This window comes from Eleginops maclovinus, chromosome 20 (genome assembly GCF_036324505.1).
Source record: "Eleginops maclovinus isolate JMC-PN-2008 ecotype Puerto Natales chromosome 20, JC_Emac_rtc_rv5, whole genome shotgun sequence".
Classification (NCBI taxonomy): domain Eukaryota; kingdom Metazoa; phylum Chordata; class Actinopteri; order Perciformes; family Eleginopidae; genus Eleginops; species Eleginops maclovinus.
In genome coordinates, this window is record NC_086368.1 from 12,677,851 (window position 1) to 13,199,734 (window position 521,884).

Consider the following 521,884-nt stretch of genomic DNA (forward strand, 5'->3'; position numbering starts at 1 on the left):
TAACCAGAAGTGAAAAGATACAGCGAATCCCATTCTAACATAAATTCACAATACATATACATAGTAATGCGTAGAAAGTAGAAATGCATTGATGTGTGTGACAATAGTAACTGTCCAAAAAAAATGCTTGCAACTTCTCTGAGAATACAACCCAAACTTGTATCTTACAACACAATACCCCATACATACTGTATATTCCTGGAGATTTGCCTAAATGTGTTCATGTACCAAAATAAATACATTTATATATGGGTTTTTTCCAACCTGTCCACATGGCTTGAATCCAATGCACCACAACGTAAGCTGCATAGAGTGGATCAGGGAAATGATTATCATTATGAAGTTATAACAACAAACATTATTACCTGCACATAAGACTTCAAGATTTGATATGGAGATGAGGTCCATTAGTGAATATATTAGTGTAATACATATTGCTACTATAATTATTGTTAGCCCTCCTGGCCCCAAAAATAAAAAAAGGGACATCAACTTGGTTTGTCAATGTAAATTGTATCATGAAAACTAGAGAGAGCAATGCTATTGCTTGGTTTGCACATCAATGTGTAAACATAAAAACCCAACACATGTATAATAGCCATAGTTTTTGTGAACATGCTTGATGATGGACTCAAAGGCTGCATAAGATGAATAGGTTGTAGTGCAAAAATATAAACAACAACAACAAAGAAGTTCCACAATCAAGAGTTCCAGAAAAAAAAGTAGTTCCAGAAGACAAGGGTTATTTTCACATTTATGAGTCGGTGATATGATCCAATTATATAATATTAATTATTCTGAGTACTTTTACTTTTAATATTTGAAGTACATTTCAACTCCACTTGTGTACCTTAATGTACATTCTGGATCCATGACTGCTCCTTGTAACTGAGCATGGTATCTCTACTTTCACTAGAGAAGAATGTTTCTCTAACTTCTGCCTGTGGTCCTGAGCTGCAGACTGAACTCCAGTCCTGGTTTTGTGTTGGATTTTACTGGCAAGGCGCAGCAATCTGCAGCATCCCCACACGTAGCCAGCCACACACACTGTCGGAGAAGCTGCTATGAAGTTACCATTAAAGTAAACAAAAACAATTATAGATAGATTATCCCAATTATTAGATAAGAACGCACTATATATAGACACAGCCATGTCCATACAAGTATTTTATAAACATATGCATGCAGTAATGACTTTATATAACTTAAACATGTCGCAGTAAATGCATTACTCACACAGAAAAAAGGCGAGGAATTTAAAATGTATCTTGCTAAGCTGTAGTGCATGTTAACTTTGAGGGGAAAACTGAGCAGCATGGTTCTTTTTTAAGAAAAACAAAAAGTGAACTTCCTGTTTCGGGGTGGTCCACAGACTGTGGAGAAAGGGAGGGAGGAGGAGAAGGGGGTGCGCATTCCCGCATTGGCTGTGCAACCAACTCCAGGGAGCTTTGAGGAACTCCATAGCCCGAACATGGGGTTCAATTCTGTCACTGTTCGCGTAAAGTGACTCTGAAGTAACAAATTATGGGAAAGCACTTCTGAGACAGGATAAAGTGTCGGTTTCTGTGAAGAATTCAGTCATCTCCATCCGAGCGCGTCTTGCCAAAAAGTCGAGAGAAAGTCGAGAAGGGAGGTTTTACTGGAAACTCAGACTCTCGCAGTCCTTGGACTCTCTGAGCCCCTCCAAGGACTCTGGGAATCAAGTCAAAAAGTTGCATGCTGAATGTCCCTGCATTGACCTGAGGTAAGCAACTGCTGATGATTCATTTTCTCTCTTGAAATCACAGGCAATCAGGATCTAATTTCGAGTGTATTCGTGGGTGGAAAGTTGTATTTCAATCATTCGGCACTGCTATATTCTTTGCGTACTTTCTGTAGTAAGAAAAAAACGTCTTATTAGTAAAGTCCTCTTTTGGCTTTATCTCTTCAGGGGATTGTGGGTGTTTTTTACGCATTGGAAGCGTTTTTCTAATTAATTAGGCTGTTTTACACTTCCTGTACACTGAAATTTGCAGTAATTGAGTTGCATACTTTTTTACTATCCGACCTAAATGTATTATACGCCAGTCTTTGTGGATTTCTTTCTCCTCATCCCAAAGTAGCGTTTGTACTGTGTTTTATATCCTATTGTGGAGCTGTGAAACATACGCCTGCAGAAACAGGTTTAGACATAAAAGAATGTACGCTTTCCTGTCTTTATACGTTTATCTCCCGGGGAAGTGTCTCTTTTAGGACTACAAGTATACGGTTTTAAAATCACACTGCATAGCCGAGGGTCTCGGGGCCACCCGAGAACAGCTGTTTCTTGTAACCTGAAATACTTGCCAATATCTTTTCCAAATGTGGGTTTCTGTCAGGGCACCCACACAACAACATCCTCACTGAGCACTGTGTGAGGTTCCAGGGGGGAGAAATCTCTCTGCAAAAGCCCTATCGATACATCTAAAAATGATGCACTGGATGAATATTTTGCTGCATTATGTGCTCACTTTTATGTAAATAAAACATGCATTGTGAAGCCTCGCTAATCCATCTCTTATCTGAGATATATTATTGAATCTAATCTAATTATCTCGCTAAGAGGTGACTGTAGCTAGTGTGGGTAGATTAGGGTGCTGGTCTTCATGCAGTGGCCCTGGACTGAAGAGCGTCAACACTGGACTCAATAGAAGAGCCAAACACTTATTTATTCCGAAGTGACAGTGAGAAGTGCTCAGCACACAAACTCACAACCTCACTAAACAGTATTTGCACAGACACACTCCTGGAGAGTGTATTTGTAAGCCACAAAAGGTTTTTAGTAGATCTAAAAATCCATGTTGGAAAGACAATGATTTATCTGGAATGTTTTTTTTTTTACTGAAATGGTGTCATATTAACCAAATGATCGTATTCTTTATTGTTTAAATAAATGACCACAAGGGTCAAAAAAGTATGGTCAGAGGTTGACAAATTGTGAAACTTAAGTTTCTGTGTTGAACACTGCCTTTTGTGAGTAGGAAATATATTATAATATACAATATTAATATGGATATTAACTTTGATTGCAGGCAATCAGAAAATAGTATAAAGTAAACAAGCACAAATTCAGCTTTTTACAGAGAAGCACCCAGGCCCCCCTCAAGGTTGAGAAGGGGGAGAGTTTTCGAGGTAGGAAAGTGCACTTGTCCTTTGGCCATGTGTGAAAAGCTCTGCAGGGGAGCTTCCTCACCCTCCCTGGTCTTTATCAAGTGTGTTAAGGCCAAAAGGCTCCTTAATGGGAATGCTCTTAAACAAATACACCATACAGGAAGCAACTGTCCCCCTATACAGTCACAGGAGAGGACTGATGGGCTTTATCACAACCATATCAGAGCCCTGATAAGTGAGTATCAGTCTGAATACAATTGAATTTAGTGGGCTAAATCCCTTTTTCTATTAGGTTAGTATGAACAAAAGTAGGTGGAGGATTGTAAGTTTAATCTGTAAGCTAAAGCAACATTTAAGATAGAGGCGATTTGAGGGATGACAGTTGTTCCTTAACAGACAAGCAAGTCCAAAATCTGGAAAATAAAATAGCTTAAACCGTAGCATTTTTTATAGCCCTATCTTGCGTTAACAATGTTACTTAATTTGAGTCCATTGTCCGTTTGTTGTGTGACACACTGGTACCCAAAGGCAGGCAACAAGTGGTGTGTTTTTGTCCAGATTCCATTTTGGTCCGCTCAGCAAGAAACATGCGTCACGTGATCCCTGCAATCCCCCCCTCACCAATCTTCCTCCTCCCCAACACCCTCCCACCTTCCAATGAGAGGGAGGTGAGGGGGGAGGGAGAGAGGGGGAGAAAGACCACCCTCACTGGGATCACAGCCCCTCAATCAGACCCTTTCACACCCTGTGAACCTGAAACAATCAGGGTTTAATAGCAGCTGTCTGTCTGTGCCGGCCCTGGCTAAAACCATGTAGGCTCACAGTGCGAAGCTGATCGGCTTCAGCCACGGAGAGAACAGAGCAGACAGGCCTGGGGATGCTCCAAAGGACACAGAAGACAGAGACACACAATCAAACACTTTTTCTCCGCCTTTATCCCCTGCTCCTCTTTTCTCTCCACATATTCTAGTTTTCCTCCCCATGTTTCAAGGCTCATAAAGAGATGCTCCACTCCCTCAGGTTGCCGGTGTCAGGGTCTGGTATTTGAAGGTTATTTGGGTTCAGTGGATTGAGTTTGTGTTGTTTTCACACTGCTGCAAGGCTTTATTCATGTTGTGTTTTGTCATTCATGGGCATTGAGAGCAGAGTAATCAATTTTTAAAGGTAGATGGTTGTGTTTACATTATTGCGCCAAACTTTATCCCATGGTGCAATTTGTACATCACAATTAATTAAGTTACACATTATGTACGCTGAAGATCATCTATTGGCATTTGTCTCATTAGGTAAGATTACACTACTGGTTTGAGAATCTCTATTCCTAGTCATATAACACATCTAATGATGCTTACATGAGAATGAATGACACCAGAGGCCAACGACATTAAACACTTTAGAAAGTTTGACTAGCATCAGCCAAAGGGCACACATAATAGAAGGGGGAAATGTTGCAGTCATGGGAAATATTCCAAAAAACATTGTTCACTGTCACTTAGAGCTTTCCCACCCATTAGAAAGGGTATTAGACAAATTGATCTGCAGGGGCCATCAGTTCAAAGCAATAGAAAAATGAGAGGTCAGCTGTAGGTGTAATTATTTTTAATGATAGGAAGTTAAGAGCTACAGTGGTGACTGGACATGCAGGAAATAAGAATCCCATACATTTCCACTAGTTTCCTGTCTTAAATAGACAAAATAAATGAGGGGAATAATTGCTGATTTCTTAAAATTAGGGGTTAGATTTGTTCATTGGCTAAGTCTATGTTGGAAGAATAATGCAGAATTTTCTGATGCTGGATAACGCTCAATGACAACTTTGAAAGTGTAAGGGTTATCAGAAAATTGTTGTTATGGTAAATAAAGGACAAGCAACCCAAACACTTGGTTACAAGAGATGGTGCTCCAAGAAATCTCTGATACAGCCGTTGTCTGTGGAATGACACGGAGAGCCCACTGGTTCCTGTATTTTTTGGGGAAAACAAAAAGCATACCGTAATGTACTGTAACAGGTTTATATGTAACATAAACTATTTTCTTCTATATCAAGATTAGATGCTATATATCCACTACCTCAACATAAACACTGTCTCCCAAAATACAATTTTCATATACTACTTATTTGCAAAAGAGAAAGCCTTTTTGTAGTAACATAATGCCAACTACATTACTTTTTATACTTTGTGAAGGGATTCAACGATTGAATGGTTTTCTATTAACAAAATATACTGTCAATTTTTGCAGCACAATATCCACATTTCAATACAGAGACATGAATAGGAATACAAGACACTTCTTTTGTCGTTTAATAATATTTGATAAAAAAAACACAATCAAACCCTTATCTTGATCAACAAGAATTAATGCTTGAATTAAATTTAGGATTTGATCTGGTCTCCAAAGCTGACTCACGTAGCACTTCCCTTTAAACCAAACACTGCAGAACAAAATTCAAGCAGCAAATACGTTTTCTCTAAAAAAAATGTTTGTGGCAATTTAGCATTGTACAAAGGTATTTTGAAGTAGAAATTATTTTGTTACTTTCATCCTTGTTACACTTTAGGCTCACTTCCTCCTGCACTGGCTCCTTACGTTGCCATGTAAATCATGAGATCAGCAGAATCAAACGTGAACATAATTCCTGAAGGATGCCAGATAGCAATTGATGGAAGGGAGCATCACAGGCAATGAAAGAATAGAGTACCAACTCAACAAGTCCTGATTCCCAGAAAAAAGTAATCTTGGGCTGATTAACCAGTCTTCCTGGTCCCTAATGTGGGAACACTTTGGTTTAACTCACTGCTCTAATGCCTTAATACTAGAGATGAAAGGTCAAGTCACATGTGGCGCAGCAGGCAGCAATAAGCATTCTGTTGGTGGAATCTAACAGAAAATGCAGTGTGTTTGCGTCTGCCTCAGGGAACATGTGTGTGCGTTTTATATAGATTTAAGGTTGCTGCTGACAGTAAAAGGCGGAGTCATTCCCGTCCCCGTCGTCCTGCCTCCTTCTTTGAATGAGGGTGGCGGTTTTTCATACATTTGTGTGTGTGCATGTGTGTTCAAACCGTTAGGCATGCTGACTGTTAACTATCATCTCATGTGGTTGATATTAGAAAATCAAACTAGTGCTAATAGGATCCAGGTGAGATTGTGAATTGCTCTCACATGCACCACCAACAACCCACACAGATACTTACTCATTCCTCACTGTTACTTTAGCTGCGTTAATAACAATGGGCCTGCGGTCGGGTTTTTCTTTGAGGAATGGTGGTCTGCTGTGGATGACAAAGGCGAAACATTAACAGCATGTGGAGTAGGCAGAGTAAAAAAAATGCTGTGATTTTGTTTGATAAAAGTAAACCAAACAGCTGCAGATCTAAACTGTGAGTGAATTTGTTGTGTGTTCATGCATCCGTATTATTTATATACTGTCAACATTTGGTACCTGAATGTGTGAGTGACTTTGGCCGCGTTTGTGTTTCAATGTGTGTGTTCTCTGCTGCTGATGACTCACGACGCACTGTCCTGTCGGCAGGCAGAAAGTTAAGAGGGGGCGGTGTTTGTTATTTCAGCAGGTTGCCATAGCCACGGTGCATTCGGGTGCTGCCATCATCGGTGTAATTACAACGCAAGTGTCTGACATTAGCTCTCCTCGCTGCCTGCGTCTCTCTGACGTCCACCAATGAACCAGTGTTTCCCTCATGCTGCCAGGGAGGGTCATCCTGAGAGTTGTGTCAGTTTTGAAGTCATTTCAGTTCAACATAAAAGAACAAGAAACATCTGGGTAAAATACTGCTCCTACTTTCTTCTCCCAAAAAATGCAATCACTCATTTTCCCATTAAGTGGAGGGGTAGATTACTTCTCTTGAACAGTTAGTATGTAAGTCACTAAACTTTCCAGCGCTGTTTGATGTGATAAGGTATTACATTTTACTGGTGAAATAGTTATGCCCAACTTCCAGAAAGTGAGAGACAGACAGCCAGAGGAAGGGAGATATTAATTTAGGAAAAGAGTGCAGAGGTGTATCCATGTTGCGTGTGTATGTGATGAGCCTCCAGGACAACAACTCTGTATGAAATGAGATAACATCAGTAGATCTTTGCTTGATACATGTTCTTGGGGAACACACAATTCCACACACTCGCCTGACAAACGCGCAGCAAGTATCTAAACATGAAGCAATGTAGATATTTGTAATTACTCATGTACTGGTATGCAGCGTATTTTAAGTGTAGATGTTAGATAGATGCAGCTGCACATGAGGGCATCTTTATGTTTGAAGTATTTATTATTATCTGCAACAGCACCAGTGTGAACCAGTAAGTGGGCTGATTATCATTACATCATTTTAGATAACAGGGCCAATTCAATACCTGAGTTTGAGTACTGATAGCAAAGCAATACTTTTTTAATGAAATTAAATTTGGAGACAAACATGAAGATGTTTTAACCTTTTGATTCATGTTATAAAATAGTACTCAATTCATCATTGTTAAAAATAGAGAAATTCCTATGAACTAACTAAATATAGTTTGATTTAGTTATTTTTACATGAGGAATATCTGGTCAAAGAAAAGGTCAACGAACAGACATTTCAGTCGAGTCACAGTATTAGAGGAGACTGGGCAGTGATACTGTGCAGATACCTATAAAATGTTGATTCAGGCAATCCCAAATAAAAAGGTGTGAGGAGGATTTTTTGTTTCAGCTATCTAAACATTACGTACATTTTTTGCAAATAGCTATTTTGGGTCTTTAAAAAATTGTAAAAGAAGTTCATGTACTTTTAGCCTAAATGTGACATACTTGTATCTATTCTAAATTAAAAAAAACAACATCTCTATTGTATTCCAGGATTATACAGTTAAAAAACAACAACTTAAACAATGGATGAGCTAAACCACATTGCTTCATACTGGATAATTATGAGGAAGGAATAGTTTGGTCAGCCTTCTAAAACCACCAAAAAAGATGAAGCTTTCTTTTTGTGTTTTCTTCTGCTCTTTTTGTTGCTTCTCGTCCAAATGTTTCCCGTACTGTATAAATCTCATACTTCCCATTCTGTCTCCTCCTCCTCCTCCGCAGCGTGGCCTCTTGCGTATTTCTCTATTCTTGTTTCCCTGCTCTGTAAGTAGGTAACAGTTGTGAGAATCTGCAGTGGCTGGCTGATGCCACGTTAACCAGATCAGATGCCATAACAGGAAGTCCTTCCACATGCATGGACGTAACACAGTGACACGCACAAGACTTACTAACAGTGCAAGCCAAATGCAGGCCCGTCTGTCACTGATACTCTGACATGAATCTGCTGTAGGTCAAAGGTAACTACACCCTCAGTCAAACAGTCTCATATTTACTACCTGACATGACAGTGCTCTCATCCGACTTTGTGTGGAAAGTGGCAAACTCTCACTGGTGACACAAACCTCGGCACCTTCATTTTGATTCACAAGGAACATCTGTTGATTGTTTTGCTAGCATAAACAATGCTAAATCTGAAACCAAGCTAAACTCATTGAGGTTTCAACTCAACTTGTTTTGTTGGTTTCCTGATAGTCTAAAGTAAAGTGATCTGACTGATTTCTCTTGTAGCATCTAATGTTGTTTACAGATATGTTCTCTGTGTTGTGGTGCCATAAAACGTAAATGGAAACTAGCAGTATAACTGTGTCTTGAAGCTGTGATTGAGAAATTAATTCCCTTCAGGAAACAATAAACAAGGAAGGTTGTAAGAGGTAATTAACTTAGTTTCAACAAAGCTTTGCTGACGTATCCTTTACAGTGGAGAGAAACTCATCATGGAGATTGTACAGTGACATGGGAAAAACACAGTTCCAGTGCATTTGACACATATTTGCAAACTCAATTAAGACTTAAGAAAATAATATTATTGGCACAAGTTGAGAAAGAGCTTTCCATTTTCATTAACAGTGGAATTTGTTGGAAAGGAAAGAAGGGCAAAAGAGAGTAAAGGGCGGACGAGAGAAACATTTCATAGTGAGTGTGGAGGAGGGAGAGAGAGAGAGATGCAGATTGTTTTAAATCCTCAGCGAGTCAGGCTCTCAAATTTATGCCCATGGGCTGCTTCTTGGGTGGGCTGCAGGGAGGGCGGTGCGCTAGCTGGAGCAGGGGAAAGTTGCCGACTCCAGACTGCTTGCCTTGCTCTGAAGCTTGGCTTTTCCTGCTGGAACACATTTACAACTCAACCATCCTGACTGGCTGACTGACTGCCTGGCCCTGCCCTGCTCGACTGACTCTGTCGCTTATTGAGCAACCACCATTTTCAATATTTTAGAGGTTTTATCTCTTTAATAGCGCCTTTCTCGTACAACAAAACTGTTCTTTTTCTGAAGTGACACTTCCCAGATTCCAAGCGTTAACTGATTTCCTCATACAAGTAGTTTGTCTTCCTGAAATAATTTTCGTCTCTACCCAAGAACTTAGATCAGATAAGGCATAATTCCATCTCCTCTGTATTTCATACCAGCAATAACTATTTGTTTTTTCTCAACTTCCAGCCATAAGGCCCTTTGTTATCATAGTGTAGATTCGGGCCTGATATACGTCATCGTCGTGGTGTCGGCTTAACATAAAGTGTTAGAAAAAGTCAATTGTAGAAAAAATCCTGTTGCAAAAATGTTTTCTAAATGAAAGATTAACAGCTTTTACATTTTTTAATTTAAGAAGTGATTACCTTGTTGCCTTAAACAATACAAACCAGATGAGTTCTTGTACTCAAACACTGAAAGCCTGTTCAGTGCTGAACTTCTTTAACTTCTTTAAAAGAACAGAGAGGTTTTCTCCGCCTCTCTGAATACACAGCGAGGGGATCACATCGACAGCATGTAAATCAGCCTCGCAGCCGTGCAATAATCTAAACTTCAAATTTAGTGGCTGGTGTGTCGGTTCACCAAGATAATGTGCTGACACACAAACAGACACAAATATTCCTGCATGCATGTACACAACAATAAGAGACCAGAAGGAAGTAAACAAGTTGCTTTAGGAAGAGCGGGGATCATTTATCTAATCATTTTAGTCAAGGCTTTCATCACAAAATTGTCTTTCATTGTTAAAAACACATTTTCCTTCAGGTTAAAACACAGCTTTGGAAAAGAAAAAAGAAAACTATGTGGGTGGACTTCTTCCTCCCAGCAGTCTCGGTTCATTCCAGCCTGTGTGTCTGGCTGCTTTGTGAGCTAATTCGCTCTGAAGGTATTACGGTTATTGGAAGGCTTGTAAACCATTAAGTCTTTATTTACAAGAGAAAGAAAAGAGGGTCTGGGTAAATGCGTGGGGGCGAGCTAGGTCTTGGTATGGGCGCTGACCCCACTGTAAGTGATCAGAACAACTGAATTTCTCTGCGCGAAGGACATCTGGTCCTATTTGCAGCTGGCTGCAGACCACTCCTCAATTACATAATTGTGCCCATTAATTACAAGGGGAGGGCCTTCATTTCCTGGTAGCCAATAACTAACAAACAGAGATCCAGTAAAGGAGGACTCTAACACACACATGATTATAGCATGTGTGGTGAAACATGAAACATGGCCTCCCATGTATTGAGCAGCCCAAGGTTAAAAAAGTCACACAGTGTATGCAGCAACATGCTGAGAAGAGCATGTGAACATCCATGGAAAACTTTATCTTTTATGTTAAAAGTTGATTTCAGCATAAAGCAGGAGGGAGGTGACACAGTGGTAACACAGCTGTTGGTTCAACACTTGTTCTTGATGTTAAAACTGCTTTTTGTTACGTCAGCATCATTAGACAGTGTTGTTGGCCACACACAAAGCTCCCTGCAGGTCATTTTTCTTGGAGAAGATGTGGAGAAACGGCTCACCTACGGGTTGTGTTTGGATGCAGGTGTGATGGCTGTGGTGGGTTTCACACCGATACTGTGCCACTGAGCAGAGCTGCTGTTTGAGCCGAAGGAGGATCTTTGGAGAAAATGGAAAAACTGATAAAAAATAATAATATAGGTCAAATTTTGTATCCTAATTTTAGTTTTGCGCTTGGCACAATGAAGCTCACTTAAAAGGACAGTTCTACAATCTTTTAGTTTCTTTATCTAATTATTCCTTGTGTCCCAACTGTGTACTAAACAAAATTTTCCAGCTGCAGTTCACAATTATATTCATTATTGATTAATCATTTTGTCTATAAAAAGTCAAAAAAAAGTTTCCACAGCCCAAGAAGAAATCTTCAAATATCCTGTTTTGTGTTAACAATACTCCCAAACTAAATACTATTAAAGGATGACAAAGAAAAATCAGAATGCATGCACCTTTGCATTAACAACGACTAAAGTGAATATTTGATTATACAAAATATTACTGGTTCCTTTTCTGTCAATCAGCTTATCAAATATTTGATTAATTGTTGCAGCTTCAAGCAATATTTAACCGGCCCTTTGGTCTGAAGGTGCAAAACGCTGTGAGTTGTGTGGTTCTCATGCCGGGAACTGACCTGCTGCTGCACTCAGCATGAAACAAATGTTGGAATGACAATGCGGCTGTCGCAGCTGTTGTTTTCTCAGGTCCAAAGCTGTTGTCCTCTCCTCCTCCTCCTGTACTCCCTTTTTTCTGATGCTCCTCCTGTCGTCATCCCTGTCCTCATGCCAGGGGGTGCAGAGTGTGATCGGCCTGTAGGACAGGAGCTCACACCTGCTAGCAGAAGTTTAAGGAGGGCGTGGGATAACGGAAGAGTAACTGGGGGGGAAAAGATACTGTCTTTCTGTGCATGTCTGAGGGAGACAGAGAGAGGGCAGCATGCAGTGAAAGGAAGAGGCTGTGAGAGAGAGTCTCTTGGTCTTTGGACTGCAGGAGGATCAAGGTACCATGCTGGGCATTTATGCCGGGGCTTATGGGACCCGACTCGGCTGAATACACAGAGGGTCAACAGGGATCCACGCTCACTTTTCTTTTCACACAGAGTACAGCGCTGTGTGTTCGCACTGTGATAGACCAGCGACCTGTGCAAACTGGTTCTCTGCCTTTTGCCCATTGCATGCTGGGAAATGCTCAACAGGATGAATGGATGAGAGATGCTGCCAGACAGAGTAGTGCATTTTCTTTGTAAATTATATAAGATCCTTACACAAACTAGGACCAACACATATTTTTTATAATTGACTAATTGTTTAAATTCATACATATTTCTTTAAATCTTTTCTTTATTGCTTTCTAAGGTGATAAATAACAACCCCCATATATAGTGGTAGTGGTAGTAGATCAATAGAACAAAAAACCCCAATTAGGATAAGTTTACATACTCAATTTTCCTGCACTGATGACAACTTTGATATGATCAATAACACTGGAAAAATAGAGAGGCAAGATAAGTGATAATATTCAGGGAAATAAATAGTGTGTTGTTTAACTGAAACCGTTATCCTCTAAGAACATTTGCAGAAGAATACACATGCAACTCTTGCTCTTCAATCTATCTCAGAAAGGGTGTGTATATATGGCGGGGTAGCACTAAATTCACATTCTCCTAAATGTGATGAGTCCGCAGCAGGTTGTGACTTTCTTGGACTTTCCCGGGCACTGATTGTTCCACCAGCAGTTAAACCACCTTTGTCCATCACTATGTTCCTGTTAGTTCTTTTCAGGACGAGAGAGGCAGTTGTTCTGCTGTGGCACATTTATTGGCCCTTATTAGCTAGCACCTGTAGTCCATTAAAAGCCCCGCTTTGCTTACTGCTGACGGACTGACAGATACATACTGTCTTTTGAGTTCTGTATTTTGGGATATGAGCGGAAATTTGTTTTGCGGTAGGGAACAATGGCTGGATGTTCAAAGTTTCAAACACTGAAACCCACAGGATCTTATTCAAAGGGTTATTTATCGACTCTTGTCTTCTACTGCAGCTGTGGAGCAGAAATGTGGTGAGCACTTGTGCGTGTCAATGTGTCTGTGTGAATGTTAAGTGCTGTGTGCGTGTGCTCGGGCATACAGTGGGAGAAGGGTCCCAGATGTTCATGTTGTGCAAGGCGGGAAGTTGTTGGTGATTTATCTGAAGCTATGGGTATTCGGGTCAATTAAGGACCATGTCAAATTCCCATTGACATCTGATATTGGTCATATTTTGATAACTAATGTGAACGGTCAAACAAAGTTAATAAAATATAAACAGTAAATCAGAATTGATCCAAAGGCTTGCCGTGTGCACTTATCTTAATCTAAGCAAGAAAGAGAATATGTGTATTTTTAGACAGCAAGACTCACAATAATAGCAAATCAGTCTTTAAGTCCAAAATTGAGTTTGTACTTAAAAACGTCATCGTATTGCATTATCTTTGAGTTATCTAATGGCTTGACTATGCAAATTGTTGATGAGACATACTCAAATGATTCACATAATTCTTCAAGTTCCTCCAAGTGTACATCCTCAACAGGTCACCTACAACAAATGCTCTTTGAATGCATATAATAATCACAAGTAACTTCAGTAGTACTAACACATGAATATATATATATATATATATATATATATATATTTATTATGTGTAATTGATCAGCCAGTGATTAGATCCCTTTGTATGTAGTTCCAGTTGGTGGGGAGTTGAGTCCTTGTGCCCCCCCCCCCTTCCTCCCTCGTCTTGTGTGTCCCAGCTCACACTCCAGCTTCCTGTGGGATAGAGCCAAGCCTGGGGGCAGAGAGATGTCTGTTTCCAACCAACGAGCTCTGTCACACATGCTCCAGCTTGTCAGGCTGAGTTTGTGTGAGCATGATTGGGTGTCACAGAGAGTGTGTGTGTGTATCTGTGTGTCTCTGGCTGTCTTCTTGTGCAAGTTTGTGTGTTTAGATGGTCAGAGATATGGGTATTTTCTCTCTGTGGGTGGAGCAGGCTGTCGAGGACATGATGAGAAGCTCACATTAGTTCTCTGAGGTCCAGGTTCATCCCAGGTTGCCTAAACACAACTTTATATTTGTGAGTTTTATCTCAGGGACAAGACACTGTGGAACATGTACTGTCTCTTGTTGAATTGGAAGATAAATAGTAGGTATGTGGTATATGATACTTGCAAGCAAACAATTACTAGCGCTGTTTATTAGTGTATGCATTTTAATTCACCTAACTGAGATAAACACAGGAAAGGCTTGCGTGGACTTTATTTGGCAATAGCTCATAGATAAGTTGCCAACTAGCCAAATTAAATATTAGGCAACTTGAGATTTAGTCTGTAGAAAAGTTACTTACGTTAATCTGAATTTAAATATTTTTAATTACAAGGCGGTATTTAGAAGGCGGTCTAATCAAAACAATGGTCAAATTATCTAAAGTCCTCTGTAAATTAATTCAGCATTTTTTTCTTGGGGGGAATCTGTTCAGTACTGTCATTTCACAGTCAGGGCTCTGGCATGTTTATGTGGTTCCACATCATGCCTGATCAGTGACAGGCAGCATGTAAGGAGACAGTCTGCGGTGCACAAACATCATTTCTGTGTAAGTAGAGCTACGTGTCTTAAAGTTAAACCTTTTAGACACACACACACACACACACACACACACACACACACACACACACACACACACACACACACACACACACACACACACACACACACACACACACACACACAAAAACACACACACACACCTACTTTACCTCAGTGCGTTTTCCCCCGCTTGTCGGTCATCAGGGCAGACTGGTGGCATGCCTGAGGCGTGTGGCTTACCACCATGTCATTGCCTGGAGGGCTCTCACTTTCTGTTGTCACCTATGCACACAGACACACATAAACATGACATTAGAAGAACACATTTAATACAGTATGCTATGAGGCAAACATTTATGTGAATATCCTTTCTCTGACTGTTTTAAATTTGCAATATTAAACCTAGTAAATTCAGATTCGAGCTGTGATTGTTTTGCCATTGGACTTTTACAGTACTCTGGATGCTTATTCAGTTATCAGACAGGCATGTTAAATTAGCATCACATTTACATAAAGAAAAGCATGTGTAAATGGAGCTTAGCTAATTATTTTGCATATACATTTGTTATAATGCTTCAAAAATCAAGGTTGTAACTGTAAGGGATTTATATTTAATGTGAAACTGTGATATGTGTAAGAACCAGGGTTACTGGCAGTTAGACTATGCAGAATGTGTACGTACACATGTACACGCATAAATTCACACACTCATCTTTCCAAATACAACCCTCTCATGCACCCATAGGTCAACAAGGGAGTTGTTTAACCTCAGCCAAGTGGGGTTTGGGAGTTGAGGGGAAGTGAAATTAGCCAGTAGAAGATAATTCACTGATCCATCCTCTCCTCTCCGTAAACACATTGAAGAGCAAACGTTTTTAACTTGGAGTGTTAGCGCCAGAGCTCTTCTGCTAACTGACCCGGGGCTCTGAAGAGCTGCACATAACAGGCGCCCACATTGGCTTTTGTGTGCAGGAGGGTCTTTACATAACCAAGCACATTGTCTAGCAACCAGCCCGCTACTGAAGGGCCTTGTAAATGGAGGAGGGGGTCTGCTTGAGTGGAGGCCAGTAGCCGGGTTGAGAGGCTAGTGGAGCTAAGCTAGATCATGACTGAAGGCCAGTTTGTTAGGGTTATGGTTATGCCCCTAAAGCACTGATGCAATAAGCTCCCTCAGAAGCATAGCATAAGTTGGTTTTAATATAAATTAGAAACAAAAATCTAAAAAAGTAAGCCTGCTTGGTGTCTGAAAGGGTTTCTGAAAAGGTGTCGAAAGGTGTCTGAAAGCCTCATGTCATACTTTTCATGAAAAATTCCCATTTTTGCCAAACTAAATGAATTCTTAGTTACCTAACACCCCTCACTATGCTCCTAACCCTATACCTCCACAAAGCCCGGCCTTCTTCACCCTGTTTCCAGAGTTTGGGTCTGAGCCAGAATTCCCTTGGACCTGCCCAGGATGTTGAGGTATATTTTTCCTCCCCGCTCACGGCGATTCATTTTTTCAAGATGTTTTCTTTTGGCAGAAATGAAATGTTTGCATGTCTCTCTCATTGCACCGGAACACACCCTTAAGAATACATTAAATAAATACGTTCTGCTGTTGTTTAAAACTTTTTTAGTGGGGGATCTTGCTACAGGAAGGAAAATAACTAAATTCTGATGATTATTATACATATAAAATTATTATATCATAATTAATTATTACAAGTTTTTACATCTTGCTACATTCTACATGAATATCAGTGTTTACTAAATTAAACTGCAGTTACTTTGCTACCATTCTGCTGGATTCTTTTCCATCATCCAGGTATCACTGTATGAAAAAAGTATTTATGTCTTAAAAAAAACATCCGTTTGACTAACACCAATTGTGCTCACATGGTTGCGTCAGTCATTTGTGGCAACACAACAGGTTCCCAATTGTAACTGTGATTTTGACGCAGCGACTCATTATCAGCTCCACACTTCGGCTTAGATCAGATGATGATGACCCATTTATCACCGACACTTGATGCCCCTGTCATTCTTAACAGCTCCCTGCCAGGACAGAGGAAGCTTTTACTGCTGGTCCCGAGATGTTACTATTGTCTCCCAATACACAAAGACAAGGTGTCCTGATGGCCCCTGATGGCCCCTGCGTGAGTCTCTGGACGGCCCCTAGTCGCACCATTGAGGGTTTTCTCGCTATTGTCACCCCGGCTGCAATCACGGGGCATGTCCAGAGTAAGGAGATGGAGGGAGGAGGGGTGGATGTGGCTTGTATGGGTGCTTTGAAAAGATGTGTGAAATAGGAGTATAGGTATTAAGGGTCTTGGCTCAGTCGGGGGTCTATTGTGCTGAAGGCTGAGCCCCCTACTGGCATCCATGATCTCTTTCCATTGACACAGAAGCTCTGCTCAGCTCCCTGTGTGTTTTTTGTTAACCTCTTTCTCACTACTTCATCGCCCTCCCTCGCTTTCTCTCACTCCCTTGTTTCTTTACCTGCCTTCTTCAACTTTCTTTTTGCTCTGCAGTCACAGCAAGAGAGTCTGGAGAGTCCTTTCCTCTCCAGATTGGGTTAACTGGATTCACACTGATGCGTTTTATGGCTGTGAATGGCAACCATGACAGGTGAACTGCTACTGTATTTATGTATTTTAGGGAGGATGTAAGACACACACTCTGGCTTTATATTTTGGAAACCCTAAATATTAACTCAAATCTACTCAGCAGAATCCAATCAGTCACCAACAAAACTCAAAACTACAAATAGTAGTTCTGAGGAAAACTGTTCTTGTTTCAACATGAATTCCATTAAGCTAAGCAAATACAGTTTTGTTTTTTTAGGTATAGAAACAACATAAAAGTGCTGAGCTAAAGAATCCGGCCGACAGACAAACATGTGTACACAATAATTTTTGCATTGATTTAAAGGATCCTCTTCTCTTTCTAATCTATCCTTTCTTCCCGTTACCCACACAATGTGCTGGGGATGATTCAGACGCAGGTTGTGAGCGTGTTTCGGACAGATTGTGAATGTGTGTACATACACCTATTTGCACAGCGTTAACCAGCTTGTGTGAGGCCAACAGGAGTCGTGCGATTGTCAATAGTAGAAGTCAATAAAAACCCGTCATTGACAAAGAGAGAACAAACAGTCATGATTTGTTCAGGATTTCCTAACAAACATGCCATAAGGAGGGCTATGGAAACTGCAGAGAGACAGAAAGGGAGGCAGAGAAGACTATCTAACACCAGATCAAACAGGGTTTTGTCCTTATGAATACAGTCTATGGCATTGTCTTACTCATCACGCATTCTTCAAAGAGCAATTATTAAAAGGGATGGGATCCATGTCTAACCTGACACCAGAGGGGGACGAAGTACTCCGATTCTTTACTTAAGTAAAAGTAGGAATACCCAAAATGAAAAATACTCTGTTTAAGGAAAAGTCATGCATTGCACATTTCACATTAAATAACAAAAGCATAAGCATGAAAATGTACTTAAGGTTCCAAAAAGTACTCATTATCAACGCTGACAAGTTAACACTAGTGAAGTTTTTCAAAATTATAAATCTATCTACTTCTGCAAACATACTGTACATGCCTCAAGGTTCAATAGATCTGTGTCTTTTGTTTAATGAACCTGCTCTAAAGGTTAATGCACTTGTCCTGACATCACCATAAGGAGAAAATCAAGAAGTCTGACCCCCTCATGGTTCTTCTAAATGTCTTCAGCTGATGCAGACCAGTCAGACAGGGACAAATGTGCAGGCTGACCGCTTGCGGCCTGTGGAAAGAAAAAAAAGGAAGGACTCTGGGACCTTGTAAAAAAAAAACTGTCGTTAGTGTCACCGTTTGGCTTGTAAGGAAGTAATGTGTTTGCTGGTGTTCTTAAGCTTTTACTCTTGGCACTTCTGTGATCACTCTATGCAATGCACTCTACTTATTCCTGTGGATAACAATATGCTTTCACTCTCACTCTTTTTCTAATGCACTGAGTCAAATTATTCTAGTAAAAGGCATTGCTAATAAGTAAATGTGTGAAATGTGAATGACAACAGTGTCCCCGGCTTCCACTGTCCCTCGGGATAAGCCGTCACAATAGGAGCACAACACTAGAGCCCTTATGCAAACAAAGTGTTCTTGAATGAAGGAGGCATTTAAAAATGATCGCTCTCCGCAAACAGAATGCGACCCTCCTCTCTCTGTCCTGCTATCCCCCGCCTCCCACCACCCTCCTAAACTCCCTCATATTGTCATTCTCACCTTCTTTCTCTCCCAATTCTCTCAATGTGTCCCCGTGCCTGTTAAACACATTTGGCCCATGCTAAACCTGGAGTGACAAATACTCCCTTCCTCTCGTCATCAAAGGGCTATATCTGTGTCCTTGTTTTCTCAGAGCTTCTGAGGTGCTGATCAATGGAGGATTGGTAAGGGGAGAAGGTGCTGCGGTGCTAGATATAAGTTGGGAACAGGAATGAGACTGGGGAAAGAGGGGAAGAAAATAAGGGGGGACCAAGATCGGAGGTGGAGAGTGTAGTGATTAAAATTCATCCCACGGTGCAAACAAAAGGAGGAATGAAAAAGCAGGAGAATGCAGCAGAGAAGAGAGAGAGAGTGAGTGTTGGGGGGGTAAGAAAGATTTGGGTGAAAAGAAGATTGTAAGCCTCAGCAGATCCCTGAGCAGCCCCCCTCCTCTAAATGACTGCCTTTGAGTCACAGCACAATTATCCTCTGAGACAACGGAAAACAAGGGGAAAAGAGTGGGGGAGTAAAGAGGAGAAGGAGATAAACAGATGAAGAGCAAGAGGGAGAGAAGGAGAGACACCATTAATTATTCGGCAGGCTTTTCCTCCCAAGATTTGCTGAGGCAGGCTGAACAAGGGGTCAACAATTGACTCAATTACAAGACAAACTGTGGAAGGGCCCTCACCGGCACTCACTGCGGACCCTGCAGCTCTCGGGCAGCCTGTTGATTTTTTTTCTCCCCCTCTTTTCTTTGCTGGTAAATGTTTGCCCCTCTTCAGGTGCCCCTGGCAGACGCAGGAACCCCAGCGCTCGGCTAGACTTTAACCTTTTCAGCCGCTGAATGATTCCCCTCTCCAAAAGAGAGAGGGAGTGAAGAGGCAGAAGAAGGACTAGAAGCTTTCTCTTTGTCAGGCTTTATAGCTGGTAATGAATAAGACACGTCTGATGACCCAAGAGGACAGGTTCTTTTTTTAATGGCACAGGTGGATTTTTCGCTTTTTATTCTCTAGCAACATGAAAAAACTTTTAGAGACACTAAAGAATTAAACTAAAGGCAAGTTATTTCATGCTCGATATTATTACAGCAGCCGCTTAGCATTGGATCTGAGGTATCATGTCATTCAGTAAGTTTATATCATTTTTACACAGAGAGAATAATTTGTTGTGTTCATGCAGCTGCAGTCAAACCCTGGCTGTAGTTGTCATTAAAAGGATAAAAGTTAGAAGCATAAATAATTCTATAATTCTAATAAACTATGGGTAATATAGGTTTTTTGGTGTTGAATTATGTAATACTCGACACAAAATGAGTCATTCTGCCATTGTTTTAAGTTGTCATGATATCACTGAAGATAAATTGATTGGAGTTGTTATTGTCATGAATAAAATAATCATCAAATTAATATTGTAAAATCAGGAAGAGAGACATTTGAGGAACAATTTGAAGCAGCAGAAGTTGAGATTTCATTGAGTTTAATTGTAGCTCTAAAAGCAAACGATCCTACATTTCCCATAATGCAACTCAAATGCCTCTTTCATTTGAACCAGCCTTGTAAATTTCCACTTATTTCAAACTCCACACTTGCAGTTTGTAACTCAGGGTTGCAGAAATAAATAATCCATGATAACCCTTGCGTTTTAATCTACATTATAACATTATCAATAATACTTAAGGGCCTGATGACATCACATACTTTTGCTTGCCTCCTTAAAGGTTTAACAGATACAACACCTGCGTTTTCAGTTTTCAGAGACACTGTGAACAAATTCAAACTTATGGGAGCATTCGCCATTGTTCCTTGTGACCCTGGGTTGATAAGGTCGGACAATACAGTGAGGAATGGGATTTCAACAATAGGTCTCCAGTCCCTCTCTTCTCAGTCAAAAGGACTGCTGAAGCATAGTGCCGCTCAACACAGCTCGCTCTCTTTCTCTCCCTCTTTTTTCCTGTTTCTCTTTGTCACTGTCATTTTCTCTACCTCTCTGTCTTTCTCCCTCTTTCCATCCCTTCTGATTCACCCCATCCCTGCTTTGTAGCACAGAAAGGCAAGCATGAATACCACACACAGACTGCGAGTCGCCCGCTGCACAGAAACATTACTGCCGCCAGATTTTTTTCCATCTCAAGTGAATCACTCTACCTCCTTTTTTTCTCTCTACAGGAAACAATGGTCAAACTATACTCTCCTCGCAATCCTTTTATCTTTAATTTCCCATACGTCGAGTCCCAAAGACATGATTTTATTTAGTTAATGAATTTTTGTTTATTGCAAATTATGCATCCATGTGTGTATATAAACACATCTCCAAAGATAATATATTGTGTGTTTTGTTATTGTTGTATTTGGTTTGAAACTTGAAGGTCAAGATATATTTAATATTTGACTCAAGATTATGAAAAAGCTAATTTAAGTTGAAGAAAACATTTAACAGGAATTACCAAACAACTTAAAGTTTGTCATACAGTCTAAAATAAAGAAAGTTTTGTCTGGAAAAATATGAGCTGGAGAATATTGACACTGAATATCACTGGCTTGTTGATAATGGAGTAGACTCTAAGAGAGGAACTCATATTGACATGCTGCACATTCTTTGTACTTTTTTTTTTGGGGGGGGGGTTTAATATCTTTCTTATAATTTTTCTTTTTTTGAGGGTTTAAACTGAATGATTTTGTAGGAAGAGGCCGTTGTTCAGGACACATAACTTAGACTCTCGGTTTAGATTGTACTGCTTTTTTTCATTTTACTAAATGTGATAGTCCACTCCAGAACAAGTACAATAAAATTGCCTTGCTTAGCAGGACTGTTTGAAAATCCTTCAGTAATAGAGCTGGACATAGACAATGTGTGTTTGTGTGTGCATTTGAAGGTCTTTAGTGAACCATTCAAGAGCCGCTGACGTAAATCGTGCCCTTCTTATTGTTTTTGTCACATCAGGTCTTCAGGTCATCGAGGCCATCAGTCTGTCTTCTCAAATCCCTGTATGTGTGTGTCTCTGTTGTTTTACATATATCTGTTTGCACGTACATCTCTTTCAGTATTTGTGAGTTAGTTTACGTCTAATCAAGTGAGCGTTGTGTCCAGTATGCATTTATACACTTGAGTCTGTGCACAAAGATAGTGAGCTCTCATGTGTGTGTCTGTGTTTGTGTGCTCCCTGCGCATCACTGAGCACTGCTCGGAGATACAGACTGGAATTTAGGGCTGAGACTCGGTGAAAGGGAGCCCCTTCCTCATGCATAAGATAGGATCAGTGTTTACATGCACAAGTAGCAGAAAGCTTGTGTGGTTGCTAAACATCTTCCACACTCTTCTGATTTAAATGGCAGCATCTGACAGACATTTAAACATCTTTAGGGTCATTCTTTGACCAAATGTTAATGGAAACCAGTTACACTGATTGTGTGTGGACTGATGCCTTGACAACTGGCTAGACTTTGTGAAATTGACCAACCATTAAGCCTTTTAAAATGTGTTGTGTATGTGCTCTGATCTGTTCCTTCTCCTGCGTCCGACATCACTGGCTTCATGGCTGACACATGCACGCTGACAGCATCCTGCAAAAAAAGAGGAAATACTGGTGTGGTTGCTCTTATTCTTAAACTTCACTTGCAATATGTGAAATGTACCCTTTTGCATTCTCACTGTAAACAAACCGTTTTGTTTACATTCAACATTTATCACTAGAAAACGTTGGACATATCATTTAGGCACTAGAAAACATTATAAAATACTTTTACTTTCCTAGTTAAAGTGGGGTCTGATTCTTCTATTTCTTCTCTATTATTGGTTCATTGCTACATTAAACATACCACATCACATGTGTGCACATGCTAGTAGTGTGTGAGTCTCAATCCTAAACCTTCCTAAGCCAATCAGATCCTGATTAAAATTATTCAATATTTTTACTGATGATATTTGCATGCTAAGACTAGCAAATTGCACAAACGCTCTAGTTCCCTCATTCAGCCCCTCACACAGTCAGATCATGTTCTACACCCTTTTTCATTTTCGTGAATGTCTGATGATACACAAACATGTGGCGGAAGACTTCTGCAACAAGTGGCCGCTCAAAAGAATACAAAGAAAAGTTGGAGTGACAGCTCTGAGGCCTGTCTAAAATCTTGTTGTGTAACGTGTGGTGCCACCACTTGAACAAGATACAGTGTTGACCAAACTGATGAGGCATTCTTCATGTGTGGGGTCTCCCACAGCTACATATTTTAAAAACTTGCCAAAATGTGTTCCCAACTTAAGGAATTATTACATCATCAATTCCAATGAGATGCAGTTCAGATAGTTAAACATGTTCTTATGTGGTTTTCATTTGAAGTCTGTGCAACTGTTTAAATCACTTTGTGTTTTTTGTGGTGTGCGTGTGTTTGTGTGTGTGTAAACTCCTCTCCCCCAACCAACTTACAGCCAGCCGATTAGCTGATTTGTTGCCTTTTAGTTATGTTAATGCTACTTAATTACAGCCCTGGTGGGAACTCAAGACGCTCACACTAGCTCTCACGCACACACACTCACAATCACCTTGCTTATGAGCATTTGCAATTTGACCAAAAGAGATCTACAGTTGTAGGATCTTCTTTCTATAGTATGCATCTTTTTTTTTCTCACTTTTATAATCAGCCCTGCAGATAACATGGCTGCTGCTCGGTGCAACCTTCAGTAGCTTGGCGTCAGTGTGTCCTGGGATCTCAAAGATGTAACTCCCTATGTGTATGTGCATGGGTGTGTGTATATGTGTGTGTGTGTGTGTGTGTGTGTGTAGTCCGTGTTTGTTTAGTTTGTAGACTGGACAGCCATGACTATTTCTTCCTGACAGCATATGATCCTGAACCCGGCCAAGCTTTCATTCGTCCAGGGAATGTGTGTGTGCATTTGTCTTTGTGTGGGGGTGCTTTTGGCTGCGTGTGACTCCCTGAGTCACATGCTAAGCCCTAAACACCAGCTCAGGGATCCCAGCCAATTAAAAGCTAACACGGGCCCGGATGCCTTGCCCCTACCAACATCTGGGTATTAAACTAAACGCCTGCGATATATTAGTTATGAAGTCAGCAGCTCTGAGGAGGACCACACAGGAGAAGTGCACATTTTGCTGTATGTCTCTGTGTATGTGATCCAAATAGCTGCTCTCTAATTTGTTCAGTGAAAATTGATGAGGTTTGTTTAGGTGAATGGCAAGCAGAATGAAAAAGAAGATTTTTTTTCCATCCCTACTGTTTTTCATCAACAGATCGCAGCAGTCATCAGTTTCCAGATGATTTATGGTTTACTGCAGATTCCCAGTGGGCATACAAGGCAGATGAGTTGTGGACTGAGACAAATTTGAGCACAGGAGGAAAGCATGTGTTGTTTTGCAAATGTTTTTTTCAAAATTCTTGCAAAAACACAGAAAGGCAGGCAACGAAAAGAGCCAATAATGTAAAACTGTAGAAAGGTTTCTTCCTTTCTTTCTTTCTTTTAAAAAGGTACAAAGAGTTAGAGGAAGAGACAATTGGGGGCAAATAGTTTGAAGAAGGAGGGGGTAAAAAGGAGAAGAGGCAGGTTGTGGGAAAGCATGAAAGTGATGATATAACACGGTGTAATACAGTGACCCTTATGAAGGGTGCACACACAAACACACAGATGTGCATGTTTAGTTATACAACTGAGACCTGATGAAGACATGTCTCTACATGTTCTCAGCTGCTGGGACTCATTTAAATACAGTTTATATTCTGAGGGGGGAGATACTGGTGAATTGTTTATGATGTTTATAATGAGCAGTTTAAGAGACATACCAGGGTCTCTAAAAGACTTTCAGCTCAAATTTCCACCACGGCCTATGGTGTCCACACATATTTTCTTTATAGCATACATCTGCTCTTACAGTACGGTGACAGGTCAGGCTTCGGTTTGTGACGACTCAATGTTTGCATGCTGTCCCAAATGTCAGCGAGGGGCCACTTCTGAAACATGATGTCGGCATACAGACGGGCTTATGAGAGGTCAAAGTTGCCAACATTGTCTTGTGTATTTAGTCCTTAGATAAATACATTTCTCCTGGATAATTAGGAAACTCTCAGAATTGTCAGCTTGTGTCACTAGTTTGACATCATTTTTTAATATTCTAAAATAATTGGGGAAGTTGAAATGTTACACTCGTGTAATAAAAATTGTGACACATCTCAAATTAATTTTTTTATAATGTAATTAATATATTTAACCCAGGTACTGAAGCCTAATTTTTGTATAAACACATACAGAAGGAAATGCTCATATAACGCAATCATTGATACTGTGAGGATGAGCAATAGGAAGAGCAGGTTTTTATCTCTCATTCTGTAGAAGTGTGTTCTCCTGTGTAGTCTCAACTTCGGCCTCTCTTGAAGCCACCTGCACAAACATTTTTTTTCCGGTATTGAACCTGCCTTCAAGTCTACTCATGACACAGCTTTGCCACTATCTAAAAAAAAACCATTCAAGTAATTCCACATGTCCTTTTCTTGATGAATCCTGTCCAGAGGATGTTTCCTGTTGTGTTGTCTGTGTCTTGCTTCCCTCCTGTGAGAGGCTCTCAGAGCTGTGGTCACTGTGTGAGTCTGGTGGCCCGCAGGCCTCGTCTGTCGCTGTTCGGAGGGTCTTCGCAGCGGTTTCTCCCACACACCGAATGCAAACACACACATAAACACAGCCTCACGTAGTGCACTCCCTGTCTATGTTTCTCGCTCTGCCTTCCTTTGTCCGTCTTGCTCTGAGCCACACACATGCGTTTGGGTATCCGCCCCCACACACTCTCCCACCGCCATGCCCTGGAGCCCCCTCTGTCTCCCTTTCCTCTGTCTCCTTTTCCTCACAAGTTTTCCACCTCTTCGCTCTCCTCCCTCACTTCCAGCTGTGCTATACAGCAAACGAATATAAGTAGCAGCAGGCCGGCTATAAATATCGCCTGCCCACCCAGGACTGTTAGGATTATTATTTTTCTTATAATCACTGCGGTCTTTCTATAAACCGAACAGATTATTATCTGATGTTTGTCTGTTTCAATGTGTTACAGCCCACTCCACTGATATTTAGCAGAGGACGTTTTCCTTCTGCTGGTGTCAGGGAGATTATTGGCAGTTTAAGTACAAATCAAGGGCTTGTAAATCTTCTCCAGTCACAGCAACAGTAAAGCCTCAGCATGGATAAGTGGACAAAAACCAGGAGGAAATATGACGTAGAGATACAGAAAGGATGGGAAGAAAAGAGCAGTCGGGTGACGGTCTTGAGTGCTGGTGAAGGTGAAGATGAGTGCTTAGCAGGATTTACAATGACAAAGTTCTGCTCTTTTTTTCTTGAAAATGGGGGCTGGGCTTGTAGTTGTTTATAGATGGAGCATTTTTTACGCGCTGCCTCGGTCTACAGCTGGGAGCCAGCTGTGTGAATCAACCTCTTCTCATCTGCTTTATCCATCCATCCATTCTCTCCTTTTTTCATCCCCCTCTTCCCTCCGCTTCTCCTCCATAAAAGGAGTTCAAAGAAATAGTTGTGGTTGGAGTAAAACCTACCTGATACACAGCCATGCAGAAGTAGTACGAGCAGAGAAATAAAAGGGGTAAGACAAGACAATAGTTCGATGTTACTTTGTAGACTGAAAGGGGAGGAAGGTGAGTGGGGGGAGGAAAGAAGCTGGAGGTAAAGAGAGGAGGGAGGAGAGAAGGGGAGCAGGGTACAGGAAACCACAGGTATGTGCAGGATAGCGGGTGGGTGGCCTGGACAGAGAAAAAGTAGGATTGTGGAGGAGTGAAGGAACAGCGAGTTATGGGGGAGACTAAAGAGGAAGGAAACACTCACACATGTGTTGGTAGCCAGTCTGTCCTCTTGATAGTGTTGTTAGTCGAAATCCCTGAACTGACAAATGTTAAACATCTAACTCATCTGAGAAAGCAAAGCTGCTCAGCAGCCAGTACAAAACGCTGCTTGTGCAGGCAAATGAAAACAAGGAGAGGTGAACCGCTCATAATCTTAAAACAAACACTATCGAGTCACAGACTGATCAGGCCGACAGTTACTGGTAAAACAGTAATCATGACTCTGCAGCAAAGGCAGTGTGTTGCTCTACAAGGCAGCTTGAGTAAATGACGGTACTTTCTGCACTAAAATGTATTCTGTCGGTGTATTTAGCAAACACTTCACCCTCTTTGCTCTTCTCTACGCCCTTAACCGTTCCACAGTTTGACAAAAAACGTCTTTTTCTTCTGATACTGCTGCTCCTGGCCTAACTTTTTATCGTTTTTAAATCAGAACATGCCGCTCAGTTTGCAAAGAAGTTCACCAAATAGTAATCAGATGGAGTTTTCCACTCTGTCTGCTCTCCTCTTTTCTGCTATCCTCAGTTTGTAGTTATGCAGATCTGCGGCTCTGAATCCCTTTAGTGGCCCGCTGTCTGTCATCAGTCACTCCGGCTGTGTAGCAACAAGGGATCAACGTTTCATTCTGACATTTCGACAAGGTGAGAACCCCAGCAGTGAGACATCAGCACCGCAGCTTCCTCAGCCAGCAGTTTACAGTACAGGAATAGGCGAAGTGCGAATCAGGAGGCTTGAAACCTGGGTTATGGTGTTGACTGTATTAAAACACAGTGTGAGTGTAGTAAACATTAGTTTAGGGCTTCAGGGATTCTTCCTTCTAAAAGAGAATCAACTAGCAAATTATCAAAACATATCCTATTATAAGTATGTATACAGATTTTAATTTAATTTTGCTTAAAAAACATTCAATTCAATTCAATTAAGAAATTCTATAAACGTAGTGCTACAGCTGTTCAATACTTGCTTGCTTTTCTACACAGCTTCCTGTAACAGACCACACTTAATTAGAGTTTATATTGAAAAAAAGACTTTTGATCTAATTTATTGAGATGCAGAAACACAGACTACGACTCATTTCCAATCTACTCCTTGGTGTTTCCTATAGAGACAAGTAGTTAAGGTCTGACATCAAGATTTATTTATCTTAAGTCAAATTGCTGTGCAGTTGCAAAAGAAAGTGGCCAGAGTGAACATATGAAAAGTCAGAGATAAATATAGATATTACAATCAAAACATTATCATCATAGCACTGATCATGAAAATGATGATGAATTATTGCCAGGCCCAGCCAATACCTGCTCTACTACTACTTCTTAACCTGCTCACATGAGGATAATGCCTCGGTCCGGTGTCTTTTGAAGTGTTCTGGTTAGAGAGTAATTAAAGCTGTTAAAGGAAACTCATAGTGGCTGTTTAAGCAGATATGACATTAATCTTCCCTGCAGCAGGTCAGTGAATGGGGCTTATTGTACATTACAGTGATGTCTCCGGCCCTGTGGCCTTTTGCTGGTCACACCATTAGCCCCCATCACATTATAGCAGCTGTGAGGAATTTACAGAGTCTGGGTAAAAGGGGTTAAAACACAAGGGAGGGAGGGTGGGTGGGGGAGAAAAGCAGTGAAGGAGGAGAGTCTGTGTTGGGTGGGGTGGTGGGGGTTACAAAAACAAAGCCAGAATTTAAAAACAAAGTTTACCAGCAAAGGAAAACAACAGGGCCCGAAAAAGTTGGTGGGTGAGGAAAGAGAGAAAAAAATGAAAAAGAAAATGAGTTAGAATCTGGACTGTGGTTGGCTGAGGTCCCAAGCCCCACCTTCATCTCCCCCCTCCCTCCCCTCGCTCAGTCTCCAGCCCTAACACAACAGAATCCCCCACAAGCCCAGCCACATCAGGAACGGCTGGCTACATTATAGCTGCCATTATCGTCTCTCAAGTCATAACAGCCAGAGAACACCCACCTCGACTGCTGCTTCACCAGGAGGGGGAGGGGCAAGGGAGAGGTCGCAAGAGCAGGAATGAGCTGGGAGAGAGGGAATGAGGGAGAGGGTGGAGGCAGTGGGGGAGAAGAAGGAGAGCGAGAGCAGGAGATAGCCAGAGATAGAGATACAGAGCAATGGAAAAGGCAAAATGAGAGGAGGGAATGAGGGAGAGGGTGGGGGACAAAATAGTTTCAGACGGGTGTTTACACTGCAGGACATGCTCCAAAGATGTGTGCCGGTTTGATTTAGGCTGTTTTGTGTTGTCTAAGTAAGAGATTATCCAGCAAACACACGCCGTATACTCACATTCCATCTGAGTGTGGAAGAGAAATGAGGTTAAGAGGAGAGGGGCTGTCATTAAATGCCTCTTTCTACATTGGCTGGGGAGGGAGCGGGGGGCATGTGTGAGCCCCAGTTTAGTGTTACACTCAGGAGAAAAGAAGTGCAGAAGCAGAGTTGGATCAGTCCTTTTGTCTGACACAACCAGTGACCTGTGGAAATATCTGTCCTCCCTAGAGACTTACTCAGAGGAAGGAGGAATGATGCTTAATGAGAATGTCACAAATGGCCAAACCGTGGAGGACTAAACAATGTGTGTCATTGTTTACCACACATACAAACTCACCTGAGAGCTGAGGTTGGTGGGACAGATGCGTACCATTAAGAAAAAAGTCACCTATGTACTCCAAGCCCTGCCATCTACTATACTTATACAGATTACGATGGTGTTTTACTAAGTTATTGTTTGGATAAAATTACACTCTACACGTCATCAGAAGGAAAAGTAAATAAACGCACTCCCCAGGCCATGTGTCTGCCCATTTTGAAAAATGATATGTAACCTTGTTTGGTTTTCTTAGGCAAGACTTAACTTTTAAATCCTTAAATAACAGATTCTTGGTTTTAATGTTGAAAAAGCAATACACACATCTTCATTAAATCAACACAATCAGATGTTTTGCTGCAACAGCTTTAATTTTTTCTGGAATGACCATTGGATTTTTGTGGGCTATGTTAACTTTTATTTATTAATAATAACTTAAACTTATATAGCGCCTTTCATGATACCCAAGGTCGCTTTACAAATAGGGAGGGGAAAAGGGGAGACGGGGTTAGGGATCAAAGGACTTAGTGCAGAGAAATGTTTTGAGGTGCTTTTTGGGCCACAGGGACAGGGATTGGGCAGAGCGGACGTGGAGTGGTAGACTGTTCCAGAGTGTGGGAGCATTGGCAGAGAAGGCCTTGTCCCCAAAAGTTCGCAATCTGGTGCGGGGAGTGGCCAGCAGGTCCTTGTCAGAGGACCGCAGGGAACGTGACTGAATGTAAGGGTGGAGGAGATCTGTGAGGTGTTGTGGTGAGAGTCCATAGAGAGATTTGTAGGTGAGCAGGAGGATCTTGTAGGTGATGCGTGACTTGACTGGCAACCAGTGGAGCTGTTGGAGGATGGGAGTGATATGCTGCCAGGGCTTTGTGTGGGTTAGAACCCTGGCAGCTGAGTTTTGGACGTACTGGAGTCTGCTAAGGGCCTTGGTGGGCAGTCCAGACAGGACACCATTGCAGTGGTCCAGACGGGAGGTGATGAAGGCATAGATGAGTGTCTCTGTGACTGAATGCGTGAGTGAAGGCCGGAGTCGTGAGATGTTTCTGAGGTGGTAGAAGGCAGACTTGGTGATATTGTTGATGTGGGACTGGAAGGAGAGAGTGGAGTCCAGGATGACGCCCAGGTTGCGCACCTCAGGAGATGGGGAAATGGAGCAGCCATCCACAACCAGGGCCAGGTCACCAACTTTCCTGAGCATTGGTGCAGGGGCCACCACCATGAACTCTGTCTTATTGCTGTTTAGTTTGAGTAGGTTTGTGGTTATCCATGATTTGAGTTCCTGCGGGCAGTTGACAAGTTGTGAGGGTGGGAGCTGGGAGGAGGGGTTTGTGCTGATATAGAGTTGGGTATCATCGGCGTAGCAGTGGAAGTTGAGTCCATGTTTACGCATGTAAATAGTGAAAAGCAGAGGACCTAGCACAGAGCCCTGGGGCACGCCATGGTTGACGGGTGCTGTATGAGAGTTGGAGCCATTTAGGGTGATGAATTGTTTCCGGTCTGTGAGGTAGGACCGGAACCAGGACAGTGCTGAACCACTGAGCCCGATGAGCTCAGAGAGGCAGTGGAGAAGGATGGTATGGGAGAGAGTATCAAAAGCTGCAGAAAGGTCAAGGAGGATGAGGATGGAGATGAGGCCATTGTCGGCAACAAGCAGAATGTCATTAGTGATTTTGATGAGGGCGGTCTCAGTGCTATGGTGGGTTCTAAAACCAGATTGGAGGGGTTCGAAGAGTTCATGGTGGGACAGGTGATGTTGAAGCTGTGCAGCCACTGCTCTTTCCAAGATTTTGCTGAGGAAAGGGAGGTTGGAGATTGGACGGTAGTTGTTGGGGTCGTCTGGATCAGAGCCTGGCTTTTTGTAAATGGGGATGACTGCTGCCATTTTAAAGCTTGATGGTACCACACCAGAGGCAAGAGAAGCATTTATGATGTTTTCCACTGGATGGCAGAGGATGGGAAGACAGGCCTTTACCAGGGTGGTGGGCATTGGGTCAAAACTGCTGGTTGAAGACTTGGCTGAGGTGACCAGTATTAGTTTTACTCAAAGCATCTTTTCTACTTGCACTGTTCCAATGTCTTAGCATTATATTGTCATCCAACAGTAATGCAAATACTAATAGTATACATCTACCTCAAGTTTGCTGACATAATCTAACATTAGCCACTGTAAGCTACAGTTCATACCACACCAAGTAAGGCTGAAAAAACAAAACAGCCCGGTGTGTTGAAGCAAGCGAGGGTTTATTATTTGAATCCAACCTTTGATTCAAAAGAGGAATAATGTGTTAGATCTGAAGTAGTAGTTAGTATCGGGATTTGCTGAGTGGAGTATTTACAGTGCTGCGGTTGGGTTTCTGACAGTGAATGAGTAATAGACCAGTAGGGATACAAAACCATATTTTATTTATTGGTGTTAAGCTGTGCTGGTAGGGTGAGTAAGAACGTGAGATTAATGGAAATATATTAGACCACAAGTCAGTTCTTTTTGGGGCTTGTTTAAAAATATTCAGTAATTGGAGGTAAACTTTGATTATGTCATCCATAAAGTCAGCCATGCTACTTCAGGATTCAGAGCCTGCTTTAAAATGTTTCTCGATGGGTGATATTGTGGAAGTCACTTTGGGGTCTCCAAACACCAAATGTGTGATATATCAGGCCATTCTTCCTTTTTTAACAACAGGAAGATTTAAAATATACAATACACCTCACACATTAGTTGATTAATAAATTGCTCAATTAATTAAATGTGTGTATTACATATTGCTGTTTATAATAACAACAGCTTTTGTCAGAATTGTTTTAAGAGTAACTGATAAATCTCTTTATGCAAAAGATTTTTCACAAACATTTGTGTACTGCTGCTATATTCATACCCTGTTTTCTCACACTGGTTTCATCATTTTCCCATGTATAGTGAATAATGTTGAGGAAGTGTTTGTGTGAGGTTTGAGGTGTCTGGCTTTTAGGTGTGGCTAACTTCTAGGGGATGAAGCTGAAGCTGGAGTGTTTGAACGGAGAGGTTTTGGGTGTATAAAGTGGCTGGACTTCCTGTCCTCATCTTCAGCACCCTGGTTCCTGCCCAGCTCGCTGTGCCACAGACTTGTTTAGTTAGCCGTTGATTTATAGGTTTGGTGTTTTTAATATGCCTTAGCCCCATCCCTCTAAAACCCAACACCGCGAAATTACACGAGGAGCAACCTCCAGGAGAGTTTCTCACAAGATTTTGACCTAAAATAGCGTAATGCCACGACACCTGTGTCAGCACCCTGCATTTATGAAATCATATGTACTTACATGCATACATAAATGAACACATAGGAAGATACATCAGAAACAATTCCACATTATATTGATCAAATATGAAATCTTGATGCATTCCCTGCCGAAATGTAGAACGCAGTGTAATTTTCTAGAAGATGGGGATGCTTTGCAATCATGAAATCTGTTGAATAACTCTATATTTGCACTTTCTTTAAAGCAATGAACTAAATAAGAGCATACTCTATGTAACATGCAAATGAATTACACAACACAAAGTTGGGTGTGTGCACCCTGAACAGTAATTTGCTGCCTTGCTCCCTAGAGAAACACTCGGAATCATGTTTTTCAAAAGTTTTCCAGCTTGCTTTTGCACAGGTGGTCTCATGCATTATTCACTCGTATTCTAGATCCACCACCATTTCTCATGTCAAACACACTCTCTCTTACACACACACACACACACACACACACACACACACACACACACACACACACACACACACACACACACACACACACACACACACACACACACACACACACACACACACACACACACACACACACCACAGCAAATACACTTGTTTCCCAAACTCCCTGTTCTTACACACCAGCCACTGTGCTTAGTACAGTATAAACTGCTCCGGTATATTCAGTCACACTCACTCTTTCACACACACATTCTCTGCAGACTTGGTGGCCACTGGATTATTATGCTACCCCCTGGCGAGACTGACAGGTGTGTCAGAGTGTGTGTGTGTGTGTGTGTGTGTGTGTGTGTGTGTGTGTGTGTGTGTGTGTGTGTGTGTGTGTGTGTGTGTGTGTGTGTGTGTGTGTGTGTGTGTGTGTGTGTGTGTGTGTGACTGGCAGTCTGGCGACCCCCTTCTTGGTATTTATGAGTTCTGGACAGCTGAGGTGCTGGGCAAGATCTCTATTTAGCGCTTCCGGCTAATTATCATACACCCATCCGAAGCAGGCGCTGAATATATGCAATTAGCCCCGGACCACCCCCATCATTTAACCAGTCGCTAACTTTGCGTATCAAATCCCCCTGGTGGCTTGTGGGCTTAAATAGGTCCCTACTGCCCTTTTAACACTTGTGCTACTACATAACAGGCCTGGCAACCTGTCACACTCAAACCACAGAGCTTTCATCTGCAGGGAACAGAAGCTTTCTCAGTTTAGGTTTGAACACTTGTCACATGAACAGCAGCAATGGGATATTTTGGTGCTACATACATGGCAACGACTAAAATACAAAGTAAAAGAGCATTGTGTCAGATTATGATTTCTTTTTTAATTTAAAACGTTAATGGATCATGGAAATAAATGATAAATTAAAGATAAAAAGGTACACAACACAACACAAACATGTTAAGAATTGGGAAAAAGATGGCTGCCATTCATGCATAAATTGATCATTGATTCATCTGCAAATATATTTTCTAGATTTTTTTTGTTGGTCTAATCAATGTCTGAACATTTGCAAAAATGACAAGCTAAAATTGCATTTCCTGCCACTTTTTGGGATTCAAAAGTTTATGAATTATATTTCAATACGCGATTTGTCAACTAATTGTTGCAGCTCTTGTCTTTATTTATCTCCTTTCTCAATTGTAAAGTTCAAACTCAATATGCATTGTATATACAGCCCCGGAAAAAATTAAGAGAGTCTTTCATTAAATATTAAGTATGTCTTTGAGTTCAATTTATTATATATATTTTTAATGTATTCTCTAAACTACTGACAATTTTTCTCTGTGTTGAAATTCAACGGACACTGGAATGGCTGTCATACATGTAGAGATAAAGATTTAAGAAACATTTGGAGTGCTCTCTTAAGTTTTCCTTAACTGTATGTAATTAAGTTGATTTGACAAATGACCAAGACTTGTATTAACACATTTGGCCTTTCCCAATGTGTGGTAGCTACAACATCAGAGAACGTGTACAGTAATTTTCGGTCCTAATTACCTGTGTAACCATGTTAGAGCCCACAGTCCCGATTATTAGCACCTGCAATGATGTGGTTGGATGTAATGAGCAGGTGCATGTTCCCCAAGATCTAGAATTACCCTGCACTTGCACTCTTGCTGAAAGATACCATCTCAATATGAGTTTCATACAAAAGACTGCTTTGTTGTACTTTTACTTTTTTCTCTGTTTGTTTTGCTAATGTCCTGTAAGTATTTGTTTTTAAACCTTTGAGGTAAAACCCACATTTTCTTCTTCTGCATGCTCTTTCCGTGGTGATTGCTGCTTTACAGGAAGGGAAGGTGCGGCAGGTTTTTAGTGTCTGTCAGCAGTGTTGAGGTGCGCGACTTTGTTTACAGAAGAAAGATTACAGCCAAACCTGCTGTTTGTGTCACAGGGTTTTGTCTGATCTGTAGGAGCCTGTCAGGGCACATCAGGACAGAAGTTGTCTGTTCCTTAGATCAATTCCAATTATTTTTAGGGCATATTCATTTACATGTTGTCTTATTGTAAATATTTATTGATGACATGTTTTAAGTTTTCCGAATAGAGCTTTAGATGCTTATATTGCTATGAATATGCGGAATTAAATCAAGCATTTTTGTCATTCAAAGTTAAAAAGAGTAACCCCTCGATTCTGACACATAAAGTACCACACAACTGACCTTTAATTTACATTTACTGCCAACATACCTGTAATGAAGTTAGCCTCCTGTTCACCAAAATGACTCTGATTATGATACTGTGGAGTTGAATTTTTTTTCAAGTTGTTTTGTTTAAACCCTTATCAGGTCAATTGTATCATTTTGTATTTGCATTTATTCATTCAAAGACTGACTACAGTTAGGAACATTTCTGCAATTAAGAGATTACATTCCACACATACAACTAATCCAATAAACTATGACGGATGCAGCAGGGAGAGCAGCACGTTTAACACCGTCCACTATGAGTGCTTCTAGCTTTCATTCTTGACAAAATAAGACTCCTCACCTTCTGTGTTTTACTGACTGTCAGTAATATAATAATGCATGATCGCAGGACATATCTGAACTATTTGTGTAAATGTATTTCTTCTGTGGTTTCAGCATCTTTACTTGGTACTTTTACGCCATGCATTTAGTCAATTGTACTAGCGTTGTTTTAAATAAGTATGACTCAAGCTTTCAGAGGGAGTTTTTCTTGCCCTTCAACTGTGTAGCTTGGTTTGGTCTGTTATTAACATCCTACATGTTCTTTTTTTCTCCAACCACAATTGTCTACTTGGCTTTTCATTCTTGTGTAGTTTAGTTTAGTTTGGTGGGGTTTGTTTTAGTTTCCTTGCTTCGTCATAACCATGTCCTTTTTTTCTTTGTGTCAGGTCCAGGGTGTTTGGGGAGCAGTAGGTCTCGGAGCTCCAATGCCAGTGGACATGCAGCCACATCAGGGGCTGTATCACTACGAGACCTCACCCAGCCAACCCTCCAGAGGGTAAGATAGATCTGAACATGTGCTACGTCCTCAATCATTAGTCTGTGGCTGCATTTTAATGTGTATTTGCCACAGAAAACCCCATAACTGTTATAAAAGAAGTAGAAAGCAATATCTGAACATTTTGGTAAATACATGCAACGCAACACTGCACTGTCCACAATACTTCCAGCAATGATTAATTTTATATTTGTTATTTTATATGTTTTTTCAAGTCAAGAAACCAAAAACGTCATGATAAAGGGGTTGGAGCCAAAACAATAATGTTCTGAGGTAGATACAGCGATTGATATTTGAGCTAAAATGATCCATCCATCCATCCATCTTCTTCCGCTTATCCGTCAGGGTCGCAGAGGTTAAAGCTCCAGCAGAAAATATATAGAAAACATTATTTTTTTCCATTTCTTACATAATCTGCAAACTTCAGAGTTCCACTTACATTTATGATCAAGAAATGTGACAAATATACAAATTAACTAGTGTACCACTTTCAAGACCTTTATAGAAAACAAACTCTGTCATTATTGTAAAAAAGTTGCAGCGTTTTTGTATCAAAATTACCAACATATATTGACTGACATAAAACAGCAGATTAATACAAGCTCACATGTTGTAGATATTTCTTGGCAAACAACAGCTCATCTTTCCGCCCATCATTTCTATTGCTTGAATCGGTATAACACCTGGCAAATCAACCTGTTATTGCAGGACTTCAAAAAAGTTTTGCAGTCGCTGCGCCGGCCCAAAATAAAGTATTAGTGCACCATTTATAAATCTCAAATTGTTCTCTTCTGTTTCTGTAGAGGTTTGACAATGTGTCAATACGTTAAAAGGTTATAGTTGCCACCTTTTCTGATGTTGGACAGAGCCAGCCTAGCTATTTCCTCCTGCTCCCAGGTTTTATGCTAAGATGAACTATGTGTTTTATTCCTTCTCTAGAAAGCAGTCTCATATTCATCTTAGAGGCTTAGAAATGTCCCTTCTTTAAATCACACGGATATTCTGAGGGTGCAGAAGCCCAGGTCTAGCTGCAATTGTTGTGGACGCAGTGCTAGTCCAGCCCCTCACTCCTCCCCCTCTACTCCCGCCCTCCCTCATGCCACCCAGGTTGCGGGTGGACTCGGCCTCTCTCTGACAGCTGCTAATTACAGGCTGACCAGGCCCCGCTGCGCTCTGCATGACTGCCTCGCGCCCCGCTCAGGTTACCTAGAGTGAGGGAGAAACAGAGAGAGATGGAGAGAAAGGTGGCTAGTACGGACAGAGAAAGAAAGAGGGGCAGGAGGTGGAGGGAGGGAGGAAGAGAAGATAGAAAGTGACAGAGAGAGAGAGAGAGAGAGGAAGAGAGGGGGAGAAACAGAGAAGTAGAACAGAAGGGATGAATGAAAGGGAGAAAGGAGGGAGAGGTAGAGTCGGGGGGAACCAGCACAGTGGATTAGAGAGGACAGATTAAGCTCCTGTGTGGAATACACGTTGTGGTGAAATAATTAAAGAACTGAAAGGACGATTTAGGAGAATGTGGATAGATGAAGTCTGCCCATCAGGAGAGGAGCGAGAGGGACAGCGAGAGGGAGGGAAAGAAGAGAGACAGATTTTAAACTAACCAGTGAGACTGAAGAAAGGTCAGAGAAAACATTCAAATGAATGAGAAGATTGGAAAGTTCCAATGAAGCTTTCCTAGGGGAAAACCCAGTAGAGTACATTTCCAGTGAAGACCAACATAAGGCCTATGCCCCATCTAGTGGCGGGAACCAGACATCACAAGAGAGCCAGGCTGTGAACGAGCTCTGGAAAGTTACTAAGCTTAATATGATCACATAGTATTCATAGAAGATGTCCAATTGGTTGCTCTTGCTTACTTTGACCCAAACGACCGATTAGGGAACACAAATCAACTAAATCTTTTAAATATGCAAATCTAATTTATATATATATATATTTTTCGTAAATAATTATGTCCTGCGTGTCTTTAAAGAACTTAATATAACAATAAATGTGTTCCTCTATGCCTTCTGCGTCTCAATATTTGTGTTTCTGTCCATGTCTTATAAGTTATTACTTTTAGTTTATTAAAAAGCTTGAGTGTAAACGATTAAAAATGTCCAAAGTATTGAATAGATATTTGGGTGGAAACCTGGCTAGTGACTTTCAACACTGTTGAATGCGCTGCTTAAAATGTTGAAATGTTGAGCTTGCTCTTCATCTCATATAGTAGAATATAAAAAATCTTCTGTCACACTTTTTGCAGTTGACATTATTCACATTTATGTTGGATTCCTCACGATTGATAATATTGTTTTTTTTATATCTGCAGCATAGTCCCATCAGACCAGTCTCCATACAGTGATGTGTCCTCGCTGCGTGGCCCGCTCCTCAACGGCCCTCCCCAGGACTGCCGCGCTATGTATAATCCCATGACTCCCACTATGACTCATGGATCAGGCCCAGGACAGGGGATTGGCAACTGCATGGATCAATATATGAGGCCCCCTCAGGCCCCTCCGCCACACAGTATGATGGGCCATAGGGGCATGCCGCACACAGAGGGTGAGTCAGAGTATCTTTTACATCTCCTAAATCTCACAGCTGCTACTGATTTCAACGTGAAGACACCTGAGAGGCGAAGTAAGAACAGAGACTACCCAGATATCTACAGCAGGAAAGATCTGCAGTCAATAGAAGGCTTATGTTAAGATATATACGCCACGTCTGTTAAGCAGTCAAACACCAGCTTGGACTGATCTAAATTACCCAGGTAACTTAAGGTTCACCTAGGGATACAAAAAATAACCTATAAACATAACAAATATATTAAAAAAACACTATAAAACCTGCCAGGACAGTTAATTGTCTCTCTGCTTCCCTTCATTATAGAAAAGCTAAGTCTTACAAGTGATCCTTGCAGCTGTACCTATAGTGAAACTTCAAATGACTGAACCAAAATGGAAGTGGATGTCCTTACTAGCTCATGCAGCTCTTAGAAGAAACAACTGCTTGTTAACATGATATGCAGTGGAGAATGTAAACATACAAACTTGCTAAACTATGAGTAAGAGGAACCCCAGAACCGTTTGTCTACCTCCATAACACAGTGAGAGATGTTGATGTAAAGCTTAGCAGTAGTATGTTTAAGGATTTCAGTCTGTCTTTAATGTCCAACAGGTGGCAACAGCACCCCCTACTGTAACCAGAACATGATGTCCTCTCATCACAACTTCTGCCAGATTCAGCCTGGCTCAGATCAGATGGGCTCAGTTGATGGTAAGTAAACACTGCTCACGGTTTCCTATAAAATTAATTGTGTCTCAAAAAGACGTTTTCATCATAAGAACTAACCCCCCTGCGGTTCCTGTTCTGTGTTCCCCTTCAGGCTCAAGGTTCTCCACACCTCGATCCATACTGAAGCTGAGTAAAAAGAGAGCTTTGTCCATCTCTCCTCTGTCTGATGCCAGTGTCGACCTGCAGACAGTGATCCGCACATCACCCAACTCTCTGGTGGCCTTTGTCAACTCTCGCTGCAACCCTAACGGGGCCAGCTCTTATGGGCATCTCTCTGTGAGCGCCATGAGGTCAGACATTTCACTTTCAGATATTTAAGCACAAACAGAAATTAAATGTAAAAGTCAGCAATAACTTTGACCTCAGACTAGTATGCTCTAATATTCAAAAAACTATCAAAGCATCATAAACATGTTTTACTTTGAGGAGTGAAGTTTGTGTTGTCTCCCTTCATTTGGCCAGATTAGTGCAACTATAATTAACACAACATATAAATATGAAGTCTGAATGATCAAACCAGCACCGTTGGTTACCAAAAAAAAGACATCAAATGCAGGTGCACTGTAATAAAGTCAATTAAAGAATAAATCTGAACTTTGTTGAAATGTACCTGTTGGTGTGATTCATAGCTTCCTTTCAGCTGGCCAGTTGCTCAGCAAATAAGGGGATTTAGTTATTAACAAAAAGGTAGATATATATAAAGAAAAATGAGGAAAATAAGATAAACAAAGAGTGGGAGAAAAATAAGTGACATTTTCAAGTATTAAAAGAAAAATAAGGAGTAGCCAATGTTTATTTGCCCATGATAAATGTCCCAGTCCATGTACATTTCAGCAAATTGGCCACCAGTTGTATTCCATTTTAAGTGATATTGACTATCTCAGAAGTTTCATCAGATTTATTTTTCAACGTTGTCCTATTGTTACCTTACAGCCCGTCCCTTGGCTATTCCAGCAACATAAACTGCCAATCCAGGCAACATGTTTCAATGTATGGAGGAGGCGGGGGGACGCCTCTGGGTGGACACATACCAGGTCCCTGCCAAGCTTCCCGATTACCTCCCCACAATCCTCGGCTCCACGTTCCACCCAAGCATGGACACGTAAGACAGTCTTCTCACTTACTATACAAACATCTCACAACGATTCAGTAGCAGAACACACTTTGCTTGATATTTCTTTGAAGTGAATGGATGGGAGGTGGGAATAGGAAGCAAAGGGAGGTCTTCAGTAGGGAGAATTTACATCTGTGCTAATTGCATGTTATTGACTTTCATAGAGACAAACAAAGGTAACATGATGTGTGTTTTGTTTTGTAGCTGAAGACAGAGCCAGGGCTGGGACTTGGGATGGATGGCATGAATTTGAAGAGCCTGGAGGAGAGGTCAGAGGGAGATGTGGCCAGTCCTTCTTCCACTGGCACTCAGGTACAGAACCATTATGTAACCCACATGAGTATGAAACCCATTTACGTAATATAAGAGTTACTATGCCCCACCACAAGGGGCGCACCAGCCCTGTATTCATGGTCACGAGCACGCGCCTGAGACTCAACCGAGACGTTGACTGTGAGTGCCGTTCGTTGAGTGAGCTGACGAATTTGGGAGAGAGCCTCGTGAGTTGTTGAGAGAGAGAGAGAGAGAGAGAGAGAGAGAGAGAGGAGCTGCTTCAACCGTGTAAGCCCTCTGTTAGACTCCGACTGTTTTTTTTTGGACTTCAGATTAGGAACAGATTCAGATTTCCGAACCTTTAGTTCGGTGGCGAGCCAGGACCCTGATTAAGAGGAGCGGAGCGCGGTGTGGCCAGCCGCGGATCCACTCAGAGGACCTCAAACCATCATCTCGTTCACTCACTGGCACAGATAAAATATACAAAAACCTACCCGGGTAGTACATTGACAGAATATTGCATACACCCTGAGGGACTTGAACTCTGACTTCTAGTGAAGAAGAAGGGACACTTTAATTTTGTTTTTTTTATAAGAGAGCTCTATGTTTTTGTATCATTTATTTTCCATACACTGTCAAGAAAATTGCGTGTTGCAATAAATTGTTATACTCTAACCTCATGTTCTCGCATTTGACTAACTAGGCCTACTCCCAACTATCCGAACCTAGCAAGAGTGTAAGTGTCATAAGGTTGTTGCTGATCAGACTACGGGCGCTACAATTAGTTTTCATTATCACTACATTAGTTTTGGCATTCAGATGTGTCATATATGCAGGAATATAAACACATCTATCTGTGGCACATGTCATAGAAATTAAGGTAAATAGAGGTGGATGACAAACAAATTGCTGTTGGTAAATGTGTTTGACTGATGAGCCATTACAAAGCATGCAAAGAAAGTAGCATATTTTTCGCTGCATTTATGACTAGTTTTATGTAGTTTGCAAAGGACCTCCATCATCATGTCAGCAGAACATGACTGATCTCATATGTTCCCATTCAGGGGCTTTTCTCAGAGGGGTAAAAAAAGTAAATGCTTTGCATAAATGCAGAAGCAGAAAAATACACACTTTATAACAGTGGTGTGAAGTAAGTAAGTTGTACTGTATTTTTACTTTGCTTGGTTATTTAAATTTGTTGCTACTGTTCTTTCACCCCACTAAAATTCAGAGGTTAATCATGTTTTTTTTACTCCACTTTTCAAGGTTTCAAGGTTTCAAGGTTTTATTTGTCATATGCACAGCAGATACAGCGTATATGTTGGCAATGAAAATCTTATGTCGCGTGCTCCTCCAACAACTCAACATACATGGTGCAAAAGATAAATAAAATAGTGAAAAAGAGAGAAGAATATTTACAATATAGAGAAGAATATTTACAATATTTACTTCATTTATTGAGTACCTTTAGTTACTTTGCAGCTTTTGTTTAATGGTGTGAAATATAACCAGCACTTATATACGATTTTAGTTACACCTGGACTAAATTCACAAGCTACCCTGCCACATAATGAAAAATATATGCACCTTAACTGGCTTTGATAACACTCTAACGCATCAAAAATATTAACCAAAACATATCATTTATATTATTCTGAAATGGGCCAATCTGCATAATTAGTATTTTTACTTTTGGTACTTTTAAGTGTATTTTGATGCTAATACCTTTGTACTTTACTTGAGTAACATTATGATTGCAGCACTTTTGCTTGTAAGGGTATTTCTACACTCTGGTACATCTACTTTTACTTAAGGACAAGATATAATACTTTTTACACCTCTGCTTTTTCATAATGAGCTATATCACGTTTTCTATACTGTTGAAAACAGGCAATAATCCGACAGAGTACAAACCTTTTCCTCTTCAATTTGTTTTTATCCTGCAGCTCAATCCCCCGTTTACCGTGTTGTCCTGCTGCTCCCATATTGACAATCCTCTCAGAAAGATGCTAGAGATGAGTGAAATGACGACAAATGACGACAACAGTAAATAGCCAATCAGATTGCAGTGTAGCAACAGCTAATCAGCCGCACCTGGCAATACATTTGTGGCAATACATCCGTTTTCATTGAACTTCGGGCATGCGCATTGTTTTATTCTCGAGCCAAGCGCAATTAAACACCATTTCAAAACTATTACATCCAACGACTTAAATAATGTAGAAAAACGATAAATGACAGCGGCCACGAATGTTTTATTTAATATTGAATAGCTTTGCTTTGCCAGTTACAGTACCATAGAACTAAACACACATACAGTATATTTTCAATGCAATGTTTTTTACAGTTCAAAGCTCATACATTTACCAAAAATATAGAAAATGCAATCTCTAGAGGAGGAATCCCACAATTTTTATTTTTTACAAGTGCATTATTTAAGGATTACATTTATTTCCAAATTACTCAGTACCACTTAAATACTTTTCTTTGTTGCCAGCAGGTGGGGTTATACCCCAATTGCCCAAATAACCCATCTCTTTTTAAAACACTATTACCTTCAATTTGATTCATGAACTTCTTGTTTCTTTTGATATGTTTCATCAGGACCCCCTCATGGGCCTACTGGATGGCAGAGATGACATGGACAAGGAGGACGGGAAGCCTGAACCAGAGGCCATCTACGAAACCAACTGTCACTGGGAGAACTGCAGCAAGGAGTTTGACACACAAGACCAGCTAGTTCATGTAAGAGATAGATCAGTCAAAAGACATTGTACAAAAATCTGGAAATCAGCTTTTAAGCAAAAAGGGATCTACAGTATACCACATAGATTTTTAATGGATCCCTCTATATATCTGTTTACTTTACAGCACATCAACAATGAGCACATCCATGGGGAAAAGAAGGAATTTGTGTGTCACTGGCAGGAGTGCTCTCGAGAACAGAGGCCGTTCAAAGCCCAGTACATGCTGGTGGTTCATATGCGCAGACACACAGGAGAGAAGCCACATAAGTGCACTGTGAGTGTATCCAAATCACTCTCCATGTACTTGTTTTTCTTTGTTTTAAATCAGTGTTTTTCTTTGCAATTTTAATCGCATATTGGTTGTTGTGATAAGAACTGTTTGGTTTTGTCTAGTTTGAAGGCTGTAATAAGGCCTACTCTCGCCTGGAGAATTTGAAGACCCATCTGCGCTCTCACACTGGAGAGAAACCATACGTGTGTGAACATGAAGGCTGTAACAAAGCCTTCTCCAACGCTTCAGATCGGGCCAAGCACCAGAACCGAACTCACTCCAATGAGGTACTGTAGTGTGCACCACTGAAAAGTAACCAAATACATTTGAATATGATTGTATACATTATTGAAATTGTTTTTATATTAGAGACAGAATCATTATCAGAAATGCTTTATTTGTCGCACAGCAGGGACATTTTTAATGTAACAGCAAAGGGAGAGTGCAGATACAAAGGCAAAAATGAAGCGAGTGGACTCAAATGTTTAATAGGCCATATTTTATATGTCCACATTTAACAAGGGATTTATTTTTGATTGATAATATCACATAAGAGTCTTGCAGGGATTCAAACTTCTGAAAATAGTTTGGGATGTTTATAATGCTAGCTATAGCAAATCAGGTTTGTAATTAGCACAAAATAATAAACTGGTAATTGTGAAAAACATTTTCATTTGAAATCAAATTGTAATAAAGTATGTTTTGGTATGCAAGACTGTGTATGGACAAAGTAGGTTTTATGTATTGACAGTCTCTTTGCTCTTTTACAGAAACCTTATGTTTGTAAGATCCCCGGCTGCACTAAGCGGTACACAGATCCAAGCTCTTTGCGTAAACATGTGAAGACGGTGCATGGTCCTGAAGCCCACATCACCAAGAAGCATCGTGGAGACACAGGACCTCGACCCCCGGGTTCAGCTATGAACCCTGGAGGCCCGAGCTCTGAACTGCTGCTGGAGAAAGAGGAGACACGCAGGGAGGACTGTAAACTGCTTATTCCTGAGACGACTCTGGTAAGTAATAACGTTTGCCTGTGGTCTGCAGGATCCTTTAAATACAAGAAACTTAACAGCTGATAGAATCAACACATCCATCTTTTTTCCCCATTGTGTACAAATCACATTATAAGCATTCTTGCAAAAGCGTTGACATTTGAGCACATCATATATCTTGTTTCAGAAATCCCAGCCCAGCCCCGGTGGTCAATCATCCTGCAGTAGCGAACGTTCTCCACTGGGAAGCGCCAACAACAATGACAGTGGGGTCGAGATGAACCTAAATGCAGCTGGCAGTCTGGAGGATCTCACAGCACTGGAGGATGGAGTTGCCGGTGGAGGAGGGGAGCCAGGAAGTGTTGCAACAATGGGAATGTCAACCCAGGCTTTGAAGAGACTGGAGAACCTGAAGATTGACAAGCTGAAGCAAATCCGCAGGCCGCCCCCTCCTGGCCGCTGTGCGAGTAACAAACTACCTGCACTTCCAGGTATGTGATGATATAACAAATTAATCCAAAACTCTGGTATGTGCCTATCCTTTGGTTTGTATTGGGAAAGCATGAGTTGTTGCATAAAAAACAATATTTAAACTGGGCTGAAATATAAATTGTTACAACATTGTTTTATCTAAATTGACATTCATAGTTTTTATTTAAATGTTTCTAAGCTTTCTCCTTCTGGATATTTATTTTCAGGTCCAGGGGAGAATATGGGAATGTGTGCACCTTCTCCACTCCTCTCAAATCGACGAGTTATGGAACTGTCCAATCACGATTTAGGAGGTGGGACATCCATTGGCTGCTCTTCTAATGACAGAAGAGGAAGCGGCACCAGCAGCTTAAGCTCTGCATATACTGTTAGCCGTCGGTCCTCCATGGTCTCTCCTTACCTCTCCAGCCGGCGCTCCAGTGACGTCTCACAAATGGGAGGAACTGTAGGCGGAGGATGTCACCTCCTTGGCCCAGAGCAGAGTGTGGGAGACCCCCTCTCACCTGAGACAAATCGCAGAGGAGCTCCATGTCCTGGAGGAGGATTGCCAGGTCTTCCTAATTTAACACCTGCCCAGCAATACAGCCTAAAGGCCAAATATGCTGCAGCAACTGGTGGACCACCACCTACTCCTTTACCCAATATGGAGCAGCCAGTTACTCCAGGCAGAAGAGGAGGTGTTTTGAGTGAGTACCACGGTCAGCCTCTGCCTCCATTCCTCCAACATGGTGGTCCACGTAGGCACAGTGCCAACACAGAATATGGCACTGGTGTCATCTACCCACACCAGGCTCCAGGCAACCATAGCAGGCGAGCCAGTGACCCTGTCCGATCAGTAGCAGATCCTCAAGCTCTCCCCAAGCGCTTCAATAGCCTTAATAATGTAGCCATGATGGGCCGAAGGAATGCACTTCAACATCGTGGCTCCGACACCAGTCTTTCCCGCCATCTTTACTCCCCTCGGCCACCTAGCATCACAGAGAATGTAATGATGGAGGCTATGGGTATGGAGCCCCAGATTGGCTCTGTTGAAGCCAGGGATCGTTCCATGATGATGCCCCCTGGAGAGAGAAGCTTCATGGGATATCAGCAACAGCATCAAACTATGGGAGGAGCTGGGGGTTCCCTTGGAAATCAACTGTCTCCAAGACATGACTCTCTGAGCTGCCCAGACCAGGGTTACATGCAGGGCCACTACCAGAACCAGGGGGGGGAAGTCCCTTCCAGAGCTGGTGGAAATTCAATAGGCCAAGCAAGGCCTGTTCACACAGAGGGAATGTCCAATTCCCTTCTCCAACAGGCCGAGTACAGCATGAGCACATGCCAGCTTAGTCCCTCAGGCCCCCATTACCCAGGCATTGGCCAGGGTGGTGATGCTGGAGGCCCTTGGAGTGATTCCCACAGCCAAATTCAAACTCCCAACCATGCTCTCCAGAACCAGCGAGGAATGCAGTTTGCAGATCCTAGCCTGCAGCCTCAACACACACAGGCCCACTTCAACAATCAGACAGGCCTCTACAACAGTCCAGATGGAACCCACAAGCTTACCATCAAGCCAGAGCAGCAGTTCCACCCTGGGATGGGAGGTGGAAATGCCTGTCAAAGTGCTAAGCTCCAACAGCAGCGGATGCTCCTCCAGCAGCCTCAAGGTTACCCACAACCGACTGGCCAGGTCCTGCTGAGGAACTCCAACAATCCCAGCTGTGACTTTCAAGGGCAGAACCAGAACTCCTACCCCAGTGCAGGGGGCTTGAGCTTAGGCTGTGCTGGCACTGCGCTGACAGATGGGCAGAGGTCAGAAACCCCCATGATGCAGGTAAAGGAGATGATGGTGAGAAACTATGTACAGTCCCAGCAAGCACTCATGTGGGAGCAGCAACAAGAACAGCAACAACAGCAGCAGCAGCAGCAGCAGCAGAGTGGAATAAAACCCCCTCCTCTATCTGATAATATGGATATGAGTGGCCAGACAGCAATGATGCAGCGAAGTCCACAGCATCAAAATCAGAATCTTTACTCCAACCAGCCTTACCCGTCCTACCCCAACCAGAACCTGGTCATGAGCCCTCCGGCCCACAGCCGAGGGACCAGCTCTGTGACACCTAAAGAACAGCAGCTGACAGGTGTCCAAGGCTCATGTTATGGCCAGGAGATAGTGGTTCCCAGGCCTCCTCAGGGACGGAAACCTGTCAGCCGCCAGAACAGCCTTTCACAGGTAGCAGGGAGCTACCTTGGAAGCCCCCCCCACCTCAGCCCTGTCCACTCAAATTCCAGCCCCAGGCGAGCAGTCCGACTTCTTCCAGTCCAGCATCCACAGCACCCGCAAAATGAAATGTTCTCTCCTTCCAATAACAACAACAACATGTACTATTCAGATCAGATAAACATGGACAAACACATGGACCCCCAGAATGGACCTTGTGTCAACCAGCAGCACAGTATGGGTTCCAACCTTGACCCTTCAGGGGGGACAAAACCTGTCCCTATGACTCCCTATCCTGAATCTGGCCCCATCTCCAATGCATTAGAAAACTTGGACCTGGATAACGCTCGCATAGACTTCACCTCCATCATTGATGATGCTGATTCTTCCTCGTTCAGCCCAATCAACCCTCCCCTTCTGGGTCAGCCAGGGTCTTCCACCCAGGCCTCATCCCGTCTCAACACCCCCCAGACTTCTGTCACCTTAGCTGCAGGCTCAGGTCTGTCCAACATGGCTGTAGGTGACATGACGTCAATGCTCACCTCGCTGGCTGGGGAGAACAAATACCTGAACACACTGTCTTAGGAGAAACGTTTAGGGCATCTCTGTCAAGATTAACAATCAGGTAGAGGCCTTGACCAGTTCTTAATGTTTTAATTGAGATCCCACATGAAAATCCAGTATTCAGGAGTAACCAGCAGGGGGTTACTTTGCAAGAACTTTCAGTTAGGGAATAGAATAAGTGGGCCCCTTTTTAAATGGATCATTTGATGTGATGGATCATATGTCTGGGCTTTTTTAAACATTCACATACGTCTTTATAAATAAACCCAACATATAAACTTGTATTCAATCCAGGATCCTGAAATTGAGAGGGGTCTTTAGCTAATGGAATCTCCATGTAATGCATTTTGTTCACAAGTTGAGACAAAGCTACGAATGTGATCCTATCACAGGTTTCAAAATTGTAAAAATCCTCACTTACAGCCTTAAAACCAAAGGTGCCTGATCAACCTCCCTCACTGTATTGTTCCTTCGCTGCCTTGGTACTTGGTATTTTTCTGTGCCTTACTGTAAGACACAGAGCCTTATGCCTGAAATGAAACTGATACTGAACATTTTCCAAACAGGCATTTCAGTCACATGGGGCTGTGGCAACAGTGGAGCAGAGAAGGATGCATGTAAATAAGTTTTATATACATATATTATAATGTTGTGTACATGACAATGAGACAATGGATTAATCATCCTCTGTCTTGTGAGAGACTGCTTGAATTCTGATGGCCAATGTTCAGACAGGAGTTTATAAGACGGGTGTTTCCAAAAGCTAAGTGAAGACTAAAATTGTGCTTTTAGTGGTTGAGAAATTGTTTCTCTGTGCTACTAAATAATAATCTGTATTAATAGGGATTTCTTCCTTATCATTAACAACACACTCCATAGTGGCCTATCAGTATTCCAACACATACACAGATGCAATCAGAGGCAGACACTCAGGACTTGTTGGTGTTTGAATCTTTAGTTTTCAGATGACATGTATGTTGTAATTGCCTTTCCAGACAGAGAGTTTGCACTCCACATGTTTACTGTAAGTGTTTGTAAAGCAGCTGTGCACTTGTTTTCTTTCAAGTGGTGTTTATAACTGCAAAACAGAAAGGTCCCTGGTTCTTTATGAGGTACATACATAGTGGTTGATACGTTCCTATATGTTGTGTGTGCCCAGAAACTCTCTAAGTTACAGTATGTCTGATTAAACAATAACCCAATCTACTACTGGTGCATGACTCAGCTGAGGATTACGGCTAATTTGAATAACACCTGAATCAGCTGATTTCTAATAGTTGCCCATGTTTCAGCAACTGAGGTACACCAATAGTACAGTGCTGCTGCACTCTGGCTCTGATCCCAAAGAGGAGTTATTTGGAAAATTCCTCATACTAATTCAGAATAAAGGATCAAGAAGCGGGAACTTTATCAATTGCTACCACTGTAGTAAAATACATATTTTCACGGGTACAGTGAGGTACTTTTTGCAACTATTGAGCTGATTCAGACGGAAGAAGGCTGCAGCTTTTGGTAGGAGGACTATTTTAACACTGTGGCTTTGCACTGACTACAGCACTGCATGGAAAGGTTTCTGTCTCTTATGACTATTCACATGAACCTCATTTTGATAGCGATAAAGAATTATTACAGTATTTTTGATAGTGAATTAAGAACATATCTGAGCAAAGCTAGACCCAATTAGTCCACAATTAAGTATTGCTGGAGCATTTTATGGGACTTTCCAGAATAACACTTCAAAGTCTACCAAGCATTAGCATGAAAGTACATTTCTTCATTTTGGAAAAAGTTAAAAAACTACCAAAGACACCTTAAAATGACTGATAAAAAGATGCACAAATACTCTATTTTAACACAACACTAACACTAGCAATAAGGGCATGAACATTGACTGATAGTGCTGTTCTTTAGAATGTATGAGATGTTTTGTATAAAATTATCTTTTTATGTTAATGAACTTTATTGATGTTGCCTTCTTTGTGTGTGTATTTTTTTTATATCTGTCATCCTTCATTCTTACTTTTTTGCTGGCAAAAGAATATCACCTTTAGCAACTGAAAGCTAAAATAGTAGCATTAACTTCAATAGACAAAAAGCCAAGTGTTATATTTTGTGTACAATTTTCTACATTTTTATACAAATGTGTTATATTTTACCAGTTTATGAATAAAGATGTTCAGTGGGATGGATGCAGAAGGTTTGTCAAACGTTTCTTTTCATGTCGTTTGTTGTAATGTCAAATTGTGGGTTTTTTTAAAAACGCACACTGATGCTACTCAAATGCTGTTTTGAGCCATATGTGCTCATTCTATAGAGGTTTTAAAGTTAAAGTAGGTAGCCTATGGGTGCTCTGCTGTCTGACATTTGTTGTTGTTCCTGATGGATAAATGCAATGACTTCTTCAGGCCAATAGAGTGCAGTACAGCCTGAGAACAAAAATAATAGCCAACCATGTTTCTTTAATTCACTCTGACTGAAGCCCCCTGAATTTTGCTTACTCTACATAGTCCATAGCCATTTTAGGCAGTTAAACTATAGTTGGTGTAATTGTGATGCATGTGATTCAACAACATTTACTCAAAAATGATTGCAAATCTAATTAACTGACCAAGCAGAAGCCATTTATCCCAAAATATCCAACCTTTTCTCCTCATATTAGTTGGAAAATCCCCTTGTCATAGATACAATTAAGACGTAGCTGTCAAGTCAGCCTATTATGAGCTATGGCGATCTGCTTGTCTGCTACAGTCTGTAAGTATGAGTATTAAAAATGGCTGCTGTTAGTGACATCAGTGCCTGGACCGGCTCCCTGTGGTCAGTGGGGATTGGCACTCTGGGCCTTCTATTCGTTAAGATAGAAAAATTACAACAAATCTTGCTTGTAAAATATTATCAACATGACATATCTGCTTTTAAAGACATCAAATAAGAGATTTTAGAGATGATATGGGAGTAAATAAGCTCATACCCGTCACACTGTTTTATATGATACTTTTCACCAGGGGTTTCCCACTCTATTTGGCTTGTCACTCCTTAAAATGAAGTCATGTCTATTTGTGACCTCACATTACAGGATATGGTTGTGGAAGTGAATTTTGAGCATTGCAACCAATGAGTGATTTTCCAATCAGATTGAAGCATGATTATATAAAAAGAAGTATACATCCTTTTTTCTTTCATACCTTGAATCTGTGACCACAATGAAGTATCCCTCCGCAGGCAGAGGACTACTCCTGTACACATAGACTACTTAAACTATACGACAGCAAAGTCTAATGTATTTTTATTCATAAATCATTATGATTTAAATCGGGAAAATAAAGTAAGTCTACTGAAAATATTAATTGTAAATGTCTTGTCGAGTAGTTGTTGGTTTAAAAACCATTGTGTAAAAATGTTACCCCTGAAAAATAAAAAAGTTTTAAGCTGTATTAATCGTTGGTAACCATATAAACAGTAGCTACCTAGACAAACTAACTCAGTTTTAACAAAAGAAGCTATGGATTAAACCGCCTAAAAAACTATTGCGAATTGAAAAAGCTTATTGAAGATTTTTATATAAAACATGCATTAGAATGTCCTAATTTCCTTTAGAAACGGGCTCCTTCATCTTGCCGTTATTTTTATTACACCTCTTTGTGAGCTTATTCTGTCATTTAATCTGCTGTCTGCTGAGCTTTTACATTAAGTTTTTAATGTGATATTTTTAAAAATGCTATCACCGCCATTACTTTTTACAGCACTGGCTCCTTTTTGGTTCTGGGGCCCCAGTGTGCTGGGACTATATTGGCATTGTGGTGTTGTGGCATGGCACAGTAGACTCACGGCAGCCACTTACAGCCTGGCACTGATGCCAAAGTTGACTCATTCGCTCCAAGGCAAGGGGGACTTCTCCTGACGGACTACTGATCTGAAATCTGGCATATCCATATGGTTATTTGAACAAAAACAATAGTTAAATCTCCACAAAGTGGTCAAATACTGCATGTGTTCACAGAAAGGGCTGATGAAAGGAGATTAAATGGAGAATAATATTTTTTTATGACTTAAATCAGGCTTTGTATTTCTAGATGAGTTGCTACATCATACAAATGTACTACATGTCAAAAGTGTGTTCACTCATTTGAAACTTCAGTAAAACTGTCACCGTTGCAAAGAGGTGCACAAACTGAATTAAATCCAACTAAAGGCAGAGAAGAAACGATTTAAGAAATATAATTGAATGGGCTTACTGTAAGTGTTTAATGTTTAACTTAACTCACTGTTTGACATAATTACATACATTTTAGTTGTAAAGCAAACTGACCTTCAGATTCTTTTCCTAAAACATGGTCTTGTCTCTTGCCTCAGGCCAACGTTTTTGTTATGCAAACTGACCATAGCTTCCTTTCACAAATTAGAGAGAGAGTGAGTCGGTGGGCCTGAGGGGATGTTTTTAACTATATTCCTGAACACGTTTGAGGTAGATAGCGTAAAAAGTCAGCACTGATGCTAAGACAGTGTTTTCGACACTCTACAATGTGATTTCTTTTCTGCAGAGGTACAAATGGAAATGCCAAAATAAGAGTTTTTCAAATGCAAAGAAGTGGGCAGCATAATGACTTTTCTCTTTTCTTGTCTTGCCATTCAGAGGGAGGCTTTTCTTTCCCTTTGTCACTTCGGTTGGCATATAATTAACTCCTGCTTAATATGCTGTTTAAGGGCTCTCCTCCCCATGCAAAAAGCTTTGAACCCATAGACCACAGTCAGGGACAAAACCCCAGTGGGACTGCTTCCTCCATGCTCCTCCTTGTGTGTGTGTGTGTGTGTGTGTGTGTGTGTGTGTGTGTGTGTGTGTGTGTGTGTGTGTGTGTGTGTGTGTGTGTGTGTGTGTGTATTAACAAGACAGTAGCTTAAATTACCACCAAGGCATTGATGTGTGCTTATTTTACACTGTACAACTATTAAACCAAAATTAGACTGTGCACTACTTTCACTATAGCCCAAATCAAATTAATAACCCTCTTAAAACGCTGCTTGATTAAATGCCTCTTAAAGAAGTTCATTCAAGGACAGTAGGTCAGTGTTTTAAATTAAACCTATTTTATCTTTCCCATTAATAAAAGTGCAATATGCTGATTTTTAAGTAAAAAAAAACAAAACTGTTCCTTACAAAACCCACAGTTCCAAATTTCAGGCAAAAGTAACAGACTAAAAGACATTTAAACAAAACAGGTCTTAGTAAGAAATGTACAATGTGTTTAAAGTCAATATGTTGAATGAAAGCAATTAACCTGAAGCACTGACTGACAACTGTGTGGACGAATGACCATAACATATGACCAAAAAAATCAGCTCCCAGGACCTCTGAAGCACCTCTGCACCGTTGTGACCCTCATCTGTGGCAGAGTTTATTGCCCCCTCCTCATACAGCTCCTCTTCTCCCTCTCCTCTATCCATCCCACCACAAAGAGCCGTGATGACCCTTCTGTCCCTCTCTTTCTTCGGCCCTTTGCTCCCTCCCCTCCGTCAGGATGCTTTCTCTTCCAGAATCCATTAAGAGACAAACCCCCAGCAGCCATGATGGGTAAGGGAATGAAAGGGGTTGCATTTAGGTTTTTTATCTATTCTGAAAATATAAGGAAAAAGGTCTTACTTAAAATGTAACCTTGAGTTTATGCAGTTTGAAAACAGTAACAAGGTTAATGCAGTTTCAGATTAGTGAGCTTCACAGGGAGAGATCTGAAGCATGTTATCTTCTAAATTGGTTAATTATATGCGAGAATAAAAAAGAACATGGCATATGTTTATGTTACATTTTAGGAAGTTATCAAAAGGCCTTCCATAGTTTGTGATGGCCTAATTGTGCACGAATTAAACTCATGTTTTATGATATTTCTAATGACATTTTTATATAATCACCTAAGATCCTTGCTTGGTAAAAATATCGCCTATGTTTCGTGGGGGATCTAGGTTTTTAATTGAATTGTCAAGTCCCTTAATACATTCGTGCAGGTAATCTGTTTTTTACTTCTCTAATCTGCGTCACAGTGTCAGATCGCAGTTTGTTTACTCCGCTCAAACTCTCTCATTATGCGCGGTGAAAAGCTACCCGGCTCGCTTGTATTATCTCGCGGAGTTATTAAGATGTGGGGGACACTACAAAGCCAAGGTGGGGGTCCTGAACGCTGCGTTAGAGTTTTATTTCGGATGTTTTTTCAGTTGCAAAACAGATTACGGTCCAGGTTGCGACACAAAGGACGGTCAATGCACCACTTCCTACAGCCATCCAGGGGTGAATGGGGCGCAGGACGGGGTCCTCTCCAGGGTACTCGATCGCAGGTGCGACGTGCATAACAAGTCAAGCCATAAAACAAGAAGCAGGGGGGGTGGAGGGGGATGCGCACATAGCCTACCTGTTGTCATTAACCTGTAGTTAGTATAATCTCTCCGTGGGGAAAATGTAGCAAAAAGGGGTTAACAGGCTCATTTGCACCTCACTGAACAGCCTAACGATTTAAGGTAAGACGCTGTGCTCACTACAAGACTACGTGTGAGGAGTTTCGAGAAGATTCCAAATTGCAGAAGTAATGAAAAAAGTCGAACGTGGTGGAAAAAGTGAACTCGAGCAAAAAGTAAATGACAGGCTACTGATCGATTAAGTAATCTGATCGTTCCTATGTATTTGTTATCAAAGTAACGTATAACGTGTTATTTAGGTGATGCATGAATGAAAAGTTAAAGTATGAGTTGTGTATTCCCCCATTTAGAAAACCACAACATGCGGATACATCAACGCTCCTGGGATTCCCTCTCCTAAAGACATGGTACGAGATCGGGATAATGTTTTGTCAAAGTGCGACGACATTTATAACCAATGGCCTCTATGAGGAGGTCTTAACATTATATTGTCTCTTTTGTAAATGAGGAAGGTGCACGTTTACGATGTCAAGGCTGACCTCAGGGCCAACCTCTGCTGCTGACATCACGCTTCCTCGCGGCTCGTCGCCTTGCTTGGGTCCCATCAAGGTCTGAGTCTCCCGCTGTGACCGAAGGCGATGCCTCATCACCATTCATTCTCAGGCAGGCTCTCAGGACAAACACACACTCGCACCGCTCCTTGGACAACTTTTTTCTGAAACAACATAAAGCGTGATGATGGCAGAAGAAAGCAGGGGCAAGCGAAGGAAACAAGCCAACCCCAGGAGGAATCGAGGTAAGAAACGTGCAGCGCTGGAAAGTTTCTAATAAGTTGGTAAATGATACAGACAGATGTTGCTGTAGCGGACAGAAGCCGAATTCGTCCGAGCCGCGTTGTTTTTTTCTAGAGTTTGTAGTAAAATGTTTTTTAAAATATTGTATTATCGCTGTGTAGTTTGCTGCACAGTAGTTTGACAACATTCATTCACATTCAGACTCAAGTTTTTGCAATCATAGTTTATGATTACCTTGCAGCGTAAATTGCAGGGATGAGCAGTCAACTTTTGTCAGGCTGGCAGTCACTGGGATTATTTTACCTACACATATCCGGGCAAAAACCCTAAAATAAAAGCTCACTATGGTTGCTCGCTTTTTGTAAAATCTCAAGACCCTTGTATATTTTATACACCTGGAATTGTTTACAAGTGGTAAATCATGAATTATTTAAAAGAATCACCACTGTTTTAAACCTCATAGGAAAGTCAGACTCAGACTTTGGTTTTGTTACTTTAACTAAGAACATTTGTTCTATCTTCTTGTAATCTACTCATACTTTAGTGTGACTTTCTCTCCCATGTAGACTTGATCATTGTTGCTTTACATGCTATAAAACAGAAACTTCCTAGGATGCTGTTTCCTAATTATCAATATTCTAAGTTCTGTTTTGCAATATTTTTTAACAGTAGTTAGATGTTGTTCTTAGGGTGAGTTAAAAGAACAGAAAGTAAAAAATAGTTTAGGTGTGATTTCAACTGATCGAAAACCCATGATTTTTCTTAAATTAAAATGTTGAACATTTCATTACTTATTGTCAAATCTTGACAGGTAGACAAATATATTTATTTAAAAATAATCTATTTTTTCTATTTTTTGTTGTGTTTTTCTATATAAAATAGAGGATTTAAAATGTGATGCATGGATTTAAAGCAGCCTCCTATGTGCATGTGAAATACAATTTGTATTCTCACATACTGTTAATCACCTGGTCAAGAATTAGTGGAGATCTTTAGATGTCAGTTGTTTTATTTGTGAATGCATTTTTCTTACAACCATGCTGACTGTCTGCTCAGTTAAAAGACTTTGTTGAGACTTTGTACATTGTGCATCAGGTAGTGCACACTATGGAACTGACATTTTTGTTGTAATGCAGTTCTGATTAAGAAGATGTATGAGTCTTATTGCATTTTAATTTACACACATCCATATGTTTGTTAGTTACAGCTTGGGGTACTTGTGAGTTTGTGTGTGTGTGTGTGTGTGTGTGTGTGTGTGTGTGTGTGTGTGTGTGTGTGTGTGTGTGTGTGTGTGTGTGTGTGTGTGTGTGTGTGTTTGTGCTTGTTTGTTTACAGCTTTGAACTCTCAAACAGTAGTAAGGATACACACATGTGCAGGAATAAACATATAAACATTTTTCTTTCTATCCTGCTGATGGGGACAGATCATTTATGTTAGTCAACCCCTACTTCTCTCAACCATAAACACATAGAAATGATTCACTGACATGCACTCACTCATTTTAACTTGCCATGACCCAATTGAAATCTAAACTTGATTACTAAAACATTATTAAACCTTGATTATTCTTATACTAAATTATTCTTATACTAATGGGGTATTGCGTGCATGCTAGTGTCTTGCTGCTGGCTCTGCTTTTAATGGTAAGTTGTTTGGTGCTGCAGGGAAAGCCATCCCAAACCAACCTAACCATTACCCCCAAATGCAAACCTAGCAGTGAGCCTATTAAAAAACACGTAATGAAGTTAATCTCTAATGATTTTTGTCATTTTGCTATTGCTGAAAGGATATTGTTGCCAAACATCAAAAAGCCCACTCACACACAAAACATTGCTGGCTTTATTTTACATTTCTTGAGGCTAATGAAAGACATTGCAAAACCCGCAGGGTCCTTGTTTGTCTCTGATCTGACACACAACCGCCTTAAACCTATTTGCTGTAAGGAGTCTGTTTACTTATATAGTTTATTAGTTTGCTGTAAGTGTTTCCTCATTTTATTCAGAGAGGTGTGAAGCTCGGCAGAGTGTCACCATGGTGAGATCCTCCCTGGCTGCCGAGCGATAACGGGTACTTGTGTGTGCACGCACACACACACACACACACACACACACACACACACACACACACACACACACACACACACACACACACACACACACACACACTCTCTCTCTCACCTTTGACTGTCACGTAGCAGTTTGTCGACCGACTGCACTCTTTTCACAAATAATCACCATCACACTGCCGTAAAAGCTATCAGCAAAAAGGCACACTTACTGACAAGGACCTGTTAATATCAGACCACCAGGAAAAACAGTCCTTTTACTCTAATTTACTGCAGGGACCTCAGAGGAGAGATAAGCATCACCTCTGGTCAATTTCCAATACGTTTTACCAAGGCAATTCAAATGTGATAGAAAAAACAAAGAGTATACAGTGATATTTATCTGAGAATCTAAAAACTGTAAATGCCATGTTAAGGTATATTATCTTTAATTTGTTATATCAGTTAAAGCATAAGTTCAAGCAGCTTTCCCCCCAATTTTTTTGTGAATTTGCATGCATGCCTGCGCTGATGGCATGCTTATACATGGCATATGTGTATGTCACACATGCATCAGTGTATGTGAAAAGTCTGTGAGCGAGTGCTTGTACATCTTCTCGCGTAGAGCGTGTGTATTGAAGCCCTGTGTTGGATTTGGAATGTGCCGGGCTGCGAGCTGGGAGTTAAAGGTCCTTGATAAAACCAAATGAATTTGGCAGGCCCGACTCATAAGACAGCGATTCAGGGATCTTTTCCAAACCAGAAGAAAGAGGAAAAAACATAGGCGGACTTTTCTTCTCTCTCCAAGGCGCCTATTGATTATGTCTCTGTCTCCCCCAATAAAACTGTCAATGTTCACCAATCTTGGGCAACGTGAGGAAATTACTGGCAGATTGAAAACAGTCCTAAGACAAAGCATAAGCATTTGAAATGATGACCCATATTTACTGGCTGTGAGTTTTTCTGTGAGAAAAGAGTTTCAAAGAGTGTGAATGAATTAGCTGGGCACTGATAGCCAACAGTTCAATATCCCCCTTCAGGCCTGTATACACAATCAGTTAAACCAATGATTTCTGACACCATGGGGACATTTGCCTTACATCCTTGGTAAGCCACATAATGGTCCAATTCATTCCATATTTTCTCATCATTAAAAGGGTTTTTTCCTCTAATGTAGTGCACTTTTTTGTGTGCGAGGCAAACATCTTTATAATGATTGGATGAGGACTCAAGATGATATGTATTTTCTCTCGACAAAGATATGCCATGATTATTTTGTTTACACTGAAATGTGTTAAACATGCATTGAAGAAAATGTAAAGAAGCAACCTTTAAATCCATTTCTGCAGTACTCATTTTACTTATTTTCACTTATTTAAAGTGTCCTGGCTGTGTAATGTCCGGGCTTTCCCCTTCCCTCAAGCTAAGCAGGCTTCTTTGCCAGAATGACACACACAACTGATCAGACTCATTCAAACATTCACTGTTGAATCAGATGTACGATTGTGTTTCATGAACACGCTCACAAACATATTGAGTCCTGTTGCCTTGCGCTTTTTGCTTTGTTTAGTCCATGAAAAAACTCCCTCTGTTGTTGAGTTGATGTGCCTTTTTAAGAGACCTTTCTCTCTCCCTGTTTCCCTCACTCCCTCTTTCTCATTTTTCTTCTTTTTTCAAGTGCCAATTTATTTAAACTCCTTTCCCCTTTTCTTCTTTCTCCTTCATTGATTTCCAAACCCCAGTCTTTGTATGCAGCTGGGGCCCAGCTGTGTGTCTGTGACTGTGTATGTGTGTGCATACATGTGTGTGTGTGTGTGTTTGTGTGGGTTTTTTTCTGGCACAGTGCTGCCATAGTGAGCATAGCACACTGTACACAAAGGACTTGGGCAGCAAAAAAGAGAGAGAAAAGGAGAAAGAGAGAGAATAGGGGGGAAACATTTGAGCATTAAAGACCAACGTGCTTGTACAGTACAGAGTGGAGGGGCCGGGCCTTTTGGACTGGGCCTGCTTTAACGGCAGATGTATCGGCGCTCTGGGATGAGGGGTGGGGAGAGCGAGACAGCAATGAAGAGCGCAGGCACCACAGTTTATTACCAGGACTCTTCAAGGGGATCAGCCCAGGCGTCAGAACCAGCGGGTGGGAGGGACAGAGGAGGAAGAAAGGAGAGGAGGATGACAGAGGTGGGGAACTGATGGGGTTGACAGGGCTGGAGACAGCAAAAACAGCTCCTCGGCGTGAGAAGACAGGAGATGGAGGGGCTGAGGGGTAAAGACAGAAGAGATGGGACGGGCGACAGAGTGTGGGATAATAAGTGTTTCCTCATTTGTTCCTCAACGTTCCCAGAGCTCAAAGTGCCACAGACTTCTCCCATCCAAGCTCCATGTGTGTGATGCCAGATCTGCACAGCAGTAATGGGGAATCCCTTGATTTTAGTCCCTCTGGTATTTTTTTCAAATGTTTATTCGATTATTGCACTTTCTGATGTTTCAGGCCGAGCAGAACCATGTCTTACTGTACATTCCTGCTGCGTGGCTGCCACACTGTCAATCAAGGAGGAAATATTTGGAACGTTTTTCTGTGCCATTGCATTATTAATACACAGCGAGGGGGTTTCCGCCATATTAGCTCCTGAGCATGACTGTTTGGAGCTGTAGGATCTCCTTTTTTTCAGATGTCACAGATACATTCTTGCTTCAGACAATTACAATCTGACCCGCAGATGAAAGCAAAATCCAAGGCGATCATCAGGGGAAATTTAAAAAATGCAAATAGAATAGAATCTTTAGAGATGAGTGAATAAAATCACCTTTCTTCAAACTGTAACACTACTGTCATAGCCTCAGAAGTCTTGAGGTGTGTGTGTGTGTGTGTGTGTGTGTGTGTGTGTGTGTGTGTGTGTGTGTGTGTGTGTGTGTGTGTGTGTGTGTGTGTGTGTGTATGTGTGTGTGTGTGTGTGTGTGTGTGTGTGTGTGTTTGTATAGGTGCCTGGGTACACACTTTTCACACGTTTAACAGAAACTGTACTTCTTGTGGCTTTACACTCATAGACATTTCTATTTTCACATTAAAGGTGTTTTATCTGATAAGGCTTACATACTGTATTTGATGTTTCTAATTGATCCCTTCTCATTCTTGACAGATGCCATTTGCAGCACTATATACATTCTTTGTCGTTGCTTTGGCAAGACTCCTCGTCATTAAGTCTATTTGTGGATCTTCCTTTGGTGCTGCATGGGTATTGTGTGTTTGATATGCTGCACATGTTCAACAAAAGAAAGAGGTTAAAACTATCCAGATAGGCAGGCTCTCTGCACACAATTTATAGATATATGCCGTTTTATCACACCTCAAATTAAATTTGGAAACCCTGCTTCAGCTGTCATGTATTACAAGGCCCAGATGGGTGGCAGAGATTGAGAAAGAAGAGAAAGACAAGAAGACAGGGAGAGACAGGAGAGCTTCTCAGAGTGTGCCAGAATATGCCTGCAAAGGATCTAGTATTATGAACAGCAGGTTGAAAGAGGAACTGCTTGATATGTGGTGTGTGGAGACAAGAGTGGAGGGGCCTTTGTTTAGTATCTGTGTTGATCACCTATGGGGCCAGAAAACCTTGCGCGTTCTCATGTATTTGGTTTCATCAGTTCAACATGTGCATGTTTCTTTCTTCTCTTCCCCTTTTGTGCCCGTCTCTCATTCTTTGAAGCATTAACTGAGTCCATTTTCTAATTGTTTTAATGTTTTAGAGACCAAATAGTAGCCTCACTTTTTCTCATGTGCATCTGTCTTTCCACTTTCTGTTCACACTACATACACAAACTAATGCAGAATGCAGATACAGTATGAAAGACGTGATTTATATGGATTAACAGAGGGGAGTTTACGATAGATATGTGTGATATGGATACATTGTATTTTACGGTTTAGAGTTTTACGATACCATATACGCCAAAATGTAGTGCATCCTTTGGGAAACAGTTAAATCAAATAATCAGCCTAGGAGTTCAACTAAGGATTAAGAATATTATTGATTAATCTATCAATCTTTTTTTCACACAATTATACATTGTTAAGTCAGTAAATAGTGAAATCAAAAGTAGCACTCTTGGCCCCGGCCGTGGCGCCGGCAACCCGGGTTCGATTTCCGACCCGTGGTCCTTTCCGGATCCCACCCCGACTCTCTCTCCCACTTTCCTGTCACTCTCCACTGTCCTATCCGATTAAAGGCAAAAAGCCCCCAAAAAATAACTTAAAAAAAAAAGTAGCACTCTTTCTTTGAAAAGCTGCTTAGTCCACATTATCTATTCAAACTGTAAACAACGGTTGGTACATGTATCAGCCAAGGTGTGGGAATAAAATGAAAATTGGACTGACAACAAGAAGAGGTCAGCCAACGTAATCCTCCACTGTCTCCCTGTACCTGTGATCACCTGGCACCACCTTCATTTGACCTGCACATCCCACACAAACACGCACGCACACACGCACTCACTCACGCACTCACACACACACGCACGCACGCACGCACGCACGCACGCACGCACGCACGCACGCACACACACACACACACACACACACACTCACACAATATACTTCACTGATCTTTGGCCCCACCTGTAACATTCAAGGCTTTAGATTTTATGTTTTGTACACAGCTCCATCTATCTGTCTCCCTTTCTCTCACTCCTATATTTTTAGTTTCTTTGGCCAGCAACATCTAATTTTTACACATTTCGACTTTGTACAAGACACTTTTAGAGGCTTTTACGGTCAGTCATTCAATCACGTTATTACTGTTGTAGCGTTAAAGTATTTGCAAAGAAATGTGCTCACACTCATCACGTGTTATCATCAAAATGTGTCATAAGAATGCTCTTCTTTTAAGCCTTAACACAAACTCTGAAAGATGTTAATGTAAGTTACGTGCAATATGACATCTGCAAATACCAAAATCTTTGATAGCTCAGGTATGATAAAGAACAATATCCGTAAACCGGAAGTATTTTCTGCAAGAAAGGAAGCAAGCAAATAATATCTGGTCCTCTATTTCATTTATCTCGGAGTGACAATCTTGAAAAAAGTCTTATCTTATCTTTTAAAATAATTTCTTATGGTTTTAGCTTGACAGGTTGTCGTGTTTCTGTTGATAGTTCAAAACAGGGGAAGGTTTTTATTCAAGGAAGTTGGTTGCTAATACAAGTACAAGTAAATAAAAACGCAAGGACAACAAAAAACTTTCTGAAGTTATACAAAATCAATTTTGTTCTCAGCTGTGTGGGAAGACCTAGTACCTCAGGGACACAGTGTAGTTATGATATACAGTGCATGTGTGCAGCATGCAGGAGGGATGGAAGAGGAAGTAAGTCATAAGGCCACCTGGCAGCATATCAGAGAGAAGTAACATCATCTAAATGATACAAGTAATAGGTAGGTGTGAATGTGTCCAGGCCTGATATTGGGACAAGGGGTCTGCATTTCAGACACAAATCTGGGAGGTTGACTTCATTGTCACCTCTTTTTTTTCCTCCCTTTCTCACATTTGCAGCTTTTCATCTTCAGCCTTTCTTCTTCTCTCTTCTTTGTGTGAGTCTCTCGTTTTTCTGTTTCAGTGTTCTGTCATCTTCTCTTTCTCCTTGTCTTGATCATCCCCTTGTTTCTTCTTTATCTCCTCCTTGTTATCTCTCTGTATCTCAACTCTTTCACCTCCCATCCCCTCCACTGTTTTTTTTACATGTTGTCCTGCTTTCTTCTCCTCTCCTTCCTTCCAAATATCAATCCTTTGCTCCTCCCAGCCCATGCTGTGCAAGTCCTGTACGGTCGCCATCATGCCCCCCACCCCCTCTCCCTGAGCGCCTCCCCTGTCCCACTGACACCACACGCTGCTCCCATCCCCCGAAAACCACTTCAAACAGGCAGCGCCATCAAAGCCCACAGTCAGCCAGTCGGCCAGGCAGCCAGTCAGCCAGCCAGCCTTCTGCTTCGACTTAAAATTACTGTCGTCCCAGTCGCAGGGCTGCTTTCCTCCTCTGATACACATCAAAGATCCTCTTAAACTCCTAAAGTTTGCTTTATAAACCTTTCTTCTTGTTGAGTCTTTTTTATATACATTATTTCGCCGGTTTGAGGTTTCTCCCTCTCTCTCGCTCTCTCTCTCTCTCTCTCTCTCTCTCTCTCTCTCTCTCTCTCTCTCTCTCTCTCTCTCTCTCTCTCTCTCTCTCTCTCTCTCTCTCTCTCTCTCTCTCTCTCTCTCTCTCTCTCTCTCTCTCTCTCTCTCTCTCTCTCTCTCTCTCTCTCTCTCTCTCTCTTCTTGCCATCATTTTTTTTTTCTGCAACTGGGCCAGGTCAGTAATGACATGCACACACTCTCTCGTGCGGTTCTGCTGTCTTTGCATTTTTCTCCATGACTTTAATTAGTTTTCTTTTTCAAGGCGTCGGTTTGGGCCTCACACACACACACACACACACACACACACACACACACACACACACACACACACACACACACACACACACACACACACACACACACACACACACACACACACACACACACACACACACAGCTGTAACTAACAACCATATGGATGTGTGTAAATTAATATGCAATGTGACTCATACCTCTTCTTAATCAGAACTGCATAACCACAAAGACAGCAGTTTAATGGTGGTGTGCGTGTTCCTCTATTTGCTGCCTGTGTTTCTTTATGTGTGCGTGCTGAGAAAGGGATAAAAAAATAAAAGGCAGGGACTGACAGAAAGAAAGTTGTGTGTGTAGATATGGGAGTAACAATTCAGAGAAAGACAAAGAAAATGGAAGCAGAGGGACACATTATAGAGGCATCTTTTCTATGTTTCAAAGCCCTGGAGGTCACATGTGGTCACTTGAAATGTTTCCATGTATCATTATCTTTCCAGTGGAGGATGTAATGTCGACATACGCCAGAGGATGGCGCCCCGTGTGTATATCAACCATACAGGAACTGGCTGCCAGTCCTCATCTACAGCCTGTGTCTATTAAAAAAACGTTTATCATTATAAAGCAACTTAAATTTAGATATGGTTACATCCTGTTCTTTCTAATTTTACTGATTGACAGGTCGAGCAGGGATGGAAAATAGTGGCTGTCGTTTTTGCTGTCTAGGATGTTCTTGTCACTCTTTATTTTTGTACTCTTAGTGAAAGACCTCAATGATAGTTCATGTGAGTGTATGTATAGTGAATATCTTCACATGTCCTGCTCTGATCTTTTATTATCTTAATGTGGGTTTCTCAGGAATCTTGTATCTTGCGTTTTAAATCTGATTTGAGTGGTTAGATTAAGACACTCTGGTCTTTAATGCAGCAAATTGTCATGTTTCAAGAACACCACATCATGCAAAAGACCTCTAACAGATTGTATTTAATTGAAGCAGACCAAGTCAGTGGGATACCAGGCATATTTGTTTTACCCTAACAACAATCTCCCGTAGTGAGTAACTGAAAGTTGCAGCTCGAGCTGAACTACAGTAACCAAATCCCACATTGTATAGCTGTTAAGCTCAAAGAGAAGTTTTATTTAGCATGCAGCCCTATTAAAAAACTTCAGACCCTTTGTGCTCCGTCAGAGAATGTTTTAATATTCAAAAGGAGCCACTATTGTGTGGTTTCTTGCGCCAACGTACAAAATAAAGAGCCACATCAGAAAGCTGGAACGGTCCCTGAGCATTTTCATGTGTGAAGAAAAAAGAGGGAAAACAAATTTGGAGGGGGGAGACAGGGGTATTTATAGAGTGGTGTGAGAGTCTTTGCAATGACAGGAGCCTAATGAAGTGGAGTTTGGGTTTTGATTCACAGTGTGGTGAGTGCGTGGGTCCCTCTGTGACCGTTACTGCATTCCAGCACTGATCCCTCGCTACACGGAAACCAGTGAGGGCCACAGGAGGAGGCGAAGGGCCAACTCGGAATAACGTGTTCCTCTAACCAAGCTAACCTTTCTCACCAACATCAGTCCTGCCTGTAGAGCAGATGCACACAGGGCACAACAGCACTGAGCTTAAACACGGTGAAAAGTCTTTGTTTATACAACTCACAGCACAGTACACATGCAACAGGCCATATATCCCTGCTGATGAGTCATTGATAAGGTATATGAGTCAAATAACATGATTCAGTGACAATGACATAGAAGGGAAGTCCAGAGTGATATCAATCATATTTGTTTTTTTTAACCTTTATAGTCCAGTGGAAACTGTGTGTGAGTTTATACAGATGGGTAATGAGGAAGCGAGAAAGAGACAAGAATGAGATCAGAACATATAAGTCATCATTATTGTTGTGACTGGTGTGAATTTTTAAACGATGTCAGCACAGCTCTGGTGTATTCATAAATGGTAAAAAAACATGAAAACGGTCAATAAAAAAAAAAAATTACTTTTAAAGCAATATTTTCCCGTCTTTACTTTGTAACTGTAGAGGAGACTGGGTTGCCTTTTGCAAGCTGCCCACAGAAGTTGCACTCAAGCAGAAAGTAACACATATCAGCTCTGAAGGTAAATCCCGGTGTCAAACAAGGTAATATGTTTTTGACAAATGTCACTGCGGTGGTCGAAAGGACAGGTAAATATGGCGGCAAACGTGTAGGCAGCAGCTCACAGGAAACCTCCAAAGGAAGACGACACTCAACCACAAAGGCTTTATGTACACCTCTTCTTTCACACCTTGCCTCATTTTTGCAAAGAAAAAAACTGATTGCTGCATTTTTATGCATTCAACAAACAAAGAGTATTGGATGTAATTGTGTTTTATAGTTCATATAAATAGTTTTGGATCTGTTAATGGGAAAATTACAGGATACCACACAGCAGGCAAGAAAAGGAGAAACTCAAGGCAGAGTTTGAATGCGTTCAAAATGTAACTATGAAAATTTGATCCCCATTTTTAAATTTCATCCTCCTCTTTTCTATGTGTTCTGATCTTATCAAACTGGGGAAAAACTCACATATTTAGAGAAGACCTCACATTGCCTGTAGAAGACAATCGTTACGTTAATGACACATTAAACAAACTGATTATCCAGCCACAGTATCCTTGCCTCTTTATGCTCTACCTGAGAGAAATCTTAACCTATTAATTTTAAAGTTCCTGTGGATTCACTTGTCTACTCTGTAAAAAGTTAAAATCATTATAGGCTCCAGAAATATATCATGGATGTCTACAGTTGACTCACCACAATCTAAGAATACATAGCTCGGTGGGAATCTACATGAGAGGATGAAAGCACACGCTGTGAGTGTGTTTCTCTGTCTTTTGCTTTTCCTCATGCAGTTCACCTTTAAGTGAGTCACAGCTGGTTCACTGTTCCATGATCACGTATTCTCACTTTTATGGAGTAATTATTGATCTCGACCACAAGTTATTTGGGAAATATTTTCTGTTCATGTTCCCTCTAACAGTTCCTATTTCTCTCTTTCTGTCAAGACATTGTAGCACAGGCGTTCTGTTTGAAATAATCTTGTGCTTTATGTTTACAATAACAAAGAAATACACTTGGTAAAAAATAAACATCAACATATGTTTGGCATTTAAAACCTTAAAAAAGAAGTGAATTCACACACACTCAGAGTAATGATGTGCAGTATGCATTGGTACAAAGTTGCAAATATGAGTAGGAGGAGACTTAGACCTATCAGATGTAAAAACAGAAACTTTGATTGAAGGTTAAAGATAAAACCTTATTACAGAAGAGTGAATGCCCACTCAGTTTCATCACAAGGTAGATAAGCTTGCCCTGCAGAAAAAGGACCGACAGTAAGTCACTACTTTGGTTGGTTTTGCTGTATATTATTTCATATTTCTTATTTGCTGTTAGTATAATCTGCTGGTGTTTTGAAGTCACATGAGAGCAGGTTTCCCCTAATCACATGTGGTTCTCTGTGTTGTGCCGTGATGAGACATGCAGATAGAGAATAGCAGATCAGTGATACTGATCTCATTCGATTTTCAGATGTCTGGGCACTTTCACAGCGGCCATGGCATCTGAACACAACACCATAGCATTTTATAGCTGGTGTCTTGGGGCCGTGCTTTGATTCGCCAAGGCTCCTCTGAAATCGTACTGAGAAGGAGTTCATATGTTAATAATGAAACTAACACCAGCACACAGTCACACTAAAAGCACAACTGGTTGACAAATCAACTTTGTGAGTGTGGTATCAGTGAATAGCTCGGTGGCTTTGAAGCTAATAAAATGCCAAAAGGGATTCTGTTTTTGTGTCACAAGGGCCCTAATTGAACAGTATCATTAAAAGCCACAGAGAACAAAGGCAATATAGTTTCAATTACAGTGTTTGTTGTCAATTTAAAGGTCACTGCTTCGAGTGCAGGATTGCGCTGAAGTTGTGCTTGCTGATGTCTTTGAAGGGCCTTAATCAATATGAAGAAATAAACTTGTTGTTTATTTCTTTATTGTTCTGCGCGCCTCTGAGTGTTTCAAAGAGCAGATTTTGCCACTCGGCTGCACATTCTGTGGTGGTGGTCTAAATGCTCTGACAGGGTGGTGTCTCCTAATGAGCAGGACATCTAAAGGCAGAGAGCCGTGACTTTGCTGCTGTGGCACTGCATGAGCTTTAACTCTGCCTCTGACTGCGTTTAGGATGTTCATGCTGTCACGTGTACACATGTACACACACACACACACACACACACACACACACACACATACACACACACACACACACACACACACACACACACACACACACACACACACACACACACACACACACACACACACACACACACACACACACACACACACACACACACACACACTCACAGTTATTTTCATGTATTTCTATGCTGTTTTTGATCATGCTCTAGTCCTCTGCAGCAGCAGGCCGGTCTTGCTTCCAATATGTGCCTACAATTCTTGTTGTTCTCTTGTTTTTTTTCTCTGTGTTTCTCTGTACCCTAGTTTGTAGTTTGTGTGAGTGTGTCTGTTGAGGGAATTTCCCTCTGTAGCATGTTTTTCACAGTTAGAGGATTTGTGTCAGGGACAGTTTAACGCTGTTGCTTTCTGTATCATCCCTTCTCCCTTTCTTCTCTCATTCCTCACTCCTGTATTTCTTTTATCTCGCTCTTCCTTTACCACCTTTTCTTTCTGTTTGCTTTAGTTTATGCAATGTGCAGTATCCTTCATGCACTGGTGTTTCTGAAACTCAGTGTCACTCTTGTCAGCCCCTTTCTCTAACATACATTACCCACCACAGCACTGTGTACCAAACACACTGCAAGAATGCAAATCACAAAGTGCACCACACATTGAAGCATCTCCTCCTCCACACTAATATGACCTTTAAAATTCCTATCACAGTGTCACAGTTTCAGTCTCATTTATACTCGCCGGCAGCCATTTGCAGACTTTTTTGTTTAGTTGTGGCTCACTGCCAACCGGCTGAGAAACCACCGTAATCAATGGAAGTAGAACTTAACCCTGCATCTTAGACTTTCATATCAATGTGTTTGTGGTCAATTTCACCATCATTAGACAAGAATGTCTGCACTTCCTCCTCTCTGGCCACAGAAACGCAATAAAGTGCAGCACAACATCACATTACCACCATTCCTATTGGTTAACATGTAATTTAGAGCATTTAATCTTCAATTTGCTGTCAGCTTAATGATATAATCTGTGAAACATTTGGATAAATTAAAATATAGAGTCCCATTCAAAATTGAGAAAACCACAAAAAAGAAGTTTACTGTAAAGTAAATTACAGTAAATTCACATTGCAATATTATTGGAATCATACACTCGACTATGATGTAAAAAAGAGACCATTTTTCAATAACATCTTCTTGTATTAAAATATTTTGTTGTTGTTGTTGCAGATCAAGTCCGTGGAATGACAATGTGTTTATTATGTATTTGGTGCATTTGGTAAAATGCATTCAGACAAAAACCTAATTTGCAAGTAGCCTTTTTTACCCTCTCAGTGTTGTTAGGGCAGGGTAAACGAAACCAGAGTAGGTGCCCGAGTCAGAGGGAGCCATCTCCCTGAGTGACATAGAGACTGTGAGTTGCTGCTACGATTGAGGAGATGAGGTGGGAGGTGTTTGTTTTTGGTTGTGGTCCTCCCCTGACTCATTGCACAAATGTCAGAGAGCAGGTATGAATACAATAGCTGCCACAGTGAGATTTTTTAAATAACGTGGTTGATTTCTGCAATATTTTTGAAGATGGGTCATCGGAAACATGAACACGCTCTACAGATGAGTTTGGATACACCTCGTCTTTAAACAGCTCAAATAGGTACTGTAAAATGACAATGTGCACATCTTCCTGAGCTTGCGTTTTGTTTAGCGGGTGTGTAGGTGTTCGTGACCCTCGTGGTAACTTATTCAGTTCAAAATAGCAACTGTTGAGTTTCTTTAGACACCCTTGAAACCATGACAGTTTAAACAGTATGGAAGTAGCTTTATAATATGCATTAACTACAACTAAATCATTTAGAATTAACATTTGAGAAATATTTTGACGGCAAAACATAGTTTTGATACAAAAGTATGTTGCTTCACTATGTGTTTAACTATGCTGTTTATTTTCAGCCGTTTCGCCAACTACATTGTTGCTGTGTGAAATGTGTCAGTTGTTACTTTAATGTGGCATGGTGATCATTATTTCTGATGAAGAGCTACATTGATTTTAATCATTTGTGTAGCAGGATAACTTTTGGATTAGGATAAAAGTATGAAATGTGATTTTATGTTAAAGGTTTGAAAAAAATTAAAACCATATTTAAATTCTAAAAACTAAAGGATTTTATTCCCTGGGTTGATTTAAAGGTTATTTTTAACTATTGCATATTGTGTGAAGCTTATATTGTATGTAACAAGAAAATTACTTTACACACATTAAATTCAGACAAAGTATTTCTAAAACAGTTAAAATCAGTATCTGTTCTCCAAAAAATCTTAAACTGATATTTACATAAATAAATACATTATTTATAAGGTTGTTTTTATCTTGTGTAAGACAGGGAAGTCCAATAAATTGCTTAATAACATTACATTACAGTTATTCTGGCTGTGTTTATATGGATCTTCAACAGAACGGTAACAATTTCATTGCATGGTAAATTGGGCCTGGCCTTGTTTGTTGCCTTTAAAACCAGAAGAAACAAACAAGGTAATTTCTAGGTAATTATTCCGTGCTTACCATTTACCCACATAATTACTAAGTCAATACAAGATCACATATGTGCGTCGTAAAATAAACTGCAGCTTAGCGTGTTGCTGTACAGTAGATGCCTCCTGGGATATAATAATAGAATTAGACCGGCTCTGAAGCTTCTCTGTGCTGTTGAGAGTCAGTGCGATAGAAATGTGTATGTTCCTACATGACATTTTTTAAGTAATGGTTTGTATTTTAATGTGGTTGTTTAAAGATTCTTTCTTTGTGTGTCATGGACATATGTTCCTATGAATCTATCAGGCGTTATCTGTCTCTCGCTTTGGAAAACCAACATAACCATGCAAACAATAAAAGCAGTGCTGCAGGTCATCTTTTTTTGGCTTTAGATACGTTTTTAAATAGAGTACAAGCGGACAGAACAGTGATGTTTTCTCTCACAATAAAACTCTGGTGTCCCAAGAAGACTTCTTTCTGGCAGGCACACCATCAATCTTTCAGACATTCGGTCCTGTCATGCAGTGAAAGCGACAGACAGATTAAAATAGTTGTGCAGTGTTTGATCAGAACACAATGTTGTTGTCAAACATCAGATACAGTCCCCAGCAGACCAAGTGATCGACATTGTCAAGCATGATGCAGCACAGTTCGGTTAGCACGCTCTGGATATGAGTCACATTCTTCCCACACACACTACAGTGCATGCACAAAAAGAGTGAACTGTTTTATACTGTTCCGCAGTATGTGTTATTTTCTGTTCAACATCTTCCAACAAATTACACATTCGGAAAACTATTGCACATTGTATGAATTCATGAGTCCTTTGTACCTTGAAACACAATCCCGAACCTCCTGTGGTGTTCAAAGGTTTGGCTGCTCCAAAATAAAAAATAAAACAATTTGAAGGATGCGATCGCTATCCAAATAAATAAATCAACGGGCCGATAATGAATGCCATCCCAGGGCGTTACGGCTTTAATGACAGCATATATAGGCTTAGTGTCACTCACTGTCATTGCAGAGAAAATGAGAGCCAATTTTATGCTAATCCGGACCAGATTTTCTCTTTTAGGGCCCAGCAGTATGTCCTATTATCCAAGGAAACTCCTGCAGGTCAAACCTCAACTACATCATATAATTTCATAGCTTTCTGCTGTAGGGAAGCACATTTAATTACCAATTTCACCCCCCATAAGAGCAAGTCATTCCTCCCCATGTTGGGCTTGGATGACTAGCCCCTAGTGTTTTGCATGAGCTCATTTCTTGGGAGGTGTAATGAAGCTGGGGAAGGTTTTGCAACTAGATGACACAAACAGATACACATGTGGGTGTTGCATTCGGAGATTAGCTAATATACTCATCAAACTAGTGTGTACATTGAGTGTTTTAGGTGTTTGTTTGCCGGGCCGCCCCCTCCTCAGCACTGGGCCCCGTTTGCTCTTTCAGTAACAGAGTGAGTGTACAATCTGTGTGTGTGTGTTCTGGATGTAAAGTTGACGACATTTGCTGAAATGTGTAGACGGTCTCTGGCATTTGTCACTGTGAGTTTTAGGCCTTAACTGAATGTGTTAAAAGGAAAATTCTCATCAATTCTCCACCAGCCAATGAGGGCGATTTTAAAACAGCTCGATGTGAAATTAACATTTTTTAGTAGTGACTGACTGTTGTTTTGTCAGTTTAATCAAAAATGTTTTTTGAGTTTTGTGAAATGTAGTGAACTATGAAACAATTTTTCCATTTTGATCTAAACAAAAGAAGTCAAAGAGCAACATTTATTTAAAACTAGTAAGAAGCGTGACGATATTGTAGAAACATTTTTTTTACAACAAAAACAGAAGATTTGGCCCTCTCTGCTTTGGCACACCCTTTGACAATGGTTCGTCTTTCTTCCATTATATATATTTTTTAAATCACTGGAAAAGAGTGGGTGTGCCTTCTTTAATGGTCATTACTTGGTTGTGATTAGATTTTGCCAATCAGTGAGAGGGAAACAGAGAGTCCTCAAAAATATCCTTGGAAATAAGAGCCTACAGCTGAAATCCCAGGCATGTGTTTGTGATTGTCATTTATTGTCTTTGCCATGGGAAAAAGTAATGCAGTCTGGGCACCGAGGGAACACTTTTAAATTACAATATGTTATTTATCTTTTCTTATTTCTGATTCACTATAACCCTGCTGCATCACAAGTCACATACCACACATGTGCGATACATTAAGGCAAACATTTTTTTTTCTAAATTGTGTTCTTTGAGAGCAATAACAAATACAAACAATTTTAGTTCAAAATACACTTTTCCATTGCATACTGATGAAATTTAAATATTAATTCAGAAAATGACGTATTTTCTATTTAAATAAACATTGTAATGACAATGACTAATAGTTTCCCTAAAATGTTTGTTTTACTACAAAGTTGGATTTTACATATATATATATATATATATATATATATATATAATGCTGCCATTATCATAAACTATTTTAACATTTTATATAGTGTCAGAAGTTTCATGTTAAGTTCAAAGCTGAGTAACGTTTTTGACATGCCTTAATTGCTAGTTAAGAACAACCTAAATAAAGTTGTGCATTTATTTTGAAGAAGGTATGTATATGTTGCACGCTAAGCGTGTCTGCTTGTGGCGATCTTAATCTGCACATACTACATAAAGCCATATACATTTCCCCTGATAAGACACATTGAATTTCTTGAGACGGGATTTTGTTTCACTTGCTTAAAGATGAACAACACTAAGATGAACTAAAATAAATAATAATTATACTGTTGTTCGTCTTTTACCACAGTTAAGATGTGGTTTGGAATTTATTGAACATTTATCAGAATTTGTAGTTTTTTTCCCCCTGTTTGTTTTCAGTTCCTGACATTTAAAAGAAAAAAAAACAAGGAAGCATTTGATAATTTTGAATGTAATCTCAAACTGAAATTACAATAAACTCATGTATTTCTTATGTACATTGTTCATGTACGTTACCTTTTGAACTATGTTTTAAAAAGCATGGAAACCACAAAATAATACATTTATTATCTCTCATACAATATTGTTTTCCCTAATGAGCAAAGGACCTACTGCAAATCTGAGTGTATTTTGTTATGCCTCTAAATGTTTTCTCCTTCCCTCCTTCTCACAGTGGATGCTGAGCAAGTGAGTTCACTGGGGTCCGAGGGGGAGGATGAGGTGGGTCTGTGGAGCCTGGAACCCCAGGACTGCCAGGAGAGTTTGGACAAGACAAGCCTGACGCCCAGCGAGGGGACGGAGGAGCCCGGCAGCCCGGCTCGCTCCACGCGTCCGCACAGCCTTAGCCCCGGCAGCAGGAACTACTGGCCGCAGGTAGAGCAGGAGGCCGAGGCAGCAGAAGACGCCAATAAAGCATCTGCCACCGACAGGGAGGGAGACCAGGATCTGCTGAGGATGTACTGTAAGTTATGAACTAAAATAAACCTGTAAAACTTTTATATTTTAAGTTTCTGCGAAGCCTCTGTAGAATAAAGGCATGACCGAGAAAGTGTAAAATGTGATACGTGTACTGTATGAGAGTGTTGTGTAGGACACCACTGTATGTGTAAACAGCTTTACAGTGTTTTTCTGATGCAAGACAGCGCCAGTCTCATGATGCCTCTAGATACACCTTCATATCAGCTCCTTGTGAAACCATGCCTTCCCTACAAGCTGTTCCTTTCTTTCACTCTTCTCTTTGAAAAGGCAGCCTTGTGAAAGCATGACAAAAGAAGTCATCCCACACAATGTCACAATATTTCCATGCATCAAAGAGGTGACGTTACGGTACTGAAATCAGCACTGCGCAACGCGAGGCTTTCCCTTTTATTTAGGAGAGATCAAAGGCTCACTCGGCTTGCCTACTAACAATCACTTAGCTCCCTCGCCTCGTGTGATTTGGCCTTGCCTGATGAAGGCAAAGCTGAGTTTTTACAACACTCAACCACACAAGCTCTTCCCTTCACCACATAAAAAAACAGCTCAAAATATGCCAACATCTGCAAACATTTGAAAAATCTTCCTCAAAGTCGCTGTAAGCCGACTGGCTTGATTCATGATAGGAAGCGCCCTCTCTTTTTCACGTGGTTTTCTTTCTCTCTGTCTGACTGTCACTGCGCTCAAGGACCCAAATGACAAAGAATTCTTCAAATCCAGTTTCATATCTGGCAAAGAAGTTCCCTGAATGTATTGTTCTATCTATCGGTCTTAAGAAGGCAATTAGTTCCATTAGATTCAGTCGCACAACGGCTCTTTACAAGTTATTCCTTTTCTCCTAGCATTTAGATATACCGTGTGAACACAGAGAATTTTCTTTCTCCAAAATGTAATTTAACAAAGGTTCAATCGCACTGATGCAATCTCGGACAATGGTAAAAATGAAAAATGAAAAACCCAAAAGGAGAGATCCTGTACAAATGCACCGTATCAATATGCAAAAAACTGGATATTGTTTATGATCTTTGGTGAAGTTTGTGTGACACTTTTATTTTCCTGTTTTTATTCTCTGTTTGGCTTTAATACTGCCTTCCCAGCAACAATTAGTTTTTATTTCTGTGAGACTTTTACCACAATAATAAAAATAAAAATAGGACCTTATTCTAATATTTTCCTGCAAAATGTCACTTGTGATCGCTGATATGGTATAAGATTTTTTTATAACATTTTACAAAATCACACAGTTCGACAGTTTATGTAATTAACCTCAGGTCAAACAAAGCATGCTTTAGTTGTTCACCATTTTTAAAATAAAATGTATTGTTGTTTATTGGATTTGTTTGAGTGAATACGAATGTATCAGTTGGAAATAAGCTAAACTAAACTAAAAAACATTTAAAAAAAAGCTAGAGATACATTTGACTGACAGCACTATTATGATTATCATGATGATTATTACTATTATTATAATTACTGTACCTCTGTTACGTTCTTCTCTGTTCCTAGGTAAGAACTCAGACTCCCAGAATTCCTTAGAGGACCTGGCCCACTATGAGTTTCTGGCCCAGTTGAAGAAGGTCTCTACCTCAGCCAGTCTGTTGGAGCGCCTGAACCACAACGGCTCTGCAGCAGTGTATCACGCAGGCAGCCGGCTGGATGAGCTGCCACCAGCCATCTGGTCTCCTGGAGCTCAGCACAGCTCACCTGAGGGAGCAGGTGCGTGCAGACAGAACAGCTGCAAGGACACTCAATATAAATGCAACAAATCTTACGGACTGGTTTTAAGCTAGTCAGTACGTTTTAGAATGACAAACCCTTAAGATGCAGGCCGACATTTATTTAAAAGTGAAGATCATAGTTTAAAAACTTTAAATTGTTTATGCTAATGTTATTCTGAAAACACACATCAACCAGTCTTACACTATTCATAAATGATTGAGTAAAAATATCATAATACAAGCATCAAAAATAACTTATTGAATAAAAAGGTTCAAACTGAAAACTATAGAATATCATTTTGCTGTCCATTTAAAATATCACCTCTTTCTCTGGACTTCAGATGCAGGGAGAACCGAGCAGGCCTGTCCATTCTGCCACAGGCTGTTTCAGCGAGGAGCTTCTTTGAGGGACCACATCAAGTACTGTCAGGAGAGGGAGGGGGGCCACATGGTCTGTCCGCTCTGTGGATACACTGCCACCCTAAGGGCACAGATGGAGCGGCACCTGGCACTTCATAACCAAATGCAGGAGAAGGTGAAATACACAAATACAGCAGGAGCAACTTCTATATCTGCAAAGAGACAAATTGTCATAACTATATTCTATGATTAGAAGTTGTTGAATTAAAGTCATTTATTTGTAACTTTCCTAGAGTGTCCTCGCAATGGATCAAGGCATTGAGACCAGGAAGTTCAAATGTCTGCAGTGTGGGAAAGCTTTCAAGTACAAACACCACCTCAAAGAGCATCTCCGCATCCACAGTGGTGAGAATTAAACCCATCAACACAGTTGTGCCAACTATCAATTTGCCATTGTTTCCAATGTATTACCAACCTTTGTTTATCATGCCAACTATATGATGTTAAAGAAAACGTAACTTGAAGTGGTGAAAGGAAACAAGTTCAAATGATCCATGAAAACATGTTGAATGTATTTTCAATCTATTTAAACATTTGTTGATTAATATACCCTGCCTGTGTGTCATCCTCTAGGTGAGAAACCTTACGAGTGCTCCAACTGCAAGAAACGTTTCTCTCACTCCGGCTCCTACAGCTCCCACTTAAGCAGCAAAAAGTGCCTGAATGGAGGAGTAACCACAGGAGGAGCCAGCAGTGCATTTAATGGACATAGCCAAAGCTCCTTCCACCACTCATTTCCAACATCTCCCTCTTCAGGTGGGGGCAGAAACAGTTCTGAGAAGGGCTCTCCGCTTGCATTACAGACCAAAGGTCATGCCGGGCCTCTGGGTCGAGTACCAGAGGATCCTAACCAGCTTTCACTGCAGGACCCCAACACCATGGGTTTCCCCAGAGCATCAGACCTGGCACAGCTTTGGGACCCCTCAGCAGAGCTCTCTGTGAGGACCAGTATACTGAAAGGGACCACCCTGCTTCCTTATCTGCACTCTGGGACCAAGTTTGAACAGATGCTGCAGGAAATGCTTCACAGGGAGGTGAAGAAAGATGAGGACATGGACAGAGGAGAAGCTGCGATGGAGGACAGGAAGGGGATTTTCAACGGAGGAGGGCTTGACATGAAGGTTTCCCCTGACAGTAGGAGAGAGGCAATGAGGTCAGGTGAAGGAGAGAGAGGTGTTCTTGGGGTGACATGTCGCTGGTGCTCCCAACTCTTCCCCAACGTAGCAGTGCTCCTGCAACACGAGCGCTACCTCTGTAAGTTGAACCGAGAGGGAGTGGAGGTGCCCGAGGGTCTACGCAGCAAATACCACTCCTCATCACCTTTATTCTTCCCCAGATCTGCTCTCAAAGTGGAGAACAGCAGACCAAATGAAGCAACCAACAGCCTATCCGAAAACAAATCACCACTACAGAAGCCCAGCTGGCACTCTATACCGCAGCAGCTTTTGATCGCAATGCACTCTCCCCCACACGATAATGCGCTGTCCTCGCGAGCCTTCTGGTCAAACCAGGAAAAGGTAAGCCCAACCCAGCTAATCAACCACTCCCCAGAGCTGACATCACCTCGTGTCAGAAGAAGGTTTCCTTCAGGATTTGGTTCTCCGGTGTGCCTCGACCTCACCAGCTGTCCTCCTGAACTGACCTCCCCGCAAAACAGCCCCTGGTCCGGACAGAACGAGCCTCTTGACCTCTCCCTGCCCAAGCAGCTCTCAGATCATGAGGGGAGACACAAAACTGTAAACGGTAATGCAGCCCGAGGAGAGAGGAGAGAGCGCGTGACTCAGCAGCTTAAGAGACCGAGTCCAACTTCCCATCTCCCCCTTCACCACCACCCAGTCTTCAGTGGGGCAGGAGCTCCTATTTTTCCAGGTTCCTTATATAATGGATTTCCTATCTTCAACCAGGCTGGTTTAGGGCTTTCAGGACATGACGGCATTACAGCGATTCCATTCAGCCAGCCGGCTAACAGCCCTGGGTTTCTCTCTCCCATGGCCTTCATGATGGAGGCAGATGCAGAGGCGACCCTGAAGAAGATCCATCGGGAGAGACAAGCTCTTATGGTGAGTTAGGCTTCTCTTGCAGGTCTGTTCTAAAGAATTGTGTTGTTGCTTAAGAAAAACAGAAAAATTTATATTGTAAAGCATTGCTGTACAAATGCGTAGAACTAGAATAGTATAAATGTAAATGAGCCGTGATTAATATTTTTATTTTTCCTGCTTAGGGTGAGGTGTTAAGCCGTGGAGCTCTGGACTACCTCTCTCTCATGGATGACGGACTGGATGGAGAAGGAGGATCAGGGAGGAAGAGACTGAAAAAGACCGACGAGGGGCTTTACGCTTGTGACATTTGTGAAAAAACCTTTCAGAAGAGCAGCTCCCTGCTTCGACACAAATACGAGCACACAGGTCTGTAACATATGCATAAACACCTACAATATGTGCCATTTCCTATAGTTAATAGATTACTACAATATTTATGATTGATAGATGTTGGCAGAAGGATTTTATCACCTTTGAATAGAACCAGGCTGGTTTCTCCCCCTTTATTTTAGTTTCTTTGTACTAAGCTACCTGTCTGACAGACAGATTATAATTACTCTTTTCGATACAAATTAAGCTGGTAAAACATTTGATTTTTTTATGTCTGAAACAATTTGATCTGATTAATTACAGGGAAGCGTCCCCACGAGTGCAAAATCTGCAACAAGGCCTTCAAGCATAAACACCATCTGATTGAGCACAGCCGGCTGCACTCTGGGGAGAAACCCTACCAATGTGACAAGTGTGGCAAACGCTTCTCTCACTCTGGCTCGTACTCCCAGCACATGAACCACCGCTATGCCTACTGCAGCAAGGACCAGGATCAGGACCAAGACCACGAGGAGATGCCTCTCCCCCTGGGGCCAGGAAGCAGCCTCGGGGGCCGCCTCAGCGACGAGACAGGCCTGTCCATAGAGTATACCCAAAGTGCACACTCCTTCCTCAGCGATTCCAGTCTGGATGGAGCTGCTGAGGTCTTTAAGGAAGAGGATGAGGAAGAGGAGGAGGATAAAGAGGCAGGAGTTGGTGATAGTCAAGCGGCACATGTAGGTCTGTCAGAGGCAGCCAAGGAGCTGGAGAGTAGCCCCATTCAAGGATCACCTATAAAGGAGAATGGAGTGCAAAATGAGAGAAATGGTTATGATGTGGAAAATCATATTGACAATGCGGAGAGAGAATTCTGGGGGCAAAAAATCGAGAAGCAGAATGGAGACTTGGACAGATGTGAACTGAGCCATGATATAACAGATTTACCCAGAATAAAAACTTAAGGGTAACTCTAAAAAGCTAAAACAATGCATATACTTATATTAAGACTTTTGATACAGTTTTCTGCAATATATATATATACAAGTATGTAACAGCTCCACTGATATTTTCTAACTTTTACAAAGGGAGAAAATTCACAGAACTGCCAAAACGTTGCCTTTTAGTGGATGAAGCCATACAAAAGTATTATGTGGGACAATACCAGTTATAGCATTTTATCATGCAAAAATAGACTTGATGTACCTACATTGCTCTTTGTTTGTTTTTGTTTTTTAATCTTTGCCATGACAGCTAAAAAACATATGGGTTGACTCATCCGGGGTCATGTCACTGCTCCAGATGTGACATCGCAGGAATCTCACTTTTTATACGCTTGCTGCTGCCGAATATTGCACAACCAACAAAGAAGAGGCCTTCGTATTTGAACATCCAGGATCCAGCTGACCTTTTTTTAGTTTTAAACGTTTCGCCGCCGTTTTGCAAGGAGATGCAGTGAGCAGGTAAAGACACAACACCTGAAGGAAAGCTTTGATTGCAGGACAGAGAGTCTGACTGTCACTTTAAGATCAAAGCTTAAATGTGCAAGACACATTCAATATTCTGTGGTATCATTTCACACAAATCCATACCTCTAGTTAAAGAGCAATAACTTGTAAAATGTTTTACATGGAAATACACATATGTACTATTACTTTGTCCACCAAGCCAGTGAGCCTTCTTCATCATTCATGCTGTGAAATCACAAGGTATAGCCACCTCAACTCTTCTGGTTTTGGCTCAGCGGCTCTGACTTATCAGCAGTTTATTTAGTATTTTAGAGAACAAGCAGTGAAAAGAGGAAGGTGTTTTTTGTATTTATTTTTTTTAACAAAGAGCATTGGACTGCACATTTTTTTACATGTCACCCTGACATCTCTCTATGTTTAAGGGGATAAAAGAAACTTCATTTTATGCTTAAATATATCCTCTTTCTGTTAATAATTTACATGGGCTACAGCTAATCTTTCTCACCCCCTGAAGAATAATGTGTCATACATTTGGGCTGCGTGTTGAGGTGTGGTGAGATGGTCAAGACTCAGGTCACACACATCAGCTCTGAACTTCCTCTTTCCGACTGCAGTGTAGTCAACGTGAAAAGTACCTCAGATGTATTGAGACACTGTGAGTAATCCGACAAAGCCATGGTACGAAGAGATAAGAAGGTGGTACATGAGGTGTGACTAAGCCTATATGCACTCATGCACACGTGTACCAAAGACACTTCTTGGTCATAATGTGTGTGTGTGTGTTTATCACCAAAAATGCATTTGTGGCACTTCAACTGCCATTGAGTCTTTCTTAGTTCCTTACCTGTTATTTCTGGGTTAAAAAATAATCTTTTTTATCAAGCAGTGTTTTTCTTATCATTTACTGGAACTTGTGCAACTTTTGTATTTACTTTTATATATGTTTTTTGCATGTTTGTGGATATGTGTAATAAAATTGTACATATGTTGTCACCAAAATACCATATTTCATGATTTTTTATTTGAAAATGATTTTTCATGTGCTTTAGTTTAAAAACGTTTACAGAAAGTATGTAAATATAAGATTTAAGTGCTATCAGTTAAACCAGTTTTCTTACTGAGGTTATGAAATAGGTTTATATTTTTCAAAAGAGTCACTTAAATGCAATTAAACAAACTATCAAAAGCTATTTTTAGAGGTCAGTGTAAGAACAGAAACATGTTCAAACATAAGACAGATTTGAGGCTCCACTGTTAACCTTGCGACTCAGTTTCCCATCACCGCTCATGTTTTGTGGCTTATTGTGTCTGTTTGTGCAATGATTCATCGGAGGGGGCTGCTTGGTGCCTGTGAACCTGTGGATGTGGCTGCTGGGCTTGAGCAGCTCTGCCCGTAGTTGATGTACAAAGCTTTAGGTTAACGGTTGGTTGAGTAAACAATCAGCTAACCGTAACATTAACAAACCAAAATGGGTGACGTAGGTCAGATACTTTTGAGTGCCATGCATCAGCAGCATTGAATAAACTGTAGCACTAACAATTGTGGTGTAAGGATGTTTTTGTCATTGCTCTGCTGGTTTAAGCCTTAAGTGAGTAAGATGACATTTAATTGACAACTGCCTTGACTTTTACTTGTGGTGTGCAAAAACCCGACAGTCAGGGACCAGCTTCACTTGCAGCATCGCATCAAGTCCCATCGATGAGCTGCAGTTTGTCAGCTTCGGTGCTCAGCTTTTTAAAGTTTCAATTCCCCTTACAAACAATGCAACAGAGCAAGCAGGCCTGACTGTATATAATGAGGACAGCTACATATAAATGTACTGGTGGGCAGAAAAGCTGTTCTTTAGCCAGAGCAACTGGATCAAAACATTTTGTTAGCCTTTATGCTATATAAATGTCTCTTCTTTTTTCACATAATTAAAAACAGGAACAAAAGCCGTGATGTACAGTAACAAAAAATGGCTGTTTGCCATGTGCCGTCACGGTCGTATCTCTTCCTGCAAGAATAAACCATACAGTTGTATTAACATAGAGCTGCTCAAGCAAATTACTATTAAGTACACTGTCTTAAGTGGATTGGATTATGAAATTAGAGTCATGATACTTGGATGAAAAACATGTACCGATGAAACATTCCCCAACCTTCTCATTCTCTTTCTTCCACACTTCTTTAATTAATACTCAGAAATGTTTTGTTTTAGTGTTGAAGCAAACAAAATAACTACCTACAGATGTGAAATGGTCAGGCGGTTACATTTCATCAATGCATGCTTAAAAAAATCTTTGGTTAAAAGCTACATTTTGTTGCGCTTGTGCTCTTCAGACTACTTACAAAATGCCTGTTCGTTCTAATGCACTGTTCATATATAATTGGTGTTTTTGCATTGTTTTTAAATGTACTTAATATTCATATTCAGCCTGCTGTTTTAAATTACATGTGATTAATTAAAGTCAAAGAAGAAAGACAGAAAGAAACTGAGGAAAGAAAAAAGGCAAGGAATAAAGACAAAGTAATAGAGTTGACTTTGCTGCCAACACACTGCTGATTAGAAGGGAGGGGTGTTTGATTTTGTCTGATTCTATTTTAAGGAGCAATTAGCACCATCACACCATGTGAAATAAAACACATCACAGAGCTACAGACCGCATCAGTTAAACCCAACTAGAGTTTTATTGAAGAAAAATCCCTTCAATGTACAAATTTAGAAGGAGAGGACGGAAGATATTGTAAAAAGTACCTAATGCAGTCATTTTTGAGGGCGCTGTATTTTCTTTGAATAATGGTGGGGGGCTCTGCAACCAGCGCTGTCAGAAGACATGAAAAAAAAAAAGTGCAGTACAGACTGAGAGATAAATGTATAAACTGTGGTGACTATGCACACATGCATTTGGATCATATAAACAAATGTGGCTATCTATTTAGGTTAAAAAATATTTTTGTCAATCAAATATAAGGACGACCTTGGACGTCCAGATGACTCCCCATCAATCAGCTACACATAATGTAGCCCCTCCTAAAACACTCACATGATTGGAAATAATAAGAACATAAATATGAATAAATATGTCTAATAAAACTTTGCAAAATCTGTGCCCCCCCCCCCCCTTGTCCTGTCCATATTTTCTGCTCTTTTTTTGTCTCTTGCCAAACCCACAGTCAATATAAAATTACCAAAGCCACAGAGTGAGAGAGGGAGAGGGTTTTGGGGAGAATCCACATTTTTTAAACATATGCATTTCCAGTTCCTCTTTTGTTCTGTTATTAAAAGCAGCATTGGCACCAATCACAGGGGATGCCTCCGCCCGCTGCACCCACATACCTCCACACACACTTCCACTATCTCTCACGCAAGCTCGCTACAAACAACCTGACAGACACGTCCTAAACAATATCACAGAACACATCAGATCAGCTTGTTCAACTTTTTTTTTTTATTGCAGGAGAGTTAACAATCAGGTCCAAGCAATATTTTAACAACACACTGGTCATTTAAAAGCAAATGTATCAGTTTGAATTTGGCTAATATATAATGTTAAGATCACACACTGTATCCAAAGTGCTACTAGTTGACAAAGACAGTAGTTTACATATTTACAATTTCATACTTTTTAACCTAATCTGAGAAGTTTGAACTAATAAAAATAAATGACGTATTTGTACAAGAAGGGAAGCTTTGAAGGTCCACACTCATGACAATGTACTATTTGGTTCTATTTGATCCCATCACTGAAACCATGCTTTTTGACTTTGAAGAGTTGAACTTCACCTCTGAAGTCTGAAATAAACATAAAACTCTTTATTTAAAACACTGTATGGCTTCAGTGAAGATGCGGCCACATTCACACGCCCAGCTTGCTTCCTGTTGTTTGCATATTTTACAGTATAAATCTTCTGCTTTCCACTGCAGGTGGGATCCGTCCATCCTGGCTACATGAGGTGCTGGTCCATGTGTTTTCACAGTGAGATGGTTCTGCTAAGTTTATTTCAGTGCTACGTTAAGACATATCCTTCGTCACAATCCTTGATAAATACCTGATTAATACTCAGCTAGCTGCTGGAGATGTATCTATTTTATGGCTTTTAAAAAAAAATCTAGTTTGAGTGAAAAGTGACGAGGAGGCGTCGGCTCCCCATCTGCATTCAAAGACACAAGTATTGCAGCTAAATTTGGTTGTTTTACTATTATTGTTTTAACATGTCTTTATATGGAGGCCAGATGTCATGATTAGCAGCTTTCTTTCCTGGTTCTTTTTACCCCGTAATTACGTTTTTGATGTGAAACCCATTTTACACCACATGAGTCAACAGACAAAGAGGACAAATGCTGCACTACTTGTGCTTTCGTCTGATCTGGAGGAGCTTTCTCAATCCCACTCCCCGCCTCAGTCCGAAAAGATCAAGAGGGGCCTCTTGTTCCAAAGATGTGGTCAAATTCGCTGAGGATGAGCTCCACCGCTTGATTCTGGTAAACCATATTCACCGCCATGTTGCCGTTGTCCCGCTCTGGACGCATGAGGGTCGGACCGAACACGATGCCGATGTTCTGGGTGGTCATACGATTGTTGCATGTCCTCTCCAAAACTCTGTAGATAGATTAAATACAGAAAAAACAGCTTTAACATTTAAATATCAGCAATAAATGTCTCTAGATAACACATTTAGAATTGTTCAAGTGTGCAGATTTTAATTTCCAGTCAAGTTTGTAAAATGGTTCCATTTTAGACCTAAATGGAAATACCTCAACTGTTGGATGGCTTTGATACCTTTTAGATGATTTACCTTGATCCTTTCCTAAGGCATCACTATGGTGTTGACATTTGTGACTTAAATGTCTAAACAACTTGGATTGCCAAACTAAGTGTATTTATATAGCCCAATATCACACATTTACATTTGTCTCAGGGGACTTTACAGTTTGTACAGAATATGAATATGTCTACAACACCATCTGTCCTTCGACCCTCACATCGGACAAAGAAACCCCACAGTTAACGGGGGGAAAATGGAAGATACATCTGGGAGAGCAACAGAGGAGTGATCCCTCTCCCTGGACGCATGCAATAGATGTCATGAGTAAATTAAAAGATAATACATTTAAAAGACAGGTGGTACATTTTGGTTGAAATTAAGTGATATTCAGCCATTATGAAGTCACAATTATTAATCTGGCAAATTTTTAATTTAGTGTTTGTATATAATGTATATTATACATCCTGCAAAACTGATGCCATTACCATCAGTCGCAGCTGTACCTGGTATTAGGCGCTCAAATGTCTAAAACCCTGCTAAACATCAACATGTTAAACCTAGTCATTGGGGCAATATCAGCCTGTTAGTGTTCAGCTTAAGGCCTTGCTGTGCCCGAGTACATCCTCACACAGAGGCCGACATGTTTGTACAAGTTATTCTTGTTTAAATTCATCTTTGAGACTGCAGACAAACAGATGACTGCTAGCTGCCCACACAGCTTCATTCTTGTGGTCAGCATGTGACATCTTTAACCTTCCTAAAATCATGAAAGCAACTAAAAGAATCAAAGTCCACTAGTGACATCTTGTTTTTTGCATGAATGTTCATGTATCTGCAATGTGTCTAAATCCAGGATCCACCTAGGTTAAGTGTGTTTGAGTGTGTGTGTCTGTGTGTGTGTGTGTGTGTGTGTGTGTGTGTGTGTGTGTGTGTGTGTGTGTGTGTGTGTGATCGGAGGGGACGCAGGAATGGGTTGAAGCCGCAGCATGAGGCATTCTTCTAAAAATGCCATTCCCACCAAGCCACAGAAGCAGCCAGCAATTGCTCAAAACTTCCACATTAAAAAGAGTGGAGGAAAAAAGAGAGAGGGGGGGAAGAGAGAGAAAAAAGAGCAAGCAAGGAGGGGGAAGAGAGAGAAAGAGAGAGAGGTTCCAGTGGTGGCGGCGGTGGTGTTGGTATGCCTTCCAGCAGACGAACCACAAGGCTCCCATGGGACCTTCGAGGCAAGGAGGAGAACGTGGGGAGAAGGCGGGGGGGAGGAAGGAGAAAAAGGAGGAAGGGATGGAAAGACGAGGATGAGAGGAAGAGGAGGAAAGGGAAGAAGCAAAGAAAAGGAAGAGAATAAAGAGTAAGGAAAGGAAAGGAAGGTAGCAGGAGATAAGGCGATAGGGGTGAGTGAGCAGGGAGATAATAAATGAGAAACAGAGCCAGGGGGGAAAGGAATGACAGTGGGGAGAAAATGAGAGAAAGACACAGAGTTGACAAATTCATGGGGCCCACCACACCCTGGCACAAACATCGGCCTCTGAACACGAACGCTCACCCCTGGAGTGGAAGGAAAAACCATAGGCGGTAAAAAACACACATTTTATGTACTGTAAAAGGAACTGGCTCGCAGAACATCGTACACCATTCATCTTCCTCCAGCCTTTTCATCTTCACAGGGACCCAAACTTAACAACAGTGAAATCCTGGTACAGCACTGGCATACTTTGAGAACTGCGGCCAAAGAGTCCCCGACAGAAAATGACTGAGAACGACAAGGAAACTACCCCCTCTTGTGGTCACATTTCAAAAGGAAATTTATGAGGAGAAGGGTTTTTTTTTTACTTCAAGGGCACAAGGTTCATTCCTTCATGCCGTTAAATCCCAACGGGAATATTCTGCATTGTGAAATGTGCCATTTTAGGGAAGACAAATGAGAGACAGCAGAGACAAAGAAAAACACTTCAGCACAGATGTAACATATGCGTTTTTTGTTCCCGGCCTCTCACCGTTTGAGATGGCGACACATGAACTGCAGCGTGTCATGGTTTGGAGGAGGCATGTTGAGCACCAGACACTTCAAACGATCCACTTTGTCCATGTAGTCCGACATCTCTGCAACACAGAGCAAGATCACAGTAAATGTCATCATTTGCATTCCACTTCATGAACTTCATGAGCCGCGGGAGCCAAATTTACATTCGCTTACTGATATCACATGAACTTTATCAGCATCCATGATCTAATCTGATAAAACAGCATGTAGTTATCGTCCGTCAACACTGAACAGAGAATTGATACAAATAATTTACATTGGTTATCATTCTCATTAATATGCAAGTTAATCACTGAAATTAATTAATTTGGAAATGCAAGAACATCTACTGTTTTATGATAACTAAAATATATTCTGATACGTTTCTGTGTCACATATGTTTTCCAAAAACGTCAAACAATTGTTTTAATGCCATAAAAAGATTAAAATGTTAATGAGTAAAATGATTCTACTAACAAGGCTTATTTGCCTCATTTGGTTTATTCTTGAATGTAATAGACCTACATTGTTGTTTAAACTATTACAAACATTAGTTAGTTGCACTGAATTACATTTTACTTTAACATGATGCTATAGGTACTCTTCTTTCTGTGTCTCTGCATGCTCCATATACACCAAAGCAAATTCCTCGTATGTGTAAACCTACTTGGTAATAAAACTGATTCTGATTCTGATTCTGGAGCATCAACTGTGTTTTAATCTGCAGCTGAAATAGTCCCCAAAAATGCACTACACTTTCTTTTCGAGTAACATTTGCTTAAACCTAATGTGCTGTTTAAAGAATTTATGTGGCCTTTTCAAAAATGTAACTATATATTTATGGACTGTTTGGGAGGTTTACATCCAAATGGACGGCCACAAACAAAAAAGGAAGTTGTAAAGTAAATAAAGATGAAAAAACACAACGTTGGTTTATGTGTGTTCAGGACATTGGTTAACAAGAAGAAATATATAATAAAGTATACGAGTTGAGGATAATTGGAGTTAGAAAAAACGCGTCTAACGTGAGGATTTATACCATGAGGATTTCATTACTGTAGTACAACCATCACTTCATTTAGGTTAAATACTGATCAATAAATTTCTCTTTTGTCAGTATGTAATTATTCTTCTCTCGCCTTGGAACTCATGCAATTTTCTTTTTTGGAAAAAACATTTGATTTAACGGTGTCCATTTATCTTGCATGATATATGTGGCGTTGCAATGTTTCCTAGATGTGGACAAAAGTGCTGTAAATTCTGAGTATTCTATAATGGTGAAAATTACTTTCACCACAGCTTGAGAGAGTGTGAAAGCACCCAAGAAAAGAGGGGGTGAACTCTCTCACACAGACAGTCCTGGTTTTGACTCATTAAAACCACGCTATTGTTGCGAGTATTCAGAATAAAAGGACAGCAAAGGAAAAATAACAAAGTGAGATAATAAAGTATCCAATATGAGATTTATAGTGGCCAAGAGGTAGATCATTTAATTTGAACAAACTCACTTTAAATATGACCAGGGACTTATGATGGACTCAAGGACTCATGTTGATTAATGTGCATTGTCCTTTCTTAAATAAATACATGCAAAAAAAGAAATACAAATAATTTCACAAATTATAATTATCTCTCTGCTTTCTACAACAGATGATAAAAAAATGTCCTAAACATCCCAAAAAACGGTAGATTGATCAAAGATGAGTGCCATGCTTTCTGAAGTTACACACAACATTAATGGGGGATGTGTACAGCAGTAATAACATGGACTGGGGCTGAAGCGGGTCACTCACTGACTGTCTCCACGATGTCGGTGAAGAAGCCGAAGGGCACGAGGGGCTCGGGAAGCTCACGAAAGAAAAGTTTCAAAGCTCCCGTGATGACATGAATGTCCTCCCAGTCACTCTGGTCCAAATTCAGCTTCTCTTCTGAGAGACAGGGAGGGAGGAGGGGGAGAAATTAAGACAGACTTTGTCAGAGAAGTGCATGAAAGGCAAGGCAATGTGAAAAAGAGAGACAAAGAGTTAGAGAGTGAGTTAATGAGAAAAAGAAGTGGAGTTACAGTGACATTATTGTTAAGCTAACAACATCAACAGAATTAAAGTGTGAATTCATGTCGGAATGAGGCGTAACACGAAGGCTTGTAGCTGCAGGAGGGAGATAGAGAAGCTCTTTGAAAGTTCAGAGAAGCATAAACACATGTAAAGCAAAAATGTTCTTAAAATCCAGGCCTGACCAATGCTTCTCAAATTGGACTCAAGGACTCACATACAACTCAAGGGAGGAAAATAAAAGGCTTTAATTGAAGGTCTTATTGACACAAATAATTATCTTATGATGTGAAGCATTGGTCAGTGAGATACTGCTGTGGGATTGTAGAGCACTTCAGACTGTATGAGCTGCAGGTCATTCTCGGTTTCCTCCACTTGGTGGCAGCCATGCACCATGCGAGACGTCGCTGTACAACCTGCCGCCTGTTATTACATCAGAAAACTTAAAGCAAAAAAGCCCAAGGGACACACATACATTAAGCAAATGGTAGCACAAGCAGCCAACTGTACGGAGCACGTCTGTGCCGCAGCTCAGCTTTGCGTGTGAGGACATTATGCAACAAATGATGCACAAATATAAGCAGGCTGAGTGACACGTTTAAGCGGTCGTTTTCCCTCGTAAATCTGAATCTACCTTGTACAAACTCCGCCGGGAACATGTAACGGCCGTCTGTAGTCACCGCTCGCTCTGCAAAAACCAACAGTTACTCAATGGGCTTTCCTCAGCGACCACTTTATAAAAATGTAGAGGGAGTGAGACAATCAGGATTCAAGCAGGTGTGTGAATGTGGAATAAACAAAACAGCATTCTGTGTTTGAAAAAAAGGGAGCGTTAATTTTGAATCCTTTCTGATGTCCAACATCCATCACTTCTCTCTTTCCCCAGCATTTTCTTTACAGGATTCATTCATGGTCGAGGAGGAAATTAATCACAATAACTTTGAGAATTATCAGAATAATTTCTATTTCTCTCTCTCTTTCTCTCTCTCTTTCTCTCTCTCTCTTTCTCTCTCTCTCATTGCTCAGTCCGTCTTGTAAATGTCTTTTCAGAACTGCTCCTCGGTATTCACTTCATCAAAACTCGTTTTTTTTTCAAACCTTGTGTTCAAAAGAAAGATTGTATTTGTGTGTATGAAATATTTGAAGCATTGCTCCAGACAGTTTCCAAACTACTTGATTTCCTTAAATGTTTTATCTTTTCTCTCTTTCGGACATCTACCTGGCAACACTTCTGTTCTCCCCCATCATTTCCAGAGCAGGTTTCATTCATGGTCAGTGATAAATGAATCAGCATTAATTATAGATATAGTTCAGGTTCTCTCCTCCTCCCCTTCATCCTCACCGTGGTCCACCAGGAAACGTAGTTTCTGAATCACTGCCAGGTTCCCTGAGACTCTGTAGAGGCCATCAGTATCCAGTCCTGTAAAATAGCGCAAATAGTGAAGGTTTGTATTGAAAACCAAGTGACACATTTTTCAAAGCAGTCAGAGATGATATAATTGTTTTTACTCCTGTAAAACAATACTTTAGCGAGCCTGGGAATTTTGTTTTGTTGCCTAAGTTCCCACAAGCGTGTGACTAAAGTCAAGCAAAAGCACATTTCGACACATTTAAATATATTTTCTAAGTTATATGATGACGTGATCATTTTTCCACAGTGGTTTCAGTGTGCGATGTGGTAGATCAGGTTATGCCTTGTAAAACATTAATTATTAACTTCTTCAAGTGATATTTTCTATTCTTTCTTTCTGTCAAAGTGGTAAAAAAACCTTGTAGTACTCATTGATTGGTCTTTCATTGGTCACATTAACGTGTGTCTGCCAGGGTTTTATAATCACTATAGGAGCTAAAGTGACTCACATAGTCGATTGACAAAAACAATAATCCTCATCAGTTTTTATCATAGGAAAAATGACAAGTTGCAACTTTCTTAATATGTCTATATTTTCATATTTTCTTTGTATTCAGTTAAGGCTAATGTAAAATGCTGTAAAAATAGACATTTTACTGCAACTATGAGAATTATCAATGTAAATGTCTTAATCCAAAAGTGATCCATAGAGATATTCAATTCATTATAACCAAGTTTTAAAACATTATGGTAAAAATAAAGTTGTTTTGGTGTGTATGAAATATTAATTTAAAAGTATTGTTTCAACACGGTTCCCAAACAACTCCATTGTCTCTAATTACTGTATATCCCTCTCTCCAGCTGGCAGCTGTCAGAACTTTGTTTCTGTGCGTCTTTAATCTCCCAGTCTGGCAATCTCAAACATTTTTCAGTAAATGTTTGCTAAGTGATTTATGTCAAGGAGCTGAACAATAAGGTGAACAAATGCTTTTATGTGACTAGTGCTCAAAACAGAGTAAAGGAGTGTTTCCTCTTGTGTCCCCCTCTAACTTGAGCATTACATTAGCAGGAGCTGGCTGTGTGTTTGCAGTGTTTGTACCTCTCTTCTCCACAGCTTCAGTACAAAGTCTGACGAAGCGAGGGACGGGGCTCTTCTCTCTCTCACAGAGCATCTCCAGACGACATCCAAACACCTGATCTGAAGGGTGATGACAGATGGACACAAACACACTTCTTATGTCTTTTCAAAAGTTACTTTTCTTCTTAAAAAACTGTGACGAGACATGATGTAAGAGCTAAAGTCTGAATTTAATCTAAGGATAAATTCACTATTCACTATGGAATAAAACCCCCATGTTCCCAGCAGCGATAAAAGCTCACCTTTGATGATGCAATGCAGCTCACTTACTGTAGGCCTACTATATATACACAGTATACAGTAGGGTGAAAATACCCAGCATATGCAACACTTTATTCCAGAGTTTGGTACCATTAGACATGTGATAAGAGTATCTAAGGAACCTGGTCATGAGTATCTGATTTATCATTTAGTTTAACCATATTTAACCACGTTTTTTTGGCAAAGACAGGAAAGTATTTGTGGAGTCTTGGGATCACTGGCTATGAAACATCTCTGGAGACAGTTTGGTTTGGTACCTTTGCTGCATGAGTTTCCTCCTCTCTTTTTTGTCCCCTTGCTACTACTCCCTGTCACATAAACTCAAAAATAAAATGCCAGAAAAATACTTCACCTCACTTCAAAAAAGGATTGAGAATATTGGGCAGGAAACCCCCAAAAACTTAAAATATGGAGCAAAAAAACCCAAATGATCGCCTCAGCTTTTGAGAAAGAATAGTTTGGTTTCCCTTATGGTTGAATACACTTAGGATAAACGCCTCAGCTGAATAAATGTAATGTTGTCATTTTCATTTTGGAGAAACTAATCAGACGAGGATTGCGATGCGTATTCACTCTGGGACACGGCATCACCGCAGAATGAGATATCTAGCCAGCCAAATTGAATGCAGCTCAGTTAAACAGCAAAACATATTCAACTTCATAACAAAAGACCAGTGGACAATTTAGTTTTAAAAGCGCAATCTTGGTTTATTAAACGCTGTATACTAAGGAGTAAAGAATACTTGCATTAAATAAAACAACCTATGAAATTGTACCTTTAATGAGGCCTTTCTCCTGCAGCGCCTGCAGAGGGGGTCTCTTTAGGATCAGCTTCTTCAGCCGGGTCTTCACTCTCTTCCTCTCCGTGTTCTCCAGGTTGGACGACGAGCGAGGGACTGCAGAGGTGGGAAAGGTGGAAGAGGAGGAGGTGGAAGAGCAGGAAGAGAAGGAGGAAGAGGAGGTCAGTGTGGGTCGATGAGCAGGGCAGGAGAGGAGATGAGAGGGGATGGTGGTGAGGATGAAAAGAGGGAGGGCCTGGGTGGCGGCGAAGGTGAGACAGGACTGACGGGGGGATTATTTGCCATGGAGGCTGTGTGAAGATATAAGTGGGCTGGATGGAGGAAAGGATGGAGGAGAGGATGGAAGGATGTAAGAAGCCTGTGTGGAAGTTTAGAGAAAATAATGTGATGATGATGGAATGAGAATAAACTGAGGTGGAGGGCATGGACGATGTTATGTGAAGAAGGAAGTCAGAGTGGAGCAATGAGAGGCATCGGGGTGGGACGACTTACGCGTCGTCCTCCTGTCGTCCTCATCTCCGCTCTGTTCCAGCATCTCCATGCTGCCCGCTCGCCTCAGGGAGTACAGCAGGACGTTGTCTAATGGGTTTTCACGGTCCTGGAAGGCAGGTAAAGTGAAATAGTGCTTGTTGGGTTAAATGACTCCAGGTACACCACCTACTGTTTAATCATATTTTTAAACTGGCTTCTCAGAAGTCCATTAAGCCATTAAAAATATATTAGTGCTTAAAATACATTGCCTTTTTTTTTGTTAATATACTTGCTGGATTCTAGCTGTTGAGAATTTGTTACCTCATGGTTGATTGCACTTATTGTAAGTTGCTTTGGACACACTTACATAGTATAATAATAACATTTACACACAGACCTTAAAACCCATTAAACAGAAAGATAGCTGTCATCTGTCAAAAGGAAAACTAAATGGTGCATTTGTTGATAGATGGAGGCTGATATTCTTAAGTTTTATATCTGATCTTAAAGAGAAATAGAGAAAAGAGAAAGGAAAGAAGACAAAGAATATTGCAGGAAGTTGTTAAAGGATATGTCCGCAGTCCTAACATTTATATACTGAGGGTATGACACTATTCATTCAAAGGAAAACCATATGACCACTAATAGAGAAGTGGCACAATAAAAAGTAAATGTGTCGGTGCCGTGTGCCGTGTGTCTCACCAGCCTGTCGATGACGCTCTGGATGGTCTTGTACCACTCTATGATCAGCGAGTCTGTCTCTGACTGCAGTAGGAACTCATTGCCTGTAACTGTCCTCAGCTACAACACACATACACACACATTTACAATGCATTAATGTCTGACAAAATGTCCATAAAGCTCCCCAAGGATGATTTAAAAATGTATATACTGTATATATTTCTTTTTTCTCACTTTTTATTCAACCAGGTAGTCAGCTGTCATGTGTCAATCTCTATTGTCTTGATTTCTTGGTTTTAAAGATAGTTCAAAACGTACACATAATTGGAAAATGTAGTATAACAGCTTCCTCTTTTTACTGAAGCTAAATTCAAAGAAAAAAAGTCCCACTTTCACTTCCCCTACTGATAAGGACCCCCTTGACAGACGTGACTTTATGTTTTACTAACTGCACGCAATCACACTGTCCTCTTTTGCATCAGGCCACAGCATCATTTATGTTTATAGTTATTTTATAAAACAGTTTAATTACACATGAGAGTTTCTACAGAAAGTTTTGAGTATGATCAAATGATATCTTGAGATCTTTTCACTGCATTTCCTGAAAGTTATTCCACGTCCTTCTTACCTTGAACACATTTTTCTTGCTAGACAGGTCGTTGGCCCAGTGCAGCTGTGCTCCTCTTAAATCCACACTGCTTTCAGGGCGACTGTTTCCTGGTTTCTGTTTGTCAATTTACAGGAACACACAAACACAAAAGATGTTTTCTTATATTAATTGGTAAAAATTGATTTTGGGGGTTTTCTTTTCCTGTCCAGAACTTTTACATTACGAGCAACTTTCACACACAACACCTGCAACTGATACTTTGACCTGTTTTATGAACACATGACTCAAGTATGTCATTTCACAGGAAGGAGCCATGAGTGAAAACAGCTTTATAGAACACAAGCAACATAGAGCTCTTTTTGGGGTTTTGTCAAAAGCTACTGACTTCAAAAGTTGAAATCTAAAATGACATGCAATAAGTAACAAGACTTTGCTAAGGATTATGAAATTAAGAAATTAGCCTAATGGAGGGATTATTCACCCACGTTACTTTAAATAAACCAGGAAATAATTGTTTTTTAGAAAGACATTTGTAAAAAAAATTACCTTAAGCCTAGCATGAAAGCTTGAAACACAAAGTTTATCTGCGCTCTTACCCAGCTGGAAGGTGTCTGTGATTTAGGATCTTTGAAGAAAACCAAGCTGTTCCCGACCAACACAACCCAGGAGGGGCTCCAATTTTTCCTGTAACACAAATATACCCCAATCATACTCATCTGACGGGAATCAGCGTAACAACTTATACTTGCTTTCATTTATTAAAACAAAATATGTATACAAATAGATGTAATTACATTTGTTTTGTCTTTAATTGGAGCATGCTCACCTTAGTTTCCGGCCTCCTTCTGCAATCTTTGTCTTGTTGAGGAGGCCAGCTTTCTCCAACTCCTGATAAGATAGATAAGATAAAATAAGATGTACTTTATTGATCCCAAACTTGGATTTTTTGCAGCAGCAGCAGCAGCAGCAGCAGCAGCATAAAAAAGAGTAGAAATAAACAATTCGAAAATAGAAACATCTCAAAATAGCAAATATAAAGATGACCATGTAGATAAAAAATCTATAAACTATCGGCCAAATAAAACTCTATTGAAGGGCCAATTTTCAGTTAACACAATATAAAGTGGGATATTATTTACATTAAGTGTTTAAGGAATGGAATATTACATTAATCCATAAATGTACAGTGTGAAGTCCAGTCAACTTAAGAGGAGCTATGGAGCAGAGAGTTCTCTGCCAGCCAGAGGTGATTTGTTGTACAGGGTTTTGGCAGTAGGCAGGAATGTTTTCCTGTATCTGTCCTTGTGACAGCGGAGGAAAGCAATGACACATTAAAAGAGCTTAAAGCACAATAGCCCTCTCAAGCATTGTTATTCATAACGTCACACTAATGTCATCACTCATGGTGGGCTTTAAAAAAATGGCTTGATTAATGAAAGGTAACTGTGAAGTACAGCAGAGGGCTTTTCCTCTGTGTGATACACTGCATCCTGAGAAAAACCATTTAACTTGGATGTTGCATCATTCAAAAAAAATAGCAGGAGGAGAACGGCTGAATCTCCCACTGCGCTATGGCCCCGTTTAAGTTGCAAGAGAAACGTATTTATACCAACTACCAATTCATGCATATGGACTACAGAATATGGAGCCATTTTAAAGAGAAAACAAAAGAAGAGGAAAGATAGAGAGAATTTAACTATTTTAATTTGGGAAACTAAATTGCAACTTGTTTTGCCAGATACAATTCAGGTTAAACCATAGACTTGTTTTTTTGTATTTATATAAACTCATTTGACTGTTGGGATAAGTGTTTGTTATAATAGTGAGTTGTCCCTTTAATCACTGACGCTTTTGTAATTTTTCATACATATGTTTGGTATTTTCATTCCAAAAGCTAAAAGCAGTGTTTTCTGACCGGTGTGCAGCCATCGCTGTCTGGAGAGCTCTCAGGAGACGGAGGCTCCACGATGATGTTGGTCACATTACACGAGTAATCTTTGCACTGATGAATAAGCTGAAAAACAGGAAGTAGGCATCATCAGCTGCGTCAATCATCTGCATGTCTTTATGTCCAGTGTTGTGTGTGAAAACTGACAAACATACATCTGCATTTCCCTCTTCATGTCTGTGAATACTGAACACCAAGTTCATGACCTTGTTTGTATGTTCTCTAAAGGTGAGTACCTTGCCGTTCTCAGGCAGGATCATAGATTGGGAGTGGCTGAGCTGCGGCTTGGCATCATGCGGGGCGGCAGAGTTATGGCACTGGGCATCAGCATTGCTGAACGACATGGTGCTCAGGGTGTCAGAGGAGACGGCCCGCTGCATGCTCTTCACAGGGGTTAAAGGAGGGGGGCACATTTTTGGATCAGGGGTGAACAAGGGAAAGGGCAATCACTTATTTAGTTTGCATGAATGGAACATTAAATACAATATGCTCCTATTAATGAATGTGGATCTTGTGAAAGTGTTTGCTTTTTTTGGAATAACTTCATTGAGACTACGGAATAACCTTGTTTGATATTATATTTGTTGCATATTTAAGTATTTAGATTATGTTTGGCCTAAAGCAACCAATTAAAATCACAAACAAGCAAGAGTAAGGAGCAACAAAAAGGTTGGGGCTTTTTCCAAAATTAAGCATGCAATTCATGCAAACGTAATCATATCTGCAATGAAGAAGCACCAGCATACTTTGTTTTCCCCTAGTGTAGCAATATAGAGTAAATAGTATTAAAACCACAAAGAGCAATTTGTCTAACTGCTGTTATTTATTCCCATCTGCTGTTACAACTTTCCAGGTCATGTTTTACATACAGTAAACCGAGGACCTTTTCCCACTGGCTGGACCTTTTTCTCATTAATACTTTTTGCTTCAGTGGATGTACAGTATGTGTCCATTCAGCTTTGTTTTTCTGACTAATGGACAGGAAAGTTCTGAACAAGATTACAAAGTACCACAGTCTGGCTTACAAATCATTCTTGCGTGGGCTTAAATGTCACCTCACCTCAAACTGCCTCCACATTAGTACTTAAACAGGTTTACTTATCTTGCTCTGCACTCTCTCAGGAAGTATCATACATTGGCAATCATTATGAAACCTTATGCCATGTCGGATCAATTCTGAATAAATCTGCAAGTATTAAAACAATCCTCTTTGGGGAATGAAAACAATGCATAAACTTTACTTCATTCAAGTATGACCTGAAGCATTCCTGCCCTCTGAGACTGATGAGAGAATTTCCTGAGCACTTTACAAACTGGCAAATGAGGACAAACTGCAGCTTCCTTGAGAACTTGAAATAAGTTTCTTCACTTAACCAAAGGAGCAGTGAGGCAGGCGCATGTACAGTATGTGCATCTTTACTTTACACATTTATTCCACCAATTCTACACATGTACAGATACAGGTGTGCATGATTGCAGACATGCAAACATTCCCACAACTTCAACTTTTCATTCAGCAGCCAAATGTAAGTACCTTTCCCAATCCCTATAACCTAGTTTCAACAATCAGACTTAATATCCCTACTAATGTTTGCCATCTTTTCATGCAAGGAGGATTAGCACTAAGAGCCAAATCTGCTCCTTTGCTAAGAAGAGGCAGTTAAAACGGCTTTATAACCAAGCGCACCCACACCCCTCTGTGATGCAACATGTTGCAGTAAGAACTGCTTAGGTAACAGCCTTTCTTTTCCCACCATGAGTTGCTATTTCCCCACCTTAATATGCATAAATGCTGAACTGTGAGAATGTAAAAAGCATAGCTGGCATTACTTTAATGTATTCTACAGCGATACAGTGGAGATGCAGTTTTTGCAAATCTAACAACTCAACAACTTCATTGATTTTCATGAGGAGAATACCCTCCACCATCAAAGCCCTTTAAGCACTTTTAAAACACTTAGGATTACCCTCCCAGTCAGGCATGCAACACAAGTAACAAGGAAATAGTTTTCAGATTTCAAAATAAGAATAGGAAGTTTTAGTAAGCTTTAGACACTTATGTACAGACATACAGCCGCGGAAAAAATAAAGAGACCACTTCAGCATTATAATTTTCTTTTGTTTTATTATTTATAGTATTCTTTGACTTAAATTCATTTTTATTTTATTTTATGTTATTCTCTAAACTAATGACAATTTTTCTCCATGTTGGAATTGAACAGACACTGGAATGGCTGCCATACATGTAGAGATAAAGATTTAAGAACAATTTGGAGTGGTCTTTAATTTTTTCCGGAGCTGTATATTAAATGGTTCTGGTGGTGCTGTGCAAACATGTACAGTAGTAGGATTCTGTCTTGACATACTTTAAGGCGGTAGACTACGCCACCAGAGCTGTACGGGTTCTCGTTTTGTTAAGCAAATGCATCCTGTACTGTAAAAAGAATAATTATGCAAAACTAATAAAAAGGTTTATCTTTTACTTTACTCTTTGATGGGTGATTTTTACAAGATGAAACCCAAGGTGAAATGCATTAGCCCTGTGGCATTAAAAGAGTGCGGCAGGTAGAATAGTGTTTTACCTGTTTCATCTTCCAGCCACCATCAGTATTCCTCTGGTGGCTCCCATAGAGGAAATCAGGTGACAGCTAGAGGGGATGAGAAAACAAAGAGACAGGAAGACAAAGACTTGAATTATGTATATTTCATTTAATTTGAAACACAACTCTGTTTTCTGTATATTTTACTGGCACAAAGAATGCATTTCAGGCTTTTGTGTGTCTACATTTTTCACTATTAGTGCAACAAAGATTTGATCAAAAATGGCACTATTTTAATATTTATTAATAATAATTAGAACAATTCAATTACATAAAAAAAGAACACATATATACATATACATATATATATATATAAAATAAAGATAAATAAGAACACTACATTTTATATATTTTGCACCTCTTTTTAAAACAGGATGTTGACACATTTTTTCAGTTAAGATAAGTCATGAAGCCCAGGCTAACGCTCAACACTGAAACTACACCTCAGCACCCCTGACATCCTGCCAGCTAAAAAAGCTACTTAACACACCACCACCCCACATAGGTACACACACAAAGTCACGCACACACTCGGGCGAGAATACAACTGAAGTTGAGAAACCTTGCTCAGCGTGACTGAAACACAGACACTACGTTTTACTTGATTGACTAAGGCATGCTGGTTTTTCGCTATTGAACTGGATCCACACGTCCACATAAATAGCTTATTGTGAGAAAAGTCAAAATCAGAAGCAACATCTCTATTAGGGAACAAACTATTAGCTTAAACACCACATGAAACATATTCAGCTCAATTGAACAAGCAGGATTTGTAACATGTGATGCAATAAACTAATCACTAATAGTGACTTGTGATGAAAACAACAGCACAATGTAAAACATTTTGTTTAAGAAATGAATACAAACTTACAGCATATGCACTCATTATGACAGAGCAACAGTTTTACAATCCAGGCCAATTCGTGTTTCTGAGAGCTGTTTTTCTTTCGAGTTTGAGTCCTCAGCCACAGTTGTTAAATGTCATGACACTTTTTCGTCAGAGTGTCAAAGTGTCAAAAACATTCATCTGTCCCTCCTGTCTCAGCCTGTTTCTACTTCCCCATTCTAGAGGGAAGCTTGCTTTATCAGCGGGTACAATCTCTCTCATGCAGAACAGCTCAGAATAAACTCACCAGGGCATTGCAAATCTAACCACTGTCCAACTGTTTTTGTTTGTGAGTCCATTAACCCAATGGGAATGGTTTAATTCATAACTTTGGTATTGTACAAAAAATGTACCAAACATAAAAGTATTCACATTAAATAATAGCACTTTCTATGCGTTTTGATTGTAATGACTGGAATGAAAGATTAAAGAATACTATGATCATTAAAGAAAAAGAAAAGTTCTGATTTGGTGGTCACATGTTTGTGTTTATGAGGACATTGAAATCCATACAAATTGATGTGAGGATCATCTTGCCTCCCACCAACATGACAATGCGTTAACACCTTAATCACGCTTGCTGAGAGTGTTAACACTTTGAGCAGGAAAGTTAAAATACACCACTAAAATAAGAATACAATGTTAGAAACCTCCAGCTTCTGCAACTCCAGATAGCAGAAGTGCAAATGCAAACTCAACTAACCTTACTAAAATGAAGCATCAACTAATCCAGAACTATTATGCATTGTATGAAAAAACCTGCAACCCTATTAGCTGAGTCGATAAGGCGATATTTGAACTTTTCTTAGATACAGACAAGGAACAGAAAAACAGTAAGTAAGAAAATCCTTACTTTTGAGGAGCTGCAACCTGAGAATTTAAGCTCTATGTTTAAAGGGTGCCTGTTTTCACGCTCCTGGGGATGCACATCATTGAAGAGGTCTCCTGGACTACGAACACCACCGCAGTAGTCAAGAAGGCACAACAGCGACTCTACTTCCTGCGGATACTCAGGAAAAACAACCTGAAGGAGAAGCTGCTGGTGTCCTTCTACCGCTGCTCCATCGAGAGTGTGCTAACATACTGTGTCTCTGCCTGGTATGCCAGCTGCTCAGCAGCGGACAGGAGAGCCCTTCAGAGGGTCATTAATACTGCACAGAAGATCAACTCAACTTTGGAGGATTTATTCAGCTCTCGCTGCCTCAGTAGAGCAGCCAACATACTGAAAGACCCATCGCACCCTGGACATCATTTGTTCGACTGCTGCCCTCTGGCAGACGCTTCAGGTCCATCAAATCACGAACAAACAGACTTAAGAACAACTTCTACCCAAGAGCCATACGAGAACTGAATACTGCCAAACACTGACACTAACAACACTGATGATGGAATTCTACTCTTAATTTCATCTGCACCTTATGTATATATTCCAACTGAACTATTGTACATAGGGCTACGGCAAGTCGGAATGTGCAATATCCTGAAGCGCAATATCTCGCTGCCAATGATAGAAGTTATTGTGCCGTATCGTTAGTGTGTCCATTTGTTTTGTATATTTTGTTTTGTTTTCTTATATATATATATTTTGCACGATTGCTGTTTGTTGTGTGTGAGTGCACCGTCAGGATTGCTACTCAATTTCGTTGTACTTGTGTGCAACGACAATAAAGGAATCTAATCTAATCTAAACAAAATACAGATACAAAATATGTTGAGTTGTATAAAAGGTAAACACTTCACTAAAAAGTAAAATAATGTACAAAAAAAAAATCTATTGAAGCACGCTAGTTGAGCTTTAAAAGAACAGTAAGGAGTAAACATGGAAAGGGTTAAAAAAACATGTTTTAAATCAAATCCCGACTAGAAAACAGTGTTTGCTAACAAGTACTATGCGTCACTCACCTTGCGATTGAACACCTTTGTGTGCCATGCAGTATGTATTATATATCATCGGTGGAGTTCCTGTTTAATACATGTACCACAGAATAAAAAGTGACACATATAGGTCAACAGAAAGCATCTCAAATGGACTTGATAGGGGAATCTCTGCTTTGATCATGTGAGTATTTTTTTTGATGAGCAACATTAAATTTGAAACACTGACGCAACGTTGAGGCAACGCAACCTTGAGATGCAAAATGCTTATCTCTGACAATCTGGATCATGCAGCTTGCGTCGCCTTACTATGAAGATGTCGTCATTGATCCAGGTTAATTAAAGTCACCCATGGCTGTTGTATTATTTCCCAAAACACTTAGGCCCGAAACAACAGATGTACTTCCTCCTTGGAGATTAGAAACACTCTTGCAAAACCAAGTTCGCAAAAAAGAAGGGTGAAACAAATGAAACAGTGGGAATCTGACTGTGACCGCATTGCAGGGTCAGGGAGGGGTTTAAAACTGATGAAGAGTTTCATTGAGTGGTTTAAATTTAGAAATGTTTGCAACGTTTCGGATTTAAATAAAAATCCTCTGTTTCCTCTGTGTAGCCTAATGGCTTCTGAATCAGATCAAAGGGCAATACTTTGTGGTTCCCATCAGGGATTAGTCCAACAAAAACACTATTTCAGAGGAAGTATGTGCGTCAGAGGGCAGCTAATAAATAGAAAAATAAAGAAGGCATGGAGAGGGTCATACATCGATAGAGCGACAAGAAAGATGTCATTCTTTTCTTAATTTGTCCTCTTTCTGTATTTCTCCCTGCTTTAATCTCAAACACAAATCAGGTCAGGGCGACATGTGCAATATGGGTACATAAATTCAAATGTATAAAAATGTCCTGGTACTGTGTTTTTGTCTCACTGTGGTTTGTTTTGTCTGTTATATTTAACAGTGGCCACAGCTATATAGAAATTGTTATATAAAACTGAGCTATAAATCAAGATTATAAAGTCTCTTCACACTTCTGAAGAACCAAACAAAGTGGATAAAAAAACTATAAAAACAAATCAACTTGGACTAATCCCTGACTGGCACAAAGTCTCATAAACACATTTCTCACCAACTCACAGTACAGACTACTTTGTGACGAGGATCATTTAGTAAAAGATGAAATACAATCCTAAATGTGTGAGCAGATTTGCAAAAACTTGAACACTTGAATCAGCTATTTATATTATTAATTAATTAAGGAATAAATTATCTGGCCTTTTCAAAACAACACAGTTTGATGCAGAGACAGAACAAGGAAACCAGAATACATTCCAAAATAAAGAAAATACTCAGGTTGGATGTGCACTTGTGGCTTCCTGTGTTCAGTTACAGGTGAGGGTTCAGATATCAACCAGAGTAACAGAGCAAGGTTTTTCCCCTTTAAGTCATGTGTTGTCATTATTCAAGTTTAACTGCTCCTCTCATTTTGTCACCACACACACAGCAAACTTTATCCTTATCTCATCATCCAGAAAAATAAACAACTAATTTAACAGCTTAAGAAATGTTCCATACAGATGTAATTCACCATCTTTATTGTCCATCATACAAATTGTTCATTAGGGAGGCTGAATTTGATCACATGTAAGGAATTAGCAGTCTTACCCTGTGCTTTGTTCCATTACCAGCTCCAGAAAGTGGAAGGGACATATGGCTGGTTTCTCTGGGTAACGTCTGAGGTTGTTCTGAACAGGCCTGCGACAGGAGGAAATAAAAAACACAAATTGTAAAAAAATGAAAACGTCTAATTACACCATATTTCTGAACACTAATGCGCATTCTGCACAATAAATTCTGCGGAAAGTAAGAAAGAACAATCACAATAACTTTCAGATTTGTCTGTTAAATGTACAGCCAGCAGCCAGAGAGCTAAGCTTAGAACAAAGACTAAAAAACAAAAGAGGAAACAACTAGCCTAGCTCTGCTAACAAAACCGAGGTCCCTGTTGGTTGTCTATCAACTGCTCTGAAAAAAACTGTGAATTGTAATTTTTACACTTTGTTTTTTTTAGGATTTAAACAAATAAGATGTAATTTCGCTCATTTTTAGCTTTAAGCAGAGCCAGTTTTGCTAAGCCAATCTCCTGACTGAAATGGTTAAAAGTAGCGCTATGAAAGTGGCATCAATCTTTCTTTTTAAGTCAAAGCGAAACTCCAAATAAGCATATCTCCAAATAATTTACTGAGTTCAATGTGACTCATCTCAAAGAGACAATATATAAAGTGGCTGCCTCTCAAACTCATGTACGAGTCTCCCCAGTGTGCTTCAGACTTCCAGCTGCGGAAAATACTCCTGTGATCACTGTGTGTGTGTAACCCTATATGCTAGCCAGTGTACTTTCCTTTAGGTTGTCAGAAGTTCTTTGGCTGAAAAGGTGTCTTTTAGTGCTAAACTATGTGAGCATACCAATGAGCAGACCCTTTTATTCTAAAGCCTGACCTTTTTCTATCCTCTCCTTTGAGTAAAGAAGCTTTCATGAAGCTCTAAAAATGCAGACCTTTTCAAATTTAAAGTGATACAAACAAAAGACAAAAAACACATGGATTAAGGATGAGCAATAAACTGTGAATGAACACCTGCCGAGTTGGCCACTTTACCTTGCTGGTGTGTCCACGGGCCCTGCGTGGGGGTTTCCAAGACCTTTCCTTGGTGATGGTGTTGATGTAGTAGTATCTCCCTGTTGGCGGGTCAGAGTACTGCTCCCACAGGTCCATGATCTGAAGGGGCTGCTCATCTGGGGTAGGGGTAGGGGGCTCCGATAACGACAGACGTTTCTCTGTTTGATTGTCAGTGTAAAGAGGGGAGTCCTGCCAGGACTGCTGGGAGATGTAGGACTCTGTTGGGACCTTGTGGGCAGAAAGGGTAAAGAGGGAAAGGAGGAATAAAGAAAGAGAGGAGTGGATAGGGAGGAAAAAGAAAGGAACGCTTGTTGTATGATATCTTGTTGTATAAAAACAGGACACAAACAAAAGCTTCATTTTGTTTAAATGAATTAATAATTTTGTAAAACAGCCAGGCTCAGTTAATTTTGAATTTGTTGGTTCCCAAAATAAGCTTCATTGCCACGTGTTGATTGTAATAAGGGACCTTTTTTCCTAGTGAAATCTGTTTTTTGATAGTCTCTCAAAATAAGCTTTAAGGGACAATATGCCATATGATGATCCAACTACGCAATTCCAAGTCCTAGAGATAGCACAGTCCGTGTTGTTTGCTACAGATAATATACATACACACAGTAAAATAAATGTGACTTGATTTCATTCTTTGAATGTGTGTTCAGAACAGGTGCACATTAAGTATGACATCTAGCAGACAGTAGTGCAGGACGTTAAAATCACCTCAGTGATGAGATAGAATAAACAAGAGGAACAAATAAATCCCATCGCCTCTTACTATGGAATAACCCGTCAGACTTTGGATTAAGCCAGAGCTTATAGAAACGCATGTGCTCAACCAGATCCAGAGTACTAACGCAACAGCAACAGAATTAATTTAAAAGATATGCATGGAAGAGCATCTTTCCAGGAAAAAATTGCTGAGACATAATTCGCTAACTGATTGACTGGCTGGCTGGTTGATAGCTGTTACATAACACATGGATGTTTCAGATAAAGACTGAGGGAACATGGTGTGTGTTGATGCGTGTGTGTATAGTAGTTTACTCCAGGGGGCAGCACTGGGTCTTAAGCTCACCTGAAGCTTCCTGTCCAAAGGTTACTGATACTGTTCACACCCAAAACAAGTGTTTCTCAACAAACTCAAGTGGGTCCATGGCTGATTAAAAAAATATGAAATACAAGGCACTTAAAAAAGTATAACTTAAGAACGTTCGTTTTCCAGAGTAAAACCTGATCATCTATCACTTGAAAATGTCAGACCTGCATAATACTAGCCATAACATCATCACTGTTCAGTAGAGCATATGGATCTCTTTCTGTGTGTGTGTGTGTGTGTGTGTGTGTGTGTGTGTGTGTGTGTGTGTGTGTGTGTGTGTGTGTGTGTGTGTGTGTGTGTGTGTGTGTGTGTGTTCGTGTGTGTGTGATTTCCCATCTTGTCAAAACTGACATATTCAGACACTTCCTCTTAATCCTCTTGTTCTTCAGTTCTGGTATTCACACCCTCATTAGAGCTATGATCAAGCACTTATTCACAGTTGGTAGCAAACTCATCATGAGTGTGCTGTGTAAGACGCCGTCTTACTCAGCAGGTGGTGCTGTTGCTTTTTGTTTTATTTCTTCTGTGTTTGGTAGCAGCCAATGGGGAGGCCTCACAGTGTAAATATAGGAAGTGTTACCACATGTTAGTAGTGGTCGACAAGGACAGAGATAATTATCATGAAGTTTGAATCTGCATCCATCCTTCTTCGCTATGTTGTGGATAGCATTGTAGTGGATATCTATGTTTATTTAGATGTTTCTATGTTAAGTGGATCGTTATTCATGTGGATATTTTGTGGTTTTTGTGACGTAATGAACCTTGGTATGTATATTTTTGTATCACAGCTAAGGGTCTAATTACTATGTATATTGTGTTTTCTTTCAGTTTTACTCTGTTGACTTGTGGAGGTAAAACATCTTATTAAAGAGGATAAACGCTTGCCACTTGACGAGGAGTTATCTGTCTGCATACAACAGTGAGGGCAGAACAGTAAAAAGACACATTTGTCTACATCATCAAAATATCAGGAGGATACACACGTCAGTCTTCCATAAGAAACTAAACATGTCTCAGCCACGAGATGATGAATCCACGTCAGTCCACACTCATGCATCAAAATTATCAAAGCATATTAACCACCCTTCTTTCGGTCTGAACAAAGTGTGGGAGAGACTTCAAGAGTGTTATGGATCCCCTGAGGCCTTAGAAAAGGCTTTGTTTGATAAGATAGAGCAGTTCCCCAGAATTACCAACAAGGAGCCTCATCTGCTACGTGACCTTGGTGACCTTCTGTTAGAGATTGACTCTGCTAAGAGCGAAGGCCATATACCAGGATTGCTGTACCTCGACACGGCACGAGGAATTCTTCCCATAGTGGATAAACTTCCATTCGGCCTACAAGAGAAATGGATGACGAACGGAACCAGATACAAACATGAACATTCTGTGTCATTCCCTCCTTTCTCGGTCTTCGCCACCTTCATTAAAGATGAAGCCAAAATGAGAAATGACCCCAGTTTTATGTCTTTGGTTCCACCCACCTGCCTTCAAAGCAGACAAGCATCTGGGAAAACACGACAAATCAAAAATGCCTATCACAGTCCACAGAACAGAAGTGGTTAGCTCCGAACACAAGCCAATTGCTGAAAAAGCAGCTACAGACCCCAGCAAAGAGTGTCCCATCCACAAAAAACCTCATCCACTCAAAAAATGCAGGTATTCCGGGAGAAGTCTCTGGAAGAACGTACGGCTTATTTGAGACAAAATCAGACATGTTTCCGATGTTGTGCTTCTTCCAGCCATCAAGCAAAGAACTGTAAGGTGGAAATCCACTGTTCAGAGTGTGAAAGTAACTCACACATCAGTGCTCTCCACGCTGGTCCTGCACCATGGGCAACACACAGGTTTGCAGGACCTGTCTTTGACCACGGCGGGGAGCAAGGCTCAGCTTCACCCATTGCTACGTCTACATGCACACAGGTGTGTGGAAATAGGGTCAGTGGACACTCATGTGCCAAGATTTGCCTCGTCGATGTCTACCCAAAAGATCGCCATGACCAGCGACTCAGAGCTTATGCTATCTTGGATGATCAGAGCAACAAGTCTCTGGCTAGATCTTCCTTTTTCGACATCTTTGGGATTGACAAAAACTCTTCTCCTTACACTCTCAAGACGTGTGCAGGTGTTTCAAAAGTGACTGGGAGAAGAGCAAGTAATTTCATAGTGGAATCAGCTGATGGCCAATCCAGTCTGGCTTTACCCACGCTTATTGAATGTGACATGCTCCCTGACAATCGAAATGAAATACCAACTCCTGAAGCCGCTCACTATCATCCACATCTCAAGGACGTCGCTCCAGAGATTCCAGCACTCGATCCCAAGGCTGATATTCTGTTGCTACTTGGAAGAGATGTTATTCAGACTCACAAGGTGCTCGAACAGTGCAATGGACCCCCAAATGCTCCGTTCGCACAGAAGTTAGCGCTGGGGTGGGTTATTGTTGGTGACGTTTGTCTTGGCGGAGCTCACACTCCTGGGCATGTGAACGTTCTAAAGACAAACATCTTGGACAATGGAAGACCAAGCTACTTCCTTCCATGTCAAAACAACATGCTGGTGAAGGAAAGTTTTGATTGCCAAGATGCCATGGGAGATACAGTCTTTCAATCCACTAGCGCAGACGAGAAACATGCCTTCTCCATAGAAGAAAGAACCTTCCTGCAGATAATGGAGAAGGAAGTCTATCAAGATGACTCAAACACCTGGGTGGCCCCGTTGCCCTTCCGCTCTCCAAGACCACGTCTCCCCAACAACAAACAGCTAGCAAGTCAACGTCTCTCCTCAGTACGTCGCACGCTGAAGAAGCGACCTGAAACAAGACAACACTTTGTGGACTTTATGCAAAATATATTTGACAATGGACATGCAGAACCAGCACCCCCACTAAAAGAGCATGAGGAACATTGGTATCTTCCCTTCTTTGGGGTGTATCACCCTCATAAGCCAGAACAAATCAGGGTGGTCTTCGACTCGAGTGCTCAACACTACTGAGTGTCTTTAAATGATGTCCTTCTTACAGGCCCCGATCTCAACAACAGCCTGCTGGGTGTCCTTATGCGGTTCCGCGAAGAGCGAGTGGCAGTAACTACTGACATCAAGCAGATGTTCCATTGCTTCTTGGTGCGAAAAGATCACAGGAACTTCTTACGTTTCCTTTGGCACAAGAACAACGACTTGGAGCAACCGATAGCGGAGTACCGCATGAGGGTGCATGTCTTCGGGAACAGTCCATCACCTGCCGTGGCGATCTACGCGCTCAGAAGAGCATCCGAAGACCAAGAAAGAATCGACTTTCAATCAAAACACCTAGTTGAGCGCCATTTCTATGTTGATGATGGTCTCATTTCATTTCCATCAGAAGACGAGGCTGTTGTGGCTCTCAAGGCGGCCCAAGATACGCTAGCTGCATCCAACTTAAAGCTGCACAAGATAGCTTCTAACAGCATCGACGTGATGAAAGCATTTCCAAAAGAGGATCTTGCAAAAGGCTTAAAGGACCTTGATCTTGCAGCAGACTTCCCACCCATGTTACGAAGTCTAGGAATAAGCTGGGATGTTACCACTGACGAGTTTACCTTCCAGGTTTCCAGGACAGAGAAACCTTACACTCGCAGAGGGGTGTTATCAACCATAAACAGACTTTATGACCCGCTTGGTTTTGCAGCTCCAGTCAGCATTAAAGGTAGAGCCCTACTAAGAGTGCTTACAACGGAGGCCTGCCAGTGGGACGAACCCCTTCCTGAAAAGAAGCTTAAAGACTGGTGTGAGTGGAAAGACTCAATCAAAGATCTGGAACACGTCCGCATTCCAAGGACATACACTACCATTCCACTGAGCAGTTCAACAGACAGGGAGCTTTGTATTTTCTGCGACGCCTCTACACAAGCCATAGCAGCTGTAGCCTACATTAAAGTTACGGATGCAGAAGGCAAAAGTGAACTTGGATTTCTGTTCGGCAAGGCTAAACTTGCGCCGCAACCAGAGGTGACTATCCCCAGACTAGAACTTTGCAGAGCTGTTTTGGCAGTGGAAATTGCAGACATGCTTTCAGAGGAGATGGATATCCAGTTTCATTCTCTGCGGTTCTTCACCAATAGTAAAGTTGTCCTCGGTTACATTCGCAATGAATCCAGAAGGTTTTATGTCTATGTAAGCAACCGTGTGCAGAGAATCAGAAAATCATCCCTACCAGAACAATGAAGCTATGTTCCCACAGACGCAAACCCGGCTGACATTGGTTCAAGGTCAATACCTGCTAACGCCTTGATGTCCAGCATGTGGCTAAAGGGTCCAGACTTCCTGTTGAAGCCAAAACAGAACGATGACGATACCGAACCCTCCTTCGACCTGGTGAACCCAGAGTTTGATCCTGACATCCGTCCTCCTGTGACCTCCTGTGCCACTCAGATTGTGAGGTCTCCCTTGGATCTGAGATGTTTCGAATCATTCTCTACCTGGAGATCGCTTGTGAAAACCATAGCAAGGCTGATCCACATAGCCAGGTCCTTCAAGCGAGAAAGCAGTAAGACCAAATGTCAAGGCTGGCACATATACAAAGGTCTCTGCCCAGAAGACCTCGCCAGGGCCTAGGAAGTCATCATACGCAGTCTTCAACGCAAGGCCTTCCCCGAAGTGTTTGCATGCATAGAAGCAGGAAAAGAAATTCCCAAACAGAGTCAGCTCACAAGGTTGTCTTCTTACCTGGACAACGCAGGTTGCCTCAGAGTTGGCGGTCGTTTGTCTAAAGCTGATATTGGAAGCGACGAGAGAAACCCACTCATCATTCCTCACAGTCACAATCTGACTACCCTACTTATCAGACACTATCACCAACAAGTCCAGCATCAAGGGCGCCATTTCACAGAGGGTGCAGTGAGGTCAGCTGGCCTATGGGTTATTGGTGGAAAGCGGAGTATCAGCTCCATAATTCACAGCTGTGTGACCTGTCGCAAGCTTCGATGGAAAACCGAAACACAGAAGATGGCTGACCTCCCCACAGACCGCGTAAGCCCCAGTCCACCATTCTCCTATGTTGGAGTGGATGTTTTCGGGCCTTGGACAGTAACTGCTCGTCGAACTCGTGGAGGCTGTGCCAACAGTAAACGGTGGGCAGTCATTTTTAGCTGTATGAGTGTCAGAGCCATACACATTGAAGTGATCGAGTCAATGGAGTCATCCAGTTTCATAAATGCATTGCGGCGATTCATCTCTGTCCGCGGCCCAGTAAAACAGTTGAGGTCTGACTGTGGGACCAACTTTCTAGGCGCATGTAAAGAGCTTGGCATCAACTCAAGACACTGCAACAACCAGGTGGTACAGGACTTCTTGAGCGACAACGGATGCACATGGGTGTTTAACCCACCTCACGCTTCACACATGGGAGGTAGCTGGGAGCGCATGATTGGGGTGACAAGACGTATACTCGACTCAATGCTTTTGGGCATTTCATCCCGGCAACTGACCCATGAAGTGTTATCCACTTTCTTGGCAGAGGTGACAGCTATCGTGAACACAAGACCTCTCATCCCAGTGTCCACCGACCCAAGCTTCCCTGTCATCTTAACACCAGCTACCCTCCTAACCCAGAAGGTCTGCGTTTCATCAATACCTTTTGGTAACTTCAATTGACGGTGACCTCTACAAACGCCAGTGGAAGCAGGTACAACATCTCGCAAACTCCTTTTGGCATCGTTGGAAGAACCAATACCTCTCTACCCTACAAGGCCGCAGGAAATGGCAATCAGAGAGGCCTAATCTGCAAGAAGGGGACCTTGTGTTGCTGAAGGACAGTCAAGCCCATCGGAATCAATGGCCAATGGGCATGGTGGTCAAAACCTTCCCCAGCTACGACGGGAAGGTCAGGAAAGTATAAGTCAAGGTTTCATCTGGAGGAAAATGCAAGGTTTTCTTGAGGCCCGTAACTGACACTGTCCTCCTCCTTCCTAACACTCATGATGGGGACAATCAAAATAAAATGTCATTGTGACATCTCATAGATGTCAAGCGGGGAGTGTGCTGTGTAAGACGCCCTCTTACTCCAGCCAGCAGGTGGTGCTGTTGCTTTTTGTTTTATTTCTTCTGTGTTTGGTAGCAGCCAATGGGGAGGCCTCACAGTGTAAATATAGGAAGTGTTACCACATGTTAGTAGTGGTCGACAAGGACAGAGATAATTATCATGAAGTTTGAATCTGCATCCATCCTTCTTTGCTATGTTGTGCATAGCATTGTCTGTGAGTATTGTGGTTCCTTACATATTCACAAGTGGATATCTATGTTTATTTAGATGTTTCTATGTTAAGTGGATCGTTATTCATGTGGATATTTTGTGGTTTTTGTGACGTAATGAACCATGGTATGTATATTTTTGTATCACAGCTAAGGGTCTAATTTCTATGTATATTGTGTTTTCTTTCAGTTTTACTCTGTTGACTTGTGGAGGTAAAACATCTTATTAAAGAGGATAAACGCTTGCCACTTGTCGAGGAGTTATCTGTCTGCATACAACAGTGAGGGCAGAACAATGATTCTACCATAAAATGGCATGAGCGAGACGGATAAGCTTTATTTATAGAAAAGCCAACTGAGAACTGGTCAGTGCTGTATCATGTCTAGTGACCCCCAAAAAGTTGTATCTCCTTAAATACAAATGGGAGTATCAAGAGAGCTCAAAAAAATGAAAATGAATGATGAGAGAGTTTTGTGAATGTAAACAGGGAGCTATGGCTGCAATTATCGTTCTTACTGGTATTGAAGGATTGAAGAGGGTCTTCAGAGGAGAGAGATCGAAAGGGGGGAGGGAGAGAGAGAGAGAGATACAGAAACATACAGCGAGAATGAGAAAGATTAAAAAAGAGCACTGTCATCTCCACTGAGATCACGGCTATCCAAACTGGAAAGCCACCAGTGCATGTATGGTTCAGTGGATGCTAAACTTGGCTGAGGGAGCTTTCCTCTTCTGAGAGAGACAGATAACCTTCAGTATTTCTATCAACAACCACGCCCGCCTTGTGTAATCCTCTCTGATGTAATACAGGGAAGCTCTGACGTCACCACAATGCTAACTTGATTGCTGCTCTAGGAGGATTATTGAGGTCAAGAACAGATGTAAATGAAATACAACTTCAGCTGCCACAGTCGTCTGGGGGGAAAACACACAATCTCTTTATTTCATTGGATTTGCTATATACTTAATTGTTGCGACCTGAACAAGCTTCTTCCATGAAATGAAGTTTGAAAAAGATCTCAATAACTATGATAAGATCTTAAGGCATCACAAATCCTTTTTACCATTCACTTTCTTAAATTAAACTCTGCATAGTCACACGGCTTCAAACTACCAGCTAGTTTACTAGTTTGTGTGTTATGAACAATACATTAGATTTTTTGAATGAGAGGAAGTAAAAATCAATGTTATCCCACACTTCCTTAAACACTATCTACATGTGAAGGATTTGTTTGACCTATTTTACAAAATGTACTTCACTCTTCTTCATAGTAAATAGGATCATAGAAAGCAATATGTTTGGTTTGGACTTCTTAAACTGTCGAATGAATAACTGCTGGCTGTCAGATGAAAATATCAACTGCCTTAAATCTACGATATCTTGAACAGTAGTGGGAACTAGGATTGACCTAGGTTGTCTGGCAGACTGACTGAATATAAGAATAACACCCAGATTTACAAGTGTGGCTCTGCTGTGTAAACCAGATGTTGGGGTAACATCTGTTGCAGGTTTGCTTCTTCCTACCTGCAAATGGTTCTTCTTGCCAGAGGCTCCCACCATGTCCCACTGGCTACAAGACTTCTTGGGCATCGTGTGGTTTACACGACTGCTGAAGCCACCGCCCACCTCATCGTACGGGTTCTCCATCACATTTTCAGGCAGGTTGCTGGAGCTCTGGCTCCGAGTGATCATAGGGACAACCCGGGGTTTTGGCGGCGCTGTCTGTTGTGTGTTGGAAACTGCAGGGGACACAGGGACCATGAGGTGGCCTGACGGGGAGGTGGGAGAGTTGGATGTAAAGGTGAAACCAGACCAAAGGGGCAGCGTGGGGAAGCGGGCTCCAACTGTGCTGGAGTTCTTGACCTGACCCTGGAAGGACCTTAGGTTTTCCATGGAGCGGAAAATGGGTTTGTTTGCTGAAGAAGGAAGGTAAAATAAATTCTTATTTTACACATATTGTCTTCCTTTACTCAATAGAAACATCATTACACACATTCAAAATATTTTCTTCCTCTTGTCAAAACAGAATTAGGCTTAAAAAGACACATTAGATGATTTCTCAGACCCTTTCGTTTCCTCTCACACTTTACCTTGTCGCTGTTCATTATAGGTTGTCTCTTTTGGGCTAGGAGAGAGTGACACCCGTGGCAGTATCCTGAGGTTGGAGTGTTGCGAGTCAGAGTCAACCCAGCGCCGTGGCGAGGGCAGTGGTGCAATAGGCACCTCTGTTACATAAGTGGCGGGAACATAGAGAGGCTTTGTTTTACTCGCCGCTCCAATCCTCCGCACCTGTCAAAGAAAAACACTGAATTCAAATTGCTCTTCTTATTTTCTCAGAACATAGCTGATGCATGAAAGATGTGTGGAAATATGTGATGCTGCAGCTTCTGTGACGTCTAACTGCTGCATCAGAAAACCCACAACTTCTCTTTTGAAATAAAAATATTTTCTCAAACAAGACTTCATGGTTTTTCATGTGTGTTTTGACATGACATGATGCACATAACATGTTATGTATGCAATTGAGGTTTAAAATAATGAAATTATTTCTCAATTTCAATATTTGATCAAATAATGTATATATATTGTCCACCTCTATTTAAGAGTTTGTGTACCTGAGATTTTTCAGATTGTTACCCAAAAAAAACGTGGTGCAAATGCATTGCATTTCCTGACTCTTTTAAAAAAAAGATTAAGGTATTTGAATATTTTTCCTTTTACCAACCAATCTGCTAAAAAGGGTTGAAATCAACAACTAACTAATCCTACAAACTAGTATTTTGTTTGTATGTATAGCTAATTATAGTTTATCCCCTTCAAAAGCTGAAAAAAAATCTGTGATCATGTTTATTCATTACAATATTTCTCTTTTTGTTAAAATTATACTATATGTTTGTGACTATACTATTTATTAAGGACTAGTTTTGTCAGTAAGAACAAATGGGCTTGGGGCTGAGAGCTACAATGAAGTTTGGGATGTATTGCGTTGCTGGTCTTGGCCTTCCAATGTTATTTAAAAAAAATACATACATACATATATATATATATATTGTAGTATCGTTCTTTATCAAAACTCAAACACTAGAACCTCTTTTGAAAACCTTTAAAACGCTTTAAATGTCGACTAAGAAAAGACAAAATAACGCATAAGCAGTTTTTTCACCTGCCACCAGTCACTGTTGGTCTTTTTCAGGAGAACGAAACCGTTCCCCCTCCCTGATGCAGACCTGCCGTCCATCACCTGCTCGGTAGTTGTAGTCATACTGAGCCTCGAGGACCACCGTGCCGCTGGTGACCCCACACACTGACATGTTCCTGGGGGTCACCACAGGCGCTGTAGCGGGTTGCTGGTGCCCCATAGAACGTCGCCAAGTCCCCGACAGCATGGCTGCAGAGTCCTGTTCAGCAAGCTTTTCTGGAAGCGTGCCGATGCTTGATACTGGCAATACTGGCGATACTGGTCTTCTTAGCACAGTGCAGGTTAGACTGGAGCCAGGCCAGTGCCATGCTCTGAAATATAGAGAAAATGGAAGGAGAGGTACAGAGAGAGAGAGTGAGAGAGATTAGAGAGACAATGACAACATGTCACCAAACTGTGTGGAGGTTAATTAAGAGGACATTGTTTTAGTGCTAAAAATGGAAGTCTGGCTTAATCTGGGTAAAAGCAACAACATGTATGACAACATAATAGACTATTCTTTATTTTTTCTGCATCCAAAAACAAACAGTCACTGGCTACTGCTCTTCAAAACAATTGTTTATGTTTTATTACATTGTAAACTTGATCTTTGAATGACCATTGGTCAGACAAAACAACATTTGAAGACATCACCTTGGGCTTCTGGAAAATATAAAGGGTATATGTCACTATGTTCTTGCATTAGCAACGATTAAGAGCATATTCACTTTATGCTAACGTTCTTAATAATTAACGCATTTTTTAAAATAATCTTTAATTAGATGCAAAAATGTAAAACCTGCCAGTCGCATGTTAGCTAAGCTAACTGGCAATTGGGTTTCGCTTCATATTGAACAGATTGATATGAGCGCCATGAATCGTTCCATCCAGCGTGAATCATTTTTTTCCAAAAAGTGTTTATACTTTTGCTTTAAATAAATAATTTGAGAACACAATTTCAGATCAATCTAGGATGAAAACAATCTTTGTTTGCAGCTTATTTGCAAATAACAAACAACAACTCAACCGCATTTGTGAAAACATGTAAAGCTCTACTGTATCGTTAAAGAAAATGACTTAACATATTTCTACCAGGTATTAATTGAGTTTTTTCCAGCCAGGTTCTAAATAAAGCACACAAGAATCCTTTCAGAATATACATTTCTTCGGAAATGGAATACTTTTCTAATGGGGTGGAGTGAGGGCTGCAAGAATTATTCGCATTATAGATTAACCATTTAATATTTTTTTCATCAGTTGATTCATTATTTAGCCTATAACCAAAAGAGCTGTTAAATGTACAATAATATTAAATTACTAATAATCTTTTTGCAGATCTATTAATCTATAGAGGTAGAAGACTGCTAATGATACTATTTGTAAATAATATGTTCTTTTTTTCTTCTTTCAATTTTAATGTACTGTATTTGACAGACAAGGGGATGCAATGTCACTGCAGATATGTGCACAGTGCCACTTTTCCATTGTCCTTTATTCCTGGTAGAGCTAGGAGTCACGTGTGAGTGAATAACTCATGCGTTCGGAGGATCTAAGGAGCGCAGTATACCCAAAATAGCATCGGTCTCCGTCTCTCCACCTGAGCCAGCATCCCCGAGCTAAAATGCTCTAGCAAGCCAAGACCCGCTTACATAAGAGAACAGCTAACTTTCTGCCAGACACCGCCGCACATAGTGCATGCATCCACCCACCCGCACACGCATGCAAAATGCATAGAAAAACGTGCACATCCCTAGGCCTCTAGCAACAGTGCTTTAGTCACAGTCGGGCCAACCCATTACAGACTCGATGAGGAGAGAAGAGGCAGCTAACAAAATAGATCCCAAAAAATTAGACAGGGGAGGCAGAGAGGTATTAGAAACTGGACATTGACAAGACAAAGAAGATGCAAAGTACAAGATATTCAGGACTACTTAATAAAATAAAGAGACATAGAGGTATGGATGGAGCTGGATGGGTCTGTGAGCCATGTGAGCTAAGAGGGAGAGCAGGGTTAGCTGGTTGAACCTTGATAATCCCACTGTTGCTATTAAAGCACAGGAATGAATCTGTGACCCCCACAGCTACAGAGAATTAGAGCGAAATCCCTGAGTAACAGCATATAGGCTGGAGCACTGCTGGCCTGGCAGCCTGGCGGGAGCAACACAAGGGGAACATTTTCCAAGGCACTTTATGAAAGTGTCATGAATCACAATGAATATCCTACCACATTAGGAACACATAAATATGGTATACTACCTAGACTGACATATGCTGAGGTCACTCGACTCACATGAAACCAAACTGGCTTAGGTTGTGACATAAAAAAGTGTGAACATAAAAAATGTGACACATTTAAAAAGATAGAGCTGCTTATGCCCTTAACAAAAAATCATTACAAATATGCAAGATAAATATCCAATAAAGTAAAAAACACGGGAATGATGCCATATTATACATTTAAAAAGACGGTATGTTGAATGCACCATTGTATTGGAACAACTTCTCTGTTGTGATTGACTGATTATATCTTTGTTTATTTATGACAAGCTGGCTGGTCCCTATGAGGTGTATATCTGTGTCTGTCAGACCTTAAATGTTAATAAATGCATCTTAAAACATTTCAGCTGTGTATATTGTACTGTGCTATTTTTCATTTATGTATGAGGGTTTTATTATGTTCATATGAAATGGAGAATGCTTATTATGCAAGACAAAGTTCAGAGTGTAGAGAAGTGTACAAGTGAGTCCTTGTCCTAGGAAAAAAAAAAATGCTAAAACATTTGTTTATTGATGAGCTGAAAATGATTGTTGTGTTGGTGCTTCAGATGCTTGAGAACACGCCTCTTAGAATTGCAGCTGAATTCAGAAAGGACAGAGGAAAAAGTCAGAGGTATAAGGCGAGCAAGCAAACAGGAAATGACAAAGGCGCATCAAAGTGCAACCACAGTTTGGGTCATATCCTCTCCATCTTGCCAATGTTATTTCTGATGTGCTACATCTCAGGCATTTTAGTCACAGCTTGTTAATGTTGACAGCCAATAGAACCTGATTTGCGTAAATACAGTAAGTGCACTGAGTTGCCACATATGACTTTCTGTGTAGCTCTGTGAGTAGCAGTAATTACTACCAAGCTGAGCCTTGAAGCAGAGAGAAGTGGTTGTTTTTGGCTTAACAATTCTCAACAGGGAAGAATTACATCAGACCCTGGGTTTGAAGAAAGGCCAAAACAGCACAAAGCAGTGTTGATTCACACAACCTGTCGATGATGTTTATCATGAATTCTCTCCCCCCACAGACAGGAAGAGCTCTGAAATTGCTACACACCTGTTTTTCTTTTCCTGTCTCTTTACACTGCTCTGAACACAGAATCAATTAATGATACCCTACTACCGTGGGGCTTTAACCAACTTTATTTTCCCTAATATTTGTTGAGTTAGGGCTTAAGTTAGACAGAGTTGCTGGATATCCCTCAATTCACTCTAGCACACATTCAAATGTCCTACACAGGCACAGAAGGTTTTATCTTGTCATGTGCAAATAAGGCTTTTACAGCAGGGTTAAAGTTCCTGATTGTATTGTTCAGAGTTTCGATAATGCAAACAAAGGAAAACAGCTCAGATGGCTTGCTAAAGGGAGATAGTAAAAGTCAGAAATGATGTAGTCCTTCCTCAATCCATCTCTAAAGGTTTTCATTTGAGTTCTTTTGTCTGATTCAAAAGCTGAATGACAAAAGACAATGCTGGCGTTATTTTAAACAAAAAGCAAAACCAGAGTTCAAAATCATTGAAGATGGGATGAAAATGAAAGATCAAAATGTGGGAATAACAAATAATGATCTGCAAGGGAAAATGAGGCCAGCCTGTGTTTTCATTTTGCATGTCGGATGGCAGTGGAGCGGGCACTGGCGTCATACACCCAAACATAGAGAGAGGCCCATATGGTGTTAGAGACAGACACAGGCACCCCGTCATGGCTGATGAGAGGCAGCAGTCGTTTGTGCCATGGGCTGAGGGCACAGGGCTTATGTTGCGTGTTGATAACACAAATGGACAGAGATGAAAGTAAAACAGTAGGAAGGAGTAATGAGGAACAGAAATGGAAAGAAATTAAAGAGGTGAAAAAACGTTGAAAGTGCTTCATGTAATTGTCTTGCTGCCTTTGCTTGAACTCCAACTCAGGCTCTGTCAGCATGCAAGTAAGACTGAGCTGAAGAAATTGAGAAATTGTGTGCATGCATGCGAGAGAGACAGAGAGAGTGAGTAAGGCAGCAAGACAGACTCACCATGGTCCTGAAGTGAGTTTCTAGTCAACAAGGAGCAGCCAAATCCATTCATGCAACCCCATCACTAAACCTTAAAAAAAAAAGACCATTATAAAAAATGTATTTAATCAACCGCCCTCCAACATTATATGGAGAACACCTTTGCTGCCTGGCCTGAAGATTAGAGAACAAACACAGGGGGATGTGAAAAAGGTGTGGCAGAAAAACCCTAAAATGGACACAGCTCCCTCCTGCAGGAAATCACACAATCTCTCTCTCTGATGCACGCACACACACAGTTAATCCAATGCAGCGAACAGATCCTGCCTCCACTCACTGAACCCCGGCTAACCCTACCTTCCCCCATTTAGCCAGCATTTTGCCTGAGAGATAAAAACAGAGGAAGTGACAGAAAGAGTGTCAGCTGGCCACTACCCATTCATGCAAATAAACTATATTTGAACTTGAGAAAGAAGAACATAGCAAGAGGGAGGAACAGAGCATGAGGTTTTGTGTGCTGACCAAACAGAAACAAACCAGCAGCCCAGTTTATTGATTGAGCTATTGATTGTACACAGAGCTGGCTGATCAACAGTGCCACTGGACAGCAGAGAGCCACCACACAGTTAGTTCACTAAATGGATGAATGCAGTTGAGTAAGGAACATTATATTCATTAAGTATTTCAGGATTTCTTTTCTGCTTTCAAGGGTTAGTTGACTTAAATGTAATTCAAAATGATTTACATGCAAGACAGAAATACCAGTACAAAGGATGTGATGCTTTACCACCAGCATTGTATATCTGCAATCAAATCAACAACCCTGAAAGGCCACTAGATTAAATACTTTAGGAATTAAAGGCCCTCCTGCTGGTTTTGAATGTTATGGACAAACATTTTCCAAAGCATACATCATATTTTTCATTCACTTCCCAACTACCCGGCAGACATGGCTTTCAGCTCGTCCCACAATGGTTTTTAAAAAAACTTTTTAGAAGCTTGTTAAAAAATTGATAACCCATCAACATTGCTTCGAAGTATAAAGCTATCCTCCAGACATGTTTTATGTATAGGAAAATACTCTGCTTTTAAGAAAAATATTTTGTTCTGATAACCTGGAACGTTTCCCTTTTCTTTTTATTACAGGTCATTCAAATTTCAGAATTGATTAATTGAAGTGTTGTTGATTTCAAATGTTTTAACAAAAAAAATAATTCATACTATTTTTTTTTGTGATGAAGGCTTTTAGTTTCCACTTTAAATAATATATATAAATATAATAGCATTATTCATCGCATTAAGCAATTCGTCAGGCAACTTTGATTGATGGTATGTTCGAGGGCACACTGAGGGGAGGTATCACATATGGTCTTCTTCGGAAATAGCATTAGTGTTATCCATATGTAGTTTATGGGCTAAGGCATGCATGCAAAACCCCATAATGATAATGTAATCATGACACAAATAAAAACAAACCAGAGCCTGGAGGCCAGTTTGAGATAATATATGGATGGTCGATGAGGCGAGAAGAAAATAGCTGGCTTAGGTCACAGAGAGCCTGAGATTATAATACAAAAAGGCATAACCACAAGCTTTATTCTTAAAACGAGAAAGAAGTTGTGATTTCCCCCTGCAGCTCCATATCATCATTCTTGAACAGCAGTGTCATAACTTTTCCAAATAGCTAATGCCTCAACTCAAGACAATTCACTGAATCACAATTTTAGCTCCCAGGGAGATTCTTTGAGATGGCAGAGCCGATCAAACTTTCCTAAACAAGCAGGGCAGGAGGGGAGTGAAGGGTGTCGGTGGAAAGTTTGGTGTCATATCATATCCATATTCATTCCATATGTTTGAAGTGGAAAGAGGGCAGCTTTAATAATCATGGCTACATGGTCTTTAAAGAGAGATTAGACATGAGGAAAAGGAGAAGAGTGAATGAGGAACTTCAAAAGGCCAATGCGTGCTATCCCACATCCGTATACACGTAGCAAACACACCACACGCACGCGCGCACGTAGCAACACACACACACACACACACACACACACACACACACACACACACACACACACACACACACACACACACACACACACACACACACACACACACACACACACACACACACACACACACACACACACACACACACACACACACACACACACACACACACACACACACACACACACACACACAAAACTGTACTGTATTTACATATGAATGTCTATAACCAAAGGGTTGACAGAATAAAGGGAGAGAATAAAGAAGTTGCACCACATGATACCCTAACATTTATAAGATACACCACAAAAATAAGTATGATATGATTGCTGATTTAATATCTGTGCCAAACAGAAGCTGGTCATTTACAGTGATGTGGGCCATGTTGCCTGTGCATGATCTTTATTGTTTCTCATGCAAACAGGCATCCAAATGTTTTTGCTGCTCAACTGGCTTATATGAGCACCAGCATGAAGTCGGGTAAAGCTGTGTGAGGTGAAGTATTGCATAATTTATCCAAATCATTATGGGTAAAAAGGAGTTGTAACACAGTGGTAGATCCTGAAATAGGTGCCTTGATATGTTCCTAAAATCAATGCTTGACTACACCAAACTTTTAAGAATAAACTCTACCTTAACAGATTTAATGATCACAAAACGAAATCCTTACACTTTGAGGACTTTAAATATGTTATACCTAGAAACAATCAACAACTTTAATGTACACATGGCTGCATCAAAAGTCAAGTCAAAATGTTCCGTATAACCGTAAATATCGTCCGTCTCGGGAGACTTTACAATATGTGAAACGAAAAAACATATTCTATCCTTAGCTCCTCAATCAAAACAAACTATAATAAAGAGATAAAAATCTCCCTTTCCTGATATTTATTAATGAACTCATTTGAATATTTAGCCTAACATCAGTTCACTCCCAGCTTGATATGCAGTTCTACTGAGGACGGCCATGTAAAGGAGCGCTCACGGTTTCTATGGATGTACAGTTATAACTACTAGTGCTGATGTCTCTCTCTCTATATGAGACATATGCCTCAAGCCAAAACAGCCTTTCATCCTTCCAAAGCCATGCATTATTGATGATCAGACCAGAGAGAGACACACTGCTTTTCCCAGTGTGACAGCTAGCTGCCTGCCTGAACGTGTGTATCAATGCATTTCTGTATGAGTGTGTGTATAAGGTTGTGGGTGTGTGTGTGTGACTGAACAGGTGGGCTGGATTCCTTCAGTGATTAGCTTGTGTAAATTTTCAGAGAGCCAATCAAAAAGCAGATGATGACATTAGCACAGCCATTGGCTCATGCGCTCTACTATCATCATGACAACAACCTCTGTGACCAACTAGCATCTCCACTGTCTCCACTATGTGTGTTACTCCTTTCTTGTTGCACATAACAACATGTGTGTGATGCCATCATTTCAAACGTTTGCTGACGCAACACTTGTGTTTACAATGAACCCTGCAGCCTGCATAGACACACAGCAAACTTCTTCAGAGAGCTCACTTGAATAATATTCAAAATTTTATTTCCCCATTTCAATATAAACAACCACCAGACAGACCAGCGTTTACCACTTAGGCAAAGTAGTGCAGGATTGCTAAAGGGGAAATTTAAACTCTTTAATTCCAGCATCACATTTTTAATAAGCCCATGCATTTTAAACAAAAACAATTGAAGGTGAAGTTAATGCTGCAAGCATACTTCAGTTGAATAAAGTACAATAATGGTAAGCTTATTTTGTTTCTGAAATAAGCTTGTGAAAAAATGCTTCCAATTCTAATAAGTAGCTTTCACATTGGTATGAAGAAATACAGCAAAGATATGTAACCTAATATTTATTATGAAATGTTTTCCAAGAGGAATGAAGGGCAGCATTTTTTGTTGTTGTTTAATCCATTCACCTGTCACAGGCTTTGCAAAGGATACAAATATGTTTGTCCCAAAACCCAGAGATATTCCATTTACAATCCTATAAAAAAAAACAGAAAAGCTTTGCTCATTTAAGAAGTTGGAATCAGTGAATCTTTGCCATCTACTTGAAAAATAACTAAAGATTAAGATATAGTGATTATCAACCTCTCTTATTGTTATTATCCAAAATAAACATAATCATGTTGTATATACATTCAAGGTGATGTTTGACCAACATGAGGATGTTAAAAATAATCAAGTGTCGAGGTATTCCTGCTTCACCATTTTTCCCACAATACTCTTCAATTGAAGAAAATAAAATGTCACACAGAAGTCAAGTAGGTTCTTGTGGGGAATAACAAAATAAAGCTTCTCTCTCCGACTGGCCTGAAGGGTTGAAGCTGAGCCTGTGGGAATGTGCGGTACATTGATGTTTCTAATGAAGAGCGCTGAGCTCCATTGATCCACCGGGGATGAGAGTGAGCTGTCAAAAGCTATCAGGCGAGTCAAAGACCCACTTTCAGCACTGTGCAGCCGAAGTGAGCACGATACTGTTGGGGCACAAGGAAGAGAGGCTAAACCTCCTAAGGCAAATACTGTAGAGAAGAAACACACACGCAGACACTGCTTTAATCACTTCATAGCGTTTGGGGGTAATTTGTTCTGTAAAGGAACGTTACAGAAATAAGAATAAGGGACAACTTTGTGTGAAGTTATTGTTCTAAGAACAACTTACTTTCCTTTTTTTTTTTTTATACACTGGATATGTGTTCATGGTTTCATTTTGTTTTCTTGATTAATTACAAAGTTACGTATTTAGAGGAGCCAAGAGTATTTGAAAAAAAAGGCCCTAACCCAAAGATTTCCAAAATTTTTTTTTTACAAACAAATGATTACAAATTAATTAATTATCAAAATATTTTCCATCTATTTTTCTATTGACAAACGTATCATAAATCCAAGTTATCATTTCAGCTTAGCTGCAAACATTGTTTTATTTCAATTGATCTGAAAGAGTGGTGTTTCAGCTCTGTATGACGATAGGCTAATATTTATCGTCTTCTCAATGTCTGTGGTCCTTTGCATAGTACAAGCTGATGAACACACTAATCATTGCACATATACTAAAGTAAATGCAGGATTAAAATGGATTAAAACAGAGCACAGATGCGGTCGTAGGTGGAGCTACCATACTGTACAGCAGTTGTGACATGGTAAGCTGCTTTCATAAAGACAATACAGTATGGTGAGTAAAGAGAAGGCCAGGTTAAAGCACTAAAAACTCGAGAATGGCCAATGGTACTTTGTGAGTTATCACAACCAAATCACCAACCCCACAAAAAAAACCATTTTATTACAGAGATGTTGTGTATTGTAAATATATCTTAAAGCGTATAAAATCACTATATAATCTGTGACTCCCCTTAGTACTTCAAACTTGCCACATGACAACTTTGGGTCATGAGAACTCTTTTGTGACAAAGAAATTAGGCCAGGGGGTAGAAACTTGAAAAACTCTAGTAAGACCGGATTGCATCGACAGAAATTGAAAATGACAGCAAGTCTATCTGAAATACAGATCCATCAACAGACGACTGGATCTGACAAAACGACATCTGCCAGAGACACACGTTTGTTGTAGCTGTCACTGTCAACACACAAGTCTCACACCAGATACATCAGACTTGCACAAATACCCCAAAGCAGCAGAATAATCTGACTAACTTCAGTCTCCAAATCTGTCTTTGACACTGCATCCACAACACTAGTTGGTGAAGCACACTAGCAATTACAGCAGACTTGTAACCCTCCTGCTAATACTGCACATAGGACAGGGCACTTTTAATCAGTAAAAGTTGAGACTGAAGAATAATTTTCCAAGCGTGTGTTGTCACAGGCTGGCGAAAAGGGGAGCAAATCTCCTGCTTTGCATGGACTTAAGAAAGATTATAAAACAGCAAAAATGCAATGCGTCAAACTGTTTCCATCACACCCTGTGGTTAACCCGTCCATGCACTGAGAAGGATGTAAGGGCTGAAACTTGCTCGCAATAGCATGCAAATATGTTTACACGACTAGAGGACGGTCATATGTAAAGTGTTGAGATCATTGTGAAATTTAATGACATGGGATATGGAGATGAACAAAATGAGGTCATGGAGTCAGTTCCATTTTTGTAATGAAATATGTGAGAATTAATAATCCTCTAAACAACTAGAGCATACATACATACATACATAAATACATACATACATACATACATACTGTACATACATACATACTGTACATACATACATACATACATACATACATACATACATACATACATACATACATACATACATACATACATACAAACATACATACATACATACATACATACATACATACATACATACATACATACTGTACATACATCACAGCAAAACTCTAAAAAGACATACAAAAGTTACAGTGAAAGTTGAAGTGTTTTGTTGGGTCTGGTTAGGTTTGTGGCCCATTGTGGCTCTCTAGTGCAGTGCACCAGCTTAGCTTGAGCGCTTGTGACAGTGCAGGGCTGCATGTGGTTTGAAACCACGGTCTGGAAATGTAATAATGTTGTTTTGAAAAAAGTATCAGAATCAGAATCAGTAATTAAGTATTTCTGATTCTGATATAGCTATATTGCTTGCTATTTTAGTAATTCCTAAGTATATATTTAGAAAATAAAGCCAACCACTTCCATATATGTACAGAATTATAAGAGTTCATTAAAAAGATAATTAAAGCTATGAAATGAGTTGTGACACTTGTATTCATTGTGAATGAGTGATTAGTTTGAGTGAAGACCAGGGATTTTTTTAACCTGTATTCAGGAGTGGCAAATGATAAAAATAAAAAAACAAAACTTGAAAGTATTAGTTAAATAAATCTCAACGGTAGTTTAATGATGTAATGTAATTATACTCAAAAACTCCTCACTATATAGTTGCACAAATACAACAGTAAAAAAATACGGATGTTGAGCGAACAACCGAAGCGCTACATCTTGAAGTAAACATTTCGTACAGTAAATGTGATGTGATATTTCACAACAGAAAACAACTTGTCTGACCAGACAACTCAGGATAAAATCTCGTTTTTGCATCTGAGGAAAACATCACTCACCTTGCAGCGACGTGATGACAGCTCAATTGAGTTGTTGGAGTGAACTGCTGAGACAGGAGTTGCGCGTTTCTCGTGGGATGAATACAAATGATTAACTTCACATTATTTAGCTTAACGGGAGCACCGAGAAGAACTTCACAATGCACTTTTACAAATTAACACTCATGGATGAGATTGGCACTAATTTGCCCGCTGCAGCCCATTATGATACATCCTCCTGGCGCTTTAAGCGGATAAAAAATAGCTTTTGCTTTTTGGACTTAGTGGTATATGATTGGCGCAATATGATTTTACAAAGAACCAATAAGATTACAGGTGGCTCTGGGGTGCGCACGTTTTACTACAGAGCGTCGCCCGGTGTATAATGAAGATCGTAATGGTCGAATACCGCCCGGCGGTGCTAGAGTGGATTGAAAACAAGCAAACTTCATTCATGTATAAATGACGCTTTTGGAAATGGTTTGTGGGAGGTGTAGTTTATATGAAAGACCATTGTCTTTCCCGTGAACGATACAGACACCACTCAAAACTACATCTCTGCCATTTGCAAGAGGGCCAACACTTGCATCAGCGTGTGTGGACAACGCTTACCGGCAAAGTTACTACCAGCTGCTGCTTGTGTTGTTTTAAATCAAAAATATATTGTTACCACTTAGGCCAAGTCAGTCCCGATATAACATTGTAGCTACAAACATCCAGATGAAGCTTTTCGTCAGTGAAGGCAACCCGCACTGCCTGAAAGTGTTAGCAGCTGTAGAAGTGAGTGGAGTTCAGTGTGACGTCCAGTATGTCAACCACGAAGGTAAGGAAGCATGTTTAGCTGAACACCAGACTGTATATCTACTTGTGATGGTGACTTATAACTGATAACTAATCATAATGGGTGGTTTAATCACGTTTGAAACGAGTGTGTGCGGTAACTGATGTTTACTGTTGAATTGCAAGAGCATGCCCTAGTCCTGATCAAATGCTAACTCTCAATCACTGTTGACCGACAGCGTGAAGCATTTGAGAAGCTGCTAGAAATCTAATTTACTGCACATCACTGCTTTGTTCGTCTTGTTTTAGTACCGTTTGTAAGTGCAGCCCCATGTAGCCTTTGTTTAGCAGTGCATAGAGGTGTAGAGCTTACCTGTACAGTATACAGCATACACAACAGTAGCTAGGCTAAACTCCTCAAGCCTGGAACAGTCCTGGTTTACCTGGATAGGGTAAATGTTACATTGTGTAAGTAGTAATAAGTGTAGAAAAAAAAACCTTGTTACAAGTAAAAGTCCTGCATTCAAATATTAATAGAAAATACAATAGTATAAGGATTAAAATATATTTTATTATAACAAATCTGAATCAGGTTTATTACTAAGAAGGTTTACACATACAAAGGATTTGCGTTTGTCTCTTTTGTATACAAACATCGTAATTAAACAAGAGCAAATACAGAACTATTACAATAAAAACTATTTTGAAATGAAGAGTAAAAACATGTCTCTGTAATTTTCATGGGATAGTATTGTGCAGAAATGTTCAAAATAGTCAGAAGAAGGTCATATGGAGTATAAGGACTGACTCACAAGATGTCACAAAATGTACCTTAATGTGATGCAAATAAAAGTACTAATGGTGGAGAGTGGTTTCAGAATAACTTGCATTATGTCACTTTATTCTTTATTGCTTCCTTAATGTGTTTATAAACTAGTAAAGGTGATACTATTATTATTATTATTATTATTATTATTAATAATAATAATAATAATAATAAGGCAAGGTAAGTTTATGTATATAGCACCTTTCAGTATGGCAATTCAAAGTGTGTTACAAAAAATAAAAGAAAACTAATACAGCAGAAACACATTATAAAATGGCATTTAAAAACAGTCATTAAAAAGCAAAGATAATAAAATAAACAGGTATAAAATACATCAGTAAAAGCCACACTGCAGTGTGACATATGAACAGCTCAATCAAAAGCAGCAGCAAAAAGATACGTTTTCAGACTGGATTTAAGAGTTGCGTCGGACCTGCAGGATTCTGGGAGTTTGTTCCAGATAGGCATAATAGCTAAACGCTGCTTCTCCATGTTTAGTTCTGACTCTGGGGACAGAGAGCAGACCCGTCCCAGAAGACCTTATACTCCTGGATGGTTCATCATTTAGGAGGAGATCGTAAATATTTTTTTAAAAATTAAAAACCAGCAGCAGTATTTTAAAATCAATCATTTGACAGACAGGAAGCCAGTGTAAAGACTTCAGGACTGGAGTGATGTGATCCACTCTCTTAGTGTTAGTGAGGACTCGAGCAGCAGCATTCTGAATCAGCTGCAGCTTTCTAATGGATTTCTTAGTGAGACCTGTGAAGACACCATTACAGTCTACTGAAGATAAACGCATGGCCAGGTCTTTACAAATCCTGCTTTGACATAACATTTTTTATTCCTAGATCTATTCTTAAGGTGATAGTAGGCTGGCTTAATACTTGTTTTAATGTTAAGGTCAGAGTCCATCACTACACCTAGCTTTCTTGTTTATTTGTTGTATTGAGCATTGCCGACTGAAGCTCTGCGCTGACTTTTATTTGTTCCTGCCAGTAGTAGTAGTAGTAGTAGTAGTAGTAGTAGTAGTAGTAGTAGTAGTAGTAGTAGTAGTAACATAATTAGGAGTCTTATTTTGCAATATGTATGCTGTTCTTGCTATTACATTTCACAATGGGATCAATTTAGTCTTGTCTCTACACAGAGAGACAAGCTGAGGCCATCTTGGCAAAAAAACAGTGTTGCCTACAAATTGGGCCAACATACTGACTTTGACAAAAGTAAACACGTTGCACTAATCAAAATATTGATTTTAACCGTTAATGGCTTTCGAACGTTTCTATTACTCACAGTTGAAAATGTTCCTGAAAGAGTGGTATCTTAATACCAGTAATTTTCCCTAGGCTGAGCTTGATAATAATAATAATCATTAGGTTGTGATTTTATTTTTGCATTGAGCCCTTTAACTACTGCTACAACTCAGAGTACTACTGCGACTGAAGCTATTTCTTATGTCTTTTGCAACTTCATCTTGGTGCTGCTGTGGAAAGGAATTAGATTCTAATTAAATGGTAATACATTCCAGCTTTGGGCTTATGTTGTGATTGTCTAGGATAAGTGGGAGAGGCTTCACTCTCTCCAGTCCCAGATGTGTGCTAGCCCTCTGTGGGAGCTGATCACAGAGATGAAAAACCAGTACCATCTGGCCAGCAGCCTCAGTGTGTGAATGGAATGGACTGTACTCAGAGATATGTTTTATATACAAACAGTATTAGGTGTCTGGAAATACATTGTATAATACAGTGTTGAAATATACAGTACTGTTTTTCTGAGCGTAGAGCCAATACAACATTATTTAACAGTATTTAAAAATAAAATATATCGGAATCCCTCATGTAGTGATTCATTTCAGAAAAAGAAGCTCAAATCCGTGACCCTTTAAGTGACCTTTGTGCTCTCGTCTGGTTATTCTAGTGAGAATTGAGGCTAAGAATTTGATCACAGGATTATCATTGACGCATATGAGGAGTCTTGTGTTATTACTTCTCGTGCAGCTTTGGATTCAAATATAATCTCTGCCTAGGAAAAACAAGCTCATCTGACAGGCAATTTTATTTCTTGTTGTGTGTTTTGTGTTTGGTGATTTGTATCTAAACAAACATTTTTATCTGTTTTTTTAAAAATTAGAGAGAGTGGTGCCCTTCCTTAGCCGTCCAGCCCTGCCTGCCCTTCTCCTGCCTAGTGGACTGCACCTTTTCAGCTCCAATGCCATCTGCCGGTCAGTATACTGTAGACCCTCCTGCTTGAATCCCCATGCCAATTGGCATGAATATGAAGGCTGTTAACCAAGCCTCTCAATATCGTTTCAGTTATCTAAAACCCTTAAGGATCAGATCAAAAACAAATGACCATTTTATCTCAATTGGTATTTAGTGATCATATTTCAGCTAATAGTATTATGCTGTGAGCCTTGCTATTGAAATTTGACATGGATATCTCAAAATATGGGCAATCCAAAGAAGGGATGAAAATTGTAAAATGTACACTTGTATAAACATTTCCATGTCATTAATGATAAATTGGATAGTTACACTATAAAAGGAAGCAGGCTATAATAGCAGGGACATTTTTGTACTTTCTATTCATAATGTCTGGACTGCAATTACATTTTGAGGCACACTGTAACTAACTCATGTGGGTGAAGATGTTAAATATAGTTGGATCTATATAATTAGTGTTTGTTTTTTCAGCCAGTAGAGACTCTCTTTAAAGCAAAGTAAAAGGCAACTGTTTTGACACACTTTACCCTAATCCCTTAGATACCTGTTTGAAGTAAGTGGAAAAGACTCTAGTGAACTTTGCAATCAGTGGCTTGAATGGGAGGCCACAGATCTTCAGGTAAGCTCTACATAAAAATGTTCAGTTTGCTGGTCATCTGTTGTATAAAACACTAAACCTCTTTGAGATGCAAACTATTTTTTGTTCCTGCCTTTGAACGTTTACGTATACAGAATCCTCTTACTGTCCCTCAATTTGTTGCCAACGGGGACATACGTCCATGCAGCTGTATGAATAAAGCCATGCTCTCAAAAGAACAATGTATTGGACAAATCTGTTTTTGCGCTCTGTAGGGCTTAAGAAAATGAATTGTTTAACCTCAGTCATACTTCTGTGGTGAAATTTTTGATCTGGTATCATTCAATCAATTCTAATTATCTCTGTTTTTGTTTTTTTGTGCAGCCTGCTCTGCTACAGGCCCTTCACTTGGCAGTGCTGCAGGGAAAAGGTTCAGAGGTGTCCAAGGTCCTCCAGGGGCCACTAAACTACATGGAACAAAGCCTGAGCAAGGGGAACACGCCATATTTAACCGGGGTACAGCATCAACATCTCCTGTCTCCTGCAGTCATTTTTTTAATCAACACTTACTTGCTATAGCGTGAGCACAATATAAGATATGGACAAACATACTCACTCAAACAATGCTTTGTATGCCTAGTATAACATATGATCAAGTCAAAAGGTCATGATGCCTCTATGGAAGCTCAGCTGAGTCTCCAGTGCCATATCAGGCTCCTCCGGCATCACTTTTTTTTTCAGCTGCTGATGTTGAGCTAGTGAAGCATTTTTAAGTTAAAAGGATTTTCTTAGGAAGGGCTCCCTTATGTTGCAGAACTGCCTGAGTGTGGGTGTTGGTGTGGGATCAGTTCCCTGTGGTATTTGCTGCCCCTGAGGCAACAAGTCATCTGCGTCTGTCAGATATTTAATGTGTACAGAAATGTGTTTTGGGAAGTCTCTTGGCAATTGGCATGGCTTGGAGGAGCCCTGTGTAAAGCTAAAGGAAACTGTGGTAAGCACACAGTGAGGCAGTCACAGCATTACATGGAGTCCATATTTAGTGAGTTGCAGGTGCAAAAAAACATTCATGCTGAAAATTCTCTTTTTCTTGGTTGGCTTGTATGTAGAAAGTCCCATGGAGTTGGATAGGTCCCTTTTCTGTACTGTTAAGGGCTTTCAAGTCAAACATTTTGGTTTCTGATGGAATAACAAGTAAAGGACAAATGGAAATGTCAGTTATAGAAAAAAAGGTGTTCATTCAGCTCTGTTGTGTTTCAGGAAGCTGTTTCAGTTGCTGATGTTGTTTTGTGGGCTGCGCTGTACCCTGTTTTATCTGACGCTTCACTAGCATTGGGTAAGTAGTAATGACGTTTTTTTGTTTGGCTTTTGGACATACCTAAGTTACCCAAATGTCATATCTTGTTTCATATGTTGTAACGATCCCTTATGCAACCCTTTGCGTTTTCTTCTTGTCTTTTTATCTTCCTTTTATCTACCTTACTATTTTCCGGCTTCTTTTTTCCTTTTAACAGGCGAACGTGCGTCTGTTAACGCCTGGTTTGACCGTGGGGCTGTTATGCACAGTTGCCAGTCTGCCGCTCAGAAAGTGCTGCAGGGAAAAGGCCTGCCGGGCATGAAGAGCTACATGCAGAGGCAGCCTGCCCCCCAGAGCAGCCAGTGCAGAGACACACAACCATGCAATGGAAACCCAGCTGAGGTATCAGCCAGATCACCAAGATCACGATTAGACTTAAAGCATTCTTATTGATCAAAAACGTTTCAGGGGTGCTTCAGTACCTGACTACACTCTTGCTTTTGCCTCAGGAACCATGTACACTGTGAGGTTTCCAAGAAAACATCTTGTATTTGTTATCTTTGAGTAACAAATGCAACGCATATAAAACCTTGCAAGACACATGTACTTATGCCTCAATTTGAGTGTTAACCTGGCTCTAAGAAAGCTAAATTAACACCCGCGTTAGGATTTAGACATGCAGAATGTAGAAGTTGCGCCTCGTTTATTTTTGTCCTCTGTTATCTTGTTTAAGCATGGAAAGATTTGAATGTGTTTCAATCATATTTAACATCAGCAGTTATGGCTCCCTACCTTAGGTTAAGGCTTTGGGTTGGATGTCAAAAGATCAGTGGGTTGAGTGTACTTTTTGTTGTTTTTGTATGGTGGTTTAGTAAGAGGGCAGTAACTACGACTGCACATTTTAGAAAGGGGAATCACCTACTCGATACTGTAATAGCCATATGATAGTTATCATAGCTTTTGAACTTGTGGAGGTTGTTTCAGATCCTTACTAGATATTGAAAAAATCTTATAACCCTATACTGAACCCAAAACTAAATGTGTACATATACTACAAGTGTCTTTTTGCTTGTCAGCATTTTGTTAAAACTGAGCCAATTTTGATTTTATTCCATCTTGTGTAAGTCCCCAAAGCCAGTTCCTTATGAATAGTTAATTGAACAGCTAGTTTTATAATTTCATGCTTTTAGTGGCAATTAACCTTTGGTTGTGTTGCTCAACAATTCTCATAATAGAAATGATTTATAGGTGATGGAAATACTTAAAATGAAAAAAATGATCAATTATTGGCCACAGTGGTAAAAGTTCAAACATTACAGTAATTAAAAGAGCGGAATTATTAAACGGATATGTACTTGTGGCAATTAAAACATGATAAGTCTGTGAAGGAGTTACTCCCAATCTTTCTGTCTGTTTAGAGTGAGGAAGGTGAGCGTGCGGTCTCAGCAGAAGAGATGGAGGCAGCTGCTCTTACCTGGAGTAAAGGTTTGAACACCTGCCCAGTGGCTACAGACAGACAGCATCCCATGTAAGTAATAAAAGCTGCTGCTCCCTATTTTAAGTAGATAATCTTAGTCAGAGTTAGGTGCAGTGAGTGTGTATATGTTGTGGTATAGGATGTTATATGATGTTGTTTATTACAACACCTCAGATCATCTTCCTATGGGACTGTTCCATTGATGAATATGTTACTTAGCATCATCGATATATCAACCCTGTTTTCGAAACTCCTCAAAAGTGCATATGTAAGAGTAAGATACATGAGTTACAAAACAGGAAGATTAAACCCTGGATCGGTTTGTTTCCTATTAGTTTACCACAGGAAGGCAAGCGAAACATCATGGTCACCAGTGCCTTGCCTTACGTCAACAACGTCCCCCACCTGGGCAACATCATCGGCTGCGTCCTCAGCGCAGACGTCTTCAGCAGGTAGAAATGTTATCTTGTAATTCCTTTTCTTTCTGTAAACATGGGTGCGAAAAAAAATATGGATAACCATAACATAGAAATCATTAATAATAATATTAGAAAGAAAATATTGACCTCTGTATCTAAACATGTTTGCATTGATCTTGCTGGAATTGTATTGGAAATATTGCAAACCTGTAATGCTTTTAAAAGCGTTCTGAACATTACAATGAAAACTGACTATCATCAACATCTTTTGTCTTACCTAACTGACTCCATCCTCTCCTCTAAGATATGGCCGCCTGCGAGGCTGGAACATGCTGTTTATCTGTGGCACAGATGAGTATGGCACAGCTACAGAGAACAAGGCCAGAGAGGAGGGTCTGACACCGCAGCAGATCTGCGACAAGTACCATGCCATTCACTCAGACATCTACAAGTGGTTCCAGATTGACTTCAACTTTTTTGGCAGAACCACCACCGAAAAGCAGACGGAGTAAGTGAATGCAGGGTCCATATTGTAAAATGTTATCTATGGTTTTGTGGGAAATTAAAGACAGGGTTTTCTTTTAGTCATAATCAAAGTTAAACAACAAAGCTAACGATAAACAGAGAAGGGTCTCCAAAAAGAATCCAGAGCTCATTTTATGACCCTGGTCCTCTCCTTGGGCTGCTTGTAGTTTAATGTTAGAGGGTAAACACGTTTCCATATGATTACTACACAATTATGTAACATAAGATTACTCTAATCTTGCAGTAAATAATGGTGTGGATATAAATGGATGGATGTCTAGTCCTGTCAAGCATAAATTCTACTCTATCTAATCTCAGAGATTATTGAGCATGGTAGTAGAATGTAGGTCATTACGCACATTTCTGACATTAACCAAACACAAAAAGTAAAAGAATATAAATCCTATAAAAAGGTTGTTTAGATTCTTTAGTCAAGCAGCAAACGGTCTGAAAGTATTGTTCTCATTCCTTTGAATAGTGCCCAAAATATAAATATACTGTTACAACAAACATCTGCCAAGCCCAGGGTTGCATGTAAATGTGAATACAGGCAGTCAGGTGAAGAAATTCTTTATAGTAATGTTTTAGTAATGTATTTATTCCAGAAATAGCATCTTTTCTTGTTAGTTCAAAGAAAGGAAAGGCATTGGCAGAGTCCATCTAGGAATAATACGTTTGACATTTTGTCGTAAAATGATCTATTTCATCATAAATGAAGTCTGGAGGTAATATGAATTGCATACAAAGTATAGATTGTTGCCTGATAGAAATTATTGGAACAGTGAAAGCAATAGACTGGTTGTGGATGGATAAAGTGTCAGATCCTTTTTGTTTGCATAGGTGTTTCAATAGATTTTGAAAGATGGGCTTTTGGTACACACTTGTGAAAAAGGGAAACAAAAGAGAGTCAATTTTCTTCTGCAAAGATGAGACTTTAATCTTTGAGCTCGTACATGAAACTCTGTTTTGTGGCCTTTGCTTTGATGAGTAAAACATTAAAGGCATCAAACACTGTGCACTAGAGCCATGTTCTTTGAAAACTGAAACAGCCCATAGGTTCAACCTTTTTCATGACATGGGCTTTGGGTGTTAACATTTTTAGATTTACAAATCCAACACCAAAGATAACAAAAAGCTTTGTTTTTGTCCAAATGTAATACACTGTTCTTGTTTTACATTGCAGTATTGATAGATAAAGTTTACTGTTTTTCTAACCAACAGGTAAGAGCATTATCAGTCTTAGGTTGAAAAAAAAAAATGGTGCCAGGGTTTAATGACTCATTTGTCAGTGTGTTCATACAAAAGACTTTAATGTTGTCTTTAATCCCGGCACAATCCCCTGTGAATTAGTTTTCAACTATCTTTGTTATATTTCAGAATCGCCCAGGATATCTTTTGGAGAATCCACAAGCATGGTTTTCTAGTGGAAGACATAGTGGAGCAACTACGGTGTGAAAAGTGCCAGCGCTTCCTCGCTGACCGCTTCGTAGAGGGCGTCTGTCCCCACTGCAGCTACCCAGAAGCTCGTGGTGACCAGTGTGACAAGTGTGGGCGGCTGATCAATGCTGTGGAGCTCAGGGTGAGTAAAAGGAGCTTGTTTATGATAACAGACAAGACGAGGAGGATCCTGATGAATATATACTCATTATTGAATATTAGAAAATGAATGATGGCAGTAGCAGCTGCTATAATAGTTCTATTCCATCATTGTTTGCTGGTGTCCCATTCAGGAACCCCAGTGTAAGGTCTGCAAACAGACTCCAGTCATCCGCACCTCCAAACATCTTTTCCTGGACCTGCCAAAGGTATGCTTTTTAAATTGAATTGAAATGGCCTTGGTTGTCCATCCTGCGGTGGAGATACAGAATTGTCAGAGACAGACTTTGCCTATTTAGAAAGTGCAAAAAGCAAGTGAAAAGTTTAATTCAACGTCAGAAAAAGCTTGTGTAATGCAGCTATCCCTGTGGTCGTTGTATCATTTAAACGGCTTTACTCTTCCTAGAGCTGTGGTTTGGAGTTAAGACATTTGATGTTTTGATAATCATTTTCCTTCTTCCTGTGTCTCTCATGCAGCTAGAGGCTCAGTTGGAGCAGTGGCTGGATAAGTCAACTAGCACCGGTGACTGGACGGCAAATGCCAAACAGATCACTCGCTCCTGGATGAGAGATGGACTCAAACCTCGCTGCATCACTAGGGACCTGCGGTGGGGAACGCCAGTACCTCATCCTGACTTCAAAGAGAAGGTCTGCTATTGTTGCATGAAAAGATTTTTTTTTTTGCATAACTAATCTTGCTATTCCCTTGTTAATAGTCTATTATATATTATAAAAAAGCATGTGCACACACCACCCTGTATGTTTTCTTGTTTTGTTTGCATAAAAAAGCCTTTTTGCCCTGCTGAATTACCGGCTTATAGATCCTTAAAGCTAGCAATTAATATCTAGGTTCAGAGTCCTAATTAAACATTTAGAATGACTTCATTAGCTGTTTACATATGATGCAGTAACTGATGATACTGCAGTGCTCACTGTAAGACTCTTCAGGTCAAAACATAAACACCAAAGAGAATTTTAATTCACATTAGCATCTTAAGGACTTTTCCATTCCTCCTAAGCTTTGTGTCCTTTTTGCTATGATTCATTTGTTTGAGAATCATGTTCTGACACAATGTCCCTCTCTTTCTCTTGTGGCCTCTGCAGGTGTTCTACGTGTGGTTTGACGCCCCCATTGGTTATCTGTCTATTACTGCTAACTACACCGACCAATGGGAGAAGTGGTGGAAGAATCCTCATCAGGTAACTCAACCCACCCTCGCTCCTCCCTCCAACATATGTCAGACGTTATGAGCCGAGCAGAGTACTGATGCACACACTTACAGATTCTACCCACTGCACAGCACAGAATGGGATTGCTTTTTTCATTGCCCCATCTGGTCTTTTGCAATCTCATTTAAAACACCATTTAATTCGTAGCCCCATATAACCCTAACAGGATTGAGAGCAAGGCATAACCTCTTCAATAATGAATGAAATGCACAATCAGTTTTGCACACACAATATAATGAGTAGGAGACAATACAGCTATTTGTACTTCCTCTTCAAGATCCCTCCCTCTGAGATAAAGACTCATCATCTGTCTTTGTCAGACTTTCCTGATTATTTTGTTGTTCATGATGCTGTTTTTAGCTATACTTGGAATATGGAATCTAGTAGTCATTTGTGTGTGTGCGTACATTTGTGAAGACTTTTAAAGCTAGTAACACATGCAGTGACATCACTGGGGTTTTATTGGGTTGCTCAGTCCATATGTTTCAGATGAAGAGAGATGAGTGAATAAGGATGAGGAAGATATGTTGGAATTTTGTATACCGTACTTGTATTAAAATGGAATGTTTGAAATGTTTCAAGTGGGGTTGTGTGAAGTTCTTATGGATAGTTTCTACAGTAAACAATGTGGGAACACCCCCAACCTATTTTACTTTTCCTTGCAGCACACAGCAGTTACTGGTTTACGGTCTGAGGCCATGAACGATCACTTAGTTTTGGTTATTGTGCGACATTGATGTTTTAAAGGGTTAGTATGAATGCGCCTCTTCTGCGAGATAAAATTACTGAAGTATTTATAAGTACGTATAACTACTTCACTGGCCTTCAGAAAGGGCTGTCTGATGGCAAGGTAAAGTGATGAAAATATTCTAGATATAGTGTACACTTTAACAGATATTGATTATTTTCGGTGGGTTAAGTACATTTAGAACCATCCCTTTTAAATGCAAGTTCTTTTTAAACCCTATAGATATATGAAAAAAAAATCCAACATGTCTTCCCAACTCTCTCTGACTCATCTCTCTCCATCTGAAACCCCAGGATTGAGCTTCTGTAATGTGTGTGTGTGATGGCCTGTGTTTGCAGCGAGGGAGAGAGATGGGGGTTGGGGAGAGCTGATAAGTCTTCTTTGAACTGGATGATCTCATGATGATCTAATATGATGTCATCTCACAGTGCAGTGTTGTGTCTCTGCCACTAGGTAGAGCTGTACAACTTCATGGCCAAAGACAATGTGCCATTCCACAGTGTGGTGTTTCCCTGCTCCCTACTGGGAGCTCAGGACAACTACACTCTGGTCAACCACCTCATTGCCACTGGTGAGCAGCGATTCTGATTGCCTGATTTTACCAGTTGATTCAATATTACTACTATATATAATTAAAGTTCAGCACTGACTTGAACTTATTTTGTGAATTCCCCCACAGAGTATCTGAATTACGAGGACACTAAGTTTTCCAAGAGCCGTGGTGTGGGTGTGTTTGGAGACATGGCCAAGGACACAGGCATCCCGTCTGATGTGTGGCGGTTCTACCTCCTCTATGTGCGTCCAGAGGGACAGGACTCTGCCTTCTCCTGGGCGGACATGGCTCTGAAGAACAACTCTGAGCTGCTCAACAACTTGGGCAACTTCATTAACAGGTAAGTAAATTAAAATGTTTAAAAGATATCCTTTGCTTGTGTTTGAGCAGATAGTATGATTTAGTCTGTCAGTTAGAAAAATGACAAAATAAAGTAACTCATGCTACTTGTTCTTCTTTGTGTGTCATAGAAATGAGGCAATCGACGTCAAGTTGCCGACATTTTGTACACAATAAGTTTCACTCTAAAAGTAAATATGCAGCACATAACTGTCATGCAGTCCAATTAACAACTAAGTTTTCAGATTGTTGTCTGTTAGAGCAGTAACTTAAAAGAGGCTCACCCTAGTTTTCTAAATTTGTTTGGGATGGCGTAATTTAGCCCCAATTACATTGCCTCAAATGAATTTTAAAAGATCAGGGTTTAATCCCACATCAAAGATTTTTCTCAGCAGCGTTTTCTCAAAGTACCTTGATCTTCAAAATTGGTCTGGGGCAGCAGCGTTGATGCCTAATTGGTTTGAAAATATCTTGTAGATTGCATCCAGCCTTAGGTGTTGGAGGTAAAAAGTATTCTGCTTCAAAAAAGAAATTCTGTCCCTGCCTGGATTCAGGTGACTAAAAAAGTAGACAGTGTGTCCATCTTGGACGCGTTTTCATATCCATCAACATTTCAAAGGTTCAGTTGAAACAGTTTTTGACTATTTCACAAACAATCAGCTTCAACAACCAAAATTGGTAGTTTCTGAATGAATACATACAAGCAGCAAAAAGGACTTAGACTATGAGGATTCGGGTATTGTAACGGAATACTTTCTATTAGTTCCACAAATTAAAAGGCTCATTAAAACAAATTAAGAATACAGGTCACTCAAAGGTTAGTCGCACACATCAAAATAACAGCTCAGTGTAAATGCGTAGATGGTATTGGAGACCTTCCTTTTGATGCTGAGTGTTTTTAGAATATAGAACAGTCTGTTGCATCAGACATGACAAAACCGACTACAACCATCTTCCTGATGGCTGGCTATACAACTACTATGTACAGGAGTTGTGAATAGGCTCAGTATTTTACACTTTCAGAGCACTATATTACATCCGGCAACAAAATCTATAATATATAGCCAGTTGAGTAAAATTCCCTTGTCCCGCTTTTTCGATATTTCTCTTCCCTTTTTCTCTTGATGCCTCTCTTGCTCCGTTCCCACATTTTCCCCTGACCTCTATTTCTTCTTTCTCTTTTCACATCTTGTGAACCCCCCTCTTCCTCTCTTCTCCAGAGCTGGCATGTTTGTTACCAAGTTCTTTGAGAGCTGTGTGCCTGCGATGGAGCTACAGCAGGAAGATAAGAAGCTCCTGGCTCTGGTGGGCTGGGAGCTGCAGCAGTACATCCAGCTCCTGGACAAAGTCAAGTAAGACTAAACCAAAACAGTCAAACAGTTGATGTGTTGATATTCACTGATTTTGAATTATCCAAATTAAAAGAGTATATTTCAGTAAGAGAAAAAAAAATTCTACAAGATAAACCCATGTTTGGACCTCTACTGAAGTCCATTTTCATCAATGGGTCTGCTGTCAGTTTTCATCAAGTTTTCTCTGAAATTTTCCCCTAGAATCCGTGATGCTCTGAGACACATCCTGAACATCTCTCGCCATGGCAACCAGTACATTCAGCTCAATGAACCCTGGAAGAAGATCAAGGGAGGAGACACAGAAAGGTGAGATGCCCTTGACTCAAGACAGTATGTCCCTCCTGTAGATTTATACAAGGTAGATAGACTTGAATTCTCATTTAGTGAAGTCTCACCAAAAAAATCTGAAAAACAATTCTCATATAAAGAAGTCTTTGTATGAACAGCCAACTAAAAGAGCAGTGTTTATTTCGGTCAATCGTGAAATATAACAAAACATGAACTGTTCTCCATCCCTCCTCTGCAGGCAGCGTGCGGGAACAGTCACCGGTGTGTCTGTGAATATCGCCTGCTTGCTGTCAGTGATGATGCTGCCATACATGCCGACAGTCAGCCAGACCATCAGGGATCAACTCAATGCCCCTCAGTCTTGTGTCAACACCATGTTGCAAGGCACCGGCACCTTTGTATGTTCCCTGAGTGCCGGCCACCGCATTGGCACTGTGAGTAGAACCCAAGAACACACAGACGGTCCATACACACAAACCTGTGGAGCCTCCGGTATGTTGATGCTGGCTGATACAATGAGTATGCAACAGTATGTCAATATTTCAAGACTCTGGAGGACATTACAGTCGTGTGAACACACACATACATACACTTGAGAATGATAGCCTGGACAGTGTTTGGAGGCCTCAGGTTGCTCTCAGGCCACTTGTCCCTTCAGGCCTTATTGTGGTGACCTGTGTCTGCGGCTTCCAACACTGCATTCGATTCTCCAAGGCTACTGTGATTCGTGACTAAGGTCTGCAGACAAGGAATAGCACACCACACTGTTCTAATGTTACAGGAATCATAAAGAATTCCAGCGGGCACACAACAAATCTGATGAATCACACAGTGCTGCATTTAGAAAGTGGTGATCATGATCCAAACTCTACATTTCTCATACATAGTTATTTACTTTACTTACTTGCATAATCTTCTTTGTTCAAAGGCGAGAACAGAGCCTCCGGGTTAATTTTCCAGCTACACTGGCCCTGGGCTGAATCCACGATCACAACTTTTTAAATTCATACTTAAATTCCTTTGAATTTCTACCTTTTTGTTCCCCCTTTAATTCCTAGGTCAGTCCGTTGTTCCAGAAACTGGAGGTGGACCAGATTGAGGCTTTGAAGAAGAAATTTGGCGGACAGCAGGTATTTGATGTTTATGATGCCTAATGGTCTGTGTATGAGTTCAGTCGGATCTTATAGTAATAAAAGTTGACTATTTATGAATAATGAAATAAGAAAGAATTTGATAATGCATAGTTGTTAACGGGTTTCTGTCAAACTATCATCACAAATAAGAATGTGTCCGTACTCGTAGCATCTATCTTGTGAAGCATGTTACAGAGCAAACACACTATTTTGAATGATGTATTAAGCATCCATCCTTTAGATTAAAATTAATTTATCTCCTAACCTTCTGCTCAATCGCCTGCCTCTAGCCTGAAGATGAACCACCTAAAAAAAAGGTATTGAGCGACATGTGTTTGCGTTGAGTCAGTCCACGCTGGTTATGCTGTGTCAATATTGATTACTGCATGCTTCACTAACACTAGCGGCTCATCTAACATCCTCAGATTTGTTTATTTTATACTAATCCCTTTATATCCTGTGTGTTTTAATGTCCATATACACTTCATGACTCATAAACTCCCGTTGACATTTTGAGTGATGAGTCTTATTGTCTGAAATAAAGTAAGTAATCTCTAGAAATGATAACCATAAACGCCTCAAATTCATACATCTTCATCTGTCTGTTTCCACACTCAGACAGCAACTCAGAGCGCTGGCAGCACCCCGCCTGCCACTGTGCCAGCTCCTGCTGCTCCTGCTGTTGAGGTGGCGGCAGTGATCGGAGCGGACCCAGAAAAAGCCAAGCAGCTCACTCTGGCTGTGGCTGAGCAGGTGAGAATGCTGGATAGTGGCGACACACAGGCTATAGACTGCAAACCCAATTCTTACTTTTTTTCATTCAATTTAAAAATATTCTTTTACTTGAACACGATTTTTCTTCATTTTATGGTTTCGTATTTACTATAATCATTGTGTAAAAGGAATCTAAAAAAATGTACGTCTTCCTACGGGGACGAACGCGATGTTCGGAAAAATCCAATCACGGCCGCAACAAACTACTGCCGCTGAACTAAATTACTACTCATTTTAAAAGCTAGTTTTTATCAGTAAATCTATTTCAAAAATGATCTGGTCATGCTTAAGCTTGTAATTAATTGATCATTATCAAATTTGATTTTAACGTTAATCTTTAACGCAGATGCGGCGGTTAGATTTTTGGGAATCAAACAATTAATATATCACTATTTCTGAACCCAAACAAATACGGAAAATTACAAACTCACAAATTGCCGCCTTGGTTGATTACTTGCTATTTGAAAATAAAGATTTCAACCTCTATCTGTACCAAGAATCTCAAATGTTTAATCAAAGACACATTTGGGTGTCAAAATTCAATTTATCATTTTTTCGCTGTTATAGGGGGAGAAGGTGCGAGAGCTCAAAGCCCAGAAAGCGGAGAAGGCCGCGATCACAGCAGAGGTGGCCAAACTGTTGGACCTTAAGAAACAGCTGGCTCTGGCTGAGGGGAAGAGCCCTGCACCTGCACCTCAGAAGGGCAAGAAGAAGTGAGACATGGAAAGACAAAGGGAAAGCTAAATGATGGAGGCTAGTGTCAGGAAGGGAAGAGTAGAATGGTTTGAGGTATGATTGCAGGGAAACAGGAACAAGATGTACACCAAGAGAGATGTGAGGGTATTAGCTTAAGGCAAAGCCGTGACAGGATCTAAGACAATGTGGTATTGGCACTGAGGACTAATGAAATTCTGGATAGGCCGACGGGGAAATGAAAACACACAAAGAGAGAGTCAAATGAATACAGCTACAGAATGGAGGGATTTTTCCAAATCCCCACACAAAAGAAACTGATTTTATACTCTGCCTGTGATAGTCAGCATACCATATTAGCGTTGGAAGGTGTGTTGCGCATTTAAAGATTTTTTTTATATCCTCTTGAAAATGTTGTTTTTCCTTTTGCTACAAATACCCTTTTTGGATTCAGAAAATAAATTGATTTAATTTCATCTGAAAATTACTCCCTAAAACCTTTTCTCAATTACCACTATTTTTCTAATAAACGGAAATAAAAAACGGAAACAAATAAACAATTCATGACACAAAATATTGCACATTTGTTTCTTTTATTATTGCAAATTTGGGATTACAATGATGGATAAAATAAATGGTATGGTAAAATACATATTTGATGCTTTTAATGATAAACAACATGCATATTATTCTACGGTTAACAGATTATGTTAATGCTAAGGGAAAATAACAGATGCTTTGTTGGCTTTATACAGTACAAGCCATTACAGTACAATTGTGTGTACATTACAGCGTTATATAAAAATAGTAAATCCGGGTAAAACATTTTGTGGTTATTATTCTACAAATCCCCATATTGATAGAAAAGGTCAGCTGAGAAAGTATATCCGGGTCCTACTAACTTTATCTAAATACACGTACACACAAAGCCATGGGTTATAAAAAAGTAAGAAAGATTATGAATTCTCCAAAAACAAAAATCATTCTCTCATACTCACACTGCACGGGGCACTTTCAGACTTTTCCTGAGCTCCTATACACTCCACAAATTGGGGCAACTAATCTCTGCTAGCCAAATTGCAGCCCTTAACGTAGGAGTTACAATTATTGCAAAATGGTGGGAATGGATGACAATGAAATGCACTCTCTCAATTCAGTTCCTTTTTATCCAACGTACAAACAAATCAAATGCTCATAACAATTTTATGCCATCTTACTTTATGGAACTTAATAAAAAACACATTCTTCAAAACCACAGTTTAATTTGCACTTAGAGCGGTCTGTTCTTCCTTTCCTTTATACATGCTGTGTCTTTTATTTTGCCGCATTGCTGTTGCAGCCCCTTCTCATCTTGACTTTCATCACTTTCACGACTACTTTCCATTTTAAGCTCTGTGTTTTCCCAAAAATCCTCTTGCTTATGAAAAATATCTTTGGTTTCCATCCTTTCCTTTCTAAGAAGCATTTCATGATGACCTGTTTTACACCTTACCCCACCACTGCTTAATCCAATTCTGGAGGACCTGTCATCTTTTATTTCTATCTTCCATAATGTGCTTCATTCTTTTCTCATTTCCTGGTGTTGACTAGTCTCTCTATCAGGGCTCTACGTGTCCTCTGTACCTCTTCTCCCAGCCTTTCAATTTCAGATTTCAAGCGCTCGTTGTGCTCAGTCAGCTCCTGTACCTTCCTCTCGTTCTCCTGCTCTCTTTCTTTGCGACTCTTTTTGGCAGCTGAGAAGGATGAGGATGTGAGCTGCGTGGAGGAGCCAAAAGAGGACAAGGCACTGTTGGCCCTCTCGCTGTTTGTCCTTTTGCGTTTTCCCACGTGGGAGGACTGGTAGTCTGAGGGAGAAGATACGGGTGAGGAGGGAGAAGAACAATTTCGAGATGGGGACTGGGATGCTGAGGAAGAGCTGGATGGAGAATCGGGGACAAAGGGCAGTTCTTCCTCGCTGGCTGAGGGAGACTCAGGGCGGACATTATTAGCTTGGTGATGTTGATGGTGGTGGTAGTAATAGCTGCCGCTGATCACCGCTCCGCTCGGATCCACCATTCCCACTCCTCCTTCACTCAGCAACTCGAAAAACTCTGGAGGCAGCAGATCACTGCCGCCTCCTGTGGAACTATCGCCCCTTCTCCCACTCTCAGCCTCCGGCCGCTGCTCCTCTGCAACCGCTGGACTCATGCAGGAAGAGGAGGAAGATGATGATGAGGAGGTGGTGTGGTGCAGAGGCTGGGGGTTGTGGATCTCCTCTTTTGTCCTCTGGACCCCTTCGCCCCACGACTGGCCTCCGTCCGTTAGCCACGTCAGGGAACAACTCTCCAGAACATCCAGAAACTCCGGCTCTTTCTACAAACACAAAACGCAAAGGTCAACACGCCAAAACACGTCAAACATCACAGTCTAAGGGGAATAACCAACACTCAGTATGTGAATACAACTTTTTTAAAGAATGGTTAAAAAAGCTAAAATGTATAATTAAACAAAGTACGATGGACAACAAACACTCACACTCATCATGGGTGTGAAAGACATTTCACTCTTCAAGCTACTGACCTCGGTGCATGCGGGGGCACGTGCCAGTTTTGCCCCTCCCGTGTCGGAGCCCAGAATATCCTGCAGGTCCTCATACCACGCCTCCAACTCTGCACCACACAACGGCCCCACGCCAGGGGGGTACGGCGGGGGCAGGTGTAGCCACTCGGCAGTCATCTCGCCAGTCAGTCGCAACACACAGGTACTCGGCCACACGGTTCACACTGGACCTGGTGGGGGGGGGGGGGAAATGCAGAACGTTAGACAGGTCACATCTTTCACTGCTCTGCAACCGGTTGAGTTATAGTTTGCATTGAGTAAGTATGCATCCAAAAAGGGTGGGACTGAGTTATCACTGAGACTACTACAAGAAAACATTATATATATATATATTATAATTATTATTTACACCATAATTAATAAAAACTAGACCACAGTACAATAAATAACAGTGAGACTAGGTGAGGTAATGACTGTACAGCCATGAAATTGCTAATAACTCGACATTTTAAGACGAAAACTATGTGTACTGAAAATGTAGATAACTGACACAAGGTTAATGTTAAAACAAAAAAGTGTTTAATCAAAATATTGATTCCAGAAACATGCAGCATTAATAATGTAATATGAGAATTTACCTTAGAAAGTCTCTGTTAATCAAGTCTGCCAATTTGTTGGAGATAGCTTGTCCCAACAATCCTGAAAGAGAAAAAGAATATTCCAAAAGTAAGTCTTTGAAAATATGAGGCCTGAAATTTGCTGAGATTTCAGAAATTAAAGTGATGATTTGCACAAATACAGATACAACATCTTGTGAATGTGCCTTTAAAATAATGAATGGCTTCTTTGGAAAATAACGAAAAATTACATATTTTTTATACATTTACAAAATGTCAAAATGTTATGAGTTGATTAACATGGACGGAGAATAGAAAGATCCTGTCACGTAATTCTTGTAAACAAAGACCATAATGTTCCTATTGCGCCCCCTGCTTTCTACGGTACTCCAAACACGCTGGGATCGATAAATGACAGGTTAAGACGATAAATAGATATTGATCTCTCCAGGTCTGACAGTCAGCTCACCTGCTTTTATTAATTACTTGAAGCTGTATGTACCTAAATGTTTTAAACAAAAGAAAATTATTTCTTCAATTATTGTAGACAAAGCTGGTAAAATGAAACATTTCATTTTAATAGGTATGCTAGTTCCTCCTCCTTTTACTGTGCAAATAGAATTAAGAAATGTTTTTCAACATTGTCAGTGAATTGATAAATTACAAAACTGATTAAAAAAATAAGAAGTCCTCCACACCTGATAACACATTTTAAACTTCAGGTGTGAGCAAAGCGATTCACAATTTGGTTTGACAAAATAAACTTAGCAATTATTTTCCTATAAAATAATTATATAATCATTTATTTTTAAATGTTAATATTTACTTTTTTAGTTGGGCTACATGTCCACTGTAAGCCAAGACAGTTACGTCATGGAAATGAAAGTCCAGCAGGAGGAATGGGCGAAACAAAAGGAAACATAAAGAGAGGACAGGAGTGGGTTGGGGGGAAAGACAAAGCAATATCAATATGTTTTCTTTAATTGGTCAACATTTGCCATTATCGTGTTGGTTAAATGTGGTAAAAAAATCGAGCTGCCAAAAATAAAAAGCCGTTCGGTCTCGAGTCAACAGCCCCACAGGCTCCTGTCAGACGCTACAGTAGTGCGCTGATATGTTATGATGTTCAAATTAAATTACCCTTAATACAATCGAGGGATACAATGTTGTCAAAAATCACAGTATTATTTTTAAACGGTTGTTACGCTCAATAGAACAAAAAAAACATAAAAACAACTTTAAGTCCGTACAAGGTTTGACAACTTGTCAACCAGAAGCGGACAGCACAGAAAAATCACTCCGTGTAAATTGTGATGGATTAAGGCAACTGTTTTTCTAAAATTGGCACTGGGAAATCTGCCAAATTCTTGCTTTTTTCTCTCCAACAGCCAACTTCAAGTTTAGTCTCCGTTACTCCCCGAAATACTTAAAAACAGACTTCCTCTTCGCCGAAAACTATATATAAAAAGAATGCCCACTTACCCTTTTTCTTTTATTCGTTCGCCTTCTCGACTGTCTTGAGCTCGAATGTGGATATTTTAGTAGAAATTGGTGATAGCTCATGTTAACCATTGTTCAGTCTTGAACGGCTGAATGTGTTTCTTCGGAAACTCCCGGCGGTGTTTATATTGAGAGAGAGGCCAACCGAACTATGCATGAGAAGTTAGATCACAACCTATCCCCGTAGTAGAGTAACAGGCGTTGAAATGGTCCAATCAGGAGAGCGGAGTTGAGCACTTTCCCTTAACGACATCGAATAGGGTGACCCAAAATCAGAACATAGGCGGGGTCCAACGGCTGGTTTTCGCTCTAGCCTGTATAGTTTGTGTGAGCAGCAATTGTGATGCAGTCATAAGACGGCCAGGACGAATTTGGGGCGTATGGGAGTCACATGAAAGGAATGATGCAATGCTTGGCAACCAATTTCTAGCTGGGGATAACACCAGCAGAATCAGAACATGTTTTATTAAACAGTGTTGGCTCTAACTAAAATCTAAAAATATACATATATGCATGGATATCTAATGTCGAAGAATTGTTTGTTTCCGTCACACAAAAGCTGAATCGATTTTCTCATGGATTTAAAAAAAAATCATATTAAAAGAGTATCTATTTAATGTTTTTTTCTTATTAATTACATTTTCATCTGATTGTTTTCACCTGGTTTGTTAATTCAGGTGATATTCCTGATATTGTCAGTGACTGACATTGCACACACCCCTTTTACACCATCATCCACGAGGGGAAACATAATAACTGGTCAACCCCTTTAAATCAAAGTATTCTTCTTTACCAAGTGTGATTCTGGAAGACACATGTCTTTTATTCGTCCGGTATTTGTAAAATGCCACAGACCGGACTTTGAGCACACATGTGGTGTCGTATTCTCATTCATTTCATACCGCGCGCTCTGTGGCAGCTCCGCGAGATATCAAAACACGCCCGGTCGATGTAGCGTGTGGCGCGAGCTGAGCGATGCTGGGTGTGATCTAAAAGCAGACTGAGCTCCTTTTGGTGTGTCCGGTTATTTATTCAACTGATAGTTATGAAATTCAGAAACATGTCTTTCAGTTCATTACACAAACTTTTAATACGTATTTTTTGTCAGTGTGCTATCATTTGTATTTGATGCATTTGTGCTGGTTATTATTATTTTTTTTTTTCTCCTATAAATTACTCTAATACAAGGTTGGATACAACAAGAATAACACATGCTGACCCATACCACCAAAATAATAATTGTATAGCCATAGTTTAATTAAAACGCTTAAAAAACACATCTAAGCAACACAGAAATGCCACTTATATCAATCGTAGGCTACTCATTTTACCAAAATAACCTGTCTATGATAAAGAACATTGTCAGAAAGATTTCCCTACATAAAAGCTGCATATCATATCAATATCATTACACATTTGGGTGACTATAGCTGTATAGATGTACTGAAGGGCACCGTGGTGTTTATAGAAATATAGATATTTAAAAGAATGATCAATAGGTCCCTAATCAATCAATGTTGTTATACCACTGAAGATGTCGCATACCCTTTATGTGGTCCTTTAATGTCACATTTACAGAATGAGAGGTTTTATTGTCAACATAAACACACTACTGGCGAACAACCTTTGTCACACCCCGTCATTTGTAAAATCGAAATAAATGTCACTCAGCTAGCTTTCTTTTCTTACAGTAAAACGTATACATAATAATTATTATTATTAAAATATGTAAAGTGATAACATATTTGCCATCAAAACCAACAACAAGTTCAACAAGGTCACCAGCCCAGACACACCACATGCCAGACAGTAAACGTTTTATTTACAGTGTTGGATGGTGAACAGTAATAAGGTAAACAACAGCAACAAAAGTGACACCAAAATAAAAGCACGTTTCATCATGTTGCATCCTTGATGCGGGCTCGTCGCCCCGCTCCTGACACTTTCTGCCCTTAATCCAAACTCAGCACACACAAACTGTTTTTCATGCACTGCGCAACGTGCACGGCTCAACATGCACAGCCCCATAGCAACAGCGCCAAGTAGCGAATAGAAAGCTCAAATACTGTCTCTAGGACCCGGGTTAAAGCGCTGCAGGAAGCACCGTGAACACGTCACGACTTGAGTGGCTGTTGCTGAGTAGTTCAGCATACTTTCTCTACACCCCTCCCTCTCCACCCCTGCCGTCTGTTTGTTTTGTCAGTCCCATCGTCTGTGTTGTATTCTTTAAAAAACATTGTTTACAACCCCACATCTAGGTTGCACTTTTTCTGCTTTGTTTATTAGTCTGACGATGACAATTCATTCTCAATTCATACCCTCATATAATAAAAACAACAAAAACTAAAATAAATAAACAATATGTTATAAATGTATAATAGATTGTGTGATCTCTTTATATTATCCTTTAATGACACTGAGTGTACATAAGCGCTAAACTGTCTGGTCCTGTGGATCAGCTTTTAGATGAGACTTAGACATTACTGATGGTTATATTTAGAAATGTCAGTTGCTATGCTGTTTCTATAATGTTTGACTTTCTGTACCCCTTTCCAAATTCCATCAGCCCAATCAAAAATAAGCTAGTAGTATTATTTTAATTGATATTTCTGTGAGCCTACACAATACACACCTGTCATAAATGTAATCATACATTTGTAAACAAGCAAGAAAACAAGACAGTATACAGTCCATATAACTTTATCATACTATAACTTATGATTTCCATGTACATGTATTGTCAACACAAGTGAAACAACCAAAATTCACGATGATAATTAGAAATAAAGTCTGAAAATGGTGTTGTGTAGATTTAGGGTTTTTTCTTTTCTGCTCGCTCTTTGTCCTGCTGCCACATTTTTTCCTGACAAATGGTGGTGTTTGAAATTTGAACAACAATCGATGAGAATAAAACACTGAGACAGTGGTGGTTGTTGATATTTTCCTACAATTACATTTTGGATATTGTTTCTTTTGTTTTAAAGACAGAAAGAGTTTGGGGAATTTTCCGGCCACCACACTCCCTGCTTTCTGTCCACTACCCTTGGTCAAGGCTCCACACCCAGTTCCCCTTCACACACACACACACACACACACACACACACACACACACACACACACACACACACACACACACACACACACACACACACACACACACACACACACACACACACACACACACACACCAGCTGTCGGAATCCTTCCCCTCTCTGAACTGAGACCAACTGATACAGCTGTTAACAAGTAGTGGTGATACAGTAAATCCTTCTTCTCCCTCTCTGTTGGCTCGCCCTTTTGTTTGTTTTAACTCTTTTTCCCTGACCCTCTCTATTAGTGAAAACAGGGAGAGTGTAAGTTGGAATGACATGTCATTTGAAGTGATAAATTGGGGAGATTCTCAGACAACATACATTATTTGCCAAAAGTTATTACTTACAGTGCTTTTCTTTAATGTTTACGTTCACATGTTTAATAAATTCATCTCCTCTGCCAAATCCCATCTCAGATGAAGCCAATATTACACTTCCCTATTGTCTTGATGATGCCCATTAATCAACTGATTTGCATTTTATTTCCTCTGGAGACCATCCAATTATCATCTTCCTACAAGTGAGATGTCCAGCACACAAGTAAAGCAAAAAATACTATTTCAGTTTTTTTTTCTCATAGGTTTCAAGATATCCACTCAATCCCATATTGGCTCGTCTAAAATTAACAGCTAAATGTCACATCCACTTGTTGAGATTTCGGTGTTTGGAGCTTAAGAGCGACTTTGCAGTAAATCTTGTTAGTCCTTTCAAACCCTGTTTATGTCTGCACCTCACTCTTTTACATGTCTTCTCTTTTTCTCATTCGCTACACGCCTCCCAATCTGCCCCACAACTGTATCCATCCTTTTACTCTACTTACCTCCGCCCACTTCTTCTGTCCTCCTCTTCTCTTCGACACAGACGCTCACCTGTCTGGACCCATTCAGGAAAATGTGACAAATGTCCAGCAGCCCTTGTGTGATTTCCTTTCTCTTGTCCGTAGCTTATTATCTGATTCTCTTGATTTCAAGTTTTTTTTTTCTGCTTCTCTTTCCCTGCCATTTTAATTTTAGAATTGTTATTATAAGTGTGTGTGAAATTTAAAGAGGAAATATTAGCTATACAGTAAAAGTAATACAATAATGTTGTTAAATACTTGACTTTAGGACATTGTAATCAATTCAGAACAGTACAGACATGAATAAAAATGTGCTATTATCAATATCTAAACCATTAACAGTTCTTTGTTTTGTGTAAAAAACAAGACATAAGAAAAAGGGATATGGCAAAAATCACAAGCCCAAGCATAAAACAAGGGCGATTAAACTTTAAAGCCTGTTTGAACAGGTGGGTATTCTGGCAACGAGGCACACATTCCGGGCTGTTGCTCCATCCTTTTCTTCCTCTCCTCTTGGTTTTACCGATGTGAGCACCAGAAACAGATTTTTGAGCAAGATTGTGGCTCCCTACACCCTCCCCTGTGTTCAGCTGCTTTCTGCTGCCTCAGGACTTAAATATTAACAGTGTCCATTGGAGTAGAGGGTGGTGTGAGCTTTGAGAAGGTGCGATTGACTGTATAGTCAAGGATGGCTGGAGCTTAAATGTTACGAAAAGCTCTCAGAATTTAGTTTGGATTAATACCCCACTGATAAAACCAGATGTTTCTGTTAATATAAGTTATTATTTAATTCATTGCATTCCTTCCTTTAGCCTGTGTTTTGGACCACACAGAGAGCTAATGGTCTAAATTATAATTGTAATACAGTAATGGCATTTTGGGCTGACCTTGATAGTCTTCGGTTTGTAATAGTTTCTTAACAGATGGGGCTGACCCGATCTAGCGTACCCAAAATAGAAGGACAAATGCAGTATAACATGATATACAGTTCATGGTATGTCTCTGTGCTCATCTGGGGCATTCCCTTCTAAGTTGGAGCTCTGGATCTGGTTCCCTGCAAGTCACACTTGATATGTCCTGTTCATGCAGCACTGTATTAAACTCCTTCTCCATTAGGGGAAGCTACTCAGCACTTAATCGTCCTCTCATATGAAATTAAAAGTGATACAAGCAGCTAGAACACTCATCTAGATTAAAGAAGAAATACACAGGGTAAGTAACACATGTCTGTCATATATTGTGTATGATTTAGATCCACATTCACCCGGACCACGCATGTTAAAAGGCTTATCAAGCAGAGGAGGATTTTATTGGAGGATGTTTTAGTTATAATAAAGCTAACCTCTTAAGAAATGTGTCTTTTGGCCGATCTGTGACGTTTCCTCCACGTGTAGTGGCTTGTAGCAGCAGTTACTTAACTCACATGAGCTGCTGCGTATTGATGACTCACCACCTGATCCTTGCCCTACTGTACAGCACCTGTCTATGCCTTTGTCTCAAATACCGTCACCAGACATCAAGCATGAGAAAGCTTTATGTGTAAATGTGTTTTGTAAAGCTTATAATGCCAGACGGTCTTGAGGTTTACCTAAGAGACATTCACTGATTGCCTCCTGGTAGTTTACCCTGTGAATGCGAAGTATCGCACTGTTTCTTGAAAATGTGTGGTTGGGACATTTTGAAATGCATTTATTAGATATTTGTAATAGTCTGATGACAGGAACTGTGGAGAGAGCGATCGATATAGACATGCAATAAATAAAGGACCATGTCTGGACATGATCCGGGGACGTTGCCTTACATGGTCGGCCCCTTAAAGCTCCTGGCCACCTTACATTTTCAGATAATTGTAAGATAAATGAGGGTTTCCATTATTGGGAGTTTCATTTAAACAAAAATGAGTTTTTTCTATCAACTTCAAATCCAGGTGGTCAAGAATTGTCATTTAGCAATTACCAATGTGAAAACAAATAGCATTGATTTAACAGAATAGTTTAGGTGTTTATTTCGAAGAGGAAGTTTCGTGGCACAGAAATACAGTAGTTTAAAGTATAGCAGAATATTTCCTCTTTCATGAGTCCATTTGGTATTATGATATAAGGCTGAACAACAGTGTACAGCATTAGAAATTGACCTTTTTAAATTAGATACTATGCTGCCACCCGGTGGTCATAAATTAACACAAGTCCTTGTAAATGAGAAATAAACAAAAGGGGGTTGTTTTTCTGAAATATTTTTAATACAACCAGATTGAAATTAAGTTAAAATGGGTATTTTAAATGTGAAACTCTTTATAAAGTGAGGCTAACATGATTAAGTATCATGGCTTTGCTGTACCAACAGCTGATGAATCATTGCTAGCAGAACAGGTTTTCATACATCAGTACTGTAACGTTGCATCAGCCTATGAGTTCATCTGACATGTTTATGTTCAGGCTTTGGACAAGACAAGTCGACAAGCTCTTGAAAAGAAACGTAATAGAGTATGTTAATAAAAGGTACCATCTAACCAAAACAGGTATGAAGCAGGCAGCTGTTAAAGATACATCACTGAAGTGTTCTCCTCATATCATAAAAAGGAGTCGAGGTTATCGCACTGTTTTATTTATTGATCCGTTTCCATGACCACAGATGAACAATACAGTTGACTTGTAGGCAATGACAAAGCAGATTAAAAGTTTGTCTGTGGTGTCTGGTCTCAGTCATAATAATATAGTTACAAGCGACTGAGTGTGAAGAAACAATAAAGGTACACAGGCATATTTACAAGCTTTCCTTCCCTGACCTTGCCCGGACCCTCGAACAGACGCGCTCCAGTTACAACACTTTTTATACAGTTCACAACACCTTAATGTGTCATCCATCAACCCACCAAAACTGTGATTTATTTAATTTGAGCAAAGTATAAAGTACAATTCGGCAATAGGGTGAGAAGTTTTGAAAGGAATGGAGGAATTTCCTAAGCTTAACACTAATAATTATAAAAACAATCCTAAAACTCAATAAGCTAAACTGGGGACTGCAATCAGTGGCATGTATAGAGTGGACAAATGTGTTTTCATTTTATATCAATTTGATGCAAGAGAAAGGAAGAGGGAAAGGAGGGTGGACACGAACATTTGGTCTCCTTTTTTTTTGTTATTCCATCTTTTCCAACATTCCGCTCAGTGAAAAAAAGGCAAAGTAGAGAGCATAAGAGGGATGGTCAGAGTTACCCCCTCGGTGCTCTTCAGCCAGCTCATATTTGTCCATGTTCTACACTCTTCTCCTGGACTGGTCTGAAGCATGCCGCCATTTATTTGGAGAGCTTCTTCATCCTCTCATCTAGTGCAGAAAAGTTCTCTTCTACAGCCCCCAGATTCTCCTTCATTGTCTGTTGAACCTAGGGGGGAGAGGGAGAAGAGAGCGGAGTTTAAGTTCATCATAGAGCCATGTTGTTCCAGGAGGCTACAAAAAAAACTACTGCTTCCTACAAAAGAATTTATGTTTTCTGTGAAACAATTTCAACGATGGATTAAAAGACCTTCAAAAAGCCAAAGGATGTTTCCCATCATACAAAGCAGGGAAAAGTAAGACCATAACTCTTTTGACTACACAAGGTTGTAAGTTTCAGCAAAAATATTTTTAAAAAAGGAAGGCTTTACTTGACAAGGCACTGCTCTGTCCATCTAACCACAAACCTTGAACTGTTAGGGCACAGGTTCACTATAGTGACTGAGGCTGTAGAGAGCTCCCCTTGTTAGTTACTCTTGGCTGTGAAAAACACCGTACGTTTCACAAGAGGGCACTTTTTAAAGAAATGATTCCAGAGATTATTAATCCAAACTTTTCTATTGTGAAAAGGCTTCAGTAGATTAGCTACTAATGTTTCTACCTCTGAAGATCCTGGTTATTTGTTTGGTTCCTTTAATAATTGAATACAAAGAGATTGTTTGAAATCTATGTGTGGGCCACCAGTGAGACAAGCATGGATTTCTACTGGCCTTGTTCATTTCAATCGTCCTTTTGATGGAGCACGACATCGACATTTAACACTGCTAAAGTAAAGAACCGCACTCCAGCTGTGCTTGAATTGATTCATGTTTTCCCACATGTTTAAAGGGATCCTGAACTTGTTACCTGTGTGAGCAGAGTGTTATTGTCCTTCAGAGAGTTGTTGATCATCTGCTGAGTGGTGTCCAGGTGGGTCAGCAGATGGCCAAACTGCATCGCTACGAGACGGTGGGGGAGGATGAAGTGATATCATGAGGCAAGATTTACAAATGTGTGGTTAAAAAACTTGCAATGCAATGTTGCCTTTGCTTTCAGCAACACAAAGGGGAGTCAGGAGAAATGTATATGAAGCTGATGACTGACTGCTTAAAATATTATTTGAGTTTTCCCCCTTCCTCTGTAAAGGGGCACCAGAAAGAGGAGGAGAATTAAAATCAGTGCTGCTCGAGTTAAAAAACATTTTGCTGCAGACTGTGACAGATTGGTGCGAAGAGAGTGGGAATGATAAATGACCTCTTTCAGCTCTCAGAAATGAATTATCAATATCATCTATTAATGCCAAGGTTCTGCTTTCATGTGCTAAATAATAAAAAGATGATAATGTGATATATAATATCATGCATCTCTTTCTCCCTGAGGGGGTGTTTAACAGTATTACTAGATTTAGTCTAATTCTATTACCATTTTTGAGGTTCCCTTTGAGTGATTTTTTTGCCCTTTGTTATAATAGAATGCCATGGTTTAGGCTAATTCCATTATCCGTTTGAAACCCAATTTCCGCTTAGTTTTCATCTTTTGTCTCGCACTCAGACGTTCACCATTGCAAATGCAAATCTTTCCGGCTGAGTATTACTTCCCAGCACAGATGCTGCCTGAAATGTGATCGGGGTTCACAGCCTGTTATGTTCTGTAGCTACATCCTACATATTTTGAATCTTTAATGCCATTCCCCACCCCCCACTAACCTACATACATCCTCTCCTTGAACTCTCATGGGTGTCATTTCAAGGTTCTTCTACCCTCACATAGAAGAGTAGAACATAAATGATGAAAGTTTCCATTGTTATGATCCTTACTGGGGTGAAGTCTGCCCCGAGAGCAGCATTGTTACAATATTTGCAGTATGATCCAATTTCTCAAAACCAGTACATTCATATAATACTATGGGATAAACTTCAACTTTAGTAATATCTTGGGTTTTTTAACACCAGAACACACAACAAGTCTTAGGGTTAGCACCTTGTAAATCAGTTTCTGTGTGTTACCTTGCTCATGCAGCTCCTTGACAGCGACAAGCCTATGCACCAACTGGGGAACAGAGGTGGACATAGCATCCCACTTCTGCACCACGTCGTAAAGCTGCGACACCTGGCAAACAAACACATACAGACACATTTCATATAAAGACGAAAACCACTAGCCACAATAACATGCTTATCTCACCCACGGTCACAGGTTAAACCTCGGTGTCCTGATAAAACTATTCTACTACAAGTGATACCTTATTTATTATTATAATAAAAATGAGCAGATATAACTCAAACTTGACTTTGGAATGCTGTGCTAGTAAATAATAGGAATAGCGTTGTTCCTCACACTAATTGAAAATGTCACTTTTCCAGCTGTTGTACGGGCTAGTAATTGTGGGTCTGATGACTTTAAATACATTATCTCAAATCAAAGCCCGCTTTTGTACTGTTTAATATATTCACTCTACAAGTAATTAACTCGCACACCGTGTTTACAAAATCACATTAACTGTAGATCATAGCAATGTGAAATAAAACCACTGGGAATGATTTTGTTATTCACAGAGATGCTATAACTAACGTGCCCTGCCCTCTACTGGCCTTTTAAGGGTACATCACCCGAGAAAATTCATTTCCAAGATGCACATGTTGCCTGGAAATCATGCTGATCTCCCAGCAGATTCTAACGTGAAAACCTGGAAAAATAGTATTTTATTACCGACTGAAAATGAACAAACTATCGAAAGGACTGTCTGGTGATACGACGTTGGTTTTGCTGCTTACGGCTGCCAGGCTCTGACCACTCCTACTAAAAGTCTTGTATCTAAGGTGGAGCTGGCTGGATTATTATTATATTATACATTTCCTGTCAAGTGAAAAGTGCTTTGTAAGTTTGTGTGAAAGCATCCGAGATAATTACTGCCCTTAGTTTGCAGTGATGGATGTGCAGGGATTACAAACCTTGTTTTGTGTCTCAGCGTCTTCAATCGCAGCCTTGTGTTTAGCGATCTCATTCATCTTCCCGAGGACACTCTAAATGGGAGAGAGACAAAAATTCATTCATTCGTTTTGATCGAGAGGTATTGTTTTAGAGTTGCTGGTACATTACAGAAAAAAAGACATGTATATGATGAATGCAAATACTGTGGAAAATTGAGTTTCTCCAGGAGGAGTTGCCACAGGTAACCCAACCTTATAGAAATATGGCATAATTTAAAAGTTCAGAAAGTAATGCAAATGCACAGCTCACTCTCCCATCGAGTTTCAATAATTCTCCGGGGCGTGGGTGTGATTGAAAAATAACTACAGCACCTTCATAGATGAAGTCTAAATATTAATAAAATACTTTCTTATCTATCGCTCGATTCTTTTTAGCTGGCAGGCTGCAGCAGCTAGCAAAAGTCAGAGAAAGGCTGCTATCTGTCTTTAGATTTGAAAAATTCGTTGACAAAATGCAATCCCATATAAGTTTTCAATAAGCCTCGGAATTGCAGGGCCAGCTCTTGCACCTGGTTGGCTCATCTTGACTGTACTGAACGCAAATAAATGACACCTCAAGTTCATACTTTTACTTCTCCGTAAGAAAGCAAAAAACTGTTATTTTGGTTTGGTAGGAAATACAATGCCACTGACGTGACAATGTAAATCAAATCCATTGTACTCCAACTCCGTGCGGTGTGTTGATAAGTTACCTGCAGTCTGGCCTCCACTTGATCCAGAGTAGCAGAGTCCAGTGCGCTGACCCTGGCCTGCAGCAGCTCTATGGTGTCCTGATCAAAACGAGCACACACACATGCACAGGTTATTTAGACGCTTAGAAACAAAACTTTGTGTTCTCACTGCTGGCACAGAAACATAAACAAATTCTCAGGAACTGATGTCATTCATCTTTGAAGTATGACCCAGTTCTCTGGCTACACATCAGATGCACAGAGTTATGATTAGAGCCACAAAGTGCATTCAAAAAGAAAGGAGCTCAAGTCTTACCATCAAACTGCCTCCTTGTACGCCAGCACTCAGAGGTCCCTGCAACATAAACACAAAGAGGGAATATAAAGGAGAACAGGAATGAATTAAACCATCCCCATCATTTACATAAATCAAGTGAAAGATTGTATTTCAGTGACATTAAGTGGATCTTTACACAGCCACAGGTGCATGAAAATTCTACTGGTGTGAGACTGAAAGAGAGGAGGAGATTAACAGAATCAGTGTGAATGAAAGTGAGGTGTGTGCAAAGACTGTGTGTACCTGCTTGTCTGAACCTGAGCCAACAGCCATTTCCAGCTCAGCTAGACGCTTCTCCAGTTCCGCCATCTACAGGGACACAACAAGGCAACACATGGTGAAAACAGATCCCACAAGACACACAAACAAACATCCACACACACACACGTCTGTCTTTATTCTCGTTTATTTGCCATCCAATATTCTGACATTCCTCTCATGAGAACAGAAACAATAAACATGTCAGGCTCATTTGCTCATTTCTCGAGTGCACTCATCCCAGACACTCGACTCTGCCTCCCTTTCCACTTTACCTTGGCAGAATCATTGAATTTTTCCTGCTCTGGTCTGCTGTGCAGCTCATAGAGAACCACTCCATCTGGGCCCTTAGCCGATGCCGTCGGCTTGCTGTCTCCTGTAGCGCTGCCACGGCTGCCCTTGGCCACCTCCAGCTGGGTGAGCAGACGCCTGGGGGAAGGGAGGAAAAGGAGACACAAAAGAATTAGGTGTTGAATATTGTTATCAGCCTCCAAGTGCTGCTGTGTCCACCGCCTCTCTTTTGTTACAACTCTTTTCAAGCTCTGTTAGAAAAGGGCATGGGCAAGGTGAGCTTGGCGAATCCTTTTCATCACTTTTATTTCCCCTTTTCTCTCCGTCTCTACCTTCAGTTGTGGTCCGACATGTCGCAACAGTATCTTTTAAATCTCTCTATGGCCTCTCTCTGCTAATCTCTTACCTGTTCAAGTTTTTATTTCCCTTCCTCCATCATCTGTGATTGGTTCTTGTGTTCCCCAGGTAGTGCTACACCAAGATAAGGGGATTTATGAGCGAAATTGATACCAGCTGTACTGCCTTGCCCTACTTCCTCTATCATTCCCTTTAATCTGTGTTACACGTGGCTCATTAAAATCAATTCCCCTGCTCTTCCCTCCAACCATCTTTTGTTGACTCTCAGGCTACCCTTTTCCCTCTCACCTCGTTACATCCATTCCCTTATCCCTCTTTCAGCGTCTCATAGTTTGTAGACTCAGGTTTCTGATTCCAGATGCTTGTGCCTCAGCTTTATTGTCTTCTCTCGCCTCTCAGCTCACCTGGCCAGCGCTCCATCTGGGTCAGCCAGGTTGATGTGTGCCTGTGGTCCCAGCAGTGAGTCAAGGTGGGAAGAAACCAGATGCTGTTTGAGCTGTGCTGCCTGCTGGGCGAGTACCACCGGGGTCAGGCGCTCCTCTGCATTGCTATCCTTTGTGACAGCCTTGAAACAGACACACACAACAGACATTGAGTCAATTAGTTTTACAGTTGCTTTTTTAAAACAAAGCAGAGGGTGATGAAATCCATGTCTGGAAGTCTGTCTGGACAAACCAGGTGTGTTAATTTAAAAAAAAAATGTATTGTGTATGTAAACATGCACTTTTACATTAGGCATATGAATTGGTTTTATTCTGCTATTCTATTTTAGACAGACAATTCAATACAAAAAGATCTTCCATGTTCCGATATGGTTAAATCTGGGTTAGAATGAGCTACTCTAGGCAACTACAATGGGATCTAGTTAAGGTTAACCAAATTAAATAACAAATACAGAGAATTACTTTCTCAGTTTTCTACCTTTTTTTACCCTTCAGATGATGGTGTGTCCTGCATGATAGCACCACACAATATCATCAACAAAATATCATTAATTCTAAATTAATCTGGCCTATCTTAGTAAGTACCAGTGCTCAACCATGCATGCACCATTCCACTTTTTCTATTCAATACAGTTAACCTGACGAAAGGCAACACAATATTTGGAGCAAGTCATTTAATTCAATTAATCCAATGTGAACCAATGAAAACTCTTAGAGATACTGTCCTTATTCAAGTCCATGACACCCAAGTTTGATAAGTTACTGCATTAAGGAGTGAAAAAAGTCTGAAAAGCATTTGCACTAGCAATTTAAAAAACTAATTTTCAGGGCAAATTTAAGGCTTCAGTGCACACATGATATAACGCTAACGTCTCAGTAAGAACCGGGGTATAAATATTCCACCTTGGAAATTAGACTGAAAGGTTGCACTCCCCTGAATGAATACATATTGACATGGTCAAGGAGCAGAATGGATGTGATTAAATGTGTGTGCACACAGCAGGATTAAGGTAGGATAATCAGAGAGAACCTTCTCCTGCCAAGCCCTTTAGGCAAGGGGTGTGTGTGTGTGTGTGTGTGTGTGTGTGTGTGTGTGTGTGTGTGTGTGTGTGTGTGTGTGTGTGTGTGTGTGTGTGTCGCTGTCGGTTCACCTGAATGGTGTCCACCTCCTGGGTGAGCTCCTGGATCTCGTTTACCAGACGCTGGTACTTCTGCTGAGGTGTCTCCTTCACTCCACAGCCCTCTCCAAGCTATCAAAGTTGAGTGAGCAGAGAGATTGTATGAATATAACACAACGTCAGAAAACACCTTCTAAAAGATTAAAAAGCTGAGTAATGAGTTTGTGCTGAACTGAGTGTACTCACAATTTCAAATTCTCCTGACTCATAGCCCACTCTTCTGCTTCTACTGATTCGGTCTGAGAAGTCTGTGAACAGGAGGCAAAGAAAAAAATGAAGAAGCAAACTGGTTGATGGTATCAAGCCCTGAACCAGAAAAAAAACTCCAACAGAACATCCTGAAATACTTCTGAAACAACCTGCCAACTTTGTCTGAACGTCTTGTATTTTGCAGGTTGTATCTCTTGTACTTGGATATTTATAATTATTTTTTACATTTCTTTATCCACTAAGAGTATTTAAACGTTTTCGAGAAAGCTGGCAGGAAGTTAATGTTAACCTAGAATTTATGACGACAACTGTTCACAAATTGGGATCAATAAAGTACTTATCTTAACTTATTAGAAAACATAACAAATACGTATTTTTGAAATTGCTTTAAAGAGGTGTTGATTCAATTCTAGGATGTGTTTGGTGATTGCCATTTGTGGTGCTGTTGAACTGCAATGCATTCTACACACTGGTGTTTCTATTATTTTGTCCACCACATGTATATTAAAAAAGGCAGGATAGTTACAGAAAAACCTGTGTAAAAAACAATAGTTTCAGAATATCATTTGATTTGTTGAGCCATATGCTTAGTAAGGATGATGGTACCCTTCTGTGTTACTCTAAAAAGCTTCTGACAACAGTCATTTAATATCCACTATGAACTGACCGAGCCCCTTGGCATTGACATGCTTGTCTTTGAACTTGTCATAGGCTGCGTTGGGGTTGACCACAATCCTCTCCACGCTATCACTGCAGAGCTCCTCCTGTAATTGAGATACCAGGAACAAAATCAGATCAATATAATGAACATCCTAAAACAGATTGTTATTCTTTACAGACAGAAAAGATTTAAAAAATAGCCTTGGCTTACTGAGGCAAAAGTCTCAAAGCCCCAGGTAGACTTGAAATATGTTGACAGGTTTGTAAGATCTGAGAGGAAATTCAATACTTGATCATTGCCCCAAAGTAGGATTAAAAAGATGATGAATTATTTGGTTAAGACACTTGTATAATTGCTTACAAAAGTTTGCAAAATCTGTAAGAGCTTCACAGACAAAATGTGTGGTTGTCCGGAACCAGATTATTTCAACATAATTTGAAGTACCAGCAGGCAAGAGACAAAGGAGAAAAATGATAACAGCTATAGTTTTAAGTAGGACTGATTGAAGACAATTAAGTCAATGTTTGGAAAGATTGAACTTTTATAAGTCAGCCATATGGTATACTATGTACTATTAAATCAATGTTATGTGAAAGAAAAGCAGGAAGCCACTAACACTTCCTTTTCTAAAATGACGGCATTTGGATTAGTGATTCTGGGGAAGAAAAAATAAAAACATGCATAATTTGATCAAAACTTCCTATTGATCAATTATGATGAACTACAGGCTACGGGCAAGATTAAAACACCGCTGACACATACAGGTAGATGACATGAGTCTGGGCTCACACACAGACTTGGATCTATACAGTGGGGCAAAAAAGTATTTAGTCAGCCACCAATTGTGCAAGTTCTCCCATTTAAAAAGATGAGAGAGGCCTGTAATTTGTATCATAGGTATACCTCAACTATGAGAGACAAAATGAGAAAAGAAATCCAGAAATCACATTGTAGGATTTTTAAAGAATTAATTTTCAAATTATTGTGGAAAATAAGTATTTGGTCAATAACAAAAGTTCATCTCAATACTTTGTTATATACCCTTTGTTGGCAATGACAGAGGTCAAACGTTTTCTGTAAGTCTTCACAAGGTTTTCACACACTGTTGCTGGTATTTTGGCCCATTCCTCCATGCAGATCTCCTCTAAAGCAGTGATGTTTTGGGGCTGTCGCTGGGCAACACGGACTTTCAACTCCCTCCAAAGATTTTCTCTGGGGTTGAGATCTGGAGACTGGCTAGGCCACTCCAGGACCTTGAAATGCTTCTTACGAAGCCACTCCTTCGTTGCCCTGGCGGTGTGTTTGGGATCATTGTCATGCTGAAAGACCCAGCCACGCTTCATCTTCAGTGCCCTTGCTGATGGAAGGAGGTTTTCACTCAAAATCTCACGATACATGGCCCCATTCATTCTTTCTTTACACGGATCAGTCGTCCTGGTCCCTTTGCAGAAAAACAGCCCCAAAGCCTGATGTTTCCACCCCCATGCTTCACAGTAGGTATGGTGTTCTTTGGATGCAACTATGCATTCTTTCTCCTCCAAACACGACAACTTGAGTTTTTACCAAAAAGTTCTATTTTGGTTTCATCTGACCATATGACATTCTCCAAATCCTCTTCTGGATCATCCAAATGCCCTCTAGCAAACTTCAGACGGGCCTGGACATGTACTGGCTTAAGCAGGGGGACACGTCTGGAACTGCAGGATTTAAGTCCCTGGCGGCGTAGTGTGTTACTGATGGTAGCCTCTGTTACTTTGGTCCCAGCTATCTGCAGGTCATTCACTAGGTCCCCCCGTGTGGTTCTGGGATTTTTGCTCACCGTTCTTGTGATCATTTTGACCCCACGGGGTGAGATCTTGCGTGGAGCCCAAGATCGAGGGAGATTAGCAGTGGTCTTGTATGTCTTCCATTTTCTAATAATTGCTCCCACAGTTGATTTCTTCACACCAAGCTGCTTACCTATTGCAGATTCAGTTTTCCCAGCCTGGTGCAGGTCTACAATTTGGTCTCTGGTCTCCTTTGACAGCTCTTTGGTCTTGGCCATAGTGGAGTTTGGAGTATGACTGTTTGAGGTTGTGGACAGGTGTCTTTTATACTGCTAACGAGTTCAAAAAGGTGCCATTAATACAGGTAACGAGTGGAGGACAGAGGAGCCTCTTAAAGAAGAAGTTACAGGTCTGTGAGAGCCAGAAATCTTGCTCGTTTGTAGGTGACCAAATACTTATTTTACCGAGGAATTTACCAATTAATTCATTACAAATCCTACAATGTGATTTCCTGGATTGTTTCCCCCATTTTGTCTCTCATAGTTGAAGTGTACCTATGATAAAAATGACAGGCCTCTCTCATCTTTTTAAATGGGAGAACTTGCACAATTGGTGGCTGACTAAATACTTTTTTGCCCCACTGTAGATATAATTTTTTAGAGGCAGACAAACAAAACACAAACACACACACAACACAAGATGTTTCACAGATGTTAGGAAGAGGAGGAAGAGTGAGGAGGGGGGTTAGTCAGGCTCTTACCAGCTCCTTGGGTTTCCAAAGAGAGTTAGAAAAAGTAACGGAAGAGCAGAGGGAGAGAAAAAAGTAGGGGGGAGAGAGAGAGAGACAACACAGATTAATGTGGTTATCACATGCCATGCACACAGGAACAGTTGGCCAGGGTTCAGGGAAAGATAAGAAAGAAAGCAGTGTTCTGAGAGTTGCTGTTAAAAACCTCAGAGACACACTGCTCAGACTGCACTCTCAAGTTCTTTCTCTCTTTCCCGAGTAAGGGAGGTAAGATGGTCCATTAACATAAACAAGTCACTGTCTCCTTTGATGCACTTTGTTAATGCAGTGGGATCATACAGTATGCTCTCGTGGAGGGCATTGTAGGTCTCACGACATTAAGCTATAGATGCAGGGGGGTTGGCAGTTTAAAAACAATCCATGATTCAGACTGAAGGGTAACCGGAGGTTGTGGGGTGATTAAAAGAAGTCACAAAACTTAAAAGTCCTACAAACCCCATAATGAATTATGTTACAGAAATTGTAATCAAACAACATCATTTATCACCAGGGAGTCATTTCTAAAAAATAAACATGCTAAAGGAATTTGCTAGACTAAGCCAAAGCTGTTAATGAAGTATATCCAAGGAGAAGTCACAATTACACAGTGTGATTTTAGGAGTGTCCGAGATAAATTGCAATTACATCTTTGGTCGCTCATTAAAGAGGGAGGTCAATGCCTGAGGTGAGACATGTCTTATGAGCTGATGGCAGACGGAGCATTGATTTACAAGGAAAGTCTGTGTCAAAGGTCTGAAAGTGTCAAATATTTGGGAATCAATTCTCTATATGGTTTTTTTAAGACGATGCAAGTAAAGTAATTGGCATGATCCAAATAGTCTTGAATTTGATAATGTCCAGCACAAATACTTAATTATTAACATTATAACATTAAACCCCAATATTTCCAAACGTGACATGCAAAGAACCTTCAAGATGCTATCACACAGTGTGTAAGGATCTTTAAAATATCCAGTTAGTCCAAATAATGTGGTTAGGCAGGAAGCAACTGTTAAACATGAAGACAGGTTAAAAAAAGGAAAATATCCAAAACAAAATAGAGAAACACTTGTCTTATTATAGGGCTGCTGAGGACCCATCAACATAATTATCCACTTTAAATTGTTAAATTGAACAAAACAAATAAGAATCAATTGCTGGCACTTCAAAACAATCAAGAAGTGATGAATTACAAAACAAAAAAGGGCCACTCCATCAACCCATTTCTCATTTTCATCCTTATCATTTGAGGGAGGAACAATGGATGAGATAACATGCATGAAAAGCCTGGCATTTAGCTCCCTGAGAGTAAAATTGAGCCAGTCTTACTTGTACAAGCTAGGCTCCGAGGAGGGGTAGGGAAGAGTCAAAACAAGGGCAAGGGTAAGGGAAGAACCAATGTGGAAACATGGAAGGGAAAATGCCAATTAGGATTCACTCAGCTGGACAGTAAACCGTCCAGATATTTAAAAACAATGTCAGACCAGCAACCCTTAACTGCTAATAAAGAGTTTACTCTAGCAACGCCTCCCTAACTCTGCTGAATGTTACAGTTAATGGCAGTGAGAATAGACTTTTCATTGAGTCACAAGACTATCATGATGACATAGTTATAAATGTCAACAGTAGGCCCATGGACGGTATTTCTTTTTAGATTAGGCTTTTCATATATATTACTTGTCTTCCCTTTGTTAGTTGCTTATGTTGATGTATAAAAGAACAGATGTGTTTAATATATGGAAGATAAGTAAACTGGGTACATTTTTTAATTAAATATTAGCATAATAAACATACTTCTCTAGAACCTAGGCTTTTAATATATATTAAAACACTTTAATTAAACATAAATAAAACCAAGAGCTGATTAAACATGTGATCTTAAAATGTTTAGGATCATGGCTTTATTTTAAATATTTCCAAAACATTAGGAGATAGTTTAATTAGAATTTCACAATTAGTATAGTACTGTTAAACTGCAATCAGCGCCTTTTCATGTGTTTAGTAATTGTAAGCCAGGAAATGTAGTGTTTAGATATTAAATCACAGCAGGGATATTGCATATGTATCGCAGTGAAGAGGACAGTATTTTGCGATATAAAGTGTCAACACTTGTTAGCTAGTAAGGTTAGCAACGGAACGTCCACTTACCGACTCAAACTGAGCCTGGTCATCTTCTGGTAGGTCACCGGTCTCGTACACGTCCGGCTCATTAAAGGCCTGATAAAACAAGTAAACAATATCAGATAAACAATATCAAACGTTCAGATAGTACGTTTATTGTCATTAGCCTGGCCAACGCCCCGGCCCATTCAAAAGCACGTATATGCTAGCCCTTGATAGGTGGCTTGTATCATTAGACAAAACATTAACTACAATTGTAACAACTAAAAATCTATACTATTTAACGCTAGTTGCATGTAAGCAACAAATGACACGCAGATAAAAGAGTAAACAGCACGGATGTTCGCTAACTCCTTCACAGCTCAGAGCTAGCATTCCCAACTAGCAATTCAGCTAACCTGTCTGCTAGCTTTAGCCACTTACAATTCCTGGCAAGTTTGCGTATTTAGGATCAGCCATTGTAATGGGATGCAAAGACGAGGTCAACAAACAACGATAGAATATAATAACTCTACTTAATAGGTTGTCAGTTATAGATTAAACTAATCTAATTGTAACAACAGCTAACGATAGATGAGCCAGCAGTCTTTCAGCCGGTGGAGGTTTCCAGGCTGATGTGGTCACTAGTTTGAGATGACAGGGTGTGCGTTTGTTTTCCTGCAAGCGGAGGCGGACGGGCGGGGATGTAATAGCTATGCCGTTAGGAAAGAGTTCACCGGCGTGCAGGAAAACACAAAACAAACACTACTGATACAGTTGAGCATTTGTACGCATGTGCTCAGTTTGTGCTATTGTACGTTCTATTACTGTTGTATAACATCGTTTTATTTTGTTTTATTATCAAACGCAGTATTTTTTTGGCACACTCATTTAGCAAAAATGCACTGCCTTCAACAGCTCTATTATTTTTTCCAAAAATATTCGTCTGAAATGTGCAGTGTCGTCACATGAGGGCGCTAAAAGCACAGCCAACCATTCAGTCAATGGGCCAAAGACGGTCGATGGTGAAGATGATCACTCTGTCGGACAAAAAGATCTACGTTTTCTAAAAGGAGTGATATAAAGTATGAATGGGTAATGTAGTATGTTCCATTCTTATGTTTAAAATAATAATAATTAAAACACATTAAATTAGCTTTTTAAAAAAACGATATTGAAAATGTTATCTTTCCAAATCAGAAAAAAACTAAATAATAAGCACTCATAGTCTGCTGTTTCCTGCGACAAATGTATACTTTAAAGTTGTTTAAAAGTATTTGTCGGATTTCGTTTCGTAATGTATAGCCCTTATTTTAACTCCTATTTAAGTGTTGTTGTTGAATATTTACACAAGTCAATGTTAAGCTCTCTTCTCAGTTCTGATGACAATGCAGTACAGCAATGGAGTACCATATTCTCTTGACAAAAACGATGGAGCCTTTGTTTGGTTCCCACATGACTGCCCATGCAAAAACAGCATTGCCATGGTGACCAATCTGATGAAGACGTGAAACAAATAGTTAAATGCCTTAAAAGTACTGGCCACAAAATTCAAAGATGCAATAAGGAACACCTTCAGCTTTTGTGCTCAGTGTTTAATGGAAAAAAGTTCACTTTTATGTCAATCTCAGTTTTAAAAAAAACTGGCTGAGGAAATAAGTATCAGAGTTGGAGCTCTCCTCCCTGCTCCTCAGTGGTGCTGATGAAGGAGGATTTGAGTCGCTACTTTACAAACCCCGCCCCTAGTGAGAGAGCAGTGACAGAGAGGCAAGGCATGCTCCTGAGCAGCCTGCAGCCTATCCAGACACTGCCGCCCGGACCGCGTTGGAATATACTCACATTTACAACTCTCCATCTGTTCTCCACTGCGAGTTTGCTTTGAGGGCTTTTGAGACTAGAATCACTCTGAACGGGTTGTTTTCGATTTTTTATGTGATTTCTACAATGGATTTGTCTTTAGTATCTATCTCCAAAAACTAGTGGTGGTCCATTCATCCAAATGTTTCGCCTGCCATTCTCGCTTTGCATGTAGCCGGTGGTTTCAGCCTGCGCCCAGGTGGTTCACGCGAAATTGCACAGGGATTTACATTTTTGTATTTTGGTTGGATGCAGATATCCCTTTTTATTTATTGAAAAGCGCGTACACTATTACCCCCCCAACAATGGCTGATGCTAATGCAGAATGCAATATCAAGGTGTTGTGTCGATTTCGTCCTCTGAACAAGTCCGAAATTCTCCGCGGAGATAAGTTCATCCCAATATTTCAGGGAGAAGACACTGTCATCCTCGGGGTAAGTTATTTCTAACCATCTCCTTCCTTTTTGCCTCCTTTCCATGCAGTCGGTGTACGCTAACGCTAGGGGTTACACTTTTCATCTCATGCACTCATCAAATACTGGCCAGACAAGACTAGAGGCTTTAACGGCTCCTGCCCGAGATCAAACTAAGATAGCCCCTATCAATATTCTGATCAGCATGTTGCATCGGTCAGGTGTGTTGCTGCCATTAATGAGAAACAAAGTAGGCTTAGCCCGGCAGAAAAAAAAGGCTGGATTAGATTGATGAATAGTCATTTCATACCTTCAGATACATTGCCTTAATCATACTGTTCTTGTTCAAATAAAGTCTAAAATCAGTACACTCCACAAATCTAAGATCAGCATTGTGACGAAAGCCAAAACATTTTGGGGGGAAAATGCATCTGGACCCCACCTTTGGGATCCTACTTGTTTATTATCTGCTTCTTCTGTGGTATTGATCTGCTGGATTTTTGGCATTTTAACTGTCTCAGGAGATCATGCATGATTGATTGATTGATTGACTGCTTGTTGTTGTTGGTGTTTCTTTACAATCAGCCAGTTATTCACGGTGGAAGTATAAGGTGCAATACATTTAATCAGAGTCATAATTAGGCTCTGAGGGCTGTTTCTGTCCAGTGAATGGATTTCTATAGCAGCTGCTGTCTCTGCTTTGGAGCAGCAAATGAAAATGAACCAAGCTTTAACACATTTGTCAATCTGATGGATAGTATGAGGCTGAGGTTAACAGTTGGGGATTAAGAGTGCTCTAAATGCAAATGTTCTTGTTGATTAAATGTAAAGAACATTTGTGTTGAGCGTAACACACACACACACACACACGCACGCACGCGCACACACACACACACACACACACACACACACACACACACACACACACACACACACACACACACACACACACACACACACAGAGATCCATATGCATCTGGCCTGTGGGTTGACTTCAAGTGATGATGAAGACAGCAGAATATCCCTATGGGCTTACTCTGTAGTCACACACACACACACACACACACACACACACACACACACACACACACACACACACACACACACACACACACACACACACACACATTGAAATGCAAGACAGCATTGTACAGGTGTCTCCCTTGTATATCCTGGTTCTAGCAGCTGGATGTCGAACTCAAGACGATTCAGTGCTTATTATCCCATTATTGCTATCGGAGAATAGCAGGCCACCATTACACCAGCTTCAAATCATCCATTCATGCATTAATCTTGGTAACTGTATTTAAATGTATTCAGGATTTGTTAGAGTGCAGCAGAAGAATAAAAAATTCCTTACCATGTTCTTTCTTGTAGATTATGAGGCTATTGTCAGGTTCAAATTCTAAAGAATCACTGTCAATACATATACATTATTTATTTGATGCTGGTGCTTCTGTTTCTTTCAGGCTGCAGTGTGTTAGTCAGATGAAATCCCTTCTTCATTTTACTCTGCATATGATGACAGTCTGGAACATTGTGCAGAAATTGAAATCATGTTACCCAATTAAGGGGAACTGTGATCCATCATTATGTGAAGAAAACCTACCCACTGCACTGCTGTAGTTTCCTCTAAGCACTTGCATGGCAGCAGGAGCCTTCAAAACTGATAATGTCTTAAAACAGATGTGTGCACTACTTATATTTCCAGTTACTTCATGTATCAACCAAGAAAAGTATAACCACAAAAGCATGAACACAGTTTTATATCTTTCTTAATGAGAATTTAGCTTGGAGGCGTGCAGAATGCAAATGTTTTTGAAGGTGTGTAAACGTATTCAGAGTGTGTATTTTCCCTGTGTAGCTTCCTTCCCCTAGTTTTGGAATACTCTTAGAGGAAGTTGTAAAAAGAAAACAACTCTTCTGAGACTTTAAATGTTGCAGCTGTCTGATTGGATCTGGATGTCAGATATTGGGCCGGCAGGTAAGCAGGCTTGCTGCGGGACTCTGCAGTGACAACTGCGCTCGTTTTGTAAATGTTGATAAAAAACAATTTACATCCGGGCTATGCTGATTGCCCCACATTTGTTTGCTCGAGGAAGACTTTTTCTGGAACCTGGTACCTGACAAGGCAAATGATTTGAGCTGCTGAGTGATGGTTTGGCAGCACCTGGGTGGCAGGAAGGAGGAGACTGGGAGAGATTAAAGATCGGGAGATATGGCATGTTGGTGTGTTTGGAATTGATGCAGGCATATCTCCTGAGCTTTAAGACATTTTGGGGCAGGTGACGCCTGATTGATAAGATGTACAGCTTGTACTTTAATATCACAGTCAAAAAGCAATGACTCCTGAAACATCTTGGGTGTGAATTTTGACAACTTTAACTTATACTTGCTTTCAAACGTGAAACATTAACATAGCTATGCATCCTTTAAGCATCACTCTACATTTTGATTAAAGCATCTGTCAAACATCTGTTTACAAAGACATTAGTTTATATGTGAAAAGCTAACATGCAGTGTAACACGAGCACAGTTAGAGAAGAGTCTTTAAGATTGCAAACTGTCTCATGAGTATTATTTGTGAATACAAAAGTATATTTGTTAAAGTAAGATTGTGTTGTGTATCCTTTCAAAAATATAACCTTAAACAATATTTGATTTCTGCTGTCCATGTCCATATGTTTTGGTCTCTGCTAAGTTCCAGGGGAAATATCTGGCTCTTTAGCTGCTAAATGCTCCACTATGTTCACCAACGACTCGCTAACTGTGTCCTTCTGCTGTTTTCTGCTGAGCAGTCTGCTTGGCACTGGAAAAATCTCTTATTGAAGTTATAATCAAGGTTGATGAAAGGAGTGAGATTTAAACTGAATTAAAACATTTAAGAGGTAGAATGTGAAAACTAAAATGCTGTGCTGCATGATTCTTAAACGGTCCAAGAACTGAGAGGAACCGGAGAGTGTGGTGATAGTTGTCTGCAGGCACACACCTGAGTACTTGGAATTTAACTCATTTTGACCAAGATGTTACCACCGTGACTTGCATTTCAATCTTAAACCCGACTTGACATGAGGGTTTTGTGACTTCACTGCCATAATACAAGATGTACTCTTCTGCAGTCACTTTGCATCCTACTATGGAGGTATAATTGCTTTTTCTCTGTGTTGATTAACAGTGCACAAATAAACTTAAGAGTAGGCTACGGAGAGGGTCTGAAACCATTAATGCAGTAAGTGTTGGATCACGAGTTAATATAGAACAGGTTAACCTTCACATCCTGAAGTAAGACAGTCATGTTTCATTGTAGTTCCACGAAGCAATGACAATAGCAATATGTCACATTCCCTACTTGTTTGTTTCTTTTGTTTTATTTTCTGAGATGCCACCTGTGGAGCCCTTCGGCTCTCAATGGATGTGTGACAGTAATAACCATACTCAGCCTGCACGGTCCCACGACTCAGCCTTAGTGTTTGCTTCACAATGGAGTGACACAGCTGTCTCTAGTATTTCACTGTCGGGAATAATGCCGCGTCACAGGGGCCAGATTGTCCCTCCTAATCTTCTGGCAGGCGAAAAAAGACAGCCCCAATGAATCACGCTTTGGATTCAGTTCTATGAATAAATAAATAAATAACCATGGCCGCCTCCAATGCAGCAAGATATGGAATTTCATATGGAGGCAGTAACATTTGGTTATCACATGCTAGTGCCATATGAGCTTCACACTGGCTTATTAAAAATGCATAACATGCATATATACATCATACCAGTGGCAATATGATGATACAGTAAGACATGATTTAGGAGTCTCGATGAAATAATGGCTATTTAAGTTCTGTGCTATATTCACTCCATGATTGTTTGTTTTGATATGTCTTTATTTTTCGAGAGCTTTAAGGGCCTCATAGTAATGACATTGTTTTGCATCTTCAGCCTAGTGCTGAAGATGCAAAACAATGTCATTACTATTCCCTTTGTCCAAAATACAATTATTTTATGATTCATTTGACTGCTGTTATGAATATTTGTAGCTGCATGCTTGGGCTGAGTTTAACTTAAGAGGATGATATATAACTTGTACAGATTATAATCCTAAATACCTTTCCAACTATTTTAAACGGGCAAGAAGAATTGCTTAACAGGGAATTTTACTCTGCAGTACCTCAACCTTAGGTAATATAGTTGGTTCGTCAAGTTCCTTTCATCACGGGGCATTACTTTCAAGGCCAGACTGTTTTAATTGTAGATCAAAATGCAAAAAACAACAGGAAAGTCAGTTTGTTCCCAAAACTCAGCCATCCTCCTGTCAAACTCAACCTCGGATCATTCGTAGCTGTGCATTAGTGGATATGCTGCTTTATAGTTTAAAACACTCATAACCTTTACACCGACCCCATATATGTTTTTATATTGAGCTTTTTTGATTTCTGCCTTTGTTGCCCATGATAGATAAGTAGGAGGGTGAACTTTGCAGTCAAAAGTGTCCCTTGGCACGTGTAAGCGAGTGCAGGTGGAATGTGCACATTAAATAGCTATTGATTCTCTATTTTCTCCACACGATTTATAATTCTATAGATTACCTCTCTGTGGCTGATGTTCCCGTGTGTGCTTACAAGCCTACTATAGAAACTCAAAAGAGTTAAAGGCTGTTTAATAACAACTGAGAAATAAATCTTTTTACATTTTTAGGAAGAATAGAGGATTAGAACCGTCACTAGAAGGTTTAAAGAGATGTAGTGTTTTATCTACCAAGGCTCGCCTTTTATATTTTGGGCTTAGCTTCTTTTGACAAGAAGGTGCTTATTTTCTCCTGAAAGATTTTTCTGATGTTGATTACCGTAAAATGAACTTGGATCATATGATGTTCTGATGCAAAGAAAGTAACCGATTATTTATGCGCAGAAATTCTAAGATGTCCGTCTCATTTCTGAAGGAGCTGCAGCTCTTTTCCCGTCGAGCTCGGCTGAGTGCTGGTTCTTTTTTCTTCTCCTCTTTCTTTTCATTAGACACTAAGAAGGAAAAGCAGCTGCTCTTGGAACAAACTGTTGACAGCGCATGTTGGTTGCAGAGTAAAGTCACTTGTCTCGTACATTTTGTTATCAAAGTGGCATTGCAGCGGTTTTTCTCCTTAAGGATATTTCTTTTTGCATTGTCTTTCACCGTCTCCAAACCAAACATGGAGGTCCAAAGGGCTCCCTCATCCCCACCATGCACGCTTTAGTGCTGTAATTCTATCACTGTAGTGCACATAACCCATCCAATTAGGCAGTGTAATAGGATTGCTGTGTAGGGTCAAGATCAGTGCATATTTCTCCCTTAAGTTGCCTCCTCCGGAGCATCTACCACTTGGGATCAGACCTCATCTTCTCCCCCCTCCTCCCCTCTTTCTCTCTTCCCAAATTCACGCTTCAGTGTATTTTTCTCTGTCTAGCTGTGTTTCATGGTGTGATGATTCTGCTGCTTATTTCCTCACGACTCAGCAGCAGTTTTGGAAGATGTGAAGAAAAAGCTCAGCCTCATCTGTCATCTCATTAAGTCAGGAGGAGGTTTCAAGTGTCAAGAGGGAAGCTCCTGTCAGTCAGGAGTCTGTTAAAGGAGACTTCCGACTTTGGTGAGTTTATTTCGGCAGTCAGCCGAGAGATGTGAAAACCCACTCACTGAAAGTCATTTTGCTGTTTTTCAAGAGTAAAATCAATATTCTAATCTCCACAACTTTATGGCTAGCTTTTGCTTTTAAACTTCAGAGTGTCTTCTCTATCTACCCATAGCCCATACCAACAAGGGCTGAAAGCTCCCTCTCATCTTTTCCCTTATATTAACAACATCAATTTAGACAGCAGCCACACTCAGCAACAACATATTATAGCTGCCAGTTTCTACAGCTCCTCTTTATTTTTATTTAGCCTGCACACATGCCAGGGTTAGATAAGCTTGTGCCAGATCGTCAATATTTCCCCAGCCCATTTCTCTCCCTTGATGACAGAAGTGGGCTGTGACCACCAGGCTTTTAGCTCCGGGGAACATTAATGGAGCATCCTTACCTCATTAGCCATGGCCCTGCCCAGGATGCAGCTTGGTCTCCAATTCTGCCCTTGGTGTCTGTTGGCAGTACATTGTAAACCAGCTGCACATGCTTGCACACGTGTGTGCACATGCCAAGACCCCTAAGCAGTTTGAGCTATATTTGCCTGGACGTGGGACAGAAAGGAAATCCCAGAGATACGAGAACAGAATCCCTGTCTTCTGCAAGCCCAGGACTTCTGTTTCCTTATATTGATCACAGTTCAGCTTATTGATCTGACACTGGAGGACAGTGACATCCACCCTGGGTCTCTAAAATCTTAACAATCTCACAAAGACTCATTTTAGTCTCGGCTTTGCTCTGATTTGGTCCTAACCCAGACTTTTATGCATTTCTTCAAGCTACAATACCAGGTGTTCCTTAGTTTCAGTAGGTGTAATCAAATCACAGTGATTTTTTTGCTCTTTTGCTCGACCTGTTCTATATCTTGCCAAGTGTCTAATCAATTCAGTTTTATGCAAACTTTACTTCTTTTTTTGTGGAGGCTTTTTATTATACAAATTACCTTGCTGCACTGTTCTCTCATTAGTTGCTGCTGAATAACTAAGAGAATCCCCCCAACCGTGTTGATTGTTCAAGCAAATTAAAGTCATTGCTCACTACTGCTCCTTGAATTGTTTAATTTCTACTTAGCTATTCCTCTAACTTCACTTTCACTACGAGCGTCTGAGGTTGATAGAAATATCTGTCAATGTTTCCACACATCCACAAGTTTTTCCCTCCTACCCTAATTTATAATTCATTCGCCGCTACATGTGATCATTAGCAGCGCTCATACTAATGGTGCGACGTGGCTCGATTTGGTTGATGACTGCATGTGTCTTCCTTTGGAACTATAGGTGGAGGCACTAGATGTAATTAGAACTGTGGACCACAACCAAAAAAAATTCAATTTCAATTTGGAGCAGAGCTAGAGATGACAGCATTATAAGTTGCCTGCATTATCATTTCTTTCAGGCATCACTCAAAGCCTAAATTCAGTCGATACAGTTGGCTCACGGGTTTGTGTACTAATTGAATAACTGATTTGGAGGAATCGACGGCACCTTTTTAAGAGCCTTCTTTATTACCATGCTTTACTTTTAAGAAGAAATGGGCACAAGGGCAGGTGTTTGTTGAATAACATTACTCCCTCTCACAAATGGGCACAAGATGTTTTGTAAAAAGGTACACTGATGCACTATTCTTGCAGGGTTTGTAAGTTTTGATTTGATTATCTTAGCACCCAAACACGGTGCTTTTATAAGGTTAGCTTGCCGTCTGAATACAAGATTTTATGTGAGTATTAAATGCTAAATGTTTTTGGCTTTTTTCCTTGTTGTTCCGAAGCAGCGCTGACAGAGACAAAGCTGCTGTCTGGAGTAATCCTGTACGTTGTTTGAATTAATTCTGACTAGATTAGTTTATATGCAGTTTGAGCTGAAAGCAAATGGCTGTTGGCTGAAATACAGAGGTAATGACTTACAAGACCTCAGATATTTCCTTTAACATCAATTGTTCCCGTTGAGAGCAGCTAATACTGTCTCAGGTTGTGATTAAAGCTCTGTGCTCGAAGCTGAGTTCGTTGGTCCCTTTTCATCTTAAACAACTGTCTTTGTCAAGGACCATTTCTATTTTCTGTTACATTTCTATAAATCCACGACGTAAATAACTGGAAGGATGTGAAGGGTGGAGGCCCAATCAATTGTGACGCTGTGGACGAGGACAGGACAGTAAAAGTGTCACTTAAATAATGGGCCGTCTTCGTCATCTCTGACATGTGTTTTCCTTTTCTTCGCTCTTTCCTTCACTCTTTCTCTCTTTTTCAATCTATTTTCCCAGCCTCTGTATAATCTGCAATGCTAGCCCATTCCACTGGATTTTCAGTGTGCCTTTGTGATAGAGGTTGTCTCTGGCTCTCCAATGTGTGCTTTAGCTTTTTTTCAAGAAATAAAGACAGTAGGGCTGTACTATTTAAAATATTGGTATTGTAACGGGACAAAACACCAATGTAATGGGCCCTTTCTAAAGCTTATACACAAAAATATATTTATTAGATATATTTCACAGGAAAAAAAATACTTCTTTCTAATTCAAGAATATTTTAGTTTTAAATTGTTCCTGTTTTTTGAAACACAACTGTGTTTGCACAATAACTTTTTTTGAGATTTGTCAAAGTTTAGTTGACAAAATAATCTTATTGTCCATTTAATTATCTAATCACATGATCTTCACCAATACAAAGAATTTGCTCAGTTATCATAGAGTTCTTAATGTTCAAATTACCATTTTTTCTTTGCACTTTAAAGGAATACTTTGTAACACTTTCTGTTTTTTTTTGCCATTCCTTCACATCACATTCCACCTTCCTCAAACACAATCATTGCCTTTCTCTATCCGTCCTCCAGGGAGACTTTTTCTCCTGTCCCAGCCATCTAACTCCCCCATACAGCCACTCCCTCTTGCCCTGCAGTAACCCCTTTCCCTAAGGTCCCAGTCACCACCTGACCTTCCCCGCCCACCCTGTTCCCTCTTTGTTCTTCAGCCCGGCAGATATTTAACCACTCTCTTTTTCTACCACATTTGGATTTCCTGCATTCACCTTTGGATTTGTCTGCCTGTTTAGACTGCCTTCCCAGTTCTTGCACTTGCCCGCCTACTGATTCTGTAAGCTTTTTTAGGTAATTTGGTAAACTATTTCCTGAACTGTATCCGTCTGTAGAGCTGTCTGCATTTGGGTCCTGTCCCCTTTGTCCCACTTGCCCTACTAGACATTTAGGAAGCTCCTTACAAAGAGTTAAATGAATAAGAAGATTGATAGCACGTATATGTCTATATGATAAATATGCATCTCATAGCTCAGTGTAGAGGTAACAACATTTATTTACCAGCCTCACTTTTGCTCTAATTGGCACATTATATCTTGTATAGCAACCTTACAGTGATGACAAGAGCACTCAAGGAAGTCACAGCTTTCAACCAGCTATATCTGGTATGATAAGATATCAAATGACAACATTAAAACAGTGTGAAAATATGTGGTTGCTCATAGTGATGAACCTGTTAATTATCACCTAAATCTGCATGATATTCCCCTTGGTTTCACTGCAACTTTGGGTTCCTTCAAAGACTTCATAGTGTTGTTACAGATGTAGCAGGCCCTTGTTTTCAGCTAAACGCTCTAGCTTCTATATACCATGACCTTGATTAACTTTGGAAGTCATATGTCAGTCAAAATAAATCAGTTATTGCAGTTTGTAGGACCTAAAGGTTCAGTTTGTTTAAGGTTTTGCAGAAATTAAATTTAACGTCTTTTTGTCTTTAGTGTACTTTAATCTGCAATTGGTTGTGTTTTTGTCAGTCTAGATGAAGCCTTCATATCTGGAGTGGAACCATTTTTACCATAGTCCACTTTGTTGAAGTATAATTTTACAGTATAGTATAATAATACAAACTAAACACCAGCTCTAGAAAGGGCTTCTCATTTGTAGGTATTTAGCTAGTTCACAATCTGCAGCCTCATTGCTAGATGACACTAAATCCTACCCACTGGACCTTTTAATGCCAGAATAGCCCCTGAGGTGAGATTTTAATGTCAACTGCTGCCTCAAAGGTCAAGAATATACTTTGAAATTCATCTCTGTCAGAATTTAAATCAGGAACTATTTAAATCCATAATAACTAAACAAGATTATGACCATGCCAGATTTCAGGACTCAACATTTTCTGTGTGTGTTCTTTGGTGTCTACCAAAGAACACACACGTTGAGTTCCATATGCTTTTTTGGAGTGGATGTGTCATTTTCCAAACACACTCAAAATGAATGAAGTCAATTTAATTCATAAGCTTATTACTGTAATTTCTGTTATTCTCTGTCAGTCGTCGCCTGCTCATCAGTCGTGGTTTGAATTCTTTCTTTCTTTCACTCTCCTCAACTGGATGCTGATGTGGCTCCAGATCTCTTTTTTCTCACTCCACTAGTGTCCACAGGGAGGTCGATGTTGCTCCGGTTTTCTGGAACTTGGTGAACAAAGCCCAATCATCCCTTCCCTCTGTTCTCCACTCCTCTGACTCCTGCTTCTCTCACTCATGATAAATTATGCAGTATGCAGTATTTCACTTTGATGGAGGACTAATTGCTCCACTTCAATGTGTGGATTTTCATAAAAAAATGTGACGAAGGAAACTAAATGAAATTATAAGAATAGTTTTAACAACATAATGTTGGGTGGTTAACTTTGTTACCATTTTGCTTTTGATTAAGTGAAACACTTACCCAAATTGCTCACTACAAGATATCTGTAAAAACCTTTAAAAATACTACCACGATGTGTCTCTGCATTCAGTAAACACTGAGAGTCGCTTTGTGCTTAAGGCAGTGAGCCTGTCGAGTCTGATTAGACTTGTCAGCACATTGAATTTGGAAATACAGTCAGGTTTGGTAATATTGTGTGAATGGAGCTTTTGCCGTTGTAAGGGTTTTTTCTGTTGTCGAGAGAATTGCTAATGATGCTGTTATCTGAGGCTCAAAGCCTGATTAGCTTGACGGATTGAGCAGACAGTGGCAGCATGAAATCTTCTCTTCTCTCAGTCTCACTGTGTTTCTATGTGCATGTGTGTGAGGAGAAAGACGGGCAGTGAATGAGGTTGTCGGGAGAGGCAAGAGTGATAGAGACACACACACACACATAGAGTCTGATAAGGGAAATGGGTCCCCCTCCTTTTCCTCATCTGCCCTCAGTCATGCTCATACGCCAATACTAAACCCCTGCAAAAGGAGCCATGGAGCGAAAAGTGAGCAGTTGCCTGCTTGCCTGACTGACAGCCCACTGGTCGATGTGTAGGAGGAGGAACACATGTCTAATCCGCTTATCATCTCATCCAGCTCTGTATTTAGATATTGAGCCGTTTGTCTCCTGGTTAATGGGAGGGAGAGTGAAACTAGATGCAGATGAAGAATGTAACAAAAATTAAAACTCTCTGAAAGGGTTCAACATGTGTGTGTATTGTAAAGTATTGTTACTTTGGCAGTTAACAAAAAATCATCATATTCAGGTGCAGTTTTGTGTGTGTGTGTGTGTGTGTGTGTGTTGGCCTTCTTTTGTGAATATTTTCAGTTCACTTTCAAGACTGTCCACACCACAGTAATGGAGGCATTGGTCCATTTGGCAAACACTTAAAATGAGCTACATTTTCCTGACAAGTGACCTTTTGTGGCTGTGTGTGTTACACCTGTTGTCTGTCATAAGCCAAGGTGGATGTAGCATGTGGTAATTGAGCCTATAGTGAAGCCAAGCCTCTCAGGGAGAATGTGGTGGTGCATGGTGAGATTAACCCAGTGTGCGACTTGACATCAGAGAGTGCTTGTCTGCAACCAGTCTCATACCAAATGTCAATGTGGATCTCATAAAAACCACTGTTTAGTTTAAACCGTCTCAATTGTCTCTCCTTTGGCTAGAAAATGCCCTGTGCAGTTTTGTGTAATCTTAATGCCTTACCTGTTTAAATCCATGTTTGCAAGCTATGGAAGCTATCTTAGTCTTTTGTCATTAATCATTAGGGTTTTTCTAACTGCACCGAGACACCTTGCCGTTTAGGTTGTAATACTTGTTAGTGTTAGTACCTTCATCGCAAGGTATTGTTTGTATACAGATATATGTGCCTTATCTAAATGTGTATGTACAGCATGTATTTGTTTAACAGACCCAAGCACTCAACTTAGATCTGTAGTTGACACTCACAGGGGGTGCCAAGTGGTCTGGTTAGAGAGGAGCATCTTTGGTCCCAAAGGTTTTAAACCCTGTGTACCAGAAGAGTTGCATTTAAATTCAACAGCTGCTGCTGGACCACTTCACCCTCTCGTTTCTCTTTTTTCTTTCACTGCCTCTTGTTAACTCATTTTCTTCTCTTCAGTTGATTGCCTCTCTTATTCATGTATGTTCTCCATCTCCCACCTCAGTTGTTTTTGATCGTGATTGTATTTCACACTCTTTGTCTCTCATTTAGTTGCTGTTTATAAGTATTATTTTCCCTACTTATTATTCCTTCTCACTGATTATTTTCCCTGTTGTATTTGTTTTGTTCAGTGAAGTATTGTTTTTAGGCTTTTCTTTGCCGATGGCCATTGATTCCCACAGATTCTGGTGATTTATTGCAGTTTTTAATTCTCTCTCTCTCTCTCTCTCTCTCTCTCTCTCTCTCTCTCTTGATCTTCCTCTTCCTGCAAACCACCGCCTCTTTGTCTTCTGGCAGACAGCAGCAGATTGCAAGCTGGACAGGGCATGTGGGTGTTTGACATCACACACAAAGCTGTGGGCCATGTACAATGTCTGCATGTACGAACATAATTTGATATATCGTTTGTACACACACACACTCGCACCTTGCCGCTTCCCATCCCATTATCAGCGTGCATTCTCAAAATTGAAAAGACATCTTTTAAATTACACACTCTGGTTTCTATACCTGTCCCATATATAGACGCAGATAGAGCCCACACAACGTCTAGTACATTCATGGTATCATATGTGTGCAGCACATAAGCAGATTAGTGATTTAACAGAGGAGTCAGCAAAACAAATGATTGGCAAGGTTTTTTTTTTTTATCCAGCTTATAACCAACTCATTTTATTCACCCCAATGAAGACCACATCATGATTTCTCCCTCACTACCACCTTTCTCTCTCTGTTATATGGTGTGGTTTGCATGTGCGTACTGTGTTAGATTACACATGGCTCAGTGGATACATATTCAGCGCTAATCAGCTCTGATGGGGAGCTTGTTTGTACCTGCAGCTGTAAATACAGCACTTGAAAATAATAGCTAAGCAGTTCAGCTTATTAGGGAATGGAGGAGAATAATAGCTCAAATTGAAGCTTGGATTCTGCCACAACCCTCTTTCACAAACTACCTTTTTTAAGCAAAGCTAGCTATATAAAGTCAGAGGTCATTGTGTAAAAGTTCTCAGTCGTTTCTTACAATGCATTAATGCACCTCATATTCGACTACAGCTCTTGGGAGTGGCACAAATTGCATTTAAATAGGTTGAGCAGAAGCACTGCGTGGCATGAAAAAAGCATAAATTATCTTGGCAGACCAAAATAACCGAGCTTAACTCAATATATCATCTCAATGTAACGGTATCAATATATTCTACTCAAATACTTACTTAAGCCTGGAAAGTGATCACAAGGTTGTGTTATTTAAATGCTACTCATTCACTTTTTCAGTGTATGAACTGATGGAGCAGTAGGCTACCAGGCTGCATGTTAAATCATGGCAAAACATAAAGGGATTGTGACTTTCTGTCTGCAACAGTAGCCTGCCTCTATCCAATTCTCATATATTTAAACAGATGAAATATATGTACCATGACTTCATTTACATGCATACTAATATTCAACTAAACTCTCAGATTGTATATGTCATATGCCATTTGCATACTCGTAAATAGGCCCTATTCCGAATGTAGCATTTTCCAATCAAGACATGTGATAAGCCAATGTTGTCCTTGTTGTAGGAGCATTATTTGGAAACTGTGCATCCTGAATATTGTACTTAAATTGGGTTTTTACTCCAGTTGATGACTTACAGCCGTTAGTCTGATTACGGCCAGCCCTTTGCAATGCCTGGTTGGAGCGCATGCCCAAAAGAAAACATTTTGATTGTAAAAAAAATTCAAATGTATAGTTTGCAAGTTATTCTTCTGTCCAGAGCCTGACTTATTAGTCAACAAATCACTGTTACTCCCTTGGTTGTGTTGTTGCTGATGTGAAATATTGACTTTACTAATAACCTCCCATTATTGATTTGAGATCATATACTGTAAACAATAAACACTTTACTGCCACATATTAGTCGCTAGTGCAAAGCCTTGTACGGATATCTACAGAGACATGCATAATGTTAAAATGGAATGTAGAAAACCAACATAATATCTTTGTGCTTGTGAAATGAGAAAGCACACATTAAATTGTGAGTAACAACACAAAAAAGCCAATTCTTAAAAGCCAACAGAATGTATTATTTAAGCCACTTAGATTTGTGTGCACTGGGATTTTGTGTCAAGCTTGTTGTTGAATGTGTCATTTAAAAGGCTCAGAAGCAGCGGGGCCAATAGCCTATGTAATACTTTGAGGTGCAGGGGATTATTGATGTATTTTATCCCAGACTGCTGGTGCAGACATAATCACAGTTTTTAGAGCACCCTCCCGAGTTGTATGGCTTTTTATGCAAAGGGAAGAACAACTTCCTTTTTGTCATAGTACATTAAGAAAGCGTAAATTGCATTTGCTTGGCAGTTGGTAAGTGTATTATAACCAGTCAAAAAATGCTTATTTTGACTGATTATGTAACGTGTGGCATGTTGAAACAGGTCTCAATTTGTTATTTTTTTTCAAAACAGTTTTAATGCCTCAGTTTCTCCCTGTGATATCAATACATTTCATATTTAAACAATAGACACAATAACAATAGGACTATTATCCCCTCTTGCCTTGAACAGGAACATGAATAGACCAAGACTCATGGAGCTTATATGGATTTAATTACAAGCTTATGTAGCATGGCGCTCCCATTTCCTACTCCCTATACAACCCTCTCGACAATAAGGAAAGAACAGCCTATTCTAGGCATGGTTTGCGGCCAAAGTAAATCCTGGCCATTAAACAGTACATCCACATTACATAAGAGACCTTTGCAGATCTCTCAAAGGGTACTTCATCTTCTGGCTCACACAGCCTTTCTGCAGGCTTGAAAAATGCTTAGCCACCTTACTATAGTGTACATACTGTATGTTCAAGACCAAAGATGAGTTCCATGTCCGGTTGCATTAGATTGCCTACGCATAACCTTTTTATTTCATCTACTTCTATGGTGATTTTGACCCATAATGCCACAGTTGTACACGTTAGATCCTCAAATAAAACCTTGCATAACAAAGCTCTTAATTTTAAACCAAACATTGATTTAAGGTGGTATACAAGTATCAGATTAAAAGTATTTGTGTTGGTCATGTAAAAAAACAGTATAACATAAACATCTACATTTAACATTTCCATGAACTGTTTCATAAATAAGAAAAAGAAAAGACCCAATACAAATATATTTACCTCATCAAAGTCAGCATACCACACATACAGTAAGTATAGTTTGTTCGTCACGCAACCAATGCATCACAAAGAGCATACTAAAATAAAACCAGAGTAAAAAACAGCTGTGAAGGTAAGATAGCCTCCTACTGTGTTTCTTCTTCTCTCAGTGGATGTCTGCAGGTTTTGTGGGTGGTCCAGGCTGTCTTGTACCATTGCACACTGCTACAGTGAATGTAATACTCTATATGCATCCCTATACCTACCACACACACACACACACATACACACACACACACACACACACACACACACACACACACACACACACACACACACACACACACACACACACACACACACACACACACACACACACACACACACCGAAACTGCTATCAGGCATGTCTTAGTAATAAGACTAGACTGCCCTCAGTTTCTATCTTTATCACATACTGTGTTACATTATATATGTTGTCTCTAGAATATGGAAAGTGTCTTTTCAGTGGAATAGTGCTAGCTGGTTTATTAACTCGCTGAATGGCGAACCATGTCTGTGTCTGTCGGAAATTAGCAGTTTGACTTGTGTTATAGCACATGGACGGCTGATTGGCTGACTTGCTATTCACTAACAGGCTGCTTCTCTGTCTGGTTAACTGACCCAGTGATTCAGTATAAAAAACCTTACAGTTTTAAGTTCAGTCTTTCTTACATGCCATTACTGCTTTCAGGTCATCTACTTTCTTCTGCCCCCTCTGCATTTGCACTCCCCTGCTCTACTCCTCCACTACATTCCTCCTCTCCACTCCATCACTTTACTCTCTAAGTCCTTGAACGCTGCCTCTAATGGCTTCACCTCACATGTGATCTCTTTCTCTGTCTCTCTTGGGGTTGCACAGCCTTTTGCCTAAGGCTTCACAGTGCACTCATGCAAAACACCCACTGCAGTAGCACAGAATGTACACAAATAAAACCAGAGACAAACACAGGATGCGTACCATTCAAAGGAGACATACGGGCCTCATACTGTGATATATGCACTGCTATTCGGGACACACAGATGGAAACACCGTCCATAAAGCATGTTTATGCATTAATTATTGATGTAGCACTTTTACAGTGGCAATATGGCTTTTCATAATGTTTTATTGCGAAACATTATGTGTGAAGTCTCTCTCTCACACTCCCTGCTCTGCCTCACAAACTTCTAAGGAAAGGAGTCACAGGGGTAGATGAAGTGTTGACAAAAATCTGAATTACTGTCCAATCTGTCTGTGTTGTGGTGTGGCTGACTGTGTTTGTTTGTACTTCACAGGGGAAGTCGTACGTGTTTGACCAGGTGTTTCCTACGAACACCACCCAGATACAGGTCTACAATACCTGCGCCAAGCAGATTGTCAAAGGTGAGTCACATAAACTGTTTGCCTTTTCTTTTCTTCCGAGATGTGTGAGTGACATACAAGCTGAGTGAGAGAGTCAATACTCTTTGAATCTCCATATCCTTGGGTTCCCCTTTACCGCTTTGTCAGTTTTCTATACACAGACTGAATGCATTAGAAGCTACTTAGAAGCGGAGAGAAAACAGATTTCCATAAAATGTTGCAGCCCCACGACTTTCAGGTATGAGCATCAACATGCGCACATTAACAAGATGCATAGTAATCAAAGCAAAGCGGGACTGGTTTATCCGAAGGCCCCTAGATCAAATGAATCCAGAGGAGAATCGAATCTTCTTTCCTTCGCCCCTCCCTCTGTCTGCTGCTTCCCCCCCTGTTAAGGTCTCATTTTTGTGCCAACATCAAAGTGAGTGTGAAACTTCACTAGCCCTTCTGTAGATGGAGCAAAGAGATTGATTTGCTGGGAAAGATTACTTAGACCGAGGAAGGACGGTATAACACTGTGGGATGAATCGCAGGGCAGGGTTGAAAAATCCAAGGTTACGGATTTGGCAAAAAAAAAGGAATGAGATCTCAAGTGAGATTTGAATTGTGTCGGGGGATAAGGGTTAAACAGCAAGGCCAGAGATAGCTGGTTTTGGAGACATTTTTATATTTACTCTTTCTTTCCTTTTCAGCCTTTCTAGTTCTAGTTCTTTCAGTTTCTCTACATGTTGCTGCATCTTTTTTAATGCCTTTTCATCTTTCTCTTTACATTTACTTTCATCTTGCTCTTTTTTTTCTGTGTTTCCCTTTGTGGTGGTCTCCACTGTTAAGCGATCTCATCTCTGTCTGTTTTTATTTCCAGACAGATTCTTCATTCTATCTTTCTACCTTTTATGTGTCATGCTGTGCTTCGTTCTCACCATGACCAGCACGTAGGAAGACACGTTGCTGAGCTGCGAGCTGCAACAGTCAAGGAATCACAGCAGAGGAGGAGAAAGAGAGGGCAGCCTTATTGTTTCAGCTCAGAGCCTTAGAGATTTGTGGTCAGCTTACCTGAGGCACCTGGCCTTTCGGGTGACATTTTTTTCTTTAACCATGTTTGACTTTAACCGCAAGGTTTTATTAGACTGTCAGCAATATGACATACAGCAGTGTGCTGCTTTAAAAGCTCAAATGTTGAGGTGTTGTTTCACTTTGGCTTTCATCAGCTGAATGGAGGGAGAATAACATCTTGGTTGATACTTTACTGGGTGCTTCCTGGAGAATTAAACGCTGCAGGTATGACGTTGTTTATTGTGTGCAGCCACAGAGGTCGTTCGGCAACAAACCAAACCTAAACGCTGTGTGCACCTCTCAGTGCACGCAGTCTTTATGTTGCACAGTCTGACCTGTCTTTGGAGGCCAAAGGCATTTGTGTTTGTCAAGGTGCTTGCCTGTGTTATGCTTTATGTACCTGGCTGTCTAAAAGATATAATGTTGTTAGATTTCCTTTTTGTTTCGCATTCATATTTTCCACTATAGGCATGGTATGATGTGAAAATGTTATGTCACGATGGTCCTTGGAAAAAAAACTTTGACTTGCATGAAATTATCCTGATAATCAGAAGTTTAAAACTCTTAAAATGGCACTGAAATACATGTATACTGCAATTGCTTTATCTTACATTTTGTTGGTTCATTTGTATTTATCTGTATGGCAACAATAAACAGTCACTAAACAGGGAAAACACCTTCCTGTAGTCCACAATCAGCTCCTTGGTTTTGCTGACGTTGGGATGGAGGTTGTTATCCTGACAAGATATCAGGGTTCTGACCTATTAAACACACGTTAAACAGAGAAAACAGCGGGCAAGAGCACAGAAAAAGGAAATGAAATTATGGCAGCAGATAGCCGACGTGACTACACTGTAGTTGTGTGTATAATATGACTTTAAACCTTTTGAATCTTGAATCTTGAACATACACACATCATTAAATGTATTTGTATATTTTTTTAGAGCAGTCTTTAATAAGGTTATCGTGCATAAGGAGGTCTCTGCATTCACAAAGGATACAAAAATTCATAAAAAACTATAGCAACATTGTGTGAGTTTCTTAATTAGGCTCTATTTTTCACTTCCTAATCATAATATGAATAAAATACAGCTTTTTTAAAGTGACTCGTGAGAATGTTCAAGATTATCCCGATAATTAAATTCACCACATTACCTTGCGCTATCCATAATTTCTACCATTTGTTCTTTTTTTAAACATGTTTTTTGTGTTTTCTTTTCTCATTGTAGATGTTTTGGATGGATACAATGGGACTATATTTGCCTATGGGCAGACGTCCTCTGGAAAAACACACACCATGGAGGTACAGTATCACTAAATTATTCAAAAGGCACACACACATTTTTATTTTATATTCTCCCATGCTCTCCTCTGACAGTACATCTCCCTCCATAACTGTCATTGCTCACTATCTCTCTTTCCCAGCCTTCGGTGGGAACTAACCTCCTTTGGGGCAATAACCCTGTTCGTTTTAAAATCAAAGCTTCTCTGCTCTGCTTTATTTTACTTTCTCTTCACTGTATTCAGCCCTGTGTCTGCATTTACCCTACTTTTTAGTCGCACTATTATCATCTCATTCTTCTTGTAGGGGAGCCTTCATGATCCCCAGGGAATGGGAATCATCCCCCGGATCGCAGACGACATTTTTGAACATATATTTGCAATGGATGAAAACCTAGAATTTCACATAAAGGTTGGTGGGAATTTTCATGTGTGTGCGCGTGTGTTCATGAGTACATTTGCTCATTTATCTCACAGGGATGAATGTGCTGTATGTTACTCTGTGATACCTTCCTAGGGAATTCAGCCTGTGCCTCTGAGGTAATCCTCACATGGATTGGCTGAGTGGAAACAGCCACGCATCAATAAATCATGATTTATAAACCTTGAAAATGCTTCTACATTTGTTGTGCTGTTTCTCCTTTATGCAACAGTCTTAGAGGATAATACAGCTGAACCCACATGAATACAGATTACTGCAAAACCATTTAGCATATTTTCACAATGATCCTCCCTCACTTAATTTCTCGGAGTATCACTTTTTTCTGTTCCTCCTCTTTATTCCAAAGATAATCTGCTTAGTGTTTTTTTCTTTGTTTTAGGTCTCCTACTTCGAGATCTATATGGATAAAATACGAGACCTGCTGGATGGTGAGTTAATGCATCAAACATGTCTAAGTGAAAACACATTGCACATTTGTTAACACTGTGCAGTAAGAATAACATTTTCATTGAGAGAGTAATGTCTTTGGGGGATAGGGGGACATTTCACTTTTAAATTAATGTTTTTCCACTTACTATCTTGCTGCCAAAATCCTAATGCGAGAGAAGAGGAGAGGAGAGGAGAGGAGAGGAAAGGAAAGGAAAGGAAAGGAGAGGAGAGAAACAGCCATGCTGTAGCCAGTGGGTGACTGTAGAGGTTACATCCTGTCTGACCTGCCTTATCTGCAAGTTTGTTTGGGTATAAACAAAGTCATTTTATTTACAGCTACTGCAATACTGTTAATTGTTAAAAAATAAGCTATCATTGACCATTGATCGGAACAAAGGGAGCTAAGCTTTGAGCGTTCGACTCATAAAAACGAATAGGTTAAATGCAGTAACACTTTACATACTGAGTTTATATCTTCATGAATTTATTCCTTCTTTTTCTTCAACTTTTTTGGCTTCCAAAAATAGAAAAAAGGTTGGGAGTCCAGTGAGTTATAAACACAAAAGCACCACAGTATTGAAGTTCATAGTCTTATCACAAGGTGTAACCGTTGTGAAATGATGGAGAGGCCTGGATAGGGAGCTGTAGGCAGCATCCTTGTGATTACATCTTTAATCCAGCCGGAGACAGTGGTGAAAGCCCGCCATTTGTATGCGGGGAAGCTCACAGTAGCTGAGGAACATGTACAGCTATGGACATAAAAACTGAAGAAAACAAGCGAGATGAAGCGAGGCAGCACGGAGAACAACACCCTGTGGAGGTATTTAAGAGGAGGAGAAAGTGGCTGCAGGGCAATAAAACACAAAGACACGGACACTCGCAAGCACACAGTCTCCAGGTTATAAACGGTCTCCAAAATCCGGGGAAAGTTAGAAAATCAACTACATTTAGTGACTTTTAAATGTGAGATGATTCATGCAGACACTTGGGCAATAAATAGCTCTGCATCTTTTTTTTCATTTTGTTCGCTGACATTAGCGGAGCCGTCTTCTTAACCTCTCAGCGACTTTGGCAAAAAAGTTCATTTCCATAAATATCGGTCATAGATGGAGTGAAATGTTTTTTCCCGCAGCATTTGCGCAGTCTGACTGACTCACTAAGGGAACATAGTCAGGTCGAATTAAACACATTCACATGCAGTTGCTCATTTGCTCATACACGTATACACACAGTCACTGCTTTGGGTAAAACATTGACCTCTTTTTCTCAAATCCTAGTGACAAAAACCAACTTGTCAGTGCATGAAGACAAACACAGAGTTCCTTATGTGAAGGTGAGTCACAAGCACCTTGAAATGATTCAGTTTGAGTGTTCTCTTTTGACTGTGTATTTATAGTTTGTATTATGTGTGTATGTTAAAAGAAAACAGTAGTTTGACATTTTCAAAATATAGTTATTTACTTTCTGTTGGAAAGTAAAATGATTATTGACACCGCTCTCATATATTCTTTTCAATACAACCAAGCAGGGAGCAGGTGATTAGTTTGCTTCAGCCAATACCAAAAGGGAGGGATTTGTCAAGATTAGCCAACCAGCACATTTAAAGATATTTTAACAAATGTCTTGGATTTGTTTAATCTATGCAAAAAACACCGTTAGAAAATAACAATTCATGTTGAACTGAGGTAACGACTTAAGACAATTCTTGGACTGCCTTTCACTAGTTTCCATGGTTGCAACTGTTTGAATTCCTAAAAATAGATTTAGTTTTCTCACATTTTTGAATTTGTGTATAAAATAAACAAATATGCTATGCTGGTAGGTTGGTTCTGTTAATGTGACTTTGAAAGTCTCCAAAAAGCAAATGTCCCAAAATGTCAACAAATAACTATACATTTCATGGTTACTGATTTGAAGTAAAGCAAAATGTCAAACCTTTTCATTTTTGTGTGTCTGTATATTGTGCAAATCAAAATGATTTCATCAGCAGATACAGTATTTCCGTTGGTGCGTGTGCTATATGAGTGGATGGTTATTTTTCTTCTTCACAGCACATATGAATGTTTGTACATCTTCTTTTCACTAAGGGCTGCACGGAGCGCTTTGTGACGAGTCCCGAGGAAGTGATGGATGTGATAGATGAAGGGAAGGCCAGCCGTCACGTTGCTGTCACCAGTGAGTCATGCTGTTGATCTTCTTTATGTCCTGACACTCACTCTGTCAGACGTTTTGTGTGAGATTTATTTTTCACAGTGAAAGTATGAAAACTTCTAGGTGCAAAGGTGAGAAAAGCATGATGAGGTGCAAAGGGAACATCTCGTTTAACAACCCTGTCGATGGGAAATGATGAAGCGAAAGACGTTTAGTATAAAAAGTCTGATTTAAAGTCTGTCTTTCCTTTTTACTCTTTAGACATGAATGAGCACAGTTCACGGAGTCACAGCATCTTCCTGATAAACATCAAACAAGAGAACGTGGAGACAGAGCAGAAGCTGTGTGGGAAGCTGTACCTGGTCGACCTCGCTGGGAGTGAGAAGGTAGGACAAATGGGGATTTTTTTTCCGAAACATTAAAAGTAGGGCTTAGCACTGCAATAAATTCTCAACATTCACCGTCAGCAGGATTTTTGCAACACTGGGACCAGGTGCTTTTTCTCGCAAAAAGCGTCTTCAGACATCAAAGAGTCAGATAAACAATGCAATAAAACTCTGAACTTTAAAGCATTTTAAAGCACTCACTTTATAGCACTGTACTGTGTTTTTATTGAAGTCTACATTATAAAGAATTTTGCCTGAGAGGGTTTAGTCTGTCGTTGATGCAATATCAGGGTTAGTGTTTGTTCATTTAAGCAATGCAATCAGTTTCGCTGATGGAGACGAAAACCTTTTTCCTTGAAATTGTAAATTCTGCTTTTATGGTTCAGAAATGTTTTAAAGGAGGTTTTTTTCGGCCGAGACAGAAGTCCGATTGTGAGGAGCCACTAACAACTAATTGCCTGCTTGTTCCAAGGCCTGTCAGATGAAATCACTGCACCATCCATAAATCCATTTATTTCCAGGACATACTCTTAAAAACGGACAAAAACATTTAGAGACAGGGCTGAACATGACCCTTGACACCTAGCTGTACCCCACATTTGATAGTATTGATTGATGCAAGTTATAGAAATGGGTGCACTTAGAGGAGAAGATGTGGATAAATGCTGACGGCAGCGGTTTGTAGTTAATAAGTGCTGATGCTGCATCTGTAAGTTGTTTTGGTCGTCCCTGGAGGTGAAGAAGGAAACGGTTGTGCTCCAACAACTTCTAGCACTCAGACTAAATATTATTCACTGAACAGGAAGTTGGTGCATGCTCTACAGAAGGCTTACATTGGATAGAATTGGCTCTCCTCTATAATTAAGCTCCTCATTATCTCGCCATAAATAATTGTATCCCATGACGATGATAACGTGGTGTGACTTTCCTATTTCAGTATGTTTGGCATAAACCTTCTAAAAGCTTCTCATGCTATTTTAACTATTTACAATACAAGGGGTATATGCTTCCTTTTCACAGGTCTTTAAAGTCCATCATCATTCTGTTTTCCCAAAGATGTTTTTTTTATTTGAAAGACTTAATATCGGGAAAATGGAGAAACGTTTTGAGACAGTTGTTTAAGTTTACTTGGGTGTGTATGTTAGTTTAACATTTCAAATTTGTGCATGCTCAGCTGACCTGCTGTGCATTGATTAAGGTATCTCTTGGTTCAGCCGGAAATTAATTACAATTGATTAACTGGTAGTGTACCAGCTGATCACTGTGCGTTTCCCTATAATTAGTGCTTAATTATATTTCCCCTTAAATGTACCAGATTTTCCCTGCAATAACAGCTAATGACAGTTATTTCCTGGAAACTTACAGATTCCATTTTTTTAATTCCAGGAAATTCAAAGCAACTGCACAACCTCGGAAATAAACATTGCATAAAAATAAACATGGTTTTCCCATTGACATTTTTATGTTGATTATGTACTTACCTAGCTAACTCGTTCTATGTGTGTATCTGTGTCAGGTCAGTAAGACGGGTGCAGAGGGAGCAGTGCTGGATGAGGCCAAGAACATCAACAGGTCTCTGTCGGCCCTGGGAAACGTCATCTCAGCCCTGGCCGAGGGAACGGTACGGTGACATTTTTTAAATTAATATCTTTTGTATTTGGCTGCTAAAGTAGTGTAGGGTTAGGTATTATAGTTACCATAACAACTATGTTTTTTTATAATGTTAACACTACCATATTTTTCATGTGCAGATGTTGTAGAAAACAAGAATTAAAACAATAGAGGTAAAAATAAATGTCACTGAATGTAAAAGGGATTCTGCAGAATCTTATAGTAATAACACTCTTGTCTTTCAATTGGATTGAATGAATGCTGCTGTTAGCTAGGGTTACATCCTCCATTATCACTAACGCTGCTACTGCTTGTAACTTATTTCCACATTTCACCTAACTCAACCAGAAAATTCATAACCTCTTCCCTGCCCACTCTACAGTCCAATCATAGTAATCAAACATATTCACCGGCTCTTATTATATAACTCAGGAGGCTCAGGTATCCCTATAATCCTAATGGATTGGTTTAAACACCTCAAAAACTCTTCATAAATCTACTGGTATTGATTCTTTATTCATGGACAAGGACACAAATGTATTTTTGAATGCAATCTAAAGTAAGGGAACACTATGAACGAATCAGGGAAAAAAAAGAGAAATCTCTTATTTCGTTGCTCTCCGTTGAGGCTCACCAACACTATTTTTAGTTTTTAAGAAGAAAACACCTAAATGATGTAACAGCATTTCAGGATGTCCTCCAGAGTCTTTTAATCCTCTTCTACCTGTTTGTTCTTTCTTCTTCTGGTTGTGTCTTTGTAGAAATCTCACGTGCCCTACCGTGACAGCAAGATGACTCGCATCTTACAGGACTCACTGGGTGGGAACTGTCGCACCACCATGTTCATCTGTTGCTCTCCCTCCAGCTACAATGATGTGGAGACCAAATCCACCCTGATGTTTGGCCAACGGTAACAAGCTTTCTTGTTATGTTGCCCTGTGCTGCTGCACTTGTGCATCTCTGTCTCGCTCAGCTGCAGCAGTTGGAATGTTTTTCAGCTGAAATGTGTTCAACTCCGATATGCTGTTCACATACTACTGCCTCCAACTTTGTTTTTGATGAACTGCGCCCTGTTTTGGAGACATTTATGTCTAGTTACTGATCGTGCTGGGAATGCTTAAAGATATTTGTTTTGTAACTTAAGGGCAAGATGCTTTCACAGAAGCAGAGATTTGTTTTGCTTATCGTCGCTCCGCTCCTATTGCTCTCAATCATCAAAAAAAAATCTGATGGAGAGTTTATGAAAAAGCCTCCTTATGCATCTCCATTCTCCACAAGAGTGTTGGTTGAAATAAATAATGTTTGACTGAGCCGAGGGAGTGACAGATATTAGAATTTTACTGAACAGAAGAGTTGGTCTCCTATTTCCCTCTGCCAGCCACAGTAGCTGTTAAACACCACGATTAATCTCTTCTTCAGAATCAATATGACACCAAAAATATGATGACATGGTATTAAATATATTGAATGTCATAACATATGACAAATATGTGTCACACTTTCTCATTATCGACGTGGCGAGTGGCTGTATTATTAGAGATAAATGTCCACAGATAAACAGGTATGTGTAACCATTACCACTTGGTTGAACATTAACTTTATGATCACCTGATGATTGATTATCAGCATTGCACTACCCAAATAATAAGTCAATTCTGATACAATGAGACAACTTGAGATAAGTCTGTTTGTTGTGCTAATGGCAGTGAATAAATGAAGGAAGGACCACAGTGTTTTCTCACTGAAGTGTGAAATGAAGTGATTGATGTGACTTTCAGAGCCTGGCTGAGTGCTGTGGCTGTACAGTAGCATCATTAATGTTTTAACTCTGTGATGTCACCTTTATGCGTCATGATTGAGAAATAATTTATGGTCACATACAGTACTCTATCCTCTTGTGAAATGTATGTTGTTATATTTAGATTTGTTTTAAGAGGTCTGAAGGTCTTTTACAGTTTGGATTCCTGCCTCCCTCTCCTTACATGCACCATCAAACACAGTTGGCTGAAACCCAATTTGCATACCAATTAATGAGATGCGAGCCCTTTTCCATTGAGCAGCCAGGGCTGAAATTCACTTGTTGACAGTTTCTCTCACACTTTCCTTTCTCCCTTTTTTCTATATGTTGTCCTCTCACCCTGCTCCACTCATGCTGTTACCTTCTTTTCCTTTCCGCTTCTGTGTCTCCCTGCATCGCTCCAATTAGAGCCAAGACCATCAGAAATACTGTGTCCGTGAATCTTGAGCTCACTGCAGAGCAGTGGAAGAAGAAGTACGAAAAGGAAAAGGAGAAGAACAGGTCATTGAAGGAGACTGTTCAGAGACTGGAGACTGAGCTGAACTGCTGGAGGAACGGTAATACTGGCACTAATATCACGCTTGCAGCTCATAAACAAATGAAATATCCGAGTCTTCTGCCACAAAAGTGAAATTTGTTGCCCAGACTTTTGGCCATTATCAGCACATTTGTTTCTTACTGTCATTATAATAACAAGTTTATATTTTTAGACACAAAAGCATAGTGGTGGTTGGTCAGCCAATCAGGGTTGAAATAACACAACCACTATTTGATGGATTCCCTTCAAAGTTGTTACACATACTGTAGGATGTTTGGAGTAACTTATCCCACTCAGGATAGGTAACGGTTAAGAGCTTTCTCATAACAAATTCAATGTGATAAAAAAGTGTTATCAGAAAGGCTTTGGTTTACTCTACGGGTAGATTTGTAATCTAGGGGTGTCTAGCTATAGTGGTGGCAAGATAAATCCACCCCAAGGAGTCTGATCCCTGGGGAGGTGGTTGCTGATCATTCTGCTGAGAGTGGTAGGCCGATAACATGATAAAACTGATTACTGTGGGGATGGTGAGGTGGAGGGGCTCTGGTAACAGCAGCATGAACATACCAAAGGTGCCTCAGAATCTTAATCCAAAAATAGACAGCAGCAAATGGAGAGCCAGACGGCTGATATCCGGTTTGGAGAACCAAACATTGACAGCAGGGACTTATGAGTTAGCATGTGTGAGAGGAATGAATGACTAGGTATTGGTGAAATAAAATACCCTTACTGAATTGAGACTGGGGCCTTCCTTTAACAAACACCATCTACAGATTTTTTCATTTAGTAAAAATTAGATTATAGGACATTGGATTCAACTTTATTGTCATTACGCATACAGTAGGACAATGAAATCAAGTTTGCATCCAACCAAAAAGAGCACATAGAATATAAGGTGCAGATGAGGTTACAGTCTATACATACATATGAGTTAAAGTATATGCAGGTTGTGGCATACTGTATGTAAGACATGTTTTTTTAATACTTACATAAAATATAGAAAAAATGACAACCTGGTGCAGTTAGCGTCACAAAGTCTTGTTATATTGCTTGTATGAATGTCATAAAATTAAGGAAATAAGGTACTAGATTTGAAAAATTATACTAAACCAGCACCCTAAACTTTAAATCACTTTTTAACAAAGATTCTCCTTTAAAAAAAAGGCCCTATATCAGATGCAGTTCCCTTTTCACAAGGGTAAAGGCACTTACTAAAAGGCATGAAAATGTGACCAGCCTGCAGACATTTTTTTTCAGACAACGTAAGTGCAAATTTAAGACGCCAGTCTTGGTACTGGAGGAGAGCAGCCAAAAACTCTTGCTGGGCTTTTGCCCAAAACACCTAAAAATCCCTTTCTGGCTTTTATTTTTAGAATTTTACACTTTGTATAATTCAATCCCTCTGTCGTTGTGCTGGAGGCATGGAATTCTAGAGGCTTAATGTTTTATGAATCCTCATCTATTAGTCATCCACGAGGTGACAAAGGTTAATCACATTACAGAAAAGTGGCAACTTGCGCTTCTTTTCTGTGTCGGCACACACACAACTGTGTCAGGACACAGTCTGATGAAGCACTGATCCATCTACACACACACTCCTAGGCCTCCCCTTCTGGGCTGTAGGTCAATTCAAATGTCACTGCACTGAATGGTAGTGATCGGTTGACATTCTACTCTGTAATGACTACTGTCCGACGTAGATCATCCTCTCCGTGCTTGACCTGAATTTAAAAAATGCTGTACCACATCTTTATTGAACAGCTATCATTGAAAATTGAAAAATCCTTTTATAGCTACATCTACATCAGTTACTCTCCCCCACACATCCTCTCCCTCTCCCTGTGTCCCTCTCTCACAATGTATTACCTAATGGATCATTTTGGCATCATGTTACCCCCAAAACTGCTCCCTATAACATTGCCCACCTCAGGCCAGAACCTCCCTTTGTAAAACACTTTTGACTTCCATCATGTCCAATATTAGCTGGCTCTTTAGTCAAGGATGGCCAAAAGGCAGAAACAAGTGTCTCATACATTAAAGTCTCCTCGATCTTCTCCCTCTACAGAGGTGATCTAGTGTGCAATCATATCAGGGTTGTGTTGCATTGAACCAGGCTGATACACATTCAACTAGACAAGAGGAGATAATGCTATGGATTAATTTGACCTAACCACTCAATTTCCCAATTTTCTTAATTCCAGCTACAGTGTATCTCAGTGTAAATACTGGAGGCACAGAGGAATGGTGGAAGAAATCTTCTGAAATAGTTAAGCATAAACCTCCTGATGCTGCCTGAGGAGGAGCATTACGATCACAACACATTACAGTCCAGAGTATCTGTCAGTCCTATTACTCAACGCATTAAGGGCTTGTGCACAATTGAAATACAGATTTGTTTCACCTTTCTGCATTCAATTGTTTCCCCTCAGTTTCTTCATAGGCTACTGTCATTGTCTTAACCAAAGCTTAAGACAACTAGCATTTAACTGTTAAAAAGGTCTGGTGTTTTTGACTGCACGTTGAGCCTGTAGAAAAGAACAGCTACATTATGAGACAGCAATATAAATAACCTGAGCTTAAAATGTATTCAGGACTAAGGAAAGAACATGCTAAAGATATGCCTTCTAATCCTTTTCATGCATTTAAAACATGGTCGTGCCAGAGATTATCAACAAAAAATCCAACATTTTGACTCTCGTCTAGGTGAGGCTGTTGAGTTAGAACAACCGAGCCCTGAAGACATCCCCTTGGTTCCTCATGAATCTGAGGAGCCCATTCTCGACATATGCAGCCCCTGCAGCCCTTGCTCGGTTGCCTCTTCCATTGTGATTCACATCTCTGAGGAGGAGCGGCAGAAATATGAGGAGGAGATCCGCAAGCTTTACAAACAGATGGATGATAAGGTGATAAATGAATGTAACATCGGGAGCATTTTTTGTGCATGATTCATAGACTGTGTACATAGGCATGAATGCAGAGCTGTTTAAACACGATGGATGAGATATTTGTAATGGTATGCACACAAAGAGCATATCATACATGTATTATTCATTTTAATGAATTCAGGATCAGATGCATAGTAGAGACTAATGTAGCAAAGCATAGGAATATGTCATTGGGGAAAAAGCAATGTTCTACATTGAATGGCATTAAAGCTTTTATTTATTTTACAATGCTCACAAGAAGAAAAAAAAATCCATTGGGGTGCATCATTTTTCATACATCAACTGTATAGCTGAGGTGTCATATTGTGTACTTTTTGGTTCATAACAATAAGTACCATAGTGGGAAAACAATGCATGTAATACGTTTTCATATTACATGCATTGTTTCTGGTTGAAGGTAGTTAAGTTAACATTGAGAGAGCATTCTTTTCCCACTAAAGCTTCTTGATCATATCCTTATTAATGTACAGTTATTCTGTTAACGGTTTACTGTATTAATGAGATGGGTTCCTTACATTTATGGAGTTAAATACAAGCTCAAAACTTATAGTTATGATTGAACATGAAACCCCTAAAGTACACAATATGGTAGAATCAGGAGAATTTCTACTGTGTGTGTGTGTGTGTGTGTGTGTGTGTGTGTGTGTGTGTGTGTGTGTGTGTGTGTGTGTGTGTGTGTGTGTGTGTGTGTGTGTGTGTGTGTGTGTGTGTGTGTGTGTGTGTGTGTGTGATACATACATACATACATACATACATACATACATACATACATACATACATAACTCTCTAAATCAACTTTTATACTTCCCCCTATACGTGTTTTTGCCTCTCAAGGATGACGAGATCAATCACCAGAGCCAGATGGTGGAGAAACTGAAGGAGCAGATGCTCGACCAGGAGGAGGTAAAAGTCTTTATATCTACAGTAAATCTATTCATTAGTTTGGTTAAACATATCAAGGTAGGCTGCATGTGGCAATCAATAGCACACTTTGTTTAGAACTCAGCCCTGAGAGCTTTATTACATTGCCCTTGAAATGAATTGAGAAAATGGAAAAAAAAGCTACTTGAAGAACATAAAACATTATTGTTTAATCGTAAGTGTATTTGCGTGTTCACAGCCATTGAGAAATAGAACAGGTCTAGTGGCTGCACAGACGGAAATGCGTGTAGTAAAGGATCAATACAAAGATTGAGTAGGCGTGCAGCTTGATGTGCGAGAAGGGAAGACCACTGTTGCCCATTTTAGTCTGCATGGCTCACATTGTAGCTAACAAGCAGAAACCAAAGCTCTCTAATTATCTCATATGTGTTTAACAAACTATGCATTAGTATGTCTCATTGACATTACATTTAGAGACCGTTAGCAGAACATAGTTTCGATCCTTCTTCATTCAAGCTACAGTAAACAGGTTTATCTGCCTGTAGGCTGTATGCTTGTTGTTGGAAGAATGGCGATTAGGAGACTATTAAAATGTCATTTCAAACAGTATTTACAGCATGTATTAACAACGCTGGCTACGCAGTGGGCTAAACAGCACAAAGTATGCATAGGCATGTACTGTAGTACACTGCCAAGTAAAGTACTCCACATTTTCAAAATCATCATTTATATCCTAAAATTGGCCCTTCTGTGGTTTGAGCTGACTTGATGGTAACTACCTTAGCCTTGTGTACAGTAACATCATTTCACATTAATTTAGCAAAACAAAAGCTGTATGCTGCAGTGTGATTATTTAGGCACCCTGGGAAAAGAGACATCTACATTTAATGATATCAGTTCAGTAAAATAGCCCACAATGGGCTGCAGCAGTGCACATAGACAGAAACACCAAGGTGGGCAAATAATGTCCTTTCTTACAGCCTCATGTGAATGTTTAAGATTACAAAACGTGTTTACATTTTTAAATCACACCTATGCAAGCTTTGTTGTCAGGCTTGTTGGTTATCAACAAGATATACTTTTTTAATTAAAACCCAGCAGCTCTGCCATGTGACTTAAGAAGATGCTGTACCCAAGGCTCCTATACAATTTAATTTATCCGTCACTTTTTAAAATCAGTTATTAAGTTATTGTATCTCTGTGTTGCACAGCTTCTGGCATCCTCCAGGGGTGACAGCGAGAAGGTGCAGTCAGAGCTCGGCAGGCTGCAGACAGAGAACAAATCCGCTAAAGCCGAGGTGAAAGAAGTCCTCCAGGCTCTGGAGGAGCTGGCAGTCAACTATGACCAGAGGAGCTTGGAGGTTGAGGAGAGGAGTGTGCAGAAGAAGCTGCTGGCTGAAGAGCTGGCAAAGAAAGTGGTGGGTGTTTTCTTCTTGTAGGCTCCATTTTATGCTATATAGGAGAAGGAACATTAGAGCCAAAAATAGTCGTACAGGGAAAAAGAGAGGGAATGATGTAGAGAAAAACAAAAACAAAGAGGCAGCGACAAAGAAGGATTAGCTTATAAAGGCAGGAACAAATGGCACACTGTTATAATGTATTTATAGTTGGAGGAAATCACATTAGAAAGAAGAAGGTAGAAAATAATCTATCCATTTATCAATTCTAATCACTGTCTTTCAATAATATGAAGAATTACTGGTGCAAAATGCAATTAAAGAGATACTGAATTAAATGTGTTGTGTAAAAGGAAAGATAAGAGAGGAGATTGTTATAAACTCAGCAGCCAGTGGTCATGAACAGATAAATGTATGAAAAACTAATAATCAACAACTTGAAGGAAAGCCTCAAGCATTGTTCAAATAACAGCAGTGGTGTTTCTTAAGCTGCAACCTGAATTCACCCTCACGCTCACTCGCAGCTACAGCATAAGCTATGAACTAATTCATTCTTGAAAATGTGGCTGGTTGTTGATGTGATCACATACAAACTATTAACAACCAGGAGCGAAAGTCTGACTTTTTCTTAATTAAGGTCAAAGTGATGTCATAAGCTCTCTTCAGAAGCCTTTTGATTTTTACTGAATAGCTGTTCACATGAGGACAGCATTCAGTGTCGAGAGAGATATACTGTGGTTACGGTTAATTCAATCTGGCATAGTTTATCTTCAAAAGTCTGTGACATTTAGTTATCAATGACATTATGCTTTTATTAAAACAATTATTTGAGGAACTGTGTGTTGTGCCCGACAAACAGTATTTATGTCAGTCTTTAAGAATAAGCAACATTTGTGTGTGACTGGGTCTCTGTGCACTGGAATTTACTTAAGAGATAAATGTAATAGAAAGGCCATTGGCAAAGCTGCTCAGTCCTAAATGAAGTTATTATGACTGGCTGAGTGGACCATCATTCAAGTTCTTAAAACCTCTTCAATATTTCATGCACCGTTTTACAATCTGCTAGGGTGTCCGCTCCTTCCTCTCCGTCTCTCTTAGAAGGTGATCCAGCAACCGATGAAAGGAGGTGACAATGTAACGACCCAATGCACAGTTTATTCTGCTAAAGCCAGCTGAAACCTCTTTTCTTTCCTCAATCATCTCACTTAGAAACGCCTCCTCTGTGGACATTTCTTCCTGTTCTGACCCCGCCTAGCAGGCTGAAGAGATGTGAAACTGAATACAAGAAATCACAAGTGATTTGAAAAAAATCCCATTATGCCAGTCTCTCAGGGCCTTTTCCGGCTCCATCCCCCATGATTCTTTATTACAAATTCTCCACTTTCTGCATCCCAGCTGTTATGCTAATGTGCAGTGTTGCGGCTTCATACATTTTTTGGCGTTGACCTAGAAAAATGGCGCAATGGATTACATTCATCACTGTCTTTAATCCACCATCTCTTTAGCTATCTTCAATTTCGATTCCAGTGAAGGTTCCTCTCTTGTTCCGCAAAAGATCATCACTCACTGTCTTTCCATTCATCCGCTCCTTTAACCACCTTACCCATCCATCCGTCCACATAAGCATTTTCTATCATTACCCTTAAGTCCATTCATCATTTACAAAAAACATCTCATCTCTTCCATGTTTCTTCATAAATCTTTCTTAAACTACTCTGAGCATTTTTATTTAACCCCCCTCCTCTCTAAGTTATTTACAACCATCGATGCGTAGTCAATGTTTTTACATGGGAAATGACCTGGAAAATGATCACAGGGCTTAAAGTTAATGAACGGGGTGAAGATGAAGAGGTTGATAAAGGAGTAAATGTTACTCTATTTCGGAATGTGGTTAGTTGTGCTTTAAAGTGAAAAAAGCCGTCTGTGAGAATAGTTGATCCACTTTGTATAGAAGAAACACCTTCAATGAATTTTACACCACCTCTATGAAAACAGACTCGTGCCAGAAAACATGACATGGTTTTTGGAAAATTGGTTTAGACACCTTTGACGAGTTTTATATTATTTAATGACACTCTTATTATGTATGGTGAGTGCTGTAAATGGATTTTGGTCTGGATTTTTGGCTATTTCTAAGCACAACCCCCCTGATTATATTAAAAATTAAAAATATTGTGTGTGAGGGGGTCACTATGGTTAAGCCATCTATATTAATTAGTCTTATGCAAACAATAAAAAAGACAAATGTGGCCGTAGAGCGTTAAAACAGTCAGATGAATTGATAAAATGAGTATAAGAAAATTCAGTAGATTTGCAAGATCAAGTACTGAGAGTCTATGGTAGAGAAACTGCAACTCCCTCCTTCTGTTTTACTTGGATTGAGCCTCTGATCTCCTGCTACATTATGATCCATCCAGAGCTCTCAGGTCTTCTGGGACGGGTCAGCTTTCTGTCCCGAGATTTAGAACTAAACAAGGAGAAGCAGCGTTCAGTTATTATGCTCCAAATTTCTGGAACAAACTCCCAGAACCCTGCAGGTCCGCTGCAACTCTTACTACTTTTAAATCCAGGCTGAAAACATTTCTTTTTGCCGCTGCTTTTAATTGAACTGTTCTGATCTAACATTGCACTGTGACTTTTATTCTGCATTATAACTTTTAACTTAACTTTGTATTTTATACCTGTTGTGTTTATTTTATTATCTTTGCTCTTAAATGTCTGTTTTTAAATGCCATTTTATGATGTGTTTCTGCTGCACTATTTTCTAAATGCTCTTAATGTCTTTCATTTTTGTAAAGTACTTTGAATTGCCTTGTGTTGAAAGGTGCTATATGAATAAACTTGCCTTGCCTTGCATCGTTTCATTGTGTTCAAGCTGAGGCTACAGTATTGTTTAGAAGCTGCCTGCTGTACAAAATGGAGAAGCAATAAGAAAGCGCCATCATTCACTCTGATCGGATCCTTTCATCCAGTGCCGATGCCATCAGTCCCTTCTCAGTAGTTCATTGATTTGTAATTTGCCGGCCATTAAGTTTTTGAGACTTGGATTTCTTGGATGAGAATGAGGTCAGGGGTTAAAGCGAGTCTCACAGCTGTGTGTGTTCGCGGATTAAAGGACTCTCAGTCCTACCGTATTTCAATCTTCTCCTACACAATTTAATCCCGTTATTCCCATCTCTCCTTTTGTCACTGTCGTAATTTTTTTTCACTCTCTCTACCGAACTCCTGCCCTCTCTCATCTTCCTCTGCGTTTAATCCGTCATTTCGCTCCTCTCCTCCCACAGGCTCAACTCAAGGCTGTCGAAGCAGAGCTGTGTCGCATCCAGGAAGTGAGCAGCCATCAAAGGAAACGCATCACTGAGATTCTCAACAGCCTGATGAGGGACTTGAGTGAGTTCAGCACCATCGTTGGGAAAAGGGACATGAAGCTGGTGAGTGGGATGCACAATGCAATCCTGGAGTAATATACCAGATCAAAGGAACAGATAGTGTTTGAAACTTTGAATAATAAGCACAAGTTTTCCCCCAAGTCATAAGAAACATTTAACATTTGGCAACAATCAATGCAATTGGCTTAAAAAGACACTCACTACTTGAGTATACTGTTCTTAAACCAATACATGAAATCAGCATCTCTTACTCTTTCTTGTGAACTACCCGCCTTCGAATGAATTCCCATACATACGTTTAAAATCATATTAAACTGGCTGTTCTGAATAGTTCAGATCCTATAAAATGTAGGTACATTTATATTTTTTTCATGGTGCATATGATGATTTAACCACCTAAACACTTCTATCACACTTCCTATTTACATCAAAATCAATTAAGAGTATTTTTTTAATATAAAAATGTTGACTTTGTGAGCAGAAGCGTCCTTTTGGTTGAACCAAAAGGTTGCCCCCTTAAACTTCTCTGCTTCCTCCAATCCTTCCAACCCGACATCTGACACCATCAAAATAAAACTGGTGAAATACAGGGATGTGTGTTGGCACCCTGTCAGATATTATTTACTTGCCTCAAGCGGCAAGCCTTTGGAACATTAACTTAAGGAGACTAGCTACCTTCAAGGACAGAAGGTTATCTATTCAATCTTGCTCAAGTGCAAGATAAAACAAATGACAGAGAACATCGGCTTGAACAAAACCAGCATGATGGAACAGTGTACTGAAACCTCCTCTATCTTCATCACCATCAACACATACATATTGGGAGCTGTGGCTGGTGATGGATGGTCACTCGTCACCATCACCAATAACATGTCACTCAACACTGAACTCAGCCGCTGTATCGGGAAATCGGCCTCCTCATAGCGAGACTGAGGTACATCTGTACAGATGCTGTGTCATCAGCTCATTCCTGTATGGTCGTTAAGCTTAGACCCCATCCTCACATCAAGAGCCGAGGATAAACAGCTCCCAGCTCCTGTGTTGCTTGTGGTGCGTACTGGGCATCACCTGTATTTCATACACAGCAGTCCTGGAGAGAGCACAGCTTTCCAGTGTGGATTCCCTCCAGAGACAGCAACGTCTCTGCTGTCTTGGCCCTGTCCAAAGGATGGACAACAGACGAATCCCGAGAGACATTCTGTACACACAGCTGTCATCTGGCAAGAGGTGCACTGGCTGCCCACAGTTACATTATGAAGATGTCTGCAAGCAAGTCTTCAAGTCCTTCAACATCAACCCGGTCACATGGGAAGATGCCACCCTTAACTGTTTTTAAACGACAATAAACTCTCCACACTGGAAAGCTGACTTAAAATACCATCTTGACTCAACACCGAGAAGCAAAGGAAAGAAAAAGACAAAAAACAGCACAATGTAAATGTATGTCAGGCTTCTTGTGCAACGTATGCTGGTCATCCTAGCCTGCCATGTCGCTGATGTGTTTTTCCTTTCCTCTCCTTTTATTTTCTCTGCGTTAAAAACCTGCTGACATAAAAGGCAGGAACTCAATTGGTTTCAAATTGAGAGAAGTCCTGACTAATTGTTCACATTGTGAGTGAAATATTAAAACTACAGACAAAATGGAAAATCAAATGCAATGCAAAATCTGTGGTATTTTAGGAATCATATCTATGTTTCTTGCTGTGTGAAACCCAGCTGAAAGCAATGCATTATACATTTTAGTCATTTTTTGTATATCTTTTAATGTACATTTTTCAGTACAACACCAGGGGTATGTGATAGGCGTAGCCACTGATGTATCTTAGCTGTAATATTTACATTGGTTTTGATTTGTGGGTGTATAATCTTTCCTCCAAAGTTTATTTCAGAGCATCTGAGTCACAGCATCTGCTAAATGATGCTTTTAACATAACGGATGTGCCAACAAAATGTGAGAAAGGGTCCCTAAGGTGCCTCTCTCTCTCTTTAACTTCCCAGCTGTCTTTAAACCGTCCTCTCTAAATCTTAACCTAACATCTTCACTGCTCTTTTAACGGTCTCTCCTCCTCTCTACCTCACTTTTCTCCAGCCCATGGAGATCACCGGTTCAATCGAGGAGGAGTTCACAGTGGCCCGCCTCTACATCAGTAAGATAAAGTCGGAGGTGAAGTCCATGGTGAAGCGCTGCCGTCATCTTGAGAGCCTCCAGATGGAGTGTCACCGCAAGATGGAGGAGACGGGCAGAGAGCTGTCCTCATGTCAGCTCCTCATTTCTCAGGTGACTGACTGACTGAGAATCTAGCTTTAAACATCCAGTGTAGGCAAAACATTTGTAAATCCAGCAGGAAATGTTGGTGTTGATGTGGGGCAATGAGGACAATCTGGAATGAAATCCAGAGTGCACAATATTATTTATAGTCATAAATGAGTTTGACATTTTCAATCACAAATACATTGGCCTTTTTTTATACTAATAGTTTTTGATTAAGAGCAAACTTCTCTCATCTGTTTGTGGCAATGACACATCAGCAGCTTTTATTGTCTAAACGTTCCTGATGTTGTGTATACTTTGTTGATTGCTTGAAAACTTTTATGTTGTGAGTCCCACTGTTTTTGGTATTTTAATTTAATTCCCCAAAGACTCGGTTCATAAATATTCAATGTAAATCATATCCATGTCACAGCGGGCAGAACGTTTTTTCTTATCCTTGGAGTACAGTCTGGTTTCCACGTCCTTTGCTCATCAGTATACTTCCTGCATCTGAGACCCTGTGTTCTGGTTTTCAGCACGAGGCAAAGATCCGCTCTCTGACGGACTACATGCAGAATGTGGAGCTGAAGAAGAGGAAGTTGGAGGACAGTTATGACTCTCTGAGTGAAGAGCTGGCCAAACTCCAAGCTCAAGGTAGACTGCTGTAATCATTATAGTAAAAAAAAATCCATGGTAATTGAAGTACCGTAGTAGCGTCATTAATGAATTCATCCAGTCAACAAACAAGCAGAATGCAATGACAACATGCTGAAGTTAAGAGGGTATTCTATGTAATGTCAGGGAATCATCGTCATTACAGTAAGACAAGCAGGTCATTGAGTTTCATGCTCTGCGCACCATGAATGTCTTTACACATTTTCATGGCAATCCGTCCTATATTGTTGCAGACAAACGACCACAGTGTAATTCATGTCTAATCTCAATGACCTCTCTCAAAAGTATTTAGAAATGTTAAAATACACAGTCATGTTAGATGTTTGTAACAGTAGGTGAATCTCTTCTTTTTAGGTGAAATCTAACAATCTAGCCAAACCCCAAGGATCAATATTGAAAAAACAGAGTCAGTGCAGAACATATAAAGGTATTGCACCTGTATGTGTGATACAAATCTCTTTGCCCCAGGCTCAGTTTGAGATATTTTACCTACGTGATCAAAATAACAAACCAGGAACAAAGTGACTCCCTTTTATTCCAACTCAAAGGTGAAGCTGGAAACAACAATACAGTCAGAAAAGCTATGCATCTGATTTATGGCTGATAAGTTATACAATTGCTCCAGGAGCAAAACTAATCGACAGTCATCAAAACAGATCTTTGTTCAATAAATCAAAAAATACTGCAGGTTTCAAGTATTTTTATCCTTCCAAAGCATACAACATTTCTACAGAGACATTGTGCCAAAGCGATTAAAGTGATAGATAGTAATCTTCTGTGTGTCATTCTTGCTCACTGCAGAGTGAAGGACAGCATGCAGGTTTATCCACTCTGTAAATCTTGACTTTGGCCAAAGCCAAATATTAAATATCAGTTTAATATTCTGACAGCAAAACAAAATAATTTCTAGAGGAAGTAAAAAAAAGTCAACAAATGTGTCGCTGTGATTCCGCTCCATCAGACTGGAACTGGGAGAAGATGCAGCCTTCATTATTTTATTTAATACAAATTGAAGGAATCCCTGTCTATATGTATGTCTGTCATCCAATGGACTTCACTCTTGGTAGGTAAAGTGCTCAGGACCCAAAGAACTGGAGTGTAGGATCTGAAGATGTTAGGATCACTGACTCTTAAGAGCGGGAACTGCACTGTGTGGCTTCAATGAGAGTGTCAGTCGCTGCCAAAGGCCTTTCTGTCCTGTCTAGAAAAATTGGGTAAACACTGACAGCTTAGGCATCCAAACATTTCAAAGCACCAGCAGGAACAGATTATTGGTACATTTGACGTTTGAGCGTCGGTCCTCTAACTGCAGATGTACTCTCGGTACACTGACACAGTTTACAAATCAGGCCAAAGGCAATGTAAGTCTTCCTAAATTACCTGTGGATTAAGTCCAGATAAATCCATTTTGTCCATACTTCACACTAAAGCCAGGCACTCCTTGAGTCATTACAGGAGTAAATAAATACTAAGTGCTGCACGTTGTGATGAAAACACTGTGAAGAAGAGAGCTCAGTAATTTTAGGAAGAGCAATGAGTTGTCAACAGATTAGATCAGCATGATACAGTAGCTGTCATTTTCAAGAACAGATATTACTACACCCGAGGCACGAGTAGGGTCACGCTGACCTCTATGTCAAATGAAGCGGTGGTGCTGCTGTGCTGTCAAAGTCATGTCACTGTCACCTCTTCCATCCAAATCAATGTGTTGTATCTCTCTGCTTTTCTCTTGTTCTTCTCGTCCTCCCCCCTGTCTTGTTTTATCTCACTGTCGTGTGTGCATGTTTGTTTTTAGAGAGCATGGCACTGGTCACCAGCGGCGAGAATCACTCTTCTGTCCTGGATTCCTGTGATATAAAGGTAACCATGACTACAGTGAGAGCAATTTAGTGTAATGACCTTTTTCTCACACCGCCTTAGCACTTTGCTGCCTGCAGGTGTGTGTGTGTGTGTGTGTGTGTGTGTGTGTGTGTGTGTGTGTGTGTGTGTGTGTGTGTGTGTGTGTGTGTGTGTGTGTGTGTGTGTGTGTGTGTGTGTGTGTGTGTGTGTGTGTGCTTCCTTGAGTGTACATTCATGTTTCAGAACACGTGCGAGTACATTAAGTGTTTCTGCATGTAAAGCAGGGCTGCAATAGTTATTTGCATTATAGATGGATTCATTAAAGTTCTTTTTAAAGTAAAATGTTTGACCTGTAAAACTGGAAATCTGTCATTTGTGTGAAACACAAGTCTTTAAGTAAACTTTATGTTTTTAGGAATTCTTGTTTTTTTGTTTTTGGACAAAGCCATGATAACACGTTCCCCTTGTGTCGAGTCTTTATGCCTGGGTAAACAAACTGGATGCTACATATTAATATCGTACAGAGTGGTATCAATAGGGCTATATAACACTTACAGGAAAGCATATTTGTATGATAAAAACTTAGATATGTCAATTAGTAATCAATTATTCGACGAACCTTTTTAGCACTAGCACTCCTTGGTTTGGGGACCCGGGTCAAACATTTGCTCTTGGGCCTTTGTTACCTGCAACCTGCAAACAGCTCACTAAAGCCAGCAGCGTCTTTGTAATTTGCACGTAAGACACATCAGTATACTACAATACTACCAGGCCTTTGGGTTTGTGTCTGTCCGTTTATAGGGTTAGGGTTAAGTTGGGTTTTTTCAAACACCAACACTTATTAAGGAAACTGCTCCATATCATCACTATTTAATATGAAGTAAGGTGTTAGTAGCATAATTTAGTCAGAGCCCTTTTACAGGAAAAGTTCTGCAGGTCCCAGTTTATTATACTCAGAATGCCCATGTGACTCTCTATGTCCACTGGAGGGTTAATTGCTATTCTCTCTTGTTATTTTGTGATTAAGTTTTGTTCCCACCTTTGGGTACACTCTCTCTCGCTCGCTCTCATTATGTATGCATGTCTCCTCTTCTTGTTGCCCATACCTCAGAGGGCTCTGGAGCAGCAGATGGAGTCACATCGTGAATCGCACAGCAAACAGCTTGGACGCCTGCGTGATGAGATCAATGACAAACAGAAGATCATCGATGACTTAACTGAGTCAGTGCTTCATTACTATTATTCACCTTCTCTGAGAAACTTAATAAGGCCACAGATACTTAACTTGTACAGGAGTAAGACAATACAAGTTCAGGATTTTAAAGCAGGGGCCAGTCGCATGAAAGTGAACACATTATTTTATCCTAAATGTCACTTTTAGTCAGCATTGCTTTCAGTAGACATCTGTATTAAGCTTCCTTATGATTGACTAATGTGGGAATGACTTAGGCAGCCTGTTGGGCAATGCACTGGGGAAAAAAGACACTTGGTAGAAAACGAAAAAATTGTGATCAAATTATAGGTTATCAAGGAAATGGCATAATTACTACTTTCTCTGACACTGGACTGTTGCATTATAAAGCAGGTTGTGCATGGCTCCAGAAGCTGACAGCTTATCCACACAGCTGTCAGTGGGCTTAAATCTTTATTTCTATTCTACCCTCATATGCAGCGTGAAAATTCTAAAATTGGGGATACAAGGTCTCTGTTGATGAATTCTCAAAAAGTCTTGCGGTAGCTGTAAGAGGATCAGAAATCAATATGTGTGGGGGTTGACATGCTGAGGAAACTGCAGTGTGGGAGTGAAGATGCTGCTAATGACCACAGATCACTGAAAAGCCCCAGGCCTTGTTTGGGCTACTTGAAAACATGCCCCTTCGGGTGCCTCGTTTTGAAGATTTCTGTGCCAAGCATGTACTTCTGGGAGTCGACTTTAAGGACAGAACCTCTTGAGGAACTAAAGTACACTTCCTGGTTGAGGATTGCTGACCCAAGGAGCAGCCACAGAGAATTTCTGAATGAAAATACATGTAGGGGGGTTGCTCTGCTTGTCCTGCTGGCAAGGCCTAAATTGGATAAGTGGATAAAATGGATGTATGAAGGGATGTAAGAAGAACAGAAATTACCTGTAAGGAGTACTGTGGTCATTCTGATCCTTGCAGCAGAGCAGAACCGTACAATAAATGTTTTTTACAAGATTTAAGGGTCAAACAAGTGAAAAAAAACTGTTAAAATGAATGGGGAAACACAGTGCCCTATTTTAAAACAGGATGTATCTCTACTCTAATGTGACACTAACAGCTTGGATGTGAGTCTGAGGACAAAAATCCTTACACTGCAAAGAAAAATTGAGCCTTCTCATCATTTTTGGTCATGTCGCTTTGAAAGTCTGTGCATGCCACTGAGCTGAAGCGTAACTCCCCAGACACAGGGAAGACAATTTATTTTTGCATTTGTCACTGTCAAGTCAAGACAACACTCATCACAGTACAAGCAGTTGTGACAATATTTCTATTCAAAAGCATTTAATACCAGTCAACAAACCTCTGATAATCCTCGCTGGTGTCCAGTTACTATTATTGTAAAATTGCTGAAGGCATGGTGGTTAAATCCTGAGAAGGAAGATAAATTGGCATGAGGGTTCACGAAAGTTCAACACATTTTTTTTTTGTTGGGTGCACTGACCTCCATTTCCAGACTGAACTGATTGTATTCCATATTTTATTTTACATTATGGTATTTCACCAATCTTGGATTACCTTTAGGAGAAAGAAATTATGTATTTGTCTTTTTTTATTGAAATATTTATACATTTTTTACTTCTTTAGTTGTAACCAGGAGCAGCAGCTGGAGTTGGAGCAATTGCACTGTGACTTTGAACATCTCAGGATTCAAGAGCATCACAAGAGCCGGCAGCTGGAGGAACTGACGTGAGTCTTTTCTTTTTTGTCCTGGCCAGCATTCAAACACTTCACCATATGGAGGCACAACGGCGAGCTGCCTCGTTTGATTCACATCTTCCTTTCCTCTCTGTCATCTGACTTCCCTTTGTGGTATTTATTTTACCCCTCTCTCTACAGCTCTGTCATACTATTTACAGTATACATTTATCTCCCTTGTAACTAAAATGAACCCTTTTGACCCTTTTAAGTTTTTGGAAAGGTAACAGCTGGCCGCTAATAAGTCTGTTTCTGGCTGCACTGCCCTTTGCAGCGTATTGCATCAGATGGCAGATTGGAGCCAGAATTAGATTGTCTATGTTGCATTTATTCTTAATTCATTAATTATTCTGGCAAAAATGTGGTGTAGGGAGAGGTTTTTTTAATTATTTATCTTTCTGTTTATGTATAGATTTCTCCATGAGCGACATGAGCAGTCGAAGCGGGATCTCAAAGGGCTGGAGGACACTGTTGTAAGTCATTATTGGCTGTCACGATTCGCTTGACTCCCTCACGGGCCAATGATCCACTAAATACTCCCTAACTGCTTTAACTGCACTATTTCCTCTCTCACTTTATTCTGAAGGCTCGTGAGCTCTACACCCTGCACAACCTCCGCAAGCTTTTCGTTCAAGACCTCACAACTCGTGTTAGAAAAGTAAGACAGAAACAACAGACTCAAAATCTTTAATTCTCCACGTCTAACCATTGTAGCTAGAATACATGTTACTTAACCTGGACTGTATGCATTTTACTTTTTGGAACTGCTGTATTTGAGAGGTTGAAAGTTCTCTATTGTTTGTGTCCACAGAGTGCACAGCTCGAGCTTGATGAGAGAGGGGGATATATCACTCAGAAACAGAAGATTTCCTTTCTTGAAAACAACCTCGACCAGCTTACAAAAGTTCACAAACAGGTAACAATGAGCAGCCAACATTAAAATATAAATCATAGTAAAAGACAGACATTTTTTTATCCATCAAACATTTCTTTTAAAACTAGGAAAAATAATAGGATTTCCCTCAGCCTGGAAATGTGATTATCACCGTGCCATGGCACAGCAGAGTTGGGCTGAAACCTCTTGACAGGATAGAATAAATATGAGCAGAGCCAAATTAAAATACAGAACAGTGTGCACTGTTTGTCATTGTGTTCCTATTTTCAAGTGTATAGCAGGCACCATCAATCATTTTGCTACTGCAACTTAAAATATAAGTCTCCTTGAGAACAGAGCAGCAGGAGGTGTTAAACTACGCTGCTTCTAGGAGAGGAAGCCCAGTACTCAGTCGCTTAGATTTGATAGATCCAAAATAATTCATCATGCAGGTGCACATAAAACACGCCTTTTATCCTCTCTGAATCTGAAGCACACCATCTCTCAAAGTCAACCTTGTGCTCAAAAAGACGAGACACAAACACTCACATACACACATACACATCTAACTTTAATATTCCTAAATGGACTACAGCAGTGGAGCGAGTCTTGATGTGCTAAACGCTCTGCAGACCGGCACATAAACTCGTGCTGGCAGATTGGTGAGAGCTGCACTGCAGCAGTGTCAGAAAACCAATCCTAAAGTGGCTGCTGGGAGACTCCATCCCATCTACCCCCTGCTGATACTGTAGGAAAGGAGATGAAAGTCATGGTCATAAATCAACGAACTCCCAGTGGAGAGTGATAAGACTACCTAAGACAGGCAGTGGACAGCGGCTGGGGCTGTGTTCTGAATGATTTTTCTTGCCTTTGTACAGAAACAGTACTGACCAACAGTATTTCCATCTGCAAACACTCTCAACTGTCATGATTTCTCTTATTACATCAATTGGAAAATAGGAGTCCTGCCTCTATTTCCCATTTCTCTTCAAAATGACTCACCACCAAACAATAATATAGAACTGCCAAACCTGAATCTAGGATCCTGGCCTGTTAGATTACTTGGACACAAAGAGTATTATTCTTTCCAAAGTGCACCACAGGATTGTGTCTCTCAACTCTTGTAAAAAACGTGTAAAAAGATATTGGTGGGGATGAAAAATTCCATCAGTTTAATGCTTTACTTCCACAGACTCTTTTTTGGACAACCTTTACAACACAACATTTCAGTAATACAGATTTAACAGTTGATGCTTGGTTCTGGGTTCTTCGCTTATTACAATACCAACTTCAAGACCATAAGAAAATGATCCAGTCATTTTTCTTCTTTAAATCCCCACAAAATGAAATGTTATTGTTGTTTTTGGTTTGCCAGATTCAACAGAATAATTGGATGACTGGATGAGAAATGGAGTTGTATTTTCTTGGACAATTTTTTCTTAAGGCACTTTTATTCCGCTGAATTTATTTGGGTCCATCTAATATAAATGTTTCAGGTAAAGACAGTTGTGAGGTCACTTTGCTACATCTGTTGTTGTATGCTTAACCTTCCCTTTCTCTTCTTGGGGACAAAAGGTTGGGTCTCTAACAGTGAAAATCTGGAGGGTAATTTTCCTATGGAAGTGAAAGAAAATGTAGAAAAAAATAGAAAGCAAGTTAATCCCCGGGTTTATGTCTTTTTCTGTGTGACAGCTGGTGCGTGACAATGCAGATCTTCGCTGTGAGCTTCCAAAACTGGAGAAACGTCTTCGGTCTACAGCTGAGCGAGTTAAGGCGCTGGAGGGTGCACTGAAGGAGGCAAAGGAAGGAGCCATGAAGGACCGCCACCGCTACCAGCAGGAGGTGGAGCGCATCAAAGATGTGATGAGGGTTCGCAATCCCTTCCGCCGGCCCCATGCTGCACAAATAGGTAATACATCATCCTGCTCACAGACTCAGAAAATAGTTCAGAATAATTGACCAGCAATCAGCAGTGATCTACACGCTATATTACATTTCAGTAAAAGCTATGTTATTTAATAAAATGATCTTCCACTGTGTGGGTAGTCAGTGATCCTTTGAATCTTTCTATTAAAATCTGATCTGTAGGTATTAATATGCACTATGCACAATTACATTCCTGTTTAGGACATGAATTGCTTTCCATTGTCTCAGTACTTGTTCTATAAGCAATTATAATACAGTATATTTGCATCTTAGGTAATTCAGTCCACCATCAAATCACACACACTGAACTGTTTTCATGTCTACGAGCCCTCCCATTAAGGTCATGTAGAGGCATGTTACAGTCTTTCTCAATCGCTTAAGTATGGCTTTTATTACTTCTCCAAAAAATCACAGTCATTTATACTGTGCAGCACCACTTCAAATGACTCCATCTTGTATGTTATAATTTGGTGAATTATTCTGCCAGTGCATGTCAATGCTTTCAAAAGGATGTGTATGTCTGAAGATATTCTAATTAAAGAAAAATACATCATTTTATATTATGGAAAATGCGATGGATAATTTTCCCTTCAGCCAATTGAACAATATCCATTAAAACTCATGTGGTATCCCTAACTTTAAAAAAGTATGTTTTATTACAGTATGCATCTTATTACAACAGTAATGTCAAATGACATAAAGAGACATGTCTCAATGTTCTGTTTAGATTTATGCAAATCAACAATATGTAAAATACAAGTTCTCTCCACAGCTATCTGTCCCCACCATTTCATCTTTTCTGATGTGAAATTTGCACTTGCAATGCACTGTGACTAAAATCTTTGAGCATGGTGCAAGCATCCTTTTCATGACAGGCAACATCCATTATTTGATTTTCCAATACCTACTGTATATTCTTCCTCTATACTCATACTCCACCCAATCATGCCTGAGCAAGGTCCTCAGGTGCATGACTACATAATATATAATAACAAACAGATGGTTGTGGGCAGAATTATTTGCCAAAGGATTTACACAATGAGCTCTTTCGAGGGAAATGCAATGCATTAGAAAGCATTGTAATCCATTTTAATCACTAAGACTTGCTTCATCACTGTGTCTATTGAAGGTAATTGGACTCATGCGTTGGAATTCTGTGTGAAAGAAATGAGATGCCTATGCTGCTGTGAGAAAAAATAGCTATTGATTTGAGAGTCTTATGAATAATGATTTTCCATGGGGATTATACTAAAGCACCTCAGAGTAACTGTGATATGTTGGTGTATATTAAAGTTGCTGTATTCAAAGTTAGAAAGAAAAAAAAGATCTTGCAAGATGTGTGTTCATGTTTGTGATTTGGATCAACTTATTTCTGCCTATCTGCAGGGCACCTTTGTGAAGGAGAGCATGGCAGTCATTTGGTTTCCAATGATTAAATAAAGGTTATCTATATTAGGTGGCAGCCAATTTCACTTGGACTTTAACATACTCTCAGTATTCAAGTCACATTAAACACATTACTTCGTGCTAGAGACGACAGGTTAGCTTCAGGGCAGCATAACTATGATGTGTTCTGTCTTTTAAGGTTGGATGGATAAATCAATAAATCATTCTGTTTTATCTCCAACAGCAAAGCCTGTGCGTGCCGGTCACTCATGCTCTCCCACCAACCCCTTCTACATCCGAGGCTACAGCGATCACCCCGTTGCCTTTCGCAAAGCTGATTTCCACAACAGCAACATGAAACAAGAAGCTGACCCTGCTGCTCCTGCTATACCAGAGAGTGAACCAAGGTTAACTGAGGCCAACTCCAACCAGAACAGCCCCACCAAGCACCCCCACCCACACGTCGACAACTCACACGACAGCGACTCTCACGACAACGATGCTCAGGACAGCGACTCACACGGCAACGAAGCTCAGGACAGCGATGCCCACGACAACGAAGCTCAGGACAGCGACGCCCACGACAACGAAGCTCAGGACAGCGACTCCCACAACAACGATGCTCAGAACAGCGACGCTCAGGACAACATGTGAGCAAATCCAGCTGCATGTGTAGAATTTATCATTTAACAACATGGAGTAATATACTACAGGTGATTATACACATCCTTGTACATAAGGGTTTGGACTTCTACATTTTTTACAACTTCATAGTTATTTACAGAGATTCTTTGTATTGGCAGGGCAGTTATCATGACATCCGCTGATAGTGGAGACAATGCAGTTTATTGCTTGAGAAAAAGCTCTGGAAACTGCTAGGAAGGTGATCTTAAGTTAAGACTATTTTGCCAACCTTTTAAAAGTAAGAAAAATATAAAAAGATCATGCTCAGAGCAAATCATTAGTTTTCTCCTACAACGATACTGTATCTGTAACTACCTGTGTTCTGAGTACTAGTACACTGCTTACAAAGTGTAATACTTTAGTGTGTTAATAGATGTATGCATACAACCAAAGCATTGTGTTTTATCTGTTTTATGAAAAGGCATCTAAATGGGTTGAGATGCAGACCAGTATTACTTCACTCTTGAGGAATAAGAACCAATATAAAAAGCATTTCTTTACTCTAACCTTTCAGCCACTCTCAACCTTCGTCCAGAGTATTTAACACATTTCTCACACCGCGGTTTTGAAATAGATCAGGCTCTACCCACTCTGTGCACAGGAGTGGGATAATTGTTCTCCTGTGGGAGTGTGTCATGTGACAGTCTGCCACATAATGTTTTTTACAGGATAAATAAAACACATAATTAAATCTGTTTACAAGAATAAATACAGAGCTTGCATCTCTGATTAAAGAAAACGTCGGCTTTGCAGCTTGCATAAGTCATTTAAAGTTTTGTAATCATATGCACTACTTCTATATTGAGTTTACCATGCAGCAAGTAGGTCACCTTCTCGTTTTACAGTCCTCTGGGGACAAAGTTTGCACATTAAATAACCAGTATACTTGTGTTCTATTGAGTCTTGCATCAATGTTGCCATTTCTTTCGTGCAGTCAGTGAATCTGATTTAACATTGATTTATTATTTAGTGGCAGAGTGAGCACTTGGGTACACTTTTCTTTTTCAAGTTCCCAATGATTTTGAAACTCAAATCCCAGAGGCTACATTTACATAAACATCTTTCTTGTTTGAAGGCTTCGTGTTGAACCACAGAGTCGGGCAGACAAGAACACGGCAGAGATGCTCGATTCAGAAAACGGTGAGCCCTGGTCATATGTACCTTTTTATTATAATGTGAAATATTATGATCAAGATCACAAAGGTTACATTCCCTTTTTATTAGGACCTCTTTATTTTTAGTGGTTGCTATAATGGCTGGTATGTTTTCATACCAGCCATTATGTTTGAATGATGATTTATATACCCTTACAGAGTGGTGGTTGTTAAAGCAGTTTACAATGATTGCCTGCTGCCATCAATCCAGCCTGCTGTGTTTTTGTTGTCGTTTTGCTTTCATCTTCTTGTAATAGGCTCAGTATAGGTCAACGACCTCAGGATAAACTTTCCATTTGTTTATGGAATACAGACTTCGTTTTTTTGAGGACATTGCTGCTGCTAGTTGAGGCTTTTCTGCACCCTCATGTTTGTGTCTGCTCTCATCAGCAGGCGACTCTGGAGGAGATAGATTAGCCTCACAGAGTCATTACTCAGCCGACAGATAGGCGTCCAGACAGGCTGAGTGCCCACCTCAGCCCCTGACCCAGTGATGACAGTTGTAGAGTTGTGTAACAACACCCCGCCTCCTCAATTCCCCAGGAGTGTCAATAAAAGTCACAAACTGGGGCACAGCCAACATTTCACTTTGCTGCGACATGCACCTTTCTTTTATTAAATAACAAATATCAGTGAGACTGTACTATCCAGTGAACACTTAAATAATTTCATCAGGCTGGTCTTACTTTGTTGCTTCCCCAGATGGTTTTCACCACTGCCAACAAAAACAACATACTGAGAAAAACACTCATTTGTCTCTTTTTGGCATAAGAATACTCTTTTTAATACCAACAGCTGCCTAGATGCTATGATTCATCTCAAGAGATCTGGAATATTTGTTATATTAAAGGATACAATATCAGTTTTTATATATTTAATTGTTATCATTTTATCCAGTATTCTTTCAGAAAATGGTCATATGGCATTGTTTAATCAAAGTGCTCTTTCTCTGTAATGCAATTCAAATTCAGAGGTACATTTCTTTCTGGTCCCTCTCAAGTCATTTTTGCTCTGGGATATAATTCCACTGAGTGTCATGCATTTCAAAAAGTGCTTATGGAAAGGTGTATGACTCTAGGCCAAATAGCTTTGCAGGCCTGTACCTCATATGACTTACTCTTTCAGTATTGAGTCTGTTGAGGTCTAGCCCTGACAGTTCCTGTAAGGATAAGACTTTTATTAACTGCAAATTTTATTTTTTTATAAATAGATTAATCCAGTCAGGCGCGAGGCTCCCTGATACCAGCCAACTCATCAAGTTAAAGCACACACATTAAGTAAACGTTCTGCCATAAATTACAGTGAATAAGTGCACGTAGACTCCTTAATGTGTGACGATTGAAAAACAGCTGAAACATCTTGATATGTCTGGATGGCAATATGTTGTTTGACACATTAAAAGTAAATATTTTGTGAGATGAATCAGGGTAGCTGAGGGAAAACAAAGAACTTTTATAGATTGTTTTTCTCCAGTACCTGAAGGAAAATTGGCATAGCAGTGGCCATTAAACCACCTAGAAAATGAATGCAAGTAATAAAAAGAATATAACTGATCCAGGAATTACAAAATAAGCCATAATGCTGCGCTTTTATTAATGTAAGTGCTAATCTGTGCCACTGTTGGTCTACCTGTATGACATTTGTTATAGGGCATTCGTTTTATGCAACAAAGCTCTGAGTGGAAGGAATATACAGTATGAATATTTCAATAGTTTCAATTTGTAGCACTTTGTTATTGTTAGTAGTATTACTATTAGCTGTATCGTAATAGATTTTCTATTGGCTGTTTATTTACTCAAAATTGTAAAATGACTCATGTTTATACATTCCTCACAAGCAATCTCTGGCAATGATGCAAATAATAAACCTCTTCAGGATAATAAAAACATTGGTTATTTATAGAAACAGCATGAAATGACACTGTTTTTATTTAGTAGCAGATGTTTTTATACCACTGAGAAAACTGTTCAGGTGGAGGGGATACTGGATAGTTGCAAACGGTCCAAAGACGTTAACAATAGTTTGCTGAGCATGACCAAAAACTTTCCCTTACTTTAATAGTTTCTGCAGCCTGTATTTGCAAAATGTGCTGCTGTTATGTTTTCTCCTAGCTTATTTGGTTGAAATATCAGGGGAATACACATATGGGTTGTTGGAAAATGACGCAAATACTAATTTGTGCATGAAGACTTTATTGTTTGAGAACCAACACATTATGCAGCTGCTTTTTCAAAGCCTTATATCTCCAAAGGCGTTTGGCTGTTTCAATAAAACTTGCTCGCTTTTGTCAATGCCACTTCTTCACTAATTTGCACACCACTAACCCTCTCACTGTGCACCTGCCTGCCTCCTTATGCACCTCTTTCTGTCCACAGGAAACACCACAGATATAAATGACAACAGGTAAGACTGCTGCACCCTCTTTGATTACACACATTGCTATTTGTTGTCGTCTTACTGCAAGCTTCCATGTTGTCGACAGAAACCTCTGAAATGTAACTTTTGTAGGATTTTCTGGAAACTGATTTATTTTACACCTCATCACACACCTTCTGATGGCCTTACTGCAACATTAAATAAATGTCATGCAATATTTACTTCAAATGAGTGCTGCCAAGATGGTAACAGTCATTGATAAGCATACATCATTATAAAGCATGGCACTGACACACTCCTGAAGGCACTGATCCCCTTTGTGTTTTAAGACTAATGACTATAACATCACTGATTTGCTTCGCTCACGTTGTGTCTCTGCTTCATTGCTTCCCCCTGGGTGCCGTCACCGCTTGCTGCCACTCATGAATCTGGTGCTGGTGCCGGGGCCGTCTGTGATTCTGATGTGTTGGAAAGCATGTGTCTGAATGTGAATTCTGTGCCCAGAATGGACGTCTGTGACAATCAGGATCCAACCAAACTCTTCGGCCTGCATCCCGAGGCCACAGCCAGCTAATAGTCCTGAGCAGGTAAGAGAACTGAAAGAACAGCAACTCTTTCATTTATCATGAATCATGGTTCAGAGAAGTGCCATTAAACTCACAAATCTCAAATTACTGAATCTAAAAAAGGTTTTCCGTACACAGCTCTTGAATGCTAATGCATGGGCTGTACGTATTTGCTATGATACATTTAATGTTGCATGTTAAAATGGACCCCCTGGACTTCTACATTTAACTGCCCTGCTCATCAGTTATTACTTGGAAAAATGCAGATTGATTCATACTTTGAGTTCCACAAGGTCTTTATTTAGCTTTCGTGTTCATTTATTCATCAAATATTAAAGCAGTATTAGTAGGAATCTATTGGGTTGGGAGCAGAACCTGTGTTAGAGAATAAAAACATCATTCGTTATTGGGTCTGGGCCCTCAGGTGGTTTGCAGAGTTTACAACAGAAAACCTGCCATCTGCCAGTGTGAAAGGACGGGTGTTGGTGAGGTTTCCCATGCTAAAAATAACAACTCTGGCCCTGACTGCACTGTGAGGCACTTAAGGCACAAACATACCAAACAATAGAGTCTGTCTTAGATCAACACTCTTTTTTGTTTTTTGCTATTGCTTCTTAAATCCCAGCTGAGGTGTAAAGACGATTACAAAAAAATATCTTGGTAAGACTTACAGTATATGACAATGGAGAATAAAATGAATATCGCTTTGGGGTTTTTACATCCTACTACTTTTCCTGTCACAGGCTTTATTCAGTAGTTCAAGTTAATAATATTAAACATCACCTGTCTCAAGGACAACATTTATTTGGAAACTTCAGACTCAATTTTCAGAAATAAGGCTTTACTTAAATCAATCCTTAATCATATTCTACTTTAGGTAGAACTTGTAATGTTGCTGACACCTTATATAACACTCCACCTGCAGACTGCTTTCTAAGCGCTTTCTGGCGAAATGTCAGGGCAAGTGTTTCACAGTGTCTGTTTTACGTCCTAAGAAGTCTAAGTTTGGACCCAGAGTGTTCCATGCAGTTTCCAAACACAACAAGCTCTCAGTGAAGACACCGAAAATAAGATGATTTGAGACATGTTCCTTATGGCTATTCTTGCATGACTCACCGGCTGCTGTCTCTCGCTCCCTGTTTCTCTCAAACTTATCTGACAGCTGCTCTTACTTTTGTTTCTCTGTTTGTCTTTCTCTCTCCAGGCAGACGTTTCTTCTGAGGCCTCCTCTGTAAATCTGCATGCAGCTGATCACTGTCCTCCGCTCCTCTCCTTCCCCTCTTATCCTCACCTGCTGTAAACAGACCTTTATCTCTCCTGTGTCCCCTTTCCTTCCCCTGCTTGCTCCTCCTTTTTCTTCTTGTAAAATGATGTGGGTTGTATGTGGGTATCAATAAGATCCATGGCAAGCACTGCATATCTAATGCACAACCTGGCAGCTTAAAATAATAGATATTGCTGCACACGATCCCCCATGAAAAGGGACCACAAAGAAAGTGCAGAGCTGTAAGTAACCACTAGTGTGTGCTGTTTGTCTCAGTGATGGTATCACACTGGACATAAAACCAGGACAACTGTAAGCTAATGTTTGACTTTATCATTAATAGCATTGTAAAACATGCAAATGGATCTGAAAACTCCAAGATGTACAACATGAAAACAGTGAACCTCAAGCTCACGTTACTAATATCTACACTTTTGACTGCATGTTGTTTTTTGATGTTGGTCTTCAGCTTTTCTTGGGAATAACATGCAATAGGAAGAGAGCAAGTGAGGGTACATATTAACATGACATTTTTCAGTCTAAAATGTCCTCTAAGTCAATGTAAGGGGCTTTCTTAAATGAATTTAGTTTAATATATAAGGGCGGTATAATTAAATATTTGCTAATTGTCAACAAACCTCCAAAAACCAACAGTTGGTACTCTGCCTGAGTATTGTGTTACCTGCCGAGCCTGCCTGTGGCTTTCAGTCTCAAGCTTATTCTGAAAAATACGTTAATCCTTTAAAAACATACCTTGAATAGATTGTTTCATTCGTACTAAAAGGCTTAATTTTCCTTGGAACAACTAGCCACTGTATTATTTAGGAAGCACTTCTAAACTATAAATAAATAGCGCATTTGTAAGGGACTATTTTCAGCCGTAGAATAATGTGAGTGTTGTAGAGTTTTGACAGCAGCAGGATGGTGTATGTGGGATTGATTCAAAGTAAGTGGCCGTGCCCTTTACAGTGTAATGAGTAAATATGTTATTCAATGCAGCAGTGTTTCTCATCGGCGTGCTTTTGTAACAACGGAAGTCATTTGCACAGAGGAAGCAGCTACTATATGTCAGGCTTTAGATTCCTGTTTCTACTAATCACTCACTTCTATACTTATCGTTGTTTTTTGTCTTTGGTGGCATTTGTTGACAATAAGAAAATATGGAATATCACTGCACTATATAAATATTGCTCATTTGTGTCTCTCTCCCATTAACAAAACACCTGGCTTGTTATTATACTCTACTTGGAAAACTGTCAGTAGTCATAGTAACAATGACATGTAACGTGACATGTAGGTAGAGCAACACTAAACTAAACATATGAACACCTGCCACAGTTAAAACTTGGCCAAGCCTTAATTTAGACAATAGACAATTTACCACATTTGTCCTTTTGTACTCAAATAAACAAAGGACAATTAAGTTTATGCTGCATATACAGTCTGTATCTCCTCAAGACTCTTCAAGACACTACAGTTTTGTATTTTGCTACCCTTTGAGGATATATTTCAGATACTTACATTCCATATTACACAGTTTTTTCCTCTAGTTCAATAAAGAAAACAACTGTCAGCCAAAAAAGTGTGTATCTCTATAGAATAACAAATAAGTCACACTTTTTGTAAAGAACTTATAAGGTTTGATGGTTCTGGTAGTAGTGCTATCTCACCAAGCAGAGAAAGTATGGTCAATAAGGTACTAAGTTAAGATTGTTTAAAATAGAAACGCTCACATTTTCAGTGGTTAACGTCGTCACCGCATGTTGGACCTTGGTACACCGCACTGGTTTATCTGAAAAGCAACTTAAATAAAAAAGTTAATTATACAACATATTTTTCCTGTTTTTAGAAAACTGACTCCTAGTAGAGAGACTTTTAAACTGTAAATCATACAAAACCTGCCTGTCAGGGATTGTCTGTGAGATATTCAGTCATTATCGTGTCAATCGAAAGCATGGCAGAGTGGGAAAAAAGGAATGGTGTAGCAAATATTTTTATACTGCTAATTCTAGTTTAAAAGAAATATATATATTATTTATCATTTGTCCTATTTTAAATGTGAATTATATGCTATATATTCTTGATTTATAGCAGTTGTTGAATGTGAAACGTTTGCATATGCTTTGATGTGTGCTTGAAATGTTTTGGAATTTCAGATTTCCAATGTGTTATCATTGAATGAAAATGTCATCCAATATGAATTTGTTGAGCAGGGGATTATCGTTCTCCTCAGATTGAAACCAAAGCGCTGATTGAAGTGAGTCAGTTAAAGAGGCGGTCTGTGAAACATAAAGTAAGGGTTACTCTAGGTTATCTTCTGTTACAGCCCTGTCTTATCCCTCTCTCTCACACACACACACACACACACACACACACACACACACACACACACACACACACACACACACACACACACACACACTCACAGCTAGTGCCTCATCAGGCAATAATTTGACTTTTGACCCCAAAATATAGATGTATTGCATATCCTGTTCTATTGGGTGCAGTCTGAGTTATCTGAGCAGATAAGTTGATTGACAGTTTACACACTACGGTTAAAATGCCCTTCAAACTCTCTCATGAAATTCCTGATCAACCAGTCAGGATGACGGTGTGTGTGCGTGTGTGTGTGTGTGTGTGTGCGTGCTATATGTGTTGGGAGAGAAAAAGGAGCTGTATCTTCTTAGCAGACTCTCTCACTCTTTGACTTTCGGCACTACTTTTTAACAAAACAGACCCGTAAAGCTTTCTATTACAGCCTGCAGATATAGTGCAAATCATTCAGAATACTTATAGTGTGCTTACTGGGTATAGGCACAGGGGACGAAGTCAGAGGGTTTGTGTTTAGAGGGGATCTAGAAATAAATTACACCTAAAGTATGTTTTTAATGAATTGTTACAGACAGGGGACCAGCAGGCTTGGTGTATTTGTTGCCATGTCATGAAAAAGAGCCAAGGTTTGTCTGGCACTTCATCATAGTAAACTATAATACTTTTATTGCAAGGGAAAAATGTAAGCATTTAGCTCCACTGCTGTTTCAAGTGTCTTCTCCAACACAATTTTAAATTGTCTGATGGATTCCATAGTTTGTTACCATTATTTTCCAAAATATAATGTATACATTAATATATTTTATAGCTATGACTGCAGAAGCTGTAAAGCCTTAGTTTATGTTTCCCAGCGACATATTTGTCCCCCATCTGAATAAATGCTCTGTATTTGAACTATTCCATGTATTAACCTTGTTTTCTCTTATGTTCATAAACGCTCTTCAACATAAAGTTGCTATACTCCTATACATCTTGTCTCTGTTCTTCCCCCGATTTGTTGTGTGTAGTTACCCGGTGAACATTTTACAATGCCTTGTACAAACTAAATTATTGCATTTAATAAATTGTGGGCTGTAATCTGAAGCGTTACCAGAATATTTTCATTATATTGAGACTTAGAAATGCATGAAGCACTTTATCACAGTATTTTGTTTATGCTTTTTCTCTTTGTACCTCTTCACAAGGGGTAAAAAAGGACGTTGAACTTGAGAAGTGTCATGCTCTGTCTGAAGTAGACTGTGTTTGCATAACCTATAGAAACCATGCGTTGAATGTGAATGACCTTTTCTGTCAATTTTCTGTTAATCAATGAAAACCACAACGAAAACAGCTGCTCCTGACATGCCCTATGGTTGTATACTGTTCTGTAAATGTTTGGATGATTGTAGAATTGATTTGCAGTGTTATTGTTATGTTTGTCTGACAGTAATTGTACACAAACAGAAAAAAAAATCTGGCAAGGTAAAACATATGTGATACTGTAGCCTAAATATGCAGAAATATAACTCTGACAAAGATGGTGAGGTGGAGTGGTTAAAAAAAGAAAACAGATGCAAAATGTGTTTGTTTGTACATGTGTGCGTTGGTGAGTTTGTTAAAGGCGTGTGATTTAGTGCATGCAGTATTCTTTTCTGTAGCTGCTGAGAAACAGTACTGTTATCTCATGAAACTCCTTTCAATAAAGAAGATCCTGTGTACATATCATTATTTCACTGTCTTTTTTTCACTCCACTTGAAATGTGTTGGATTTTTCACTGCTATTACTAATTCTGTTGCAAAAAATATACTGAAATTACAGTGGAGACAAAAAAGAGTGTGTACCCCTATTTTATATATACTTGCATGTTGATGGAGAACCAAGAGAGGTAGCGTGTAAGCACTGACTTTAAGCTGATCATTTTAAAGAAACAAGATTTTTACGTGATGGATCTGTTTTATTCTGTTTGTTTTTCAATTCAACTAAATTGTAGGCATTGATTTACTGTTAAGGAGTAACAACACGAGGCACCAGTGAGACGGTGACGCCAACCATGAACAATTCCAAGTCGAGCACACAGGACCCGGTTTGTTTTAATTACTGTCCAAGGTAAACTCTTTGTAAACTAGGACACACAACACACTGATTGTACAACCAGTTTGTTTGGGCGAATGTCCTAAAACAAACACGTTTTTTTCACATCTCAAAGTCTCGCAGAATCCAGTGTCCAAAAACAATGTGTCTGGCATGTCTGGTGTCAATGAACCATGTATGACGGGTCTTTCTGTGTTTGAATTTAATATACTTTACAGCTACATTCTTTAAACATGTTTCCACAGTGAGGGGGGTTTACGAACATGTATATTTTTCACTGAAAGTTCATCTTCATGCATCCCCTTTGCACCTTTGAGACATAAAAGTGTAGAAATACTCTGCTTTTAATAAAAGGTTGAGTTTATCATCCCCTCCCTCATAAAAAAGAATAATATGTATTTGTAAATAACACAATGATGTTTCAACACCGTCCTCTTGTCCTCGTATTAAAATGAGATTGAGATGAGCACAGACACACATATCTTTCTGCAGAAGTCCTGCAGTGTCAAACTCTGCATAAGATTTAGCTCCATAGTGAAGGAAGGTCAAACCACGGAAGTGACATACATTTTGAAATTTGAAATCAAAGCAGCCAGAATCGATGTTTGTGCCTTTCACTCGGTATAGTAGAAAACCTTTGACCTGGATATCTGGGTTTCTTTCCACACACAAGCTCTGCTAAGTGGAAAGAGCAAAAAAATCAATAATAAAATTCATGCTATGAATAAGTATTGCGATAACAGTTATTTGCTGGGAATAAATGAGACAATAGGACAAACTCCACTTTTGCTGCATGACCTCATACATCCAGAGGAGGAGGAGAAAGGGGAACCTGTCCTGCCAAGGGCCAGGAGCCAAAAGGGCAAAGTGCAATATTCATTTGAGGAAAGGAGAGGACAGAGATCACAAGAACAGTGACACAGACCTCCTTAAAAACACTCCGGCAACTCCCTCCAGCAGGTAACATCGATTCAAACACTACATGAGCCAGAGGCAGGAAGACTGTGAGTATAAACCTGAGACAATAGCACATGTTTATCGTGGAAGTATCAGGCATCTGACACTTATAAGATTATCTTAGAATTCATAGTTTCTGCTGTACAAATTTAAGTTTGAAAAATGATCAAATAGGGAACAGATTGAAATCTAAATGTAGACACTGCAAACAGAAAGGTATTACATCAAAGTTGCATATTTGGTTTTTTGTTTTCCGATTTTTTAAACACTTTAAAAGTTCTTTCAATTGATGTGACTAAAAAATATTGTCTTTAAAGGAGTTCCTCTGATCGATCATGAACCACCAAACTGTAAATATAACACAAGGGATCAATTTGAAAAGTTTGTTTTTGAAATTTGACTTCAGACAGTGGTTGTATACCTCCACACATCAATCCTTGAGTGTTTCTCAGTCTAGCTTAAGATAAAGCTCATTGTCACTATTAATTGTAACTATTCAATCAATACATCAATGCAGCTGTGACCTCTGATATCATGATGTGATTAAATGGTCCTTTCTTTGATCATTTTAGAGTCTTAATTTGTCTCATGGTAGCTTTCATTTCTCCGGCTATCCACCTGAGACTGTAATATTAATCCTCATCAACATTATATTGAGTTTAAGAAGCTGTGGTAATGGAGACACCAATTAAAGAACATGTATTATGATTACATGTATTATGAGGTTGTACTAATCCAAGCTCAATGTTCATATTTCAAACCTGTTAAATGTACACGAATATCTAAAAAAAAAACTCACTGCTGTGTAGTGTGTCGCAGTTTGCTATTTCATCATAAAAGAAAATAACAACTCTACATGTTTTGAAACTCCCCGAAGTCTTTGGATTTTTAACCTCCAAAGGATATGGAGATGAGCCATAAACCCAAATCCAATTTCCTGATGGTGATGAAATGACACTTGCATTATGTTTTTCATATGAGATGATTCATTTATATTAAGGGGATTGACAATAGCATTTGAGTTATGGAATATGGAATTATGACTTGGCATTCTTAAAATCAGTAAGACGGGCTGCAAGTGGGCAAGAGGAAAAAGAGTCTGACTGATTCCTAAATTTGATTCTTCACCCTCTAGGGTTGAACTGCTTAAAAACATATTTGTGTTCATCTCTGACTCTGCAGCCTCGTCATCTGAGGGCACATAATGTTTAATCTGTGCAAAACTTATCTGCTGTGTTGACATTTCTTGTGAGAGATGATCAAACAGCAAGGATTAGAAAATGAGGTCACTGTGTCTTTCACCTCTTTGTCTGTTTTCTGTGCATCTTATCTATAGAGTGTGAATTTACTCTGGGAACTGGTACACCGCTTTATCAAGTGTTTACATTGTTAAGGTTAGTCTATGGTGATAACACTCTTGGTAGGGAAAAACACTTCAGGTAACTACCGTACAAAACCCCTGACCCCATGTATGTTCTTGCATGCATAAAAGCAGTTAATGCACTTTTCAAGTTTGAGAATACATAAAAAAGTTCCTCCAGACTGAGGCTCGTCCAGAATATTAATCTTATCGGACATGAGGCAACCTGCCAGCAATGGGCCTGTGACCTAATTTAATCTATTAATTTATAGCTTGAGATTCTAAACTCGGCAAGCTTTACTGTACTGTATACCTCCTCATGGGTAAATTCACAATAAATCACATACGGTAGGGTGGAAAACTTTTGCTGCACTGCCCTCCATTGTAGGTGTTGAACATGTTGTACCTCTGTCCTGTTGTGTCATAGCTATTCAAGCAGAGGAAACATCTTTTATTGGGGTGAGTCAGTCCGTGGAGGGCACTGTTCCTGTACAGATTTATCAGAGATATTAACTATGTTTGTATCTAAATTGTAGTTAGTAAGGTTGACACAGGGTCCGTTATGGCTGTAATGTTCTCCCCTCCTGACTGGACCAACAAGAAAAAAAGGCTAGATTTGGCAAACGTGCGCCTGGCAGTATTAATCAATCTCATTGCACAATGTGTTACCCAATGAACTGCTATTATCATTTATTTTGCTATTGAGATGCACCTCTTACTGTGTATCTACAGGTTGTCCTCTTAAGATACAGAAGATAGTCCTTGGTGTTGTGGCTTCATTCAGTGTTAACCATGACAACTCCAGAGACACCTAACCGAGTGGTGCATCGAAACATAAAGACCCATCAGTCAGAGGAGCTCTCCGGTCCTGGTATGGTCAAATATATATTCTACAGTTTTATTTTCCTTCTATGTTTCTCTCTGAATATTAATCCATGTGTAATATGTACAGAATATTTGACTGATTCAACTTTTCATTTCTCTCAGCAGCTGGAAACCGTAATAATGTGCTAGAAGAAGATCTAAAACAGTGGCAGAAACATGCACAGGTAAATACTTTCATAATGGTGTTGGTAATGTAACTACATTATTGCTTCTTTAAAGTAATGTTACCTATTACATTTGATTATAATTACTTTCTAACAGTGGCGGGCCGTGCATTTCACACCTAGGCCTTCAGTGATGTCCTACACAGTCCTACCTGAATTATTCCACCTCTTAATACCATCATTATGACGCCATGGCTCTACAAACTATACATTTAGACAGAAACGCAGTATAACCGGGCGTTGCATCACCTTAACATAGTCAAGTACAACAGAGTTATATTAATATTTCTGAAGCATTTATAATGAATACATCAGCATATTTACAGTTAACTTAATTAATCAGATTATCTGACAAACCGCTCCTTGACACCTGTGTCCGTCACATAACGCAGGACAAGTGCCAGCTGTGCTACATTACCCACATCTGACGTCTCGTCCACCATAACAGCGACAAAGGGTGCTTTTTTAATCTTCATTTTGATCTCTTCTCCCATCACTTCAGCAATAGCATAAATCAGGTCGTTTTGTATTTTGCCTGAAGTCCCAGTAAACATGTTGTTTGTGTACAGGTGGTAATGCAAATCTGTGTTGTTCTCAGCACGAAAAGAAAGAAGCTCCACGTAGTTTCCTCTGTTTCTGGACTCGGCGCTTTCATCGTGTCCCCTAAATGAAAGTTCCTGTTTACCCAAAAACAGGACACAATCAATCAGTCTTTCAATATTTCCCTATTTTTGTTCACCCTTTCGTTGTGGAGCTCCGTTTCCCTGGGCACTTGTTCGTTGAGCTGTAGATCCACTCGGGTGTCCCCAAAGCTTTACAAAAGCACCAGTGCTTCCAAGTGCCCAGCTGTGCTTTGGTGTCTCGCTGCTGCCTTGGTTAGACAACTCAAGTTTGCAAATTTAGTGTGGCTCCAAACACCAAATCGATCAGTTGCAAATACCAGGCATTCCCGGCAGTACAATTTGCAGTGCCTCTCGGAGGCTGTGAGCCAGGGGTACCGCTCGTAGTTTCCCTGCTGTGCTAGGCTCGCTAGCGTTGGAGTTGGTCGTTCCCTTTTCAAGATGTGTAGCTTTACTTGAAAAGTTCGTTTTGAAAATGGCGTTGTAATTATATCTTCTACCAAATTGATCTCTTGTCCTCCTTCAGCCATTGTGGGTTGAAAAAAATAGCTTGTAGAAATCTACACAAATTAGCTCGCTCAAGTTCTAATTCTGTTTGCTAGCTTTGCCCATATAGTCTAGACCAGGGGTTTTCAACTGGTTTTGTCCCAGGGACCACCATTCGGACTAGAAAGCAATCCGCGGCCCACTGATGTGCCTGCGCGTGCGCGTGTGTATTTGGTGTTACATGCATAGCTCAATGCATGAAACATGAAAGAGAGGCCACGCAGATTTTATAATAATAAAAGTAGATTTATTAAATTAAATTAAATTAAAGATTATTTTAAAGAAAGAACAAAGAATAATAAAGTGTTGTGCAATTCAGTATTGGGAAAAGTAACTAAAAATGTCATGCAAAGTCAGTCTAGGTGTGTGACAAAACAACAACGGAGAACAAAAATCCAACAACACCGGAGAACCAAAATCCAACAAATGAAGACCAAGGCAGCCTCAACTGCTGGCTGGTCAGGGCTTTTATAACCCAGCCAGGACAGACCTGTCACCAATCACCTGCTGTAGAGACAGAGAGATTGAGAAAAGCAGAGAGAGATTGAGAAAAGCAGGGAGAGAGAACATGCTTACCATTAACACAGGGCGGGGCCTAAACCCGCCAGGGTCGTAACAGTGAAAACATGGGAGAATTAGGCCTACCTGTCAGTGTGATATCTGGGCGTGGTGAAGTCCACACAGCCTGTCTATTCGTGGCGAAATGGTAGACAGAGACAGTCTCATGTCATTCTCTGGATCAAGCCTAGCCCTGTACTTATTCTTTAAGTACGCCAGTGTAGAAAAACCACTCTCACACAGGTATGTGGTTGGAAAGGGCAAAAGACACCTCATTGCTTTTGCAGCAAGCTGTGGAAATTCTGTCTGGCAACTTATCCAGAATTTAACAAGGGGCTGTGTGTCGTACATATGCCTCCTGACAGAGTCTGTGGACATCTCAATCAGCTTATCCTCTTCCACAGCCGTCAGACTTGACCCTACTGATGCATCGTCACTGAATGGGAGCAGGATCCACTTGCTGTCACGGCGCCACTCTTCCGAATCAGTGAAGTACTTTGCGAATTGACGCATAAGCTTCCTCAAATGCTCACATATAGTGTCGTTGATGTCAGTGCTGTCAGGGTATTCCTCAACTGAAGGAAACATCGCCAAGTTATTGCTCTCCACTCGTTCGATCCACTTTGACATTTTTTTCACAAATGCGTCGAGCTTCTCGTAGAGCTGCATGACGTTTGCATCTCTCCCTTGCATGGAGCTGTTCAACTTGTTCAGCTCTGCAAAAACATCTGTGAGGTACGCCAGCTTAGTTAACCAGTAACTATCGTTGAAATTGGAAGCCAGATCAGAATGCTTCTCGCACAAGAACTCGTAGATAGCTCCGCGTAGTTCAAACACACGGGCGAGCACAGCGCCGCGAGACAGCCAACGCACCTCTGAATGATAAAGGAGAGAGCTGTGTTCACTTCCCAAGTCATGGCATAGGGATGAAAACAGGCGTGTATTCAATGCGTTTCGTTTTATGAAGTTGACCGTCTTGACAACGACATCAAACACACCACTGAGCTCAACACTGAGATCTTTGGAGGCGAGAGCCTCTCTATGAATCAGGCAGTGTGTCCAAATTACCCCCGGAGCCACCCTCCTTACATGCGCAAACAGTCCAGTCTTGCTGCCACTCATGGCTCGGGCCCCATCGCTGCATAATGCAACGCACCTCTGCCACGAGATATTGTGCTCCGTGAAAAAATCGTCCAGTGCTTTAAATATTTCTACACCGGTAGTTCGCCCGGGCAGTGGTTTGCAAAAAAGAAATTCCTCGCACATAGTGCCACTGTCCTCGTATCGCACAAATGTTAACAGTTGCGCATCATTAGTAACATCTGTCGTCTCGTCGATTTGAAGGGAAAACAGAACTGTCTGAAGTTTTGCCATCAGCTGGTCTTTGACATCATTTGCCATTTCCCCAATTCGTCTTCCGATTGTGTTGTCTGACAACGGAATAGTTTTTAATTTGTTGGCACATTCTTCGCTTACCATAGCTCTGCACATATCTATGGCTGCTGGCAATATAAGCTGCTCTGCAATGGTATGGGGCTTCTTACTTTTTGCAACCCTGAGAGCGACCAGATACGATGCTTTCAGTGCGTTTTCATTTATTTTTGCACTCTTCCTCATGGTAGCCTGCTGTCCTTTGAAATCACGCAACATCTGTTGCATGTACTCAACGGGTTTGGCCTTCAAGTGGACGTGATGCGTCTCCATATGCCGCGTAAGTTTCGACGGCTTCATAGCTTCATTACAGAGAATTGTTGAACATACGAAACACAGTGGTACCTCCTCTCCTGCTCTGTCTGTCGTCACTGTGAATCCATATTTAACATATTCCTCATTGTATTTTCTTTTTCGTCTTTTTTGCGAAGTTGACGCTTCGGAAGCCTGTCCTTGCCCTATCGTGGCGGCCTGTCCCTCTGTCGTGGCAGCCTGACCCTCTGTCATGGCAGCCTGTCCCTCTGGCACTTTCCTCACTACAAAACGATCCATTGGTGCTAGATATATAGCTAGACTAGTACATATGTAACAAATGTTTGCTGTACTACAACCTATCTTAAAATACTCTCGTCGGCTATGCTTATAAATGTGTGTCAACTTTGCTCGCAAGACTGTACGTAATGAATAATAAGTGAGGTTAGCGACGCAACTCATTACCATTAGCGAATCACAGGCTACCATAGACTGGATAGGCGCAAGGCTACATTCTGTCAGCTTGAATTTCCTTTATATTATTTTAAACATATTTTTCACGATATGTAACGGTATTCTGGAAATGTGTTGAAATATCAAAGCGAATTTATATTAAAAAAAAACAATGGTGAACTGATCAACATAGGCTCTTGTCACGGACCACATGCAATGCCGCCGCGGACCACCAGGGGTCCGCGGACCACCGGTTGAAAACCCCTGGTCTAGACGGATTTCAGAAAAAAGGCCTTTTATAAGAAGTAAGGAGCATTTATGGGTACAAGTCGGGAACCGGCCTACCTTACATATTTCAAGGGTGCTGAGTCCAAAAAAACCGGTACCCGGGTGAAATTTTGAGGTTTTGACCTTCTAATTTGCATATTAAAATGGCCGCCAAATTGCCCATCTTGCACAGTTATTGGACCATTTCCTCCTAGTTTTTTTTGTAAGTAGGCAATCAAGATGAGGAAATTAAGTTTCTAGATCGATAGTCAAGGGTCAAACAAGGATATAGTGGAGGCTCAGTGCCTTTTTTATGTATATATATATGCAAAATACCAACTTTTAAGGTGAAATTAAGCATTATTTGTGTCATTTTTTAAGGCCGACATAAATATTAAATAAAAGTTACTCTGAAATTTTCCCTGTTGATATGACATATGATGTACACCATATTATATGATAACAAAGAAAAAAATCCATTGCAAGTTGTCTGAGATTTCATGTTTTTTTTTGTTTTTTTTTTGCAAACTAAGCATTTGTTCTCTAAATTCTAAGACGGGAAAAACCCAGGTGAATAGGGAAAAATATTCAAAAAGAGACCACCATGAAACGTACCAAGTTGAATATTTAGATCAGTACATAGCATGGTCAGTCCCATCGCTGAGGACCCTTTGAGGACCCAAGCCAGTATTCACATCACATGTTAACAAGACCTGGTTTACCAGACCTAAAGGAGACAGTGAGTGTGTGAAACAAGCACAAGCAACAGACATGGCTTTCTTCCTGCGACGTCAGGATTCTGAACCCAAACCTTCTTGGACCGTTTTCAATCAGTCAGTCTCGTCAAAGGAACCAGAGCAGACAGCAGTAGGATATTTGCCAATAGTCCTTGCTCCAGCTCATGAGTATGATACGCTCAATACAGTTGTGAAGAGGTGCATGGCAATATCATCACATTTTGGCCAGGAGCATACAGTCATAACAGTGGACCAAGCTCTTTACTGCAAGCTCATGGAACTGAAGTGGTGTGTTGAGGAATATCAGGGCAAGTTAATCCCTCGGCTTGGTGGACTTCATATTGCAATGAACTTCCTAAAGACTATCGGAGATCACATGGCTGGGTCTGGTCTAGCTGAAGTGTGGCTGGAGAGTGGATTGCTGGGGGAGGGTGCTGTCATGCTTGTCATGTCAGGGAAAGCATACAACAAGGGTATGAGAGCTCACAAACTGACCTTGCAGGCCCTATGGCAGCTTTTGTTGCCAACATTCCTCGCGTTTGCTGCAGAATCAAACAAGGAATGCCATGATGAGATCTCTGCTATGGCTGCTGATGAAAATCCTGAAATGATTCCTCAGTTGATAACATATCTGAAGCAGGAACAGTTTGACAGTCTCCTCAAAGATTTCATCGCAAGTAAATCTGAAGATGTCAACTTTGTCTTCTGGTGGAACTACATGGATATGGTCTCAACACTGTTGCAGTTTACACGAGCTCAGCGTGATGGACTCTGGGAGCTTCATCTTCACTCCTTCAGCTGGATGTTGCCGTACTTCATGCGATATGACCACCTGAACTATGCAAGATGGGGGCCAGTGTATATTGCTGAGATGCACCAACTCCCAGAACCTGTACTATCTGAGTTCCAAAGAGGCAACTTTGTTGTGAAGCGGTCCGATCAACGATTCAACCAGGTCGATCCAGACCAAGCAATGGAGTGGATCAACGGAACAGGGAAAAAAGGAGGGGGGATCATTGGCATTACTAAGACACCTTCAGCCCTTTCCAGATGGACACTCTCCTACAACATGAGGTCCCATGTAGCAGAAGAGACACATTTGATGTTCAGCAACACACCTGAGAAAACCTACGTCCACAATGAAGCTACCAAATCCCGTGAAAAGAGAGACAACAGAGACGAAATGGCATTGGTTTTAGTCTTCAAAGGGTTCAAGGTGTTTGATTCAGTCTCCTCAGGCTCATTGCAAAATCTCGCCACGAAAGACGTTGCCACAGAGGCTATCCAAAGCTCATTACTTTCTGCCAAAGACCTAGGACAAGAAAAAGTGAATTCATTCATTGAGAAAAGGATGATTGTTCCTGAGGACAAAGATAAACCAGAGGTCCCAATCCATGCAACCCTACATAAGAGCAAAGCTAAAACATTTGCATCTCTGTATGAAGTGGCCAAAAATCCTAAAATCAAAGACAACAGAACTGTCATAAAGGCTGACCGAAACATTCTCAAACGCCTTGTTACGGCCTATGAGGCAGGTCGTCCAGTTGACTTACCAGCTGTCCTAAAACACGAGCTTCTGCCAATTCCCATATCCCTTGCTGAAATGAATGGGACACTTCGCACTGGAAACAAGTCTGTATTAGTAAATAAGTTAACTGAAGACATAGTCTGTCCTGAGGCTATTGAACTTCCCGACATGTCATCTTGTCTCATCATAGATGGACAGGCACTTGTGGTTGCCCTTGGAAAGCCAGACAAAGCAGTAACATTTGGGGATCTGGCCGACACATTTGTCAGAGCAGTGTTGAAAGCAGGATGTTACTATAAAAGGATAGACGTTGTGTTTGACAGATACAGAGAAGAGACCATCAAGGGTGCTACCAGGACACGACGCACAAAAGCAGCTCAACCAATCAGACGACTTGTTGAGGGTCGTGATGTGCCTCTTCCAAAAAACTGGACCAATTTCCTGTCCCTCCCTGACAACAAAGCTGATCTTGCCAATCTACTCTCTGAAGAACTATGTGCTCAGGCACCGGATGATAAAGAGATAGTAGTTGCTGGTGGGTTCAGAGACGAAGAGACGGAGGTTAGGTCATCAAAAGCAACAACCAACCTGACTCATCTGAGAGCCACACACGAAGAGGCAGATACCCGATTGGTATTACATGCAGTGCACTGCCAGTCAGACACAGTAGTCGTGTCATCTAGAGACACTGATGTACTTGTGATTCTCGTTTCCCATTTCCCACACGTAGCATGTAAAAAACTCTGGCTGTTGTCTGGTACCACAAGGAAGCCACAATATATACCAATTGATGCTGTTTTTAACAAACTGCCAAAGGATTCAGCACCAAGCCTTGTAGCATTTCATGCACTAACTGGTTGTGATACCACATCATACATTGCAAGTCACACCAAAAGTACATCATGGAAAGTCTGGAAAATGCACCATCAATTGCTCAGCAACCTCGGAATTGGTGATCTCACGGAGGAGACTCAAAGATCTTCAGAGGCTTTTGTCTGCAGAATATATGATGTGCATAAAACAGACTCTGTTGATGCAGCAAGGCATATACTTTTCTCCAGGACAGGTAAACCAGAAGCAATGCCGCCTACAAGCGATGCGCTCCACTTCCATCTGCTGAGAGTACACTACCAGGCAATGGTTTGGAGAAATGCTCACTATGCCACACCTGAGCTTCCTTCACCCTTGGACATGGGATGGAAAGATGGTGATTCAGGACTACAGCCCATTCTTATGTCACAGAACCCAATACCTGAAAGTTGCCTGGAAATGATCAGGTGTGCCTGTAAAAAACAATGCACAACACGCCAGTGCAAATGCCGAAAATCGGGGCTGTTATGCACTGCAATGTGTACATGTCAGAGTGATGACCAATGTCCTTGTTTAAATGTGGAGTTGTAGTCCTCAAGCATACCAAGGCAATGGGTAACCAAAGAACTTGGAAAAGGACTGCAGAAAGAAATACTAATCAAAATGAAATTCCAAAGACAAATGGCACACAAGCAAACTAGAAAGGTATAAAAACAATTTACCAAAACAAGTGACCTATGGAACTTACAGAAGACAGATGAAAGCAAAGCAATTCAGCTAGAAACATGAAAGAAAATATACAGAAACAAGATGTGATCTGTAGAACTGTTCAAGGGAAGTTTCATGTTTTTTTTTTCCCTATTCACTTGGGTTTTTCGATGTTTGAATTAAGAGCATTATGCTTTGTTTGCATAAAAAAATGAATTCTCAGACAACTTGCAATGGTGTTTTTCTTAGTTATTATGTAATATGGAATACATCACATATCATATATACACTGGGAACATTTAAGAGTGATATTGACTGAATATTTATGTCGGCCTTAAAAAATGACACAAATAATGCTTAATTTCACCTTAAAAGTTGGTATTTTGCATATATATATACATAAAAAAGGCACTGAGCCTCCACTATATCCTTGCTCTGACCCCAGACTATAGATCTAGACACTTAATTCATCATCTTTGATTGCCTACTTACAAAAAAACTTGGGGAAAATGGTCCAACGACTGAGCAAGATAGGGAGTTTGGCGGCCATTTTGATATGCAAATTAGAAGGTCAAAAACTCAAAATTTCGCTCGGGTACCGTTTTTTTTGGATTCAGCACCCTTGAAATATGTAAAGTAGGCCGGTTCCCAACTTGTACCCATAAATGCTCCTTACATTCACTTTTTGGGTACATCCCGTCTAGTCTAATAGACTGTATGGCTCTGCCTACTGCCTAGCTCTGCCTCTCAATAGTGCGTATCCAATCAGAAGATGTGCACGTGCTAACGTTAGCATACGCCTGCTAGCTGGCCCGTTGTCGCCACCTCGAAATCTGATTGGTTAACGCCACAGTTTTGTTTGCGTTCACTTTAAGCTTACAGCCGCCCGCACTGTTGATTCTGAAGGCCTAAGGGCAGATTTCTTTGACCCTAGCAACACATTATGGCTGAAATATGATTGGATAAAAGCTCTAACATAAAGGCCAGCCCTCCAAATCTCGTTCTGAGGCTGGAAGCAGCGCAGCCAAGACGAACGCTATAAAATGAAGAGAATAGACTATGGGGAATAATTTAATACGTATTTGTGGAAAAAATATATCAAAATTTAATTTATATTCTGATGATGTTTAGGCCAGCAGAGAAGGCCTTGCTGGCCCTGACGGCCCACCACTGCTGCTTTCTAACAAATGTTAAACAGGGTAAACTTATAGCAGTACTCAAGTGATTTATGTCAAACTCTGTCAAAAGGTATTAAACATTCTTCCATATTACTTCATTTTTAATGAGTAACTTTTAGTTAATTGCAAAGTTTTCGTACGTACTTGTAACTGATTACAATTAAATGTATTAAGTAGTTAAATTATGTAACAACATTATCTGTTATTACTCACTTCCCATCACTGCAGGTAACACATCATTTAAATTCCAGCCAGTATATTAAATTGGGGTATCTTGATCATGCTCTCACTTCTCTTGTCTTAAACATCTGGGGTAATCAAATATAGAAGTTAACACTGTTGGGATACAGCTTAACATAACATTTGTAAGTGTACAAAATGTGGGATGCAACTTACTTATGTGTTTCAAAAGAGTTGGCTTGCAGTCAAAATATGTATTCCTTCCTGTGTGTCGTCCTGCAGAGTGTGAAGGAGAAAGTCCTGGAGCAGGTCCAGGGTCAGCTCAGTGATTTACTGGACAAAGCTCTGACTGAATCCGTCCAGTCTTTCAACCAAATACAGCCAACAGTCAATGGAAAGACAACAAACAAATCTGCACCCAGGTGAGGAACAGGGGGCAACTTTTACACACATTATTCGCTATTGATTTTGGAGATATGTATTTATCCTCTGACAAACTCTAGTAAAATGTGTGTCTCTGAATTTTTCTGTGTCGTTCGTTTTAGATCTCAGAGAACGGATGACGGCAAAGTGTTTGTGGCCAGGCCTTCACTGTTGGAGTAAGTCTGAAATTCTATGCTAAAACTCATGCAAATTAAGAAACATCTTCACCAACTTGACAATACATGCAAATGGTTTACTAACAGCGCTGCATAAACAAAACGCTGCAACGAAAAAAGTTGGCATATTTGTGTTTTTATATTTGCATCGTTTCTGACGTTGCAGTGGTTTCTCCTAATGGAAGTGTATTGGGCCTTTGTAGCGTGTTTGCACCCGTCGGCCACCCTACAAAACCCAAAGATTTTAAATTAATGATCATATAGGACAAGGAAAAGCAGCAAACGTTTTGTGTCATGCTTTGAAATTAAAATTGATTGTCAAAGTAGTTGCTGAATCATTTTCCGTTGGATAAAAGTCTCTCTCTAATATACCATACCCACAGATGTTCGGTATATATGCATGTTGTGTGGGCGAGGAGTTATGCAACTTGTTATGACAGACAATTTGAGTCTACAGAGATATGAGTTCTGCATGTAGATTGTGTACAAAGTTATGTTAAAAATAATCCTCAAACATGTACTGTATAGCAGATATTAACATTCATCCTCCTCTTCATCAGTGAACTCTTTGAGATCAACCACATCAGGACCATCTACCACATGTTCATTGCCGTACTCCTCATCTTCTGCCTGAGCACACTGGCTGTGGACTTCATCGACCAGGGCAGGTGTGTGTGCATGTGTCTGTGTGTGTGTCTGTTTGTGCATGTGTGTGTGCATGAGTTTTCTCAAACTCCATGACCCTGAACTCAATCTAATAGAAGCTCAATAAACCCCAAAGCATTTAAAACTTCTTATGTTCTTTTTTATTTTTACTGTGTCCCTTCCTCCTACTCTCTCTGCCCGTTTGGCAGCAGTAAGATAGAGCAATCAATCCCTCTGAGTATCTCTGCTGCTGCTCTGGGCAGCTCAGTAATGATTCGCTTGCAGACGCGAGAATGTGAGTCTAATTCTTGCTCTCCTCCAATGGGAAACTCATCTGCGTGCAAACAATTACACTTCGACCCACATTTAACATTGATGTTAATATCGGGAGAAATGAATGAAAAGTTGAATGTAATAATATTCAACTTGACCTGTTGAATGGCACCATCCCTTTGACATGCTGCACAGAGACAATGGTTATTTTAAATCTATTTTTGCCATCACCAGACGGGTCGCTTCAGAGAAAATAATTCAAAAGCATTTAACTGTGCGCCACATTTATTAAAACCAGTCAAGCTTTGATATAATTAAAATGGTTAACGCTAAAACAAGAGCGCACCACTTCTAATCTTCAACTTATTTTCTTCTTTATAATAACTTTGTCACACCTTTAACTTGATGATTGTTTTGTTTTTTTTATGCTATCCCAGGATTGTTTTGGAGTTCGACCTGCTGTTTTTCGCCTTTGGGAAGCTGGGCACGGTCGTCTGGGCCTGGGCTGTGATGTTTTTCTACACCCTGCTCGTCCCCTACCTCACGCTGATGTGTTGGGGATCTTTGTATCACAGCTTCCCCTCTAAGCTGGGGCTGTCTCTCGGCACTGGCCTGATCCTGTCTGTAGCGCAGACCTACGTTCTGGGACTCTTCCCCATCTTTGTGGTTGTACAGTACCAGCTGCCACCAGCCTCGCGGTTTATTGTGATACTGGAGCAGGTGAGTGTCTGTTTGAGGAATATCAGCCTTTTCTTTTATTGAGAGTGTACAACACTTTTGGACTAAAGCCTTCATGATACATGTGCATATAGCAGAGATATGATGTATTGGGATTGTTTTATTCGTAAAAAAAAATACAGTACAGAAATGATAAAAATTAGTAATTATAAACCATGATCAAATGTGTCCATCAGAGTGCACTGAAGGGGTTATATGATATTAACAGCAAACGTCTATAGACATATCTTCATTCTTCATTACTAAATTCAAAGGGGTTCTAAAACTTTATATACCGGGTGAGTTTTGGCTGATTCATGTATATTGTTTGGTCAAATGTTGATATATTAGCATAGCCCTCAAAAATCTTGCATTAGTTTACATATAATCTGCTCTAAACACATAAACTAAAGTATGTTTAGCTAAAAATGCTTTTGGAGGAAAAGACGCTTGAAGAAATTCTCAAAGTATCGAAGCAGCATCGAGGAATTAATCTCCCTTTGACACATGCAGGAATATTACTGAATCAGAGATAACACACGATGAATAGAGGTTAGCAAGGTAGCAAATGTTATTCACACAAGGTGGAGGGATGGGTGTGGGAGGGAGCCGTGGCTGCATCCACAGTTAACAGAGAACAAGTGAGAACTCACAGATTGTAGCGGCTAATTAGCACACATTTATTAACATGATTGGATGTTGCTAGATGACTTGTAGCTAAACAATAATACATTAACAAGTCAGTTATTGTGAGTATGAATTAAACAGCTGACAACAAACAGCTAACAAGAGCATTTCATTTGTGATTTCCCACCAGCAGCAGGTCAGTGTTTACAGTTGTAGGTGCTTACTCTGAGAAAATACAGGTAAACAACCAAAGGTTCAATCCTTTTCATAACTCCTGCAGTATGATCAGAGGATCAGAGGGTTTTTTATTGCAGCATGAACTGCCGCTCAGCATAACATTTTTTATTAGGAACATGTGCTCGAAACACACTGCACTGTAGATAAAATGATCCTCATTGGTAATCAATATTATAAATGCAGCCATCAGCGGGAACATTGTTAGAAGAAAAGCTTGCTGGCCAGAGATGGAGAGGTGGGAGTGTTCCAGCTGGAAAATCACCAAAACAGAAAGTCGATCTCAATGCAGCCAACGTTCGATGATCACAGGTGTACACTGTAATACCTTTTCATCCTTATCACACTGGCCCTGGGATCCCAAAACCGTCTTAGTCCTGCGATCATTTTAGCTTCATTGGATGGAGAAAGATAATCTCAGTGCTTATGTGGTTTTGGGAAACCCGGTCCTTATCCTCATCTGACCTGGAACCATTAAATCTATTTGTAATTCTGGTACTGTCCATACCACATATCAACAGTTTGATATTGATTTTTGATGCATAATTCAATGTGTTTACTTAACGTAATTGTGCATAAAGTAACTGGTTCCCTGTTGTATGCAGATTAATGACCCATCATGTCAGAAACGCAGTTGGGTGTCTGAAATGATAAACCATTTTATTTAAATGGCACCTGTTGTGCTATAGTTCTCTTTTTGGTCTATGATCTCACAATTAATTACAGAAGTGAGCTATATAATGAATCATCGGGTCGATACGTTCAAATGCAGTACATGACATTTAGGCCCCAAAGATGAGGTCATTCCCTGCACACACCTTGTCAATTAATGCGATAAAGACGGACAGTGAAGCTATTAGTATTGATGCATTGTGTTTCACTTCACGTAATACCTATCAATTTTTCGCAGATTCGATTCCTGATGAAGAGCTACTCTTTCGTAAGAGAAACCGGTCCTGTTATCATGAGGAACATACCAAAGGAAGGTACTGTATTGATGTCCGGTGTATATACTCCTCAGCCTGAATCATTACTCACGATGACACTCTCAGACATGGGAGAGAAATGACTCCCACAGACCTCGGCAGGCTACCACCCAATGATTCATGCTGAATTTAAAACTAACAATGAATACACAACACAGGCTGAAACACACATGCAATAAATAACATTGAATATGTGCAATCCTATGAGACCCTGTCATAAAAGTGTGTTAGTGGTGAAGCATGTGTCTCTCTCTGACTGCATAGCAGAAGACATGAGTAGTTATTACAGTAAATGGCCTCCAGTTTAAAACTGCATACTCCTGAATAAAAAAGTAAAAACTGGCAGAAAACAACTTAATAAACGTTTCTGTAAAATACATTTGTTTTGGAATGAGTTGATAATATGTTTTTTTTAACACATATTTTGAACAGTTATGTTAAATTAAAGAACTGCAGGTTTGGAGCCCGACTGAACTACATCTGATGTTCAGCAAAATACATTAGAGGTTTTTTATGCAGATCATTTTGTTTAATGTCCTAATGATTGTGTGATAAACTCACTGTAGCTTCAATTTATAGGCACTCGTTTCTTAGCAGGTCCTGGTATTCAAGTGCCGTTAAGCTAAAGCGTTCACAAATGGGAGCTGTTAATGGTTGGTACTGTGCCACATAATGAAACAAGGCAAATTAAATGACCTTAAATATGCTATTTCAAACCAAACCCATTTTTTCAAAAATCATTCTGGATCAACTGCTATAAGATATTTTACTTTAGGTCTCAAAACTGGACCCCTGACTTTAATGGTCATACTCACTAAAATGTCTTTGTTTCTCAGGAGAAAGCCCCAGATTCCCAACACTTTCCAGCTATCTGTACTTCCTCTTCTGTCCGACTCTCATCTACAGGGAATCATATCCTCGGTAAGACATATTGTCCTTTTGAACCTTTTGCTGATCCCTCATTATTTACTTTTAATATTAGAAATGGCACCTGTACTGTACATCATTCACAGTTTACTTTTGTAAGAACATCTTGTCTTTTCTTTGCAGGAATACCCACATAAGATGGAAGTATGTTGGCACCACAACTGGAATGGTAAGTTCAACTTGATTGTCTAGATTGTGAAAGAAAATGAAGTATAGTGAGGTTAATGACCTATAGGTTGCTCGTAGCACTCGTGTAGTGTGGGATAACGTAAAGCAATCATAAACTACAGCTTTAATCTCCGATGTCTGAGGTCACATCACTATCTGTTGTGCTTCATATTGGAATTTCTTTTAATTTATAATGCTTGATTTGCAGATTTTAGGATGCCTCTTCTATGCCTACTTCATCCTGGTCCGCCTTTGTGTGCCTGTCTTCAGACCTGAGACCAAACAGCCTTTCAGTAAACGAACAATGGTCCTGGCTGTGTTCAACTCAATATTACCAGGTACTTCCTACTTTATACTTTAAAGTCCATCCTCATTTTTAACAACACTTAAAAACACTAACACTAAAATCTCTAACATCTCTTATCTGCATGAGTCAACGCTGGTTAATGTTTCACTTATGGGAATAGAGGAAACAAGTCTCTAGTGTTTTGAAGTCAGTGATAAGAATATATGCTGTTATGCAATCAAATACAGGTATTAAAGCCTGGCATATCTACGATTCTCTTTTAGAGAATGGCTTTTTGAGTATAGGCTGATTTAAGAGCAGTGTAAAGTAACTGTTCTTCTGAGAAAGCTGGGAGCAATGCCCAGAATAAAAGCGTCCGTCAAAAACTCCCTCTCTCTGTCTGTCCCTGTCTCAGGTATAATGCTCCTCCTGTTGTGTTTCTTCGCCTTCCTGCACTGCTGGCTCAACCTCTTCGGGGAGCTCCTTGGTTTCGCTGACAGAATGTTTTACAAGGTGTGTGTCTTGGCTGATTTTGGTTGGCATCATCCCTCCTATAAGCACCTTATTTTAGGATGTGCTTGTGTTTTTCATGTGGGGATATTGTGATTAATGACAAGTAAAATTACAGGCCTGATGGTCCCTAAAACTTCTCCATCCTCATAATCTAGGCTAGAGTTTGCTCTTGGACAAGCTGTGACATAGTTTTTATACTCAGGTGCTTTGACTGATGTGTTCCTGCATGTCCAATGTTATGATTAAGAATGATTTATCTACCATAACAGTGAGGCTAGGTCAGAAGGATTTGTGTGGTGCCTAGAAACCTGAAATGAAGATGCAACACCTTGTTATTAATTATATTAAACCTTTTGCAATGCACATATATCAACATCACTGTAATTGTTCCAGTGTTAGTCCTACATTTAAGCGCAAACCTCAACAGCAGCTGGAAGCATTGTCTGTCTTCAGTGCTACAAACTAATGCTTTAGTTAAGTTTTAAAGCCATACTGTATTTCATTTAAGAAGATCATACAGGTTTGGCTCTCACCAGTTTAACTTCATAACAATCAGTATGTGATTTCAGTTGACTAGATGCTAGAAGTGAAGGAAGCCTTCTCTAATCTGTTTTTATGTTCACACACACACACTCATTTTACTACTCTGCATTGATATCCTAGGACTGGTGGAACTCGACGTCCTTCGCCAACTATTACCGTACCTGGAATGTGGTCGTTCATGACTGGCTCTACCAATACGGATACAGAGACTTCCTCTTGGTGAGTCAATACAGCAATCTACCATGAAATACAATGGATAAAACTACAAAACTATGTACAATTGGTGTTGTCTTTATTCCCAAAACAAGCAATATCACATGGTTAAGTCCTTATAGTAGTTTAACACTCCTCCTGTAATTTAGAGACAAATTCCCCCGCTGAGCCCGCCTGACCTCTAACCCAGACCCTTCCTTTCTCTGATCCCCGCAGCTGTCGAAGAGGAAATTCCGAACAGCTGCTATGCTCTCCGTCTTCATCGTCTCTGCTGTCGTCCATGAGTACGCCTTGGCCATAGGCTTTGGATTCTTCTATCCCGTCATGTTCTTTCTCTTCGCCGTCTTTGGAGGTGATGGTTATACTAAGTATTTGAGGAACAATCTTTATCTCTTTTATCTCTTTATATTTATCTCTATCACATTGATAATAACTTGACATTATTGGTGTGCTGACCAGGCTGCTTGACGAAAGCATCCGATAAAAAACATGCCTTTCCAAATAAGGAAGAAAATAAGATGGAAAAAGCAAAGAATGACAAATATGATTATGTCTAACTCATTACTAAGTCACAATAGCAAATCCTTTAAAACACTCTCTGAATACGACAGCTTGTTGAAAATATGTAAATGTCCCCATCTACATTCTGGACTGTGCCTTCAGAGTTGAAATCAGTAATTATTCACAATACACACATTTAAAAGCTATTTGCAGCAGACAACTCATATTGTGCATTGTGTCCTTTTCCTCTGAGCTCAGAAGTCATTTCACAAAATGTTTTATTTGTTCTCATGCTATTACTGTTTGCCCTTGTTCTTACTAGCACACACCTCAGCCACAACACAAATAAACTGTTAGTTTAACTCCAGATAACCTTGACACAAAATCAATAAAAACATCTACTTATTTTGTTCTCTCTTAGTGGTGTTCAACTTTGCCATGAACGACAAGCGACAGAGCCCTGTGTTCAACGTCATCATGTGGACGTCTCTCTTCCTCGGACAGGGCGTCCAGGTGTGTTTGTACTGCCAGGAGTGGTACGCTCAGATACACTGCCCTCGGACAGAGGTATGTGCTCCACATACAGTACATGTGAATATTGTTCTAGAAAATTGATTCTACTTTTTAAGGGTAGCTTTACTTTTTATGAAATTTGACAGGAGCAAGGATCTCTCAAAATATGTTCACAGAGACACAGACTTCTAAAGACGTTACGTCATGATGACACAGACTGACAAAGTAAAAACATTACCAGCCAACACTTGTCCTACACTATACTGAAATTATTTTAGGTTTTTTACTATGGTATTTGAAGGTTTAAACAACCATCCTAGTGGACTGTGATTAAGCTCAGTGAGCATGATTGAACAACATCTAAATCCTTTAAATAAAAAAAGCTAAAAATACATAAACAGCTCAAATGTAAGTTGTTGTAATACAATGAAGTCTCTACACTTTGACCCCAATGTGTGCAATACTTTAAAAGAAAAATAGGTCAGAAGGTGAACAAACTGAAAACCTAATAAATAAACTAAAACATCACATGGTACTTTGCGTGTCAGACGCCAGAAACCACATGAATCAAACTAACTGCTTTCACTGTTTTATAATCCTGGCTTTGTAGTCTGTTGTTATCTCTAGTCATTCCTGAGCGTCTGTTACCACACAGACTACGTGCATAGTGTGGGCATGTGAATAGCAGAAATGTGTTCTCAAAGAGAGGGCCTACCCAATTTACAAACATAAGCCCATGGAGGATAGCCACATGTGTTAAGAAAAGGTATGTTTGTAAAAATCTGACAAGTAATTCATCCTTTAAAAACCCCCCTTCCAACCCCAAGCATTTGATGAAGTCACAGATGTAAGGGATTTGCCTGACAGATGGGCACAGATGTACTTAACATACTTATTCTACTATGACAACCAGCTTAAGCATTCAAACACGCGTCATTCACTCACACAATGACTTAACACAGTTAACAGCTGTCTAAAAATAGACCTGACATCCTTTGAATTAGATTATTAAGTGATGATGTATGGATGTTAAATCATACAGATGAAATGTATGAAAGGATTTCAGATAATGTTAAAATATTTAGAACGATATTTCTGCTTTGTCTCAACAGAACAGCTTCTGGGAGATGGTGACGCCTCGATCGTGGACGTGCAGCTACCAGAGATGATGCTGCCTTTCTGCGTGAATGGAGGGATGAATGATGAAAGGGTAGAGGTCTGAACAATGTAAGACTAGCAATAGCAAGGAACTTGAAAGATATGTTAATATGTATGTTTTTTTTAGTGTAATAAGATTTATCTGGGTCAAGATGTGACTGTCACTGTTATCTTGTTAAGTTGTTATTCAGATGTGATGCTTTTCACAAGTCTCACTTCTGAATGATTCCTATTTTTATACAGAAAGTATTAAATACTGTAAAACTTTCTTTAGAAATGATTGCAATGAGCTGATATTTATCGTTTTCCTGTTGATTGTTGTACTGTGCGCAAAATGTTGCATATTAATAAAAGGTATTGACAAAGTCCTCGTGTGCAAAGTTTAAAACACTTTTGTCATGTTGTAAAACGTTTTTGTTTATGGATTAAACAAACAAAAATGGATGAGCTTTGGAGATGCTGGCACATTCTTGACCTCTGCCAGGCTAGCTGTTCCCCTGTTACCAGTACTTATCCTAAGCTAAGCTAATCACCTCCTCAGCTAAAACACAGTCAACAGGGAAAATATGTAATGTATATTCATAAGCTATTTAAGTATCATAAGATCCCTGAAAGTAGATTTATGAATTATATAATGTTTGTTTTTTTAAAGTCCACAGGGCATCTGGCCACAGTGTGTGTTACGTGTCTGATCCGGCCTGGGTTGACATTCAGCTGGCAGGGATTGGCTGGGAGAGCATGTACCTTAAACAACCAACCACAGGCAGAGTCTTATCAGTGTGCCACAAAGCCTCTGTTTGTCTGCCTGCCACCTTCCTCTGAATTCATACAGGAAGAAGAGATTACCATGGGTAGTGTTTGCATTTGTGATGTAATGCTCTGTAAACTGATACACTAAAAAACCATGTAAGGTCAGAGAGGCAGAGCAGGACGGCTAGTTTTAGAGGCAGCATCCATATTAGAATGTATTATATTTATGTCTACGTTTGACATATTTCATCAAATGTTATGCTTGAAAATGAAATCATCCGTTTCTTGCATTTTCTCTTTTGACATACTTTTATTCCCCATCTTTCTTATGACTAATGAAAGGGAGCTGTCATGTATTATTTATGGGATATTTTGGCTAGATGAATACAACGAAAAATAAATTCTAAGTAACACATGCCGAGTAAGCAGCGACATAAATCTCCATAAAAAGTTGCTTTTGAAAACTGTCCAGCAGAAATTGAACATTGTAATTAGCTTGGAGTCGTGTTTCTGGCCTTCTGACTAATATAAATAAAATGTTCACTTTCATTTAAGCTTTGGTCTGTTCTTCACCAACTTCTGAATAAATTATCCATCTTTAAAGCTGACGACTGCTTCATTTTGGATAACTTTGTCGGGTAGCAGAATTGGCATTTTTCAAAAGCCAAAAAATGTCTGTCTACTGCGGTTAAAGACAGAGTAAAGTTGCGGACCAAAAGTAAAAATAAAAAACAATGAGCTGAAAGAGGCTAAAAGGCTTTATAGGACTGAGAGAAATTGCAGTCTGGTCAAATCCTTTGATCCGTTCCTGATGTGAAAACATTTATAATACAGCTTTGATTTATCTTTGCCAATGGAAGGAAATCACCTGGCAAAAAATGTTTGATCGTTCAGTTTACTGATGGAAGGAAGAGAGATATTATTATTTGAGTCTGCAGCTGTAATGCACTGTACATTACATTGTAGATGGATCACTTACACAGTAAACACTTTGAATGAAAGCTGGCATTTTGATATTGAGCATGTAATGCGGACACTATAACGCATCAACATCAATGTATGTTCAACCATCAGGCTTTCTCACTGTACAAGGCCCATCTCTTTGTCTCTTTCTGGGTCAAAGTGAAGTTTAAACCAGTTTTCTTGTCATGGTTGAGATGAATGCATCCCAAAGGGTTAACTTCTAAAGCTGTAATACAAACCTTGGCCGGTCCTAATGTGGAAACTGCAGACACCACAAGCAATGTTATGTTTGCTTCACACTGTATTAATGGAAAATATGCTTAACTTGCACATTGAAAGATTTGATTATATGCCTCCACACATAATGCCCTGCAACAATACCTCAGCTGCAGCCCTCTGGTATGAACATTTTCAGGTTACCTGCTTAAAACACACCATTGTTATGGCAGTATAAAATAAAGGAATAAATGAAATCAAAGTGACACTTTAATTCCAGAGTGGTTTATTGGTTTGACAACTGGCAGGTTCGCCAAAGCACCATAAGAAACAAACTGAGTTATAACCCGCCATTTTTGTATTTCAATGGTAGCAAGATGCATTCAGGAACAGTGGTATTAAAGCATAGAGTAAACAGTCCAAACAAAACATAACACCTTCACAAAAGGGTTAAACACAGCCTTAAAGAATAGTACAACTTAGACAGCAGCTTTCACACTTTGCACGCTGTGAGCTACACTTTTAACAGCTGGCTGTATTTCTCAGGGAAGAGAAAGAAATGAATTGATTGCGAGCCACACTGCCTGTAAGAGATATAGTGGGAGATAAAGGGGGAAGGGCAGCAGGATACAAACTGCAGTCATAACCAGGGATTAGAGATGAGCACGCAGATACTCACCTACTTTCATCTGAAACACCAGCCACCACTGTGCTGCTGCTTCTGGGCTGTGTATGCCTGGGAATCATTTAGTGCATGTGTGTGCAAAAGTGTGTTATTATGTGGCGGTTGGGTATGTGGGGGAACAAATCAGCTCTGAATAGTTGATCTGGAACAAAGTGGCTCAGGAAGCAAGCAGAGCCGTGATTTTTATTCCCTAATATCCGTGAAAAACATCTATAATCGGGGGTTTAGAGCACACAGGTTGGGCAGGAGAGGCAGATTCAGATGGACTCTCATATTGAAACCAGGAGACAGACACAGACAGTAAGACAAACTGCGACCATAAAGTATAGCTCAGTGCAAACAAACTTAGCAAAGCAGAAAAATGACCTGGAATAATTTCAAGAGGGAACCACAAGCTGGATAACAACATATTTGACTTTCTTCCTCCTTTCCACAAACATGTATCTTGCTTTAAGTGGGCACACAATGTGGGCAAGCTCAAACTTTTCTTAAGTGTTACTCCGGACAGGAGGTGGAGGATGGATTTCACTAATCATGAGTGTGCAAAGAATAAATCTGTCCTACAGATTTCTGGTGGCTAGCAGCAGGGCTATAGTCATAATAGGTCTTGGCTGCAGCAATGTGTGGCCTGAACCACATGATGACTGCAATGCCAACGATAGTGAGACTTCACTCAACTATTAGGTCATATGACTGTGCTGCTTAGGAGGTTTTAAACTCGGGACAAGAAATCCAAACCGTGTTAAACAACACAAACGTTTTTCTGTTAGTGTAACAAACAGAGGATTCTTTTACACAGTACTGTTTTTCTGTCTCAGACACAAAGGGCAATAGGAAAAAAAACACTATTATAAGTATTTGCTCAAGTACAGCAAAGGAGTGACTTTTCAGCCTGAAGGATATCAAGTAAGAGAAGGATACCGAGGAGCTTTGGTCGCAGTCCCATTTGTGTCTAAGTGCTTCAAAAGAGCAGAACAGACTGCTGCAGAATATTAAACACAAGAGCTTTGCCAAAGAAAGCAGTCTTTCTCGCATCAAGAAAAATAAAAACTGCTAAACTCCATACAATATTTACATATTGGCTCAGTGCATAATGGATATATTGTCCATTTATCTTAGTCGAATCTATACAAGTCCATATAGAAAACTCACTTCAGTGTGAAGCGTCACAGGCGAGGAATGCTTGTGTTTAGAATTGATTCTCAATTGGTCTTGGCATTAGAAAGCCTCCAGCCAGCGCCTGCCTTATTAAGTAACAGACAGAGACTGTGTTTACATGCAGAGTGGTTTTGGGCTGCAAGCAGTGGAAGGTCCCTGCTTATATTAAGTTTTGGAGGCTGAACTGCTCCCATCAGCATTCATGTGACTGTCAGTGGCAGTGCTAGAGGCTTTATCATGCAGACGGACATAGACATTAAAAGAAAAACACGCAGTGTGAGGAAAACAACTGGAACAGTATAAACAATTTGTGAAAACACAGAATATCCTTTGTGTGAAAATAGAACTGTTACGAAATGTGTTGATCTAAAAATGAAACAATCAAACAATGACTTTTAAGAGGGTAGTTTGTTTGAATTTTCCTTGAGAATGTTTACTGCAACTAAAAGATTTCTCTCATGTGAAACAAAAGAAACCTGCAGTACCTTCTTTACTTTTGACCATGTCACAAAAATCTTGCCAATTTTTACCATTTTCCATTCTGGACCGAAAGTTAATCTGCAACAAAGGGATCATTAATAATCTAGGTTAACTAACATCAAAATGGTCTAAAAAAATGTAGGGCTTGGCCCAGTAAGGGTCATTGTATGGTGACTAAAATATGTCTAGAGGAGTTTTGGATATAAAAATACAAGATAATTTAAAACAGAATCTTTTGGCATTGGTTGTTAAACAGAAAGGTCTAAACACAGAAAACCAGCAGGGTCATTTTTCACTTCATTCTTGTCTTTAAGTTATTTCTCAACCATTTTTAGCCCATTATGTTCTGGGCATCACGTCTTTGTGCCTCTTCGCAAACATTCAGACTTCAGATCGGCAGCAACAGCGGGTCAACTTATTTTGGAGTGCGCTGCTTTGCCAGTCGCTTCATGAAGCAACAGGTCACTGTTGAGATGATGAGGATGCCCACAAACAAGGCCGAAGAGACGCCGACAACCAGAGGGATGAGGAGGAGGTCTTCAGCTGGGGGAGGGTAATAGAAAATACAAGGATGATGTCATTTAAAGTGACATTTGTCAAAAGAAATGCAATGTTTTTCCAGTGTTAAAAAAGGAGAAAAGCACTACTGTATTATGTACAATCACTTAGAGTCAAAAGAAGTGTCTTTTTTTTATATAAAAAGCTAGTGAATGGACTGTCCAGTTGGAAAAACCAAAAGCACAGTTTCAGCTGGAGATTCAGTAATGTGGTGTCTGTAACAAAATGTAGGATCCATGCCCAGAACAGAGAGAAAGTAAACAACTAACGCTACAACGGCCAACACATGGTCAATGTAAAGAGGATCACTGTGCTCAACATATCTGTTCTGCTTCTGTAAATATTTAGTACATACGAGTACAAATACACTATGGATATTTTGACTGTAAGTCTTTGGACTCAAGTCCACTCCTTTCAAGATATGTTTCAGACACACTTGTTCAAATACATTAATAATTAAAAGGTGAAATATGAAATAGGTCTTAAAGAATCTGAAGCAGAACTGAGCAACATAATATTATTCTGCAACGTGTTTGTCAATAGATTCAATGTTTCAAGTTAAAATGCAAAACATGTGTGGGTTTCAGCTTTTCAAGGTTAATGATCTGATGCTTTAGCTTCATTTTAATATCTTGGGTTGTTAGTTTGACAATAAAATGTAAACGTCCCCTCGTGCTCTGTGAAATCATAACATGTACTTTTTACAGTTTTTTGTTTTTTTTAAGAAACAGCCATCAAGAAAATACTGATTTTGAAAAACAAGCCAGTTAATTGCAGCCCTAGGTCCTCTTGGTCCACGAGGTCAGAATCCCACGGAATGACATTACTGCTAGATGGGACAGGAACAAGTGACATAAAGTGCATATATAAATATTGAATATGCAAGTACAGGGGAACTCTGCCCTGCTATTGATAGAAAATTATAGAGAAGAATAAATCTCACTTAAAATGTGCAGACATTTCTCAAGGTTGAGAGTAAATCTTTGAAATTTACTCTCAACGTTTACACAGGCCACCCTCCAGCTTGTGATGTAAAGTCAATGGTGCTGAAAGTTTAAGTAGTAACACCACAGTATAAAAATCCTCCATTTAAAGTAAAACTCATGCTCCTAAATGTTCAATATAAGCAAATGTACATAAAGTATTATAAATGAAAGTTGTAATTATGTCTTTTGGTACAGTCAGAGTTACAGTAACACCAGATTGGATCAAGTGTTTCCTGGTTTTAAAGGCTGCCTTACAGTAGAGTGATTTCATTCATTCATCATCAGTCATTATATCAAGATTACTGATGACTATTATGAGTTTCATTAACACTAAAATAAAGGATAAACTGGATCTGTTTGTAATCCTTAAAATGCATCCACAATCACTAGGATTATTAAAAACCCAACCCTAGGAGACTCTTACCTCTGGAATACAGGTAGACGGTCACTGCATTGGACTCTGCTCTGGCCCCTGTGTTGTACCAGCCTCCATGAGGGTCCTGACCCCACGCCTGGGCATGACACGCATACATGCCCTGATCATCCATTGTAGCCGAGTGGACCCTGAGTCTGTAGCTGATACCCGACAGGCGGTCGATGCTAACTTCGCTAGTGTTAGCGTAGATCTCGGCAACACCGTCGTACATGAGGGCGGCTATCACGCTCGGTCCATCCTGCACAGGGGGATTCGGTACAGTAACAGCAGATGCCGGGCTCTCCACCTTCTTGATAACTCGAGCAGGGATTGGCCACCGCAGCCACTGCACCTGTGCCTGGGCGGGACCTGTGGTCGTCACGGTGGCGTTGCAGATCAAGGTGATGGTGCTGCCTCTTTTTAGCAGTGGGCCTCGAGGGAGCTGAGCCACAGCTGCAACCAGCACATCTGAGGAGGAAAATGGTACATTCAAAGAATAAATATAGAGGGTATACTTAATAAATGTGACTGTCAGAATGAAACTGAATGAATATTGTGTGTTCAATCAAATGTTAAAATGCAATTATTTACTTAACAATGTGATCTTAGTTAACCCAAGTTTAAGCAGCATTTTAGCACTTAGTGAAAATTTGAAAGGACGCAAGTTCAGATACAAAAATGCTGTCTATATTTGAGCACAGCATTCTATACTAAGTTATTATACAACTTTTCAGTAAAACCACTTCTCAGTAAATACAAAGTTGTATGATTTTCAGAGATATTTGTAAATCTGGAGGTGAGATTAGTGCAACATGTATCAGAGGTTTTGTTGCAGATTAAAATCAGCCCATCAAAGCCAAATGTCAAACAAACCAGGCCCCATGAATTTAAACTCTTATATAATGTCATTAAAAAATCCAATACAGAAGTCCCTAAACTGAAAATGTATTCAAACGGAGAAAAATGAAGTCATTGTGTCACTGAAGATGCATGTAGCGCCTCCTTACCTTTGCTTTTGAGGTTGACGGTGACTCCCTCAGACCTCTGGGTGAGTGTAACAGGAGTGGACGGGTCAGGGTTTGCTCTTCCAGCATACACACTCACCACACACCGGTACACCCCAGAGTCTAAAGGCTGGCCTGAGAACAGCTTCAGAGTATATCTCCCCTCCCCCACTTTCTCCATGGAGCCCCCACTAGCTCGGCTGAGGTCGTCTCCCCAACTCACAACACCGTCCGGGCTTAACCGGGCCACTTCCACCTTAAAGTTCAATACAATGTGTTAGTATGTGTCAGATTCAAAATTTAATTACATTTTGGGCAATTGACCAAAAAATATATAAATATATATAAAAGACAAACGTCTTTAAAATCATAATGTCCCTTTTGGACTGCTGTTGCTGTTTCAAAGCCAACTCTAAAGTGTAATTGATCAGAACTTTGCAGTACTTGAATGCACCCCACCGGAAAACCTTTCAAATCTGTAATGTGAGGTGAATAACCATGGAGTAGTAATTTTGGATGAAAATAAATTAGACTTTATGATTGTGATGGATAGCCCATCCACACCGGTAATAATTTAATTGACAATAATGTAGTCTGTTTAAGCAGCAACGTTACAATTCTCTTCAAACTGATTCTCAACCAAGAAATAACAAAAAACAAGATACAATTATTCAAACATACGCAAATAAAAGTATATACTTTTCTTATTGTTTTAAATGGACTAATGCAAATGCTAGTGTAAAATGTTATTACAATTTTAACGTCAAATATTTCATAATTTCCCTCTTGATGACCTGTTTGTTCAATAACTCATGCATTTACTTACATACTTGAAAGAATGAGGTATACTCCAAGGAGCAAAACAACAAAACAAGTGAGCAGAATGAGAGTCTTTACCTCGACCCCCCCACTCCCAGCTCCATCGCTGCTCGCTGATCCCCTCTTCATCCACTGAACCAGCAGCCCTGAGTTTACCTCAGACGGCAGCCCTAACACCTCACAGGTCAGGATGAGAGGAGCCCCCACCTGCAGGGTCACCTCGCCTCTGGGAGAGGACGTTATACTCAGAGACTCCGCTGGTGAAAAGAAGAGGCAGACAGCTTATTAAAAGTGAAAGCACAGGAAATCCTCTGGAGGGGTCTCAAACAGGCAATTAGACTGTGACAGTAAACATATTTACAGGAAGTGGAATACAGTCTCATTTCTGTGGGAAAGCTAAAGTGGCCTCTCTGGTACATTACATATTTAATGTTTAAGATCAAATGGATAACCACATTAACCAGAAAGCAAACATTAGAAAGTAATTATTACAGCATAAAACAAAATGGAACACAAAAGAAAAATAACTATGAAAATTATAGATTCTGTTTATACTAAATCTGATCATTGAACCTCCCAACAAGTCTTGGGGCTATTTTCTTTTATTAACTAAAAGGATCAAACAGCAGGTAACTAATTTCTGCTTTAAATAATAACAGCATTCCTGAACTTGTAGTTTTTCTTATACATGCATGTTTATAAAATAACAGTGTTGTACTCTGACACACTGAGTATATGGGCATTTCTTTGTTTTAGTTTTCATTTAATCAGTAAACACTGGTCCATTATGGGAGGGAAGCACACAATACTTCCCCTAACAAAGACCTACTCAAAATATAACAGACACATTATTTATCTAAACAAAGGGGAGACTGGGTCAGACTGCAGGGGCCAGATGAATACAAATCGTAATAGTGCTTGTCAGAAAAACAATGCATGCATTAAAGCGATTCAATGCTTCAACTTCAATTTTGAAGAGAAAACATTTGACCTAAATACAAGTCAGCTTCTATCCCTAGTTCCGCATTATAAAGAAGTTGTTGTGAATCTCAACAGCAAGAAACGTTATTAAAAAGAGAAAAACTCAATATTAAACTTGAATAATTGTTCCAGTATAAATACATTTATTCTATGTTTATATCGAGTTAACTTTCATATCCAACATGGCAAAATATGGACAGCAGCTCTGACGGTAATGGACACATCAGTCGGCCAGAGAGATAGTCATCCTCTTTGTGGGCTACAAGGGGCCAAGGTGGGAGGAAAGATTACTTAATCCTTCAGATCTACACAAGCTCTTTAGAATTTAAATTGAGCCGAGCGGCAAGGCAGCAGGAAGTTATTCTGCTGCCTGCCAGCCAGCTATCGACCTCTAAAATCCAGCTGGATAATCAGCAAAGAACTGAGCGTCAGTCAGGCGCTCTGACAGCCCACATCACATAGTCAATACACATTTGATAGTTTCTGGTTCTCTCAAGGGAGCACTTGCTGCTTGTTGTCTCACATAACAGTAAGCGCTGCATTGACGAGGATTTAAATATGAATTAAATGATCAACAATCCAATATCATCAATGCAAAGTAAACCGCCCAATGTTTAGAGCCCAGTAATACAATTGTCAAATCACATTTAATTGGCTTTTTTAGTAGACATTTATTTAACCGATTGTGTAAAATGGGAGGATTATATGGTCTCATATTGATCGCAGGCCCATGAAAAGAATGAAGGAGAAATGGTCTAGTGGCAGTCTTTATAATATCACCCAATATATATTATTGTTTTCCAGAGAATTGGTATAATATCATATAGGTATTAAACTTTTGATGTACACCCTGAGCAAATATTTTAGGACAGTTAAACAAGACATTTGATAAAGTCACCTCTGGAACTAAGATATTGTGATGGGCATTTTTCATGGTTTCATAGACCAAAAGAATAACTGATTAATGAAGAAAATAATCTGTAGATACATCGATAAATCAATAGTAGCTCTGAGATGTCCATCCATCCACCAAACGGGAGGAAAGATCCAGTGATCCATGCATCTAATCAGATGGATTTTTTGGACAGCCCAAAACTTCACACAAACAACAACAAGCAGAGTAACTGTATCCAGTTAGGTATTTAATTAGCCCAGCACAAGTAGACTGCTCAGCCAGCACACTAGCCATTCAGATAAATTGTAAGTAACACAAACATTCAGGGCTTTACACTGCAAGTCCATCCGACTGACGTCACTGACAGGAAAAATAGTTTTATACTGAAGTAGAAACCAAACTCGTTTTGCTGATATTATCTCGGGTTTATCCTGTAACCAGAGCGGCCAACTTTAATTCAAAACATCTCCTTTCCTTTGACGAGGTTTTTGTTAACCTCATCATTCAAATGTAAGTTGTTAAACAATGGTTAGTGAACAAAGATAATTGTGCAACATGCACGTTGTAGTGTAACCATGGGACTTGCAACACTCTGTACTAACTTAAGCAAATGTCAGCACAAACACTGGCACAGTTTCACACTGACCTAGTTGCTGAACGGTCAAGTTGCCAATATCCAGCGTCCTCTGGGCGATCTTCTGCCAGGATCGATCGGGGTCGCGAATCCACTGCGTGGACTCACAGAAATATGAGCCGCTGTCGTCTGGCTGCACTGCCCTCATCTTCATCACGTACTCGCCCAGACCCCCTTCCTTGTTCCTCTTCTCAAGCGTGATCTCTCCATCATCGTACCGCTTCTTGTACATACGTCCAGGGACAACCCCCAGCAGCTTGTCGATGGAGATAATCTCCCTTATGTTGCTGAACTCCCCTCCACCTTCAGCCCCCAAGCCCTCTCCATTATTACGCTTTCCAAACGTGACAGACAGATGGGTGAGCTGCTCTGATTGTATGCCTCCTGAGCATGTCAGAGTTAACTCGGCCCCCTCTGGCACAGGTTGGCTGGTGAGGGAGCGGGTATAGCTGACCTGGAGTGTGTCAGGGATCACTGCAGGTGTATAAAGAGACAAAGACAGACAATTACATTATATCGAGAGGCTACAGGAGGCAGGCAGGAGAAAAACAAGATGCCAAATTGAATTTATATTGCCTGTATGCTGTTTAGACATGTCTATGTTTAGAACACAAAAAGCATATAATGAAATGAGGTAGCTGAGAGTTACTGCAAGATGTTTACCACACTCAGAGGTTGGCTCCAACTTTGCCAAACAAAGGGTAATAACCCAACTATTATGAAGATAACACAATAAGGCTGCACAAACATAAACTTAGTGGTTCACAGAGAAGACAATTATAAGGAACAGTATTGGTAACTATGTGGATGGGTTAGGGAAAGGGCAAAATGTTGTGGATAGCTTGAGCAGACAGATCTTTGTAAATAGAAAGAAAAACTCCAGATGCCAAGTGTAAATAACAGCTTTGACATGAGGAATGTTGTCATGTACCAAGTAAACACATAGTATGATTAATAAATGTCATCCATCTGGCTAGTACAGCGTTGCTGATGTTTTTTCCCAAATAGAGAACTGGTATACACAATTCTAGTTGAAACTATGTCCCAACTAAATATTTTATTTTCCATTTCCAAAGGTTTGGCCTGTTCTTAGACATTAAAGAACACGACTGGAACATGAGTTCTACATTTTCGCAGAATTGGAATCGATTGATTCAACTTGAAAACCCTCAGATATCGGGATGCCCAAAAAACTATTCATAATACATTACAAACATATCACTGACCTTTGACAGGCACTGAGGCGCTGTAGTTCCCCTGGTATGTCATGTCCGTGCTGGGTGTGTAGCACTCATACTTCCCCTGGTCTTCAGCTCGAAGTCTCTGGATCACCAGTCGGACTTTGTCCCCAGAGTCCCTCTCCACCCTCACCTCCCCATTCTTCACCCGAGTCTGAAATGGGTTGTAAGGGAAGCCCTTGTCCCTGGTAGACACCACACCTATCTGATGTCCACCAGAATCATCCCTGTACAGGTACCACTCAAAGTCCTGCGTACGTGGTCCTTCGAACCCCGATACAGCACAGGGCAGGGAGAGGGGGAACCCTGCGACACGGTAAAGGATCCCAGGAGGAACAGATACGTCGCGACTCACAGCGTAGTGGAGCCCTGTGAAAGACAAATGGAGAGACAGCTAGAGAGTAAAACACTGTGATGAATGGGGAGTAAAGATTGCAATAATGTCATTTCCTGTGGGCCGCATTCTGGCCTCGCAGCATGGTTGGTACTGATCAATATCCTGAGCTGATGACTGACTAACAGGGAATCAATACAAATAGCTTAGGAGAAAAAAACCCAGAGCTGGCTGTATCTCATTCCAAAACAGTGGCATTTACAATTCTGTAAACAGTTATTTTCGATCAATTACAAAGTCTACTACATCCTCAAATAACCCATTGATCTGTTTATAAAACAAATGAAAAAATACACCTTAGTAACACAAATGTAATTTTTCAGTGCTCAAAACAGCAATAACTGAAAGTCGTTGAGTGCAGTACTTTGGAAAGAGTTAACCCTGACATTTCCAGACTTTAATTCACACTGAAACTGTCAAAAGACGTCACTCAGGCCAAGAGGAAAAAATAAAACCATCTCTGTCACCTTACTGTTTAAGAGAGACTTGGTAACATGGGCGTTTCATGGTTCTGGTTAAGAGGAGAAATATTCAGTGCGAGTGCCTCAGGGGTTTCATGCTTCCAGGTTGAAGAATGATTGTATTTCACAGAGTCTCATTGTCTGGCCACATACCCAACTTCCCCTGGAACCCCGCTGAAATAGTTATAGGCTCAGACCAAGCTGCTATTTAAATACAGAAACTGTCTTTAAGCCACAGGCACTGAAACGTCTCTTTGCATTGCTATTCTCTCATGATAGGGGCACTGACGTATAGTAATTCCTCTTTTGGGAGAAGGAAGCTCAGTCGAATAATCAAATGGTTATACAGACTTGATTTCTAATGATTTTATCACTATTTAAATGTGAATGTAATAAATGAAATAATTTAAATAGAAAAGTTAAGCTTATGAGTTATTAAAGTGGATAGCCAGTCAAATGTCAGATAGCTCATCTTCAGAATAAGTTGATTGGAAAGGGGGAAAAAATTACTTTTTTAATGATTTCCAAACGATTTAAATGAACACGCAGGGGCAAAAGCTGAGAAAAACTCATCATTTCCAAATGCAAATAAGATGTGATCATCCCGGGAAAAACTGTCAACAAACATACACCCACAAACTGACTATGAACAAAGGATCAGCAGTAAAACTAACACACCTTAAACCCCCATCTAGAGCTGATTGAACTACCTGAACAACCAGAAATACTAGATGGGTGCATTTTGGCACCCCTAGCCTCTCTGCGTGTGTCACACCTAAAAACAACTGGAGCTTTCTCACAGGCTGAGCCACGGCCTGATAACAACACGCCCATAGATAATGACATGGGAGACGAGAGGGAGGCTTAAGCGGATCAAGTCCTAATTAACATTGGGTTCGGACTGATAGGCCTGGGGGACACCACGGCTCATGACAAAGCTCAATACAGTCTGGAGCAGACACTGTGCAACATAAGGGAGCCCCAATTTCCTGATCAAGACCCCACAAAGAGATGCATGTTGTACCACAGGACTGACACATGAACCTTTTCTATTTGGTTATTAAATTGGCTTCATATACTTATTTATACTTTCGAGTTCAATCTGATATTTTACCATATGTCTAACGTGTAGGATCAAGCAATACTAAATACATAAAATGTAAAGTACAAAGTTCAAAACTGAAGTAGTCCGGTTTGCCAGATATATTAATATAGTTCAGATTTATCTTTTACTGCCTGGGTGGGTGGTGTGTTCTATTTACAGCTTAAAATAAAGTAGTGTATAAACTCTGAAGCACTTTGGGTTTATTTGATTATGTGGCAGTATTTTCTCTTGGCAAAGAATATCCTTAAGTCAGATATCTTCTTCATGTTTACAGAGTGTAGTGTAGCTGAACTGTTCAGCATATTCTGACAATCAACATTGCCAAATAAACCTGGTGAAAACATAAGAAACACACTGATGAGATAAAATAAACAACAAAAGCATGACATTACTGAAGTCAAAGAATCAAACCTGAGCCATAAAAATGGGTAAAATAAAACTAGTATATTTGTAACTATAAAGTAGGTATACTGAATACTTTTACTCTGAACTTCCAGCATTTCAACAGAAACAAATGTTATTGTTAAAAAAAATCAGTACAACATACATCAAATAGACTGTAAGTGATTTTTGCTTGATACTAGTTTGTCCTATCTGTCACTTGTGCATTTGGATTGTAGGTAATAGACGTGCAGACCACAAAAATGTGCCCCACATTAGGGCTATATCATATGAATAAAGCTACGTGCCGCAAATGATAACTAAATGAATATTCTGATTGGTCTGCTTAAAGAAACAATCATGCAAATGCATCTATATGTGACAGATGGAGAGGCGGCTTTAGTCATTGTGTTCAGAGAGAAATCAGATGCCACCCAGACTGCACTCACCCCAGTGTAGAAACACGAATAACGTTGTTTTCATCGAAGCCATCGCGGTCCTTATCTTCCCCCCCGACGTCCAGACTGATTATGTTGACTTAGATTTCTATCTCGGTGTTCCTCTGCGTGTTTATCGCCGATCATACTTCATCCCACCGCAGAGGCCAACTGTCTTCAATAAAACGAAACGACAGGCACGATCGGATTTTTTTAGGAAGGAGAATGAATGATAACGTGCAACAATATACCAATAGACCGCCCACACAGAGAAGTGAGTTAGCAACATCAGCTAAACGCAAGACACATGCATTTTATCAGATGTGAAAACGTGCAATGCTGCAAATGTAATCACCTCTTTCATGCACCGTCGCATCTCCATCAACACACCGTCTGCCCCATAATGTCCCGGTTTGCTTTCAGATTATACCGCATCGACAGACATGCTGTTCAGACCAGCCACGGAGCGGTTGGCATCACAGGGGGGTGTGTGTGTGTGTGTGTGTGTGTGTGTGTGTGTGTGTGTGTGTGTGTGTGTGTGTGTGTGTGTGTGTGTGTGTGTGTGTGTGTGTGTGTGTGTGCGCGCGCGCGTGTGTGTGTGTGTGTGAAGGAGGGGTTGGGACAAAAAAGGGGAGGAGCCTGCATGCAAAAAAGGGCCTCTAGACAAAAAGTCAAACTGGGGCATTGGTCAGGAAAACGACGGCGACATTTTGAACCAATGATAATGCGGTATAGTAAACTAGATAGGTTGAACCAGCAACGTCGAACTGGAAGGGGGCGCCACAGCTGAACACAGTAAAATTAAGTAGGTTAAAGTCGTTTTATTGTCCTACATCTCATTACAATGTATACATAATTGTGGTGCTTTAGACTTACATGTTAAAATAAATAAAAATAACAATTCATAACATACATTACAGGTAAAAGTCTAGCATTCAAAATCCTACTTAGGTCAAAGTTCAGCAAGTAAGTATTAGCAAATGTACTTTTAGTAAAGGGTTACCAATAAAAGTCCCCTCTTGGCAGAAAGAGGCTGGAGAATTGGCTGGCAAATATGTTATTATTTAATCTGTATTCTGCACTTGTAAAAGTGTTTAATTTTCATGTTTGTAAATGAATCATTGCTGCCAAATATTACATTAAAGTTGATGCTGTAGACAATATAGTTTTCTCCCAGCTGCTTTATTTCAGAATTTTAAAACAGTTCAATAGAATATGTAATAAGCCTGATCATTTTCAAACTGGCTTATAACTTACAGATTGTTACATGATTTTATACAAAGGGCATTATTTGACTGTTCGTTTGGGGATTCAGGGGATAGAGAAATGTTTGATAATAATTGAAGAGTATTATTCAGTGTATTTTTTTTCTTTCTTGTGTGTCTTGTTGCATTTAAACATTTGTTTGCAGAGTTGGAAAAAGTACTCAGATACCAGAGTTAAGGAATACTCGGTTGCAAGTTAAAGTCCTGCAAATAAAATGTTACAAATGTAAAAGTTGAAAATTATAAGTACCAAAACATACTTAAAGTACCAAAAGTAAAACTACTCATTATGCAGATTGGTCCATTTCAGAATAATATATTATATTGTATATATTATATATTTTGATTATAATTATTGATTCAAAATGATTAGAGCGTTATCAAAGCTGGTAAAGATGCAGCTAGTTTATAATGACTTTGTATACTGCAGGGTTCCTTGTGAATGTTACTCCAGGTGTAACTAAAGTCTGATTTAGGTTTTGCATATATTTCACATTATAAATCCAAATTTGCAAAGTAACTAAAGCTATTAAATAAAGGTAGAGGCGTAAAAGTGCATGATTTACTTCTGAATTGCAGTGGGGTAAAAATACAAAGTAGCAAATAATTTATTTTATTTAATTATATTACTTGAGTAAATCTTCTTAGTTACTTTACACCACTGTGTTTGTAAGCCTGCTCACACTTCTGTCATTCATAAATCATATACATAAAACATTGAGTTAGTGACTGTTTTATTAAACCACAAGATGGCGACAACCAATCGCTTTAAAGTTCCAGCCATCTCAAGAACAGACTGTATAATATTTCTTTGCATTTGTAACTCTAAAAAAACAAAGATATGTATACAAAAAAGATGAACAAATTGGTTGTCTGACCATAACATTAGAATGATAACACATAAAGAAAACAATAGATAATATATACAATCTTTTTTGAGAGTACACAACCACTATAAATTGATATCCAACTTTAAAAATATGTATTGCCCTGCTCCTAAACCCTGAATCATCCAAACAATATGCGAGGTTACTTCAACATCAATCTCCAAAAGCTGACATTGATGTAAAACAGCGATAAAACCCAACTAACATTTCGGTGGCCTGCTGAGGGGGCTTTGGTATATTCCCCCTTTCAATTTCTCTTTTTTTGTATTACCCTCAATGTAAAGGCAATAAAAAAGTCTAATCAGTTATTAACTGTTTTTCCACATATGAAGCGGAGTCAGGAGAAATATTAAAGCCTTGGGCAGAAAATTGGGAAACATTAAAGCTGAGTGGAGCAGGATGTAAAAGTTGTTATGAGTTTTATGTTCATTGGTGACAGAGTCACTCAGATGCTGCTTATTCTAAAGAGGATTTATGCCATCGGAGCACACCTCATTACCGCTACTAGTTGTCCTATATCCTGTCTAGTTTCCTTTCCTCTCCTCTCTTCTCCTCACTTAAGGCTACATGGAAACATGGATGACTTCACAGTGCGGTTCGGCAGCGAGAGGAAGTCATTAGGATATTCTGGGTTAACTAGGCGGCGAGCGAGATCTGCAGACTTCAGCAGGAGCCTATAGCAGCACTGAGGGATGGCACTCATGCAGAGTAAACTTCCTCAGTCTCATGGCTTCCAATGTGTCGCAATTCTTTAACCAAGTTGGACGGTTAGAGCATGATGTGGTCTGATCCACTTCCAGGGAAATAAAACTACTATTTGCTATTCAGTTTTGTAGGGACTAGAAGTTTAATTCCAACATTTACTTCTTCAAATGCTTATCAAATATCACTATTATATTTCCAGTTGGTGATGATCTAATTACCTTACAGTTAGTGATTATGTTTATTTTACTACTTCTACTCCAAAACATTTCAGAGTATTCTATGGTAATACAGTAATTTGTACTCAACTACATTTTATTGACAGTTAAACTTCTATAAAGTTCTTCAATATTATGCATTGTTTTACAGTACATTGAACTAGTCCATAAATTAGTTAAAATGAACTCAACTTAAAAAGCTGCTTAAAAATGTATAATAATGAAAAAGCTAAATAATAAGGAGAGAAGGAAGAAAAGTCAAATAACACATAGTTCTCATTATTCCCATTATTCATAGTTGATTCTGTTATTGTTAATACACTTTAAATAAAAACATGTACAACTTTATCTGATGGAAGTTGTTTTTGAGTCGTCAAAGTGCATTATTTGTTTGTTCAGCCACATGGGGGCAGAAACAACAGCTAAAACTCTTAAATGTGTCATTTTAGCAAATAATTGTCTATTTACACATTCAGCAAATATATTTGGATATCAGTTCTGGTCATACAAAAATAAAAGTTATAATTCCCACCAAATACTGAGGGAAATATACCTGTCTTTAGCTTGCTAGTTGTTTTACCTTCTTTATCAACTTGTTGCAAACTTTGTCTCTGCTAAGCAGAATGTTTTTTTCTAAAAAAACTACTGCTGGAAATTCAGCTGATGACAGAAGAGCCGAGGAAATGTAGTCGGGTGGCAATTCTCTTTTGTCACTAAAAGGACACCTAAAGGGTGGCTTTAAGTAAAGGATCTAAATACCTTATCCACCATTGCATCAAGAAGAAAATTATGCATCATGATGAGTTACATTTATTGCAACTTCCTTCCAGTTTTAGTTGTTCTTCTTCTTTGTGCACTCACTCCCACTCTGTCTCTTTTAAGGCCACTACAGACTAAACTGTGACCTACTGGAGACTGTCTCTAATTACTTTGTACTATAGTCACTAGAGTCAGAAAAACACCCCTGTCATCGGAGGGACCGCACCATGACTGTCAAGAGGATCCTTTCACTGTGTGTGGCACCGGTTCACACTGTAGGCACAGACATAGATTGGCACCGTGTTCATTCATCTTGCTCTGAAATTATTTTCATTGGCACCAGCCGACACAGCTTCTGTCTCTTGGTGTGTCATGCCAGCCATGGGTTTTGAGTATGGTCTATTTGTTTCCTTGGCACATTTCCCTAACATATAGATACAGTACATACAAACACATCCTGGATACGCCTATAGCTCATGCTTCCCCAAGTCAAACACACTGTATACTCAACCGTACACACGTTCTATAAATGTGCTCCATTCGTTCTCCAGTTCTGTCTGCAGTTTTATTACCATGATGTCGGTGATGTGGTGACAGAAGAACGACTGCAAGACAAAACAAAGAAAAGGAGTAAGGACATGTAAACGTACAGCAAATTTTCTGCTGACAGGATATTAATAATTCCTCTCAGAGGGCCTTTGGTTTTGTAGGTTTCCTTTCTTTATTACAGAATGCAACAACGATGTTAAGCTCAGCGCTTGACCGCATCATTCGACTTCTTTTGGTCACTGTCTGCGACTGGAAATGTGTGAGGTTGATCACTCAGTTTTTCTTGGAACAGAAGATTTTTTGCTTTTTCAAACATCTCATAAAAACAGAAAAGCAGTGAGAACATATTTAGAACATATATGTTAGACTCCATAATGATAAAACCAGATGTAATGTCCTACTCTAATAAACTATGTTTTTACAGTTTATTCAGCCAAATGATGGACATATAAAACCAAAACAGGACAGAGGAGGAGCTTTATTGCCCACAAAAATAAAACTGCTTTGTTCCAATCATCTAAATCCATTAACATGTTTTCACCAAACATAAACATGAGTAGTATGTCTCTAACAGCCAGGGAGTTTTTCTTTCATTGAGATGCAATCTGCTGCTACTAAAATGCAATGGCGCATATGTTTGTTTCATGATCACAATAAATAGTTTCTTAAGAACGCATTTCTGTGTGTGTGTGTGTGTGTGTGTGTGTGTGTGTGTGTGTGTGTGTGTGTGTGTGTGTGTGTGTGTGTGTGTGTGTGTGTGTGTGTGTGTGTGTGTGTGTGTGTGTGTGTGTGTTAGAAGTTGGCTTTTAGCAGCTATGTGGAATAAAATGTTAGAAGTGGTCTCCCATGGTGTAATTGGCAAAGATTGGAGGATTGTTTTAGCTGGCTGCCACGCCACAGATAGTCAGGCCAGCAGATAGTCAGGCCAGCAGATAGACAAATAGAAAGTCTAATGGGCAATTTGGTGGACATGGGGAGCAAAAGACACACACAGAGGAGAGGAAAGGAGCGATGGGAGGGCACGCGGAGGCCAAGAGAGGAGAGGGAAGGTCTGCTAAGGGGGGAATTGGAAACACATGCAGTGGTCTGACTGCTGGTCTTCCCCTCTCTGCCTCATCCAGACAACCACACACAACAAAGACGGGAGACGGGCCAGAAAGGGTGTGAGGCTGAGTGCTAAGGTGATGATACATGGGCCGTGTTTTGAAGCGGACTGGCAGTTTTTTATGAAAGAAAGATGGCAAACACTAAACAAATGCAGATGACACAATGGACCAAAGTATTGCTTGAAAATAATAACTGTGGTTTTGCATTGTGTATACTTCTGCCAAGTGTGGTATAATGTTTAATGAGAATAAAACCATACAAAACCAAATAATTATTGTATGGAGGAAAATAATGATTGTTGGCATTTGTATGTTGCTAAATAACAAGAATCTGAGGTTGCTAATGTATCAACTGTACTGTAGTTACTACACCTCTATTGGATGTTGTGCATTTCCACTATAAAAAAATATTTTAGATATCAGTCACATGTTTGTAGCCTTTGGACTCATCAGCTATTACTAATTAATTTGATGAGGCAGCGACATTACAAAATGAAGCTCTTGGCTGTTGTTTGCCAAATGTGCTCTGCATGCTGATGTCGGTACCAAGTCTGTGTCTTCTGCCAAAGATGGTTTATTAAAGAAAGATGCAGCAGACTGTTCTGTGATTCTCTGTTGAGCGGTGAGTCTGAAATAATTTCTCTAGAACAACAGTCTAACCGCATCTCAGCGTGAAAATTACACATCACATTTTGATTAATTTAGATCGCGACTCATCACTTTAGGCACACAGTGGTAAACATGCCAATCACAGATGAGGCAGTAGCTAGTTATCAGATGGTCAAATTTTACTGATAGTGATTTAAGTCCCTCAGTTAAACTTTTAAAGTCAATAATGTTCATCTCATCATAGTTTTAGCGTTGCCATTTTAATATCTGAGACATTTCTACCTCTTTCAGATTTCATGATTATTTTTAAATTTCATGTTCAGGTTTGAGTCACACAACTTGACACATGTCTTTATAATTTAAGTTGCAGCTTCATCATAGAAATGGTAACATTACAATATTTTAAACACTTGCTAAGCCTCAGCTACATTTGTGTACTGAAATATTATATTTGTAACCCAAAATACTTTCTCTAGAATATATGGATGGTTCATCCCTTCTCCAGATGCAAGAACATATATAATATAAATCCACATAATATTTAATTATTACATTCTTTTCACTGGTTCCTGTAAATGTGGATAAAGTCATTATTTTATTTAATGACCACAACCCTGTAAACATCTGGAATAAAATCAGAAGTGGTTCTTTTGTACGTTTGACTGCAGTCATGTAAATTATTGTGTTTTTTTTCTTGCTTCTCTACAGTAAAGGAGAACTGAAGACGGAAATAATAAATTATTCATGTATGCTATAGCAAAATTATTCCAAAATGTGTTTACAAGCACGTGTGCATACATGTAGCAGCTTGATAGTTTCCCACCTGTGAACAGCGTTGCTCACGCTTGTGCAAGATGTGCACTTGCACAAGTGTGCGGCTGGAGTGCGTGCAGTGATTAAAGTCAGGGTCTGCAGCAAAGAGTGAGAGAGTGTATGTATCATCAGTGCGGTGGTGGTGGTGGTGGTTAGAGGGGGAGGAGGAGGAGGAGGGGGTCGGACACAGAGAGACAGACGCCAGCCTTGGTTTGGAACTGAGCCTGAAGAGCGACTGTGGCTGATGGAGAGGGGAGGGACTGGGGAACGAGGGAGAGGGAGAGGGAGAGGGAGAGGGAGAGGGAGAAAAGGAAAATAGGAAAACATTTGGGGATTTAAATGCTGGAATATAGATGAATGATAGAGGAAGCTGCATTAGCAAGAGGAGCTGAAAGAGCAGAGAGGGGCCGCATAAAAGAAGAGAGACATTAGAAGTGTGGAGAGGCTGGGGGAAGGAGGAAGGAAGGAGGAGAAAAAGGAAAAAGGGAAGGAAAGGGGGAGGTTGTGTCGTATGACTTTGCCGCTGGAGGGATGCAGGGGCTGGGGGGGATGAGGAAGAAGAGGAGGACGAGGAAGGGGGGAGAGGGGGCTCATTAACCAGTGCGAGATTGGAGCCTCAGTGGCTTGCTCGCATTCAACCACACTCAGCCTTTGATGAGGGCTGGATCCTCAAGCTCAATCAGTCCCACATGAGTCCAACTGAGTGAGAGAGGGAGACAGAGAGGCCAGAGAGAGACAGAGGAGGTGGTAGGGATGGAGAGACTCAAGGAGAGATGGAAGACAGGAAAGGAGTAGAGAGACAGGAAACGGTAGATGGTATAGAACAGGAGATGAGGGGGAGTGATAGCCCAGGGGGAAGAAAAGAGCAATAAATGAAGCAAACATCAGGATATGGCTAAACGGGTGTTCACTAAGAGCCACAGAGGGAATTTTCATTTTTAAAAACAAACTACTGTCCAGAATAAAATTGTTTTCATTATACAAAACATATTGGAGGGGAGACATGAGTTATTGTGAAGGAGAATTTAAGAAGTTTCTGACATATATATATATTTCTGTGCATATATTTGTTTCACCCAGTGGACTGGAGATTTCCACATCTGAGTTTGATACTTGATTCTGGTCACTGCATGTGTGTTCTTGCTTAATTGTGTGTATGTATACAAAGAACAAGAACATTATAAATATATTTCACAATAAATAAATACTGCAAATAATTATAATACTACCAACTTGAGATACATATTCACAAATTTGACAACACATAAAGTAAATGCCTTATAGATAGAAATGCTGCAGTGGTGCACAAAAATAAGAATAGGGAACCAGGAAAAAAACTTACAAAATACAAACAACACATGTGTTTTGTAATGTGACACCCCTATAAGCAGGGCAACATCATTTGTTTGCGCCTCATTGTAAAATCAGATCTGTTTTATGATTTGAGAATACAATTGTTAGGATTAAGTTCAGAACAAAAATCACTGGACTAAATATAGGGAAAGGTCTTTTTCTTTTTTTTTTGGTTATTAAGTGTAATTAAGTGGATCAATATCTATCTGAATTTGCTAACATTTATGGTGTTTTCTGAGTGATGTAAAAACTGTTTCTTGATGTCCTGATGTGTGTGCTAGCCTTTAAATCAGACAGAGAAAGATATCTGAAATGCAAGAGTGTAAGCGCGTGGCTGATCACGTGATTGTCGTATGGCATAGCGTCACTGCCATTGATGAATGTGGCAGCATTTAGTGGTTCTCCTGAAGCTCAGGTCTCTCTCGCTCCTTTCTCCGTTGCTCTCAACACCACATCAGCACCAGAGGGCCACAGGATCATTACTCAATTACTGTGTCTCTACCAGAGTCTAAGATAAACTTACTGCCCCATCTGCCTCCTTCCTTTTCTCCTCATAGATCCAGTGCTCTGCAGGAACCAATTAATCGCAGCAGCCATGAGGGTCTCAATTAGAAAGTGTTTAACTAAATCAAAACATGTCCCTCTTACTGATCTGCTGGTAGTTATCTGTGCTGACTGTGCATGTAAACATTGACTAACCTAATGAAAGGCTATTAGACGGGCTGAATTCGTCCTGTTAATAAAAACCTACAAGGAACAGACTCATCCCAGGTGATACAAAATCGGTTTTAAGTGATGTTCTGCTCCTTTAAAGGCAGAGAAGAGGGATGTCATCGCATCCATTGTCATAACTGGGTGATGTTATCTGGATGATAACCTTAAGGCTCGATGTAACTCTATACCCTCCGGTTGAATCCCATCTAGCACTTGGCAGATGTATAGAACTGAGGTTACTTTATTGGTTTCCCTAATTGGTGCCAGTTTCCATTTTCATTTCCAAAAAATACAGTGGCGTAGCATTCTGTTCATACTGTGTGCATCCATGCTGAGTTTATGTGTGTGTTAAAGAGAGACAGTATAGGGGGAGGGTAAAAAAGAAAAAGGAAGAGATAGAGGGATGTGAAAGACACTCTGCTGTGCTGCAACGTATGCAGTAACTCTGAGATGACTGTTTGTGCTTTGTTCTGTTTGTGTGTGTATAATGAGTCATCAGTGATTGGCAAAGTTGATGTGGTCAGCAATGGAGGCAGAGGGAACACTTTACAGTAAGTGCATCAATGGAAAAAGAACCTCTCGGAGAGGGGGAGAGGAGGGAGGAGGGCGGCCAGGCAGAGCACATCATTCGTCCAATTGTAGGAGTAAATTACACCAAAATACACAAAACTCACCACAGTTGAGCACAAAAAGCCACCGTGACGGAGAGGTAGAAAAAAAAGAATACTTGAGATTTGAATAAACACACGTGCAGGGGATGCAGGAAAAGTAAACAAGTCTAAGACATTCTTGGTTAGGAGAAATGCATCAGTGAAGGTGAAGTTGAGAAAGATGTAAAACTCTATTAACTGTAGTGTGAGATCCACAAGGTCACAGAATGAGAACGTGAGCTGGTTAACAGCAACCTTTAAATGCTGCTCGCTATTCAAACATTAGCTTATCATGTGATATAATATCCAAGGCCTGACAGTTAATCAAATCAAATGTGTACACACACACACACACACACACACACACACACACACACACACACACACACACACACACACACACACACACACACACACACACACACACACACACACACACACACACACACACACACACACACACACACACACACACACACACATGCAGGGCTGATCTGGGAGGATACACTGCCCTACTGAACTACACCCACTGTGACCCATTATTCAGCAGCTCTTCCCCGTAAATGTGATAATTATATGCTTGCCCATTCACAGTGCAGCACAAATATACAAACCATGCTGCTTCTGTTTATTCTCCCCGTAATTCCTCTTTTATTTCCTAACACACTTAGTTAATCTGTTATAAACCAACATTGTTACAACATTAAGCTGTTTCCTATGCAAACTATTATATGGTGGCTTGTGAGTGGTAACATAATTATTTTTTCAGAAAAGCAAAAAACAGCAAAATAAAGATCAGAAAATGATTGTAAACTATAACAAAGACATTCTTAGTTTGGGTACAGGTATGTCCATCTGGTCTTCAATCAATGTGTGTATGGAGGTATGAGTAGCATGCTTGTGTGAGTGTGTAGGTGCATCCGTGTGTCTCGATGTGCATGTGTTTGTGCATGTGTGCTGGCAGGCCAACGCGCCATTGTGCAGCGGCGACCACAGGGCCTCCTTCTCCCCCAACCCGCCACAACAAAGAGCAATTAAACGCCGCTGCCTTGCCAGCTGAGGAGCCAACCGCCAGCCACACTTCCACAAACAGGCAGATCTGTTTAAAAGGGGAGAAGCAATAAAAGCCAACCTACCGAGAGCAACCCCCTCCAATCCCTTTCCGATGATTCAAACCAGAAGGTGACTGGCTGGCTTCACCCTATCACTCACTATCACCGTTCAGGCGGCATTACCATCACATGTGCAGTTTTACATGCAAAACTCAACCCGTACAATGATGTATTGCACATGGTGGATGAATATTGACTGTAAAGGCCGTGGCGTTAAAAACATGACAAGATAAGATTTGTAAAAACACAATAAGAAATGCCAAAGCTATTTAGAACAGGATTTTTTTACGTAAAAAAATATCTCAAAAGGCCTGTGTTCTTCGGGGGTTTGTTGCTGTATGTTTCTTTCAATGACAGGCTACAGGATGTGTACATGGAATTTCACTGTGTTTGTTTGACCTGCCAAAGTTCCCTTTGAGGATTAAAGCCTTTTCTTTACCACATTAAAACAGTGGAAATGGTAGCACATAGTGAATCAGCTTATTTCATTCCCTTATTTTTTGGCGTCAGTCTTTGCCTTGCACCTACTGCCGACTACACATACTGTCTGAGTTTGATTTTACTTGAATTGTTGCATTGGTGGAAGAAGTATTACAATTTAGGTTGCTAAAAGTATAGCGATACCACAGTGCAAAAATACTTAATTATTTCTCATGTAAAAGTAGGTTACAGTATATCACCAAAATGTAAATAATAAAGTGTTATATAATTGTATATGGGATCATTTTTACTGACACACTTGTATATTTAATGTTGGTTGTATTTGGGCAAATATGTTTGTTGATTGAAGGTTTTGTATGTTATTTTGTGGTCTGTTGTAGTGTAAACTGTAAATATGCTGTTCAACAAATGTAAAAAGCATTATGTTTCCTTCTAAACTATAAGTGAAATTGAAATTGAAAAATTCAAGTAAGTCAAAGTACCTTAAAAGTAATGCATGTACATGAGTAAATGTATTTAGTTATATTCAACCACTGCTTTGTCCCTATTGCGCAAACAAATGGTTTCAATAAGGCTTCACAACACTAAGTCGAACCTTGTTTTACTATGAAGTACTATAATGCTTTTTATTTTTGATCTTAATTATTTTCATTTCTGAAACTGTTTCATAAAGTGCAAGTTATACACAGGAATTCTTAAATAAGAAATTGATAAATAGTTAAAAGGCCTTGCCGTGTTTATCAAGTTTTCATAAAGCTTCAGGCATTCAGACATACACGTCTTGATGGACATTTGTGTTGTTGTCTTATTTCTCTGTGACCCCAGCAGAGGGCAGGACAGGAACCTGCCGTGAAGTAGCTGTGGGGCCCGTCCTGGCCCTGGCCTAGCCCAGCCCACCCTAGCCCGGCTCGGCCTGGGTTCAGCGTGGGCCGCATCGCGGTGTCTCTGGTCAGGCAGCCTGGAGCCCTTGGGCGCTGGCAAGGGGTGCGGGCGTCCGGGAGGGGCCCCCTCAAAAGCCATCTACGAGGGGCCACACCCACACGGCCATTACGGTGGAGGCTGTTCTGGGCTTCTCCCGAGGCCGCCCGATTGCCATTTTTAGAGCAGCAACAGAGTAGACCACATGCTGTGGCTTTAGGCAAGTGGGGGGAAGGAAGGTTTCTTCTTTATTTTCAGTCAAAGCGCCATGCTCTTTGGGAGAATTTCTACATTTGCTCTCCAGTAGACTCAGTCAGGGAGGAGAAATTGTTCATCTCTTGGATTGAATTTCCTGTCTTGCTTCCTGTCCCAACTTTTGTTAAGCAACATGGTGCTTCTTATCCAAGCGAATAAACTTTGTAACCCAGTACGTGTAATCTGTCTGTTTTCAGTCCAGTGGTTTGGTCTCCCAATAATGAAAGAATAGATGATCTGCAAGTATTAAACTTAGTTCCAAGATCTTGTGAAATATGTGAAGTTTGGTATACTCAGTCCTGCACAGTCTCAGTGTTTTTCAGAAGAGTGTGTGGGTGAAGCGTTGGGTGGTCTAAGGCAGAGAAGACTTGAGCTTCCTCTTGCACACATATGGTGCGGCTTGGCCTTTTTGTTTTGATTTCAGGGGTTTTAGGTTATAAGTAATAAAGTCCCCTTTAGGTACGGCCTGCTTATTTTACCTACCTATAATGTCATTCTATTTCTGTATTGGACACCCTGCCCGCTCCTCTCACGGTTTCTATGAGTTCTTACAGCCTTTTTCCAGCTCCAGCCTGCTACACATTTAACTCCGGACCTATTGCATCTATCAAGCACCAGTTTTTGCCCTGCTTTAATCCACAACCCCTCTATTTCTAACCCTGTTTTGATCCCCCTCTCTCTTCTTGATCAGTATCACCAGGAAGCCCCCACATCAGTCTCCTCTCGAGAAGAGGAAACTCAAGTCACTTCTACTCCACACAATCACTCAATAGTCAGGGACACATGATACTCTTGGTCACCCGTCTCAAACATAAAGGCGAACGCACTCTTTTGACCCACTTGAAGATATTATCCCTCTCCTGCAGCGCAATGTGTCTTTCATAAATAAACAGTCCTCCAGACCACATCGTTATGGCACTAAGACACCAAAAGTTGAGCTTTCAACGATCCTCTGTTAGAAATAAAGGAGACTGAAAGATGGAGGTATTGTCTTGTGAGTGGCGGACCACAAAGCTGAAGTGAATCTCAAGAGAAAAAACAGAAGATACGACAGAAACATCAGTTATCACAGTTATCATCAGTTTCATCATGCTACGGGCCCTCACAGTGTTTGGTATTGTTTTAAGATTCCTAAAATAAAGCCTGTAAGAGTAAAAACAGCGTTGGAAGAATTGATCAGATTTGGTACTTAAACTAAGTAACAAATGAACAATCTAAAAAAATACTCCATCTCAAATAAAAGTCCTGCATTTGAAATCCTACAGAAGTATTGTTAGAAGACATCTCTTTAGTTGAATTGCTTACAACTCGTAGACGACTGAAACACAAACCAACTGAACCAAACACTTTTGAAAGGTCACAAGCCACACATTTTCACACATTTCAGCCTATATTTTTTGTAAATGTAAAATGTTTATCTAAAAAGCAAAACCAGCTTTCAGATAAATGTTTGTAGAGTAGAAAGTACAATATTCTCTGAAATGTATTTGAGTGAAGGTAGAGAATAGCATAAAAGTAAGTTAAAATACCTATAAAATTGTGTTTAAGTACACTGTGTTAGCAAATGAGTTTATATTATGATATATTATATAAGTATTTAACTCATATTTAAGGTAGTAGTCTGACATTATATCGAAGGTTTTGTACGTTAGTCTTTTGCTTGACATTATTACAGTAAAGAATATGTGTTTCAGGACATTTTCATATCAGAGCACTTTTAAGGTAATTTTTATTTATTAATCAATAGAAGAGAAACTATCCAAACGTGTGTGTGTGGGTGTTGTGGGGGGCTTAACCAAATACAGAGTAAAATTCTGGTTATTTCAGTGAAATAAGCACATCCAAGAGAAGAGTTCATTAAATCAAGGAAGTCCGACGGAAGTTATTTGCAGGGCGAGGAGACCAGAGATGACTGCTGGTGGCAAACACACGACACATGGAACAGATCACACAAAGCTTGGAGTTGGAATACCCGTACGAAATAAAGTCACCCAAAAAAGAAACCTCTATTTACTCCCTTTAAAAAAACCCTTCCCCTCCTTTTGGTAGGACTCCACCAAGGAGTAATGAGCTCCCAACCAAACCTCAGCAGCAGCTGCTGTCAGGGTCTGGGGGCACTGACTAAATATGTTTAAACCAGTGGGGGGAGATGGGAAGGTGGTGGGCTGCCCTGTGGGGAGCAGCTCTGTACCTCCTGACATGACAGTGTTCAAAGAAATCAATAAGAGCTACCATGTGAAGAAGAATCAGCTAATTGATCAAAAAGATCACAGCAAGGAAACATGTGCAATCACACATACTCTATATAACATGGGCTTTGACTCTAATGTAAAAGTTATTTCAGGCTCCCGTGATTCAACCACGTACTGCCTTATCTACACGGGGGGCTTGTGCTGATTTTACAATCTTAATAATTCAACAGCAATTACACATTTGTTAAAAGAATTCTGAAAGTTGTGAGAGGAGGGGGATATAGATATATGTTAAATAAACCTGACAAGCACTTTGTTTGAAGCATACTGCAACTATGGGAGGTTCTGAGGCACCAATTAGGCTTATTAAGTATTTTAAGTAGATAGTTACACTATTAAGTTCACTTGGTCTTAGTTGTTATTAGGTTGTATTGCGTTGTGATGTTGTGATGCGAAAAGGCGAGACCACTTTTAAGTGACTTTACAGAGGGAGCATATGGATATTTCCTTCAGGCATTACCTACTAGTGCTGAACCGTTACGAATCAAACTCTCAAAAGCAGCAGTAGAAAACTTTTTTTTGTCTTTTGGCCAGCACTAACTGAAACATTCAAGTCTTTTAAGGGTCAAGCCATAAGTCTTCAGAGGCAAATTGCAAGTCTTTCAGATCTGAATGCTTACCACAAAAACAGTCCTGTGAAATCTGTTAGCTTTTTTGAAGTAACTTCATTTAAACTGAGACCCACGCACAGGTCCAATAAAAAAATACTTTGACCTTAACGTTTTTAGAGTCTCAGATCAAATAAAATCTTTGGGGAGACCCGTCTCATAAGAGTCAAGTGTTTAGTCTTCATGTAAGGGACTTACTGTAAGTTTGCGCTTCAGTTTCGTGTATTCTCTAACTCTGATATTTACAACTATTTTTTGCCGTCGAAGAAAAAAAACACACATTAACGATAACTTTAAATGAAATCCTAGTGAGGATTGTCCCTTACATATAACAATGTTATATTTCTAATGTTCAGTATATATATGATGACACATGTACTGTATGTTGCTGCCTACTCAACCTACAGTGTCCAGTAAAAAGTGTAGTATATCCTAAAAGTCCCTCTCATTTTACAAAGTATGTATAAAGAGATATTGAAAGAGACTGTCATTGCGCCATCCTGAGCAATTGCATGCATGACGCCTGTCGGGGTCATTAGGTGGCCGCAGGTCTCCCCAACAGACGGGGAGATTACAGGCCAGATGTCGGCTTGTATATAGCAAGAAGGCGGTGGACTGGGATATGTTTGGGAGTAGATGGACTTCTGTGTTTTCAGAGCTGATACGCGCATGTAATACCAAGTACAGCAACATTTTTGATCCAAAGCGGGATAATAACTATGGCATTCTGCAGTCAAACAATCTTTATAGAGAAAACCATTAATGTTCTTTCAGTGCCTTTTGGGATTATTTCTGACATGTGGTCACTGAGACATCAGAGAGACGGGAATGAACTATGCTGGGTGTTGGGATGTCTGACTAGAATCATGCTGCTATTTAAAAACAATATTCAAAGTTATGAGCAGCAGGAGACATTTAGCTTCTTTCATTTGCATTTATAAAGGGCAATGATTACTTTCTCCTCATCGCTACATGTGATTACCAGCATGTCTGCTGACTGAATAACTTCTGTCCACTGGTTGAAATTCAGCCTGTTGGTGGTTCAATCACTCGAAACCACCGACATGCCCCTAAGTACAGACAGACCATTTGAGCCGGGCAGGTCATTTTATTAAAAGCATGTTGTCGCTTTTCATGTTTGACTCAAAAACACATAAGTGACTAACATGTGATGCTGCAATTAGCAGCACCATCAGTGGAAATGAACATGATATTCACTGGTGCGTTGTATAAGCCATCACCCTTTCTCTTTCTCTCAAAGTCTTTCTGTCTATACGTTTCGGTCTTTCTCTCTTCTCCCGCACTTCTCTCGCTCTCTCATTTTCCGTTGACAAGCTCACTGAATCTTTGACCACACAGCCTGGAAAAATAGCACGGAGTCATGCTGCAAGGCAAGTCTATCCCTGACCCTGATTCCCTCTCACCACATTTCCATCAGCAGCGAAGTAAAACACATCTAATCATTTCAATTTTCCCCCTCCGTCGCAGTATTATTAACATTGTTAATTTTCTGAGGGTTGCAGCCCAGAGGGGAATGTCAAGGGAAATGCATTATGGCGAGATATTCCATTGATCCACCATTACACACACTTACTTGGTTGCCTAATGATACCAAGGGACCAATTTAATACCAATGTAAAAAACAGAAGGCCATTCACCCCCAAAAGAAGGATGAATTAAAAACCAATGTATAGACAAGGCCTAACATCCTAGCAGTCACACTGCTTTGTTTCATTCTTCTTTGAACTGCTGCTGTGCTTTCGTGTTACCACCAAGACGAATCTGGCAATCCTTTCAATACTATTTCAAAAAAGATGCCTGCTGGATGAACTTGCTTGTACTAAAGTGTACCACACAAAGCCAATGGGAGTACTTCATGCCTACAGGGCTTGAAATACTTCTGTTATTTCCTACTCAGGTTAGTACTCTGATGTTTAACTTACATTATACGTAAACAAATAATAGAAGCTAGTCAGTGTTATCTGTTATATGTAAGTATATCTCCAAAATCTCTCTCTACTTACATTTTGTGAAAACCTTTACTGAGATACTTAATAGAAATGAAGACAAAACAACAGGCGCAAAGTTAAGTGAAATACATTTTCTCTTGTTTTGTTTACCAGGCTTATAGTCTTAAGCATTATAGGCCATGGTTTAAGCACAATCACATTAATTCAATTTAAATACTGCACACATACAGGATATGTGCAAATGTTCTTCCTTATTTTCTAAGATGTGTTTTTTTATAATGGCAAAGGTGAATTAAATGAGTGATGGCGCTTGGTGGAGGATTCAAACAGTACCGTATCGGAGCACAACATGCCTTCACGCTCACAAAAAAGTAGAGTTTGTCAGTTTGCAAGCATTTAAGTAAACGCAGGAGCTAAATATACCAAGACAAACTCACTGATCAAGTAAAAAATAAATAACAAGTATATCTGTTGAATTAAGCTCTGAGCATTGACACACAGTTCAATTATCAGAGAGGTCATTCCTGAGGAATCATCTATATGCAAAAGGCCACATGGAAAGAACGAGGTCCAACGTGCTTGCTTGAGTTTAGTCATCATTCTGGGCCCAAAATCAATTAAAAATACTAAATGAAATGATGTTTGTTGATTCAGATATCACATGCCACTCGTTGCACTCAAACTAACTCAGGCTAATGAGCTAGCAAAACTACTAAAACCTGGAACTACTAATACAACTGATAGCTGTCATATGGACAAAAACTATCTATACGAAACATATAATCAGTCTTGGGGAACATAATCATGCCCACCCAACGCCCCAAGGTTCATCAAGCCTGCAGTGCCTACTGTACCTACCCAAAGATCTAAACCACACAAGGCAGAAAATAGTAAATAGAGCAGAGAAAGCTTTTTGAAGAGGCCGTTAAGAGCCTAACGCATTCTCTAATTATACATCTCACTTGCTCTCTTTTGAAGAGAACTGTAAATGGGAACACGCCAAGGTTTTAGATTACTACAAGTCTTGTAAAAATGAGAAAAAGCGGTCCATTGGGGACCACTTTTGCGGCAGTCTAAGAGCTTTATACCTTCCCTCTCATTTCACTTAAATGTAAAACATAAAGCATTAATGAACGCTAAGAAGAAAAGGAACACTTCACTTAAAGACGTACACCAGTAACACACCATGTGTCAAATGAGAGGGGAGGGATAGGCCTAAGAAAGTGTGAAGACATTGCCACGTATAGCACATGTATCTGGATGTAGACAGATAGTTAGATACTGTCGATAGATAGAAAGGAGTGTGTATATGAACTGTTGCATGTAGCAGCCTTTGTTCTACTACTCACACCCTTCTGAAATAAGAAAATAAAGGGTTGAAGGTCAGTTGGAGAGCAGACTGCCAAATATAGCTACTGTGTTCATGTGAGGGCCAGACTCTCCAGAACGACAAGCCTAGCTCTGACCAAGCCCTGTAATTGAGGAGAAAATAAGGACAGAAATTATATGTTTATTTTTGACAACAATTTTAATCTTCTGTGCTCTCCTTCAGAAAGACGAGACACCCACAAAAAGGCGCTGAGAATCTGTCTCACCCGAGACCGAAAGTTGATCTTTTGACTTTTTCAACCAATAAATACAATTCTAAAAATTCTTTAAAAAAATAGTCCTGACAGACAGAATTTATAATATCCATCAAAATGAATTATGGTTCTTTAACATAACACAGATAAATAAATATTATACTTTAAACCTATGAAATGAAAGCGTATGTGTCTCACTATATACACATTTATTGCAGAAATCTTTTTTTTCTGAGCAGAATGCTTTTTAACCGTACCACGTATGCATTGTAACACTGGTGTTTCATTTTGTAAGAATGGAGTTATTTTAAATTAAAGTTTTTGTTGGCCACATTTTTTATGTAAGTTATATACTTGTTTGTTTCTTTTATAATTTGATGAGAATATTTAATAAATTGAATTGTCCCCCACAAAAATAATGATCTAAAGCAAAATAAAAACTAAACAGACTCAAAGTGTTGATTCTTCTCAAATTTCTAAAACTGCTTTTATTTAGTTAACCAGGCAAACATTAGCCTTACATGCAGTTTGGAGACAAAATACATTTAGAATTTGTAACTCACCAAAATATTGCAAATACATATTTTTGATATTTTTTCTCTGAAGGATTTTTGTCGTATATTTGGAAATCAATAATGACAGAAAGTATTTCAAATGATTTAAAATACCACTTTGAAACTTTTATTTGTCCCGATTTCATTTCTTCAATTGTTTAACTTTCTGTCAGCTTTCATGTCTCATTTCTCCCTCTTTTTATCAAACATCTAACTAAAGGAAAATAGTCTTTGCGAGTCATCCTCCCCCCCTTCTGGAATTTGCCATTTGGATTCATTTTATGTGATGTGATAATCTGTTCTTTATTTTATTTAATGGCGTGATCCTTTCCTGCTCGCCTGTCTCTGTAGTTCAGTCTCTTTTACCATCACAGTTAATGTCTAAAAAGGCAGTTAACTGCATTTAAGAATATTGGAAACAGAGAGAGGGTTGAAACCAGAATAATAAAATCCTGGATGGAAACCACAGCCTCGGTCTGCTTAATTTTTTTTTATTATTTATGTGGCGCAGGCGGAGGCTACATGTCCTTTTGTTATTCTTCCACTCTCAGGAGGAAAACTCACGTTGGTTTTTTCACTTCTTTTTTTACCGTGCTCTTATAGTAATGTGTCTAACAGCATGAATACAATTTACAGCATGTCTAAATCTGTTATCCGGCCTGATAATTTTCTGTGGGATGATGTTGAACTTTAGTCTTTCCCCTCAGACTTCACTGGATTAATCCCACTGGAAAAAATAATGCCAGTAAAACTGAAATAATGTCCTCATGGTGATTGATGAGTAACCCATTCATGCATTTATCTTGGAAAATGATTCGACACTCTCTGTTTGGGGAGGTGGGATGTCCTCTTTCTATCCACCAATCTCCATCCAGTGTCTTCCATTTCTGAGTTTTTATTGCCTCTTAGCGAGTCTTCAAAGAGCCCATGGCCTGTAATTAGGGGGCGGGCTCCCCATGCCTCAAAACACTTCCCCGCGTGAGTGCTCAACTTCTTTCAAACTGTCCCGGGACTCCGAGCTGCGCTTCTCTCTCTCCCTTCAGCTTCCTTAGGATTTTGTTTCTCAGGGATGGCCGCATCTATTCTGGAGGTAGGGAATGTGATTGTAAGTACATTTTATTTCTCACTTTTTATTTTATTCAACCCAAACTGTTGTGACTTAATTTTTGTTGAAATTCTAGCCAGAGTTTAAATATAAAAGTCCTGTAGTTGAAAGATAGACTAAAGAAACCCGTAGCACAGTTTAGTTGATGGGATTTAAAGTCTGAATAAAGATATATGACTGATTATTAATCTTTGACATACAATGGAAATCATATTATGTATTACTGAACAAAATGTCTCATTTATTTATGATACTTAATTTAAAGCAACTTAAGGGTGAGCTGCTGAAAGAGTATGGCTCAGTACCATGACACTTTACATCTCACCTTTTAATCATCTTTGCATTTACATTTCCTCTGGGCATCAGGCATTAGTCCTATGTCCAGAGCAAATAGAAATATATAAAGACAATTTAATAACAGGTTATCTCACCTGGTAAAGAATCTGCACAGTAGTCAGTGGATGGAGAAAGATATTTAGAGCAGAGCAGGAATTTTAAGGGTCGTAAAAGTCTTTAAAGTCTTTGATGAAACTTTATTAACCTGAGAACTGGGCTCCCCCTGGGGCTGGTTGGAAGAGGAGAGTCGCAAATCACTAATCACCCCTGAATGAAGAGGCAGACTGAATCTTAAAGACTATATAATTCTATTCTCATTTCTTCAAAGTTATTGACCAGGATTAAAAACAGCTTAATGCGACTTGATCTATGACAACTTCACAACGTGTTTAATCCCTAGGATTATCGCAACGGTTTTAGATTTACATCACAGAAGGTAGCACGTGATGAGAGGTAAAATAACATCAGTAAACTCCACATTACATTCTGTAGGAACAGGAACATAATAGGGATTTTTCAAATGTTAGGATATCCACGAGTACAGTGTGTGGCGGAATCAGAAAGACAGGCCTCTGATATCTTGTGCAATGGTTTATTATGTTCTACATGAAAAGGGAAATACTAAAGAGAGAGGACTATTATATATTTCACTTTTTATGGTAAAGGGAAATTCCTTTGGCAGTGAGTTTTAGTCAGGTATACCCAAATATTTGTTCACTTAAAAAAGTGTGTTGTGGACCAATGAAGATTCTGAATCCTTACATGAAATGGCATACATTAGCAATCAACATTATGATCAATAAACTGAATTTGTAAGAAATTAAAAGAACTATGTTAAAACTGTTAGGACTATCATCAGCTACAGGAAAAAACAAAACACGTTTGTCTGCTAGGAAAGACACACAGCTACAGTTCATATGAATCAAGCGCCTACACAAGATAAACAATGTATGTTTATGTATGATGGAGACCAATAGAAAAGGTGAATTTCTTAAAGCAATCATGAATGCCAAATTTAGAAAAGCTTGTTTAAAGTGGTTTAAGCAAAACAGAGTAAGGGAATTCCTCCTTTGCTGAGCAGAGCAGAACCTATACAAGCATAAACAATCACTGCTTGAAATTTCCCTGACCACTTTGAAAACGAGGGGAAAGAGCCAGCGGTGGCAGTCTGACATAAGTTTTTTATTAGAGTTGACACTGACAGAAGCAGCAAGCAGCCATTTCCTGCAGACAGACAGTCTCATGTTCTCCCTTGTCTCCTCCTCCCCAGGAAGACGCACGCTATGGCTCCAGTCCTCTGGCTATGTTAACTGCTACCTGTAACAAGTTCGGCAGCACAAGCCCCATCAGGGATTCAGCTACACCCGGTAAGATCGGCAGCGCTACTCCATTAAAGAAGCCCTACATCATGACCTCTGACCTTCAGACATCTAAGAACGGACGCACCGCAGACGGCAGTGGCCTGGCGGACTCCTACACTGGCTCCTTCACCACAGCAGGAGGAGGAGGAGGAAGCGGGCTGCTTACCCCCACTGGAAGCCCCCCTCAATCTGCCGGAGGCTACTCTTCAGAGTATAACCCTTTCTCCCACTCCTTCCAAACCTCCATCTCCCAGGATCCGTCTCTTTTAGTGTCCAAAGCCCACGCTACGGTCGACTGCCTCACCAGTGTCTATACCTCGCTGGATATGACACACCCTTATGGCTCTTGGTACAAAGCAGGTGTCCACCCTGGCATTACCGCTGCTCCAGCTAATGCCACATCCTCCTGGTGGGATGTCCACCCCAACTCCAACTGGCTGTCATCATCCCAGACCCAGGCAGACGGAGGTCTCCAGGCCTCCCTGCAGCCTGTGGCTCCTCAGGCCTCCCTCAGCCCGCAGTTGTCCAGTTACAGCACCGACTTTACACAACTCAACCCAGCTCCTTACCCCTCTGTGGGACTGAGCTCCTCCTCACACCTCCTCCAGCCATCTCAGCACATGCTGCCCCAGGACATGTACAAGCCCAAGCCTGTGCAGAGCTCAGGGCTGATGGAGAGTCCCATGGGTCTAAAGCCTGCAAGGGGATCAGCGGGCTACAGTGGAGGGGGAGCCCCCACCAGGTCCTCATGTGACTGCCCCAATTGCCAGGAGCTGGAGAGGCTCGGGGCCTCGGCTGCATCCCTGAGGAAGAAGCCGGTCCACAGTTGCCACATCCCAGGCTGTGGGAAAGTCTACGGCAAGGCGTCCCACCTCAAAGCCCACCTGCGCTGGCACACTGGTGAGCGGCCTTTTGTTTGCAACTGGCTGTTCTGCGGGAAGCGCTTCACCCGCTCGGATGAACTGGAGAGGCACGTGCGCACCCACACACGAGAGAAAAAGTTCACCTGTCTACTGTGCAACAAGCGTTTCACACGCAGCGACCACCTCTCCAAGCACCAGAAGACCCATGCAGATTCTGCAATGCAGGGGAAAGCTGTAGCTGGAGAGGGAGAGACAGATCCTCGGAGCGAGGAGACCACAGAGCTCAACACCAGCGCCGTACCTGCCAATACTGTCACTGACCAGATTAGCAATGGAGATGAGAAGACTGGCACGCCTAATGGAGTGGAGAACAGCAGTGGACTGTTGGAGATCTGACTTTATTAAGCCTTGGTGTATTGGTCTTTAACGGTGAAAAAAAAATCACCTTTTAAATTAAAAGAAAAGACAGTATTTTGTTTCAAGACATACAAAGGATATCAGACCATGTTTGAAAAGACTTGATATGATAAATGAGTGAGCATGTTGCAGGTAGCAATCACTTTGTTTTCTCTGTACCACACACAAACACACACACACACACACACACACACACACACACACAAGCCTGCAAACATACACAAATGAAGGCAGACACAGATACACACACAAATAAGAAATCAAGCCATGACGTACATTGAAACAAATATAACATGTATATGTGCACATATACTGGCACAAAATGTACTATGAGCAAATTTGCCGGCTTATATAATGCATATATGCATGACACACACACACACACACACACACACACACACACACACACACACACACACACACACACACATACACACATACACACACACACACACACACACACACACACACAGGGGTAAACACACTCATGCACACATTTTCTGCCTTTCAAATGAGACAAACCACTAGGGAAATTTAATCTGCGAAAGCAGAAGGAAAAGAGCTCTGAAGCCGCAAAAGGAAAGTAGTTTAAGAAGGAGACTTATGGTTAAGATGATGGAGTATTGCATGCCTAGAGAAAAATCAGATTTACAGCTGTACTTTGATACTTATTCATTATTCTTGAAACAATCAATGAACAGACTTTCCTCTTGTTCTTCTTGTTGCCAAAGATTTTCTGATGTAAAAGGTTTTCATTTCTCTTTTGTTTGCTTCATAATATGTCTAATTTAATTTCATATTTACATAAACAATCTAATTTATGTCTTAAATTATACACATGAAAGATTATCTTAACCTGCACCTTGCGGGAAATATAATGCCTGAAATAACGCAAGATGGTTGAAGCTGGCCAAAAAGAGAAGAAATGCATTAAATTAAGACTTTTTTTCTTATTTATTAGTGATAACATTGAGCTTGGGGTTATGTTTTTAAAGATTTATTTATAGATCTTGAAGTTAGATGTGCGTGTAAACTATTTCTGTATAATCTTCTAATTGTGAAATATTCCACACCTGGCAAAGTAACTAAAAAAAGGGTTTCTACTTTTTTACATATGCTATATATTTACTAAAATATATAGATACTGTTAGGTGTGTTATTTTTCTACTTTTTTATGTATTTTCTATATTTTGTGTAACTTTCCACAATGAAAAAGATCCCTAAACTATAGAAAACATAAACATAAATGTGTTGTTTATGATTTTGCTCATTTTAAAATTGAACTACCACTGTTTTCTGATTTGTTGTGAAATGAGTGTAAGACCGTAAATAGTGATAAAGCTTTAACCCTTATACAGGTTAACATGTTGTAAAAGTTGTGGTGTGGAACCATGACGATTTTGGTGCTTTAAAAGTAAAAAAAAAAATCTAAAAACATTTTCTCCACTGTTTTTTTTCATATGTTAAGGTGTTTTAAAGTGTAATACATTTAAAAAGTAGCTCCTTGAGCATGAAGCTCACTCCTCCACAGCTCATCCTCTCCTCTCCTCACTCACTGTCATTCTTTTCATATCTTACTATATTTCCACCTCATCATGGCCAACCAAATACTTTCATTATCTTTTGCAGCACAAACAAAGCCGTCCACTGAAGTGAAGTCTTAACTCCACACAATGACCCCCTTTCAGAGAGCCACTGTAGTTACACTCAAGACAATTACTCCACTCTCCAGCTCGAGAGGGGTAATTACTGAGAGCGATGCTCCAGCAGAGTCAGGAGAGAGGAGTGGAGGGGATTAGGACAGGGGAGCTGTGGTTGTATTGTTTATTGAGGGAGGCGGTCAAACAAAGGACCCCAATTAAAGCAGGATGCAGGATGAAAAAACGTGATGTAGAGATACGAAGGAGAAGCTGAGCTTACCATCAAGTACATTGTAGTCCTTAAAAAATGTATGACAGTGCTGCCACTGTAGATAACATTAAAGTTAAAGAGTAAAAGTCCCAAAAAGTGGATTCCAGTCAGGTCACTCAGGTTATATTGCAGACTAATACAAATACTTGAGGTGGTTGGACTTCCCACTCTCAATTAAAAGAGCGATAGCCTCAGGAAAGACTAAAATCACCAGACAAACAATTATTCAAAGAGTTATATCTTAAATATGTTTTAAGTGGAAAACAGGTGATAGTTGAAAAGATGATAAAACAATTTCATAAATACGTTTAATCCTTTTCCCCAACATTCCACAGAACATGACTTCATCTGTTGTTAAAAGATCACTTTTTTTAAATATAAAAGTGAAGAGTTTCATCTCAGCAGTGAAGACCTGTACAGCTGGAACCCCCCTGAAGCTACTGACTCTCCTGTTGTAACATTTACACTTCCCAGGCTGCATGGTTCCAATTTAGGGCATCTAATGAGCTGTAGTTGAGGTCAATTTATATAAAACGTCCCGGGCCCGACTCTGTCATCAGGGACCGACATGTTTATGGTGGTCTGAAGTGGGCGCACGGTCAAGTCCACAACATTAAAGTCAAACAGGGGGAATGGGGTATGGGTAGGGTGTGTCAGGCCAGTGAGTAAGGGTGGGGGTGGGGGGGGGTTTAGAAGACGGTCAGTGGCTTTGAAAACCTCGGCTGCTACTGGTAGTTTCTGCCTTTTAAAGAACACTCCCTCAGCAGTGGTGGCATACTGTAGCCCTAACTTTATTTTTACTTCTTTTATTTAGAAAGCCAGGAAACATTAAGTGTCGCTTCAAATAAGGTCATAAAAAGAAAAATATACATGCAAGGACACAGGGGCAAAAGAAGAAGCTGGGCAATCTGTTCCATATGGTTTGCCCACTCGTGCCCCTGTTCTCCATTTATACAAAAAAAAACACTACAACTCACAGACTTGTTAAGACTAAAAATATTATTCTGGAGGATTCCAGACACACAAGTGAAAACCATCACACAGCCCATTTTCGACCAAACTAACACGAAGAAGCAATTTTAAAACATTCACTTAGGCATCATTAAGTTTAGCCGTAAGACTTGATGATACATAAACTGTTTAGTTTAATGAATTACAACAGGGAGTTTCAACTCTCAGAGACTCCAGCTGTTTTAAGTGAGATAACAACTCATCATGATGCGCGGAGGAATATGCTAATGATTCTTCTTTTCCTGTTATTATCTGGTCCTAACTGAATAGTCAAGTAAAACAATGGCACTGTGCTCTGACATAGCCAAAGGCAGGGGGAGAGCAGGGCGGGGGGTTTGTGGGAGAGGCATTGAGCAGGACAAAAGCACAGGTGTTTGCAGGTGTGACTGGGTCTCTGTGGTAAGGCAGGGAAGAAAGAGGGAAAAGAATGTCAGCGTGCCCAGAGGGTCAGCATTTAGGCAATAAGTAAAAACAAGATAAGGCTTTTTAGCAAAGGGGAAAGGTAAACTGAGCTGAGTGAACCATAATGTGACCTGAAAGGAGAGGTCAGGACAAATAAAAACGGTTGAAGAGGAAAACACAACAGATAAGAGAGAGGGCGAGAGGTAAAAAGGTCAGGCTACCATGCACATATTCTTCATGTCTACTTTGTTTATCAATTTTTGCCACCATTTACATTTGTCAGGAAAAGAAACAGCATAATGTTATTGAAATGTACAACAGAAAATGACTCAGTGATTTGAATTTGAGTCCAGCTGATGCAATAATATAAAACCTTGCAACAGCGCTTCCGATCACTCCTCACCAAGTCATTATTACAGTGGTGACGGAGGTTAGACCACCATCTCCCACTTTTGACAGATCAAACAGAAGTCTGTGTGAGTTGCATCATCAAATTAAAGTGCTTTTCATATTTCAAATTCAAATCAAACAATGTCACAACTCTTTCAAGCACTGAACTGCTTTTAAAGTTTAAAGGGAGTCCTCCCCTGCTGCCCGATGATCCAAATGCGGCGCTAAATGAGGCCATATTGTTTATAGGAACTGTGGGAGGGTTGTGGGTGACTCTATGCCCCTTTAAAAAGATAATATGCTTCCCATTTAATGGCCTCCGGATGACAAATTGCTTCCAGGGGAAAATTAAGTTAAGAAAATTGCATGTGTGACACGTAAAGACATATCCACTCTACTTAAGATGTTTGACATCCATAATTCAATTAAACACAGCAGTAGGTGACGTTATTTTATTATTATTTTTAATAACCACAACTGCCCATAAGGCATGGATAAAGTAAATGCATTGGCCCTTCATCATTGATAAAAAGTGTTTCTTATCATGTCACAATAATGTGCATTCACCAATTATGACAACAGATGATTAATTTGATTTTAATTTTAAGGAAACATGAGGGGATCTATACTGAGAGCACATGAAGTAAAGCTGGGGTTTCACTTCATTTGACCACAATGGAACATCTTTCTTTCGTTGACAAGAGGAATAACTCTTTATCTCATGGGGATGGTTGGAAAATTGCAACCTAATATCCTTGCAAATATCCAGAGCACCCATAAGAGTGTTCCTTCGTTTTAAAAATGCTTACTATCTTGATGATATGATAGAATTCTGACTGACTTACAGCCCAAACCATTCTTGTTTGTGTATTGCATGCCACTAAATGCTTCCTTGGGACATTTTAAGTGAAGGGATTTAAGAAAGGCAGAGCAGAAAAGGAGTGGATTAAAAAAACACAAAAACCTCAGGAGAAAAGGTAGAGAAAACACAATCAGATAGACCTGCCACTGAAAGTACAGCAGTAAGGGAAAAGAGAAGGCAGCCAAATAGCAAATGAATTTGGATTTGGATCAACCGAATGAGGAAACTGTAGAAGGAAAAAGAGTCCGGGAGGAAGGAGGAAGAAAAGAGAGAGACACTAAGACAGACAGAGAACGAGAGGGAGAGAGAGTAAAAATGCAGAAAGAGGACGGAGTGATTTGGGTTGGAAGCGGGAGCAGGGAACCAGGGTTGGCAGGGTTTTGGTGGAGGAGTGTGGTGGTTCAGAAGTCCTCCAGCGCGAGGCGCCAGTGTGTCCGGCGGAGGCCCCGACCATGAGCTGCCTCACCCCCCCAGAGCCACGGCCACAAACCCCCTCTCTCCCTTCACCACCAGCACCGCCACCCATCCAACCCAAAACCCACTGGCAGGCAGCGCTTCACTGAAGCTGCTGCTGCATGTTTATTTAATATTCTGAAGAAATTGAAATATCTTTGTGGGTTAACACACATATACATACACAATTACATATCACTCACCCCCTGACACACGGACACACACACACACACACACACACACAAACAGGCCTACTAACACGCACGCATACATTCACACACATTACCACCACAATATATAAATAAATAAAGCAGAGTAATAATGTTCTCTTGATCTGTGGCCAAGAATAGAGTTGGAGAAAATCTTTTTCAAATGGTGTTTTCAGAAGTCTAGAGGGAGGAGCGTGAATGTCTGACACTGCATGATGCCTGAGCGGGCAGCATGTCTCGGACAGACTCCCACAGAGGAGAGAGAGAATTAAAAAAGTGTCTGACAAACAAGAAATAGTTCCCATGTGATGTGAAAAAAATAAAAATAAAATAAGGCCTAACATTTAAACTTGCTGGTAGATCTGAATATTCAGCTCCATCATACAAGGATGGTGTTGAGTCTATATTTAACTAAGCATTTCACATGTACAGCAACTCTGAGTGTGTGGTCTGTGAATGAGAACATGTATATGAGGTGTTTGTGAAGCGCTAAATGAATAAACGTGAATGCCAGTTCCTCTTTCTATTTGTGTATGGGTGCACACATCCATAATGAGTTTCTGATCATTACAAAGCAATTTCTTCAGACAGAAATTCTTTAAACAGCCTTGGTTTTTGGGCTTTATGCTATCCCCCTTCTGTCTCCTCTCCTCAACAGCCACCAACCACTGCAGCTGCCAAAAATAACACAGGAGCGCCACTCGAACCCGCGCCTCACCACAGCACAGCTTGGCCGCAAGAGAGGGATCAAAACACACACAAAAAAGGAAACACATCATATTGTGGATGGAGGGAAAAAGAGCATTCATACAGCTCCATGCTTGAAGATATCAACTGATGATTTTGGCAACTAAAGAACCACTATACTAATGCGCCAGGCCAAGACAAGGAAAAGAAAAGTGTGTTTGTGGATGTATGTATACATTTTGGATGTAATGTAGCTGCTAAGATGGTATTAATTTCTGATCTCATTCAACCACAAGCTCAATAAAAATACTTAGATTATCACATTATAAGACCCAGCAAACAAGGAGAATAAAAACACTGAAAGTATGAAAAATTGGCACGAGGGGTAACCCTGGTCACAGATAAATGATGGGGCTTTGATTGTAGGTCAGGGAGTTTTAATCGGAGCTGACTTTACTCATTGTCATGGCCAGTTCCCTTTGTGTTACACTTGGAAAAATGTTCTTATCCACACTGAAACGCTGATGCCAGTGAATGAAGCCATCAGAACCCCAAGCTTTATTTCAGCGGTGGCCAGCACGGGTTTACGAGCAAACCATCATGGGATTAATAGTCAAGCCACAGAAATAAAGGAAAAGATGGAAAGGTGGAAAATCTACTGACATTTTTTGCTATAGTTGGGGCAGGAGGTTCTGAACCTCGAGTCCAAAGGGGTGTGCACGACAGCTCTGGGAATATTCACCAACACAAAAAGGTCCAAAATAAGCAAGAGAACCACCAAAATCAAAGTTGTCGGTCCTAAATCGTTTTATATTTATATTTAAACAAATGCAACATTCCAACTCCTCCACACATCACAGACACTAAAGCGGAAAGTTTGGTCATGCCGTGCAGGCCATATAGGCCTGTTTTCAACAGATTCTGTCTCTGTTAATTCTTATTTCAGTGTTTATTGTTTTGGTTGTACACTATGTTGCACCACTTCAGCGTGATTTGTAGTTGACTGTTGAATAGAGCTGGAGCTTTGTATTTGCTTTTAATTTAGGTTTTATTAAATTTCATTATCTTTAGTATCATCTTATTTATTTGCATGTGAAGACATGTGTTGTATCTTGATAAGGTGATGAAGAAATGTATTATTTTTCTAGACATGTATTGTTTTACAATGGTCAGAAATGTAACTTTCAGAAATGTCCTGGGTTGTAGTGTTAGGGCTATAGTTAGGTTAGGTCCATGGTCGATGTGACAGGTGCCAGGTTCCCAAAGTGCTAACGAATCCACGATAGAGAAGCTTGTCAGATGGGCAGACCAGTAACTGACTGGCGCCCTCTTATGGTGACTTTCTGTTATAACAAGTTATTGCACAGAGCCAGCATGCAGATAGTTGTGGACCCAAACAAATTTTCATCGTTGTAGCCTTTAATTTACCGTTCAGCTCAACTACCCATCCACGCAGAAACCATTAATAAATTGTAGGATGATGACTTGCTGATACGAAGAACAAAACGATGCAGAAAACAACTCAACTTTACACAGGTACAGTTGGTACTACTGACACTTACTTGAATACTTCTGGTACTTTTTCTTCCAATGCATTTGTCTTAAAAGCAGCAGATTGAAGATGCTAATGTGGTGGCTAGCTAACGTTAGCTGCAAAACAAAAACATCCGTTATCTTCACAAAGTACGTGTATTTTGTTTTCTCATTAGTATTTCTTGCACTGACGTTAATAAAACTGCGAAGGGTAGCACTTTCCCTTTGGTAGTGTCTTGACATCAGTAAAGCTAATTTAACTGAATTTAGCTAGGTGCGTGCAAGCTAGGACCATGGATTTATCAGAAAAACATCCATGATTATAACTAGGTTGTACTTTTTGCACAATTTTGAATTGAGGACTTCTACTTTTGATTACATGTTTATACTATTTTCTGCAAATGCAAACTACATTCTCCGGTATGTGATGTTCAAGTGACTATTCACCTGTTTCTGTTGTGATGAAAGCGGAAGAAACGTGGGTATGTTTAACTTTAGCCTCGTACACTGAAAAACTACAACCATTATCGGTGTTTTCCGGTGTGCAAAACGAACCAACCCAAAGTGCCCACGACCAATGAGAAAACGAATTTCGTGGGACTTCGTCATACGTCATATCTGTGCTCCGGTGCGATCTGTGGAGGGTTCTGCTCTTCACATGTCTCTGCTTCATCATCTGTTGGGGAAAATACCGTCTAATGAAATCGAGTGTCGGTTTTGGTTGGGGGGATTAACCATCCGATACCGATCGGCTCTGTCTGCGTGAAATAGGGAATGAACGACGAGACAGCACTGGACAGCTGGAAGACAAACTCCGGGTGCTCCAGGTGTGCAGCTAAGCTAGCATAGCACTGTGGCTAACGGGGCAGTCTGATTAAAAAGACACTTTTATTGACATGTTTTTAGAATTTTTGCCATAAAAAGCTATGGTTTTAAATTTGGAAAACACATCGAAATTTCGCACGAATAAATTATGGTCCGCTAGCTACAAAATAAAGTCCCAGATGTGTGATTTAAAGAGATCCAGTTGCCAACCTGAGTTTACTCTCACTGATACATCTCCTATCAAAACATAAAGGACCCTTTTTGGTCATTTATTAAATCACTGCTCATCTGTGTAATACATATCTGCTTGTTGGATCAAGAGAGGATGCTATTAGTCCCAAGTTACAGCAACTTCATTAGCAGTTATTTAGCCTACACTCCCTGATAAAAGTAATGCATCACCTGCATATATCACAACACAATTCAGAACCACAACCTGCATCCAGCAAAATGAGCATGCATTTCAATCAAGCTCACACAAACAGAACAAAGGTAGAGGACTGTTGTGTTAGACTGCATGAATTTGAGCAACAGTAGGTGTATCTAATAAACAGATAATTGAGTGTACTTACAACCATGTTGGGCTGACCGGACAAACTTGAATATTTGCATATTTGTGTAACCTCACCTAAACCAATCTCCATTATATGTAGTCATGATGTTGTTGTTTTTTATTTTATTGACTTTAGATTTACAGTTGAGATGCTGAGATTTCCATTGCCACAATTTGAGGTAATAGTTACATTCAGTAAGTTGAATCAATTTGTGTAAGCTGGACATTGTTTCTGGCATTACTGCAAAGCCAATGCATTTGGAAAAGGGATTGTTTTATATTAGCTTGGATACCTTAAAACCTTTTATAATTTGGGTGAGTTAAATATTCAGTTAGACTAGCCTTAGTGCAAAAATGACAGCATTCAATACAAATAATGTGAAATTATCATGACATTTCTGAATTATACAATGCATGCTAAGAAACGTTTATGATCGTGTATGATCGACACAATTTTCTAACGCCCTTTCCAAATTTAATCAACAGTTGTTTAACAGTGCATCTCATGCTCGCTTTTTCTTTTGTTAAGTATTGAGCAAATGCTGGCTGTGAATCCCGGAAAGACGCCCATCAGTCTGCTGCAGGAGTATGGAACGCGGATAGGCAAGACCCCAGTGTATGACCTGCTGAAGGCCGAGGGACAGGCCCACCAGCCCAACTTTACGTTCCGTGTCTCCGTTGGAGAGATCAGCTGCACCGGCCAAGGGCCCAGCAAGAAGGCAGCCAAGCATAAAGCAGCCGAGGCTGCTCTGAAGATGCTCAAGGGAAGTCTCGGAGGTCCTGTTGGAGTTAGTGTTGGAGAAGACGGGTTTATTGGAGTTGAAGTGTCTACTGATGGAGAGAGGTCAGTTTCTTATAAAACATTTTTTATTTTAGTTCTTTGCACTTTCTCTTTAGTTAAAGGTCCCATGTTATGCTTTTTTGGGGTTTTCCCCTTCCTGTAGTGTGTTATTTATGTTTGTGTGCATGTAATAGATCGGCAAAAGCTAAAATCCCAAAGTTCAGGCTAGAGGGAGATTCTCTCCCATATCCCTCCCCCCTGCCTGAAACGCCTCTATTGGATTCCTTTCTTTACTTCTTGGTTCAGTTCCGTATCAAACTGACGTCACCTGATACGGAACTGAATTCTAGCCAATAGCAGTGCGAGCCGCTAGAGCTTCAACAACGCTAAAGCCAACCCGAGCGGAGGAGCCATGGCGAGGAGACGCTGCCACTTTAGCTGCAAACCATGGTGTATATATGGTATGGGTTGCCATACCAGAGGAAGAAGATGTGAAGAACAAGTGGCTTGCATTTATTTTTACCACTATTCCCCTGGAGCAAAAACCCAAATTATGGTTGTGTTCTCGACATTTCACATTCTGAAACATTGTGAAAGTTTTTCATTCACAATTAAGCCCGAGCGGGGGCATACCCACTTAACGGAAGAAACTCAGCTACCAGACCATATTAACCATTTTTACCAAAATGAAACACAACTCCAACACCAAGCGTCTAAATCAGCACTGAACAAAAATGAGCTAACGCTACATAGCACCTATCTGCAAAACCACTTATCGACGTACGACCAAAACTCACTGAACTAGCAGCCAAGAAAGAGAAAGAAAACCGCTACACTTTACAGAGCCATAACTATTATCACATCTTACGTTTGCTGTTTGTGATAAAAAGTTGTGTTCAAGGGCATACAAATGCTGCTGAAGGTTCATCCAATGTCTCTGTGTCACTTTGAAATGGTTACTGATAATCCATCATTATTTATTTGTAATAAACCGGTACGGCACAACAAGCGATGCCACTTTTCCACAGGTTTTTTCAGGGGCAGGACATTTGACAAATCTCTAAGCGGTTGACCAATCACAGCAGATTTGCCAGCTAACCAATTTGAGCAGAGTGCGCTTTTGCAAAGGTGGAGGCATTGAGCTCTTCAGAGCTTTATCAGAAGGAGTGAAAAGTGGTACTTTATGCACATTCAATGTGAGGAAAATAAAGCGCCTTTTCAACATTAAAGCATGAAAACATGCTCTAGTGGAGCAACAAAATACATATATGAACCTGACAAAGTAGCATAATAGGGGACCTTTAAAATAGACATGTGTGTTAGCGTCAGCTGATATATCATCTCAGTATTCTAAGAATAGAGTGAATTTAAGATATAAGTCTATGTGGTTTCATTACTTCCCTTCTCTTCCGTACAGCTCTCAGACAGAAATGAAGACTTCAAGCAGTTCTCAGCAGTCTGAATGTAACCCTGTAGGAGCTCTGCAGGTGAATACACAAAGATAACTCCTGTAGTATACTTCATTTTGCAGTTTGTCATTGTTTAGGCTTCACAGTTATGAAAAACAACCAATAAAGTGACATGCTTTTGTTTTCATAAGTAGTATAAAATCAGTCTGTGTACATTTCTTCCAGGAATTGGTGGTGCAGAAAGGATGGCGTTTGCCAGAGTACACAGTCACCCAGGAGTCTGGTCCAGCACACCGCAAGGAGTTCACCATGACCTGCAGAGTAGAGAGATTTGTGGAAATCGGTAATATGCACAATGTGTCAATGTTTTAAATTGTTCTGTGTGTGTTAAAAGTTTCTGTCTCTTAGATTAAATCAACTTTCAGCAATATTAACATTTTTGATAACATGCCATGCAAACACTGTGTCATAAATCCTCAATGATGCAACATTTTGAAGTGTGGCTGAGTAACTACCTTCACTGACCTTTACTTGCAACACATGCATTACAAAAGCATTACCAGGCATTGGCACAGCCTACAGCTGCCTGTAATAGATTAGTCAACATTAATCAACCTCCTGTTCCTCTCTAGGAAGTGGAACCTCCAAGAAGCTCGCAAAGAGAAACGCAGCAGCTAAGATGTTATCACGTATACATGATGTCCCGGTCGACCTGAGGACCAGCAACGAAGCTGAGGTCGAAGAGGACACGTTCAACATGGTAAGAAATAAACTTTCTCTGTGACCCAGTTGTCAAAGCTTTTGAAAACCTTGCATGTAAAATGATTTGGCACATTGCAGTAAAGGATCCGTAAACATAGCATAACATGTAAATATTATATTTGCGTTTCATAACACTTAGTACTTAGCTTAATGTCTTCATTTTACAGTAATTTGTCTTTCAATGTGACGCGGAACACCATAAGACATGCATCCCATCCCCCCTTTCCTTACTGCTCATACATCTTAATAGTGTTTATTAACTAGTATGAACTTCACCTAACCTGCACACACAGCACATGGGGAGCAGAGCTGAGACAGGCAAAAGTAAAGGCTTCAGCTGCACGTGGGACTCTCTGCGCAACTCTGCTGGAGAGAAGATCCTCCAGCTCCGCAGCCACCCTCTGGGCATGCCCACTGACTCCAACTTCTGCTCTTTGCTTAACGACCTGTCTGTGGAACAGCGCTTTGACATCAGCTACCTGGATCTAGGTAAGCTCACAAACAGTAGCAGTAAATTCACTTCTAATTCAAATAAGTTTCACACTGAAAGTTTCAAAATAAATGTTGAGTCTATTGTCATCACTGGCTGGTTGTGTGCATGCATTTAAAGCTGCATTTTAGCGAGGAGCATTTGCATATAATGAATTAGTTGAACTAACACTGTGCATATGATAAACCAAATTAGCATGTGCAAGCCTTTTACTGCTTTAACATCGGTTTTACACCATCTGCACAAACTAAGACTTGCCCAGCATTATGGGAACGCAGTGCTGGCATGCTGTGTGATTACTATAACTGTCATCAGATATAAATTAGAAGAAGTAACCCTCAGCTGCATGTTGTCACAGTTTTTACCGGCAAGCCATTTTCCTCTGAACAGCGCTTCACAGAAGGACCAGAATTTGAAGCTGATTCGATAAAAATAAATCTGTAGTTATAGTCAAATACTTGATTTCAGAGTATGTGATGTTGAAATATAAAAACGATAAGGCCCTATCTATAGTAAAGCTAGTTACTGGGTTGTGTTATTATTACGTTATACATTTGGTCAGTGGAATATTTAGTGCAAAGGGTGGTAACTGAAATACTTTATCACACTTAAGGAATGGATAACTGAATATATTTCAGTGAAATGCCACTGAAATATACTGTAGTGCGTAGGGGTGTAACGATATACGTATTCGTACCAAATATATTCGGTATGGGCCCTTTGGTTCGGTACACACGTGTACCAAAGTGTACCGAAACAAATATGTGACCCGCTCTATCGAAATCAGTCGGAATTCGCAACAGCTCATTTCCAGATAGACGTGGATTTGTGAAAAAAGCTTGGGTTCAGGTCCTTTGTCTGATTTTAAATAAACAAAGTATTGGCTTTCAGAATATGAAACTTTTATTGCCAAATTCACACGATAAATACATTTTTGAAGCTTGTAAAGGGAAGGTGACAAGCCTCTGTCAACTCACACTCTGCTACTACTCAGCGCCGCTATGATTTGCCGCTACACCTCGTTGCCAAGCAACACTTATTGTTTAGGTGTCCTTTGATAAGCAGGCAGTCATACCATTAGCTATAACTAGCTAGAGCTGATCGATATGGACATAAATGCGAGTGAAGTATAATCTGACGCAAGAGAGAGAGGGATCAGTGATCAGGATCAGCTGCTGCTGACGGAGAACACGCAGTTCCTCCGCGGTACGGACCAGTGAGCAGAGCAAAACACAAATTTCAAGTTAGACCATACACATGTAGCTATTCTATCTACCTCTCCAACAAAATGAACTAGTTATGAATACATTTATTCTTTGTTGTCTGTCGGGTCACTCAGTACTGGATTAGCGGGCTGCATGACCGAGAGTTATTTAACAGTAACGGCGCACTACATTACACCCGACTGCCACTGGAACATGCAAAGCCATGTCCTGCTAACTCCCCGCATTTACGAAACAGCACACAAGCATACATCTGGCAGAGGTACTGAAGGAGGTAGTGTCAGAATTGAAGTTGGAGAGGCCAGGAAACACAATTCCAGTCACAACAGATATCTGTCCTTTCTGCAAGCAATGTGGACAAGTTAATTTTTATGAAAATACAATGAATGTACAAGCTGACAAGCAAGCCCTAATGTCAAGCTGCTTATGTGAATAGTGACCTAAAAACCGAGGTATGTACCGAACCGAAATGTTTGTGAACCGTTACACCCCTAGTAGTGCGACACCAGGGTTCTTATCAGTTCTCTCTTTTAACTTCGACGTATCCAAAGGAGCATTGACGTTGTGAAATTATTTGTAAAGACTAAATCTTGCTTTAGAAAATGAATCTTTAAAAATACTTTACTTGACCTCCTTTTTATTTTCGTGATTGTTTCAGAAGAGCGCAGTCTGAGCGGCCTCTGCCAATGTCTAGTGGAGCTTTCCACTCAGCCAATCACAGTGTGCCATGGCTTTGCTCCGAGCATAGATGCAGCTAGAGCCAATGCAGCCCACAATGCACTGCAGTACCTCAAGATTATGGCTGGGGGGAAGTGATGTCATCTTCCTCCTCACAGACTCGAACTCACCACCGCACGACGGCAGGATATTTTCCTCTTCGGAGGATGGAGTGACTTTTCTGATGAGTTGAAATAACGTGAATTACCTCAATTATGGATTAAATAAGAGACTTTTTTCTGTCCCCAATTTAACACCCTGGACTTTCTTTTGGTCACATGGATTTATCATCGTTGCCAATGAAGGTTTATCTGCCCAAAAACGTATACCTCGTTCTTTGACATGTTGCATATTTATCACAAATTATTTTAGAATGCCTTGTTGGTATTTTCCTTTTTTGTTTGCCCAGCATCCATACTCTCCACTCTTATTTCCCTGAAAAGCTAAAGTCTAAAAAGACTTTATCTAAAGTGATACGTTGCATGATTACATACAACTTCCTATATAACTGCAGACAAATGCGGATTTCACAAAAAAAGCAAATGGAGTTTGTAGAAATTGGGCAATGGAATCACCAAATACTGGTTCTGCATCAAAACACTGATCATTGATTGGTGAATGGAAGAAAAAAATTCCTGCCGTGTGCTGAAACATTGAGAGAAAAAGGACTCTGCTGAAGAAATATCAGGGGATACTCATTTTGAAGGCTGCTCTGTTTTCAGATGAACTCAATGAGAAGATGTGGCCTTGGTTATATTCAATCAAGCTCTAAATACGTTTACAGTTGGATGCTGTTAATGTTGGGCCCTAAAAACTAGAAAATTGAAAACGTACCATAAAATGATGAACTGAATCTTAGCAAATAAATCTTTCTAATCATGTTCTTTTTTTCTAAGAATTTTTGGGCCTTTAATACAGTGACAGTGCAGTTTAGAATCGGGGAGACCGAGGGGAAGACACGCGGCAAAGGGCCTCAAGCCGGATTCGTACCTGGTTCCACCGCATGGGGATCACAGTATATGGCCGCCTGCTCTACCCACTGAGCTATACAACGCCCTAAACATGTTGTTCTTCCTAAAATGGTAATGATGAGAGAGGTAGTAGACTCAGATGACTGAAACATTGACAGAGGAATTGTCCTTGTAATGTTTTGCCACTTTGAGGACTCCATAAAAAATATAAGGCTCATATCGATTAGATTCAGACTTCAACTTTAAAAAATCTCTCTGCAACATTTCAATAACATTACAAATCTACTGATTGGTCCCATTTACTCCTGGATGTGCAAACAGCTTTGTAAAGTCTAATTACCTCAGCTTGTCATCTTTCCTAAGACAATGATGAATTAATAAATAGGTTGAAGGAGAGGAAAGTACAAAGACCTCTGACAAAGCTTGTCATTTTAAATATCAAAGACCAGTCAAACAAGCTACCATATTTTGCTCTGTTAAGTTTTAATGTGTCTTTGCTCATAATGCCTGGCACTCTTTCATTTATAATTTAAACCCACTGTGATTTTGTTTTTCAATGGGATTATGAATCCTGTGATGATATTGGATAGTTGATCATGGGGGAATTTTGGATATTTTTTCTCCAACTACATGCTGTGTATTGTAAAAGGATTCATCACCATCCACCTTACTGTATTTGTATTGATATACTGCCTGCTGGAATAAGTTTGGAATTGAGTATAGTGAACAGTTTGCACTACTTGACAACAAAATGCCCTTTGCACAGTTTGACCAACTTTCTGTACTGCTCCTTCCACCGGTGCGATTGATGTGAACCTCATTCTCAGAAAGAGCAGATCTGCAACTTGTTTTCTGATAACTCAAATAAGGAACTTGTGCTTGTGAGTTTTAGTTGCTAACACCATTGAAGATGGAACTTCTTTGTTGTAGTAGAAAAAGTTGCCCCGTTTTAGCTAAACAATGAAATATAGTGTGAGCTCAATGTGAAATTGACTTATTTCCAATAAAACATTTTGTACATTTTACTGCCAACTGTAACAACATGCTGCCATTCCTAATTGAATTACCACTTAAATGAAATATGGGCCACACAGCATTTCATCACACCCTTTGAACTACAACAGTTTTATTGTTAATTATTTACTGTTTTCTGTATCAGCACTGAGGAGGAACTTAATAATTTGCATGTCCAGAAATATTATTGTGAAAAATGCTCTCACATGTAAGTATTTTTACAGTACCATCACATCTTAAGCCTTTGTTTGGAAACAACATTTGGTGAAGGAAAGAGTCAACAGGTGAGTTGTTTCAATGTTCTGTTCTTTCCGTCATCTGTTATGTATGTTTGATGACGGGCTAACTTCTTCATCTGCATAACCGCTGCTGTCTGACTGCATGCTGTCGCCCCGGACCACCTCACCTACACGAAGAATGACACAAACACAGTTGGGCAACAACTCCATGCACTGTACCTCTGCTCAAAAACAGCTGCAGCCTGACCTCAATAGACACACAGAGGCACAAACAGTATGTTCCCGCTGACTAAACACCTGCACATGGAAGTGTATACACAAATTGCTCCCACTTCTTATTTTACATCCTATATTATGAGTTTTTATGGACTTTCCAGGCCCAATTCCCTCAAATTTAAGGACCCAAAACAATACATTTAATGACACAAAGCTAAAGGCGTCACAACCTTCATTAATTTGCTGCAGGCATCAGCTTTTACTCCAAAAAATTCACTCAATTTTAAGAATGACTTTTTTCTATATCATTTGTGAAAGCTATTCATTTCATCACACCATGTCAGACGTTGTTAAAAGATCTGCAGTGACAATATTTAAGCAGTATTTTTGTACACATACAAATATGTTTCTACCAAAATTCTGGTGTTAACCAATTCTGGTGAAATCCCCTTTATGTACTGTTTAGAGATGTTTGAACTGTGTATTAATTTTATTATTTCATGACTACCCTGTTTACATTTGTTGCCCATGTTTTTACCTGTTTCTGAATTTTTGTGAACAAAATTGAGAGCAACAAAAATGATTGGCACACATCAATGGCAATAAATCTAATTCTGATTTGAAACCGCTAGTTGGAAATTAATGTTCCTGTTTCATAAAAGTACTTACTATGACCTGTGCTTATATAAAAAACAATCGATTCACACAAAATAATTATAAATATACCTTTGGACAACAGGGGGGTTGTTCTTGTTGCTTCGGATTTAACAAAATCTTCCTCTCCTGCACTATGCACCTGTAGAGTCAACAGGCATACAGTTAATATTGTATAATGAATTTCTACTATGAAACACACTATTAGGGCTGAAGAATATATTCTTTTATTGTCCACATCACAATGTCTGGTGGTGCTACAATAGCTAATCAAATTTCACTAAAAGAATGTTGTGTTTTGTCATTTAATCAATGTATTTTTAATTCCTAATCTTACAATCAGTTCATCTATCTGATAAAAACATGCTGTCCTTCAGCTTGATATAATTCAATGCAATTGCCAGGTTGAGTGACCATGGCAATTGTTTTCTGATAAATCCACCTAATTAAAATACACAACACACACTTTATCTGGAGAAATGTTGTAACTTTTCTTTTTAATACTTCATTTTATATAAATAATTTATTTTAGAGACTGTACCTCCTCCAGCTCGAAGGAGTTAACCTGTTGCAGGTGGTGGGAGTTGTGCCCCAGGCTGTGATGGGTCAGTGGATTCAGGTACAGGCTTTTCCCCTTGTTAAATGACTCCTCACATTTCGGCAGAGGCATTACAGTAGAAGCATGACCGGCATCTGTTGCATTTGAGGAATGAGGAGAGATGCCGTCCCCCTCCCAGCCAGTCACAGTGATGCAGCTCTGGGTGGGGTCTCCATAGGGGGCCAGGACAGGAACTGATCCTGATGCCTGAGTCTGTCTTGTGTCAGGCTCAGGGATAGATATTTGTATATCGGGTTCATGTGATCCATCTATAATTACTGTCTCAGAGAAGATACAAGTGTTTGTTATTGGACTATTTGTCTGTTGACAACAGAAAGACGCCTGGTGTACACTCTCAACTATCTGCGGGCAGATTAGTTCGTATGTCATCTTGGCAACTGGTTTCAGATCAGCAGTGCCAGTCTCACTTTGAGAGGCACATGAGTCCAGCTCTGTTTCTATCACAGTTTCTCCCGATGCTGATGACGCTAGAGATGTTCTTACATGTTGAGTCCTGCTGTCAAGGTCTGCTGGTTCGACACTGTTTTCATCTGTATCAACATTATCTGTTTGTTTGCATCCCTGCATCTTATGAAAAGTTGTATTTTCCTTTAGAAGAACATCCTCGTCCTCGTTGCTTTGCTGGTTTTGCGCATCTTTCCCGCTGTCACTGGATTTATCATCATCTGTGACTAGCCTGGCAACCACAGCTATCTTATTATATTCCCCCAAATCCAGTTTCTTTGTAGCCCCACTCTTGTGTTTCTCCAGGACTATATCCACAACATCAGGGAGGCTGGACCTTTTTATGGGTGAGGGCTGTGGAGAGGTGGAGTCTGACCCACGAGGAGAGCCTGTGTAAAGACACATCTTGGAGACGGTGTCCTTCAGCCTCTCCACTGGAGAGCGCACCTCGCTGCGGATGCTGCCTCTGAAACGCTCGATCTTCTCCACAGGAGACGAGGAGAAGGTGAACTCTGGTGTGGCCAGTTTTTGTAGAGGAGTGCGGGACACGTGAGAGTAGAGGGAGTAGAAAGCGTTGGCCATTGCTGTGAGGACTTGCACTTGTCTGAAGCGACCTGTGGAAGGAATAAAAAGGAAATTAAAACAAGTTATATGGATGTAATTTACCACACATTGTATTCACATTATCACATGTCAAACAAAACCATACAATGCATGTGACAAAGATAACTAACAGCAGTGATTTAATAAGTCAATAGCCTTACTAGCAAGAGAGAGGCTTGGGTCTTCCTCTCGTATTCGCCGTATCTGTGAGTCCAGGAAAAGCCGGAAGTTGATGCCCCGAGACGGAGAAGGGAAATTGAAGAAGCGAGGAGGGATGCGGACAGTGACCTGAGGCTCGTCACGGCCAAAACCAAGCTCATAAAGCGTCTCCTCTGCATCCTCAGAGCACAACTGTAGGACCTCTGATATACTAGTGTGCATGTGAGAAAAAATTAAAATAAAGTTTTAACCCTGTAATAACGTTTTTTTCAAAGCCTTTTGAGGCAAATTTGTAATTCATGGGATTTACCTAAAAATTAAAAGCATGTATAATGCTTATTGAGTAAAAAAGTGCTTTAGAGAACAAAGAAAAATTATACCATTAAATACAGATGATAAGAATAAATAAAAAGTATCAAATTACATCGAAAAAATAATGCATGCAGATTGATTATTCAGGTGTAAACAGGCTTGAAAAAGGTTGACATTAAGGAGTTAAATATATTTGTAAAGATGCAAGAGGTCATTCAAAAGCAACGTGCTGAGTTATTGGTCCTCCAGAATAATAAACTTTTGTAAAGTGTTGAAGGCTCACCTTGATGTAGTTTTATAAGTGGAGGAGGAGACGCAGCTGGAGGCCATGCTGTGGCCCAAGTTTAGTTTCGGCAGACATAGTTCCTTACGAGGGGTGCTGTGGATAGGACAAGAGTAATGTTATAATTCATATGACCAACGTATTAGCTGTGGAGGAAACATACAGAAACACGTTGCATTAATCTTAATAAAATCTTAGTAATTTGACATGTTTATCTTGAACTAAGGCAGAAACATTTCACTGACCTGGTGAGTCTGCCGGGGCTTCACAGTCAGTGCAGATTGAGAAAATGTTTTTAAAAAAGAACAACAGTCTATTTACTTAATGTTGTAAATATAGTCACATTTTAATAGATCTTTATAGACAAATAACACAAACATGTCTTCAAATAATAATTAAAAGCTGAAGAAATAGTCCATACAAAGGAGCATGAGAGCTTTCTCATTTACACCTCTCGATCATTTCGGGATGGGGGTGTTAAACTGAACATGCATACAGTAATAGAGGTGTGGCTCATATGTCTATCTAAAACTGATTAAAATATGAAAAGGATCCAAGACAATAATCTCTTTTATTTTGTTCTTGTGTGGAAAATAGGAATTTAAATTAAAATTCAGAATGACCTCTGTCAGTTTAATGATTAAAGTACCATGGATACATATTAACTCATCTTCACTAATTCAATAGCATCCATGAAACTATGAGACTATGGCTGCCACTTACCAAGCTTTAGATGTAATCTTGACACCATTTAACAAAGACGCTGAAACAAAAAAATGAACAAATTTAGATTAAAATGGAATATGTTGATATGGAGAGTTTAACCGTTTATTTGATAGGTAAGTAACCCTAAAATGTAGGACAACATTACAGAACCCCAATCATCACTTTGTAACTAATCATGTGGACAGGAGTCAGAGATAACTGCTTAAGTAATTCAAATGTTATTGCACCAGAAACTCACTAAAGGATTGAGTCATATTTCATCATGTCACATTTTCTTGTACCACACTACTTATCTTGAACTTAAAGGCATAAAAGCAGCACAAATAAAGGCATTTCTCCTTCTAACGTAAATACTTTATGTGTTCTTTTTAGTTTGGTAACATCTCAAATAAAATATATATACTTCCCCTTCAAAATAAGATATCCTCCTTGGCAGAGGTACAGTAATACTGCGTAACTCTGGACATTTCTGTGACTCATTACAAATGAGTCAATCTCTGTGCTTCTTCAGAAATATTGCAAAGCTTTATAAGAAAACAAACAAACATGATGCACACCTCTAGTGTATGTGTGTGTTTGTCTACTTACCATCGGCACCAAGACTAAGTTCATCGTCAAACTTGCTGCTTTTCAGCACAGACTCTAGAAAAAAAAAGCAGTCAATAAATGAATTAACATGTAGTTACACAAACGACCCATTCCTGTTTTGAAATCTGGCTTATATTTTTCAATAGTGTAATTTCTAATATTACTCAAGTACTTTACAAATTTGAGGTATTAATAGTTACGTTTAATGTGACTTTATACCTTAACTTCATTAACATTCAAGGGGAAATATTATAGTTTTTGCTCTACTATAGTTATAGGACATTACCATTACAACATACTTTATTCATGAAGATTTTATACACAAATCATACAACAAATGTATCAAATATGGTTCACTTTTATGACTTCAACCACCCAACAGTAGCAGATGCAATAAATAAATCATCTCCAATTAACCAGGTACAATGGTAAAATGCTTAAAATAACACAATAATTCAATAGTACAACACTCACAGGCCCTTTAACTCTGAATTCTAGTTGAACTATCACTTTAAGTCAATTTGCTGATAATGATTTTACCAGAGACATTTTTAAAGACAAAGACGGATGGAGTGGAACATTGTTATTCATTTGTTGAAGGTCATACCAAAACTCAGCTGATCCGTTGTCTCTGAACAGGACTCTGACCTGTAATTGAAATCCCAACAGTAATGCATGAATACACACGCAGTGTAATTTGCATGCTTCTTCTGTGAAATGAGTCACTGAATTTCCATAGATAGAATGTGGAGTGCGATAGCAGAGCCTAGCTACAGTACACACAGTCACATCGTCTCCCTGCTAAGCTCGCAACAGGCTACCGGCATTTGTCAACTTCCTCTTGTAGACATGTTGACATGCTGAGCGGCGTTATGGTCTACAGCCCAAAACAGATCTGCTTTTTTTCATGTGAAGTTCTCATGAAGCATAAACCATCACGCCACTCTTTTTCTTGTTTTAGCGTTAGTAACCTTTTAGATGCTGACAAACTGTGTTACACTGATGACAAACAGCTTCCTTCTTAGTGATTAAAATGAGAGATATGAAATAATGTGTGAGTGTGGGGGGGAGGCTGATATCCTTCCTTCAGTTTCATAACAGAAAGAAGGAACTGTTATTTTTTTCTACTTACAAAATATTCTTATTTCAAACCACAAATTGTGGGGTTTTTTGGTGAAAACCCAGACTCTTCAAGACTCAAGGACGTGTTGAAATGTTTGCATCTATATCCTGAGAGTCTTTTTTATATATATATATATATATATATATATATATATATAATCAGCATTGCCTTAAAAATGTTGTCTGCATCATATCAAGGCTTTGTTATTCATCACTGATAGATCTCAATTCAGAGCACTCTGACATAATGGTTTTAAACTTAAAATATGATTGTTTTTTTCCCCCCAAGTGGAACAGTAGAAATACCTGAACTAAGGCTATTGTGGTGAAAACAATACTTTAGCTACCTTACCACGACGTCTTCCTGGAACACCTGACCTCAGAGAGTTTCCACTTTCTACTTTACTGTTGGTTCAACTGGTTTCAAACGATTGACACCTTCACCTTCAGAGACTGAGTCTAAAAATGTCAAATTACAAAAGCACAAAAAAAGGAGCATAAAGCGAGCTGACTCACCCACAACCCTGCAGCCAGTTCTCAATCTTTCCAGTAAAGCATCCTGTGGAAATCACAACATTTAGCATTACAGGAAATCCTGATTAAATTAACAACTCTTCATATTATTTCACTCTTATTTTATAGTTGTCTTCTTTTAGCAAACATGCATACTCTAGTAAACTAACTTTGAAACTATTCTGTCACAGGAAAGGAAATAAGGAAATAATTGAAAATGCAATAACATTTTTGCATTTTGCTATTTCTAAAAGAAGATGCATTTTTTTTATGTGAAACACTTTTCAACTGGGTCATTTCTTATATTTTATGTATAATGACAGAAGTTACATTGACGATAATCCCCGGGCCCACACAATATTCTACTATTTCCCTGCAATGCTTGATCATAGGCATCCTTGAGCTCAGTTTATCTGTTTATACATAAACAAATTGACAAGAGCTCAAGTATGACACTCTCCTCAGTTTGGACTCACCGTCAGAAAACACGTCATCGTCTGCTACAGAGGCAGAGGGGATGTTGCCCAGCGGCCCCTCAGGGTCCAGCTCCAGAGTGGAGCGCTGTCGGTGGCTGTTGATCCAGGCTCTCCGCCTCACTGTGGATGGTGGGCTCTCCATCGCCTCAGTTCAAAGACTGAACATGGAGGGGTCAAAGCTAGACAGGAAAGAGAACAAGGAAATAAAAAGATGACACTAAAACATTTTTTACACTTAATCTCTATGACATTCAGTGTTTTGTTTGTAAATATGATTTAACAGTAAAGTTATTAACAGGATGTTTCTTCATAAAATTATCTTTTGGTTGGAGAGGCCTTTGGACTATTGTGCAATATTAAAACTCCAAAAGTCAGAATTCAGTTAGAAATGTTGCTCCATTTTTATTAAATGTATATTGTTTTCATTAAATTAAAAAATGTAGCAATGAATGAAGTGTGATGACATTTTCATACATATACATTTATGTGGGGAAGATTTAATAACAGAAAACCTTAATGAAAGGTCAATAGTGGCTTAAACAACAAAACACCATAGACCTCATGAATCAAACTCAACAAAGAGCTACACTGCATCAAGTTCAAAGTATAGTTTCAAGACTGGTAGAAGGAAAGTTGCTAGTTCCCCTATGGTACTGACATACCCTTGAGCAAGGCACCAAACCCCCCCAAAACTGTTCCAAGCGTTACAATGGCTGACCCTGTTATATGACTGAATGATGAATATATGAAGCGATTGGGCTTTTTTTTAAAAGGTGCTTTTATAAATAAAAGTAACCTGACTTATTTACTAAAATGTCAACTCAAACATAGTCATTTAAAAGAAAAAATTACATTGAATAAGATCATTTAGACTTGAACTCAAATCGATTATTAAAAATGATGGTAGTTAATGTAGTAGGTGACACATTTTAAAATATATATATATATATATATATATATATATATATATATATATATGAGACACATTTTAATTTCCTTGAATAAATTTGCCTTTTGAAGATTTAGAAACAAGGTCGTTTTTTCTAAGTTTAAGTTAATGATAGGTCAAATTATTATTATTTATTCATCATGAAGTAGCAGAAAAAGAGCTAAATCTCTGTTTATCCGTGTGATCAAATAAATCGCATCATACAATTTAAAGTTGCAACAGATCTATCCAATCCAATCTAAATTAAAACTTCAAAGTAGAATTAGGTAACATCAAGTTAAGAATACATAATGTGAAAGTCTGTTTGTCATAATTCGAACAAGCATATGACATTTAAGATGATGTACCTTTTTGTGATCCATGAGATAAGATGTTCTACATGCAGCGATGAACAGGTGTCTACGGACTATATTAAGCTCAATTGTGTAGGCTAGTCCTACTGAAAGTTTTCCAAAGTATTATTTGAGCAAAAACAGAAAACAACATTGAGAGAAGAGAAGCAGCTTTACCTTCATGGAGGCAGGTTTCAGTTGTGTGAGTGGCGCTTTTTCTCTCGTTTCCTGTTGTCGCAGGCTGAGATATCTGAAACTGATCTACGATCTTCAGCAAACCCTCAAACTGCATCCAGCCTGCTCTAGATTGCACTGGTGACTTTACCCTAACAGTTATCAGTGCAGTTTCTTCTTTTTTGTTGCGATCATTGTCAACTGGACTGCATGTTTGGCCGAATTTGCGCGGAACATGAAGAGAGTTGGAGCAGACTGTAGGAAATTACTTTGCATCTCATCTGAAACTCAAACTGTTGTATCAGCGTGGGATGCAGCAGTGACACATCCTGCAAAAAGCTAAAGCAAAAAGACTCAGAGTTGGAACACGTTTTTCAGAAATGTCACAGCTTATGGAAGACTATACAACCAAAGTAGTTATATTTAAATTATTTATTATTATTATTATTATATATTTTTTTATGTACAATTTTGGATATAGTCGAAAATTGGGAAGGCCTGTTTATAAAGCTACTGCTTCACATAACTTTAACAGGATTTTAAATAATTGCTTTATTAAAGGTTAGTTAAGCTTTTACATTGTTTAAGATCAATGTAAGTTACAAATGATTATGATAATTTGCTAGGTTGTGGCTGGTGTTCATCATCACATCCTACATCTGGACCACAACTTTTTTTTTACAATTAGACTACTTTAAAATGATCATATATCATTAGTATTATCATTATCAATGATTTTCTAAATGGTAACCATTCTTATTAAGTGAGAAATTGCATAAACTATGTTAACAACTGCATAAATTATATATAACCACTCCATAGTGTATTCTTTAATTTGTTGGCCTACTAAAATGATTAATGAGCAATGGCTTATTAGAAAGTGAGAAAATGTTAACACCATGTGACTTTAACAGTGAACCAAACGGCAGAGATTATTCGCAACCCCGAAAAACCAAATGCTGTATAATCAATATTTGTTTTAGATGTCCACCATCAACATATGAAAACTGTGTGTTTCATTTGTTTTGTTATAATTTTGGTTGACACGTGTATAAGCTTTCTTTCTGTGTGTTTTCTCTTTCCTCTGAGGGGAAAGAACATTTCAATCAGGAGAGATTTCAAGTCGTTCAGTATAAAAAACATATTTATTATCGTATACTCAAAGGGTGAAATATATAGTTTGTTTGGCAATTAGACCCCATCGAGCTGAGTTGGAATTATGGGGAGGAGAAGCCTAATAGGAAGGTGAAACCCCCCTGGGTCTAAACACTGCTGGTGGTGAAGAGCTGAAGGGAATATTGAAGATCTGAATGATGAGGGGGATCTTCTTGGCTTGGTATGGGCCCTGTATCAGATGAACTGGAGGTGAAGGGGTGGAGGAGGGCTGCAACGATTCTCCTGAATTACTCTGACAGAGAGAAAAGAGCAGATTCAAACATTTCCCGGATGCGCTGTGATTGGCTTGAGGGAGATGAGATGGGTCTTAATGGTTTAGCTTGGGGTGAGATGCACCCTTCCTTGTTGAAGGAAAGGGCGAGAGGATTTATGAATGAGAGAACAAGACAGTCTTCCTGAAAGAACTTGCACTAAACTTGATAACACTAATTCTTATGCAACACAAGTTGTTGTTTAATGAGAGCGATATAAGGCATATGGAAAAACATTTTGTTCTTTAATAAAGATAAACAAAGATTGGTAGACTAAACTGTTCACTGATTTTCTGTAGAAAATGAAGGAAGCAAAGAGCATTTAATAGCATTAAGGCTATTGTACTTCAGTCATTTCTCATTTCTTTGTATTTATTGCTACCTTTATTTCACTTTTAACTCCAATGAATGTATTAAACAGTTAGGTTTCTCTTTACTTTGCTGTGCATCAGATATGATGACATTTCACAGTAAAGAAAAGCAAAGGTGTAAATCATAAAATGAATATTTGCTGAATGTCATAGCAGCTTTAGTTTCACGGCCCTGGGATTTTCACATGTTGGCGTATTGTCACACTGTCAGGACGTGCTGTAACAAAGAGAGCAATTGTTAATGTTATCAGTAACAATGTTACTTTTCATGGTCAAAATATCTGACCTTAATGGCCCTATACGACACACTTGTAAACTGCCCAATAATGTTAATAATCAGGGATTATGAATCCTATAATATAGCCTAAAAGCCTATATGATTATAACAGTGGACATCATATCTGACTTGCCCAACCAACCAATCCCATTTTACCTTCTCACTTCTATTGTTATTCTTGCTCTTGATATGGGCTACTTTTCTTTCTTATTTAAAATGTCCATATTTGTAAGCTTTTTGTATTTTTTCTACTTGCAGACACACAAATCAATATAAAAGGCTACAGGATCATGATAATACCATACTTTGAAACGTAGGACTTTAACTATATTGGGATTTTGCTACTTCTTTCACTTCTAAAGGGAGTCAGTGAATGGTGCACTTGCAGCAAGATGCTTAACTGAAGCAACCCATTGTTAGAAAGGGTGTCTGCTTGACATAAATCAGGGGGATATGGTCATTTGTATCGCTCAATGTAACAACATTAGTGTTACAGACTGCAGAGTTTGGGCTGGAGGATGCATGCTTGGCCTGAGGACGGACTCCACCCTCCGTCCTGTTTACATGGGCCCATGTGCTGCTTCACTGACAGCCCCCTCGTACATCCCAATAAATTGAGCCCTCCCACAAGCAAGCCATTTTCTCCTCCCAGCGCGGTTACAGCCAGTGTTTGAGTGTGATGGGGTCCCTTCTCCTCCACCCTGGCGGCCTCCTCCCGCCTCCTTGCTGTTTCCCAGCCCACAGGGCGCGGCCAGCGGCCACGGAGGCAAGACTTAAATACCCAGTCCGCCTTCCTCCTTTCCCTCACCCGTGTTCAAAGCAAAATATAAGCAATGGCATCCTTACAACGCTAAATCGTAATACAATTTCACAGAAGAAGTAAAGGGAAATGTCAATATTTGTCTAAAGCTATTTACAAATGGCGCCATTTAAGCGGAAAAAACAGATAACCAAACGTCAATCATGCTCAGAGGAACAACCTACCTTGCTTTGTCCCGCCCAATTCACCGCTGTAGACCAATCACATTGGGTTGTTGATACTCGTTGGCAAAAACGACTTTTTCCATTGGAGGAAAACAACAATCCCTCGAAAGTAGTTCCCAGAGGGGTGCGCTTCATTATCTCTACAGGGCCATTGCAGTAGTACAGTAAATAGGAAAGATGCCAACATACATAAGACGTTAGTTGAATTTCAAACACAACCTTCTTTGCTTTTTTATGTCCTTTCACACTGTGATGCTATTAGGGTTTGGTCATGTGGTCAACTGTTCTGATAACTGGTATTTCCACTAGTGTGCGTTAAAAGGACATTTGAATTACCTCCGACTGCAAATCAACGTGATCGTTCTAAATTAAGTGTTTTATCAAACCAAATGTAAATAAATGTAGTTTAAATTGTAGTAGCCGTTCACTTAATGGTCAAGGTATAATGTAAATGTTTAACAGTACGCAATAAAAGAGCAAATTGCTGCCTGACACTCAGTGTTCGTGCGCCACGAAAGCGCCGGGCTACACCGGTGCATAAATCGAACGCATCCATCTTTCTCCTTCATAAGGGGAGTCCGTCAAGTTTGTGTGAAGTTGTGAAAAGTTGTGTCAACCCGAAAAAAAGAGCAGAGAAACTCCTCCCGTCTTCAAATTATGAGCAGTAAGTGAACTTTCTAAACTCAGAGGAATGTTGTGAAGGAAGCATTAATTCAGCAATTAGAAGTAGAATACTAGTATACATGTTTAAGATGTATTTACGATTTAAGTATGATATGATATTGTTTTCTAGCTCGCGTCTCAAGCACTTTTAAAATGACCAACTACTAAACTGCTAATTGTCGGTTCTTAGCTAACCGTGTAACAGTAACTCTAGTTCTTCATTAACACAAAATTCGTACGCATCAATTTAACTTTTTCATATTCACTTGAGGTAGCTAGATTTCAGTGAGTAATGCGGTTGAAACGATGTAGGTCTCTTAAGCTAATACTTAGCAGTTGTTCTAAACATTACTTGTTGTGTTGACTTCTAGTTAGCTTAGCTAATATGCTAGCTGGCCCTTTTGAGCACTTGTGGCATGGATTTCTTCGCATTTTCTCTGAATTAATTCACGTTAGAACACTTCCTAAAGTTGAGTTACTTTTGTGAGGTCTACCACGCGTGTACTGTATGTTTTCCCCCAGTTGTTGAACGCATCGTTATCTCAGTTAGGTCGTATTCTGGATGAAATTAAGCTACTTTTAATATACGTGATCTTACAAACACTTACTCCGCAGATCAACAGCAGGGTGAAATGGCCGCAGTGGAGAGCGGCGGAGGCTACAGTCAAAAGCGAAACACAGGAAATTCACAAGTAAGTTACCTAGATTTTCGCTGTTTGCCAAATCAGAAGAGTGCCAGCCGAGAAACACGAACTTTAACGTAACACACCACACCATATGACCCATTGAAAACACACGACTCTGATATTAATTTCCGTTGTGTTTTATTCTGTCATCCATCTCTGTTGGGACTTGTACGGGTTGTTGATTTTCTCTCCGGAGCACATGTCACCGGGGTGGGGAATGGGCAGGTAAATTTCGCCCACACGGGGAGTTCCCGTCAAACCCCGGCACTTCATGAGCATTTCGCTCGGCCCATTTGGCTGGCCTTGGAGGGGGTGGCTAGAGGAGTGTGTCAGTTTATAGGGCAAAATGAAGTGGGAGGGAGATGGGTGGGTTTGGGGGGAGGAGAAGCCGAGCCCGCGGCTGCTCTCGAAAACATGTGGTCCCTCCCATCCTCTCCCACCCTGCGTCCCATCGGACTTCTATCTACCCTGGTCTCTGAAGGGCTGGAAACAGACGTGCAATGGCAAAACGGGTTTAATATTATGAAAGGCGTTTAGAGAGTGCAGCAATATAGCAGGGTTGGATTTTCATTTACAAAACCACTTGTGTATTTTAGTCTATTTTTTATTTAATTCTGTACTCCACCACATGAATTGGAAATGACACGTTAACATGTTTTTTCTTCTTCTTTTTATTTATTTATAAATCTTTTTGTCTCTTAAGTTCAGATTCTGAAATGTGTTTAAAATGTTTTTTATTACTTGTGTAATTTCCCTGCTCTAATTATTCTAATTAAATTGAACTCTGCTGTTTTATTGTTAAGCAGCCTTTAGGTTTTTTGTTCCAAGTGTTGTTAAGCATCAGTTTATTGACATTATTATTTCCATTAGTATACTAATTTGAACTGAATCAGTAGATTTGAAATCCTTGGATATTTGAACAGATTTGCAGCATTAGCATATATGATAAATGGTAAGCTGTGTTTTCACTCTATAAATTCTTTCTGTTGTCTTTTTCTTTCATGTGTTCTCTCTCCAGGACTCACAGCAGCCATCTCCTCTCGCCTTGTTGGCAGCCACTTGCAGTCGAATCGACACCCCAGGAGAGGGTGATTCATCTGCAGACCAACAACAACAAAACCAGCAGCAACAGCTGGACCTTAACCAGGGTGTTTTCACCTCCACAGCCAATGGCTGGCAGGTTATTCCTCTTAGCGTTCAAACAACTTCAGGCACTCACACTATCACCACCGACTCCTCAGGGGCCATGACAATAGGAGACATAGGCAAGTGCAGGCAGGTGTTGTCACCATCAGCAGTTGCTGTGAGCACCCAGCAGCAGCAGCATCAACAGCCGCAGCAATACGTAGTAGCTCAGGCTCCATCAATGCACGGGCAGCAGGTGCTTACCACCATGTCAGGTATGATGCCCAACATTCAGTACCAGATTATTCCCCAGTTTCAGACGATAGATGGCCAGCCTCTGCAGTTGGCACATGCTCAGCAGGATAATGCTGTATCTGCTGCTGGAGCAGGGCAGCAGTTTCAGATAGTGTCATCCTCCAATGGCCAGCAGATCCTTGCTACGACCAACAGAGCTGGGGCTGGAGGAAACATCATAACAATGCCCAGTCTCCTCCAGGGAGCCATCCCTATACAAAATATAAGCTTAGGCAATGGCATGTTACAAAACCAACCCCAGTTCCTGGCAAATATGCCTGTGTCATTAAATGGGAACATCACTTTGTTGCCTGTCAGCACTGGAACAAGCGGAGGGGGAGATGGAAGTGGTGGAGGGGATACAGGGGGGAACCAACTTATACAGCAACATCCAGTGTCCAGCGCAGCAGGTTACATGACGAGTGCGTCGACTGTCACCACGCAGTCCTCTTCTTATGGAATCGCCCAAACGCACAACAGCAATGGAGTAACCTTCCAGCAGAGCACAGCATCTTCTCTGGGTGTCCCCATACAGCCAGACAACAGAGACGGGCAGCAGCCACAGCAGATCCTTATCCAGCCTCAGCAGATTATCCAAGGTGGAACACCCCTCCAGACCATCCAGGCGGGCACTGTCACGACGGCTGGGGGTCAGGTCTTTGCGACTCCGACACTCAGCCAGGAAGGGCTTCAAAATCTTCAAATCATGCCAAACACAGGTCCCATCCTCCTGCGCACTGTAGGCCCCAATGGCCAGGTGAGCTGGCAGACCATTCAGATCCAGAGTCCAACGGGACCTCAGTTAACGCTGGCCTCGATGCAGTCTCTGCCTCAACTCGGCCAGGCTCAGGGTGCTGCAGCTGGTGGAGTATCTGTCAACACAGTGCAAATCCCAGGCCTCCAGACCATAAATCTCAACACGATCGGAGGCTCTGGACTGCAGATGCACCATCTGCAGAACGTTCCCATCTCCATCGCGAGCTCAGCAGGTCAGTCAATAGTCTGTTCTCCAGGAATAATTCATGTTCAGTGTAAAAACAAGTACACCATTTTGCAAATGTCTGCATAATATTTTGAAAAGTGCCTTTTTATAATCATAGTCAATAAAATACATATTTTTTCAAACATTTTAAAGATGGCCTTTTATATTTACTCTTTAACTTAAAATGTATAACTGAATCTGTTTTAAGATGTCGGACTTTTATCATTACTATTCAGACATCTTTACACACATTTTAGTATATTATTTAGGAAAAACTGATAACCAACAAATATGATAGTAGACTGTTATTATTCAGCGGTACAGTCAATGGCAGTTGTGCTGAGCAAATATGTTCAGTCGTCCAGATTCTCTCTGCATTGATGTTTTTCCCTCACACTGAAATGCAGGGTATCCTATACCTCTGGATTTGATCCCTTTTGCTCTTTGTGTGGGAAGCTTGCTATTCTGGTTTGACCGGTTTTGCTGGCCCAGTGTTTCCTGAACTTTTCACTGCACTGCATGCATTTTGAGACGACATTAGGTAGTTGGTGTTGGCCACCGTATCATACTACAGGTGTAACTTGACCCTTCCCATTTAATAGCAGCCATTGTCATGTGTTAACCCCTCTTTAGTTTTGCTATTCTCAGCCCCTTACATTATGCAATACATCTGCTAGCCTACATTGGAGATGTTTGTGAAGAATCATTGCGTCAGCTTTTGGTTTCGTTATCCTTATAAGGAAATCATATGCTTCCCATCAGCTCTGTATGTAGATGGCTCTGTTTACTGGGTAGTGGGTTATTTACTCATCAGTCTCTGTGCTCACATCACACACATTTAGGAAGCAGAAATAACTGGTTCTCTGTATACTCAATCCGAGTTCAATAAAGGATGTCTGGTTTAAAAACATTTACTTTGGTACAGTAGCAGGCACTTCACTGTTTATTCTTAAATTAATAACAAAAACTAGTTTATAATCATGTACGAGTTCATCTCACTGGTACTTGCACTGCTAGTTACACTACTCTGAAAACCCTAGGTGTAGTATGGTTGTCTGATTTTTAAGCATGTTGAATAAAGCTATTGTAAATGCCCATAAACAATGAAATATCCAAAACCAATAAGTTAAATTCTTCACCTTGCTTATTACAGTACCCTTGGTCAGAAAAGAAATAAAAGGAGTGGGATGGATTTTCTAACAGGAAAGATTGCTGAAAGCTTTGCTATACGATGTAATCATTATGTGGAAATGTATAAAAAAATGTTCACATTAGTATTTCCTCCCTTCAGTTGACCAGGCGCTACAGGCGGATGGGGAGAGTTTGGATGACGGTGCAGCTATGGACGATGAAGATTTAAGCCCACAACCTCAAGGGAGACGTAACCGCAGGGAAGCCTGCACCTGCCCCTTCTGCAAGGACGGAGAGGGACGGTATGTACCTGACTTTGTTCAGTCTGATGCAATGCAATGTTCACTTTTTGTTCACATTGAGATGTTTATTAAATCATCTGTTAACAAAGTTGGTGAGTACTGGGATACATTATTTTGCATATTCAATATTTTGCCCCCTCCTGTATGGTAATGAAAGGAAAACAATTAGAACTGCCATTAAATATAATTTGCATCCGTACATCACTGTTACACTGACAGTGATCCTAATAAATATTGAATTTACACATTAAGAAAACTGACCATTATGAGCTTTGTAAAGATGGATGATGAGGCTCCTAAAGTGGTTAATGTGTTTATTTAGAGGGCGAGTTATATATGGTTTTATATGGTCTTCCTACTGTAACTCTAATAATATTATAAAATAGTTTTAGTTCTCAGTGTCTAAGATAAAGCTTACGTTTGCCTTATTTGAATTTTGTTTTGGACATAATTGAAGTAAAAATGTACATTTATCAAATACTGCAGAATTCCAAAGAAAACTATTAAGTGATAAGAATAATCTTTTACAGAGAATGTTGTCCCCTAATACATGTTGTAACTTATTCATTTGGCCACATAGGGAACCGTATTTCCTTTTCCTTTTTTCATAAGGAATTTTAGAAAAACACATTTCTATTATAGCTGATTGTATGTACCCTCTATTATCAGTAAACATCAGAAAACCTCTAACTCTTCTTTCATTTTATTCTTTAATACATCAAGCAGGGACCCAAATAAAAAGAAGCAGCACATTTGTCACATCCCTGGCTGTGGGAAGATCTACGGCAAGACGTCCCACCTGAGGGCTCACCTGCGTTGGCACACGGGAGAACGACCCTTCGTCTGCGGCTGGTCTTTCTGTGGCAAACGCTTCACCCGTTCAGATGAGCTTCAGCGCCATAAGAGGACGCACACCGGTGAGGATCCTGTTTAGTTAAGGACATTCACTCTCACACAAATGTCATATGTCGGACATGACGAAGTACAAAGTCTTGCTTGGTTCACATCAACCAAGAAATCATTTTTTTCTATCATGATAAAATAATGAATCGATTTTCAATTGTATAATAATATTAATTGACTATCTCAATAACATATTTTTTGAGGGGGGGGGGGTTATATTATTTACAATCAAATTAAAGTAGATGTAATTGGGGTTCAGCAGGTCAGCTTGGCCTTTTGTGAGATTGCTAATATCTGACTTTTTAAAGACTAGAAAACTGATCAAAATAATAATGCACAGAACATATGAAAATACTTATCCACTTCATTCTACATATTGTAATCTCATCTCCCATATTTGTTCCTCCTTTTAGAATATTTATAAATGGTATTCTTCACTGAGGTGCATTAATCCTTCTTAAATGTACATTTTTCTTAAATGTTCTGTTGTAGTCTGGAAATACCAGCTGCAGTATTTTGACATTGATTTGGATTCCTTCCTTCTCTTTCAGGTGAAAAAAGGTTTGTTTGCACAGAGTGTCCCAAACGCTTCATGCGCAGCGATCACCTCTCCAAGCACATCAAGACCCACTTGAACAAGAAAGTAGTCGCCAGCAGCAGCAGCACAGTCTCCACCGACGCGGCCTCCCCTACAGGAACAAAAGTCGTCACAGGCGCCGTGTCAGCCGGTGACCAGCACACCATTGTCACCATGGAGACCTTATCCGCAGAGAGCATAGCTCGATTAGCCAGCAGCGGGATCAACATGATGCAGGTGGACCTTCACCATATTAACGGAAACAGCTACTAAGAACTGTGTTTGAGCAGGAGGACTGCGTTAGTGGATGATGCATTTGGACATTTGGGGTAAAAAAAGGCATGTGGGACTGCAGAAACAGAACCTGTCGGATGCTTCAGGCGGGAGAGTGGTCTCAGATGCAACACTATTGATTTTCGTAATTGAGGCAGGAATATAAATTTAAATGCCTTGTATTTAAATGCCTGTAGCGTTCAGAGTTGGATGAAAATGTTTGGTTAAACTGTATTTCCCCTAAAATGAAATGTCACTACACCAACATTTGACCCACACAGACTCAGTCCTGCTTGATAGTGGGATTGCAGTACCACACAGACTGGCAGGCTTGATATTAAATTGGTAACTTGTAATACTCTCTCTATGCTTCTTAGTAAGGAGAAACACTATTAAGAGACCCTCTAACTTGTTTCCAAGGTGAGCTCAGCCTCCTGTCCTCCTAAACACCAAGTGTTACCAGACAGGGCTGCTGTATTTGGCTTAAAAGCCAATAATGCTAAATTCATCCCTAAAAAATCCTAACAATTAAGAGCAGTAAACATGTTGTTTCTCTCACATTTCTGGGTTTGCTCTGTTCACAAACTAACGATCAGTGTCTTGGGGATAATGTGGAGAGCGATCAGAGCGCTGGAATTGAGCTCAGAGCCAGGACTGCTAATCAGTATGAGGATGTAGGTGTGTCAGGGCACTGAAATCCTGAGAATAACTCTTTAACCTCTTATGTAGGTACCTATTCAAGCCATCAAGCTTTGATATGTTTATCATAGCAAAACATTTTCATTTTTTTATGTATATATTTTTCGGGAAATGTAAAGGCTACAGAAATTCTCAGCATGGGCAGGATCATCTTTGCAGGAGATTGCCTCCGTTTTATGAATCTGTCATGCACAATCAAATCTTAATCTTATGTTATTACTTTTACATATATATGTAGATTACATGTTTAAATTTAAGAGCCTTTCTGCCATAGAATAATGTGTTCTATACAGATCAGATCTTCCCAGTACTTTTTCCCTGAGGTATACTTATCATCTTTGCCTTGCAGTCTTGTCATTTTGTTTTATTTCGATGGAAAACTGTTTATTTTTAGAATATATGGAGAGAAGTATTTTGTAATGTCCAGACAGCATAAATATGTAAGCTCAAAACCAAAGGTTCATTCTCATTTAAAGCAAAACTAGGGAATCTTTCTTTGGTCAGTCAACTTTCTAATGATTTTTTACTTGTGGTATGCAGATGTTAAAGGTCTAACTGGAAAATATCTAGCTTGAGGCACAGCACCGGACACACATCCTTTTGTTTAATTAAAGTAGCAAAATGTAACGGTGTAATGCAAGGGTCAACATTTTTTCTGGAAAGATCATTCTCACCACAGTTCTTTGCTTCAGGAATCAGATTTATTTGAAAAATTACCTTCAATTATGTCAGGAATTCTACGTTTAAAATGTTCCTTTTGAAACTCTATAAACAAAGTTCATTGGAAAACAAGTGCTCTTATTTGTTCACCCCATTTTAATAAGGGATTTTATATTGTCTGTAAACAACTACTGCAAACGCCAACAGCTAGATTAAAATTATGAATATACTTTGTCTTTTTTCCTCATTGAAACATGCACAACAATCAGCTGATCATAAAATACTTTATTCATTTAAAAGTCATAGGTTTGGTATGTTTTACTTTTGTTAAAAACACTGAAAACTTAAACAATAAAAACAGCAAACACTCAACCTAGTGTTGATATAACATCTCTACATCTTTGTCCACATTCTTCAGTTTATTCCGGAGACTGTCAGGAGAGAAAACAATGCAGAGGTCAGCAACCATCATGTAACTTACTAAGGTGGAAAAGCAGTATAAAAACCAGATTCCAGATAAACACCAGTATTACATAAAAAAGGGATTGTGCAAACATGTTACATTGATCAGCAACTTGAAATCACTTAAACTTCTCAAATTAAATCTTGATTAGTTCCCCACCTGCTGAGATAAGAGTGGACGTCAGAGAAGCCGTGGTACTGAGCCAGAGGGAACAGGATGCCCGTCGGGCAGCGGCCTTCACGCTGCCGGCAGAAGCTGCAGTTGCAAATGCCACGGCAGGGAGGACACTTCCACTTCTGAGAAGATAACCAAATAGTAAAACACTTCAGTACTGGGTTTAGAGTGAGAAAATAAAAACAACATGTTAAAATAAACAGTATTTAATATTACAATACTAGTCTGCCATTACTTTGAGCGGCCTGAAGGGGCTGCAAAGGAACATCAAAGAGACTTCGCCTGTGTACAACCTGGTCTTTTAGAAACATACTGTTATAAATGCAGAGTTCCTAAGAGTGTAGAGCTACCATAGGGGGCAATAGTACATTCTCCATATTAAAACATTGTCTAAATGTCACAAGAACAAAAAAGTGAAATCACAATCAAAAGAAATAGGCTCACATTGTGCCACAAATCTTGAAGGGATGTTGGTTGATCCACTTTGCTCTTAAATACAATTAGTCACAGTAAATACCTTTTTCAGGCTGTATGAATATACATAATTGTTACCCATGTGATCCAATCATTTAAAGTCTAATATACTTGAGAATGTGTTTTAACTGACCAATAATGTCTACACCTGGCTTTAAATCTCTCTTGATACCTTTGGTAAATAAGAATTACCCCTTTTGCAGGTCAGAAACCCTGACTGACAGTAAACACTGAAATGATCTGTTGTGCATCTACAAAAGTGTGGAGTGTATTAGTATGCTGGCAGCCTTACTGGATCAAGTAGCGCCTTCTTGACATCCTCTCCGTATCTGTTCCTCAGACATGGCCCACAGAACTGACCCAAAATCCCCCTGCAGTCCTCACTGCGGCAGAATGTCTTGGTGTCAACAGTTTTCTGACGGCACTGATGACATGTTGTGCCCTGAAAATACACAAACAAGAGATGGTGGACAGGTACACTGACATTCTACAAAATGTCATGCATAGTCTTTAGATAGAACCTCACATGATGGAGAGCATGTCAGGTAGAGTAGAGCTGAGAACTCACTGTGTCTCTGTTGTAGACTTTTTCCGTCATGTTGTCTGCCACCAGCTGAATCTCTTCCTCTGTGATGTCCTCCACAGGACGGATACAATGAGGCGTGCATGCTTTAGGCCGTGGGGCACGGCGCTGTGGGGCTCGACGTACCTGGAATCAAATGACAATGATAAGTTATTGAGCTTTGGGTTTAACACAGAAAATGACAAGACACCAAATATGTTAGCTATAGCCTTACAAAAAGACCACAACATGCTCACCTCTTTAACCATTTGCAGACATATTACAAAGACAAAATGGATCAGAAATCCAACTAACAGTTTTTAATCTCTTACTAATCACTTTTTAGAACGCTTGTATACAGTTGCTGAGGGGTGATACAACAGTCATATAGTAGTTTCAAACAAACCCACACAGTGCTGTAGTACAATTGTTTGCTAAACATTTCACACTTGTCCTTGATAAATGAATGTGCTGCTGACCTCCAGCAGCTCCTCCTCCAAGCTTAACTCCACTTCTTCCTTCTTAGGTGATAAAGTTCCCTCGCATGCCCCCATGGAGCGAGTCTGTCTGCGAGACGCCCGCTCTGGGTTCTTCCTAGACTCTCCTGCAGCTGCCCAAGAGCGAGGTGGATGCTGCATTAGATGGTAAATAAAATCACCTCAGCACATAGGCCTATTAAGATTACTATTAAACAGAGATATTCTGAATTCTGAGTAAAAGCAGACAGTAGCCACCTTTTTATCTAAATATGAGGGCTCTAAATGTATGTCCACCGCCCCTTTTTATGAATATTAAAAAACTGCAAAAACGTAACTATTGTGAAAGACTTTTTCTACAATTAACTCACAGAATGTTTGCCTTTCTTCTTCTGTGTGCCTGCTTCTTGTTTTAGAATCCCTGCACCACATGGCATCTTCTTCAGGTCCGCCATCAGCTGAGCCAACTGTTAGAAAACAGGGAGCGTTAAGAGACATGGTTAAAGGATCAGTTTCTCAAGTCAGCATAGCAAGGCAAGTAGCAATATTTTTTTAGCACTCGAAACTAAGACAGTTTTTACTACATTCAAATATTATTACATTTTCATGAGCTTTCATTCATTTTGCCTAGTCAAAGCTATCTATACTTAAATGATATACGTTTTATTTATTTAACCAGGTAAAAGACCCATTAAGATCGTGATCTCATTTACAAGGGTGACCTGGCCAAGAAGGCAGCAGCACACGTCATCAACATACAAATACATTACAATAAATAAGGCCACAAGTGAATAAAAATAACAACAAAGTGCAAGAGCAAAGGAATCGATCATAGGAAATAATTAGGAGCAGAGGCACCGTCCAAATATTTTTTGTTGTCGGTCCTTTAGGAACCGGCGGAAGACATTAAAAGATACAAGTTCAGACATTTTTAGTTCGGCCTGAAAATTGTTCCAAGTTGATGGGGCAGCAAAATTAAACGCTCTTTTCCCCCAATTCCGTCCGAGCTCGTGGGATATGCAAGCAGTAACTATCGCTGGACCGTAAGGCATACCGGGTTTCTGCTCCTCGTAGGAGTGAACACAAGTAGGAGGGAACCAAGCCAAGCAGAGCCTTATAGATCATAAGCAACCAGTGAGTTTCTCTGCGAGTGCTCAATGATGGCCATACTCGGAATAAAGCTTACAGTGATGAGTGAGGCGGCCACAGCCAGTAAATATATCCAGATCCTGCACTGACAGCTCTACTTTTATTGTCTGTTTCTACTATATGCAAAAATACAATTATGATCAAGTTAGCCACCACTTTGGCAAGCAGATAGTTAACTGTTAAATTAAGCGGTTTTTGAATAGTATAACACTAAATAGTTTCTAGTTCACCATTGCTTTGTTGGCCTTGATGTTCTGTTCTCTCTTATCCAGGAAAGAAGCAGGTACATCTTCTGCTGAATCGGATCCTTGCTCTTTAGAAAGATCTACTGCCATCTCCTCCTGTTTAAATGGAACATGTTTCCTCTTCTTTGCCAGATTGGTCTTTCCTGCCCACTTTACCACTCTCTTTTTGGTCCTCTTTTCTTCCTCATCAACGTCCTCCTCCTCCTCATCAGTGGACTGCTGTGAAGAGGAAGCAGAGCGAAGGGCCACTCTCAGCCTGAATCTTTGGGCCCCAGCAAATGGTTTAGATGTGTCCCTCTGCTTCTTTGGTGAAGGGTCAGGCTGGGTTTCATCTTCATCTGCCAAATGTGAATCCTGATATAGAATAAATTGATGCAATGCAATTTCTTTTAGTCTACTGATACATCTCTAACACCCAGGTTTTCAAAGTTCAATTGATCTGCTTTTGAAAAACCTCTAGTAAAAGTAAAACTGTGTCAGCAGCTTTCAAGTATTCCAACAACATTAACATTACCGTTAATATTCCCAATTTGATTATACAACAGCCAATTATTGTCTTTACTAAGTCGATATATTGTTTACATTTTCAATGTGATGTTGGATCTTGCAGTTTAAACGCCAATTAGGAAAACATGACTTACTTTATCGTAGTTATTGGCGATTTCACTATCAGAAAAGCCGTAAAACGTTTGCTCCTTTTCTGAGTCCTCTGCGAAAACATCAGCTAACGCTGTTTTATTTGTGACTGCCTTCATCCCCAAAATCACTGTCTGATGCAACATACCACAACAAAAGTCGTTTTTAACAATTCATTAAACGATGTGTGTTTTGTGCTCCTGAAGTTTAGCAATCCCGGCCGCGCAGGTGCCAGTTTAATTACTCTGATTGAAAACTAGACGTGCTTGTTTTTTAGCTCAGAGCAGCACGGATGCACATAATGAAGCCTCGAAACTCATCGTTCATTAACTCCGCCTTTAAGGGATGAAATGATGACAAACAACGTGAATCCTTTCAAGACACAAACGTCTTGCCAGAGTTATAGATCACTTTCAAAAATGTTTTACTATCGGATATGGTTGAGATAAAATGAACGTAAACAGGAGTTTTTTCCAAGCAAATCGAAACATATATAAAAAATACCGGGTATGAATTGAGTAAAGCAAAGGTCAGTTTGTTTGTAGGGGAAACAGACAGAATATACAAGGGTAGAACTTAATAATAATGATGTGAAAGCAACGCTGTGTTCATGGAGACCCATCTTCAAAGCTAAAAATACTAAATGTTAATCTAAAACATGAGATTTTAAGAGTTTACAATCATCATTCTCACAACAACAATGTTGCACATTCACCTTCTTACCTCATGTTAGCATTATCATTATATTACTAATAAAACAAACAAAAGAACATCACAACCGGAGATTAATTCTTTACTAAATGTATTTAGTTTCTGTTAAACATCATAGCTCGTGTAAGTGTGTGCGAGCTTTGCATTTTCTTTTGGAAAATTGGGTCAGTCAGCAAATTGGAATGACATCAGTTATTTGATCATAAACCCGATTGAAAATTTTCATAATTTCAATTTAGTTTGTCATGATTTAAGAAATTAATCCTGATTATGGTATAATATATAATGATTCTGACTGTTATTGTTATTATTGTTTCTAATATGTAAGCTATTCTGTTCTTTTTCCTTTATAATTTGGCTTCTGCGTATTTTAAGGGACCCAAGAAGGACGTTGACGACACCGCACAGCTGCAGACAACATCCCCCTTGAGTGCTGTTGCTTTACAGTGGCAGATCATTCTGTTGATAAATGTCCTGTATTCCCACAGCCCTTTGTATGGCAGGCAGGATATGTTGTAAATGCAGGTGTGTGGCAGTGGGAGTGATGCTTGGAAACGTGGGAAACTCCTCTCACATTCCCAGGACTGATAAATACTCACTCCTTGCTTTGCCGGAACTGACTCAGTGACCATGATCCTGCAACAGTGGTGGCTGATTTTGGCTGTGGGTAGGTGAACTTTCTTTTAAACTGTTGAGCTGCATGTGCATTGTTTCTCGTTGTCTTCTGTTAAATTTACCATGTGAATGTTTGCTTGCCTGCCTATAACCCCTAACCTAAACAAGACAAGAATCATCCTAAACATCTTTTAGATTATGAAAATGTTGTATTTAGGAATGATATGTCTTAGTTTTCATTCATTCCCTCAATTTGAAATGGTTCCAGCCCTCTGTACAGATTAAAGTTACAAATATGTCAACCTCCGTTGAGCATTTTTGCAAAAAAATAATGTTGCATATAAGTCAATATTAAAAAATATTTTTTTACTCAGCCAAATGCAAATCTTACAGGATTTCCCTACATAAAATGGGGGAGCAAGTCTAATTGGTTAGTGCAACTGAAGTCGATTGTCTGTGGAAAAAAATACAAATGTAATGAAATTGTAAGTGATTTCGGCTTCAATAAATCATCTTGAGTTAATAATAGAACCATGATCAATGAAGTTAGGTCTTAAATACTCTAATAATAAAGCTGTAGATTGTATTGAAATATTTACTTTAAACAACACTGTAGACACAATCTTTAGCTTGAAAGACACAATGTGAGTGCAACAGTTAGAAAAACGGCACAAGCACCATAAGGCCTAGGACACAATATTGATAACCAGAGAGAAAATGTTTTCGCCCATTTCTGCCTAACTGCAACAGCTGTTTGTTTTTCATTCTCCTACCAGAATGCATCTTTATTTGCATCCCTGGCCAATCTTTTCCTCAGAAGAGACACTGTGCATTCAGTGTGACTCCTCAGAACTCAAAATACGGAACTCTGGGTATTGTGAAAGAGTCGGTTCAGGTCTGTGACAGCACCCTATGCTGCGTTGGCTATTTTCAGATCATCAATGGCCAGCCACAGGCTGACGTGCTCGGTAAGACACTGTAGCAAATATTATGACCAGAACCTCTGGATTAATCTGCCAGGTCTAGATTCTTTTTCCGGTACCACTTTAAGTGTCGTACACATATGTAGTGTTTTCTCCACCAAATCATGCTGTAATGTATGTTATGTGATATGTAATTTGTTACACTGCAGGTTCACAGTTGGTTTCCTATGCATGTCCATGGTGTTACTGATTTTTCTCGTCTTGCAGCTTGTGATATGGTTGAAAAGTCTTGCCCAGACAAGACCTGCAAGGCACAAACACGCTACAACGGTAGCTTCATTAAATGTGTTTGCAACACAGACCTCTGCAACAGCAACATCAATGGGACCTCGGAATCGGAAGAACCTCTACCCACCTACTCTTATTCTCTAGGTATGATGATGATAAAATTACTATCTCATCACTTTCGACCAACAAAGTCATGAATATTATCCTGATAGTGTTCCAGAGTGAAGTACTTTTCTACAGAACATTTTATTGTTATCTATTTTTTATACCCTATGTATTTCCACTTACGTCTTGTCCAGTGAAAAACCTCCTTCTAATCCCTTGAAATTTGACCTAAGGAAAGTCTTATATCTTTCTTCTTTTTTAAAGTAATGATAATACTCAATTGTCCAGAGAGAATTGCAATGTATTATTCACAGATAACAATAACAAAAACCTATTTTTTTCTCTCCAGATAAAATGCAAGCGAAAGCGGATATAATTATTCTAACTGGAACTCTGCTAGTCCTGTGCTTCATACTGATGATTGCATCCAGATGGAGAAAGATATTGAAAGAGACAAGTAAGGGCTATAGATTTAGGTATGCATTATTGTAGCAGTATGTTTTAACACGAGTTGTAGTCACAGTGATTATTGAAAGTATATAAGGAAAGTATTTTGATGTTATTGCTAATAAAGTTGAATTTTGCTTTGATTTATATAAGCGGAGATGTTGAGTTAGATAAAATTGTATTGACAGTAAAGTGTATTGACAGTTAAATATGTTAACTGTTGATGTTTGTAGGAGGCTCATTTACACAAAAGGAGATTAAAAAATAAATAAGACAGTGTTGATCTGTATAAAATACCCTCACTCATTCTTGAAGTATTACATGGTTGAGCTACATTTCTGTTCTGGAGTCTGAGTTTCAAACTCAGACTCCAGTTCTCATGATGTCTTTGTTTGACCTTGTAACTGTTTCATTCCCTGTGGAAGACTGACCTTGATGTTTATCTCTTCTATAACACTCCCTTACATCTGTCTTTTGTTTTTTATCAGATTTATGTGCCTTTTTTTTTTAGGAATGCAAAATTTAAATTAATAGTGAATTTATTGTCAGAACACCTCTTACATTTTAAGTTTGTGTTAATTACAATACCTGTCTATTTATTTTAGTGGTGAATCCTCCTTCCCCTGATGATTACACTGTCTCACGACTGTGTTCCTGCCAAATAAGAAAAACCTCTGAGATTGACTTTGCTGACATTGAACTACAGCAGGTAAACCCAGATACCCAGTACCGCAGCATCCGGACCAAGACCACCAGACTCAGAGACAGTTTTATACCACAGGCTGAACTCCTGAGCTCTGTGAATGTCTACTCACATCTGTTTATAGTACACACATACATATATATATATATTATACACATCTGCCATACATATCTGTTTATAGTACACATATCTATATATTATACATATCTGCCATATACATCTGTTATACATAATATATGCATCTGTCCATACCTCCTCATTCAACAGTGTAAAGTATTTAAATACTTTCAATGTATTCCACATATGTATATATTTCACATCCTCAAATCTTTATTGTTGTTATTGTAAATATTCTTCTCTCTTTTTGCACTATTTCATTTATCTTATTTGCACCATGTATGTTGAGTTGTTGGAGGAGCATGGGACATAAGATTTTCATTGCCAACATATATGTTGTATATGCTGTGCATATGACCAATAAAACCTTGAAACTTGAAACTTGATATAGATTGATTCTGTTGATTGAGTAGTGTGTAAAATATTGATAAATCATTCAGTGAGGTGTCTTATCTTAACACATTACCCGTATATTTATACCTTTTCAGATTATGGGCCGGGGTCATTTTGCTACTGTCTGGAAAGGGAAATACAAGGGATCCATGGTGGCTGTGAAGGTTTTCCCTGCAGGATGGAAACATACATTTGCTGCAGAGAAGGAGGTCTATGAGCTACCACTGATGAAGCATGCTGGGATTGTCAACTTCCTGGGCTCTGGGAGGAAACCAGATGAAGGCAGTTGGCTAATTGTCATGCAATTAGCTGAATATGTGAGTGGAAAGCAGTTCAGTTTTCATTTCCTGAGAAATCAAAAGTTATTCAAAGAAAAATGTGAAGGAAAACACAAAAGAGTAAGGGCAAGAAACCAAAGAAAGGGGGTTTGACTCTGATAAGAAACTGAATATAAAAAAATGCTCATAGAGATGAATCTACTGTGACTTCTCACCTGAATCAGCTCCCCTTAACTTTTCCAGAGCTTTATAGTGAGTTTCAGCTTATGTATTGTTGAGGTTTCTCATTGTTATTGTTGAGAGTGAAAACATCTTCAAAATGACTACACTAACTGCTCAGTACCAACCAACAGACAGACACTTTTACAGACTAGTTAACAAACTGGAGAGGTGATCAGGTAAAGAGAAATTACAATAGTAATAACAATGTTTTTTTAATGGCTTGATGTGTAAAAAGTCACACCATATTCTTAAACACTTATTTTTATTGTACACTTGAAGCCAACGAGGCCAAACACTTAGACATTCATAACGGATGTCCCTTTGATTTCAGGGCTCTCTCTCCTCCTATCTGTGTAAACACACCACAAACTGGATGTTGTCAGTGAAGCTGTGCCAGTCTTTATCGCAGGGAATTTCCTATCTCCACTCTGACCTTCACAGACATGGTATTGTGTGTGTGTGTGTGTGTGTGTGTGTGTGTGTGTGTGTGTGTGTGTGTGTGTGTGTGTGTGTGTGTGTGTGTGTGTGTGTGTGTGTGTGTGTGTGTGTGTGTGTGTGTGTGTGTGTGTGTGTGTGTGTGTGTGTGTGTGTGATCTTGCTGGTTTACAAAGCATGTCTGTACAATCTTATTGGTCTATATGCACATTTTTTCTACAATGTCAAACATGACTTTGATTGTAATGTTTTTATAACAAAATGTACTATTGTGTATTAGTAATGCATACAGCTCCCATTCATATAAAGATGAAGCAGGCTCCACAGTTAAACAAGCTTATTAATGATGAAGTCTTCCTGGAAGTATGACATCCACTGCAGTCAAATATCCAAACAAATTAGAAAATTCTTATTGTTGCACATGTGTGTCTTTTCTTGCAGATTTGCATAAACCTTCTGTGGCCCATAGAGACTTCAGCAGCTCCAACGTGCTTGTAAGAGCAGATGGTTCTTGTGTCTTGTGTGATTTTGGATGCTCAACCATCCTGCGATTTTGTTCAGGACATCACCAGTGGCAGACCCATTCGACAAACATGGAGGTCAGACCCTGGTTAAGCCACAACTTATTAGTGTTAATGTTCAGCACAGAGAAATCATAATAGAAGTAAACAGTCAATTTTGTGCAATATGTCTGCTTTTCCATTCATAGAATCCCTACTGAAATATATAAAGAAATGCAGAGGGAAAATTGTATTACATTAGAAACAACTAATTCCCATTACCCTCCATCTGCAGGGTCATACTCTGTTGGGCACGCTGCGCTACATGCCCCCTGAGATCCTGGAAGGCTCTGTAAACCTCAGAAACAGCTGGTGTCTTCTGCAGGGGGACATCTACGGTCTGGCCCTGCTGCTGTGGGAGATCTGGATGCGTTGCTCTGATTTATTTGAAGGTAAAAACTCCCTTGATCAGATCATGCAAAGCCATCAGTAAATGTGATGGGTTTCTACATATGCAAACCCTTAACTTCATTTAGATTTAAATCAGATATATTGTCTATTAAATTAAGTATATTATTGTTGTGATTGTTTGAAAATGCCTTTTTTATTTTTATTCTGATATCTTGATCATATTCTATTGTATTTGTTATGTTGGTGTTCTTATATTCTTTTCTGTTTGCTGATAAATCTGACTTTCTTTACTTTACAATTTATCTCCTACTCTGTTTGTTATGTACTAATACACCAAAGCTAATTCTTTCTATCAAACCAACAAGAAATATGTTTTTATTCAGGATTGCCACACATTAATACAATAAAATAATATGAATTTAAAAGAATGAACATCCTCTCCTAATGCAAATTTCTGCTTTCACTTTCCTTTGAGACTTTTTTGCTCTACAGTATCTTTGCACTGCTTGGATACACTTCATATAATGAGACTGAACGCATGATAGAATTCATGCAAATGTCTCCATCTGCAGGTGGTATTGCTCCACAGCATCAGTTACCTTATGAATTAGAGCTGGGAGCCAATGGAACCCTGGAGAGCCTCATCCAGTATGTGTTTCACATGGACAAAAGACCCTCCATACCTGAACACTGGGAAAGGCTACCACAGGTATTCTCACACAAGTGCTACTAACTGGAACATTTTTTGTATTTGCTAAGTAGCAAAGATATATGAACTGGATAACTGGTAAACTGTTTAATATAGTTGATTTAGTTTGTCAAATCAACTATCTTAAAATTGTGGCAATTGTGACAATTTTTTCATAAATTTCAGGGATCTGTGCTGCAGGAGCTCCTGACTGATTGTTGGGACTGTGACCCGGATGCTCGACTGACCGCTCAGTGTGTAGTAGACAGATTAATGACTCTTCAGCCTTCTTACTCTTCATGATAATTTTCCTTTTTTGGGGGGAATAACTTGTAATCTACATAACAGGAATTTTCACTGTTCTATTTGTTTCACTATTTTTCAGCTCTTCGGTATATAATCAATACTTAGATCTGTATAGAGTCCATTGTTAAAGCATGGCGTCTTCTTCTTCTTCTTCTTCTTCTTCTTCTTCTTCTTCTTCTTCTTCTTCTTCTTCTTCTTCTTCTTCTTCTTGACTGGGACATCCATTGCTCTCTTTCTATTATATATTTACAACTTTATTAATGAATTGTTATCCAGAAACACTATACAAATTAAAACAATCGTATATAATTGCAAAATGAAAAGTGTTGTTTTTGTGAGGAATAACATGTGTGACACTAGCAATAATAGGGAAGAGTCAAGTATTTTTACTGAAAACATTTATGAGAGATTGATATAGATATAAAATAAATTAAATGACATTGGACTGTTTTTGTGTGCAGGTTCAATGGCACAAAAAACCGGACATTTTAATTGAACATAACCATTATTCATGTTATATGTATCACTCGTGCTATTAAATAATCGCAGATTCTCCTGTAATAACATTTCAAATATTGGTTGTAAAACAATGCATATGCATATGGATGTGGAGGATATTTGTAAAAACAAAAAGATTGTTGCATCTGTTGGTTCGGTAAGAGAGCAACAATAGTTATTTTAATCAATACTTTGGTTTTGTTTTTGTCAGAATTTGGTTTAATAAAGCTAGCCTTTAACATGTTGACCCGTGATGTCATTGATATATGAGTAACAAGTTAAGTGTGTTTCATGGGCTAAACCAATAGGCTACTGCTCACAATGTTTGGGAGGAGACATTCTTAACATTATCTTTTGTAGCACAGTAACACGTAAATCAACCTTTTATCATAGCCTGCTGGACTTTTGCCATTACGTAAATAAGGTGCGTAACCTTTAACAACGGGCGTGGCTTCCTGATGCATTTCTGCTGCTCAATGCGGAACAAAAACAGAACTCCGGAACTCAAGATTCCTGACAATCTGCTTGAAGTTTCCAAGGTAAACCCACGAAATCGACAAACGTATATTTTTAGTGGCATTTACAGATCAGAACTAATATAAACTACAACAATCAGAATATTAAGACTTTGATTTGTAATTTCCGTCACATCATGCATAAATGGGGAAGGCGTTGTGAAATGACTCGCAGTTGTTGAGGCATTCACACCACAATTTATGTTTAGCACGTTATGACCTGTTTTGGGTGTATTGATGTAATGTGTGAAAGTGACTCTTAACCATGTGAGCACTCTGTTTAATTGATTGTTCAAGTGCTTTGTTGGTAATTGTAAAATAGTTTTAACAAAGTCAGTTCCGTTAAATTTTACTGTATGACTCTTTTATTATACCTATAGGCTCCCTAGATTAGATTATTTGCATATCATTTTCTTGAGCAATCCTTTTTTATTTTATTGGGAAAAAATCCTAATCAAGAGCAAATCTTAAAATCACGACACAATAAAATAAATTATATACAACATGTGTTAACAAAGCATATAATCTAAGATTAGAAATAATGGACTTTATTGAAAAAACGTGTCGTGACATGTTTGATATGGATTGAATCTTTCCCTACATTCTAAATGATATGATAAGAGACAGTGTAGTTAGCCTTTTTAAATAGTTGATTTTTAGGCATATAATGTAATTGTAATTAAAGCTGTATTATTGCTTTAATTCTCCATTGTTTCCTCAGGGTTTTTTGGACGTGAAGTGTTTACTTGTCACTTCAAATAAGCACAACCATGTGGCCAAATCAAGGTATGAAATCATATATAGTCATCAAATCAATTTTTCTTAGATTTATATTATAGATGTTCTGAGCAATATTTTGTGTGTTTGCTTTTTTTTTTAGGTCCTCCCCCTCCGATGGACCCCCAAAACCCTGCCTATCCTCCTGGCTACAACCCTGCATATCCTGCTGCACCTCCATCAGGGGGACTATTTCCCCAACCTGCACATCCAGCATACCCGGCTGGGCCACACCCGGCAGGGCAATACCCAGCTGGGCAATACCCTGCAGGGCAATACCCAGCAGGGCAATACCCAGCAGGGCAATACCCAGCTGGCATAAACCCAGCAATGGGCCCAAATGTACATCCAGGGACGATGCCTTATGGAGCTCCTGGACAGCATCCTTATCCTATGGCTCCAGGTGGATATCCAGTCCCTCCTGGAGGTGTTCACCCAGGTCCATACCCCCACTCTCCAAAAGGTGGTCACCATAAAGGCCATAAAGGCCACAAAGGTGACCACAAAGGTCATGGAGGCCTCAATCCAATGGGTGGAATGTGTGCTGGGGGAATGGCTGGAATGGGAATGGGACTGGCTGGGCATAAAGGCCACAAAAAGATGAAGAAGATGAAGAAGATGAAGAAAGCACATAAAGGGGGCAAACATGGCAAGGTGAGGATACGTTTAAAGCCATTTTAACTGGATCTTCTTGTAGGTGAAGGATTAATGCCAGTAACATATAAAAAGATGAAACTTGAACCTGCTTACGCCCCTCTGCTGGGCCATAAACCACATGTACGTCATCTGAATTCATGCACTAAACAAAGCAAATGCAATCATCACTCAACAAGTGCAAAGTGCAATACAACTGAAGGGAAACAATACTGTTGGGAATTAACATTGTTGATGAGGAATAGGCTATTGATTATAATTATGATAATAGAGAATAATTATATTGCACTGGCATAACAAAACAATCAATAACCAGTGACTAGATTGGATAATGAAAAATGATGATGGCTTGTATGAGCATAATAAAAAGTGTTTCTGGAAAGTAAAGTTATTTGGTTTCTACAGAGTTTTTTGCCAATTCTGCAACCACATATGATATTTTAAACAATTACTGAATTGTTTGCTTTGTGTATTATATGCTTAAAAATAGTGACGTCAGGACTTTTCTAAAATACACATCTTTAAAAATGCTCTTTTATGCGGCGTAAATTAAATATAACCTTTTCTGTTTGTGTTTGGACTATAATTGAAAAAGTATTAAAATATGAATCCGTATGTAATCTTTCTTTTTCTATTTCCACAGTCCTCCTCCAGCAGCAGCAGCAGCAGCAGCAGCAGCAGCAGTGACTAAGAGTTAGGCTACAATTTTGAGGGAAGGCTTTCACAGATATGTTAATTTACAAAAGAACTATTAACAATAAAAACGCAAATGTCACAATTAAAACTTTTAATAGAATGTAAAAAAAAATGCAGAGTTTTATCATCATTATCATATATTATGCATTAGCTATTTTTGGTGTTTTATGTCAAATGTTCCACATTGTGACATATTCAAATGATTTCCAAAGTGCGTTATTCTATGATTAAAAAAGATCTTTCATTTTAATTTAGTAAATTAAGTTGTGTATATTGTATTTTTTTCTTCCTTTAGGAAGATAAATAATATAGATACTGCATATTTATATTTATGCCTATTGATTTGTTTTCCTACTACTACACATGGCTGCAGAACTTTATTCTGCATTGCTTTGATTCATCACTAATTGTATTTACGTGTAAAGGTTATTCAACTAACCTTCTCAATAAATGCATTTAAAGGAAAAAAATCTACGTGGGTGTGTTCCTCAAGATACTAAATAATTGAAGTTATTAACTGAGTTGCAATACACTTAACGTCCAGTGGTATCCCTATAAATAAGTATTTTATTGCAGTTTTAAAATGAACATTTTTAGAAACATTCATAAAGTGTACACCTGTGTGATCATTGCTGTATATACCTTGGACAAGTAGTCATTTTCATCCAGAGAGCCTCCTGTTGTGACGACCAGAGAACACGTTTCTATTGTGCACAATTACTTATTTTTTTACGACATCCCTTAATTTAAATGCCATGCTAAAGCACAATCTTCCTCACATGTGCAACTGTAACTTTTTCCTTTTTTTTAAAGAGGAGATTTGGGGCACCTGCAGGTCACACTGGGAATGGGGGTTTTGGTTGGCTGATAGGGGAAAGTTCAGAGGTTATAATTGTGTTGTCTTTGTGTAAAGGAGTGGAGCTCGATCTCACATCACTCTTCCCTCTTCCCCGAGTCCTTTCTAAACTCTCCCCCGGGTTTCTACCCACCCAAACCTCTCCCCTTCTACCCTTACAACCCCAACCCTCCCCCCGGTCACGTACCAGCACTCGAATCAGGTAAGTTGTATTCTATTGTGGTATTTTATGTTTCTGTTGTGATCTGAAGTAGCTGAAAGAAATCGCGCCCAGTAGCTATGGGCTGCTTCCCCAGCATGCTAACAGGCCGCACGATGATGAGCACGCAGTCTCCGTATGATCCGGCTAGCTTAGCTAACCACGGAGAAGTTTGATTTTGATGTTACTTTAGCCTCCTGTTTAGTCTATGGTGCCTGCCTTTGATCCAATAAGCAACTAACTTCCATGTAACGAAATCATCCGATATTTGGACAGCTATTAATAACATTGGCTAATTAAGCTAACTAGCTAGCTATGCTAAGTAGCGCACGCATGCCCATTCATTTTTCCAGCATGCTAAATGGCTAACAGACTTAACAAGAATAGTTTATGGACTTACTTTAACCTAAACAATACATGCCAAGTATGCATTTAAATGTCTGCTGTTCACGTTAAACATACTTGTGAATGGATATTAAGAAATGTAGGCTTTACTCTAGCATGGGGGGTTAATTAATCGCACATATGTTGACACACTTGATTCATCGCTGATGATGAAGACATCGTTAGCATCCAAGCAGTAGCATGGAGATGGATCCATTTCAAAATTTGGTGTTGGAGTTAAATAATTTCGGTCGGAACAGACTTAAGATGTTTGAAAAAAAATGCATCAAACTAGCAGCGTGTAGTTGGCACAGTAAAAGTGAGTCCTTAGCTATTTTGTCATGATTAATCATACTACGCATCACTTTCATAAGCATTAACGTTAGCATGAGCTGTGACACAGATTTATCATTTTCTCTTTGAATAGGTTTATTAAGGAGACATTTGTCTAATGGAATACCAGGTATAACAATCATATTTTTGCACATTTGACGTTTAATGTTACACATTTAGCCTATGTATGTTTCATGGTGTTGTTTAAATGATGTGTTAGATTTACCAAATTTAGGAGGGCAGATATGTGGGTTTAATGGGCCTTTTAAAAATTATTTGTGTTATGCTGATATTTAAATCTTTCCCTATAATAACAAAATATCTGTATCCAACAACACAATCTGCAATTCTTAAGAATTACTCAATGGTCAGAAAATTGAACAAGCGATTAAAGCTAAAATGTGTACTATTAACTCACCATGGGTGTAAATGTTTATGTAGTGTATGCTGACATTAGAAGAACACCACACTTAATACTTCAGATAGCTTTAAAATGCATCCATCATTTTTTTTTCTTAAATCATTCTGCACATGATCATTTTTGGTATATCATCCTTGTCTCTTATGTTCTTTTAGATCCAACTCGGTGACCAAAGTCCCCAGTTCTGTACGGACTCCCAGGTTGCAGTTATGGACTCCGGTGTGATTGAAGGAGGACTCAATGTCACCCTTACCATTAGGCTGCTCATGCATGGCAAGGTGAGGCCACCCATCAGCTGCTGGTGTCGGCACTGTAGTAAATTAATGACGATATATTTATGGAAATTTAGATCCCAGGGGAATAAACAGCATGTCTTTGATGTGATGAGTAAGGGGCAATACCTTGGTGACGGCATCCTTTATAGCCAAGAATAGTGCTGAGTGCTGTTTTGGCATATTACTCTGTTTGAGGTTTCACAAAGGAAACCATGATTGTCTCATCTCTAAATTTGTTGTATTCAAAGTTGAACTCATTTTGCTAAAATATCAAATATTTCTCTTTGCTATGATTTAGGTATTACAATAATTCTGACCTATTTTAGTGAAGTTAAAATCATCATCCTCTCCTTCATTCCACTCTGAGAATGAACAGAATGAAAGATAAAATCGTATAATTAACAGCCATTTCTAAATCATACACTCCGTCTGGCTTTCATAACAGCCATATAGCCACGTACTTGTTGCATTGTTGAGTCCCACAGTGGCCTGTTGTGGTTTCAAATGTTAAAATATGCCACATGGCAAGAAGTGACTGCCCAAAATCTATGTCTGACATGTCGGCTTATACTGTGTATATTCAAAACTTGTCCAGAAAGTATCTTCTGAAAGCTCTGCTAGTTTGTAGCATCTTAAGAGGCCCCAGCACTAGCTAGGCATTAACAGCCTTACAGTACTGTGTGCTTGGCTGAATCCTGCATCTAACTTTGGTCAACAGCACCATCTTGAGCATGCGTGGGATTAGACACAAACACAAACTGCCTGTGATAGAGAGCTGGAGAATTCATGGTGGACCAGGCTGTTTACAGTTCTTACAGTGACAACTGTTCTTCTTGTCAAAGTGTTGGGAAACCAAAAAACTTAAATTATTGAAGGTTTCTTATTGCCTGATAAATTAGGCAAGCTATAGCTAAAGAGGGCAGACGAGTCTGACTCGAGATGATTAATCAGCCTGATGAATCGTTTTCTCTTTTTCTATTTTAGGAAGTCGGAAGTATTATTGGAAAGGTAAGGTTCTGTTTAATATAACTGCTATTTAGATGTTCTGTCATTTAAATATCAGTGTTTTTTAATTTCATATAATGATACTGACTGAGTCTGACTTTTTTATTCTTTGCTTTATAGAAAGGTGAATCTGTGAAGAAGATGAGAGAAGAGGTGAGGTCTTTTTTTCTTATCTCAGTTATGGTAATGTCGAATAGGATATCTTTTTGTGAGGTTACAGTTGGCAGCTTGACTTATCTTTTACAATAGGATGTCCTTCAGATTTCTTCTTTTTAATTGCTTGCTTTCTATTTTCGTAGAGCGGGGCTCGCATCAACATCTCTGAGGGCAATTGTCCTGAGAGGATTATTACTTTAGCAGGTCCAACCACCGCCATCTTTAAAGCATTCTCCATGATCATTGAAAAGCTGGAAGAGGTACGTCAACATTTTTGCTGACTCATGAATTCACTGTTCAGCTGCAACCAGCTCAAACACAAACTAGATTAACCTTCATATTTATTCCCAGGACATAAGCAGCTCAATGACAAACAGCACAGCTACCAGCAAGCCCCCAGTGACCCTACGCATTGTTGTGCCGGCCAGCCAGTGTGGCTCCCTAATCGGGAAGGGTGGCTGCAAGATAAAGGAAATCCGAGAGGTAATGCAACACCTTTGAAACAAAACGATGCAAACCCATATCAGCTGACTGTCACCTTTCACCCATCAGATTTGGTCCATTTACGACTTCTGATCTCATTTTAGTTCATTGTGTTTTTCAGTCCACTGGTGCTCAGGTACAAGTGGCAGGAGACATGCTCCCCAACTCTACAGAGCGAGCCATCACCATCGCTGGTACTCCCCAGTCGATAATTGAGTGTGTGAAGCAGATCTGTGTGGTCATGCTTGAGGTAAGTGGAGTCATGAATGCTGTGAAGCAAATAAAGTGGCAGCTGTTGACCTGTAAATTAATGATGTGAAACCTTATGATCCCTGGGCCTTTGGCTGCGGTTTGTTGGGTTTAGACCAGAAATGTTGCGAGCCGATCAACAGAATTTGTAGTTGTTTTTAGCACTAATATAATAACACATCCACCTTTTTTGTCTCTTCTACAGTCTCCCCCTAAGGGGGTCACTATCCCCTACCGACCCAAACCTTCAGGATCCCCTGTCATCTTCGCTGGCGGACAGGTACATACGACACAGGGTTTCCTCTTTTTTTATTTATGAGGATTTTTGGAGGGGTTTATTGCTTTACTTATTTTACTTGTATTATGACCTTAGAAATATTGATGTGTGATGAAATGCATTTTGATACTAGTGTATGTAATTGGGCCAAACGACACAATTTGGGTTAGAAAACATTTGCAACCAGAGCTGCTTCTGTTACTTATTTTAAAGGTCCCGTATTATGCAAAATGCACTTTTTGCTGTCTTTTATAAATAAATGTGTCCCTGGTGTCTAAGCAGACTCAAGTGTCGGAAAAAACATTGAACTCCTGGCAATGTCCCGCCCACATGACACGTCCCAACCTATCGTCCGCAATATACATTTGCGAGCTGAATCCCCTCCACAGCACCTCTGTGTCTCTGTGCAGGATGTCTGCTGGAGGGACTTACAGTTGTTGTATAGATAATGTCACTGTTCTAGCGGTGAACACGGAGAAGTGTTTCAGAAATAATGCTTGATGTGGTTTGGAACATAATATGGCGTTTAATCACGGAAAACTTCTCTCTTCAGAGAGAGATCATGACGCTCCAAAGGGGCGTGGCCAACTTCTGTTTAGAAAATGGGGCTGAAACAGAGGGATAGCGGACATGCTAAAATGCATGATCTGTTTAGTATTTTGAGCAAAACACTTCGGACATGTTTTTAAAAATATGTTTGAGACCTATAATATATGCCGTAAAAGAGCATAATAGGAGACCTTTAAGGAAAATAACGCAAACCTTAATTATTTAGAGAAATGCCTTTTGAGTTGTCTGGTGACCCAAAAACATTTTTTTCAGAGGCAGTGTGTTACAGGTTCTTCATTGTAAGTGTCTCCATTATTTAATTGTTTTGAGCATCAGGATTCAGTAGTGTGGTGACCTATTTCCCATTATTGTTGGTCCAAACCACAATGCATTGAGGGTGCTCGTTGGCCTAAAAACGTCTTCTCTTTTCCTTCAAAAATAACAAAATCCCTCCTAGATTTCTTTAAATCGAGTAGTAGTTTATTTAAATCCACTGGAGTAATCTCCAAAGATTTATTTTTCCAGAAAAGTGGCGACTTTGGACAAGACGTGTGGACATTCGTAAATGATATTGGTTTAGAATGAGCTTTTAATGTCTTGGAGTATTCATGAGATGTGTATTGAAATATCAGCTGTGGGGCCTTTTAACCTTTTTGTTTGTATTTGTTTCAGGCATATGCCGTCCAAGGACAGCATGCGATTCCACAGCCAGACGTAAGTGCAGTAACATTTTCATGACCCCTCCACCACTCATACCCATAATTACGGCTGCTGTCTTTTCAAAATGTGCTTCCACCTACCCACGTCTCATTTGACAGCATACAACGGTAGCACAACTTGCCACTAATTTGACTTCTGATCCACTATTTTCATCAGTTGTAACCATAAAGGATGTGCACTGTTAGTAACTCATGTTTGTACAATTTAACTGAAAGTCAGTTGTTAATTAAACCAACATTTGTTCTGTAATTTTCCAGACTCTCCACTATTCCATGATCTATAATCTGTTCCTGCTGCTCACTCTTTCACTGTTTTTCCTCCCCTTTGTGTTTTTGTCTTGTTTTACGTGCCTCGATCATTAGTCTGTCCCAGATAAATCTGTTGGGATTCTTCCCTTCATTCACACTTTATTGTTACCATGTCTTCTGCCCACTTTGAAGTTTAATCAGGGCCGTTTGATGTGATAGACTGAACATCATTAGTCTTACTTGTTACTAAATGTTAGCAACAGAGCAGGTCGGATATATTCAATACATGATATCGTGTATGTCAGGTGTGTTCAGGTTTATGCAATTTGTTTATTAATCTGTTAAGTGACACAGAAACATGTTATCTCTTACTTGTATCCTCCCTTCCCGCTATAGTGGTGATGACTGGTAAAGTGTGATGCTAAGTTGACTCACAGGTCATATTTGGGTCTTGTATTAGTGATGATTAGCAAATCACCTGCATACTGAGAGCTCCCTCCCTTGTGTATTGTGACTTTGCCCTATCCCTGAAGACTGCCAGAAAGCATTACCAGCAGATGCAGCCTGCACTTTGGAGGAATAACGCTGGGGTACCCCACATAGACAAGCCATAAAACACAATGATTTTCAGACACCTGAGTAGAGCTGTGTCAGAGGATGAGATGTCTGCACACCATAGTATTGTTCCGTGATTGTTGTTTGTGTAGCTGTCTGTACTGACTGTTATTTGTTGTGTTCTGTTTTTCCCTCTTCCTGTGTTTTCCATTTCCTCTTTTCTCTCCCTGCCTTCTTCTCTCTCACTCTCACAGTCTTCCTCTGCTGCTATCTCTCCACAGCTCACCAAACTTCACCAGCTGGCGATGCAGCAGAGCCCCTTCCCCATCGCACCAAGCAACCAGGGATTCACTGGTATGCAGCAGAACAAGGCTTTCCATGCAACGTGTTGACAACATGTCAGCCGTTAACAATTGTTGGACACAAAACTAGACCTTTTTTTATTTTATCAGAATGCATTGTGTTGAAGGTGTTGTATTTTATCCATCCCATTTGCATGTAATACATTGCGAAACACTACAAACCATATAAGATGAAATAGGGACGGATGATCATGACTTTAACTTTATGTTAATGGATGTTGAACTCGCATGTTGTAAAAAGATTGATGGCACATTTTGATTTATTGTTCTATTTGTTAAATCAATTTTTTGTCTTCAAGGGATGGATGCTTCTGCTCAAACCAGTTCCCATGAGATGACCATTCCAAATGATGTAAGTACTTCAAAAACTACAGTATAAGTGTTTAACAATTAATGTTAGGGAATGTGTTCTCATCCACAATTAAGCTGTATTTGTTAACCGTACTGTTTAACTGTACTTACTTTTTTTTTTTAAAGAAACGGAAAAATTGTGTATGACCACCTTTTGTGTATAACGCTTCATAACTCCAAGTTGCTACTCTTAACCAGAGGCATGTTCATAGTGCTATTCAGAGTCTATTCATTATACCTACTCTTCCTACTCTTCTTAACCACAGCTTATCGGGTGCATCATTGGCCGCCAGGGAGCAAAGATCAACGAGATCAGGCAAATGTCAGGCGCCCAGATCAAGATAGCAAATCCAGTGGATGGATCGACTGACCGCCAGGTCACCATCACAGGCTCTCCTGCCAGCATCAGTCTGGCGGAGTACCTCATCAATGCCAGGTAAGATCATCGATCACATACCAAGTTGACTCAAACGAGGTTAGCAGTCAGTCCCGACCTTTAAGGAAAGCATCACATTAGCTGGAGTTTCTGTGCCATCTCAGTTTGTTATTTCTAGTTAGGGATACAAATCTTAAGCAATTAGTTTAACCAATAGTTGTCCAGTTTAACCTTTTGATTATCCGTAAGTTCTTATTCATTAATTTATGAAAAACATTTTTTTCCCCTTTTTTACGAAACTTTTGACTGACATCACTTCGATGTTGACACATTAGTTATTTAAAAAAGAAGTTAGTTTGCCCCACAAAATCCAGAGTTGTACACACGGCAAACAGCTGCACAACTTCCATGTTCATTAGAGGACTATTTAGACCACACTAGATGAATTGACATATCTTACAACTAAAATTGCTTTTTAAACAACCAATAATAAATATTTTGCATACCTGATCTACGCGCTGGAGCGATATTTTGTTGACCGTAGCTATCGTTAGCCTAGTTACAGAAACTGCTGCTCAGCTGGATGCATGTCCTGTTTTGCCCCGACTTTATTTCCATTTACTGCCACTGATTATTGCATTTAGTTCGAATAGTTCTAGTGCTTTCTGATGCTCAAGACATTATGCTTCAGAGTCGCCTCCATAGGTCAGCCGCTATGAGCAGTGGGTCGCTCGCTGGGTGTTTATTATTTTTCTTAAATTACACAAAGCCCTTATACATTGTCTTTTCATATATTAGTGGCATTCCACGTCCTTATTTGTCTTCTATAAATGTTAAAGGGAAAACTACAGTTACTTGGTCTACCTGACTATAATCTTTTAATGTTAATCTACAGTAAAATAGTTTCTATACTTGATATCGTATGCAAATACATACCTGCTGTCTTGACTACTTTAAGTATAGATTCATTTACAATTTCTTTGTTTTAATCACTGCTTATCCTCACTTCGATGTTGCTAGCTCCGTCTGCTGTTGTGCTTGTTCACTTGGATCCATCAGTAGAGATGTCCTTTTTTTCCCGTTTCTCCAAGTTTTTTGTTTGGTGTTTCAATCACATCACTGAGTGACACCCCCCTCACAAACACACCTCCCTCACCACCTACCACTCCCCCTCCCCCCCACCCATTGATCACCAGCCTGCCCTGTGACCCATCCCGACTGTGTTGTCCCTCTCTCCTTGTCTCTTTCCACAGTGTAGAGTCCTCTAAACCTCCTCCCTCCTCCTCCTCCTCTTCCTTGAACCCTGAACAGACCAGCCCGTGCCCTCCCTCCACCTCTACTACTACTACTACCACTACTACTACTACTACCACCACCTCCTCTGCTGCTATCTCTTCTTCCTCCTCCTCCTCCTCCTCCTCCTCTTCCTCCTCCTGTGTGGTGCCCCCCTCAGCCTCCATCCCTCTGTCCTTGTTGGCTCCAGGGCCGCCTCCTCCCTCCTCCTCCTCTTCCACCTCCACTGATTCCCTGCTCCCCAGCTCTCCTGCCTGTGTGTCAAGTCTCCTCAGTCTCAAGCCCCTCCCTCTGCTGGCCCTCCATGTTGTCAGCGGGGCTAGTAACCCCGCACACCCAATACCCGCTGAGCCCAAAATCACCCCCGAGCTGAGCTCCAAGTCTAAAAGGCGAAGGCTCTCCCCTTACTAACGAAGGAAACATAAGTCATCTACTAAAGAGCTGACGATGCTCTCTGTTGTCTGTACCTGCACTCGCTTTTGTATCTGGCTGTGCCACGCTTACTACCGAAAACATATGCACACAAACAAGTATTTAACAGCCAGACAGATGGTTGCTGCCATATTTATGAAATAAATATCTGTAGCTTGATTTAGCCCGTCTCCTAAAGAAATGACATGTTGAGTGCATTATATTTTTAAATGACTTTGAAGTTAGCATGGACGGTGAAATATCTCACTGATTTTACTGAAGCATTTCTCTCCTTCGTGTAAGCTCTGCTCAGGTAGCGGCTCTCTTTAAGATGTCACAGTGTATTTATTGGAATAGTTTTCTTGTAGTTAATTTTAAATGACTATTGTTGGCTGTTTATAATGGAGAGTATAACTGTATTATCTTGATTTTAGCTTATGTAAGAAGCAATTGCAATGTCAATTCCAAGTAAATATGCCCTCAGGTATCAAAGGCAACAAACAACCCTTTATTTAGATCTTTATGTATATTTAATTAATGCAAAAACATCTAACCAGTTTAGCCTAATTTGAAATAACGTTGACACTTGAAATGCCAATACGCTATCTTGTTGGGTGATAGGATGAATATCACTCATGTCTGTACAGTTAAAAATGTAGCAAGATGTTTCTTTAGCTTAACACTTAAGACTGGAAGCTGCTAACCTGACTGTCGAGAGCTAACAGCATCTCTTAAGATCATATTTTTTCTTGTTTGTGTAATCCGTACAAAAAGAAAGTGGAAGAAACAAACGCTGGTTTCACAAGGGTTGTCGTTCAAATCATCACCTCATCCTCTCCTCACTCACTATTTAGGCAGTATAATTGCTATTTCTGATTTATAAAGAGCCAGGACGACATCATTTGTGTGACATAACACTGAGCATATTTTCCCAAATGATTAAATTCTTTGTGGCCGTTTGTGTTGTGATGCTCTACGCTTCTCGCTCCTCATTATCGGACCACAATAGATTTCTCTTCTCGCACTTCTTCAGCGCAATGCATGATTCTTGTTCTGTTAGTTCTTGATTTGTTGTACACTTCTTTTCACAATGAATTGTGGGATACATTAAGTCCTATATATGTTATTATAATAATCAATATACATTGAGACAGCACCACATAATTGAGAACTCACTTTTTAGTTGAATTAATAGTGAGTAGTTTATGTTTTGAAGCCAGCCTGTTTCTCGGCCAAAGCAGTGACTTCCTGGAGTCTCAGCTGGTTGCCGGGCAACCTCAGTGAGACAAGACTGTTTCTCTGAACAAACCAAATGCAATGTGTTAATTTCTGATTATTGGAAGTACTGAAGTTGGGTTTTGTGATTCATTTTACCTCGACAGAATCTGGCTAGCTGCTGTAATTTATTAATGCTAAGCGAACTGCCTGCTTTCAAGCTTATCTATTCTCAGCAAAAATGCAAATAGGCGTGTTTCACAACAATATAACTTTAAACATTGTTTCAATAAACCATAATGTATCAGTTTTAGCTGAGAGGAGTAATCATTAAGAGGACTAATCACCTTCTCTTAGTATAGGAATATACTTAAAAAAATCATCCTATCAAGCATTGTATTCTCAAATAATGTACAGTATATAACATGTATCCTGTCTGTCTTGATTGCATGCCTCATTCTCTCTCCCTCCCTGCTCCGGGGGTCTCTCTGTCTCTCTCCAGGCTTTCTTCTGAGGCCACAGGACTGGCAGCCAACTAGTACGACACTGCATCTGCACTAAATCTCACTTTTATATCATCAGCCACCACAAAGCAGTCAATGCAACTACCCAACTTAAGAGTTTATATATTATGCTGCCTCTTGTCATTTGAAATCATGTCATCTGCCACTGATTTGACCCACTCAGTTCAGTTCATTATTTATTTCATTTGTTTTGGTTTTATTCAAAAGAATCGTACTGGGTTTTTAATTCCCTTTTTGAGTCGAGTTGGAGGTTTTAATTATTTGTTATAAGGCTTTTCTTTTTTTAATGAATCCCTCGCTCTCTTCCCTTTTTTTTCTTTTCTTTTTCTCGCCATCACAAAGGAGTACAGTTGGAAACCTCTGAATAGGCATATAGATTTAGTTGTGTACAGTCAGTGTTTTTCTTTTAAAAAGGAAGAGAAATCCAAAATAGAAAGACTGTTTTACTCCGTTTATGTATACACACCCCCCCCTTCTCTCACCCAGTTCCACAAAGTCTGTCTGTCCATTTTATGTCCACATTTCATTTAATTATACACAGCATTCTTTCCCTTTTGTCACCTTTTTGAATTTAAAGTGCTTGTAACACGAATTGGAAAAAAACCTAGCTCTACAATGCACTGTCACAAATTTGTATTTATGATGAGAAATGTTGTAATGTCATGATTAGAGTTATCCATATAATTCAAAATGTGTATTTCTACGCATGTCATCTCCTCTACATGTCATTCCTGTTTTTCCCCTCGCTCCTCGTCCTAAGATCATATGTTGATATTTTGCTGGGATGGGGTTTTTTGGGGATTTGGGCTTGGCACTGGGGTTCAGAAGCAGAGGGTTCTCCTCGCTTTTTTGTAAAGACTGATGTATACTTAAACAAAATGTTGGAATATTTGTTTTAAATGGATGAAATATTTTTTTTTAAACTACCAAAGGGGGATTAACGTCTTGAGGATCTGGAACTAAACAAAGAAAGGGTTGTGAGTTAACACTAGTTTCCTGCTCTTTGCTTTGCTCGAGCCAGAAAATTATTTTATTTTTTATTTGCAGGAAAGAGACTTTTGTGCACGTTTTTGAGACTGTAGACCTGGGTGCCACAACATTGTTTAAAAAATACAGAAATAAAGATGTGAAATGCTCGAACCACTTCTTGTCTTGAGTTTTGTCACTGAAAGATACTAAAACCACGATTTGAGATGTTACAGGTTTGATTTTATTTAAAATTGTTTCTTAAATATATTTATTGTACAGTGACAATAATATAAAAAGCAAACGTTTTTGTTCATACAGGGTTGTTTGAATCAGCATGATGGAAAACAAGTACCTCCACAGTTGAGACACTAGAGGGCAGTAGTTATGCTTTTTGGCAACATTTTCTCCTGCAGGAGGGTTTCTATCTTTAAATCTTGGGGGCACAATATCTTAAAATCTCTTAAAACACCAGATTAAAAAACGGAAGCTGCCAATTCTAGCTTATTGAGTTAGACCTGATCAGTCGTGAATTAATGGAATAGGCTGCAGTGCTGTTGTACAGTCAGATGGAACCACATGCATGCAAGAAGGCTAGTCAAGGGACACAAGTACATCAAAACATGAGTAATATCTATCGTATTATCTGTTAAGAAAGAGCCCTTGCACATAGGTAAACAAATTACCATCTATTGGCCAAAATTCAGCAAGTGAGGACAAGGTCGGAGTGCTCTTTCAAAAATTGATAAACCATATATAATGTGCTTTTGAAACTTCCCTGTTGAAAAATGCTATATTAAGGGAGAGAGTAAGTCAAATTGGCCATATTGCAGGTGGTGGACACTGATTTGGTCTACATAAATTGAGGTCTACATTTTTCAGCTTTGAGCAAGCTAAAGGTTATATGTCCTGTGGTCTTTTTGTGATTTCCTCACTAAAATAATACTAGAATCTAAAGGACGAGCCACATAGTTCAATTTACAGAAATTATGAACAACTCCCAATCTCTTTTCTGTGCTGGTACACTGCAAACAGCGTGGCCACAAGCCAGGCATAACTGAGTTAAAACAGACAACCATAGATATAATCATATTTTCCAGTTATTCTGAGATCTATTTTGGTGTTTTGTATCCCCGTCATCCATATGCCTCAAGTCTTAAAATGACTGCCATAAATCTGCAGTCTTTAGTTGCATCTTTTTCTCTGTGGATGGATCCAATATGATCCGCGTCACAAGCAGTGACCAAAAGGCTCTCAGTACTTCATCACAAGCATGCTTTTCTGATGCTATATACACCCCTAGATGGCAAGAGGGTTTTGCATGTTAATACAGTAAACACTCAAATACTAATAAAGAAGCCCATCTGCCCTGAATGAACTCAGCTGTGGTTATTCTGACCTGTGACAGGACATACTTCACCAGAGCAGACATATTGCTTTTTCTTTGTTCACATGTTACTCTTATCTGTGTTTCGATGCTCGGACATGAACAGCAGCTACAGTACATTCTACTACCAAAAGCTTTCTGAGGTTCAAATAGAGTAGCGCCACTTAATTAGAAACATCAGCACCTTTAAATTATACAATCTCACATTTTTAAAATTTGTTCATTATACAACATCACATATTTACATAGATATTAAAATAAAGGAGTAAAAAAATGAAAACATAATCCATGATCTAAAACACAAACAAAAAATGTAAACACAAATGAAAAATGTAAACATTGTTTTAAGAATGTCAATAAATTCACTGTAAAATAAGAATAAATTAGTCATTGCATAACATGTTGAGAGGAAAGCAATATGACACGGGGATCATGAAATCAGTACATTTCATAAAATAAGTGCAAGCAGCAACATCAGTGTATGTCCCGGTGATGCTGACAATAGAACATTAAATATCATGACACCCTGATAGGATCTTATTATCATGTTCTCATTACATGGTGTGATATAACATGACACATCTTCATGACGGAGAGAAAAATACAAATGGACGATGAAAGAGAAATAATCAGTAGTGCGGATGGCTTCTTTGACTGAGGCCTTTGCAGAGCTGATCCTGGGCCAGTTGCTCCATCAGCTCGGCTATTGTCCCAAATCAATTTCACACAACTGTAACGCATTTATCTAAAATTAAAAAGGATTTTATGTTTCTACCCCCAAGGATATCAGGGTTCTGAGAACACTCACCAAGGGTTTGTTTGGTTTTCCTGCTTTTGATGACGGAGATGCACCTTCATTCCCTGTCAATGAAATGTCCCTGATCGTGACTCATGCATTTGAAGGTCTGTTAGAATAACAGAGACATTCTCAGGCCGGATCTGCAGGAGTTTGAGTGGGTTAGGGAGATTTTCACCAGTTGGCTGGAGGTTGGCCAGGGTCTGCGCTGCCTGAATGATCCAGCTCTGCACTGTCACAGTCCGAGTCATCATACAGGCCCTGGTTTGAACAAGAAACATGTATTATTTAGGTGGCAACAGCAAAACTACTGCTACTTTTTGACTGCAAAAGCAGATTCTGACCTATTGCCTTCCTTTTTAAATCACACTATATTGTAAATTCTCATTTTATTCACTCAGCCTACCTCAAAGTTATGATCATTGCTAGCGAGCTGGGTCTTGACTTGGCGAAGAATAGCTTCTTTCTCAGACATCCCGTCAGAACCCAGCTGGGTCGGGTCGGATGGGTCGGCAGGGATCTCAGAGCCCTGGGAGAGCAGGTCGTCACTCTTGTCATCCAGACGCTCGTCGGTGTTGGTGCTGACCACGTCCGGTGTGCCGCTGTGGGAGTGGTCGGTGGTGTTCCCTTCCTCACCGTCCGAGACCGACAAGTTCTCTGAGCTGAAGGTGGACAGGGACTGGCACTTGGTCATGCTCATGGGACGCCTGAGAGGGAATAAAATAGGACGAATACATAAAGTATATTGGCAAATACATTATTATTTTTTATTTGACATAAAAAAATTGACCAACAGCACATTAAACCTGCTTCAGCTGGACCTAGTTAAAGATTTAAGAATCGAAAAAAGATCATATTTAAGCTTATACAGTGGGGCAAAAAAGTATTTAGTCAGCCACCAATTGTGCAAGTTCTCCCATTTAAAAAGATGAGAGAGGCCTGTAATTTTTATCATAGGTATACCTCAACTATGAGAGACAGAATGAGAAAAAAAAATCCAGAAAGTCACATTGTCTGATTTTTAAAGAATTTATTTTCAAATGATTGTGGAAAATAAGTATTTGGTCAATAACAAAAGTTCATCTCAATACTTTGTTATATACCCTTTGTTGGCAATGACAGAGGTCAAACGTTTTCTGTAAGTCTTCACAAGGTTTTCACACAATGTTGCTGGTATTTTGGCCCATTCCTCCATGCAGATCTCCTCTAAAGCAGTGATGTTTTGGGGCTGTCGCTGTGCAACACAGACTTTCAACTCCCTCCAAAGATTTTCTATGGGGTTGAGATCTGGAGACTGGCTATGCCACTCCAGGACCTTGAAATGCTTCTTACGAAGCCACTCCTTCATTGCCCTGGCGGTGTGTTTGGGATCATTGTCATGCTGAAAGACCCAGCCACGCTTCATCTTCAGTGCCCTTGCTGATGGAAGGAGGTTTTCACTCAAAATCTCACGATACATGGCCCCATTCATTCTTTCCTTTACACGGATCAGTCGTCCTGGTCCCTTTGCAGAAAAACAGCCCCAAAGCATGATGTTTCCACCCCCATGCTTCACAGTAGGTATGGTGTTCTTTGGATGCAACTCTGCATTCTTTCTCCTCCAAACACGATGAGTTGAGTTTTTACCAAAAAGTTCTATTTTGGTTTCATCTGACCATATGACATTCTCCCAATCCTCTTCTGGATCATCCAAATGCCCTCTAGCAAACTTCAGACGGGCCTGGACATGTACTGGCTTAAGCAGGGGGACACGTCTGGAACTGCAGGATTTAAGTCCCTGGCGGCGTAGTGTGTTACTGATGGTAGCCTCTGTTACTTTGGTCCCAGCTCTCTGCAGGTCATTCACTAGGTCCCCCCGTGTGGTTCTGGGATTTTTGCTCACCGTTCTGGTGATCATTTTGACCCCACGGGATGAGATCTTTCGTGGAGCCCCAGATCGAGGGAGATAAGCAGTGGTCTTGTATGTCTTCCATTTTCTAATAATTGCTCCCACAGTTGATTTCTTCACACCAAGCTGCTTACCTATTGCAGATTCAGTTTTCCCAGCCTGGTGCAGGTCTACAATTTAGTCTCTGGTCTCCTTTGACAGCTCTTTGGTCTTGGCCATAGTGGAGTTTGGAGTATGACTGTTTGAGGTTTTGGACAGGTGTCTTTTATACTGATAACGAGTTCAAAAAGCTGCCATTAATACAGGTAACGAGTGGAGGACAGAGGAGCCTCTTAAAGAAGAAGTTACAGGTCTGTGAGAGCCAGAAATCTTGCTTGTTTGTAGGTGACCAAATACTTATTTTACAGAGGAATTTACCAATTAATTCAATAAAAATCCTACAATGTGATTTCCTGGATTTTTTTTTCTCATTCTGTCTCTCATAGTTGAAGTGTACCTATGATAAAAATTACAGGCCTCTCTCATCTTTTTAAATGGGAGAACTTGCACAATTGGTGGCTGACTAAATACTTTTTTGCCCCACTGTATATTGTTTCTGTCTCTTGAGCTACATTATACATTACCCTATTGCTGAATATACTGATTACACTTGCGTAATTGTTGCTAATTGCTAATTCACATACAGACACAGATGTCATCAATTATTCTGGGTCAAATGTAGTTTGGGATTTGTTTCAGGAAGATGAACATGTAAAGGGTTTTGTATGGAGGCACTTCCATAATTAAATTCAGTGTGATTAACAGCTCTTACCGTCTCCTTGGCAACTCCACTTCACTGTCCACTTCTCCTTCCTCTTCCTCTGATGACACTCCACGTCTCTGTGGAGAAAATTAACCGCATGTATGAAACTCTGGTGTTTTCATGTTTCAATTGACATTTATGAGCCTCATTCCTGCTAAGATTCCTGAGTCATCTGGTAGGATATGACCCTGATGACACCCTGGGTACAAACTGTGCAGTGCCACTTTCAGTAAAGCCAAAGGGACTGATGGTTTGGGATGAATGAATCATCAATGTCTTTTGCTACTTTAACATGTTCATCACGTATATCTAACTTGTGAAACATACAAACACCCTTAGCTGATGCTTGAACAGGAAGTGGAATTAGCATCTGACAAATGCACAGGTTGCAATAATGAACAACTTTAATGTAGTTTGTCCGTCACACTCAGTGGTTATTGTGTGTTATCTTTATTTGTGAGAAGGCATCTTTAAACAAGGTGAAAGGTTTGTAATAAATTGAGTGATGGTATTTTTTTTCTTTCCAAATAGAGTCAAAATAGGTAGAAAAGGGAAGTAAAAAGTTTTTTGCATAACTGGCAATACATCAAATAAAAAATGTTCCCATTTCACTAAAGCTTCTTACTGCTGATTAATATTTGCCCACTTATAAAAAGTCAAAACTACTTTTTGTAACTGGCTTACACTAAGACATCACTTTGTGTAACTGCATCCTTAGACAATGCTGTCTCACCTGACTGCGTGTGACGGCTGCCCTGTAAAGCAGTGCTGCAGGAGTGAGGCGTTGACTTCTTGGTGAGCGTGTGATGACTGTCCCTTCCTCCTTCTCCTCACCCTCGTGCGAAACACGGGGGTTCCCTAGCACAGACGCTCTTCCCGCCGCTGCTCCTCTGCCACATGGTGATTCAGGGCTACTGGAGAAAGGGATGGAAGCTGCATCTTCACTGGGCGTGTCACTGCGTGGAGGTGTTCCTGCTAAATCTTCAGTCCCTAGACCCACATCCGGCCCCTCCTCAGTCTCGCCAGTCCTTCTGCTCTCCCCCAGCCCGGCTGAGGCGCTCTGGCTGCCCACTCTGTCCAGCCCCGTCCTGACCTGGCCCTTCCTCCGGTCCTCCGCCTCCAATGTGGTTGAAATGAGGTCCGGGCTGGAGGAGTACATCTTCTTGAGCAGCAGATCATGCTGCAGGCCCCTGAGAGCTGCACTGGGGTCTAAATGCTGCTTGCTGCTGGGCACAGATGAGGTGCAGTTGACCATGGCTAATGAAGAGGATAGAGTGGCTTTCAGCTGAGCCAAGTCCCCACTGCTGCCTTTACCAGCCTTCCTGTAGCGCGGCTTTCCTCGCCGTGAGCGACCCGGGGAGGTAGAGCCCTTGTTTGGGATTGTAACCTGGGTCATGGAAGAGTCTAGTTTGGGCAGGATGACCTCTGACTTTAATAAGTCAGGCCTGAAAAAAGGACAGGGACGGCATAATACATTTTTAAAAAAAGATAAAAGTAAACTCATTGCAAAATAGATGCTAACAATATCCTGCCTTGTTCACTACAGCTGGTCGTATTCTGAATTTTGCTATTGTTAAAACATTTCCTTAATCAATACTTTCCAACTCATTTAACCCGTCTGTGGCCCCAACTCCCTAAAATCCTACTAAGGAGGTACAGATAAAATACTTTTTATAAAACAATAGGACACTGTAGTTTTCAGAAAACATTACTAAAACAGGTTTGTGTTGTTTGGGGACTTTTGTAAGCTGTGGAATTAATGCACTATTGAACTGTTGAACAGTGTGGTTCAAATATTTTCTGGACACTTGATCAAAACATCTACATACTATGAAGGCTGGAAAAGCATACAACTCCTCGGTATCTTACCTCTTGCTGTGTGAGGGCAGCTTCTGTGGTACGTTGCGTTTCTTCATGAGTTTCTCCATAGAGTTGGAGGAGGCTGACTGTCTGGAGCTCTGGTGCTTGAAGCAGCCCGGATACTTCTTGTCTAGTGACTGCTCCCTCCTGATTTAAACACAAAGCCAATGCTTGTTAAATGGATGGCAATGGATACTCAGCATGGCATAATAATAAGAGAGCACTTTGTTACATGCAGGGGCCCTGTGTGACTGGACGTAATGGCCCTTCACTGCACATTACATATGACCTTTCCAAGCTCTTTCATTACAAAACACTGCTTAACCAAGTGGATAAAGCTATTAGTACAAATAATTTGGATAATTACAATCCTAATTTTCCTATTGTGACAGTGCCATACATGTTGCACTAACTAGAGTAATGAGTACAGTATACTGCCATTAGTTTATGTTAATCTTTTGTCAAGATAAGGAAAACCAATAGAGACCTATGAACACTGCTTTTTGTTATAACTATGTTTTGAGTATTTTAAAGTACTTTGTAAAAAATGGACTTTACTTTGACATTAAAGGGTCAAAAGCCCATTAAATTCTCTTTGATTCAATGCCCTTAAACAATAAAACATAAAAACCTCCAAGGGGCTGAATACGCTTTTTAGGCCCTATAAATTGATGGCAGTATTCATACTTGTGCAGTTCTTTCTCTTTGATCTCCAGCTGCAGCATGATGGCGTTGAGCTCCATGTAAAGATTGTTGGCTCTCTCCAATTTCCTTTCGTAGTGCTCCCGGATGTCTAGCGCATGTCTGTGTAGAGAGGAAAATGGGGAGAAAGACTTGAATTTATTTACAAATTTAAAAAAAAGGTGTGGAGTAAATACAACAGCAGCCTTATCCATAGGTCTTTGTTTGTAGTTTATATATTCCAACATCTTTATTCCTTTTTAGAAGTTCATCCGGTTATTCTTTTGCTAACCTGAGTTCTTCCCTGCGTCGTTTGATCAGCTCCTCATCCAGCCTGTGAATACATGTCCCCTCAGACTTTATCTGCTCAAAGTGATGCCTCACCTCGTCCCTCCACTCCACCTGGTGAAACACATACACACATCCTTTACAGCAGGTATCAATGCATTACAGGAACTGAATATTTCACTTCTACATGAATAAAAACACATAAACGGTTCAGAGAAATTCAGATAAACTACAAACTTCTCTGTTTTTCTAATATTACCGTTACCGTCACAAATGCTATGGTAAATACTTCTTCTGCCACTACTGTATTTACCATCTATCTAGCTGCCTGCTACAGCAGGACACTAAGCAGTTACCTGCTTCATCATAAATCTAGATTTTTTGTATGTCTGCAGCTCGTTTTTCCCAGCTGCTACACTTTCTGAGCATCTGGTTTAATTGCCATAGTGATAATAAAATAAGACAAGTTGAGTTGAAATATAAAAAAAACCAGTCGAGTTGATATTTAAAAAAAATATATAAATAATAAGAATACATTTTATCGCACTCTCATCTCGTAAAAAAGGCTCTTAATTTGCAGAGCGATTTAGGGTTTGTGTATCGTTGATAAAAAAAAACATTAAGCTGTCAGATGATAATCAATACATGGAACAAAACCGAACGTGAACTGACTTGACATGAGTACAAAAAAGATGCAGCGTGAGCATTTTCTTTTACACTGTGGCGCGTGACAGCTGTTATCTGATACCTGTCATATCAAAGGACAAAAGAAGTCTGATATATGAGCGTGTGCACGTACATGCGTGTGCCACGTGTGTGTGTCTGTGTGTGTTTCTGTCCGTGCATGAGTGATGCTCTTCTTATTAAGCTAATGGACATGTGTGCGCACTCTTCCATGTCTCCAGTCCCCTCTTTCTCCTCTCTCTTGGCTCTCTGTGCCCTACCATTAAAGCAATCAATACACTCCAGCAGCAAATACTTCTTTCTAACGTCACAAGAAAAATCCATTATGGGACAGAGAGGAGAGAATCTGGGCAGGGTTGAAGCAGAGGGGGAAGGGGCACAGGGAGAAATAAAGGATCAAAGATAGTGGAGAGAGTGAAAGAGGTTTGTATTTTGCATCGTAAGATATAAAGAGGAGGAGGAGGCAATGGGTAGCTGCTAGCAGGAAATTAAATCATATTCATTTTGTGTGTTTCTGTTTGTCTCATGCTTGGGTTATAAATGGATCTGAGGTTCTGCATGGCTGAGTAAAGACACATCTTCCACACAATTATACTTTTCTCTTGTCCTTCATTCATTTGGGTTTGCAGTGGTCCAGTGTATTTCTCATTGACTCCCCATCCCCCACCCGGTCTGAGACACACCCTCCTTGAACATCACGGAGACCTTCACCATCACGCTTTCATATGATGGGAGGTTGAAAAAGGCTTCACATGTGACAAAGAACAAAGACCAAGATACCCACAATATTATGTTGTGATTGAAAGGACAGGTGTTATTAGTGTGCCCCCAAGGGGCCCGGGCCCCCGTTGCAGCTGCAGTGCTTCTAGTTACTGCAGCGGATTGGAAACAAATGGTAGTTGTTTGAAAGCAAAATCACTATTAGAGATACTGGCTGCTGTTGACAGGGGTTTGCTATTATGACAGAATCGGAGCTTATGTGTACCCCATCTGATGAGACTGTGAACTGAGAAATGATGCTTCACAATTATATTTTCACTAAATTGTACATCCTCTGAAAAGAGAAACAGTAAAGAGCCGTTTTCTTCCATTTCTTATTTTGGTCTATTTAATCTTCATTTTCTAAACAGCTACTGATAAAAAAATTAAAATCTAAAAATATCACATTTTAATAGTGGGACTGCTGGCAGACATAAAAGAAGCTTACCTGAGATTGGAAGTAGGTTTCTTGGGGTGTTGAAAGGATATCTGCGGAAGCAATGTCTAGATGCAGGAGAATCTGTCGGAAGGAGGGTCTGTTTCTTGGCTTGCAGTTCCTGTGGACAATTTGGACAAATGTTAGGTCAGAAATGCCATAAAAATGTCCTTTTTTATTCCTATTATAAGTTTCTTCTTTGTAAAATATACTTTGATGTTTATCTTCTCTTTCGACTTCCCAGATGACTTCACTCTCTCAGCTCTAAACTTCATCATACATCTGAGTTCTGATGACTTTACTATAATTATAATCATCTCTCTTTTGCATTCTTCCCCCTCTTCCTCCCCCGCTCACCAGCATTGCCTGAGGAGCAGTTTGAAGCTGTCTGGACAGCTATCAGGTACAGGCAGATGGAGACTGTTGTTGCCCACTCCCCAGATGATAGCCGAGGAGTCCACGTCCTTATAGGGCACCTCGCCTGTCAGCATCTCCCACAGCACCACACCGAATGACCTGCAGAGAGATGTGGAATATTTACTTTCACATTGATGGGAGGTAAACCAAAATCCCAGAATTTTAACTTTAAAAATCTTGGGATTCCAATTAAAAGAACTGTTAAATTGGATCCGTACTTCATCAGTGTAAGAAGTGTATGATCTGTTTGGTAGGTTCGGCAATGATAACTATGTTCTACATGAAATCAATGAAGGCTTAACAGTTCACTGGTAATACCCAAAATAAAAAACAGTTTAATGCTATAGTTCCCAGAAATTGTTATGTTAATACATCTAAGCTTGGACACATATAATAATTGATGTATTTAAATATAATGCATGATTTTCCTACAGTTCAGTGTTGATTGATGAGCCTCATTTCTACCTCAGTTCAGTCAGAGAGGGAGAAGGTAGCTGGCCCATGGGGACCGTAACTAAGGAAAGTCTGTTGCTGGTGACTCTCTGAGTTGCCATGGGGACAGTATCCAAGGTGCCAATAGCATCACACACTGCATTGAGGAAGTGTGTGAGGTTGTGTTTACATGTGTATTTTTAGTCTCTACATCTCCTTGTTTATGATTCACGATGTCAATGCACAAGAAAAGACACTTAATTTCAAGGCATTGCATGAAATTGTTTCACCATCCAGTTAAATATGATCAGTTAGTTAGATGATTTACTTCTACACAGCGCAATGTCATTCAGTAAAGTAGCCAATTCAGTGTCTCAAAGTAGCAACACAAAAATGGAATAATAAGCCATTGCATAAAAAAGTGATTCAAATATAGACGCACTCCACGTCTGCTTTTCGTCTGAAACCCTTTTCTCACAGTGGCTCTGAGATGAAAGGAACTGGAGACCCTTTTGGAAATATTTTCATTACACCTAAACAACATGAACATGACTCCTGACTTCAGGGACCTGGCTTCATCTTAATTTCTCCTTTTCTAGATACTGTGCCTTAAGCATTGTCTACATTATAAGGGGGTTGGGGTGGTAAGCCTGCCTTACTATACTGCTATCATTTTCATTGGTTTTTTTTTACATGAAAATAACAATAAAAATATGTTTTTAAAATAATTGAGAAATAAAAAATCACCACATTTTGTTTTGTTGTGGGTTTTAACATATTTAAATTGCTATGGAAATAATTTAGTTTAATTTATTCATTCACAGACCTACTGTCTACATAACCAAGTGAAACACATTTGTTGCTGTTTATTATTTTACCAAATACAATGCAGCATTTGACTGAAGCCTATGTCCCTGTGTAACAGCAACTACCATTATCTTATGATGTTTTTTTCTTTTTGTGATTTGTAACTAATTATACCACTATCATATAGAGGCTTCAGCTTATAGCATTGTATCTTCTTTGAGCCTTTTGATTTAAGGTCATTTCTCTTACTATTAATTGTGTGTTCATGTTTGTTGTCAGGCTGCTGAATTCACTTAGCCTTGCAGGGGCAAATATAGTTGGCTGGAATTGAATTGAATCAAAGGTTTAATTGTGTTAAGTTAGTTTTTATGGCCATTAAATGTGATTATGTTAAATTCTACCTGTGGCTATCTTAGTCCTTATATTATATAAATAGACAGGAGTATGAGTTGCACCAGATGTCAAATAATGTTAAAACGAAACTGAAAACAGAGGTCTTTACCACATCGTTCTCTGACTCACTCTTTTCCTGGTATGTACTTCTACATAATTTACATAAGTTTAAACAAAACCGTACAGTATACACTCATGCTTGGCTTTCTTTCCACACGAAAAGCTTTTTAATCCTATTTTCACTTCCCTGCTAATGCACTGCTGGCCCTGGGCCAAACCATCCGCAGGCTTGGAAGGTTATTGCAGCCTCTCCTGAGCACTGCAGCATCTGGCAAATCAATTATTAAATTAGCTAGCGTTCCTTTCAGGACGGAGAGGAAGAGTGATGGAGGGATGTAGAGGGTGGGAGAGGGGGAGAATGTACTGGGGGAGATCAGGGTTTTACACAGGGCAACCCATCAGATGTGGCCAAGGCCCTATAGAATTTCATGTAATGAGATATTGTACATAATACTCAATAGATTTTCTGGAAATACGATCCTGCTCTCTATACTGTAGTAGGCTGTACCTAATGAGATTTTATGTTGATTCTATGACAGATAAGACAAGGGCAAATTGTAGAGGTTCACCAGTGCAGAAGGACAGTGTAAAAGGGTTATGACACCTACCAAATATCCACTTTCTCTGAGACGGGTTCGTTGCGTATGACCTCAGGAGCCATCCAGGCCACCGTACCGGCAAAGGACATCTTGGTGCTCTTGTCACTGAGCTCCTTTGACGTGCCGAAATCAGAGATCTTCACAGAGTCATCATAAGTGATCAGCATGCTGGAGTGAAACATTGGAAGTGAAGTCAGTTCATTAATTTAAATCAAAAATGTTAACTTAATGTAAACTAGTTCAAAACAATCATTGGGCCAACATTTGTGTTAATATACAGTATGATGTGGCAGTTCAGTCCTTCAAAAGTTAGAAATGTGCCCATTAATAATAACAGATAGTTCCCAATGTTGAGGGTCTGGTTTTGGGGGAGATTATTAAATTGATAGAAAAAGGAGAAAAAAACATTTCTGCTACACAGAAGTAAGTGGTTTCCTGTATTCTTAGCTTTTACTTGTAAAATAAATTAATCTTTTCAGGCCTCTAAAAACTATTTAAACAGGCTAAACCATTTAAGTTAGAGCTATGCTTGAATTGTCAGTAGAGACTTGTTTGGTTTATTATATAGAGTTGAATCACAGAGCTGTAACCACACGATTCATTTTCACCAGGTCCCTAAAACTCACTTTGGTGACTTGAGGTCTCTGTGGATGATCTTGTGGAGGTGAAGATAGTTCATGCCCCCAGCGATGCCCATGGCCCAGTCCATGAGCAGTGAGGGATGGATCTTCCTGCCTGCCCTCAGCACCTCGTACAGCTGTCCCTGGGCACAGTACTCCATGATGATGCAGTAACATGGAGCCTGGGTACAAATACCTCTGCGAGTATAGAGCAGCAAGTAAAGTTTGTTAAGACGGAACATATAAGACTCAAAACATTGCTAGTAATTCATTTGAAACTTCAAACTTTAAAGTTATTTGGGGCATTTTAAAAACATATTTATGAACTGATTATTTCTACTAACTTGAAAGTGATAATGTTGGGATGCTTGAGCTTGCGCAGGTTCTTGATGTCGGTCTCTTTGATGTTCCGCACTTTCTTTACAGCCACTTCCTGTCCGTGCAGTTTTCCCAGAAAGACAGCACCCTGGGCTCCGCTGCCAACCCACTGCAGGTCAGATATTTCCTCAAAAGGTATCTCCCATGCCTCTAAGATAGGGGAAAAAGATGGAGGCAAAAGTTGGTGAGTTTGTTGGTGTAGTTACATGTCTAGTATGGATATGGACTGTAATATTAACTTGTGGTGATTATTTTCCACTACAAAATCATATTCTGCATCAATCTTGTCATCATAATCTCATAGAGAAAACAGATATTCCTTATACTAAAATAAACCACTATACTTTTTATTTGTCAACATGAATGTCACGAATATCAAATTAAAACAAAATAAGCTCATGTTATGTTTAGTTGTTGCGAACATATAATATCTGTACCACAAACTAGAACAATGAAATCAAGACGTTATATCCCAAAGTCTTTTTGTAAAACTAAAGCTAGGAGCAGGAAACACACCACAGAGAGAGTGGATAAACTAGACTTGTAACAGTAAAACCAGTCGTAAGCCGAGTTGATATCTTTTTCGGTTGTTGAACCTCACCTTAACCTAAGACTCAGGGTGTGCAGGCAGACAGAGAGGGAGCTCTAATCTCCTGTGGGTAATTCTCCCTCAGCCTCCTAAATCCTGCTTAGTGCCATTGTGGGGCTGACGCAAAACAGGGGTCCAATGCTCAGTAGGGGGGGGAGGATTTGAGAGCCTAATGTGGATGTACGCTGAATAGGAAGGTGGAGGGGTAGGGATGGTAGTGATGGTGGAGGTAGCTCTGTTTGTGTGTGTTTGTGTAGAGAAAAGAGGGAGGGGGATTCCCCACGGGTGGACTTGGGTCCATGTGGTCGAAGACAGACGGTTAATACAGAGAAAATATACAGCCTGCTCTGCTGCTGTTCCTGACTCGATGTAAGAAGATTTAGACATATTTATCATATTAATAAGGATGGTATGAATGATTAATGCTATCCGTTGATAGATTGAGTCCTCTAATGAGCCTCTCATATGTCTCACAGTAAAGACATAAGACCATATCTTACACACCAGAAGACGCCCGATCTTAGGAAATGTAGAACATCCCCAAAAACCCCACAGTCCTTCAGAATCAATAAAGGACGGATGTTTTTCCTGGTTTCAATTGTGCTTCATTGTGCCTTCCAATCAAAGCTTAAGAATAGGGCATTGTGATACGGTAGGCAGGCATTCAGTTGCAGTACCCCTATTTATGTCACTTTTATAATAACCGTTTTGCTCAGTGTGTGTGACTCCCTGTGATGCTGCACGGAGGAGGCGAGCAGCGAGGTGCAGATGGGCTGGGAGTGATAACAGCTCAGGATAAAAAGGAGAGGAAAGGAGACAATGAGAGATGGAAGGAGGAGGGGAGTGTAGGGGAGATGTGGAAGTCAAACTGGTGATAAAATATCAGAAGGAGACATAAATCTACCACCTTCAGGCCTGCTGTATTTATTCTATTCTTATAATCAAGTTTGTTTTTGGGACCTTATCTGACTTTATGTCAGATATTTAATCTTATTTTTGTGGACGTGTTTATGGTGCGTGCAGTCTCACATCAGTGCGTGTGTGTGTGTGTCAGGATGGCGTTAATAGAGATGAGAGGCACAGGGTCAGAGCGTGGCCATGCATAATTCATGGAGCAGATTTGGCAGAGGAGTCCCTGGGGAGCTCTGCGCTATTGTAGTGGATGCAGACATAAACAACACCGCGTCACAGGGAGCTACTTTGATTGGGGGGTGGTAGTGGGGAGAAGGCGGGGTGGGCATAAGCAGGGGATGGGGATGGGGGGAAATATCAGGGGAAAATAAGCCCTTTGCTGCTCTGATAGAGTCTCTCTCTTACTGGAGCTCTTACACGTCAAGGAAAGTGTTTGTTTACAACATGGCCTTTGTGGGAGTCATTTCTCTACCAACTGGTTAATGTAATTAAACCGGGGATAAGATCATTTAATTAGCATATCAAAGCTCCACACAGGAATTTAATGGGAGCTGGTGCTTGCTTTTATTAGAAAACTATAACAACCATTATTATCAGTGTGTAGAGATGTGTTTGTGTGTTTCTATTGACTTACCATCCAGGCCGTGTTTGTGCTCTGTGGAGTATGCTTTGCCGATCATAGTCCAGACAGGCCGCAGACACCCAAACAACCCTTCCAGAAACCCTCCTCCCCCTCCAGTAGACTGGCACTGTAGCCTGGCGTCACAGGTATGGTTCCTGACTGCACTGCTATCCATCTCCTGCCCCTCTCCCTCCGTCCTTCCTGGACTCCTGTCATGCTCGTGGAGCTTCAGGATGCTGTTGGCAAAGTGCTCCTGTTGTTCCTCGCCCGGTGTCTGGTTGTGCCCCGCGCTCTGTCCCTCTCCCCCTCCACCTTCGGGCTCTACGGCTCCTCCGGTGTCTATAGATAGGACATTGCGAAGGACACACTGGGTCGGGGTAAGGTCCATTTCTGGGGTACAGGGTGTTTCGGCATCGAGGCGACGATAGGATGGAGGATCAGAGAGGGGTGTGTTGAAGCCGGACAGGGAAGGAGAGGGAGCACGAGATTCGTGAACAAGCGCCATAAGGGCCTTAGGTCACAAGAACTTTAGAACTGGGAGCCTAATAGAGGGAGAGAGAAAGAAGAAGGGAGAAAAGGGGGAAAATTGTTATGAATCAAATAAAAGATTCTTATTTTACTCCCTGGCAGCTATAATAGCAGATTCAGCTAAGTATTGAGTGTGTCACCTCTGGAAGGTATTTATTTGGCCTCCTCTAAGAAGAAGTGCAAATTTCCCCACTGTGGGACGAATAAAAGGTATTCTGATTCTGATTCCAATCTTCAACGATAATACATTGTGAGTGGAAGAGGTGTTCAACGTTGTTATGTACCACCAAAAGCCTAGGACTGAGCTCCATTGAACTGAAAAAGCGGGATGACAAGAATCCACACCTCCCTGAAGCTGTGATCAATATCAAATAAATTCATATTTATTGTTCCTACAGTTTTTATTATTGTATTGTATCACCCAGAAAGTTATTTGTAGTTTTCTATAAAGTACATGCAAGAGTCAGAAAGACAATAGTGAAAAACATATTATTCATCATCATCACAGATGAGTAATATCATGAAGCAAATATCACACATATTTAATCCACTAGTCAGTCAAACAAGAATGTAACACCTCCAAAGTGGTGATGTGCTGCTTTTTTTTAATGTAAAATGGATCAAGACGAGAGTACCGTGGTTGTCAGTGAATGTGCCTGGTAATCAAAGCAATGATATTAACTTATGAGCCATGATGTCTGAAATCTGAGGGTATCAAATCAATACTAGAGTGGGAAACATGATTCAGGACATGTGGATAAAAAACGAAAAAGCAGCCTGTCTGGATCATAAATCAGAAAAAGCCTTAGTTCAGCACTACACTTGATGAAGTGCATGGCAAATAATTTCAAACCCTTTCTTTAACTTGGCAACCTTATAGGTGCTGCAGCATTGCAGTATCTCTATTAAGTAATTTCCTTAACATAATACAGTATTACAGTTTGTATTGCTTTAGGTTTTTCATGTTCATGATTTACAAACATAATGGCGAAAGATATAATAGTGCCACAGCTGGTTATATACATCCTACTGGAGCAACATCATGGTGTATTAAAATGGATGAGATCAAATGACGGCTGTATAATAGCGAGAGAACTCTGCAAGCCTCTTCAAAGCTTGTAATTTCTCCAAGGACAAAAGCATATACACGCTCAGTGGAGAATGAAAACGCATTATTTCTTGTTAGGGCCTTTTTGATTGATCCACTCCTCCTCTGCTTTCACTGACAAGCACGAATTAGAGGTGACAAGCTTTACCTGCTGTGTAAAATAATGAAACAATTGAAAACCCTTAACAGTGCCAGCATCTTTCTTTTGTAGGGCATATTAAATGTATATATATTTATGAACATGTTAAAAGATGAAGCTGGATCAGTTTCCATGTTTTCATCTAGTCGTTGTTAGGAGTATTTTACATTTGCTGTCATGTGTTATGCCAATTTGAATGTGATATGAGTTAAATTACCAAGCTTTAAATGTATTAACATGCCATTAAGACTCTTTTATTGACCACCCATAATGGGACATTTAGTCTCACAATTATCCTGAAATCTCATTTTGTAGCTATCGGCCTTGAATCTACGACCTTCATAACCATCAATTATTCATAGTATATGGAAAGATAAATCATGTGTAGTCCAAAACAAGACGGACACAGCCTAGAGTACGTATCAACCATAAAGCTCAAAGTCATTATATATTTTCTACGGAGGGAAAAAACCAAACCACTGAGACACATCTGGTGTCTGAAATCTGGAATAATCATTCACATCCGACTGATCCAACCAGCTAATAGTCCTGCTCCGGCTCTTACTTGATTTATTTGGAGGTATCAGCTGCGGAGCTTGCAGGAGCTACGCTCTGTTACAGGCCAGTGCATTGTGGATGTGTGTTGTGCGCATCATCGCTTCTCCACGCACCCCCTGCTGCGGTGCACCAGTGGAGCATTACTGACAACACTCTCGCAAACACACAATTCCAGTTTATACTAGAATAATAAAAAAGGACAGTATGTGTTATTTCGAGATTATAACAAACTGCAAATGACCTCCATTCTCCTTGTACCTGTTTCACGCCGACTGAACGCTGCCAATGTAAAACCAAAAACGTGTCCTACCTTAGTGCCGACAGCTGAAATCCATCGCTGTCGAATGCAAACGCTTATTCCAATTTAAAAGATTGAGTCTAATCACCAAATATTTCTCCCTTTCTCGGGTCTTGTCAGCATCTACGCTCACTCGTCCTGCTTCTCGGTGCATCCAACGAGGTTTCTCCGCCCTGGATGACTGGAAGCCAGCGTCTTATGCGTCTACGCTCAGTGAGCGGTAAACACAGCTCCGCTCCCTTAGGTTCGCTTGTTTTCCTGCTGTTTTCCCTCCTCCTCCTTTTCCGTTCTCCTCTGAGGATGTGATCTGCGCACACTCGAGGAATTTATACGGCCTATCTCACCTTTAGTAAACACGACTGTGGAGGAGAGGAGGATGGGAGGGATGCAGTGTTGGTGTCCTCCTATCAGGGATCAAATGTGCTGTGACGGGCTCAGTCCGGAGAGACGCGGGACAACCGCAGGTAAAGGCGTTTATGAGCGAGTGAGGCTCTTAGGCAAGGAGGTAGGGGGTCAGCCGGTGTGTGAGGTGATCAAAATGATGTCATCCACAAAGCATGCAGCATTTGACTGGACAGCCCCATGTAAATCCCTTCAAACCCTATTAACGCCGTCTGTATAGAGTGTAATTGGTGCATAATCTGTGAGCACTATATCCCGTCTGCCACAGAGGGGACATGGAGGAAGGACGTTTTTTATTATTATCTTATCCAATCTCTACTGACCCATTTATCTCAGATAGGGAGATTGGGACAGCACAGGGCCTAAATGGGACTTTCCCCAGGCGTGATTTGTTTCCCTCAGCGAATTTAATTAACCTGAATGAAATTTAAAAAAAATCACACTCATTTGAAACAACTGTCATCACAAATCTCATTTTGTGTTTGAAAATACCTCCAGGTCTTCATATTCAAGGGTTCATATTATCCAAGGTGTTATTCCCAAGCCTGCATTTCTGCAATCGTACATGAATGAATAAAGTTTCTATTACAGAGGCATGCATTAAACTGTGCACACACATGAACATAAACATAAACATCAAAACTCACATAAATCTAAGTCCCAAAATAATAGAAATCCCAATAAGATTTTAAACATTTATGTCCCCAACAAAATTAATAAATAATTGCCTTATACCAGTGATATAAGAAATACGAAAATGGGACTCACTCATGTACAAATCACAGAGATCACAAAATAAATCAGGAAAATCCTGTATGAATGGATGCCAGTGTTACGCTGCAGGCCAACTGGGAGATCGTGAAATCACAGTAAACACCGGAAAATCTTCCAAGAGTCAAACTATTTGGCTGACACAGAGGAAGATGTTAGTTTGTGTAACAGCTGGGGATCCCATTTCTGAGCTGTGTATTTACTGTCCCAGTCAAGATGGTTGTAGCTACATGACCCTTTTTTAGTGCTAAATCTAAATCCATCCCTCATCTCCCAGATTAAACTCGTGTTGAGCTTAAACCCCAACAATGACCTCATCGCTCTGCCAGCAGACAGTGGGGGGAAACACTAACTAGTGCAAAGACCAACCATGTGAGACTCACAATCCTGCACAAGTAGTCAACGCCTCTATGCAGACATTTGCGCAATTCTGATGAAAACCTCCACTATAATTACAGTTTTGAAAATGTAAATTCCTTTATTCATTTTCCATCAAGTCACTCTGTGTCTTCTGCATCCACATAAAGCACTACTCTATGAAAATAAGATTATCAAAATACTGTGTACGTATTTTGTTTCTCTCTTAGGAGATATTAAAATATTTTTGACAGCGGATTTAGTGTGTCTAATTTAATTTAACAATCAAAGATTATCTTCAAGTTCCTAAATGAATATTCAAAGATCCCTTGCCAAAAAGGTTGTTTATGAATGTTTAATGCTAGTTTTAATATCATATCAAATAGAAATGGTGGGCAAAAAAAAGAATCCTCAGCTCTAATCATTTTTTCTATTTTATGTCCACCCGTATCTAGAATTCAGTCTTAAGGCAGTCTGATGGAGCAGCACATACTCTGTTCTATTTCTATCTTTTTCTTAAAACTTTCTTCATGATTTATTTATCGCTGCTTGTAGTTTTCCGGATGGCTCCTCGTCAGGGATGTTCAGTCCTGAGGGGTCTGTGCTGGCTCTGATGTCCACCAGCACAGCTTCTACTTCTGCTGTGGTTAATCAGTCAGAAACCAGCTCAGAATAAACGCCGCAGGGTATAACTCCTTATCAGATAGAAACCTCAAATCTACAAAGTGACAGCTTTTGAAAAAAATATATTCATTGGGACTACCATTGAATTTTAAAGATTGCAGTGGAAGTGCATTTTCCTGTCAGGTTGCATACTCGCTGCATACATGCAAGACCATCTCCCATTTGAGGAGAAAATGCGCACATTTAAAAAGCTCTAAATGGAGCTACTGAAGGAATGACTGTACAACATTTGGTGGTATTCAATCGAATTGCTGATGTAAAATGCTGCATTGTTTGGCAACATGCCTCATAATCTGTAAGAGGGATTTACCAAAAGCCTGCAGTGAAGGTTGTCAACAGGAATGCCGCCATGTGTGTGTTCATGCCTTTGACTGTGGGCATACAGTATGTTGTGAGAGGTCTGGTGCCAAATGGTCACAGATTGTCTCAGTCTGGGTAAGGGGGAAGGTAGAGGTGTGTGTGCGTGTGTGGTTGGATGTAGGGAATGAGGGGGAAGGCAGCTACTGGCTCTTTGGAGAGCCTATTTATGGATCCTAATCGAGAGCCCTTCTTGTTACTCATTGTCACTCTTACTTACATGCGACTGAATAGGTGGCCAATCATCAAATCCACTCAACTCTGTTCCTAAAGGGAACATGAACAAAATAATCAAAGATAATTGGCAATCTGTTCCAACATCATGCTGACTGAAAACCAAAAGCAGAATACCAAACATTTTTCAGATTTCTGAAGAAAGAAGACAGAATACTGTCTATAGTTTTTGGTTTGCAAATGTAATTCTGTGTGAACATACACTATGGATTGATTCCTTCCTGTCTGTCTGGGGAAGCTCATATTGGACGGTATTGTCATCAATCTACTTTGTGTTGCACCCACTGATGGGATTCATTAAGATTGGCGCCAACCAGTATTGGAGGGCGGGTATAGGGGGTTGGTGGGAGGGGGATTCTCCATTTCAATATGATGATCTCATCTCCTGTCTGCTGCTCAGGAAGAAGAGTTTTCATTCATAAAGTTCATCCACCAGGCCCATGCACACACATACACAACCAACATACAGTAACTCCCAACGGGACGCTGAGGAAAGAGTTGAGGCAATGAGGCAATGTCCAGGTGAGATCACTGTCGGGCACAGAGCTTCCTCTTCCCGTTTCATAAGTCTATAGAGGGTGTTTGATGCTTTTCATTATTCGACCTTGCCTGCATTACAGCACCACTTTTTGTTTTTGAGCGGAAATAAGACATCATGATAGAAAACTGACTTAAAACTACATAACAAAGGTATACAATGTTTTTCGTCATATGCTGCATATGCAAACTTAATATTCACAATGACAAACCACACTAATATGTTATTTATGTTCAAATGTATATGTGGAACATCAGCATCCACATATCGCAAATATTTAACATAATAAACATTTATTTAGACTGGTAAGCTGGTCAAATATTCACTCTCATTTTAGCTCTGTTTTAGTCTCCACTCTGCAAAAGGTTCTTTATTTGCTCAATGCTCCCATGTTGAGCTTAATTTGGTCACTAACTGTGTTTGTCCTTCAGTTTGGTGCCGAGCAGATAGAGTAAAGTGAGTTTTTAGAGGTTTTCCACTGAAAACAGCTGCCTGGTGTGGCTAAAATATTGACATTGATGACAGTGGCCAGGCTTGACCAAGCTTGTTAATTCGTGACCAGAAAACCAAAATCTTAACAGTCAATATGAAACTCTGAGTAACTGAGGGGAACCTTCGATATGGGTTCATCACTATCAGCAAAACCATATAACAAACAATTAATGTGATTCACCGTTACATCTTGACTATTGCCACGCTTAACTCTCTTGCTCACAGTTACAAGATGTGTCCCAGACAACTGCAGAACCATATTGACTCATTCCGTCATGCTCTAAAATATGCAAATCCAACATTTAGATCAAGCACTGCTTTGATCTTCCAGGGAGATTAGCAATGTGTCTGATTTTCCTTTGAAACCTCCAAGAGGCGAGCAGCCAGCCAGGCAGCCTGCTGTGGAGAGCCTCTGGCAGCGCTCTGGTTAGGAGAGGGTTAATAATAATAAAGGGGAGGCAGGAGAAGCCTTCCTGAAAGTCACATGGTTTGTGCCGGGAACAGTGGTGGAGGAGCGGAGGGAGGGATGGAGGGAGGGAGGGAGGGAGGGGAGGTGGGGACAAGCCTGGAGGAGGAGTCTGGAGCGTGTTGCCGTAGAAACAGGATCCTCAGTTGGCCGGTGTGAAGTCAGGAGCGTCATATTAGGCGGTGACTGCAGTTAGATGCTGCTGGTGGTGTGAGGTGGGTGGATGGGTGGGGAAGGGGAGGGGAGCTTGGGAGGGGGTGACTCACACCGAAGGACGCACTCTGCATTCTAATGGATCGACCCATATGTGAAAAACACACACACACACACACACACACACACACACACACACACACACACACACACACACACACACACACACACACACACACACACACACACACACACACACACACACACACACACACACACACACACACACACTTTTATTGGCTACATCACATAGAGTCCCCTACCCATTTCTTTCCACTATATATATACTACTGTACAAACGGCACAGGATCATCCTGCACCACTCTACTTTCACAACATATAATTAATTAAGTCAATGGGAGAACCATTAGTGTTTGTCTTGATGACTTTACTTGCATGCCTTGATAAAGGGCATCTATTAGAGGGAAACTAAATGCTAAGACAGGCTAGTAAACTATAGCCATGTAATTGGTGATGGTATAATTGCACAGCACACGTACCAATTAAAGTGATAATATGTGTAAACCGTGCTCAAAATTATCATTGGATTAACTACACTTCCCAAATGCCCTTGAGTGTAGAGGATCACCAGCTGTTACAGGGGAAGAGTTAATAATTATGCGTACATTTTTTTAGGCTGTTGTTTAGAGGGTCCTTGCTTTTGACTGCAGGGAGATCAGTTTGTATGTCATTAGATCTGTTTTGGGAAAGCAGTACATATTTATGAACTTTTTTCTCTCAGGGTGTGGGACAAGAAAGAAGAAGCACTACATAGATATTTTCCCACATGCACAAATGGGCACAAATCCAAACAATTAAAAATATTGTGATGCCTCAGGGTCAACAAAGCGATTCATTACAACAGAAAACTTGGCATTGAGAATAGGACTACCAAAATATGTAAACCCCCAAATTATGTTTATGAATCATCTTAATTAATGTGATGCATACATGTAGGACTTCATCTGACAATAGAAGTGAGTCTTTAGTAACTGAGGCTGGAAATGTGTTGTTAATTTTACTGTCATTAATTATTAATGTCAACGTCTTATGAAAGCTTATATATTTATAACACCCCAAGTTCTTTATATATTGTTTTCACTTTAGGGGAGACTTGGTTATGTCAAATGATTGAGTAATGTGTTTAAATAAAACAATCAATATTTAGCGATGAGAAATTAATGTACTGCTTAAGCAAAAGTAATCAGAGGCTTTTAATATTATTTTAATATAGAATTTGCTTTTGTGGTTTTGTATAGGTTTCCTCACAAAATAAATTCCCATAACTGTTGCACCTGACTCAAGTGGTTCACCATCCCATGTTAGATGTATCACGGATGTGATGTTTCATTTCAAGTCAGAGAAGATCAAATTCACCTCAAGGGGTAACACAAGTTTGTTGTAGAAAATCTGGATGCCTTTTCTGATTTACTTTGATAATCTAACAATCTAGAATACCTCTGGACATGAGTTTGAAATGTGAATTCATTACTACTATATGTGTACCTGGAGAACAATGTAAAATCTATATATGTTTAAATGTTTGATTCTGGGTCTTGCTAATATAATTACTAACGTCCCCAGCGCCCCTCTAGCTATGTATTATTTGTTGTTTTTATAATGTATACATCATCCAGAGGATCAAAGATTATGGAGTGAGGAGGTAGGAGGAGAAATGTAAAATTATTATTTGTAAGCATGGTAAAACTGGAAATGTTAAAAAACACATTTTTCCATACCATAATAGTCATACTGTTTTTCAGTTCACTATTTAACATCCACAGCCAGAACAACATACAGTCAGCCATTTGAAGCAGCCACTGCAGTGTTATAACTCAGGGGAATGTGACGTACACTTGGCCTATAGCAAATAATTGACTTTTTGATTGACACTGCTTTGCTCTTCCTTTTAAGGAAAGCCGGGGCATGTTCATTTCCCATAATCACTGCGTGTAAAACTGGAAGCAGCGGGAAGAATCACAAGCAGTGTGACGTTTTCTCAGTCACCACCCACAGCTGTATCTCATCGTTTAGGTCAAGCCAATGGGTGGCAGGCTGGCTCTCTGGTTCAGTGCAGGCTGGTCCATGATGAAAGAGGCTGGCTGATGAACATTATCTTCAGGCTTGTTTATTTCAGTTTGTCTATGACCATGACTCATTCCATTTTGGGGAAAAGTGGTGGCTATAGTACCCCCTTAGGCAAAACCTAAAGAAACTGGATATCTCCTGATTCTCAAGAGCAGATAAACCAGAAAGTAATGTTTTGCTTGCTTTGATTGTAACACGACTGAAGACATAAGACACATATTTCAAAAGGAACAATACAAAAACAGAAATTCTTTGTTTAAATTAATATATTAGTAACATATATATACATTTATTTGCAGATAAATTGGACATAGCTTTGCAAAAGCGTGAAGTTGTTATGATTTGAAAGTACATTTAGTTTGCATAATGTGTTTATGCTGCACTATTTTTTAACGCTCTTAATGTCTTTCATGTCTGTAAAGCACTTTGAATTGCCTTGTGCTGAAAGGTGCTATATAAATAAACTTGCCTTGCCTTGCCTTGTAATCAATATAATATTTGATGGTTTTGACACCATGTCTTTTCTTTGTGTGACCCCTCACATTTATCTCTGCTTTATATGTTTGTTTCTCACTTTTCCTTTCCTGCACATGTCTGTTCTCTTAGGCAGCTGTTGATGTCCACCAATGTCCTCAACACACATCACTTGGTAAAGATGATCTGAGCTTTTCCTCATTTGCGTAATTTATTCTGAATAATAGAAGGTAGTGGCATTGTTTTTTAAAATGTGTATTCTGGGGGAATACCAGTCACTAATTATACAGAGTTATGCTAATTACCCACTTGACTGGATCAAATATTACTTATAATAAGGGTCATTAATTCAGCTGCAGAAAAGAGGCCAATTATCATTTGTTGCAAAACTGTGATGGATGTGATGGCACATTTAGAATAAGACATAAATGACATGCTCTCAAAAACAAGTATAGACAACAATAAAGACATTTCCATAGTGCAGCATTACAGAGAGAATCAAGCCTGTTGTTTCAGTGCAGTGCACTGTCCATGGTGCTGATCAGGGCTATAAAGCCCAATGGCAAATGCAAAAAGCATTGGATGTTTACTCTTTTAACTTTCGACTATGAATAGGAATAGTGACAAGTTAAAAGGTTAAAGTGGAATAAAAAGTGTACAATCACTCCGATTGTATTTGGTCTAAATGAACTGCTTTAGAACAAACTGCAAAAATATATATGATCTCAATAGATAAGCAGCGGAACACTTTACAACCAGCATGGCCCCTGGTAGACGCCCACACTCACACAACTTCAGACTATGACACCACTGTTGTGTAATAACACCAACGTGGAATAATATACCAAACAACACTATGGCACCATTGTTGTGCAATAACACCCATGTGCAATTTTCGAGTAGTAGAATCTATTTTGAATGTAACTTGTAGATTTGAATTAATGCTAAGTTATTTTAATTTCATGTTTTTTGTGCATGCCCTTTTATCTAACAGTGTTTTATTTTAATTCTCTTTTTTTGTTTGGTCTCTATCTTTGCTTTGGCTGTCACAATGTAAATGTCCCCTCTGTGGGACAAATAAAAGTAATCTGATTCTGATCATTTTATCATTGACTATGTTAACCTTTTGTCTTGTTTAGCAATGAAAACTGTAGATGAAACTACCTTTCGTTTCTCCACTGGCACATTTTAGCTTTTTTAATAACCCACAACATTAAGAGGTTGGACAACTTGTTAAGTACATTGTGGCCTTCAGATAAATCTTTAAACAACGACAAACCTTCCCAGCTAAGGAAATCGAAGGAGAGATGTCAGGTCATAAAAAGAAGCAGATGGACTGTCTTTGTCAAGAGAAAAGCTACACCTTCACCCTTATACGGAAAATGGAAAGCCTCCCTCAAACAAGTTGTTATCGATTTAATTAAGCTAAAATAAAGGGTCGTCAACGGGCCTGGCGAGGTGGTGATATGTGACCAAGGCAGAGCGGTTCAGCAGAATGATTGACCTTCAGCGCCACCTGCCTGTTGGTACTCTACCTACACACAAACAAACGCAGGCTACTACGATTAGATAACTGTTTAAAATCGCATGGCATTGAAAGATTCCCCATTCTCCCGAAAGATATAAATGACACCTCGAAAACTCATAGTTTATGTATGTGCGTTATTTCTGGCAGGTCTACATAATATCACACTGATTCATTCAATCTGAACAGGATTCAAAGCATCGCAGGGATGAATCATGCCCTGAAACAGATTCCGCAATCATAATTGTAACAGCAAAAACCTACCGTTAGCAGGCTCGATGTTGTTCAATGCAACGACAACCCGGGCTGTTTTTCTCCACTGTCTGTCGGTTTTCCAAACGAGAAACCCTGAATGCCTCTCTTAAGCCTGACTACTACAAGGGTCCCATCTGGCTAATTACCTTGTCAATAAACCTTGAAAGTAATACCGCGAGAGCGAGAGTTGGGGGGCGAGAGCTGAGTCTGACCCTCCTTAATGATTCCCACCCAATTCCTAAATTCAGCTCCAATTGCCTGTATTTTTATTAACTTAAATGCATTCACTTGAGCCACTATAATTACATTTCGACTCGTTATAAGCAATGAGTTAAGCAGAATATTAACAAAGGGTTTAAAGCTTAACTTTCAAAACATGCTCGCTACGAAATATACCTCACCCTCAAGATTATTATATTTATATATTAAAAAAAGATGTATTGCTTTATTATCACGGTTTATTTTCTTCCATTATAGTGCAAATACAAACAAATTTGCTGCTAACCAAACACCATTATTGCCACGGTGAATCTGAAGGTATTGGGCAGTTTCAGGACTTAAACAAGGTAAGGTGGTGATTTGTAAACAGACTATGTATTTCTCTTTGAAGTAATCAAATTATTATGATTAAACAAATCACATAACACGGTTTACAAGGGAAAGCTTACACATAGAACAATATCAGAACAAATACTCTAAATCATACAGTAAAGCAGTTTCTCAACTCTTAGAGGAAAACATCAAAAGTGTTTTTTAAATGATTTTAATTTAAATTTATTTATACAACTATTTGTCAACATCATTATCACATCGATTCTAAAACATACCAATCTTAATTTCTTGTTTTTTTAAAGATACAAAATAACACTTTTCACCATGAAAATGTTAAGGGTTTAAAATATGACGAATGACTAAGCTCCTAAGGTCTTGTTGAAGAAATGTAAAAATGTGCAACAGCCAAAACTCTGATCATGGATGTTTAGCTCTGTGACTGCATGGGAGAGGGGTGTTTCTCTGCCTTCAGCGCTCTCTGCTGTCATCCTTCAGAATTACCGCAATTAAGAGTCCAGTTTGCAATAACATCTCTTTAATAGGTAACATATTATTCTTTAGCACAGTCAAATTCACAGGTAATTATGTGATAATAATATGTTAAAAGCAAACACCGTCAACAACAGTGAAAAGTGGTGAAAACAACCAACAGACAAACCAAAAACGGTTTTCCTCGGTTCACAAAACAGGCGCACCATATCCGGTCCGTCTGCTTAATGTGTCCGTCACTAGCGTGTCTCGTGTGAAGTTTGAATGTGGTGTGGACGCATAGTAGCACTTGAATTAACAATAATTAGGTCTCAAATAAACTTAACCAAACCAGCTAGTGTTTTACGACTGTTACATTCACAAGCTAGCTGCCGTTGTTTACAGTCTGTTGACGTGAAAGCCCCACGATACATGTCCAGTCAGCCGAAGAGACTCCGCACTGAAAACATGCCCGCTATTAAGATCGGAACCCACAACGGCAGCTTTCATTGTGATGAAGTCCTCGCCTGTTTCTTCCTCCGCCAGCTGCCTGAGTACAAGGTAGGCTTCTGCTGCTTAATGGCGATATGATGGGTGCCTGTATGTATCCTCTTGCTGCTGTTGTTCACGTGTCAATGTCAACTTTACTTAAATGTACACAATCTTGATAGTACTTCTTTTAAATGTACATCTTCAGTCTGCATTGGCTGGTTTGTTTTTTTTATCTTGTCTTTTCGCTACACGTCCCATGTCATTTCTTAACACCCCAATTGGTGGAGCTGCAGCACAGATAGATGGAGCTCTAAGAGCGATGACATATGAACCTTTAATACAACTAGTATACTCCTATAGTTTGCTTTTTAGGAGAAATTGCCCAGCAAAAAAGTCCAAAAACGTAGGCAACACCTCCCAAACTCTACTAGCATGTTCCTACATTCACCTTCGTGGGTAAAGTGATTTCTATGTTGTAACAATATGTACAAACATAACAACAAATGGAAACAAATGAGCCATTTTGGCAATGATCTGGTTATCCCTTGTTTATCTGTGGCAAAATCCCTGACCCAAATGTAAACAAAGCTGCATAAAAATGGCAAACACAATAGGAATGGCTGTTTAAACCATTGGTCACTTATTTAAAGATAATGTGTTTATCGATTCAATCAATGTGTATTCTTTACGGCTTTGCCACAGATCTACTTCCAGTGGTTTCAACACGTTCAATTTTAGTTATAATGCACTGGGAAGAATTTATTTATGCAGTTTTTGCTTGATTGAAAAGGTTTCGGATGCTCTAATGACACCTGGACATACCAATGAAGATGTTATTGCATTCACGAAAATATGTGGGCTGCTGGTGTATAGATTTAATATGTAGTTATTGCAGACCTAAACAAAACGTTCTATTCATTTCACAGGATGCCGAGATAATCCGTACAAGGGACCCGAAACAGCTGGCAGAGTGTGACATCGTTGTAGACGTGGGCGGAGAGTTCGACCCAAAGAAGCATCGCTATGACCATCATCAGAGGTACAACTTTAGAAGTACACTGCAGCGAAGAGATTACGTTTAATACATTTTCTTCTCAGAAAATATGACACATATCAACATTTATCATGTTGATAAGAACAGTTTATTTTTGTAATGCAAAAAGCTATGCAAGCACTGTAAAATGTGCCTCTCATGTCGGCCACTTGGACATGTCACATCTGCAAAAAGCACTGCTGTGACATCAGGGTTTCCCGCAGCACTTTACAGCTTAGGCGGCCGCCTAAGCAACGCACGGCCCAAAAAATATGAGCGATATTCGCCGTGTTACTCTATCCTGTTTTCCAAACAGTGACCAACGCCAGCCTCCCTTCTCTGCAGAACGCATTAAAACAAATATTAATTTAAAAAATGTGTCATGAATTGGAAAAAATAAAAATTGCGGGCTTCTTCCTTTGTCTGAGAGTTGTTATTGGGCAATATTAGTTCAGATATAACTTAAACTGAAACAATATGTCGTGATAATGGATTTGATCTTTTGTTGCAGCTCCTTAATTATCTTATACAAAGGCAGATAAGTAACTAATTGCCATGTACATTTAAACCCATAAATGATTAATGGGTAGTTCATTCACTAGAGAGCTGAAACATTCAACTGAAGATGTGCTTGTATTGGTAACATGTACAAAATGTAGAGGTCTGTTCTAGAGGTATTGATGCACACACAGCCTTCACAGGACTGAAGAAGTTCCAATCCTCTAATTGCCCCTGTCCTGTCTCCCTGAACTCAGGACAATCCAACTAGAATTCACCTGTTGCTTATTTTTGTTGTCTAAAACAAAGTGTTATGAATCATATCCTAATTATTTTGGGTGCAAGTAAGAGACTATATTTAGCTGTGGCCTCTGTTCGTACATAACTAAAGAACCCTATTTGCATAAGTATCATGTTGTAACATGCTCTGCTTAATTTCCTGCCAAAGTTCCTTCCAAATGATTACACTTACTCAAAGTTGCATCACGTTGAGTAATCAGCCTTCTGCAGATGTCTTGTCAGCTTAATGCCCTGATGATAATCAGAGTTAGGACCATGGTGACAGAGATATGCCAGGACTCTCTTCCTGGCAGGTGGTTAGTGATAATTAGTACTCCTTCAATTGAACGCCCCCCTGCCGCTGGTGCACGTGGCACGGAGGCTGCCGTTCTCTGTCGGGTGCTGCAGGAGAATGTGGCTGTCACTCACATGAGCGGATGGGGGAAGATGGTTCTGATGGCAGGGATGGATGTAAATGGACTGGGTAGCTGGAGGGAGATGACAAAAACAATGAGTGTTCTCATTTTAATTTCAGAACAGTGACGGTGCACAGATGAAGTTGACAGCGTTATCAAAACAATACAGTGAAAACTCTGTGGATGATTTAAACCACTACATTTGTAGGTTTCATCTAGACCGATGATTGATAGCATGTCTGTGAAACATGGACATAACGGCAAACAAAATTAGACTGTAACATGTAACTGAAAGTTGCTACGCCCCTGCAGTTACCATTTAAATTAGATTCAAAGAACTAAACCTTTTTTATACGTAGTACTGTTTAAAGACAATGATTACAATGACAATGAATTTTAAGGAGCAGCTTGTTAGCAAAATTGTTACAGCGTGCTCCATATAACTTGATCTGCTGTTGCATGTCACACTAATCTTCCCCTCTTCCCCCTCTCCCCCTCTCCTCTCCATTTCTACACTGTCATCTGAAATAAAGTAAAACAAATTAAAACCTTTAGACAAAAATAGACAGAAACTGCTTCAGATATAGAATACATTTAGATATTCTTTAGCAGGTTAGAACATGGTTGTGAGTGGAGGCATAACAAATGCTCTCTACAAACTGACTGAAGGTTGACAAAAGCACAACAGATCAGATCTGGCAGGGATTATGTTTGGTCACACTAGAACTGCTCCAAGTGCTTCCATTTCATTTCAGCAAAGAAATGAAATGGAAGCAAATGTATTTTTTGTCTATTGTGATGCAGTGTTTAATGTGGTCTGCATTTTTCAGCCCCTTTAGTCAGCAGAGAACTGTCCTGCGCAAAACTGATTTTAGGTCTTTGTATTTTGACATAGTTTAGGTGGCGTCCACTGCTTCCCCATACAGAATGATTATTCTCTCCGCTGTGTTCACCAGAAATCTACGATGCCTGATAATGTGGCCACAATTCATTCAATTTGATCAACATTTGAGTTTTCTGTTAGGATCAAAGCATCAGATAACACATATTGTTTTTAACAATAACTTATTCTTTTATGTTTGTCTGACACAACATGTGTACAGAATTAAATTGTATGAAGGTGTTGATACTCTAATGTTTATATATGAATTACTATTAGTTCATATTTAAAGGTTATCCAATCTTAACAGAATAAATACCCCAGAAAGTTAAGGTTAAAGGCAGAAATGAGACAGAGACCATTAAAGTCTCTGAAGCACTCAGAGGGAATTAGTTTTCTCTGAAGTACAGAAGGTCACAGTGAGGTCTAAATTAATTAAAAATTAAGATTCCCCGACATCTGCATCTCAAAGGACGACATGCGTAATCTGATTTGAAATGTATCGATATCTTAGTGATGTCATATATTTTGTAGTCACAAATATGTATTTTCTAAGCACGGGGGACAGCGATTGTTTGTAGATGAGTCAGTAATTGAAAGGATACAGTTCAAGGGGTCCACAATTGTTTACAACAAAAAGGAAAAACCCCAGTAGTCAGAGGAGCAGATAAGGGCTGTAAAGGATGAAATAAAGGCCAGTGAAGGTCGTTATAACAGAAGCAGTGAAGCAAAGTTGAAGTATGTTTTTGTGACACTTTGAGAAGATGATTTTAGTAGCTGATGGAAAACCACACTGTGTCTGTGAAATCCGCCTTTCTCTGCAAAACCCATTTCCATCATTTTTAGGGTCTACTGGGATTAGAGTAATGGAAACTTACTGTCCAGTACGTAATATTCTTTTTCAGAACAATGTTGAGTATCCTGAGTCATTGAGTTTCTTTTGATACTTTAAGTAGGGGAGCAGCGTCATTTTGTGCACAGTCAATAGTATGCTATAAAGCCATCATGTGTAGTGATTTAGTCATTAGCATAAAGAAGTGGTGCAGCTGGTGCTCTCTGGGACTAGTAATACATTATATGTGAAGCATGTTTATACAATTCAAAGTAATACTACATTATCTACATAGTCCAGTATTGGATCTGTATTCTAATACCAATCACTTTGTTTTAGTTCTGTATGGCAAATGCTGCCTTTTGATTTCCCACAAACAGTCTGAAGGCTTCTCATTGGGGCTCTGATAACCTTTTTCAGCCTTTCTGAATTTCACTCTGTCATTTTCCTCTTGCTCATTTGCTCCAATCTCCTGATAATCAGCACAGAAATGCCTCAGCTTGGCCAATTAGTGCTTTAATGGCTGTGATTACCCCCTGCTTCCCTAGCATGTCACTCATTCATTTGACAGACTGTTTTCCGCTGTGCCGCAACCCAAGCATCCTAATTAAGCCTAAATTAAATGACCTACAGTAGCTGGGTGCTGGAGTCCACCCATCTTAGCATGTGGCTGAGGGGAGAGCTCCGGTGGCTTCTATTCATGTGTGCTGACGCTCACAAAGTCTCTGAAGCTGAGGGGAATATTTATGTTTGCAAGTGGCTTTTATTGATATACTGTACATCACATAATATGCAGCATAAATCTGGTTTGACATTGCATTGAAGAGACCAGTTATTGGGAGGAGTCTGTTTATGAGCAGAACACCAATGTTTAATCTCCCTAGCCTTTCCGTTAGTATTGAGTATTGGATACCCTCTGTCTTTGGACCATGTAGGGGTTTGTGGACGGTAATAGCACTAACATAAGCTATTTTATGTATCTATCTGTTCATCTATGTTTTTGTATTTCCCTTCATTTGTAGAGGCATGGCTACAAAACATGTACTGCTGTGACACGTGTCATCAAACCAGATGATCACATAAGCTCATAATTAGATTTTAATAATCATGATTTTAGGTTCATGAATACTGTCATTGTTGTTCCCATTTGCATACAGCATGGGCTGACACATAGGGTTGGCATCTATTTGTGTACTGAACGAGCTATTGTCAGTATTTTTATAATGACCTTTGTTACCTACTGTGAAATGAATATTGTCTTAGTGTCAAAATGCCATTTCTATTCCGGATGCAGTCGGTTCACATAATGTCTCCCCTCTCTTCAGGACCTTTGCAGAGAGCTTCCACAGCCTGTGTCCGAAGAAGCCATGGGTGACCAAGCTGAGCTCAGCAGGTCTGGTCTACCTTCACTTTGGCCGTCAAGTGCTGACCCATCTGACGCAGCTGAAGGAGGGCGACAGGCAGCTGGATATGCTCTTTGACAAGGTGAGAGGATGAGAGAGGGCGGATTCAAAGCAGGCGGTGGATTAGCAAACCCTTGAGTTTTTTTTCATAGCACAAACGCTCCATTTGAAACTGATTTTTTGCTCTGACTCACTCATATCCAAAACGTTTCCTCTGTTGATGAATTGATCTCGAACAGTGATAACTTTACAAATAGTTGGAAGACAGAAGAACAGAAACATCTAATGAATGAGAGGAAAGCTAGCTTAATAGTTACTATGGTCAAATGAGGGAATTCATTAATTCTACAGTTGTCAGTAGAGGGTGATTATAAATAACCAGCGTGGGACAGGGATGTATCCGATTTAGACAAATCCAAGCAGGATTTTAGCACAGTGAATATTTAATGAAACATTAAGCTAGCCAAATCTTAGGTCAACCATGACTTTAAGCTCTATTAACTCATATTATCATCGGCCTTTTGATGTGTCAGTTTGTTTCAAGCCCCCAAATAATCCTTTTACTCACAGCTGTGGCTTTATTTATTTTTAGGATGTTGCTTCTCTCATCCTCTACCAAAATGTCTCTATCTCTGACCCAAAACTGAGTTCCACTTGTAAGCCACTTGTAAAATGTCAGCTGTTTGATGATTGACCTTCCAATGTACCAAGGAGTTGACTTTTCCAACCTCAATATGTCTCTGCTTCATAGTAACTTCTTCTCTAGCCTTGTCAACAGGCTTTATAATAGCAGCACTTTGGCTTTTCCTTTTGCTTTAACGTCCAAGCTGTACGCTTTAGCCCTCAGTATCTGTCCACACACTGTGACCAAATGGATTTCAATAAGAACCCAGTAACTTTCCTAAAAGTCCTTTCATAACTTCCCTAGCTTTTTGCTCCCATTTGCTCTCTCGTTTTTAATGTTAGCATGAACATAAAACGTTGGATTCCCATGTTGTTGCCATGCAGATTTCAGTCATCAAATAACCCTAACCTTTCCTGTCGTGTCATTTTAAATTCCTCGCAGCTGTATGAGAACTTTGTGGAGGAGGTGGATGCTGTTGACAACGGTATTTCACAATATGACGGGGAGGCCCTCTACTCGGTCTCCACCACGCTGAGCGCACGTGTTGGCCACCTGAACCCACGCTGGAACAGCAAGAGTCAAGACACTGAGGTGAAGGATTGCATGGATGCGAGTGTATACTTGCACCTAGCAAGCAGGTCGGTCTCCTGCCGCACATTATTACAGATCTTTTAAACTAAAGGTCACAGATATTGCATGGGTCTGTATCTGGGTTTTTTTATTACCTGGATTTCAACAGCATGACTCATAGACACTTGGGAATTACTGTGTGTAAATTACTATATATGTTAGTAAAAACCCACAAGAAACACAACATAACAGTGCTATACACACATGTTTCAATTAGTAAAGCTACAAGATGCATTGAATCCAAGGAACAATGTGAAATTGAGATTTTTTTAAATTTAGGCTTTATATGCAGATTGTTTTCCCAAACGTGCTTTAACATAAAAAAACCCTCTGTATTAAAATATCTGGTCTTCAAATCTCACATTGGAGAGGGGGGATCTGGTTATACTTTGCTTTTTTATATTTTTGCTTGAAAGAAATACACTAAATCAACTTATCAAAGTAGTTTCGAATTAGTTTTCATTCAATTGAATAATCCTTGTATTGCCCCATCGATTGAGCCCCTGTAGTTGATGACTCAATCATTTTGCAACATGGACAAACCCAGACCTGAACTCCCTTTTGTCGACTCTAGAATAAAAAAAACATGCTGTTGTCTACATTATTAAATGACAGTAAAACAAAAATACAAGAAGAATCTTGTGGTAAACAGAACAGGTGCAATGCTGTGCAATTCTGTGCAATCAGTGTTCGGAGGGGTGGTTTTACTGTCTCGTTAGTGCAGGAGGGGAATGCCTGCAGGGAAACAGTACCTGTTTCTCTGCATGATAATACCGGCAGCCTGGCTTTGCATATATGCTGAACAATTTATTTCCACGGTTAGGGTTGTCTCAGGTGGAGAATTTTCAAATTTCAGTTCACGTTATTATGTTTCTTCTCCTGACACCCCTACCAACTCAGGCTCTAAGGCATGACAGCTCTGAAAATAATTATTTTGTCAGATGACTTGAAGACAGGCTGACCTGGTGATCTCTCAAAAGTGTCTGTAATTGAAAGAAAAAAGATTTTCACCTTCTAAATCCAATCTAAAATTCAGAGATTCCACAGAATATCCTTAAAGTTGGATGTGTATGCATGTGGTGGTGATAGCAAGTATTTGGGTCTGAACACTCAAGAGTGAGCCGTTTACGATATTGAACTAAACTAAAAAGGGACCAGGAGCATTCTTTTATTCCTTCTCAATCAAATCAAAAGTTGAGTCAGTCTTTATAATAAGATATTACCCTCACATCATTGCACTGATTTTAATGCATGTATGTGTACACGTCTTCACCAGGAGGGTTTCCAAAAGGCTATGAAGATGGTTGGAGAGGAGTTCCTGGACCGCCTGGAGTTCTACCAGTCCTCCTGGCTGCCGGCTCGCGCGGTGGTGGAGGAAGCTGTGAAGGCGAGGCATCAGGTACGAGCCTGTCCAATCTGATGTGTGAAAATGTTTTTGATCCTTTGTGAACTTTGTTAATTTGTACTTGGACACTAAAACAATAGATTTATGACACTGTTAAACGTGATAGTGTATAGCTGTTTTCACCTTAACTCTCACTTTGTTTCTCTGAGTAGAAAAATTACATTAAGGCATGATCCCACTTAAAAAATAAAATAATATACTGTATATATATTTTTTTTAATCACCTGGACAATGTTTTTTTTGCATGCATTCATTCAAATAAATATCTGAATTTATTTTTCAGGGACAATCTGAATATTTCTATTACAGTGAGAGGCTGGTATATCTTGTGGTTTTCTCAATGACAGACTTTCAGTTTTGATTCTGTGTCGCTGTTCTGGTGTGGAGCAGATGGACATAAGGGGCTGCATGATTTCCATACTAGGTCCTTGTTTCTTTTTCAGTTCCCATTTTCATGTCAATTTCGAGGGAACATTATGCGTTCGATGCCCAAAAATAAAAACTTGAATTATTCCACTTATGTATAATGTTGAGAAACTTCATATTATAAAACTGTAAAGTTTTAGCAAATATTCTTTGAAACAACCTAAATGTCACCAAATAAACGGTTGTTGCTTTTTTCCTTTATTCAACACATTCTGTTTCTCCTCCTGTTTACCAGGTGGATCCTAGTGGGGAGGTGGTGCTGTTCTCACAGGGCGGATGTCCATGGAAGGAGCATCTGTTTACCCTGGAGAAAGATCTCAAGGTGGAGTCGCCCATCAAGTTTGTCCTTTACGCCGACCAGAATGGACAGTGGAGGGTCCAGTGCGTCCCCGCCGGGCTCAACACCTTCCAGAACAGGTGATTTTTAAAAACAGCTAAAAGTGTGAATTCACACAAAGTTGTTTTTTTTAGTAAAGGTTATCTTAACAACATTTTTGCTTCATGGGGTGCCGTTTGTAATGTGTGCCGAGGCAGCACATTGCATGACTTACCTTGGTGGTAAGTGTTGTAAAACTGACTCAGGACAAGAATGTTTTAAACATTGTGGGAAAATACTGTGAAGGATTTGTCCTTCAGATTATTCCCAATGTGTTGATATGAGTTAACATTACTGCTTGTTGCACCATTGAACATCAACTCAAGGAGGAACGACATGTAAAACCGTGTTTGTAGGATGACGATTGTTTAGTTAAGGAAGTGCTTTTGTTCTCACATTTCTCTCTGAGGATTGGAAATGATGTAAACAAACTCAACAGAGTTCCCTGAGCCCTTTCTCCACTTCCGCTCCTCCCAATAAGTTCTCATTTCTCATATTTTTTTTCTTACTTAAACCAGATTTTTATGAGGGTGTATTTTACAGAACGTGAGACTCATCCTCTCTTGAACAACAGATTATCAGAATCAGAATACCTTTATTCGTCCCACAGAGGGGAAATGTACATAAGACTCTGCATTTGACCCAACCTAGTGTTAGGCAAGGGGAGCAGGATAGGGAACGTCTTTCGGGGACTTGAACTGGTGACCTTCCAGTTCCCAGGCCAAGACTTTGCCACCACGCCCCAATATTATTTTCAGTAAGATATTCCTCTTTGTCTCCTCACAACCCTCTCGTGATATGAATTAGGATATAGGCCGTTCTGAAGTTACACAGAAGTGTGAACCTCATGTGTGTGCGTCTGGTAAAGTCAGGGGGTCTCTTAAGCAAGTTAGATTAATCCATCATTAATGTTTCTCCAAAATTGAATCGCAATCTATCTAACTCATAGATCAGATACCCACCATGTCTGTCTATTTTGATAATGAACTCTCTTGTCCTTACGTTCATGCTAATAATATGTATCATTCTCATAGTCTTCTAAACGGTTAATGCATTTTAAGCCCTATGCAATGTAAACTTAATATATTTGCTATGTGCACGACCTTGCGTCTTTTGTGGACCATTCCTGCAGCTTCTAGAAATAATGAGCTCTCTCCAACCCCCAAGCCCTTCTCTTGAGTAAAGGATGCTCTGTACATACTCATTAAGTTATATCAATGTTCCTGCCTTGCCAGTCTGTATATAATCACAGTAATGAGAGGACAAAGACCCTCTGTGTGAATTTGTCGGATGGTTAACACACCGTTTGTTGCCTCTGGAGAGGAATTGTTTACCTGGTTAGTCTCTCGCACTCCTACCCACAATGCTGCTCTGCTAACGTCATCAGCGTCCCCACAGGATTGTGTACTTCATTTGTTGTTTGACTGAATCCCAGCAAACATCACACATTATGAATCGGTGGTTTCTAGGTGCTTGCATTACAGCGTTCTACACTGGAAAAATCCACAACACTATTTCTGTTCATCAAAACGAAAATTGTGTCAAATAGGCCGTCAGACGGCAGGGACAGCTTTGTTTTAACGGAGGTCCGTTGTCGCCTTATCGTTCACGTCGGTGGCGACCCCTTGTATATGGGCGCCATGGGCTCGTGAGAATTGATGTATCTTATATACAAGATCAGCGCCACAGCATGGCCCTCATACTTTATTTTTCGAGATACACCCCTGTGATTTCTTTCTGTTTGATATTGTTCCCTGCTTCTCAACGTGGTATCAATGGTTCACCAGTGACTGGGGTGAAATAATATTAGTAGTGAGTAGAGATGAACAATATAGTCTAAAGATCAGCTTATAATTGTCAATTTGGTCACTGCTGATAGATTGTTTGAAAAAAAGGGTGCATTTTAGTGACTCTTCTCTCCTCTTATTCTAATTTATTACATTTTCAAATTGTAGGTAACAGGTTGTTGACGGTGAATTGGGCTTTTACTAAAAGTTAATGAGCTTCTGCCTTATCAGCCAACACAAGGTGATCAGACAATTTAAATATGTCGTCTTATCCTTTACGTAACTTGCAAATAACCCCCCGCACACTATTTAAGTTGCAAAAAATATATTTATGTGTTATTTCAGTGTTGGACCTTTTTGTAACTTAGACAGTGAGTGGGCTTAATAGCACATTTTGATCCAAAATCACAAAATCTTTTGAGATTTGCAAGGATTCAGATTCAATACTGGATTTATATTCAGAGCAAGATATTTTCATAACTTTCCCCACTATGAAAAGGATTATAATAAACACTAAACACTTTGAATGCAGCATGTTCAGCAGACTATAAATAAATTGGCCTTTTACACACACACATATTAAATGTCGGACATCATAAATCATTCTAGTTTTTTTCCCCTTAAGAATATATCAGATGGGTGAATCATTTATAATCACAATTTTCTTCCCATCATAACACCACATCTTGATTATTTTCTTTGAATGCAACTGTAGTGATTTATATAAGAAAGAAAGCTCCTTTGACAATTGTCAAAGAGAAGATCATTTCGTTTACAGACTTAATTTTCCTGGATTCATGGCAAAAACTGTTAGTAGAATCTCCCCTGAGAAAACTCACAGTGAAAATCCATTATAAATAATCTATCAAGTCTCCTAACCTTTCTCCAATGAATGTACCTCGAGCTGTTGAACTTTTCACACTAGTGTTTGCTCAGTGTTCTCCTGTACATACTAACCTATGTGACAAAAGCATTGTGTGTCCTATGGCTGCTAAAATTAGAAGCTTAATAGGAAGCACTCAGTTTGTATTATCCGTTACTGAAAACAGCGTTGATACCGCAGGAGGAGAGGGAACAGTAAACGGATATTTCAGCCACTTACAATTACAGCTCGATATAAGAGAACACATTGAATCGTTGTTGCAAAAACAGTATGGAACTTTGTGTTTCTGAATTTACATTATTGTCATTGTAATTATTTTATGCTCATTCTGACTCTACACAGTATTTCTACTGAATCAGCATCAGTCTGTTTTGCCATCTGTTGAAAGTCCCTTATGCTGAGGTGTTTTTTTTATGACATTTTCTGTATTGAAATTGAGGGTCTTAAAAAAAAAGAAGCTTTCACGTGTTTTACAAATTGCGAAGACCTCTGAGATATATGTTACTTTGGTCTCTATAAATCAAATGGACTCACAGATGTGATATTTCAGACGACTGCATGCTGTGTATGTGGCCTTGTGCTTTATCCTGGGTCCTTATTGGGTCTATATGGGTCTCATTATGGATACTCTTTAGGTTGCCCAAAGGCCCAAGGAGAGGGTGGAATAGCTTTTAGATTTGATCTGAACAGTGCTGCTCTGTAACATTTTCTATTTCTCTTTCCATGAGGTCCCTTTGTCTGGCTCTCCCATTAGTTTCTGTCTTTCTTATGAAAAGTATTTCTGTCTCTGTCCTATAATCACACTCTTCCATTTTTCCTATCTGTCTTGCTCGCTTCCCTTTAATCCTATTTACTTCCACGTTACTCCCTACCTCGCTGTCTCACCTTTCGCACCTCCTGTCCCTCACTGCCAGACTTTTTCCACTCCGCTGCAGAATCTCTTCAGGCAGCAGCTCTTCCAATTGATCATACAAACTCATGTTTATGGTGGCGAAGCACTTCAAAGATTTGATTTAATAGGACTGGGGCGGCTGGTTTGGAGCTCCATGAGAACAATGGCTTGCGAGATGGTGAAACAACAACATAGCTCCAGATGGCTCTTCCTACGGGTGGCCTGCTTCCTCCCAGCGGGCATGTAGAAAGGGGTGTTGTTATCACCTGTGTCCATGCTACTGCACCTTGGGGGGGAGATGTCTATTTTTATCAGCAGCACATTGCTAAGGAAATGTGAGCTTGGAGAAAAGAAAGAAGTGGGAGCAGGATAAAACTGTTTATTAAAAGCCATGTGAGCTGGACCAGAACAGATCACTCTATTTCTGCTGTGCCTCTGTTTTAGGGATATTTCCTGTGGTTATGCACTGGTGTTTTTTTTTTCCCCAGATTATTTATTTTACCCATCAAATGTCATAAAAAACCTATTGGTATTTCAGAAGGTCTTGGGGAATAATGTCAAATGTCTGACAAAAACATATCAGTCTAAAAGCCAAAGGTAATCAGTAACCTTGGTTTAATGTGAAAAAAAAACCCTGAAAATCTTCACAAATGAGAAGCTAGAAAATGTTTTAAAGCATTTGTTGATTTTTTTCATTTTTCATTTTCATTTTATTTGTTCCGCTCATGATGGTGCACAACATAAGAAAAAAAAGAAATGAAAATTAATTCACATTCAAAACTCAACTCTATTTACACATTCCATGAGCGAAAAGGAGCAGGGAGAAGAATACATCTTATTTTGCCTGCCCCTTACTCAAAACATAAATAAACAATCAAAATAGATGGTCTAACAAATATATATTTATTTACAAGTACTTACAGTAACGTGAGAAAAGAAACAAGCGACATACACACTAATTCACAATCAACTAAAGAACCAGATTACCTGCCACTTCACAAAGTTTAGTTACTCTTTCTTTATACATCTTCTTGAACTGAAAAATATTTATACAACCCTTTAAATCATTCTGTAGACAATTCCACAGTTTGACTCCAACCACTGAAATACACATCTGCTTTAAAGTAGTCCGTGCATACTGATGCTTAAAATGAAATGTCCTTCTTCGGTCCTCATCCTCTGAACTAAGAACAAACAATGTTTGTAAATGTTCTGGTAATACTTTGCTTTTTGCCCTGAATATAACTAGTAGTGTCTGGAACTCAACTAAATCCTTAAGTTTCAAAAGTCCTGACTTGATAAACAGACTATTTGTGTGTTCTCTGAAGTCCACTTCATGAATAATTCTTACTGCTCTTTTCTGTAACATAAACGATGGAGTTATATTACTCATGTACGTGTTGCCTCACGCTTCCAGACAATAGCTAAAATATGGCAAAACCAGTGAGCCGTACAGAATTCTCATTGCCTTGTAATCTAACACATACTTTGCTTTATTCAAAACAGAAATATTCTTTGACACCTTTTATTATCAAACTGATTGCCGATTAATATTTATTCATCGACTAATCAATGATATGTTTAAAATCTTTTCAATCTGACTTATTCTTAAACTAAAGATCAAAAGCCATCGTGCTTATGGAAATGGAACAAGTTCAATTGTAGTGAGTAGGTGAGGAAATGTTATTCATTTCTGTAATAAAGGGACTAAATTGTAGAGTGTATCCCTCCTCTTTGGCCCTGTAGTGATATTAGTCGGATAAATCACTGATCACTGTGTTATGTTACATTATGTGTATTACAGAGATGGTGTCTATGAATATTTAGTCAGGAGTATTGAACTAATTATTTTCTTGGAAACTGTTAAACCACTAAACAAGTACAGTCAATATGTAATGTTTTTTTTAAAATCTATTGATGCACAATTTCCCAGACCAGTATTTTTGTTGTTATGGTAGAGTAAAAGTCTTGGGAAGGCCTTGAGGAATGAGTTTGCTAATTTTGGTCTTATTTTTAGACGGGTCATCTTGAGAATCAGAGCTTCCTGGTCTTTCATAACAACAAGTCATCACCCCTCCTACTTCTGCTCTCATTATTGCCATGTTGACCTTTCGTCTTGCGCTTGTTTTCCAGCCATACTGTGGAGCTATCGATCAGTTGTTTCATTTTACAGGGATTAAGGGGTTGCCATGCTTTTCTTCCCAGGTTGTCTTGTGCTCTTGGAAAACATAAGATCATGTGGACTTGAGATAATGGCATTGAGTTGACTTGGAGAACATTTCCATCATTTGCCATTATGGATCATTTGTGAAGCTCCTTACTCTCTGACTATTACAGTTTTTAGAGGACGTTTCACAGAATGGCAAGAAATCAACCCTTCAAAATGGAGAACAAAAGAAAAGCCTTTAAAAAATGAATCTGTTTTGGACAAGCATCTCTCTTTATGTCTGGGTTAGTTAGACTGTTAGAGTAAGACTGAACAGTTTCATGAGGAAGAGGGGCATACGGTTTCCATTGCTTGAAAAAGAAAGAAATCTGATGCTTTAAGTTAATGTTAAAGTCTATTTTTGAAATGGTGGAAGAGCGAGACCTGAGTGACAATGTGATCGTTACATAGGAGATAACAACCCTGTCATGACACACATGCATAGAAACAAAAGACAACTGGTAATGTGTTTTAAATGACATGCCAGACTTCGGACGGAGGTGAATGCTGCACACAGTGGGAAGCAAATTACCGGCTCTACATTTTTATGAATTTTCCTCCTTTGACGTTACGTCTAGAGACACTTTGAGGAGGTCAGCCTGTGAACCCTTGCAGAGCCAATCTTTCCCCCACTTTGTAAGATTGCTTGTCGTCTCCCCTGCCATCATAGGGTCGCCTGACTTGGGTACCAAATATCTGATCCTGAATAAAAAAGAACAAAGCTGATTTGATTGGTCTATTTGCTCGAGCTGCTTGTGGCGGCGCAGTGTGTGTCAGGATTACTGCAGGTGCCGTGAATGACAGCAGGGCACCTTAGGTCATGTCATAAAATCGGGAAAAAACAGAGCAACCCAAGTCTTTGTGCGAAGCTATTCTAAGATAATATGAGATAATCAAATGTCATTACTGATAACTGTACTGATGTAAAGTGCAATTTCCTGAACCCTAATTTGACATGAGCTGCTTGTGTCACCCAACTAACAGGACAAAACCCCAAATATTAGGTGATCATATAACAAGAAAAGAGAATCCTAACATTTGAGAAGCAGATAAGGGTTGGTTTGCTTGTTTGAAAAGTGACTCACTAGCAGAAGTAAGTTGTTAGATTGGGTTTATTCTTTTCTTGATGTTGTTGACATCATTCATCAGTGCATAATTGTGGTTTCTTTGTTGTTGTTTTCCTGGTTGGCAGACGATGACAGCACTCTGTGTTTTGCCAAAGTGTCCACAGGAAGTGAGCAGCTAACCCACACAGTGTCACTCTGTAAGCCAATTTGCCCTTCTGTCTCCCTGACTCAGGCTGTCCCTGCTGGAAGAGTGGCGCGGCATTCGTGATGAAGCTCTATCGAAGCTCAGTGGGATCGAGGGCTGCGTCTTCGTCCACGCTGGAGGCTTTATTGGCGGGAACAAGACCCAGGAAGGAGCCCTGGAGATGGCACGGAGGACCCTGCAGGCCGCCGCCAAGTCCCCTGCAAATGGAAGCAGCTGAAGAGTCAGACAGGAGAGCCAACATCACATTTTGTTCCATGGGTCAATCATTAGAGAGGATAGCAAGAATTCAAATGTTAGTTTGCTGTCTTGAATCTTGTTCGACCCCAGCCTTAGCTAATGTTATTTTTGTTTTGCCTTGCCAGTATGAAGAGGGTATGGAAATGTCAGCCAAATAATGTTGGACCAGTTCCTGAAATACCTTTATTCCAACACAGACTCGCTCTGAATCATAATCTGAAATAATGTTATTATTCTTTTCTTGGTTCGTATAAATGTGAGTCTGTTTTGATGTCACTTTTACAATTAAAGACTCTTTGGCTTGCATTCTGGTATTTGTAAACATTTCTGGTTGAATCAAACATTAAAGCAATCATTTTTTCCAGTTCTGCTCACATCTCACTTCTTTCACCGTCGTGGAATATACGAGGCAGGCAGTCGGGTGGACCACCAAGGATCTTCAAAGCCTGTGATACCACGGCCTTACCTTTAAGGGTCGATTTATAGAGACACAGTGGTTCCCTCTTTCATTTCCAGCAGGCTGACATTAACTGTAGCACTACAAAGAGATACAGAGGCTTCTTCCGCTTGCTGCAAGATCAAAGCGTCAATAATGAAGCCCGATTAAATCTGAGAAATGATGGTACAAACGCCATGAAGAGGTGCTTCATTTGGCAGCCGGAGTCACGACGAGCTTACCGGCACTGGGACGAGCAGTGCAGTCGATTTCCCTGTAATAAAGTCAGCGGATGAACCCCACATTTTCTCATTAATACTCCAGATTTCCTCCCCTGCTTATCTCTACCTGTTACTCGTACCTTATTGCATTCTCCATAAGGCTGCCCTTCTGCTGCTCTAGTCCAACAGAAAATATTGCTTTATAATTTCATTGCTGTGCATTTTATTTCCATCAGTCTTGTTGTGCAAATGCCAGAACAGTGGAAAATTAGTTCATGTTGTGACTTGTTTTTTTGTATACCCTGGTGCCAACTGTTATTTCTTTATCTTTGTAAATCTTAATTGAAAATATATTTTTATGCTCTCTGTGAATCCTGCTATAAATACAAAATGTTGACATTTACACAGATAACACATGCAGTGCATTGACTATTTTTAATAGCTTTGGAAAGGTCTTGTAAATCTTGTACAAACACACACACACACACACACACACACACACACACACACAATTTAGTGTTATTACTCTGCTCTCTATTGTGCTGGAGCCGAGCCAAGGTTTCAATCCAATCTATACACATTTGTGACAGCGGTTTGCAGTCACATGGTACGTATTGTAATCCCGGCCCACCAGTGATATGTTGTTTTCGAGAGAGAAAGAAGATTTTTTTTCCCCAGCTTGCACCTCGCTACAGCGGTGTAATTGCAGACACTTCAGAACAACATCAGATAGATTGGAGGACAAAAACTGGCTTGAATCTTAATATGTATTGATTTGAGTTTCCACCAATTTTACCCTGCCATGCAAAATTTCACGCTTATTTATATTCATGACACTTGCTGGATAACTTTGCTCAGAAAAACACTTGATAATCCTATTAATGAAATACTTTTCCTGCAATTCTTGTTCATTTTTGTTAGTTTCTGCCTATGCTCTGTTTTTCCCTTACAGCACTGAACAGACTTGCCAGCACTAAGTCCTTTCCTGTCAGCAAAATTACCTACAAAGCAACATTTTTAATACTTTGTTTTGTCAGCAAGGATGGTTTCCTTCTGCGTTGTGGTTTATTACTACACAGCAACAGACCCAACCTTTGTGTTGGTCCTTGGTCGTAAGCAGTTTCTAGCCCCGGCAAGTCCCAGTCGGCCACGATGTGGAAAATGGCTGCTGATAGCCTCAGCAGAACACCTGCCCCCAGCCTGACCTGTTGTTAGTGGATCCAAACCCGAGAGAATGACAGGCTAGTTACAAGAAATGCTCCACTGCTTTTTATCTCTCTATCGTACTCCATCAGGCACACCCGACATGCAGCCTAGACACTTGTTCTGTGGTGTTTGTCCTCTTTTCTTTTCACAACACAAATAATAGACAAATCATAACCATGCCTGCACTCTGTGTCTTGGAAGAGTACATTTCTGCCACTAGCTGTCAGATATTTTCCACTGCTACTATCTGTTTACACATTTGTGTAAGGTTGATTCATTTTTCCCCTCGGAGGACTACGGCCAAACCAAACAGATGATGCCAAACTGCTTCACTTCACTAAAATCAAGTTTTCCAGTACAGTTCACCATGTCAACATATTGATCAAAGACCTGCTGCTGAGCACTTCCATCTTTTAGACCTGCTTCCTCCCAGAACCCCAATAACAGATAGCACATAACCAACACCCTTAATACATATTTGACACATTTCTGTTGTTCTTCAGCTTTCATCATTCCATTCCTTCTGAGTTTAGAGACTTGAAAACAGACTCTTTCTTTTTGAGTGGTTCTCTCTGTCATCATGCACTTTCTCATTACACCCCCCTTTTGTTTTGTATTTGGGAAACCACAAAACTCAGCTTGGCCACGTGATATCTCTGGCAACCTAAGAGACAACCACCCATCAAGAGCAAAACATTTACTAATTGTGGAGGCAGAGGTGAGACAAGGTACAATCATGGCTGTCCTAACCGTCCTTTCCCCTGAGGGCTCTCGTATAGATCCAGAGATATCTCTGAGCCTATAGTTGAAAAGGACCAGCAGGGCATTCATCCTAAGAGCAAACCACTATGAATACAATGTTATCGTACTACAATATGTGTCACTGTGTGTGTCTGTGTGCACATTCTTGTTATTTACATGTAAATTATTAGCCCTGAAAGCGTGCATGGTTAGCAGTCTTTGCACAGTGATAAAGTAGGTCTCTTTCTATGTGACCTCTATAACTAATGCTGGAAAAATAACATCAGCAATTGAAGGAGGCGCACTTTCCTTTTAATTGTGTTTTCTGTTTTTTTGATGTGAGACTGCAAATGAAAAATAATATTCTTCTAAACAATCTGACACCTATTGCGTCTTTAACTTTCATATTTCAGGTAAAAAAAAAAAACGGAGGCTTTGTAGGGTTCTGTATATTCACTACCTGCCTGGGATCCAGTCACATTTTGCAGGAAAATATAATTGTATGAATTTAGTTACACCTGTAAGTAAGTTTATATCTCATGTGGAGGTCTAGCACCAATGTCTTCTTCGAAATCCGAGAGCCTGATATCATAATAAGGTAAAGGACTTACACACCTCACATGCTTGAATCTGTATCACACACGCACACACGCACGCACGGAGGGAGAGAGGGAGAGATTGCCCCACATCTTTGTTGCTATAACTACCCTGTGTTACGACAGGCAGAGATGAAGCCGTCTGCAGGCGACACACCGCGGATCCAGTAGCCTACTCATCCTGTTCGCGTAGTTTTTTTCCCAACATTCAACTACAATTGATGAGAAAATGATGAGCAGTCTGAGGTTGGGAGAATCTGAAACAACTAGAAACGGAGTCTAAAAAACGTTTTATGGATATAAAGTTACAAAAGAAACTACTTTACCGGTAAGTTGTATTTTTTTTAATGATCTATGTCGGCATATACAATCAGTAAACTACTGTGAATACTCCGTATTGTTGCTGCATTCGCTTTTTAATTTTTAATTAACTGTCAAAAAGCAACCTAATGAGGGAAATGGCTTTCTTTACACCCGTAAACTAGTTTTTTATGATTTAAAAGTAAGACATTAAAGACGTACGTTTTCTTGCATGTATGTTGAACAATTTGTTATCAGGGATGCGTTAGCTTTCTATTGTCTAGTGACCTATTTACCCATAATAATTTAATATATAGCCTTAATGATGTTTCCCACCGGAAATCAGACTTCAGTGTAGACTAGTCTAAGTCAAGGCTGCAAGTCTCTGTTTCTAATCTGAATTGTGTCCTTTACATTGAATAGCCAAAAGGGCAATATTCAAATCATTGGAAAGTGCAATCAGCTCTAACCACACGTGTGCCTTCTGAATGTGCTTTGGGACTCCCTCTCCAGCCCTTGTCTTTCAGCCTTTCTCATTCACATGCAGAAGTATGCTGCCAATGATTATTTTTTGTAATTAGGGATTTGCATGCATCTGCATTCAGCACGGTAATCACGAAGCTGCTGAACGAAATATTCACCTCTGCTCTTAAGAGACACTAATCACAGGGCTATCAGTCACACATTTTTAGATATATCAACCAAAGCTATGGGCCACATATGCTTTCTACTCATGATAACAGAGACACATGTAAAAACAAGGAGACAGAAGTAAGTGCTTGACATTTGAAAGGATGGTCTCATAATCAAATTCAAGTAGTGTGTCATGATTTTTGTCTTGGAACAAGAACAATTATACAGAAGTACTTGTCTCAACAAAACCAACACATCCTCAAAACACAAACACGTGGTTGGATTGTCTGGACTAAAATGAAATAACACTATTTCCCAGACCCACATAGATAAAAATAAAAAAAGCCTAACACACATTTCACATGTAGACCTATGCAGCCTATTCTCCAGTGGTTTTGCCAATGAGTGCAGAGTGTAGCCAGTCTGCTTTTTCTCTGTTGTTGAAACTTTTTCCTCATTACTGATGGAGTACTGACCAGATGCACACCAGACCACTGCTGTATTTTTTCCATGCAGCTTTGTCACTTATTGAAACTATGGGACAGGCAGGACTGATGTTTTGTTGTTAATAGTGTAGCAGGTTTCTTGGACTATCGATTCCACCTCCGTTCTCTCCTCCATCTCTATAATGCACTCTATTCCCCCCTTCATGGAAAATGATTACGGGGCTATGGCACCATGGGAAAAATAAATGGAGGAACAAATTAGATGAATGTGTATTGATGAGTGTAATGTGATGCGTTTTCTTTTGGTTGATAATTGGAGACACACAAAAGAGAGCAGGAAAAAGGAACAAGGACTTCAGATAATATTTTGTGATGATTTATGTCCTTTCATGTAGAAATACAAGTGGTTAACCCATCATCACTGCTCTGAATAATAATTGTTGTTATACAAAAAAATGGTTGTCCTCTTACATGTTTTGGTAGCTTTCGGGTCCCTCCAGGCAGGAGTGGATTTATCAGATAAAGCAGCTTAAGCTATTTCTGTTGTCTATCTCATTCTGACCTTTTTCTCAACATCATAATCTCCACTGTCAGTGTATATACTGATTGTGTGTGTTAGTAAAGATACACACAGAGGGAGAGAGAGAGTCCTCTTTTCCAGAATGACCTTTTTTTTCTCTCAACCTGTCAGATCCTCCTGGCGCGTGTGTTTGATCGGGACCTGGAGTGTGTTGGGGGGCTATGGTGAGGCGATGTGCACAAGCTGGGGTGAGGAGAGATGTACCAGCATCAGTGGAGGAAGAAGAGGTAAAGGAGTGGTTCTTCATTCATGGCTGTTCGTCTTGCTCCTGTTCTCGGCTCTCTTGGGCCAAGCTTCCCCCCAGTGTCCGGACAGCTGCCACTGCGCCTGGGACACGGCCACGGTTCATTGCTCAGACACCGGGCTGCGGGAGATCCCAGAGGGGATCCCACCGGAAACTGTCTACCTCCACCTGGAACGCAACTACATCCGGAGCATCCCAGAGACTGCCTTCAGCGACCTGGTCCATCTGCGGGATCTGTACCTGTCCCACAATCGCATCGACTCGCTGGCATCAGGGGCCCTGCGGCACCTGGGCTCCGAGCTGCGCCTGCTGGACCTCTCACACAACCAGCTGAAGCAGGCCAGCAGGGAGGAGTTTGGCTCCACCCGTGCAAAGATGCGCCTCTACCACAACCCCTGGCACTGTGACTGCACCCTCCAGGAGCTGATGGAGAACCTGAACCTGGAGCCCGAGACGGTGAATGGGATAATGTGTGAAAGCTCTGTGCGGGGGGTGGGTGAGGGCAGCAGGTGGGAGGACCCGGGGTCCCAGGGCGAGCATGCAGGTCAATCCCTGGTCAAGCTGTTGGACTCTGGGGTGAATTTCTGCAGTCTGCAGAGGAAAACCACTGATGTAGCCATGCTGGTGACAATGTTTGTTTGGTTCTTCATGGTCATCGTGTATGTAGTGTACTATGTGAGGCAGAACCAAGCTGAGGCCCGAAGACATTTAGAGTACCTGAAGAGTTTGCCCAGCCCACGCAAGACCCCCACAGAGACAGACACTCTTAGCACTGGTTTCTGAACTCATGCTCACAATAGAATAATAACAAAATGGTATTCTTATGGAGAGCAACAGATAAGCTTCAAAATGCTTTGTGATTGTAATATTTCTTGATATTTGTTACAATTGAGCCCTCCTACCATGTGTTTCTGGATATTTCTTTACCTTGTGCATTTTTCTCAATGAAATGAAAATATCTGCAAACTTTGACTAGTGTAATCATTTAAAATGCAAACTTCTCATAACTTTACATTTACACTGCAGTGTTTTTGTTGAAGTTGAAAGGTTGAGAAAGACTAGGAGAAAAAGAAAATTCTCTGAACTTCATAACCTTTTCTCTTCCTCTGTTCTCAACTCAACTCAACTTTATTTATAAAACACCCTTTAAAAAAACCGCCGCAGCTGAAACAAAGTGCTGCACATGGATGAAAACACGTAGCACAAGACACAAAACACAAAAACAATATAAAAACAACAAGACCAATGAAACAAAAACAGAAACAGAGTCTCATGCTGGGTTAAAAGCCAAGGAATAGAAGTGGGTTTTAAGACAAGTTTTAAAAATGGGCAGTGAAGGGGCTTGTCTAATGTGCAATGGGAGGTCATTCCACAGTTTAGGACCGGCAGCGGAAAAGGCTCTATCCCCTCTGAGCTTCCGTTTAGTTCTCCCTCTTCTCATCTAATTTCTTCTCCCAACGTGCCCCATACTGTGGTCTTTTATTTTCCATTAGGCTGTAATTGTAATTAGCAGACTTTGACCAATTGACCCTTAATGAACACTTGAAAGCCACTAATCAGTGGGAGTGTGATTATCAGGTGGAAAAAGAGAGACTTGTGCAAACTTAAATGTGTGTCCTCATCTAATTACCTGTTTCATTTGTGCCTGTTTGTGTTCATGTGGAGTTTTGTGCATTGTAACGGGCCATTTTGAAAAAGTTATTTTTGCAAGGATGCTATTTAAGCCTTTCCCAGTAGATGTCATGATGAAGCCAGTGGTTTCTGTGCCAGTGTATAGCTGCTGATCTAAATTTACTCTGTAAGCCATTAGAGCTGAGGGTGAACTGTTTTGTCTCCCCGAGCTGCAGCCATCAGCTCTAAAATATCTGGGCAGCTTACACAGCTTTCCACTGATCGGTACAAAGACATTTCAGCCTGATTTAGAAATAGATCATTGTCATATATTAGATTAGTGAGGCAGTTTGTCCTGGGAGAAGCCGTTAGTTTAGCTTTAATTAATCTCTTGAGGACTGCTTTTCAGTCCCTCTCTCCACTGATAGTTGTTTACAAATCGTTCAGGCTCCTATTTTCCACAAAGGCTTCATTATAATTGATTATTTTTCAAGCCACAGAAAAACAAAAGCAAAACACTTTGATAACAAATGAATAATGTTCTCAGTTAGTACATTTAACGCCTGCAATATTAAAACTAATGCAATTCCTGACGTGTAAGTGAACCTCCAATATTTTACAAACTTGACTGGATCAACACCTTTTGTTTCCCTTAAGTTCATATTAACTGTTACAATATGTGGGGCATTATTTGCATCGGAGGGTGCTTTGTTTTGTTAATATATGTATATATGTATATTAGCTGTCTTTTCGACACAAATAGAGAGTAAAATGACTCTGAGTCTGGAACAAAAGAGCTCCCAAATTAATTCCAGGGTCAATTCTGAGTTATTACGACATTATTGGCAGATATTAAAGCAGAAAAATATATATATATTTCCACCCCCCCCCCATGTGCCCTTTTTTCTGAACTTTTTTCAATTTATTTGGATAACTAATACTATACTTTATTTGCTATTTATTAAGTTATATAAAAACTTGGAAACGTGCCTGAGTAAATTATCACAAAATTATCAAAAATGTGTCTTTGATCATTGATGGATTAAAGTTTAGTTACTACCTTTTAAATGTTCATAGATGTAATAAAAATGACTGTGCCCCATATTATGTAACAATTGGGTTAGAATAGTGGTAGGAGCTGAGGCTAATCCTCGAATAAGAAAAACCTTCTGTGTACTGTGACGTGCTAAATGTGGTGTGTGTGCTTTGTAACTAACAGAAAAGGATTGGAAGAAGTTTGTGTTGTTGATTTGGATAAACATACTGTGAATTAGAGCTAGTATCAGTTTAACTTGGAGTAGAACAAGGTTGATGTGCCGATTTGTTCCGTGTGGATAGACTTGTGAAGCACTGTCGGTGTAACTTTGAGTGCTATGTGTCTGTCACAAATGCTACTTCTAATGTTTATATGTCAGATGTCACTTTACCCAAATGCATTACTAATTTTAAAATCACAAACACTTAAGCTCAGAAATATGATACTGATAACCCAAAACTCAAGAACCAGGCATGTCAATGTGCATATTTTTTATGTAGGTATTTTTATTTATTGCCGATTTTTTTCTCTTCCAGTGAATGTTCACTCCTGTTTGTTTTTGTGTCCTTAACAAGGGTCAAGCTAGATATTGACAACTATTACATTACATAAATCATCTATCAAAAAGTGATTTTAGGAAAAACAACAATCTACTTTGTTCATAGAAATGTTTCTACCTTTTATTTCTACAGTAGGTTGAAAAAAAAAGCAAGAGGATGAAGGAAAGTACAGAAAGACATTATCAATTCACAGAATGAGCTGATCATGGTTTGCAGTGTTTCCTATTTCTACTCTACCATGTGTTAAAGCTAAAGGAAGTAATTGAAAGACTATTTTACATTGACACATGATATGAACTTTCACCGCTTTCAGTCCTCTCCCCGCTGCCTTTTCTCAAACTCTGAGGTGTTTCTTCCCCTGGAAATGTATCTGGGCATCACCACAAAAACACCCAGTGGCAGCGGGTCACTTTAAAATGTTTAGGAATTTTCTTTCGAAAGACTCAAAACCACTGCCCCAGATATTTCACGGAGGGGGAGAACAAAACAGGTTATAAATAAAAAGCAACTTCAGCCTGTTACTTGGTTTTGTCTTTTATTTCCAATTTACATTAATTAAAACGTAACAAAAAACAAGTCATGATCATAATAATAATAATATAATAATGCTATTATTATTAATAATAATACTATTATTAATAATAAAAAATATACACAACCTCACACAAGCGAGCCCTCAGCGCTGGCTGTAGAACCGGAGCAACAAAGTCAAACACACTATGAATCTCTTCAGCTGTGTGTGTGTGTGTGTATGTGTGTTTATGTGTGTGCAAGCCGAGGGAGAGGGCACGCCCTGTGTGAGGGACTGATGGGAGGAAGTAGGGGGTAAAGGGTCACAACAAATTAGGGGGGTGGGGGCAGCAGACTGGGCTTTCATGACCAAGCTTCTATTGGTCATATGTTTGATAATACAGGGTTTTGAATACAAAGCTTCAGGGGAGAAGGCCTCAGTATGATTTGTTTTTTTAGTGTGAGGTAGCTTTAAAATATTAAAACAAAACTAAAAAAGGAAATTGAATTCAGTATTAACTCCAATTGGCCTTGATAGTCATCACGTGTGTTTACATATGGGGGCTCAAGCAGGAGGGAGGGGCGAGGCAGGGACATTCATCACCATGTGCAATGATCTCTCTGAGAAGTTGTATATATATGTATACTCACATATACATATATATACATATATACAAGTCACTACATATGGTTGTTTAAAAAATACAGACTGTTTTACAACAATAGCACCATTGACTTTTATTATAATACACAGTAACTTTTTGATACACACTGGTGGTAGAAATAGGAACACCTGCACTTTCTATGTAGCTACATTTTTGGTTTCAAAGAGATATGTATGCTTTAGTGGATATGGTACAGGAGCGATGGGGGGGTTGGAAAAGAGGAGAGGAGATAGGAGAGGACGTTGGTGGATATGTTTTTTTTAATATATGTGTAAGTGGGCTTTTATTACTTAGCAACAAACTCAGTCCTACCACACCCTGGACCCAAACCTAAACAATAAATAAATAACACCAACACATTTTTCTCTCTCTAGTTCCCTGGTTTATTCCCCGCTCTCCTCATACTTCCTCTTTCTTGTTCATGGGGTGGGGTAGGTGGTGGTGGTGGGTGGGCAGCTGTTCACCCAGGATGAAGTGGGGGCTTTTTGGAAGTGTCCATAGGAGGGGGGGCGATGAATCACAGATGACAGTTGCTAGTGCCATTCAGTGCAGATATCCTACGGAGTTCGACTTGGAAATAAGCACTTTTTACTTAGAAAAAAAGTCCCATTTAAAAAAAGTGTCTTGATTTTTCTTTTTCTCTCCTTTCTGAAGTGTGCTCATCTTTCTTTTAATTCCGTTCAAATTTCCATTTCTTCTTTCTCTACATGTCGATCTCTTGTTCTTTACAAGAAGCAGACTGCACCGACTTCCACTCCAAACTCCTGGTCTGTTCCTCCTACATCCATGGGGGCAATGTCTACAATGGGCAGACGAGAGGTCTTCTGCGATCTGTATTCGATCACTGTCTTGCCCCACTGTCCTGTGTGTTTCTGTAAGGAGAGAATAATTACAGTGGCTGTTAGAGACCAATGACTTCTTCAAAATGAGATTCTCATGAGTGAACACCAGAGAGAAAGAGAGACAATTCCTACTATCTTATAGAAGGGAACCAAATCGTATACCATTTAAAAAAGTACATGCACATAATATTCACATGAAATACTGTGTCCTGTGCGTGCATGTTGAATGTGTCCCATCTTACCGTGCAGCCGTCCTCCATCACGCTGTAAGTGAAGCGGCTGTTGCCCTCGGCTCTGATCTCCACGTCGTTGGAGCCCTGCAGCAGCACGGCCTTCTTCAGGTTGCCCGTTGAGGCGTCCAAGTAGGCCACGCTGTTCTTACAGTGGTAGGTGAGGTTCTGAGAAGCCTCGGTGGACAGCAATCTCAGGAAAGTCATCTGAATGGCAGCAGTGTTGACTGCAAGGCTGTCATCACCATAGCTGAACTGCATTGGGCCACAGGTAAGGAAGAGAAAGTGAGAATCACAGCTAACATCTCTGTTTCTATGGCTGTTGAATTATTCTATTTTTACTTTAACACAGAAGAATTATCGTGTTTTAGTGTTTAAGGAAAGTGTTATCTGTGCCTATTATCTTTACCAGCTAGGTGCGTAAACTGATCCCAGCCCTCATTAGGAGAGAGGTACCTACAAAATGTACATCCGACTTTCTCTAATCTCTTTTCATTGAAAAGACCTGAGCAATAATTCTAATAAAAAGCTAACCTCAATAGTCAGTCTGTGAACACTGTGTGTACTAATGGGACAAAAGTTTGAGCTCAGCTGATGAGCAGGAAGATGTAAAACATTGTGCACTTACGTGGAATCCTCCATTCATGGTCTCTCCGAACCAGACGTGTTTGCGGTCCTTGCTCTTGCTGGACCACCAGTTCTTGCGAGGGATGCTGGCGGGCTTGGATTTGACGCAGGACTCTCCAGTCTCCATGTTGCAGAAGACCTTGATTGCATCAACGGTGCATCCCTGATTGGGATCGATCCAGTACTCACCTACAGGAAAGAGAAACATCAGCACCATATTGTACCCCCTGTCCGATAATAGAAATGTTATCAGACATATTTATTGAATCTGAATCAGTCACATTCAAACACACCCAGACTAAACAAACTATAATTAACATAAATGTTGAATTTTACAAACTGCTGCTAATGCAAAATGTCTCCTAACTTCTGCTGATTTCACCATCTCATCCGAATTTGACCAATTCCTGCTGCTCTCACTCACCGCTCTTCCAGTCGGGGTGGCAGAGCTTCAGGTCTCTGCAGGTGCGGGCTGGGTTCTTCCTAGAACCCTCGGGGCTGCGAATGTTCTCGATCTGGTTGTTGAGAGATTTAAGAGTGGCGTCGACCTCGGCATCGTGCTGACGGAGGTTTCCGGAAGCCTGGTCGGCCCTCATGTACCTAAGAGGATCAGGGGACTTTTCAGTCTGGCCAAGACCAGCGAAAGCCGACATGTCAATGCCAGGGCCGGGGGGACCAGGAAGACCGGGGGGTCCGGGGTTACCAGCGGGACCCTGAGAGGAAAATTATAAAGGAAAGGTTATTTTTTGACAGTGAACAACTATTTTGTCTAGTCATTAGTACTTGTCTAGTGACCAAGTAATGTTTATTTTCAGGTCACATCACATGTAGACCTTATGAGATGGGGGTAGGGCTACACGATTAAACATCTTTATAATCATTTTGATTACCTTGCTATTGCAACTGCAGTATGATTCACAATATTGTAGGGCCACAACAGTATCACAAAAAATGATTGCCCGCTAAGTATCTTTAGCCTGATATATTTCAACAAGAAGATCTGCTCTTATTATTACTCACAGAGGGACCAGTCTCTCCACTGCGACCACGAGGTCCAGGGGGTCCAATGGGTCCTGGCATACCGTTTCCACCATCCTTTCCACTGGGTCCAACAGGTCCAGGGGGTCCCTATATACACAGAAATGTTAATATTTTTCATTAAAGACACTGCATGTCAAGAAACGTGTCTCATGAGTCTTTGCATTCAAATGGGCATTCATAAACCACCACGTATTTTCACAGCTTTAGTACTCACTCTTTGTCCAGAAGGTCCAGAGACTCCAGTGGCACCCTGGTCTCCAGATTGACCCTAAACAGATACAATTCACACATCAGAGTTTCTGCAGCATTCATCAAGTTCAATCTAAGCCTTTTTAAAACCTTTCTTATTTGCATATAGAACGCAATTCAGTAGCTGTTTCATGGACATGGCATCCAAAATATGAACATTATGATGGGTGTACTTCCCATCACTAGAAAAAATTCATTTCTAATGAAATATTTCATGGAATGGATGTAATTGAAGTGGCTATAAAATGCAGATATCCTGAACACAAAGGTCTGAAAGCACATGGATTTATATTCAGTGTGAATGCTTACCGGAGGTCCAGGCAGACCCTGGAGACCAGTGAAACCTCTGTGTCCCTTTTGTCCTCGCTCACCGCCTTCTCCAGACTCACCCTTGTCACCACGGGGTCCTTGAGGTCCCTGAGAACAAGTGGACAACAAAACTAATCAGGATTTTTTTTCTTTTTTCTGTTGCATTAGAATTGTGCAATGAAAACAGAAACGTACCAAACACAGAAATAGAAAAAACAGACTGACATTCAAGGCCTATTTTCACTTTTGCAGTGGATACATTCATTTCATTATTCTTTTTTAATTATATCACTAACTCAAAACTGAAAAACACATACTGGCATTCCTCTAGCTCCAGCAGGTCCTGCAGAGCCAGCAGGTCCTTGTGCACCCTGAGAAGGAAAACCAAAGAAGGTGGGAATGTTACAGCACAAACTTCAATAACAAGAGCACAGCTTTGAACAAACACATCCCATCACTTACTGTGTTATTATAACATTAATTGGTGTTATTATGTTTTCTAAATGTTTGTGGATTGTTACAATTAATATATAGTTTTCAAATCTGGCAGTTAACAAATATTGTATCGTAATGAACATATACTGAAATGAAATGGTGCCATTATCTATCTCTATTGCTTGATCAGTACTATACTGTAACACACATAAGCCTAAGGTGGAATAGGAATATACATTTGCAACAAGGTGACATATTTGTTATTATAGTAGAAAACTGTAAATACAACAACAAAAAAAGGACATTACATTCACCATAGGTCTTCCTCTCCATTATGACCATATGCTAATTTATATCAGTGAATAATCAACCTTTTATAAATAACACCTGCTGTCTACCTAATAGTAAGGAACTTCACATCAATGTTTATTTTTGTTTTAATGACAATGTCACTGGTGTTGGAGGTACTTACAGACTCTCCTCTGTCTCCCTGTTTGCCAGTGGGGCCGACAGGGCCAGTAGCACCAGGAGCGCCAGGAGCACCAGGAGCACCAGCAGGTCCGGTGTTACCACGGTCACCCTGCAGCACAGAGAGCAAAATGTTCAGTCAAGAGAGGCAAGCTACGCACTGTACAGTAACGTCACTGCTGCCCAGCTAAAGTCTGAGCTGGATGTAGAAAGGTTAAGATAAACAATTACTTAACATTTCTAATTCTCTGTTACTCTTTGTTCATACTCAAAAATGATGTCCAATAAATGACAAACTCCTTAAATTTTGAATGAAAGTTGCAATATAGGGCTGTCATGATATCAGATTTTCACTACACTTTGTGGCCAAAAGAATTCACTATAACAATACTATCAGATTTATCAATAGCACAAATAAAATAATGCTATCAGTCAAATTCAGTCTAAACGTTTCTTTTGTGTGTTTTGTGTTTTTCTGTTTCTGTTGGCGGAGAGAAAACAAACTTATTTTCCAATATTTCATTTAATAAAACCTCAACACCTGGTCACAGATTTACATGCAGTTTCAGATACACACTTACATCAGTGCTCATCAGTTCCTCTCATTAGATAAGTAACTTATATTTAAACAGAGTGGGGAAATGAGGAGTAATACCCTTTCATCCAGCAGGTTTACATCATTTGAATTAGGTGGTGCTGTCAGCCAATTGGGGAACACATTTTTTTCCATCACTAATGCATTTCAGATTTTCACACATGAAGAATCAAAGCAATATAGCTCCAGCATCCTACAACATAGAGGTGTTGACCTAATGTATCTTATGTAGCGTGATTGTGTTTTTCTCACCTTGATTCCAGTAGCACCGTCTCTACCAGGAGGTCCATCAGATCCGGGGTTGCCCTGTCGGATGACAATATTAAGTGTTAATAGCTTCCACCTCCAGCCAGATGTCCTATTGAATACTGATCAGCAGCATAATGAGCCCGGCTCCAAGAAACCCGCTGATAAACAGTGTAAACATAATGCTAATGTAAACATGATGCAAATGGCAGTGAATTTTAATCGACTTGGCCTTTATACACAGATCATCAATTTCTAACATAGAATATAAAGAGACTAAATACAATGTGGCAGATGTCAATCCAGCCACACACACATGCTGTGTGTTGCCCACTCTCTGACCTCTCTGCCAGGCTCTCCTGCAGGTCCAGTGAGTCCAGGGGGTCCAACAGGTCCAGGGGGTCCGCGGTCTCCGCTGCCACCAGCAGCTCCCTGCTTTCCAGGCTCACCCTGAGAGGAGAAGAGGACTTATTACAACACTTACATTACATTAGTTAAATAATACGACATCATTAATTACCCAGAAATACAATATCTCAGTTTACTCACTTATTCTCAGCAGGAATTTAGTTTTGCAGTTCATTTTCTCTACCTCCATTTTAATTATTTAATTTATCTGCCTATTATTTTTATTGTATCTTTTATTCTAACTGCACTTATTATTATTATTATTATTATTATTATTATTATTATTATTATTATTATTATTATTATTACTTCTCATATCATCAAATTAAAGATAAAGAACATGGCACATAACTATTGCCTCATCTTTGAAATACTGGTGTAAGAATCTGCTGATTTCAAATTGACCAAAGTTGAAGCAAGTACAGAATATTACATAAACTGTATCTGCAGTTCAAACTCCAGTTTTGATACTAAAGCATATCCTCTGCATAAAACATCTCTGGGTGAGTTATAGCATCACCCCTTTTTGGTGTTTATTTGTCTACTGATGAATAATTAGGTGTAATCAGGGGAGCCTTCTCTTCACACTTCATACTGTACATCAGATCACCAGAAGAAGAGTCCTGGCTGTTCTCATGTGAGACGTGATGTGAATGTGATCCAATTAGACCACAGCAGTCTGACAGTCCAGAGCCTGTCCATGTTTCTACTCTACTGTGTGACAACACGTTAGGCACTGTGCTCTTAGGGCAGATTCATGAATATATATAACAGCCTCTTCAGCAGACAGACTGTCACTTGAAGCATGGAAAGAGGAACTCCTCATCCCTGCATTGTTCCAGCCTCTCAGCTGTCTCCATTTTACTATATATAATATCATTGTGTTGGTCCAAACTGATTATTTTAAAACTTAAGGAATCTGCCAATTAAAAGACAAGCAAATAGTGTCCAATGTCTAATCACGCCCACAAAGACAAGCAGCTAAAACACAACTAGTTCAATCCTGTGATGACTTAAATGGTTAATTGATTAAAACAATTGCTATAATATGCTCTCTGTTAGGTCGCTTTGTTCAATATTCTATTGAATAATCAATGATTATTTTTGGGCTCTAAACAATTTGAATTGTTGAATTGATATTAATAAATAATAACAGTGAGATACTCACAGAAGGTCCAGGCAGTCCAGGGAAACCTCGCTCTCCACGCTGTCCGGGTAGACCCACGATACCGCGCTGACCGCCCAAACCCTGAGGACCTGAAGGACCAAGAGGACCCTGAGAGGGGACAAAGATAATTAATGGTTGGTTCTTTCGTATTCCATGTTAAATTGAATTTGTTTAGCCAATATTATTTTGTATTTAACACAAAAGGGTAAACACTTCATATATTGTTAGTTGAACAGTTAAAAAAATATGCTCATTCACTTCAAAGCAATGTCATGTCTATACGCAATGAGGAAGCTCTATTAAGCAGCCAGTTAGCTTAACACATCGACTAAAAACAGGGGGAAATAGCTAGCCTGGCTCTGTACGAGATAACAAAATCCAACTACCACAACTTTAAAAACGTAACTATTACGTTATATACCCCTTATTCAATCTGTAAAAAAGCGTAACAACGACCATAAAGGATTTTAAGCGAGGGCCAATGTCAGAGTAGTGAGCACTGCTGTAGGTTTGTCGTTTAACTGACAGTTACTAAGCAACCAGCAGAGACTCGTTTAAGTCACCATGTTTAAATGTTGACTCAACATTTGCTCAATATAACATTACAAAGCTTGCCATCTTAATTATTTTTGTTCTGGCAGGTTTCCCGTTCTTTCTTTTCTGTACTAAAGTTAATTTTTTTGATTTATAGCCCATGCTGTTTTCTCCAACTTTGATAACAAATCTCCCAGTGGCAGCAGGACAGATAGCATCGATCTCTCCATCACGTCTCACTACTTCATCTGCACCACCACAGTCCACTCTGCCACATGTCCTGCTGTGAAACATGCTCACAATAAAATCTAAGTGACATCTGCGCCCTTATGGTTCAGCTGTCAAATACTTTGACGTGTTGATAGAGGGTTCAAGCTTTCATAGATGTAATCTATACATGGTAGGAGTGTCAACACAGAACCTGCCTTTTTCTGAGTATGCAACCATGTGTGATGTGTCATTATCTTGACAGGACTCGGCATGTGTTTATGAGGGGTTGTGTGTGTGTGTGTGTGTGTGTGTGTGTGTGTGTGTGTGTGTGTGTGTGTGTGTGTGTGTGTGTGTGTGTGTGTGTGTGTGTGTGTGTGTGGGCAACGTAAAAGCCTGGGGTCCTGTCATTATTCTGTCCCTGGGTTTATCCTGCCCTGTGCTGTCAGATGTCTTGGTCTTCTATTACAGTCAGTGATGGACACTGAGAGCTCTGTCTATAAATGGACAGTGTACCCTGCTGCTGTTCATTACTGATGAAATTGGCTCTTTGGGCTGTGAAAAAGAACTATAGAAAAGGCTACAGAAATGTAGAAGACAAACTGATTTAACCCTTTCTTTCTCTATAATGGACATCTGTTCACTTGAAAATGTTCAAGGACATGTGCAGTCTGGAGAGTTAGAGTGGCTAAACATGTGGGTGCTGGAAGGATATGACTGGTATTCGAGGCCTCACAAGGTCCATTAGTTACGGCTTATGTAGAGAGTGTTATAAGGAGAAATATGATAAAAGTAAGACAAACTCACAGAGGGACCGTCCTCTCCAGCATCTCCCTTCTCTCCAGGAGTTCCAGCAGGTCCGCGGAGCCCAGCATCTCCCTGTCGGCCTGGAGGTCCACCGTCTCCTCTCACACCCTTGGGTCCGTCTTTACCAGCAGGGCCAGCGGGACCAGCAGGTCCAGGATTACCCTACAACATGTCAGGAGGATAACTCAATCACAAAATGAAATCACATGCCTGAAATAACATTCTATTTTAAGACTTGTTGATTCTATGCACAAACAGCCAGTTGGGTGTATTTTTGAACTTACATTGGGACCAGGGGGTCCAACTCGGCCAGCAGCTCCAGGGAAACCAGTGGCACCCTGAAAGACAAAGATTAATTTACACAAATCCAGAAATAATCTAACAAAATGTGCATTTACTGCAGTGATCTAAAAGTTAAACACTGCTAAAGATACTCACAGGAGGTCCCTGAGCACCACGAGCACCTTTAGGTCCGAAAACACCAGTAGGACCCTGGAAAGGATAACAGAGTGTACATAACATCATTAAGCATTTGAGTATAGCATAGACTTTTTTCTATCAGTGTTAGGCCTGCCGTTGTTCAATGTTTTTGAGTGCAAAAGTGAAACTGCACTATGCTTTAAACATCAACGGTTTCGGTGTGACCTGACTATAATTAAGGCTTCAGGCAAAGTCCAGAAAAAACACCCACTGAAGGTCCAGGGGCACCAGAGGGTCCTTGGGGTCCGGGGGCCCCAGCGTCACCCTTCTGTCCAGATTCTCCCTGCTCTCCCTTGATACCTGGCTGACCGTCGGAACCCTGAAATAGAAAGACAGAAACAATTGAATGTATGAAATATGTAAGCCCTGAAACAACAAGCAATATGATCAAAGGGGCACTCAACCAGTTATAGATAGATAGATAGAATCGGAGGATGAAACCCTCTTTATTTGTCACATGCATGCACACAGCAGAGCACACACAGTGAAATTAGTCCTCTGCATTTAACCCATCCTAGTACTAGGAGCAGTGGGCAGCTATCGTGCAGCGCCCGGGGAGCAATGGGGAGGGGGGATTGGAGGTGTCCGGTGCCTTGCTCAAGGGCACCACAGCAGGGCCTAGGAGGTGAACTGGGACCTCTCCAAGTAGCAGTCCACTTTCCATATTTCAAGTCTGTTCGGGGACTTGAACCGGCGACCCTACGATTCCCAGTCCAAGCCCCTACTGACTGAGCCACTGCTGGACACATGACATAAGGTCCTTACTACTCAAAACAATAACATCATGTGTTCTGTGGCTCTGGAACATTCTATTGAGTTGCATTATATGAAATGGAGGTTCCATCGATTTTGGAGCTTGACCTTTACTACGATATTAAAGTCAGGATATCTTAATCTGCTTTTACAACTTTTTTATTGTGCACCTGTGTGCCTTTAAACTCTAATTATGTCAAAGTCTAAAAGTGTGTCAACATATTCAATATGAGCTGTTCCTGTAGCACCCCTGTCTGTTTTCAGTCTATGTGGTGATGGCTGACGTTCTGTCTGTGAGCTGCGAACAAAAACGATTACACATGTAGTGTAATTCATCCTGACATGAATTAAATAATTAACAACTTAGAAAAAGGAAAAAATAGCATGATAAACTGCGGTGGGACAAAAACATTGATGAAGATCCATTAGGAAGGATGCGGCTTATTAAAATGTTTCATTAGATGTCTGCCTGGAGTCTTTGGGAGGAAATAAATGGGGAGGGGATATAAAGACTTCCGCCTGTCTACACAGTAATTTCTTTGCACAGAGTAGACAACACAATAAGCAAAGAAACCAAAGACAAGAGGTAAAGCGTTTGAAATAAGATGCAGTGGCAGGTCTGTTGGTTCTTAGCTCATGACTCTGTTGATCAAAGAAAATATATCATTTAAACGTCTCATTTTATGGGGAAAAAATAGGAGATATTGTTTGGATCAGTTTTTTTAAATTTAGAGACTAAAACAACTGCATTGCACCTCTGTTTAATATAAGCATACAAAGGTCGGTTCTAGCTCTACTGTCAGATCCTTTAATACATCCTTTCACTTTTTATTTTTAATATTGGCTTCCCCTAACATTTTACCAACTAGCTTTATGTTTGTAGTTTATTCTAACAGTAAATACAACATACACTAAGTGTTATTGAGCTATATTTAAACATTCAAGATGTGATTGATGCTATTTCTTCATTTCTGTCCTTCACATGGTTAAATAGGGAATATGTTAAGTTCTTTAAATCATTTGTAAAATTCTCTTCACAAAGTTACTACACATATTTATCACTGCACAGACGTTCTATATATAGCTAGCATGTCCACACCCAAGACTAGGGCCACATACAGCATGTCCTGACATTTAGTTTATGTCCCTGGAGACATGGCCTTCAGACAACAGCAGAGGTAAGTGCTGGTAAGAGTTGGTGTTGTTGTTGTTGTTACTTACAGGGGGTCCAGCAAATCCAGCAGGCCCAGGAGGTCCAGTCTCACCCCTGTCACCCTGAGAGAGAAAGGAAGAGAGGCAGCAGAGTGGTTAGTTCAGACTGCAGAGCTAAATAAAACTGTGAGAAACAGGTGATCTGTTCAAAAACTTTTACATTTACAGCTATTATTGTTTACCTATCGCCTTTAATATACAAACAATGAATGGGTTTTAAAGGAAAAGCTACTATTTAATGTTGTTTTTTATGTTATATTTTTAAAAATAAAAAGGTACACTAAATTAATGTTATATTTAATATTGTTAAATTGTGACACTTACAGGAGCACCACGGGTACCAGGAGCTCCAGAAGGACCAGAGGGACCAGATTCTCCCTGTAAGAAAACACAGAAGCATCAGCAACACACACTTAGCTCTGAAAAGTGGGTTCAGATAGATGTTAAACACAATGTATAACATAGATACAGAAATCAGACAGCAAGGTATTTAGATTCAAATCAACACAGTGTAAAACAAATCATAAACCACACACCTTCTCGCCATTGGGGCCAGCAGGACCAGGAGGACCAATGGGACCAGTGAGACCCTGCAACAGGAAACATCAGAAGAGTGTAAGGACAATAATTGTGTTCAGAGAGTATTAAAGAAAATCTAATGATTATCGTCGTTTTGAAGATTTAACAAATTTGACTTTTCTGATGCATTACATGAGTAAAGCTGGAGGCCATTAACAACTATTGATCGCTAATAAAGAAAACATGGATGACAGTCACTCACTCTTCCACCATCTTTACCGGAAGCTCCTTCAGGTCCTTTCTCTCCAAGGTCACCCTATGGGGATTAAAAATAAAAACATAACGATCAGAACCTGAGATAGGTAAAGGCATGTCACAATACAAACCAAATGTTAAAATATGTATTTATTAACACTTTTTTTCCATCATTGCTTACTCTGTCTCCTTTGGGTCCAGGAATGCCGGCAGATCCTCTCTCTCCGGGCATACCTGCAGGCCGGGGGGACCCTGAGCTCCACCAGTACCAGCAGGTCCAATGGCTCCCTATGATGGAGCAGAAATAATGGATGTTATGCACAGACAACAGACACAACGAGTAATTCAGTCTGTTTGTATTCTGTATAACTGAGTGTAAGCACCTGCTGCGGACATGAGAAGGTGCCATACTGTTTTTAGGTTGCTTTTGCCAAAAACAAATAAGAGAAGTGGCTATCTTTGTTTAGGCATATTTTGTTCAAGAACAGCAGAGGATTGTAATAATAAAAACAGCTTAGAGTAAAATGATTAACCTGACAGAGGTTTTTTAGCAGCTGGATTCATAGAAACTTTACCTTTGCCCACCAAATCTAATTAAAGTGTGGAGAAAGCAATGAACTAATGAGTTTTTATGGTAATTAGAATCCCACATTTTCTTTTGATATGACATTTAAGTCTGTATTTTAAGTAAAAATTAGAGTTTTATCATAAGAAAATCGTTATTCCACATATGAAAACCAAGATAAGGGAGGGAAAAGTAGATATTTATTAACTGGCTCCATCAGGGCCATTCCTGGTCATTAGTCATCAAGCTTATCAGCAGTGCTTTCTACAGCAGCTTCAGACTGGAATACAGTCACACAAACACCAACCGCTGCCTATCTCCAGTTATTAAGCTGTAACCACAGGCCTCACACAGCCTCCATGTTGGCTGGGAAAACATTCAAACTGACTGCAGGGAGAAAATGTACAATTTGTATATGGCAACAAATCGTAGCATCTTTTTTTTAGAACTCCACAAACTGTCTTTTGGTCCCACACTCACACTCCCTCTCACATCAGCTCTATAATCCTCATCCTCTCTGTCCACTGCTGTCTGACTTGAAGGGAAGTAAACCTGTGAACTGGGATTAAAACCTGACCAGATAACAAACAGCGAGAATTTCAGCCGCTGAGCTTTTCCTCGGCTCACAGTGCAATTGTGACAACTCACTGCAGTAAATAGATTTTTTTGATGGCTGATAAGCAAGTGACCGGCTTGCTTGATTGGAAATACTCAGACCTCCTGGGTCTTTAACAATATAGAGATGTTATTTGTGCAGATCCATATTCCAGTAATAACGCAATCTTCTATCGAAAAATCAGTATACTGCACAGGGGGACCCGGTATACTTGTTCACAGGAATGCTTAAGAGTTTTTACTTAAAAGATCTTTTCTTTGTAGGCGCAATAGGTAGGCAAACACTTATATTTTGCTGTCCACTCTTGTTTATCATCTTCTGTGCCCTCAGACACCCCAAAATTAACACATAAAACATGACCTTTCATATCCTTCAGGAACACTAAGCAGAGGTGCTATTTCACACAGCTAACCCAAGAGATGTGATATATCAGGATCTGGGTGTTAAACCAACCACCATTTTTGCCCAAAAGAACATAAATGTAACAATATGTCAACACAGATCAACTCAACTTAACAAACACCTGAGTTTATTGTTATGTAATCACATGCTCACATTGATGTGTAGCTGATGTGTAGCTGATGTGTAGCTGCTGCTGCATGTAATAAGAATGTACTGGCCAAATGTGTGAGTGCAGTTCAAGTGGTAACTATTTAAAATGTGAAAATCTGTCTTCCTGGTTTCAGACCAGACGTTGGACTCACCTTGGGTCCGTCAGTTCCAGGAGTTCCAGGCAGACCCCGAGGTCCCTGCAGACCCTGGGGGCCGGCAGCTCCTCTCTCTCCGGGGAAACCACGCTCTCCCTGAACAGTGACAAAGTGACATTCAGCGGCATGTCTGACAATCAGTCGATCAAAAAGTAGCGATGGCAAACACAGAAAGTCAACTTACTCTGGGTCCAGTAACACCAGCGGCTCCAGCCTCTCCAGGAACACCCTTGAAGGAGAAAAGGAGGAGGAATATATGTCACATTAAGCCATGTATGCTTGAAAATAGTAACAGCTGCCACAACAAAGAGTACTACTAAGTATCAATACTACGCTTTTTCACTCACAAATCTAAAGAAATAAAGTGAATGGTTAGATTTATGTGGAAACAACTCATGTTTTTTTTTACAGTATGAAATCCACTTTGCAGGGAGCCTCAATGTTAAGCACACTGAAATAGTACAGCAAAAACGTATCCTATTTATTTATAAGTAGCCCTTATTTATACAGGTAAACAGGCTGAATATATGCGCTCTTTTACAGAAATGCTGCTGTTAAGGTCGCAAGTCAGTTAATCCAACATTTTGTGAAGTTCCATCGAACAGCATACACCAAATTACTTTTATGATCGCTAATTCAAACCTATGACAGAACAATCCTGGTATTTCCACAAAGTAAATGTGACTTTATAAGCTTTATTTAACCAAACAGAAGCACTCACCTGGTCTCCAGGCTTGCCTCCCTCACCAGGTGGGCCAGGAGGTCCGGGAAGACCCTGAGCACAGGAGAGAAACAAAAATAGGTAAGCAAAACAAACTGAGTCAGAAATGAACTTAAAATCATGACAGATCCATCAAGGGATATTAATCTGCACAAGTTGGTTAAAATAATATGATATACTGAGAGGTAAAGGTTTGAGCAGATAGACTCACCTGGAAACCTGAGGGACCGGGCTGTCCTTGCTCTCCTCTCTCGCCAGCAGAGCCCTAAACAGATCATTCATAAAGCACCGTCACAATCCACTTCTATTATTAACAAAACTAGAGCTTGATGTTGAAGATGGTGGGAACAGTAAGCTCAATTTATCAATTATGTTGCTCTGATATCAGGTCATAACAACTCATCATGTTTAAAAAGGTTTAGCGTACTGAATCACACTTTAAAACAGGCTGAAAGTCAGTGATGCCATCTCACAATGGCCACACTTTTGTGCCCAGGACTTTTATTTTTCTTTCTCTCCAGACAGAACTTTCGTCTAGGCAGTCTGGGGATTGAAGATATGGAAGTGCAGACTGATAAAAGGGGAAAGATAGAATCAGTATTGAAGCTATTTGGAGGAGATAGAGGTACGTACAGCTGGGCCGGGGGGTCCAGCAGCGCCGGTTTCTCCATCTTTGCCAGGCAGACCCTGAGGAACAGAGGGAGGAGGAAGAGAAATAGATAGATATTAACAGCTGAGTAAAAGCTGATGCAAATAAGTAGATAGACAACTGATAGCTATAATTCAGCTAAAATCATTCTAATTTTGAAGCTGAGCTACTGAGTTAACAGTAGATCAATTGTGAGACATAATAGCAAAACAATACACAACAACCAAGTAAAATAAAGTTCACTTAAATATTTAATAATTGTTATATTATGATAGTTGTGACATTCAGAGTCGGAAAACAGTCTCCTTCTTAAGCAGATACTTCTTATATTTGATAAATATGTAGTTCTATTCCTTTAATGTACCACAACATTTTTTATATGTTTATCACATATATATGTTTAAATCAGTGAGTCATTAAGGCCTTCAGAAACATGGTGATATAAGCTGAATGGTTTATCTATTTTGAGATTACAGTCATTGAGAAGATTCAAAATGTGTGACTAAAATAAGAAAATGTATATAACTCACTCTCAGACCAGGAGCTCCACCCAGTCCCTTTTCTCCAGACTTGCCAGGCTCGCCCTGATCAAAACAGAAACAAAAAGCAGCGGTTAGTCACAGAGCTGCTGCTGATGTCCTTGATCCTGCACCCGTTGGAGGAGAGAGGGTGAATGTGATCATGCAAAATTGTTCAGCAGTAGGAAAAGTGTCACTGAACTTGATTCAGGGACTTCTTTATAGGAGACAAAAAAACAACAAAGCAAACACCTTTATCTTGTTAACCTATTAACAATTTCTTCCTTTCATTTAGTTACTCACAGTTGCTCCCTTGGGTCCGGGGAATCCCATGACTCCAGGCTGTCCACGGGCTCCCTGTGGGCCGGGGGGTCCAGGGCGACCATCCTCACCAGAACCTCCCTGGTCACGTAAATTAATGATAATTTAGTCACAGAGCCCATTTAAAAAGTATGGATCATGACCAAAACGCTTGACAGAGAAGTCCAATTTAAGTCTAACATACAGTATGAGCAATCCCGTGGTTATTGTAACATTATGAATAGCAAAAAGTAGCTTTTCAACATGAGTCTGATAGTGTGAGGTAAGGGCCAGTCAAAGAAAATACTGGGGATGTGGAATGGAGAGGAGTAATTGGGTTGGGATGTTTGGAGTGGGATCTAGCAAAGAAATGTCCAGTATGGCCCCAGAACACACAACAGTGACTCACTGTTGTAAAAGTCCTTGACTTCTTTATAAATAAACAAACAGGTAAGTAAACAAAACCCACAGGGGTAAAGTAGGGAATCAATGAAGTAAAGAAATATCACACAAACATGAGTTACAAAATGAAACAACTGCCTAATCTGTCAGTGAATCGTAACGTTTTAAATGAAATACAATCACAGGAAATGTGAACGTCATGTTAATGTAGTCAAAAATAAAAACATTAAAGAGAAAAGATTATCATTTCAAACTGTTTTGAGTTTACAGAAAAATGTTGAGTTGCAATGCATTATGTTTGAATGGCAAGAGCTTCTTAGTGATGGTCTGAGGACACAATCCATTAAAAATAATTCAGTTTGCGGAGGTTTCAGTGAAAAGTTTTATAGGATTTTCCACTCAGTTAAGTATTGATTAACACAAAGGAGCCCGTTTTGTTAACTCAGGCCTAAGTAGAGTTGAGAAAAATCCACAATCAATCTACACCGTGAGACTTTGTCCCTCTGACAAATAGGACAGTTGAGCTAATTTGAAACACCAACACCGCTGGGGATGAGCCTGGTGGATAATGGGTGGATACATTTCCTGCAATTTAATTTGATGAAACCACTTATGGGTCATTACCTGATGAGAGCACATTTGGTAAAATTACACGGATCCCTTTGATTGTTCTGTTTGTGATATACAACCTCCAAAAGTGTGTGAGGAAGCACACATGTGAGATTTTTTTATTGATATACAAAGACGGTAAATGGAAAAAGAACACTTACAGAAGGTCCGACTTTGCCTTGAGGACCAGCGTCACCAGGGCGTCCAGTCAGGCCCTGTGAGAGAGGGAGGTTAGAAACACAGATTAAATCCACATGCGTCATCAGACACTTCTATGCAGGCACCTGCTAAAAAAAGGTGGCAACATATGGCACCCTGGAGAACTGAATTTACACCTCTGATTGGCCCTGTGTCCAACATGCTACAGTTCCTAGACTACTGATGGAAATGTAAAATATAAATGAGTGTATTTAACGTTTCGGTTGTTAAGGAGCTCAGTACTCTACAGCTGTTTTTTTAATCTTACTTTGTGGTGGTTGTATACAAATATTAACCACCTCTTGTGCTGCTTTTTGGAGGTGAAATCACTTCGGGCGGCACAAAAGTTGTTCAGTGTAAACCTTTTATGACCATATTGTCAGGGTAATGTGACTTTGGGTTTTTGTGGAGAATTCAATTTGTACAGGGAACTCATTAGAGTCTGTATAAAGGTGCTGGAGGAGTGCTACTGCATGTGTGAAATTAGTTGCTAGTGCTAATGGGGATCCTAATAAAGAATAAAAATATGTCACTCAAATCAGTGTGTGATAGGGCTGAGAACTACAAGTTTGGAGATTGGAAAAGAATGGAAGTGTGTGGTAAGAAAGATGTGAGTTTACTAGACTTGTGTAATTCACTCCATATCTCTGATGTGGTTAGTATTTCAAGGCTGCATTAGCTGCTACGAGCACAACACGAATCTCCGTTGTCTGTTGCATTGGTTGTTGTGAGATGCATTGTGGGAAATGTAAGTTTGACCAGGAAAAAGAATGTGTTGAATTGTGAAGTATTTAAGTTGAGAACTTCTTCAGATAAATTAACAATTTAAAATCACATTCCATTTCCTAAAAATGAATTGTTATTGGCTTTGAATATGTGAAAACTTTTGGAGTTTGTTCTTTGTACAAGATAGCAATCTTATGGTAAGCTGAGAATTTAAATTCATCAACAATAATGAACAATGGATAACATCTGAAATAGTGTGTATTGTATTAACGCTGACCCCTACAATTATTACAAAACCAAATGGTGTGTTTAAGGTGATATTGTTATCCATCTAGAAATCTTTTAATTTCCTTGTTCCTGCAAGGTATAACGCAATTTACTGCAGGTCATCAACATTCACATCTCTGGTAGTTTATAAGTAAGGGATGTGCTTACTCTAGCACCGGGAAGACCAGACTCTCCGGGACGGCCGGGGTCACCATTGGCACCCTTGGGTCCACTGGCACCAGCGGATCCACGCTCACCAGGGGCTCCCTGTGTTCGGAGAAAGAGAGAGATAATAAAACACTCAGTCAATCACTTAGGAGGACGACACTTAAATTCTCAAACCCCTGAGGAAATAAGTTTCCTCTTTAACAGCGTAAAGGAGTTTCATTGACCCGCTGGAGATGAGAAGATTAAAGTCTGGCAGATTCATTTTGGTATAAATGAAATTGGTTGGGGGAAGATAATGTTAAATGAGTGGCTGGCTGTAGTGTTATAGGACATTTAGGTCACTAGTGCGTGACGTAGTTCTGAGTTATGCTGCCATCTTGTGGCCAAGACATGAAGTTACATGTGTCCTGCTGTCTGTGTGTGAGTCTCAGGTGAAAGTGAGGATACCTGAGTGTTGATGAATTCAATGAATTTTCCAATTTCAACACGTGCCTCATTAACTCATCATTAAAATTGCTGATTTGACTTCAGTGAACCTTGAGAACGCCCAGCACTTATTATGGAAGATTTTATGAGTTAATTTGCTGACAATATTAATTATCTTTCAAAAATCTCTGACATTTTTTGACCAAAATCATGTCAAGTCCTTGATCGACTTTGTTTTGTGTTTGCCCTTACCACATTGCCGTCACGTACGGCTAATGTCATATTCCCAAGTATAACATAGACTTCCAATTACAGGTCTGTAATCGCTAAAATATGTCTAATTATATGTCAGAAATATGGATTTAAATATGAAAAATATATAGTTATATACAATTTTATAGTAGAGAATAACCTCATTTATAGAGATTAATACAATTGAGTTGAGTTCAACTTTAAGGTAAAAAGTATACATTCTGTTTAGCCTAGTTTGTGTGGATTCACACGTATTAGTTGTTTTTGTATTTAAAAATACACTTAAAAATACACTTTTTCAAAATAACTTATATTGAATTGGTTAACGATCTTTTAACTAATACGATTTTGCTGTGCTTTAGGTTTTCATACATTTGCACCTCACTCAATGTTGTGTATTTATTTTGTATGTTTTAAAAATACTTTGTAATTTGTTTTTTAAAAGTACTTTAGGAAAAATGATATGATAATTTTTCACATGGTTGGTTTGATCGTTACTGGTTGAAATTGATTTACAGTTCATGGTAATGAGATTTTTAAGCAGCACTAGTACTATATTGCTCTTTAGGTTTTACAGAAATGTTATTTTCTCACTGCAGTGGTCAATAATCAATGAGAACATTTGACCAAGGCATTGTCAACAGCAATTTCAAAAGGTAATATGCAGCAGATGGAAAACACTAATTTTCAGTTAAACAGATTTACCCCGGTGAATATATTCATGCTTCAGTTGAAGGAGACACACATTTCCTTATCTCTCCTTTGCCAAATATGTTTACTATGGATTCGTAAATGTTTATTTTCTCTCCAAGAGCAGTATCTCGGTTACAGCAGCAATAATACAAATATCTCTCAGCAACAAGTGTGACTTACCTTGGGACCAGCCAGACCGTCCTGACCGGGGAAACCACGGTTACCGGGAGAGCCCTACAGAGAAAACAAAAAACCCCATTCAGAGTTATGATTAATTAATAAAACAAAATATCTTAATCACTGTATCTCATTGGGGTCCTTAAACAGGTTCACATGAGGTGACCAACTATGATTTCATTAAAAATGTATTGCAACTATTCTCAACAACAATTGATCTACAAATGTTTCTAAATTGGTTTAACCATACATTGGACAATAACTTGTTTTAAACCAGTCAGTTAGACAGTACTTACTCTCTCTCCAGGAGGTCCGAGTGGTCCAGCAGCACCTGCCTCCCCCCTGGGTCCTCGCTTGCCTTCTTCTCCTTGTGGGCCAGCAGGTCCCTGGAGACCAGCGGGTCCCTAAAAAACACATACACCACAGACAAATGTTGTTACAGGAAGCAATACAGACCTAGCGTGAGAAATTACATTTCTTTAGGTTTATATGTTCTGGTTTTTTTCAGACAACATAAGCAACCCTTAGACTTAGAGAATATTTAATTTTAAGTATCTATAATATGTTGATATAACAATCACTCAATCGTAAAAGTATGTTTTCCAAACATGCCATTTGGGTAGATACCATGTCTACAGTAGATATTCATTCAAGAAGCAGTAATAATCTCTCTGTTTGGATTGTGAACAGGAGGAGGGTATACAGGGACACATTAAAGAAAACAAAACTCACAAATTCTCCTTTGGGTCCAGCCTCTCCCTTGAAGCCTGGAATACCGGGGTCTCCCTAAACAACAAAGAAAAGACAGAAAGAGCAGCAGTTTGTTATTTATTTTCTGGACCATGTTATTATTTGAAATATGAAATAAGTTGCAAAAAGGAATTGCAAACTGGACCTAAAGTACTCGAGTGAATCTATGGTTAATGGATGTTTCACTGAGTACATACAGATGTTCCTTTTGGTCCGAGAGGTCCAGTTGCTCCCTGAGGCCCGGGAGGTCCACGAGGTCCAGGGAAACCAGGAGCACCAGCGATACCAGGAGCACCCTAAAGAGGAAGAGACAGACATCAGTCAAGCATCCACTTGAACGGAGGAAGTCTACTATTTACAACCACTGATTTTACTGTTATCAAATGACATGTCAGTGTAATTTTTATAGTTACTCCTCATTTGCTTGCTGTAAATAAGGCACCATTGATTTTTAAGTGCCATCAATTCTGCCTTATAAAAGCATAAGTGGCTACGACTGCAGGTTTGAATCATATTTACTCACAAGCTCAAAGAGAGTTTGTGCTGGTCAGGGAACAAATATAATTAGAAATAGAAGTTTTTCATAATAAAAAGCAAATGTTAGAAGACATGAAAGTGATATTTAAAAAGGCCCCAGCACTTCTACTGGTTGAATAGGAAAATGTGCAGTAGGTGTTTTCCAGTTTAGGTTCAGACAACGAAGAGTTTGAAACTTACAGCTGATCCTTTGGATCCAGGGATACCATCAGTTCCAGGGTTTCCCTGTAGATAAAAGAGAAAAATGAAGTGAATTGACAGAAAAAAATATAACTTTTCCTGATTAAGTTGTTGTTAAGGGAGTTACAGTATAGTGTGATCATCAATGTTAGAATAGTTGGTCAACAATCTTTTTTTGCAGCTCTGTTGTGTGCAGTATTGCATTGAGGTTTCAATCATATGAAAGAAAAACACTGAAGTTGCATTGTCACAAAATACTGCGTCTCGTGACATTTTAAAAACATTTATTGTGTTTTACGTAAAAATGTGCAAGGCTAATAGACTATATTTAGCTAAATACATTATTATAGCATCACTTACAGATGCGCCAGATGGTCCGGATGATCCAGGAGTGCCAGACTCTCCACGGGGTCCCTGAGCACCCTCAGGTCCACGAGCACCAGTAGGACCAGCTTCTCCCTGTTAGCAAAGGGGATGAAAGAGATGATATGAAATTAATATACAAGCAAAGATCTTGGAAAGTTTAATTAAATATAGTAATTGGTAATCTGACAAATCCCAAACCACCGCCCCAAAAAAGGTTTTAAAAATGAGGATAGAACAATGCAGAAGGAAAATTCATACTTTAAGAAATGTTGACAAAACAAAAAGTAGGAAAGAGGGAACTTTACATAACTTTACCTTCCAGTTTGCAGTCTGAAGAATGTTAATAGCATAACATATGAAAATGCCCTTTATTTTAAGCATCATAAATTATAATGGCAACAAAACCGTAACTGTGGCAAGACAACACAGACAATCCAAATAGATGGGTATGAGTTTAGAATATTGAGTATAAAGTCAACGACACCCTGAAATTGTACATTTTTTAAGAGCTGCTTCAGAGTAACAAAGTGAACTCTGTTAAATTATGGAGGTGTAGCTAATACTAAACCAAGAAGTGGAGTATACATTTTGCTTGGCAATAAATAACACAGACAGATGAATCAAGCAAATAATCTAATGTGGAAACTCTGTACTCTTGCTCTTCAATATAAAAAAAATAATCCTCTTTTTAATATAAATTCAAATGTTAGAAAAGAAAAAAGAAAATACAGACAAGTACATATGACCCGGGGAGAAGTAGCTAGCTTAACTCTAATAAACAAAATGCTAACCTAGCCTTGCATTACACAAGCTACCCCCCTTCCATCATGGCGGTTTAGGTACTTTTAAGGGTATTAATTATCTTTCTTGCTGAGACCACGATCTAGTCAACAACCTCAAATGTTATCTAATGCATCCATTAAATGTCGCTCCGTGTTTCACAGAGTGTATATTAAAACGACACACACATCGACCGCTAACAAACTGTGACTCAACCTCGGTGTTTACCTGAAGCTGAGTTTCCCTGCTATCTGTGTTGACAGCTCTGTACGACTAAACTTTGAAATCTCTCCATCGAGAGCTGTGCTTCACTTCACCAGACTGAGTAAGGTTATTTTCTGTCTTTACTTTTATTATATATTGATGTGAAAGTAGATGTCTGTTTACCAGAGTGTATGCGTCTCCTATTGCAGGTTATTGCTGCTCTTTGCTAAATTCCGCTGCTGGTTGCTTATTTCTTAAATGGCTTTTATTTTAACAATATAGGCATATTACATCTGTTATGTGAGATCTTGATTTGTTGTTATTTGTACACTTATGACATCCACATTGTGCTGTTCAGTGTGTGAGGCATTGGATAATTGCCAACCTTAAATGTTTGTTGCTGTTGCTATGCATAATAAGAGATTGCCTGGTACTTGAACAAGTGACGATAACTATGTTCCTCTTAGCTTGCAGATGTATTTAGATCTATTTATATTTAATTCACATTGTATTGATGAGGTAAACATGATTATTATATCATATTATCTAGCCTAAAACCATTGCTCATAGAACACCTTTACGTAGTCTATATATAATTATACGTGGTTTGTCTTGTCATTGCCGTTGTATCCATTTTCCATGTGTGCTATCCAAAGCAAAGCAATACAAATAGTTGTCTTATTGATAAGAATATCAGAAGCAAATAATTCGCACATTTTTTGATGATTGATTGAACAATTATTTTTGCTTTTAGTATGCAACATGCTGTTTTTAGCCTTTCAAATATGAATACTTTCTTGTGTTTCTCTTTATTTATCATATATTTATATGTTTTTTTCTGGCAGAGAAAGTGATTGATTGATAATGATAATAACCATTAGTAGCAGCCCTAATCCAAAGACAGGTTCATATTGTTTTGCAGGCCTTCAGTATTAAAATATCCAGAGGTTTAACCACACGTGGTTTAAAGTTTTTATACATGCTGGTGAATGGAATTGCTCTACTATTGCTGCATCTTTGTAGACTTTGCAGACTCAATAGTATGACATAATAGAGTACAGAAAATTATGATGCAGTTTTTTGACATTTTTCCTCTTTCAAGGCCAATATTTTACTGGCACTCAAACTAAGTTGAAATAAAGGTCAACAGAAGAAACATCTGTCAGTTTATTGGAGCTATGGAAACAATTCTTAGCATATTAGAGACGAAAGTTTGGCTTTTATGAACATAGTGCGGAAATTAAATTGGAGCTGGGTTGTCTTAGTTTGATATTTTCATTTTAGCAGCGGCATGGTTTATTGAGTTGAAGTTTACAATTAGTGTCTGGATTTTGTATTGCTAGCTTTTTATTGTGTTAGTCTTGGGTCCTTTTTACCTTTGATCATAATGCTCAGAGAGGAAAAAGCACAAGGCTGTATTTCATGAGCTCTCAGGCTACTGAGGTACAACACCATAACACATAATGAGAGTTTTAACATTACCCCCATGGGACATTTCCTAGAATATTATAATGAAGTCACACAAAGACACACATTCACACACAGGTTCACAGATTATCAGACTCAGTGTTTATGAATGTAAGTTGATGCAAAACATAAACACACACACAGGCACACATTTCACATCTTGAGCCTAGCTTGCCTTGATTATTTTTAGAGAAACTCTTTGATTTTGTAAAGAGATATTCCATTTCTAATTCCTAAAAGACTTCCCTAACTATCAAGGGGCTTGAAGAAAGCAAACCACCAGAACTGGGCCCTCGAGCACAGAGCTGAGCTCGAGGGCTGAGTCTGCCATGCAGGAGTAATAAATCAGATGGAAAGCAGAGAGAGAAAAGAAGAAAAAGACAGTAAGAGGGAGTGGGAGAGGGAGAATAACACTTTAGAACCCCCTTTTCCCTAATTTTCCACACAGATGGAAGCTTAAAGCACTTTTCAATGCAGCACTGGCTTCTCCTATTTCACCTAAGCATGTCAACTTGTCCACACGATATCCTCCCTGAGCTGTCTGCCCCCCTTTTTCAAAAATATTCCTTTACTTTATTTGATTCAACAAATATTTTTTCTGAACATACAAATTTCAAAACCACATTTTTGTACCTATGATATACATATCTTAGCTTTTGTAGAGAAAAAGAAAGTTTGCATGTTAGTTTTCACAAAGACAGGAAGTGACAGATCCACTTACTTAATGTCATTCACAGAATAAACTCAATGGGAAAGGTGGGTAATATTTGGATAATATTTAGATAACTTATGACTTACCTTTGTACCGGGAGAGCCAGGGAAGCCTGGAGCTCCAGAGGGGCCGACAGGGCCCTAAAGAGAGGGAAAGACAGTCAGTCAGCTTGGCTTTTAATAACTGACACATCCAGGTTGTGTGCATCGAGAAATGGAGGTCGACTGTGTGTGTGTGTGTGTGTGTGTGTGCCTGCCTGCCTGCGTGTGTGCGTGCGTGCGTGCGTGCGTGCGTGCGTGCGTCGCGACATTTGGCCAAATAATTAAATATATGAAATGTGGTGAGACACTGGTCATAGCCAGTGGCTGATTGGTAGGTGTACTTCTAGTATTTCTTACTAAGTGACAAACCAGTTGATAAAAATTAGGAAAGTGAGACTACATTTAAAGATTATACTTACTGGGGGGCCAGCAGGACCGGACAAGCCATCATTTCCACGAGCACCCTGAGATAAACAATACATAATCAATACATAGCTTTGAAACCTTTGTTTGTCCAAAAAAAAAGTCTTAACTGGAAATAACTACTGTTACACAAATGACAATGACATATTGAGATTATCCCCTGTAAATTACATTGCATTATCATCAAGGACCAAGCAGTATGACTCCTTTAAATTACTTAAAATGACTCAGTACTACTTTGAGAATTTGCTTCCTTACTCTGTGGTAAACACTAATATTTCAAAGTGAAGCATCTAATCCATCTGCTGCAATTCTGATGATACATTTGACATAAAAAGACAACACTCACAGCAACTCCACTGGGTCCAGGACGACCTCTCTCGCCAGGCAGACCACGTGGTCCCTATGTAGGTGAGGGAGAGGAGAAGATAACCTTCACAATCCGGTCACCCTTATATCACAGACTGGATTTTTACATATTCTACTTGTTTTCACATGTTGTTATTGTAATGTCTAGAATGACTCACCATTGGTCCAGGAGCGCCATTCTCTCCAGAAGCACCAGACTCTCCCTACAGAGAGGAAGATATATTTGACTGTTAGTATGTCAAGGCAACCTTCAATATCTGGTAGGGATCTAGGTCCTTTTCACCACTGTCAACACATATAGATTACACATACAAACAGTAAAGCCGTTCCTTAATGAACTTTTAATCAGTGTGTACACGCACAAAACAATCCTACCTTAGACCCTACAGCTCCAGTCTCTCCCTTTGAACCATCAAGACCTGGATAACCCTAAAAAGCAGAGAGACATTGCCCGGTTAGGAAAAGAATAAACAACCACCTTATTTTCCTGGGTTAAAAGATGACCAACACACTTACTCTGTGTCCCTTGATGCCCGGCAGGCCAGGAGTTCCTGGGAATCCACGAGATCCCTGTGATGCAGGAGGAGAGGAGATGTAGGTGATTAAAATACATCAGGGGGAAAAAAGGTGAGGCTCTACAGTTACGATGCTATCAAGATTGATGGAAGCCAGAGAGGCAGATTAAATAAGGAACGATTTACCCCAATACAGTTATTTCGATAAGCTTATCTATTTAAAAGGACATTTTATTGGTCCAGTTTTGGGTCAAATTAATGTTGGCGACATGGGAGAAAAAACATTTCTGATCCTTGGCAGGGATGGATAATGTAACTCATAACGTAATTATCAAAGATTTGAACTTTGTAATCACAATCTACAGCTCAATCTATACAAGGATACATAATTACAGTTTGTTATTTTGAAAGCTGCTTTTTTGTACAATCAATGAAAAGTTAAACACTCGAGGTAAACTGTCAGTTTATCATAGTGTTGTGAAGTGACGGCATCACTATAACTGAATCCTTTACAGTATGAATATTCAGGTAAAGATTCTGCAATTCCCCCAGATCAGGCCCATTACAAAACTAGTTGCTGGTCACCAGAAAGACAAACAAAGTAAAACCAGGATCAGGATGTCATGTAAGACTCATCTTTTGCAAACTGCTCAGTACTTTGAAAACAGCAATAATTTGAGAAATCTCACCTGAGGTCCAGAAGGTCCACGTTCACCTGATTTGCCAGGTTTGCCTGCCTCTCCCTAAAACAGAAACGGAGAGGAAAAGTTCAAATTTGGTAGGTACTTTGTAAGCAATGTAGTTGAAGCTGGTTAGTGCTGGTAAGAGTGAGCACTCCTAGTGGACACATTTTGTAATGCCATGTCTACTGCCATCATGGGGCTAACCCAAGGAATTACATTTGGATTTCTATGATCCCTGATGAGTCAGGTCAATTGGCAATATTTGTGACAACTTGTTGTAGCACTTCAGACAAAAAATAAAGCAGGCTGACAGAGGATCTCTTCTCTGATTAAAAACTGGAATATGGCCAGAACACACCAACTACATGTTGAAAAACATATTCAAATAGGCGGGGCATTAAAACAGAATAATTTAGTTGACTAAAACTGTTAAGGCACTAAAAGTGACCAATAATATCAAGTCGCAATAAAAACATTATGATAGACTTCCTAAGTTCTTCTTAGGTTAAATGTGTTATTTATGTAAATTTTATCTTTCAAAATGCCAGGAATGAGATGTTCATAATCAGCTGAATTTACCTACAGTATGATAACAATGACTGACAGTCAGGAAAGGCCACAAGAGCATTTATTTCTCCAATTCTTTGTGTTATATTTAGAAGACTTTCAGCAGAGACGTTGAGAGATAGAAGGATAGTGACCAGGCTCTTATCAGCTTTGTCAGAGATCCTGCTTGTATGTTATGTATTCAGTTTTATTAAGTTGTGACCGACACACTTACATCATCCCCAGGTTTTCCAGAAGGTCCAGATGGGCCACGGGGACCCATGGGGCCCTATAAGTAAAGAAAAACAAGTAAAAGGTGAGACACAAGTTCCCAGTCATGACCAAAAGAGGGCAGCAGCCCACACTTTGGAATTATAATGCTAAACATGTGGAGACAATTCTCTCTTCCACTTTACAACCAGCCCTGTGTTATATTCATTGACACAAGCTGACACTAGTAATGCATTACAACTATTAATGAAACAGCTAGGGCAATAAATGCTCACATTATCATCTTGCTGATGTGAAACACATTTCAATTAGCTTTCTGGTTAATGTGATCATCTGTCTGTATAAAAGCACAATGACAATCCTAAACAATAATGACACTATAACGATGGTTAATGACAGCATTTTATTAGCTAAAAAAGATGGAACAAACACTTTGATATCCGTATTTGATCCAAAAGTTTAGATGTTTTTTCTCTTTATCTCTTTTTGTCTGCCAGTATTTCTGCTGCTTCATTCTTGTGTCTACAAATGCCAATTGATAATGTCACTATACTTTCATTTAAAGGGTTTTTATTTCTTATTCTTTGCCAAAAAACAACAACTTTGAGGTACTGACAGTATAAAAAAAACACAATTTTTCTCATCCGATTAAGCTATTACAGACATCCTGTTGGTTATTTGGCACTCTTGTGACTTCAAAAGCTTAAATCCTCTCTGGTCTTCACTAACACTTCTGTCATACGTCTACAACTGTCAAGTTATTTTGTGGAAGGAAGCTTGATTTTAATCGGCCGTAATGATGTGCTGGAGCAGGCATTTCAGAGGCGGCATATCTGAACTCCACAGGAGCAGATTAACGCAGCAGTGGGGAGACCCTGCATTGTCTACCTGCTGAGGGAAGGGGAGCACAGGGTAGGGAAAGCAGGATTTCTGGAAGCTTAGTTTGGGGTGAGTAAGAGTGGAGAGGGGGTTTCAAAGATGAAACAAAAATTGAAAAGCAGGACTGAAAATGAAAACTAAATAAGAAAAAGGGTTGGATTTTTCTGTCTGAGATATGTGAGAGGTAGGGAATTATCTGGCAGAGCAGGAGAGCTACAACCCACCTTGTCAGTGAAAAGATGGGTAGAAAAATAATAATGAATTAGGAGAAAACTGTAAATCTGCTCCCCAAAAGAGGAGAGTACAACAGAAGAAGGCCAGATCAGATTCACACAGCTTTGGGTTTGGGCATTTTACTGTAAGTAATGACTGAGGGCTTGAAATTGAAGAAGCTGGCAGGTCAAACTGAGATGGATAAAACAGTAAAAGTTAGTGGGGGCAATAAAAGGTTAGCAAGTGTTAAGAACTTTATGGAAATGTAGTTCAGCTATAGTGAGGAAGCAGTGAGTCAGGTTTCCACATGAAGAAGAAAAGAAAAGACAAAGAGGCAGTTTATAAGGTTTACAGTAAGTTTATATAATAAATCACAAATTGCGGACACTGTGGGATACTTACAGACTGTCCGGGCTCTCCAGCCTCTCCTGGGTTGCCTTGGAAACCTTGTGGGCCCTAGGACACAGAAACAAGAAAGTACACTTTTTTATATGCAGTCACTGAGAGGATAATACAAACAAAACAGAACAGAACAGAAAATTAATCACCAACTACTTTGATATATGCACGTTTCTAGTTCCTCAAGTGAGATTACTTTGCTGGTTTCTTTCATCTTATATTATAGGTAACTGAATTTTTCTCGGTTTTCTCCTGCTGGTCCAACAAATCAATCAATTTGGGCTATGGGAAACCATTTTATAGACTTAACATCCACTATTTTTTGAGAGCAACTGAAAATAATATTTTAGTTGTGGCTATTGATCTTGTTATGAAGACTGTTGTTGAAAAAGCTATATTAAATACAACACAAAGGGGCATTGTTTATGTTGTAAAAATGTGGTTGATTTGCTAAAAGTTTAAAATGAAAAAAGTTGTTGAATTGCAATATGAAGAACATTTACTCATCCGGCAAAAACCAAGTTCATAGACACATGAAGCAACCCTACATGTGTAAAGCAACCCCAAAAATATTAGAACAACTACTTATTTATAGTACTGTCCATTACACTGTATCTGTGTGCCTGTTATATGCACTACTCCCTTACAAATGACATGTCATATATTCTGAGAAAGTTTACCTCCTTTGAGTCATTTCTAAAAATCAGTTAAAAACGTCCAAGAAGAAAATCATTCTCTCCCAGTGTGGGCCAAGGGAGATTAAAACATCAAGTTGAGGCATGTCAGCTGGCATTGCCTAAAACCTAAATGCTCTTCTCAGGAGGCTGGGATGCCTCAAAAGGCTACAGGTAGAACTAGGTTTCAGGAAGGAGCAGAGAAAGGTGTGTGTGTGAGGTGTGCAAGCCCAGTAGTCTCCTTGAAAGGTAAATTGTCAGATCTTTTACAGTTTACCGCAGTTGTGGTGGGGGGAAAAAGCCCTACAGGCTGCAGCTGTGAGACTAAAGTACTCTTCATGTGCCACCTTCCTCCGGAAAACAACAGAGCCTCGCAGTTAAAAACAGGGCTGTGTGTAAACATTTATTTGTGGTATGCTCGCTCTGTTGGAGGTGACAGAGTAACAGTGGTCATTTTGGGGTCGTGATTGGTATTAAATAAACACATGGGAAGTAGGCAATGTGACTTATGTATACTACAGCATCAAGCATGTTACTATTAAGAGATTTAGCCCAGACTGTCTGTGGTCGAACAAAGGATGTAGTATACAGGTGCATGCTGCTTGTGTTGTCAGGGGCATAGAGGGGGTACTTACAGGTGATCCGCTGGGGCCAGGTGGTCCTCTGGGTCCCATAGGGCCCTGAGGGGGAGACAAGAGACACAACATCAGACTAACCACATATAATCACATCCTTCACCAGTACACTACACAAACACATAAAACATCACTGCACTGTTATTATTTTTGCATTTTGCAATTGTGTGTGTTTGGATATTAAGCGGAAAGGACTTGTTTTTGTCGACTGAAATCCTGTCAGAAAAGATAAAGAAATATCACCTACTTTGCCCGGAGGCTACACAAAACTCAACGGCTTTGCTTGTCAAATCCATAAATCGTTTTAAATTCCTCAGCTGCAATCAGTGAGTGTCTTGCTCTCTATCTTTTTCTTTTTTTTTACTGTCTACGCCCCCTCCTTCTTCTTCTCTCAGCTCTTTTTTCCACCTGCTGCATGATTCTACAGTTCAAAGGTCAGCAGTTGTAGTGCTGTACTCTTCAGAGGAGTGTTTGAACTCCAAATGACTTGTTACACTTTGAGATGGAGTGAAAAACAACATGACTTCAAAACAAAAGGTGAAATCTTCTCAACTAACTCCTCTCTACCTTAATCTGCTTCTGGCTGGAGTCACACGCCAAAGTGATTCCTACTTTAACTTCATGCATCACTGCTCTACAGCAGAAAATGACATTCTGTGGAGGTGATGAGCCAAATCTCAATTTTCAGTTCCCTCCGTCTGCCTTTCTATATCACAAACATATACAGAAGAAAATCAGCTGTCCAAGGAACTAAAGGACTGTAGAAGCTGGTATTGTAAAAGTCTTCAATTAAAGAACAACTTGATTCAGATTCCTTGTGACAGCTTTTCCTTTTGCATAAAAACCTATTCTTCCCAGCAGGCTTGCTTTTATAAACCCACATGTTAGCATCATGGTTATACTTAAATAAAATCAGGGATGGCAGCCAAAGAAAATGCAGCACAGTGGTCTTCAGAAACGAATGAAAGTAAGCCTTCAGGGTGTGTGAGAAGCCATTAACCACAGAGGACTGAGACTTACCAATAGGGCTCTATATCTTCACCACTTTTAAACGTGTTTTTGGGAGACATGAAGACTTAGGTGTGTTTGCATTTATTTGAGTAGGAGTGTTGTTTAAAGGATAGGTACGTATGTGTAGGAGTAAATTAATAAGGGGTTATGTTTTGATTTAACATAATTTCAGTCTCTTCTTTCACTGCTCCGTCCCCCAGCAGGCTGACCAACCCCAAAGCAACCGTGGGCTGGCTTCAAAAGGACCCAGTATTGTGGCTTAGATCTCAGACAGACGTGTGCACGGACAGTCAGTGGGAGTGAAGTCACACACACGGCTGCTAGCTGTGTGGATTTAATCCCTCCACCCCCACCAGTCCTTGCTTCTCAAACTTCTGCTGGGCTGAGACTCTGCCAAATTGCTCTGCGGCTCTCCAAACCCCCCCAAAAAATGGCTCCCAGTGTGCTCCTTGCTTCATCTAGGGTAAGCTGCAGTGCCAGCTTCCCGTCAGCAGCCGCGGTTTTTCATGGGCTTGAAATATAATGATGATCAATGGCTGTTTCCTCGATTTGTAAAAATAACCTTGTGTACTCTATGTGAGGTGTTTATTTTCCGAGAGGACCTAGAACTGTGTCGTTTTTTTTCTCTTTTTCATACCAAAACCAGTAACAAAGGAAGGGAAAAGCACAAATGATGCCACAAATCCCTGGGATTATTCTTGAATAAGGCTTTATCCCATCCTTGATTTTCTTTTTAATCCTTATGGGTACCTCCTCTCCTTGTGAAGGTGCTGATGTGTATTTTGTAGTTTTCACATTTGATAACCATATAGTTTTTTTCTGCTTAACGTAGGATAGTTGCTTGAGGTGATAAAAGTGCAGTGTGGGTCAAGATGCGCCAGCACAAATCTTTAACCCAGGTCTTCTGGTGGGAAGGCAGTGTGTGTTATTGTTTCTCCTTGGTCCTGACAGCTTCAAGGGTGTAGCATCCAGGCAGATACATAAGCAGATGAATGTAAAAAAACACATGATGGGAGGGGCAGCAAGTTTCATCGCTCGCTCACCATTGGTCCTTGCATCACACCCATCTGCGCGCCGCCAGCCTTCTCGTCAAATCCACCTGCCATCTGAGCAGCAAAGTTCTGCAAAAGGCAAAGAAAAATAGTCAGTAAGATTTGTATCAAGATATACAGAAGTTACATTTAACTTAAAGAGGAAAGTAAAGACATGGGGGGGGAAAGAGAGGGATAGAAAGGGGAATGACATACAACAAATGATCGAAGAGCACAAACGCACCGTGGCCATTGCTGTTTTATGGAAGCGCTCTAAATGCGTCTAACAAGGCATTTGTTCAGTGTCTATGATGTAAAATTCCAAAGAGTATTTTTTGGGAAGCAAAATATGCTGTCTTTTATTTGCGGAGCTTGGAGGATGCTGTGTCATTTTGGCAGAAGACAGGATCAGCTTTTAATACATTTTGGGCAGCAGAGCTTATTATGTGAATCCTGATGCAGACAAACGAGAGACAGATGGCATGTGAACAGTTTTCATTTCTCCCCTCTTCACAAAGAGTCTCCTTGTTTCCCCCAAAGCAAAGCTCCTTCCCCTCCTTACCCAAGTCTATGATACTACCTCCTGCCCTTCCACCTCCTCCTTTGTTTTCTCTTGCAAAGAATGAGCGGCATTTGCTCTATTCTCCCTCTCTGCATCTAACTGCTGTTGTCTTTCTGCCTCCTCCCAACTCCAGCAATTTCCCACATCTTTTGTGCTCTCTGATTCTCTCCCGGCCATCCGTTTCCCCATCCTCTCTTCCCTGTCCACCCAATCCAAGTAGACCCATTCTTGGCCTTGCATCAATGTTGAACCTGTCTGAACCTATGTCTGCAGTGAATTCTAACACACTAATTGTTGTCATGGGATACTTACTCCACCAAGTCCAGGGGGTCCATTAGGTCCTGGAGGTCCAGGGGGGCCGGGGTTTCCGGGGGTGCCAGGCTCGCCATCTCTGCCACGGGGACCAGGGGTTCCCTGAAATAAATAGATATTATTGCAATAAATGAACTGCTCATGACGAATGATAAATGGGATTCTTATATATAAACTTAAATGTCCATTGTTGCCAGCTCTTGAGAATTAAATCAGATCTATAAATTAGTTTTTACAAAAAAAGTGAGAAAAAATATATAGTTTCCCCCATCCAGTTAACTGTTTTTCTTTTCAAAACAATTAAACAAATACTAATTAAGAAGCACTATGGTATTAAATACAAAAAAGAATAATTCTATTCATCTACTTATTTATGAATCTGATAGTAATTGTTACTATAGTCAAATATATAATTTGTTTAAAAATGTCTGTGTACGATGTGCTTCGTGACAACTAAGACGCAATGATGCAATATACACATCTTTAAAATCAACCAAATCAAATACCGCTGACTTTCTAAGCACACACTGTTTGAGCACAGGATAGTTTTAAATAATAAATGTTACAAGTCACAGTTGATTAAATTCAGGCCTTTGTGCCAATATTCGAGCTGAGAAGTACTTTGAATAAATCATTACACAGTTGCTGGCAGACGACACACCACTGGACTACATTTGTCAGGAACTGTTGACAGAAGCTTAATGCTCAGTTGATCCTTCTTCAGTCTGTACTGACTGTCTACATGAGTCAACTTGACTACACGTGACTGGCTGGTAGCAAACAGAGATCCATCAGGACTGAAGGTTGTCATTTTCAACTGAACTAAACATGATATTTAAGGGTTAAAAATCATTCAAAAACCTTCAAAATGCAGAGGTTGTAGATTTATCAGCCCAAATCAGACTACCTGGCATACCTCTGTGCATGTAGTGACAAATTACCCTGCAAGGGGATCCTGAGCAAAGAATGTGCTGCACACCTAAAAGGCTGCTCAACCTCTGCTTGCCAAAAGTAAGCCTGCTTTGTGCTTAAATCTGCATAAACAAGAACACTATAAGACATAAACTACTTGCCTGAAGCTATTATCACATCCAAGTGTTGTTACATTAATTCAATGATCAAAGCGCGTCGAGTGCGGCGACGTTGATTTCCCACACTGACTGATTTTAGAGAAGCAGAGGTTTACATTATGAGTCTCTGAGAGTCCCACATCTGTTAAACAACCCAGACCTCACGGACCACACAACCTAATGGAAGCGACACATGAGCACATACTTACACTGAGCTGCTCAATGAAAGGCTACCATTCTGCAACCCTGCAAGCTGCAGCAGATTCCCCATCCACCCACCTCACCCCCCCGAAGACCTAATGCTGTCACTCTGAATAGCACATACTGTACTTCTTAAGCAGAGTGTGTGTCTAGTTCTTGGTGTGAAAATGACAAGATGTAGGAGCAAAATCGTTTCATTATTTAAAAACTGACCTTCTCTCCCTTATCTCCTCTTGGTCCTCGTTGTCCTTGCTCTCCTGGTGGGCCCTGGAGAACAGGAGACAGGCAAGTAGTTACAAACTACAGGTGCTATCTCGTGTACATGTGAGCTGCAGAATCCGATATAAACTTTGCCATTTTTTTGTCAGATCACCCTTCCTGTTACAAATAGCAATTACAATCAATACTTGTATGGTTATTGTGCAGATGTTCTCTTTTTTAATGTTAAATTGTCTATTTATAAAGTGAATCGTAAAAGCTTTCAAAGGAAAAATGCAGAAATGTATGCATACCATTGGGCCACCTGGTCCTCTTGGTCCTACAACCTGATCAAGCAAAGAATAGAAAAAAGAGAAAGGACAAGGTGTAAGAAAAATATTATATTTGTTCTGTGGGTCATGTTAATGTAGAATATCAGGGTGTATTTGAGTGCACAAGCTGTTAACTCTAAACTAACCAGATGGTTTTGCACACGTGAGGTTTAGATCTCTTGCCACATGGAGGGGAAGCATTATCTTTCTTTCATCAGAACAGGCTTGTTAATTGCTAATCTCTTGGGGCATGGCATTGTAGGAAACGTACAATAAACAATGCCCTCTTATTTCCTGCCTTGAACTTGTAGGGGTAAGCATTTCCAGGTGCAGCAGCAGCAGTGAGCTTACTCTTTCTCTTCTCCACTAGCCTGTGGGGATCTTTATGGAGGATTGTATGGAGGCTTTATTGTGCTTGGCTGTCTTATGACGGTTGGGCTAAGAGACTTGCCTCCTCCTCGCTCCCTTTTCTTTCTTCCAGGTGGTATTAAAGCTTTGACTTCTTCAGTTATTTCTCAAGACTCAGTCATTTCACGTATGTCCCTAATAACTAAAGGCTAGTCTTGAATAGAGCCACAGACGGGTAAAATGCTACCCACAGCGATGGAATCTAACTAAGTGCACTACTCAATATTATTGATATCAAAGCTCTCGCTTTCAGTTCAGACTTCGATGAAGTTTTGTAGGCCAGACAGATCATAATAATCTTCAGTCTCTCTTTGACTTAAGCGGGAAGAGAATCCTCTGTGCTCCATCTCCTATTCTGTACATTTAATATGAGCTATTGCCTTCAAGCAGATGACACGAAGTCCAGTGGCATAAATTCAACAGTTTATGAACTTCATTGTGCCTTGTATAATGTGTAATATGATAACACTCAAACTTGTAATGGTATATTTGTATATTTTTTACTTTTTGTTATGTTGTTGCTAAGATATGACTTTTTAAAAACAATGGATTGAAATGTATTTTCAGTGTTGAGTGGTGTCAACTTACATCTGTAATGTCTCCGGGTTCACCCTTCTGACCCTGATTTAGGAAAGAGAGGGTATGAAAACAGCAATGAGGTTTAGAAGTAGCAAAAACATATATATATTAAAAACAATTTATGTCCTGTATGTCTTTTCTCATACATGTTTTTTGGACCCCTGTCCTCGAGATCAAATAAACAACAAATCTGGAAACTGGGCAACAACAAAATGTTGAAAATAAGTGCTTCCTACACTCTTATTAGACATATAAATATGGCATGCAGTGTTGAGGAGAAAATAACTGTTATCCATCTGGCAAACCCCTTTTCCACATCAAAGTCTAATCTAAATCCATAAATAGGGTCATCCAGCAGCACTGATATGAGTCTGGGATAGATACAGATTTAATTGCAGGTGTTGCATGCACACTTGCACACACTCACACATAAACAAAGCACCTGATATCTCACCTTAGCTCCTGGTGATCCTGTTATGTGGTAAAGCAGGTAACAGGGGAAAAACAGATCAAAGTTAGCAAATAGACTTTACACAAAAACAAGCCACGATGGTTGAACAGTATTTCACAAAATTCTTCAAAGTCTATACGCGCCTATAGATTATTCTACAGTGAAAAACTAAACTACTCTATCATCCACCACCAAATCATATGTATGGCACCCAAAGAGCCCATCAGGATGAAAAAGTGTTGGTTGATGCACCATCATAAGAGCTCAGAGCAGAAGCAAAGCGGCTGCAGGTGAAAGGAAGAGTAGAAAGCAAAAATAGTTGTAATAGCCAATTTCAGAGCATTAAATCTGATGCAGGCCATGGATTATTGTTTTTCATATTTCAAAGCATTCTAATAAGCATTGGTAAATAGCAATAGCAACAAATGATGAATGTGAATACTATTAAGATAGGGCTGGTTATCATTAATAGTTGTATTTTGGCTGTAATACCGCTACGTAAACTATTTAAACAAATGCTACCAAAACAGTGTATTTTTTAATACATTTAAGAATAAGTTATGTTTTTTAAATCAGATATTTACAAAATAAGCAAACAAAAATATGAATCTGATAGCCAGCCCTATGTTAGGTGGGTGATAACTTACATACTTCTTACCAAGCACTTAATTTAGCCTTTAATGGAAGATAAGTATTTTATGAAGCATTTTAATCCACAAGCATGCATTGCAAACAGGGACACTTCTGATTTCATGTATGCTCCTCAACTGACTTGTATTTCAAAGCTGACAAAACTGAACTTGTTTGTGAGGAAAAACTGCAATTTAAATGTCTCAAATAGCTCCTTTAAAGAGTTTCAGTGAATTGTCACAGTTTTTCTCGCCATCAGATCTGCAGAAATCCTCAGAGAGGATATAGAGTAGAAATGTGAGGCAGTGTCTGCTTCACTGAAGTATTTCCTTAATGATTCCCACATGTTTTCATGATACTCTGGGAAGAAAAGAATATTCAAACAAGATGGGGCCAAGGTAAGCCAGCTATGGAAAAATTACGTTGAGGTAGCATTTCACTGAAATGGTCAGATGTGTCACTGTTGCTGTTTTTTTCTGATCATTTGTTTGATTTGGGAAAAAAAACTATTGAATTCAAAGGTTGACACATAGCATGAATTCTTTAGTTTTAAAGTGTAAGTTGCCAACCTTTGATTAATAAAAAAATTCTCCCCAAAGTAAACAACATGATCTTGTAGAGTAATTTATTTATAAGAGGTGTGAGATAAATAAATTACGACCAATGGGTGGAGACTGGTCAGCTGCACAGATGGGGCAACACTCTCCGAATGGGATTTCAGGTTTGGGGCAGTCTTTAAGCTCCTCGCAGACAATTTCATCACACAGGACGGTTCCAGTGTCACACACACAGATGCGACAAGGCTCTGGTTTCCATACGTCCTTGTCACTATAGCGCTGTCCATCTTGTAAACAGCTTAAAACATCCTCCTCTGTGTATGAGGTCATAGACGGGGACACACAGAGGTCAAGGCAGGTAGATGGTGGGAGGAAAAAGGAGATTATGCGTCAGGAATGAAAAGCAGTCACTGCAATGTGTTACACATAAACAACAACTATTGTATTCACTGTAAGTCATGACATGTCTTTGAGATGTAGAGCAAAGAAAATAATGTTTTGTTTAGGTGTGAAACACATATGCAGTGCATTGACCAGTACAAGCTTGAACAAAAATAAAGGGATAACCTCTCAAAATATCCTTCTTAACAATAATCAATGTTTACATTTCATTGAGCTGTTAGGAAGGGCAGATGGCAGCAAAGGGACTGGATCAGTGATCAAACCTCATGAATTATACATTATACTATTTTACATTTTTATCAACACAATCTTTTAAAATCTTCCAGGGTGTCACATTAGACAAGGAGATAAAGGAGTGTCTACATTAGGACTTCAACTAACTTAATTTTCATTAGTGATTATTCAGCCAATTATTTTCCTGTTTAATCCACAAAATGTGATGTATTCATATTGCTAGGTTTATTCAGCAACAATGTGACAGTCCAAAACCCAAAGGTATAAAGAAAACAAAAACATTTTCAGATTAGGATGTTAGAAATATCAAACATGTGCTGTTTTTTACTTGATAAATTACAAAAGCAATCAATCGTTTTTGATAATCGTTAAACTTGCAGCTTTAAACAGATCCCGGTTCTAAGCCAGCTATTGTAATCCTTTCTTCCATCCACCTTTACAGTCCAACTCTGGAATAAACTGTACACCATCAAATCAAGATTCCTCAAAATCATCCAAAAGAAACATGAAATCTTGTTCATGATTCAATTCATTAATCAATTAAGCCCCACTGAGTCCAGTTATTGAATGAAAACACGTGAATGCAACCTCTGAGATGGCCTCAGGGTGGCAGTGTAGCCTCACAGAATCACAGCTCAGTGAGACCTGCAGGAAACCTCCAAAAACTTCACAGGAGCTGGAGACCTAAATTCCTTAAGTTAAATATAGGTCTAGTTTACACTGCGGGAGACACCCTTAACAGACGGTGCTTTCAGTAAATGACATTTTTTTCAGACCACAGCCAGGCAAAGTGAGCATAGCTGAACCTGATGGAGGTGGGGCCTGTTTCAATACAGGTACTGTACTAGCTCTAAATGACACCACTCAGGGACATTTAACAATGAACTCAGTAATTAGCCATATTCCTGTTCCTTTTCCAGTATGACAGCTTCCTAAAAAGTCAACAGAAAGCCCAACAGTTGCTCAAAAAAATGCTCTGATTGGAGCCACTAAACCCACACACCAAAAGAAAGGTAACAGCATTCAAACCGTGAGGAAAGGGAGCAAGTACAGTAGCTATATTTACCTTTGAGCTCTCCTTAAGTCTAGGTAACCCGACAGACCTCAGAAGCAATGAATGAGGTCTTTCTGGAAGGGGACAGAGTGGGCAATTCACAAACTATTGCCTTGTATCAACATTGGGCAAATTTTTAAACCCCATCTGGAAACCATAGCTGTGTCAGATGCCAATTCAAACATGCCAGAGAAAAAAAGGTCTGCTTTTATGCACATACCTTGCAGGTTTGACATTAAGTTTTCCAAGCATGGATGCACTGTCAAAAGACTGCACCTGTCCTTTCATTGGCTCAAATATGAAAGATTCTCTTGATATTCTGGGACATGGGCTCCTCTGTATACTTCTGAGCTGATAGAAAACTGGGTTTTTGTCACTGATGATAATTTGTAAGTCTCAGCTCCCGTATGCTGGCAGCAAAACTGTTTTCCAGGGGAGTAAAATGAACATTGAAAATGTTAAAGTGAACCCATGTGTACTTCGAGGACAGCATGGAGTCCATTCTGATTTCACCGTATGAAATACTTTCAGGCCCTTGATCCCCCATCATATTATGGGCTCATACATGAACATTCAGTCAGTGTCCACAACACTGAGAGTTAAAGGAGTGACCCCAGTCCCCTCTGAGTTTATTGGGGCCATTGAGCCTGCTGCTGTACAATTAGACCCCTTAACATTTCAGTGTCTCCCAAATACATGTTGGCCTTCAGTTAAACTTGAGAAAAGAAGAGGGAATTTTATCCAGGGGACACAATCTGCGAGAAGGTAACCTGAGACTTGCAATTTCTTTGGGAATGTTCCCCTTTTTCTTCTAGGAAAATACACCCTGTCTTTGCTTTAGAAGCCTTTATTTTCCAATCACCTATCTCTGGTACCTTGGCTCTGTCTCTCCCTGGCCTGATTGTTGCAGCCTATGGGTAATCTTTTTTGCAGATGGAAATCCTGGAATCATATGGAACGTTATTTCTGGCTCCAATCTGCTGGCACACCTTCTCCCTCAAATATATCCTGTGAATACTAAAGTCAATAATGATGATGAATACTCTTGCTCAAGTTTTAATTTTTTTTCAAACTGCAAAGACATTAGAACGACTGCAGGTAGGAAGAATACCACAATGTCTATTGGATTCTTATTAGAGAGAAATTGAAAAAACCCTTTTTTATGGGAATTTTGGATATTACTCCACCTTTCCACCCCAACAAGCCAGGAATCGCCTGGATGCCCTCTGACAGCAATGGAATGTGAACACTTTTTTACTAAAGGCCCTTGAGCCTGACCACCTTTCTCTTTTTGCCCATCCCCTCCCCCTCTCATCCTCTATATTAAGTGAATCTGCAGCTAAAAGGAGAGTCTGTCAAGGCATCTAAGGCACCCACAGGTGTCTGGCAGCTTAACCTAAGAATGAAGGTGGAGGTGGCGAGGCGTTGCACTCCACTGTAGCGGATCAACTGAAACTCCGCTTTCCAAAATGTTAATTTCAACGAGAATGAATACAGACTGCAATAACAAATTGAATTAAAATTAAGTATTCCACAAAAGCAACACCAATAAACAGCATATATTCATTTATGCGCAAACTTTACACATCTATTGATCCATTGCATCACTTTTACGCACGTCCCCAACTCTGATATTGAGTTGTAGCACACCTTGCAACCACAGTAAGATTAGCACTCCTGGATATACAGAAGGTCCACAACTATCATCAATCAGACAATTTAGCATGAAGAAGAGAATCCAACCAATCATGAACTTTATGCGCCTATAAGGTGCGAGGGGATAACCAAATCCCCTCCAAGCGCCAACACAAACACTCCTCTATTCAAAGCTCAGGTGCTTTGCTTCAAGATAAACCTGTTGCAGAAGAACTCTCAGTATGCACGTTATGACAACTTTAGTTCTTCTTCATTAAAGCTTTTTGAGATAAATTAAATGTCACTTACGGTCCTCTTCTTGACATCTTACAACGGCTAATAGACAGGCTTGAGTGGCTACGAGTAGCAGTACAGTCCTGGAATCCATAATGCTGAACATGTCTAAATATTAGACATGCAGGGCCCGTGAGGGAGAAAGAAAGGTGCGAAGATATCGGAGGCTTCTCTCAGTGTTTAGTGTGTGTGTCCCCCGTTACAAGAGCTGAACCATTCAAAAATCACAATTTCCAAAAACCAATGGGGGAATCCAGCGGCAGGACCCGGACCTGCAGCAGAAATTCAGCACCGACCGCTTTGGGCCAGACGCTGTAGTTTTATGTCCCCGTTGCCTTCAATGAATCTTCGTATATTCCCAAATATCAGTCCAACCCCTTACCCCCTGTCAGGCTGAAATCTGAGACCCACTTCCCTCCCATTCTGTCTCCCAGGTTTTATTATTCCAGTCCCAGACCACTCCTTTCTCCACGTGCTGCTACTAAACCCAACAAAAACTGAAACTTTCCCCCTAACTTTGGTGCCAGCCCCCTTTCTCCCCCGCCTCGTTCTTTGAAAGCATAGCGATGTCAGAATCACTTCGTTACGCTAATTAAGGGCGCTTCTTCAATTTGCCATGGTCTGTGACCTATGTACTAAATAATAAACTTTTGCAAATTAAAGCCTTATATTCTAACAAGTGCAGTATTTTGTGAAAAATACCACAAAATATCACATTTCACAAAGGTAGGCTACTTCAAGGTGGCTGTACATGACACAGGGTTCTTAAGATGTGGAAGCACAATAAAATACTAAATTTACTATTTAAATGACCAGATACACATTAAGTCACTATAAGAATAAGCCACTCAATATCACGTAACCAGTCCATATATTACTCAAATGTTGATGAGGAGAGTCAAACAACAAGAACAAAGAGACGATATCATACCACTATAAATCTATACATAAAGGCTATATATTCATTTTTAAATAATAAAAATAATAAGTGCAATAATAATGTATACTTATAATACACAATGTGTTTTGAAGACCCACAACCTTATTCACATTCACGTTTGCGGCATTAATTAATATAAAGACACTTAATGGTCTTTCAAATTCTAAAAGTTAACATACAGTTCTTTTAAGTCATACATTTATTAACATGCGGTCAATCTATTAAACAGCACTGTGATAAGCCTCTCAGAAAGCCTTTCAAATACACACTTACTTGATTGCATTCATTAATATTTCTCCACGATCCACAAAATGTCATGACATCCTGCATGATAGTTTTGGACTGTTGGTTGGAAAAAACCCAATGTTTTTCACAGTTGTCCGTGCCATAACACCTGTACCCCTCAAGGTAATAATAATATATTATTCCTAAGTTTACAATCTTTCGTTTTATGATCGGTGGGCAAATATTTTCTCACCTTTTGGCGACCACAGTTTAAGCCCTTTCAGGCTGACATTTTGCATGGAGGTCAAATGTTTGTGAGGTTGTGTGTCTGAATGCATGAATGGAAGGATGATGATATTGCCAACTTGCACTTTTTACTAAAATATATCGTTGCCCTTTTTCTTTGACTTTAAAACAAAAAAAAGCACAGGTCAGGCCACGTGTCCCATGCAGTCGATGAGAGTCTCAAATGTTCTAGAATTGTACTATTTAGTTTTTAGTTCATAACTATTTGAGGGGCTGCTGCCTGTGGCACTTAGTTTCTGTATTTCAACAGTTTCTAGGAGCATCGGGTTCTGTTATGGCTGTGGTGTCAGATCGGATATGCCTTTCAGTCTGCGGATTGCTCATTTGCTTGCACACGGATTTTCGATCAAACAAATGCTTTTGACAGTGACGTTGAACACGTGTTCACCTTGTCTTTGTCTCACTGGCTGACAAAAACAAAGGAACATAGACATAGGTTGTTAAATTATCCATTATCTTCAGGTGCAGTTTTCTGCATTTCAGTTATCAATATAGTGTAGTAACCAAACTCAAAAAGTTAAAGAGGTTCTAGGTAGTTTAATATTGTAGGGTTTGCTTATTAATCCAGTCTGATACAATAGAGCAACAATGTTTTATTAGGACTGTGCTAAATTTGACGGAGGGCACTTTGCAAATATTCGATTGTCAGTTTGGCATTTATTTCAAACACTACTGTGCACATAAATAACTGTAACTGTAGACCAGCAGAGTAATTTGAATAACTGTGACAATCAAGCCCATCTATATTTTGTCACTCCAAATACTGTCAGCCAATCTTCAAATGTAATTAGTGTGTGTAATGTTCTATTACATAATAGCTTTGGAGTGGGTTTGCATACTCGTAACAATATGTGTTCAGAGATATCCTTACACTGAAGATGTAAGCATCAAAGAGTATTCTCTTGAAGCTTTGACCATAGTTTAATGTTCAACGTTATGACTTAGGGTTGCTATTATAGGTATCTTATGGACCATAACCACAACAGATCTTGCCTCCAACCATAATCCAACTTTGTCAAACTCTGTAACAAGTACAGTATTGAGTAAATGTACTTAGTAACCTCTAAGTTTAAGATGCAGTAGCAACACCCTTTTCCATATTCCAAATAGCCTTGATCTTCCCATCAGACCTTTGGATTGCGCACGTAGTTTGTGTAGGAATGAGGTGCTTATCCCTGCTCTAACCCTGTCACATGAAGTTATAAATCACAGCGACTAACTGAGTAATCATGGAGATGCCATGGAGAGTCACTTGTACACTGCAGCTACAACCCGAGCTATATATAAATGGCAATGGACAGTTTGGTAGCGTCATTGCTGCGGGGTCCTCACCCCTCTGCATGTTATGACCTGCGAGCTTTCAACCTTTGCCACCCACTTTATTGGAAACTGGAGCAGCTGGTGTGTCCTGAGTCAGCAGCATTAGTGCTTTTCTCTACTGCTCGGCGAGAACGGTGGTTTTGCAGTGGGTCAGATAAATGTACTGCTTATTAGTTTGTTTCTTAGGGTCCTTTATTGGGTTCAGGTTCAGTGGTGCAATTACTGATGGCTGTTTATTGGAATAACCTGTTGTAAACAGCTGCAAGCTGCCACGTTTCATAATAACAACTTTAGTGGTGGAAAAAAAGACATACAACACTAGTTGTTCCAGGTTTTTGTGTCAAATGTGGTCACTTTTGAAGTTGAGTCGTCTTTAATTTTAGTCTTTCACTTTTAGTCCTCTTATAAGAAACATGAAAATGGGAATGTTTTACATAATTGTCCCTTAAGTTTAGTTTTTTATGTTATTCCTTCTCTGCAATCTTATATGAAAATGTGCAACGCTTCAGTACTTTTCTGCACAAATAGCATGTGTCTGACTATGTTAAGCAAAACTCCAAGAACATTATAGTTGTTTTCCTTTTGTGATCTTGTGGCATGTCCATAAACCCTGCATGACCCAGGGATCAAAGTCTTCGGATCACTGAACTAACAATTATCTATTCATAGGGTGGTGACCTCAAATCAGCTCTCGTGTTTTATTTTCTTATTTCTTGTAGTTACTGGGAGTGTGGCTACTACAGTTAGTGTTTTGTGGACTGTAAAATGTGTCAACAGTTGAAATAGTGCTTGACAGGAGAACTGCTGCTTCATGGTCTCAGTGCAGGAGATATTGTCAGGTGTTGTGCTGTATGTGTATAATCTCTTTCAGTAAGCAGCCCACAACTGTCTTTGAAGAGAACTCTTTGAATACCAGTGTAAATGATACCCTCTGTCCATGTGAAGTTATGATATTTTTCACCTCTCATGTCCGTGTCTGTGAGAGTGCACGCATGGTTAAAGTATTAGGGATCGCTGTCAATGATTTGAGACAAGACTTTGCTTTGTTTCAGACCTGCAAACCTCAATTATGTCTGGAAAAGAGATGGGTAGCAGCATACTGTGGTTGGATTTTGATTACTTCTTCAAAGTTCCTCTGTGCTGAACTGACAGACGCGTCACCCTCCAGCAGGGAGAGGGGTTAAGGGTGAAAGAATCCCTGATGATTAGGAAAGTATAAGAAAATAAACCCTGGCCCTTGAGCTATCAAATTATCCAAGACCCAGAGATTCTAACATAGGGACAGGCAAAACCATTGTTTAACCCTTAATTACAACTTCCCTATGGAGTTTAAAGCGTATGGTATTTAGCAAGGGCACATTGAAGACATTAAGGAGGGTTTCTTTTGATACATATTGAACTTGCAATTGATAGTAAGTGAACTATTTTCTCTGTGAGGTGTTGATGTGGTTACAAATTACAGCTGCAGGAAGTTCAGTCTGCTGTGTCATACAGTTCACACTGAAGACCTGCACTTTAGAGAGGCGGGAAATATAGGTCTGTTGTGGTTGAGGAATGAAGTCTGTCTGGAAAGATAATCAGAGAGTATGGGGAAAAAGAAGAAAGAGATGGAGAGAGAGAGAGAGAGAGAGAGAGAGAGAGAGAGAGAGAGAGAGAGAGAGAGAGAGAGAGAGAGAGAGAGAGAGAGAGAGAGAGAGAGAGAGAGAGAGAGAGAGAGAGAGAGAGAGAGAGAGAGAGAGAGTAAAAAATGAAGGAGAAAGTGAGAGGTGAGTTGGGTGAGAAAGATGGAACTCAGGAGTGAGGGAGGGGACAGCTGAAAGAGGAGGAGAGGGTGGGACGTAGATTGATGATGAAGAGAGAGAGAGAGAGAGAGAGAGAGAGAGAGCGAGAGAGTGAGAGTGAGGTGCACACAGCAGGGAGGGCTTTAACTGAGGCCATGTGAGAAATAACTGGAATAATAAAAGCCATGACGTCACCAACTGGGTTGGCTGTGAAAGAGCGCACTGTCAGGCTACCTATAGCCATAATAACATTACTTCCAATAGCCTGGTTTCTACTACGGGGCCAAATGGGGATATTCAGAATTGATCCCCCACACCACTATCATTGTTTAGTTCTCCCATAATATTAATGCAGTTTTCCTAAATTCCAAAATATTACTCCTATTACACATCAAGGCAGCGAATACTTTGCATAGCTGTCAGTACATTTCATGAAAAGAGACCAAACAACATTGTCTCTAATTGCTTTCAAACTTCCCAAAACTATCTATGGTACTAAGCCTCAAACCTTCTCAGTCCTCATTAAGATTTAAAGTTTTGAAAACAGTTCACAGTATACTCAAACTTTTTTAAAGCTGAAATTCCCCAAATCTACTGCTTCTACCTTTCACATATGGATATTGTAATTCTTTACTGGATATACAGTATGTGGATTTTGGGCTGTTCATCGGACAAATAAGACATTTAAAGAAGTCAACTTACTTGATTTTTTATTTTTTATATTAATCAAAATGATTGATTCATAATCAAAGTACTTGTTGGATGCAGTTTTTTTGAAGCAGCTAGGTATTGTAGTTTCTAGCAAACATATCTCAACAGGAGTAACTATTTTCCAAATGTAAGTGAATATTTAAAGCAGCAGCACAGTGTTTTCGGGGTTTAATGGCTCAGAAGAAAAGCAATATCAGGCTTTAGCCACACAAACAACACTTGAGAATGAATTCATTTGGACAAAAAGTGCAATACAAATGTCACAGCATCATCTAATATGATCTTTTTCACCTCACATTACATCATGTCAAAATCAGTCAACAACCCTTAATTAGCAGCAGTCTTCTCATATGAACTTAGATGTTTATTAAAGGAGCATAAAAGAGAGGCTGGGAACGAGCACTCTTATGGTTTTCCAGCTTGGCTAAATAAACTGTATTCACTAAACAAACTGTGGGTTGTTGATGTCACCGCAGGAGTTAGGGACTTGAAAGCAAATGGGTTAATTATATTTGTAAGCAGATATGGCTTCACTGTGTTCTTAGTGTTTTTCCTGTATTGGACAGGATGTTAAATTATTTTCTCTGATTGGATAGGGATATTAGCTGGAAGTGTAACATTTCATTTTACATCATTTTACTGATGTCAAAAAGCTCTCATAGGCTAGCATAGCTCCTCCATTTACTTCAACATAGGTCAACGTAAGTGCTCTACTACAACCACTGATGCTGAAATAAACATTTTCACCCCAGTATGATTTTTGAGGAACAGTCTTTTAGACTAAACTGTGACAATGTTGCTGCGAGAGATGAGGGGCAAGAAATAATACTTTCATATTTGTGTGTCCTTGAGATATCTGTGAGTGTGTGTGTGTGTGTGTGTGTGTGTGTGTGTGTGTGTGTGTGTGTGTGTGTGTGTGTGTGTGTGTGTGTGTGTGTGTGTGTGTGTGTGTGTGTGTGTGTGTGTGTGTGTGTGTGTGTGTGTGTGTGTGTGTCTGTTTGGACTCGTCTGTGTACCTGATGATTCAGACTGAAAGACACCCCTTTGTCTGGCTCGGAGCACATCAGTCAACAACACAGCGAAATTATGTTTGCTTAAGTCAATGTCGGTCTTGCACAAAGCCCTCACTATTTGAATTAGCAGCAGTTGACACCAAAGTGTGAGCCTGACTTAACAAAAATACAGAAAGGGGTACTCAGGGTGAGGATCTTGAGGGGAAAAAAAATCTGTGTTTTCCTAATTTGAGGTATCAATGGTGAGAAGAGATATATTTTTGAACGAGGAGATGGATTTCAGATATTGACCTGATGATCAGTGCAGATGAGTTAGAAAGACAAAGTCAAAAAAAGGGAAAAAGCAGGAGAATGTGGCAGCATCTGTGGAAATCTCTTAAAGGAGTCGGGGGTGGGGAGTGCTCTGAAATAGTCAAAATCTCTGGAAGAGAGAGAGAGAGAGAGAGACAGAGAGAGAGAGAGAGAGAGAGAGAGAGAGAGAGAGAGAGAGAGAGAGTGAGCGAGAGAGGGAGTCACAATAGAGTGAGAGGAGCGATGATGATGAAAGGTGTGGGGGAAAGCAGTGGAAACTTCATGAGCATTTGTGAATGCTGACGTATACATTATTGAACTGCTTTAAATATTTTCAAAAGAGTAGGATATCCTGTCAAATAATTACCCCAATAGCACTGATACTTATTTTCATTGAGAAAAATTACTTGCGGCATTACTCATACCTGGATCTGTGTATCTAGTAGACAGCAATGGCTCAAATACATTTCTCAGGTATGAGAAAATACAGTTCCAACTGATTGATATTGTTCTATTGTTCTCTTGATCTATTTCTCTTAAGTTTGACTTATTTTTCTTCTCAGTGCTCTCTTTCTTCCTTTCTCTGAATGTGTCTGGTTTGTCTATCAGCGTGACCAGTGTTCCCACCTCTCTGACAGCCCAGCTTTGGGATTTTCTTTTTTTTCTTCAGGGCTGTCAGGTTTCCTGCTAGCTGTTTTTAATACTTCAGACACATCCGAAAAGTCCAACATTTTTCATCTGCAAATCCTCTTAACACTGTATCCTGTCATGACATTAAAACCATAGGTAAAAGATCATCGACAGGCTTAATAAATAAAAACATTACACATTTCTCATATGGTGATTAGAATATTAAATGATGTCTGATGGTTTATATTCATTGATCCATTGAAATGAATGAATGCTACAGTAGAGATATGCAACAGTTTTACAGTTTTTTTTCAATTAAAAGTCAACAACAGCTTTTCGAGGGAGGCTTTCTTTATGAATACTGCTGAAAGGTATTAAAGTTACTTGCTGAAGGACTACTTGACAGCTTAAGGGTCCATGAAGAACCACGTGCACAAACCCCTCACATCTGCTCTTCACGGGCTCTTAAGATTTCCAACAGCATCCATCTGAGGAGCAGGCGTTAAACCGAACTGTAAACCGCCTGCTACCATTCTCTTTCTACTTGTCCTTTACTCTGGATGCAAAAATGTAACTATAAAAACATTTTTTTAATTTGCACATTAAAAAACTCTAGTAAAACAACAGACTTTAAGTATCCTAATAACAGTTTCTTACAGTTTAGATGGTACAGTGTTGTTTAAAAAAAAGCCAAATACAACCAAGTGCACTAACAACAGACTTTGAGAGTAGTGGATGAAGTGACTGTAGTTCCTCAGGTTTATACACAGAATGAACATAAACGTAATATTGCCATTATATTTTCCATAATGCTTTAGTTTTTTGACTCATTTCAATTTGTAGCTGTGTCCGCCTGAAATTGTTTAATGGCACCCAACTAAAGAATAGCTTCAATCATCTGAGCCACACTCCAAATATTTACATAACAGTAGTTGTTGAAAATATGTGTTTATCCAGATTTTCTTTTGCAGATGTCTTGGAAATGTGTTTTAAATGTACCCACTAAGGTGCAAAGTTGACATAAGATATGAAAAGTAAAGCTATGTTAGAAGGACATAATAATGTTTACACCTCTCGGACAAAGTCTATAAACTATAAACCAACCAATAGTCACAGTAATGAATAATAGAAAAGCATGGTCATATTCTGTTACATATCAATAATCAATATTTATTAGACATATTGGTCACAATAAAACAACAGTCATGCATGGCAAACTAAACCCATCCTTCTGTGAAGCATTCATAGCAAAAGGGATTTTCTTCTGCAAATAGTTAAGTAATTCACACCCTGCAGAGTTACGACCTCACCAAACCTAACCTGAAAGTAATGTACTGCATAAATAAAGCCTTTATAAATGTTCCTGTACAGTATGCCTCTCACTGGTTATGCTCATTGGATGGTGCCATGAGCATACAGTTTACATTTAGAGACAAATCAGGGACAGCTGTGCCAAGATGTGTAATTCCCATTACAAAAGACCAAACAAACAGAAATCAGAGCAAAGAGAGGAGGAGCGAGTGACAAACTGCCTCGTAGTAAACTATAGATCCATCTGGAAGTGATCCACTTGCTCTGATTCAAGGAGATACTTGCATTGTTTGTATTGTCCTCATGGATGTTTTTTTCTTGGAGGAACCAATTCTTTTTACATATTTTCTTGAACTACCCACATAAATATGGTTATGAAATATATTATAGTACCATAAATTAAAAAAGAAAAATGTCGGGAATGAATCCAGCAATCTAATGCTATTATGCATTGTTCACATGATATTTCACCGTGGCAGCTTACAAAAAAAACACAGTTTAGCACATCAAAAACATGTCCCCGCTGATAAGCATCTCATAATTGATGGTTGTGACACAGTCAAAACACTGTAGAACATTTTTGAGAGGGGGTACTGTATGGTTGGGTCTCTTTGCTCTGTGCGTATGGAGCTCATTTCCTGCAGTAGATCAGGTACATGAATAGCCCTATTTATAGGAGCTGAGAGCTCCTGTGGATGAAACCAGGTGGTGAAATCTTAAAGGTGGCAAGAAGAAAGATTTGACTTTGAGTAAAAGCAGTTTGTGTTGTTCATTGTGCAGACTAAGGATAATTTAACCCTGGGAGTGGAGTATGTCAAGAGCTTTAGGAAAAATAACTAATTAAAGCCCCCATAAGTATGATCTGAACTTTCGGACTTGGGTGTTTCTCATTCGTTTCATAAAAATGACAGAAAGATAACAATGAACACTAAATTATATTGCTGCAGAAATGGGGAAACTCTCTCAATAATACTTCTTCTACACAAACATATTAAAGGGGTCCTATTATGCTATTTTTTTAGCTTCATATTTTTTATTTTGAGCCTCTACTATGACATGTTTGCATGCTTTATTGTTCAAAAAGGTCTTTATTTTTTTCATACTGCCTGTGCTACAGCACCTCTTTTCGCCCTCTGTCTGAAACTAGAGCCCATGGCTGCTCTGATTGGTTAGCTGGCTGTTTCTGTTGTGATTGTTCTACCGCTCGAGATCTCCCCCTTAGCCTATCACGTTCTATGTGTTGGAACGCTAGCCAATAGTAGCGCTAGTCTTACATAGTGATGTCACTATGTTAAAGAACTAAACAAAGGAGTCCAAAAGAGGCGTTTCAGCCAGTGTGTGAGAGAGAAACTCCTTCTAGCGTGAACTTTGAGATTTTAGATTTTCAGACCATTTACAATATTGCACCTTCACACCTTTGACACATTGTAGTGATAAAACTTTTAAAAAGGTCTCTCGAAAAAAGCTGCAAGACAAGAAAAACATATCGGTAAAACAGAAAAATCCTCCTTTCTATTTTTGTCTCTCTTTTACTAATCTGCTGTATAGATCCTTTTTTCTGGGCTGAATTTTACAATGAGATACATCTTTGTAACTTTCTACAGCTATCAATTATGGTGATGCAAAATAAACATTTCAAAGTGAGACCACCACCTCTTTAACCAGAGAAGTACCCATCAAATGACAGGAAGTCAAAGAGAACCAAGCTCTAACTTACCACACCTACATTTGGTTATAATTACAAGGCCGTCAGTCACATTAATTGGTGTCAAGTTGCAAGGAACAAACAGTATACAAGCTTACACGCTGATTCAGACAGTCCTCCCACACTCTCTCTTCGTCTGTCTCACAGACACACACACAGATGCTGTATGCAAATAAATGGCCGCTTTTTCTTTTCAGTGTTTAATCAAACTTTAATAAAACAGAAGGACTCATAAAAAGCTCCACAGCCACTGGTACACCAAGCTCTGCATGAGGCAAGTTTTCTTGTGTGTTTTGATCATAGAATCAATGCGGCAGAGACTACAGTGGGTAATCCACCAATCACACAGTCTCCTTTTTCAGTTGGGTAATAGTGGGGTTTAAGTACGCCAGCGCTTCAGATGACAGACACTTGAACAAAAACATGCCATTAAGTCACAGAGTGCCTGTTTTCTATCCTTGAAGTTACGTTTCAGTGGGCGTGTATTCAGTCGAATTCAGTTGTTGAATGGGACATTTGTTGAGACGACTTTGTCCCCGGCTTGTGTTGTATGATGAACATGTTAATATTACATTTTGACTCAAAAAAAGGGAGCTAAAATAATTTGATTTAAGTAAAGAAAAATCTTAAATAGAGACTGCCGTTTGTACGCATTAAAGAGGTAGTTTGATTTAGGGATTACACTTTCCCACATTAGACGAGAGTTAGATGAGAAAATGTATAGCAATCACAGGTTAAAATGATTAACATCAATCTACCACCAGCAGCCAGTTAGCTTAGCACAATGAGACAGGAACACATAGTCTGGTTTTGTCTAAATGTAGGAAGAACTATTTGACTGCTAGCCAGCTCACAAATGTACATGCTATATCTGTGTCAGTAATGTAGAGGACATTTCTGGAGTCTGAGATGTTAAGCTGGCAGTCTCAGTGACACTTATTTGTTATCTTTATAGAAAGCCAGACTATCTGTTTATGGGCTGAGCTAAGCTAGACAACTGTAGCTTTATTGAATATACATGTGGTATTAATCTACTTATCTATACACACTAAGAGAGCAAATAAGTGTGTTTCCTAAACAAACTTTTTTTTCTTAAAATACAACATATGAGAAGTCAAAAAAGGCTCTAATCAAAGATAAAGGTTTCTATTTGTCCAGCACTGGCTTAGTCAGTAGGGTCTTGTACTGGGAATCGTAGGGTCGCAGGTTCAAGTCCCCGAACAGACTTGAAATATGGAAAGTGGACTGTTACTTGGAGAGGTCCCAGTTCACTTCCTGGGCCCTGCCGTGGTGCCCTTGAGCAAGACACCGGACACCTCCAATCCCCCCTCCCCATTGCTCCCCGGGCGCTGCACAATAGCTGCTACTGCTCCTAGGACAAAGATGGGTTAAATGCAGAGGACAAATTCCACTGTGTGTGCATGTGTGTGACCAATAATGAGGGTTTCATCCACCGATTCTAAATATTATTTGTTTGCAGGAATTATACAATGTATTGTATGAACACACATAGAACAGTGTAATTACACTCAAAATGCATTTACAAATGGGTAATATTGATTATTCGAAACCCTCTGCTGTTTTGTGGTGGACAATAGTGTTGCATAATCACAGGGCAGCAAAACTGTCAGCTGCTGTAAATGGAATGTTCCACATATTACTGCAGCACTGGCCAAACCATGAATGACTGGATTGACATACATCCAGGAGGAAAGAGAGGGTTAGGGAAAAGTGGGAAGAGCAACAGAGGCGGATAAATAGTAGATATTTTTCTTCCCTGTCAAGGTGTTGTAGAAAACAAATAAACTCTTGGTACAATCACATCCACGACAGAATTTGAAATTGTCCAAGTGTCCCCGTTTTCAAGAAAAAAAGGGAGAGTTTTCTGCAAAACAAAGACACATTGAGCACTCTGCCTGTGTGCTGGAAATATGAACTGGTGCCTGAAGCTGGAATGTGTTAGGGACAACGAAAAAAAAAGGTAACCTCTGGTGTAAATGAAAAGCAGAAGAGTTGTGGTTTTGATGTGTCCTCTTGAGGCACATCCTCAGTGTCGCTGCTCTGTATTGTCTGAAAGGGTTTTTTGATCAGTAAACAAACTCCAGTTTATTCCCCAGGCAGTTTTTCTCTTTAATTCTTTGTCCCTGCTTCTCTTTCTATTTGTTTCTCCCCATCTTTCACGCACACCCACCCAAACTGACTGGGGAGCAGAGCTTCAAAAGCTTTCATTCTTTTTCACTCTTGAGTTGTCTTGCCCCTTTGACAAGCTGTGAAGGATCTCCCCACCTCAGCCCATCCAGGCTCCATCTGGAATCACTCTCTTAATAAACTCCGGCTCGAGAACTCAGTTGTTGTACCCCTGCAGGTCTAAAGAGAAATGATAATGAGAAAAAAGATAAATTAAACGATTCCCTATGATAAACGCCTTTTAAGTTTAAAGGCCAAAGCAAAATTGTTTGTTATTATCCAATATGTTACTGTTGATCCGTGTAGTATTCTAAATACTTCTCCTTGCAACTCTCGTGAAGCAGCTTGACAATATAAGACAATGAATAGTATACTATAGCGTTTCAAGGCATCATTGTATATTTTAGAGAAATGGTGTTGCTAATGCTTGCTTTTGATTTAGTCTCATTTCTGATTAAGTGAACTAAGGCTTGTATTATTATATTGTATTTTCTACTTGATTGTTTAGTGATGTGTGACTTGATGTTAATTCCCTTTGCAAATATTATCAAGTACTTTATTTATCAAATATGTGATGGTTGGTTGATAGCAGGAAATACAATCTGTAGGAAACCGCAGTGCTGCTGGTCCTCATCTCACACATGAGCTTGACAGCGTTCAAATGTAAAACCTTTTTTTACCGATGACCATTTGTCCCACAGAGTTTGTGCGATGGGATGGAGTCTTGCTGTAACATTTTTCAGCGGAAGTCCTCTGGCCTGTCACTCTTCTGACATTTGCAACTCTCTCCTCCCAGCTGAATCAATAAAAGCCAGCACTGTCACAATGCTGCACTCCTGACCCCCCACCCACTCACACACATCCATGTGCACGTTTTCACGCACGCACGCATGCACACACACACACACACACACACACACACACACACACACACACACACACACACACACACACACACACACACACACACACACACACACACACACACACACACACACACACATACACACACACAAGCATAAGCTTAGTCATGCAGGAAGGCATTGGCACACAGACACACACACTCACACTTACAAGACACCAGACCATTCCCAAATATGTACATTCCTCACACTCAAATGAGATCCTCCACTCTTTCCTCGGCTTCGTGCCCTCTTGGACAAGCCACTTGTTACATGAGAGCAGCCGTGTATGTTTCTGCACAGAAGTGCTGACATCATGTTGTCCATCCTATTGATGGAGTTCTGGCAGTAGCTCCTTCCCGGTTTTACTTGTACAATCGAACAAAGCAATTTTGTCTTTAAGTTAGTCAATAAGGATCCATCTATCACTGGTGCATTAGATGCTTTGTTGTGTCATTTATTATTTTATTCATTCATTATATTTTTCTTCATTTGTGTCATATCAAACATCTGGTCCTTCCCACAAGGGATTCCAACCACTACTAGACCTAAACAAAAAAAAAACTGAAACGCAATCCTGATTTTAAGGCACAAAGCATCAACCTTCATCAACCTTCAGTTTGTATGATAGTAATTTACTCTTGAACACACAATAAGCTTGTCGTATAAGCTTTTAGAGCTCTGGAAATGTTCAATTCACCCTAAACTTGAATAGAATTAAGGGCTGTATTTATCATATCAATAGTCTTTGAAAAATAAAGAATGACTATTATTTTCTGCTTCACATCTTGTGGAAGATATCATGAGAGGACCATGACTTACACAATTGCTCTTCCCTATAGGATCTGTTCTTTCTTCTAGCTCTTGAGCCTCATGTTAAATACTGTAGAGCAGCTTGTGAACTGTACTCATTAAGTGATCCCTCTGTAATTTAAAGGCCCCTCTGGTCCTCACTTTGTTGTATCACATCCTCCTTGGTTACTAACTGCTTGCAGTATTTCCTTGATTCTACACGTGAGAGCCGATCAAAGTGAGTTCATGTGGTTAAACTCTGTTTCTTTTCCTCTTTAACCAATTAATGTTATTTTCTGGCTCGAGTAATGCTGGCAAAAAATGTTGCTGGGCTGTACATCAAAATCCAAATTGTCTGAACATGTATATCCAACTCTTGTGTTGTTTTAATTATGTTTCTATGAATTGTATCTCTGTAAAGTGTCTTTGAGTTTTTAGAAAAGCGCTATATAAATAAAATGTATTATTATTATTATTACTATTTCAGAAAGATAATTGCAATATCATTCATGCAACAAATGAATGATACAATGAAAAGTCATGTCGTATCATTGTGCAGTTTACTGATATACAGTACCTTCTAAACTGGTACAAATCTTTACATACTGTACATGAAAATGCTCAGAAAACAAACAGCAGTTTGTTTTGAGTGTCAAATGAGTTTTTAGGGAGTAGTTTTTAACTTCAGGAAAAGGAAAGCACATTTCACAAAAACTGTAGCCCCCTGTCTGACATGATATAAAACACACATGTTTTATTGGTAAACTAAAGCTGATAATTGTTTCAGACAAGGAGATACTCTTGGGGGTGACCCTCGAGTATAATATAATGCAAATGCTTTATAAAACTTCTGCCACAGTTAAGGTGTTACATTTCAAATGTGTATTATAATAACCTTTCATTTGTTTGGTTTGAATATTTACAGGAGCTGTGCTGCCTGAATAAATAAATCAAATATATATTTGAAACATCGCTGCATTCACACAAACATCACAAACCCACAACTCAAAATAAAGCGCAACACAGCAAAAGTAAATTATCTTAACAACATACTGTAACAGCACACCCTAATCTGCCTGTTTTGAAAAATGATACTCGTGTGTTTCTCTCTCGGCTCTATCCTCCTATTGCTCAGGTCACGGTGAGTGCTCTGGTCTACTCAATAATCTGGAGAGCAGGCCACATGGCTCTCTATCTCGTGAGGAGATCCCTCTGTGTGGCTGCTCATTCTTTTCAGCCGCCATCTAAGCCTCTCAGGAATGCTGAACTCTCAGACCGGACTGAGTGTGCAAAGTGTGCAGAGTTAGACATTGAGCCTCAGCGTCTGTGTGTGCCAGTGGCATTTGTTTTGTATGATGTTCATAAGCCATTCATTTAGTTTGCGTACAGTATATTGTAGGTAGAAGGCTTTTCTTATTTAATTAAAGACAGATAAACCAGCGTGATATTGGCCTGAATCTTCTTTTACACAGATACAAGCGGCTACAACATGTAAAGCCTTTACAAACAAGAAAACAACATTGTTGTTTAGACTGCTAGACCTTCTGGACTCTCTGAGTCTTACAGAGTTATGTTTCTCATTCACACGTGATAATCTCTCAAATGGGTCCAATTGAACTCATTAACCTGGAGGCTGGTGAAAAATGGGTCAATTCGTGCACAGACTGTCCCTTGTTGTTGCCCTATGAGATTTCAATGTGCTTTCTACTCTACAAGTGCAAAAAAGAGAAGAAATCAAACAATGTATAATTCTGCTTTATAATGGACATTTTGTTGCAATTCAACTTTGTCAACTTTTCATAATAAGCTTTGGGTGGCTTCCTCTCCATCATTCCAAGTGCTAGTTATGCCATCTTTATAAATGTCATCATCCTCTCACCACCACAATCTTATGTATTATGATTAAAGAGCCAGTATAATCAATCGTTTAAATAAACAGCACACTGTATAAAAATGAACCACAGAGACTTATCCCTTAACTCTGCTGTTCTTCTCAGCTATATGGAGATCTATAAAGTTTTTCAGCTCAATATTTAGTTTTTAAAGACTGCAATTTAACTGATAAATAAGGTTTAAAGGAAAATGAAAGTAGGTTTATAGATTTTTTACTAGTTAAGCTCTCTACAATAGTTATATTATTAAGGGCCTTAGTCGACTTGCAGTCTTTACAAAGTGACCTTTAAAGGCCCACAAACTTATTTAAGTCAAAGTGGAAATGTCAGAAAAAGGGATTCAATATGTTGTTTTGAAATGCCATCAGAGACTCTGCTATATGATTCTGATTTTCACAGAAGTCACATCAAATGTATTGAATGGAAACCTTGTTGATTAGCAGCAGGCCGGGCCTGCTGTGGCTCTACAATACAGCCTTGCCTGGCAAGAAAGGGTGGAGGTCTTCTCTCTGGCACCACAATTTTTTATACAGAATGGCCCCTCAAAGTGTACCTCCCCTTCATCCCCCCTTTTTTCCTTACATCCCTCCTCCTCCTCGCTCCCTTACTTTGAGACTCATCAATAGCCTTTTTGAGAAGTGCTGTTAGGTTCTAAACTTTGGTTTAAAAAAAGCAGGACGAGGTGTGTTGATGGTGGCTGATTTCCAAAAGCAGTGTGAAAGTGTGGAGGGGAAGCAGAGGGAATGAATGATGGAATTTGAGATGGAAGAGAGTGATTGAGAGTGGAAGAGGGAGGAAATGGGGACAGAAAGAAGCAAGGTGTGTGTGTGTGTGTGTGTGTGTGTGTGTGTGTGTGTGTGTGTGTGTGTGTGTGTGTGTGTGTGTGTGTGTGTGTGTGTGTGTGTGTGTGTGTGTGTGTGTGTGTGTGTGTGTGTGTGTGTGTGTGTGTGTGTGTGTGTGCAGTGTGTGTAGCAGTTTGTGGTCTCCTAAGGTGAGGGGAGCAGCAGCAGATGGGGAGAGGTTGGTGTGCTGTGAGCTCCCTCCCTACCCCACTGACACAATGGGACTCTGTGTGGCGGTCCTGAGGAATGCTGGGAGATGGCAGGGTTTTGGAGGAAAAGGTTTTGGTTTTTGGGAGGGATGTATGGAGGGAGAGAGGAGGAAAGGGTTAAGGAATATATAGAGTATGCGTCTTTGTTGTGTTGCCCAGTGCCATTTATATTTGTTTCTCTACTTTTTCTCTTTTTCATTTAATAGACAATGTTACATCTTTCATATATAATAAAGTTTCTTTTTTTAAATGCAAACACATATTTCTCTAATTCTCTCTTGTAGGATGAAAGATGTATTATAAATTGAATTGCAGATAAGGATAGTGATGGTTTTTCGACCTAAACATAATACATTTCCTGCTAGGCACCTTTCTTTAAAGATATGAAAATCATCTGACATATAGGGTCAACTATACCAGGGTATATCTCTAACATTTGGGGCGAAAAACTTAGAATACCACATGGTTGATTTTGAACTCCTGCCTCAGGGGGCAGTAATGAGCCTTTAAGATTTGGTGCAACATAATAAAGAGAAAAATCAGCCCTGTTTTCCAACTTACTTCAAGGTTACAATGTATAGTTATTTTGAAGGGTTTTCGTCTGCACCCCTGCTTGGCCCATTTTTGTTGTCTGAAACATTGGTTCTCTCTGAAAATTATTTATACCATAACGTTTATTCCTTAATATAATATGAAGACGAGAAGGAGGTTTGTTTGGGTTAAGGCAGGAAGCCTATTCATGCAAACATGAAGTCTGAGGTCTAAAGTAAAGATTAATTGGATAGAGAGAGTGTGGTATGAGAACTTGAGAGGATATGAAGAGTAGAACTGGAGAAGAGGAGCTGGATAAGGAGAGAAATGAAAAAAGGGAAAGAGAGGGATGAAGTATGTAGAGGGAAATGCAAACGGTAAGAAACGGTAAGAAATTGGATGTACTTTATGTGGAAGGAAGAAAGGTATCAAGGATTAAATTACTCTCTGTTGAAACAAAGTTTTTAGAGACTTGAATGTTACTTCATTACAGCAGTTCCTTTCTGTCAAAAAAGACCAAACTATTTATTGTATGATTGCAATGAAAAATAATACTTCAACTGCAAGACAGGTTAGAAGAGATGACTTCCTTGAATAATCGAAGATAAAAGCTTGATGTGAAAGGAAAAAGAGGAAGACAGTGGATTTGATAAAGAAATAAAGGTTTTGAAGGGACAGATCTCAATGACAACTGAAGGCAGATTAAGGAAAGCAAGAGAAAGATATTCGATGTAACTGTGATGTCTGGAATCACGGTATGTGTTGGGCGAAGGTAGGAAGAGGAAAAGGTAAGTGATGGTGGAGAGAGAGAGGCAGAGAGGGGGGAGAGAGAGAGAGGTGATGCTGGATTTGTTTACAGACTCCCCCACACTGAGCAGGCTCCAGGGGTCTAAAGGGAGACTGGGACTCTGCAGTCGGCTCAAATGCTGAGGACAGTTTAAATTTGTTATCTGATGACTCATATCGAAGAGCGTTAGGATAGAGCTTTGATTGTGGGGTTTGTTTAGGAAAATAACTTGTAGTTAAAAATGTGACTCAAATCAGATGTGAGTCAGAAAAATATTCACATATTGAAATAAAATAATGTGTAATCATTCTCTTTGTGGATGCCTCACACATTAAAATACAAGACTTCATACACTGACTTATTTGTATGAACATTAACACAATAACTCATTACTGTTATATTAATAATTTTCAGATATTCACTCATCTGTACTTTGGGGCTGGATTTATAGTCCGGCTGACATTTCACAACAATTGAGATTAGAGAATTTAACCACATGGTAACCAGACTACACCGCTGCACACTTCCTCTTCTGTGTATGACTCTTGCATAAATGGACTGATGGCTTCATTGACTAGGAAAATGTAAAGTAATTCTGGGAAGGCAGAAGTAACACTTAACACAAACTTGCTCCCATATGTTTGTTTCTCAGTGTGCCTTCACATTCTTGTTTATTCCATATTGCTGACAAAGTGTGTATTGGTTCCACCAGAAAGTGATTTGAGCCACCTAAATAGAGCTCTGCAGGTATCTGTTATCCAGTCCACCTCCAGCTGAGAGGAAAAGACTTCATGATCAGGTCTGCCTAGGAGGCAGGAAGCAGGTCACTGGGCCACAGAGAGGACTACCTGCATGGCTTGACAAAAGAACAGTGTTCAGTAAATATTCTGTACATATGGTGGGGATAACTCCTAAATACATACAAGAAAAACCAAACACATATTGGCATATTTGTCTTGTGGTTGGAGTTATACACGGTGTGTGTGTGTGTGTGTGTGTGTGTGTGTGTGTGTGTGTGTGTGTGTGTGTGTGTGTGTGTGTGTGTGTGTGTGTGTGTGTGTGTGTGTGTGTGTGTGTGTGTGTGTGTGTGTGTGAATATGATTCTTTTTAACAGAAAGGTGTGTTTGAGAACTGGAAATTGTGAAATCTAGCGTCATATTTTGGTATACTGTGGGGAATAATGCTATGTGAGAGTGCAATTCACAGCCTCTCCTGAAGAGAGACTGTATGTGCACTGTGGTCAACGCTGTGTGTGTGTGTGTGTGTGTGTGTGTGTGTGTGTGTGTGTGTGTGTGGGGGGACCAATATTCATTATACAGTACTGTACAGAATAGTGAATCGGCTCAGATTTAAAGTCCCCCTTGTGGAAGAAATGCATGTTGACCGTTTCAACAAAAGAGCAGCAATCCTCTAAGCTGATTATAGTGCGCCATTAAACAAAATGAATCAGGAATTAAACATTCTTGCCAAAGAACCCAGAAGAGTCTAGAATAGCACTGCTGGCGTTATCAGCTCTTCTTAATGGGCTTATTTCAGTATAATGAATTCAGTCACACAAAGGGGTTTAAAGTCTTGATGGAGAGGCCTGTCGTTTTAGTTACTTTTGTGATGAATACAGGTATGTTTCTGATGGAAAATACTTTTCTATGAAAGTACAGCTGTGGTCAACATATATCATACAAACCGTCAAAAAAGGATATAATGCAGGAGTTGATTATTTGAGCCAGTGCATGTTGTTCTCATGGCATTTTCATGTGTTTTATTCAGCAACAACGTAATGTAGCTGTATCTATGCAGTTTCCCAACTTTGCACCTTGACATGTCACAATCCAGTCATATCTGTTTAGCACCTCACTGTGCAGGTACAGTAGGTTTCAAAGCTCCAGCATGGATCCCCCCTCAGTGGATTAGTTTGGTAGACCAGTATGCTCTAATCGGCCCGTGGCAGAGGTCCAGTAAATAACTTCAGAAATTAGTTCAATGGCTGCTCTGTTCACCTGTTAGGATGTCAGGGGGGGCCTTTTCCAGTAACTCTCATAAACACAGACCAAAGAGATCAGAGAGAATAGCATGCAGTTATTAGAGGGAAAGGAGGCCCAGTTAGACACTGGAGTTGAGAAAAAGAAGCCAGACAGAAACTGATAGGAGAGAGTGAATGGCTAATGGTTGGCATAATTACTCAGTTACCCTTTGCATTGTGTTAGCTCTTGGTTTAAATGGATCATACCCATTGAATGGCCCAATCCTTGCATTTGTGCCGCTGTTTTCCCCCTGTGCTGGAAACTAATTGCTCTAACATGAATATTAAACAATTACTTTTTTCTTATGCTATACTCATGTATTCTTAGGACAAGACATCCCTTTATACTAAAGATATCCAGTCTAAGGTTGATGGAGAATCTTACAAAATGGGCTCTGCTGTCGAATATCAGTCAGTTTATCTTTGGAAGGTTCCTTACGGAGCGAAATGACCCGGAAGTACCCAAGTGGCAGCCAGGAAAGGAGGTTTGAAACTTCCTTTAGAACCTCCTTTAGTTTAAGAAACACTGGACCTTCCTTTACGAAAGGAAAGGAGATAATGCTGTCCCACAATGCCTTGCGGCCGCAACATTTGCCATGACACAACATTCGGGCGTTCACGGAGACAGCCGATCGTGACGAGAAATGCGTTTCATTAGAGTTACGGTGCTTATTAAGAAATTTAGAACTTAAACAGTAACTTGCTTTAGTGCTTTGTTTTGAACGTTCAACACTATATTAATCAAAAGGAGAAATATGAACGTTTTTTACTGAAGTTATAAAATAAAGACCACATTTCTCAGTGTTCATGGAGCTGTGTGGGGTTTCTCAAACAGGTTAAAACATGTTTGAATTGTGATATACAAAGTGATAGGTTAAGGCATAACTAGTTTATGATAAACACATTTGTATTTATTTTTAAACAATTTCATATAATTATACGTATTGGAATTAATACGTGTGGACCGGAGGGTGACAAGCATAAGTTTCACTTTCCGTTTTTATTTAAATTCAAACCTAGGTAATGAAGAATATATTTCTCACTGTTGTCCACGTTCGTAAAGCATAACACAACACCATCAGAGCACAGTGCAAAGTAGATGTGCTTTCAGTAGTCCGCTTTATAGAAAACTGTAGTTTCCCCACAGCAGATGCACATTAATAACGTCCGCACCTTAACCCCGTGACGTTTCACGCAAAGCTCAAGGAACAGTAGACAGACGATAGGCGCAGATTTTTTGACAGTTCGACTGTACCCGTGGTCTTTCTGTTTCCTTGACTGACTGCATATTCAACTAAATCAATGAGGCTTTCAAATGGAATAAATAACTGAGTTACTTTTTTGTGATTTAAACACCAATTTGAATAATACTCAGATTAATATTCAATTCCTTTTTAGACGCTTTATTAGTGTGTTCGATACTTGCTCAGAGGAGGGCATAGCAATTCTGCCAAACCTATATTTGGTTTCCAATGGGTCATTTTCATGTGTCTTCTGACGGAGGAGGGGGTAAGGGTGGGACTGTTTGAGTGGGGGGATGACATACATATCCTCTCAATGTTTTGGTTCCAAACAGTGAGGGAAAGTAAAGAAGCTGTAGCGCTTTGTTAGGGTGCCAGTCGTGATGATTTTACCCCCCACCCTGGAAACTAAATCCAACTGCAGGTTTATTGTTGGAGTAGAGAGTGAAATTCCCGCTCTGGCAACTCTATTTTCCTTGAGCCGGCCAGGAATTTTGGATTTAAAAAGTCCCTCTGTTTGAAACCTTGAAACCTTGAAACCTTGAATAATGTTTCCACAGGTAAACTCAGCTCTGGAACGGAGTTATTTTCTGACACTGCACAAACTCAGGCAACTAGGATGAAAGTAGCTTGCCATAAAGTCTCTGTTTGCTCCATCAGACGGCGAGTTTAACACAGCAAATGTTTGATGAGAGCCTCAGGCCCAGCTAGAAAAATAAACCATCCTTGGCTGTAATCATAATACTGCTTGCTCTGGCGTAAATCTACAACATTTTCATGAGATTTGGTTCATTAGCAGAGCCATTATGCCCCGTTTATTTTACTGGACGTTTGATTTAACGGGGGATGCAATAAAGATAATTCAGTCAAAGCAAAGGCCCACAGAAACAAAAAGACATCTTTTGCTGAGCAGCGATATGTACATCAGCATGCTATATCTGTATCTTTTGTCTGGAAACCCATTTTACCTTTTGATGAGCCAGTCAGAGAGTCAGAGATTACTCTGGTTTGGTTAATTCATGCATTGTGATACAGCAGGTTTTTTTTAAAACACTACTTTGATCCCACTGTAGTTAGCTAACAATTTGCTGACTCTTGGACTACAAAGTAAGACGTAATGTATGTAAGATCATACGTTTTGTACACACAAATTTTGCTATAGTGTGTTAGTCAATTTCATCATCTCATCATCTAACCGATCTTTTCTTTGTAAGATTGTCTCTTATACTCTTGTTTTGGGAGTATTTCTGTAGTTTGTGCTGTACTTTTATCTTATTGACTGGAAAAATATTGTTATGTTCTTATGCTTCTCCATCCAACGCATCTCAATATTCATTTTGTGTGGTGAAACCTTTGCACAGGAATTATACACAGATAACAGATACAGTTGTGTCTAAGCACTGTGGAGCAGCTTCACTTCACAAAAGTGTGCAATATGCACCTCTAGCAGCAAAGTATTTACTCTACTGGTAAATGTGACTGCCAGACAATCACAAAAATACACCAATTGTTTCTGCGGTTCACTCTGAATGAAAACAGCTTTATTTCTCTGATTATGTATAACACTGGCAGAGTATTTTACACTAATTAGGCTTTGGCTCCACGTCTGGACCATTACTGCCTACTTTGTTGCGTTTCATAATAGCACATTTATAGAGAGCAGAGCTTAATAGCCTGTAAATAGAAGCACTGATCAACAAGCCATGAACAAGTGTGATTTTTACTGCAAGGTCAGGCAATCAGGCATCACATCCACACATTTATGTTAATGAACAGGATGGCTTCACAATATAATTTTGACTTGTGTTGAATCTTCACACTTAGCCTATATACCTTCCTATGTCTTATGTTGAGTGATTTATATAAATCCTTCGTCATGAAAATAACTTTTCAGCCTGGTGCACATTTTTCTCCACAGAGAGTTCTCTATATGTCCTGATCCTTTGGTCGTGGAGGTGGAACTACGCAGTGCTCAGGTAGGTAAATGTCTGGATTGTGAAGTGTTCACCTCATACAGACAGTGAACGCTTTTCAAGCAAGCAGAGAACAGCCCTGTGTCAATACTGAGCAAAACAAGGTCTTATTTATCCAAGGGTCTGACGCAGTAGAATTAGCTGAATTACCACTTTCCAGGCCTATCTGTAATGTGTACAATTTCAAGAAAGACTTACAGTGAAATGAAGAAGAAGCCAGTTGCTGCACAACATTTCTAGGTGTGATATGCAAACAGGAATAAAAGTGTATAGGGAGGGTTTCAACTCAGTAAGGGTCTATGTCTCTCACGGGACTCCCATTATAATAACTCCAACATCAATCAGCCCGAAGTGAAACAATGACTCCCTGTTTTTATTTTCCAGCCCTGAGCAGAGTGGCTTTGAGAAGGCTCCCAATGGAAATGAAGAAGCAGAGATCCCAGCTGGTGCAGTATTCTAAAGTGAGTGTCTCTTTGTGTAAAACAACACAACATCCACAAATCACTCGACACATTGGCTGATACATTCAAATGAAATTCCCTTGCCCAAACTTTCTTCTTCGCTCTTATTAATTTAATTGTCAGCCTAACAACAACCCAAAAGGTTGTACTTTGAAGCAAATAAAGTGTTATAAGATGCTGAGCACAAGATAAAGTTCAATTGTGTCTCCTCTTTACTGTTATTTCATGTAGTAACTTTGATCATGGCTCTACCAATATGAGCCTAATTTGTTTAACAGTTGTCTTACTTCATCATTGTGCGCTTTATACTTTTGTGAGCTGCTCTATTAGTTCATACATCAAAACATTGTTACATCATTTTTCATTTGTGACATGGTCTTTGCAAGTTACATCTCTAATATGAAGCACTGGCACAGCTTCCATTTTTTATTACAGTGTTCCTATTGGTAGACTGAGAGGCTTAACTGCAGTGGCATGACCCCCAAAATCATGAATGAACAAATTTGTCATTAAAGTGTGTTTGCCAGTCTTTGCTTTATCCACAGGGAAGTGAAGACGTATGTTGTAGACAGCACTGAACATATAGAGTTACAATTATTATATAGTTTATTACAATGCTCACACCAGTCTTCCAGAGAGTCTTCCAGGTCGTTTATGTTTTTATTTTAATCGAAAATTGGCTAAATATTCTTGTTCTTTATAAAAACAAGCTCAGTTACTGTACAGAGATATTTCTTATGGGCGAGGGATCAAATAAAACTATAACATTAGTGAAGGCAGCGATAATCAAACAAAGGAAATGCGAGCAGTTTAATGGTGAGGAACAAACAGCTCCTCTGAAGCTTGCATCAAGGTTTCTAGTCTCAATATTTATGTTTCATGAGAACTCGCTATTAATTGAAGATGATGAAACAAGCTTTTGTTACGGATTTCTGGACTAATTTCTGTGTTTGTTGGAGTTTGTGTTATCCTATTTGGGAAGTGATTAAAAGCCTGTACAAAGCCTTGTGTATGGTATGTTTTATTTAGAGAAAACTCTCTCCCATTCCAGTTCAACACCTACAGCATCTTGGATCATTTCCAAAAATTAATCAAGCGTCTTCTGAAAGGAATACCGACATGCTCTGCAGCACATCTGAAGCTCAGACCAAACAAAACACTCTTTCTCTCTCTTCAGGGCAAACATAAAAGATGTGCAGCTTTGGAGAGGAAACTAATTCTACTTTTATCAGTTGCCTCTTTGCAAAACTGAACACAATCTCCGTGTTGATTTTGTATGAGCCGCAGAAAGGTTCTTACCCAGTTAATCAGACCTATCCCACAATTCAGAGAGGGGTATAGAGCATACAAAAAGTTAACCCACTTATATTATCTCCTTCCCACTATTATTATATCAGTCAGCACACACTTTTCCTATCTATAGTTAATTTGATGCAAGCAGTAGAATTTAGAACTGCTATAAGTACTTTCACATCATTTATTTTTTACTAACAATGTATTTAATTTGATTAGCCCTCAGTTGCCCATTCATTCAGCTGAATGTAGTGTAATGTTAACAGTCCAGCAATCAAACATTCATGAAGGTTGTGTCATTTATGTTATCACACTTTATTAAAGTACATTACTGACATTGTATGTTGCCTTATAACCAACTGACCAAAACTATGCAAAAGTTATTACACAAACAAATTAAAGAGTCATAGAATCTAATTTTTTATTACAATTTAAGTAGTTGTTCAATTACAAGGAACCTATTTTCTCCCAGATTAGGGTTTACGTCTTTTATGGTTAATGGTGTGAAGAAGTGATGTTAAAGCAACACATTAATATTAATATCATTGATGGCTTGAAATGTGTTTGTTATTTAAGTTTATTTAAGACTTTAATCAGCAAGTTCAGAAAAGTCATTGATTTTTGAAACTTTGGTCTCCTGGATGAAACTCAAGTGTTTGATCCACCCCCTCCACCCTGTGCTACACCTTAGAAATGTACCTGCAAAAGCTCAAAACCAGATCCAGGATAAAATATGTTTCCTTTGAAATGTATTTGGGAACGTAGTTTAGACCAGCCTGTCTTGAAACAGATTATCAAAAGAACCCCAAAACTCGAAGTCTATAACAAAGTCCGCTAATCAATGGGGATTTGTCGGCTTTGATTTTATGGAGAATCAGCAAATCTCTCACTCTGGGAAAACTCATAGGAAAGCTCGATAAAGTCCGCTGGACTCAAAGTAAACTCAGCCCTGTATAAATGTCTCTTGCCTCTTTTTGAGGGGCTTGGGAGAATAAAGCACAATAAACAGAACCCCCCTCCTCTAAAGGTCCACAACAAAAGCAAATACCCCAGCCTGGCTATAGCTTTATTAGTGGTCAGCTGGTTTCCATTAGAAAGGCTTTGTGAACTGCTATCTCCACTCAAGAATCCCAAACAAACTGACCCTCGGCTCTGTTTGTCTCCCACTAACCTTTCTCCGCATCAGTCATGCTTCTCCCAGCAAAATCCCTGGATACCGCCGGCCCTCCCACAAACAGAGGTCGCCTCTTTGACCTCTCTGACCACTGACAAAGCATCTTAGGTGTTGAACAATTTGTGAAACATATGTTTCTTTTTCTGTTCTATATATAAGACCAATGACTCCTCTTTTTATTTTCATTCTTCTTTAAAATAAGTTGAAGCTATGTCCAAAAATATTAACATTACCTGTACTTAATTTCTGTACTTCGACATCCTGAGAAATAGTTTATCTTGCCCTCTTGCCTGAGTTAAATGAGAAGATCAATACCACCCGCTTTTCTGTACAGTAAATAGGAAGATAAAAACTGGAAAGGGGGTAATGGCTCGGTTCAAAGGTTAAAAGAGACTCTGCATTTGATTTTAAATCAAACATGAGTTTGCGTGTTCAAGAATGTGCTGAAAATGACATATGGGAGATGAAAACAGAGTTGTCCTCTTCTTCATCAAATGAAGTTGGCCGGGCCTGCAGCACTGAGCATCCTTTGTTGAGCTCAGGCTCTTAGATCTTACTCATGCTCTCAGTCGGCCCCATCTGCATCAAAGCTCCACCAGTCCTGCCCTGTACTTCTTCCTGTGATCCAGAAAAAAACGACCAGATTGGGTAGAAAGAAAGAGAAGTAAAAAAAACAATGAGGTAAGAGATGGATAGTTAAATTGGTAATGAGTGTTAGGGGTATGCAGTGGTGGTGGTGATGGGAGGGGGGCTCAAAGACCTGACCAAACCAACATGAAGACCAACCAACAAAGCTACCATTCATGTCCTTTCCCGAGTTATGGAAAACGTTTCCTCCCCGACACTGAAAACAGAGCAAGGGGCAAATCTGCAAAGACAACAGGCAGGGAGAGGTCCCCGCCGCTGTGGATTAGGATCTGCTTGCTGTGAGCCATAGATTCAGATTTCCACACAGGCGAGAGGAACCAGGCATCTGCATCACAGAGGGCAGAGCAGGGAGGAAATGAAAGGCCAGAACGTATTCCTCTATGGGCAGGGGTATCATATGGTCTTGGAGGCCAGGGGGACCTAGTCTGGATTTGCTCCCTATAATGTTCCTGGGTATTAGTGAATAACCGCTTTACTTCATGCACCTTTACATTTTGTGTATTTATCATCTCAAATCGGTTATTTGAGGCAACACCTTTTCTTTTTACAAAAGTTGGGGGTGGGTTATTCAAATCACTGGCAAGGGCAACATATTAAGAGCCCTAATCATTGGCATACAATAATTACAATTTTGAAGATTTATAAATGAAAAGCTAAATGACATAAACATAATTATGCAAAAAAATCAATTAAACCATGCAAGATTACAATCTCGATTTAAAGTTTACGGACAGTTATAACATCACTTTATTACACAGTCTGTACGGCAATGACATGAGATAACATAGCAATCTCTACCTGTCTCAGAAATAAAGGGAGAAAGACAGCAGCAACAATGAGATACAGTCTCAGTCTGATCACAGGACTGATAACAGGATGTTCAGAATTTACATAATATTTGTTATCAAAGCAAAGTCTTTCCCTCTTTAGCTTATGAATGGATTTGCAGAAAGTTTGTTTAACTTGGAAGGGATGATCAAAAGGTTGAAACAGCTTTGGGTGGCCCACAAGCTTCCGATTGCCCCATATTGTGTTTTGAAAAACTTTATTTTGTTTGAGGGCCTGATTCTGGGCTGAGAGTCGGACATCCTGTTTCCTGAGGGGAAGATGTTGCTCTCTCTCCTGTCTGTCCCGGAGTGCTGCCCACAGCGCTGGAGAAACTTGAAGGCCACGAATGTTGATGTTTCTATTATTTCTCTAAAAGTGTGTGTGTTGTAATTGGATGTGAGATCAAAGTTGCCAGCACAGAGGAACTAATTAGATCAATATATCTCAGCTGTCAGTGTGTGAAGTCCTGGAGCCTATAAGGATGATGATGTCATTTGTGTGAACCTTGTTCCCCTAATAATACCACTGTTCCATATACAGTGTTTAAATAGTTGAAAAATAGATGCAGAGCATAGCAGAGAAATGTTTTATTTGTTTACAGAGTGCAGATATTCATCACTTTAATTGGTTCCCCTTTTTTGTATATATATTACTATACATCCATTATTACTGCAGGGTCCATGAGTATTAACCTTTTTACAACAAAAATAATTGCCTCAATTATCAAATACCCTTTTTTTTTTTTACAACATTACACATTTTTACCCAGATTCTAACAGTTGTTAGTTACTCAACCTAGTAACTGCTGGGAATAGTGCAACATTTCAATATTTTTTCAAAGGTAAATATTAAAGGGTGACCTTCACCATGTGACACTCTTCAAAGTGTTATCAGAAGATTAGTCTGTAAACTTTAATGGATGTTTAAAAGTGGCAATTTTTATAATAATTTAAGAGTTAGTTTTCTTTCATGGATAACATTTGCCTGTTCCTTTCAGCGTCATTTCTAGAAGGGAGTTGTTTTCAGTAAAAGAGCTGTACTGTACACTAACAAGCTTAGACTCTGTACTAGATGGTGAAAGTAGTGGAGTATTTGGAGTACATCATCAGGTGGAAAAAACATGGTTTCTAGATAAACGGTTATCTGTTTACCATACGCACGAATAAGCCATTGTTTTCTATCAGGTTTACTATAATAAACCTTGTCAAATAATATGTCAACATTGTGTTTATAGTATAATTTCATTTATATGGATACTGGAACACACAACACATTTTAAAAAACTGCGCCAAAAACACAAAACCATCTCATTGACAGAGGGCTTGGTAGTCTGTGTTCAGTATTTAACCTCCTTAATCACCCTATAACTCAATGCTAGGTCTTTCTCCTATTTGCAGGTATTTTCTGTGCACTTTTAAAAATATGTCTCTTCTGGCATCCTATTCTATTCACTTTTAGACTTTTGGGGAAAGGAATGTGGTAATTTCACTTAATAGTGGTGGGGATGGATGGGGTAAGTGCAGCTGGGCTGGGTCTCAGGAATTACCTGAGGAATGACAGAACAAAAACAGATGTACGGTCCTGGCTGACAGAGCTTACCTTAAAACCTGCTACAGTTTACCCGGCAACAGTTCCTCTTTAGTGTTATAAGGGAAACCACAGGCAGAATTTCCAGGAAGGAACAAATTTAGAATATTGCAGATTAGCCCAAAATTTGGAAAGTTAAAATTTCAACCATGTCACTAAACTTTCTTTTATTTACTACTATATTGCTTTACCTAACAGGTTTTGAAGGAAACATAATTGATGCCTGCAAATACCTTCAAGTGACATCAATTTTGCTAGCCAAGAATGTCATAGGAGAGAGGGTTGTTGTTTTGTTTGTTTAAGTCCTGAATCTTAATGAAAAATCAATAACAATTTGGTTCAAAATTGAAAACTAAACCAACACCACATTTATTTGTACTGTAACTTTGATCAAGTACTTTGAATGTCTAACCTAAGTGTAGTAACGTTTATCATGCTGATTGTAGGAATACAAAATAAATCCTTTAGTTATCCAGTTTGAGAATCCTTTTCACGTTGTGATGTTTGAAATTCACCTTTTTCTTCCACACACAAGTTAAGTAGTGAGTTTGTAGCATTAACTTTGCCTGACCAACCACGGCTAATAATGCACTACCTTTGATTTGCTCTGCTACTGTCGCCACAGAAACTTAGTTTGTATTACTGCAAATGCTACAGCTTTCATCAGTTGGCCAATGGCTAACTTATCCTTTTTTTTAAAACATTCATGGCCACTTTATAAAAACTGAAAAGGAAGATGCTCTGCATAGAAAATCGTATCAGATAGCTTATTTAATGAACTTTGAATAACTGTTCAGGCCTTCTACATAATAGACAGCAGAGGACGGAAAAGTGAAATCACAATTTGTAGAATATATCCTCCGATTTCCGTATTTTATATAAATGTGATTACATGATGCCGTCTATCATCCAGTTCATGGCGACTCATTTGGAAAGCTGCCTGTTAAATGTGCTTCCCTGGGCGTTACCGTGGAGACCAGAGCAGGCAGAGATCTCGCAGTCTGACAGACACAATTACCTCGTCAGTCTTCACCTCCCTCCTGCCGTGGCCTCATCAGCGGCCATCTACATATGTTGACAGATTAATACACACCTGGGCCGACTTTCAGCTCACTATATGACCTCTCCACTGTCAAGAGAACAGATGCCATAGAAACACATGGATAGCCATGTCAGCTTTTTTCTTGATACAATGGCAGAAGACCAAATACTTGATGTAATCATAGTCTGAGGTTAAAGGTGGTATTTCCACCTGGTCAAAGTAGTGAGCAGTGCCTCCACTCATCTGTGATCCTGTCACCTCAAACCAATTGTGGTGAAATTATTATAAGGATTATTTGACTTTATTGTATATTATTAACAGTGTGTGAGCATATTACAGCTAAGTAAGTAGGGTGAGAGATGATGAGGCTATAAATGTGTTGAGGTCTCTGTTTGGTGTAATTAGGACAGAGAGAGCCAAACAGTGAGAGAGATGAGGGGGTGAGGGGGTAAGGGGGTAACCACAGGGAGAAGAAAAAAAACAGAAATAAAGTAAAGAGACCTGTCAGGGGAGCAGAGCAAAGATTCAGCCTGCCGCTGAGCTCTCATTCATGGGCGGTTGGACGTGAACACTGGGCGTTCTGTGTCTATGGAGGTGATGTCTACTGAGAGATGCTATCTTTACCTCATTGATACAATGGCCTCATAGACAGCAGACAGTGGGCAAGAGCCACAGGTCTCAGTACCGAGCCGCAGTGCTCAACCAAAGCTAGCCAGGAAGAGTGCGCCACCTACAGGTGCGAACAGAGTGAGAGGGTGGGGGTAATGACACTTTTATTCATGGATACACAGAGCAGTCTCTATGAGCAGTTGGTCGTATTCATTTCTGGCACATTCTTCATATGGTTTCATACCAAAGAGGGAAAACTCGCTCTTTTTTTATTTAAGAGGGGTCTAAAGAAGCCACAACTTTGTTTTAAACAATAAGGGTGGCGTTGTTCCATATTTTTGTTCTGTATATCTTTAAAATGTGTTTCGTTACCCAACCTGTTTGTGGTTCTCAGTACTGAGCCCACTGTTCCTTCTGCATTGTTCAAAAATGTACAAAAGTCTTAAAGAGTCAATCATTTTCTTTAACAGCTGGGCACTATTTGGAGTTAATCATGCATTTGTTCGGGACTATTTCTAGCCGTGCATGCTACATATATGATGCTCTTGTGGAGATCGTGTGTAGAACCACACTTAAGAAGGAGGTGAATTATGTATATTAGAGTCACTACACTCTATTATTATAATGAGTATTACACACTGTGTATGTCGGATTGCAATAAAATAAATAACAGTTTTTGGAGTTAATATAGAAAATATAGGCTTGCATTATTCCCTTTTCCATTAAAGTGGTCACAAGTCAAACATATTGGGAATCACCTGTAATAGACATGACAGAAAGACGGAACAATGTGTAACATAAACCATAAACGTTTTGAAAAGAGGCATTAGGTTTTTATAAAAATGAAAACATACCAATGAGTGAGGACCTAGAAGCAGTAAAACTGCCACCTTTTTAAAGACCGTTTTACTGCCATCCTCTGCACAGTCACTTTAAGCTTTTATTTTACTTTTTGAAAGAAGGGAGCCTCCCTGCTGTATATCCGAGTACATTTGGATGCATGACTGCTAGAACTATTTGCCTTTGGCACACCTTAACTCTCCTCTCATGGCGAGAAAATCCTGGCAGGCAGGAGAGGAAGATTGAGAAGAGAGACGGGGAATGGAACTTTCGGCTTTTTCTAAATGAACTGATGCCAAGTGTCGTAAAAAGCCTATAAGAAAACACAAACATCCACAATGCTTATACTCCCTCAGTCACTTGCTACATTCCATGTTCAGAGCAGTTTTTTTCAGGGAGGAAACCCCACATCAGTGAAGGAATTTCTCCTCACCTCCTTTTTCACGTTTGCCTCCTCCCTGTCACCTAGTTATTTTTTTACCTCTTCCCACCCTCTCACTCTTTACATTCCAGTTTTTTTGCCTTTCTCCCCCTCCCCTGGCCCAGTCATTTGATACGCTGTTTATTTTGTATCTTGTAAGCTCCTCCTACTTTGATTTATTTTCTTTCATACCAAATATCAACTTCCTCCTTAATCATTTAAAAAATCGTAAAAGCATTCAGGAAAACAATATTTGAAACAACTACCGACTTTGTTGCGCATAAATCAAAGTCCTGCTTACTGTAAAGCACGCTTCATGAACAAAATCAAATGTTATGTATATTTGTGATTAGTGCAGTCAGTGTAAAATATAATCTAAGAATCGGATTGTTGGTTACTGCAGAGGTAAAGAGAAAAATGTGCAAATGAAACCACCTGTTATTTAATCTGTGCTGCCAGCTGAGCAACTGGCAGAGCGCTGACCTGTTTCCGATGTGGGGCCAGGCCGTCTGTGAGCAATTTGCATTCTTTTCACTGAGGCTTTGACAATTTTAGGCCATCTTATTAATATAGTAAAACTAAAAACATCAGCCTCAGAGGCACTTTACAACAATAGTGAGGCAAAAGGCTTTGCCATTTGACCAGTAGTTAAGTCAACCTTTTTTATGGCACCCGAAATATTTTTAACCCTTCATAAGCACAGCACTGTTGCTTTTTCCTCTGAAATTGACTTTGAGCTATTGCATGATCCTGTTTGGGCAGCCACAACATTATTTTGAGACGAAGTGGGTGGAAAATATAACGAGATTGGGGGTGTTCTGAGTACAGTAAAAGAAACCGCTCTGTTAATATCTCTGTAATTTGTCTTTGAAAAGTTCAACGTGCAGTGAGGGGACACACCCTGACTAAATGAGCCCTGACAGGCTATCAGAGATGCCAGAGCAAAGCAGGGTACGGGTGGGGGGGGGGGGATTTTTCTGGAATGAAAAACAAACCTGTAATATATGTTTTCACTTGAAGAGATTCCTACACATTATGTGCTGGCTTTCATTTTATTTTATAACTCAAGTCTTTATGTTAATTGGGTTTCTAGTAGTACTGTATACTGTAGAGGGCAAGTTAAATTAGATTATTTTTGATTTGATGTTTTTTTTTTTTTTTATCAATACCTGTTTATATTTGGTCTTCTGGAGTTGTGCGAATCATGCATACAGTGGGGCCAGCAATGCAGCTATCACATGACAGTTGTGCTGTATTTGGGACATTTTACCAGAGTTGATAGTCTTACCATCTGTGCATTGGGAACCATTGAGCAATTCCACACATTTCACAGCTTCTGCTATGAATATGCTCAAACTATCAACTTTGTTGATTTATCATTCCCTTGCTGTATAAATAAATATATTTTCCACTATCGTCTCTAATAACTAAAACGTTTTGACTGAGCTTTACAGGTCACTTTCTCAGACAGAATTTGAAACAAACAGTTGGTAGCTGAACCCCTGGCTAGTTGAGGGGATTACTGTCTAACTCCATCCTTCAAAAGTCTTACCGCCTCCCCTCCCCTTTATTTCAGTTCCCAGACCTGCAACTATAATGTCTTTCTGTCTATGTGCCTGCTTCTCATTCTTTCTCTCAGCTGTCTGTGTGAAGTCTTGCCAGTTTATTGGATTTACAAGTCTGTGAATTTCCCTCTGTGGAGTGTGTATAAGACTGTACTTGGATGCACATTTGACCCGTCATAAGTCTCTCCAACCTTTACCTCAGTTCACATTAGTAATTATTGGAAAAAGTAGGAGGGCAGTTCTGGCGTCCTGCAGGTATACTCCTCCTGAGTTGAGGAAACCAGGCTCAGGTCATTTAGGTCATTCAGTCACACTCTCATGTTGCATCCCTTCCAGCTGTATGGCCTGCACTCTCTCTCTCTCTCTCTCTCTCTCTCTCTCTCTCTCTCTCTCTCTCTCTCTCTCTCTCTCTCTCTCTCTCTTCTCTCTCTATGTTTCTCAGTTTGAATCTCTCTCACCTCACTGTCATCCCACCTTCTCTGGCATCAGGAAGCTACTGCATTCCACTGTCAGTTTGCCATGAAAACCTGAGTAGAGAAAACATCTGACTCAACGTGGAGAAACCATCTGACAGATAGTGACAACATACAGGAAACTGTAATAAACAATAGTATGTAATAGGAATTCCTTTAATTTTTTAAAACTGTAAATAGAGATTCTGTGGAAACTATTAATACTGCAACCACAAAGACTCTGTTACTATAAATAGTATCAGCATAATAAGCATAATTAAAGCTGCAAGCAGCGATGAGCGGGTCTGAGACGCTGGCAGGATGTTGTCACAACGTCGACATGTGTCACGCATGTGTTTTCCAGAGTCACTCATTAGAAAAGGCGGGAAGTTTCAGGCCGATCGGACGACATTCATGGGAGTTACAGCATTAACACAAACATGATCTGTCGCCATGGCAACGGCATATGATGACATCCCATAATACTCCTAGATGTGTTCAGGGCTGCATCAATATCAAACATGTTACGTTTTAGGTCATTTGGAGCATGTTAACTGGAGTTAAGAGAAAAACGTGTTGCCATGGCAACGGCATATGATGACATCCCATAATTAACATAGAGCTGGTCAGCGTGTGGCCAGTAACCATTATCTGCAGTCTGGTGCAATTTGGTTGATTTTCCATTGACTTATGATGACAACGTGTTTTATGGCGAGCACTGACTTTCCATGGCAACGGCATATGGTAACATCCCATAATTAACATAGAGCTGTTCAAAGCCGGACCAGTCACCATTATCTACAGTCTCGTGCCATTAACACGATTTTCCATTGACTTATAATGACAACGTGTTTTATGGCGAGCATTGCGTTTCCATGGCAAGGGCATATGATGACATCCCATAATTAACATAGAGCTGTTCAGGGCCGGACCATTAACGATATTCTGAGGTCTGGTGCCATTTGGACGATTTTCCATTGAGTTACAATGACAACGTGTTTTATGGCGAGCATTGCGGTTTCCATGGCAACAGCTGACCGTGAGATCGCAGATTCTGCTTAGAGCTGTTGAGGCATGGACCAGTGACACACAGGCGAAGATTGGAGGTCGATCGAATTGTGTCCATTGGAGTTACAGCGACATCGTGTTTTATGGCATGGGATGCGTTGCCATGGCAACGCCACATTTTGTAACGTAAATTTTGACGTAGAGCTGTTCAGGGCAGCAGTGTTAACCATCATGTGGCGTTTGGTGACTTTCTGAGCATGTCAGTTGGAGTTATGACATCATCGTGTTCCATGGCGAGGGGTTGACGAAAATCGTACGAACGCGAACTTTGGCGCTAAATAACGGCTACGCCGTGCAAAAAAAAGTTAGATTTCGTGATATCGTTTTGTCGCCCATGTCTCAAGACGCTACCCGACGATTTTCGAGCTGATCGGACAAGGCCCCTCAAAGGAGTTCGTTCAAGTATTCAAAATGGTCGACTTCCTGTACGTTTTTTCATACAGGCCCATGAGGCTTTTTTGTTCGTCTCCGGACCCTGGATATGCGTAGCGATTTTCGTTCGTTTCCGAGAAAGTTAAAGTAGGGGGAGTTAACGTTAAAAACGGAAGTGGGCGTGGCCTACGCAATTTTTATCGGAAAGTTCCGAAACCAATTTCAGACGTCTATTTTCACCAGCGCTGACGCACTGGCACATTTTCGTGAGTTTTCACATATGTTGCGGGGATCAAATTTGCGTTCAAAGACGCAAAATAAAAATAATAATAATAATAATAATCGGACCAATTTCAATAATGTTCGTGCCCAGTGACGCGGGCTACCCTGTTGATATGATTTCGGACCCCTTCACTGGGCTTTTGCCCCTCCTTTTCCCTGTTTTGTGCGGCCTTTGGTGGTACGTCGTTCGCGAAGCGAACAACCAATTTCAATAGGGTCTTCAACGGCCTCTGGTCTCAGACCCTAAATACCTACCTTTGATTAAATAAACAGCAGGAATAACTGAGGAACATTCAGGATATTAATTTGGTCATTACTAGTAAACTTATTCAGGCACTTCACTCAGTATGTAATTTAGCTCTATAATTGTTTATCTCTACTGTACTCACTTTTTACCTCTGAATTTGTCTTTCAGATTTAGCCACTAAATATTCCTCGAAATCAGATCTGAGATACGACATACAGCATATAGTCAGTATACTTAGAGATGTAACACCTAACAAGTTTTTAGAAATATAGTCCACTTCAACCACCAAATGGAAAATGCATGAGCAATTCGGCTGATTTCCCATCCAATGCTTCTGTGCTTATCATGCACATTATTTTGCCTGTAGAAAACACATATATTTAAGTGTGTATCGCTTTTGTCTTAAAATGATATTCTATGCAGTAGACTTTAATTGCTTATACCAAAGTATGGGTAACTTCTTGTATAAGTCTGATCTGCTGATACGGGTACATATTTCCAATGTTACATTATAATCTTTTTTCAAAGCTTGTGACCACATGTTTTATTAGAACGCTCATAGAAATCACTTGTTTGTAGGCACTAGACTTAATTCCTGCCAGCTGTAAAGATCAGACTTTTCACAGACTGTATTCCCCTTAGGTGTAGGAGAATAATTACAGCAGCTATCCAGTCAGCAAACGCAAAAATATATAAGATTGAGAAGCCTGTTTCCCTTGTGATTTATATACCTCGCAAATAGAGTGCTTCTGATTCTGAGGAGATCAGCATCAGTCATGTTTATTTGAACTTGCATGTTTCTTCACTCATCATGTTCCCTGCTGCCTGTAAGCAGTAAAAGTGTTCAGATTTAATGGGATGTTGTTGCTGCTCGCCAATGATGTTTAAGTCTTTTCATCAGGGCTATACATTATCCCCAGTTTTTTTCCTTTCTGTCTCTGCACCATGTCCTAACGTGCCAAGTAAGAATGCAGTTTCTTTTAACTCTTCTATATGTTTAACCATTTAGATGTGTAATTACATGCTGTGCAGGATGTCATAGCCGGGGGCTGAATTTACTCCAGTTTTTTTAAAAGAGAAATGACACTTCCTTTGATTAGTTAAATGGCCAAAGGCTAAGAAATTGAAAGATAGTTACAGGGCTAGGACAGTTGTTCGTATATCAACATTGGGGGCAATGTTTACTATCCTACTGTTTGATAACAAACGTGACAACAGTTTGTATACTGCCACCAGCAGGAGGTCTCACGCCAAAGTGCTGCTGCTATAGCAGCACCCCTACTTGGATAGTTCCAAATCAGTAGCAGCTTAAAAACCTGTCCTTTTAACACAAATATTCGTCACAATTTATCACTTTTCACTTTCATTCATGGTGGGATACATTCTGCGCAATTTACCAAAAATACACCAATTAAGTTAAACTGAGTGCCTAGCCAGTCCTTTTTACATAGGTTGGGCCACCTGGAAGTATCCCAGTGTAATGCATCTACAGCAAGGGAGATGCAAATGACTGATGAAAGCCTGCGAATACACAAATGCAGAAACATGCAGATTATTATCCCACCTGACGGAATATGCCCATGCGCCCCGGTGTCTGATATTAACATAACAATGTGTGAGACTGCAATTAACTCAAAAGAAGACCAAAAATGTAAGTTTCACATGTTGAATATCAATTCATTGTTGCCTTTCATCAACAAAGCCGAGTCAACTCTACGCTCTGGAAACAGCTCCTGGTTTTTAGAAAACATTTCCTATGGGCACCAGAGAAGCACCTTACTGTTACGAGTGTAAAGGCTGACTTTAATGGACTTAATATGTTTAGCATGAAACACACAATGTTTGTTTTCAGAAGACCTTAACTGACATAGTTACACCCACCTTATTGTTATTGTGACCTAACAAGCATCTTTTCCTCTCCCTTAATACCTTTTAGACTAGAGCATTCATAACAAAAGAGAGTAAGTATTCTTTGTGTTAGCTGTTTTGTGATAGCTGGTACGTGATTTGGTTTTACTGATTTCAGTAATGCTAGCAAGTTTTCGAAGGTTAATGAGTTGCAAAGAAGCAGCAACACAACTTTTGCTGCTTGGCTTTCATACCAGTACACTGTCTTTGTTCTTTCAGCTATGTTTTGGTCCCATTTCTTGAGTAAAAGTAGTGCCTCTACAGAGGGATATTTTAAAGTTTTAGAGTGAATGAATACAAGTATCGATTTAGCGGCTTCAAGCAACTAACAGAAAAAAAAAGGAACTGAAGTGAGTCAAATATTTGAAAAACCATTCACAAACACTCTCACCAGTTCTGCTGATATGTTTGATAGAAGGGTAACTATCATACCACAGTATCTTTTATGATACTTGCCTGTTTTGGATTTTTTAGACAGGCATATGCGCATTGCCATCTTTCTTTTGACATCTGGGCTGCAGCCGGAGTTGTACTTCCCTGAACCTTTCCTTTATCATTCCCCTTACCTCCTCCTGCAGGCCTGCTCACAGATGGCAAAAAATACCTTGTTGTCCCAAAGGCCATTTCATATGTCCCCTTTTACCATTTTAATCATACAAGAAGTTAAGATCACTCTCAGTTAGCCCATTACATATTTATATTGTCTGAAATCTTGTGTGGAATACCCATACAGACTTATAAAATCATATACATATGATAGTTGACAGTGGTCAGTCATACGTTGAAATAATTGTGCGTTATTTTGATCATGTGCATGACTCTTTTTTAGATCCTTCCTATCCTGACTGAACCATCATTTTTGTTGTCATTCATACAGTATTTCATTAATAAGCCTACACTAACGAATGCACCAAAACAGGAACCAACATGTTCAGTAAGCTTCATGCACTGCTATTTTAATGTTGCTAAATGCTCTTAAAACAGTGCTCATTGTTTATTGGTTGAAGTCTGTAACATCTTTGATATTTCAATTTTGAATCTTACTCTACAGTTTTACAAATCATGTAATACCTGTCGCTATAGCATGTATTTCAAACTCAAGCCAACCTAGATTAAAGGTCTATTCAGCACTGCTTTACAGTACTTCTGATCTCAGTTGTTTTATGTACTCTATATGCCTTAATGTCAAATCTGTTTTTGTGCCTAGAAACCCTGTTTCCACTACAGCTTTTGCATCTGGTACCTGGATTAAAAAATCACGAGTATGCACTGGAAACCAAGCAGATTTATTCACTTCTCTCTTTCGTAATGAGTCAGGTAAGGATTCAGATTATTTTACTTTCTTCACAGAGGGTAAGAGGTTAATAAACTTTTACCTCCATCGACAAAGCTGCATCCCCTTCACCCCGCTTTCCTCCCACCTTCACATCCTCCTGTCTGCTTTCCCAGACAGCCTTGTTAACTTGTCTACCGCTCTCTGAGCTTATGCCAGTAGGTAAATAATAAACAGATTATATCTTCTAGTCCACTTAACATCAATTATTGCTTTGCTATACTGCTGTGCTCGCTATGGTCGACTTTAGTGACTCATTAAGAAAATTACTCTCTCTAAGCTCTACAGTAGGCTGCTGTCTTCAGTTTACACTTTACTGAACCTGCTACTAAAAGGAGTTAATAGGCACTTGTGGGGAAAAAAACAGAAAACGACACTTGGTTGCTGAATATCTTGGTGCATTTTTCTAGTTTACATGACAAAGACTTTAGTCTCAGTAATTATGCTGGATGTGAGAATAGCTTGATATGGTAGTAGTGTGACCGCGCTTTCCAGGTTACACAGGCCTCTAAAACCGCTTACACATAAACACAAGATTTATTAGACACTTTCTTATTATGTTATTGTTTAGCATGCAGGCAAAACAACACATTGAAACAATTTTCCAACCTAAAATGCAATATTCTTTTGACCCAATGAAGTCACACCAAAGGATGGTCAAACAAAAACTAGCATGTGGCTATATGTTCAATGCATCTCATCCAAGAACATTTTGGTGTTTGAGATTGAGTTCCCAGGATGAGTTATTGCACATTTAGTAACCAAATGATCCTGGATAGATGAAAACGGATGGAGAAACCTGTATCTACCGTTGCATAATTGATCCCCTATCCGTCAGAGACACACAGCTTCACTTAGTAGACAGTGACATCTTGTGGTGAGTGAGATTCCTTTTTGTATCAGGTCTGGTCTGAAAATTCAACCCTGTTCCTGTTCATATTTTATACTCTGTAAACTAAAAGTATAATATTTTCAGTGCACACTTTTTAAAATAACAATCATATAATTTGGATCAACTTCCTTGTTAACAGGAGTCCTTTTACAGAGCAGGAGGAGTGTAGCTCAAACTATTCACAACAAAAATGACAGTTTAACAGACAGGAAACATGACCTTGCCCCTCATTTAAATCCAATGTTATAAGCAACATATCCCTTTTGTCCAGTTTCAAATCAAAGTGTCAGTGATAAATATATAGATTTAAAGACTGTCATTTTTTTTTTATCTGGCTATAAATCCAAAAGTACAAAAGTATTAATTATGCCAACATTTGGTAACTTTAAGTAGTTTAATGTTTTTTCAATACATTGATACTCTAATTATGACATCCAGTTACAGTAAGTGGGCAAATGTACTCTCAAACTTTTATTATTTAATTTTATAAACATTTTCAAGTGTATGCTCTCAACTCATGACTCCACCCCCCCGAAGAGCCCCATGTGACCTTGTGTCAGGGTGAGGCTCTTGGTGCACTTGTTTCTGAGGGTTCGAGCGCTACACAGGACCAGGAGGCCAAGGTTCGAGCGGAGGGAGAGTTTTGTTGTGTCTGGAGCCATGGACTACCAACAGAAACTGGCAGAAAAGCTCACTATCCTCAATGACAGAGGCAATGGGGTGTTAATACGCATGAACTACATTAAAAAGGTAAGGGAGCATATGAAGATTTAAGGAAGCGGAGGTAGAAAGAGGGAACTTAACTTTCATGTAATACGCTTACGCTTTATTGGTTTTCAAAATGTGTAACTGATTAAAGTCATTACACAATGCAAAGATACATCTGAAAGTAAACATACAGGATAGACAATGACTGTATGAAGCTAAACTTCAATGTACTTTATTTTTAATGCACAAAAGTTATACAGAATCTATAAGGATGCATTACTCATAAAATTGTAATGCACTGTAACTCAAAATCAATAAACTATGAAGGAGCTCTTCCTCAAACTGTTGTAATGAAATAATGTGAGGTTATTTGTTCAACAATGGCTATTTGTTGTATATACAGAACTGTCTTCTAACTGCAACTGAGCATATTTCTCCAAAGAGGAAGTGCAAACAGGAAGTCAGAGCTGAGCTGTCAGTCAACTCTAGTTTTAGCTATTCTTAAGCGAATGCTGTGAAACTCACAGATCAGATTAGATCCAAACAGACCAGTCAAATAAGACATTAGAGAGTTAATGGAATGAACTAATGATGATGATTCCAGAGAACGAATGATTGCTTTATTTTGACACCCCACACTTATCTGAACGTCATATACTGTACAGGAAGTTTAACTCATGAGAAAATAGAATATGTTTTGTGTTCTGTGCACACACACACACACACACACACACACACACACACACACACACACACACACACACACACACACACACACACACACACACACACACACACACACACACACACACACACACACACACACACACACACACACACACACACACACACATCCCCCATTCAGTTTCCCTATTTGAGCATGTGTATCATGTCTTTTCATGAGGAGGAGAAGTGGAAGAGCAGTCTACCGTCAGCCTGAGAGGAGCAGTTCAGTGATGACCATTCTGCTCAAGGTCTCCTTCAGGGTTTCTGAGGGGGGCAGGGAGAGAATTATTACCCATTCTGCCTGTAATTTCAACAGCTAGTCTGGGGATTCATCATCTGACAACCTACCTTTGCAAACCAGTGGTTGGATGCCAGTCAAAATGTTAAAAAAACAACAACAATTTAATCCTGTCAGGAAAACCCACCGGGCATGAAAATGTGTTTAAAAATGAAAGGTTTGACTGCCATAACCTCCCGGGTGAAACATAACAAATATCAGGCTGAGTGTTACGGTATGATGTGCAAACCGTTCGCATCACATCCTCACATCTTTATCTTTTTCTAATCTCTGCTACAGACCTGTGCGGACCCTAAGTTGCGGCTCTCCCTTCTGACAGATAAAGCCATGGAGACCCCCATCAAGTACATCAACAAGAAATTCCCCAACATTGACTTCAGAGGAAACATTGTGAGTGTAACTGCAACAATTTTATCTGTCCTGCTTTATAGAAATGGACATGCTTTTACTATATTTTCCTGTTTTGTTGTAATGATGCAGTTGTTTTGGGTACTTGAGACAACATGTTATTTTTTTTGTTCTTAGTAAATTATTATTGTGTGATCCACTAAAATACATTTGGCCAAAATGACAAGAAAGCTGTTTGGCTTATATATTCATCATCAAACTACTATCTTATGATCCCATGCATTCCCCTCCTGGCTTTCTAAAACTATAACACAATCTGTACAAGACTTATTTTATGATATGGCTCATAAAATCAGTGCAGGTTGAAGGACTCTGGTATATCTCATTATGTTTGCTATGCTATAACTACATGTTTTTTTAATATACTATTTACTATAATCCATTCATTTAAACATTTGCATATGACTGCTGTGGTTTTATCAATAAAAAAGTGGAGCTAATTAACATATTAGTACTTGTTAATACTTGACCAAAGTTCTGATAATTCTTTTGCAGCAAAATCTGAACAGCATCCAGCGACAGAAATCTGAAGTGTTGGCAGCCACAACGAGCTACTACGACTCTTTCCTGGATGTAATCGAGTTCAGGGTGATAATGTCTTTTTTTCTTGTTAAGTTTTGAAAACCATTTGCATGAGAAGGACCTACATGACAGCTTCAGAGGAAGGAACAGAAGCACCACATAACAACTGTCTAGATTTACAAACATTGAAAAGATGATAGATAAATATACATAGTCTTACTTATTTACACAAAAACAAATCTGATAATATGAATTCTCTTTTTTTAATTAATTCTTTATGCCGCTATTTAGGTTTCTGGAATACATTTACATTTAGAGAGGCTTATTCCTAAAGAGGGAAATAACAGATTTTAGTCCCAATACGGAGGACGGTTAACTCACTGTGGTTTTGTGCAGTTTGTCACTCACCTCCCCTCACATTAGCATACATCTGTGATGGAGGTCGCAGCCAGGCCAATGCATCATCTGTTTTTGTAAGATTGAAAATTACTCAATCATGATGTTATAAAAAGAAATATGCAAATGTGTAATGATGTTTAGGCTACAGGAATCTCTGAACATGATAATGTGTGTATGAAATCAATTCAGAGGCTTAACATGGTGTAAATGTCTGTTTTCTGAACCGATCCTTCTCTGTCCCTAATTAGGACCACGTGTATGAGCTGCTGAACACCATAGATGCCTGTCAGTGCTTCTTTGATATTGTAAGTTTACTGTATACAATATGTTTTTTTTATATAACTCAAGGAAAACAGTGAAATCAGGCACACCATCTGCTATTAATATAACAAGCTGTCACTCAGTTGTCTCTTTTCATTCCTTCTGCTAGAATGCTGTTTACTCCTTCCTGCTAATGCAGGTTGTGTTTTCTGTTCTCACCGCCCACAGCCTCCACCTGTTCAGTTTGTTAGGTTTTTAATTACCATAATTGTGTGACATCTCTTTCCTTGTGCATTACGTATATGCTTTTGTATATTTAGATATGTCCTGATTAGACTGATATAGGAACAGTCATTTCAGAGCCACTGACCATACTGACATTTTCATTTTAGGCAATTAACTTTGACTTCACCAAGAATTACTTGGATCTGATCATCACGTACTTGTCTGTTATCATCACGCTGTCTCGCATCGATGATAAGAAGGCACTGGTGGGTATGTTCAACTGCGCCCATGAGATGACCAATGGGAGCAGGTGAGAAAACATGAAACGCTACATTAATTTGACTTTACATGGTGAACACAATTTCAACACAAAGAAATATACCCATCCCTATTGATCAAAATAGCATTAAGTAAGCATTTACCAAGCGCAGCTATCCAGTGAATAATTATCAAACACTTCATTTAAGTGGTTTGATTAAAGCCATTACGAGTTTCCACAACAATCAATGTGAACATTTCTCTGATCCTTAAAATGAATTACCAAGTGCCAAGTGGTAATCTGACATTTTGAGTCCGCCCACTTTGCATAATTATTTGTTTCCTCAAAGGATGTTTATCTCAGTATGAGACGTGAGCAGGGAACACAAACACATACTGTACATTTCAAAATCATATTTGAATTTCACAACACATGTGGCTAAGCCCCTCGAGAACTCTCAACTCTGCATTATTTAAACCACCCAAAAATGAAGCTGTAAAAAAGGATGTAATATCCCAAACTTTAGTATCATCAGTAAAATCCCTGTAAGGACTGCTAGACTGGCACAGTATTAGAGATGATATACGATTATAATGTCTTACTTCTTTTCCTTCGCCTTGATTAATTGCATACTGTGATAAATCCTGCAGTGACCCCTCCTACCCACGGCTGGGCCAGATGTTTGTGGAGTACGAGCATCCTTGGAAGAAGCTCACGGAAGAGTTTGGCCCTCACACAAAAGTAAGCTCCCTGTGCAACTGTTTATATACATTGCACAGTAAAATAAACTAAGCAGTCAGATTGAATAAACCTTGTCCAAATAGTACTGTATATTTAAGAGAACACAATATTAAATATTAAATAATACACACTTCTGTTATTGTCTTGTTATGTCACTACACCCTACGCCTGCTCAGGCTTTCCATATAGTTTAAGGGAGGACGGGCACTAATGTTATGTGACAAGGTCAGACGTGCAGTCAGTGCTCCAGCTCCTCCTCAAGGTGTTGGATGACGATGATGTCGAAGCTCTGTGTATGCCAGTCAAAGTCGTCAGTGGAATGCAGACATACAACTTTGAAAGACTATACAGTAGCTGTAAATTGCAGATGCGTTACCCAACACTCACACAAATTAAACATTTTGTTTCAGTCAGTAAGTTATTATTTTTACAAGACAGTACAAGCACAACAAACAGGAGCAATAACATAATTCACCTCTTTGCATGTCAATCTAAGTCAGACAAGGTCAAGCAAATATGAACTTAATCAATCTCGTTTGACATTACTGCTATAACAGGAACATCTGAGGCATAGATGTGCCTGTTATAGCAGTTGATATTTGATGTCCCTTTAAAACAACAAACTTCAAGAGCACTGTCATCCAACACACATAGAACTAGTTGGCACAGCTGGCAAACACTTTTCTCACTATACAGGAACAAAAGTCTATGTTCAGCAGACATAGAAAAGAAATCAGGACATTTTGCAAACAATTTAACAAAAGGTCTGCATTTTATGTTTGAGATGTTGACATATGGTCAAATGATTCAACACTTTATTTACTGCTTTTACACTGACAGTTACACTAGTCTGTGTAGTGGACCATAAAATATGCCTATGTGCAAAAAACACAGCTTTTCAGCCTCCGTCTGGTTTGCTATCAGTCGTAGTGGAGTATTGCCATCTCTCTGTATCTCTATCATTTTGCCCTCTTCCTGTGTCTGCATCTCTCCCGCTCCCTCTCTCACTTCCTCCCTTTTCTTCTCTATGTCTCTCCCAGTCTGTGACGACAGCCTTGCTGTCTCTGAGGATGGTCTACCCACGCAGGAACCTGCCAGCAGAGCAGTGGCGCAGTGCCCAGCTCCTCAGCCTGCTGAGTGCTCCAGCTGCCATGCTGGACCCGGCCTGCTGCGACACTGTGAGTCCACCCTCCTGTCACCTCTCCTCCTGTATTTATCTCTGAAGAGGGAGAGAGAGGAAGCGGGGTTGTGTCTAAAGTGTGATTTTTCCATTGATGTCAGGCATAGAAAAGGTTCTTAATGAGGCAATTAAAGTATATGTGTTGTCTTAAAGGTCAGACACAGTCCATTTAACATTAGTAGCATGTCCTCCCGTTATAGAATCGTCAGTTAGGGAAGGATTTATTGTATTGTCTACTGCACTCTCCTATCCTCCCTGAAATTGTACTTCTATCTGTTTTCTTTTTCGTGCACCATTCTGTCCTTTGTCATCCTCACTGCTGTCTTCTAACACGGCCATTACGACCCCTTGTGTAATGTTATGATCCCTGTTGCCTGTGGCCTGTTCATATTAGAAACACTATTACAGCCAAAAATGGAACCTGCAGGCAACAATATATCTTGAAAAGACACCATTTATTTCAAGCAAAAGATGGCCCTCATTTCAAGGCTATTGAGAACACAGGCAGGTATTGTGGGCTTTATTATAAATGTGCATCTTTTACCATATTTAGGGATGATGGTCAATATTTCAAGGCAGATAAAAACAATATTTTGTCTTGAAGGAAGAACAAGAACAGTGTAGGAATAAAGGTGTTGTTACCATATCATTTAACTGATAAGTTTGACTTTTTTATACAGTAGGTTTAGCACATTTAAGGCTGAAATGAATGTGTATGTATTGGGAGTAATGGGCTTGTTATTTATCACAGATGGCATGTGAATACCTGTCTATGGAGGTGATGGAGCGGTGGATAATACGTACGTATTACTCATACTGAATATGCCATTTGTTTTCTTTATTAACAACAAACAAATGTATTAAACATATGCAGCGTTTCTGCTTGTTTGCACTTTTGTACCTTAAGCACATTTGAGACATACTGCGCCTAGCAAAAATGAAATGATACAGAAGAACTACACACGCAAATAGTACAGTATGAGTAGAGATATTATTACTTTACCTCAGAAGCATTACCGGTTCTCATATGCATCAGGAGGGGTCCAGCTCCACAGGTTGTTGTTTAATAAATCTTGCTGTCTGTGCTCTTTGCAGTCGGCTTCATGTTGTGCCACAGCAGCCTAAACACAAACCAGGCCTCTCTGGAGCTGTGGAAGATGGCGCTGCGGAGTGGCCTCTTCCTCATCCTCACCAGAGACGAGGTTCTCAACATACATAAGGTCTCCGAGGAACTATTCGACGGCATCAAAGGGTGTGTAAGCTGCACTGCTACAGTATAAGAAGTATTACTAGTTGATGAATGAACATGTAAAAAGCAATAATGGGTAATTTGTGCCAGATAATACACCCTCATATTTCAATCCATTAACAAAGTGGATCTGATTTAAAATATCCTCTTAAGAGCCACTTTCATTCTATTGCCTGTTTTAAAGAGTCCTGATGAGGACCTCTTGCCTGGTCTCTTTGATTAATCAAAGAGACCGGACAGCAGGCTCAATACAGACACATACTATAAAGGTTTTAAAATAAACTAATCCAACAACATTTAACCAAAAATGCTGCAAATGTTCAATGTTTGCAATAAATAATATAACATCAACAGTGACACATATACGTATACATATATATATATATATTCGTTTTTAAATAATTTGTTATTATAGTTTTCAGAACTGTTTTAAATGTAGGTACTGACATTTAAGGTAAGTTCTGTTAGAGAATACATAACATTACCAAGGCAATAATTTAATAAAAAATATTGAAAATGGCCTGATATGACCAACTTCAAATACCAAGTATGGCAATAAGAAAAGGTATCTGTGAACAATTTAAAATGGTCGATATTCCTTGACAACAATTTTTTTTAAAAATCAGATATAGCAAACGAGTTGCAGACATCAAGGAATGCCGGGAGTATGCTATCCTCAACAGGTGAGACTGACAGGAAACTATGCAATATGCAATGTTTGAACATTTTTGTGTCATAAATATTCATTGATGTGTATTTGCTTTGAAATGAGCTGTGGGGACCAAATATCCATGTCCATTTCCTGTGTTATTACCAGTGGAGCTATGCACAGAGAGAGGAGGCAGTTTCTGAGAGGAGCGTTGAAGGAATTATATAAAGTTCTGGAGGATGAACCTGGACTTCTGGGACCAAAGGTAAGAGTAACGGGAATGACAGCTGTGCCGAGGAATGTAAATGAGTTTATTTAGTGTTATAAATCCAAAATGAAATTCTGATAGCATGACTTATGTAAAACAGCAGCTTTGATCCAACTTCCATCCTGAACACATCTTGGACTCTGGGGAATATTGGGATAGGAGGGGTGATTTATTGGGAATGACCCTGCTTTTCACAGCAATCATAACTCCTCTGTTCTGTGTGCCAATCAAATCCCCAAGGCCCTGTTTGTCTTCATGGCTCTGTCATTTTCCCGTGACGAGGTCCTGTGGCTCGTCAGACACTCTGAGAATATGCCAAAGATAAAGACGCCCGAGGACTACATTGACAAGTAGGTCCTAGGTGCAGAGGGAGAAAAAGCCTGTAGTGTCATTTGAGTGTGCTAAAATCTGGCAGCGAGAAGGTTGCAGCTCCCTTGCTACAAATGATTAAGTCTCTCATCAGCGCAGAAGCTATGTACTTTTTTGTAATATCCTATAGTGTGAAAAGAGTTTTTAGAGTTTTGTACACATGTATTTGTGAAATTTAATAAGAAGGGATATGTTATGTATAATGTTAATTAGATTTTTTGGTTTCACAGTCAGATGGCAGAGCTTCTCTTCCACATGGAGAAGTTACGAGGTCTGATGACAAAGTACAACCACGTAGTTCAGCGTTACCATATCCAGTACCTTGCTCAGTTTGATGCCATGGTCCTCAATGACACCATACAGGTACCGGAAGGCATACTGTATACAATACACAGTACAGGTTCTTATTCCATTTATTTTTCTTCTTCATACATTTATCTATTTTTCTCCTCTGTAGAACATGTATGTTTGTCCAGAGGAGGAGTCAGTCCTGTTGACTTCATTCGTCTCAACCCTCTCTGCTTTGTCAATCAAACAAGGTATCACAACAACATCCTGCAGGTTATCCTACTTGTGTTCACCACCCAATATTTTATTTTATTGAAAACGCAAAATGAAATGGTATTTAAATAATGATGTTTCCATCTGTATCTACAGTGGAAAACAAAGAGGAGTTTGACTTCAGAGCAATTAGACTGGATTGGCTAAGATTGCAGGTAGTACGGTTTATATATTGCACCATATTCATATGTCATTATAAATGTTGGTAAATGCCACCTTGAAGTGTTTTTTACCTCTGTTTTAGGCCTACACAAGTGTGAACAAGGCCCCGCTTCCACTAAGGGAATACACCGATTTAGCGAAGGTGATGAACATGATTCAGTTTCACACAAGGATGGTGGACAGTGTGGAAGAACTTCTGCAGGAAACATCTGAGGTGTCCATCCTGGGGTCAGTTTTGTCTTTCCTCTCCTCTCTTCTTCTCTTACAAGGTTGAATACTTTAATGCACTAACTGCTTATTCTCTTAATTGTTTTCCAGTTTCTACCCACGTGTTTTTGAGAAGATGTTTTCCCAGAGCAGTGAGGATATGACCATGAAGCGTTACCTCATGGCCTTCCCGATTGTCTGTTCCCACTTCAGCCAGTGTGGACACCCGCTCTGCCCAGAAGAGGTCAGTATTCAGTTTTGTGTTAGGGAAGTTATTTATAATGAGCTGAGAAGCATTTAAAACACCTTACACTGCATGAAGTTTGACTGGTGACACAAGTTCCCAGCTGCATCATGACAGCGATATGTCATTTTCTACGAATATTGAAATAAGCTTTAGTTTATAAAGTTGTAGATAAAATATGCCCTTGACAGTAAACAGTAACCACCACCTTAACGTAACTATGGGATAGTATGTGAGAAAACATGCCTTTAATCACACCTGTGTGTTTTTCTGTGCCTTTGTACAAAAACCCTTGATTTTCATTTGAAAGAAGACAAAGAAGAAGCAAGTGAAGTATTTTTTGCTTCATCATTCATTCTAATCATGTAAAGCTGTAGTGAATGTTGCATGTACAAATCCAGAAAACGTAATCATATTATATACAAGATTTAGTACAGTGTCACATGCCATGTTTGTTTGTGTGTCTAGACAGAGGCAATGGAGAAGAAGAGTCTACGCCTATGTGTGACCTTCCTGGAGCAGATAGCCAAGCAGACCAGCACTGTTGTGTTAGAGATATGTGCTGAGCAGTGCAACCTCAATGACCAGGTGAAGGCTACTTCAGTATTTTTTAAAAACTCATTATGTAGCACAGATTGATTCCACCAAACTCCATATCCAAATATAATCACACAAGCCTCCGCTTGGCATCAGTGGGTTTAGCAGCAGGCAGTAGACAATTGAGAATTTGAATAAAATGATAAGCAAGGACCACATCTCTGGAGTTGATAATGCAGGATTGTTTTTGTAATCCCTTGAGGAGAATTCCAAAAAAGTGTTTACTTTTTGACTGAATGCATCCAAGAAAAATTGTAGTATTTGTTTGCTGAAATCTTCCTCTTTTTCTCTGTTCTTCTCTACATCTCTGCATACACCTTTTTCCACTTGATAATCCCATAGCTGCAGCCCAAGCACTGTGCAGACGCCATCAGCGCAGCTCGCTACAGAAAGCAAAAGAAGCCGGTGCCAAAGAAGGGAGAGGTCCAGAAAGAGAAACCAGGCGCTGAAAGCCTGAGGAAAGACCGGAGCGTTGTTACCAAGTCAGGTTTCCTTTTGTTTCCCCCCATTTTCTATAGTTATCTCTCAGCTTGATTGTTTAATAACTACACTGAATTGGCAGATGGTTTAGAAAAATAGTCATTATTATTACATCCCTGATTTCTGGAGTCATGAAGCATTATCAACAGCACTTGTTCTGGTCAAACTGCAGTTAAATAAACATTTCACAAAGTATATTCCTCCAAGGTTGGAAGTAGGTTAATGCAGTTCATGTAGCTAGAAACATATTAATATCTGCTGACATTTCCAAATGATTTCCTTCACCTCATCATGTGTTTCTCTCCTGGAGTTATCAGTTAGACAGGATTAAAATGCTTTCGCCTACAAGGCATTTGCTGTTTCGAGCTTTATTACCCTTCAAGTTGAATCAGTCAGGGTTGACAGCTAATGAATCAAGCTATTAAAAATAAGAAACAAAATGCCTCAGCATATTAAAAAAATGGATTTTTACTGGCAGCACATTTAATGTTGGCGTTTTCATTGTTGGATCACATTCTGTATGTAGCTACTTTGGAATACTCACTAATTAGGTATGAAGAGTTGTAATGCTGTCTCTCTCCCTTTTCTCAGATTTCCTCCCTGCTGCCTCAGTTGGAGATGTTTTACAAAACTCTAACATGTTTATGACCTTATTTGTCTTAGGAAAGCTCATCCATACTACAGTCACTGTCAAAATATTTGTTCTAAATAATTCTCCCCCCCCCCCCCTCTTTCTTCTCCTAGTGTGGACAAGATGCATCTGATGCTGACAGAGCTGTGCGCCTCCTACAGCATCTGCAGTGACTTTGTTGTCTTCGACCACATCGTCGTTCCCACAGAGTTCCTCATTTCCTATCTGGAGACACGCCTCTCTGAGTATGCTGAGCGGGGATGGGGGGAATTCTTATCTTTATATACATATATAAATGAAGATGATGTGATGAGTCCTCATGGTGCATTAAAAAGTCCCTGAGGTGACATTTGCCATTTTTACTTCCCCTATCTCATGTGCAGCAGAAGCATTTTACATTTTACATCAGTTGTATTGTTCTCGTCACTCCATAAACAATTCCTGTCAGAAATATGCTAATTATGGACATGGGTGCCAGCTTTCATTGTGAAAGAGACACATTGTCCATGTCATATTGATTTTCTCTGCCAGTGCGTGAATCTGATGCACCATTTTTATTCAGTGCAATAACATATTGTAATCATTTCACTCTTGAATTCTAAAATACTAACTGTACAATAGGCTGAACTCCCTGGGGCTTGATGACCAGTATGTGACGGAGCTCAGGGAAGATTTTAAGGCATCTCATGCTGCATTTTTCCCCAATTATCACCCACAGATTTGCACACAGTTTTCTTTCTCCCTCTGACAATAAGGGAATCATTTGGAGCTTCTCTTTCATTAAGTGTCTCCTCCATCTCTATAATGAACCCTGCTTTTCGATCAGATACCTCGGTGTCAGGCTGTGCTGCACCCACTTAAAAATCTGAGAAGAGATCCATCAAGTCACTCCCTTGCTCTGTGTCATTTCAGTTCTAACTGTTATTTAGATTAGGGATTGGTACCAGGGCAACCTAATGTTTCCGTGTATATGCTCTGCTTAGTCTCCCTGTCTTAGCTGATGATTATCTCCCCTGTCACCCTAAAATTAGCACCCTTGAGTCACAGCGCGCTCACAGTGATTGGTCCTTCCATGGCCAAAATTGTAAATACACTCTAAGTCAGGAAGGGACGGAGGGAAAATTAAGGGCCCTGTCAAAAAATAAATACAATTGCAGCAAAGCCCTGGAGCAGTGAATGCGCTGACCTTAGGAGAGTATAGTACCATGCCACCATGGCTCGTTTAACCCGTTTTAATGTCCCATCTGTCAGCCCTCAGCCAACTCTGGCCTTGAGATAAGTGACGTTGGTTAAACATGTTTCTCCAGGATCATCGTGAGAATGGCCAATTACAACCAGACCACCCAGGAGATAGCCCGTCCCTCGGACCTCCTGGCGGGGTTGAGAGCCTATACAGCCAGCCTGCACTGCCTCTCCAGCTACATCAATGTGGACATCACCCGGCTGGTGAAGAACGTCCTGCTGCAGCAAACACAGCCACTGGACTCACGTGGAGGGCCGACCATTACTACTATCTTCACAACCTGGTGTGTGTACAGAATAGCTGCATCTACTGTTTGATGCAAGTGTCCTTATAACATCCACACATTCACATATAACATTGAGCTTTAACATAACCGGAAGTGTAGCACATCCAAGTTTCTCTCTATCTGCTTTGTTTTCTGTCTCTCTCATCTCTTCTCTTTGTTTCTCACTTAAACTCTCTTCAATTCAAACTTCTGTTGAGTTAAGGCTGAGGAAATGTTGTTTTGTCTGCTTCTTTCTGCACCTTAGGTACCTAGAGAGTCTCTTGCGTCAGGCCAGCAGCTCCCTCATCGTTCACTGTCCCACGATGCACTGCTTCATCAACACCGCTACTGACAACGAACCAAGTTTCAGAGCAGAGGAGTTTTCAGATATATCAGGTTGGGCCCCAGAGCGTAATTACAGTATTTTAATCCGTGTCATCCATCATAATGTCAATATGACTATCATGGTACATCAGTCATTGCATTTGGATGAATAATCATAGCTATATTTAAAAAGTTAGAAATCCTACTATTCCACCTTCTTTAAGATCAACTCTGACTTTTAATGCATATTGTGTTGTAGGACAAAGTAATTTAGATGACAGTCATAAGTGACATGAACTTCAAATTCATGAAATTTCTGCAAGTAATGGAAATATTTTAGTCATATAGCTGTTTACTTTATCAAGTTAAACAAACACCCTGCTGCAGTTTTTTAAAAAGGATTTTTGGAGATTATTTTGAACATTTGCCTGCCAAGAGCGAAAAAAACATCAAAATGAGATGTCTTTTTGGTACTTTAAGGTTAAATGATCATGGTCCAAAGATCAAAGACATGACTCATTTCTCAAATACTTAGGATCTTGTTCATTTCTGTTTCACGTCACGCAGATGGAGCTGAAGTGATCCTGGTGTTTTTTTGCTCATGCTGCCTGTTATACGTTTTATTTTGGCATTGCCTGGCTAATGTAAAGTTCAGTACTATTTCAGCATCTCTTGTCACTCCTCCACACTGCCTTGTAGGAGTTGTAGACCTCATTATAGCTGTATTAAGGCTTTATGCAGTCCACTTCAGCTAATGCAAACAAAAATAGAGATGCTAACATAATGCTACCTTGGAGACCATTGCACTTCACCAGACACCCCGAACAATGTCATCATTTTTGTCTATATTTACTCTGTAGTGAGGTATCTGTGTGCCTCACATTGACTCACCCGCCAATCCATTAACCACCTCCAATTTTAACCGCAAGCGTCATTATCCATCCATATTGGCAGAGATGTTGAGCTGAGTGACAGCTTTAATAGCTACAGTTGTCTCTCTCTTATTGATTCAGCTACACTCACAGATCTAATTCAATCTTTCTTATTTTTATCCATGACAGAGAGTCAAGCTTTGTTTTAGACACAAACACCACACTGGTAACAAAATGCTCCACCTAAGCTTGTTCCTGTTGTTTGTTTTTGTAAACACGTTTGGCTGCTTGACATCAATTTAATATTCTGTTCTTATCTCCCTTTTATCATGATCCGAAATTATTCATATCACCTTGTGAACAGAGTTACAGGCCCTGGCGGAGCTAATTGGTCCGTACGGTCTGAAGTTTCTGAGTGAGAACCTGATGTGGCACATCACTTCTCAAGTCACTGAGCTGAAGGTACGTTTACAGTGTGATGTTATGAGCTCATTTCAAGGTTGTGAATCAATTACCTGCCGAATTACCTTTGATGAGTATTACTTCTCTGTAGAAATAGACTGTTTTAACCTTCAAAGCCAGAGAACAGTAAACAGTGTATAGGAGAGAAAAACATTTAAGAAAACTAATACAATTAACAATAGATCATAGGATTCAAATTAAGTTCAGATTAGTTGTTCCTGTCTGTCCATCTCTTGTTAATGTTTACACTGGAATAAATATAATCTGTTTATATACTATTAGATAGATTTAAAATTATGATATAAACCACAGACATTTTGATTAATTATAGTAGGAGACAACTTAAAAACGTCCTATCATATTGTAGACAACAGCTAGAGAAAAATGTGTAAATTTACGTCGTTAAAGCCGATGCTAGCTGAGGCTTTTTAACCAGCTAGCCTTTAATGTTGTTAGCTCGCTTGCCTTAGCTGTGTAGTTGGCTTTTTGTCTGTAGAGAATAAAGTAGTTGCAGGCTTATGAAGTCAAACAAGAGTGCAGGTACTTTAGCTTGACTTATTTTATTTAACTGTTTCTGGTATTTTTGCTAACGACGTAAACTATCTGTGACAAAAGTCACATTCAACTCTTACCTCTATTATGACTGGATATGTTGCTACTGTGTTTATTACAGTCAAATTCATGAGCTCTAAGTGATTTTATAAATCACAATTGTTTCCTTTGAGATACATTTTATTTAATTATATTAAAATAAATTATGATAATCTACACTATTACTCATTTTGCAGGGAATTAGTGCTTAAAAATTACACTTTGTGTTGTCAAACATGTGAACCTCTTCTAAAACTGTTTCTGCTGCTGTACCGAGTCAGGCTCCACACTTTTACACTTAAGATTTAAGTGAGAAGTTCTGAATTTACTGAGAGGCAGTTCTGTCACAGCTAAGACTTCTGTCCATCATAATTCCCACCTGAAGGGGGTTTTATTGAACTTTTTTCTCCCCTGTGTTAGAAACTGGTGAGAGAGAATATGGACATCTTGGTACAGATGAGGAACAACTTCGATAAGCCAGAGGAAATGGCTAACCTTAAGAAGAGGCTGACAGGTGAGAAATGGATAGAGGGGGAGATGTGAAGGGAGAGGTAAGGGGTTGAGAAGAAAAGGAATTGCTAAAAGTTGAAGGTGTGATGAAGGCTGACAGAGTGAGATCACAAAGTACTAAGGGATAAAAGAAACAGACAAAGAAGAGCAACGATAAGAAGAAGCAAATGAGGAGTGCTGCAGATAAATCTCACTAAGCTGAAGCCCTTATCATGTCTATACTTACTGACATACAGAAAGACCTACCGCAGGACTCTTTGTAAATCACTTATATATCCATCACAGAAGAATGAAGTACACCAGAGACCAGACACAGGACAAACAAACAGTCTAAATCAATTTTGAAGAAGAAAGAAAAGTCAAACATAGGAAAGAATGGGCTTTATTCAATTGATTTGATATCAAGTCTTTTTAATTTGAAGCGCTCCTCTAGGCTGAAGAAATACATTTACACAGAGGGCATGAACTTACTTAAAATATTAGAAACAGTGTATGAGGAAGGCAGACCCGTAACATCAACATTGATTAAACAAAAGATATAACTAAAAGAATTGTCAATGATTTTCTCCTCATTTTAAGTCCTTCAAGTGTTGATATATTTTGATTTGAAAAATCATAAATATGTTATATACATGTATTCATACAGTATATAAAGTACTATTACATGGTCATTTTCACTAAAGCAGCTCTCTCATTTTCTTAGAGCATGTAAAGGAAATAATTTAACTGCAAATAACCATGTGAGCTGTCAGTCACTTCAGATTGAATATATTGTATTTTTAGTACAGTTTACTTATTCATTACTACAAAAAACATCTATACAATTACCCACAGTACAATCCTGGAGCTCACAGCTTTAATCCTTCACATCCAGCAGCAAGCCTCTCATCTTTTTCATATGCACTTCTACAGGTGGAGAGAATGTGCTGAAGAGGATGGCCATCATCGGGGTGATCCTGTCCTTCAGATCCATGGCACAGGACTCTCTGAAAGAGGTAATACCCAACAACATTTAATGCTAATATAACAACTCTTAGTATGATATACTGATGAAAAGGTTTCTGGTAGTGTAGGTGACAACATAGAATATGATACTTTATGATTATGGAACATTTGGTTAATTCTTGATGTTGATTTTCTTTGTCGACAGTTTGTAAAATGGTTTTACAGTTATTTTCTCATACAATCCAATGAACTAGGTCCTGAATAAGCACTGTCCATACCTGCTCGGGCCCATCGAATGCATGAGAGACTTCATCTCTCCTGAAACGGACATCAAGGTGAAACACAGCTTGTAACTACACTGTAAAAAAAAACAAACGCGTACTGCACATGAATCATCCCATCACATTTATCAACAGTATGTTAACGGTTTATTTTCACAGGTCTGACATATTGTGAGAGAATTTAGGTTGAAGACATATTATTGCATTTACATTCATCATAATGTATTTACTCAAGAGACTTTGGGGAATGTACTGATTGCCCCCAGAAGTTAGGAATCTAGAATATACTGAAGCACAATAGACAGTGTGCAACATTAGATCTCAGAGTTGCATAGAACTATTCGTTTCTGTCCTTTGGTACCAACCAAATTAAATTCTTATCTCCCTTTGGAGCAATCTTTGTGACCGTGACTCATGAACTCCCTTTCCCCTACTTAAGTCTGGCCTCTGATTGAGGCATGACTGCCACAGCAGGGACCAGGATAACCCCAAAGACGTCAGCAGCCCACTCATGCCTCCGTGAGAGGGGCCGTGATCGCCACTGCAGCGCTTCACTTTAAACCACATCAGTGAAACATTCTAGCCAGACAGGCCAACCATGCATGCAACCAGAAATAAGGCGAGATCAAAACCTGTGTGTCATAAAAAAGGCACCCAATGCTGATTTAGTTTCAGTACAGATATAGTTTGTCACTTTTATGGCTGCTACATAAGATGCTAAATGCAACATCTTACCGACTTTGTTTTTATCAGCAATAAAAAGCAGCAAAATGATGACAATGTAAATGATGCATTCAATTTGAATTGCCCTTCATCTCTGCAGAAGCGTCTGCACTTCATTTAATCCTTTATGACCTTACAGGTGACTCTGAATGTTTTCGAGCTGGCTTCTGCTGCAGGCTTTTCATGTGATATTGATCCTGCCCTCGTCAAAGCTATCGGCAGTATGCAGACAGGTAACACTCAGACACTTAGTGCCACTTCTGTAGACCACTTGATCTTATGGCTTAGTCACCAGGAAGAGAGCATTCTTTCATATTTTAATGTTTTCTTGGAAAAACCTGCAGATAACACGTCAGTTGATGAGGAGTACAAGCTCTCCTGTCTGCTGCTGGTGTACGTCGCTGTGTCCCTGCCTACCCTGGCCCTGGACCCCAACTCTTTCTACAGCCGAGAGCATGGAGGTGCATATCAATTCATTCACTTTCAGCTGCTACACACTGCTTTTGAGACCAGAACCAACTACTAATCGCTTCTTCTTCCAGACATTACTCACCAGCTGCTGATAGGGTATAAAGAAGGTACTCCACCCTGAAACATTAGACTTATTAGCATCTCTGTGCATCATACTTTCCAGTCCGTCTGACGTGGTCCAAAGCAAAGTATGTTGGTTAACGAGAAACACGTTTCTGTTGAGAGACTTTTGTTTACAGATAAGTTTGGCTGACGTGCATTGATACAGTTACTCTTGGCATGTGGCCCTGGTGACCCTAACAGCTTGGCTCCAAGCCTGGACTGCAACATTAAGAGCAGCAAATAGCCAAGATTTCTATCAAAGCACAAGGTGGCGTTTGTCTCAGGTCATTTTCTTTGTCTCTATTTTCCATTGGCGTGTCGGAAATAGATTTACCCTTTCAGCCTGAGGAAGTATGCTCTGTACACTTCCTCTTAGGTTTTACGGATCAGTACATTTCTCTAATTGTCAGGCCACGAAAACATCCTTTGTGTGGCTAAAGTTACAGGACCTGCTATTCTGTTCTTTTTATTTTCGATGTTGAATTTTGTGTTTTTTATTTCCTCAGGTCACAACAACAACATCCACTGTTTAGCTACAGCTATCAACCAGCTGGCTGCTGCCATGTTCACCATCCAGAACAAGAACATAGAGCAGCACCTCAAAGAGTTTCTCCTGGTGAGCAGCAAACACTTTATTATGTTTCTTACCTTTTACATTTTTAAATAGTCAATTGATATGTTCTGGCTTCAAAGAATCAGTTTATTGTGATTCATTGATGTAACAAATGAGCCTAAGGGGTTCAATCAATCAATCTATTTATAAAGCACATTTAAAAACAACCAACGTTGACCAAAGTGCTGTACAGAACAGAGCAGGTAGCTGACACGACCTTTATCATAAGATAAATAGATAACTAAATACATTTAAAAAATGATGCTTCCTCAGATAAATAAAAGAAAAAAAAAGTTTTCCTGTGAAATATTGTATTGAATATAAGAGATAACTTGTTTCTGGGACACATTAGTTTTCTCAAGACACTGCCAGCCCCTGCCCCATTTGAGTCCAACAGAGTAAAAACATTTCAATCGTTTTATCTTTTTAACTTTGTGTTATTCCACAGCTGGCTTCCTCCACTCTACTTCAGTTGGGACAAAATGTGGAAAGAATGGAGAGCAAAAACCGAGAGTCCGTCTACCTGCTCCTACATTTGGTAGGTTTGCTAGCACTATAGTAATTATGTCTTTTAAATTTACAATGAGACGTGACTGGGTTTATGAATTGACTAATGGGAAAACCTATGACCCTTCTTTAAGAGGTTTTCTCTTTATAATAAGCCGTCCTGCAGTGTCTTCTATAATGGCTTTTCCCTTATCTTATTAAAGCACTAATAAATGAATAATTAACAATGAGGTCGTTAAGGACCACTCATAAACTCTATTGAGTTAATATGTAAAATTGCAAAAGAATAGAGAGGAGTTTTTGCACATCAAGAATACAGAGACCTCCGCTTACACAAGTACAGATAACGCATAACAAATTGATCAACAACCAAATCCTCATCAAATATTGAAGTAATTTTATGTTATGCAAAGTCATCACCATGCACATTTTATTTATATTATAACAACAAATGTTTTTGTATGTCAACAAATCCCAAGGAAATCCCAAAATTGGCAATGAATGGATCTCACCAACAAGTATTGTCTGTGTTTTCCTGCAATCGACTTCCATTTATTTTTCCAAGAACAATTAAAATGACATAATTGAGCCTCATTGTTGCATTAGGTGACATGTTCCTTCAAAATGATAACATAGGTGATAACATAGGTGCTATAGTTTGACACTTACAAAGTTGTCCTGCCTTAAATAGGGACACCAAATGCATATTTATCCACTGCTGACAATAGTCCCGATCAAAAGCATCTTTTTCTCTTATGTGTGTGTGGCCTAAAGATCAATGTCTTCAGTAGAAATGAAAAGGGTTGGTGCAGATATTTATTTATTTTTATTTGGGATATGTTTTAACCCTTTCAACACTGCCTCTTTCAGATTGTGGATGTGTCTCCGTTCTTGAGCCAAGACATGCTGGAGAGCTGCTTCCCATATGTTCTGCTCAGAAATGCCTACAGAGAGGTGTACAGGAACTTCATTGTCACTCTGGGCTGAGGATTTCTTTTTTATATCTCTAATGTAACCTAGGCTTTTCCAAACTATATTTTAATGTGCTTGTATATTTAGTTTGTTATTCCCCTTAAGTCTCTTTTTCATACACTTCAATGCATTTCCATCAAGTTAACCATAGCTTACTGTGGTTCGGTGTTCCTTTACAAACTTTAGACAAGTTTTATGGTGCTTATCTGCCAGTATTATGCAATACATTCTCTACTGCTGTAGTATTACTAAAATCAGCTTGAATAATTTAAATGCAAATCAGGCACAAGTTAATATATCACTGTTACATTTTACACACCAGTGCCATGACATAAAGAAAACAGGTGTAAGATTTTTCATTATTTTAACAAGAGGCTGTATAGTATGTAATCTTACAAATGTTCAACCAATAAACATGCTATTTGATTTCTTTCTGGTCTGTATTCAACAACCTGTCCTCATCTGCTTCCAGTCCATCCTTCCCCATCCCATCCTTTATTCTTGGATGAAAATCATTTTGTTAATGTTAAAATGTAATGTCTGCACAACGAAAAGTCCCTTTTGCTAATTTTAGATCATCCTATGTTTATTTTATTTGCAATGAGTCAATGAGTACCACACCTCCTCATGCTTTTTCTTGTATCCTCCCTTTGCACCCTACAGTGTTCTGCAGCTATTGGTTGCCACGCTGGAGATCTGGATGTTCACATCCGTGTGTGTGCTATGCTGTGCTGTGCTGTGCTGTGCTGTCCTGTGTGCTGTGTGCTGTGTGCTGTGTGCTGTGTGCTGTGTGTGTGTGTGTGTGTGTGTGTGTGTGTGTGTGTGTGTGTGTGTGTGTGTGTGTGTGTGTGTGTGTGTGTGTTTGTGTGTGTGTTGTATTTAGGGCATCAGCGTCTAAGGACGAGGGATTCAGACCTCTCACAAGAGCACAAGAGGTTTGATTCCCACTACAGGCAACACTTCCGTGAATACACAGTTGATAATTCATAAATAAAAAGAAGACGGATACATAAACAGCGCATTACTAAATCACAAATTGTATGCATAAACAGTGTGAGTGTCTATGTTTATAAAAGGTTAAAGTCCAAGGTAATAGAAAAACAACCGTCATATATATTATTCAGTTAAAACATAGTTATTGTCAAAACTAAAAGAATAATATCAAGTTATTAGTCAAAGCACAAATGGTCAAAACACATATCCAGTTTGTGGATTTTTGTATGATGATTGTTGTGTACCGAGGGAATACTCACACATCAGTAGAGAGGTTTGCTCCTTTTTGTTTCATCATGTGCCCATTAGGTGCCCCGATATGTAAGCTGATGCTTCTTTTGAGATCTTAAAAGCTGCTTTCATTTCTTTTTACTTTCAAAGGTGTTTTCCCTTCCTGCTAGTGCTTTATTGCTAACATTTGATGTCAGAGTAACTCTTTATTTCAGCCCCCCCCTATTAAGACCTAATAACAGCACATGAAAAAACTCTCAAATGTAGTTGTTAACAGATGTAATTAGCGGGCATAACAACAGTTTAAACTGTTCTAAACTGTATTAATTGTGGGTATGTTGCTTACTTAATAGCTGCTATTAAAGTGAAGTGTTTCCTTTATGATAAAAAGCTAAAGAAAATTACAACTAAAAGAATATTATACAGTTTGTATTATTTATATTGATAGTTGTGGGGATGATGTGTGTTGCATGTAAATAAACAGTGAATCCTGTCCCAGGACCCTGAGGACAGTTAATGGTGGAAACTCTAGTCCTGATATAAAGACTCTCTGCTGATTGTGATGGTGACACAGAGCCTCTCCTGTTGACGCTGAGGATTACACACACACACACACACACACACACACACACACACACACACACACACACACACACACACACACACACACACACACACACTGCTGCAAAATCCAGTATAAATACACAGAGGAAAGGACTAGATGTATCAGCCACTCTAAACACAGAGCAGTGTAGATTAACATAAACTACAGCACTATATATACACACATTCAGAGCGACGACACATGCTGGATTTACAGGAACAAACAGAGGCACAAAGCTCATTCTGTGTCTAACACTTCCAATCACACACATGGTCTTCAGCAGCGTTCAGATCTACAGGTCATGACACCAACTTGCAAAATACACAGAGCAGCTGACAGACACCTGTGTGCTGTGACATGCAGGACCACAGTCGAACGGTAAGGCTGCCTTTAATTGTTTCTTTTTCTTACTCTTCAGGTTTCTGTAACATCCTTGGTTTATTTTGGACTTGAAAGACACAGAGGAGTTAGATTTGTATGTACAGTAAAGGTGTGCTTTGCAGTGAGGTGTCCCTTGGATACAGTACTTAGGTTGCTATCTTTTTATCTTCTGTTCAGTGGTCTTAAAAAATGTGTTCTGCCAAATTACAGGAAGCCATTTTCTCACTTCACTCTGGGATAATTGTTTCAATTGTGTTAAACGTATAGGATTTAATATAGAAGGCAGTGTTGCAAAGTATGCACAATGGGACAATTTTGATATATAACTTCAGTTCACCCAAATAAAAATGACTTATTACTTCAATGCAGTTGAATGGAGTTATATCTGTGGTTCTGATTATATTAAAAACAAATTTGAAGAGTCCAAGAATCCATGCTAGCAGCTTTGGGAGGATGTATACTGACTGAAACTAAATTGTAATGCTGGCATTGTCACATGCTAGGATGATGCTAACATGCTGGTATTCTACAAGAAATGTTTATGGCTCGCCCAAACTAGTTTAGTATTTCAGAATGCTACCGTTTGCCAACAAGCACAAAAGGAAGTACAGCCGAGGCTGTTAGGAATCACATTATTTGAGTTTGGTAATAAATCAACTACAAATTGATCTGATGGTGTGCTTATAGGAAGTACTTGAGATTGCTTAAATTCATCTTGATACTTCAACTTGGTGGCGGTAAAGGGGAAGTCAGTGGATCCTCAAAATTCATTAGGATTCATCCTCAGCTAATACAATAGAAGTTTAAGTAATTATGTTTTTCCAAAACACTGAAAAACACATTTTGCTGCCTTTTCAAGTCAAAAAACTTGTGAAGAATGTTTTTGATTCCACTGTTGTAAAAAAAAAAATGACCACGCTTTGCCCCTCCGCACCCTCAGCCTCTGTAACATCTAGTTCCCAAGCAAAGAAGCGTCTCATTTATGTGATTTATGGTGCCACAGAGTCAGATTTCTCTCTCTTATGCGTAGGGCATAGTGAGTAATAATTGGCTGGTGTCAGAGTGGTTAGAGAGGTTCGTCATCATCAGAGGGAGAGTGAGAGATGAAGTACAAATGGAAGAAAAAATTAAAGTGTAAAGTAAGAGGATGCAACCACTCAAAAGCAAATTAATTTCAGGTTTTTATAGGATAGGAAAATGACTCTAGATGAATAAGTCTTATATTGTCTTTAAAACATTTTAACTCATATGACATTATGACTGAGAGTAAGTCATTTTTTGACATTTCTACATCTTGTTCTCTTTCTCCTCATTGCTTTGGATGAAGTGACACAGGAGATCGAGAATCATATGTTGAGATGTTACTTCTCTTCAATTTTGCAATATGTCAAAGAGCATGGGAGCATGAGAGCCAGTCTGACCCAGCAGCCAAAGCAGGACAAGCAGGGAGGGAAGCGGACAGCAGGCAAAGGGGATTTCCCATGCAGGCCACGTTGTTGCACAGCTCTCACAATAGGCTTCTCTATAAATAAAACTAGAAATGGATTTAGGATCTAAAACTAAATATGTGTGGATGGACGCCTGTCATTGTCTCATCTGACCTTGTAAGTTTCTGTCCTTTTCTTTTTTTGGTGACTCAAAAAAACCAAGATGGAATTTGTTAAAAAATAAAATACATTTGAATCCTTTTTTTTATTTGAGCCTTGGTACTGTTTATTGACACTGCCCAGTTTTATTTATTGTAAGAAAATATGTTTCTAACACCAAATTACAAAAAATATATATATTTTGCATAACAAATTGTGTGAATCAGTTTGAGCCAAAACAGATGAGGGAAACAAAAAGGCAACCTGTCAAAGAAGTCAAATAAAATGTATTTAAAAGTGCCTCTTTTTTTTGCAATTAAGTTTTAAGAACTGCACCCATTTTGCTGTTGTGGGTGGCTCTCGAGGACTAGCTTTGTTTATGTATTTTGGTTCGAGGGACTCTGGTGGGTTTCAGTGAAAGAGTCTCTGTGTAGTTCCCTAATTTGCGGCTGCGGTGGAAAATTCTCATTGGGGATTTGAGTACACGCGGCCTGAAAGCCTTGCAGTCAACACTTCATCATGACTGAAGTCAACTCACTCACACTTTGCACACTCACTTTCTGACAAACCCACACACCCACACACACAAACTGACACAGTTTGGGCCTGCCCAACCAATCAGAGTGAAGTGGAGTAAGTCCCCCCAGAAGTGGGTGGGAGAGCTGCTGAAACAGAAGTCTGTCTCAGGACACACAAAGTTTGTACTGGTGGTTAAGAGAACTTTTCTGCTTACAACTTATCAGAATAATTTTTACTTGTTCGTCCTGTTATTGTTTTTTTATTGAACTCTGGGTTTCATTAGGCCACAGTGTGAGTGTGGAATGTCTGAACTGGTTCGAATTCGTAAGAAACGACTGCAGATCCCCATCTCTAGGTAAGACAAGGGGTTATTATCTGTACAGATTACATCATAGTTATCTATGTTCAGCCTTTTTGTGCCTGCCTTATTAATGTTGAAGGACTTTACAGAAAATGCTACATCTACAATTTAAAGTGATTGGTCCTTGTTGGGAGCAGTAAGGCTGTCTGGATCACATTTTGTTCTGTAGGAGCTTTTCTTGTTTTGCAGCGATGGAAATATGCGAGTAAAAAATTTACTCTGTACAGCACATTGATGAGAGATAGTGAAGCAACCCTGAGTGGAATTGTTGACACAATTGCAGGCCACTGAATGAGAAGTTTATCCATACCTTGCAAAGTATCCTGGTTTTCATTTTCATGGATTTTACATATTTAATACACTCAGAAGATTTTCTATACTTAGCAGCATGAGAGCACTTGTCACTGCGAGCAATGAACACTCATCTTACTCATGCTTTCTCTGTGGGAGGAAAATGTGCTGCAGAGGTGATAGGTCATGTGGTTTTGTTTTGGTTAACACATATTAGTGTCTGATGGATTTAGAACGGAAAACTTGTTGAGTTTTGGGTTATTTTTTGTCACACATTTCACATAAAAATGAGCCTTTGAAAGATAGCGTTTTGATGGTGATGAGATATAATTGGATAATGTTTTAATTTGTGTTTATTTCTTTGTTTCTCAATACAATTTACTCAGACACAGAAAGCTTTTAGAGATTTGTGCTGACAAAGCTGATGCCATTCAAACACTTCAACACATAGTAAGTGCTCTGAGTAAGGATGACACTATGCAGTGTGTAGATTCAACAAAGTCTGAGCCAAAGGAGGATTTGTCATTTCTCTCTATAAACAAAGTTTCACGAGTGCACTTGACGGGTAATTTCCTGTAAACGTCCTGTCAGAGGCTCTTCTACTTTGAACAGCCGCAACAAGAAAGACTGTGTTATCAAAAAGATTACTTAAGATTGAAAGTGAGTGGTGGCATTTAGATGCAAGCTATTTTTATGACTCAACAGCTTTTGAAAGCCCTTGCCAGCGTGATAAACATTTGAAAAGCTGTGAGCGTCTCATCCACAGGAGTTGGCTCCGCAGCGTGGCCTGGCGCAGTTTGAACACAATCCCTCTGATCACGGCAGCGTACGCAAACCAAAATGTTTTGAGATTGAAAGGATCTGTGGCACTAATGTGTTAGCTGATAAAATTATTCTCTTTTCTAAATAGCTGTGGAGAAGAGAAAATCCAATCAAAGCAGAAAGGTTCCACTTTAAACTAAGGATGAGATTTTTTTTCAGGGCTGTATGATGCTATGAAAGCTTTTAGATTTACTAACATAATGAGTTACATTTACACACTGCAGGTCGGTTATACTGTGGTGACACGTGCTCCAAGCATTTGCTTTTCATTACGCTGCAGGAGATGTATTCTGTTCCAACTTTTTTATCCTAATTAGATTTTAAAGTTTCAAATTGAGCAACATTTTTTCAGACAAGATCAGAATGCAGCCAAGACTTTAAAAAAACATCATTTTTGTTTGAGCCCACTTTGACAACATGCAGGTTACATAAGACCTCAACCATGGGAAGTTTTCCTCTCATGGAACATTTGGCACTAATGATGCCCCCTTGCCACTGGTTTTGTTTGGACAGCTTGGCATTTAAATCACTTCTTTCCTTTCAGCAGGATTTCTCAACCTTTTTGAAGCCCTACTCATACCTTACTTCACCCACTCAAGACAATGATAAGCGCTGTCAATTTCTGGCGATGTGTCAAGAGATTTTCTCTTTTTGTTCACACTGACATTTTTGTGAAGCCATAACATTAATTTGATTTTGATGCCAATCCACAGTAACCTCTCACCAACACTATTACCTCTTTGCAGTTGCTGTTTTTAAGAAAGAGCAGTTTGATTCATTTCAAAAAGGGAATCAGCCATTTTATTGTATTGTTTCTACAGACTGAGGAGCATTTTGAAGCAGCTGGAGGAAAAAGATGTAGACTTTGAAGAAATAAAAAAAAATCTGGATTTCACTGCGTCGTTACTGGAAGCAGTTTACCACGATGGATCAAGGTAGGATATAGATGAAAAACATGATGTAGATATTTATGATAAGTAATATTGACATACCAACTGTTTAACTCTTTAATAGTTACTTTGAACTTGTAGAGTAAAGGCCCAAAAGTTTCTCAAATAGAATAGCATTAAATATATGATTTTGGACACCTATATAAAGCTTTAGTTCAGTTATTATTACTCTGCTCTCATAACATGTGTATAACAATCCGTGCTTGTGTGTTGTCTCTCACAGGCAGTGTCTGGAGTCTGAAGATGACCTCCAGCAGCTCCAGTCAGACGGCGTGCCTACAGAGGTCACTGATTGGCTGGCGTCCACCTTCACCCAGAGGGTTCGACGGCCTGTACGCCGATCAGATGAGAAGCCAAAGTTTCGCAGCATTGTACATGCAGTGCAGGCTGGGATATTTGTGGAGAGGTAAAATAACACTTATGTTGGTGTGATCTCAATTTCAACACTGTGTAGTTTTGATTTTTTTTTTTTTCAGTTCTATTTATAAGGATACTTGTCTGTGACAAAGCAGTTTCAGCAGAAAAGTAACAGTGCTAGGAATAAAGCTATATGTTTTTATTTACGAGACGTAACTACAATAAAATAGGGAAACTGTAATCTCATACTATAAAACTCCTATTGTAAATGACTGATCTTAATGTCTTTACTATAACTCTATTATAAGATCATAAAGTGTTGTTACTATCCAAGCCACAGAAAAACACAGACAGCTGCACTGGATTGTGAAACATTAGGCCCCTTTACTCTTTAAAACATCTTTCCAAAGGGGACAGGGACTTTGGAGGATTTATATAAACAGCTCCTAAGACGAGTTCGCTGCACAATGTCAACATCTGAACTTTGACTGAACTCAACATAAACATTGCATTATTTCAGAATGTTCAAGAGGGCCTACACTGCAGCCATGCCAGACCAACCTGCTGCGGCCGTAAACTGCCTCAGGGTAGGCCTCCACTAATCATAAATCTCTCTGTGGCTCGTGTGTTTGTGCAATAAGTTGGACATCACAAAAAGGACCATATACACACCAGAAGTATGCATCAATAACACAGTCACTTCACTTTCTCTTTTCAGGATGTTGACCGCTGGAACTTTGACGTGTTTGCTCTGAACTCAGCCAGCTCTGATCACGCTCTGCAGACTCTGTTCTTTGAGCTGATCACCAGATATGGTCTCAACAGCCGTTTTAAGGTGTTTAACTTTGGATTTCATTGCGTAGCTTAAAAAGTGCACTTCCCATACATTATATTATGGTACAAATAGAACAATGTCGACATTTTGGAGGGAAAATCTCACAGTAATGTGACACTATTGCCTTTGTAACCTCTGCTGTTTGGAAAAAGCGTGTTGCAGATATAATCAGGCATGTGGGTTTTATTATCAATTTGGAACAAAAGGTTGCCAAATTATGTGCAAATCACATGCTAGCCATGTCAATCTCACGCACAACTTTATGACAAAATTATGGCTTTTATTGTTGACACTTGAAATTTCAAACACGACTTTGAACAAATAATTGTGCAATGCACTTTGCAGATACCAATCTCATGCCTCACAGGGTTCCTGTCTGCCCTGGAGAGAGGATATTGCAAACACAACAACCCCTACCACAGCCACATTCATGCTGCTGACGTCACTCAGACGCTGCACTGCCTGCTGCTGCGTTCTGGACTTGTGGTAAATTTGGCTTACTTTCATACGCTTATTTTTTGCGCTGAATTCTATCTTTGAAGGCTAATGGCTAGTGTTTTGTATATTCTCCTATATTATTGTTAGTTTTTTATTTCTTTTGAGTAGCAATGGGCTGACCGACTCAAAATATAAATTCAAACATGTAAATGTATGAATATTTAGAGTTTTGATTATTTTTGCAAAATACTCTCTTATATAATGCATGCATATTCAACCCATGGTGCTGGCTGTCCTATAAACAGTCTCTTTAATGCATAATTGTGATTGTTTGTATCTGTATGAAGATATTATATGAATGAAGACAGTGTCATTGAAATGGATTGTCTTTAAATTTTGTAGTGACATTCATGGTCCCCAGAGGATGAACCTAATCATCTTGGTGAACGCCTGAACTAACTTCATGCACCACTAGATGAAGGATCTATTTACTTTTAATCTAGCGCTTTCATCAAGTCGAAATGTAACTTTAGTGTCTACTATATAATGTTCTTAATAGTTTTTGATCCAAAGATATCTATGAGCTGTCTACATATCTATCTAAAAAGGTCATACTTGTTATTAGGATCATTTCAATGTTGGTTTGGGTGTTTTCATAGTATTTGCTGACTGACTATATCAACTGTACCCTGTACATATCGTGTCTCTTTTACAGTACAGTATGTGAACCCTGTTACACATTTTATATTGATTTGTTGTTGTTTTTTCTCCTGCATGTATGAAGCACTGGCTGACAGAGCTTGAGGTGATGGCTTCACTATTTGCTGCAGCCATTCACGACTATGAACACACGGGAACCACAAACAACTTTCACATCCACACAAAGTAAGGTCCTCTTTTTAAACTACTTTATTAGCCCTGTGTTAAAACAAACCTGCTACATAAACCCTGCATCCTGTTGTGACATTTGTAAATTATTAGGAAATGTAGGAATAGTAAGGTAGTGTTTTTGAGATGCAATTTTAGAAAATGGGTATGAGAGGGAGAGAGAGAGAGAGCTCTAAAGCAAACACTGTTTCATGCAGGGAACACGGTATTTTTAGATGTAATTTTTCCACATAGGACAGCTAAAGAACGCGGTCTCTTGGCCCCCATCATCATCATCATACTTTATTTTGGGAATAATAAGCATCCACAATAAGGCAACTTGTCTTGGGTATAGAGTCTAAACCTGAACGTTGTACTCCACCCAAATCAAATCTTCTCAATGTCAAACATGTACCAATGTAGCTTGGAAAAACTGGCTCTTATAACTAACTAGGGTCAGCTTTAAATGATGTTAGTTTTAATTGTTTTGAGTTTTTTTATGACGTTTAAAAATGCCAATTTCTACTGAGGCATGCACTTGATTACCATCCACGGCAACAGTCTTCTCCAAAAAACTGATATTTTTCTAAAAATGAGACTTAATAAGCAGTCTCATTTTGTTCAGCATCCGGCTCCTCAAAAGCTTTGACTCCCTGAGTAAGGCTGTGTATAGAATAATGCTGCCAACGTAAACTGGATTTAATTTGGAACTTTTGATGTACCATAGTAAAAAATCTCTTACTTTCTATGTAAGCTTGTTACTATAAGAGTTTATTTCATGAGTAAATCCTAATAGAATTCCTAAAAGGAAGTGATGAGTGGCTCTAAATCCATATTAATGTTCATCCATAAATGTTGTTTAGTTGTGATCAAACGTTAATAGGATAGTAATAAACTACTTTTCTTATTTCCTCATTATTATGATGGCACATTAAGTCATGCACAGCAGGTCACTTGACTTGTTGACTTAGTGCGAGAATGCAGTTTTGCTGTAAAGAATAAGAATATAAGTTTCCTATAACAAATATTTTGTATAAATTAAGTATTAAAATAGGTATAACATCTGGAGGTGAACATGTTTTCTTCATAGGTGGTATAAATGTTTACAAGGCATCACTCTTTTTCTCACAGGATAATTCCATCTAACCATTGGCATATTGCTACAGCATACACACATTTACACAATTAATAAAACAATATAACAAAATGTTATTCAATAACTTGTTTGTTCACAATGTCCCCTCCCTCAGGGGATTGGGAAATATTTTCAATTAATTTCCAGTATAACTACAGCCAATCATCAGTTCAGACCACGACTCCTACCTAGGAAATTAAAGCATCCAGAAAATTACAGATCTGTAAAATAACGTTTTACTTGACGGGTTTTTCTCCAACAGTAAATTGTTGTTATTATTAAAAACAATGTAACAATGATGAATTGAAGAGGACTGGTGCTTCTCTCTCCCCAATCTTTTAAAAGTCCCCAAAAGCCCATTTCAACTCAAAACTAAATGTTTTCTTTAAAGACATTTTCAAAATCATTGAATTGTATGTTCACTTTACCCAAATAATCACTAATTGGAAAACTTTTCATTATGTACTTTCTTTCCCATTTTAGCAGGATAATAAAGTCCATTAGGCGAACGAGTGGACACAGAATGCCTGATAGAGAAAATGTGTTAATTAACTTGCCATACTGAGTCATTTATATCAAATCCTACTCCCTCTTCAGCACTTTAAATGTATCATTACAGACCCACAGTCATAGTGCTTGAAATATCCCCCCAGGACTCTTTTTATCTCACTCTCAACTCCAGCGCCGTTCACCAGTAGAGAGTTGTGCAACTCTGACTGTAAACTCTCTTCTTCTGCTCCCTTCACCTCGTCTCTTGCTCTGTCTCTATCTATCTGCCAGGTCAGAGTTTGCATTGATCTACAATGATCGGTCGGTACAGGAAAGCCATCATCTGAGTGCAGCGTTTCGCCTGCTGCAGGACGACCAAATGAACATCTTCACTAATTTGACAAGGGAGGAATGGATGTAAGATGACACTATTTTTACTATCTAAATTTGTACAACTTATTGTTCTTCCATTTAGAAACACACATGTTGAGGGACTGACCATTCAGGAACAAAGCAAACTGATCTGGAAAAAAGAGGCTCTAAATGACTAAAGAAAGCAGGAGGTCGGTCAGACTTAACCCCCAACTCTTTGAAGCAAATCTTACATAAAGATGCAATCCAATGCATCTTTAACCGAGATGCATTGTAGGAAGTTTCACAGGAGGAAGTCAGGGATGTGTGCAGCAGAAGAAAGAACATTAAATTGGCCGCAATAATACAATTATATGTGGCACAGCTGGTGCTGGTGTCACAGGAGTGAATAAGCTTCTGATTTTGAAGCATTCATAACAGCGGGTGCCAATCTAATGCAAGCACAACTTCAGCGTTTATCTAAGCTATGCTTCAATTAATGTTTAATGTTTTTTTATATTCTCATCATGCTTTACACAATTAACTTTCATTTGTTTATATTGTTCCTGTTGATAAGTGGTTAAACTAAGTTCTTTAACAATAGGACAATGAAGCTTGATAGTCATTGTCAGAACATCTATAACAGTAAATATCTAAATTATTCTCAATGATAAAAACAGAGAAACCAATCGTAGAATATGCAGTGTTTTTTTTAATTTTTTTTAATGAATCAAATAGACCAGCATGCATTTTGAACATATGGAATGACAAGCTTTCTGGAGAACCCTACTGATCTCCTCCTCCAGTATATAACCACACAGCTTTAGGTAACCAACCATGCTTTTTGTCAAAGAGCAATCTGACAACTCACAAACAGAAAGAGAAGAGAGATGTGTAAACATCAGTGAGGAACTGACATGGACACATCACACCAGGGTCATATCCAAGACAGCTCGACAGAGGCTCTTCTTCCTCCGCAGGCTGCGGAAGTTCAACATGGACTCCAGGATACTCTGCAACTTCTACAGGTGCACCATTGAGAGTATCCTGACTGGCTGCATCACCGCCTGGTATGGCAGTTGCACCGCCCTCAACCGTAAGACTCTACAGAGGGTGGTGAAAACTGCTCAGCACATCACCAGGACGGAGCTGCCATCCATGGAGGACCTCTACACCCAGCGGTGTAGGAAGAAGGCCGGTAGGATATTAAAGGACCCCCATCACCCCAGCAACAATCTGTTCTGTCTGCTGCCGTCTGGCAGACGGTACCGCAGCATCCGGACCAAGACCACCAGACTCAGAGACAGTTTTATACCACAGACTATAAGACTGCTGAACTCCTGACCTCTGCAAATGTCTACTCACATCTGTTTATAGTACACACATACATACATATATATATATATTATACACATCTGCCATACATATCTGTTTATAGTACACATATCTATATATTATACATATCTGCCATATACATCTGTTATACGTAATATATGCATCTGTCCATACCTCCTCATTCAACAGTGTAAAGTATTTAAATACTTTCAATGTATTCCACATATGTATATATTTCACATCCTTAAATCTTTAATGTTGTTATTGTAAATATTCTTCTCTCTTTTTGCACTACTTTATTTATCTTATTTGCACCATGTATGTTGAGTTGTTGGAGGAGCATGGGGCATAAGATTTTCATTGCCAACATATACGTTGTATATGCTGTGCATATGACCAATAAAACCTTGAAACCTTGAAACCTTGAATGTGGGCCAACCATCTGCCGAGGTTCCCACAACAACCACAAAAAGAAAGAGCATCCAAACACTTTCTGAACAGTGTGATGAAAGCTATTTGAAAAAACTAGTGACTACATTATTTAAAAAGTCTATAATATACAGTATGTGATTTATTTAAATGTTTGTTATTATCAACAAATCTAATTTAAATAAGGTTTGCTGTATCCTTTAATCACTAAAGATAAACACCAGCATCACGCTGAAGTGAGTCTTATTCTAGCAGTCAGTGTTACCATGGGAACAGGAACATGCATCATATAATGTTAAAAGGTTACCCTATGTACATTGACATCCTATAATCCAAGGTCAAGGGCTAAACTGTGTGTCGTTGTGTGTTGCTTTTAAGGGAGCTGCGATCACTTGTTATTGAGATGGTGTTGGCCACGGACATGTCCTCCCACCTGCTCCAAGTCAAAGGGATAAAATCCTGTCTGCAGCAACAAGAACGGTAATGCTAATGGAGTTTGCTGTGTTGCACATTTAAGAGGTCACATAAAATAACATGTTCAAATGATTCAAACAACCTTCGCCAAGAGGCAACTGGCACATTGGTGTCCTCCCAGCTAGTGTCAAGTCCGCTTCTTTTCCTTTTAACGACCTGTATGAGAAAACAAAAATAAGAAGTGTATCATTTTCTCCGACAGGATTGACAAGCCCAAAGCACTTTCTCTGTTGCTGCACACGGCCGACATCAGCCATCCATCCAAGCCCTGGGTGCTGCACTCTCGATGGACCAAATCCCTGATGGAGGAGTTCTTCAGGCAGGTAGGAGCACTAACAGACCTGAGCTGATGGTGTGACACTTTCTCTTCTTATCTTCTGTTACTGTGCTAGTATTATCAAAGATTTAACGTAAGAAGTATTTACGAAACACTAACTGCAGTATAAAATCACACATTTACAAATAAAAGTGCTGCTTTCAAAGTCAAAGTACCTAAGTATCATTTTTTTTAAAAGGAAATGAAATTGGAAAGTAATAATAGTTGTCACTGTCATTTCATGTTTTATTATTGGATCAATAGTATTATTGTACTAATATGAAAGCGGTAGACCTACTTTTATGTTGTTGTTCATCAAGATGGAGCTACTGTAATCCTCATTTACCTTTGGTAGTTTATCTCTTAGAATTGGTCATATTTTAAAGTGTATTTGTATTTGAAAATAAACCACACTATACTGTAGCAAAGTGAAAAGTACAATTGTTCGCTGTAAAATCAAGTGAAGCAGAAGTATATAGATGACTTAAGTTTTGTAAAATATTATTGACACAATGTATAATCTCCCATCTTGGTGAGGTAAATTGAATAGAGCATAACATTATGTAGGTCTATTTTTTGTACTACAGATGGCTTTTGAGTTATTGTTACCTCAGTGTTTTTATACAATCAAGGTTCTCTGGGAGTGCATTTTTACCAAGGTATAATACAGAGATGTTTTCCCTTCACATTTGATCTTTTGCATTGTTCTTTCATGTCCTACCTTTTTCTATTCTTGAGCGTTTGATCTGTTATTATGTTACCTTGATTGAAGATGTTAGACGGCTAATAATAACTGTAAAATGTTGGAAATGCCTCAACAAAGTCTGAAAGGGAGAGCGGGAAACCTTCAAAGACGTTTAATACCTCAGAGCTATATATACAACAAAAATAGCACCTGAGGTATGTAGCAGAGACAGAGAGAGATTAGAGATTAGAGTCTCTTTTAAAAGTTTATTGAATGTGTAAGTCGACGCTGCAATAGATTTTATTTAAAGATTAAAGCCTGGGGAAAAAATCCACTGAGAATCGGTTAAGCTGTTGAAATAATTGCTGCTCCAGAACATTCACTACATAAATCTTGAGATGAGATGGTTGGACAACTTTTCTTTCTACCTGTGAGTTGTGATGGTTATCAAATGAAGCATGATGCAGCAACCACCCTGGTTACCTCTATTGTTTTGGTTTATTGTCCAGTATAATGTGTGCAACAGTTGGCCTGATTTTTCTGCTCAGCATCAGTTGCCATCATTAAACCAGGTGTGATTCGTTAATATCCAAGCTACAGTTGGAATAAAACTGTCAATCATGTGTTTCTTATAACCTTTTAAAATCCCATTATTATCATACAAAACCTGCAGATTTTTGCCATATTGGTTGGTTTTGTGAGGCTGTTGCCTTGAGTTGATTTCCAGTTAATGCAGCAATACATTTATTTGTACAGTCCTTTCTCTCGTCTTTTCTACAGCTTGTACCTGAAGAAAAAAATAGAATAGAGGAGGTGTTGGGCAGCCTTTTGTCTTTGAAACCACTCTGAAAAAGCACTTTAATGTTTGTTAGCATGATAGCTTTTGAACAGTCTAAAAATCTCAGGTGGGGAGTGTTGGAGTCCAATAACCTTTAAAAGTTATTTTCAGTTCATGTGTGGGATGTCCTTTAAGATATTTTCTCTCTCTCTTTCTATCTTTGTGAGGGTGATAGAGAGGCAGAGCTCGGCCTGCCCTTCTCTCCTCTGTGCGATCGAAAAAGTACCCTTGTAGCCGAGTCTCAGATTGGTATGTCTCACAAAACACTTCTTACTCTCTTGTCCTATTCTCACTGACATTATATAAGACAGCTTTTTCAACATCCATACTTTTTTTTTGATAGAGTCGAACTGGAACTGCTATGAAATATGTTATAATACACCTTATTGCTTTTTTCATAGTATTACATTTGTAATACTTTAAAGAAAATGTAAAGTTCTACTTTTGTATTGGACAAATATAATATCAGAAATATAAAATGTTCTCCCGTTGATACATGGCTATTTCCTCTTGCAGGTTTCATTGACTTCATAGTGTATCCTACATTCTCTCTACTGACGGACATGGCTGAAAAGATTGTTATTCCTTTGGTAGAGGAGAACCCAGGCCCACCAGACCCCTGCAACAGACACAGGTAACACACAGAGAAGCATTGCACTTGTTGCTCATTGCACATCTGCAATGTATGGCACAAAAAGCATAGAATCTATAGACCACATCATAACAAATTAATTCACAGCACGGTATTTTCTCAACAGTAATCTTTGGAAGGAGAGCTCCAGGGGTCTGCAGTGGAGTCTCGCTCACATCACAGCTGAGCTGGTGAGCTTCCGCTCCACCTGGACACGACACACCGAAGACAACAAGCTAAAATGGAAGGAAAGTGGCTCCAATGGTATGTTGTATATTCAATCCTTTATGTTATGAATGTGTATTCACTCTGTAAAGTCACAACTATCACTACAAGGCTTACAATTGAAAAATCCGGAAGAAAGGCTTTGTCTCTTTTGACTTGAATTTATGACCTGTAAAAAGTTTGACAACCTCCGCTAAAGTGAAAGATCTTGTGTGACTGATTTGGCCAAGACAAAGCCACTCTGCTCCATAAATGTTCTCTGTCTCCCTGATCTGATTTGTTATCAACACTCATGTCAAGTGGTCTCATTAGGAGTTGAGGAGATTAATAGAAATATTGTTTCCTGTCCAGCTTAACACATTTTCCAATGCCTTTTCCAATCTCCTATATCCTCCAGGATTTGCAGACCCTAGTGTGACAAAAGAGCAGAGATCCAGACAAGAGGAGCTGTCAGAAAAATCCCTGCAACACCCCAATACGGATTCAGAACAGTAGACAGGAATTTGTTTGTGATAACTGCTTTATCATAGAATAAGTACAAAGGTTAAGTGAGGTTAATGCTGAGTCACTGTTTGTTACAAAACCACAAAGCCTTCTTATATCATGGTTTATGGAGCTAGAGGAGGGCTGGTTTAAGCTTAACACCATCTTCCCAAGGTAAGATGCAATATATTCAAACAAATGTCTTATTTCAAGTGTAGTATACTGTGATAATTTAAATGTAAAGTGTACATGCTGGCCATGTTATACCGTACCATGCATTATAATAAATTCATTGCCACCTATTCACTTGTAAGGAACATTTTACCTTTACTAGTTTCAACTGTACACAAATTCTTAAGTCATGATATTAAAAAATGAAAATGCAATCTCTTTAGCAAACAACATACTCTGTGCTTAGACTCTTGCAGCAGAAACAGTAAAATCCCCAATAAATAAGTGAAACATTTAAAAAACAACCTTAGGGAAAGCGACTACAGGGTGTTTCCTCTTGCTTGACAAACATACAAACAATAAATGTCGTGTGTACAGAATAAACTACACAATAAAGGCTGGCCTTGTTTTGGTGTGATTTTGTGCCTAGTTTTTGTTCAGAACATTTTAAATGTTCAACTGCAAGGTCAAATAATCAAGTCTTTGATTTGTTTTACCTTTCCGTGTCTGCCAAATTAATACCAGTACATTCAGTGGCTTCCCAAAACTATTATTACTACTACTATTAACTACTGTTGCTCCAACACTTCAGTAACTTTAGAACAACTAAACAACTTAAGAAGGACAATTTATTGCAAATGTATTTGGCCATTTAAATTCTCTTTCCAGAAATATTGTACCGCATTTATATTATTTCTGGGGTCTTACAAAGGACAAATCAAGATTTTTCAAACTAAATGTAGTATGTATCAATCGTTTTTAGCCCTTATATGGGTAATGTTCCAAATCCATCCAATGCCTTGATCTCATACTTCCCATTATGCAACATAAAAGTGTATTTGATAAGACCCTGCTATGATTCCAGTGCTCTGCTCTCCCAGCTGGAGGAGCTGTAGAGCAAAGTGAAGTGACTCCAGGGTGGCCCTATGGGATCAGCTTCAAACACAGCTCCCTAACGATTGGCAGTTTGGCAGTTTGCAATTGCATCTTCAGCTCTTTTCCTCTTAGGACAGTACAGAAGGATGAAGCTGTTCTAAATCAAGCCACATGTGTGGCTGGCTGTATAATGAATAAAAATAACCAGGAATAAAGACACAGGTGTGATACTTCTGTTTATTGTACACCACATACACACACCTGACCCCCTGCACCAAGACCTCTAGCTATATAAATGCAAAATAGTGAAACATACCAACAGTGTCACTTTGAGTTTGTACCATATTGTCTATGAGGAATGCAGCATTTCACTAGAAAAGCAAACAAAAATGTACGTATGTGTGACAGCCTTTATTTCCTAGCCAATTTAGAAGATATGAT

General features: G+C 39.7%; 24 protein-coding genes across 51 annotated transcripts; 15 read left to right on the forward strand and 9 right to left on the reverse strand.

Moving 5' to 3' along the window:
• The first annotated feature begins 1,450 nt into the window (after positions 1 to 1,450).
• On the forward strand, positions 1,451 to 50,059 carry gli1 (GLI family zinc finger 1). The gene is made up of 13 exons (XM_063912084.1): positions 1,451 to 1,744; positions 35,822 to 35,931; positions 38,243 to 38,475; positions 39,091 to 39,189; positions 39,299 to 39,497; positions 40,141 to 40,309; positions 40,526 to 40,633; positions 43,199 to 43,339; positions 43,466 to 43,615; positions 43,735 to 43,899; positions 44,383 to 44,625; positions 44,792 to 45,095; positions 45,303 to 50,059. The coding sequence occupies exons 2-13, from the start codon at positions 35,861 to 35,863 to the stop codon at positions 47,882 to 47,884; spliced, it is 4,464 nt and encodes a 1,487-aa protein (XP_063768154.1). The 5' UTR covers positions 1,451 to 1,744; positions 35,822 to 35,860; the 3' UTR covers positions 47,885 to 50,059.
• Positions 50,060 to 54,874: 4,815 nt separating this feature from the next.
• LOC134883059 (zinc finger E-box-binding homeobox 2-like) lies at positions 54,875 to 80,667 on the forward strand. Of its 2 annotated transcripts, none has more exons than XM_063911170.1 (8): positions 54,875 to 55,058; positions 73,415 to 73,702; positions 75,223 to 75,432; positions 75,776 to 75,969; positions 76,088 to 76,199; positions 76,428 to 77,914; positions 78,076 to 78,259; positions 78,527 to 80,667. In XM_063911170.1, exons 1-8 carry the CDS (start codon positions 54,998 to 55,000, stop codon positions 79,162 to 79,164), a joined length of 3,174 nt encoding a protein of 1,057 aa, XP_063767240.1. In that variant the 5' UTR covers positions 54,875 to 54,997; the 3' UTR covers positions 79,165 to 80,667. The 2 variants fall into 2 exon arrangements, with proteins under 2 accessions (XP_063767240.1, XP_063767241.1); XM_063911171.1 differs by lacking the exon at positions 54,875 to 55,058 and adding an exon at positions 69,236 to 69,388.
• A 2,410-nt stretch (positions 80,668 to 83,077) lies between these two features.
• On the reverse strand, positions 83,078 to 125,870 carry arhgap9 (Rho GTPase activating protein 9). Its single transcript, XM_063911174.1, is given in 23 exon segments — positions 83,078 to 84,252; positions 86,413 to 86,518; positions 88,232 to 88,366; positions 89,124 to 89,177; positions 89,832 to 89,909; positions 90,940 to 91,038; positions 92,016 to 92,135; positions 92,532 to 92,637; positions 93,213 to 93,311; positions 93,820 to 93,915; positions 94,398 to 94,485; positions 94,628 to 94,689; positions 95,717 to 95,815; positions 95,986 to 96,132; positions 98,332 to 98,397; positions 102,772 to 102,861; positions 103,764 to 104,012; positions 111,626 to 111,649; positions 112,632 to 113,023; positions 113,198 to 113,396; positions 114,271 to 114,309; positions 114,311 to 114,617; positions 125,632 to 125,870. Coding segments are annotated over 22 exon segments (2,718 nt in total). The 5' UTR covers positions 114,494 to 114,617; positions 125,632 to 125,870; the 3' UTR covers positions 83,078 to 84,065.
• A 291-nt stretch (positions 125,871 to 126,161) lies between these two features.
• On the forward strand, positions 126,162 to 143,010 carry mars1 (methionyl-tRNA synthetase 1). 2 transcript variants are annotated; one of them, XM_063911172.1, is made up of 22 exons: positions 126,162 to 126,433; positions 129,347 to 129,437; positions 129,979 to 130,057; positions 130,400 to 130,531; positions 131,273 to 131,348; positions 131,527 to 131,711; positions 132,728 to 132,837; positions 133,122 to 133,238; positions 133,510 to 133,713; positions 135,108 to 135,309; positions 135,461 to 135,535; positions 135,804 to 135,974; positions 136,431 to 136,526; positions 137,758 to 137,875; positions 137,984 to 138,197; positions 139,417 to 139,548; positions 139,750 to 139,854; positions 140,075 to 140,270; positions 140,895 to 140,966; positions 141,260 to 141,286; positions 141,588 to 141,722; positions 142,311 to 143,010. In XM_063911172.1, exons 1-22 carry the CDS (start codon positions 126,331 to 126,333, stop codon positions 142,458 to 142,460), a joined length of 2,790 nt encoding a protein of 929 aa, XP_063767242.1. In that variant the 5' UTR covers positions 126,162 to 126,330; the 3' UTR covers positions 142,461 to 143,010. The 2 variants fall into 2 exon arrangements, with proteins under 2 accessions (XP_063767242.1, XP_063767243.1); XM_063911173.1 differs by lacking the exon at positions 141,260 to 141,286 and having other exon boundaries at positions 126,163 to 126,433.
• On the reverse strand, positions 143,011 to 147,241 carry ddit3 (DNA-damage-inducible transcript 3). Of its 2 annotated transcripts, XM_063911200.1 has the most exons (5): positions 147,074 to 147,225; positions 146,418 to 146,441; positions 145,613 to 145,673; positions 144,996 to 145,204; positions 143,011 to 144,788 (listed from the first exon to the last, which is right to left on the reverse strand). In XM_063911200.1, exons 4-5 carry the CDS (start codon positions 145,149 to 145,151, stop codon positions 144,006 to 144,008), a joined length of 939 nt encoding a protein of 312 aa, XP_063767270.1. In that variant the 5' UTR covers positions 145,152 to 145,204; positions 145,613 to 145,673; positions 146,418 to 146,441; positions 147,074 to 147,225; the 3' UTR covers positions 143,011 to 144,005. The 2 variants fall into 2 exon arrangements, with proteins under 2 accessions (XP_063767270.1, XP_063767269.1); XM_063911199.1 differs by lacking the exon at positions 146,418 to 146,441 and having other exon boundaries at positions 147,074 to 147,241.
• Positions 147,242 to 153,609: 6,368 nt separating this feature from the next.
• dctn2 (dynactin 2 (p50)) lies at positions 153,610 to 166,996 on the reverse strand. The gene is made up of 14 exons (XM_063911194.1): positions 166,767 to 166,996; positions 166,371 to 166,439; positions 161,676 to 161,772; positions 160,985 to 161,046; positions 160,772 to 160,870; positions 159,582 to 159,742; positions 158,805 to 158,958; positions 158,515 to 158,580; positions 158,251 to 158,289; positions 157,956 to 158,033; positions 157,225 to 157,296; positions 156,280 to 156,382; positions 155,141 to 155,232; positions 153,610 to 154,403 (listed from the first exon to the last, which is right to left on the reverse strand). The coding sequence occupies exons 1-14, from the start codon at positions 166,800 to 166,802 to the stop codon at positions 154,317 to 154,319; spliced, it is 1,215 nt and encodes a 404-aa protein (XP_063767264.1). The 5' UTR covers positions 166,803 to 166,996; the 3' UTR covers positions 153,610 to 154,316.
• Positions 166,997 to 168,148: 1,152 nt separating this feature from the next.
• Positions 168,149 to 225,350, forward strand: kif5ab (kinesin family member 5A, b). 3 transcript variants are annotated; one of them, XM_063911168.1, is made up of 29 exons: positions 168,149 to 168,613; positions 185,060 to 185,147; positions 187,409 to 187,482; positions 187,768 to 187,872; positions 188,282 to 188,330; positions 189,609 to 189,664; positions 190,419 to 190,506; positions 190,744 to 190,868; positions 192,385 to 192,489; positions 193,241 to 193,389; positions 194,686 to 194,834; positions 197,519 to 197,718; positions 198,595 to 198,663; positions 199,854 to 200,060; positions 203,324 to 203,470; positions 205,518 to 205,706; positions 206,216 to 206,333; positions 208,150 to 208,214; positions 209,305 to 209,414; positions 211,022 to 211,123; positions 211,545 to 211,605; positions 211,719 to 211,790; positions 211,944 to 212,048; positions 213,699 to 213,915; positions 215,563 to 215,968; positions 217,078 to 217,142; positions 219,532 to 219,559; positions 220,007 to 220,119; positions 221,303 to 225,350. In XM_063911168.1, the coding sequence occupies exons 1-28, from the start codon at positions 168,485 to 168,487 to the stop codon at positions 220,104 to 220,106; spliced, it is 3,378 nt and encodes a 1,125-aa protein (XP_063767238.1). In that variant the 5' UTR covers positions 168,149 to 168,484; the 3' UTR covers positions 220,107 to 220,119; positions 221,303 to 225,350. The 3 variants fall into 3 exon arrangements, with proteins under 3 accessions (XP_063767238.1, XP_063767239.1, XP_063767237.1); XM_063911169.1 differs by having other exon boundaries at positions 220,037 to 220,119; XM_063911167.1 differs by lacking the exon at positions 219,532 to 219,559 and having other exon boundaries at positions 220,037 to 220,119.
• A 1,188-nt stretch (positions 225,351 to 226,538) lies between these two features.
• On the forward strand, positions 226,539 to 248,659 carry soat2 (sterol O-acyltransferase 2). Of its 3 annotated transcripts, XR_010168225.1 has the most exons (17): positions 226,539 to 226,768; positions 228,814 to 228,952; positions 229,069 to 229,130; positions 238,681 to 238,820; positions 238,944 to 238,997; positions 239,558 to 239,665; positions 240,353 to 240,635; positions 242,404 to 242,479; positions 243,316 to 243,400; positions 243,530 to 243,575; positions 243,783 to 243,912; positions 244,276 to 244,373; positions 245,037 to 245,135; positions 245,346 to 245,481; positions 246,052 to 246,197; positions 247,256 to 247,370; positions 247,954 to 248,659. XR_010168225.1 is itself a non-coding variant. In XM_063911188.1 (16 exons), the coding sequence occupies exons 2-16, from the start codon at positions 228,874 to 228,876 to the stop codon at positions 247,310 to 247,312; spliced, it is 1,599 nt and encodes a 532-aa protein (XP_063767258.1). In that variant the 5' UTR covers positions 226,539 to 226,768; positions 228,814 to 228,873; the 3' UTR covers positions 247,313 to 248,605. The 3 variants fall into 3 exon arrangements, 2 of the variants coding, with proteins under 2 accessions (XP_063767258.1, XP_063767259.1); XM_063911188.1 differs by having other exon boundaries at positions 247,256 to 248,605; XM_063911189.1 differs by having other exon boundaries at positions 229,072 to 229,130; positions 247,256 to 248,605.
• Positions 230,608 to 233,259, reverse strand: LOC134883064 (protein FAM200A-like). Its single transcript, XM_063911177.1, has 2 exons — positions 230,942 to 233,259; positions 230,608 to 230,803 (listed from the first exon to the last, which is right to left on the reverse strand). Exon 1 carries the CDS (start codon positions 233,024 to 233,026, stop codon positions 230,945 to 230,947), a length of 2,082 nt encoding a protein of 693 aa, XP_063767247.1. The 5' UTR covers positions 233,027 to 233,259; the 3' UTR covers positions 230,608 to 230,803; positions 230,942 to 230,944.
• An 840-nt stretch (positions 248,660 to 249,499) lies between the features above and the next one.
• igsf8 (immunoglobulin superfamily, member 8) lies at positions 249,500 to 262,347 on the reverse strand. Of its 2 annotated transcripts, none has more exons than XM_063911187.1 (8): positions 262,217 to 262,347; positions 261,874 to 262,032; positions 259,072 to 259,452; positions 257,858 to 258,319; positions 255,414 to 255,592; positions 254,520 to 254,772; positions 253,522 to 253,980; positions 249,500 to 252,096 (listed from the first exon to the last, which is right to left on the reverse strand). In XM_063911187.1, exons 2-8 carry the CDS (start codon positions 261,914 to 261,916, stop codon positions 251,969 to 251,971), a joined length of 1,905 nt encoding a protein of 634 aa, XP_063767257.1. In that variant the 5' UTR covers positions 261,917 to 262,032; positions 262,217 to 262,347; the 3' UTR covers positions 249,500 to 251,968. The 2 variants fall into 2 exon arrangements, with proteins under 2 accessions (XP_063767257.1, XP_063767256.1); XM_063911186.1 differs by having other exon boundaries at positions 261,874 to 262,036.
• A 19,842-nt stretch (positions 262,348 to 282,189) lies between these two features.
• On the forward strand, positions 282,190 to 286,698 carry sp7 (Sp7 transcription factor). Its single transcript, XM_063911190.1, has 2 exons — positions 282,190 to 282,284; positions 283,891 to 286,698. The coding sequence occupies exons 1-2, from the start codon at positions 282,249 to 282,251 to the stop codon at positions 285,238 to 285,240; spliced, it is 1,386 nt and encodes a 461-aa protein (XP_063767260.1). The 5' UTR covers positions 282,190 to 282,248; the 3' UTR covers positions 285,241 to 286,698.
• Positions 286,699 to 292,501: 5,803 nt separating this feature from the next.
• On the forward strand, positions 292,502 to 302,544 carry tarbp2 (TAR (HIV) RNA binding protein 2). 4 transcript variants are annotated; one of them, XM_063911198.1, is made up of 8 exons: positions 292,502 to 292,722; positions 294,234 to 294,276; positions 294,627 to 294,941; positions 296,296 to 296,365; positions 296,513 to 296,630; positions 296,920 to 297,047; positions 297,343 to 297,538; positions 299,421 to 302,544. In XM_063911198.1, exons 3-8 carry the CDS (start codon positions 294,637 to 294,639, stop codon positions 299,576 to 299,578), a joined length of 975 nt encoding a protein of 324 aa, XP_063767268.1. In that variant the 5' UTR covers positions 292,502 to 292,722; positions 294,234 to 294,276; positions 294,627 to 294,636; the 3' UTR covers positions 299,579 to 302,544. The 4 variants fall into 4 exon arrangements, with proteins under 4 accessions (XP_063767268.1, XP_063767266.1, XP_063767267.1 ...); XM_063911197.1 differs by lacking the exon at positions 292,502 to 292,722 and adding an exon at positions 293,296 to 293,546; XM_063911196.1 differs by lacking the exon at positions 294,234 to 294,276.
• On the reverse strand, positions 293,975 to 310,182 carry tespa1 (thymocyte expressed, positive selection associated 1). Of its 8 annotated transcripts, XR_010168224.1 has the most exons (14): positions 309,877 to 310,182; positions 308,419 to 308,597; positions 307,946 to 307,988; positions 306,915 to 306,955; positions 306,308 to 306,361; positions 305,717 to 305,756; positions 305,239 to 305,256; positions 304,994 to 305,089; positions 304,401 to 304,609; positions 303,115 to 304,250; positions 302,646 to 302,715; positions 301,692 to 301,870; positions 296,502 to 296,601; positions 293,975 to 296,359 (listed from the first exon to the last, which is right to left on the reverse strand). XR_010168224.1 is itself a non-coding variant. In XM_063911179.1 (12 exons), exons 2-12 carry the CDS (start codon positions 308,558 to 308,560, stop codon positions 301,779 to 301,781), a joined length of 1,941 nt encoding a protein of 646 aa, XP_063767249.1. In that variant the 5' UTR covers positions 308,561 to 308,597; positions 309,877 to 310,181; the 3' UTR covers positions 301,560 to 301,778. The 8 variants fall into 8 exon arrangements, 7 of the variants coding, with proteins under 7 accessions (XP_063767249.1, XP_063767255.1, XP_063767250.1 ...); XM_063911179.1 differs by lacking the exons at positions 293,975 to 296,359; positions 296,502 to 296,601 and having other exon boundaries at positions 301,560 to 301,870; positions 309,877 to 310,181; XM_063911185.1 differs by lacking the exons at positions 293,975 to 296,359; positions 296,502 to 296,601 and having other exon boundaries at positions 301,560 to 301,870; positions 307,777 to 307,988; positions 309,877 to 310,173.
• A 3,289-nt stretch (positions 310,183 to 313,471) lies between these two features.
• sp1 (sp1 transcription factor) lies at positions 313,472 to 321,456 on the forward strand. Of its 2 annotated transcripts, none has more exons than XM_063911175.1 (6): positions 313,472 to 313,596; positions 314,211 to 314,287; positions 315,300 to 316,689; positions 317,974 to 318,115; positions 318,839 to 319,032; positions 319,570 to 321,456. In XM_063911175.1, exons 1-6 carry the CDS (start codon positions 313,590 to 313,592, stop codon positions 319,866 to 319,868), a joined length of 2,109 nt encoding a protein of 702 aa, XP_063767245.1. In that variant the 5' UTR covers positions 313,472 to 313,589; the 3' UTR covers positions 319,869 to 321,456. The 2 variants fall into 2 exon arrangements, with proteins under 2 accessions (XP_063767245.1, XP_063767246.1); XM_063911176.1 differs by having other exon boundaries at positions 313,473 to 313,596; positions 318,842 to 319,032.
• Positions 321,457 to 321,497: 41 nt separating this feature from the next.
• LOC134883070 (cell division cycle-associated protein 7-like) lies at positions 321,498 to 325,682 on the reverse strand. 2 transcript variants are annotated; one of them, XM_063911192.1, is made up of 8 exons: positions 325,412 to 325,680; positions 324,756 to 325,124; positions 323,748 to 323,843; positions 323,380 to 323,532; positions 322,907 to 323,047; positions 322,631 to 322,780; positions 321,850 to 321,986; positions 321,498 to 321,658 (listed from the first exon to the last, which is right to left on the reverse strand). In XM_063911192.1, the coding sequence occupies exons 1-8, from the start codon at positions 325,550 to 325,552 to the stop codon at positions 321,601 to 321,603; spliced, it is 1,245 nt and encodes a 414-aa protein (XP_063767262.1). In that variant the 5' UTR covers positions 325,553 to 325,680; the 3' UTR covers positions 321,498 to 321,600. The 2 variants fall into 2 exon arrangements, with proteins under 2 accessions (XP_063767262.1, XP_063767263.1); XM_063911193.1 differs by lacking the exon at positions 323,380 to 323,532 and having other exon boundaries at positions 325,412 to 325,682.
• Positions 325,683 to 326,510: 828 nt separating this feature from the next.
• LOC134883317 (anti-Muellerian hormone type-2 receptor-like) lies at positions 326,511 to 332,818 on the forward strand. The gene is made up of 11 exons (XM_063911632.1): positions 326,511 to 326,784; positions 327,509 to 327,700; positions 327,923 to 328,087; positions 328,398 to 328,505; positions 329,101 to 329,204; positions 329,804 to 330,025; positions 330,540 to 330,654; positions 331,085 to 331,242; positions 331,439 to 331,595; positions 332,127 to 332,263; positions 332,429 to 332,818. Exons 1-11 carry the CDS (start codon positions 326,748 to 326,750, stop codon positions 332,543 to 332,545), a joined length of 1,512 nt encoding a protein of 503 aa, XP_063767702.1. The 5' UTR covers positions 326,511 to 326,747; the 3' UTR covers positions 332,546 to 332,818.
• A 642-nt stretch (positions 332,819 to 333,460) lies between these two features.
• Positions 333,461 to 336,160, forward strand: prr13 (proline rich 13). Its single transcript, XM_063909971.1, has 4 exons — positions 333,461 to 333,585; positions 334,283 to 334,347; positions 334,442 to 334,992; positions 335,636 to 336,160. Exons 2-4 carry the CDS (start codon positions 334,332 to 334,334, stop codon positions 335,681 to 335,683), a joined length of 615 nt encoding a protein of 204 aa, XP_063766041.1. The 5' UTR covers positions 333,461 to 333,585; positions 334,283 to 334,331; the 3' UTR covers positions 335,684 to 336,160.
• Positions 336,161 to 336,575: 415 nt separating this feature from the next.
• LOC134882505 (poly(rC)-binding protein 2-like) lies at positions 336,576 to 348,070 on the forward strand. Of its 3 annotated transcripts, none has more exons than XM_063910256.1 (14): positions 336,576 to 336,746; positions 337,555 to 337,590; positions 338,037 to 338,159; positions 339,141 to 339,164; positions 339,282 to 339,314; positions 339,461 to 339,577; positions 339,669 to 339,800; positions 339,922 to 340,050; positions 340,255 to 340,329; positions 341,548 to 341,589; positions 342,653 to 342,752; positions 343,060 to 343,112; positions 343,378 to 343,547; positions 346,909 to 348,070. In XM_063910256.1, the coding sequence occupies exons 2-14, from the start codon at positions 337,579 to 337,581 to the stop codon at positions 346,943 to 346,945; spliced, it is 1,047 nt and encodes a 348-aa protein (XP_063766326.1). In that variant the 5' UTR covers positions 336,576 to 336,746; positions 337,555 to 337,578; the 3' UTR covers positions 346,946 to 348,070. The 3 variants fall into 3 exon arrangements, with proteins under 3 accessions (XP_063766326.1, XP_063766327.1, XP_063766328.1); XM_063910257.1 differs by having other exon boundaries at positions 342,680 to 342,752; XM_063910258.1 differs by lacking the exon at positions 337,555 to 337,590 and having other exon boundaries at positions 336,577 to 336,746.
• On the reverse strand, positions 347,998 to 374,950 carry LOC134882503 (mitogen-activated protein kinase kinase kinase 12-like). Of its 2 annotated transcripts, none has more exons than XM_063910254.1 (14): positions 374,803 to 374,950; positions 363,319 to 363,848; positions 361,150 to 361,333; positions 360,812 to 361,003; positions 360,195 to 360,353; positions 357,835 to 357,993; positions 357,490 to 357,598; positions 355,603 to 355,712; positions 355,317 to 355,433; positions 354,639 to 354,776; positions 353,503 to 354,214; positions 352,779 to 352,846; positions 350,486 to 350,786; positions 347,998 to 350,340 (listed from the first exon to the last, which is right to left on the reverse strand). In XM_063910254.1, exons 2-14 carry the CDS (start codon positions 363,809 to 363,811, stop codon positions 350,254 to 350,256), a joined length of 2,829 nt encoding a protein of 942 aa, XP_063766324.1. In that variant the 5' UTR covers positions 363,812 to 363,848; positions 374,803 to 374,950; the 3' UTR covers positions 347,998 to 350,253. The 2 variants fall into 2 exon arrangements, with proteins under 2 accessions (XP_063766324.1, XP_063766323.1); XM_063910253.1 differs by lacking the exon at positions 374,803 to 374,950 and adding an exon at positions 365,950 to 366,394.
• Positions 374,951 to 376,045: 1,095 nt separating this feature from the next.
• Positions 376,046 to 392,749, forward strand: myg1 (myg1 exonuclease). The gene is made up of 7 exons (XM_063910255.1): positions 376,046 to 376,374; positions 377,232 to 377,344; positions 381,569 to 381,728; positions 382,713 to 382,862; positions 384,178 to 384,300; positions 384,968 to 385,149; positions 392,176 to 392,749. The coding sequence occupies exons 1-7, from the start codon at positions 376,099 to 376,101 to the stop codon at positions 392,363 to 392,365; spliced, it is 1,194 nt and encodes a 397-aa protein (XP_063766325.1). The 5' UTR covers positions 376,046 to 376,098; the 3' UTR covers positions 392,366 to 392,749.
• A 2,868-nt stretch (positions 392,750 to 395,617) lies between these two features.
• LOC134882867 (leucine-rich repeat-containing protein 3-like) lies at positions 395,618 to 401,513 on the forward strand. The gene is made up of 2 exons (XM_063910864.1): positions 395,618 to 395,913; positions 397,656 to 401,513. The coding sequence occupies exons 1-2, from the start codon at positions 395,879 to 395,881 to the stop codon at positions 398,569 to 398,571; spliced, it is 951 nt and encodes a 316-aa protein (XP_063766934.1). The 5' UTR covers positions 395,618 to 395,878; the 3' UTR covers positions 398,572 to 401,513.
• col2a1b (collagen, type II, alpha 1b) lies at positions 400,957 to 443,413 on the reverse strand. Its single transcript, XM_063910863.1, is given in 55 exon segments — positions 400,957 to 403,042; positions 403,255 to 403,497; positions 403,871 to 404,058; positions 404,294 to 404,582; positions 404,890 to 404,997; positions 405,125 to 405,178; positions 405,469 to 405,576; positions 405,786 to 405,839; positions 406,376 to 406,483; positions 407,219 to 407,272; positions 407,555 to 407,662; positions 408,789 to 408,896; positions 410,337 to 410,498; positions 410,621 to 410,674; positions 410,775 to 410,828; positions 411,028 to 411,135; positions 412,791 to 412,844; positions 413,106 to 413,159; positions 413,318 to 413,371; positions 413,563 to 413,616; positions 413,737 to 413,792; positions 413,795 to 413,843; positions 415,441 to 415,539; positions 415,628 to 415,672; positions 416,165 to 416,218; positions 416,376 to 416,429; positions 416,798 to 416,851; positions 417,344 to 417,397; positions 417,635 to 417,733; positions 418,804 to 418,857; positions 420,002 to 420,100; positions 421,553 to 421,606; positions 421,846 to 421,953; positions 422,282 to 422,335; positions 422,497 to 422,595; positions 423,017 to 423,061; positions 423,377 to 423,475; positions 426,632 to 426,685; positions 427,006 to 427,050; positions 427,359 to 427,412; positions 427,537 to 427,581; positions 427,754 to 427,807; positions 427,895 to 427,948; positions 428,583 to 428,636; positions 429,358 to 429,411; positions 430,848 to 430,901; positions 432,154 to 432,198; positions 434,208 to 434,285; positions 435,070 to 435,171; positions 436,554 to 436,607; positions 436,853 to 436,885; positions 437,867 to 437,899; positions 438,312 to 438,328; positions 439,600 to 439,809; positions 443,130 to 443,413. Coding segments are annotated over 55 exon segments (4,470 nt in total). The 5' UTR covers positions 443,221 to 443,413; the 3' UTR covers positions 400,957 to 402,895.
• A 40,895-nt stretch (positions 443,414 to 484,308) lies between these two features.
• Positions 484,309 to 504,196, forward strand: nckap1l (NCK associated protein 1 like). Of its 3 annotated transcripts, XM_063910590.1 has the most exons (31): positions 484,309 to 484,495; positions 485,757 to 485,867; positions 486,381 to 486,473; positions 487,055 to 487,111; positions 487,460 to 487,602; positions 488,202 to 488,292; positions 489,333 to 489,470; positions 490,224 to 490,272; positions 490,568 to 490,724; positions 491,348 to 491,404; positions 491,539 to 491,635; positions 491,879 to 491,988; positions 492,238 to 492,370; positions 492,465 to 492,546; positions 492,665 to 492,723; positions 492,813 to 492,958; positions 493,049 to 493,181; positions 493,650 to 493,769; positions 494,121 to 494,260; positions 495,003 to 495,134; positions 496,197 to 496,415; positions 496,663 to 496,793; positions 497,958 to 498,055; positions 499,067 to 499,160; positions 500,069 to 500,151; positions 500,356 to 500,436; positions 501,245 to 501,338; positions 501,450 to 501,566; positions 502,185 to 502,294; positions 502,740 to 502,829; positions 503,669 to 504,196. In XM_063910590.1, exons 1-31 carry the CDS (start codon positions 484,406 to 484,408, stop codon positions 503,783 to 503,785), a joined length of 3,372 nt encoding a protein of 1,123 aa, XP_063766660.1. In that variant the 5' UTR covers positions 484,309 to 484,405; the 3' UTR covers positions 503,786 to 504,196. The 3 variants fall into 3 exon arrangements, 2 of the variants coding, with proteins under 2 accessions (XP_063766660.1, XP_063766661.1); XR_010168186.1 differs by lacking the exons at positions 502,740 to 502,829; positions 503,669 to 504,196 and having other exon boundaries at positions 501,450 to 501,683; XM_063910591.1 differs by lacking the exons at positions 501,245 to 501,338; positions 501,450 to 501,566; positions 502,185 to 502,294; positions 502,740 to 502,829; positions 503,669 to 504,196 and adding an exon at positions 500,822 to 501,222.
• A 1,608-nt stretch (positions 504,197 to 505,804) lies between these two features.
• On the forward strand, positions 505,805 to 520,985 carry LOC134883481 (dual specificity calcium/calmodulin-dependent 3',5'-cyclic nucleotide phosphodiesterase 1B-like). Of its 3 annotated transcripts, none has more exons than XM_063911854.1 (14): positions 505,834 to 505,976; positions 510,380 to 510,493; positions 510,732 to 510,914; positions 511,386 to 511,452; positions 511,584 to 511,700; positions 512,046 to 512,186; positions 512,923 to 513,023; positions 514,921 to 515,046; positions 517,123 to 517,224; positions 517,421 to 517,541; positions 519,225 to 519,306; positions 519,574 to 519,691; positions 519,816 to 519,952; positions 520,311 to 520,985. In XM_063911854.1, the coding sequence occupies exons 1-14, from the start codon at positions 505,900 to 505,902 to the stop codon at positions 520,406 to 520,408; spliced, it is 1,584 nt and encodes a 527-aa protein (XP_063767924.1). In that variant the 5' UTR covers positions 505,834 to 505,899; the 3' UTR covers positions 520,409 to 520,985. The 3 variants fall into 3 exon arrangements, with proteins under 3 accessions (XP_063767926.1, XP_063767924.1, XP_063767925.1); XM_063911855.1 differs by lacking the exon at positions 505,834 to 505,976 and adding an exon at positions 508,226 to 508,439; XM_063911856.1 differs by lacking the exons at positions 517,421 to 517,541; positions 519,225 to 519,306; positions 519,574 to 519,691; positions 519,816 to 519,952; positions 520,311 to 520,985 and having other exon boundaries at positions 505,805 to 505,976; positions 515,961 to 517,151.
• Positions 520,986 to 521,884: the final 899 nt, after the last annotated feature.

Coding starts and splice junctions, on each gene's coding strand:
- LOC134882867 (XM_063910864.1), top strand. CDS start 395,879: ATGGATATAAAGTTACAAAAGAAACTACTTTACCG. Junction 395,914..397,655: donor CAAAAGAAACTACTTTACCG/GTAAGTTGTATT, acceptor TCAACCTGTCAG/ATCCTCCTGGCGCGTGTGTT.
- dctn2 (XM_063911194.1), bottom strand. CDS start 166,802: ATGGCTGATCCTAAATACGCAAACTTGCCAGGAATT. Junction 161,773..166,370: donor ACCAGGCTCAGTTTGAGTCG/GTAAGTGGACGT, acceptor TCTCAATTACAG/GAGGAGCTCTGCAGTGATAG. Junction 160,871..160,984: donor AGTCAGGAGAATTTGAAATT/GTGAGTACACTC, acceptor CAACTTTGATAG/CTTGGAGAGGGCTGTGGAGT.
- sp7 (XM_063911190.1), top strand. CDS start 282,249: ATGGCCGCATCTATTCTGGAGGTAGGGAATGTGATT. Junction 282,285..283,890: donor TGGAGGTAGGGAATGTGATT/GTAAGTACATTT, acceptor CCTCCTCCCCAG/GAAGACGCACGCTATGGCTC.
- igsf8 (XM_063911187.1), bottom strand. CDS start 261,916: ATGGCTTCGATGAAAACAACGTTATTCGTGTTTCTACACTGGG. Junction 254,773..255,413: donor CTGGGAGTGGGGGGGTCGAG/GTAAAGACTCTC, acceptor TTGAACTTTAAG/GTGGAAGTGGCCCGGTTAAG. Junction 252,097..253,521: donor CGTCTACCTGTATTCCAGAG/GTAAGAGTCTCC, acceptor ACCCTCCCCCAG/CTGAAGACCTCCTCCTCATC.
- soat2 (XM_063911188.1), top strand. CDS start 228,874: ATGACAACTCCAGAGACACCTAACCGAGTGGTGCATCGAAACATAAAG. Junction 228,953..229,068: donor AGAGGAGCTCTCCGGTCCTG/GTATGGTCAAAT, acceptor CATTTCTCTCAG/CAGCTGGAAACCGTAATAAT. Junction 239,666..240,352: donor GACTTCATCGACCAGGGCAG/GTGTGTGTGCAT, acceptor ATGCTATCCCAG/GATTGTTTTGGAGTTCGACC.
- prr13 (XM_063909971.1), top strand. Junction 334,993..335,635: donor AAGGGGGCAAACATGGCAAG/GTGAGGATACGT, acceptor CTATTTCCACAG/TCCTCCTCCAGCAGCAGCAG.
- nckap1l (XM_063910590.1), top strand. CDS start 484,406: ATGGACTACCAACAGAAACTGGCAGAAAAGCTCACTATCCTCAATGAC. Junction 487,603..488,201: donor GAGATGACCAATGGGAGCAG/GTGAGAAAACAT, acceptor TAAATCCTGCAG/TGACCCCTCCTACCCACGGC. Junction 496,794..497,957: donor GGAGTTTTCAGATATATCAG/GTTGGGCCCCAG, acceptor CCTTGTGAACAG/AGTTACAGGCCCTGGCGGAG.
- kif5ab (XM_063911167.1), top strand. CDS start 168,485: ATGGCTGATGCTAATGCAGAATGCAATATCAAGGTGTTGTGTCGATTT. Junction 189,665..190,418: donor ACAGAGTTCCTTATGTGAAG/GTGAGTCACAAG, acceptor CTTTTCACTAAG/GGCTGCACGGAGCGCTTTGT. Junction 213,916..215,562: donor GCCCCATGCTGCACAAATAG/GTAATACATCAT, acceptor TATCTCCAACAG/CAAAGCCTGTGCGTGCCGGT.
- tarbp2 (XM_063911195.1), top strand. CDS start 293,494: ATGAACGACGAGACAGCACTGGACAGCTGGAAGACAAACTCCGGGTGC. Junction 296,366..296,512: donor ACCCTGTAGGAGCTCTGCAG/GTGAATACACAA, acceptor CATTTCTTCCAG/GAATTGGTGGTGCAGAAAGG. Junction 296,631..296,919: donor AGAGAGATTTGTGGAAATCG/GTAATATGCACA, acceptor GTTCCTCTCTAG/GAAGTGGAACCTCCAAGAAG.
- myg1 (XM_063910255.1), top strand. CDS start 376,099: ATGTGGTGTGGACGCATAGTAGCACTTGAATTAACAATAATTAGGTCT. Junction 382,863..384,177: donor GCAAGAGTCAAGACACTGAG/GTGAAGGATTGC, acceptor CGTCTTCACCAG/GAGGGTTTCCAAAAGGCTAT. Junction 384,301..384,967: donor CTGTGAAGGCGAGGCATCAG/GTACGAGCCTGT, acceptor CCTGTTTACCAG/GTGGATCCTAGTGGGGAGGT.
- LOC134883059 (XM_063911170.1), top strand. CDS start 54,998: ATGATGGCAGAAGAAAGCAGGGGCAAGCGAAGGAAACAAGCCAACCCC. Junction 73,703..75,222: donor GGATCTGCTGAGGATGTACT/GTAAGTTATGAA, acceptor CTCTGTTCCTAG/GTAAGAACTCAGACTCCCAG. Junction 77,915..78,075: donor GGGAGAGACAAGCTCTTATG/GTGAGTTAGGCT, acceptor TTTCCTGCTTAG/GGTGAGGTGTTAAGCCGTGG.
- ddit3 (XM_063911199.1), bottom strand. CDS start 145,151: ATGACTGCCGAGTGGCTACACCTGCCCCCGCCGTACCCCCCTGGCGTG. Junction 144,789..144,995: donor GTGCCCCCGCATGCACCGAG/GTCAGTAGCTTG, acceptor TTGTGTTTGTAG/AAAGAGCCGGAGTTTCTGGA.
- LOC134883070 (XM_063911192.1), bottom strand. CDS start 325,552: ATGTTGCATCAGACAGTGATTTTGGGGATGAAGGCAGTCACAAATAAA. Junction 323,533..323,747: donor AGAAGAAAGGCAAACATTCT/GTGAGTTAATTG, acceptor CATCTAATGCAG/CATCCACCTCGCTCTTGGGC. Junction 322,781..322,906: donor AAGTCTACAACAGAGACACA/GTGAGTTCTCAG, acceptor GTGTATTTTCAG/GGCACAACATGTCATCAGTG.
- LOC134882505 (XM_063910256.1), top strand. Junction 339,578..339,668: donor TCATTGAAAAGCTGGAAGAG/GTACGTCAACAT, acceptor ATTTATTCCCAG/GACATAAGCAGCTCAATGAC. Junction 340,051..340,254: donor TCTGTGTGGTCATGCTTGAG/GTAAGTGGAGTC, acceptor TCTCTTCTACAG/TCTCCCCCTAAGGGGGTCAC.
- sp1 (XM_063911175.1), top strand. Junction 314,288..315,299: donor GAAACACAGGAAATTCACAA/GTAAGTTACCTA, acceptor TTCTCTCTCCAG/GACTCACAGCAGCCATCTCC. Junction 316,690..317,973: donor CTCCATCGCGAGCTCAGCAG/GTCAGTCAATAG, acceptor TCCTCCCTTCAG/TTGACCAGGCGCTACAGGCG.
- mars1 (XM_063911172.1), top strand. CDS start 126,331: ATGAAGCTTTTCGTCAGTGAAGGCAACCCGCACTGCCTGAAAGTGTTA. Junction 140,967..141,259: donor AGAAATTTGGCGGACAGCAG/GTATTTGATGTT, acceptor GCCTGCCTCTAG/CCTGAAGATGAACCACCTAA. Junction 141,723..142,310: donor CTCTGGCTGTGGCTGAGCAG/GTGAGAATGCTG, acceptor TCGCTGTTATAG/GGGGAGAAGGTGCGAGAGCT.
- LOC134882503 (XM_063910254.1), bottom strand. CDS start 363,811: ATGGCGCTTGTTCACGAATCTCGTGCTCCCTCTCCTTCCCTGTCCGGC. Junction 360,354..360,811: donor AGAGACCTCAAGTCACCAAA/GTGAGTTTTAGG, acceptor GTTTCACTCCAG/CATGCTGATCACTTATGATG. Junction 350,787..352,778: donor GTGGAGTTGCCAAGGAGACG/GTAAGAGCTGTT, acceptor ATTCCCTCTCAG/GCGTCCCATGAGCATGACCA.
- LOC134883317 (XM_063911632.1), top strand. CDS start 326,748: ATGATCCTGCAACAGTGGTGGCTGATTTTGGCTGTGG. Junction 330,655..331,084: donor CTCTGACCTTCACAGACATG/GTATTGTGTGTG, acceptor CTTTTCTTGCAG/ATTTGCATAAACCTTCTGTG. Junction 331,596..332,126: donor TTGCTCTGATTTATTTGAAG/GTAAAAACTCCC, acceptor CTCCATCTGCAG/GTGGTATTGCTCCACAGCAT.
- LOC134883064 (XM_063911177.1), bottom strand. CDS start 233,026: ATGGTAGCCTGTGATTCGCTAATGGTAATGAGTTGCGTCGCTAACCTC.
- LOC134883481 (XM_063911854.1), top strand. CDS start 505,900: ATGACACCAACTTGCAAAATACACAGAGCAGCTGACAGACACCTGTGT. Junction 511,453..511,583: donor CGGCCGTAAACTGCCTCAGG/GTAGGCCTCCAC, acceptor TTCTCTTTTCAG/GATGTTGACCGCTGGAACTT. Junction 517,225..517,420: donor TGTCTGCAGCAACAAGAACG/GTAATGCTAATG, acceptor TTTCTCCGACAG/GATTGACAAGCCCAAAGCAC.
- tespa1 (XM_063911179.1), bottom strand. CDS start 308,560: ATGGAGAGCCCACCATCCACAGTGAGGCGGAGAGCCTGGATCAACAGC. Junction 306,362..306,914: donor AACGGATCAGCTGAGTTTTG/GTATGACCTTCA, acceptor TTTTTTTTCTAG/AGTCTGTGCTGAAAAGCAGC. Junction 305,757..306,307: donor ACTTAGTCTTGGTGCCGATG/GTAAGTAGACAA, acceptor TTTTTGTTTCAG/CGTCTTTGTTAAATGGTGTC.
- gli1 (XM_063912084.1), top strand. CDS start 35,861: ATGCCAGTGGACATGCAGCCACATCAGGGGCTGTATCACTACGAGACC. Junction 35,932..38,242: donor CCCAGCCAACCCTCCAGAGG/GTAAGATAGATC, acceptor TTATATCTGCAG/CATAGTCCCATCAGACCAGT. Junction 40,310..40,525: donor TTCCACCCAAGCATGGACAC/GTAAGACAGTCT, acceptor TTTGTTTTGTAG/CTGAAGACAGAGCCAGGGCT.